The sequence below is a fragment of the Diplotaxodon limnothrissa genome, linkage group LG3 (genome assembly GCF_057381915.1).
Source record: "Diplotaxodon limnothrissa isolate DT_005_m linkage group LG3, D_limnothrissa_male_GT1.1, whole genome shotgun sequence".
Classification (NCBI taxonomy): domain Eukaryota; kingdom Metazoa; phylum Chordata; class Actinopteri; order Cichliformes; family Cichlidae; genus Diplotaxodon; species Diplotaxodon limnothrissa.
Window position 1 is genome coordinate 59173005 of NC_140598.1, and position 576716 is coordinate 59749720.

General features: G+C 41.6%; 10 protein-coding genes, 6 non-coding genes and 2 pseudogenes across 17 annotated transcripts; 10 read left to right on the forward strand and 8 right to left on the reverse strand.

The window, feature by feature from the left end:
* Nucleotides 1-84302: 84302 nt before the first annotated feature.
* pcxb (pyruvate carboxylase b) lies at nucleotides 84303-398129 on the reverse strand. The gene is made up of 27 exons (XM_085349662.1): nucleotides 397661-398129; nucleotides 383877-384013; nucleotides 381794-381887; nucleotides 381076-381166; nucleotides 379127-379292; nucleotides 377997-378142; nucleotides 374413-374530; nucleotides 371768-371835; nucleotides 369305-369388; nucleotides 324065-324183; nucleotides 285346-285508; nucleotides 232976-233158; nucleotides 138280-138424; nucleotides 137624-137713; nucleotides 132268-132489; nucleotides 127096-127252; nucleotides 123704-123944; nucleotides 122477-122644; nucleotides 120802-120883; nucleotides 111493-111650; nucleotides 110770-110856; nucleotides 103551-103730; nucleotides 99282-99456; nucleotides 97562-97635; nucleotides 88241-88381; nucleotides 87657-87758; nucleotides 84303-87176 (listed from the first exon to the last, which is right to left on the reverse strand). Coding segments are annotated over exons 1-27 (3543 nt in total). The 5' UTR covers nucleotides 397663-398129; the 3' UTR covers nucleotides 84303-87026.
* Nucleotides 183280-200326, forward strand: LOC146636696 (leucine-rich repeat and fibronectin type-III domain-containing protein 2). The gene is made up of 5 exons (XM_085349660.1): nucleotides 183280-184112; nucleotides 185887-186057; nucleotides 187804-187965; nucleotides 188592-189326; nucleotides 199009-200326. The coding sequence occupies exons 1-5, from the start codon at nucleotides 183280-183282 to the stop codon at nucleotides 200324-200326; spliced, it is 3219 nt and encodes a 1072-aa protein (XP_085205786.1).
* LOC146636697 (general transcription factor II-I repeat domain-containing protein 2A-like) lies at nucleotides 227732-228894 on the forward strand (annotated as a pseudogene).
* On the reverse strand, nucleotides 259776-259894 carry LOC146636698 (5S ribosomal RNA; annotated as a pseudogene).
* A 5753-nt stretch (nucleotides 398130-403882) lies between the features above and the next one.
* LOC146636699 (uncharacterized) lies at nucleotides 403883-412851 on the reverse strand. The gene is made up of 11 exons (XM_085351000.1): nucleotides 412799-412851; nucleotides 410427-411877; nucleotides 408862-409109; nucleotides 407650-407858; nucleotides 407259-407419; nucleotides 406946-407049; nucleotides 406769-406829; nucleotides 405661-405749; nucleotides 404939-405064; nucleotides 404552-404652; nucleotides 403883-404411 (listed from the first exon to the last, which is right to left on the reverse strand). Exons 1-11 carry the CDS (start codon nucleotides 412849-412851, stop codon nucleotides 403883-403885), a joined length of 3132 nt encoding a protein of 1043 aa, XP_085207126.1.
* Nucleotides 412852-428164: 15313 nt separating this feature from the next.
* Nucleotides 428165-433092, reverse strand: slc3a2a (solute carrier family 3 member 2a). The gene is made up of 10 exons (XM_085349664.1): nucleotides 433030-433092; nucleotides 431772-431975; nucleotides 431505-431689; nucleotides 430515-430688; nucleotides 430263-430357; nucleotides 429933-430069; nucleotides 429520-429629; nucleotides 429120-429403; nucleotides 428813-429032; nucleotides 428165-428715 (listed from the first exon to the last, which is right to left on the reverse strand). Exons 2-10 carry the CDS (start codon nucleotides 431966-431968, stop codon nucleotides 428576-428578), a joined length of 1542 nt encoding a protein of 513 aa, XP_085205790.1. The 5' UTR covers nucleotides 431969-431975; nucleotides 433030-433092; the 3' UTR covers nucleotides 428165-428575.
* Nucleotides 433093-443295: 10203 nt separating this feature from the next.
* snx15 (sorting nexin 15) lies at nucleotides 443296-449284 on the forward strand. Its single transcript, XM_085351001.1, has 7 exons — nucleotides 443296-443434; nucleotides 443994-444150; nucleotides 445747-445862; nucleotides 446032-446311; nucleotides 446410-446568; nucleotides 446913-447110; nucleotides 448811-449284. Exons 1-7 carry the CDS (start codon nucleotides 443336-443338, stop codon nucleotides 448942-448944), a joined length of 1143 nt encoding a protein of 380 aa, XP_085207127.1. The 5' UTR covers nucleotides 443296-443335; the 3' UTR covers nucleotides 448945-449284.
* trnal-aag (transfer RNA leucine (anticodon AAG)) lies at nucleotides 444412-444493 on the forward strand. The gene has a single exon. It is a non-coding gene; the product is annotated as a tRNA-Leu (tRNA).
* trnal-aag (transfer RNA leucine (anticodon AAG)) lies at nucleotides 445124-445205 on the forward strand. Its single transcript has one exon. It is a non-coding gene; the product is annotated as a tRNA-Leu (tRNA).
* trnal-aag (transfer RNA leucine (anticodon AAG)) lies at nucleotides 447878-447959 on the forward strand. The gene has a single exon. It is a non-coding gene; the product is annotated as a tRNA-Leu (tRNA).
* trnal-aag (transfer RNA leucine (anticodon AAG)) lies at nucleotides 448209-448291 on the forward strand. The gene has a single exon. It is a non-coding gene; the product is annotated as a tRNA-Leu (tRNA).
* Nucleotides 449285-455484: 6200 nt separating the features above from the next.
* Nucleotides 455485-468485, forward strand: prox3 (prospero homeobox 3). 2 transcript variants are annotated; one of them, XM_085351002.1, is made up of 6 exons: nucleotides 455485-455812; nucleotides 459480-461350; nucleotides 461492-461599; nucleotides 463956-464068; nucleotides 464630-464735; nucleotides 466338-468485. In XM_085351002.1, the coding sequence occupies exons 1-6, from the start codon at nucleotides 455695-455697 to the stop codon at nucleotides 466509-466511; spliced, it is 2490 nt and encodes an 829-aa protein (XP_085207128.1). In that variant the 5' UTR covers nucleotides 455485-455694; the 3' UTR covers nucleotides 466512-468485. The 2 variants fall into 2 exon arrangements, with proteins under 2 accessions (XP_085207128.1, XP_085207129.1); XM_085351003.1 differs by lacking the exons at nucleotides 463956-464068; nucleotides 466338-468485 and having other exon boundaries at nucleotides 464630-464710.
* Nucleotides 463279-463352, reverse strand: trnai-aau (transfer RNA isoleucine (anticodon AAU)). The gene has a single exon. It is a non-coding gene; the product is annotated as a tRNA-Ile (tRNA).
* Nucleotides 468486-470202: 1717 nt separating the features above from the next.
* tmem179ba (transmembrane protein 179Ba) lies at nucleotides 470203-473769 on the forward strand. The gene is made up of 5 exons (XM_085351004.1): nucleotides 470203-470316; nucleotides 471065-471261; nucleotides 471864-472001; nucleotides 472603-472681; nucleotides 472914-473769. The coding sequence occupies exons 1-5, from the start codon at nucleotides 470218-470220 to the stop codon at nucleotides 473094-473096; spliced, it is 696 nt and encodes a 231-aa protein (XP_085207130.1). The 5' UTR covers nucleotides 470203-470217; the 3' UTR covers nucleotides 473097-473769.
* Nucleotides 473289-473370, reverse strand: trnas-gcu (transfer RNA serine (anticodon GCU)). The gene has a single exon. It is a non-coding gene; the product is annotated as a tRNA-Ser (tRNA).
* A 4860-nt stretch (nucleotides 473770-478629) lies between the features above and the next one.
* On the reverse strand, nucleotides 478630-483676 carry brms1 (BRMS1 transcriptional repressor and anoikis regulator). Its single transcript, XM_085351005.1, has 10 exons — nucleotides 483615-483676; nucleotides 481769-482003; nucleotides 481557-481647; nucleotides 481324-481451; nucleotides 480242-480321; nucleotides 480036-480132; nucleotides 479816-479905; nucleotides 479025-479089; nucleotides 478856-478895; nucleotides 478630-478774 (listed from the first exon to the last, which is right to left on the reverse strand). The coding sequence occupies exons 2-10, from the start codon at nucleotides 481989-481991 to the stop codon at nucleotides 478767-478769; spliced, it is 822 nt and encodes a 273-aa protein (XP_085207131.1). The 5' UTR covers nucleotides 481992-482003; nucleotides 483615-483676; the 3' UTR covers nucleotides 478630-478766.
* A 2238-nt stretch (nucleotides 483677-485914) lies between these two features.
* On the reverse strand, nucleotides 485915-512257 carry ppp1r14bb (protein phosphatase 1, regulatory (inhibitor) subunit 14Bb). The gene is made up of 4 exons (XM_085351006.1): nucleotides 511665-512257; nucleotides 488963-489046; nucleotides 488844-488876; nucleotides 485915-488714 (listed from the first exon to the last, which is right to left on the reverse strand). Exons 1-4 carry the CDS (start codon nucleotides 511863-511865, stop codon nucleotides 488646-488648), a joined length of 387 nt encoding a protein of 128 aa, XP_085207132.1. The 5' UTR covers nucleotides 511866-512257; the 3' UTR covers nucleotides 485915-488645.
* An 8076-nt stretch (nucleotides 512258-520333) lies between these two features.
* On the forward strand, nucleotides 520334-576422 carry plcb3 (phospholipase C, beta 3 (phosphatidylinositol-specific)). The gene is made up of 34 exons (XM_085349666.1): nucleotides 520334-521072; nucleotides 539441-539527; nucleotides 555965-556033; nucleotides 557123-557260; nucleotides 557580-557659; nucleotides 557750-557803; nucleotides 558019-558091; nucleotides 559371-559471; nucleotides 559570-559736; nucleotides 560164-560310; nucleotides 560402-560559; nucleotides 560766-560848; nucleotides 561119-561203; nucleotides 563712-563859; nucleotides 564013-564111; nucleotides 564194-564267; nucleotides 564353-564449; nucleotides 564646-564730; nucleotides 565288-565412; nucleotides 567713-567867; nucleotides 567953-568114; nucleotides 568204-568303; nucleotides 568445-568549; nucleotides 569416-569519; nucleotides 569617-569752; nucleotides 570194-570235; nucleotides 570383-570492; nucleotides 570598-570698; nucleotides 570866-571022; nucleotides 571745-571821; nucleotides 572408-572497; nucleotides 572597-572654; nucleotides 572810-572896; nucleotides 573271-576422. Exons 1-34 carry the CDS (start codon nucleotides 520974-520976, stop codon nucleotides 573580-573582), a joined length of 3765 nt encoding a protein of 1254 aa, XP_085205792.1. The 5' UTR covers nucleotides 520334-520973; the 3' UTR covers nucleotides 573583-576422.
* Nucleotides 576423-576716: the final 294 nt, after the last annotated feature.

Here is a 576716-nt window from a genome sequence, read left to right on the forward strand (position 1 = left end):
ACCTCTAACAGAAGGCAGTAACAATAAAAGAGGAGAAGCATTGATTTCCTCCCCGTCTCGTCATGCTGTATTACGTCTTATTTCACCATTAGCTTCCCCACCACTCTATCCATTACTGTTATAGAGCCGATAGGAAAAAAACTCCATAAAAGTAGAGCAGTCGCTTCCTCTACTTCTCAGCGCTGCCCTGCCCGTCTTCTCCCCTCTGTCCATTTTATCACATGTCCTGTCTTTCTTCTTTCTATTGCTAAAAAACTAGTGAGGAGCATCATATATTTGGAAGAAGCAAATGTTGCATTAACACAGTGAACTCCCCCATCCTCTCACCCCACTCCATCCTTCTGCTCCTCCTTTTATTTTTTTTTTCAAGCGGTTGATATATGACACCCTCCTCGCTCCTGTAGGCGACGAGATCGCATTTTCACATATCACATCTCCCCGAGGCTGAGGTTTCCTCTCAGTGACCATATTTTATAAACTGGATTTTCCCCCCACTTGTGTAACGTTATTGTGACCTTTACGCCTGTGCATTTGAAAGGGGAAAAAGCAAATTATGTGGGCACTGTGATATAAGTGACTTCACCGAAAAAGTAACAGCTGAAAGGTTTGATTCTCACATGAGCTTTAAATTTCCCCAGTGATGCCAGTGTAGTTGTGCTATAGATTAACACATTTGTTCCCAAAGATAGGCCTGCATGCTACTAAGAAAACGCAATAACCCCAAAACCCTCCTCCTTATCAATATACTATGTAGTACTACATGTGGTTAGGCATGGAAAATGACCTCTTTATCTCATTTATGTCCATAAGATTGGACTGCATGGGAAGTAACACTTACAGTAAGCAGCAATCAGAGATTTAATTGCTTCCTTTTTTATCGCACAGACAACAAAATTGCGAATGAGGAAATGCAGTATGAGGTTAACTCCCACTAACGATCTGTCATTATCAGCCCTGTGAAAGAACTGTGGCCCTAACTCTGCTACCTCCTACTCTCTGAGAATCATCTGCAAATAAGAAACAGTGCTCTCTGAAAAACATCGCCTCAGCATAAAATGTGTAAACGTTTGCTGGCATAGAGATGCATGTTAGCTACTAATAGCTGTGTAGCAAATATGGCTATCGTTGCAAAACGCAGTGCCAAAAAGTAGCGATCGATGAACAATCTGCACCGATTCAGATATTTTAGACGTATGTAGACAAGGGCATGGATAGCTGTGTCCTACTTCCTGCGTTGTCACGTCACAGCCCAGGAGAGGCAATCGGCACAGACAGTGAGACCTTCAGTGCTTTGATGCTGATACTTTCCAAAGCACACTAAACACGCTAAAGTAGTTCGATGAACATTTGTTGACCTTTCCTGCATAGCGCCCTTCAGAGGTCACTCCAGCCACTATCTGATGTCGGAAGCGTCTCCCTCGTTCTCTCTCTCTCTGCTTCCTGTTCACAAGGGAATGAAAAGCACACGGAAAGAGCCGAGTAAAGAGCCACGAGGCAGAAACAATGCTGGATCAACTTTGCGAGCGATGGCAGTAAACGGACACGTTTACCGCACGCAGACACGGATGTGGATCGAGCAGAGACAACGGGGAAAAGTTCTCTCATCGCAACTTTCTGGAGAGAGAAAGTGGAGCATGACTGCTGGCCTGGTTTGGCGTAGGGGACACATACATGCGCGCACACTCTGACACACATTCACACACACTGGATCTTGTGTAGCTTTTGGGAGGGAATCGGCGCAAATAATGAGGGGAAGCAAAACTGTCGAGGAGCGAAGAAGTGGAAAAATGCTGAAAATGTGAGATTAAAATGACAATTATTTTTACATAATCAGTCATTATCTCAGTCTATTGACCTGTGGATAAAACTGACTCCATTCATGTCCCTAAACAAAAAGAAGCACTGGAAAAAGCACCGAACACACTCCTGTGTTCATTTATTTGTATAATCGCATTGTTCTCACTAATTCTCGGACTTTTGTTTCACTGTAATAACGTGGCTACTGTTCAGTATGTGTTTTTGATCTTCGCGGTGAAAAGTAACGAGCTCTAACTGAAAACCTGAATCTGTCAGTTCAGTCAGTGATTTGCTACTTTTATATCATCTACATTTGTAGACGTTTTTCAGGTTGTTTAAGTGATCCAGATGCTTTTGTAAGCTTACACTTATCTTTGCTGGTTTTTATTATTATTTTTGTTATTTTTGTAAAACTGACAATGCTCCTGGCCCAGTCAGCTTGGGTTGATGAGCCTCAAGTTGTGGTTTGGATGCAGTTATACTTGCTTACAAGTCTTATTTGCTCATTTGTTCATCTTAAATAAGTGTATTACACTAATACTTGTTGTTACTGGATATTTATATCATGTTTTAGTATCTCTGAGTGTGTCAAAAGTGTGTCAGCCACTTCAGGTGTGCCAAGAGATCTTTGTGCCCATGATGTCTTACACAAACACACACTCACACTCGCGCTTGCATGTTTAGTCACAGCAGTAAAGCGGCCATTACTACAGCTTGTTTTAGACTAGAGTGGCATTCATCCCGAAACCCATAATCACCGCACACATGCAGTCTCCAAACACAAACATGCGCGCACGTACACACACACTGAAAGCATGGAACTTTCCTGCTACGCTGCCTTTGTGTTGCCAACGTTTTCTGCTCAGGATTTCAGTTAATTGCTGCGTTCCTGGGACAACAAAAGCTTTTCTTCATAAATCCATCAACATGCCAAAGCAAAAAAAAAGTAAAAAACTTACAGAGAATGCCTGCGCTTATATACATGCACATTAACAGCTCACACAGGTGGCTTCACCAGATCCACACAATGTGCAACAGTGTGATCTGTGCTCGTGGACTGTGGGGCAGAAGCAAACATTTACATGAAGCGACTAAACTTCATCATCAACATGCACATTTTTGTTTCTTACAAATGTTTGTTAATTGTTTCATAGCTGAGGTGCTGTTCACGTGTAAATCCACCTAGAATGTTTTTAATACTTGGTGGTTTGCCTGATAGAACCTGGCACGTGACTTTCATCCACCAGATGGCAGCAGAGCCTTATATATATGAAGGTTAATGGGGATAAACCACCAACAGCGACCCAGTGTAGAAAACAGCTGCTGTCCCATGCTTTGTGGGTTTGAGACTTAAGCATCTGTACACACCAGCTGGTGATGTGAAACCAGGTGATTTGTTTAGCTGCAGATTTTCCTTTTTTTTTTTTTAAATTGATTTATTTATTTTTAAAGCACATGCTGTGACATCACTGGTTGACGTCGCTTGTGTCTGATCTGATTGTGCTTTAATCATCTCAGCCTCTGCTGATTTTATTCTTTTCCTTTAACTGTGACTGAATGTGTTGCCGAGCAGTATTGCTCATGCCCCTGCTTCTGGCTGGACTTGTATGTGTTGCTAAGCGGCTTTCTGAACGTATAACCACAAGCAGTGGGCGCTACACTATTAGACAAAGACATTTTTACATTTTGTGACCTAGCTTCCATTTCACCTACACAAACAACTTATCGTCTGGCCGTTTTGCGCTGCACGACACAAAGCGACACGGAGGAAGTTGGACTGTGTTCAACACTCCTCTTAGAGCAGTCGAATGCACGACGGTTTCCTTTCTCATACACGCTTTTCTTTCTTCGCTCAGACACAAAATCCTGCTCTCATTTTCCACCGTTTCACCAACGTCACCACTTGAATATCTTATAAAATGCTCTAGCAATTATGACCGATGTATTGTTGTCAATACTGTTACTGTTTTTCTCGTGGTCATGGGGTGAGTCGAGTAGTCATACCAAGTTTGTCAAACACCGTAAAAAACAATTTAAAAAAAAAGTTAAATGGTTTGACTTGAAGTCACGTGGATTCCAGCTGCATGATGAGCCTTCATTTTCATAAATACCTTGCTGGCTAAACAAATACAAAAGTGTGACCAGGTGTCACAAATGGATTTCTTTGACTCTGTACATGTTGGAACTGTCGAAATGCAGCTGAAATTGCTGCGTATACAGACAATAATTGTAACATTCATACATACTAACAAGCATTTTGACCTTTGACCTCAAACACAACAGCGTGAGTTGCATTAAGTCTCCCTGATAACAGCAATTACAACAGCAATGTTCTATTCACGCTCTTTTGGGAACGTGAAAAAGCATACGTCTAACGAGCCCTGTGTCCGCGGTGATACAGTATCCGTGCCCTTTGTTTTTGCACTGCAATAAAGAGCAGCTGTGTGTCGCTGATGCAACGATGTGTCACCACCTTAAGGCAGTCAGTCTGCCGCTCCGACACGAAAGACGATAATCAATAGCACAAAAAATGGTCGCGTGTAAAAGCTCAAACGCATATAATCACATCACTGTCGTCTCGCTGTATTTACGTGTCCTCCTCTGAAGTTTAAAGCAATATATAATTATCCTGCAGATACACAGTGTCTGGTTAAAGGCTGATTGTATGATTGAGGTCACATTAGAGTCAGGCTGAGTTTAAAAATGTGTTGATACGGGTTAAAGACGCAGCAAACGTCGACTGTGTCGCCTGACGTTATTTAGTCCGCTTTGCCGCTGCCCTGTATGCAAGCTCTCTCGCTGTCTCGGCGCTAACTTCGCATTTCAGTTCACATTTCCTTTCCTGCTGAATATTTCATGCTGCTGGATTGCGTGTGATCGAATGTCAAACAAACGGATTGTCACCACAGTGTAGTTGTAATGTACATGCAGCCTCTATGGGTTTGAAACAATAATGTCACATACAGCGCATTATTGTCTTACACAGTGACGTGTGAAGCCGAGACCGGGCTTTCTGTTCAAGCACCGTCGAGCAAAATGTCCTCAGTATTTAAGCTACTTACTATGTAACTGATAATGAGATTGTCAATATCACAGCAGATTAAAGCGTTTGTCACCGGCCTGTTTAAGATAATGTAATTTCATTATTTGAGCGGATGGTGACTGTGAAGGTAATAGAGACGGCGGCAATAACACTGTTAACTGATGCGATCCCGGTGATGATTAATGATGATTAATTACAATGGAAGTTGGAAGTTACAAATAAAGTCAGTCTGCTTGATATACCAAAGTTTATCTTGTGAGATTATTATCCCAATCACATCTCTGTCATTTGAATAGACCAGTTCTTGTACTGAAGTGTTTCTTTCTTTTTTGTTTGTTTAAGATATTCAGGTCTTATTTGATTCAATTCCGAAAATGGAATAATCTCCCCAGTGTAAGTGTAAAGAGTCTAAGTTCTAACAGTTTATAATGAAAACGACTTGTGATTTAATCTCCTTTCTCATTTTAAATGATCAAAACATCAGTGTCAGTGAAACTATCTGCAGCCTGTCTTAGCTTTGATAGGGTAATTCAGTTGTGCAAGCACGGAGAGACGGAAAAAAAACTCCCTTTTAACAGGAAGAAACCTCCAGCAGAACCGGGCTCAGGGTAAGAGGCATAGTACACTCTGCACACATCATCAGTTTGTTTTAGGACTAGTCAAGAGAGACGTTTCCCGATATGTGTGATAGCAAGTCCAAAAACCATGAATGTCTTTAGATTGTGTAATTAAGAGAAAAATTGATCTTAGCTCAACAGCTGAAAGGCTTCTAAGTAGTAAAATATTTGATAGTTTCATTCTGCCCTTTGCATTGTATGTTGGTGAAGTATGGGGTCCACTCAGTCATGTCTGCATGCACAATTCTGCAGATACATTTTTACATGTACACAGGCAAACATCAACAAATACCTGCTGAGCAGCAGTAGATCCATATCCATCCATTTTCTTCTGCTTAGCTAATTAATTGAGGGGGGTTGCCAGTCTGTCATAGAGTTATTACAGAGAGACAGATAACCAACCAAAGACTCACCAATTAACCTAACCACACTATCTTCATGTCTTTGGACTGTGCGAGGAAGCCAGAGAACCCACGCAGAGAATATGCTCCACACAGAAAGGCCCCAGCCAGGTGGATTTGTACCCAGGACATTGTTGCTGTGAGGCGACGGTGCTAACCACCACAACACCCTGCTGCCCGTAGGTAGGGGACCCACTGAAACTCAATTTTAAATTTTAATCATCTTAAATCCAGCCCCCAAGACACAACCTCCCAGCTCTCCCCTACATAAATTATTGCTGACACTAACTGCCCTCTCTCTAACTCCCTGTCCAGTCTCACAACAGCACCGCAAACACTGATCAGATTGAATCATATAATGCCCCATTGCAAAGGGACCTTTTTAGAACACTGGAAAGAAGAACGCAATCACCAAAGCAGACCATAAACAGATTATGTATTGGCAGAATATCACCTAAATGTCAGGGACAGAAAGTAGACAAACATTCTGGCCAAGTCCACTCTTACCTTAACCAAAAGTACTAAATTTCACCGAACTGAAGGGTCTCTGAAAATTTAAAATACTCCTCTAGGACAAGGAGACCAGGTAACGCAAATGAATAAATGTTGTTTATTGACAACATTGGCATGATATATATATATAGATATATAGATATATAGATATATATCTGGAAGATCTGGAAGTCCCACAGGATCTTAGCTCGGTCATTCTCCACCACCCTTGGGGGCATCTCCCATTTTGACCTCGGGACTTCTAGGTTATACTCGGCACAGATGTTCCTGTACACTATGCCGGCCACTTGGTTATGGCGTTCCATGTATGCCTTGCCTGCTAGCATCTTGCACCCTGCTGTTATGTGCTGGATAGTCTCTGGGGCATCTTTACACAGCCTGCACCTGGGGTCTTGCCTGGTGTGATAGACCCCAGCCTCTATGGATCTTGTACTCAGAGCTTGTTCTTGTGCTGCCATGATTAGTGCCTCTGTGCTGTCTTTCAGTCCAGCTTTGTCCAGCCACTGGTAGGATTTCTGGATATCAGCCACCTCCTCTATCTGCCGGTGGTACATACCGTGCAGGGGCCTGTCCTTCCATGATGGTTCCTCGTCTCCCTCCTCTTTCTTGGGTTTCTGCTGCCTGAGGTATTCACTGAGCACTCGGTCAGTTGGGGCCATCTTCCCAATGTATTCTTGGATGTTCCTTGTCTCATCCTGGACTGTGGTGCTGACACTCACCAGTCCCCGGCCCCCTTCCTTCCGCTTAGCGTACAGCCTCAGGGTGCTGGACTTGGGGTGAAACCCTCCATGCATGGTCAGGAGCTTTCTTGTCTTTATGTCAGTGGCTTCTATCTCCTCCTTTGGCCAGCTTATTACCCCAGCAGGGTACCTGATCACGGGCAGGGCGTATGTGTTGATGGCCCGGATCTTGTTCTTACCATTCAGCTGACTCCTCAGGACTTGCCTGACCCTCTGCAGGTACTTGGTGGTTGCAGCCTTTCTAGCGGCCTCTTCATGGTTCCCATTTGCCTGCGGGATCCCCAGGTACTTGTAACTGTCCTCTATGTCTGCAATGTTGCCTTCTGGTAGTTCAATCCCCTCAGTTCTGACTACCTTCCCTCTCTTTGTTACCATCCGACTACACTTCTCCAGTCCGAACGACATTCCAATGTCATTGCTGTATAGCCTGGTAGTGTGGATCAGTGAATCGATGTCTCGTTCACTCTTGGCATACAGCTTGATGTCATCCATGTACAGGAGGTGGCTGACAACTGCTCCGTTCCGTAGTCGGTATCCGTAGCCAGTCTTGTTAATGATCTCACTGAGGGGGTTCAGGCCTATGCAGAACAGCAGTGGGGACAGAGCATCTCCTTGGTAGATCCCGCACTTGATGGTAACTTGTGCTATGGGCTTGGAGTTGGCCTCTAGTGTTGTACGCCACATCCCCATTGAGTTCCTGATGAAGGCTCTTAGGGTCCCATTGATCTTGTACAATTCTAGGCATTCCAGTATCCAGCTGTGGGGCATTGAGTCATAGGCCTTCTTGTAATCAATCCAGGCAGTGCACAGGTTGGTCAGTCTGGTCTTGCAGTCTCGGCTGATTGTTCTGTCTACCAGTAGCTGGTGTTTTGCGCCTCTGGTATTCTTGCCAATTCCTTTCTGTGTCCCGCTCATGTATTGACCCATGTGCCTGTTCATCTTAGCCGATATGATGCCTGACAGGAGCTTCCATGTAGTACTGAGGCAGGTTATTGGTCGGTAGTTGGAGGGGACCGGTCCCTTCTTGGGGTCCTTGGGGATCAGGACCGTCCGGCCTTCAGTTAGCCATTCCGGGTGTCTCTCGTTAACTAGCAGCTGGTTCATTTGTGCTGCCAGACGCTCGTGGAGTGCAGTCAGCTTCTTCAGCCAGTAGGCGTGAACCATGTCGGGCCCTGGTGCTGTCCAACTCTTCATACTGGAGACCCTTTCTTGGATATCTGCCACTGTGATGGTTACTGGACCCTGTTCAGGGAGGTCGCTGTGGTCTGCCCTCAGATCCACTAGCCACTGAGCATTGCCGTTATGGGTTGCGTCCTTCTCCCATATGCTCTTCCAGTATTGCTCTGTCTCCAGCCTTGGTGGTGCTGTTCTCTTATTGTTCCCTTGCCACTGAGAGTACACCTTTGCTGGTTCTGTGGAGAACAGCTGGTTTATTCTCCTGCCTTCTATCTCTCTGGTGTACCTCCTCAAGCGGCTGGCCAAGGCTGTGAGTCTTTGCTTGGCAGTTTCCAAGGCCTCAGGTATGGACAGCTTGCTGTATTTCTTAGGCACCTTATTCGTCGCACCTTTCTGCAACTCCGTTAGTTGGCTAACCTCCCTCCGTGCTACTTTGATCTTGCCCTCTAGCCTCCTTCTCCATGGAGGGTACTGCCCCTTGTGGCTGTTCAACTTGTAGCCAAGCATCTCACTGATCACTGCTGCCGTATTGTAGATCAGCTTGTTAGTGTCGGTAATCGTGGTTGTAGGTATTGCCCGTAGTGCTGCATTAACATCATCTAGCAGACCTTCTGAGGGTACTTCACGTAATCTTGGTAACCGGCTACAGGGGATCCAGGTTTCAAGCTTGGCCATGATCCTATTTTTCAGGTCAGTTCCTCTCGCACTCAACGATCCTTCTCCTATCGCACTTGGGGCTATGTACCCAATCTCGGGTGGGGGTGATGATATCTCCCCCCTGACCTGGCGTCCTGACTCCTCCTTGCCGTAGCATTTGTGTTGTACCTCGTCAATCTCTAGCTGTGAGAGCAGTCCCTTCTTTCGAATGTTGGAACACTGAGCTACTAGTTGTTTCGCCGTCATTGTGGATGTTGGGTATCGAAGAATCCATAGGTCCCTCATCCTATTCATGTAGCCCCTTCCGCCGGGGTTACTTGCGTAGTAGCATTCCAACAACGCCCTGTTTTCGTCCCTTGCCCACCGATGCCTTCTTGTTCCAGTAGCCCACTTTTCGTCAGGGTGCCCTGGTTCCTCAACACCTGACGCGGACCTTGTTGATCCGGGCGACGTCCGAGCCGGCATGCCTTCATATTTATCTGTCTCGCTCATGTCTGCGGTAGGCTTGCTTAGCATAGGGGGTCTAGCCTTAGGACCCTTACTGGATACAGACGCCCCAGGCAGGAATCGAACTTGCGATCCTCTGTTCCAAAGGCGTGTAGTTTAACCACTACGCTATCCAGCTGCTATGTGGGACTTCCAGATACAGACGGACAAAATGGTGGTGGCTAACCAACCGGACATAGTGGTGGTAGACAAACAGAAGAAGACGGCCGTAGTGATCGATGTAGCGGTTCCCAATGACAGCAATATCAGGAAGAAGGAACACGAGAAGCTGGAGAAATACCAAGGGCTCAGAGAAGAGCTCGAGAGGATGTGGAGGGTGAAGGTAACGGTGGTCCCCGTGGTAATCGGAGCACTAGGTGCGGTGACTCCCAAGCTAGGCGAGTGGCTCCAGCAGATCCCGGGAACAACATCGGAGATCTCTGTCCAGAAGAGCGCAGTCCTGGGAACAGCTAAGATACTGCGCAGGACCCTCAAGCTCCCAGGCCTCTGGTAGAGGACCCGAGCTTGAAGGATAAACCGCCCGCAGGGGCGTGCTGGGTGTTTTTTTTTATATATATATATAGATATATATATATATAGTTGTTATTTTATAAACTGTATTTTGATTCTTTGCCAGTAGTGTTTTCAGAAACTCATGTTAATACAACCTTTGAACTAAACTGAGGTCCGCACAGGGACAGAACATGCAAACTACACCTGGCTGGTGGATTCAGACCCAGAACCCACTTTCTGTGAAACAGCAATGCGAGCTACCAGGCGAGCCATTACCTTTACATTACTACCATTATTATCACTTTTTTCCTTCTATCCATCCATTCGCTTCCGCTTATCCTTTTTCAGGGTCGCGGGGGGGCTGGAGCCTATCCCAGCTGTCTTAGGGCGAGAGGCAGGGTACACCCTGGACAGGTCGCCAGTCTGTCGCAGGGCTAACGCGTAGACAGAGACAACCATTCACACTGACATTCACTCCCGCATTCACGCCTATGGGCAATTTAGAGTTATCAATTAACCTATCCCTACTAAGTGCATGTCTTTGGACTGTGGGAGGAAGCTGGAGTACCTGGGGAGAACCCACGCAAACACAGGGAGAACATGAAAAAACTCAAAAAGAAAGACCCCAGCTTGATGGTGGAATTGAACTCAGGACCGTCTTGCTGTGAGGCAACAGTGCTAACCACTGTGCCACCATACTTCCTTCCATAGTAAATAAATAACACGAAAAATACAAGAGTATTTCTGCTTGAACTGCTTTTAACATAAGAAAGTAGAACTACCAGAAAAATACTGCAAAATGTAGTATTACATGTAGGTCACACTACTCCTCAACACTGCATACTGGGAGGTGGCCTAGTTCTTCTGGAGTTCGACTCCAGAGTTGAGACCAAAACAGTAATTTTGTTTTGATCTCCCACTTCTAAATCTGTGGAGACGTCTTCAAGGAAACCTGAATATCAGTTGTTTACTGTATTATATTGACATGCACAAAAAAAGGGTCCACGGCGTTAATCTTTCTTTTATCTCAGTATTTTGAAACAGAGTTGATGGCTGCATTTGTAGTTTCTGTCATTTTCATATCAGTTCAGAAAAGCCAGGCTCAGTAAATTAATCAGGATTAATAATGACTAGCTGCTTGCTCACATTCCTCTGTTTAAATCGACTCGCTGTATAATAGATGAAAAGCTGCGTTATTGATGTAGGAGAGGCCCGGTAGTGTGCAAAAGACACACTTACGTTCGCATAAAATATTCACAAAGGTTATTTCCATTTCTGCATCATTCACAGGCTGAGCACAACAAGCTGGAACATATTGATCACGTTGGCAAAAGCGCACTTACGCTTCCTTTGAATGGGCTTTGTTCCCATCATGTTAAAGCGATTGTGAACTGTGTTTTTCCCTCTCTGTAATCTCACATCACTGTAAGATCACAGCACCATTCTGCTGGACGTGAAGCTTCTGTTTTGTTTTGATTTTCTGAAACTGCACAGCTGAGGTGTAGTCATACATTTGTCATCCGACTTGTTTTCCATAGGTTTAGACATCAAAGTACTTTCGACAAAAGCTTTTGTCAGATCAGTAATGCACAGAGTCGGGAGATAGGAAATTTCATTACAGGTTTCCCATCCCAGGGGAATGTCTCCAAGATCCACTTGTTTGTTTTCATCAGGTTTTTCATCTAAGAATGACTCTGTTCGATGTTTATGAAGTCAGCGGTTGAGCTCCGGATCGATACATCAGACACGAATTGCTTCAAAAGTAAGCCAAAATTCATACTCTTTCATATTTTTTTTTAAACCACTGTATATCAGAGTTGCAGTAAAACAGTACGTGGTTAACGCTGACTGCACAGTGCAAGCTGTTGAGTCAGACACTAGAGGCCAGCAGAGCCTTTGCATCGTGTTTCTCCGTTTGGATGTTAGGCATGTGAGCAGAATTTCAAATCGTCCTCCATTTCAAAGAAGTGCATGGTAATGCATGTGGAACAGCCACAGATATGTTTTCATACCTATGGCTGTTCTCACAGCATGATTATATGACACTACAATTAAACTGGAAGCCAACTATGCTCCAGCAGAGTGATATAGAAACTGCCACATCGCTTACATGGAAAATGAAGAATCTACTTGAGTTGGAAACATTATACTTAAAACAACTGTAGCTTATTGATTAGTTTTTTTAATGTACATCAGTGGAAAATGAGATAAATTTGAATTCAAAGTAAAGTGGTTTAAATGGTCTTGTCTGGAGGGGATCTTTAAGTATATACCATAAATTGTTTATCGTCCTAGTAAAGAAGTGTATGTTTTCTTACTTTAACACAAACCTCTTGCATCACTTGTGTAACGCATGCATTGTGCTTTTGTGTTTTTTCAGGCTGAAGAAGCGTCTCATATTCTGTAGCTCTGCAACTACTCTGTAAGTATTGCTTATTTATTGAGGCCTTCTGCGCACAGATTATTTGCAGACCGATCATAATAGCTTGTGTGTAGGCTCTTTAAGATTGAGCATTCAAATTCTGCAAAGAGACTGAATGTCTGGGGAAATACATGGAAACATATTGCTCGCTGTTTCTGGCAAGCTAGCCGGCCTGCAGGATTGATTTGACCAATAAATAGGAAATAATACTTGATGTCAGCTGTTAGAGTAATTCACTGGATCGACAACCACAGCCCCCACATTTCTTCCGTGGCACTGTTATCTGTGTCTGCTTGCAGCCGTATGTTTCCCTTCCATTCGCAGCTATCGGCTGCCAGCATTGCCAGTCATTCTGACGCTTGATTTTCCCCCACAGACCTGGCTTTGTTGTCTGTACCGCACCTGGCTGCACCGGCGGCTGTTTGCCCAGCTCCTCCTATTGGGCTGAAAGGAACAGTGCGGAGGGGGGTAGGCAAAATTTGTTTACTGTTTGACAGCAACTGGAGGTAAAGCCTTCTGGAAGGGACTGAGTAAACAGATACTAGTAAAGAAGTATATGGCTGAAGAAGCACACAAAGTAGCGTACACTAAAAGTACACTAGATTCCAATTAGAATCCAAATTGGGGTAAGTTTCTCAATAAGTGGATGCAACAGTTTTTCATTACAGCCGAAGGGGGGGCAGGGGTGCTGCTGTGACCACTTGGTGACACTGTAGTTCCACAGTTTTACAGCAAACCTCTCCTTCTAACCATCAAATCTAATCTGAGACAAAAACCAAGAATACCAGTGGAGCTCCACATCAGGGCTACAGCTCTTGATTTTGTCCAAAGTACCCAAAAGACAAAACGGGATTAGCAAACATTTGGAAAAGTTTATTTGAACAAAGCTCACTTATAATTGGTAAAATATAAAGCCCCATTGCACAGGCCGGGTGCAGCTCTCATTCTGTGCAGGGAAGAAAGTGTGTGTGTGTACATGTTTAGACGTCTTTGTGAGGACAGAAAATTGGCATTTCACTATACTTGTGGGGACCAACAGTGAGGTGAGATCTAAAACCTGCAGGACACCGGCCCTCGGGGCCTGGAGTTTCCCACCCCTGTTATAGACCATAGACGAAGGCAACATTTGGCACCCTACCAACATTTGATACGTATCAATAAAGACTTGGTTTGATGAGGATTAGAACAGGTTCTGGATTTTTCAGAACACCCAGTCATTCTGTTCTGAAAACAGAAATAAGAACTATGACAAAAATCACTCAATTCAGAAAAGAGTACCAAGCGTTACCCCCTAGCTGTCTCCAAGGGGGAAAAAGTTAAAGTGTTTTCAATCCCTATATTTTTTGCATTCTTTCTTGAACATTCTCCCTCAGCACAAAAAAACACAAAAAACACATTCGGAGTCTGTCAGAAGGTGGCAGGGAAATTAGTCAGGAGTCACAAAGTAACAGTCAGTTCTGGAAAGAGGCGAGAGAAGAGAGAGATGGGGCAATGGAGAGGAAAAGAGGGGCGTTGGATGGAGAGGTGTACTTTTAGTTCCATGCATTTATACACACACACACACACACACACACACACACACACACACACACACACAGTGTGGCAGTGGCCGCCTGCCGTGGAGTGGCTTGCAGGCTAAAGTCAGTGGAGCGAAGGATGAGGTGGAAGGAAGGAGTGAAGGATTGAGGCGTGAGGGGGTGGTGGTGTGGTGTGGCATTGCGGGGTGGGGTGAGTGAGGAAATGTAGCAAATCTGAAGTGACATATTGGGACATGCTTTGAGTCACCCCGCAATAATACACAGATCTTTCTTTTTTTTTTAGCCCGTCTGTCTGCTTCGCCCGTCAGGTTTGTTTACAAAAGATTTTGTTTTCACCCCCACCCTCCTCCCATACAACTTCCCCCTTCGTTGCTCACTTCACCACCATTCCTGTGTTCCTTTAAGTTTTCCTTTACCTCATGCTTTCTGTCTTTTTTTTTTTTTTTTGAATGCTGACATTTTTTTTTTTAGTTTCTTTTCATCCTCAAGCTCGCTGCTCTCAAACACTTCCCCCTGCATCTCTCACTGCAGACCCCCACCAGGCTACCTCTCTTCCCTTTCTAATAATATCCATAATGTGCTCTGAGTGCGTCTTGCTCGCAGCAGCTCGTCATTTGCTTCTCTGTCCCTCCGATGCTGCACCAACACCACCCATCGCTGGTATGCAGTCTTTCTCACCTCCCTTCCATCTCCCACTTCCCTTTATCACATTTCTCATTCCCCTCTCGTTCCATATGCTCTTTGTCTTAGTGTTATCTCACCCTTCTCCTTGATTTCCTCCCCCATTTCTTCTCCTCTCCTTTTCCCTCCCTCCTCTTGTTTCTGGATGTGGTGCAGACACAGTGTGAACATGTGATCCTCTTCCACTCCCCTCCCACTCGTTGCCGTGTCTTGGCTCCTTTCATCCTCATCACTCTTCTTCTTCTCTCTGTTTGTCTCCTGTTTGCGTAGGCCACCTCTTTTAGCTTTCACGAGTACGAGGTCCTTAACTCCACGCCCAACTTCTATCACTCTCTTTCTTTCTCTGTCGTTCTGTCACACACCTCCCCTTCTTGTATGCCCCCCCCCCCCCTCCTTTTGTTAATTCATTTTCCTGTGCAGGCTGTCTGCCTTTCCCCGCTATTTTCACATTCTTACTGTGTCGGCTTTTTTCTCCAAACTCTCCAAGCCTGCCTCGTTATGTTTCTGCTCGTGCTCAGTCTGTGTCCGTGCATGTATCTGCTGATGTGTGCGTTCCTTTTCAGACGTCTACACGTGCTCATGTTCCTTGCTCACTTGCCTCCGTGTTTGTCTGCTTCATACATAAAGGTTAGCTTTGCATTATTGCAGTTTTCTTGCATCCCACAGACACACACACACACACATGCTTGCACACACTCTCACATGCACACACAGAGGCAGACGCAAAGATGAAAGCTTGAGAGATTTTCTGGATAAATTCTCTGTGTTGCCGTGTGAACCTCATTACTGCACCCAGGTAGAATATGAAAGAACCCAGCAGACCCAGAACAACAGGAAGAGCGGTAAGATGCCTTCCTTCTTACGCAATTAGACAGGCATGCAGACAAACAGATGGGCTCTTAGATCAACACAGGCGTGCAGTGACAAACATGATAGAAGCACCAAAATAAAGTGCGACAGGGAATAGAAGATTTCCTTTGTTAATGATGCCTCAGTACTTGTTTGGGATATAGTAAGCTGCAGGATCTGAGGCTAAGCCTGCTGCCCATCACTGGGTAATGAGACTAATGAGACTACTCTTTATTGCTATGGATTCTATAAAGAGCACCTTACACGTAGGTTACTTTCTGACATTTTGAAAATGCAGGTTGGGCACCAAATAGCACCTAACACCAACCCTTCTTTAATCTAAGATTTTGACAATATTTCTGCACTGTTTAACTCATAACCTTTAATCTGCATTTCGTTTAGCCTGTTTAAGAACAGGTTACTCAAAAATATACGCTCAAATTTATTCAGACCACCAACTAACACAACTGAGCCATAATTTTGAGCACACAGTGACAGACATTCACCAACCTCTTTATTGGATACACCTATTCAACTCCTCTTTAATTCAAATATCCAATCAGCACATGGCAGGAATGCTGTGAAGTTAAGCATGTAGATCTGCTGAAGTTCAAACAAAAGTAAAAATAGGATTTAAGTGTCTTTGAGTGTGGCATGGTTGTCGGTGCCAGATGGATTGGTGTGAGTGTTTTACAAACTGATCTCTAGGTTTTACAGAGGTATGAAAAAGAATCAAATGTCCAGTGAGCGGTAGTTCTCTGGAAAAAACACCAGAGGTCAGAAGGGAATGGCTAGACAGTTTTAAGCTCATAAGAAAGCAATATGATATCTAATAACCACTTGTTACAACCCTGGTATGCAGAAGAGTACATCACAAAGCTCACATGATCTCTAACGGCTTTCTTGAACATGACATTGAGTTCACCATCCTCACTTGGTCTTCGCAGTCACCAGATCTACAACTGTGGTTACGCCAGCATCAAATCCATCCAAGCTACATGGTTTATTAAAATAATCAAATTACAGCATTTACATTTATGTTAGACTACTTTTAATTAACTGCTTTAGCCCACTTACAATGAAAATTAATAAAAATCTTGTTCATGACCTGTGTAGTATGTTAACACTATTGGAAGTAAAAATAACTTGAACTCCAATTTTGAAAACACAACTTTCTTTTTTTCTTCTGACTTGTATTATGAGTATGAGTCTGTGGTCTGGGAGAGAGTCTGTAACTCTGTCTGCAAAATACAGGATATAATGACCAATGTTGGGCAATTAATTATATAGTTACTTCTTCAAAAAACTAACTGAGTTATGCAAACAAAGTTTTTTGCAGCTGTTTACCTAAAAATGCAGCCAAGGCATTTTTTAAAAATAAACATTTTAAACTATTTACAGAACAATCAGCTGTTCTGCATCAAATTTGATGCCACACAAATTATTTGAGCCACTCCAAAAAATAATTTCTGTCCACTATGAGATAAAGGAGAACAACAGCCTGATACCTGCAGGCCTGACAACAGGAGATGTATCACTCCTGTAACACCTGTAACATTCAGCAGTCGCCTCATTGTTCTGACACACACAACAAAACTATTGACTACACTACACACTAACTACACAAGATTTGCGCTAAACGTCGAAAATCTCTCACATCTCAAAACACCGCCGTCACTCCTAAAATTTCCCCCTTCCTAAACCACTAAATGCCATGTTGCCATATTATTTTTTTTTGATTGGTCGACATGGTACTTTTTTCGACCAATGGGAAAGGGTGGGGTTTTTTGGTTTTGTTTTTGCTCACAGGCGGAGAGTGCTTTTGAGCGTTTTCCTTATAAAACGCAGTTTTTACCGTTTCTTCCCGCAGTAAATATAAACAACGATAGTATTTGTTAGGTATTTTAGTACCATGGGAGCATTTACTGGATATTGTTTTATAGTGACATTATGCAGGAAAACTCTGTCATTCAATAAGGCCCCTTTGTTTCAGTGTTTTTCTCTTTGACCCAAGAATTGATGTGTGAGAATCACAGGCTGGTACAAGGTTGAAATACCACAGAGATCACTCCCTCAGCTACATTAGTTTCTTAATCTTTTAGGAGACGCCTGTTGAAGGCCAAATGGTTTGTTTCAGATTTCACTAATGTAAGAACTCTTTGTTTTGTGCCTTGAAAATATGTCGCTGAGATAATCACAATTGTAGCTGAACTGATAAACTACACAAAGGATGCTTCTTCACCCAAGGGCAGGAAGACGCTGCCTTATCTTGGTCTGTACTGGTTTAAACTGATAAATCTGCTGTCTCATGAATTTTACCCTCTATATAAACTGTTGTACTTGTGAATAAAGTTGAGTCACTTTGGGAAGACAATCTAAAGCAGTCTCTGTTTTCTTGTTCTCCCAAGCTGCTCCCGAGCTCGTACTAACACGCTGAATGGCATGCTTGAATATTACTTGAGAATATATTTGACTGTGTTACAGACTAAGGGACATTCTCTGCTGATAGGTGAAGGTACATTCTCTGCTGATAGACGTCCACGCCTCGAAGGAAGTCGATCCACGGATTAGGCCCCGGAAACCGTTTCCTTCAGTATTCATTGCATTTTTATTTTTTATCATAACTCCGGTTTTACGTGGCCTATCAACACAATTTAAAAACTGGTATAAAGTCCACACTTTTTCCATCAGTTGAACACCGTCTGTCCTGCTCACATCTCCAATGGTTGTACACGTTGTCATCAACTTGGCTTCACTCCACATCAGCCACGCCGCTTTGCCAGCTAAAACACCGGTGTCAGCACATAAGGAATGTAAATTGCGTGATTGGCTGGACTATGGGATAAGGTGGCATCGTTCTAATCCCAGCAGCTGAAACAGCCAGTCACTTACTGACTAACTGCAAAACAGAATTGTTAACGTATTAATTTTAATTTCAATTCAGGTTAATGTTTTTTTTGTGCGCAACGCAGATTTTCTGTGCGCAGAGACCGTGCCAGCAGTGTTGCCAACTCCTCAGTAAGGAAAATCGCTATTGGTTGTCCTAAAAGTCGCTAGAAGTCGCTAAATGACGTCATCGCCTAATTTGCATAATTGATCATGCTAATCTAATTGTAACCTATGTTGTTGGAGAGAGAAATAACATTGTGGAAGAGACAAAGTGAGTAAAAAATGTCCTAAATGCTTTAGAGTTTATTTAGAACTACAAATTAAATTTCTTTTAGCAATTATTGTTTTTTTTAATGTCACAATTCCAACCCTGCTCCTTTATCCGGGCTTGGACCGGCAAGTGACCCGAAATAGGCACTCTGGTGGAGTTACTTTGTGTGTGTGTGTTTATAAGTAGTTTTAAACCTTGTGATCCACAAAACAGCATTAGAGTAAAAGAAGAACTGACTGCGTTACAGCACCTGCTGCTTGTTGAGAGTAAAAACGATACGCGCTTTCACGTCTTTTTTTAGCGACTTTCTTTAGAAAACAAAGTCGCTAAGGGGTCTGAAAACAATTGCGCACGCACGCAGCTTAGAGAGAACATTGGCTGTAACATATATGAAAATCACCATTTGAAATGGGATGTGAAGGAAAAAAATGTCCATCCCGGTTTTCCCTCCAAGGCACGAGCGATAAGCAGAGTTCTGTCCTTTCCTTCTAAGATTCCTAATTATTTAAAGTAACACTCAGGTATGCCATTCAGCGTGTTAGTACGAGCTCGGGAGCAGCTTGGGAGAACAAGAAAACAGAGACTGCTTTAGGTTGCCTTCCCAATCGACTCAAAGGTTTATTTAGTACATAACAGCTTATATAGAGGAAAAAAAGGTTCGTGTGTCAGCTTTCCCAGTTCAAACCGGTACAGACCAAATAAGGAAACGTCTTCCTGCCTTGTGAGCAAAGAAGTATCCTTTGTGTAGTTTCTCTCTTCAGCTACAATTTATGATCATCCCAGCAAAATACACTCCTAGACATAGAATACAGAGTTCTTTCATTAGTGAATTCTGAAACAAACCACCTGGCCTTTAACGAGCCTTTTTCTAAGAGATAAAGAAGGGAGGATGGGAGTAAGGAAGTGGTCTCGTCTCTGTGGTGTTTTCGACCTTGGGGTACCAGCCTGTGAGTCTTACACATCAATTCTTGGGTCAGAGAGAAAGAGAAAAACAACTAGTAGATGGGCCTTATTGAGTAACAGTTTTCCTGTATAAAACAATATCCTGTAAATGCTAACCGTGGTATCAAAATATCACAACAGGATGGCTTATTGAAGTCGCCACATTCACTTGCTGGTGCTTGCCAGCTGCGCACACCTGTAAACGCTGCTGTAATTGTCGGCTGTTGGCCACAGCTGATGTTGATGTAGTAAAGGAGGTGTAGTCACTCCGAGCAGGATTTGATAATGTCAGACTCCGGCTTCCGCAAAGAATTTTGTTGTTGTTGTCGTCACAGTCCGTTGCTGTCTGTATATTGTTTTTGGAAATGCACATTTTGAAGCAGACTTTTTTTTTTCTGTACCAGATGTGGCGCTCCCTGGATAAAACTGAGTCGTGGAACCACTATTTCCTGTAGGTAAGTACAACTAATTTCAAACATTGTACAATCTGTAAACATCTATCATCTATGTATCTATCTATACGAGCTAGTTAGTGTGCTAAAATTCCAAAATTATAAAAGTTTGCTATTTCTTTTTTGTTTCATTTCAATTTTTTGTTCTTAGTTCAGTTTAGTTTAGTTTTCATTCTTTTCAGCCTTAATTTGATTGTCTTTTTAAGTTATTGTACTATGGAGGATATTTGTCAGAATTAAGAAGTTCAGAATTGGTGTTACAATACAAACACAATACTTTGCGGAGCCAGTTGACTCACAGCCATGTAAACATCACACAACTCGGTAAACACATTCAGGAAAGCCTCATCAGGGAGACTGTTGACGAATTGCACCACACTGATGAAGACTAAAATTAAGGGTATTTTAGCCAGTTCTATAAGCACACAATACTCCTTCAGTCAGTTTTTTTTCTTTTTGCTGGAGTCCAATGTTCATTTATGTTTTTAATTGAATGTTTATTCACGAGGCAACTTTTATTGTTACATTGTACCAATATATTTTTTAAAAAAAACACTTGAATATTAATATCAATACCTTATTTCGCTTTCATATTCATAACTGTGGAAACTTGATATTTGTTCCCTTCAGTTCTTTGGGTTAAGTACAGATACATTTTTGTGTCATATGGTTCATCTCTTTTTTTTTTCTTTTTTTTTTAATTGAGCTGGTTGTTTAGCCCTAATCTAAGCTGATAATAGCAGCATTGTATAATATTGCCATCCATCCATCCATCCATCTTCATCCGCTTTATCCGGGGCCGGGTCGCGGGGGCAGCAGCCTAAGCAAAGAGGCCCAGACCTCCCTCTCCCCAGCCACCTCCTCCAGCTTGTCCGGGGGAATACCAAGGCGTTCCCAGGCCAGCCGAGAGATATAATCTCTCCAGCGTGTCCTGGGTCTGCCCCGGGGCCTCCTCCCGGTGGGACATGCCTGGAACACCTCACCCAGGAGGCGCCCAGGGGGCATCCTTGTCAGATGCCCGAACCACCTCAGCTGGCTCCTTTCGATGTGGAGCAGCAGTAGCTCTACTCTGAGCCCCTCCCGGATGGCCGAACTTCTCACCCTATCTCTAAGGGAGAGGCCAGCCACCCTTCGGAGGAAGCTCATTTCCGCCGCTTGTATCCGCGATCTCGTTCTTTCGGTCACTACCCACAGCTCGTGGCCATAGGTGAGGGTAGGGACGTAGATCGACCGGTAAATTGAGAGCTTCGCTTTTACACTCAGCTCCCTCTTCACCACGACGGACCGGTGCAGCGTCCGCATCCGTCTGTCGATCTCCGGCTCCCTTCTCCCATCACTCGAGAACAAGACCCCGAGATACTGATCTCTAATATTGCCCTAAGACCTAATTAAAGAGTTAAAGAATTAAAAAGAATTCCATATTAAACTAATATATCCCTTTGTTACACAACCTTCTTGTTGCGGTCCTTGTGTACTTTCTGCTGTTTGTCTCATGCTTAGCTGCACTTGCCATTCTTTGCTCCCACATAAAATTTGATAAGGAATGACACACTGTAAAATATAAAATTTACACTTTATATGAATAATTATGCTGTGCAGCGGTCATTCATTGGGCATATGTGTAAGCCAACAAGGTACAAGACGATACAGGAATACACAAGATGACTTTTTTCCAGTAATAAAATTGGTGTTTATGCTTTAAAACCAGATTTTTCTGTTGGCATATTTTCACCCAAACTGCCAGATACTGGCAAAATTGTCTGTCTTTTTCTTAGAAGACTAATCATTTTGCCTCTGACATTTAGTGCAATGATTGACGGGAAACAGGGAGAAAGAGGACATGACATTCTGCCTAGGCCCCCCAGCTTTGTGTCGAAGCACAGATGCTGCATTTATGTGGTCTGCATTGCCCTTCTAATGTGTCATAGCCTGTTATATATAAATTGGATACGTCAGTCACTGATCTTTGCAATGCTGGAATTGGTTAAGTCTTCAGGTGCGTCCTTGGAGTGGAGGGACTGGGTGCAGACGGATTATATGAGTGGTTAAATTAGTTTGAAATTCTGAACAGTTTTTGCTTTCACTGTATGAAACGTGGTGACCTCATTCGAGCAGACCGGTTCTGCACGTTACAGCACACATTTATGATGTTCTGTAATAACAAAACTCTCCTGCAACCTATGACGGTGCCCTCCTCACCTGAAGTCTTTGCCGTGCTTATGAAATTTCATAACATTCCCCAGCCAGCCAGCTTTAAGCTTTGAATATCACATCTGCCTGCAGGATGTAATCTAAGTTTTCCTGGTTTGTGGGGTTTCCAACCTTTGCTGTGCTCTGCTGGGTGCATGGTTGCAGTGAGTGATGAAGTTTAACGGCGACTGGGTTAACACAATGTGGCGGAGGCGTGGCCCCGGGCGCAGCTGCAGGGGAGGAGTGGAGCGGAAGGCTCATCAGGGCGGCGCTGCGAGGCCGGTAAGAACAGCTGATGTTGTTTATGGACTGATGATGGTTTCCCTCCCCTGTGTTATAGTGAGACGGAGAGGAGCGGGAGAGGAGAAAAAAGAGACACACATCAGCTGGGATGGACAGCTGTCATTCTGTGCGATAGTATCAGTGTGTGGTGTGACGTGAATTAAATAAAGTTGGCTCTGAACGTTGCTCCGTGGTCCCGCCGTGCTTTATTCACGCCACAGTGGTGCCGAAACCCAGGAAAGTGCCGGTGGGGAAATGTCCGACCCACAGGCCGCGCCACCCGCCCAGCCTCTGCAATTCTTGGCGCAGATGCTGGCGGAGATGGCGACGATGAGCCGGGATCAGGCGGCCGACCAGCGTGCCCACCTGGCCGCGCTGCGGGAGCAGACGGACCGGCAGACGCAAGTTCTGGAGCGGCTGGTCGGGGCCGCTGCCACGCCGAAGCCCTCGCCACTGTCGGTGGCGTTGCCCCGGATGGGGGACGGGGACGACCCACAGGTTTTTTTGGAGACCTTCCGTGCCACGGCGGAGGCTTGCCAATGGCCGCGGGAGGAGTGGGCTCCGCGGCTGCTCCCCCTGCTGTCCGGGGAGGCACAAACAGCGGCCCTGAGTCTGCCTCCGGCGTCGAGGAGCCGCTTCGCGGACGTGAGCCGGGCGGTGGTGGACAGGCTAGGGCTCACCGCCGAAGACCACCGCCGGCGGTTCCGGGCCTGTCGGCTGGCTACAACGGACCGACCATTCGCCTGGGCCCGGCAGCTGCGCGACGCGGCGGTACGCTGGCTGCAACCGGGAACATCGGAGGGGGAGACGAAGCTGGTGGACAAGGTGGTGCTGGAGCAGTTCACGGAGGGATTGCCAGCGGAGACGGCGAGATGGGTCCGGTGCCACCGGCCCGCAAGCTTGGAGGTAGCGGTGACGCTGGCGGAGGACCACCTTGCCGCTGGAGCAGGGGAACCCGGGGACGCCGGACGGAGGCCGAACAAACAGGCCCCGGTGCCGGCCCCGAGGCGCCGTGTGCCGGCACCAGGGCAGGCAGAGCGGCTGCCGGCGCTGAGCCCCACTAACCCTTTCGCGGCGTTGGTGCCGTCCAGGGCAGCCGAGCCAAGTGGAGCCGCCCCCGAGCCACGGAGAGCAGCACAGACGCCGGGGCCGGAGTGTTGGAAGTGCGGGCAGCCGGGGCACCTGAGGAGGGATTGTCCGCTTATGGAAGTGGGGCAGGTGTTTCGTGTTGCTGGCGCCCCAGCACCCTCCCCCGGTCCAGGAGGGACATACAGTATTCCGGTAAGGACTCGAGGGGGTATACGCCAGGCGTTGGTGGACACGGGCTGCACGCAGACCCTCGTACACCAAAGCTTGGTTCGCCCCGGGGCATTGCTGGAGGCAGAATGGGTGGAGGTGAGGTGTGTGCATGGTGACGTTCACAGGTATCCCATAGTGCCGCTGTTATTAAAGTATAAGGGCAAAACGCATAGAGTAACGGCGGCGGTTAGCCCGCGCCTGTCGCACCCCCTGATTCTGGGTACCAATTGGCCGGGGTTTCATCAGCTACTGGGACAGTACGCGGGGGTGCGATCACGACCGGAAGCGGGGTGTAGCGTGTGCGCGGCGTTCAGCGGTGACGCGGGGTCGTCCGACACTGACTCCGGGGGGGAGGAGCCGGCGGGTCCCTCACGGGACGTCCCGCCGGCCCCGGAAGTGTCCCCCATGGGTGATTTCCCACTGGAGCAGTCTCGTGACGGCACCCTACGCTCAGCCTTTGACCAAGTGATGGCTATTGATGGTCACGTGGTGCGCCCTGAGGCCGCGCAGACCTACCCGCGTTTCGTCTTATTAAACGACCGATTATATCGAGTGAGTCGTGACACTCAGACAGAGGAAACACACACCCAGTTGTTGGTGCCGCAGGGCCGCCGGGAAACGCTTTTCCAGGCGGCCCACTATAACCCCATGGCAGGGCATATGGGCTATGAGAAAACTCTGGAGCGAATAACGGCCCGATTTTATTGGCCGGGCATCCGAGCGGATGTGCGCCGCTGGTGCGCGTCCTGCCCGGACTGCCAACTTGTTAACCAGCCGGCCATACCGAAGGCGCCGCTGCGCCCTCTCCCCCTCATTGAGGTCCCGTTTGAGCGCATCGGCATGGACCTCATCGGGCCGTTTCACTGGAGTGCACGCGGCTACCGCTTTGTGTTAGTCTTGGTGGATTACGCAACGCGGTACCCGGAAGCAGTTCCGCTGCGCACCATCTCTGCAAAGAGTGTGGCGCAGGCACTGTTTCAGGTCATCTCCCGAGTCGGAATTCCGAAAGAGATACTGACTGACCAGGGCACGTCGTTTATGTCTCGTACACTGCGGGAACTGTACGAATTACTGGGCATTAAATCTATTCGGACCAGCGTCTACCACCCTCAGACTGACGGGCTGGTGGAGCGGCTGAATAAGACTTTAAAGTCCATGATTCGGAAGTTCATTAACGAGGATGAACGCAATTGGGATCACTGGCTAGACCCTCTGTTATTCGCAGTGCGGGAGGTGCCCCAGGCCTCCACGGGATTTTCTCCCTTTGAACTGCTGTTCGGCAGGAGGCCACGTGGGGTGCTCGACCTGATTAAAGAAAGCTGGGAGGACGGTCCGAGCCCCGCCAAAAATGAGATTCAGTACGTGTTGGACCTGAGAGCAAAACTCCACACTTTGGGGAGGTTGTCACGGGAGAATTTGCTCCAGGCTCAGCAGCGTCAGCAACGCCTGTATGACAGAGGGGCTAGGCTCAGGCAATTTTCACCGGGAGATAAAGTGCTTGTGTTACTCCCTACTTCCAGCTCGAAGTTGCTCGCCAAGTGGCAAGGACCCTTTGTGGTCACACGGCGAGTCGGGGACGTGGACTATGAGGTCGCTCGGTCGGACAGGGGAGGAGCCACGCAGATTTATCACCTCAATCTCCTCAAACTGTGGCGAGAGGTTGAAACCGCTTCTCTGGTGAGCTTGGTGAAGGAGAGAGATGAGTTGGGGCCTGAGGTGCCAAATTCTATCATTCCCGCCTCCCTCCCTTGTGATGACCATCTCACACAGGCCCAGAGAGCGGATGTTGTCGCGTTGCAACAGCGTTTTGCGGACGTGTTCTCCCCCCTGCCCGGCCGGACGTCCCTCATCGAGCACCATTTCGTGACGCAGCCTGGCGTGACGGTGCGTTCACGGCCCTACAGGCTCCCGGAGCACAAGCGAAAAATCGTGCAGAGGGAATTGGCGGAAATGCTGAGGATGGGAGTAATAGAAGAGTCGCACAGCGCCTGGTGTAGCCCCATCGTTCTGGTGGCGAAGAAGGATGGGTCTATACGGTTCTGTGTCGACTATCGCAGGGTGAACGAAGTGTCACGCTTTGATGCCTACCCCATGCCTCGGGTCGACGAGCTCCTGGACCGGTTAGGCACGGCCCGCTTTTTCACGACACTGGACTTAACCAAGGGCTATTGGCAGATTCCCTTGTCTGCCGAGGCCAGGGAGAAAACGGCCTTCTCCACTCCGTACGGTTTGTACCAGTTCGTGACACTTCCGTTTGGCCTGTTCGGGGCCCCGGCCACTTTCCAGCGTCTCATGGACCGGGTACTGCGTCCGCACGCAGCGTATGCTGCCGCCTACCTGGATGACGTGATCATCCACAGCGACACCTGGGCGGAGCATGTGCTGCGGGTGGCCGCGGTCCTGGAGTCCCTGAGGGGGGCGGGGCTCACGGCCAATCCGAAGAAGTGCGCGGTTGGACGGAGGGAGGTGCAGTATCTGGGGTACCACCTGGGGGGCGGGCAGGTGCGTCCACAGGTGGAGAAGACGGCGGCTGTCGCATCCTGCCCGCGCCCCAGGACGAAAAAGGAGGTGAGACGGTTCTTGGGGTTGGCGGGTTACTATCGTCGCTTTGTGCCGGGGTTTGCGCAGCTAACCAGCCCCCTGACCGATCTCACTCGAAAGGGTGCCCCGGATCTGGTCCAGTGGACGGGGCCGTGCCAGGCGGCGTTTGTGCAGGTGAAAAAGGCTCTCTGTGGGGAGCCGCTGCTTCACACTCCTAACTTTTCCCTCCCTTTTGTTCTGCAGACTGACGCCTCGGACAGAGGGCTGGGAGCCGTTTTGTCCCAGCAGGTAAGGGGGGCCGACCGCCCTGTCCTATACATCAGCCGGAAGCTAGCAGAGCGCGAGCGCCGGTACAGCACCGTGGAGAAGGAGTGCCTGGCCATCCGGTGGGCGGTCGGCTCCCTGCGCTATTACCTCCTGGGACGCTCATTCACCCTCTGTTCGGACCACGCCCCGCTGCAGTGGCTCCACCGCATGAAGGATGCCAACGCCCGGATCACCCGGTGGTATCTGGCGTTGCAGCCCTTTAAGTTCAAGGTGATCCATAGGCCGGGGGCGCAGATGGCAGTGGCCGATTTCCTCTCTCGCTCGCGGGGGGGGGGGGGGGGGAGTTGGCTCGGCCGGACGGCTCCCCGGCCTCGAACGGGCGGTGGGGGTGTGTGGCGGAGGCGTGGCCCCGGGCGCAGCTGCAGGGGAGGAGTGGAGCGGAAGGCTCATCAGGGCGGCGCTGCGAGGCCGGTAAGAACAGCTGATGTTGTTTATGGACTGATGATGGTTTCCCTCCCCTGTGTTATAGTGAGACGGAGAGGAGCGGGAGAGGAGAAAAAAGAGACACACATCAGCTGGGATGGACAGCTGTCATTCTGTGCGATAGTATCAGTGTGTGGTGTGACGTGAATTAAATAAAGTTGGCTCTGAACGTTGCTCCGTGGTCCCGCCGTGCTTTATTCACGCCACACACAAGTTGATCACTTTGTCCCTAACTTTGCCTGCTAATGTGTGAATGAACACAAGGAATACAGCTATTGATTATCATAACAAAAGCGAAAAACTCAGCAGTTGCAGTTTACACAGCGTTTATTTGAATGTTGTTGATTATTTTGTTGTTAATTGGTTGTCATAATTCCATTAATTTAGTGTTACGAGGAGGCAGCATTTGTTTGGTAAAATTGTCTGGCTGTAATTATTCTGTATTATTCACTTTTTATTATCAGCCTGTCGCAAAAAAACATACTTGGCACCATTTCTTTATGAAAAATGCCAAAGATCACATGATTTGACAGCCATAAAATAGTGTTTCTTACACCAGCAGGGTAATTCTCAAAACACTATAAGTTAAAAGACTGTTAATGTTAGCATGGTGTGCAGCATGCCATGTTTTTAAGAAATAGAAAACAATAAGTAAAGACATAAGAGATAAATCTGACCCTTCAGCCTGTCTACTGTTCACTTAAGCCTCATCAGAAATGGCCTGAGTAGAAGAGTGGCTGTCAAGAAGACTGAAAATCAGTGGCAACAGGTCTTATGAAGTGATGAATCCAAACTTGGAATTTCTTGTCCAAGTCATTACATTCCATATGTATTTAAGAATTCAAATGTCTTACAGTGGTGTAAAAAGTTTTAGGTCATTCAACATAAGACAAAAAATAACCAGAGTAAATACAACATGCAGGTTGTAAATGACAATTTGATTCAATAAGGGAGAAAACCATCCAAACCTACCTACTAACCAAACCCCCGTGAAAAAGTAATTTCTCCTCCCGTTAAATCGTGAATTAACTGTGATTGATCACATTTTTGGAAAACTGAGTTTCACTAAACACACTCTGATTACTGGCAAACCTGTTGAATGAAGAATCACTTCAATAGCACCTGTCTCACAAAGTGAAGCAGGCTAAAAGATCTCAAAAAGCAAAACATCACCCCATGATCTAAAGAAACCCCTGAGAAACAAAGTCACTGACATCTACCAATCTGGAAAGGATTACAAAGCTATTTCTGAGTCTTTCAGACTCCAGTGAACCACGGTGAGAGCCATTTTACACAACTGGAGAAAACTTTAAAGGAGTGACTGGCCCTCCAAAATTACTCTAAGAGCACATCGATGACTCATCCAGGAGGTCATGTCTCAGTTAATGTCAGAGTTCATGATTCAACGATAAGAAAGAGACTGGGCAAAAATGGGATCCATGAGAGTTCAACGAGAAAACCACTGCTGACCAAAAAGAACACAAAGGCTCGAATCACATTTGCTAAAAAATATCTTGATGACTTTTGGGAAAATACTCTGATGAGACTGACGAGGCAAACCCTTTGGAAGGTTTGAGTCTCATTACATCTGGCGTAACACAGCATTTCAGAAAAGGAACATCATACCAACAGTAAATATGGTGGTGGTAGTGTGATGGTCTGAGGGTGTTTTGCTGTCCCATGACCAGGAAGACTTGCTGTGGTAAATGGAAGCATGAATTCTGCCGTCTACCAAAAAATCCTGAAGGAGAATGTCTGTCATCTGTTTGGGACCTCAAGCTGAAGCACGCTTAAGTTCTGCAGCAGGACAATGATCCAAATCACACCATCATCCGATTGAGATGCTGTGGCATGACCTTAAAAAGCCAGTTCATGCTCAAAACCCCCCAAGGTGGCTGAATTACAGCAGTTCTGCAAAGATGAGTGAGCCAAAATTCCTTTACAGGACTGTAAAAGACTCCTTGCAAGTTATCACAAATCCTTGATCACAGTTGTAGCTCCTAAAAGTGGCCCAACCAGTTATTAGGTTTAAGGGGCAATCACTTTTTCAAACAGGGCCATGTGGCTTTGAAGTCTTTCCCCCCTTAATAATAAACCCTTTTATTTACAACTTACATTTTGTGTTTACTTGTGTTATCTTTGTCTAATATTAAAATTTGTTAGATGATCGGAAACATTTAAGTGTTCAACATACCAAAAAATCAGGAAGGGGTCAAACACTTTTTCACACCACTGTAGAAATGGTAAAATATAAATAAGGAATGGCTGAGGACTTTTGCACAGTACTGTCCACTGAATCCCATAAAATCTTAATGAAAAACATAAAATAAACTGCATCCTCAGACTGTAAAGTCCGAACAGTATTCAGAAGAAGAGATGGAATTAAATGTTGCCGTGTTGGCACTTTCACTGATTAAATCACGGTTTGCCTGTGTGGGAAAACTAAAACCAGCTCATTCAACCTTTTTCTGAAACAAGGTCAGTGTCAGGAGACTTTAATTTAACGTTGTTCTTCAAATTTACATTAAACTTGTTTATAATGTAGTTTCTTTTCAGCATTAATTTTTAGTTTTACAGTGAAAGCAACATCTGAATCCTGCGATTGAATACTCTGTAAAATATATTCACAATTAAAATGCATAAAATTCAGCTCTGAGTCCTGACATCAATCTCAAATATGAACTGTAAAACTGTCTAAAACTATTTTTCATTGGCTGTTTTATTGCTTCTTTGACAATTTCATTTTAACTGCTCTGTCTTCTTATAGCATTAAAAAAAAGACAAAAGCATACCTAAAGACTGACTGTACTAGAAACATTTAATAATAATTTGTCTTTACAAGAAGTTTTTTGCAGTGAGCAAAAACATATCAGTAATATGTATTTGTTAAAAAAAGAGGAGCTTGTGACACATTAGTGATCATATTGGAAGTAAAAGAAGGGGGAAAAGAGATTTTTCTTTCTTTTCTTTTTTTCCTTTGGATGCTAGCTCCAATGGGCAATGGAGTTTGAAGAAATAATAGCTTTTAAAGCAACAAGCAGGCAGAGATGAAGTAGAGAATAACACTGTGTACGATGTTTCGATCCAAACTCGGCATGAAGTGCCTTGAAGAACAGCAGGATCATCCTTAAAAGAAGAACAATAGATAATAACTGAAACACAATTAAAACAAAATGTGTTTCAGATTTAGTATAGATTTCAATATAGTGCTGTATGTAAGGTATTTTAAGGACACAGAGGAACCTTAAGTGAAAACAGTAACAATAAACTCTGCACACAATGAAACTGTCAGAGACAGAGGGAGAAATATAGAAAAGAACAACTAAGGTGCAGCTGGGCTGAGGGGTAGAGTATTTTTTTAAATGATTTTATATGATGATTTAATTTATTAAGGGAAAAAAGTTATTCAAATCTACCTGGATCTTTGTGGAAAAGTAACTGCCCCTTAAACCTAACGACTGGTTGTGCCACCCTTGGCTGCTAGAATTGCAATTAAGCATTTGTGATAACTGCCAATGAGTCTTTCACGTGGCTGTGGAGGAACTGTGGCCCGGTCCTCTTTCCAGAATTGTTTTAATTCTGCCACACTTGAGGATTTTCCAGCATGAATGTCCTTTTTAAGGTCATACCAAAGCATCTCAATCAGACTTAAGTCATATGAGCCATACTAGACAGAACCCATGAACATCACTGGGTTTCCTCCCTTGAGATCTTCAGCCAGGACTTCACTGCAGCTGCTTTCGGTTGCTGCTTGCTTGTGGGGCTGCACCTTGAGTTGCATCTTCAGTTAATGAAAAGCTTACTCTACTGGGTTTAGCTCAGATGACTGACTTGGGCATTAAAAATATCCCATTTCTTTACAGTGGGAAACTCAATTCAATTTAATTTCAATTCAGTTTTACTTATATAGTCCCAAATCGCAACAGCAGTTGCCTCAATGCACTGAAATATTGAGTTGCTTTTGCAGCATGCTTTGTCTTATTATCTGTTTGTACTGTTAAACACTGTCTGATCAATTTTGTAGCATTTGAACCTGAGCAGAGTCTAGTCTGCTGTTTCTATCAGCAGTAACATAATACTAGTGACTTGGAGCCACTTGCTCTACATGCCCATGTCACCTCCGTCATGTTTGACAGATGATGCTGTATGCTTCTTTTGTCTCTGTACTTTTCTCTCCCAATCAAGAATTTTTTTTTTTTTAAAGAACAAAAGATGTTTTCTAGCAAACTCTTAATCTGTCCTTCTCGTCCTTGAGTGTAACCAGTAGTTTGCACCTTGTTGTTAACCCTCTGCATTTAGAGGGTTAACTTGTTGTTTACACTTTGTTGCAATGATATACCTACAATGTAGATATACAGGGAGTGCAGAATTATTAGGCAAGTTGTATTTTTGAGCAATAATTTTATTATTGAACAACAACCATGTTCTCAATGAACCCAAAAAACTCATTAATATCAAAGCCGAATGTTCTTGGAAGTAGTTTTTAGTTTGTTTTTAGTTTTAGCTATTTTAGGGGGATATCTGTGTGTGCAGGTGACTATTACTGTGCATAATTATTAGGCAACTTAACAAAAAACAAATATATACCCATTTCAATTATTTATTTTTACCAGTGAAACCAATATAACATCTCCACATTCACAAATATACATTTCTGACATTCAAAAACAAAACAACAACTAATCAGTGGCCAATATAGCCACCTTTCTTTGCAAGGACACTCAAAAGCCTGCCATCCATGGATTCTGTCAGTGTTTTGATCTGTTCACCATCAACATTGCGTGCAGCAGCAACCACAGCCTCCCAGACACTGTTCAGAGAGGTGTACTGTTTTCCCTCCTTGTAAATCTCACATTTGATGATGGACCACAGGTTCTCAATGGGGTTCAGATCAGGTGAACAAGGAGGCCATGTCATTAGTTTTTCTTCTTTTATACCCTTTCTTGCCAGCCACACTGTGGAGTACTTGGACGCGTGTGATGGAGCATTGTCCTGCATGAAAATCATGTTTTTCTTGAAGGATGCAGACTTCTTCCTGTACCACTGCTTGAAGAAGGTGTCTTCCAGAAACTGGCAGTAGGACTGGGAGTTGAGCTTGACTCCATCCTCAACCCGAAAAGGCCCCACAAGCTCATCTTTGATGATACCAGCCCAAACCAGTACTCCACCTCCACCTTGCTGGCGTCTGAGTCGGACTGGAGCTCTCTGCCCTTTACCAATCCAGCCACGGGCCCATCCATCTGGCCCATCAAGACTCACTCTCATTTCATCAGTCCATAAAACCTTAGAAAAACCAGTCTTGAGATATTTCTTGGCCCAGTCTTGACGTTTCAGCTTGTGTGTCTTGTTCAGTGGTGGTCGTCTTTCAGCCTTTCTTACCTTGGCCATGTCTCTGAGTATTGCACACCTTGTGCTTTTGGGCACTCCAGTGATGTTGCAGCTCTGAAATATGGCCAAACTGGTGGCAAGTGGCATCTTGGCAGCTGCACGCTTGACTTTTCTCAGTTCATGGGCAGTTATTTTGCGCCTTGGTTTTTCCACACGCTTCATGCGACCCTGTTGACTATTTTGAATGAAACGCTTGATTGGTCGATGATCACGCTTCAGAAGCTTTGCAATTTTGAGACTGCTGCATCCCTCTGCAAGATATCTCACTATTTTTGACTTTTCTGAGCCTGTCAAGTCCTTCTTTTGACCCATTTTGCCAAAGGAAAGTAAGTTGCCTAATAATTATGCACACCTGATATAGGTGTTGATGTCATTAGACCACACCCCTTCTCATTACAGCGATGCACATCACCTAATATGCTTAATTGATAGTAGGCTTTCGAGCCTATACAGCTTGGAGTAAGACAACATGCATGAAGAGGATGATGTGGACAAAATACTCATTTGCCTAGTAATTCTGCACTCCCTGTTGACAATTATATATCTACAGAATTATCCACTTTAGTTGTCTTTTTGATCTTTCTGCACTTTGGGTGTTTTATTGTGTATTTGAACAACTTTAAACTTTTGTTTCCTACCTCTCTGATAGGTTTATTGGGAATTTTCAGTTTATTGATGGCCTCCTTTACTTTGGCATTGGCATAGCTTTGAACTTCACATTGGGAACTTCAGTGAAAAGATACCAAATGCAAATTTAACACTAAGCTCCAGCTCTTCTATCTGATTGATTTGTCATGGAATTATGAAAGAACATAAAGCTATTTGTCAGTCAATTAAATTACTTTTATACTTTTTGCTTAATTTTGTTAAACCTGCACCAAAAACAGTCATTGTTTAAAACTATGATTAGCATGTGTAGCTGGACACAACGAAAACCTACAAATACCACAGTCTGCACACACAGTTGAGTCCAATTACTATTTTCCTAACTAGACAATATTGCCAAACAACCACCTCCTCGAAGCTCTCCTATGCTTCTATCTGTAGTAGTCTAAATCTGGTGTTTTACTCAGTCTTCTCTTCTATATTAGAGAAATCCTGTGTTTTTCTAGGGAGAGTTTCTGAATTTCATTTACATGTTTGTTTAAAGCCAATGTGAAGAATTTCTGTCTAATATTACAAAAATAATATGCAGAGAACTCAGACAAGCCTCTTGGATCTTTGAATAACAATCATCTTTTAGTTAAGGACATGTATCCATTGTTCCATTGCATTGATTTCATTCAGAATGAAAGTTCAGCTGGAAATTGAGGAGATTAAAGTCACTTTCTCATAGAAATTTCCAGCCATTGGGGTTGACAGACTTTTCATTTTCTAAAGGAGTAAGAGTTTACTTTGGTTTTATAACTGATCTTTCTAACGTTGTAAAATGATACCAAGGTAATGCCATGGTTTGGAAAGTCCATATTCTAAAACACTGATCAGGCTCATGTGTGTTATCAGACAGGAGAACAGTTGAAATGGATTATGAAGCATTGTTAAGATGCACTATGTTCTTTAAAGGTGGAGCTTTCTTGTCTTTCTAACATTTAATTAAACCAGACAAACACAATTCTAGGGTCTCACTGGATTATCTGCCATCATCTCATTTATCAAAGTTTAAAATATATTGAACATATAGAGTATAAAATACTTAAAAAGTAATCAAAACTTAAAATCGACTCATAGGCTCCATTAATAAGAAATAAATATATGGTATTTGGAGTCAATCCTTTACAGGCTTCCTATTATACTTTTCTGTAACATGTAATGAAACTTTTTGTTGCAGCTGTTTGTTAAACAGAGTTAACATATGGTTCATTATCATCACTATTTCCACAGCAGCACTGTGCAGAACCTTTGATGCATCCACCACTTGTACTCACTCTTCTAAAGTTTGTAGCATAAATTATTCTGTCATCAGCAAAAACACCTGTTGGCTTGCAGTAACACATTATGGCTAATATTATTAGAAATGTGAATAAGAACGTTAAACGGCTGATACGTGGGTTTGTTTTGTTCGCTGGTATAGCGATGCTTAAAAATAGATTGGTACATTTAGTGCAACCCGATAATTATTTCTAAGTAATAATTAATTTCACTAAAACAGTGAAATTAATTAAGTTTGAGCACAAGCTTCATATCTATCCATCTATTAACCTATCCATTGTTATCATGAATAGATAGAAACCAAAACTGCTTTATATACTAGGCCAGTCGCTGCGTGGGTGAGAAGGCTTTTCTTTTATTCTTTCTGTGTTTGTTTCTTGTTTATGTTTCGGGAGGCAGGTAATATGCCTGTGTCTTCTTATATATTCTTTTGTGATAAGTTAGTTATAAATATTCCAGGCTGTTTTGTTGTTTTGCTCACCCTGACATCTGTTCTGCCCGCACTGCTAAATAAGTCAGCTGTGTTTGGACTGCAAAACTGGCCGTTTTTGAAAAAGAGAGTCACTTTTATGTTGTGCTCAGTGAGGGATCAGTTCATGAAATCAGTTGGTTTTAAAGGAAATGAAAAATGTAATATGCTGCTTGCAAAGATGTTCAAACCACGTCACTTCAGCAGACTTCAGTTCAGGTAGATATACACAACATGCACAACTGTGCGTGCTAATGATTCAGGATGAACAATTGCCCAATCAAAGTGATACACCTGTTTTAGAGAAGAAGCTCAATTTATGAAATCTGAGCCAAAGACTTCATCTTAATGACCACAACAGAAGCTGCTCTGGAAAAATAACTGTTTTCGCCCACTTTGACACTTGTTTTTGCCCTCACCGTCTTTCTACTGCTTCCAGACGTCTTTCCTGTTCCTCTTTGTTCTGTCAACTGTATACAGCATATGTACAAAATCAGTGGTTTGGAATGATTGTTGTCAACATCTTGATAAATCCAGCACTGTTGCATTGGCGTGTATGTGGAATAAATGCATATAATTAACACAAAAGCCCTGACCCAGCTTAAAGAGGAGTGCTTCGTTTAGTGTGTGTGTGTTGTGTGAGTCGTGTCAAAATTCAACAGCTTTCCTACTGGCATAAATCTTTGAGTAGGCCCTAGTGTGCTAGTGGAGGGTGGAAAATATTTACAAAATGGAGGGGATATCAAGTATATACTCAGTATATAGTAAGTATATTCTCACGGGCCACTTTGTTACTTGTACTTTGTTAGTACCAGTTTGAGCCCCTTTTGTCTTCAGAGGTGCCTTGTTGCATAGATTCAACAAGCAGCTGGAAACATTCCTCAGAGATTTTGGTCCATATATGATATATGATAGCATCACAGTTGCTGCAGAGTTGTCTGCTGTAAATCCAGCTCTGTTGATGCGCTACTGCATTGAGATCTGGTGACTATAGAGGCCAATCGAGTACTGTGTCATGTCATGTTCAAGAAACCAGTTTGAGATGATGTGAGTGTTGTGACATGTCTTATTATACTGCAGTCATCAGAAGATGGATGCTGAAGTTATAAAAGGATGGACAATGGCTATGCCACATAATGATATTCAGTTGTTTCTAAGGGGCCTAAAGTATGCCAAAAAATATCCCCCACACTATTATACCACCCCCAGTAGTCTGGGCTGCTGATGCAAGGAAGTATAAAGCATGTTTTCGTATTTTTTATGCCGAATTCTGACTCTACCACGTGAATGAGCAGCAGAAACAGAATCATGAGACCACCCAACATTTCTAGTCTTACATTGACCAATTGTGATGAGCTTTTGTGAATTTTAGTCTCAGTTTCCTGTTCTTAAATGACAGGAGTGGTCTTCTGCTGCTGTAGCCCATCTGCTTCAAGGTTCAGTCTGTTATGTATTCAGAGATGCTCTTCTGCATACCTTGGTTATAACTAGTAGTTATTTGAATAACTGTTATTATTTCCATCAGCTTTAATGCATCACGAAGGCATTTTCCCCCAGAGAACTGCCGCTTACTGGATATTCTCTCTCTTTCACACCACTGTAAAAACTACACATGGCTATGCAGGAAAATCCCAACAGATCGTCCATTTCTATAATACTCAAAACAACTCATGTGGTACCAAACAGTCGTTTCAATCGCATTTCTTCCCCATTCTGATGCTCAATTTGAACTTCAGCAGGTCATGCCTAATGAAGTAACGGGACAGAGTAGTAGGACATAGTATAAAAGTGCAATACAAAAATTTTAGTAAAAGAAAAACAAATATATTGATGCTCTGTAGGTAGGAACATCCAGAAATGTTTAATCAACTGCAATTGTCTGTCTCTTAACTTTAATAGACACAATTTAAAAGTTTTCTTTCCTTTTTTAATGATACCTGTTTCTAACAGAAGTGCTCACAGCCAGTCACCTGAAATAAATACATTCTGTAGGGTATAAAACACGATGTTTTAAAGACACTGTGCCGTTTACTCTGATGTGGGTACAAACATTTAGCTGTGACTGGAAAAACTAATCATTCACAGGAGTTCGGAGTGACATTTATGCTTGTTGCTGATGTTTGTGTGATGGGTTTGACATTTTGCAATTCACACTAAACCCAACTGTGGTCATGTGGAGTTAACAAGAGATCCAGTACAAAATTAACACAGATTTTTCCAAAGTAATGGAACAGACAGGAGCAACGTGGTTTTTCTTTTCTTTTGAAAAGCCACAAGACGTAAACAATCTGTACATTATTTTGCAAAGCTGACTCTGCTCTCCTATAATTAGACTGTGATAATAAGCAATAGCATAAGCAGCAGATCTAAACACAGCTAGAAATTAGGCAGAAATATGAAACCAGGAAAACCAGTTATTCTTTTATTAATGTTCCAAATATTTCTATAACAAATTAGATCTGTTCTGCTTAATTCATGCAAGCTGTCAAATCATATTAAACCCCCAATGCTGAGCAACAACAAATGGTAATGAGATGAAAGCAAATGAAGACACAATGCAAAATACTGAGTACAAAAATTAAAAGAATGCTGTTAGACCAACCATAGATGTGGAATACATTTAAATAGCAGATACTACTTCTCTGTTAAGAAAATGTGGTGACAATGTTAATGTGGATTCACTGCGTTTGGTTCCTTGCCAAAACTCGTCTCTGGCTCAGCTGTAAAAAAAATTTCTGAATGTAATTCTAACTTTATGGGTTAATATATCAGCTTTCCTCTTATTAAAATGATCATTTACTCGGTCTATAAAATGTCAAACAGTGATGGCCTGTTGCAATTTGCCAGAGCTCAGAACATGTCCATAAACGTTCTTCCTAAAATAAACAACTGCAAAATGTTTAATTAAAGCCAAAGAGCAAATACTCATGTTGACACATGTAAACAAAGTTAATGCATTTATGTACCGTTAAACCATTCAAATATATTGTGTCTGGTCTGCTAAAAATGGATGTAAATGAACGTACATATACCAGGGAATTTACTAAAATTTACATGTTAGGGTTTGGACGCAGCTTTGTCTAGTTTTAGTCTGTTTGCGATTCCATATTTTGTTACGTTCTCTTGTACTTAAGTAGTCACGTGTTTCCCGTGCTTCCATGTGTAGTTCAGGTCCCGTTGTCTCGTCATTCCTGTTTTGTTCCCTTCTGTGTTCCTTTGTGTCCCCGTCTAGTCTATGTTGAGTAACCCCTGTTCAGGTGTCTTTCTGGTCTCCCTGTGCTAGTCAATCATGTCTCCATGTTTGTTCAGCATTTTGTTTGTGTCAAGCTTGTGCATGTTAGTCCTGGCCTTTGTCGTGTGTTTATTAAACCCACTCCAAATCACGCTCAGTGGGTGTGTTGCAGGTTGTTGTTAAAATTTCCACAACACCTTAGTTCTGGTATTAGTTACTTCCTGTTTTATTTTGGTGGTCCCTAGTCTTGTATGTATTATGTTCAGTTTTGCTTCCTCTGTCTTCCCCTGATTTGTTCCTGCCATGTTTCCCACCTGTCTTCCCTTTGCCTAATCACCTGCTGTGTATTTAATGTCTTCATCTCCAGCTGCTCTTCATCACGTCCTACTGTTATTGGTGTGTGTTCCTTGTTCTGTGTTATGTGCCCTAGCACCTCAATTTTCCCTTGTTTCCCAGTGTTTAGTATTCCATCTACTTTGTGCTTTTGGGATGTTGAAACGTCACCTGCAATAAAACTGTATTTCGAGTCTTGCATAATGGGTCCAAAACCTGCCTGATAGGATGTTGGTTTGTAATAACAAAAGGCAGACAAGCCGCTGATTTTTCATCAAGGTGTTGCTTCCAGCATATGCTCTGGCAGCTGCTCAAGCCAAGCAATATAAAACAGCCATGCCTGTTGTATTAATTGATCTGATTATATATTTAGTTAGCTGCTGGGTAATGATTGCTAACAAATTTTAAGTCATAGCTGGAGAGAACATTTGATCCAGACTGACTCAAAGCTCTGATGTTTTTGGAAGGTTGGGGAGTGTCCTGAAGCGAAAGGTGAATATAAATCCTTGTCTGATTGATCCTCTGAGAGAAAAAAGCACTACAAGCACAGCAACAGAGCTCAGTTTAAAGCAGCACCAGTGCACATAAAAGTTACTTTCCAGGGCAGATAAATGAGCAAATTCTGCCTTCCTGCACAGTTTCATCATTCTGAGTTGCGTCAGGCTCAGCTTCGCTGGATGTCACATGGAAACAATATTTATTCAGTGTTTTGGAGCCGAAGTAATGGTTTAGATGGATTTCTGTTTGTGCAGTTGCATTATGTGTGAAATATAAAGCTGTGCTAATGTGGCAAGTCAGATACCGTCCTTAAGCGTATTTGCATTGATTGATTGATGGATTTTCAGTGATTAGTTGTTGTTTTTTTAGCTTCATCAGAAAATATACGTGCTCAACTCTGTTTTGGGTGTCTTAATCAGCAGGCTTGAACAGAATACGATTTGTCATTTCATGTCTCTCCACCCTCAATATTTTATAATGTGAAAATTCCTTTAAATGGAGCATCATTTTAAATCATTGAATGACCTTAATGACATTTTCCCCTCAGTTAGTTACCATCACGTCTCAAGATGCTTCCTCTATTCTTTTAGTAAAGTAACACCTGCTGAGTCACTGTGTTGTCAAGCACAGCCTTCCAGGAAAGCGGTTAAAACACACCTGAAAAGGTGTGAGAGCCAACTCGGTAGTGTTTTCAGTAACATGCCTGTGTGTTATAGCAGTGTTTTACCATAGACATCATCATTTGACAGTTTTGTATTGATTGCAGTGACGGCAGTAATAGCTGTGCTGGTAATTAATTGCACATAACAGATAAAAAATCTGCTCCAAAGCCAAAAACTAGAAATGCTGTTTATGTAGCGGGATAATTAGGCCGACTGCAGGAGTGGCGGCTGAAGACGTCACAATCATGCTCTGTTTTTTGCCGTGCTTGCTTGTCAAGGTGCTTTTTTTTCTCAGCCGAGATAAAAAAAAAAAAGTGATTGAAAAGTTGTAAACAGAGGAAATATTTCATCATTTTGCTCACAATATAGATTTGCAGTTATATTGGACAGACAGATGGAGCAGACACGACATTCTTCCCCAATACTGTGTATGTTTCCCAAAATGCCGCCAGCTGTGAGATGTCAGGGCATAGACCACATCTCTGAATGTTCTCTGTGGTGTCAGAAACCAGCATTAACCTGGGGGTGAGGTGGCGCCTTCAAGGATTTGGCTTGTTTTTCCAGCTCATCCCGGAGATAAGATTCCATATTTGCAATATTTTTGCATCAGTTTAAGTGAAAGGCATGAGAGCTGAATCTGCCTGTTAAAGAAGGTGCTCTGCTGCCTGTCCAGTAAGTGGTGCAGAGGGTCCATTCAGCACCACGGACAGCAGACTTTTGGCTTCAAACAGTGAGCTAAGCTTCCTTAGATGCTCAGCTTCATTGAGATATAAGGAGATATCTGGGGGCCACATCTTCTGAACAGTGTTTATGAGGCAGGGTACTTTATTAGGAGTACTGTTGCTGTTAAGGGATGTACACCAGTGTTTTAAGTAACATTCACATCAATGGGAGGACCCAAGGTTTCCCAGCAGACCATTTCTGAGAGCAACACACAGCTTCTGTGGGACTCTTCTGAGTGCATTCTGCTGTTATCTCTTCCTCATGAAAGTGACACACGATCTCTAGTTCCCATGATGTAAGAGGTCAGCATGTGACCAGTCAGCAGTCACACAACCCATTTGCAGCATGATGTGGTACATAGACCTTTTCACCACAGTCAGCATTACACTCCCTTGTTCTTTGGAAAAAACAAACTAACCCGTATAACCACTGCATACTGGGAGCACGTATCTAGACTTGGTGTTTGGGAGGTTCACTGACTCAGTGAGCCGTCAGAATTTATCCCGGTATTGTTGAGATCCTTACACTTCCTTATTTTTCCAGCTATCAAGACATCAAGTTCAAGAACTGACTTTCCACTCGCTGCCTCATAAATCCCACGTATTAACAAGTGTGAACATTCAGAGTCACTGTTACCGTCTTCACCTGCCAGTGGTTTCTGTGCAGTAGCTAACGTGTGTGTGTGTGTGTGTGTGTGTGTGTGTGTGTGTGTGTGTGTGTGTACAGTATGTGTGCATCCTTCCATCAAATGCTGCCAATTACAGCTTGATTTAAGACTAACGTTTTTATGCGTCGGCATAAATACGAAGCAAAGTGTTTCTGAGGTGAACACTGAGCTTCATTTGCATCACATGTGTGAGCGTCACGTGTATTTTTACAGTCTGCACTTTACAGTGAATGTGTCCGTGTATGTGTGGGTTAACATTTTTGTGAGCACTAACCAAGCGGAAATGACAGTAATTAACTAAATGAGCTACATCTGCACCTGGGGCTTAGTGAGATAAAGGGAAATACAAACTAAATATGAAGCTGCTCTGCACTGTAAATGTAAGCAATGCTCTTACTTAGAGTAAATGGTGCATTTAACTTATTTATACTAGTCTTTTCATTTGAATTTTCCTGCACTATTCGCCTTTTATACTGGTTTTATGTGGAGCATAGAGACTCATTGGATTATGTTTTAGTTAAAATAATTTGTTTGATAATGTTGTCATCATGTAATTTCTATTAGGCTGTTTAGACTTTAGATGTTGTGTGATGTGATATTCAGTGTTTATGTGGCCAGAAATAAGGTTAAAGTTTAGCTACAGTGCAGTAAGAGCGAGTCTCTTGTAGCATTCCTTGTTCATAACCATGTACAGTGTTGGGAAGGTTACTTTAGATTACAGAATACATGGCCCAACATGTATTTTGTAATGTATGCGGTTAGGTTACTCAATGTGAATACTCTGGATTACTTGATATATCATCATGCTTTTTACAACTATATGAATGTACTATTGCTGTGTGATTTATTACTATTACTGAAGGCTACTCATCACCGAGCTAACATTGTTAGCTGAGGTTAGTTCATAGACTGCAGACTGTTAGACTTGATGGATAGTATTAACAACCTGCTAGCTGCAAATAATGATGTGCAGTTCTGAAAGCAATACCAACAAGATTTGGTAACAGTAGGGTGGACATTAGGTAAGGCTGCACTTTTAACAGTGATCTCGTATAGAAAACTATGTCTGTATCAGTAATATGTTTTCTTTCACAGGATTATTTGCAGCTAGCAAGTTGTAATGCAGCCTTCAGTAATAGTAATAAATCACACAGCAATAGTACATCGAAGATACTGAAGTGGCACATAACCCAGGTAGTTACCACAACTAAAACAAGTTAGTTGGGCATGCACTTTATGCACGATTTTTTTCAGTTGCGTTATTCAGCTCCTGCTCAAACTGTAAGACTGAATCACAGGGGTTAGAAGTTCGGATTTCAAAACAGGTTTGATTTTCTTGTGACCATACGATTGCTGATCGGGAGCTGGTCGTGAGATGTTAATCGCTTCTCATTACCCCATGTAAAACTACACGATGCATAACACACGATTAAGGCAAAACTCAGGCCGATCCCCAAAATGGTCGCACAAGTGAAAAATCGTCTCACAATGGACCAAAAATCGCAGTGTATGCCCAGCTTTAGTTTTAAAAAGAACTTATTTCAAGATGTTTGTTTAGGTCGGAGGTGGAGTCTTTTGACACTGAGAGCAGCTTGGTTGCTGGCAAACAGTTTGCATTGCATGGTCAGATTTCACCCATCCCTTTCTTCTATATCCTCCTAGGACCTGGTGTCCACATATATGGACATCACATTTTGGGTTGTCTAGACCAAAATACTACGTACGAGGACATTACAAGCTTTTGAGTTGCTTAAGGAAAAGTTGACTAGTGCCCCTGTTCTAGGCTATGCTGACTTCAGTCTCCCTTTCACGCTGGAAACGGATGCTAGCAGTCTTGGATTAGGCGCTGTTCTGTCCCAGAAGCAGGGGGGAAGGAATAAAGTCATAGCTTATGCTAGTAGGAGGCTCAGAGGGGCTGAGAAGAATGATCAAAACTTTAGCAGCACGAAGCTCGAACTCCTAGCATTAAAGTGGGCAGTCTCAGAAAAATTTAGGAGTTATCTGCTGGGGTCCAAGTTCACAATCATAACGGATAACAATCCCCTGTGTCACCTGCCCACTGCTAATTTAGGAGTCCAAGTTCACAATCATAACGGATAACAATCCCCTGTGTCACCTGCCCACTGCTAATTTAGGAGCCATTCAACAGAGGTGGGTAGCTCAGCTGTCTGTGTTTGACTTCGATGTTAAGTATCGCCCTGGCCGCTGCAACACTGCCGCTGATGCCCTCTCTCGGCAACCAACAGTTGACACGGCAGAACCTGACAGTGAGGATGCAGAATATGATGGCTCTGTAGCCATATGTAATGTGCTAAGGGCAGGTACAAGTCTAGGCTCAGATCTTGTCATGGCGGGAGTTGAGGCTTGTAGGATCAGACTGCTGCAGGCCTCCGAACCAGATGAGGAAGCAGTCAGTGAGGTTGTGCTGGGCAACACCCCAACGATGCCTAGTTATTCCAATGCAGAACTCTGTCGCTTCCAAGTGTCAGACCCAACAATTGGTGTCTTGAGAGAGTTTTGGAGCAGACAGAAGAGACCTACCTACAGAGAGAGAGGGGGTCTGTCTAAACCGGTACGTTCTCTACTGAAGCAGTGGCCTCGGATCAGAGAAAAGGATGGACTGCTATACCGTGTGATTGAGGATGCTCACCTTGGACAGTGCCATCGGCTGCTACTACCTCCCTGCCTTAAAGAAAAAGTGCTCAGGAGTGTGCATGATCACATGGGACACCAGGGAATCGAACGCACACTGGGTTTGTTGAAACAAAGATGTTTCTGGGGGGGCATGTTTGAAGATGTTGAGCACTGGGTGAAGAAATGTCAGAGGTGTGTGTTAACAAAGAAGCCTAAACCCAAAGTTCAGGCACCCCACGCTCCTTTTTTGGCTACCCGCCCACTTGAAGTTGTTGCTGTTGATTATACCACCCTTGAGCGGGCTACAGATGGTTGTGAAAACATTCTTGTAATGACTGATGTGTTCACAAAGTTCAGTCAGGCATTTGCCACATGAGATCAAAAAGCAGATACCACAGCTAAGATTATCCTGAAAGAGTGGTTCATGAAATATGGGGTACCAGAGCGCCTGCACTCAGACCAGGACAGGAATTTTGAAAGAGCAGTGATTGCTGAGCTATGCAAACTGTATGGAGTGAAGAAAACTCATACAACACCCCACCACCCTCAGGGTAACCCACATTGTGAGAGGTTCAACAGGACTTTGCACAACCTCTTGCTTACGCTTCCCCCTGAGAAGAAGCAGCGCTGGCCCGAGCATCTGTCAGAGCTGGTGTATGCTTACAATGTCACGCCGCACTCGACCACAGGGTATTCTCCCCATTACCTGCTGTTTGGGGTCCACCCACATCTACCCATTGATGCATTGTTGGGCCGGGAGGAAGTAAAAGATGACAAACTAGACTGGTTATTAGTGCATCAGGAGCGTCTCCAGGATGCACACGCCAGAGCCAGAGAATTTGCCGAACGGAAGGCTGCAGAGAGAGTGGTTCAGCAACAAGGAAAGGTGTTCTGTCCACCTGTTGACATCGGACAGTTTGTGTATCTCCGTTATCGACCACCAGGAAGGAATAAAATTCAAGATGCCTGGGCAGCCCCTGTGTATAAAGTGGTTGATATCCAAGGGACAACATACACAGTAGTGCCACTAGAAGGAGGGCCGGTGGAAAGAGTCCACAGATCTAACTTGAGGCCATGCGTGGGGTCTATACCTGCACCCAAGCCAAGGCTACGTGACCAGGAAGTCAGTTCTGCAGATGAGCACCAAGTGTCTGATACGGAGGTTGAGCATCCAGAGTTTGCCTTGACGGAGAAGGTCCAGTACCCCATGGAGCTGCCAGTGGCTCAGGGACCTGGGAACTTGGTTCCGACGGTCGACGAGCCTGGAGACCAATTGGAGAATGGAACTGAAAATGTGGGTGAGGATCTACTAGGCAGGAGAGCAGTGACAACCCTGATGACCTCGAGGTGGAGCCAGCAGCTTACCTTCCACCTGGACCAGGAAGCATTGGATTCTCCAGCGAAGAACCGGTGGCGAAACCTGTTCCAGCTCCTAGGAAAGGAAAAAGAGAGAAAGCGGAGGCAGGTCCACCCACACCTGCTACACGCAGGAGTAGGAGAGAAACTGCAGGGGTCCACACAAACCCATTTAATCTACCTAGGACAGCATGCAATGCAGTATCCTTCAGTCCAGATGTACTCTCCCAGGTGTTAGCCGGTATGGTTCTCTACACCACCAAACTCAGGGGAATGGTGAATGAGCAGGGGGTCACTGAGGACGGTGACTCGTAGCAGGGGAGAATGTAGCCAAGTGAACTAATACTACGCATGGAAAGGGTTTAAAAAGAGGGGATTGTGTTTTTGACTGATTGCCTGTCTACCAGAGGTCTGTTGTAGAGTTGTCATGGTGATGACTAGACCTCGCATTTTGGGGGTATACTGTCCCTTTAAGAGACACCGTGAGCCAGAGCACTGCAAAAGATTCTGTGGCTAGCTACACAAGAGGTAAATGTGCTAAAAAGTGTAGCATACTGCAAAATATTGTCACCAGTGTTGGAGTAGGCTGTAATTAGCTACGTTTCTTTAGCAATGACTCCATGTTTGTGACCATTTCTGTAGAGCTCTTAACGTGCGACGGGTGCATGTTTAATGGTCACGTGCTGTGAAAGGGACTGAAGAGCGGGTTGGCGTGAGTAGTGACAGTGTCCTAACAGATTTCAAAGTTGTTAAGTTTATACTGTTATTCACTTTGCATAACTCTGTATGTTTCTGTTTGATTCAGAGGGGAGATCACTTGCTGTGTGATTCCTGCGTGTGTACTTGTCCTAGCACAGTAGCTGTGTGGAGAAACCGAAGTGAGTTCATGATGTTCTCCCATAGAAATGTATGTTTAAAAGAGAGTTTACAGTGCACTTTATTGCCAGTTGACCTGCAAAGTTGTGGGATGTAAACAATGTGTTTATTTGTTTTGTTTTCTCTTTTTTCGTTGTATTTGTTTCTTGACAGGTCACTACTGTTGTCTATACTGTTTGAATTTAACATGTACATATGATAGTTACTGTTGTCTCAGACCCTGAAAGGCAGTTTTAGGCTGAGCCAGTGAAATAGTTAAATTTTGCCGTTTCACTCAAAACTACAGAATTAAAACTGTGCTCCTCCGAGTACAGTCGGAGAATAAAAAAGCCCACAAGAGTATTTCCTGTCTCCTGTCTCATTCCCCATGACCGGGCCACATATACTTAACATGTCTCACACTCATACAGTAAGACAAATGGTGGGGGTCTAGTAAGGAAGTTGGGGGAAGCAGACAACTCCACAGGAAGTCTTTTGTCTCTTCGAGGACTCTGGAAGGTAGCAAGGGCGTGTGAACCTTGAGGTGTGAAACAGCTGTGTACTGCCTTTTGTTCCTGGAGAAGGTATTTAACTGAGAACCATGCTAGGCTCAGGGAGACTCTGATCGTCTGTCCCGCGGTCATGCAGGGACTTCATCAAGCTTGCTTGTCTGTGTTTGGATTAAAGAATGTTAGCTACCGCTCACCGCTCGTCTGCAGGCTTTATTTAAATGGAAAACTTCCACAACAGGCAGCAAAAAAAGCTTTTTGCTAAGAAAAAAAGAGTTAGAGCAGAAGTTTTTTGCACTGCATTTTAAAATGAAAACATATGGCATTTATTTACAATTAAAGACACAGAGCAGGAGGTGTGTTACTGTTTTACATCCACAGACACACAAGAAAAGAAGCAGGCAACATTAGGTCAAGTTATGGCAATTTTATTTGTGTATTTCAGTACATGTATTTAGATTAGAGTTTTTAAAAAAACAAACGTCCCAAGAAGAAGGATGGGGTGAAAGAAAGGTGGAGAGAGGAGGAAGAAACTTGATCTCCTCAAACTCGATGCTGCTGGGTCAGTTCTCTCTCAGCAGTCTGCTCCAGAATCCCCTCCTGTCCTCGGCTTGCTTTTCTTTTGCCTTCAGTTCTTTTAAGGTTTTGTTGAGCTGCTCCTCGGCATCTTTAAATTTTTCTTTCAGCTGCTGTTTGGCCAGTTTCACTTTGTGTTTGAGGAGCTCTTTAGCTTCCTTTTTGTGCTTTCGTATTTCTTTAAGTGCGTCTTTGCAGTCTTTCTTGGTCACCGCAGAGCCGGTCATTTCTTTCTTGAATGCCTTCACCTCAATTTTCTCTTCTGCAAGTTCTTCTTGCACTTTCATCAGTTCCTTCTTCATGTTTTGAGTGTAACTCTTTGTATCTTCCATTTCTTTCTTTGCTTCCTGTATTTTAATTTTCTCTTCCTCCAACACTTTTTGAGCTTCCAACAATTCTTTCTTCATATTTTCAATCTCATTTTCTGCCTCGTGTTTGCGTTTTTTCTCCTCTTGAAGTCGGTGCTTTACATGCAGTAATTCCTTCCTTAGTTTTTCAGCTTCAGCCATAACATTTGCAGCTTCTTGTGTTGCCAACTGCATTTTCCTTTTTCCCTCTTCAAAAGCTTCCTGCACCTCCTGTAATTCCTGTATCACATTTCCTGCCTCCTTCTTTGCAGTTTGATATTTATTTTTGGCTTCTTGTGCTGTGCTTTTCTCTTCCTCCAATGCTTTTTGAGCTTCCAACAGCTCTTTCTTCATGTTTTCATTCTCGTTTTCTGCCTGTTGTTTTCTCATCTTCTCTCCTTTAAGTTTGAGACCCACATGCAGTAATTCCTGCAATATTACTTCAGTTTCAAACTTTGAATTTTTAGCTTCTTCTCTTGATTTTTCTGCCTCTTCTTTTAATTTGACATTTTCAGTCTGTATCATTTGAAATTCTTCTTGCAGGTTAATCAGCTGTACTGTATTGTATGGTGATCCTCTTCTCGTTCTCCCTCGATTCATTTTGGCCTTTTAAACAAAGGAACCAACGTATTGTAGAGGAGTGAAGTGAAGTTTTCAATGTTTTCTTCGTCAGCTGTCGTTTGTCCTCCACAGAGATGCTGCTGTAGATGTGTCTCTAGTTGTGTCTGGATACAATGAAACATGCTGTAACTAAGTGCTTGTGTTGCACAGTTCTATTAAACATTCCATTCCATGCATGCTCCGCCCACATGGTCAGGAATGTCAGGTGCTGCATCGCCAAATGCTGCTCTGTTGCCTAGCAATAACAGCTGTTTACTTTTTGGGGTCTGGTTCATTATTTAATAAAGAAAACATGTCCAAGTACTGGGTGCTGAGGCTCAGCGCATATTCTAGCCTGCTGCCTGGGTGGGCAGCTAGAAATCACTGGTGGGCAACATGAGTGAGGAGAAAACTGGAGCAGCCAAGCAGGGAGCTGCCGCTGTCCTATTGAAATATAAAGCGAATGTCCTCATATGTGGATCTCATTGTTCTCAGAAACCAAAATCAGGTAAAAAAAAAAAATAAAAATCACCTAATTCTTTGCTTTTACATTCATCAGGTCCCAATCAGCTCAAATAGCAAAGAGAAATTAAAAATTCTTGCCATGAAAGAGTTCGGGTCTTAGGAGGTTTAATATGAAGTGCTGTCAGAATTTTCCAATTAAGAAATGCATTCCCGCCCATGCACTGCTGGCTCTGTTGTGCTGGCTCTGGGTCCATTGTGTAACTGACACTACCAACATTAACAGGACGCTTACATTAGAGCCTCTTATTGCGTGTTTTGTTTGGGTTTCCAGCAATGCGCGGTATTACCAAAATTAGAGAGGGGATAGAGAGGAGATAGCCTAACATATGAAACAGGAAAAGACCGCTGTGTAATCAATTTATTTCAGTGGTAACTGTATCAGAATAGCTACTCGTATTTTGGATTTTAAGTACGATATGTGATATGTGGTGTATATAGGAATTTTGATTAAATAATAAGATATTTCCCCCACACACACAATGTGCAAACATTAAAAACAAGAGAAAAAGAAAATCTAAGGCATAACAGAAATGCACCATTTAGCTTTTTAAGTGAGAGACAAATGAATGTATCACAATAGTATCTGACACTAATGCAAGTGTGTCATAAAACAACAGAAACGCACGCACACACAAACACCAAACAGCACTGAAGATACCCTGTGTATACAACAAAAACAGACTCAGTCACCGAGAGCGAGTTATGCATACTAATATCTGTCTGTCACAGCAAATACTTGCACTGTACGAGTAAATGATGTGTAACATAGTCAAGCTGCACTTTGTAGCCAGGCGCCCGACGTATTATAAAGGAAGTGACTGTCTCACTTTCTTGAGGTTTAAGTTTGCATTGGCCACCCTTCCACAGGTTTAAAGAGATGTGATATTCAGTAACCTTTGTGTGTGTCTGAGGCCTGCTGTCCTCCCACAGTGTGGTTACCTGAAGCAGAAGGGAGACAACAGATAACCCATGTATTTTTTCACAGTTAATTGGGCCTCCTTTCAAATGACCGCAAACAAAGCAGCTGGAGTATCTGGTTTCAATTTGACATTTAGTGTCTGAGAGAGGGTGTAAAAGCTCTCCGTCTATTACTTGACAGTAATAGACGGGGCTGACAGGACTGGAATATAGAGAGAGGATGGGCTATGATACATTTGTATTTGTCACAATGAGGAACTCAAAATGAATAAAACATTTTTCTTTTTCTTTTGAAATATGAGCCATGTGTGCTGCTTTAAACTGACTGGGGTAATGACAAGAATGAGCTTAACTATGGAGACTGAAGCAGTCACTTCTCCCACTGAAAACGCCACATCCAGATGAACAGAATCATCAGCATTAAGTGTAGTGCTCTGAGCGTCTTCACTTGTGTATTCATCTGGTTCCAGTTGAGAACTTGTCCCAGATTGTCCAGTCAAGCTACATAAAGACGGCAGGGAGTTCATTTTTAACTTTCCTCCATCTTTTCAGATCAGTGTTCGAGATCGTGCAAGTGTCATGGCTCCTTATATTCTGTTTGAGATTTCAGAGCTGGGATGTGTGATGTGCAGCCTCGTTTCCAACAAGCTGCACAGACTGTATCAACATCTGTCGGTGGACAATTAAGAAAATGATGACTAGCATGTAGACAGCAGTGCACCTCGGGAAAAATGATTTAGGATAACTTTTTTTTTTTTCTTTACTACTCAAATGATGCCAGAGTGTTGACTATATATAGATCGTTGAAGCATACGTCTCCTGTGCCATCACTGAAAGAAAATCCTGAACAGATGGTTTGATGTAGTCAGTGAAAAACTGCACGTTTTCCTGCATTCATCTTTATGAAAAGGATTTCTTTGCATCTGGAAAATTGAACAAATAGAGCAGCAGTAAAGAAGAAGGCACTGAGGTCCCTGTTTTTGAGACAAGAGCAACAGATCATCAGCATAAAGTGAGACATTAGGCTATAGTGGCTGGTTTGATGACCGAAATCTGCAAAAATCCATAAAATCACATTTTATCCAACACATAATGATGTTTTCTCCAGACTGTGAGGAAACACGTTATCTCCCAAGGAAAAAGTTATGTCCGGATAACCAGAATCAACTTTTTGAGATTTCCTTACCTGGATGATTGAGCATGCATCAACACACTTTATCAGAAACTACTTAGAAAGCTACTTTCGTGGCGATCGTGGCTCAAGAGTTGGGAGTTCGCCTTGTAATCGGAAGGTTGCCGGTTCGAGCCCCGGCTTGGACAGTCTCGGTCGTTGTGTCCTTGGGCAAGACACTTCACCCGTTGCCTACTGGTGGTGGTCAGAGGGCCCGGTGGCGCCAGTGTCCGGCAGCCTCGCCTCTGTCAGTGCGCCCCAGGGTGGCTGTGGCTACATTGTAGCTTGCCATCACCAGTGTGTGGATGTGTGTGTGAATGGGTGGATGACAGGTTGTGTAAAGCGCTTTGGGGTCCTTAGGGACTAGAAAAGCGCTATACAAATACAGGCCATTTACCATTACTTTCAACTGCTCTCTTTTTCACAAGGGGTCACAGCACTACAGTTGATGGATCCACATGTTTGATTTGACAAAAAATTGACATCAAATGTCCTTCTTGACACGCACCATCCGGCTTCTATAAGCGGTTTTCTATGTTAACTGACTACTCAGAGCCTCATTCACCCAGTCACTCACATTCAAACAAGAACTTTTCTTCTTCATGTAAACCTAAGTGCCTTGTCTAGCATTCTCACACACACACGCAGTCCAATGGATCCTCAGGGTTCAGTACCATATCCAAGGATACTCCAGGATGCAGACTGGAGAAGTTGGGGACCTAACTACAAACCTTCTGATTGGTAGATGAGCACTGAGTCTGCTTTTTAAAAATCTTTTGCTTTTATGAGAATAAGCGTGAGTGAAGCGTCTGGACATGATTGAGGGAGGCATGTAGAAATGAATGAAAATGACTGTGAGGAAATAACCATAAAACCAAAGGGGGCGAGGTATTTGCCTGAGTGCATTAAAGAAATGGCTATTAATCACTGACATATTGATTCCTTTAATATCTTCATGCTATGGAACGCCAGGACTGCCATAATGAATTAATTAAATACACCATTAAATAATTAATTAAATGTGGCAATAATTAATTAAAATTGGAATTAATTAATTAAATAAATAGTTATGACACAAGTAATTAATTAATTATTGACACATTTAATTAATTATTTATGTATTTCACATTTTAATTAATTATTGACACATTTAATTAATTATTTATGTATTTCACATTTTAATTAATTATTGACACATTTAATTAATTATTTATGTATTTCACATTTTAATTAATTATTGACACATTTAATTAATTAATTATTGACACATTTAATTAATTATTTATGTATTTCACATTTTAATTAATTATTGACACATGTAATTAATTAATTATTGACACATTTAATTAATTATTTATGTATTTCACGTTTTAATTAATTATTGACACATTTAATTAATTATTTATGTATTTCACATTTTAATTAATTATTGACACATTTAATTAATTAATTATTGACACATTTAATTAATTATTTATGTATTTCACATTTTAATTAATTATTGACACATTTAATTAATTATTTATGTATTTCACATTTTAATTAATTATTGACACATTTAATTAATTAATTATTGACACATTTAATTAATTATTTATGTATTTCACATTTTAATTAATTATTGACACATTTAATTAATTATTGACACATTTAATTAATTATTTAATGATATATTTATTTATTTCATTTTGGCAGTCCTGACGCCTGGCTCTCATCGTGAAATAATTTTATCTGTCAGCCTCACCCATCAAACTCAGGGGGCGGGGTTAACGCTGATCGAGTCAAAACCATTGCTTTGGCCTGGTGGCCATTGTTTCTAGCGCACAACAACCGGCATGTGGAAGCTAACAGAACTGAGCTTTGAAAAACCCTGTTTGTGTGTTACCAAATACCGTTTTAATATTTTTTTAGCCGAGAATGTAGTGGTTTAATCTTCATGTGTCTGGTCGGTTTGTCAAGATACAGCCTCTTTGCAAAAGTGTTTCGATGATTTCGGAGATGTCTGCCCAGTCTCACGGCAAAGCGTGGGATAGACCCGCTCGCCTCGCAAGCAATCCCACCGACAAAGCGCAGGCCCCGGTACACAGCTGTAGTAACCCCCGCTGACTTCTTTTACTGAGGTTATATTTATCGATGTTTTATTTCCTGATGTTCTTATGTGTCCTACGTGTTTCAGTCGCCAATTCTGAATTATAACTAACATTAAAAACATGTTTAAGGAGGAGAGAGAGCAAATAAATCTGTTTAACATCTGATCTTTGGGTTTTTGTTCAGTAATCAGCGTGACCTGTGTATAAACACATAAAAGAGGTAACGTTGGTGTTTCCGTCATGTAGTAACTGCTGGCTTTAACTGTACAAAGGTTGTTCGACACTATGAAACACATACAGACTTCATGATGTTCGGCTAATATTTTTATTGTGAATATTAATCATGCTGACCTCGCTCTGTACACCACGCAGCGAGGTCAGCATATCCACGATATCCTCAGCTCCATGAGTTAACACAAAGTTTCCCAGCTGACTATCTAACTGCCAACTATTCCAGAGACGTGAAAATATACAGCATAAAGAAAAGTGTAAGAGACTCAGCAGCAGATTAGAATAACAGTTATACATTTAATAAATCACCAAATGAATCCAAGAAACGAGCAAACCTGTTCCGACAATTTGAATTTGTATTCCCTCAGCTGCAGACTCGCTGCTGTTTAAATGTTTGAAAAGGAAGATTAGATATAAACAAACGTATAGTGGCCTCAGCAGGCTATTACTGAAATACACGTGCTATATCATAAACTATGATATAAACAGGGAGGTCCTATTAACATGTTTAGTTTTAAAGGACACCTTCCTGCCTTTAGTCTCATTCATGAGCCGTATTAGTTTTCTTCTAACATCCAGAAGTCTGCACCATGTGTTTCATAGTTTGTAACAAGCCTTTGACAGGTAAACATAACATGACCGAAAAAGCAAAAAAAGAGAGAGAGAGAGAGAGAGAGAGAGAGAGAGAGTGTTGAGATAAGAAGAGAAAATTCTCTCAATTATGGAGACAGACAAATGGTTCATTTATGTTTGATGTGTGTTTATTCCTCCCTAAATATCGTCGGTGAAGTTCGCCATGCATGTCAGATTTTCCTGCGCATTTTTATACCTCTGCCAACAGAGAGAGAAAAAATCACATTCTAACAGACAGCTGGTGCTTAGAATACAGTTGAATAACTATTAAAAAACAGATGATATTTAGATGATAGTTCAGTCTAACACATGTGCCAGTGAACCATTAAACGTCTGTGAAACTATGCAGTTATGAAACGTAACTTTAACCTCAGCCAAACCGATTTGCTCAGTTGTAAATAAAACAGCGAAGTAAACGTGACCCGACAGACAGAACCTGAGTGAATGAAGTCCAGCGTTTAACCACTGAGAGCTAAAACTCAGCTGAGGTTTCAAAGCTGTGTGCCGGTGATTGGACATCAGCCGCTGATAAAGCTGTTCGCCTATAAAGTGCTCTGTAAGGAAACGAGCTCCAGCAGCTCTGCGCTCGGGGAAAACACTATATTTACTTATCTTGTGCAGAAAAATGCGCTGACATTGCGTTATATCGAGCACCGGCTGCCCAGTTAAACTGTGACTATCACCAGGTAACTAGGCGTGTTTCTTGAATTAGCAGCAGGTGTTAAACAGCTGACAGATGAGGAGGAGGATGCATGCAGGTAAACTGAGGGTCTGTTGAGCTGATCGCTGGTTTCGTGAGAAAAATGTCAGCTCGTTCTTTATGTTACAGAAGCACAGAGACACAAGACCAGGCGGAAAGAGACGATCGTTCGGTGAGAATCTGCGAATGCAACATGTGGAACACGGAGAGTGGAATATGTAAACAAACCGGTTAACGTAACCCCCTCGGTGCACTCTGCATGCTAATTGTTAGCAGAGCTAGTGAAATCTCTGAAAACATCTGAACACTTTTGCAAACATGTTCTATGTTGACAACCTGACCAGACATACGTCGCGACATTCGCGGCTAAAACACTGTTAAAAGTGTAGCTGGTGACAGAAAAACTACACCACCACCATTGCTGCCTGTGATTTGATCTGCATTCTGGGATAACTGGCTGCCCCAAGTCTGCACAAGCAATCGATTATCTAGGATCGACCTGTTTTGACTTACTTTGCACGGCAACCAATCAAATGTTAGAGAAGCTGCATGGGCAGCGTTAACCCCGCCCCCTGAGTTTGATGGGTGAGGCTGACAGATAAAATTATTTCATGACGAGAGCCAGGCGCCAAGACTGCCAAAATGAAATAAATAAATATATCATTAAATAATTAATTAAATGTGTCAATAATTAATTAAATGTGTCAATAATTAATTAAAATGTGAAATACATAAATAATTAATTAAATGTGTCAATAAATTAATTAAATGTGTCAATAATTAATTAAAATGTGAAATACATAAATAATTAATTACATGTGTCAATAATTAATTAATTACATGTGTCATAACTATTTATTTAATTAATTAATTCCAATTTTAATTAATTATTGCCACATTTAATTAATTATTTAATGGTGTATTTAATTAATTCATTATGGCAGTCCTGGCGTTCCATACTGGCGTTCCATAGACAAGCGGCTGTTTTTATGAGTTGTGGTTAGCAACAACGATGGTAACACCATCGCGTGTCCGCTTGTTTATGTTCCACATAAACCTTTCACAATAAAGCTCAAGAGCCTGTTGAGACTTTTCAAAATAAACCGAATCACGTGAAAGAGCAGATTATTTACGGATGAGAAGTAAAAAAGAGCCGCCAGGTGCTAAAAAATAAACCTTAGACTGAAACGTTAGAACAGGCTTTTCCCCGCAGCACGCCGTGTAATAAATACTCACAAAGAAAACGGCGGCCGTTACAACTTATGTCTAAAAATGTATCGTTTCATGCATCGGTTAAAACACTCGACTCCAGCTACATGACGCGCAGCTGGAAACACTTCACGCAGGTCGAGCTACCTGAGATTCACAGAATTTACAGAAAATGTTACATTTTTGTGATTTATATCGTTATCAGACGATAGAATTCTTATATCGGGATATGAGATTTTGGTCCTAAATGCAGGTGTATCCTCGAACAATTCTATCATTCCACCACCCCGGGTGGTTTGATGGATTTTTATCTTTCAGCGAAACGCCTCTCTTTGTCATTCCAGTGTTCCCTTACATCATTTTCTGAGCAAAAGGATGTCTGTGTCACAACATCAATTTATTTATTTCTTAGTTGACTTCCTGGTGCTTTTCTTTTCTTTTTTTCTTTTCTTTTTTTTAGAAACTTTTATTGACAACTTAAAGGACTCCAAACCTCTTTTTCTTTCGGCTTCCAGAACTCTAATTGGCTTGTTTGAGTTTCTCAAGCTTCGCTCTCTGCAGAGTTTCTCTGATGAGGAGATTCTTTGTCTGGTATCTATGCAGACAGAGAATGAGTTAGCTGTTCAGTCACTGTCTGAGGAGAGGTATCAGCCTCTTACAGCAGCACTGAAGAATTCAGAGGACAAGGATACATATCTCTAATAGGACTCAGACTTCCAGCTTTAGTTGTTAGCTTGATGCTGTGTTTGTACAAGGTGCTGCAAACATAACTCCTACGCTAATGTAACATGATGATGGGCATCAGGCTGAGTTTGGCATATTTCTAAGTTGTTGCAAAGATGCTGATGGTGGATTGGAATTAAAAAATAAAATAAAAATAAGACAGGCTTAATTTTTTAAAACTTAGAGGGCTGGATGATAGGAACAACTTAAAAGCAGAATATACATGTGCAGATAAATACGCACTTATGCACATACACACAACAGACTAATATTGCCGAAATCTTTCAGTCGACAAGTGGAGATATCAGTGGCGGAATGCAATATGCATTTCTTTTTAGTGTTAAACCAACCAGACACCTCTCTAAATGCTTCAGATTACACTACACTGATGTAGTTCAGCTGCTTCTTTACCTTTCATGAGCTATACTGCTGATCTAGTTCTCATTAAGTTCTTTGTGATTCATCCACAATTTTCTTTTTTTTAAAATAAACGCACAGAATGCCTCAGGTTGCACCATTAACTCTAGCAATCTGTCTTTATCTAATCATACATTTGACACTGACCCGAACTGGTGAAACTGGTGAAACAAAACAGGAAAATTATGTATTACTGACCTTTTTGCAAAGTTGAATAATCCTATTGCAGCATAGTGTAACAATTAAGAGGGAAGGCGAGCTTGCATGACCACTGCTGCAGCCATGATTACTTTGGTCCATTCAATAGATACAGTATAGATTTAATAGACCGCGACGCTACAGTACGGAAGTCGAGTAATTAAAAAGGAGGTTTAGGTAAACTCACAAATTGTGTTCCAGTCCATCCTGATAAGAACAGACTGCTGGAGGAAACGTTGAGCCCGTCTGATCATTTGGGATTTTCAGCATTGATTTGGACTAAATTAAACATGGATATTGGCACAAATCATTATAGCTTTGCTTGCTCTTAAATCCCGTAAGTTTAACTTTTTATAGAGGCAATGAAGTACTGTAGATTGCACATTTCAGGAAAGTTGCTGTCCGTGCTGAGCAGAAGTAAAGAGGCGGCAGAAGCGATAATTGAGCCCATTATTCTGAAGAAACAAGCTCCCACTCACACTGTCTTACTTGTTTTTATACTAGCCTTTCAACATGGACCTCCTAATTTGTTGAAATGGTATGTGAGAAAGTGTTCCAGGGAAAGTAATACAAAAAACACAAGACTAGACAAGGACATAAGAACTAAGCAGGGAAGATAGGGGAGAGGAGAACAAGTGTGTCCGTCTCCTCCGAGAGCCAAAAGAAAAGGATGAAAACTCAGTGGATCATTAGATGAATCTGAACTCATCTTAAGCAAGCTAAGATGCAAAGTTTATGAGAATCAGTCAAACAGTTGTTGAGATTTAACAATCAAAGGATGAATGTTGCCCTAGAAATGGTGATGTAGCACTTTATTGAATACGCAGCTTCAGAAGACAGAATACAAAAAATACACCGAAGGCTGAGCCTATAACGGGGTTTAAAGACTTACACTCAATAAAACCCTGTTATTGTGCATGTCTGAAGGAGAGATCTGAAAGAAAGAAACACATTACTGAAACCATTCACCTCTGTCCTTTTCTTTTGAGTGTCTCTCCTCTGCAATGCAAAAGCATCTGAACCGTGAAATGTGACCCCGTGTCTTTGACTGTCAGCGAACTGACAGCTCTATACAGCGTCACATGGTGGAGAAGAGACTCTCGAAATTGTTTCTGGCTTTGGAAGGTACTTACTCTTAACTTCATTTAAACCACACCGCTTCAAGGTCATAAGAAAATCATCTGTGCACTCTGCCTCTTTTCTTCACCAAAGATTCCAGAGGGTATGTCTCGCCATCGACCCGGCCCGACCTCTCCTCTCTCACATAATTTCACCATCTACCTCTATATTAATCTTGCTGTCTTTCGTAACGCTGCTTATCATCTCACTCTGTCTGTCTGTCGCCTCCCTGCATCCCTTTCATTTGATCTATCTGTCTGTCAAGCCGACCCCTCCTCTGCTGCATCTCTGTTTCTGTCCATCCATCTGAATCTCTGCCTGTCTCTCTTCGGGGGACACGGGCCCAGTCATATCGATCACATCATCCCGTCCGTGTCCCCTAGCGACATACACATCTCTCTCTTCACTCCTCCTTGTACACCTCTGGAGTTTGCAGATGCTTATATAATGTTTGCCAAGATAGCGTAGGATATGGGTTAATGAGTCAGGCGATTATTTCCACCTGTTCTCTCTTGTGACGATATACAGCTCTCCCATGTGTCTGTTTTGTGTGTAAAGTTGCATCCGCAGTGGGGTCTGCTATCAGGTATAATGGAGCAACCTGTTGTGTGATTTAACAGGGCCATTTGGAGGAGACTGCAAATGTTACCAGAGCTGTGTTTTGTTTTTTTTGTTTTTTTTGTTTTTGTTTTTGTTTTTTTTGGCTGCATATTTGGTTTGGATAGTTGAAGTTAAGCATTGTGTCCTCGTGTCACATGCAAAGGAACAATTCCCAGTATGTTTTTCCACAGTAAGGAATACAACTTATTAATTTAACATAGCATACCTCAGCTGACACTACGCCAAGGTAGTGCTGATATTGGAAGTGGAAAAAGCTTCTTCCTCCTTTGCTTGGTGGAAGCGAGTCAGTCATTGGTTGTTTATATATATTATTCATTTTATGCATTTATTTACCCGATTATGTAATTAATCATAGTTTAGTCACGTGATTTTTAGACCTTAGGAGCACTTTCAATCACAGGAAATTAGCATAACATTAGCATAACTTCAAAGATAGACACCTTACATTATTCATTGCCCTTTTTATTTTATTATGAAGAGGAAAACAATTAAAATAGTTACATGGTTTTAAAGTTATGAAGAAAAATCGTGACGACATTTTTACCTTAACAGACTTCCCTCTGAATTATCTTAGACTATAAGTTAAAGGGTTATGTTGTGATCATGCCACTGGTAAGATTTAGTAAGGTGGCTTTGGTCAGTCTGACAGCTATCTTGATTTTGCTGTCACAGCTTTCGAGTCGTGCTCAGCAGCCCAAGCTTCATTTCAGTCTGTGACCAAGCTGGTGGTAGATGTGTGACCTTATTCATAATGTTTGGCTTTTCCCCCGATTTCCAATTAATGAGCAGCTTATATGAGTGTTACAGGGAGTAGGGAAATGCAAACACATCAAACCAATGACTGCAATTTAATGGGAACATGTGGAGTAAGAACATGCTACACACGATCGTGTAGCGTTTATCTTTATGATGTCTTTACCGCTTAAACCCTTGATTTGTTTAGCTTGCCGACTGCTTTATCCAGGCATCCAGCAATGAATAGCAAAGTGTGAACTGGACTGGATTTTTCTGTTGACTCTTTTAGTGTCACGCACAAAAAGTGAAGAGATGTAGGTGAGAGTGGAGTGGGAGCAGTCTGGTGGCTGATAAGTCTGTGTAGAAATCATCTCTGTGTTTAAAGTGTGGGAGTTAAGGTGTAGGAGGACATTTTGAAAAGCACACAAGGTGTGCGCCAGTTTAAGATTTCAGCAGTCTTACTTTGTATATTGCACGCATGTGTGCCTGGAAACATGCCAGCTATCCTAACACTAGTCACTTCAAACTGTTCAGGAACGCTCACTGTGCACGACGACTTCAGACGAGACTACGCAGAAAACCTGAACAACATACCTACACATAAATCGTGTAATGTCAGCGCGCAGCAGTTACTGATCCACGCATGCATACTCATAAGAAGACGCATATAAACAGAGAACACAAACAACAACTTCTTTTTGCATCTCTGAGAGACATCATGTAGCAAAAGAAGCACAAACCACAGCATATATTTACAAAACCGACAACGCAGCACAACGACGACTTCAGTCATCAGTTCGGTGGCCCAGCAGAGTTTCCAGTCATGTGGGCATGGTTTTTGGACTTTTCGCGACAGGTTGCATTAATGAATCATTTTGTTAATTTAATCTGAGCTACAGGGCATAATACTGCATCAGGATTCCATTAATGAAATGAATTTTCAAATGTCACCGCTTTGGCTGAGATGGCCCCCTGTGTATGTGTGTCAAAGGTCCAAAATACACCAGTCAAGAGTCTGGGCACTCACTCATTGACTGGTACTGCGTAACATATTATTTGCTGCCAGAAGTGCTGTGGAGCATGATAATGGGGATCAGTGCTGACTGATTCCCACTCATGTGGTGTAACAGGACAAACATAGTTACACACAACAATTTATGAAACGTGGGCAATTTGTAACACTAATGAATGCATGTAATGGATGAATACCTGCATGTAAAGATTTTTGTAGCATAACAGCCAGGAGGGGGTTAGCTGCTCCTGTCTAAACAGCAGGTATAATAAATACTCAAAAAAACAGACTTAAAGAGACTTAAAGAGACGAGACGAGATGAGATGAGATAGCCTTTATTTGTCAGTTGCAGGTCTTTTGCCCACAACCGAGATGACAGACCTTGCCGACCGTACATACAATACATAAACATCACATTGGGGAGACAGGTCAGGCCAGGTAGCGAGGAAAAAACATCGAAATACAGGAATGCACAGATATCCCTCAACTGGTCGCAGCAGATGGCCCCGCCCCTCCCTGAGCCTGGTTCTGCCGGAGGTTTCTTCCTGTTAAAAGGGAGTTTTTCCTTCCCACTGTCGCCAAAGTGCTTGCTCATAGGGGGTCATATGATTGTTGGGTTTTTCTCTGTATCTATGAAGCGTCTTGAGGCGACTTTTGTTGTGATTTGGCGCTATATAAATAAAATTGAATTGAATTGAATATCAGCACACCATAGCACAATAAACACAGACAAGCAACATGGGAAAGAGTTCCAGTGTGTACATCTGATCTGGGACCGCTGCAATCTTCAACTGCGCCTCCAGCTGACCCAATGTCCACATCAGAGGGGAGGTAAGCGTTGGAGGTGGCGTTGGAGGTGGCGTTGGATCTGGGGTAGGGAGGGTGATGCGTCAATGAGTGCTTATCAGTATATGTATGTGTGTGCGTGTCCATAGTTCAGCTGAGACAGTGTCCTTCGCCCTGCCAGGCTAAGTAAACAGTCTTCCAGCCAACCCAGGTGGCCTTGCATGGAATGGGAAGGAACAGACTCAACACAGTCGTTATCAGGGAGTTTTTGTTCGGCTCCAGCCTTGAGCCCACAGCTGGCGCCGAAGGGGTAGCCGGATTATGTTGGTGATTTTTCTTTTGCAACAGCTCATGAGAATTTCAAGCTGTTCTTTAACACTCCAACACTGGTCTCTCAATCTCCTGTTGGAGAGCCGCGAGCTTCTCCATGATGTTATCAACCTTCAGTTCTGTGGTCTTGTCATTCTTTTGCTCAGAGAGCTGATTCTGAGAACTCACGACTGCAGTCAGCTGTTCCAAGATGTAATCCAACTTCCACTCAGAGGTGTTGTTCTGAGTGGACTTTTCCTTGATGTAACCCAATATACGCTCAGAGGTGTTATTCTGAGTATTCACTGCAGCCATAAGCTCCTCCAAGCTCTTAACCATGCTGCACTCAGTGAGCCCTTCCTGAGAAGTCGCGCCTCGTCCCATCGTTTCAATCCCAGCGGGCAGCCTTGGGGGGGTTTGAACAGCCGGTTCCGCTTTCTTAATTCTCCGATAAGCCAGGGCCAAGCCAGCTCCGATCAGCAAGAGCCCTGTTGTCATGGTTCCGAATAGGTAGATATCTTCAGCGTCCTCGATCGACAGTCCCACCAGGCACACGACCCTCCATGTCTGCCACCCGTCCATCGTGTATACGGCAGGGAAAGTCCCTCCAGACTTCTTGTTGAGAAAAGGGTGTCAATAGCATTCAGAGACCAGTTGATCAAATCCATAATCCTCTTTTAGGTTTTTGAAACAGATTGTGAGAAAGTGTTCCAGGGAAAGTAATACAAAAAACACAAGACTAGACAAGGACATAAGAACTAAGCAGGGAAGATAGGGGAGGGGAGAGGAGAACAAGTGTGTCCGTCTCCTCCGAGAGCCAAAAGAAAAGGATGAAAACTCAGTGGATCATTAGATGAATCTGAACTCATCTTAAGCAAGCTAAGATGCAAAGTTTATGAGAATCAGTCAAACAGTTGTTGAGATTTAACAATCAAAGGATGAATGTTGCCCTAGAAATGGTGATGTAGCACTTTATTGAATACGCAGCTTCAGAAGACAGAATACAAAAAATACACCGAAGGCTGAGCCTATAACGGGGTTTAAAGACTTACACTCAATAAAACCCTGTTATTGTGCATGTCTGAAGGAGAGATCTGAAAGAAAGAAACACATTACTGAAACCATTCACCTCTGTCCTTTTCTTTTGAGTGTCTCTCCTCTGCAATGCAAAAGCATCTGAACCGTGAAATGTGACCCCGTGTCTTTGACTGTCAGCGAACTGACAGCTCTATACAGCGTCACATGGTGGAGAAGAGACTCTCGAAATTGTTTCTGGCTTTGGAAGGTACTTACTCTTAACTTCATTTAAACCACACCGCTTCAAGGTCATAAGAAAATCATCTGTGCACTCTGCCTCTTTTCTTCACCAAAGATTCCAGAGGGTATGTCTCGCCATCGACCCGGCCCGACCTCTCCTCTCTCACTTAATTTCACCATCTACCTCTATATTAATCTTGCTGTCTTTCGTAACGCTGCTTATCATCTCACTCTGTCTGTCTGTCGCCTCCCTGCATCCCTTTCATTTGATCTATCTGTCTGTCAAGCCGACCTCTCCTCTGCTGCATCTCTGTTTCTGTCCATCCATCTGAATCTCTGCCTGTCTCTCTTCGGGGGACACGGGCCCAGTCATATCGATCACATCATCCCGTCCGTGTCCCCTAGCGACATACACCTCTCTCTCGTCACTCCTCCTTGTACACCTCTGGATGTAGAGACAAGACCATCCATTAGTCTCTCTCATAAACACAGACCTCTATTTTGACATGCAAAGTTGTCCCATGCTGCAGCTGTCCACTTATTTTGTTGTTTTTTTGCATCTATCTGTCCATCCATCTCCCTTCTGCCTTAATCCAATCATTGTCCGCTGTTTGTGTTTGCAGTAATACAGTTACGTCCCCTCTTTGTCGTTGTGCCTGGCAACGGTCCACTGCTTCATTACCACGGCAACTGAAAACTGTCCCCTTTCATTACCGTGCTTATTAATGCAGCATGCATGCACACACACGCAGTGCTAATATAATGGGAATAATATGTATGTTTAGGCTTGCAGTCAAGGACACGTTCTCACAGCTGAGGAGAAAAGATGATGTTGTGCGCTCAGAGGAGGAGCATAAATATTAACTTGCTGTTTAATTGCCTGACCACATCAAATGCTCATCTCCTCCTCCAGTATGTTAGACACACAACATACTGCAGGACACGCACTGCTGGGTTCAACTTAATAGCATTAAGTGCACTTCAGTGCTTGGCTAAGGCCTTAACAAATAATACCCACTGCATGCACTGTTGATTCTAAACTAAAGGCACAATCTGCTGCTAAACAACACGCCGCAACAGCACCCACGCACCAGCCAAAACACACGAGAGGGCTCAGAGACTTGTTTCTGTGCTCGGCACAAAGATAGAGATGTCTGTTTCCAAATATGAAACTCTGGGTTTGGCAATGAGACATTTTGAATGCAATAACATTATTTGTCAAAAGGACACCCGAAGAAAAATCACTTTAGTTTGCTGAAATTTGGGCCTGTCAATCTTTTTTGTGTTACTTCCTGTGCTTTGCATGAAATATATTAAAAGTAGATGTGAGTTTTTTTTAAATTAGATGTCTGCAGATGAGTGCGCAAACGCAAAACTTGCAAAGTAAAACAGAACGGCTAATAACTCGTGCGAGTGATTGTCGTGCGCTGACAGACAGATGAGCTTTTTCTCGAGGAGGCGAAACTCCTTCAAGGTGTGTATTAAGTTGATGATACCACTTTTACACAATTCAGCGGTCAAGTCAGTTGTCACTTTTTCCCTTTTTTGCTTGGCTGGGCAGTATGAGCCCTGCCGACAGAAACTGGCCCAGAACCGTAGCAACCGAGATTACAGGTGTCAAACTACCTCAGCTGGCTGACAACTGTAACAAGCAGGCTGTCAGCAGAGCTAAGCCTCCCTTAAAGCGCCCCCCTGCATCTCATTTACGAAAGGTTACAATGAAGCACCTCGAGGCTCAGCAGGTCGAACAGAAAGACAAACACAAGTGCAGCCTGGACTAAATGTCCGCCATGCAGCTGGGGGACGATTTAAAGTGAAACCCCGAGGAAATGAATGGAGGCTTGACAAATGCAAATCCGTCTGCACAAGGCAGTGTGACGTGAGTCATATCTGTGGCATTTGCTGTTTCCAGATCCCAACCTGGATGAACAGATTTTAGAGTGACGTATTGGTGCCGTTCCAGTATCAACAAATAAAGGAACATCTTTCTGTAGGATGGTGTGTGCCCCACTTTTTGAGTAACCAGACACATTAGAAGAGGGAGACTGGACTGGTACTCTTTGCTTTTTGCTACTAATCTGACCAATCGCATTCATCCAGCAGCGTGTCGTGCCGACATGCAGACCAGATCAGCTGGCGAATCGATCCACCAAACTTCTGAGTGGGAAATAACCCGCTCTGTCTCCTGAGCCACACCTGACCCGGGTAAAAATGCAACTTCCTGTTTCACGTGCACATATTGGTCCAGCACCATAAGCCTTTGTCTAAGGCCCTTTTCTACAGAAGTGAACAAACACAAAGATCATAACAAATTTTTAAACGCACTTCAAGACGAGTCAAAAAAAAAAAAGAAGAAAAAGGCTTGTTATGTTAATTTGTGATTCTAAATATTCTGCAGATGTGAGACCACGTGGCTGTTTGTCTTTCTGTTTTGGCCCCTCGATAGACTGGCGACCTGTCCTGGGCGTACCCCTGCCCACCTTTTGCAGCCGGGATAAGGTCCAGCTCCTGGATGGATGGTTCAGACAGAGCGAGCATCACGAGTCGCCGCGCTGCTGCCACATTCAGTTGTGGGTTTTTGTAAGTTAAAGTTTTGTTCACTTTAGAACAAAACTAGGCCTGTGTAAACACTGTTTATAAGCTTCATGATTCTTTCAGTGTCCCATGCTGTCTGTTAATAAATTTTTAACAAGGAAGCGAGGAGGATCTTTGACAGCAGCACTCCCAGCTGCCACTGAGTTCAGAGTGAAGATTCAACCTTCAGACTGAGTTGCAGATATAGGATATTTAACACAGCTATTTTATACTTGAGCTTCTTGGTTCCATTTGAGATCAGATTTCCTTCTGGTACAAATGAAAAAGCCATCAAATCAAATCTATCTTGTTAGAACAGCCAGACATTACTTTTTGCCTTTTTCTTTTAAGTTTAAACAAAGATAACATAGCTGATCAGGTTATATCAGTTTCACAATAATCTGAGTTTTTACCATTTTTACCTTCAGTCACTTAACAGCTGCTCTAAATAGATTTGAACACATTTGAAACAGATTCAGATTTAAGACATTTTTAAAAACCCCGTCTGAAAACAAATGGCTCTCCTCTGCTTTCCCACCTAAGACTGGACTCGGTTGCTGTCCTCATGCAGAGCAGAAGTGCGTGTTGTTCCATCCCCTTGTTGTTATTCTGTTTTGTTTTATGTGTTCTCTCCTTTTGGTGAATGTGCCTGCCGGTAGACCGGTGCATCAGGTACAAGCTGTTCAAACAGGCCCCGATACAAAGGATAGCAGCATGTCCCTTTCTTTTCAAAAAGCGACAGGCGGAAATAAATGTTTCTATGCTGTAATCAGTTACTCGCTCCATAGAGCAACGTTATGCCAAAGCGGGGCATTTGAGACTGTCAAGGTAAGACATTATCCTTCCTGAAATAAATTGTAATCAATGATGACACAGACTGATGGGAGCTGTCTGCTGAAAAATTGATCCATTTACCCTGACTCTTACGTTTCAGCGATAGATTTAAAGAGTGAGAATTTAATAATGGCTTTAGTATCACTTATACCCCAGTGGGCTGACTGGGCCTTCATGCCTGCTTTCATTCTAACTGGATGTATTCTGCATCAGCGGATTGGCTTCATTGAGATTCATCTAATATGGCTGTTGCAGGGTTTCAGCCCGGATTTCAGAGGAGGTTTAACTCACATCCTCCGTGCTATTCTCTTCCTCGCTCCGTGGTTGACAAGAGACTCGTGCTACGTTTGTTTTCCAGCTGGGTGTAATTCAACATCGATAGCACTTATCTGTGCTCCACTGATCTTCCCTGGCATCGGGAAACCAATGGGATAACACCTCTCATGTGGCAACTTCTGGCAGGCGGGTTGTCGCTTGGAGCTGATCTCACGAAGTCGTGTTCAAATTTGTAGATACAAACCAAAAAAAGTAAGTGCGGCAGGGAAGGAATCGCTGTTCCTGAGTAAATCTGCACAGAAAGAAATGTTTTTAGTTGTGTTTTGTGCTGTTTAAGTATTCCCAATGCAATGCAACAAAAAGGCTGAGTGCATTAGTGGGCTCAAAAGACTGGAGTTCTGTTAGATAGTTTAAAATACCTGTCAGATTATGTTTGCTGGGCCACAAAGGGATGAGAGAAAACGGCAAATTCCACAGTTCTCTGTATTTGTACTTATTGTTGCAGTCAAATTAAAGTTTTCTGCAGAAAAGATGAGATTTACAGCTGCACCAGTTTAAGCCTAATATTACTATAAGCCAGGTTCGACAAAGTCAATAAAAAATTGATTACAAATAGTGGACACCCTCTCAAACATGATCATAATGCTAATCCTTGGCTTCTAAGTAAACTAAACCTTTGTTTTTTCAGAGGCTTTTAATATAACACAATGCTGGACAGAAAACAGCCCCTGGCAATGTATAACTGTAAGTTGCTCATTTGTCATAAAATTGGGAAACAAAGATGTAAACGGTGCTGCAAACACATTTAATTCCATTGTGTGGTTATAAATTTTAACATGAGGGATTGGAGAGCCGAGAATATTGAGTAGCTTTTAGAGGCAGCCTCAAGTGGCTCTTCATAAAACTGCAGCTTTTGGCACTGACACAAAGGACAGAGCTACCTGCCGTATGGTATTCAGGAACATTGCGTAATTTTCTGTAGCAGCAAAGCAGCAATTTGACAGTAGACATCTGGCTATAGGAAGGTGCTTCTACCACTGTGGTGGGTGTGTGTGTGTGTGTGTGTGTGTGGGTGGGTGGAGGACTGAGAGCAGTGAGTAAGAGACTTTACTTTTTTAACTGTTTAATTACCAAGGAACAGCTGGAAAAGAGAAAATATTTAAAATATCTACGTGTGTGTGCATGCATGTATTTTTGTATGCATGCGTCTTTTTAAACGGTGAGCTGTGCGCATTATGAAACTGATGCACGCAGGTGTAATTTTTAATAAGGAGGAGCGAGTTTAAAATAAAGCGGCATCACCGAGTTAGCACCTCATGTCTCTCTGCACACGTGTGCACACAACATGGGTTCAGTTCCTCGCGCTGTGGTGTGTTCCAACATAAAGAAGCTTTTGTCTCTCTGTGCTTTGTTTCGGATAAGTAAATTGGGAATGTTGCGATAAGAAAGATGGCTAAAGGAGCGCTTCTTTTCAAACACAATTTATTTGTTGTATGTCACATGTACAGAACGTCACAAAAGCCATTTTTAGACCTGCAGATATGAGAAGTATTTGCATCGTTGATGACGACTTTAAGTCGGTCCTTGAGAAAAAGAGGAAACGCTGGCGCTTATGAGACTGAAAAACCACTTCAATAATTCGTTAGACATTAGCGTGACATGTTTTGTTTTGGGTAAGTGCCAGACTCCCTGAGGTACGCTTGCAATCAAATATGAACACGGCGACACAAGGCTGCTTCAATATTGATGCTGTTTGTTACAGACCTTGATTCATCAGCATCTTTCTAATGGATTTAACACTGAATTCAAATGTAATCCTCTAAATGTAAAAGGTTTGTAAATGCTGAGGAAAATTGAGATGGTTCGGCAAATTGGGTACAGATTTTAAAGGACAATAGACGTCTTCTCAGTGAAAGCCTGAAATGCTCGGACCCCCTGAAATGCCAGCTTTATTGTCTCAGGCTGTTGTTGTTGTAGTTGAGTGTTTATTTTCCCCTAAAGTCTTAAACTGCAGCAACTTAAACATGTGCCGCTGTGTAAAATGCTTCTGAATTCATCCACACTTTTGCAGACGTGTCGGTGCTGTGAGGTTTGTGGCCTCTTGCCCTGCAGCTGTTCTGACAGTAGGTGCATTCACCAAACGGATCCTCCAGTTCACAATCTGACGAGTTATCGAGACGAGTCTTTGGTTCAGGAGTCGTCCGTGAACTGGGAGAGGCACGCTGAATATATGCTTTGATTGGCCCATCGATGGTCTGATAAACAATACCTGTCACTCCTCCCACGGGTGGAGGTTACACAGCGAAAGAGGTGCTTTCATACTTTGTATGCTGCATTGAATTCATGTCTCATGAATTGTATGGCTGAAAAGAGTGATGTAAAATGGGCAGATTGTGTAAAAGGCTATCATTTTGTATGCGTTGAGATGCGGGAGGCGTTCAAGTGAGCAGCTAAATTGTGGGACATGTGCACGCTTGGTGTTGAATCCATCAGCAGTCCATTGTTTATGTAACTGACATCTTTTAAACTGGGGGTTAGTCTTCACATTTAGCTGCAGAGATGTTGGCACTTTGAAGGTTAACTCCAGTCCGAACCTGGAATATTTAAGTAGATTTTTTAAGCTATAGTAAATATCTTGGCCTTGCTTGACTCTTCCTGTGAACAAGGACTGTCTACATCAAACCAAGTGTCAGCAAACTCAACTGAAGGGCATAGACACTGCTCACCAGGCTTTCAATAGAAAGACGGGTATGTGTGCTCGTTTTGTTCACTGCGTCATCGTGTAGTGTATTATTTATTGATATTTTTAATTCAGTTCAGTATGATTGATGTTGTGCCAATTCCCAGCAACAGTCACGTCAAGGCTTTTTTTACTGTAAAGCAAAGACCCTGCAATAAGATAAGAAATAAGAAAGAAACCCAAACAATCCTATGAGCAAGCACTTGGCGACAGTGGGAAGGAAAACACCTATTTTTAGAGAAAAGGCAGAAGCGGGCTGATTGAGGTGCAGCCGTGTGCTGTGATTGGTTGGGGGTGAGTGGTGAGAGAAGAGAGCGACAGAACATCATCAATCGTGTGATTTGTGCGTGCTGGAAACGGCTGCAGAGTGTTATTAAAGGCTCCACAGTGTGGTCTGTGCAGCAGCCAGACAATGGTGCTTCATGTGGTTAAAAGCTACTCAGAGCTCCAGTTGAGTAAAAGGTTAATTCTTAGGAGGGCTGGCACAAGCAGCCCCTTTCACATTAAACTGAGGCATTTTATTAATCTCAAGAATCCAAAATATCACATAATAGAGCTTTAATCATCCGACTTTGTTACAATAAAATCTTTCAGCTCAGAGTGGGAGTAAAGTGTGAAATATCTGAGCTCTGCATCCAGACTGCTATACTGTAGATACTTAGGCCACCCCACCTTGTGATTCACTGAGTCATGCAGCACGATCACTTAAACGTGTTGTGTGCGGACACACACACACCACAGCTTTGTTTACTGGGTCACGAGGCCATCTTAATGAGGGTGTTTAATTTACCACAGTCAATACTAGTCTTTAACCACCGATGTGCGTTTGAGCTCTCGCTCACTCTCATTGAACACGTGCGCTCGCATCGCACGTGCTAGCGGTTCACACGCTGGAAATGCCAATGCCATCGACATTTGCTGACGTCATCTCCCGCCGGTGTGAATGAAAGTTGGATTTTCAGTGAACTTGACTTCAACTTTTCAGTGTGAAGTTCACATCTGATCAAAAGAGAGAATCTAAAAGACTCGCGTATGCTATATGGAAGGCTGTTATATGTCGAGGGCGTCAGCAAAACACTACAATATTTAACAAACACACTCATTCTGCATCTCACATTTGTATCAGCTTAGCTTGTGTTCACTGGAAAATGTTACAGTTGCTGGAGGAAGCTGCATCGAAGAGCAAAATGGTCAAAAGGTCCTGAAACTGCAAGTTTAATATTTTAATTTGAGAAGGAAATCCTTATAACTAAAGTAAGATTAATTATTTAGTACAAGTTTAGCACAAATGTTAGATATGTAACATATAAGTAGGGATGGGTATTGTTTAGGTTTTATCCGATACCGGTGCCAAACCGGTACTTTTGAAACGGTGCCGGTGCTTAAAAAATGGAGAACACAAAATTGGTCCAAAAGCCTCTCATGTTCAGCTGTTTGGTTTTTTTTGGGTTTTTTTGTAAAAAGATAACAATGTTAGCCTTTTCTGCAGCTATAGGGCATATATGGCATCACTCTTGGCTGGAAGCAGTGCTTAATCAATGGAAAACACAAACTTTGTCCAAAACCTCTCATGTTTAGCTGTTTTCCACTTTTTCTTTGGTCATTTTAGCCTTTTTGGCCAGGGTGAAGGGAGTATCTGCCATCAAACAAGAGGACAGCCGCTGGCTAGGGGCCAGGACTCTCCTCTTCGGGTTTTTGGGGGATGTTGCTAACTCCGGGCCCGATAACAGGCACCACACCCGCAGTAGATGTGCTCGGTGTGAGGTCTCGCAGCAAGCTATCAAATACGGCGCATTTCTGGGCTTTAAAAAAAAAACGCTATGCGTCGCCAGGTGTTTCATCGGATTTGAGGAGTTACCTCCTTTGACAGTATCACAGTATCAGCTTAAAGCACTTGTTGCAGGCTGCTGAGTTTGCATATTTTGCTGTGAAGTACAGCCAGACTTTTGACCGCTTCGCCTTGGGCATTTTTAATCTGTAGCTCTGCTCTAAAAGAACGTACGTACCTGGCCTCGCCTACTATCCTCAGAAACGTAAAATGATTGGCTAGAAGTGTGTCACAGCTCAGGAAAAAAAAGCACCGAAATAAAGCACCGAAATGTGCGCTGCTTTTCGGTCTGGTTACTACCGTTTATGTCAGAACCAGTATCCGGCACCAGTATCCGGTGCCATAATGGCACTGGATACTGGTACCCATCCCTACATATAAGTCTGTAAATGATAACATAACATTTTAGATCGCTACAACGGTTCTGAAGGATCTATAAACAGAAGACTTGTTTAAACTTAGGAGGTAGATGTGGGGAAAGTGGAAAAAGAGGGACAGTCACACTGACTGACAAACGCCTTAGTTTATTCTTCTTTGTTATTATATCTGTCTGCAGTTTTGGTGTTTGAAGAGGCCAATTTGTATGCTTCAGTCTTTCTGTGTTTAGTGTGCTGCTGATGTTAGTTTGTACTCCCAACTCTGGTTTTTGGTGTTTTATCTGATTTTTTTAGATTATTTTCAAGTATTTCATGGTTTAGCCCCTCGCTACATTACTAACCTAACTCCATCCCGGCCAGTGTGCTCTCTTAAGTCTTTGAATTACACAGGACGGCTCTGCACAAAGTCTGAATTTAAGGCGGAAGGAGAACCAGCTGAGGCAGTGTGCTGCTCGTGGAACAACTTCTACAAGCATCTGAGCCAAGACTCAGATATTTGCTCTGTTCTTATGGCACACTTCTTTTTTTTTTTTTTTTTTTTTTAAAAGAGTCTGAACAAAGGTTGTACTCCGTATATGCTCCATTTTAAAAAACGAACAAACAATAAAATAACCAATTAATGTTAAGGCTACAGACTGAGAAGAAATGTCATTAATGAATGTGAACGCGCACAAACGCACATCTGCTGCAGTGTCTGTTCCTGTGTCTCCACCGTGGGCATTACTATGTTGTAGTTGCTAATAAGAACCAGCGTTGGAGAAAATTAGACACTTCTACTTTCTAATTTCGTGTTCCAGTTTTTTAGTAGAAACTTTTTCCCGTCAGACATCAAAGCCCCTCAATTATCGTAACAAAAAACCTTAAACTCACTCATTTCTTTCTGAGCATCGCCTCAGTATTATCCTAATTTATACAAGTATTCAACACTAGTGACACCAGGAGATCAGAGAGAAAATTAACTTCTCAAATCAAATCAAATCACTTTTTATTGTCACATCACATGTGCAGGCACACTGGCACAGCACATGCGAGTGAAATTCTTGTGTGCGAGCCCCACAAGCAACAGAGATGTGCAAACACAACAACACAAACGAGCAAAATACAAGAATGGCCAACCTGAAACTAATAAATATATGTACAATATATAATAGTGTATGCATTTCTGGATGTGTATACTAAATATTTTCCTACGTGTGTGTGTGTGTGTGTGTGTGTGTGTGTGTGTGTGTGTATACACATTTTTACAAATTAAATAGTAAAAAAATAAAATAAAATAATAATAATAATAATAAAATATATAAAATATACAGAGTTGAATATGTACAAAACAAGTGGCATTTATATACAGTATGGAGTGCATAATGTTGAAGTTCCAGTAGTGAAGCTGAGGTGTCTATGACGTGTTCAGCAGTCTGATGGCCTGGTGGAAGAAGCTGTCTCTCAGTCTGCTGGTACGGGACCGGATGCTGCAGAACCTCCTTCCTGATGGAAGCAGTCTGAACAGTTTATGGCTGGGGTGACTGGAGTCCTTGATGATCCTCCCCGCTTTCCTCAGGCACCGCTTCCTGTAGATGTCTTGGAGGGAGGGAAGCTCACCTCCAATTATCCGTTCAGAGCACCGCACTACTCGCTGGAGAGCTTTGCAGTTGTAGGCGGTGCTGTTGCCATACCAGGTGGTGATGCATCCAGTGAGGATGCTCTCAATGGCACAGTGATAGAAGGTCCTGAGGATGCGGGGGCTCATGCCGAATCTTTTCAGTCTCCTGAGAAAGAAGAGGCGCTGCTGTGCCTTCTTCACTGTTTTGTTTGTGTGTACTGACCACGTAAGATCCTCAGCCAGGTGTACGCCAAGGAACCGGAAGCTGCTCACTCTCTCCACAGCAGCGCCGTTGATGGTGATGGGGGTGTGTACTTCTCTGCACCTCCGGAAGTCCACTATCAACTCCTTTGTCTTTGCGACGTTGAGGGTGAGATGGTTGTCTTGACACCAGTGGGTCAGGGCGCTGACCTCCTCCCTGTAAGCCGTCTCATCACCGTTGGTGATAAGACCCACCACTGTAGTGTCGTCCGCAAACTTCACAATGATGTTGGAGCTGTTAGTGGCTGTGCAGTCGTAGGTGTAGAGTGAGTACAGGAGAGGGCTCAGTACACACCCCTGTGGAGCACCAGTGTTCAGTGTGATGGGGGATGAGGTGATGCTGCCCAGTCTGACCACCTGGCGTCTGTCAGACAGGAAGCTAAGGATCCAGCTGCAGAGGGAGCTGCTCAGTCCTAGATCCTGCAGTTTCCTGTCCAGCTTCGAGGGAACGATGGTATTGAATGCTGAGCTGTAATCTACAAACAGCATCCTCACATACGTGTCTCTCTTCTCCAGGTGTGACAGGGCAGTGTGTAGTGTCAGGGCTATGGCATCATCAGTGGACCTGTTGTGGCGGTATGCAAACTGTAGAGGGTCCAGTGAGTCGGGTAGTGCAGAGCAGATGAAGTCCCTGACCAGCTTCTCGAAGCATTTGCTTACGATGGGGGTCAGGGCTACAGGTCGCCAGTCGTTCAATGAGGAGATGGTGGAGGATTTGGGTACAGGGACTTCTGTGCCATAGTGTGTGTTTGTGTGAGTGTGCGTAGGGATGAGGCAGATAAGGCCAGTGCATATGTCTGTGTGCGATCTGTGATGTTATTCGTCACCTTTATTATCGCTGCACTACATCAACAGTCGGTACAGTGCATTTCGCAGCACACTGCTGAGAGTAAAACAGGATTCAAATCTAGATCTTGACCCTTCAAAGCTTCACAAGAAGCTCTTTGGCGTAGTTAAATCATGCTGCAGTAACACGGGTTATCAAGTGTTGCACACGCTTGGCCAGTCTGGCAGCTTGAGCGCATAATAATCTGAAAGTTGTGTGCATTTTTTTGTGTGTGTGTGTGTGTGGATTCAGCTTGTTCATTTAGGTGAAAATGCCATGAAACTGTAAGACCGGCTGTGAACCCAATTAATTAAATTACAGACGGGAATCTAAAAATTACTCCGAGTTTAATTTAAGAGTAAGTAACGAGTAAATGTGAAAGGCCAGCAGGACGTGAATTTTAGATCACGCTTGCCGTACTTACCAGAATCGACTCGAGTCATTCAAACGAGGTCCGTGCTCCGTTTAGATGTGGCAGCCATAATTTAGCCATAATAACCAAACTAATCTCACTTTTTCCGTCGGCACGTCTGTCTTCGTGGAGGGCTCCTTCACTGAAGAGCTGCACATCATCTGTCTGTGATGACGCCTTCTTGGAGTCATTTTGCGATGAAGTGTTGTAATTTACAGTGATTTCTATTTTATTTATTTATTCGTATCCACTTGTGCTTCACCTGCTTCTACTTAAGCTGCTGATTTCCCAGGATGACTTCTGACAGCTCTCAGGGAGCAGTTACTTCTTCCACCCAGCTGTGGATGAATAGCACAGTGATAGCTTGAGACACCCCCCTCCAAAATAGAGCAGCACTTTACTTTCTATGGTACTGGAGCTGCTGATTGTTAAATGTAAGTACACGCAGAGGAGTACACAAAAAGTCTGATTGTGAGGTACATTTGTAGTTGAATACCTGACTAGGAGGTATTTTATTGCTCTCTAAGAGCGATGACTAAGGGATTACACGTGCCCCATGCCGGGGAACAAGACAGCTGTACCACCTAAAGTGAACTGGAAGCAGTTAAGAGGTTGAGTGCTCAGGCGTGTGTGTGTTTAATAGTTCCCCTGGTATATGTATAGGCTTTCACTTTCTTATTACAGCCGATTCTAATAATATTTGAGAATAATAAAGAATCAAACTGTCATTTAGTTTCTAAATAAAAGAGAAATAGCTCCAATTTAACACTTTAATGCCCATTTGTACTAACACACTGTCCTTATTCCTCCCCTCATTCCCATCAGGTTAAACCTGCTGTCACCTCCTGCTTATCCAAGATTGAGCTCTTACTGACAGCACGATAAGAACACATGAACATGTGTATGAAATCCAGCCCTGTGTGAGAGACACTTAGCTTATTGGGAAATCCACGAATCCTCCTTTTGGTTGCGCTGCATTCGCCCCGGGCTGCTGGGGCTGTTTCTTCTTCACTCACATTTCTTCAGTGTTTGTGTTTATTGTCCTGCCTTCCTCCCCTCACCACCGACCACTTCTGAGTCTGGTTCTGCCGAAGGTTCCTTCCTGTCAAAAGGGAGTTTTTCCTTCTCACTGTCACCAAGTGTGTGCTTACAATATAAAGCACCTTGAGGCAACTGCTGTTGTGATTTGGCGCAATATAAAATTCAATTAAGCAGAAAAACTGTATTGAATTTAATTATGAAAATGGGAAAACCATCAACAGCATGTACACTGCTCTGTTCTGGACACCCTAAAACAAAGGCTGGCACATTACTGATGAAAAATGCTGCTGTTCAACTCGACACTTACTATTGACGGTACAGAATGACGTCGTCTGCTGGGAAGCATTCAGTCCTCTTTACTTTTTGTACACCGTGTAGTGATGTAGCTGTAACTTTAAACGGACATTTTCCTCCACAAACATACACCCTGTATCCCGCAACACTCAGGTGCTCTCAGAAACGCTCCTGATTGGTCAAAATCAAAAACTGAATCCTCTCATTTACTAAAGAGACTGTTGCCCTAGCACTCCAAACTGTGGGAGGATCCATCTGCAAACGTAGTTTAGACACAGCTGTGCATATCACCTCCTGCACGTCATTATGAAATGAAAGAAGTTTCTCCATACTGTCCTGCCAAATAAAGCAAGTAAGGTGATTAAGGATCCAACTCTTACTCTGAGTTTAAAAAGTCCTCTGCAGAGATGAGAGCACTCCATCAGGCCTTTATGGTTCAACAGCTTGACAGGAGCCACTCTGGCTACATGAGCACGAGTGGATGCTCAATAATTAGTACTGCTTGCTGTTTAACAGTGTGCAATATTTATTTAAAGACTTTTATGGATTTCAGTCCGGTCATGGTGTTCTTCTCAGTTAATACTCTTGGGGGGGAAAAAGAAAACTAACTAGGATTTTTCCTGGGAATGTGTCCACAGGACATTTAAACACCACTGCCCCTGCCACTAATCAGTACCACAAATACTAGTTGGTTAAACTAACTATTCATATTTTATTAACATGCATTGCTGGTTAACTGCTGGTCCAAACATGTTATGAATCCAGTAGCTGCAGAGGAAGCCCAGGCAGATGGCGGCCTCTCCTTCTCTCTGTGATTGGAAGTTGTAAACATGCAAAGTGAAAAGTAAACAGATGAGACCTGCACAAGCAAACTCTGACAGTGTGTGTGTGTGTGTGTGTGTGTGTGTGTAATATTACACATCCTGCAAAGCATCACATAATTATCGGTCATGATTAACAGTTTCAAATAGCTCTTAATAACACTCGCAATATCTGTATGGACAATATTAATATTTTTTATGAGTCTTTGTCTGATATTTAACTGCTGGGAAATCCCTACTTTATACAGAATGACCTTGCTAGACAGCAGTTAATTAACATGAAATTACAAAGTAAGATGTACTGCGATGACACAGCTTGCACAAAACAAGGCCGAGCAGTCACTCAAATGTATGATTTAGTGCATCGAAAGGCTGACTATAAATCAGCCCTGCCTTCACACAACACCCTCTCTGTGAGGAAAAGCTGCCAGCTTGGTGACAACAGTGGAGCAGTGTTTTCAGGTGGAGCCTCTGGCCTGGAGTCTGATCTTGTAGGAAGTGACATTTGCCACAGGTGGAGCTCTCAGGCTGCCAGCTCAGCTGAGCCTCCTCACACGCCGAGCCTCCTCACACCAGCTCTAAGTCAAAGCTACCGTGCATCACTCGCTCGAACAACAGACGAGCTGTCTGTGTTTGGTCTATGTTAGAGTGCGCGAGCTTGCCGTGATCTGCTCCTGTTCTCCTCGGTAACACGCCGGACAGAAGGTGCACGGACGTGTATGTGCTCAAGAGAAGATGGGAGTGATAAAGAGCCCGCTTGGACTGTTTGTTCTTTTACAGCGTGGCAGTCTTACGCCCTGAACACACCAGTTGCCACGGTAACAGTAATATTTCTGACACCAAGGTGGAGGATGATGTAGCGGCGCAAAAAGACATCTAATGATCGGCACAGTGTCTCTGACGCGCGTGAATAAAAAGAAATGAGGAGCGATTTGGCTCTCCTCGTTTGATCTGCTTCGCTCTCGTTGCTTTTTTTCATTCCTTAAATCGCGTCTCGGCTCCGTGTCGCAGTCTGAGCCGCTCTCCTCCCTTTCTCTGCCTGCTCTCTGGCTCTGTCGCATTGAATCCTCCCCGTCTGGCTGCGTGTGTGTGTGCGCGCGCGCCTCTGTTTCTGCTCTTCAGCTCCTCTCTTGTGTTTGCTGCAGTGCTTTGATTCAAGCCGGAGCGTTTTAAAGCCACAGTGGCGAAGAGAGGTCACACTTTCACACACTTTTGCACATGCACCGACTCACACTGGAACACACACTTTAAAAACAGTGATGTGTTGCAGCGAGGAGCAGTTGTGTGTGTCTGTGTGCTCTCTGTGACACCTGAGGCTAAGCGGGTTCTGTGGAGCGGTGTTAGCACTTAATGAGATGTCTCATCACATACATACATGCTGCATAAACACTCCATTTCCCACTCTCTGTCACACACTGACACACATCTTTACCCGCACCATCAGCGCAGGGTGTCACTAAGCTGTCGCATCACAAGTGCTTGACACAGAGTGACTCAGGAGGTGATCGGAAGCGATCCCTGTCGTGGCCGGCTACTGGCCATCATTTGATGGCGTTCACCAGAAATTGAACTTGTCAGTGTGGTCAGCACGCCGCATCGATCCGCCTGCTTAATTGATGTGTGCATTGTTAAGTCGTCACTCGTGAGGGTCGCCCGTGGCTTTGTGATGCACTGCTGTGTTGTTAATGTCTAATGAAGCAACTGAAGCTGGAGCAGGAGACTTCTGGGAAGATAGTTTGGGATGCAGACTGGAACCCAGTCTGCATCCCAAGTGTTCAGTGGCTTGCACCTTGCAAACGATGATCCCATCGTTTGTGGGCAAATTGGATGTCACCATCACGCCGACTGGGACATTTCTCTGGGAACATGTAGGGTGGGATGTTTATACTGCCCCGCGTGCACCCTGGCTGACGGTTCTCAGACAGGTGTAAAATTGTCCCCACAAGCAATCTTTGAAGGGGGAGTAATGGAAACGAAATGGAGATGGCAGTGGACCACACCTGCCGGGGGAGCGCTTGATGAAATCCCTCATTTGAAAGTAGCCCACGTATGATGGTGTATCCACTGCTGCTGTTTCACCGACCGAGCTTTCATCAGCTGTATATACGTGAGCTTTTTAGCATGCATTTCATATCTCGGGCTTATTTTCACTGATTAAAATCATTCACTTTGTTATCTGAGCTGGCTCTTGGAGCGCTCAGAAACGGCAGCAACTGGGCAGCATCAGTGGCTGGATGGATCAAATCCCAGCTGTGCTGATTGACAGGAGGCTCAGTGAGTGACAGAGCCATCAATCCCATCTGTCTGAGACACTGTGTACCCCATCCTCCTTGTCTATTCTCTTTTTATTCAAGCAGAGGGATTACAGCAAAGAAAGCAGCAAAGCAAGCAGTGAAGGGATTATCGAACAGCAGCAAAGGGATTAGAAGGGAAAGTTGCACCTCCACAGAGCAGCGGACCCCCGTGGCCCATGTAAAAGACTCACGCACGGGTTAGAAAGCTGGCTCCACGGACAGCTGCTGCCACACCGTCTGCCAAAACTAGAGATATTCTTCAGAAGGTGTTTGACACGCAGAGTTGCCAAGACTTCACAGCTCTACCCTGTAAGCATTAGCTGGCTGTTTGGACGGTGAAAAGACACAAAAGGGATACATCAAAGGGACTTAAACTCTAGCGCTCGGTCGTAGTTTCAGCTGGGGATCCAAATGAGAAATTTCACGTGCGACCTCAAGACCAAACGAAATGAAATCATCTGCCTTCCTTGTGATGCTCAGACCTCATCAAAGCAGGGCTTTGACCTACAGAAGGAAAAGCTGCCCACTGTGGGCAAAACCTACCTTTTCCTGTATTTCAGTAAAATCTGAACGTCTTACAGCAGATTTAGCTGTGATGTGACGAGACGAACCATTATTGCTTTATGGGTTCGATTGAATGTTCCACTTAAAAATTCAGAGTTGAGGGTATTTCACTCGCACTTTAGAGAAATGCTTAATATAGTAGCGCCATTCCTGCCATTTATGAGTGGCCAAGCGAGATAATTAAAGGCAAGGTGAAGTGCTATAGAAGGCAGCAGTGCTCGAGTAAAAGAAGAATAAGCCCTCAAGTTGGTGTAAACAACACAGGCTTTAACAAGAAAAGCTCTCTGAAGGTTCAGTCCTGCTAATGTATCGGCCTTTTGTGAAACCAGCAGAAACTCATTGTGGTAAGTTTAGTTATTAAGCAGCACAGGAACAACATGCTTTGGCTTCTCAGTAGTGACATGTTGCTGCAGCTGCTTTTGTCTGCTTACATTAAGCAAAGATGAAAGCATTAGTCAGTCGGCTGGCATATTTTGGGTCTGGTGGCTCTTTGGAAACATCTTGTTGGGTCAGAAATACTATTTTAAGCCCATCAAACTGTTATCTAATGTTTTATGCATTCAGATAAACAATTGGGAACAAATGATGTGTTTTTCCAACAGCCTGCTAGTAACAAAGTACCAAAGAGCTCATTTCAAATCAGTCTTTGCCGTTATGTGTAAACACAATGTTGGTTCATCCCTTTAGTTAGGTGCTTGAATAGGTCAAGTGTTTTAACATAAAAACCCCCAAGTGAAAAAGCAGGCAATGTCCAAAGACCATCTTTGAAAAACTCTGAGAACTGTTGCTCAAGACGCCTTAAAAAAAACAAAGAAAAAGCAAGAAAGTGTCTCCCTCGAAGCAAAATAAAGAAATGAGGGGCTCAAGACTTTTGCACAGCACTGTAGTAGTTCCCTCAGAAGCAAGGGTGACCGAGTATCCACACAACTGTTTATTGCTCACATTTATCCTGGGAAACCTTTCAATCCTGCATTTCCAGCTGCCGGGCATGTAACATGAATAATACGTCACAGCCTTGGGGTGTCTGTCCACTTTTTGAAAGGTTGGTGGTTCAATCCCTTGTTGCTGTACGGTATCCTTGGGCAAGATACTGAAGCCTGAGTTGCTCCTGATGTGTTCACTGTATGAACGGAGGAGTGAGGTTTGTAGTATAGAAAGCTGGAGCAGAGAAGTGCTGCGTACTGTAAGAGCTAGCCCATTTACCCTAATCACCAGACCGCCCTCAGATGGATCCTTTTAAAGAGGTTTGGAAAGCGCAGGCGTCTTAATGATGGCCACATTCCACTCGGGTGGGGGTCCTGCTTTTGTGCATGCTGGTTCAACACGGTTTACGGAGACACGGGCATCATCAGTCCCCTTCTGATATTTGAAAGTCTTTCCATACAAAAGGTCTACAGGACACCTGTGAGGTAGAGATCGTGGTCTCTAGCTCTCTAGGGAACATTTTGGTAGAATGGGAAGATGAAAATGTACAATTACTAAAAATACATTTTTGGAAACAATGTTCATTTCAACAGCAAACGGTGCTGAAGTTAAACGCACGATGTCCAACTGCGTTTTTAAAAATTACTTTTACTGTGCTAGGTGAGTTAGATATGATTTGACCATCTTGAGACATCCTGCTGAAATGCACATTAAAGATGGGGGATTAGGACGTGCGCTTTTTTTCCATCCTGTAGGTGGTCATGAATAATGTTAAATTTATGAAAGCGACTGCTGGAGATGAATCCGAGGTATAAGTAAAGGATTTTTTTCTTTTAAAAAGAAATCTCGCCAACTTTGTCTGAATGAAATGTGTTAAAACTTTTTAGAAAAATGAGTTAAAGGAGTGGTAGCAAAAATCATCCCCTTCTATTATTATGGGGAAAATCTCTGGGAAGCTTGTTAGTAAAAGTCTTTCTACATATACACTGATTAGACAAAACATCCTCAATGTTAGAAGCAGGAAAAATAGACAACTGTAAGGATTTGAGCGAATTTGACAAGGACTAAACTGTGATGGAAAGACAGAACATCTCCAAAACTGCAGCTCCTGTGGGATGTTCCCAGTCTGCAATGGTCAGTATCTATCAAAATGGGAAGCAACAGTGGCAAACGAACGACAGGATAATGGGGATCCAATTATAGCTCAAATTGTCAAAATGGTTAATGCTGGTTCTAATGGAAAGGTGTCAGAATACACAGCATCAAAGTTTTATTCTGTATGTGTGTGCAAAGCCACAGGGCGCCCATGCTGACCCCTGTTCACCACTGAAAGCACCAACAATGGAGAACCAGGTGGTGACGTGATCTGATAAATCACATGGATGGCCAGGTGCATGTGCATCGCCTATCTGTGGAACACCTGACAGCAGGATGCACTACAGGGAAAAACAAACTGGCAGAGGCAGTTTGATGCTTTGGACAATGTTCTGCTGGGAAGCTTCAAGTCCTGCCATCGATGTGAATGTTACTTTGATACATACCATCTGCCTAAGCATTGCTGCAGACCATGTACACCTTTTTGGACAGTATTCCCTGATGACTGTGGCCTCTCTCAGCAGGGTAATGTGCGGATAAAGTGGTTCCGGAATGGTTTGAGGAGTTGGATGTGTTGAGTAGTGCTTCCAAATTCCTCAGATCTAAATCCAATCAAGCAAATATGGGATGTGCAGGACAAACTAGCCCGATCCATAGAGGCCCCACTTCACAACTTACAGGGTCTGTTGCTAACATCCTGGTGCCAGATACCACAGCACACTTTTGGGGATCTAATGGTGTCCACGACTTGACGGGTCAGGGCTGTTGTGGCAGCAGAAGGTTAACGAGCACCTGTCTGTGTTGGTTATGTTATGTCTGATTGGTGTATATACACCAAACAGTAAGGACACAACGTGATCACTCAGTTGTGTCACTGACCACTTGGCAAATCTCAGTTCAAATTAAATCAGTGGTCTTTAATTCCATAGCTGAGCCTTAGTCTGTGCTCGTCTCGAGCCGTTTCTGCTGAAAACAACATCACTCTGAAAGATGGGTGTAGGCTTGGGTTTTGGTTACAGCCACCCAAGTAAACTCCACTACTTTAGCTAGCGAGTAGTTGATTATATACAAGGCAACAGCTCATGCCTTTGGTGTGGCCCTAACAGGGAGTAAGAGCTTTAGTCTGTTTAGCCTCATTTTTAAGAGCAAATTGAAGTTTTGCTCCGCACGTGAAAAATGAAATATTCACAGTAACACAACGTGCATTACATTTCTGTTGCCACGGGAACCCATTAATGTTATTGCAGATTACTAGGCCTTTCATAAATGTGATCATCAGCACCCCATAAATATCCAGCTGACACACAAATGATTGCTCTGACCGCAAGAAAGTCAGCAGAGACCTAATTAAGAATAAACTTGTTGTTGTTGTAAATGCGTTTAAATGTTTTATACTTACCAGTCATCAATAGCTGGCATCCTGAGCACATGAAAGCTACAGGAAGAGATTCATAAATGTGCTGGAAGTTTGAAAATGAGAGCCCCCCCCATCTGGGTAATACAGTAACATTTAGAAAGGTTAGTGTTGAGTTGGAGTCCTTCAGGTAAAGACTTTACCCACACTGAACTTCCCTTCAGCTGACATTGGTTAATTTTAGGCAGCTGCTGTAGGACCGTTTCAAACCGTTTACCATGTTTGTTTCACGCGACATCAGGAAACCAATCAAGGTCATAGCCGACTGTTATCATCCATCTCTGTTTTTCCACATATGCAAATTTGATTAAGTTATTATTAATCAAGGCCGTCACTCAAATCAGCTGAAAAGTGGGTCACAACATCCATCTTATCACAAAATTACCTCTGCGATTTAATCTGACGACAATTAAGCACCAAGCTATTCTTCCATCCTGGCACCATTTCCTCCCTCACCACCTTCAGTTAACCTACTTTACCGAGTGGATGCAAGCCAACTGCGCATGGCTTAGCGACGCTCCGAGTCACTAGATCCATGGAGGAGTTTGAGAATGTCAACCAGCGTCAGCTGCCAGCATCCACCCAGCAAGCATGCACAGAGTAAGTGAAGCATGATCAATAATGCCAGTTGAACTACAAACTTGAGTGATTCGGTGCGGTTAATAAGTAGATAATCAGATCTATTGAACCCCTTTAAAGACAGCAGGGTGTCAGAGGAGATGCATAACCTGCCACACACGAATCAAGTTATTTGGAAAAGTATCAAGAAAAAAAAAAAAAAAATCCTTCAACGCAACCACACCCGGATTGAATGCTAATAAGAGGCAGGGGTGGGCTGAGAAAACAACATGAACCTACTTATGTAAAATAACCCAAACAGCCTGCCTCCAGCACACCAACAGATCCTGTCACATTCCAGCAACAAAGGTGAGAAAACCGGAGAGTATAATTTTCTTGCATTGATCAGCAGGATTTCAGTATATGCCAAGTTTTTTTCCCCACTTGGTGAAATCTAATTACTGGTGGGACACATTGTTCTGAAAGGGCTGTGATTTGACAGCTTCATATGAATTGCACGACTCCAGCTTTCAGATAAAATACACATTTTGCTCCAGCTGAGAAGACCAAAGCTGCCCTCCACTCGAGCCTTTTGTGCTTTTCTTTCGGTGCTTATGGTTTTACTAAAATTAGCCACAAAATAATCGCCTAATAATGGGAAGGTGCACTGAGAAAACTGCTCTGACCCAGGCAGGGACGTGGGACGTCTGCAGGTGTCTAGCAGGTAGCAGCAGAGCTTTTGATCCACGGAGACCCTTGATGACCCACAGGACTCAATCTTGTTAGAGGGCAACCTGTGGATGCTCGACTCAGGAGTTTGGAGACTTTGCTGTGTTCCTTAAACTGTGTGTGGAGACCATCTCCCTGCTGCTGCTGCTGCTGCTGTCAGGGTGGGTGCTTGGTCTGCAACATGGCGTTTCTGACGTGTCAAAGAAATGAATCAAGGACCCAGGATTTGCCGGAAGGACATCACATCGTAACAAGATCACTGATGTTACGCACCTGTCAATAGTTTCAGTGTTGTGGTATAATAACATGTATCGTGTAGAATATACAAGGCACACCAACACGATTCAGATTTAGTTAGAGCTAACTTTATTTGTAAGTACAGAGAACATATATCACTTTATTTTTATTTTTGAGATGCAATCCGTTTTCCTTCTTTTGCAATCCAGCTCAGTCTCTCAAAGGACCCAAACATACTGAGAACAGGTAAATGTAGATTTAGAAGACAAACGAACCCTTGATAAATGTGAACATTTGGTGTAATGGAGAAAGAAATCAGCAGGCAGTATTTCTGCTAAATAAACAGCTTTGTTTCATAAAAAAAAAGACGTGATACAAGGAAAATGGAAATGTCACAGACCCTATTTTCATATTCTGACAGCTCAGCTGTAGATAGCATGAGCTCCAGAATAGGCTGACATTATATCCCCTTGTCTGAAACAAATAACATTTTCCATCTGTGTGTACTTTTTCTCCAATTTATTCTTCTTTCCCCGAGACACTGAGCAGTAGTACATTGTCATAAGCATGTCTGTTAGAATGATTGCTGGCTAAGACAAAGAGAAGCATTGAAACTTTATTGCATGAACTGCTGTTATCATCTAACATGTGCAAATATACACAGAGGGAAGCGACAGGGGGATGGAGGGATAAATGAAAAGGTGGTTGGGTAGATGAGGCAGAGAAAGCAGGTAAGCGAGGATCGCTAACCAGAAGAGGAGGCAGGAACTTTAACATTACTGCGCAACAGCTTGTCAGAAACACTTATTCATAAAAAAAATCCCACCAATACAAGTTTGTCTCTTTGAAAAGAGTCAAACATGATAAACCAGGAGATACAGCGAGGCACTGCAGTGGCCTGGGAGAGCGAGGAGACAGAGTCCCAATTAACTACGGTTCGAAAGCGGATTCATTCTCAGAGGTAATGGAGCAAAACTGCTGGAAATAATCCAGTGCAGTACAAAGTGATATTTTAATTTTGTCCCCCAATCAGTGTATTCTGTGAAGGAGCACAGATGATCTGGGGAAAGGAATCTGCTGTGATCTCTCTCCTGGCTCGCTGTCCCAAACATTGCATGCTTCACTGCCTTATGAGGAAACATTGACACTTTCTGCAGATGATGTGTGATTGTTCTGTCACCGGTCAGAGTAATTCAACATTCAGTCATCGCTTTTTAGGGTGAAAGGCCTGCAGGAAACACTGGGGCAAAACAGAGTCTAATTTTTGTTTATTCTCACTGGTTTTTAAATGTGCTGGACAGTCATTATAGAGCTAAAACCACAGTCCTCTGCACTAGATTAGATTTATTTGCTGTGATCCAGACAGCACTTAGGGGCTAGTTTGGATATTTTGCATCAGAGTATGGTGTGCATGTGAATACATTTAAATATCAGCTGGTGTGTTATGGGGGAGGGGCTGAATTTGCTCTCATACGCGTGCACATTGACTCATTGGTACAAACACACCCACATAGATGTATAAAGCAGAGTGCTGCTGCTGCTGGGAGTCTCCAGAGTCCCTTATTAGTCCGGCTAATTTAACATCATTTGACAGAGAATTAATCCATAAATTAATCAGCAGAGCCTCAGAAAATAACATCACATGGCTCCATTACAGCACCATGTAATCCCATTTACACCTAGCATTGAAAATCCCCATGCAGACAGACCATCCGCCATAATCTCTGGTTCTGAAGAGACCGTCAAACTGCTTCTCTGACAACTTTTCCAACATCACACAAACCAGACACTCTAAAAAGACCTCAAACGCCACGTCTGTGTCGACATACCTCTAAATATTCATACAGATACGCTTTGAATTAAGAGCCATGTTCAAACCAACGCTAATCCGATTTGCATATATCCACATTTTGAGGGTGGGTGGGGGTTAAAATCAGACATGAGTAAGAAAACACCTGCAGAGATCTTTTAAAAAAGGAAACCACTTACTTTCACTGGCCTTCGACATGAGATGTTTCTGGTGCGCCCTTGTCAACAAGCCATCTTTATTGTGCTTCTCTTCTTGCAATAAAACCCCATACAAAAATATGGTCTAAAAACCAGATGGACCAAATGTGATTTCATTCTTCAGCCCCTCAGTGTACTGTGCTGTCATTTCTAAGGAAATGTTGGGGAGGGGGGGTTGTGCCTAAATGCTACAGTGATTACACATTCCCAGAATGCACCGTGAACAAAGAAAAACAATGAAGATTGTTCCCATACGAACAACAGCGACTGTGTAATACATCCACAAGTCTATTCTTCTCTTTTGAAACCAGCAAAGTATGAAATCACCGAGCAGTCAGAGACAAAAAGTTCAATCTACTCACGTTGAATGTGTGAGGCAACAGCAATGCAAGTAGTTAAAACCCTGTTAGCGTTAGATATGTTTAGCTCACATTAAGACTAGATTAAGACTTCAGCAGTGGAATGTATCACACTTCAAATATATGATCTTACTCTAAAATATTTAATGCTATTTTCCACAAGTTGACGGATGTGTGCAAAGATGCCATTATTTGAGTTAAATACCACAACTATGGAATTACTTTAACAGGGGACTCAGTAAATTTCTTCTAATCAATACACCGTTTTGGACTGTCGTACATTTTTGCTCCCATCAGGTATCTGGATATGAATACGGCCTCACTGTGCATCCCCCAGTGCACCCAAAGGAATATGTACATATCTAGGGCCACAAACGCCCGTCTTCCTCTTCCTCCTCATTTCTCTCCCCGTTTCTCCAGCTGCCACCATTTCCGGGATCATATCGTCTGAACGCCTGCCTACTGCCACTCCCCCCCTCCGCTCTATTCTTCAATTTCCAGTATCAGGTCATCTCCCTCCAGGGAAGCATCGGGTGTGACATGAATAGCCTTAATGGTCCCAGCCATTGGGGAGTTGACCACAGTCTCCATCTTCATGGCAGAGAGGACACACAGCGGTTGACCTTTCTCCACCTGTAAGAAGTGCAAGCACAGCTCAATAAAAAAATGTCAAATGTACAGATCGATGAACAAAACTAGCTGGTTTAAATTTGGATGTTTATGTCTCATGAAACTCTGAAATTTAGATTCTACTACAGCAATGTCTGAGGTTTTTCTCTTTAGTGCGCACAAGACTCTTCTGACGATGTCTCAGGTTCAGCGTGCACTACTTCCAAGCACTTTGTTCTCCAATGTGCCCTTCTCTCGCTTTGAACACATTTGTCCTGTTTGTTATTTATTCCCACTGTCTTGCTATTTATTTACAGAAAAGAATTTCGCTGCTGAGGCCAAAGAGACAATCTTTGAAAAAAGGATTTGTATTGACTCAACGGGATCAGATCAAGTATCCAAATGTTAGAACATTGAGAGCAATTACAAAAAGCAGAAGTACTTTAATTGAAATGAGAGATCACATGATGAGGGAAAAACTGTAAAAACCCTAAATCGACTGACCTTGGATCCAACTTTTACTTTGACCTCTAGGACCTTTCCAGGCATCGGTGCTCCCACCTGACCCCGGATGGACTTCTGAGCTTTGGGATGGAACTTCATTTCCTGGGTGAAGAGACAAGACAAAAAAATAACGCATCCATCTGTCTAGTCAGTCACTCTTCCAAGTACCCCCACACACGCCTGTCGCCATTTATCCACTCATCCAGGCAGTGATCTATCCATATAGTCATAACTGCCCATTGAAATGTTCCTCCCTGCCGAGTCCCCTTCTACACTTCACAACCATCTGTTTCTATGAATAAAAATCACTAGGGATAGACTGTCTGTCACGAAATCTGTTTTTCTTTTCAAATCCGACTTCAACGTGCCAAACAATTTTCAAGAATCTTCCCTTGCATGCTTTATACAATTATAATTCAAGGATATCCATCTTTCACTCAAACTATCCAGTCTAACGGTTATTCATCATTTACCAACTCGCAAGTTTGTCCTTTGATTAAAAGTATTAATTTCTCTGCAACGTCATCAACCTGTCCACTTTCCCAGCTGTATCTCACGTCTCTCCCCAAACATTTCCTGCGTACCTTCATGGCGACTGTGTCTTTAACAAGCACAGATCTCAGCTGTCCGTTGAGCTCAAAAAAGACCTCTCTCTGCCCGGCCTTGTTCAGGTCACCCAGTGCCAAGGCCTTGATGTGGAGGATCTTCCCTCTCTCCAGCTCGACCTGAAACACAACAGAGAAGATGAGAAGAAGGCAAGAAAAATTAAAGAGGGGACGGTGTGCAGGAGGAAGCGACGGCGATTATATTGCATTAGAAGACTGAAATTAACACATGGATACTCAGTTCACAAGTCCAGCTGCAGCAATAAAAGACTGCAGAGCCTGTTGGAGGAGAAAAAGTTAACTTAGGCAGACAATATTTCCTCCTCTTCCTGAGTTCTTATTGCTTTTAGGGTGGGCTGAAAGCAATAAGACATCCTATGTCTGTGAGAATTTTTATTTGACACTCAATAAGAGCGTTTTTTTTTTTTAAAGCGGTTTTTAATGTCACCACATCCAGTTAATTTCCTGTATCTATTTTACCTCGGTGCTTTTTACTTAACCTGCGTGTGCTGAAGTGTGTTTGCGTAAGACGGCGAACAAAGAATTGCCCCCGTTTACAGGAAGCACCTTACATGTTAGCTCTGTTGCTAATGTGGTGTATGTGTTTGGGAAGCGCTGAGCTCAAACCACTAAGTGCCAACCATTTAGACTAGGGGCTGTGGGTTAATACTGCTCTTAACATAATAGTGTAGTGGGGTTAAAAAAAAAAAAATCGCTTTCTGCTATCAGAGAATCATCAAATGTAAATTTTTTGATAGATTCAATCTGTGTTTTTAGTTCACACTGCAGGCAGTGTCCCTTCAAATTAACTGAACCAAGTGTGCAAGCACTTTAAACCACACAAATAGGCCGTAAGCATAAAAACGTTCCCATTTAGTTCAAAGTCTCTGCAATATTTTTTTAAACTTGTTAGCTATAACAATAGGAAACATCAATAATTACGTCTATAAAGAAGAAAACACAACTAAGCAATGATGCAATGGTTTGTGAGGAGGACTAATGTACTGTATGCACATATAATTACAGTGTTTTTAATTCACTTTGCTTTTGTAATAATGTGAGTTTCCTAACTGCGGGACAAATGCAGGCTCTTTCATGCTGTACGTGTTGGTCAGAACTGGAAGCTTTGAAAGCTTAGTCATTTTAGACATTTCAGACATAAACACTATTGTGAAAATACACAAAGGATCATTTTAAATGCCGTCTATCCATCCATTTTCTTCCGCTTGCACTCGACAATTAACCCAGTCCCTGGACTGTGGGAGGAAACCAGAACACCCAGAGAGAACCCATGCAGACATAACAAAACTGGCACACCGGCTGCATTCAAACCCAGGACGTTCTCACTGTGAGGTGACAGTGCTAACCGCCACACCGCTGCACTGCCCTGGTTTTCAAAAAAATCCTTTGCAGCCAAGAACTTGTGGACATCACCACATGGTGTTTTTCTCCCCTTGAGATGCTCGGCCAGGCCTTCACTGCACCTGCATCGAGTTACTGCTCAGTTTTGTCTTCATGCACTAAAGAGCATCCTCTGCTGGTTTGTGATCAGGTGACTGACATGACCGTTGAAGAATATCACATTTCTTCGCCCCAAAAACTCGGCACTGTGAAACGTTGTCCAATCGGTTGTGCAGCATTTGGCTCAATCTGAGCTGGCCAGTGCATTCCTAATTTTCTAAGAATGCACTACATAGCTGATTTGGCTCCTTTTTTTCCTCTGTGATACTTTTATTTTGTTTGTTTTTTGCTTGATGATGACCACCTTTACTTGCATCAACATCTTTCTGCACCTTACATTGAGAGTTCCAGTGAACACCTACCATGTGCAAGTGCAACACTTGAGATCAACTCTGAATCTTCTACCTGCCTTCTCTATCATAGAATAAAAATGGAGCAGGGCTCATCTGACCTTGAAAAAGAACGGCTGTAAATAATTTAAGTCCTGTAAGTATTTCTTTTTTACACCTCTTAAAGTCTGTGGTCTGTAAGCAGTGCTGCAATTTTGCCTCTGTCTGTCAAATGTGACAGAACCACAGAGTACTTAATAGAAAGCAACTGTTGATTCAATCAAGGGAAGCGGTGCATTTCTATAATCTAGCTCCAAATCTGACCCAGGGAACCCCAATTTGATGACTCCTGTTCTTTGCCCACTGACCTGCAAATAAAACACAGCTGACAACTATGAGGAGAGTCCGTGTTTGGCCTACAGTCTGTAAGCCGTTTGATTCAAGTTCATTTTCTCCAGTCTTTTGAATATTCATACACCAGTTTGTGCCTATTTATGTCAAAGAAAACTCAAATCCCAGGCGCCAGGTGGCAGTTATATAATGCACTCTGGTGTTCTGCATACTCGTCCAATATTTTTTCTCCTGCAGATAAACTTTTCTCATGCGACACCATCCCCCGCTGAGTCAACTTGCATATAGAGCCACGCTTCTGTGCTCTTTTGTGACTTGAATAGCTCGTATTTCAACTCGGTCAAATCTGTCTGCACATTAAAAACATGTCACACACGCCTGTGTGTTTTCGAATCATTTAAGGAGTCATTTTTCTTTCACTGAAAATCAGATTCATAAGCCACTCTCTGGCTTTCAATCTCGCTCTTTGTCAGTCCTCCCGTGTGTCACGGCTTTCTATTTTGTATTGTTATTTTGTTAACTATTTCTGGGGCCACTGCGACTCTCATGCCATTATTAATTTCCATCATCTGCCTCTTTCGGCTTCTCTTATCTGTTGTGTAGCTCTCCGCGTCTCCTACTTTGTTTATGCTTCCCTTCGTACCCCACACTGCCATCTGAGCTGCTGAGTATCCATTGATATTCCAAACTAAACCTCAGCGCAAAGACAAAAATACACGATGCTGCAGATATGTATTGATCTTAATTTTATTCTCTTTCTCTGGGTGCTCCGACTCTTTCTTTGCAAGCTTTTGCCTTCTCTCTCTCTTCTTCACATTCCTTTACACTAAACTTCTCTGCAGCTGATGCTGTTTTGATAGGCCCTTGACAGCACTTTGCAAAAAACACAGCTGCCTACCTTTTTCCATCTGTGTGTCTTCTACACTACATCTCCTCTCAGGCGTTCCTATATAAAACACTAACTGCATATAAGAAGAGTTTCTAACCATTTAGGAATCTTTTGATTATTTTGTTAGAGATGTGAATGTATAAGCAACTATAAAATCCAACACTTCTGTGTGCTGTCTGCAGCCGCCACCTTTGTTGCATAAGCTTCTCTACATTACACCTCTTCTATTGTTTCACAGTTAACCACCTACAGTCTTCAGGTTCTGAGCCCCACAGATAAGCAAGAGAAGTTATTTAAAGTCAGTATACCTACTAAAACAACTGCACACCTCAGACTTAGGACCTTCTTAGAATTAGTATGTATAACAAATTCTTCTGCACTTAACAACATCAGATAAACTACATTGATGGTTTCAAAGCCAATAAAATACTTTTAGACCAAACACTCAGCTGCTTCCTGCTTTGGTTTCTTACCACTATACTGTTTTTTTGTGTCTCACATACACACATCATGAATCTCTTCTAACCCAGCGACACATTAGTGCTCTTCTCGCCTTTACGCACCAGCCTCCTGTCAGACTCACCTGCTTAGCCATTTTTGTTTATCATATCCCTGCGTTAAACAAGTTTCCCTTTCTGCTTAACACGATGTCTTTGATGCGACTTTATTAATGACTTGTGTCGCCCGTGACAGTAATGAGATTATGTGTCGGTGTCTGCGCACATTAGCGGTGATGGTCGGTAAATAAATGACTCCGTGTTTGTGAAAATCTGTGTTTATATTTCTGTCAAACATGATTAATAGCACACTGAATCATCAGCACATGCCAGATACACGTAAGGCGATGTCGCCCTCCGCCTCTTTTTAGTGCTGTATGCATGTGTGGGTGCATGACTGCTATGGACTGACCAGTAACCCGTGAGTAGGTGTATATTTATGTATGTGTGCACATTAAAAAAGGCATCAGATGTTTGTTTTTCTCCAAAGTGGTAACTTCTCTTATAAGAGGGACATGTGTAAATGGCCAGCGCAGCAGGACTCAGCAGGATTCATAAAAATAAATACAAATCCGTCGCTTTCCTTTCTTGGCCTATTCGCTAGATTTCCAACAACCTTGATGGGAAGTGCGGAACAATATATGATTACAGTGAAAGCCTTTATATCCGATTCCCACAACATCAGCTGCTGCAGGCTTTGGGTCCAGCGCTGAGCTCTAAAAGATGTGCTGGCTAAATCATTTTTGATCAAGACTTTGTGTCTTTTACAGACTATCTGCCAAAAGCTCATAAACACTGTCAGTTACAAGAACACAGTTAATAATGCATCTGCACTGCAAAAGTCACGTGTATTGACAGCTATCACCTCGGATTTGTCAGAAGCACCTACAAAGCTCCAGCTAGAAACTAACCATTTCCTGTTTTTCTGGGCTTTTCTCTGCTTTCACAAAACTTACTGTAATTCTACAAACTAGTCAGTACGGCCAAAGCTACAAACACCAATTGATAACTGTCACAAACTGACACGATGCTACCTACTCTTCTGCGCACTGGACTTTTTTTTGTTGCCATCACTCATTTGGCCACCACGCAGTCCATCTCCAACTTCACACTCAAGCTGTCAGAGTCTCATCAAATGCAGCATCTCACATGGCCAAAAAGTCAATTCGCCCGGAACTCATGCAACTCAAAACTCCCCCCAGTGACGGCTGCCTGTCTGTTAACGTTGTCAGTGGTGCTTTGATAGGTGCTCGACTGCCAGGTTATTAATATTTCACTGGTGATAACTCTGGCTTTCAAACATAAAGGCACGCGGCACCTAAGGAAACTAATGCATTATGTATCAGACGGTATGTCCTGAAGAATATAGGAAGAAAAAAGCGAATATAGCCGATAGCACAATGTCTCACCGTCGATACGCGCAATATAAAACCATGCCAACTCCAGAGAACTCCAGTTACAATAGTAACAATTCACGCTTAAATTCAGTGAAACAGCAATGAGACAACTGAAATCAGTCGTTCTAGTCTTTTAGCCTCCGTGAGGTGACTCACTCTCCTTACGACGGGTCACTCTTTGACATGTTTTCATTCCACGGTTTGCTCGGCACCGCTAATCGGATCCGATCTGATGAAAGTGCCCATCGTCATGACAACAGGGGCAGGCTCGTTTCTGTGGCAAAGACTGATGTTGAGCACAAAACTGAGTGAAAGTAAAAAAAAACAAAAAAAACAAAAAACGACAATAGCTCTGACGGAGAGGAGATTAGATAAACAGCAGCAAGACGAGGTGACAGCTGAGGTTGGAAAGAAACATCAGTGCACTCGGTAAGTGTGAATGACAGACACTTAGGCAGGGAAAATGCAAACAGAATCTTTGAAAGGTAAGACGGGCTGTGTATATGAAGTCTTCAGTTTAAAGGAAGGACAGTTAGGAAATCATTTTAAATGGAAGGAAAGTCGATACAGCAATAGGCAAGACTGATTATTGATACTTTTTGCTTTTCTTCCTCTAAAATTGCAGATTTTTTTTCTTGCTATTCACACTGACTATTTAGTATGTTGCCGAGTGTGAAAGGAGCTGAACAATGTATCCCAAACTGCAAATTCAAAGCAAATAATTACATGCTAAAACTGCTTAGGCTTAATCAAATGTTTGAAGGTTTTATTCTGATCTGTGGTTAGGGGTCTGGGTATGGGTCCCCTTACAGAATTCTAACTCGAGGCATCAAATGATTTGGGTGGATGAGGTGGAGCTGCGAGTCTTTAGGGTCAATACTAAATGAGCACAGTGGATTTTTCCTAATAATACAGCAGGAGGGTAGTAGTGCTTCCTATGTCTCCGGTAATATAAAAATCAATTAACACCAGCCTGGAAACATTTTGCTGCACTGAAATGAAGCCGTAATTAAACATGGTTGCCTTTCACTGCTCTGAATCACTGTCAGTCGGATCCGTGTGCGGCAGTCATACTGAGGGAATGAAGAGCAATTTCTGAAAGGAAGAAAAAGATGCAGGAGGATCAGATGATTTATAATGTATGAAGGCTGTTAGGAATATACTGGAATTTTAATACTCGTCAAAAGATTAGAGAGTTTGACGTAGAGTACAGAAAAGAACCCTTATGAAAGAAATATGTACTATATAGACAATTAGTTTAACATATGAAAACAAAATAAGGACGATGTATGAAGGCTGAGGGGAGAGTAGGCCGATTACTCACTGAGCTTGCAGCAGAATATCACACACTCTCAATGCACAAGACTTAAAAAGTAGATTTTAAGACACCATGGAAAATAAATCTGTGGGGTTTCTCTACAACACACCCATATTTATGAGCATGAATACTTCTGAAAAGCCTCCAACTACATTCAACCAAAACAGCAACAGGAGGCTGAACACACACAATCTCTACAAGAGAACTGGAGGTTTTTTCATATTTAGAGAGAAAAAAATATGTAAAATGAGTTAAAATAATGTGTTTATGGATTTAAAGGTTTTCAGTGACTCATTTTGCAGGGCGACTGCAAGTACCGACGAACTGACTGCTAATTTAGTTAGCTGGCTATATTTTGTCCATGTAGTTTAAGATTTCATAGTTATATTTAATTTGAAATATTCAAATTGAGGCACATTTAGGGGATCAAAAAAAATCTTTTAGTATAGATCCTGTACGCCAAATGCTTGCACAGACAGCAGATGGCAACTCCTCCAGCTGCAACGGCAAATTTAATTGTATAGAAGTTTATGATGTAGCCGTGGCTCAGGTGGTAGAGCGGGTCGAACTGATGAGTATGTGCTATTTTTATATAATATAGCAGGAGGGTAGCGCAGAAAAAAAGAGCTTGTATGAAGGTGTGTGATTAGGTGAGCGATCCTTAGTACCAGTCCATTATGAGAAAATGCATACGGCACACTTGTATTTTTATTATTTCAGACCTCAGTAAACATTTCCTAATCAGTATATTCTTGTTTGTTTTAATTCTTTAATACATTCTAGTGTTCTTTTGGGGAATTATGGCCCCTAGCAAAGCAGACAAAGAACTCAATAAGCCATAATGTAGCTTTCTTGTGAAAGATAAGTCACCACCATAATTCCATGAATGGTCCCTGGTTTCTACATGAATCCAAAAAACCAACAAGGTGACAGCTATAAATACCAAACTCAAGGCTTCAGAATAGTAGTCGAACTAATGGCTGAGATTAGGGTGGAGTTACTGTAGACTGTAACATTTTAGTTACAGTGTTACAGTGTAACATTTTACATTTAACACTAACTAAAATGTTAGTATTACTGTAACATTTTAGTTACACTGTAACATTTTAGTTAGTGTTACTGTAACATTTTAGTTAGTGTTACTGTAACATTTTAGTTAGTGTTACTGTAACATTTTAGTTAGTGTTCCTGTAACATTTTAGTTACAGTGTACAGTGACACCAAAGGCAGCAGGTTTTCAGGTTTCCTCAATTTATCAAGGTGACAGGAATCAGTTCAGTTTCATGATGTTGTTATAATCAGCTTCATTTTACACTTCACAAGGTTAACATGTAATTGTCACGCGTGTAGGTTTAGTTAAGTTAAAGAACAAAAACACAGGAAGGGCTGCAAATCTTAATCATCCTTTTATAGAAGTCATAAAAAAGCAGCAACAAAAAATGTCACAGACATCTCTGCCCTGCCTCACCTCCTGCTCACTTGTTTTGTACTGATGCCATCTGGTCAGAGGTACAACCACACCTCTTCACCCAAACTGAAGTCTCTTACTATTCTAGTCCATTACTAAACTACAACTAATAATAGTTTTGTTTGTATCCGAGTGAGTTTACTCTTTAGGGACAGAGAAATCTAATAGAGTACCATTTGTATTCCTCAATACCGAGTTGCTCATCTTCCTACATGATCTGGCATTAAACAGACCAAAATCATGTCTAACCTCATGTAAAATTACAGGATAGATTTTGAAGGAAAACAAAAGGTTATTAATACAGTTTTATTACGTTAACAGACCAAATCCATCTGAAAACGTTTCTCTGTGATCAGACGCGACTGTGACATTTGTAGCAAAAGTTTCTGTCAGCAGCTACATCACACTCCAATCTGCTCTTCAATCTGAACTTTAACAATCATTTTAGGCTAAGTTTTACTCAAAGTGTTAATGAGTAATGGGAAAAAAATTATAAAAAACAAACGAGTGTCCTTAAACGTGCCGTCTCCTTTTCATAGAGAACTGTTTAATAAGCACGGCAAATACCTGACATTATTTCTGCTGACTGCATATTTATTAAAGTTTAAACTCTTCTCCATCCTGCTGCTTCTACTCGTGTAACATTATGAAAGTGGCAGAAACTAGGTGACAGCCAGTTATTACCTGTACTTACATGCAAAATGATTCAACTCATGTGTTTTGCTTCTTCTGACTGCACTGTTCAGCTGCCTCTCTGCTGCAGATTAAGCGAACACTATAATCTTTATAAGTCAGCACCAGTTAAAATTTTTGGCACGACATGTTGGTCCCAGTAGTTTTCACAAGCCTCGTCTCAAACATCATACAACTAAATTAATCTGCTATTTCAGTGCAGGAAGGCCAATCTGCTGGCCACAGGGATCAGAAATCCTGTTTGTTGTTCCCCTGGTAAATTGTTAATATCTCCGTCCTCCCACTGTTATCAGCACTTCACTGTGACTGCACCAAACCGAATCAAACCTCAGTCATCCGCACTGACGGAAAGATCATTTCCTGCAGATAACGTCTTTTCTTTATTAAACTGTTAAAACATCAGAGTTAATTAAAGATAAAATTGGGCCATTAGAGGAATTAAGATTAAATGTATTATGATACAATTAGTGACAGTTGCTTAACAATAACGTGCACTTTTCTTCACCCCACTTCCCTCCAAAAAAAAGCAAATGATAAAAGAGGTGTCCACAGACAGCAGGGGTTTTTGTGCATTGTTAGCATTTATTTATTTAATATCCTTTAATATCCTATGAAGGTTGGCTTTGAATGCACAAGAATTAGGCTGAAAACAACTCATTTAATGAACTCTACTTAACTCAAGTCATTTCTCATCAGCTAACTGAATCCAAGAACATTTACTCAGTTAAAATCCTGCTTTAATAGGGGGAAGTTTTTAACCTTGTTTACGTGTCCGTGTGGTGATTCATGCATGTTAAAGATGATATTGTGAGCGTAACAAGCTAACAAAGCCGTGGCAGGAAAAACAATTAGATTAGTGATGTAAAAACAGTGAGAATGGTGTAAGTGGTTACTTACCTCAAACTCTTCCGCAATCTTGGGTCCATCCAAGAACAGCCTGGTGCTGAGACAATCCACTGGGCCAAAGTTGGCTGAAAAAAGAAAACAGTGTCGGCGCCAGTTCTCTGCACATCAGTTAAAAAAGTTCAGAGATCAGCTCTCTGATCCAGGATCAGTAATCTTGATAACGCTTGTATGGTTCTTCAGAGCCACAAGAGAATTAGATTATCCAGGCCGAATTCAATCATCCGAACTGATGGTGTACTCTTGTGGTCATTCAAATGGGAAACATATCGACACTGGAAACCACGACCAGCAAATCTATGATTCTATCAGGAACTTACTGAGATAATTCACACTGACAGTGAAAACTTCAACAGAAATAAGAAAAGAGGAGTTTAAAAAAAAATAAAATCAAAAAAACGTCTGATCTAAAATGTGAAAAAGAAATAGAAATAACTGCATTACATCATGCCTTTATGCTTACGCGTCATAAAAGTCAGTCACAAAGTAAAAATGCAAACACCTTTGTACTTTCAAGAACTACAGGTCAACAGAACAAAGATCTTCTATCCTGATTTGTTTAGAGCACGATGAAGGCAGGATCTCCACCTCTGAGCCCCTGACATGGTGCAGCAGCAGTGACTTGATTTTAAGTTCATCAGATGTTCCGTCACATCACAGGTCCCTCGCTGTAATTACTGCAACTCATCCACAACTGTTGATGGGCAGAGGGAGGAAATCCCACATTTTCCCCCAGATGTTGGCAAATTAGCCACAACCAGGTCCCTCCAACTTAAATTAATCTCTCAAGTTAAAGAATCAGAAAGGAAAAAGGATTTTCCTTTCTGATTCCCTGAAATGCTGTCCAGGAAGAATCCCACAGCTTCAGTTTAATCATTTAATCTTGTTTGCGTAATTAAACTCGCTGCCGTGTAGGATTGACTTTACATCCACTGGATGATCTGGGATCAAGCCAAACTCCTATCAGCTTGATTAGACTAAAATATAAACTTAGATATGGAGAACAGGCCCCGGATATGTGCCTTTTATTAAACTCCCACCAAACTTCCCATATGCTGATGCATAATAGCTCATTTTCATCACACCACACGGGAGAAACTGCAGAATATCCAGCTTTAAAAAATGGCTTGTTTTGGTAAATATTGTAAATATGAAACACTCATAAAAGAATGAGTGTTCACATTAGATTAAGGGTTGTATAGAGCCTAGCCCGCTATTGAAGGAACAACTGCACATTAATTAAAAACCTTCACATAGAGCCAACGCCAGACTAACAACTAACAACGTCCTAACTCCACAAAGAATAATTAAACTCAGGTCAATCCAGGCAGCAGCTTCAAACTGCTTCCAGTCAAATCTGATTCATATGTAACCTTTATTGTTGAATTTGCTACATTAGTCATTTCTTGCTCCAAGCTTGTGCCTTTAGACCAAGTTGGAATTACGATGATTTCTCTCTCCAAACACAAAAATATTTGCACCAAATGGGTCAACTTTATACTCTGCGTTCCTGACCCAAGTTTGGCTGGTACCAATTTCAAGCCCCAGTAGTAACACAAATGAGAACAACATACCACAAACTAAGACTTGTTTAATCACACGAATGCAGTGTGATTAAACACACATTTCACACAGCAGTTAAATTACAAAAATTGAAACAGAAAAAAAAGAAGTCTCATAAACCCTACAGTTTATTTCCAGTCGGTCCACTCACCAGTAAACTCCTTAAACTCCTGGAACACCTTGGGGTACATGGCTGCTGACATCACATCCTCAGGGGTGATGTCATCCCCGTGTGTGGCTCGCAGGCCCTCTTCCAGGGACTTGAAGTCCATAGGTGGCAGAGAGGCACCAGGTCGACCGTCAATGCGGGGAAGAGACTTCAGCACCTGAAATAGGATGTTGAAACGGAAAAGGAGGAAATGAAGATGAAATGAGAGGGGGAAAAAATAAGCAAAAGAGGGTCCCGAACAAACTATTTACTAAAACTTTATAAAGTCATACAGTCTTTCTGGATTTTCTTCATAACGTCCCCATGGGAGGTGGAAGCATGTGAAATATCTAAAGTGATGGTAAAACCTTCACATTGTACTTCACAGCTTTACATAAAAACTTGAACCTGTCAAAAACACTAAATTGACACAGAGTGAGAGGAAGAGGAAGACAGATGCACTGAATGCTTTGAGGCACAAAGGAGGAGAGAAGCAGTAGAAACAGAATGGAAACTTAAGTTATTTTTTTTTACATTTACATAAAAACAGCAGCACTGTCATGTCAAGCTCTGCGGTGGTTTCTACTTTAGTTCTCTCCATCTCCCTCATTTCAGCCAGTAAGCTACTATCAGCCCATCAAACATGACTGCAGCGTTACACGTGACAAAAATAAATGACAATTCAAAGAAACTGTTCAGAAGCAATATACAGACACTGCTTTAAGACCAATGATATGACATTTTATCTGCCCACACAGTTGCTGGTGTCTGAAAGAGACAATTGATCTGGGGCTAATAATAATGTGCGCTGAGGAGATCATGTTGAGAAGTGTCAATTCATCTAAAGGCTGCTGTAAAGAGTAGGAACCCTTGTTTTGTCTCCTGAAACATGCAAAAGGAGGAAGCTACTGGAAGACTTGGCGTTTTCACTCGTGTCTTTGGTGCTGACCTTTGTGGTCTATGTTATAGTGTGAAAAACTAAGCACATCCCATGACTCAGTAGGTCATAGAAGCGCCTTCAACAACTTAAAGTCGTACACAAAGCAATTCATCAGTTTCTCACATGCTGTGGAGGAATTCTGGCCCATTCTTCTTACAAATGCTGCTTCAGGTCATTGTTGTTTGTGTGCATCTGTTAAGGTTTCAATCAGTTTGAGATCTGTTCTTTGATTGGGCCATTCTGTTACAGATTTCACTGTCCTGGTCCAGTTTTAGACAAGCTTTAGTTGTCAGAAGATCGTCACACAATATTGCAATATACAGAGGGGGTCATGGTGAGGTGACCCCTCCTCCACCTTGCTTGATAGTTGCTATGAGGTGTTTGTGCTGCTCTGCTGTTTCGTTTCCTCCACTTTGGTCTTGTCTCTCCAAAGGACGTTGTTCCAGAAGTATTGTGGCTTTAGTTGAGATGCAACTTTGTAGACCCATGTTCTTTTTAGATAAGAGGCTTCCCGGCTAGCCACCCTCCCACACAAGTGATACTTGTTCACTCTTAACACGCCAACTGACGCCAGTAAAGTCAGAGATGTTATATTTGTATTTTTTTGCAGTTTCTGGTCAGAGCGTTGCACAATCTGACCTCGGGGGAGAATTTGCTGGGATGTTCACTCCTGGGAAGATTGGCAGCTGTCTTGAATATTTTCCACTCGTGAATAATCTTTCTCACTGTAGAATGATGGACATCAAATTGTTTGTAAACTTTCAACCCTTCTCAAATTGATGGACAGCAACGGTTGCTTCTCCAAGTCGTTGCTTTTAGTCTTTCCTCCTTGGCATTGTGATAATACATGCAGAGGTGCACACACACTTGCTGATGATCAGTTCATTGATTGTATTTGTTTATCAGCTTATTTTGTTAATAACAGTGAAATCAGTTATGTTTTACAGTTTATCTGAGGTTATAATGACCTAACTTAAGACCTGCTGAGGACCAGATGATTTTTATTGCATCCTGATAAAAGTAAAACCTTGGAACTGAAAAAGGGCGTACTTTCTACCACAACTGTATACATTTGTTATGTTTACTAATTTGTGTGCTGCTTTGCATCTTCATAACATCATCAAGCGTGTGTGTGCACCCTGCAGAAATCTCTAGAGAAAGGGCCCAGTGCAATTCTATTAGTCACAGAGCTAACCGTTCAAAGATAGCTTACTCATTTGTGCGTGTGCGAGAAAGGCACTTCAAAGATAGCAGGTTCACTGGAGTCCCTGCTCATTAGCACAGTCTCCTCTGAGGATGGCCTTACACCTAAATGCTTGATTGTTTAAGTGTGAGACACAGACAGTGACTCCGTGTGTGTGTCTGTTTCCATTAACAAATAAAGGAAACTTCCTCCAAGGTTATTTGGTGACTCTCCACATTTCTGTGGGAAATCCTAAACATCACACGCACTCAGTTTTCCCCTTTCCTTTCTTTTCAAGTATGCTCCTCTGAGGGATATGCTGCATTTTTAATGACACTCATTTCATTAGCTCGTTTCATTTCTGATGGTCTAATACACTTCTCTTTCCTCAGTCTCACAATCCACATTCCCACCTTGTCCCCCATCTTTTTCCCTTGTCCATTGTGTTTTTTCCACCCGCACCAGACGAGGAAACAACTCAGTTACCACTTTATGATTCAAAGGAATGAAAGTAACTTTGCGACAGCCTTTGAGAAATGAATGAATGTGATATAATTATGGAACGCCTGTTCACCAGCTAATTAACACCACCGAAGCACCATTAAGGAAACACTGCTGCTTCTTTGCTGATAGTGTACGAATATAACCTTAAGCTACAGCGTACAGCTGGGGTTATACATGTGTGTGCTTATATGCATTAATAAAGATGAGCGACACAGCAGCAACTAAAGGTCAATGACTGAAGGCAAAGTAGTCACAATGTGATAAATGTTTTACTTTCTTTCCGTTAAACAAAATTCCTCTCGTGTCTTTTCACGTCTGAGCCGAGGTTATGTAAATCAGTCATGCTGATACATGGTGTGTGAGAGTGAATATCAGATTTAGGTCTCAGCTGTGCGGCTTCCGTGTCGACATAGGCAAACACAATAGCACACAAATTAAAACACAATGAAATCAAAGCAAAAGTAAACTGTGGTAGTCATCATTTAACTGAATGAACGACTGAAGTTATGCTGTGCGCTCAACTGCCCCTCGGTGCTGACGGGCTGTCGGTGTCTGAATATCGAGAGATTTAGTCAGATGTTCTGGCTGAGATGAGAGGATTTCGTATGAAGTATTTACTCGGAGTACACACTACGATGCAACCTGCAGCTCTGATAGTTGTTTTTTAAAAAAGCCTGGTGACTTTTTTGCATTATTTGGAATGCAAATATCCACTTAAATAACAAGTTAAATGAAAAAAGAAAACAGTGACACTTTAGCATCTTGCAGCGTGAATGCTGACTTAACAGAAAACCACATAAACCAAACCTGATGACCGGAATGAACACAGCAGCTATCTGCGCTTTTTAAAATGGTAATGACTCACCAGACAAAGTATTTAAAAACATAAGACACACCAATATACCATCACAACTAAATAAAAAACATCTGATTATGGTTGAGGAAGAAGAAAAGTGGCAGGAGGACAAGCGATGTTTCAAACAAACAAAGAAAGGGAAGGACGGGAGCCAAATGACGACAAAAACAAACCAACAGATCGTTTAAGATAAAACTAAGCTATGAACTGAGGCTTTAAAAATGACTTGACCAGTGGGGGAATACATTAAAGTATTAAAAATTCCCTTTAACTGTACATCTACACACTTACACTGCTCAATATATTAGATGGAAAAGGAAATACTGAAAAAAAAACTTTTCAGAAATGTCAACTAGCCACTATGTTAGAAACATTGGGGAAATTGTGACATTTTTTAAATCCTCTGTGTGTTCTTGTAACTCCCAAGGAGACGTCATGCTGATGCGCATAGCGGTCGCCCTCGCTGTATGCACTCGTGAGGAGATGAGAAAAGAAGAGCAGAGGCAAAGAAACTGTTTTCAGCTTGTGCCAGATGAGATAAAGCATGAAACACAACTTGAGTGTTTGCATGTGTGTAACACCTTTAATGAAGCTCTCTGGCCCGTGTTTGTTACAAAAAGGCACAGATGAAGGACGTGAAGGACAAATGTTGAGCGAGTATTTTGTGATCTAAATAGCCGTGTCCATTTATTCCAGCAGATTGGAAGTTAAATGGTTTTTAAATAAATAAATGAATGCTTTTGTACAAATCCTTATTGGAATTATATACAAAGACTCCAATATGAGTACCTTAGATCTGAACGGCTCAGGGAATCCTCCGTGTGGTATCCCAACGTATCCCTGAAGGAACTCGACGACAGAGAGGGGGAAGGACAACTCGTCCGCTCTCTCCTCCACCTCTGCTCTGGTCAGGTTGTTCTGCACCATGAACTGGGCCAGGTCACCCACGATCTTTGAGGAAGGAGTCACCTAGCAAAGAGGAAAAAAGTCTGAGCACTTTGGGAGTGTTAAACCCATTTCTGGATAAAGAAAGTTACTATTAGCCTGATGTACCCTTCAGTTGGATACTTATCACAGTTTGCTTAGGACAAGGAGAGCCGCTGTTATTCACTGTGGCCTTTAAGCTGACAGAAAAAAAAAAAAAATATATATATCCACATATTTATAGAGGAAAAAATAAAGTATTAAGAGAAAATCGAGCATCTTTTTAGTTGGGTAATGTTAGAGTAGAAGTTGCTGCAGTTTGTCTGTCAGGCTACAGCATTCTTCCACGCCAAGTCCTCCCGTTTGCAGAGCACAGGTATTTCTGCACATCCGCGGTGATTTCAGCAAAAGAGAAGTGGTCACAGAGTGTTTGTTTTAATGAAGATGCTGTCTACAAAGATTAAGCACAGAGAGACCCGGAGGAAGGGAAATGAAAAGATGTTTACATCGACACAGCCTCTTTAATCATCTGATTTGGTCTGCTCCGTGAAAACAGAATGAACCTGAAAACGAGGAGGGAAGAAAAAAGGGTGCAGAAAACATTCATTAAAATCACACGTATTCACTCTTTCATTATTTATAATGGCATATCATTATGGTAATAGCGATCCCTATTAGCATAATGGTGATAGGTAGAGTCACTTCAGACTGAACAGGACACTGGTGCAAATATCAGTTGCACACATTACTCTTATTGTAATGATTGGAGACGCAAATTTAAGGCTTTCCTGTTGACTTCCATCTGGTGCTTGGACCATTAAAGTGAGAAAGGGGTCAATTAATATGACTCACCAACTTCCAATCTCATAAACAAACACTACGGTTTGTACTCAGTCCTTAACATTTTATTATCTGTTAGAAAGAGAGAGCCAAGGGGGAATAAAACAGAAAAGATGCTGTTAGTTTCACCTTCCAGATTTAACCTCTTCTAAATTTAAAAACCATTTTCACATTTTGGTTTTTGGGGTTGTTTTCAACCCCGATGCATCGTCTGTAAATGTAAGAACTGACAGCTGAAGGAGCAGCGCATGCAGGAAGCGGGTCCACGTTTTACACAAAGTCTATTTCCAAGGCAATTAGAGCACTCAAAAGGAGAGAGAGCAAGGAGAGAAAATGGATGAACAAATATAGATTAAGCTGACATTCCCTGAGGAATCCCCAAACAAAGACCTTGACACCTATTTCTCAAAGAAGCGACACCAAATTATTGTGAGGAAGAAATAAAGCACACACATCCCTCTGGGATTACTACAACCTCCTGGGATTTGGGTGCTTGTTAGGCTATCTGAGCTCGTGGGATCACTTCAGTCTTTCAACAACTACAGCCCCGTGTGTGTGTGTGTTCCTGTTTAGGCATCTTTGTGAGGACCAGAAACTGGCATTCTACTATACTTGTGGGGACCAAGAGAGGACATGCACACCAGTCCTCACGAGTTTGAAGGCATTTTCAGGTTCAAAATGTGGTTTTAATGCCAGGGTTACAATTAAGTTATGGTTAGGCATTCATTTTTGATGGTTAGGGGTAAGGTAAGCAGCATTATGTGAACTAGATGTCCTCACTAAGATTGCAAAACGAGAATGTGTGTAAGCGCTTTTTGTGTTTAGACATAGCAATACTGACTTTTTTCATGTCAAGCTGCTGTAAAAATAGAAAATGCCATCAGTGGAAGCAACAGTATAAACGATTTAAGCTACACTGTCAGATCAACAGAGCAAATCCTGATACAGCATTATAACATCTTTGGTTAAAAATAACAATACTTAAGTGACAAAAATAATGAAAGTGTCTCAAACGGTTCCTCCCACTGTGCAACTGCATTTTAACAAACATCAACACGATCAGATCAGTTCTTTTGAAACTTGTTTCTGTGCAATCAGAAGCAAAGTGTCAAGAACAGCCCCAGGATGCCTGCTAAAGTCCAAAACCATTTGGACTATGTTCAAAGGACAAGTGCAAGTGATTACGCAGCGAGACAAGAAACAAGATAGAAGAAATGCATCTCCCTTCAGCATTGTCGGCTACAACACCTGTAGTTCAGGTTGACGGGGTTTGTGAGTAGAGGCTATAATGACACCCTGCTTTTACACAATGAACGACTGCAAAAAACCTTGAGAGATTTGAGCCGGTTGTTAATATAAGCTGTGGAGATGTCAAACAAAAGCATACTGCTGAGTTACTTAAAATCGATCAAAACACAGCAAAGCTCAATGTTGCTTAGTTTTCTCTGCGTCTGGAGTTCATGTTTCTCCTCCTTTCACTGCACAGGTGTTACATCTTTCCATCTTTATTACCCATCTTCACAGAACAGCCTTCTTACTTCATCCCTCACTCACTATCTTGACCTTTGTCTTTACACTAAAAGCCAACATGTTGGATTTTTACTCTTCATGAATCAACTTGGTCCCGTTCCCATCCCTCTTCTCTCTAGTCCGTCTGCCAAATATTTCTTTTTGCTTGATCCACAGTAACATCACGAGTGTTACTCCCATTATCAATCTCTGTTGATGAATCACCCACCTCCAACTCTCTCCGGATGCCTCACACACGGGGAAAAAGAGAAATCATATTTTCAGCGGTGTATGAGCTATATATGATGTGTGAGCTTTCCTATATTTTTAGACGAGGAGTGAGGAAAATCACATTGTGGTCGGGTTAGAAAAATCTGATTTCCTCTGTTCCTGCGCGAAGCCGAGCTCAGACTCTTGGCTGCTGATCGCTCTCCGTCTTACTGTGGATGGTGTCTTTATGCCACTACTTTAGAGGGGAGTTTAGCTTTTGACTGGACTGACATAAGTAATCAGCTTCTTGAGCCTCTGAACAAAATGCACTGCAGTAGAAAACGCCTGCTGTTATCTTTTCCCCCTGACAAGACCAAGAAACCGGGTGTTAAGCCCCGCTAAAAGGTTGACAGTGCACCGTGTTACATCTACATCTTATTCAGCCAGAAACCTTGAGGAGAGTCGCTGGATTCCCTCTGGGAAAGACATACTGGGACCAGATTGGATATAAAATTTGTAACAATCTGCTCTGAGATGTTGAGACGCGCAGAGAGAAATCTGATCAATTTAAGGTCCTGCGTTCAATTTCAGAGCGTCACTAAAACAGAAAAAGGAAAAAACTAACCGTCTTTGTCCTGGGGAGCAGAAGTTTCTCTGTAAATGTTCATGTTGATCCTTTCAGTAGCTGAGATGGCAGAGAAACTGACCCACTTACTGACATTGCCATTCATCGAGTCACACTTTGGCAAGGCTGAACATAAAAATAAACATCTACGCACACGTTTACCGTTAGTGTTGTATAGATACAGTGCTAAATAATTTACACTGGACATATTTTACATTCTGTTACCCAAAGCTACTTTGGAGACTGAATAGGGAGATTAAATTAGCTCCTGTCATTTCTGCCTCTCTCCCATAAATGCTTTTTATCAGGAATTAATGCCGATTAATCCAAATTAAAGCTCTCATTATCACATCTGAGACACGAGCCCTGTTCCACCCTCACCCACCTCCAGCGGCTCTTTCTGTTCCCACCACCTCCGTCTTCCTTTTCTCTCACACTGCTCTTCCACCTTCTGTCCATCTTTCTCTTCAACTAATGTGCAGTCCTCACTAAGTGGTCCTGCGTGACTTCGCACCCCTGGCAGCAGAAATGTGGCACAATGGCACGTTTGAGTGTGCGGCATGCCGGTGGATTTTGTGTGTGCATCTGTGTACTTTGCTCGAAATGCAACTATCCAAACCTGAACTGCCCTAAAGAGCGTAGGATTATATCATCCAGATCAGTGTGTGCGCGACTGTTTCAGGGAGAAGGCAAATGTAACGAAAACACATACACGCCCTGCCCAGCCAGCCAAGCTAGGAGCAGAGTGAAGAATGGTACCTGTCACGAGGGGAGGAGACGAGAGAGGAGCGATAACGAGAGGCTTAGAGAAGAGGGGGAGGGGAGGAACGATAGAAAGATTAGAGATACATGAAGGAAGTAATCGAAATGAGGGAAGGTGGGAGGCGGTGATGGAGGAGGAGATGAGACCAAATGAAACTGGAGAGTGAGAGTGGGGAGAGACTGCAGACGGGGTGATGAAGAGTGAGGCAGGAAGACTAAGAGGGAGAAATAAAGGGATGGACAGATTAACCGAGGGGAGGAGAGACAGAAGCAAACAGAGAAGAGCAGTAGACATCTGCAGACCCACGGGCAATACAAGGAGGTGGTCCACCTCGAAGTATGAGACCGAGTGTGTTTTGAGATGGGGAGGTGAGTGGATACGTGCTTGTAATTGCAAGAGGAAAGTGACAGGGTAAGGGAAGAAGACAGAGCACACTCACAAATGCATATACAAGCTGTCCTCTTTATACCGACAAGCTCTGAGACAGATGTAGCTGAGAGAGAGGAGGAGACTGGAAGTTGATAGCAAAACAAGTTAAAAGCAGGGAAATCGAGGAAGGGAGGCCCTGGTGAGTTTGACAACTTATGCTCAAGCAATATGCAAGTCATTGCCAATTAACCCAGCAGCTTTTGCTGCAATGCATGTTGCGCTGACATTTGCGTAGATAAAAATTAACTTTAGAAATGCTCGTTGCTTTATGTGCATTTTCAGTTCATATCACTGACACAAACACTGGAGCCATCTGTTCGTGTGTGAGGGTTTCTCACTCGAGTCTTCCAACCAGTAACGAGTAGATTTAGAACGAGACAAGAGCCCTTCTTATCTTCCAGACAAGGTTTGTCGGCTCAGTAGTGATACTGTACATATACTATGCACTATGTGACCAGTAGGCTGACAGGAGGGCAAAGGAGACTGACATCAACCAAAACACGCAGCGTACATGATGTGTTGTGGAAAAGGGAAACAAATCTTGTGTCTCTATTCTATAGCTGCTCACCAGTTTCAAGGTCATATCATCAATGGTTCTTTTCAGCTTAGCATTCCCAGCACTACATTTTACCACATGCATGCTTTTAAACCTAATTAAACTGTATGTGATACATACATGAAAACAGAGCACAATCCTAATCCTACTGCAGGTGTCATATTTAGTAGAGTCATTGTAGCTTGGGTCATTAAATAGTCATAGTTCAAATGCTCTGCATGCAAACGAACGGCTGGTCCACGATCATTAACAGATTCAATCTGATCTTTCTGAACTTCATGGTCACTAATGCGAAGGAAAACTAATGAGGTAGTTTTATACCTGTTTATAATTGTAAATCAAGTCTGTGGATTAAGGCAGATTTACAGAACTGGTACAGGATACTCAGCAAGCAACGTAATGATTATATTCAGCTGCACATCTGGAATTAATATTAAGCTATGAAACTGTCAGGCTTACAAGCATTTTATGAAAATCTCCCAGATTCCCGTGTCGAGTTTGATGTTGTCTGGTACTGAGTGAGAGGCCCATGAGCTTAAGTAATGATGCAGTTTTGTAAGTTGAGACATCCAGTACAAATATCTTGATTTCTTAATTCAGAACATGACACCCACTGCAAGAAAACATGAATTAATAGACTCTGTGAAGTAAACAATCCCTTTAATGCAAATCACTTTTATGTAAATGCTTTGAAGACGATTAGACATTTAACTTTGTTTTTTAATCTGAAATAATTAGAGCTGTGTTCTTGATTAAAATGAGGAAAGTATCCCCATTTATCCTTCACTGACGGCACTAAACTTCAAAGATATGGGCTTCGCCGTGGTGCGTGTGGGCATATACTTTAGGTGCACTGCTTACTGCCAGTGCAGTATGTGGTGTGTGTACTCCATGTCTATATCTGACAAGCGCACTCCTTCTCCCTTATCGACAAACCAGCAGTGTGAGAGAGACAGCCATTGTCGAGCTAACAGGATACAACGGAGAGCATAGCAGGGCCCGTAGGCACATTAAGCCAACATTGGCTTGTGCAGTGAAGCCCACAGAGTCTTAATTGAATTGATAGAGAGGCATGGGCAGAGGGGTAGGGGATTGATGAGGAAAACATAAAGGGGGAGAGAAAAGGGACCAGAGAGGGAAAATTGAGAGACCTAAAGAAAGAGAGAAGGTGGTGATAAAATAATGGGGAATCCATGGGAGCATGTCTAAGGTAAGAAAAAGCAAAATAAAGAGATGGCTGAGAATAAATGCAGAAAGCAGCATGTGGAATGGAGAACAGAAGGAACGTGAGAGGGTGGCTCGATAATGAAAGAAAATGCAAAAGAAAGAACAAAATAATTACAGGGAGAGAAAAAGAAATGTGAAAAACATAGTAATTAATGAAAGATAAACAAGAAGCAGGCAGGAGGTCAGCCTAGGCACAGAATGACAGCGTTCCAGCAGAGCTCCCTGTCCGTGACTACAATTAGTGATGGCTGAAGTTACGTTAAATCCACCTGGTTAATGAGAGAATAAATGAGCCTAATGTAGACTAGCCGGGAAAAGATAAGCAAGTCTAGCAAGGGAAGTGACAAAGCTATAAAAAGTTAGGCACACAACAAAATTACTCGGAGGAAAAGGGAGCTGAGGAAAGCCAAATATACTGCTGCACTGAAAGTGAATTCAGACTGCACAGAACAGTGAACGCACCTAACTTAATCTGGGATTGTTTTGCTCAGCCAAGCCAGGAAAGAGGGGCGGCTTGGCAGACTGAGTCAGTGAGAGCCAGGCTGATGAAAGAATATGGAAAACTCATTTCTAATTGTGCTTTCAGCAGGAAATTCACGTGACCCAAGTCAGACATAATATTACAAAGTAAAACATCATTAACGCTGCAAATGTGCCCGACCTTGTGCATTCTACTCATTTCCCCAAACCCATTTATACGGCTCTGTTTAAGAAGATAATGTAAACCAACACAGCTGATGCTCCTAAATCAAGGACTTTCTAATATACTCTTATCTGCCAAGTTAAATTAGGACTTTCTGGCATCAGTTACTGCAGCTGGGTGTTGAGGCCACTATCATCACTGACTCCAAATGCATCTTTGTTGTGCTGGTGCTTGCTCATGAAAATAAAGAGCAAGCTGGGACGCTCCGTGTCCATGTCTCACCTTAATAAGGTCTCCAAGTAGTTTGTTGGCCTCTGCGTAGGCCTTCTTCACCTCCTTGAACTTGTTGCCCAGTCCCATACTGTGAGCCTGCAATAGACCAATGAACGGAGTAAGCTTTTCTTTTCATTACAACCAATTTAAGAGAAAAATCAAGGAATGCTGGACAAGCCAGTCCTGCAGCTGAACACTTGGGAAGAATTCTACAGCGACGGTCCTGCGGTTTAAATCACTTTGAAATGATCTCTTAAATTTTTCAGTGTGACTCTAACAGCACAAACGCTGCAGAGTCTTGCTTGTATTTTGGCACAGCATTCACAAACACTGGAATAAGCAGCTTTTACTCAAGTTTCTGAGCTTTGAACTTTAAGCACAACCATGTTAACAACAGTGACTGAAACAGATGATGTTTTATTGAGCTAATAGACACAGAGAACCTGTTTCTCCATTTTAAGTTAACCAGATACAAACCCAGTTACAAAACACTGGGACGCTGTGTAAAATGTAAATGACAACAGAATGCAAGGGCTGAAAATCAGTACTGGATACGCGTGATCTTTGGGACCTCAGGTGTCAGCGCATTAGAAAACAGGCACAGCGTGAACGCAGTTCATCGTACCAGTCGCAAATTTTGGAATTGGATTCGTACAATGCAGTAACCTAATGTTTTTAGCCTCGAAATAATCCACTGACAGGCAAAAACAAAACAGCAGCATTTAACTGTACCTGGAAGTGAAGGTTGGTGTACTGTCCCCCGGGTATCTCATTCTCATACACGTCGGCATTGCCAGATTTCATGGTGGCAGTGCAATCAAACGGAGCATACAAGCCTCTGGCTACTTCCCAGTATTCACTGTAGTCAAACACCTTCTCCAGAGCGATGCCTGCAAAACAGGACAATAAACTGACATCAAATCTGTGCTCAGTGCACACAGTTATGTGACTTGAACTGAAAATTACTTTACACTTAAATGTCACATGGGGCAAAAACAAAAGCAAAGATATTTTGATGTTTGAGGTCTTTTAATATAGAAAACTAAAGCATGTCACTAGAGATAGAGACCCTGAGCAGAAATTTGAGTTTGTAATCTTAGGGGTTACTTACACTCGCCTGCCCCGTCTAAACCTGTTAAATTATATGTTAATGCAAATATCTAATCAGCAGATCACAAGGCAGCACTTAAATGCACTCAGACCAAAGTGTCAAAGTTCAAACGGAGCATCAGAATGGCAACAAGGTGAGTTCAGCGACTTTGAATGTGCTATGGTTGTTGGTGTCAGACTGATGTGAGCATTTCACAAACTGGATTTCTACTGAAATTTTGTCAAACTATCACCTTTTTCTAGGGTTTACACAGAACTGTCTGGAAAAAAAGCAAATATCCGGCAAGCAGCAGTTCTCTGGGTGAAAATGTTTTGTTGATGGCAGAGGTCAGGAGAAGGGCCAGACTGCTTTGAGCTGATAGGAAGGAAACAAACTCAAATAACCACTTGTTATAACCGAGGTATGTAGAAGGGCATCTCCGAGTGCACAACATGTTGAACCTCAAAGCAGATGGGCTACGGCAACAGAAACTTGTATCAGCTCAGTATAGGAAACAGAGGCTACAATTCTCAGCAGAGTCACCAAACAGAAGATATGAAAAGCAATGGATGATCTTTTTAAATGCCACAGCCTACCCGAGCATTGCTACTGACCATCTCCTGATGACTCCTTTTAGCAGGATACGGTGGATTGTCACAATACTCTCAAATAGCCTCCAGAGTCATAGATCTCAGAGCACCTTTAAGATGTGCTGGAACAGGAGATTCCCATCATGAATATATATCGCTGACAAATCTGTGTGATCACGTCCAACCCAGTAATAGCACAGCATATGAATTGGCTGATGGGATTAAATGCATTCAGCATTAAACGACAATACTGTTGTCTTCATGTAAAGTAGCAATCACCAGATTTAGCTTACATTGTGATACGGTCTATAAATACAGATGAACCGTTAGTGAAGCCATGGGAGCCTGCCATTTATCTGAATTAGTCATATTGACAACATGCGCACTGTGCCGACTAGTCAATTGTGGGCTTATGATGCTGATGCTAATGCAAAAAAAATAAGCAGCATGTTAAACTGAGCAGTGTGCTAAACTGTTGTTAACACACACCAATCAGGTATGTTTGAATACATCTCCAATGACACCACAGTGTGCCGATTCCTACTCTCAGCTGTCTGCATCACATACAGCAGAGTACCATCAAATAGAGAACATCGTGTGAAGAGGAGATGTGCCTGCTTGGTAGGTTTCTATGTAGTCTCTTTCCCTCCTCTATCAATAACACAGTATCAGCCTGTAGTTTTTATAATGTACTTTCAACAAACTATTCTGCAGCACAAGCAGCAGCTCATGTCTTCTGGAAGGTGTATTACAGGATAATATCTAGTTTACCTATTGTGTAAATTGTACTCTGAGCCTGTAAGCATGCTGGAAAAGTCACTCTGTATTTTAATCTAGTCTTTGCTACATCAAAGCTGCTTGTTAAATCCCTCGGATATTTTGAGATCTTTAAAAAAAAAAACTAAAACAGCATTTGTTGCTGCCACTTAAGGTGTGTTAAAGCAGCTTACCTTGCAACTGCTTTAATACCATGACAGAAATGGCAGTACACTGAGCTTTTGGCTAATGATGACAAAAATCAGCCATATTAACGAGCCAAACTTATTACTTCAATAACAGAGACAAGCTTGTACTTTTTAGATTGAAGGAGTACATACTCCAAAGTGTTTGCGTGCCTCCACTGATCTTGGCGGGTAAATGGAGCTACTGTGAAATTAATGTGATATTAATGTGCATGTTGTTGCTCCTCAAATTCAACTGTCTGCCAAGTCAGGCAGTAATTGGGTCAATTTTCTTCTCTTTGTGAACACTTATTTTTAATCTTTCATTTATGCTTCTGTTGTGAAATTATAGTTTGGATTAATACAGTGTGGGGGCATGTTCGGCAGCTGAGTCTGATTCAAAGGTCACCGTGGGCGAATCTTTAGCTCCTCCCTAAAATCAGCTGCAGCTGAGCCGCCACACTCAACTTTATATGTGTGGGGGCTTTTAGCTGATGGACAAAGAGACATTTGCAACTTTAAACCACCTAATTTTAAGTCCACCGATTTAAAACTGTGGATACATCAAAGAGGAATGCCCTGTAACCATGGTAATTCAATCACTTCCTGTCAGTGTGAGATCTGGGCGTGAGAAGAGAGGGGGTCCCTGAGCTCTTAGCTTTTTGGAACCGGAGGTCATGGGTAAGGGCTATGACCCCAAAACATAACCTCCTTTATCATAACTTCTGACATGAATGTAACCACAATGCTCCTGAGGATGTTTTACCAGTCGGTGGTTGCTGGAGTACTTTTCTATGCTGTGGTGTGCTGGGGGAGCAGCACAGCAAAGAAGGACTCATCCAGGCTGGAGAAACTGATCAGGAGGGCTAGCTCTGTGGTCGGCATGAAGCTGGACACTCTGGTGACAGTGGCAGAGAAAAGGACATTAAAGAAACTGATGGACATTATGGACAATGCTGGGCATCCTCTGCACACGGCCATTAACAACCAGAAGAGTCTGTTCAGTGACAGGTTGCTTCTCCCCAAGACAAGAACTAACAGACTTAAAAACTCCTTTGTCCCACACGCCATCAGACTGTTTAACTCCTCTCTGGAGGGGAGAGGGAGGGGAAACAGGAGGACAAAGGAGGGAACAACTAAGCTGTAGTGCCTCTTCACCTCACTGTACAATACCTTGTGCAATACTTTTGTAAATAGTCAACGGTGCAATAGACTCAATACTTGAAATGTGCAATTCACTTGTATTTTTATTTTTATTCCTATTTATTCTATTTATCCCCTTCGTATATTTTATTTATATTGTCTCTGTATTTATATATATGTGTGTGTGTATAACTCTGTAACTTCTGTCGGTGCTGTGCTTTTTTGGAAATCGAATTTCCCAGAGGAACCCACCCGAGGGATTAATAAAGTTCTATCTTATCTTATAATTAACATCATGTTTTATTAAATAAGACTCAGTGAGCAAACTCAGCTAACACTGATTTAACTGGTTTAGTATTTAACCAACAGTAGAATTGTAATCTCAGCTAACCTAAAGTCTGGTAGGCCACTCTACACCAAGCAAGTTAATGCACGTGTTAGCCCGTCTGCTCTTTTTCCAAGTCTTAATTGCAATTATGCTAAATGGCACATTTCTCACTTCTGTCACACTGCAGGGGATTAACAGACTGTGACCGCCAAAGAATGATGTTTGACTACTAAGGCTTTGACCTAATCAACTCAAATAGTGATTGAAAACGATTTTTTAAACTGGTTTGAATTAATTCCCAAACACGGTGTGACACTTGATATTGTTTAAAAATAAACAAATGATATGTGACTGAGTTATAAGCTGAAATAAGGAGATAATGAAAGGTCAAAACATCATCTTACAAGCTAACATTTCATTTAAAGTGTCAGCAAGTGGACAGGTTTACACACGCCGAATCCGAGTCTCAGTGGAATTTGGGGGGATGAAGATAATCTGCAGTAAGAGTTGAACAATGACACCGTTTGTTGCAAAACATTTAAAGAACTAAGAACATCTTAGTGGCGTCATATTCAACGAGAATGAACCATTCAATATAAGAGAATCTTGTGTGTCATTTCTACAGTTCTTGAAAACATCTTCAACAACTCTGGAGATGTTTTGAAGATCTTCTACACGTCTTTGTCTCACTCTCACACACCCCTCTCTCTCACCCCGCTGCCATAAACCTGCATTTACTTTACTGAAGAAAACGCTAATTTTCCTATAAAAGCGGTTAATTTGGCATCTGTAACCATTTGCTTGCCTAAAAGGTATGAAAACGGGACCCTTTTAAAAGTATGCACATGACTGTTATTGTTAGACAGCTTCAGGATAACGAGACCACCCATGGCCCAGTCCTTGATGGTTTTAATAAATGGTGTGATGAGTCCCGTCTTTAATTAAACATATCCAAAACAAAACATATCATCAGCAACTTTAAAAAAATTTACTCATGCACAAGAGGTCGGGTCCATTAAGTGAAAGACTGCGGAAGGTGTTCAGTCTTATAATCTTGGAATAAGATAAACCGAAGCTGTGTGCAAAAAAAGGACAACGGTCTGCCATATCTGAGGAAACTCATTTCCACATTGACAAAACTATGATGATTTGATTGCTCTTCTGTTGTCCCTCTATATTTATTTGTAAGGAACAGGAGCTCACAAATTATTAAATGGTCTAACAAGGCCGACTGGCGAGCCACAGCTGAACACATGACACATTGCATGACACATTATTCAGTCAGTAAGTAACACAATGACTGAATTACACTATGTCAATGGCCTTTCAGTTTCTTTGGTCAACACTGTGGTTTATTCTAAACAGAATTAAACTAATAATAGAAAAAAGATATTTCTGAAAGGATTCAGGGTGTCAAGTCCAACAACGGTGCAAAACCCCTGAAACACACTTCAACCAGACCGGTGTGATAAAACAATTGATCACGACCGACTTGCTCCCTCTCTTATATCATATTATTCTTTTGTTATCTTAGCTCCTACTTCGCACTCTCTTGCTTTTACTGTTAATACTTTAGCCAGCTTGCCTTCTTCCCATAGTAATACCATTTTTCTTCAACTACTTTAAAGCATTTTATTCACACAATTGACTTTATTTGGACTTACCAGGTTTAAGTTAATCAAGATTTCTTCATCTAGTTTAATTTTTGCTTAATGCGGCACCTAAATCTTTTGTGTATTTTGGAATAAGTTACATTTCTGAAGCCTGGTGTAGTTCAAATAAAACAATTCAGAGTCTAAATCAACAGCAGCAGCAGCAGCTGCTTCCTGCTGTGTGCCAACATCATCTGGCTCTGTCCTGCAGAACCTGCTCAGTCGACTCCAGCCAGACTGTCTAAAAGACCCCTACAAATTGAAATCTGCAGATGTGCTTCATTCCCAGTAAAAGTCCCAATGATGACTGCCCAACCTGGAGAGAGGTGCTCTAACTCAAGCCAGCCTGCGACTTCAATAGCAAGCAAACAACCAGCTTCAGCTGCCGTATGATCAAACTAATGCCCCTGGTACTCTAAAGACAATTAAGGAAAAAAATGGTCTGAAAGTCTAAATGACTTTGAATTAGTCTGAAATAATAAACATTCAATCTAAGATTAACTTTGCAATTAATTTTATTCAATAGTAAACTGAGAATCAGACACAAATCTTCATCTGCTCACCCCTTGCTCCTTTTGTACACAGATCCTTGTAAATAAATCCGACACACACGCAACCGTATGACGATAAATCTATAATTAGAACACAAAGGATGATAGGACAAGCTTTTTCCATAATTGAATAGTGTGGATTCGTTTGCTTCACTTGTTCCCCCCTTTTAGGCACCCATGGGAACACACATGTCCATAGATCACTCACACAGATGGCTGCTTGGTAGTGACGAACTGCCATCAATATTCAGCTCATTAGCAGCACAAAATCACTAACAGAGGATACAAACAGACAGACGCATACTTCTGCTTTCATTAATCTATACACACGTTTTGTAGACTGACACACATATACACAGTTGTAGCACGCACACACCAGAGGCTGATGAGACGAAGACACAATAACATTGTGGGAGAAAAAACCCAAATACAAGGGTAGATGTAACAGGTTGGATACATTTAATGCCTCTGCTCAAACGTTTGTCTGGGTTCAGCTGTGAGTGTGTAGGGTTTGACCGTCTACACAGTTAACGTATAACCTCTGAGCAGAGCGTCTGCCATTTGTTACTAAATATTTTATCAATTAAATCCAAGCATGATGCACAAGAGAAGGCAGTAAATGCAGTGTCAAATAAACATGAGGACCATTTTAATATGTGTCATCATTCAGCTGCATAACTATGTGTGAATATGTATGACTTTTAAAACGCATGGGTATGTACGCACGTCGCGGCTTACTGCATAAACAAAGAGACAGCATGAAGACAAACAAATTAACCACAGAGCCAATGCTTTGCCATTTCTCTGGGAGAAGGAGATACCAAGAGAGATTTTGAGGGAGACGAAGGGAAAGGACAAGCAGAGGGGGAGTTGGAGGCATGGAAAGTGCAGTTAATTGGTTTGTCGCAGATTGAGAAAGAAGGAAGAGGAGGATGACGAGGGAAGACAATGTAAAAGCAGGGGGCGTAAAAGGAAAAGGCATAAGAGCAGAGAGAGGGTGGGAGATCGAATAGGCAGCGCACACTACACTGCACTGATTATTGCTTTGAAAGAGAGATGGAAGAAAGCTGGGAGAGAAGCAGTAAACAGACTAGGGTCAGTGAGGTATGGAAGTGTCAGACAGTGCTTTTCTTGATTACAAATGTAGTAAGATGGGCAAACAGAGAGGGAAAGGGAGAGAGGCACAAAAATCACGCGGTGATGAAAAGAAGACACGAGGCCAAGATGACAGGTATAAAAGAAGCTGGATGTGAGAGGGAGCTGTATGCATAATGCATTTACCAGGGTCACCCCAGGATACAGGATAGAGCACAAGTGTGCACAAATGTGTGTGAGACAGTCTGCAAATTGAAATTCCATGAATAACCTGAGAGACTTGAAAAATTCTGGCTTTTGAGTAATGACCTTGTCTTTCTGTTCCCATTTTTTTGGTACTTTATGCTCACAAATTGATATTGTGTCATTAAACCGGACTGCGACAAAATTTCTTTCACTGAAACATTTATGTCGTGCTCTACAATGTTTCCTAATCGAGTCCAAGAACCTGTTGCATCCAGCTGTGGGTTAAATGAGTACTGAGTGAGCAGCAACGATGCAAACAGATTTTCCTTCATGGCTCAAGCCACACATTATGCTGCGAACACAGCACGTCCAAATGGCTCTGCTACTACGTTGCTTTATGAACAAAAATCACTTCCTCTTCTATGAAAGGGTTTTAAATGTGAGTGATCATTGCATTTTGCTGCAGAAACAATAAGCCAAGCAAAGCAGCTCATTCACTTTGAAGGACTCCTTCAGGTACAAACACCACCAACACCCGTGGTTCACCATCATTTTCTGAAACCACTGCAGCTGCACTGTAATTACGCTTAAGACGTTTTTTAGTCTCTCAAAAGTGGAAATGACTTGTGCTTTAACCCAGCCTAATGTGCCCAGCACTACAGAAGTACTGTGATGTGATATCACCACGATATACAAATTTAGTTTTTGATGTTTCTCTAATGGTTAATCCACCAGAATGTGCAAGTTCGTTAACTGAAATTATATTTTTATGGCTGAAATTATTATAATTATTGTTTTCTATCAGTTTTCAAAATGTGTTACAAATTTCTAAAATGGAAAAAATGGAAAAAGCACATTACTACTTCTGATTAAGATGCCAAGTGACAGTCATTTACTTGCATTTCTCAATAGAAAAATAAGAAAAATGTGTTTTAGTAAATGTTATGCTTGATTAAGGTCCAGCGTGCCGACTCGAGTTTGGGTGTAAAAATGTGAACCAAGCCTGTTATTGCCCTAATAAATAATATGTTTTTAAGTTTTAAACTATTTTTCTATATTTATGCTTTCATGGTTTTATGATATGGTCTAATACATTTTCTAAACTAACAGTTTAAGGTGGGATTTTTCTCATGTACGGGTTAATTACTTTAAATGTTAAGCACTGATGTAACCATGTAAAACAAACTAAGGCTTGCTAGATTCTGCATCAGTTTAACAAAAAGTGATTTTATTCACGACAGGAACTGCAGAACCCTCTTCAGACCACGTCTGAGAATACACCAATAAATATGCAAAGCAGGGATGCACATGTGTGTATCACCACAGACTGAGGAGTCTGTGCTTGAGGATAACTGCAATGGGGCTACATAAGAGTCTATGCCAAGCGATCAATGATAAAACTAAGGACAATCACCACACGGCAAAAAACAGGCGATAGAAAATAGTGTGTCACAGAATATCAGGGCGACTACGCCAGTCTATTTAAAACATAATCGCCAATAATTTACCCTACAGTGCCAAACTTCTTATGTTAAGGACAGCTGACAGTGTGCAGTATGCATATCATGTAAACAAAATTAGCTGGGCATTTTAAGGTTCTGAGTAATGGAAATGAGCTATCACATCTGGTTAGCAGAGCTGAGTCAGTATTCCCAACAGCATTACTCCACATAACTGAGCAGCAAACTCCACATCACTTTTAATTCCTTTAACCCGATTCGTTTCCCTTCAATTTTTAAACAGAAGTTTTACGACTGAGTGCGCTAACACATCTTTTCTGCTGCCCTCGCTGTGGGAGGTCACCGAGCCCAGTCGCTGATCAGAGGTGTGGGAGAATATAACATAATGCACAATACAAAGGCCAACAACAAGATATCTGGTACGATGCTGTTTGGGAAAGCAAATCAGTCACTAAGTGTGACATTAAGACATTTTCAGAGAACCTTAAACCCTTGAAACGCTCCAAGGATGCTCCTGATGTGCTTGTGCTGCACATCAGGTTTCAACTTTTAGCAAACTTATGAAATACGACCACCTTAATAATGGCTACTGCTGATATTGTTTATGAAACCATGTGAACCATTTATCTTATGGATCAGAGGAGGAGTTTTTTATTGACCACAGTGGTTTCCTTCTATTTGCTGTCTCCTTTTCTTTACATCGCCCTCTAACAATCGACTGTGTACTGTACATTATCACTGAGCAGAACACACAGGTCTGCCTGACTTTGACTCATGCATCGATTTGTTGATCAATGCCTTTCCTCCTCTGAAGCAGGACACTCAAAAATGTATTCTGAGCTTGATCTCATTAACAATTCCAAGCTGCAGGTGTAGTTTTAAACATTTAGTTACTCATCGCAATACTTACTAGTGCTCCTTTGGCCAAAAATAATTGTAATTCTTTATATGACTTTATTTTTTTTTAAACAACTGACCTGAGAGGCTAATGAGTGTGTGACATACCAGTGTCAAGCTTGGTCCCCTTGGTGCAGGCAACCATGGCTCCCATGCTGGGCTGGGAGGTCATCCCAGCCATGGAGTCAACCTAGAGAGAAACAATCAATATGAATACTGTTTGACCGAAAACCTAATTCATGACCTTTGTAGATCGCCTGTACATGTAGTCCTTCCCAAAGTCTTCAGCTAATTACACTGACCAGGCAGCGTTATGGCCACCTGACCAATATTGTATTGACCCCAGTTTTGCTGCCAAAACAGCCCTGAGCTGTTGAGGCACAGACTCCACTGGACCTCTGAAGGTGTGCTGTGGTCGTGTAAGCTGTCAAGCCTCTATGGATTGGACTAGTTTGTCCAGCACATCCCACAGATGCTCGACTGGACTGAGATCTTGAGAATTTGGAGGCCAAGTCAACGCCTCAAACTCTGTTGTACTCCTCAAACTGTTGCCGAACCATTTTTTGCTTTGCAGCAGTGCACATTAGCCTCAGCCATCAGGGTGTACATGCCTACAGCAACACTTAGCTAGGTTGCATGTATCAAAGTAAGATCCATAATGAATGGCTGGACCAAAAGTTTTCCATGTGAATATTGCCTGAAGCATCACACTGCCAGCTTGACTTCTTCCCATAGTCTATCCTGGTGTCAGGTGTTCCCCATGTAAGTGACACAAGCACCGGGTCCATCCATGTGATGTAAAAGAAAACGCGAGTCATTAAACCAAACCGTTTCATTGCTCCATGGTACAGTACTGATGCTCCTCTGCTCATGTTGTATTCTACATTTCTATCAGAACCAACATTAACTTCTTCAGCACTTTGAGCTCATCTGTTGGATCGAACCACATGGGCCAATCCCCACGTGCATCACTAAGCCTTGACCGCCCGTCACCACAGTTGCTTCCTTTCTGATAGATACTAACAACTGCAGACCGGGACCATCCCACAAGAGCTGCAGTTTTGGAGATGCTCTGACCGAGTCAACACCCAGTCTAGCCATCACACTTCAGTCCTTGTCAAACTCAATCAACTCCTTATGCTTGTCCATTTTTTATGCTTCTAACATCAACTTAGAGGAAAAAATGTTCACTTGTTCTGTAATATATTCCATCCACCTACAGTGGCCGTAATGAAGAGATAATCAGATTTATTCACTTCCCCTATCAGTGGTCAAAACGTTATGCCTGATGAAAGCACAAAGAAAAAGTAATTTTAGCACACTTTATTGCAATTGACAGATAAACCAATGAATACAAATGCTGAGTGGGCGTTTAACCGATCCATGGTGGGCAATCAGTTGTTGCATACGGTGTTACAAGGAACTGAACAGCACAAACAGCAAATAGTAGCCAATTGTTATAATGAATCTGCCCATGCTGGCAGCATGCGTCAGTGATCGCAGTAAGGAAAATGATCCTGGCTTCAGCAACAGTTCCATCTTAATTTCAGTGACATTTCACAATGCAAACTGCAGGAACTGGTAGAAAATTAATGTTTGTTCATGTTGTGAGGATAACTGGCGTGTAGACTGAAATAATTATTTTCTCATTATTTGTCGAATAGCAGTTAGCACTCGCCATATGGCAAGCATCCTATAATGACCCTGATATCAATTTTAAATCAAAGTTATGGAGAAGTCCCACTTTATTAAGTCTCATAGAAGAAACATGTTAAATACGTACCGCCACATCAACTACATCAGCACCAGCTTCAGCGCAGGCCAGCATGGCAGCAACACCAGCTCCAGCTGTGTCGTGCGTGTGCACATGGATGGGTACGTCTGGGAAGCGGTCCCTCAGAGCGCTGATCAGAAGCTTACTGGCTTCTGGCTTCAGCAGGCCGGCCATATCCTGGTGGGAGATGGAGGGGAGAAAGGTTATAGGTCTGAGGAATACATGCAACGCACTCATTAGCACAACAGAACGAAGAGTCACATTTTCTACACTCATTATGAAGTGTAAATTATAACTGATATTAATACAAATCGCAGGCAGAGCTTAGATGTTTAGTTGTGCTCCCTTTGATGATCATTGCACTTCAAGAAATTATTATACATGCCGGTTTCCTCCTTTAAAAGTTAACCTCATTAGCTCTGCCAGCTTTTTATGAGATTGTCACAGCTGCGTGTGATGGTGCACACTGTGGCAGAGTGCGAGTTTATCATTTCACGTTTAAAAATATTTGGTCATGCCTGAATGAAGAAATTAATTCATTGTGAGCATTATCAGTCTATTCATTTAGATAAGAAGCTCAAATATACAAGTTAATTTAATTGAAGCAAGCTGAAAACCTTCAGCTGCGTTCAACAGTTCACTTGTGAGAGTAACTCAATGTGTCACTTTAAATCCATGTGCGAGGTGTGTATGCCGTGGACACTGGTTATTGATGGCTGGATATTAAACATTAATTTCCATACTAATGGCACCAAATGTAACAGCATCAGAAAAAGATCAGTACTGTAGATGCAGAATATTACAGTTTGCTCACATGATGAAATATTGGTCAGTTTTCAAGTTCTCGAATTAGTCAAGCCAAAGGAGCTTTACCATCAACACAAAAGATATTTGCATTCAAGTGCTAGTTGAACTGTACACCACCCATGTTATACAGCTAGACAAGGTTTAGTTTGTAGTTTAAGCTCCAATCATGATGTACAGAACTTACACATACAACTGCTGGTGTAAGAAGAGAGCATGTGTGCATCTGAAGATGAAAGCCTTCATAAAAGCTCTTCACCTGATACTATTTATGTTATTTATGTCTGGAAGCAAACTGGCAAGGATTTCCACACAGGAGCAAAGCAAGTGCCAAAAACTTTAGATTTTCAGAGGGAAGGAAAAGATGGCCTGTGCAGCTGCCAAAGTTGAGTAGCACTAAACCGCTCCCAGGTCTTTTTTTTATTTACTTACCTTGATAGATAGGATGTGAGTTCCAGCTTTGACAAGCTCATCTGCCAGTTTGACATAGTATTCCAGAGAGTACTTCTGCCTCATTGGGTCAGACACGTCACCTGTGTAGGAGATGGCAGCTTCAACTACGCCACCTGCTGCTCCAGCAGCCTCCATACCCAGCACCATGTTAGGCAGGTAGTTCAGAGAATCGAAGACACGGAAGATGTCCATGCCGTTCTCCTTGGCCACCTCGCAGAACCTTATGGTGGGAGCGGGAGAGGCGATCGTGTTAGTCGACCCACACAAACTGTAGTGTTTTTAAATGTTAATTGTAATCAGGTCATGGATGCTGTCAGGACTGCCTGTACACGGTGAGATTATCACACAGTCTCACTCACACATACATAATGAGTTCGTCTTCATGCACAGTGTACTCCAGATAATGGTGCACATCCGGGTAGGGATAAGCGGTTTATATCCGTCTCCATATCGGCACTCATAAATATTGCTGTACCTGAGTAAATACAATATTCCCACTATTTTCATGAAAAGTACGCTTACACAGCCCACAGGAGCTCACAATGACTGGAGAGAAATGTATAGCCGCCTCATTATCCGAGCTGCTAGTGGCAAATCCCTCCTATTATTGCCTTGGCCTCGGTATCTTAATCAGGTTTTTCATAAACGGGGTGAGTACGTACTGTAGCTGTGCTACTGTGAATGCAGTATTTACACAGACTGAGAGCTTTTATTTTGGCAAATAAACAAATACGCATTGTGTGTTCATTTGTGCCACAAGAGGATTAGCTGTCAAACGTCTGTGTCCAGTCTTTATTTAGAAATACAGTACAATGTATACAAAAGCGCTGTCTAGTCTATGCTATCTGGCGCCAAATGGAAAAAAAACACTGCATTGCCCTAGATATCCAACTCAGAGCTGAAGTGATCATCATTCATGCAATGCAGGAGGATAAGTTTTGTTGTTAAGAAGTTCATAAAGTCCTAATCTAGTAAGCAATCATATGACCCCTTCATTTCTTTAGGCCGCAAACATTTCACATCCCTCTCCCTCCAAAGTGTACTATGACCCTGTAAAAGAATTTAAATCAATTAAATAGAACGGAATTACTCTTTTGATTTGATTTAGCTAATGAAGACGCTTAGGTCACTTGGCTGTTAGCCGCTGCACTGAAAACATTGCGGGTGAGGGAGTGAGCGTGTAAGCGGGATGGAAAGGGAGCCGGGCAAACAGATCAAAGTCATTAATCACAATGATGTGCAAATTTTCGATGGCACTCTCCCTATGGGACGCAGACTGAAGAGGGAGACGAGGACCAGGAGGAACAGAAAGAAAGGGGGAGTTAAAAGGAAGGTAAGAAGTGTATTATGCAGGGAGACGAATGGAAGCATAAAAATGGGAGTTATGAGTGGGGATAAATGATTGGTGTATGGAAAGGAGGGTTAGAGTAGACGTGTAAGGATAGGGTAGTTGTGTGATCCAGGCTCTAATATTTGTGTATGCACTGCAGGTGTGTAAGCTTGTATATATATTACTCATGCAAATCAACAAAGTAAGCTTGTCAATCCATCTGGAAAAGAACTGCAGGCGTGTCGGTGCATGTGTGGAGGTAGTGCAATATTCATGGCCCTAAGTGCATTACTAATATACAGCTGTATCAATGATGTGTACCTCGGTAAGCATGCCGAGAGACAACAGGAACACATCAACCAACTGACCTGATTAAATGTGAGTAAATTGTGTGGTTTGTGGCTAGCCACCGTACGGTGCATCTAATTAGATATATCGAGAGGAGAAGCAACTGTGCTGGAAGGCTAGGTTGGACATGTCCAGCTTTTATTTTGTAGGCGCACTACTGCTGGGTAGATGCTATAACATAATTATTACAAACACAAGTAGCTATAAAACATCCCTAATGTCATTAACTTGAGCTTCAAGAAGCTAACTGCTGAAAAGGTTGGAAAACAGCATGAAATATGAAGCTCGTCTCATAAAGCTGTCAGAAACAGTGTCATCGTATGTTGATTAATTTTTATCGATATGGGAAATCTAAATTATATATGACACTTAGGCAACTGTTCTTAAAAATTTAAAAAGCCAATGTGGTGTAAGAGTGCTGTGCAAATTTTATATGAGCATTGGGGAGTATATTCACTTTTCAGAGGTGGAAAAGAGTGGAAAAGGCTGTGCAAGTGTACAAAACAAAATCTACAAAGATGATTCTGTAACAAAAGGATGTAACCAAAACTCACAAAAGGTTTACAGAAAACACATTTTGTTATTTTGAAATCATTTCTCAATTCCAAACTACATCATGAGCAGAAAAGAATGAAAAATATGTGAATATGATTAAAATGTCTTCCTCCAAAGAAGCAGACACCTTTCTAAAATGTTCTTTAATAATATTTCTCCAGCCTTTTTGAAGGTCTTTGAAAGTTTGTCGTTGGACATCGTTTTGATTTTTTACTTATTTTCAGTTCAGTCTTCGGACCGTACCATTTCACAGGAACTTTAGGGAGGAACTGGTGTTGTGTCTGCACACCTTGCCTTAAAAATTTTAATGAAACTGGATAAGCAGACAGCATAAGAATAAGTCTCCTAAAAGATCGTCTACAGCAACTGAACATGTGAGAGTCATGTCCTGAAGAACTGGGGGAAAGAATCCAGCAAAGACCTGACAAGACCGAGACACGCATCAGTTTGTCAAATGACTTTTTGATGAAGCCTCAACAGAAATGGTCTTAAAGGAAGGGCAGCTGTCAAGAAGCCATTCTTAAGGAAGGGAAACTGTGAGAAAAGGCTGACGTATGCCACTGAACAATCAGTGAGAACAGGTCTGACGGAGGGTTTAATCCAAATTTGAAGTCTGGAGTAGAAATGCTTTCTGCTGTACTTTTTGCTTAGAAATAAACACCTCCGCGTGATATTATTCAAGAACAACAATACATTTCATTTTCAATAATTTAACAAAAAGTGCATGCATGAACCTGACAGTTAACAATGTTGTTCCCATAGAAACGACAGAAAATTTCTGAAATAATGTCACAATGACAGACAAAGCAGAAGGAGCAGCAGGTGGCTTTAAGAAAATCTGATTAAATTCAACACAGCTGAAAGAAACAAAAAAAGCCAGATGGGGAAAACGATAAAGCCGCTCCAGTGTTACGAAGTGTCAGCTGAGCTGTCCAAAGCTGGATGACCGGATACTGACTGAATACTGAAAACTGCACCAGTGGTTTGTAATAGTCATTAGATCTCTTTGGCAATGCAACTTAAGCTGGACATGCGTGCATGTCGGGGCATTCATCACTGGATTAATGGACATATTTGGATTCAGAATACACATATTCATAGTAAACCTGAATAATCTGAAAATGTGCGCGTCACTCACTTAAAGACCGCGTTGTCAGGGTAGTTGGTGTAGCCCACGGCGTTGGCTCCTCTCAGCAGCATCTGAAACGGGACATTTGGGATCAAAGCCCTCAGCTCCTGCAGCCTCTTCCAGGGACACTCCGATAGGAATCGCATGGCCACGTCAAAGGTAGCACCTACAGACACGCACAGGTTACACTTTACGTCAGCTCTCATCTTTCACCCCGACTTTGATCTCAAAATCAAAAAAATTATATTTCAAACTTCTCCCATTACCCACAAACACATGCAGATTTAAAACAGTAATGGCTGCTCAGATGAAATATCCGATGATAGCTTCACATACTGTTCATTCAAACATATTCATTTTTTTTTAAGTCAGTTTAAAAATCTAAGAAATGTTGCAGTGGTAGACGCAAAAAGGAGAGATAGCAATCCGCTCATTTCCCTTTCTGGGGGAGTAGATTAGCGAATCTCATACCCGTTTATCATATCAGCCAGAAATATTGAAGCCTCCAGTGATATTCTGCTGATCCAACACTGTCATCATTAAATTTCATTTTCTGAACACTCATATGTTTAGACACGGAGAGAATACCAAGTATAAGTGCTTGTTCCTTACTCTAAGATGTAAGGATTGCCAAGGAAAAACCCGCCTCTTCATAATTTTTAAAGAGATTTGGGATGGGGGGGGATTTTAACCAATGTCAGCATCTCTTAAACCAATAGCTTGGAGCGGAAATGACTTCAAGCAATCCTGTGATGTTAAACATACTAGTATGAATGTTTCATTGCACGTGAGATAGCAAAACATGATGCTGGGTGAGCAATTCATCTGGGACGGCAGAATGTACTCTGATAATTTGATAACGCAAATGAAGACTGACAGCTGGTCTCACACGCAGGACGTTAGGCAGGAAAATGTTGCAGCCTGCCTGTTTTGGGTTGTATTTTGGAAAGAAAGGCTTTCACTCAGAGTTGAATGTGTGCCCAAAAAAACCAAACAAAAACAAACAAAAAAAAAAAGATAGAAAAAAGCCCTCTATCAAAATTCTTGTAGTACTACAGTACCCTGAATTAAAGCTGAAAGTCTGCACTTCAATCACTTCTTCATTGTCTGATTTAAAATCCACTGTGGTGGCATACAGAGGAAATAAAGTACCATTGTTTAAATACCAATAGATCCAACTATACATAAGGATGATTAATATCCATGTCAATTACTGAGTTACATAAACCAATGTCAGCATTTATCGTTTTTGCCTGCGCGCGCAATACGGCCTTGATGTAACATTGATTCAGTTTTTACGTCCTCTGAGATTCCACTTTGTTACTGTAGTTTGCTCGAGCCACCTTTGTGCAGTCAACTCTCTCCCGCTCGTACCGACAAACTGCTTACATGCCTGAAAACCTGCGAGACGCCTGATTACACAACTGCTTGTGTAATGAACAAGATCCAAATAGCAGCATGATGGCATAGAGCAATTAAGAATCTACTTTTTTGTGTCCCCATCTGATAAATTTCCCAAGTGTAAAATAGTTGAGGAAACCATATAGACGCATTATGTGACCCAGTTCATTTTACTGCATCTTTGCTGGTGTGGGGAGGAACGCTATATCAGGAAAGGACTTAATCCTCAAAGGGCTTTCACAGGCTTAATCTCTTCAATGATTCATTCTGCCTCTAAGCAGCTGAAACATGTGAAAGCAATATTCCCCATCTAAGACCACTGTGTTAAAAAAAACAAAAACATTCCTACATAGGGACATTAAGTAAGGGTAAGAGAATTCAATATTCACACGATCGTCTCGCTTTAGCATAGATGAGTAATATTTTTCACCTCTGATCTCTCTGTAACAAAAGTGCACTGCACAGGGACGCCTTCTTAAGGCAGGCCTGGTCGTCATTTCTCCAGTGGTTATTAAGTGATTTACAAGGAGCTGTTTAGAGGTACTTTTACAAGCGGCCGCTGTGGGACGGTGGGTGCTAGAGCCAACCTTTTAACTGCACGTAGTCCAATTTGTTTTCCACCCTAAATCGATATGAGGTGAGGAAACAAGGCTGGCAACTAGTCAGTCTGGGAACTTTGGATTTTAAAAACAGTGAGGATGAAAAGGTGCAACATATTTTATCTGAAGAGAAATCCACTCATCTTGGCACGCACTACTTGGCCTGTGAGTGACTTGCTTCTATAAAGTCTTATGTGACCTCAGAGATCTTTTCAGTCAGGACCACTTTAGCTAAAACAGGATTGTTATTGCCATCTGTAGTCATTTGTATTTTGTTGTACTGCTGTGTCCTGGGAAGTATCCGCCCTTTCATGAACGGGTGGGTAGAGGATACTATCCTGAAAACTTTCACCTAGCTGCCGTCTTACCGCTGCTTTCCTCTCGCACATATAAAGGATGGCATCGCCGCCCCAAATCAGAAAAAGGTTTCAATGGCAAAAGATGAGACTGACTACGAAAAAGGAGCGCTATGGTCGAAGGTGGTTGTAAAGTCGTCGCTTAATTCTCAGTAAAATATCACTGCAGTTTAAGGTTTGTTTTGAGGTTTCACATTTTTAGAGGCATTCAAACGAAAAGCTGTGGGGAAAAAAATAAATAAATAAATAAAAAATAAAGATCCTGATGTTGGGTTTGAAACCAACACTGACCCCTCTCGAGCAAAAGCACCAAACTGAACATCTTGTGTCAAAATATTTGGTGACGGATTCTTCATTGCGCTCTAAACGCTGTGTCGTTACTGCAAAACTGGCTTAATCAACATTAATTAATATGGAGAAGATGACACTCGGTGAAGTTACAGGAAGCTTTCAGGGGAGTGTCTCTTTTTAGAATGAAATCTGCCTTTAAGTGTTTAAATAATTATGAGAAAGTACCGTGCAGTTTTCTCTGACTCATAACCATATCACGCAGGAAGCACTGAGGCCTCAAGAGGACCCACTAGCAGATTACCTTTCTCTTCCAATTCACGTGATTGCCAAAAGTTTTCTTAACAGAGAGAAATCAATCTTACGCTCCTCAGCTCATAATATCAGCTTATTGACAGAATATCAGTAGTTGTGTAAACTTTCCCAGCCCACATTCAACCTCCGACTTCAGCGATCTGCTATTACAGATCTGAGGTTTGAGGTTTCTTCCTGTTAAAAGGGAGTTTTTCCTTCCCCCTGTCGCCAAAGCACTTCCTCAAAGGGGGTCGTCTGATTGTTGGGGTTTTCTCCGTTTTGTAGGGGCTTTACCTTATAATAGAGCCAACTGTTGATGTGATTTGCTGCTGTGTGCATTTTTAACTGATTTATTCTAAATTTATGAGAATGCATTAATTTATGGAAGACATAATTACACACTCTACCTTTAAGAATCACTACATTCTAAATAAACCAATGTGTAAAATGGAAATGACATCTTTATATGATCTTACTATATTGTTTGAATTGCCACTGCTGTAGCCAGGCCTTTTTTAAATGTACATCACACTATTCAACCTATACAAAGACTTTCCGCTCTTCAGCTTGCTTTGAAACAGTCCAATGGGTCAATGTTTTAGACTTTTAAAGCCCACATTAACTGTCTGCTCAGAAAAGGATGTTCTCTTCGATGTTTGACCATAAAAATGGCCTCAAAGCATGCTGTGTCTTTTCTCTTTTCAACTGTTTGACATCGTCCTCATTTCTGGAACACGAAACGTTCTGTGCAGACGCGTCCAAGCCATTTCTAAAAAAAAGGATTTACCAGAGCTTCTGAAAGGCTTGACAACTGCCCCACGAGGCTGTGCACAACCACAGTGAGAAACCGACTGCATTATAGTGTTGGGATCATCAGAAGCAAAGCTATGTTTGCAAATGATGCTCAAAAGCATTTTTGTACAGCCTCTGCTGGAAACGTGGATGTACTTTGAGTTGCCAAATACAGAAAAATGACATTAAATAAAGAAAAAAAAAAAAGGTTGTTACGTGCCTTAACAAGAGCAGCTTCACCGTGTAATGAGACACATGCAGACAGGAGGCTATTTGGTTTAACGCGCCGCTCAAACACAGCCAAACTGAATTTATATCCTCTTTCTTCGGTCAGTCTCATAATAACACCACAATATTCCGGGTGATGGAAGCCAGGAAGCATTTAAGCCCTTTTTATTGAAATATCTACTCAGTAATTGACTTTTGCTATAGCCTTTTTATCTGTCCAAACATGAAGTAAGTAGACAGTTGCTTAATGTGAGATCAGCTCAAAGCGCTCTCCCACAGTAATGAAATATATTGCTTTTCCCTTAACTGGTGCACCATGATCAGTTTCCAAGAGGAATTTAATCTCAGAAAGGGTTTATAACTCCAAAGAGTTTTCACCAGAGACTCTTTCATGTCTTTTTTTCCCACCTCATTCTGTTCAACCAGCATTTAGCCAACCGGCCACTAAAACAGGACCTGAAATAGCGAAAGGCATTTGTTGTTTACTTCTTTGTTCTTCTGATCTCCTCAATCACGGTCGTTTTCTATATAATTTAGCATTAAATTGAATGTTTCAACCTCGAGAGCTTCTCTGGGCATATCCTTCCTGTGAATGTGTGTGCCCTAAGTGTTCTAACGGGTGAATGTACTCTTTGAAACCAGTTCGTAACAATTGCACTTCACACAGGACCGTTATCAAGAAGTGCTGATAATTGGTCACGTAGCCAGCTGTTCAAACATGCTGCTCGCATTTTTGCTTCAATTTCAGAGTAATTGCATATTATACAGGGACACTATTAGACTGCGCACGCTTCAAGAAGTTTCAATAACGTGTGATTTTCTCTATTCATTGAAGAGTAGGCAAAAGGTACAATCACTGTCTATTGAGGGAACTTGCTGGGGACTCCGTTTTGGAAGAACAGGTGGAAGAATTAGATTGTTTTCAGTGACACAAGTTTCACAGGTCAAACCGGAAAAAGTACGAGACGCAATGAATGACGATCACAGCAGGAGTGCGGGGAGAATAGAAAGGAGAGGCACTGATGACGAGATGCAATAAAATAGCAGGTCGAAAGGTTTTGTTTAACTAGATAGCCAGCAAACCACTACTGCCTATGGGAGATCAAACATTACAGCTCAGTTATTTTTAACTTCATTCAGCGTCATACAAAGGACATTTTTAGGGGCGAAAAGGGCAACAAAAGTGGACGAGTTTATCGTAACGTGACGACCAGGAAGCTTACCTCCCCAGTTCTCCAAGCTAAAAAGGTTGCTAAAGTTGTGGCTGACAAATGGCGAGATCTTCTTCAGGTCATGGGTCCGAACCCTGGTAGCCAGGAGAGACTGGTGAGCGTCCCTGAATGTGGTGTCCATCAGCAGGAGGCCTTTGTGGGCACGGACAGCCTTGGCAAATCCTTCAGGACCATCACGCAACAGCACGTCACGGAAACCTACAGGAGGGTCACCTGATAGTGGGGAAAGGGAAAGAGCACGTTAATGAGGAGAGCAACACTGAAGAGAAGGCAAAAGGAAAAGCTTTAATGATAATATAGCTCTATGTGATGAATATTAATCAGATGTTTGAAGATTTTTTTTATTCCACCACACAAGGTCGTGCAAATACGTCTATGAACTGAAAATGGATTGATGTAATGAAAAATGTAAAATAAAAATTATTTACACATCACAGGGTTGCACTTATAGCAGTGCAGAGCAAAGAGGGTTTCATTTGATTCAAACAGGGTAAAGACACAACGTGTAAGCACCCCTTTTTAGTCTTTGTGTATCGACTTTAAAAAACAGACAGTATGTGGCAAGTTAACAGATTTACACCCGTTTAACAAGTAAACAGTTTGCACATGTACTCTATGAACATGGAGTTTTCTCTTAAGTTGTGCCATTAGCAGGTCTGGCAGTTGTCATAACGTCTACTAATGAGGTAATGGCATCTCTCAATGCTGCGCCTATCACCCACAGCTCAGGAGATCAGCTATAAAAGAATTCACGAATATAAGCTCAGCAGCTGGCTTATTAGACACACCACCCACCAATTTGTGAAAATGGTTTGCTCTTGCTGACAGTGATTCCTACGGCTATGGTTTTATATAGAAACTAAGATGCTACCTTAAGTAAAACAGAAGTGACAGAGCTTCGTACAACATGTTGCCAGCTTAGAGTTAACTTCTAGGATGGTTCCTAGTTTGCCCGTCACGTCTCCTCCTTCTCAGTCCTTCGTTTTCTGGAATGTGCCCCTGATTTTAGGTCTCGGATCAAAAAAGCAAATTCTGCTTTTGCAAATTTGACAATGCAGTCAATATTTAGCCCTGACTTGCAGCCTGTACAGGCTGTACCGTGTCTCCCTGCCACAATATACTTGCTAAATAGCTATAAATGTTTAACAAGTATATCGTGTACCATGTTTAGTGCCTGAGGCTTGTTTGTGAGCATCTAACAGTTTGTAATTAGTATGTGTTCATAAATGAGTTTGAGGTTAATTTTGGTTTGTATACTTCTCTTGGTACCACCAATGACTTTGATGGTGACTCATCTATTAACTGAGATATTTCAGTCTTTCGGGACACAGAAATTCCAGCTAACAGATGAACTCTTAACAGGAAAACAGCATCACATCCATTAAGAGTGCTTTTTAAATCTTGCACGGTCTAATCCCAGAGGGACCCGAGATGAAGACTGTTGGACATGCTGGCAGTGTTTAAGTGTTTCTGGTTAGCTCACAAGACTATAATGTCACATACAGCATTGAAACATAACACAACTGCTAAAATCATCCACAAGGAGAGATAAAAATTGATGTGGAATCCCCCAGACAAATGCTGGCATTTCCAGTTTATTACAGCTTAGTGGTCCTCAAAACAAACATCACATAGCCCTGGCTCTACGCCGCTATAACCAACCTTCTATCCTAATCTTTTTCTCTTTGCTTTGCAATTAAACACAGGCACAACCCAAGGTATTAAAATACTGGAAGCACAATTTGGACCTATTTTTGCTGTGCTGTGTACAATCATCAATCAAAAACACTCGTTAATGAGGTACTTTCTGCCAGCTTAGATGTCCTCCAACCTTGCTTCTCTCACTCTCTTCTCTCACTCTATCCTTGCTCTTGACCTTTTATTGTTGTACCTCATCCCCGAAAACAAATGATCTGTGCTATAATTGTCTCTAAGGCCTGCACAAGTAAAATGGGCAACACACATGCACACACAGCAGCACAAATACATTTGTTCACACGCACAGCAACACATTAACGTAGAAACACAAAATGAGCTCACACTGGCAGAGTAGACGAGCTCTGTGAAGTCATGCTGCTGAAGCAGAAAACAGACGTTTGAACTGATCAAGATCTATGAATAAGGGAGCCTGGATGATTCATTGTCAAAGTTGCATTTGTCACAAAAAATGAAATCTTAGAAACTTTGTTTTTAACCACCTGTGACGTCCTCGCATCTAAAGAACAGTGAGAAAATGAGGGCGAGTGCTCTGGGACTGCAGAGCTTATAGCATGCCACAGTTTCCTAGAAAACATTTGGCTCTGGAGTAGATTTTACACACACACACACACACACACACACACACACACACACACACACACACACACACACACACACACACACACACACACACACACACACACACGAGTGCAAAAACTATTAGAGAGATACAATTCCCGGGTTGCTGTGCTTGATTTTGACCAATCTGCACACGAACATACCCAGTCATCTGCACTGAAAACACCTCACTCCTGGTTCCCGGCTTTCTTGCCTTCTCTGTTGCTCAGGCTGATGTTATTTCATACCTCGTACCCTTTATATTCTTCTCCTGCTCCACAACAGCAGCTAATATGACCTGATAAGACTGAGCTACAGTGCCCCGAGCATCACTATTACCTAATTAAAATAAAACCAGTATGCCATACCTTTGTTCCAAGTTGACATCTCTCTACAAAAAAAAAAATCTGTTGTGTGTGTTTGTTTGCGTTTCGGAACATTTTAATTGACAGATCCGGTGGGACTACTAATTAGTGCTTTACTAAAGTCAGGTATGCTGTAACTGTCAAATTATTGTCTATAAATAATTCATAAACACACAGCCTGGTTAAAAACTTGACTGGAAGTAAAGTTCAGGAAAAGCATTTTCCCCCCTAAAACCAGCTGCATGGCCAGTGAATAAAGTTACTTTGCTATATACACACAACACCTAAGGTATCTTCAAATTTCACAAAGACCAATTATAATGCTCTAAAACAGAAGCAAAAGCAGCGAAAGCCATTTTTGTTTGAAGATTGGTAATAAAAACGGGTTAAAAAACAAGCAGAGGAAAACAAAAAGGGGATTTTAAGGATTTAAGTCCATGTTTCTGTTTTTTCCTGTATACTATAACACAATATTGTACAACAAACTACTTCTACACTTTATTCCAAAAATGGAAATACAGTGCACGATGGGGAGTTTGAAAATAGTCTGTCATTTTTATTAGTCATCCTTCCTAGAGCGGGCTCACAGGCATCTGGTCATTAACCTCTAGATGTCCTCCATTAAATAAATCCAGATAATAATTGGAACAAGGTGTACTTCTGCAACATTGATGAACCACCAGCAATCAGCCTTCAGAAGGAACGTTTCAGACTACAAATCCTAATTAGAAAATAATGGCCTCTGAGTACTTAACAGGCTCTGTCAGAACACCCTCGCCATGTCTTTCAGGAATACTTTCCATCCCATCTTTCCTCAGTGTGGTGGGACCCAAACTGCTTACTGCTTATCTTTAAAAGTGAAATTGAGATATCCCAATGTGACTGACCTTTGCTTTTCTCTTATCAGAGAGTGTTACATAGCAATAATCCTTTAAATATCTTCCCCATTGTCCCTTCTCGCCAATATCTTGATCAATTTATCTGTGTCTCACTTGTCACCACACCCGTTTGACCATTTTCTCCATATACAGGGATTATATGCTGCCCGAGCCTTCTGTCCTCCTTTCATAACCCCTTTCTCCTTCCATAGCCCTGTCACTCCCTCCATCCCTCTCTCCACAGAGTGTGATAATACAGGCCTAATCCCTCTCTTCTCTCAATCCCTCTGTTGAATGAAAGAAAGGATATAAGCACATTACAAATCTCATTACTAGGCTTTAGGTATGCCTCTGTGCGTCCCTGTGCTGCATGCACCTATCTCATCAGCTGCTTACAGTAGGTATGTGCAGTGTGTGTACACAAAGGGACTCTGTCTGCAGCATTTGGTGCAGCATATGTCAGGTTTGTGTGATTTAATGCACATGTGCATGTGTGTTTGCTCTCCTGCAACAAGAGACAGGCAATGATGGCCTTCAACAGAAAATTTGCCTAAATGAAAACAGTGGAGGGCATGCATGGGGAAATGCACACTCAGACGTGCACAAACGCCGCAGATCATTCGCTCCTATTCTGCTCCATTCCGTTCCACTGTGCACGGGTTTTAGATGTCAGATTTGATTAGTTATGCCTCATTATGATTCGTAATATTCACATTATTTTGCTATAAATTCATGTTTACTAGGCATGCTGTGGTATGTGCTGAGGCAGAACGGGGTGCTGATAAACATGTCAGATTATTACAGCTGACTATTTCGTTGCTGTCAAAAGGGAACAGCTGCATAAATTCATGCGGTTTGTGCATGGAATACATTTACACCTGACAGAGAAGTGAGAAAGGAGAAAAAGCAAACCACTGCAAAATGACCCCGGAGACCAGATTAATTCGCATAAGTCCTTTGTTTCAATAACTTTAAGACATATTTAGGAGTAAAACTAAGAACACGTAACTTTAAAAATACATATTTAAACAGCCTTGTTGTTCTTCACAAAATGTACTTTAACACTGTAGTTAGCCTTGAGGGGGGAAGGGGGTGGCTTCACTCCAGAGACCCAAAGCAGCTCATCAAAGAGCCCAGCTTGGCCCTTGGCCTTTCCTTTAAGACTAACAAGGGAGTCGTGCACACAGCGGGGTGAGAAGCGGAGAACTTCTGCTTTCAGAAACAATGAGCTGCACCTCTCCCCGACTGTACTCACAGCTCAGCAGAGCACTCTGGGCTAAAACCCTTTACCTCCCCAAGTGCTAAACGGAGCCATTTAGGAAGGCCTTTCCGCCTACAGCTATCAGAGCGTTCGACAGACCATTCGTCATTCGGCGGGTGCTTTTATCCAAAGTGCCCTATGGATACACAAGTGTTTACATTTTTAGCAACGCTGCCCCAGGAGAAAGAGGAACCTGTGACACTTGCTGTGGCAGTACCTTGCTAAATGAGTCCAAATGTAATAAATTCAATGTGGGATGATGCATTTTGATATTTTTATGATAACAGTCCTGGACACTCGTCTTGTGGGTCACAACCTGTCTTTTATTTTAACTTTTTTTTTTCCTTATAACATTTTGTTGACTGAAGCTCAGGCCCAAGCTTCGTTAAGCCAAATGCTTTTACGGTTTGGGACAATGTGTTATTGATTTTTGACTGGGAGGGCGAGCTGCCATCGGAGTTTACTGAATAATTTGTGAGGGAAAACTGTGTGCAATGACTGGTGAAACTGCCTTTGGATTGACGTACCCATGGTGACGGGAGGAACGACGGGGTCTGTGGAAGAGGGCTTAGCTTTGACTGGGATGGGTGTTGTTGGTCCATTCACCATCACATGACCTGGATACGAGCATAAAAATAGAGAATACAAATCAGATTGAGCCTAGAAGACATCCAGCAAACCTGAAAAACAAGAGGGTATGGATTATAGGACTTGTGTGTCACATGTGTCCTGCTACATTTGTGTGCGAGAGGTTTTCTGCACATTAGACATCCAGGTTATCTCCCTTTTGCACAGAATTGAGCTTTGTCTTTTTAAACCCAAGGTTTGGTGAAAGCCTGAGATAAGAATATTTAACTTTACTGGTCTTATCAGTAAGTTGGACCTCCTTCGTAGAGTAGCACCTAATCTAAAGGTCTTTAGCACCTGAAATGTTATCATTTTCCCAACTCTTAGTAGCTACAGAAACAAGCAGCTCTGCTCGATATAGTTGGTTGCCAAGCTATTAATCTTTCTTAATAGCCTCGTCTTAGATAAGCTTAGCTTTGTGGAAAAGTGCTACAGTTTTGATGGGCAATAAACCTAAGCCCAACAATCAATGGTGACAGTGCTCAGTCAGTATGGATCATGTAAATTGATTTGTTTTCCACCTTTAAGTGTTACAATGTATCGTTTCTGCACTGACCAAGGTAGTGCAGGAGTTTCTGGGCTCTGTTCTGAGTGGGTTTGAGGTTGAAGAGCTCTTGGTTCTCGTCAATGAACTGGGTGTCCACTGTGGAGTGCAGGAACTGGTGGTTGGACAGAACGTTCTGGAGGAACGGGATGTTGGTCTAGAGATGGAGAGAAAAAAAAGGAGAACGTGTGTCAGTAAAAACGCTGAATTAACAAAGGCTTCGTTTTCACAAACTCACACACAGTATATGAAAGCAAGCGAGTCAAGACCACAATCATGCTGCCGCTCTGTTCTGCAATTTAATCACTTGAAGAAAAAAAAAACAAAAGCTCCTGCTTTTTTGAAGAAAGCGTCTCGAGTAAGAGCTCAGTGTTAAACAGTTAAGGATACAAAGCATACGCGCTACCGTCACATCAGTAAACAAGTTGTAATGTCACAAAAAACTCAAAATTTTAATAACGCAGTACTTCAAACAGTCCCAGCTTCAATAGATAAGCACACGTGTGTGAGGAACAGGGAGAAAAGTCAACTGTAAAACTAATTACATTTTATTTCTATGTTGCTGGTGTTTGCCTGCCTCCAACGTATTACAGCGCCAATTATGCTCTCTAAATTAGCCAAGAGAGGGAGCGTGAACAAGGGAGAACATACAGGAGAAATATTTAATTGTTGGAGTTGATTTCATTACTTGATTTGTTGCCTGTTTTTCCCTCCACTGTTGCAAGCCTGACTTAATGTGACTAGACTGCTTTGAATTGTTGTAGGAGCCACAGAAAGTGATGGGGGGGAGGAATAGGAGAGCGATTAGTAGAAAGAAAAGCACAAAAGAGCAGAGAGTTGGAGGGACTGAGTGAAAGTATGCGTTAATATATTCTTGAAGCAGCTTTAAATGTGTTCATCACTGTTTAATGTCCCAAAGGAAGGGCGGTGGGGTATAAACTGTGTGAAAGAATTTCTCCAAGTCTGTCAAAAGTGTCTTTGCATGCAGCCCGATGTGGACTCTTAAGTGACATTTAAAAAGAAAACCTCATCCACACAAGTATACAGAACCAACACACGCAAACTGAACCCCAGAGGACCACCCCAGTATGCTGTGTGACGAAACTTGAGCCCATAAATGTCCGATCCACTCAGTTATCTCTGCAGTTTATAGATGAATGTCTCCGTCTCACACACACGTAGGCAAACTACCTTTAAGCATATGCCCCCATTAAACGTAACCCACATATGGACCCAATTGACCTAACAACCAACCATAATTTGGGCATTTGGATGACGGTCAAAACCAGATTGACTTCAAATGATTGCAACAGCACAATTACTCAGAAATCATGTAATTGGGAGAAGGCAGTTGGGGAATAAACACACACAGATGCATGCCCCACATGCAGTGCTGAGAGAGAGGAGGGATGTAGGGGAGAGATCAATGTGCCTGGGCATATTAAAGCTCATGCTAGTCATACTAATAAAAGGCAAAGATGGAGTTGAATGCAAGAGAAAAAGCAAAAACTAGTTTTTTTTTAATAATTCTATGAATGAGACCATTAGTTCTTTCAAAATACGAAGTGAAAATGTGGGAAAACTCCACGTTTGCCCATTGATCACATCCCTAGTGAGGGGAAAAGAGGGTTTGTTTTCCGAGGGATACGGGCACAAACACAAGATGACACTGCAGTCTTAGCCGTCTACTACTGGGAGAGGAGCTGGAGAGCAAAAGCGACAGGAGCTGTAGGATTCACATGGCTGTGCTGCACTGCCAAGCCTTGGGCTACAAGCTGTGGACCAAAACAAAAAGGGATTTTCGCCCAATGCTATCGCTGCAGTAAGACTTCAAAAACCTGTGGACCTTTTTTTCCTCTTCCATTTACAGAATCTGCCAACAATAACTGCATTAAACTAGATCATATGCTGCTGCCTCACATACCAGTCTCCAAGCAGCTTTGTGAAAGCTGGATATGGTTATGTAATACATTTTTATTGGATCAAAATCAAAGCTACAGGCCAGCCAAATGAAGACTGGCAAACCCAGTGCGTTTGATTAAAAACAAAACATATTAGCTAAAGAAGCGATGTGTTTCACGCCATTAAAGGGTTCACTTTGGGAAAGTGCAGATGGTACGTTACGATGCTACCATCAGTAGCAGCTTAGCAGAAAGGTAAAACAGGAGAAACTCACATCTAGGCAGTTTAGTAACACTTGTAACTGTGACGCAATTCCAGCAGGTTTTAGATCTCACCCTGGGTCAACACACCTGAATCACATGATTAGTTCGTTACCAGGCCTCTGGAGAACTTCAGGACATGTTGAGGAGCTAATTTAGCCATTTAAATCAGCTGTGTTGGTTCAAGGACACATCTAAAACCTGCAGGACACCGGCCCTCGAGGCCTGGAGTTGCCCACCCCTGACCTAAAACCAACTCCACACCTGCGGGGTTTGTCTAATCTTGATTTACTTTAAAGGGGCAGAAAAACATTTCCCTCAATTTCCAGTCAGTCTCACTGGCCATCTATTTGAATCTTCATTTTCTGTTACAAACATGTCATCCAATTTTGGCCAAAAAAGAAAAAATAAACCGTTTTCCCAATTATTACTTTTACTCTAAAACTAAAAATATCATCTTATGTTTAGAATCTAAACTCAGTTTATGACAAGCAGGATTTTATTAGTACACAGGAGTCGTCTTTTATTTTTTTTAAATAAAGGGCCTTGGGATATTTTTGTTTCACCTGGACAAGTTTAGAATATTTTCTCGACATCCACATCTATTATTTATACGTGTAAACAAACGTAATAGGTGGAGGGTGCAATCAAAAAGTTGAAATAAAAAAAAGAAATGTGACGAGGCAGAGACACGAGAGAAATAACACCAACGGTCGTATCTAATGAAAGACTCGGAAATAATGGAGGAGAAGATTAACGTCACTATTAATGCATGGAGGGTCGTCCTTTTCCTCTGCTGTACTAGATCAATGTGTTCATTATGAGGCTGCTCAGTATGCCTGTGGCCATCACACTCACTCACACACACAGATGCACAAGCAGTCCCTTCACTCCATTTCCCCTAATGATTTTTAATGCACACTCAAAAAAAAAAGAAAAAAAGAAAAAGGACAAAACACACAAACACTTGGGCTCTCCCTACCTACCACTTTGTCTCCTTTTCAACACATCTTCATCTCAGTAATGTCTCACACAAACACTCAGAGGCCCCTTCCTGATTTGGATGCCCCGACACAACCGCTGAGCTCCAGCTTTCAGAGCTATGCGCACAGCATGCAAAACACGAGTGCTCACACACACTTTCCTGCAAGTGATGATAGCGGCTTGAGTTCCCAAATGCTTTGCATATTCTTTAGCACATAGACACACACACAGAGACACACACACACACACACACACAGAGACACACACACACACACAGAGACACACACACACACACACACACACACCTTTGAGTACAGTATTAGTTTTTAGTGAACACATGTACTGTAGAGCTGAATTCATGTTGAATTCAGGCTCCCTCCAACATGGAATACTTAAACTCTCACATACATGCCTCCTGAGGAAAAACCAAAAAAGAAATCCCTGCCTTTTTTTTGGCTACATACTAAATAACAGGCACTTTTCCCCCCGGCAAAAGATGACATCTGGCTGTGTCCTCGCCCAACTTTTACCCTTGGAGCGCTTTGTTTATCACCACAAGAGTGTCTGTTTTATTGCTACTCTGCTCACAGCCCGTCGTTATTACTCTTGTTGCAATCAGCTTTACCGGTGATTGTCAAAGCAGCGTTGTGAGCTAAGTATTGACGTCGCAGCCTGTTGGCACAACTGCACACAAGTCAGCTCCATCACTACTTTGCAACACTTTTCCGTAGGCTAAACATAACGTTCAGTTATTACCAATTTAACTTAGATTTTTGGAGAAAATATGGCAATGTACCTTTCTTGCAATTATTTGCCTCATAATGAATGAGGAGAAGCCATATGTTAATCCAGATATAATTTAGACGTGACGGTAAAATGCAGTCTGGATATCTCAGGGAGGAAAATAAATCGTATCACCTGCTAGTTTATGCATTCTCGCTGTCTGCAATCTGTCTGCACCAAGATTGGATGTCATTTTTCACTAGCAGGTGAGTAGGTGGAGTGAGGGGAAAAAAATGCAGGTGTTACAGTGTTACAGTCCAGACTGCTCCTTATTTATATCCTATAAATAATTTATAACTGTAAAATAGCAGGGGGTCACACAGAAGGGATGGTGTTTACACATAGATGGAGAAAGAATCAGTGACAATAATGCAAAGGTGTTTTCACAGATCAGATCATATTCGGAGTGCAATTTGCAGCTGACATTTTTTCACCATCATGGTAAAAATCATATTTTTGGGAGTCACATGTCTACTTGTGTTATTGCCTTGTTTATATTCAAGCCTAAAGTAAACAGACAGTAATCTATTTAGACAAAGCTGTCCTGTTGCCTTATACTCCTGCAACGAACACCCGAGATAGAGCCAGCTCTTTCCCATTTCCTCACCGATTCCCTAGATGTTTTTTTTAGATGATTTTAAAAATATTTTAATCATATTAGCAAACTGAGAATTAGTTATGCTGACATCAATTTCTGGGTGAAACAAAAGAATCCAACAGGTTGCAAGAGACGTCTGCTGTATTATGCGGTCCTACGTTTGCTAAAATACCAACTGAAACAGACACCTGCAAAGTATAAAACCTGCTCTGTTAAATGTGTAAAGTGATATCATTTTATCTGTTGATTCTGGTTCCTGTCACCCTTCTAGTCTTGCACAGCCACTAACAGCTCCAACATCATTGTGAAGTTTGCGGACGACACTACAGTGGTGGGTCTTATCACCAACAGTGATGAGACAGCTTACAGGGAGGAGGTCAGCGCCCTGACCCACTGGTGTCAAGACAACCATCTCACCCTCAACGTCGCAAAGACAAAGGAGTTGATAGTGGACTTCCGGAGGTGCAGAGAAGTACACACCCCCATCACCATCAGCGGCGCTGCTGTGGAGAGAGTGAGCAGCTTCCGGTTCCTTGGCGTACATCTGGCTGAGGATCTTACGTGGTCAGTACACACAAACAAAACAGTGAAGAAGGCGCAGCAGCGCCTCTTCTTTCTCAGGAGACTGAAAAGATTCGGCATGAGCCCCCGCATCCTCAGGACCTTCTATCACTGTGCCATTGAGAGCATCCTCACTGGATGCATCACCACCTGGTATGGCAACAGCACCGCCTACAACTGCAAAGCTCTCCAGCGAGTAGTGCGGTGCTCTGAACGGATAATTGGAGGTGAGCTTCCCTCCCTCCAAGACATCTACAGGAAGCGGTGCCTGAGGAAAGCGGGGAGGATCATCAAGGACTCCAGTCACCCCAGCCATAAACTGTTCAGACTGCTTCCATCAGGAAGGAGGTTCTGCAGCATCCGGTCCCGTACCAGCAGACTGAGAGACAGCTTCTTCCACCAGGCCATCAGACTGCTGAACACTCATAGACACCTCAGCTTCACTACTGGAACTTCAACATTATGCACTCCACACTGTATATAAATGCCACTTGTTTTGTACATATTCAACTCTGTATATTTTTATATATTTTATTTATTGTTTACTCTATTTAATTTGTAAAATATGTGTACACACACACACAGAAAAATATTTAGTATACACATCCAGAAATGCATATACTATTATATATTGTACATATATTTATTAGTTTCAGATGTAGCCATTCTTGTATTTTGCTTGTTTACATTATTGTATTTTGCACAACTCTGTTGCTTGTGAAGCTCGCACACAAGAATTTCACTCACATGTGCTGTACCAATGTACCTGAACATGTGATGTGACAATAAAAGTGATTTGATTTGATTTGATTTTTGGATCTCAGTGCAGCTATTTGACACTGAACAGGACCTAAACTGGGTCCTTGAGGGATGCCACATTTATTAGACCTAGAGATGAAGAATGGTTTCCTTTTCTTGGGCAGTAAAGGTTGTCTTTCAGATGCAGGAAAACCAGTGTGAAACTTGACTCTGCAAAACAGCTTTGTGCTCCAGATGTTTTTAAAATGTCAGCAAATGTAATTATACAATGACCCACCGCATCACCATCATTCAGAAACTCATATCACTGCTATGTGGATGACACTTAGTTTTATCTACTTGCTAAGGACTCCTACAAAGAGACAGTGAATCATCCAAAAACCTGGATGGGGAAAAAACTTCAACTTGAACTGAAAAATATTTTATTTGGTCCCCCTTAAGCTCCACAAATATCCTCACTTATGTTCAAATTCCATTTGAAATCTTGGTGTTTTTAATGGATAGCTCATTGATTTTTAACAATTAAATCAGTGTTATAAACAGCAGCTTTACCAACTACAATCTATTGCTAAATGAAAGCTAATTTGGTCTCTAAAGGACTTAAACATTCATCCATGCTTTTATCACATCTTGGTTGACCATTATAACACCGAAGATTCAAAATGCAGCTGCTTGACTTCTAGCTGGCACAACGACCCACTTCAGTTTTAGATAAAACCTGTGAAATGTCAAATTTAAGTACCGTATGTTTTTTTTAAATCCCTACGTTGGCTACACATCATTGGTATCAGATATTTTAATCCGTTATTTTGTAGAGGTGGGAATCACCATATATCCCACGATACGATATTATCACGATACTTAACGCACGATACGATATTATTCTGCACATAAAGTTAAACTTTATCAATATTCATTTTATCTAATATCAAAGTCTCACACTCAGTCTTTCTCTCATTTCAGTCAGTTTTATTGTTGACAAACTGAACGGTTTGTATTACAGTCTAGTCCAACTTAACTGAATCCAACCATCTGGTACAATTATAGCTATTCTGAACTATGCAATTTATGAAAACTATGCAGCCCATTCAGCAACTGAAGAATTTGACAGTAAATTAAAACAAAATATAATTTTACATTAAATAAAAAAGTTTTAAACTTAATTAAAATAAAACATGTCTTAAATTAAAATAAGTAAACTGTCATGTTTATTGCTGCCAAAAAGAAAGTTAAACACATTTGGACAGTGAAGGAATGTCAGGATTCTTGCTCAGAAAAAGGATCAAAATGTTCTGAAGTCAGAGTTCCAGTCCACAAAAACTTTTTTTGTAACAAAATATCGATTTCTGCTGTCCCTGTATCGATACATTATTAGCAAACAAAATATCACGATACTACACAGTATCGATTTTTTCCCCCACCCCTATTATTTTGCAGGTTGTGGAATAATCTGCCATCCAACAGAAAAAAACAAACAAAAAAACCCCCCCAACAACCTATTTTCTGTTTGTTTTCATCAAATCTGAGGTGCCACAAGGTTTGGTCCACTGTGAATTTTAGCTGGTGTTTCTGATGTAAAATCTCATTTAAAAATTATCTGATTTTTGACTCCTTTTTATAGTTTTTAAATACTATTTTATTTATATTTCTACCATTCTTGTAGTTTTTGCTCTATTTTCATTTTTAACAGTGTTGTTTGACCATGTGAGGTTTGTGTTTTGAAAATTGGTTTTGTTGGAGACCTGGGAATGTAAATGAGTTTGCCTGGAAACCACAATGGGTCAACTTCTGTTGTTTTAAATGTGCTACATAAATAAAACTGGCTTGACATTCGCTTGAAGAACTAAGACAAAGCAGAAAGGTTACTCTGCCTCCGAGGCATTTACCTGCAACATGAAACCAGTGACATAGCTGCTCATCCAGCTCAGGATCCAAATTCACAAGTTAATTCCAGTAAAATGATAATTCTGACCTTCAGCCCACTTTGGGTTAAGACTCATTTGGTGATCATTGTGTCTAAGTTGTATTAAATGACCAACTCATCTAGAAGGAGTGGCGACTCTTATGAAGTGTGGATGAGCTCATTAGTTCTTCAGACAGATGAACTTAAAAGAGCCTCTGGGTGGCAAACGTCCTGTGTTAACTCACTTAATCAATACAAGTTTAAACAACTAAACAGTGCAGCGCTGTATCCAAACAAACAAAAATGCCAGTTAAATGCAAACTACAAAGTTCATTCGCTAGTTAGCTTCTTGTTTTGAGGCACTCCTCTTTGCATTAGTCACAGATCACCACAACTACAAGCCGAAGCATCCACAGAGATGCGATAAATATGGCACACTTGTCTAACTGAAGCCACAAATTTGAAATGTCACTTGCTCCACTGAGTCCCTTAATCAGCATGCATTTGTTTTCAAATTCCAGTGTTCAGCTATAAAGTCAAGATTTAGCTCTGTGAAATTCAGTTTTGAGGCAGGGACACAAGCAAAAAAAAAAAAAAGACCTTCTTGTGAACATCAGACTATGGGCATCTCTAAATACAGACTACAAACCTGCTTTTTAAAAACGCAACTGAGCCGACACCATTACGCTTTAAATATTTCACACCACATAATGTTTCCTACTTTGGAAAACTTGCCAAATATTTTGTCTTTTACATAAAGTAGACAGCAGTAAGACCTTCAGAGTAAATCGGTTCATGTTTTGTGACAAACTGAGGAAATTTATGCAAAAACTGCAACGACAAAGTATCAAAGACACTACTGGTGCAGACTTTTAAAAATTTAAAACTGCGCTCTGCATTTCAACCAAATGCACAACACAGACACCTCATCTCTGTCTTCTCCCAACGCGTACACCGGCTCCCCCTGTCATAGACAGCCTCCATGCTCATGCAGTGATTAGGAGTTGAATAGGGGAGCTGTCAGGTCATTCGTCTTTCCTCTCCTCTCCTCCTCTGTCTCCCCTATCCCCATCCGTCATGCCTTAACCACTGGCCTGGACACATAAACAAGATCAACACACACACCCTCGAGGAGTCGACGTGCACGCTTACACAGACACGAAGAGGACCCCACACACGCGCTACAGATTTACTCAAGCAGTCAAGACAAACAAAACACACACACACAGAGCTCTGGCTTTTAAAGAATCCAACAAGGACCCACGACATTAAGCAAATATTTACAGTTACAGTGACATGCAGGTGGACGAAAGGGGAGAAAAGTGCTACCAGAAACTCCCCGTGCTGCTGATGACATATTCTGACTGGTGTGTAAAAGGTCAGATGCATGTGTTAGCTCTTATTCTTGTCATTAACTCCACACTGATGGGCACATTCTGTGTCCATGCCCTCCCCCCCTCTACTTCTTTAACTCAATAGCGATGCCTTAATGCTCTGCCCTCCATTTCCTCTTTACATCCATCCTATTTCTCACATCTTGTCTTCGTGCTAAAAGTAATCAGTAAATGTTCATCAGGCCAAGCATCCTTATCCAAATCCAGCATCCTTTACAGCCCTGAAATATCCTCTAAAAATATTAAAGAAAAAAGGAGCAGTCTGCAGTCACACACACACACACACTCCTCACCCCTGTCAAGCTAACAAATTTGTTCATTTTCATGGCCATATCTACAAATTAAATCTAGAATCTGCATTTGACATTTGCTATGAGGCTCTTTCCTCAGTGAAATAAAAAGTCTGATTGGCGATCTTTCCAGTAATAAACCCTATCACCACGTCACGGCAGAGCAATTTTTACTTTGTAGTCACAGGAGGAGATGACGACAGAAATATCTCCACTGTAAATCAGCCCATGGGGTATGGGGGAGAAAATAATCTACCAAAATATGAATAAATAAACAGATAGAGAATGGTTATTTCTAGGATTAAAGTTTTCCGTGGGCATCTGTGATCATTTGTGTACCTGAGGCTTTATGAAGCGGCTGAACACTTCATAGAACTACGTAAAAGGAGGAGGAAAAGTAATCTAAAGCTTACAGATGGATCTGACACATGCTGGTTTATTTTCAACTTATTCCTAATACAGTGTGTTGGCTGCCTCTCTGAGACGCTCTTGTCCATAGTGCTGAAATTGCAGCTATCCGTGGTGCTGAAATCACAGGCATCCTGGACAAAATTGGGTAAGAGCTATTGCGCTTTTGTTCTTAGGATCTCCCTACAGTGGCATAAACAACAAGTTTAAAATCCAAGTGAAAACTTCTGCAGACGACAATACGCTGCCTAAGTTGTGTTCTGTGACAGTGTTCAAGCCCACACAGAGGATGAATTACTATCAAAACACGAGCTTATCAGTTCGCTCGATATTTACAAACTTGCACATCAATCACAGCAAATTTACAGCTGTTTGTTTCCCTTTTTCTTTTTTGAGCGACAGTAATAGTGATTCTGGCAAATGCAGGAAATTACAGGCTAAAACAGATGAGATGGTGAAGGCTGATACAGCAAAAGCTAATAACGGACACAAAACAACCCAGTGAATGCGTCTGGACATCACAAATTTCCTACACATGAGTTTTGAAACATTCCTAAAGTAATCATGCAGGATGACCAATTCACGACCACCAGGGAAAACCATATTCGCCAAGAATTATAAATAATATCTGGTGAGTTTTCCTTAAGCGGCGTGGCTCATCCGGTATAAAAAAAATGAAGTGCTGAACTGGCTAAAAGAATGACTTCTTAAACTCTTTCAGACACTCTGAGACGCAAGTTTATTAAAACAGATTGCCGCTTAGTGGTATTTTGGGAATCCTTAAGCAGTCTGTGACGCACCGAAAGACTCATGATGTACTTCAAACTAGAGGTCTGCGCGGGAATGTTTTTTTAGTCCCGCTCCCGCCCGCTCCCGCAAGGTTTTGTACCGCACCCGACCGCTCCCGCTGTATATTCAGTCTTTGTTCACCCGCTGCCCGCTTAGAATAATTTTCTACCCGACCCGACCGTTCCCGCTAAATTTAGATCTGGTTTCCAAAATCTCACATTTAAATGGGGTACCACCAAAAAATAGAGATAACAGATAAAACTGCAGGTTGTGCAATGATTGTATTTATTTTTCTTAAACAAGATGCATTTATCTGTCAACATGCAACATTTATCTTTTAACATGGAAAACGTGTTGCAAAAATAAAATAAATAAAAACGAATACAGCATTGTGGCCTACTTGTTATTTTTATGTAAAATACAAACGTAACATTTTTCTGTCAACACAGTAGGGAAAGTGTCGCGAAAAAAAAAAAGTCACTTAAAATTGTAAACAAAAGAACAAAATAGTTGGCCGTACCAGTGCTCAATTAGAATGAGGAAATCACAGATATGCTGTTCCGAAAAAATGTCGGGCACGCTATATTTTCAGACCGCGCGCTCCCGTTCAAATTACACCAGAGTTACCGACCGCTACCGCATTTTATTTGGAAATTTATTCCCGCGCCGCAAGAAATCTGGTCGGGTCCCGCGGCTCCCGCGGGACAGCCGCGGGAATGCAGACCTCTAACCTCTACTTCAAACCCACAGGGCATGTTGTCTCAGACTCTGCCAGCAGGTGTCTGGCCTTTTGTGTTAATTATACTTGAACGTGGGAATGATTATCTCATGATCCCTTCAAACAGAGAAGGAAAAAAAAAAGGTGGCCCTAACTAAAATGACAAAAAATGTACACATACACCTCTTATGTCAATTTAATGTTTATAAAAATTAACAACTCCCCTCAAACACTCCTGTCCACTGAACCGCGGCCCCTCCCGAGAGTTTTGATATAACATAAAGCAGCAGGGATCTTTTAGTGCCTGTAGAAAACATCAGAAATTCATAGTTTCACCCTGGGATCCTAGCTCAATAAAACTCATTACAAACCGTCTCACATAGGGAGCCAGCAGTAGCAGAATTGGAGCCTATATGGCTAAAGGTAAAGTGTAAATAGATATTGTACTGCAAAGACTCAGTAACTGCTATACTTGTGTTTATTTGGCAACCTCAGTTCCATACACAATAATGGTGCCTACTAATTTTATATGACAGTTGTTTTAAATTAGAGCCAGCAGAGCATCTACAGTAGCCAGCATAACTACGTCAGGACCTTTTAACACAGTAACGCTAAAAGTGATTGTGTTAAAAGAATTGCCTTTAATGACTTTAGGATTCTATCATTGGGTTCGCAGCTGTATTGAAGTTTAGACTCTGAGCTCTTGGCCCCTGCAGGCATGAAAGCTGAACCAAAGAGCAGATTATCTTAACAGGGTGAGAAGCACTTTCAGCCTCTAAACTACTGGCAGTGTGATGAATTTAATTTGGATATACATGCTGAATCATTTTTGTCCACTATTTTAGATTACAGCCAGCAGTTTCAGGCACTGGGGTTTTGATGAAAGCACCTTCTGATGGTAGCTCTGTTGGTAGACTTCTGCACATGTCAGTGAATCCTGTTGACCTGTCAGAAGCGAGATGTAGTCTTTCTTTTAAGGTTGATGTGTAATTTAACATCTTCTCTAGTACCAGCTCAGAAGGCTTCGACGCTGTGCCCCGAATGTTAACGTGTTTATAATGAACAAGTTCACAGCACGCTTGGACAGATTAAAGTTTTTGTAATTCTTCCCAAATGTCAGACTGAAACATTAAATTTGAAGTCTTGCTGTGAGACTTCGGCGTGTGCAGTCCCAGGGCTGCATAACACCCAAATGTGTCTTGTTAAGGAAAACCTGAAACAAAATGTTTTTACTTTACTTAACCATCATTTCATTTGAAATAATTGCCCATTTCAATTCCACTCAGTCAATATTAAAAGCAGCAGTGACCACTCATTTAGAGAATAATGCTACAATGAACACTTAGATCCACAAAATACTTTTTTTTTTACACAACTTTTAGGTTTACATGTATAAAACATTAAATTAGTGCTAGGAATTTCCTGAAAAATGATATGTACACAGATTATACTTCCCTCATACTTGTTTGCAACAGTATTGAAGTTATTAAGTTGTGACCTTCAATTTCAAATCCCAAAGAAATACTGTAGCTGAACACTGAACCACCTTTAACAGTCTAATTAGTGAGTAATGACTGAACACTCAGGTGATACATTGTATCGCTTCAAACCCATTTCCACGTCAGGTTCAAGCTGTCCAGACTACAAAGTATCCATCAAGTGACTCATGAGTGTCTCCAAGGTAACTGATAACAATTAATCATAGAAACCCGAGTACATTCTTAGAAAGCAGTTCCACGTATGCCATGAAAGCACATACATATAATTGAATGAGAAATAACTAGTTAGGCCCACAATTTATTGTGCACTTCGTGGAACCCCAATTCAGCAGTCATGTGTTTGATGTCGTTACTATCCCACCACTTCATCAACTTCCATAACAGCAGACGGTGTTATAATTACAGCGACAGACTAAGACAGCAAGAGCACGGAAAACAGGATTCAGTGAGTCGCACGTCGCTTTCTAGAGATCAAAGTAAAGCAATATGCATCTCCCCTATCCCAAAGAAGCCTCAGTATTGTACTGCTGGGAGTAATGCCTCCCATTTCATGTGGACCTGTATTGATGACTCCTGTCAGTAGTGATAGTGAGTCATCGAGTTTCTGCACTAATAAATATTAAGCTGTCAGAGCAGGACTTTTATTTTAAAATAAAAACAAACCAAAATGGAAATTCTTGACTCAACAGTCAAGCCCATATTTAGTCCTTCCTCTTCATCTACTGCTCAGCATGCTGCCTTTAATGCTACAACATTCACAGTCTCTATTTTGAGGGACTAGGGGAGCCCAGAACACCAAATGACTAACAGCCGCCTCTTATTTACAGAATGTACTATAACAGTCTAGTTTTTCCTCAGCACAGAACATCACACATTATTTATTTGAATATTTTTATAGCCTTATCATGGTTGCTGGATTTTCTAGTTAGTATTTATAAGTTTTGACATTTGGGTCTTCAGTTTTTTTTAAATCCGAGCTCCTTCCTCTTCCTTTAGTTCCTGTGACTACACACACAGGTGTGTGTGTTGTTATCAGAGTGTGTGTACAGCTCATGTGCACTGACCGTGGTTCTGAAATGGCTTTCTGGCAGCAGTAACTCGCAAAGTTACAGACTTTTATTAGCCTGAACAGCAGGGGAGGCACAGGTGAAACATGGATCTGTTTTATTTAGCTGTGCTAGTGAGCCAGCAGGAACGACAACAGGGCTCTGGCAGTGGCAGCGCTAAACTCTGTGCAGACATTTATTAACGTTATTAGTTACACAAGCATTTAACAAATCAAAATGTCCTACTGTGAGAAAAGTCTATTAGTAATGTTTACTTGCACAGCCAATAAACCAATCATAATGTGATTAATCCTGTAATGCGGCTGAGGTAGAGCCCATGTAAACAACAACGCTCTGCTTTTCCTAAACGCTGATATATTCTCATAATCAGAAGTTATGTGCAGTTTTAGCTTCAATATTTAAAAAATGAGTTTAAAAAATGTAAATATCTTAATCAAACTTTGACTCTGTACTGGAGGCTTAACTGCATTTTTCCTTCAGTTTATTATCTTGAGGCATTCACCGAGTCAAAGAAACCCTCAGTGCTTCATTCTTTGGTGAGCACATCTAAAAAAGGAGAGCTTTACCACTAAAACATGGTAATAACAAAAGCCGAAATGTCATCATCTCACAACTAAGACTGTAATAATAATGTAGCCACGCCCTGTAAACACTAGGACTGGTGCAGTACATTTACCAGCCACAGGTGTAATCACAGTGTTAACCCAAGTAGCACACAAATAAGAGCAGTAACCCTTTCATGCATGAATTATGACAACCTCAATCAGGATTTTTTTTCTTACGTATTTTTATTCATCTTTAGGCATGAAAAAAGATTTTTGAACTTAATTTTTTTAAAACATGTACTTTTCAAAGAGTTTTTTTGACTTATGAATTTGGTATCGAGTGACACATCAGTGTCCAATGTTGTTGTTTATCTGCAAGTAAACCATCAACACTGACACAAACACAAGACAACCGCCTTTGAATAGCTGCCCACTGTAGTGACCACTATGCGTGAAAGGGTTAAACAATTTATCAGGATTTTTCTTAATACTTTAGTGATTTTGTGCCACAATGTGATAACTATAAATGGAACATGTTACTGTACGCTGTGATTAACATGTGGTTATACAGTGGGGCAAAAAAGTATTTAGTCAGCCACCGATTGTGCAAGTTCCCCCACTTAAAATGATGACAGAGGTCAGTAATTTGGACCAGAGGTACACTTCAACTGTGAGAGACAGAATGTGAAAAAAAAAATCCATGAATTCACATGGTAGGATTTGTAAAGAATTTATTCGTAAATCAGGGTGGAAAATAAGTATTTGGTCACCTCAAACAAGGAAAATCTCTGGCTCTCACAGACCTGTAACGTCTTCTGTAAGAAGCTTTTCTGTCCCCCACTCGTTACCTGTATGAATGGCACCTGTTTGAACTCATCATCTGTATAAAAGACACCTGTCCACAGCCTCAAACAGTCAGACTCCAAACTCCGCCATGGCCAAGACCAAAGAGCTTTCGAAGGACACCAGGAAAAGTATTGTAGACCTGCACCAGACTGGGAAGAGTGAATCTACAATAGGCAAGCAGCTTGGTGTGAAAAAATCAACTGTGGGAGCAATCATCAGAAAATGGAAGACATACAAGACCACTGATAATCTCCCTCGATCTGGGGCTCCACGCAAGATCTCATCCCGTGGGGTCAAAATGATCATGAGAACGGTGAGCAAAGATCCCAGAACCACACGGGGGGACCTGGTGAATGACCTCCGTAAGAAGCATTTGAAAGTCCTGGAGTGGCCTAGCCAGTCTCCAGACCTCAACCCCATAGAAAATCTGTGGCGGGAGTTGAAAGTCCGTGTTGCTCGGCGACAGCCCCAAAACATCACTGCTCTCGAGAAGATCTGCATGGAGGAATGGGCCAAAATACCAGCTACTGTGTGTGCAAACCTGGTGAAGACCTATAGTAAACGTTTGACCTCTGTTATTGCCAACAAAGGTTATGTTACAAAGTATTGAGTTGTATTTTTGTTATTGACCAAATACTTATTTTCCACCCTGATTTACGAATAAATTCTTTACAAATCCTACCATGTGGATTCATGGATTTTTTTTCCACATTCTGTCTCTCACAGTTGAAGTGTACCTCTGGTGCAAATTACTGACCTCTGTCATCATTTTAGGTGGGGGAACTTGCACAATCGGTGGCTGACTAAATACTTTTTTGCCCCACTGTATAAATCCAATAGAAGTAATGACTTATCATTACGTCTACCTCACTACTTATGATTTATCTACGCCATGCATGGACCAAACTATGATCTGAATAAACAGGAAAAAAGAAAAATGGAAGACATAGAAGCTCTGGGAAAAAGCTACAAAGCATTTCTAAAGACTTGAATGTCCATCAATCCACATTTAGACAAATTGTCTACAAATGAAGGAAATTAGGCTGCTATTGGTATTCTCCCTAGGAGGGGGCATCCTTCAAAGACTACACAAAGAGAACAATGTGCAATCCTCAAACAGGTTAAAAGAACTAAATGGTAACAGCGAGAGACCTTGTAAAACGTGGAAAAAGGTAGATGATGAACCTATTTCTCCAAGAACACACTCGAGCACTCTTAAGTTACAATACTTACCAAAGTCAAACTTTCTGACAAAAATACTTTGGGCTGCTCTCTTTTTCACAAAGGCCCGCCACAGTGGGTAGCTCCACATATGATTTAGCAGATTTTTTTATTAATAGTATTTATTTTATTTCTATTTATTTATACATACACCAGATGCACTCCCTGACACAAACCCACCTACATGGATCAACCCGGGGATCTTTTGCTCGTTAGGCGAATGTGTAAACCACCACACTGTGGAGATGACTTTTAGACACAAATACACAATTTCTTTGGGGGGAAAAGGCTGTGCTGCACACTAACAGAGGTACAGGGAGTACCACAGCTTGGGGCCTGGATGTCTTGCCACCATTGAGAGAACAATGGATTCCAAATCACAACAGCTACTACAGGAGAGTGTCGAGCAGCGGCTCAGCTGAACAGAATAGTTGATATTAGAGCTGGGCGATATGAGATTTTTTCATATCACGATATGTTTTTTTCATTTCAGGCGATAACGATATCTATCACGATATAAGCCAAATAACTATATTTGTAAGATTTAAATGTGCCGTTGCTCACAAGTAAAATGTGAAATAATCAGCAGCTTGTTTTTATTTAAATATTTATTTCCCATAATAAGTTCAACAGGGTAGATGTACTTAAGGAACATGAGACTTTTTCAGATAAATAAAGGCAAATATTGCAAACTACACAAAAGGCAGCCGCTAAAGCGTTTAAGTTTCAAAATAGAACAAATGAAACAGACTAAATTGTCAATTCCACTTAGAAACAAAATATTAATTCTAAAAATAAATCTTAGTTTGTTTTACAGAAGAACAGACAAAACTGACTAACTTTTGTCAATATCAAATAAACTGAGAACTAAAAGGAAATTCTCAATCTCTCCTTGTTGTATAGCTGAGCTTTTCAAACAGTTTTAACAGTTACTTTAGTCTGACAAAAGCCGAATGACGAATTAGCGCTTCCAGTCAGAGACTGAGGCTACGTCCACACGTACACGGGTATTTTTGAAAACGGAGATTTTCCATTTTCGTTTTAAAAAATAATCCCGTCCACACATAAAGGCAGAAATGAAAGAAAACGCTGCTATGAACATGCCAAAGCAGCAGGTGGCGCTAGATTCCTAACCGTGCCTAAATGTTGGCCAATCAGAAGTCTAGAAGCCTCGGTGGGAAAAAGTAAACAAAGCTGGGGCATAGAAGCAGAACCGAGTCGTAAGTGTGGAGGGACAGTAACTGTGTGTATATGTAAGCATTTAAACACTGCAGAGAGTAGAATTAACAGTAACAGTATTGTAGAAATTCATTTCACCGAAACAATAACGTGGCGCACAGTGTGACGCATGCACCAGTTTATTGTATTTCCAGACTTGCTTTCGGCACAATTTACAGTGCACGCTACTCTGTTTTTGTCAGACTTGAAATAGCCGAAATACCTTCACACTACGGAACTTCTATGGCTCTTCCGTTCGACAATCTCTCCGGCATTGGAACCATCATCTGTTTTCTCTTCGGTCACGCTCGGCTGATTTTTCTAGTCGGCACACTCATTTCCTCCATTACGCGCTGGCTCCATTACGCGCTGGCTGCTTCCCAAACAAACACACGTGCGGCTTGGCACTTGTGCTGTACATAACAAGTCACGCGACGTGACGCTGCGGCTGTGATTGGTTCGGCTCTGCGCTACTTAGTTTGGATTGGCTGACCTTTTTTTTTTTTTTTTTTTGAGGACAAGAGCGGCGAGGTCTATCGCGATAGCTTAATTTCTCTATCGAGTAAAAGTTATATCGTGATACATATCGTTATCGTTCTATCGCCCAGCTCTAGTTGATATATTAAAAAAAAATAAAGTTCATGTTTTGGAATGGCTAAGTAAGAGTTGTGACCCCAAACGAATTCAGATGCTGTGGCATGACCTGAGGCAGACTGTTCAAGACATCCCAGAAATACTGATGAACTCCAACTTGTTTTGTAGGGAGAAATCATCTAAAACTCTTCCAAGATTCAGTGCAAACATCTACAGGAGACATCTTATGTTGTGGCTGATGCTGATGAAGGAAGTGCTGCGAGTCATTTAATTGAAGAGATGACCTTATCCAGCCAGCGCTGGGTAATTACGGCGTGTGTTCAGTAAAGACATGAAAAGTCTACTGTTGTGTTCCTATTTTAGATGGCGTTTGCCTATAACTGTGACATAGGAGACAATCACGCAGCATTTAATGAGTCCAAGGGGTTCACAAATGTATCCACAATACACTCAGACACACACACACACGCGCCTACGTTTCTAACACAGAACTAATGCCAAGAAACTGCAGCTTATTTCAGGGGAAACAATCAACAAACAAAATCTCATTTGCATTATTTTCATTTGCACCTCCCAGCTTTGTATTTTGACATTTAACAGCCTTTTCTAACAGCTCGCTGCATTTCTGTACAGACCCATTTGTGTAGTTCCCCCGCACACACAAAGTTAATAGTTGCCTCTTAACCACAGTTTGTAATTTCCACTTGTAAACTGCAGCAGCACACTTCATTAAAGCAACACACTCTTGGAAATATTCAGCTCGAATGTGCGATTCTTTTCTCTCACCAATTCGTTCCTAAAGTCATTTCTGTCCTGTGCCTGTACGTCTGAGTGCATTTGTCAGGGTTGTACGCATGAAGCATTATAGACAAATGAGGACCAGCATGTTTTTCCTCCCTCACACTGCATTTACTGCGGCTCATTGCTGGTAAACTGTCGACCAGGAGCAACTTGGAAATCATTTGGAGACACTATTACTAATGCAGGTGAAATAAATAAAAGAAAAATGACATGCAAACGGCTCCAGAGCAAAATTAGAAGATGATGTTGTGCGACTGTGTGTGTGTGTGTGTGTGTGTGTGTGTGTGTGTGTGTGTGTGTGTGTATGGATCTGTCCTTCTCTCTCATTATCCCCAGATTGAGACAAATAGAGGGGATCTTGCCCTTCGATCTAAACCTCTACACCATTTACCCTCACATCACAGCTGAGCAAGTGTGCCATGTGGGTTTCTGTGTGCATGTTTCATTTAGCCTTGTGAGAGGTGTGTGTGTCTAACACCAATGCTGTGTTTGCCACAGAGTCTGTGATATCGTGTTGTGATATCGCACGGTCATTTCAATCTGTGGGTGAAGGTGTGCATTCAGTCACGGATGTTCTCTGGATGTAGGTGCAACGCTTGTGTGTGTGAACAGAAGCATTTACCACACTGGTGATTATGCGCGACATGTTTGTGCACAGTGGTGCTCAATGAGCGCACTCGTTTGTGGGTTTCAGTGCTGCGTATATTTAGTCACTGTGTCTCACAATTTTCAGTGTGTATCACAAGCAGAAAGCAGGAGCTGATTTAAAGAAAAATTCCTGAACTTATTTAATAAGAGGATTAAGTACAAGTATGTGAAATCCACAATATATGTGGTGGCATATTTGTTGACCTGGAAGAAAAGACACAAGCATCTTGAATTGACTGGATTGGCGGTGGGTGCACTGATAAGGCAGTCACCGCAGGTATTTCAAGCTGGCCTAAGAAACACTGATTTTTTGAGATATTACAATTTATTAACATGTTACCCGTTTACCTGATCTGTCCACTTGTGTCCAATAATTACAGATTGTAGTAAGGGATCTGTCACTGCTGCATACGAGTCAAGTCAAGCATGTTTCAGTACTCTCTCAGTGGAATAACCTGAAAGAGCAAAATGAACTTCCTAGTTCCTCTCGCTTTGCCTCATCTCAGCCACTGTGTGCGCCTCTGACAGGCTCTTTGCATTACAGTGCTGCCACTCCTTGCTGTCCAGGCAAAATGATGAGCAATTTCCTGCTGCTGTGTCCTGTAGAGGAACAGATCGCTTAGATCCAGCTTATTTTAAAGTGCTTAAGAATGCCAGCAGTATGACTCACAGTCTACAGAAGAATGTATTTAAGACTTAAGGCTGCATTGAGAAAAAGAACCTAAACATGTGAAATGCATAAAACCTTTGCACCATAGTGTGAAATACTACAAAATCTAAATCATCAAGGGTGAAAATGGCTTTCAGTTCCCCCCCCCCCCCCCCCATCTCATTCAAAAACACACCTATATACTTGCTGCCGGCAAGGACGTGTTCTGCAGCTGCTGTCAAGGTTCCATATTTGATTCAAGCTGCACAGTGCTGACCAAACTTCACCTTTTCTCTTTGATGGTAGCCCACATCTACTCAATTGTTTAAGAAGAGCCATTCAGCAAAATCCTTTTAAGTCTGTTCTAACACTCTGTGTATTTGGATGCAGGATGAATTAGCAGATGGGGACCTGAGCAACCTTTACAAGGGAGAAATCATTGTGGTCAGATGGCAGTCGCATCTCTGAAAACAGCAAAGACTGTGGGCTGCTCTGAGTCAGCAGTGGCAGCTACTTGCTCATCTCTATAAAGAGATGGTAGCAAGCACGAATATGCACAACCTCTAGGCAGGGACACTGCTCTGTTTTTTTTTTTTATTGCACTGTGAGAAGTACTGACCAAATCTTTGAACACAGGAAAAAAGCAGAAAGTAAAAACAGGAAAGTCTTATTTAGCTTTATGGTGCTCGCATCTACATTAGATTTTGTTCGTCTTCTTCACAGCTCATTGCTTTCTGTCAATTTTGGAGAGGTGTGGATGTTCAAATACAAACTCCTTTGCTAAATCCAACATGCTGCTTTAATTTCCCGTCAGAAACAAATATGCAACTGATGGCACACACCACTAGTGAGTTGACCACTGAACCAAAAGAGAGACATCGATGATGTGTTCAGCGGCGGGTCAGTAGGCCGACTCCCCTGCAACCGTTTTCACTTTGAGGGCTAATTTGGCCTGACCAAACCAGAACAGGTCTGGCCTCTTTCTGATTAAGTGCAGTGCTACTCAGAGTGAACTTCACATCCTGCCAATCTTTCTGCTTAGTTCTCAGTCCGAAGGAAAAAAAGACTTTCCCCTTGTGTGCTTTACTTTAACCAGATTGAGCTGTAGAAGCAGATGATCTGCTTAGGATGCACCTTCGCCCTACTTTATGTGAAAATGCATTGTATTTTATTCATAAGTGCACTGATTGTGGGATGTATATAAACCAACTTCTGTGCCAGTAATGAGAGTTTCTCCTGACTCACTTGATCCGTTAGCCAGCATTAGGTCATGTCATTTATTTCGTTCAGCAAGGTCGCTCGCTCCGGGAAGAGAACTGGGTGCTACAACACTAGAGGTTTGATTAATTGTGAATCAACGGGCCATCAACTGGCCGCTCTAAATGACTGGATGAAATAATATATCAAACATCCCCTTGCTGGACCTTCCTTTGAGGGAGGTTTGGCTTACAAAGTTAAAAATATGTTGGCCCAAAGCAGCAGGGAAAATAAATAAATAAAAAGTCAAGAGGGAGAGATCAAGGAGCGACAGATATAAGAAAGAAAAAAAATGAATGATGGGGAGTCAAATGCTTGAAATGGAAATGAAGAAAGGAGATAAACAGGAAGGGGGCCATAAATTGTGAAAGATGAACAAAAAATTGAGTCTTGGGTTGAAATTTAGATACACGAAAAACCAATTCACCCATAACAGAACCACATCTCCATCCCTCGTCTCTTTCCTACCATCTCTCTCTGAAGTTTCATCTCCAGTGTGAGATTTTGTTGCAAAACAGAACTGCGCTTATGTGAAATTTGGGAGTGACTTAATTCCAACATCCAATAGCTCTGATGTTTTAGGTCCTGCCTTAGTAATGGGACACACACAGACACACATACACGCGCCCGAAGATGGTTTCCATTTCACGGCTGTTCCCAGCAGCTATCAGCGCGGCAGGGAAATCAAGCCCTCGACCACCGTTTGAAGTAGTATCAGCTGCACTCTCTCCTATCGCCTTCCTATCACTCCATCCAGCCCTCTCTTCTATCTCTCAGTAACCCCTCTCTTCCTCACTTATCTCCTTTATGCCCTCAGAGATCTTTGGCCCCTTCCCTACGTCCCCGTCCTCTCTCTCTTAATCATCATCGTCTGCTCCCGCTCTCATCCTGGTCCGACTGAGAATTGCTCGAGGCGGTAAAAACTTCGCTTCCCCTTGTCACACCAGCCGTCTTTTTTTCCTCCCCCTCCTCCATCTCTCCTTCCTTCTGTCCACCCAACCCTCCATCACATTTTGTGTAAAAATACCCCTACAACTACGAAATCCTGCAATTGCAGTTTGGAGATATTATATCCGAAATATGTTTTATCAGTACTTCTCTATATATGACTGCACCACAATCTTTCAGGCCTGTTTTTTAACAGAAGGTGATCGGGCCTCATTGTATGCTTCAATCTATAGCAAACCAAAGAGATGCAGCATGCGGAACCTTAGCTTCTCTCCTAAGGTCTCTTATTTTGTCACACAACTACTTATGTCACTTTTATGTATACAATTAAGTGCTAATTATGCTTGCATTTGCATGGAGACCATCTGAAAATGTGCATTATTGCCCCCATTTGTGCAATTCACTCCTTGTATTTCCTTTCTCAGCAAGAAACACTTTGCAAACACACCTGCATGTAGTTAGTTTAACCCCATGGCTACTTTTTTCTAAATTTTGCAAAGTAAAAAAAATATATATTAAAAAGAAATTAAAAAAAAATCCCGGAACTCAGTAAGAGCTTCATACCTGGAAGGCCAAAATGAATAACTGTGCACACTGTGGAAAAGAGAAACCTGGGAGAACTTCTCCTTATTCTTTCCAGCATGCTGAAGTGAGATATAGAGAAAAAGGTTTTCTAGGCTTGCATGTAGAAATGTAAATGTGAGAGTAGATAACATGCATTAGATATCGCAATATCTCGATGTCCATCTCTCTGTATCAATATCTCGATATCCATCTCTCTGTATATAGATATATATCGAGATATCTATAGATAAATAGAGCTCTATCTATAGATATCTATGACAGATATATCGAGAGAGAAATATCTCGATACATCTCCGTCTGTCTGTGTACATTCACTCGCTAATGCAAATATCTAAAGGTATGTGAAATATCTAATCCCATGATAGCAGCTGAATGCATTTAGAAAATGTGAACATGAAGAGCTGATCAAGTTCAACCAGAGCGTCAGAATGAGGAAGAAATGTGATTTAAGTGGCTATCAGTGTGCCATAGTGCTGGTGCCAGACAGGTTGGTCTGAGGATTTCAGAAGCTGCTGAACTACTGGGATTTTCCCCACACAACCATCTCTAGGATTTACGGAGGATGGTCGGAAAAGGAGAAAATATCCGGTGAGCAGCAGTTCTCTGGGCAAAAATGCCTTGTTGATTCCAGAGGTCAGAGGAGAATGGCCAGACTATCTTAGCTGATGAGAAGGCAACAGTAACTTAAGTATCAGCTCATTATAACCAAGGCTGTAAACAAGCATAACAAATGCAGAAGAGCGTCTCTGAACACAACATGTGGAAGGTTGAAGCAGATCGGCTAAAGCAGCAGCAAAAAAACGACGATGGGCGACACTCTTAAGGTGAGAACAGGAAATTGAGGCTATTATTTACATGGACTCACCAAAATTGGACAACAAAAGAGTGTAAAAATGTTCATGAGCCTCAATCAGCTGTGACATTTGGATGGTCGGGTCACACTTGGACATAAACAGAAAGAAAAGCATGGATCCATCCTGCTTTGTACCAGCGGTTCAGGCTGCTGCTGTAACTGAGCATTGTTTAAACACTACAGCCCACCTGAGTACCTTTGCTGATCATGTCCATCCCTTATGATCAGTGCACCTATCTTCTGACGCCGCTCCCAGTAGGAAGAGACACGGTCACAAACTCAAGTCATCTAAAACTGGAGCTGGAGATTCCCCAACATGGATGTGCAGCTGACAGATCTGCAGCTACTGTGTGATGTCATCATGTCAATATAGACGTAAAATCTCTGAGGGACGTTTCCAGCACTTTTTTAAAAATCTAAGCTGTGAAGAATTGGGCAGCTATAAAGGAACAATGGGGCCAGTAAACTCCAACTCTGTGAAATGTAATGAAACAGAAGACTAATATTAAAGTATCTCAATTTTAATCATATTAGTAGTAAACCGCCTCATTAGTGCTCTTTGACCTTTGGCTTTATAACAAAGACGGGGTCCAGTACAGACACCTAACTGGTGGGAGGGGGCAATGCGTGCCAAATCCTTATTCTGTGCATTTCCTATATATAGAATAACAAATCCCACCAATGGACTAAAAACAACACGGTGCCACATCTACATCTGAGCACACATTTTTCTGAAAGTGCATCCTTTTACTTATTTTAAATGAACTACATTGAGCCAGTGTAGGTCGTTGTCATCACTCTTCTTCCTCATTGTTAGTCTCCCACATTCTCCATCCCCAACTCCTCATCTTGGCTCTTCCTCCTCCTATAGCACATCTTCCGTCTCTTTTCCTCCTTCCTCTCCCCCCACCCCTCTACACCTCAGCCCTGTATTTGTCCTGCTCCTCATCTACATGCCTCTCTCTTGTGCACACACTCTCTCAGTCTGATGCTTGACGCTGCCGGAGACCGATCACAGCGCTTTCCTTTGCTGCTCGATGAGAAACCCACACTTCTTCCCCAGATAAGGACAAAAGAAAAGAAGATGAGATGCAGACAAATGGGAAAAAACAAAATCAAGAGTCAAGTGACTCTGTGGAAGCAGGACAAGTAAAAGAAAGATCCCTTCCTGAGGAGAGAGGAGATTTCTAAAAATACAAGCCAGCTTACTCTCTGCATTCTGTTATTTTCTCTCTCCCTTCTTTGTCCCCTCCTTCATTTAGTACCTGTTCTGTGGGATTAACATGACTTAAAATTCAATCAGCCTACAGCCCTGACGGAAGAGCGACAGAGGCGGCAGACAGAGCGCTGCAGCTGTCGACCGAGTGAGGGGACGACCAACGGGAGAGAGAGAGGCAGACGAAGAGAGAGATACCGAGAGAGAGAGAGAGATGGGTGTTTTTCCACGGAGCTGAGAGAGTGAAAGCCGCGGAGACGGAGAAATGTGACGGCTTCAGGAGTCATGGTGGTGGAATGATCCGGAAAACGAGGTTAGTAAATACATCTTTTTTTCTCACAGAGGGCAAAACAGGGGTGAAAGATGCTAGATGAAGATGAAAGAACAATGAGACGACTCGAAAAACAGAAAAATAGCTCTACTGTGCTTTTGAAGTAGCAAAGTGCGCACAGGAGGAGAAGAGGGAGAAACTGGAACGAAAAGAAATGAATTGCAGATAATAAAAATTAAATGTAAAAAAAAAAAAAATCCAGTGGGCTTGTAACATACATGTAGCTGCGGCACTAACATATAGATGCACACTGAAAGGAACACACTCGCCGAGAGACACTGACAGAGTGCAAAGATTTAAAGCACGATAATGAGATTGCTTTCTTAAAAGGTGCCGGTTTGATTGACAGGCCAGAGAGTGGAGGCGGGTGGACTTTTGAACCGTCTGACATTCGTGCCACTGATCAATAGACCAGTTGTTTTATTAGGCTCAGTGTGTGTCTGTGCGTGAGATTCGAAGACAGAGCAAGTGAACGGAGAGATGCAGAGGCTGTGCGTGCTTGCAGAGAGTATCGCTGCATGGCTACTTGGATGCGTGCGCCAGCATGTGTAAGTGTGTTGCACGACTGTGTGCGTGCTGAGTGCATTTGTGAGCGCAAAAATCATCCATTGCAGCCTACCGAGAAGTGCTAAGAGGGTCTCGGAGCTATCGATTCCCTCTGACTGACAGGTGAGAGATAGAGAGGGAGTGTGGGAAACCGAGGGAGAAAGAAATGAGGGGTGGCAAGTTGAGGAGGGGGCCGTAAGAGAGGCGTGAGTGACAGAAGTTGTGGAAACAGGGAGGTGTGGAGGCATCAGAGGGAAAAGGGAGGTCAGCAGGGTGGAGCAGCGAAAGGCTGATTTATAATTTATGATGCACACAAAAGGAGTTTTCAAAATGGAGCACATGCACAGTACACACTGCATTTACACTACGTCTCTCTCGTTTTAGGTTTTCCAGCCATCTCCCAGGTTACTCCTAAACCACCTTTTCTGCACTTGCCTCCAAGGTCATCAACAAACGGCTAATTCAGTGTGGGAGAACAAATGCAGCAGCGAGTGTAGAAGAGCCCCGAGACACACCGGAGACCGCTCCTGGAAGTGAGGGACAAGAGGAAGGCGTGAAAAGAATCAAAACCGAGCGTGTACAAGAACGAAGAAAGGACCAGATGAATGAATAAAAGAAAAGGGGATCTGAGAGTGGAGGCAAAAAAAGGAGCAAAGGGAGGGTGATGGAGGAGAGAGGTGGTGAGAAGGGGAGGTGAAGACTACTGCTTGGATTCTTACTTGACTGAACTGCTTGAGACAGAAAAGTTGAACCCAGCCATGAGGAAATCGTATCAAGATGCCATAAATAGGATTTTAAGCAAAGTGGATTCCTGGATTTTTTCCAAACCCGAGTCTCTTTTTCGGAATACTGCGCCAGGATTGAGCGAGTAATTCAGGATTTCCCAGGTTTTCTTCATCTATAGAAGCCTAAGAGGATATCGTGGGATTGGAATTTCTCCAACTCTCTGGTTGTCTGACACTGACCTATATCCGTCTCCTTTTGATGTGTGTGGGGATGTGTGAGTGTGGAGTGGAGTAGGACAGGTTTCAGTGCAAGCACACAATAACCTCCCACCCCCCTGTGCTGGCTCAGAATAAGTAGAAACACCTGGGGCAAGATCTGTGCAACATACACACACACAAACACACACACCCTCAAACCAGGATAACATGTGGAGCTGATTCGGATTATAGAGCCGCACAGACGGAAAAGGTAATGTCCATGCAATTCCCCACACACACACACACGGCAAATCTATATCTGCATGGCTAGCTCTCTTGTGCTGAATCATTGAGTAAATCAATGCAGTGCACACCAGCACTCACTGAACTGGGAACTCAGAGCTCTGTGCCCCTCTCCCTCTCTCTCCCACACACACACACACACACACACACACACACACACACACACACACACACACACACACACACACACACACACACACACACACACACACACACACACACACACACACACACACACACACACGACTACAAAATGAACAAAAGTGCATTCAGAAGTTAGAAGTAGTGTCAAATCTACCACTTGGCACCAATTTTAAACTTTTCTTATCATCCTTGTATTCTTTTCACATCCTTTTTCACTCTACCCTCCCATTGAGAATCTGTGTGTGTCTGAGTGTCAGCCAGCCGTCTTGCATCACATTACCTACTAGGTGTGTCTCAGCTTGGCTTTCATCACCTTGCCTTTATGTAATCTCACCTGGCGTGCTGTGTGTGTCTGTGGGGTTGACTGTGTGTCTGTGGTGTCAGCAGCAGCAGCCTAAGCAGCACAGATCCGTACTAACCTCCCTTCGTTTGGGGCTTTTTACGTAAGCTTTGCCTGCGTGCGCACACAAACGCGCAGATTTGGCACACTGACACGGGAGATCAGACAGACTGGACAGACAAGGATAAGAGGGCGATGAGAAAGAAACTGAGAAGGGAGAGAGGGTAAATAGTGATGTGCGGAGATGGAAAAAGGAAAGGGAGGGGTGGCACATGATAGTGGTGGTGGGTATTGAAGGCTAAGAGAGGTCAGATGGAAGGATGGCAGAGGGTGAGTTATAATCAGTGACAGACTGTCATGTGACAAGGAAAAAACAATGAGTGGAAGAAGTAGGGAAGGATACACAGTGACGTGATGAAGGTCTTATGGTAACAGTGAAAAAGCAAAGAAATGGAAGGATCAAGATGAGCACAGTGTTGTATAATCGAGATTTCAGAAGCAAGAAACTACATTAAAATGAAGGCAGTGGGGGGAAAAAAGACCTGAGATGAGTGACTAGATAATAAAGTTAGAAAGAGACACATCCAGGCTAGAATACATGAATGAGGATTGACTGGGTAGGAATTAAAAATAGAAAAACAGATGAGAAGAAATAATTAACAGTGACAGATGGTCATCATTATGTTGCTTTCTACTGTTACCATTGGCTACAATTAGCCTTGCATGGCCCCAAAAACTCTGTTAAAGATCACTAACACCAGTAATGAACTATTTGGAGATATAACTAGGAGGGGAATACAACGTACCATAGGGCTTTTCCATGTAAAAAGACGAGCCAATTATCTAGTACCGGCTTATAGGAAGTGAAAAATCTACCTTAGAGGAACATTAATTATCCCAGAAACAAACTAGATTCAGCTTAAAACAATACGGCACATGTGAACAATAAGCTTTCTGAATAACCAAGACAGGGCTCATTATTTGCTCCGTTGATAGTTTACAGTTTTGACTCCCGCTTTGAACGGGGGCACAGCTAATGCAGAAGAAATGACGACTAACTCCTTTTGAAGTGCAACAAAGAGGCTGTTTGGTTTCTATTAAGCAAATCATCAATCTATAATTGGCTCTGCTCTCCTGCTACTGAGTTTCATAAGACTACAGAGCAGGTAAGTGTCATTTGACTCAAACAGTGAAATAAAAGCAGAATAAAAGAACAATTTCTCAATTATGTTGTTAATGCTCCACGTGGCTTCTTGTTACTGATGGTGCCTGCCCGTCATTCTCAGGCAACAGTAAGGCAGGTGAACAGATGGGGCACTTGCTGTTCAAAATACAAGACTTGCCAAGATAAACAAACCAAATGTGTGTATATATTATATTATATATATTTATTAACTGATGGGTTACCGGGCAGTGTTGGTTGTGTGCTAGTTAGTGTGATCTAGCTCAAACAACATGCAAATCCAGACATTTTTGCAGTATGAACTGCATCTGGCCTGTGAATTAAGACTAGGCTGGGTGATTATAATTATACTAGCATACTACAAGTCTGATATGCTAATAATTACATTAAACTTGCTCTCATGCATTTTTTAATCTTTAGAAATGGTAAAAATACCCCAGAAAAGCCAGCTAAACGTAGATTAGAGCCCATTACTAAATACTTATGCACACCACTTCAATATAGCAAAAAGTCAAACTTGGTTATGGTGACAGGACAGTAGCTGGTCGCGGGGCGAGGCCTCACTGAACAGCTGATTAATGAACAAAGAGCCAAAAGGAGGATGAGGGACCCAAATAAGTGGAAAAGTCATGAACATTAATGATAATTACATGAAACAAAAAAAAAAGGCACGATTAAACATCAAAGATCATAACCTATGATGGATGTAGGATGTCCCACACCTGCTTGATTTAACCAACTTTCCATCAAGGAGAGAAGTGGAAAGTTTGAAACCCTGAAACAAGGGAAACGCGGTTACTGTCAGGAGGATGGCACTTGATGGATGAATGGACGAAAGAGGGGATGACAAACGGTGAAGGGAGAGACGTGAAAAGCTGAGCTGTTAAGGAATAGTGGGAGGATCAAAGGATGAGGCATCAGGCCGCTGTCGGGATCAGGGATCAGAGCGGCAGATGATGGACAGAGAGGTACAGAACGATAGTGTGATGAAGAGGCGTAATTACAACACTGTTTAAGATAGGGAGGAACACTCGGAGGATGTAGAGAGACTGAGTAATGAAAAATGAAAAGGCGAGCGATGACACTTGAGAGGTAGATGATAAGAGAGCGTGGGGATAAGGGAATAGAGGAATAACAATGTCTGAGAAGAAAAACTGCACTAATAAAACAGACACAAGGAGGAGGGGGTGTGTGAACGAATGGAATCAATCCGATGGGACTGAATGATAAAAGATTGAGTAATTAGACAGTTGGTAGTCGAACGTAGATTTGTAGGATGTAATGATAGCAACGAAAGGATGACAAAAAAAAGGATGAAAGTCAAAAGATGTCAAATGACGGAAGGAAGTGTGAAGATAACAGTAGAGAATGATTGAAGGAGCAAAAGAAAGTTACCAAGAGGTTACCCGTAAAGAGGTGGAAGGAGCGAGCAAACGTGCTGTACAGAAAGTAAGGAAAGACACGGGGATGAAAGTATGAGTAATTAAACTGTTGACAGTCTGTTTAGGCACAGCAGGTGCCTGATGAGCAGAACAAACCGTAACCACGGCAACCACTGGGGACAGATGGAGGGGTGGGTTTTGGGGACGGAGATATCCAGGAGATGGGAGAAATGGGGGAAAGTCGAGTGTGAACGTGAGGAAACTTGGGGGAGGGGTTAAGTGTGGGGTCGGAGATGTGGTGGAAATTAAGACTTCACGCAGCAATCGTATTTAAAGAGAAGTAGAAACTACAGCTAGAGACGAACACTGTTATCTGTGCTCTCTTCATCCAGTTCTGTGTTTTATTCTGCCACAGAACGATCTCTTATCCTTCTAGAGATTAGAGAACATGATGAGCACACCTCCATTATCAAAAAGCAGCTACGCTGAACTTGATGTCCTTTGTAGTGGCAAAACACACTGCAAATATAAGATGGTCAGGTCAGTGTGCTCCAACAAGCTCCATCAGGCCTGACCCATTTAGTCCTGACCAAAACAGTGAGCAACAAAGAGAAGGGTCAGCTCAAAAATCACATAAAGGACACACACAAAGGAGAAACACGAATTAGAAAACAATAATAAAATTTATGGTTTCTGCAGCGTTTTATAAACACCTAGAACTAGATCCAATGAGTCCCAGCAGAATTTTGCAAATTAAGATTAGGAATTAACCCGCGTATCTGTGAAAGATTAGTCCACTCTAGCTAATACTGATCCAAATCTATGAAACTAAATGAGAAAATTAGGTTTATGTCATGTGATTCAGCTATGCAGACTGAGAATTGCTAACAAAATTTCACAGAGTACTTTTAAACTTATCAGGCTAACTTGCTAATCCTGCTTTGTGAAAACCCCCTCTAGAGATGGAGGAAGAGAGCAGATGGATTTACAGGAACAGCACAAAACTTTGATGTGTTCAATCCCATCAAAACTTTTCTCCAACGAGCCTAAAATGCAAGATGTTATGACCCCATTTAAACCTTTTATCGCATGTTCAGTCTGTAAAAAGGCAGAAAAAGAGTAGGAAATATGGGGTCATACTTCCAAAGCCTAAGCGGTTTGGCATTCTTGCTGGATAAATGACTGTTGATTGTCCCAGCACTATACCATACCAAGACAAATCAAAGGTGCCCTTCAATCTGTCAGGTCCACTGACTGATATTCTGGGTGCATTTACTCTTCGATGATTGATTTTAGGCTTTTCATGAGTTTAAAACCAAGAACTGAAAAAGAAAGTCTGGGCTTTTAAAGCACCGTCAGAGTCTTTTAGACTGCTGAGATGCACATTCTTCACATCGAGTTTAAATCCAAGCCCGACAAAGGCAAACATCATGACCATCAGTTTGGAAGTATGTCCCACAATTCTGCCAAACACGCTGGGAACAGCTTCCTGCCAAACCAGCACTACGTCTTCAGTTCACATGTGTTTGTCTGCATTACAAATATCACCAACAGATGCAGTTGGTTGTAGATGTTCAAGTGAATCATGGTGCAGAATGCAGCGTGGGTGATGACTATCAGAAGGAACCGGCTTGTACTTAGTTGGAAACACTTAAGTCTCACAGCAAAGCACGCAGCATTTCTGCATGTATCAGCACTGCTAAGCATTAGAATATGAGACGCAGTAATCAACAAACTCAAGGGAAACCAGTTTCCACTGCAGGCTCATTGCAGTGCAGCCTTGTTTTGTCTGCATTAGTATCACACACTGGGGGGAAAAAAGCTCTTTGTGGTGAGTTACATTGCAAGTTGTGATTCATAACAGCTAAAAGTGGCTTCAGATCAAACGCGCCTGATGCTAACGAGACTCGAGCAAGGAATCGCTTATATGCTACATGCTACATTTATGCCTCCTTCTGATTCTACTTGTGCTACCCATCTCTTATCACTGGCCTTTTGTCTTTCCTCATTTAAGTTCCCTTGGTTCAGAGAGGGCCATGAGAAAGATGGGTGACCACTAGAGCAATATAGAAAATCGAATGAGATAAAATAGAAAAAGGGTAGAAAAAGGAACAAACACATTAGTGAAGACAGTTTATTTTTTATAGAAGTGTGCGCCTGTGTGGAAGTGTGTGTGCGCCCGTCTGTGCAGCATTAATCAATACATCCATCACTGTGATGCAGAGGCCTGGCTGGCATGTCACTGACCTACTGTGCTGGATGCAGAACGCTGATTGGGTAACTGTTCTCTTACTCAGGATTTCCCCTCACTGAGCTGAAAAGCCTGCTGAATCACCAAACCGCCACATGCGTACACACACGCGCGCGCTTTTCCACCAAGCTGCATCCCGTGGCGTCAGCCAATCAGGGTCCATATAATTGGCGCTGCAGGGTGTCTGACTGGTGGGGATGTTGACAGATCAGCAGTGGTGTGTTGGCACATCATTTGTAGACTTGTATTTGTACTGAATTTGTGGTTGATTAGCCTTATCGACGTAAACACGCACAGGTGCACACGCACAAAAGCATCCATTGATAATATGGTGCTGAAAGGCTGACATTAGGTTGGAGTTCGGATGGAAAGGCAATCATCTGCTTATAGAGAAATAAGCGCCAAAACAGGTCAATAAGGGACAATGAAGCTGAGCTTGAAAGTTAGAGAGACGAAGATGAAGAAAGAGCATCAGAAGGATTAAAAAAAAATAAAAACAGGACAGGAAAATGCAAGCACATTATGTTCACGGTGAGTGGCAGGTCAGCTATTTTACACCACTTACATTACTGTGTGTCTGCAGGCAAATTTGTGGATGTAAACATAACCATATTTAAGTGGGTGCAAGTTTAGAAGTTCAAGAATGTGACTGTGAAGAAAAATAAACTAGGATTAGAAACTGAAGCAAGAGTTTCTCCTGGGTGACCCCTCTGTCTGCAAACTCAAATGCACACAATCAACCTTCACTAAAATCTTACAAATCAAGAAAGAGAATATCTACTGGTACCAGACTTAAGGGTAATAGGTGTCACACCACAGGTTAAGTCACTAATATTTAACAGCACATCACAATTAGAATATGGGAGCATTTTTTAGAAGCAGATAGCCAGATGAGCACAATAAATTTGAAGAATCTTTAACTTGCTTTCATCTACAATAAGGTGTTGAATGAGGAACATGCGTATGTTCACGTCCCTGTGAACATACGTGAACAGTATGTTGTTTTTCAGACCTTAAAAACACCTTTCTGAACTTTAAAAGTGACAACTTGGTCGCTGCAGAACAAAGCAAAGATTTCACAACCTCCTGCTTTAATTTTCAAGTTTCACATGTGTTGAGCTCGAGGCTCTTGACATCATGCAGCCATTTAATCCATCCTTTCCCCTAACGACCCCACTGATGTCATGTGACATCAGCAGCCTGCACTTGTTTTAACCTCGGCACGCTCGCACAAAGTGCTTTGCAGTGCGTTTCTCTTTCACCCACCTCCATGCATCTTGAAGTTCAGTGCCTTGCCCAAGGTCACATTTGTCAAAGCGTATGTGGCCATGTCTCAAACAACCAACTGTGCAATTAGTGGCCAACCCACTCTGCTACAAGAACCGTGTCCGCCCCGCAGTCCGTGTGATTCAATCACGGAGAAGTCTTAAAGAATGGCTCGTGGATGCCAACTGATGCAAACACAATTTCCTTCACAATCAGCGCAATATGGAATAGCATCAATGAGCATGTGGAAACACAGAGAGCGTCAGCTATTAATTACATGATTTTATTGGCTTACTTATTGTCATTGTGGAATTTAATTAGATCCTACTATGCTATTGCCATCTGGAGTAAGAAGTCATCAAAAGAGAAAAGCATTGAGCTGCTTCCCCCTATCAGCAGTATGACAGCTATCCTCCACAATGAAAAATTATTACTCTCCAAGTAGAAAAGACACTCTGGCACAGCAATGTAACCAAGTTATTTTCAGTGCTTTATGTCCCTTATTTGCTCAGCTGTCCCCGTGATCCAGCTGCTGAATCCATCTGTAAGATGTATAGAAAGAGACTGCTAGCATTTACAAAAGGATGTTCAAAACATAATGTTGAAGTCCTGCTTTGCATTCTGAGTGACAATGAAGCATTACAACGATTAAGAAAAGCTTCCCGGCGAAAAGAAATGCACACACAACACAAGCTGTGCTGGTACACTTCTATAATGGCCACAAATACCAGTAGGAAGAAAGTTCAGGCGGTGTATACGAGAGTTACATAACAAATCATAACGGCACCACTCCCCGTCCCTCTGTGCCAATGAAGTGCCAAAGAAAATCACTGTCACCTCTGTTGTTTGCCAATTCAATTTACCTCCCAGAAAATATAATCCCCAAGCTGTGCAGTTGTGTGGGCTTTCCAAGGGGAGGAAACTAAATTACAAACCCTCAGCAAATAATGGGTTATTGGCTGCCACAGTTATAACAACCTTAATGGTAATGACACTGTTAGAGAACTGGAAAGAAAGCCTCCAAAGCTATATGTTCATTTGATTGATGGAAGAGGAACAAAATAGCCAGATGGAGGTGCACATATGTGAGCCGTGACACCAAGTAGAGGCCTACTCGTTGCTGTGGTTCATCACGTCAGGTTTTCCTGCTCAGCCTCTCCGTGGTTCACCAATTCACAGCCAGCGCCAAATCAGAACAGCAGGGTTAACACCTGGTTTTTGGGATGTCTGGCACATCCTGCAGCCGAGCGCTTCCACATATTGCACGAAGGGAGGTCTGGCCACTGTGACAGCCACACTTCAAAAAGAATCACAGGTAACCGAGGTGGTTCAACTTTTATGACTTTTTAAGCAGTTTTTAACAAGCCACTCCAAGTTCATTAAAGACTGGGTTGCTTATCTATGCAAAGCTGATGCGAAGTGGCAGCTTTTATAAAGCCAAACTTCAAAGACTCCATCAATATTGCCATTTTTTTTCCTACTCCAAACACAGTGAGCGGAGAACAAGCAGAGTGGGTTGCTTTCTCTTAAGTGTTGCCATGTTTAAAGATTAGATAGTTTCAAGAGCTCCTGGCTTTTCATAAGGTACAGTAGCCAAAAGCACCCTACAACGCTAGAATCTCTCAGATCAAACACTCGTGTCTTCAAATTTTGTACAAATAAGAGTAAAAGCTCTTCAGACTGCTTAAGAAAAATCGCCAAAACCACCAGAGTTTTTATGATCTTCATGCAAGAACTGTGAAATGTGCCTCAGTGAGACAAAAACAAGGATAATATATGAGCCACTTAGTACATAAACTGATGGGAAATTTCACAGGAATGAAAAAACAAATAATTGAACCAAAAACCCAAATGAAAACACGTTAAATATCTGGCTATGAGACGTTCCAGGAATAGAAACAATTATTGAAATCTTCCAAACCGAAGTGGAAGATTTTGGTGGTGGTTTGAAGGATTCCAACAGGAATTAGTGAGAGTGGGTATTGCATACAGATGAATATACGAGTACGTACACACACATTCATTTCTTCCTCTTTCAAATACAACAGAGGCTTGGGAGGAATTAGTTGAGTCGAGTATTTCATAAGAAGTGTATTATTTTGGAGTGCCACTGTGAAGAGACTGCAGTCTTTTTATTTTAAAGAGAACACACTTCACTTCTTTCACTCCTACTATTTACCTCAGGGGTTCTGTGAGCTTTCTTTCCTCCCCATCAGTACCCCCATCTGTATGGCAAAAAGATGAAAAGACCGAAAAAGGACTCCACACAAACTAGCATGTTTTTGTTCTTTCTTGAGAGGCCCATGCTTGACACAAAGATTAGGATTACACTGTAACTCCTGTTTGAAAGATACTGATCTTCACACTTCTCAGTCAGCCAAAGACCTGAAACAAATCTAAAGTTGGAGCGTTTGTAATCATCTCATTTTCTTTTGGGACAGCAGCCCGTAGTTTGCTTAGTTGGGTTACTAAATTCTACTCCTACAACAACAAAACAGCATTTAGAGAGGAAACAAAAAGACTACTTTCACATACTTGGCCTTTACTTTTAATTTTCTGACCTCAAGATGTGGTGCTTTAAATGTCCCATCCCAACTTATCTGTAATTTTCTTGACCACTAACCTCGTCACTCCTCCTTACCTCATCGCCTTTCACTCCCACTTCTCCCACCACTATCGTGACGGCGATGACATACAGAGTCGTTTTTAGCAGCTCTCCCTTCCTCTAATCAAATCCCGTCTTCCCTCCCTCATCCCTCTCTCTGACAGTGATGGATGGCGGCCTTCACCCGTTTATCGCCTTTACATATTTCTCTGCCCATCCGCTTAACGACACGCATTCACACACAATGACTTCATCCCCCTTTCTCTCCATTTTCCTCAAACTCTCCTCTTCCATCCCACTTTTCCTCCGCTCGTCACACAACTGGCTTCATTTTATCCCATCTTGCACCCTTCCCTCCTCCATCTTATGTACTCCATTTTTTTTTGCTTCCCACTTTCACTGTATTTCATGCTTTAGTCTCTCCTTACCTCTGCATTTGTTGTTTTTTTCCATATCCAATACAGTTACCCCGTCCCTGTGCTTTCTATACATACTAAAGAGGACCAAGTACGACAGAGGAGCGATAGTATCCAAAAGGATGAGTGGGCTTACAGTACACACGACTGCTGCAAGAAGAGGCTACGTGGGTGTTCTTTTGTTCCTTGCCTAGAGAGAGTGTGTGTCTATGTGTCGGCCTCCCTATAATTATGATTGTGTGGGAAGACTGTTTTGGTATGCTCGCAGTTGTTTCTGTATGCAAGTGCTCACCTAATATGAAGGGCCTGGATTATGAGTAAGAGTGCATGCTAGAAAGCCTTAGTGTAACCGAAAAAGAATTTGAATGCGAGCGAATGAAAGGCTGCCTCCATATTTGATCTCTGCATTTATGCTAGCGGAGCTTTTGCGTACTGTAACATCAAACAATGCAGCAGAGCTCAAGTGCATGCCAGCCATATGAATAGACAGTCAAATGATGCCGCTTTAAAACTTTCCATTCATTTCTACCTCCAAACTAAACGCCTTGCAGTCCAGCATTAACTGCTTAGTGGCAACGCGATGTCTGGCTGTCAGTGATTTCTGACTGAAGCCTGTTGGGACACCTATTCGCAGCCCAATAAGATCTGTGGATTACCGTGCTTGTGATAAGTGGCTTCTGAGAGCAAATACAAATCCCCTTGTTTATAAACATTGCAACATTCCCTAAGTCGATTATGGGCTAATGGCATTTGCGAGTGCCAAAGTGGATTCGCGCACACACGCCAATCTGCAGATTTGGAAATATAATCACAAACCTACATGTGCAAACACACAGACACACATGGATTTTATTAACATTATTAATAGTGGCTGGCATTTAAAAGGCCCCGACATTAATAATGATCCACAGAAACCAAGGACAACAATGGACCAAGTGCATTAGGTCCAACATGTGAAAAACAAACTTCAAACAGACGCATTATAGCTTTTACCACAAGTCATGCCTTAAGCTTATTTTAATTTGCATGGGTTCGGGTTCAACAGTATCACAGAAAAAACACTTAATGAAAATTCATCATTTTAAAGCCATTAGTGGCAACGCATTCAGCAGTGTTTGTCCTCACTAAGAGAAGCGGCACCCTCCAGGGCTTGTGGTGGGTGTTAAAACTGAAGCTTGCTGGAGTTGGGGTGAGGTCAGGTTAGGGTTGCCAACTCCCTGAAAAATAAATAAGGGACACCTCGTGGCCAGGGCCGGGCGACCCAGTTGTCTTCACCCTTCCCAGTGTGGTGAATTTTCTAGCTCTTTTTTTGTGTGTGAAATTATTTTTTTTTAACCATTTGACTTGAAGTTGATTTAAGTAGATGCATATTCTATTCTTTGTGATATGAACACATGTGAAACAAATGATCATTTACCATTTATTTTTAGCTCAAAATGACAACATTAACACAGTAAAACAGGTCTCTTTCTTAAACAGAAGCCTGTCATGCTTAACTTTTGAGAATAAAAGTAAATCTTTCTTTAAAAGCACTCTGTCCTGCTTAACTTAAAATAATAGAAAACAATAGAAAGAAAAATATTCTTGTAACAGTGCACATTTAGTGCATTTAGTACAATTGGCTTCAGTTGAGGTATTATTTCAGCTTTTCTAATGCTAATCAGCTGCTCCTGTTTGTAAACCCGCTTGTTCCCATGATTACGCATCATAACTCATCATCATTATTCATCTATGTATTACTTTTATGTATTAGTCATCTATTTGTTGTAATCATCTATCCTTGCAGTCGTTTATTACACAAAATAAATTATATTATCACACTTCTGGCCACATAGCGCTGATATTCACTGCACATGCCCATATTAACTTTTTCCAGCCAGGTGTTTTCCTTTTCCCATTCTTCCCTTTCTCTGAGGGGAACAAATATTGCTGCTCTGATGCTGGGCTCACACTGTGCGGTTTTTGGCCCATTTTGAGCCGATTTTTGAGTCGTGCGACGGTTTTGGCGATCGGCCCGATTTTGGCCTTCATCGTGCGTCGTGTAGTATACGTGGGGTAACGAGAAGTGATTAACACCTCACGACCAGCTCCCAATCATCAATCGCTCGTGAGCCGCTCACACTGCTCGCGCGCAAACACGTAAACGTCGGTGAAAAAGACGGCGCAGCGCGGCTGTGCAGCGTGTGATCTGGACACAAGCGATGGAGGCACAACTTGTAGAACTTTGGAAAGCTCATCCGAGCCTTTTCGATGTGGCCTCACAAAATTATCACGACCACAACAACCGTGAAAATAGTTGGATTTACACTGCTGCTCATTCACAGCTGCCTGATCATGTTTTTCATTAGCAATTTAGCAAAGTTGATGGTGGTGGCGTGTCTGTGTGAGTGAAAGACTGAGAGAGCGAGCGACAGATTGTCTGTTATAACCTTCATGTTATGGAGGCACAGTGTGAGCACTCAGGTCGCATCAGAGCATCGGGCGGTATAGTGTGAGACCTGCATCGTGACCTACCAACTTCTAACCCTGCGAGTCAATCGTGCAGTTTGAGCAGGAGCTGAATAACGTGACTGAAAAAAATCGCACAGTGTCTGCCCAGCTTTAGGTGTACTGTCATCCGAGACTTGCACCGCAGTGTCGGCGTTTGTTTCCCTGTTGGCCATGCTTCTTGTTGTGGTCATCTGTTGTCTTCCGGTATTTTCTCCGCAAGCGACCTTTCCTCGACCAATGAGATAATCTGAATTGTCATACTCGAATTGTCATAAGTGTGCTGTCAGCTCATTGGTCACAAAGCAGGAGAGGGGCTGGGAATTATGTTTTCAAACAAAGCGTTAATTCCATTAAAAGTTATAGACTACTTTTGATTCTCACTGTATTACGGGACAAAGTGCGTCCCTTATTAGCTCAATACGGGACGTGTGCTTTTGTTTCGAAATACGGGACGATTCCGTATTTTAAGGGACGGTTGGCAACCCTAGGTCAGGTTCAGTCTCTTGGCACCGAGTTGTGCTCCAGAGCAGAGGGTACAGAGTAGATCCTTCCATAGATGCTTTTAGCTCATGTTCTCACTCTCACTTTATGCAGCCTTTTTTGCTCTCGTCAACAGTGTTTCCTGCTCTCTGGACAGCTATGGGTTCACGCAGGGTCGTGCAAGAAGAGATTTCCCAAAATAGAGTAAAAAAAAAAACAAAAACACCTGCAAACAACAGATATGGTACACAAGCCTAAGAGCTTGGATGAGCTAGCAAATACACATGTACCTTCATATTAATAGTCTGTTGTTCATACTCCTCTTTGTCTAGTTTCCGGCGCATTTTTGTGCTCTTCTCTGTGATTTATTTCTTAATCATTAATCTTTTATCGACTGACCTCCTTGACTTTTTTTTTTTGTCCCAAAAAGTGTCAAGTAGGCTTTGTCCCAGTGGGCTTTTGTCCTTATTGCTATATACTGCGATGTCTTGTTCTCTGTGCACGTGTGCCTGAGCGAGAGTGCAAAAAAGTGTGGGTGTGTTTGTGTTGACACACATAAGTGTGTCCCCGGCTTATTGCAAATTCAGCAGCAAACTCTTAAGAGCACAAGAAGACTTCCTAAGTGCAGACAAGTGTCGCATTAATTCACAAACAGGAACACGCACTAGACATGCATGGTGGGAGTTCATGTCTACAACCGTATATAGCAAGTGCAGATACTTACCTAGCTTATTTCAGTTACTGCACGCGCACACATGCCGTACTATAGCTTTCTGAGGCATCGGTACAAAGCGTTAGATAAGAATTTATTGATTCCCAGAGGGGAAAATCCAGTGTTACAAGAGTGTCACACACACAGACCAAAGAGACAAGGAAAGATAAGAGGGGGGAAGAACTGGAATCAAAAAAAGCTATATATTTGTATAACAGATGAACAGAGATAAATATCAGGCAAAAGCTATTTTCAACTAGTGGTTAAAAACTGAAAAAGTTAAGGTTAAGGCATTGCTGTAGGTTACATTATACGCAAGTGACAGTTACCTGATAGAACCAGGTAAGATTAGAAATGTAGGAAGTTGATTTGAGGGATTTATAAGCTGTGGCAAACATCTGAGTTGTATCATTTCAAACAAGAGGATTTGTTGAGTTTCACATCTGAAGATGTAATCTGGGTACCTTTTTGTGTGCAGATTTTGGAATCACAAATAAGAATGGGTCACCAGAGGTGTACTGGCTAAGGTCCAAAGGAGACTTTCTCAAATACAGTCAACTGTATGTCCTACACCGACTGTCACTAAAGGGAACACATGAATCAGAAGAAACACTCATCCTAGGCTGGAAGCAGCTATTAAATGCCATAGTGCATCAGGCATACTGCTGTGTCACTCTTTATTTTTTGCATAAATATGAAATTTAAAGAAAACTCCTCACAATTTAAAAAACTTAAAGTATTTACTTATTGGATTAACATGTTTACTACTTGCATCTTTATCACTGTTAAAGAGGGAAAAAGATGCAATGAGAGCATGGAAGAAGAAAAGAGTGAAAGAAAAAGAGCGAGAGTAAATGAATGGGACAGGGTGCTATCTATCTCTTTGGCTCTGATCGATCAGCAGCTGAGCAGATCAGTTACATCCAACTTGTGTGCCAGAAAGCTTCAATACTGCACTGCTCTGGTTGTAAATGAGATCTCCTCCATAACAGAGGAAGAGCACCAAATGAAGGAGAGAGTGAGACGCTGAGTGAGTAAGAAGAAAGAGAAATGACAGTTTGGGAGGGGAAGAAAGAAATCAAGAGAAAGCAGATCGAGAGAAGAGATGAGTGGGAAAGTTAGATAAATGAAGGGAGGGAGGAGAGAAATAGCGAGGAGGGAGGGAGGGAGCCTCTGAGACAGGCAGGGTGCAGCATATAATCATGTGTGGTTTGCAGGATCAGAGGGTGTGTGTTTGCATGTGTGGATAGTTTGTGACTGAAAGTTAGAGCAGCACTGGCAAGGAGACATGGAGGGCAGCAGAATCAGCAAGCGATAGGGAGACGAGACAAAATGACAGAGGAAGTGCTGCCGGAGAAGGTGGTGAGGTAGTGCTGTGACTGATAACATTGTCGTACTTGGGTTGCCTCAAGGGCAGACAAGACGGAGAGAAAGGAAAAAGAGGGAATGAGACATAAAGAAAGAAAATGTGGTAATTTACAGAATAGCCAGAGGCAGAAAGATGGAAGGTGAGCAAGGATGCAGAAACAGGATAGGCAAAGATAACAAGGAAGACAACTGCAGGGAGAGGATAGAAGATGAGGAAACAAAGCCCGATCCCTGGAAATAGAGAAAGAAGAGGAGCGGTACAGTAAGAGAGAGGTGTGGGAGTGGACAGTGTGGGCAGGGAGGACACGAGGAGAAGGCTTTCACAAGGAGAAGAGGAGACAGAAGGTGGAAATTAAAAACAGAGTGAGAGTAAGGCCAGGAGAGTTATTAGATGACTGAGAAGAGCTAAGCAACGAGAGTAGAGGAGGAAAAAATGAATGAGACAGACAAAGGTCAAATGACTGTGTGGAGACATATGCAGGACGCACAACAGAGGACTGCACGAGCATTACTGACATTCAGCATGCCGCAGGCAAACCAAGTGTTAGCAAAGCGTGGGGTAAAGCTGGTTTAGCGCCAATCGTATGAAGACACCACCTGACATTAGGGCTTTTCAGGGAACATGGCGGAGAAGACACATTTTTATGCAGTATTACACTTTGCCAGAGTATTGTCACATTTTAGTATGCATGGCTCCACAGGAGTGCAGGAGCAGTCGACTTCCAGCATCAACCTGCCCCAGGGACTGGCTGTCACTGCAGGCTTCCGTGCCTTTGTCCTCCTCCCCACACTCCCACCATCCCACTCTCTCCTGCTGCAAGCATTTTCATCCTTCCTTTTCTTTTTTTTGAAAATGATGACACTAGACATAAGGAAATAACAATCCCTGATATCATTGCTAAGCTGGAGAGCATCTTGGGAGTTTTATTTTTAGGCTGGGTTGAAAACGGTACAGAGTTCCTGGTAGTCATTGCAGCTTCCCAGAACAACCAAGAGGCACTCAAGTAGCAAAAAGCAATGTTTTCTAACTCTGCAGTCTATTGACGTACAACTGAACGGCTTGATGGGATGGGCAGAAAACCGGGCTCATGCCCAAACTGCATTGCTCTTGATAACTAATATCTCATTGGTTTAATGTGCTGCCCAAGCATCATGCTTCAACAGGAAACGCAGGATATTAAAGCAGCAATGGAACCATTCAATAAAGCAAAAAAGTAGTTCTTGCGTGATCTATACCACCTTTTTTATTCCTTCCCCTCAGCTTTTACCGAGAACATTTGAGATCCCAAGATTTAAAAAAAAAAAGTATATTCATTTCAGGCACTAGAGTTCTCATCTTCTCATTTACTCAATACAAAGTTATCATTCAAAAAGGAGACAGTGTAGCCTGGTCTAATATAGAGCTCACATTTTGGAAGCAGACCAAAACTACCATGTAGCAGTCTTGCTATCCGAGCTAGATTGCAAACGCTCCTCTAGTTTCAGGCAGAAAGAGTAAAGCCAGAATCTAATGGAAAATATTGAGCCGCAATTTGCGTCAACCTGTAAAGCCATCGTGATGCATAGTTATGCCTGGTCATTACTCAAAGTATTGGGTTGCACATACTGTATATCACCGTGTAATCATCACACTCTAGTTTCTGCACTGTCAGTTTACAGATTGCTTCATATGAAAATATCCCCATCGTTCTTCAGTGATGTTTTTGTGTCCGTCCGTGACTCACCATCTCATCTCCCCTCATCGCATCTCTGACTGTTATCAACCATCTCTGTCACTCTTTCTGCATCTAGGCTACAGTTGCTATAACAACTATTAGGCATGGCAATCAGTGGCTGTGACTCACTCCTATACCTTATCACTAAGCCACAATGTGTGCATTTACTGGCAAGATAAAGGCAGAGGGATGCCATTTCAAAGCCACAACACAAACAGAAGTGAGATTTTTAACACCGAACAAAACAGCTGACCCGCCCCTACAACCAAAAAGCCAATTAACAGCCAAACGGGGAGTCATTTGAGCCAATAATGTTACACTGACAGATGTCAGAGACACAGTGTATACGTTTTGAGTGCCTTTATTCACAAATAACCAGAATTAGCATGACATTTGTTTATATGTTCTGATAGGGTTTTCCAGAGATGCTTATCATGTTTGCAAGTATTTGTAACAGTGTGTGCCCAAGTGTAACCTGATGAATCAGAGCTTGTTGGGGGTTTTTTTGCTTTAAAATAGTGACTGAATTATGGATCCTCTCCATACATTTAAAAAAAACAAGGCTGCAGAGTAGAACGACTTGCTTCTAGTACGACTGTACTGCCATACATACTGTATGTGTGAGACTTACAATGGGACCCTGGTGTGTTTAGTACTATGCCAGGCTTACCAACACCTGCATTGTGCTTTATTTGAGCTTTGCTGTGGAATCCAGGCTGATGGGCTGCTGCTGACCCAATTTGATTCCCTGACCCATAGTGTTAAGAAAGGGTCCTATGATATAACAATAATCCACTCTAACATGTTTCTAGGTAACTGTTACTATGGGGACTGGCTGTGTTCAGTCTTTTGGGATGCTGTTGCTAGGCAATAAGCTACAGTGGCAAAGAGGTAGACAGGACAGAATATACATGTAAGCCAATTAAAAAAAAAAAAAAAAAAAAAAAAAAAAAAAAAAAAGCACACAGCAAGGGAGGCAACCATTTTTCAATACAGATTTTTTTAATGCTACAAAGCACCATGTAGGCACTAGTGTGAAGTGGTACTTGTTTAGAAGAGGCCTTGACCCACACAGGTATGGATGTGTGTAAAGCAAGCCCTTGCTTCACTTCTGTCTAGTCAGAGTAGGTGGAAGACAAAAAAAACAGACACACACATAGAAATACGACCAACTGTATGAGTTTAAAAACTATGTCTAATCTTTTCCCCCCCATCTGTTCTCTTTTTCTCTCCAGGTCTGTGAACAGCCAGGCGTTCTACCATGCCTGTCCCCCCACCCTTCAATCCCCGCAGACAAAAACACCTACCCCACACACACCACCCCGAAGACAGAGCAGAGGGCTCCGACTTCCCCTCCCTCTTCCCTCTGCCCAGTCTGTCCGTCTCTCTTCTGTCCCCTCTTTTTGTTTCATCTCTGTCAACTTCCTCCCATCTCATCCACTGCGCCTGTCCCAGGACTGCAAAGAGAACCCTCCCGGACTCTGTCCCTTTCCCAGTCTTTCACTGGCTGACTTTGGTCACATGCTGCCTGCTTCCTTCTCTAATTGGAGCAGGGGAGACGTGGGGTGTGGTCTCGGCCTGTCCTTTCCACTGCGTGTGTCGAAACCTTTCGGAGTCACTGAGCACGCTCTGTGCCGACAAAGGCCTCCTGTTCGTCCCACCGCATGTTGACCGGCGGACAGTTGAGCTGCGACTGGCCGATAACTTTATAACAGAAGTGGGCGGAAATGATTTTGTCAACATGACCGGATTGGTTGATCTGACACTGTCAAGGAACACCATCCACCTTATTAGACCAATGGCCTTTGCTGACCTGGAGAGTCTACGCTCTCTGCATCTGGATGGTGAGCAGTTATTTTATTCTCAGTGTTCAAGACTTGAATCAAATACACTACTTAAACGTGTTTTTACCCGTTTATTGTTTTATCCAGGTAATCGCTTGACAATACTCGGACCTAGAGACCTTGCAGGTTTGGTCAATCTGCAGCACCTGATTGTCAACAACAACCAGCTGATCAAGGTCTCCGTGCAGGCTTTCGATGACTTCTTGCTCACACTGGAAGACCTCGACTTATCTTACAATAACCTCAGGAGGTGAGTTTTTGCTTTTGTTGGGTATCACCCACGTGCACAGCACATCCAAGCCACAGACATTGTTCTTTAAGCAGAAATCATCAAAAATGGGGCCTGGAGCCAGACTTGCAACGTTTAAAAACGGCAGTGAAGTCCGTTGTTGATAGAGTTTCTCACTAAATTACTCCAAAAACTTGTACGTGTGAAGGTTTTGTGCCTTTCCACTGATCTCTCAATTGTTCATATGACGGTAAACTCAATGAATTAAGAAAAATAAACTATGAGATTATTTTTCTTGCAATATTTCAGGATGTTCATCCTCCTTGTAAATAGGTCATTCTTAAATAGATAGTATTTAACAAGAATACTTTATTTTGCACATTTTGAAGACATATCTCACATGGGTTTATGGTTACAAGTTTAAGTTTTAGGAAAACACCTTGTGCTACACAACTTAAAGGGGAAAAGAACCATATACTGTTGTTTTTCTTAGGCTGCATACAGTGGACTGAACGTGGCCCATGAACTAAATTGAGTTTGACATCCTTTGTGTCAAACTCAATTTAATTCATGAGCCAGCATACACTGACACACCCGTCTCTGTCAGTGTATCCTGCACACAAAATTTACACACAAATGCACAATGAAAACACTTGGCATATGAGGCAACGAGGAGAAGAAAGGGAAAGAAAAATGAAAGTCAATTTTGATGAGGTTCTAATTTTCTTTCACTTGGTCTGAGCTCACTCCATTGCCACCGTGTACACTGTTATAGCTGCTCTATACAGCTGAGTGCAGGGTGCAGTATTCTTCTCATGTCTATTTAGGACAATAGGGATTCAGCGTTACTTACCATTCCTCTGGTCTAAATGATAAGTCAGAACAATGATGATATTCTCTTTTAGACCTCTATTCTCTTCCTAGTGTCCCTCTGTGCTGATAAATTCAGCAGCATTGGGCTGTCAGTTCTGATTAAGATGTTTCATTTGTCTCCTCTAAAGCAGCTCTTTGGCCTTTCTCCAACCTCTAAAACCATAATCTAAACCATAAACATGGTCTAATTAACTATGCCTGGCACTTCTTTCCTCTTTCAGGCCTGTTGTCTAATCAAACTATTGTACAGATAAATGGAGGCCACCTGCTGTAACCATCAATGTTTACCAAATTGTTTTTGTAACTGATTAAAATCACTGAATACGTTTATTTAGTCAACTACAAAAAGAAAAGCATGCTTTGCACCCAATGAACTTTATTACTCAACAGCAAGGTGATTGTAAAGTTCAGTTCGGTGAACCTGGACACAAAAAAAGGTTAAAATCAGCAGGGCTGGTGTGACTGATGCCAAAAAATAAATGCTTCGTATTTTTCCTATTTTGCTAGTTCCAGACATTTCATTTGGATTCACTAATTGGTCCAAAACAGGGAATGACAGCACTAATGGAATACTAAATGACTACAGCAATGGGTCACAGATGGGACTTGGGGAAACCCAGATAGAGCAAAAGATTCAGAAGGAAAACAAGCATCTGTTGTTGTTGTCTGCCATTGTTGTCACTATTAATTCATCGTTGCATATTTGTTCTCTGACGAGTAAGAAGAAATTACCCAGAGAACAACAAATGAACTGTGGATCTATCGGTGCTACAATCACATCCTTTAATAAAGTGGTCTCAAGAGGTGGATCTGTCTTTAGAGCTGCTGTTACTCCATCTTCACACTGCATGATCAATCTCACTACAAAGTTTACCAATTCAATAAATCTCACATTAGCCGTTGTTCTTTTTTATATCTACAGGGTACCATGGGAGTCCATTCAGAACATGGCCAGTCTGCACACACTAAACCTGGACCATAACCTGATAGATCACATAGCGGAAGGAGTCTTTGGAGAGCTGTATAAGCTTGCAAGGCTGGATATGACCTCCAACAGGCTCCGAACCCTGCCTCCTGATCCTCTCTTTGCAAGGTAGCTCTTAAGCTTCAACTTTTATGTTTCCCTCAGAAGTAGCTTAGTAGAAATATCCTGTTGCAGACGCCACAAAGCTACCAGTGTGTGTGTTTTTAGCAGGGTGCTTTCTGGCATAGAAAAAGAAGAAAGACAATGCTGGTGTGCTGGCATTCGGTAAATTCTTTAGTCAACATTTACTTTTATGCTATTTATGTGCCACCACAAATTCTCACCACTTCGCTGACTCAAACATATTTCAAGTTTTGAAATAGTGATGGCGAGTTATATGACGGTTATAAATAGAAGTACGCACTCATTGGAAAGCTGTCAGATGTGCTCCAACTAATGTGGAAATCAAAGTCCAGCTGTGACACAGCTTTGGTCAACTGGAACTCAGTGGGACTGACATTTTTGTCAAATCAACCGTATGAGGTGTTGCACTGACACGATTTCTAACTCGCCTGTCTAAGGACTACGTTGCACGCTATGACAGACCATAGTGTGCAAGATCATAACAACTGACCAGTGCTTTGATTAGTAATAGAGACATTTCAGCTCAGGCCACCTTTTAAAAACAAGTTAAAATGATCTCTTTAATCATAACTTCCCCTGTAACTGCATCCAGATTTAAAAGGGAAACCTGAATGCTTGCACAACAAGTTGTATTCTTCTATAGTTTATGCAATCCAGTGTTTAAATCTTTTATATTTTAACATAAAGTTCAGTCTGATTGTACTAAATAGAGCTTCTCACATAGCCATGCTATACACAGCCAGTTTATTCTGCAGTTTCACATGTTCCCATACCCTCTACAGATCACACCAGTCATTAAATGCCATATAAAATTACTTATAACAGCTTGGTATTAAAATGGAAACTTGGGAACAATTATCAAGTTTAAGGTTTTAGAAACATTTGAAAATAAGTTATGGCACAACAAAATTTTTTACAATTGCAGACATTTGCACAATAAATGAACTCCACGAATTGCTTCCCTTCCACTGATCCATGTGTTCAGATAACGCAAAGGTGGATTTGATGTTCACATAAATCAACGTACAGTCACAGTTAACCCTTTTCTAAAAACAGCTGTGAACTGTAAAATGCTTTGCGGGAGCAGATCAGTATAAAGTACATTAAAAGCAGAAAATAGAGTGACACAATCAGACAGCTGAGCCTCGTCTATCAAGCTTTGTCCAATTAACTTCAAAAGAATTTGTTAAACAAAAATTGCAACACTTGTGCAACGGTGCCCATTAGAGGTCTCAGAAAACAAGTAGTGGTCTCCAAACCATTTGTCAGAATGAGAATCAAAGCTAAAAATTTGTGGTGAGCAAAGACAGCCTCATCTACCAGCCGTTCACACTGTATAACTGACAAGTTTTACTCAGTGATGCATGCAAAGCTCAGATTTCTGTCAGGAGCAAATAGCAGAGAGGTTGAACATGGTATGTTCAAATGTGAAGATACCATGTTCACATTTGGTTTGCACCAAATTGACTTCAACCTGTCTAAGGACAAGTTCATGAAAGACGTCCTAAAGTTGTTCTTAGAGAGAGATGTTCAAAGTAAATCATTTATAAAAATTTAACCAAATGCAAATTGATTATCTTCATGAGTTTTAAGGCTCTTTTGTATTCACTACAGGTACTCGTTTCAAAATGAGAGAAAAGACAATTATGAATACTGCATTTAAATAACCTCGAAGTCCAGCAAGGCATCATTAAGTGAATGGACTGACTGCTTTTCTTTTATTATATTCAGGTCTCAGACAGGTGCAATAAGTCCTACCCCATACAATGCTGTCATAAGCCTAAATTTTGGAGGGAACCCACTGCACTGCAATTGTGAACTGCTGTGGTTAAGGCGCCTCATCCGTGGAGATGACATGGAGACGTGTGCCACTCCTGCTCACCTTGCTGGAAGGTAAATCATCGTCAGCTGGTCAACGGATTATTCTGATTCTTGTAACTAGTAAAGGTTTCCTCTATCATAGGGCAACAATGTAATAAGTTACAGGCTGAACAATGTTTTGAATTAAAATGACCTAATTCTTACCTTAATGAGATCAAGCTCAAACTCATGAGGACAGGTACGCCATGCAGCCAGTTTTAAGAACACTGGCGTGATATTTTGCCCCTAATTAGATACTCTGAACTACCTCTACTTCCTACATCACTCTTTTCTAAATTTCTAGTCTAACTCTAGTCAAAACCACACTGAAAATGAAGCATTTATGAGGAAAAGGAGTTGCTGTCCTCATCAGTCTGCTATTATTCACATTTTCAGCATTTTTGAGTTTGTCATCATAGGATCCTGGTGTCTCTTAGTTTGAATATGTATGCGGACAGATGTTAACATGATAGGCTTTGATAGAAGGAAGCTGTTGGTCTTCGCATTTTAAGCTCCTGTCCCACATATGATTCTTGCGTGACTCATTGCAAGATGCTATCTGGTTAATTGATCATTTGGGATTTGTGGAGAATAGCAAAATTAATCTGCTCCACCCATCTCCCTCCACCTCTCTCACTGTCTCTTTTCTGTGCCTGCAGATATTTCTGGTCAATTCCTGAGGAGGAGTTCACATGTGAACCACCTCTCATCACTCGCCACACGCACAAGCTGTGGGTGCTGGAGGGCCAGCGAGCCACGCTAAAGTGCCGTGCCATTGGTGACCCCGAGCCAGTAGTCCACTGGGTTTCACCAGATGATCGCATCATCGCAAACTCATCCCGGACCAGCTCCTTTAGCAACGGGACCTTGGATATCTTGGTAACAGTAGCCCGTGATGACGGGGCATATACATGTATCGCAATAAACGCAGCAGGTGAAGCAACTGCCACTGTGGATCTCAAAATAATCCCCCTGCCTCACCGGGGTGGAGTAGGTGGAAACGCTGGGAGCAACAGTGTTAACACCAAGAACAACAGGAACGTGACCAATGGAATTTTACGGACCGATCCGGGCTCGTCGGATATCAGCACGGCCAAAAATGGAGGGATTAACAATGGCGGTGGACGCGGAGGAGAGCCAGAGGATGGGAAAAGAGTTGGAGGGGATGACGAAGAGGGTGACGGCGGTAGGGCATCTGAAGGAGAGAGGACTGATGGAGGAAGCATGGAGGAAGAAGAAGGGGACGAAGAGGAAGGAAGGATGATTGGAGTACAGGGAGTAACATCGACATCGGCTCAGGTCCGATGGGATTTGGGGCGTTTGTCTGGAGCTTACGTTGTCTGGATGTATCAGATACAGTACAACTGCACCGCCGATGAGACGCTCGTTTACAGGTCAGTTCAACTTTACTCACAATGCAAATAATAGAAGCTTTTGTCGCTTATCTAATGGCAAACTTAGACACTTGCCATATGATTGCTTTCTCAGCTTCTCCTCCAGAAGGTATTTTTGCAGGGTCATGCCCACCCTTTTCTTTCATGCTAATCATTTTAAATATTTATCCATTACAATATGACACCTCAGTAGTCGAACTGTTCATCTTGCATATTGATGTGCGGATAGCTTAAGGGAAAAGTGAACGGGGAGCGGAATAAAGGGATAGTGGACGAGAGTGTGTTAATAATTTATCTCCATCACTATGACACTTAATCTCAATAGGCAGTAGCCAGTGCATATGGGTGAGTGCAGAATGGGAGGATATGTGGATAACGTGGAAAAGGATTTGAAGGAGGGGGATGTTTCTGAACCGAGCTGCGCAACATAAACATCAAGAGGCCACGGTGTCCATCTAAAAATGCACGATAACAGTGATGCAACATGTATTTAATCTAAATACACTAATTTTCATAAGTTATGTCAGTGTATGACTCATCATAGTCTAAGAGGGAGATAAATAACCACTTAGAAAGTTGATTTGTAGTTAAAGGATTCAAAGCTCTTATTTACGCCATGGCATACAAGTACAGGGTACAGATCTGGAAAACATGGAGGTAAAACTAAAAAACAAACATCTGCAAGTATTTGAAAATTCCGCTTTTTCCCCTCAAAGATCTAATGTAGCTGTGGCTATACAAGATAAGTTCTACATAAGGAAGACCAAAAACAATATCCTGAAAAATCGCATCTTTTTTATTTGCATTTCTAAAATATTGGGCTTGCATAAGAATCCATGAGAGAAAACAGTCTAAACAAAGCTAAAGGACGAGACTAATGTCTTTCAATATAAAACAGTGTGGCTTTTTTTAGCTACTTGGTGTGCTTACATGTACAATACTATGGTGCTGTTCATGAATTATAGCGGTACACAGTCAAAGTTTACTGTTTTTGAATTTATGAGCGTAGACTGATGAGACATTATGCGTGGGGTTATTGCTACAGTGGCTGAAACAGTGAGGAAGATGGGATAAGACACTGGGCTGGCTGAGCAAGGGCTGCCACTGTGCTATTATTTGTGTGGGGTTTTTATTTTAGCTGGCAGTAATGCTGGGGTTCAATGTGGCTTCCCTCAGGTATTATAAAGAAGGCATTAAGCTGTAAGTGTATCGTAAGGGGTAGAGCAACTCGTATGACAAAGACTGTAGAGAACAGAGATGGAAATATGATTGTGAAGAAAAAAAAGCTATAATCTGAAAGTTTGAGAGCAAAGTAAAAATAGTAGGAACCTGAGCTGTTTGCAAAAGGGTGGATGGGGAGGTAAAAAGCAATACTATGAGTGAAGGATACAGTTAGAAGGGGAAAGCGGATGAATTTAGACATGTGGACTGAGACCTGTAGAGACTGAGAAGATGGGTTCTACCCAAATCACCTTGAGGTGAGATTGAGATAAAAGCAGGATGTGTGAAAGCAGACTGACAGTAAGGAGGACAAGAGAGTAGAAGGCCCACGTGGGAAAAGGAAGACAAAAACAAAAAAAGGAACTGAGGGTGGAGAGAGGGAGGGAAGGTATTTAAATCCATAACTGAAATAGAAAGACCGTGTACACAGATATACACCTGGGTATGAAAGAAAGGGGGAGGTTGGGGGAACTGATGCAATAAGGGAGAAAGGAGAAAATGGAGCCCACGGAAACGTAAGACAGCGAGAAAAAAAAAAAACAAGCAAACAGGAATAATGTGACAAGGGAGCAGGAACGTTTAGAAATAGAGACGAGGCAATTTTGTGAAAGCAAAGTGCTCCTCTGCTGAAAAGGAGGTTGTGCAGTTGAAAGGATGGAGATAAAGAGATGTCCAACAGGAATGCAACATCAAAACAAATAACATGCAGATTCTTTAGACTCCCACGACACGCTTGTTATACCTAAAATGAGCTCACTGACATCTCGAGTTCCTTGTTGATCACTAGTGTTAATTTCTCAGTGGATAATAATCTGAGATCAGGGGAGCAAGCTGGTTATCTCTAGTAACAAAGGTTAAGAGAAGATACTCTCCACAAACTATGAGATATCAAACAACACAATACCAGGTTAATTAGTTTCTCGATTAAATTTGACTCAAAATTTAAGTGTATTTTCTCAAGGGTGGTTTTATAAAAATACAGACTTCTTTGGGCACCTAAACGTAGCTCTTTAAGGCGAAAGGTTGACACCAGTAAAATGCTTTTCTTAAACACTCAGCTGTGAGAGAAACAAAAGAAAACAGAAGAGATAAGCATGAAAGAATGAGTCACAGACCAGCTGGGATCACAGGAGAGTAAGCGATCTGAGGTTTTGCCAGATTGTGACACATACAGCCCTCTGTTTTCCTGGTGGTGTGATTTGTTCAGAGTAGGGTAACAGGTAACAGGTCAGTGTGGAAAACAGGTTGAAATAGGAGACAAGTCTGGAGGCACAACCCTCAGTCTCTCAGGACAGAAAGAGGAAAGCAGCATACTACAACGCTGTCGAGCATTTCCAGTATGGCTTCCCATCATGCTATCAATGAGCTAGTGCCAACTAAAGTTTCACACGAGAAAAAAAGGAATCAACCAAAGCAAGTCTGGCTTAGAAACTCAAAAGGTGAGACCAGGTCAGTGAGATTTCAGGTTTTTTATCTGGGATTTGTGTTCGTATTCTATTGCTGAATTTGGGAGGAGGAAACACCAGCCACTCGCTGAATTGGGCAAAAGATGGGAAGAGGGGGAGACGAGGGGCATTCAGAAATGAAGACAGAAACACAGGAAAAGAGGAATCTTTGAGAAATGACAAGAAATAAATGCATCGTAAGATGGTGGTATGCAGACAAGAGAACAGCAGACTGCACTGTATCCTTTAAAAGGTCAGTCGTATGTTAGACAACACCGACCTCCATTTTAGCATGCTTTGTAATTCTGCTGGCATCTGTGAGAGTACCAAGTACAATGTCATGGATGTGGCTTCCTTTGAGCTGTGCTCCCTCACAACATTAAGCCAGCTTCCTTCCCGGAGCTCTGCTACCCTTTAACAGCACCACACGGTCACTGATCCTTCAGTGTGACATGAAACCCAGATTCTGAAAAGCACAGTGAAAGAACTGCCAAAGATTTCCTTGTTGCCGGTAAATGTGAGCAATTACCATGAGTTCTTTGCCCACGCATGGGACTGGTCTACCTGAAGGACAAAGAGCAGGACAGGAAAGCACGAGTCCATGTTAATGAGCCAGCACTTTAAAGCAACCGATGGAGCACCATCTGTTCAAAAGCGCGTTTTCGTCAGCACTTGCAAGTCACAAAGAACATGCAGTCATAGACAGTTTAAGGCTGTCAACCCTCATCGGCCGGCACTACAGCTTTGTGGAGCTTTTTCGGTCGCGTCTTAATCAGAAGCACGTCAACTTTAATGGCAGCTGTGATACTGAATTAACACATTGACATATTCCATGTACTGTATGCAGGAACACAAAGCTGAAAGAAGCATTTAATTAGCTGGGATTGTAAACAATGACCTCGCTACCAGTCAGAATCTACCTGACATGTAGTAAATAGACATTTTACAGGAAACAGATTCCATGTTCAGCACAAGTCTCACTGAGCCCAACCTCTGTATAATCCATTATTCACTAAGAATTATACAAGATATCTGCCGTTTCACTGTGCTTCATGATTTTTTTTACGTGTAAATCCATCTATTTTTAGCCTCTGGCAAGCAGTTGGGAATTAGTTATGAATCACTGCTATATACGGTATGTCAGAGAGAGCATCTGTATGACACTTGTATATGTCTGAGCCAAAAGTTTCTCATTAGGTTTAACAACAGTCTTTAAAGTGCGCAGGAAGGCGTAGAGTGGCTTTGACAATTTTCACAATTGCACCCCAGTCACCACATGATCGACCTTTCTGCCGGGCACTCAAAGTGCCAAGTTCGGCTAAGACTTAATGGGAACAGTAACGATCACAGGGAGAGCAATGGGAGTACATTGGAGAGAAAAATCACGCAGAGTTTGAGAAATAATGAGAATAATGAAAGTTGTGTCTAAGAAAAGGCCGCACTGTTAAAAAGTACAGAGCGAGAGGTTGAAAGCCGCAGGAAAGGAGTGTGCTGAGAAACCGAGCTGAGAACACGGCTAATGAGTCACAAAAGGAGAGGGCTTTAATAAAAAAATCCTGAAAATTAGGTGTTGGCATTAAAGATTTTTCCTGTTGCAAATTACCCACCATATCTGACTAATATTTGAAAACACTGAATTGTGCTATGGATGTATTTATAAATGCTCACCCAGGGCACTGACTATAGCTACACCAAACTATGTGTCAGTTTTATTTATTTAAACTAAATGTGCTTAGCAAAAGTGACAAGAATCTAAACTACAGTGTGTTCAGCCAACAAAACCAGGAAAAAACAAACAACACACTGAGCTGTGCAAATGATTTTCCCCACTGGTCCAATCAGAAATCCATCAAAATCTTCACATGGTTTCACTTTGTCATATTACAACATATTACAACACAAAAAAAAAATCATAAAAGCAAGAAGATATGTGCAAATGCTGAGGCTGGGATTGATAAGGATGTAATAAGAGATGTGGCAGGGAGCAGGGCATGCCGAGGCATGCGGCTTCAAAGATGGAAAAAGAGGAAAGCAAAATGAACAAACAAGGACCAGGACAGCTGAGCGGTTAGAGGGCAGGGAGGGAAGCGAAAAGGAGATGAGGTAAAATGAAGTGAAGAGTTTTACCCCACGGGAAGAGCTAATTAAGTGTTAAACTACTGTGTCAATACATGCGTCAGCTCATATCAGAGGCTTCAAAAGGAAGGGGAAGAGAACAGGGTCAGCACTCAATACATATGTCACGTTATATTATTCTGTAGAGTCACATGAAGGAAAAGGACGGGCTAAGCAGGTAGCAAAGGATGGACAGGGAATTTCCTATAAATATCTAGGTGGTTAAAGTGAAGAAAGGGGGAGCAACGATGAGGACGACAAGGAGAAGGTCGCATAATGAAAGAAAGCAACCGAATCAGGCATCGAGGGGGGAAAAATAAAATCAGACCGAATAAGGAAGAGTTAAGTGAAAAGCCAGATAAAGGAAAGCAAAACAGGGGAGGTGGGGTGATCATGGAAAACTGAAGAAAGCAGACAAAATTGAGAGAGACAGATAACAAGGCAATAAACAGTCTGACGAATCAAGGCTAAAAATGTATGTAGGAAAGAGTGAACGAACAAAAGGCGTGACATGGGGTGGGGGGGGTGAGGAGAGCTGGATAGATGTCAGCCAGAAGGAGATAATTGCTTTGTTGTTCCTCTTCATCTTTCTTTCTCTCACTCACTCCTCCGGCTCTTGCCCAATCTTGTCTGGTGTCAGACCACCAGACTTGGTAACTCTGACAGAGAGGAGCAAGACGTGAGGCGGCGAGAATAACAAAAGACAGGAAGTACGATGAGAAGAAAGAAAAAAAATTGGGCTCCACCACTCCTTGATTCCCTCCATCACTCTCTTTTCCTCTCCGCCTTACTCTCACGGATACTAATAATTACTCGTTTCTGTGTCACCGGCTTGAACAAAGCACTCCCTTGTCTCGATTACTTTCTTCCTGCATCTGTGGATGTGCACGCCTTTGCAGGCTTTAACCATAATTAGAAGCACAGGGATGGAGCAAACTCTCTTGGTATGTTAGAAGCCGGCCCACAAAGATCGAGTCGGCGCAAATACAGACAACACCACGGCCGTTTAATCAATCAATTTTCGTAGTCCACGATGATCAGTCCGAGTTACACGAGATGCACTTTGTATTCATGAACATAATGTCTCGAGCAGAGGTTTTAGCCGGATATTATTTCATGTGTACCCACACCACATAGCTAAATACGGGTAAAAAAATGAATAATGCAGCGAGTGCTAGCGAATCAGCATATCAAAGATGCATGCGTTTGTGAATGTGTCTGGGTCTTCCATGTATATTTTAGTGAATTTGCTTGCCTATTTTTGTTGCTCCCAGTGTAGCAAAAACAACTAGAGAGGTGATTCACAATCTCATAAGGGAGGAAGCAGTGGCGGGGTGGGAAAGACGACTGAGAGGGGTGGTGGGCAAGAGGAAGAGGAAAAGAAATATAGGATACAAATGGTGAGGTGGGTAGTGAAAAGGAAAAGAGGCGGTAAGAGGATGAGGGAGGAGCAGTGGTACCTAAAAAGGAGATGGCAGAGGAGATAGGGGTAGATGAGAGGGGAGGAAGAGTGACCTTGGATGCTCAATCATGGTACATGGTTATTGGTGTGGCTAATAGAGATGTAGTGGAGTGACTGAAAAGGAAGAGAGGCTGGGAGATCAGGTAGAGCCTGGTGGAAAATACCAAAGGATTTGAGGCAAGCAGATGAGGTAAAAGATACACAGGATTAGACCAGAGGAGGAGAGTGAAGTTGTAAAAGAGGTTGAACCAAAGATGACTGCATCACTGCAGATTTAGGCTAAGGAAAAAGAGGGATGGGTGATTGCACCGCAATGAAAAGCTCATAGGATATGAGGAGATAAGAGAGCCTGATCACCCAAACGGAGGAAATCTGGTCATGTAAGACTGATGGAGGAAAATAATAAAATAAGTTGGCCGCATTGACGGTGGAGGACTGATAAAGAGCTTTACAGGAGTATATAGAGGGAAGAATGGAGGACAGAGTGAATAAAAAGGGAGGAGTCTGAATAGTAGGATTAGAAAAATGACTAAAGGTGTGCATGACTGTGTGAGGCATGGTCACAATGGAGGACCAAATCAAAGACTCATCCAGAAAGCTTAGTTGTGTTAGGCTAATCCAGACAGATGCAAATATGCTGGTCTAGAATATATCATCTTATAAGATTTAGGCATTCTTTTTCAGTATCCAGCAACACACTAACTCTGAACCAGTATACACTAATATGAATCAAAGTAAGAAAAGAGATTTGGGTATTAGCCTGTGATAGACAGAAGCAGCAACTCACTGGAGTACATGAATCACTCCAATGATGGTCAAGTCGCTCTGTCTTGTGGGATCTATCAATTATATATAGATGCATAAAGGCTGTGGATGAACTGACACCATTGCGATAAATCTCGGGGGCTTTGATAAGCCTATACTATGACAAAGGCTTTTTATTCAGAAAACAGAAGCATAGCGAGCGATGCCTCTTGTATATTTCATGTTAGAAATCTGATTGAGCACCCCCTGTCTTTACTACTGGACTTCACAGGAGTTATTCACAATTCTCTGACTTGACTGATTGCACAAGAGGTTTTATTTTGAGCTTTCATCCCTGAGATATTTGGTCATAATCCTCGGTTTCACTTTCACACTCTGGATGTCTTTTTGCTGTAGGAATATGAAAACTCCTTAATCAAAACCTCTCATCTTTTTATGTCAGTGCTGGTTACTGCTGATGTTTAGGTTGTCCACTGTAGTTTATATCCATGAGTTCAGAGATCTCTGACACTTCTTTACAGTTCTGTGAGAAAGATTAAATTAGCTTCAGCATACACATTTCTTAGCGTATCAAAGTACAGCTTTATTTTTGTAATTGGCATCTCTCAAGCTTATGCTGTGCTTATGATGTTGCTATGGAAAAATTTGGCAATTTTATGTCAATTTTCTGAAAATAAGACATGACTAATATCCTGGGAAATGAAGCTAGGAAAGTTGATTGGTCTCGAGTGCTTAGTGTGTGGATATCAGAAGACGAGGTACTCTTAGTATAATTACTACACTGCCAAGTCAAATAATGAGCCTTTGCCATGGAAACATACACCTGGAACCCAAGCTGCTCCACCGCACAGCACGAGTTAACGGGCAGATTTGTAACTGTGTTAGAAGGGACTTTATAGCGACCTAATGACCGCCGGATGAGGACGACTTTAATGACGATGCCCCATGTGTCTACTCAGATTATCTGGGAACCTGGAGTGTCACACAGTACGTTGTAATTTCTTGTTAAATTCATACCGAGCTTCTGCTGAAAATTAGAAGTTTGGAAGCATTTCCTTGCTATTCAAATCACCCCAGGCAATTTGCTAAAACGGTGCAACCGTTTGAAACATTGTTATTCGCAAAGAGAGAGAGGAAGAAAAAAATATTTTCTTTTAAATTATACGAGTGCAAAAGTTGATATTGTGGACATCTGTAGAAAACATTTGGTTTTGTTAACTTTTAAAGCCTTGAGGAGGTAGTGAAAATGATCAATATTCCTACTTGCCATAACCCAGATCCACTGCTCTGGACTGTAGCTTGCCTCAAGAAGGCCCCTCTCATTTCCCAGCTAGCACTGCATTATTCAAGACGACTAATCCCATCTTTACACCAACATCGATATAACTACGGCTGTGAGAATTATCAGATTGGTTTTATTTGAAAAACTTCATTATATAACAGGCGCCAATTATCCCCAATTTAAAACTGAAGAAAAACAAGACCAAACCGCTGCCGTCTCTGGGTCTCCATTTTGAAGGCATTACATACTGAGTAAGGTTAGGGGACTTCTGCAGCAGCTCCCTGGATGTCTGAGTCATCCTAGATGGCATTTATAGGATGTAGCTCAGGTCTGAGGGGAGCTGAAATGGTTAGTAACGTAGGATACAAATAAGCCCTTTGATGTAGCGTGAAAGCGAATGGAGGAAAAAAAAGGACTTGGACAGCGTGATGCAGAGGAAAAACAAAGGAACTACTGACAAAATACTCTGGTTAGCAAAACAAAACTACAATACATACTTGCCCACACAAGAGGTTTGGAAATGCAGAGGGCAGAGTCATACCCATCAGCGACACTTCAGGTGCGCTTCAGTCTCCCACACACACTTTACCCTGGCATGTCACATACACAAACCCACTGGCATCAAAACACACGTTTATTCCCTCATCCCATAAATACAAACATAGATCCAGGTGCAAACACAGAAAAAATAAAAAATCACATGCAACTTATGTAACGTCTGCTCCCTCGATTCACCGTCTTTACCCCCCAGTATCCCTCTATTGTTCACCTCTCGCCCATTTGTTATATATATATTATAACGGCTGCTCGAACACTTAAAATGAGGACACATTCAAAGCACTTCTCTCTTTATTATCCCACGCAAGCTCTCACTCATTACAGACACACAGGAAAACATCTGCACTCTAAAAGACCAAAGCCAGATTATATACGTCTTAATTTCATAACTTCTGCTGAAAAGCAAACATCAACTATACTTTAACTTTAATTCAGAAATTAAACCTAAAACGACCAAATGTGTAGAGTTTTGCTGTGATGTTTGCTTCCCGCAAAGATGCGAATACATCCCCACATACGTAGACACGCTCCTGCTCTCCAAATGAGCAGACAGAGTTCTCTTTTCATGTTCCCTAGGCGCGCTCCCCATCAATAGCCTCATTTTCCCCTCACTCCCCTACTGCAGTATTTACTCCGGTGCCGTTTCTAGCCCTCCCTTTACACCCATTTCCTCCGCTTGTATTCCCAATCTTCAACCGTTTATTTCTTAAATTCGGTCGGATTAGTCAAAATATCGAGGTCAGGTTTCAAATTACAGCAGACGCTATGCATTTCTGTGCACCGTCCATGTTTATGTAACTGACCCATGTTCTTTTCCCTTTATTCCCTCTTTAGAATCTTACCGTCAACCAGTGATCGATTCCTGCTGAAGAACCTGGTTTCCGGTGTGGACTATAATCTGTGCGTGTTGGCCATTTTTGATGACACAATCACATCTTTAGCTGCGACAAAGGTTCTGGGCTGCACAACCTTCTCCACCAAGGATGTTTACCCTGCATGTCGCTCTCTGCAAGCCCACTTTCTGGGCGGGACACTCACCATACTGGTTGGCGGCGTTGTTGTTGTCACTTTACTTGTGTTTACTGTGGCACTCATGGTTCGCCACCGCGTTTGCAATCACGGGGACCATATAATGTGTCACAGCAGCAATACCGAGGCAGGAGGCGGGGCCTGCTGTCAGGGGAGTGTAGGAGGTGGGGACAAAGGAGGAAACGGTAGCGGATGCTACCAATCCAATGGTTCTGGAGACATGATGATGGTGGTCCTGCCCAATGGTCTGCCTTCTAAGAGAGGAGGAGAGAAGGACAATGAAAAGGAAAAAGAGGCCGATTCAGCCTCTTCTGTGCCTCCAAAACTGCCTCCTAAGCCCAGGCCGAAACCTAAAGTCAACCTGGAGCAGTTTCTTTCAGCTGGAGGCGTGGTTTCCACAACGACAGGGGCAGGAAGTGAGATGGCACTGGTGGTGAGACAGCGAAAGTTGGACAAGGCGTCACCGTACACCTCAGAAAGTGACAGAACGCCCCTCTACTACTCCCCTTCTCCCCCCTCAACCCTTCCCCGTCAGTCGCGTCAGAGGGAGCGCCCAAGGCCCCGACTGGAGCGAGAGCTGACCAATCGTGCTAGTTTTTCTCTCGCGGCACCCCTGAGAGACTCGGAGCTGTTGGACTGGAGAGTCGCACCCAGAGGCAGGGACAAATGGAACTCCTCACAGGCTTATCAGAGCCCCGTTTCCCCTCTGAGCCCCGCCTGTGGAACAGTTAGCAAACGGAGGCACTCGCTCGATATGGGCTCCTCGGTCGCGCTAGCGACTGATGCCGCAGCGAGTGTCGCCAGGCGCTACGGCGCTGTCAGTTATGCCAAGCGGCTAAGCGTCATCTGGACAAGGCGGAGCCAGTCGCTGCATGGAATGCTGGTGCAGTGCGCTTCGACAGCAAGCACAGCGTCGTCGACCACGAGCGACGAGTGCGAAAGCAGCGGCGGGTTCGGGGGTCACTGTGATTTCCAAAGGGGATATATTCATGCTTATAACGCCACCAACTCCAACTCTAACACTGGGATTACTCCCGGGAAAGCAAATAATGGAAAAGACAGGAGTAGGGAAAAAGGAAAGGATGGAAAGAGCGCGGAAGAACTGGAGGAAAGCGTCGTATAGGGGCACGGATTACAAAAAGTGGAGGGGGATAAAGGGTTCTGTACGAGGACAGTTTGAATGAGATGCTGATTTAAGAAGGCCAAAGAGGTGAGGAGGGATTACAAAAGCAAAACTGTTTTAGATGAAAAACTTCCAGTTCAGAGGAAGGAAGGAGAGCAGGTGACTCAAGTGTCACTAATGCAGCTTCTTGATTTGCCCTGTGAGCTGAGAGGAGGGAGGATACCAAGAAGTGAGGTCAGGATTTGTAAGAGGCTCTTCGAGGAACCTCGAAAGTGATGGCAGAGAAATGTGACCAAAAAAAAAATTAATAAAAAAAAAAAAATCTTTAAAAATTCAAGGCGACGGGGAAAGAGAAAGTACAATCATCAGAGTGACAAAGAAAGGAAAAACAAATATGTGAGAGGGACATGGGGGGATGTAAATTAAGGAAATAATGAGGGAAAACAGCAGTAAGGAAACAGAACAAGGGTTACAGCAGAGGAGGAGATGTTGTGACCTGTGTGGATCACACTAACACAACCACTCAATTCTCCAGTCTCAGCTCCCACACCACCATGAGGCTTTACACCGGATCAAGAACACCACCACTGTTAATACTGGAGAAATACTTGTGACAGAAATGCATCAGTGAAAAGGTCTGGATGCCACTCTGTTGTTTTGGCTTTCACGCAGCCGGCCATTTTGAAGCTCTTTTCTGAATGTGACTTTTATGTGTCCTCTGTGTCTGGACAATGATTTTGGCTCGCTGCGCCTGCGGATTATGGGAGTATAAATACAGAGCTGGGTGCATTGGACATGATCAATCGATACAGGCTGGAAACAGCGAGGGGAGCCCAGACATTATTAAAAGAAAGACACTGGAATTACAATGGAGTTGATATGGATTACAAAATGGAGACGGGAGTGCACAATGGAACGTGTAAGCGTGTGCATTTGTAAAAGACGAGATCGTATTGGATGTCAGATGATAATGGACCAAACAGATGAATAATGCTAATGGATGCGCAAGTGTGCATGCGTCTATGGATCAGGGACAGGATGCATTTGTGTGCCTGTGTGTATATGAATGTTCGTGGGGTGGGGTGGGGGGCGAGCCGGTGAAGTAGACTCCATGTTTCAAAAATGTTTAGTGCTTTGTGGATATGCTGTAAAAAAGAAAGGAAAAAAAACCCTAAAAATTAAGGTGAGAGGCGTCCTTGAGCTCCACTGAGAGTGAAAGCAGAGCGAAATGTTTAAATACGCCACAACCAGTACAACTTATTTTCAGCAGTGTAGCATGGTGAGAAGGCGGAAACTGTTAAATGGGAATTAAAATTTCAAATTCATTTGTGTGACTTCAAACTCCTTTGTGCCACATGGGTTCATGGTAAATCCAAATCGAATGTTCTCAGAAAGGAAGCAGTTTAAAAAAAATAAAAACAAAACAGTAAATGAATCAAACTGCTGCAGAAGCCACTAAACGCTATAAAATCTGTTGGAAGACTCTTAAAAACCTCTATGAGAGAGAGACACACAAACACATACATATATAGTATATAAATAAAATAATGTTACTTGTCGCACCATGTGTTTGTTTTTCAAAGTTTTCTGGGGAGTGATTCTAGGATCGAACGCAAACTATGAAAAGTGTGATTTTTTTGTTTTAGACAAGAAATCTTCGTGAGTAGGAAAGAACATGATTATGACTAGGCAGTTAAATTAACTACCACAACAACAACAACAACAACAAGAATAAGCGCACAGCACAAAACACAAACTGGCAAGCACACACACACAGATGCCTATTAAACAAAGCCAATTCCAATAATAACAATCAGTGTTGTTTCCTTTCTGTTCTCATTTCATTTTGCCAAAGTCAATATTGTTCTCTTGACTTGATATAAATAATAAAATTTACATGTATGGAACTGAGACTGAGTCATTAACGCGTGGCCATGTGTCATGTTTGTGCGCTTGACTACTTAAGTACATTGTGTATGCGTGGGGGGAAAAAAGAAAGAAGCACTGCATCTGAATATTAATCGTGTGTATTTTGGTGCATCTACAACAGCAGATTTCAGTGTTATATTTAAATCTATTGCAAAATTAGATTGGATATAGTTTAATTAAAAAAAAAGTGCCAATGCTGCTTTGGTTTAGTTTGCACTTGGACAGAATTGTGAAGATGAGTCAGTCCTCGTGAAAATGTTTTGAGCTCCAGGCAAACTTGTGAGTCAAAGAAGCTGCAGCGCACACGCACATCTGTGGGGCGAAAATGAAGCTGTTTACTTGTCAGTCAGTGGAGCTGATTAGGAGGTAAGGGTGAAGTAACATTTCTTATGGTAATTAAAAACATTTCTTACAGTAAAGAAAAAAACATGAGGAAAAGAGAACATAAAAAGAAGCAAACTGGTAGGAGAAGGGAGATCAATGAGCTCAGGAACAGACAGAAATGGGTTTAGAAGGAAAAAAGGTGTAAACAAGATTTCAAAGGACAGATTGGATATGACACAGAATAGGAAAGAGCGCTGATGTGACAACAGACAGACAGAACGGGAACTAAAAGCCGTCAGGCTAATGGATCCTGAAACCGATGCTCTGTTATTATCAACAATATTAGCTGGTTTCAGACAGGCTCTGTATTTCAATATAAGACATCACAAGCTCCTTTCAATGCTATCTGCAGCTGAGATCAACACTCACTTGGAAACGAAGCGAGCTGGCAGCAATCTGCATCTGAGCAGAACTAATTAAACTTTTAAACATACGAGAAGAAGAAAAGTGTCAAACATGAACTATCAAACCAAAACATCATTTCTGTTAATTATTTACATCTTTCAGGTCATAGCGGAAAAAGCTGAAGCGGAGGTAGAACGGATCTAGTCGTCTCTGCCCTTTTCTGAGGTTTTCTGAGGTTAGATGGGGGAAAACTATCCCACCAGCACAATCCGAGTTTCTCGTACTTATTTCACTTTGTTGCTGAGAAAACACTTCAACAGTGGGCTGAATTTGGTGCATCACTAAACATCGACAATAAGATCAACAGTGGCAATGTTGTATCGCAGCAATAATGCAGTAGCTAAATGTTGTTGTGATGAAGGGCATTAAGACTTGAAGATTTCTGTGTGTCCCTGGCAAAAAACAAAGACAAAAAATAGAAATGGGGAAAGGAAAAACCAACATGAACCATTAGTGCGATTGTGATTCATTGCATCCCTAGCTGAAATGAACTGATTCCTGCACAGGGCTGCACAACTGTTTATTTTACTTCGGTTTAATATTTACTCCAATTAGTCTTTCAGCCCACCTGAGAATAAAGTCTTATATTTCATGAATTTTTTTTTTTTTTTAAATTCCTGTCTCCACTTTCTGTTGAGTCCTATGCAGATGCTGCCAAAATGTAGATATGGAGGGAGGGGTGCGGCTGAGAGACTACTGAAACACCTGGAGACAGACTACGATAAGGAAAAGTGAAGGAAATAGAGATAGAAGTTTGGCTTTCACTGCGTGCCTCTCAGTGTCCACAGTATGCCCATAAGTAAGACACTTTTTTAAATCTGTTTGAGGAAGAGATCGAAATCAAACAGTGTGATAAGTCTGTGTGTGTTATTTTTGTAATGCAAATTGACAGGGATGGGGTAAAAAGGGTCTTTTTCCCTCTTGTGCTTTGAGCATCAGACACCAGGCAATGCTAGAGTGGCAGACTGTGTTCGAATATGAAACCATCAACAGTGACAGGGGGAGTAAAACGGTGTGCTGGAAAGTGTGCGCGCACCTGCGTGTCTCTGCACATGAGGCTGGAGGGCAATTTGATTTAAAACTCATAAGAGTCTTCCTTTTAATGTGGCCAGAGTCTTTGCTACAGTCACCTTTAAAAACTGCGTGTCTGCCTGCATGTACATGGGTGCACTTAAGTGTGACAGGTAAGAGCAACAATGCAGCACAACTCTCCCCCTGGCTTTTTTTTGCCGATGGCAAAAACCTGTCCCAATTTCACACAATTAAAAAAAAAGGCTGAGTTACATTCAAACATTCACAGCCACAGACAAAATTACCTTTCAGCAAACAAACGTGTGTCTGTGCACTGCGAGATAACCTTCTGGCAGCGTTTGCATGTTTCTGTGTGCACGTCTTATTGGTGCATCCCGAAAGGTTGTGTCTGCCAGCAGCCAAACTTCCTCTGACATTTGCAGTTATGATAAAGGTATGATGCATTTCCCTGCAGTGTGCTGACTAACTGCTTACTCAGGATGCTTTAAGAGTCAGCAGCTAACGTGCTAGATACCAGTTGGACCAGTTATAGAACATACTGAAGTGTACACCTTGACAAAAAAGGAGCAGACAAGACATCTGTCTAATGGACAAACATCCCATGAACATCTGAGAAAACGTTATTACCAACCCCAACACTCCATGAGTGCTACGCAGCTGTCTCACCAGCCTGAAATTATGACAAATGACTACACAAAGCTATTGAAAATGAGGTTCTAAGTAAAGCTGGAGATTACAAATATGAAGAAGAAAATGCACACAGGAAACCCCTCTCAGATAGGGCTGCTCAATTAATCGAATTTTAATCACGATTACGATCTGGGCTTTCAACGATCATTAAAAATGACTGAGCCGATTATTAGCCCCTCCCTCATTTATCCGCGACACCTTAAAGGCCGGTCCGTGAAAATATTGTCGGGCATAAACCGGTCCGTGGCGCAAAAAAGGTTGGAGACCGCTGATTAAGAGGACCCGAGGGAAGCTCGGAAAGCTAAGCAGAAGTTATTTGGAGAGTGACTGCCGTTGGTTGAAAAGAGTTAAAAAAAAAAAAAACTTCAGTGGTGTTGCACACTATTTTATATTATTTTTTTAAAGTCATTGTTAACCCTTTAAAGCCGGTCAGAGCAGTAAGCTCCGTTTTGCGTAACTATTGTTAAATCCCTGTAGAACCTGAACCGTGTAAGCTAGCGCAATAATTTGTTTTGCATATGAAACCGGAGGAGTTGTACTTACATCTTATGCCATCAGCTTGTCCTCGGTCACGGTTTCGTTCCACATATAGCTTTGCAAAAAATTGCATAAAAAGCGCTTGCAGGAACAAAAACATAATATTCCAGAAACACGCTTTGCCGTTCCTATCAGCTGTTCGTAACACTTCCCACAGTGAAATGATGCACATGCTGTTTTCTTTGCAAATTTGCATCATAGGATTGTTTTTTGTTTTTCCTGCAGTATATAAAAATTGCTGTATCTCCAAAATAAAACTATGAAGACACTCAAAATAAATTTCCTGTGGTGGGAAACTATTTTTTGCAACTTTATTGTATTTAAGGTTTTGAGGGATAAACCTCTTAAATTTCTCCAAGTAGAAATATATGTAAACAAAACAAAAGCGATTTTCAATTTTTTTTGTAGTTTATTGCACTTTTTTGCAATTTATGTAATTACTATGGACTTAATGCATACATATTATTAAAATATGGGCTATAACAGTTGTATTGATGTATAGCAACTTGAAATGCTCCCACAAATGGCACTACAGCATGTAAAAAAATAATATAAGCTCTGGTGGACTTGGTTCTATAGTAGGTCTTAAAGGGTTAAATAAATATCGTCAAATAATCGTGATCTCAATTTCAGTGAAAATAATCGTGATTATCATTTTTGCCATAATCGAGCAGCCCTACTCTCAGATACTGCGCTTTACCTACGAGTATAATACATTTTTAAATCACCGTTCAGTGAATGCAGTACGGAGCAGCAGCAGAAATCACACGGGGCTTCTCACCTAATTAGTCACTTTTACGTCAAGTGTCAACAGGATACAGTGGCTATAAGTGTGAGATTGAGAGTTTAATTTACAGCGATAAGTAACGTCCACAAGAAAAGCATTGTTTCTCTTAAGCTCACTTGGCAGAATAATCATTGTAAGTTTGCTCACAAAGAAATGAACAGCCTCTAATTTTCATGATCTTTTCCTTTAAATGGAGAGAAAATGTCTAAGAAAGAAATCTAGAAAAACGTAAAAGTTATAAACTGATTTGCATGTCACAGAATGAACTAGTATTTGATCACCTTTAAGCCATCTGATTTGTGTATAAAACACCTGTTCACAGAATCAGTGCACCACCATGGGCAAGACCAAAGAACTGTGAAAGGATATCAGGGACAACATTGCATCGTCTGGGCTAAAAGACCATCAGCGATAAGCTTTGACGAGAAGGTGACAACTGCATGATTAGTCGGAAATTTGAAGAAATATAAAATTCATCAATTGCCCTCAGTCTGAGCTCCGTGCCAGATCTTGCCTCATGGAGTGAGGATGATCATCATCTGAACGATTCAGAGGCGGCTTGGGAGAAAAGTGTGGATCGGACGAAACCAATATCAAACTCCCTGGCGTCAACATGACTTGGGGACTTGAGCAGCCGATGAACGGGACTGTGTGCCGCAAGGGTTGTGGATGAGCCTTTCAGCATGACAGTGAGGCTGATGAAGAAGCCCATTAACGTCATGGAGTGACCTCAGTCCTGTAGAAAAGCTGCGAAGAGAGCTGAAGGGCTAAAGAGCAGAGAGCCTAAATCCCACCTGAGATGTACAGAAACCTGGTGACCAACTACACGGCTGGGCTTGCAAACATGCTTTCTGTACAGAGTTATTTTTTGCTTGAGGATAGATATTTCAATCAATGACATGCATCTCTTTCAAGTCATCTTTTAAATCTTTTATAAAACTCACTGGGTTTCCAGGATCTACAGTTGATATTTTGTCTCTCCCCATTAAGATGAAACTACTACATAAATTAGAAACTGTTCATCACTTTGTAAGTGAGCAAATGTACAAATCCAGCAGGGGATCAAATGATTTCCCCCACTGAAAATATTTAAGCAAAGTTGATTTAACTAAATTTTTGCTCTACAGTCTGACGATGGTTCGTTCACCACACCTGCATGTCATATTATTGTGAGTAGACTTTAATCATGCTGTTCAGTCAAGCTGATTTTTGTAAAAACATGGCTTAAAAACACCTTTCCAGTAAACCTAAAATCCTCATCTGTGTGAAAAGATGTAATTTTACCATTTTAAGCTGCACTACTCATTGGTTCTTCAAATTAAAACGCTATCCTGAGCCTTCAACATATAGAAACCAGCCAGACACTAATCACCGTTTCTGTCTAGCATTGAATCATTTTCCAATCACGGTTAACAAGGCTAAGGGGAAATGCAGTCTGAATGATAAATACAGGTTGTCGAGACATCTAATGACAAAGGTTGATGAACGCGCATGTAAATATTACCTTACAGTCATATCTAAAGGAACCTTGACAATATTTATGCACCGATTTAAAGTATTAACAGTCTTACCCTTGCATTTACTGCAATCACAATATCATTAGCAAGCCTCGAAGACGTTGTTGCAGAAAAGAAAGATACAGATCAAGGGAGAGAGCGTAGAGGAGACCTCCTGTATTGTAGCAAATCGGGAGGAGAAAGATTAATTGACCATGCATGACACAGCGAACCAGATTTCATTCTTAGTCCCTTATTTAGACACTTACAGATAGCTGAGCATCCGAATAGAATAAAAGTGTTACCCAAATGTAAGCGCTGATAGGCAATGTGCAAAACATCGATAATGAGGCAAACATATGGCGTGTTTAATTCCATCAAGTTAGCAGTTTATGCTACACAGCATACAAGAGCAGGCGTGGAGAAAGAAGGCAACGGTAGGAAAGAGGAGTGGAGCCAATGCTGGAAGTAGAGAGGTGCTAAAATGATATAAGACAGAGCCTCCTGCACGGCGTTACCTTCATGCATCATTTCCTCTCTTCTTTCTCTCACACTCTCCACAATCTTTAATTTAGCCTTCTATCTAATTTGCTCTCCTTCACCTTCACTGACTTCTCATTCAATCCTTTGTTCACTGCATTCACTCGTAATCTCCACTTCTCTCTGACCTCCCTGCTCTCTTCTACGCCATCGCTTGGCTCTTCTATTGTTTTGCCAGTTCACTTTGGCAATCTTTCACTCATTTTAATATGTTCTCTTCACTGTAAGACAATATTCTCTGCCTCATTCTCAGCCCTACTACTGAGTGTTTGAGTCTTTTATTGGTCCTCAGTTTTCATTGTTATAGCAGTACTGCACTGCTAAAACAATAGTCGGCTCCATTCAGTTTTTATCTCACCTAAATACATTGTGGCATTTCATGTTTGCCCCTCTGTCCTTGTCTCCCAGTTTTCCCTTTATGGTTCATTTTCTGCATCATTTCCCACATTTGCCTGCATTTCTCAATATCCCCTTTATTCATTCTTTAAAAAAGAAAAAACAAAGTAGTAATAGGTTACTTTAGTATGGCAACATACAGCAAAAGGTAACTGGGTATAAAGATCTGAGGATGTTTCAAGGTTAAATTAAGAACTAAACCCTGAATGTGGAATTTTCCCTGGATTACGGCACAATCGGAGTTTCAAAAACTCTAAAAAGCAGAAAAGAAAATTAACCCAGAAATCAGCGTGGTACTTTAGCAGCTTAGTCAAATGTTACACACGCTCTCATTTAGCTGCTTCGCCCTTGCAAATTTTGTCGCCGTTCAGTTTGCCACGGTCGCCATGAATTTTAACTTGTAATTTGCACAAAGCTCTAAAGACTGCAGAGCCACTTAACACCATATTGTCTGTGTACAACACTAGTTGACAATATTTTTGAAGTTGTAACATGCAACAACAATATAACAGTTTAAACAGCTGTTGGATCACTTTCCCCCTCAATACATTAAAAAAGTTTTACACAAAGAAAAACCCAGATTAAATGTTTTTAACAAGTTTAAACAACTTTTGCAGCATTTCCTGCTACTGGGATCGTCAAATTTAAAATTTGACAATTGTGTTGCATACGAGCATACAACTGGATGAATAGTTTAGGAAGAGCGGTCGTATTTAAAATAAGCATCCAACCCAGTTTAAACTTCACGGTTCAAGAGTATTCAGGTCATTCCTGGTTTCAGTGAAGACACTCACTCTTAGAAATGCCCAAATAGCATATCAGATAACAATTTCACACAATACATTGAATTTCAGATATTACAACTTAGTAATTTCACCAGATTTTAAAGTTTATTTTGGCTGTAAATCAGTGTAATAGGAAACAGTGATTTGAATCTATACTGTACTTGATAAAGATTAAAATGAGAAAACTGGGACACCTACTAAGTTTTCATTTTTGATAATTGATTTCTTATCTAAACCAAGTAAGATTCTTTCTTTTCCTTAAATTTTACTCGTTGCATCTTGCCAGACTCCCCCTCTTTCCCCTCTCACCCCCTTTCTTGGTCACTACCTTCAGTCAGTCTCAAACTTGCCATTTACTCAGTTTGTCCCATTTCCCCCCACTTTCATCAGAGCAGTGCTTGCTGTTGCAGCCATTTCCTCTCACTTCCATCCTTCTTTCAACTCCGCACCTTCCTGTTTGATTGACCGCTGCTGCAACTAGAGGAGGATGCCATTTCACTGGTACCTTAAAAATAGGAGTAGGTTTTATTCTCTACGTCTCCACAACGTCTTCTCTGTTTACCACTACGCCTCTTCACTGATGTTTCTCAACTTCTCTGCGTTTCCTTTCAGTATGCTTTTATTTCTGAACAATCTTCTCATACGTTGCCCCTGATGCGACATTCCTCCGTTTCCTTGCTTCACCACAGGAACTCAGCTCATCATTATCTCTCAACATGCCACCCACTGCCCATCTCTTCACCACTTTTCCCCAGAACAAAGGATGAAAGGGGAGCTTCCTGGCCTCTCTTCATCATTTTTCCCACTGTTCAGTCTCTTTTGTCCTCCATATGGCGATGCCACCACCTACTCTTCTGACACATCAGGTTTCCTTCATACTCATGATCAGAAAGATGCAGTAAAAACTCATCTTGGGACCTTCTGTAGTTTCTTTTCTGTGATGTTGACAGTAGGATTTCTTTGTGTCTGAGAGCCAATATAAGACAGATTCTGTGGAAAGTTTTAGGTTTCTTTAGCCCTCATCTAGAAACCAAGAAACTTTGTTAAACCAATAAAAAGGACTAGGAAAGAAAGAAAAATCAAGTCATCTGGGAAATGGTCACAGGGCCTGATGGTAATGCAACATTTCTATCTGTGGCAACACTCCTAGAATAAATGCTGCACTGATGCTAATGAAAACCAAACATTTGCTTGTAAGCATTCAACAAGAGTCGGAATGGAAATATGTGCATGTTTGCACCAATGCAAACGCATCCACAAAAAATCGTTTTTGTATTTTTTTAACAGTGCATAGTTTGAAATATTACAGAAAGTAGTGGAATAGGTGGGGCTGGTAGATAAAAAGACACATGTGACAGGCCGAGTTTCTCTCAGAGGCAACAACTTTTACTTGCACTGTTCTCGGCTGCCACGTTCAGCTTGTAACCAAATCAGTCACTCACAGAATAAACTATAATAAACTGACCGACCTGATTGAAGAACATTGTCTTATACCCTCAAACACTGACTTGCAACTTTAGCACCTAAACTGCTGAAAGTGGGCTCAAAGTGTCCTTTGACTTTGCATCTTAGCAACCAGTAAGTCATTTAACCTTGCCCCTTATCTACCCGTGCCTAAAGGCCCAATGCTGCAGGACATGATTATTTTAAGATACTGAAAGTGTTTTACAGAGCTTGGTGCGCTGTCTACTAAAATCTTTGTTCCATCTGGAAGGAAATAAACAGAAAACAGCGAAGCTTTAACAATATCCCCAAATGCTTGCGAGCAACAGTGCAGAGGACACTGCAGAAAGTGTATTATTGCCATGGAAAATGCAGTTTAACTGCATACAGAGATGTCAGACGTAGACATGTTGCTCTGCTGCGCTCATAGCACTTTCTGAGACGGGGGAATAAGAAAATGTGAGGAAGTCTTGGGACATGAAGTGTGTTTAAGACGATGAGAAAGAAAAAAAAGTCTCCCATCGTTATACAAACACCTTTGAAGCATTTGAAAAACACAGAATCACAAAATCTATTTCAAAACGAAGGAACAAAGCACTAATACCACAGAGAGAAAACAAATGTGCAGCCCTTCCTCCACTTGAAAATATGCACTGGAGCATTTGATCATCAAACACATTTATTTGCTCCAGTAAAAGAGCTACCTATTTAAAAAAGATTAAGGCATTGATCACCATTTGAGCGGACTCTGAGATATTAAAAAACTTTCTCCGATCATGGTTTTATTTGAGAGAAAATGGCACCAGCCTCCAGCTATAATTTGTCAATGATGACTCCGCTCGTGTCTGTGGGCAAAGAAATAATGAATCATGAAGTCATTCTGCAGCGGTCTCATGCGTTCTTAGTTATTATGCACAGGCTGGATTGAACGTCATAAAGACAGCAGCACAATTTAAAGCATAAAAGGTTCAGGTCAGTCACCTACATGAACACCAACTGATTATTCTGTAAAACCAATGCAAAGTTCAGCAAAGGGTGAGCTTTAATCAGTGTTCTATTGTGGGCAATTGTTCAGACAAGATGTGAATAATTAAATATTTATGCAGTGACTGAAAACAGATGTTAGAGCTTCCTCCAGTGCGTGGAACAGGTAACGACTCTATCCAGACGCAGTGAAAGATGCTCGCCATTTTCTTATTGATCACATTTCTAACTTTAATACAAAAAAGTGGATGTTTACCGAAATTATCCTAAAGAATTAAGGACTCAGTTCAGTTTCTATTTTTCCTTAAATGTGTAGCCCATAGGGGAACTCTAGTACCTAGTATTTAACCTTTAAAGGGGGGGGGGGTGTTCCCCAGCAGATGTTCCTGAGCACTTTTAACTCGCTATTAAGTGAGAGGTGCTACAAGTCAACATATGAAAAAGATTCGGGTCACTAGAGTCACCAGTAATGACCTGGATAACTGAGAACCTGCACAGAACCATAAGGGAACAAGAACGTTACGATAGCCATGTTTGTGCTCAAACACAAAGCTTCCAGATGAATCCGTTGCCACCCTCTGCTTTGCCTCCATTGATCATTTCTCAGAAAGAAACAGAATAAGATTTAACCCTAGCACGCCCATGGCCTGATGACTTCTCCTAGTTATGCCATGATTACTGCACAATGCAGAAATTGAGACTGCTGGGCACCAAACATCTTCAGGGAGCTTATTTTTTTACAAGGCAATAACAAGTTCCACACTTGTGCTTCAGTTTCAAAGCCTTGAAGGCACTGTTATACGCCTGCAAAGCCGATGACCCCGTCCTTTCTGCTGGTTTTGAATTCTGGCAGCAAGTCTTACTTAACATAATGGACTCTTACGGCCACACTTACAACTCTGTTGCTTTCATACTCTGCAAGAGCGTACACACTGTCAGGGAACTGTACATGAATACACAAAATTAAGCTATGATATTTACATAACTGTAAACAAATAAAATTGTGCAAGATGCAAACAACATGACCTCAGCCACACATGCAAGTCAACCAAGCTCAACACCACTACCCTGCACACACACTTGCAAACCTGCATATTAACAAAACAAAACATAGTTACAAGCAAATCTTAGTGGCAAAAAACACAGTACCTTTACTAATAAAGGAAAAATAAACAAGGAAGTGAAAAACAGATATGCCAAGGTAAATAAAAGGGGAAAGAAAATCTTAAAGCATGAGAATAAGAACAGCAGGGTTACAAAGCTTTTAAAGAAAAGAAAAAGACTCAAACTAAACTAACACTGGCCTTTGAAACAAGTATCACTGCTTGACATTTCTTTACACAGTCCACCACTATTCTGGGACACTTAAAAGTCCTGCTGGAACAAAATAGTCACTTTAAAAGCCTCATATATACACAGCAGAAAAACAGAAGGAAATTTTACCCGTACCTACAGCATCCCAGCTCCCTAACACATTACAGTGCTGCCTCACACTTGTTTGGTGTGGCGGCTCATAACTTTGAAATATGGCTACTACTTCTCCTTTCCTCATCATCCTCTTTACCTCCTGCCTGGCAGCTCAATCCTCAGCATCTTTCGTCCAATATATCCACTATGCTTCTTCTGCAAATGTCCAAACCATCTCAGCCTTGCCTCCACACTGCCAAACCTGAGCCGTCCCTCTGATCGACTCTAATCTTCTCCATCCTCCTCACTCCCAGTGAAACTTAACATCTCCACCTTTGCCTGCTGTCTTTTTGTCAGAGCCACCATCTCCAAACCACACAGGTCACTACCATCAGTGTCATATCACCCCTGACACTCATTCTCCACCCTGCCTGTACTCACTTCTTCACCTCTTTTGCGCACTTTCTATTGCTTTGAAAGGTTGACCCCAGGATGGGAACTCGTCCACCTTCACTACGTCTCCTCCTTGCATCTCCGCTGTCACACCCGTCTCCCTCTCATTCACACACACATTCTCTTTCGCTTTTACTGACTTTCATTCCTCTCCTCTCCACATCATACCTCCATCTCTGCAGGCTCTCTTCCACCTGCTCTCACTACAAATCACAATGTAGTCTGAAAGCATCCTCATCCATGGGCGCCAGTTTAGCTCAGGGCCCGGGTTTGGGTTCGAGCCTCAGGCGCGACCCTTTGCCACATGTCTTCCCCCTTCTATCAGTCCTCGCTTCCCTTTCCTTTCTTCTCTGTGGCTATCAAATAAAACTGAAATTTATTTATTTTTGCTTTTTAAACAACTTATTTTAAAAATTACACTCAAACAAATCCTGCCTAACAAAAAAGTAACTTCAAGTGCCAAATTACATTATATTTCTTCACATCAACATACGGCGTGGGCCGCCAGTGGTCACGAATTTGAAACCCCTAATCTAGATCCACAAAGACAGAAAAGTTCAGAAGTTGCACCAAACTTCTCCATCAACACCCTAAAAGCAAGTTTAACATGCTCTTTAACCTCTCTTCTTAATCCAACGTAAGAAAATATTACTGCAGATGCAATAAACAAACAACTGCTACAAAGTGTCAGTAAATCGGTGATTTCATAACTTAAGATGCATTTTGAATGCTGTCAGGTGAAAATTCTTTAACAATGCAGAGCAGTGATCATTTAAGCGTCTTGGTGCGCTCTAGACTCAGTTAATTCTAGTTTGGGTGGCATGTTCACATTACAAATTACCCTCAGCTGTCAGATTGAGTGAACACAGTTAAAGTAATGCAGCTGGCCTGCAGTAAATCCAACATTGGTGAACGTTTTAATGCTCAGCTTTTGCACAGTCCAGACAGAAATCTAAGACGTGGCAGAGGAAGTGAAGACATGAAAAGGCAGGTGAGAAAAAAATGATCATGACTGAAAAACAAAAAGTGCAGCCTGCACTTAACACTCATCTCTAAGCCTACTTATTGCAACCCCCTACCAACCATACCTTATTGCTATCCTGAATTGAAAGCATTTGTTTTCTCAGCAGCAGCCCCGAGCATTAAGCTTAAACGCATTGTCTACTCAAAATGAAACAAATCTCCGCATTCTCTCACAAGAGCACACCGAGCCCTGCACACATGTGAAAACAAAGACACGGAAACACACACACCTTATTACTTAAACCTTCGAGAAGGAAAAGCCTGTATTCTTAACACTCCCTCCTGGCTCCTCTATCGATCTGAAAGCCTATTCATGCATCCTTCCTTTTATCCTTCCTCAGCCCCTCCCTCATTCTGTATTACAGAATCCAAAGTGCCAATCCAAAATCATCAGAGAAAACACCGATAAGAAAATGCCATTTTCCTTCAAGGGGGAGAGTGGCATATTCTAAATATCTTCATTTCCTATCAGAACTTTACCAACCAGGCTTATCTGATTTTGGACAGTCATCAGATGGCTGAACACAGCAAACAGTTATTCTACTTTTTAATGTTTGTTGTGAGAGGTGGCTGCGATTGGGAGCAAGCGCCTGATTCTGTTTTAATTGACAATTAATGAATCCAGACATTAGCTGATCCAAACACCTGGCTAAGGGCAAGCCATAATTAAACTCATTAGAATTAGAAAAGACTTTTGTTCTCAATCAGTCATTAAAGCAGCCAAAACACCAGGCGCTTTCCCAAAGTAATTTCTCTTTCTCCACCCCTCCCTCTCCTGTAGCACTTCAAATCTTTTACCAAGCTTCTTAATAACGCTTCTCCTCCCCGCCTCGTATTCCTCAAGGTTTAACACTTTTCCGATATTTCCCTCAACTTTCTACTTCATTCTATTTCCGTTCTTCCAATTACTGGACAGATGGGCTTTTGGAAATTTCTTCCACAGAGTTCAAGTCCAACATCTTTTCCAGAAAAGCAAATCAGTTTGTAACCTTTCGGGATTTTTGGACTCCATTTCTTTCTAATGTTGGGCTTTTCACTTCTGAAATAGTTCAACAAGCAACCAACGCTCTGCGGTACAGAAACACATTGTGTATCTGATGAGTTTAGAAGTGCAAGATTTTAGTGTTTTTCCATTTGTTCTTCTGAGGGTGAGGAGCCTTGTTTTATGGTTCAAACACTCGACGGCCACTGGCAAACCCAACCGACAGATGGCCATTTTTCTTTTTTGTGTGTGTGGCAAACAAATCCTCCTCTATTCATGCAAAACTGTTTCTTGATGAAAATCTTTCAGTTTTTTCAGTATTGTGTATTTATTTGACACATCGTAAACTACTATTACTTAGGATAAAAGCCCAAAGAAAGGTCTGATAACTGAAATGCACCGTTGCTACCAGACTTAATGAGATCAAATCAGGCCATTAAATCATTTTCTTTCAGGAGAGCAAGAAACTTATCCAATTATGTACATAAGGATGATTTTAGTTATTTGACAGCTATCTGGCAGGTTCTTTGGACCGGGGAAAAAAAAGTAAAAGGATACCTCAGACCATTTTGGGGAACATTTTTCATTTCATGTTTTGATGCTCTTACCCAGAGCCACTTAGGAGTGAAGGCAATGGTAGAATAAATCTCAGTTCTTAGATCACCAACATTATGGGGATAAAGGTTTTTCGAAATGGAGGTATAAGAGAATTTTTTTTAAACTTAAGACCAAATTAGAGGCAGCAGATGTGCAGAGGGAATATGATTCAGTGCACAGAAGGTGATGTGGGAAGAAATGGGTTTTCAGCTTATTACCGAGGACGGGGAAGGACCGTACCTTTCTGACCGGTTGCAAAGTTATTCCACTTTTTGCGCTGATTCATTGTGGCCCACGGGCTTCCTGTGTGTAAAACCCCCTGAAATTCCTAATTGTAAATAATCCCATGCCAAACTCTGTGCTGGACTGTCACATTTACTTTACCATAACATAGCTTCCCCAAGCCTCCGAGGAATACGCCAACTTTCAGCAAATATGTTCTTTGATCAAGGGGCTGCTGTGTGAAATGCAGACTGGTACTCATTTCCTCTGCTCAGAACAGCCCATTTGCACAGCAGGCAAAAATGAAAGCACAGCAAATTTATGGTATACTACAGAATAGATTACTGTGACTTTTCACACCTACTAGAATAGCAGTCCTTATGCTTTTGATGACCTCCTTTTTACATTTTCTGTAGCACCACCATAACTAAATTCTCTAGTTGTGTTCACTAGTAATTAAAAAAAACGAGTCTGGTATTATCTAATGGTAGAAGTGGAGCAAATGTAATATTTGCCATATAAACAAAACACCCAGCACGCCCCTGCGGGCGGTTTATCCTTCAAGCTCGGGTCCTCTACCAGAGGCCTGGGAGCTTGAGGGTCCTGCGCAGTATCTTAGCTGTTCCCAGGACTGCGCTCTTCTGGACAGAGATCTCCGATGTTGTTCCCGGGATCTGCTGGAGCCACTCGCCTAGCTTGGGAGTCACTGCACCTAGTGCTCCGATTACCACGGGGACCACCGTTACCTTCACCCTCCACATCCTCTCGAGCTCTTCTCTGAGCCCTTGGTATTTCTCCAGCTTCTCGTGTTCCTTCTTCCTGATATTGCTGTCATTCGGAACCGCTACATCGATCACTACGGCCGTCTTCTTCTGTTTGTCTACCACCACTATGTCCGGTTGGTTAGCCACCACCATTTTGTCCGTCTGTATCTGGAAGTCCCACAGGATCTTAGCTCGGTCATTCTCCACCACCCTTGGGGGCATCTCCCATTTTGACCTCGGGACTTCCAGGTTATACTCCGCACAGATGTTCCTGTACACTATGCCGGCCACTTGGTTATGGCGTTCCATGTATGCCTTGCCTGCTAGCATCTTGCACCCTGCTGTTATGTGCTGGATTGTCTCTGGGGCATCTTTACACAGCCTGCACCTGGGGTCTTGCCTGGTGTGATAGACCCCAGCCTCTATGGATCTTGTGCTCAGAGCTTGTTCTTGTGCTGCCATGATTAGTGCCTCTGTGCTGTCTTTCAGTCCAGCTTTGTCCAGCCACTGGTAGGATTTCTGGATATCAGCCACCTCCTCTATCTGCCGGTGGTACATACCGTGCAGGGGCCTGTCCTTCCATGATGGTTCCTCGTCTCCCTCCTCTTTCTTGGGTTTCTGCTGCCTGAGGTATTCACTGAGCACTCGGTCAGTTGGGGCCATCTTCCCAATGTATTCTTGGATGTTCGTTGTCTCATCCTGGACTGTGGTGCTGACACTCACCAGTCCCCGGCCCCCTTCCTTCCGCTTAGCGTACAGCCTCAGGGTGCTGGACTTGGGGTGAAACCCTCCATGCATGGTAAGGAGCTTTCTTGTCTTTATGTCAGTGGCTTCTATCTCCTCCTTTGGCCAGCCTATTACCCCAGCAGGGTACCTGATCACGGGCAGGGCGTACGTGTTGATGGCCCGGATCTTGTTCTTACCATTCAGCTGACTCCTCAGGACTTGCCTGACCCTCTGCAGGTACTTGGTGGTTGCAGCTTTTCTAGCGGCCTCTTCATGGTTCCCATTCGCCTGCGGGATCCCCAAGTACTTGTAACTGTCCTCTATGTCTGCAATGTTGCCTTCTGGTAGTTCAATCCCCTCAGTTCTGACTACCTTCCCTCTCTTTGTTACCATCCGACTACACTTCTCCAGTCCGAATGACATTCCAATGTCATTGCTGTATAGCCTGGTAGTGTGGATCAGTGAATCGATGTCTCGTTCACTCTTGGCATACAGCTTGATGTCATCCATGTACAGGAGGTGGCTGACAACTGCTCCGTTCCGTAGTCGGTATCCGTAGCCAGTCTTGTTAATGATCTCACTGAGGGGGTTCAGGCCTATGCAGAACAGCAGTGGGGACAGAGCATCTCCTTGGTAGATCCCGCACTTGATGGTGACTTGTGCTATGGGCTTGGAGTTGGCCTCTAGTGTTGTACGCCACATCCCCATTGAGTTCCTGATGAAGGCTCTTAGGGTCCCATTGATCTTGTACAATTCTAGGCATTCCAGTATCCAGCTGTGGGGCATTGAGTCATAGGCCTTCTTGTAATCAATCCAGGCAGTGCACAGGTTGGTCAGTCTGGTCTTGCAGTCTCGGCTGATTGTTCTGTCTACCAGTAGCTGGTGTTTTGCGCCTCTGGTATTCTTGCCAATTCCTTTCTGTGTCCCGCTCATGTATTGACCCATGTGCCTGTTCATCTTAGCCGATATGATGCCTGACAGGAGCTTCCATGTAGTACTGAGGCAGGTTATTGGTCGGTAGTTGGAGGGGACCGGTCCCTTCTTGGGGTCCTTGGGGATCAGGACCGTCCGGCCTTCAGTTAGCCATTCCGGGTGTCTCTCGTTAACTAGCAGCTGGTTCATTTGTGCTGCCAGACGCTCGTGGAGTGCAGTCAGCTTCTTCAGCCAGTAGGCGTGAACCATGTCGGGCCCTGGTGCTGTCCAACTCTTCATACTGGAGACCCTTTCTTGGATATCTGCCACTGTGATGGTTACTGGACCCTGTTCAGGGAGGTCGCTGTGGTCTGCCCTCAGATCCTCTAGCCACTGAGCATTGCCGTTATGGGTTGCATCCTTCTCCCATATGCTCTTCCAGTATTGCTCCGTCTCCAGCCTTGGTGGTGCTGTTCTCTTATTGTTCCCTTGCCACTGAGAGTACACCTTTGCTGGTTCTGTGGAGAACAGCTGGTTTATTCTCCTGCCTTCTATCTCTCTGGTGTACCTCCTCAAGCGGCTGGCCAAGGCTGTGAGTCTTTGCTTGGCAGTTTCCAAGGCCTCAGGTATGGACAGCTTGCTGTATTTCTTAGGCACCTTATTCGTCGCACCTTTCTGCAACTCCGTTAGTTGGCTAACCTCTCTCCGTGCTACTTTGATCTTGCCCTCTAGCCTCCTTCTCCATGGAGGGTACTGCCCCTTGTGGCTGTTCAACTTGTAGCCAAGCATCTCACTGATCACTGCTGCCGTATTGTAGATCAGCTTGTTAGTGTCGGTAATCGTGGTTGTAGGTATTGCCCGTAGTGCTGCATTAACATCATCTAGCAGACCTTCTGAGGGTACTTCACGTAATCTTGGTAACCGGCTACGGGGGATCCAGGTTTCAAGCTTGGCCATGATCCTATTTTTCAGGTCAGTTCCTCTCGCACTCAACGATCCTTCTCCTATCGCACTTGGGGCTATGTACCCAATCTCGGGTGGGGGTGATGATATCTCCCCCCTGACCTGGCGTCCTGACTCCTCCTTGCCGTAGCATTTGTGTTGTACCTCGTCAATCTCTAGCTGTGAGAGCAGTCCCTTCTTTCGAATGTTGGAACACTGAGCTACTAGTTGTTTCGCCGTCATTGTGGATGTTGGGTATCGAAGAATCCATAGGTCCCTCATCCTATTCATGTAGCCCCTTCCGCCGGGGTTACTTGCGTAGTAGCATTCCAACAACGCCCTGTTTTCGTCCCTTGCCCACCGATGCCTTCTTGTTCCAGTAGCCCACTTTTCGTCAGGGTGCCCTGGTTCCTCAACACCTGACGCGGACCTTGTTGATCCGGGCGACGTCCGAGCCGGCATGCCTTCATATTTATCTGTCTCGCTCATGTCTGCGGTAGGCTTGCTTAGCATAGGGGGTCTAGCCTTAGGACCCTTACTGGATACAGACGCCCCAGGCAGGAATCGAACTTGCGACCCTCTGCTCCAAAGGCGTGTAGTCTAACCACTACGCTATCCAGCTGCTTATATATATATATATATATATATATATATATATATATATATATATATATATATATATATATATATATATATATATATATATATATATATTAAAGAAATTAAAAACTATTCTGTGGCACGTGGCCTTTGCATCAAGCTGAAGCTTCACATATTCAGCTTCAACTTGCTTTAAAATGCTAACTTTTAATCAATATTTTGTTTCTTCTTCCCAACACTAAAAATCCAAGCTTAATGAATAATGCAGTCTCACAGGACAGCAACCAAAGCTTTGGGCTTTCCCCCCGCTCTTTCTTCCCCCTCTCCTTCCGTATCGATCCCCCTAGAAGTGTCGACTTTGTGATGAAATGCCACTGTGAAAGGTTTTTATCCAAGACAGCTGTAAACATGTCACCTCTGCCAGCCTTCTGGCTCTGTATGGCCTCAACAAGGCCTTTTGTAAATGTCTCAACTGGAGGACTGTTAAGGGCAAGGCTAGTTTTACAGCCAACAAGAACATTACACGCTACTTTGTCTCAAATCTTGCAATCAAGTGCACCTGAAGTCCGCAGTCCTTTTTTTCCCCATGTCTAAGTGGAATTGAAGGGTAAGGCCTGAGCAACGCTATAATTTGACCAATGAGTGTGCATACACACTATTGTATGGACACAGTGCAATTTTGAAAAAGGGTAATTGTAATGTGGAGCTCAACTCGGCACTTAGCACAAAAACACAAAGATCAAAACAACAAAGGAAGATGTGGTCAGAGGTAAATTTTATAGAACGTATTGATGAACTGTGCTGAACGGTTAGCAAGACAAACCATTCAGCTTTACGGGAACAACAGATACTTTCAAACCAACGCTGAGCGAGTGCAGCCTTGTAACAGAATTTTATATTAGGGAGAGAACAGAGCAGGTACACTGCAGGCTCATTCTTTAAAAAAAACACTCAGAGCCACTGGGCTGCCAGATGTTGCAACGGAAACAAGCAAACCCAGCTGTTAAATAACTCAGAAAACCAAAAGAGATGTGCCAACACTTAATGTAAAAGCAGATTTCTAGATTATGGGGTTTTGTTTCTTTTTTTAAAGCAGTTCTGCGTAGAATTAGCAAAACTGACATTTATGAAGGATGGGGTTTGTTTTTCAGGTTCTCAAACATATTTAAGAAATAAAGACGTGCATTCGCAGGTGCAGTTGTCACATTTCCCTGCAAATAAACTACTGCTGCGTTTAATGCTGCCCTCAAGATGAAACGAAAGCATTTCATTCTCTTCGTCAGTGTGGCTGGAATAATCAGGCGCCCAGCCGGTCGAGAGTAATCGAGTTCTGTGTTCCATTATGCCTTTTCAATTAGAGCTGGAAATTTCTGAGGAAAGAAGAGAAGCCCCTGGGAAAAGGACAGGGAGACAGATGCATGGCCACTGCGGCTAAAATTGTATGACAACGATTTTTGTGAAATCGAGGCTGCGTGCCAGTGAAAGCATGTGAGGAAACCAATGACGTCGAGTCCAATCCGATGACAAATGAACCTGGAGCTCCTGACGTCTTCCCTGTGTTCCAGAAACTTGTAATTAAAAGCCGAAGGGAAAAACATCTAGAACGCAGCGCTTGGACAATGATTACATCAGTGAGGATTGATAACTCCGTATGTTTACTTCCAATTAATGCTATCAGAGGCACCTGTGCCACAAGAATGAAGATGCCAAAGTCTTAAAGGATATATATATATATATATATATAAACAAAAAACACCCAGCACGCCCCTGTGGGCGGTTTATCCTTCAAGCTCGGGTCCTCTACCAGAGGCCTGGGAGCTTGAGGGTCCTGCGCAGTATCTTAGCTGTTCCCAGGACTGCGCTCTTCTGGACAGAGATCTCCGATGTTATTCCCGGGATCTGCTGGAGCCACTCGCCTAGCTTGGGAGTCACCGCACCTAGTGCTCCGATTACCACGGGGACCACCGTTACCTTCACCCTCCACATCCTCTCGAGCTCTTCTCTGAGCCCTTGGTATTTCTCCAGCTTCTCGTGTTCCTTCTTCCTGATATTGCTGTCATTCGGAACCGCTACATCGATCACTACGGCCGTCTTCTTCTGTTTGTCTACCACCACTATGTCCGGTTGGTTAGCCACCACCATTTTGTCCGTCTGGGGGGGTATATATATATATATATATATATATATATATATATATATATATATATATATATATATATATATATATATATATATATAACCCTTTATTGCAATGCATAAATCAGTTGGATTTACATACAATGGGAACTTATGCTTGAGTGTTGAGTAGATTCTGGAGTTTGTGTATGAGTAATAGATCATTAAACCCTAAAAGCTTCCTGAAAGTGTGTGAGAGTAAAAACATCAGTGTGTGTACCGACCCTTAATTAAAACTACTTAGATTTTAAATATATAGATAGCATTAAACAGGTAAAATGAGAGAAAGTTGGATTTAAAGTTGTTTGGAGACTTTTTCACTTTGTCAAACCACTAAAAATGTTTCACGTGTCCACTTTTCTTTTCCATCACGGCCTTTTATATTTTTTAATATATTTAATATTTTTCTCAGTATCTTTAAAGTCATCCAGCATTCCCACATTCCCCACGACTTTATTCCCATGCAGTAATTGGATTTCAATGTTCTTGACCTTTTGTTGAATTTCCTCAAATTAGGCTTTTCAGGACTAGTGCTTAATTATAAAACAAAAGTGTGTTCAAGATTCACAAAAACATGAAAGGCACGCTGTTTAAGACACACACACAATTACAAAGCTATTCATGTGATTAAGTACCGTGCAAGTGGTTGTTTAGAGGTGTGAAATGAAGAGGAGATAGACAGATAACCCAGCCCCTGGAGACACTGTGTTATTTCATGAGATTTAGAGTGCATGACTGTGTGTGACAAAAAGCAAGTGTGTGTGTTTGTGTTTCACAGTGAATCTAAACCACTTATTCCTCCTACTGAAAAGTCAGATGAGATGGATTTCCTGTCTCTCTGCTCTTCGTAGATGCTATTTAAATTATCCCGGATCAAAAAAATAAAAAATAAAGAAGTGTAGTTGTTGGAGGAACTTCGGGCCACAACAGATGGAAGAAAGGATCATCCTGTTACCTGGTCAACATGATCTTCAAGCTACTAAAACAGCAGCATGAAAGCAAAGAAAGAAGAGATAACTGATAAATAGGAAAAATTATCTGGTACAGGGATCTCAGTCTTTCCAATGCTTATTTGTATTTACTTTTTTACTTTTCAGGCTATATATTCACCAGTAGTTTATAACACGTAGCCACACAGAGATGCTTACATTTGTACATGATGCTCATTTAAAAAAAGGTCTTAACACTTTTGATATGAGAGGATTTACGTCTACATTTATGGTGCGGCACACTGAAACTCAGAAGTAAAAAAAAACCTGCTATACATAAAAAGTAGGGGTGCAACGATATTCGTATCGATATTGAACCGTTCGATACAGTGCTTTCGGTTCGGTACGCATATGTATCGAACAATACAATTTTTTTCAATTTATTTATTTATTTATTTATTTATTTTTTGTGTCCCGTTTGGATCTATAGCCATCAGAATTGTTGTCTTGAGGCCAAGAAAGATGCCAAGAGGATTTATTTTAAGTGGATCATCATATTGGTCCATTTGATTGTATAGAGAAACAGAAGGTAAACACATCTGAAATGTCAAACACAATTCTACACAACGCAGCACAGCAGGCAGCCGCTTCAACTGAGCAGCTCAAACTTTGTTGTTGAGTGCACTCTCTAGTTTTAACTTTTATTTCCAAGGTAAAAGTGCTCTTAACATGCTGAGACTCTACTATGACTGCCATAGCTGCGGTTACGCTGAGACCTACTGTAACCACAACAGTGGAGTACCCAGATTCACAGGAATTGAAGCGCTGCTGTTTTTTACTGTAAAAGTCTATATGAAGACAGATTAGTACTTGTGGTATCAGGTGGGTGCTGCTGCAGCATGTGGGCTGTGCATGTGTGAGTGTGTTTCATGTTAAGAGAAAAAAAATTCAAGGTGATTTCACTCACCAGTATGAAACTAGAAAAGAGGATGAAGGATAAATAGAACAGAGGTCATTGCAGAAGGTGATTTAGAAATCAGCAAAGAGCAAGATTTGAAGAGTCCTTGATAACATGGCACAGCAGAACAATTTGAGCCTGCAGCAGCTAAAACACAGATCAGAGAAATGACAACCAGTGTCTTAAACGCAGGTAAAAGCAATGTATGGAAGAAAAAGCAAGTCTTTGTTCACACTTTGGTGAAGAATGTTTTTGTTTGTGAAATAATTAAAGGAACGAGTCCTTGAATTCTTCAACCCTGGGACATAAACACCCATGCAAGCAAACCTAAAACTGAACGGTAGCAAAAGTAAGCTGCCAGTTCTCCTCAAAAAACCTCTACGAAAACTGTTGTCATGGTTTCCTGCCCGCCACCAGCATTCTTTACACGAACAATTTTAATTTCAGGCCTTGTTACGTGATGTTCAATGTCCCATTCTCTGCCGGTGTCCATGAGGCTCAGAGCTTTTACAGGAGTATGCTGATACAGAACAGAAAGAAGGCTATTCCTCCTCAGATGTAAAAGGCACTGAGCAAGGTCACACTGGGTAGCTGACGTGTGGCGCACACCATCCTCATCAGCTCTTAACAACATAAGAAAAAGCCTTTGCACACTGATAACCTTGTTTCTGTTTTACATCAAAGTTAGTTATAAAAAAGTATCGCCATTGAAAGTAGGTTAAACACTCAGTATAACAAGCTAAAGCTTCAAGCTTCAGTGTTGCTTTCATTTACTCCAAGCTTTTGTTCATAATAATTTATTTTTATGTGCATGTTTTGGGCACCGTTTTCAAACAATTACTTCAGGCATGGGCAAACTACGGCCCGGGGGCCACATGCGGCCCGTTAAACGTTTTGATCCGGCCCGCCAAACTTGAAAAAAATTTAATAAATTAACCTTGTTAATGTTTTATTTCCCCTGCAATTCTGATGTTTCCTCACTAGATGGCGCACTCTAGATATATTGGCTTTCTTGAGGTGAAGCGCAGGCCTATTACTCCACGTTTGCACTTTACCCTGTGACCCACCGACCCTCTATGAAGATGAGCGTACCCAAGAAAAGGAAAGTGGACAGAGAATGTTGAGTGTTCAAAAAGGAGTGGACAACTAAATATTTTTTCACTGAACACCGATCATCTGCTGTTTGCCTGATATGCCAAGAAACTGTGGCGGTTTTTAAACAGTATAATATTAGCCGTCACTTTGCCACAAAGCACGCTAATTATGCTAGCAAGCTCTCAACAAAGGAACGGGAAGCTGCTGCTGAGAAGTTGGCAGCTAATTTGAAGGCTCAGCAAAGTCAAACTGCCATTCAAGAGTCAAGTACCAAGGCCAGTTTTATGCTTTCATTCAAAATAGCTAAGGCCAGCAAACCACTGTCTGAGGGCGAGTTTTTAAAAGAATGTATGGTAGAGACAGCAGATACAGTGGGGCAAAAAAGTATTTAGTCAGCCACCGATTGTGCAAGTTCCCCCACTTAAAATGATGACAGAGGTCAGTAATTTGCACCAGAGGTACACTTCAACTGTGAGAGACAGAATGTGAAAAAAAAATCCATGAATTCACATGGTAGGATTTGTAAAGAATTTATTCGTAAATCAGGGTGGAAAATAAGTATTTGGTCACCTCAAACAAGGAAAATCTCTGGCTCTCACAGACCTGTAACGTCTTCTGTAAGAAGCTTTTCTGTCCCCCACTCGTTACCTGTATGAATGGCACCTGTTTGAACTCATCTGTATAAAAGACACCTGTCCACAGCCTCAAACAGTCAGACTCCAAACTCCGCCATGGCCAAGACCAAAGAGCTTTCGAAGGACACCAGGAAAAGTATTGTAGACCTGCACCAGACTGGGAAGAGTGAATCTACAATAGGCAAGCAGCTTGGTGTGAAAAAATCAACTGTGGGAGCAATCATCAGAAAATGGAAGACATACAAGACCACTGATAATCTCCCTCGATCTGGGGCTCCACGCAAGATCTCATCCCGTGGGGTCAAAATGATCATGAGAACGGTGAGCAAAGATCCCAGAACCACACGGGGGGACCTGGTAAATGACCTGCAGAGAGCTGGGACCAAAGTAACAAAGGTCACCATTAGTAACACACTACAACGGCAGGGAATCAAATCCCGCAGTGCCAGACGTGTTCCGCTGCTGAAGCCAGTGCATGTCCAGGCCCGTCTGAAGTTTGCCAGAGAGCACATGGATGATACAGCAGAGGATTGGGAGAATGTCATGTGGTCAGATGAAACCAAAGTAGAACTTTTTGGTATAAACTCAACTCGTCGTGTTTGGAGGAAGAGGAATACTGAGTTGCATCCCAAGAACACCATACCTACTGTGAAGCATGGGGGTGGAAACATCATGCTATGGGGCTGTTTTCCTGCCAAGGGGACAGGACGACTAATCCGTGTTAAGGACAGAATGAATGGGGCCATGTATCGTGAGATTTTGAGCCAAAACCTCCTTCCATCAGTGAGAACTTTGAAGATGAAACGAGGCTGGGTCTTCCAACATGACAATGATCCAAAACACACCGCCCGGGCAACAAAGGAGTGGCTCCGTAAGAAGCATTTGAAAGTCCTGGAGTGGCCTAGCCAGTCTCCAGACCTCAACCCCATAGAAAATCTGTGGCGGGAGTTGAAAGTCCGTGTTGCTCGGCGACAGCCCCAAAACGTCACTGCTCTCGAGAAGATCTGCATGGAGGAATGGGCCAAAATACCAGCTACAGTGTGTGCAAACCTGGTAAAGACCTATAGTAATCGATTGACCTCTGTTATTGCCAACGAAGGTTATGTTACAAAGTATTGAGTTGTATTTTTGTTATTGACCAAATACTTATTTTCCACCCTGATTTACGAATAAATTCTTTACAAATCCTACCATGTGGATTCATGGATTTTTTTTTTCACATTCTGTCTCTCACAGTTGAAGTGTACCTCTGGTGCAAATTACTGACCTCTGTCATCATTTTAGGTGGGGGAACTTGCACAATCGATGGCTGACTAAATACTTTTTTGCCCCACTGTATTTTGTGCCCGGAGACGAATGACAAATTTGAGAAAATCAGTTTATCACGGCGGACAGTGACTAGCCGTGTAGAACTAATAGATGAAGATATCACCAGCATATTAAACAAAAAGGCGAAGTCATTCACTTTTTATTCTTTAGCACTGGATGAAAGCAACGATGTCAAAGACACTGCTCAGCTCCTCATTTTTATCCGAGGAATCAACAAAACTTTTGAAATAACGGAGGAGTTTTTGACAATGGAGTCTCTGAAAGGACAAACACGGGGAGAGGACTTGTTTGAACGAGTGTCTGCTGCCATCGAAAACATGAAGCTTCCCTGGAGTAAGCTTGTTAACGTCACCACAGATGGATCTCCGAATTTAACGGGAAAAAACGTTGGCCTGCTCAGGAGAATCCAGAATAAAGTGAAAGATGAAAACCCTGACCAGGATGTCATTTTCCCCCACTGCATCCTCCACCAGGAATCTCTATGTAAATCGGTGTTACAGCTGAATCATGTTGTGAATCCTGTGGTGAAACTCGTCAACTTCAGCACCGTCAGTTCATTGCGTTCCTGGAGGAAACTGATGCGGATCACCAGGACCTGCTTTATCACTCCTGTGTTCGCTGGTTGAGTTTGGGCGAAGTGTTTCAACGAGTGTGGGAGCTCAAAGAGGAGATTGGCGTATTTTTGGAGCGGCAGGGGAAGACTGATGAATTTCCTGAGCTGAGCAACAACAGCTGGATGTGTGACTTTGCGTTTGCTACAGACGTATTTTCACACTTGAATGAGCTCAACGTGAAACTGCAGGGGAAGGAGCTGTTTGTGCATGACATGCACACAAACGTGAAAGCCTTCAAATCCAAGCTGGCTTTATTCTCCAGGCAGATTTTGAACAAGTCATTCACTCATTTTCCTACACTAGCCACGCTGAAAGAGGCCGGAGCAAAAGTAAAGAAATACAGTGAGTCACTGGATGCACTGCACGGAGAATTCTGCCGTCGGTTTTTGGATTTCGATAAAATTGACAAGTCACTCCAATTGGTGGCCTTTCCTCTGTCACAAGACCCTGAAACAGCTCCAGAGGAGCTTCAGCTCAAACTCATCGACCTTCAGTCCGACCCTGCCTTAAAAGAGAAGTTCAGCTCTCTGAAACTAAATGACTTCTATGCTTCACTCAATGATGCCGCGTTTCCAAATCTAAGGCAAAAAGCGCAGATGATGTTGGCTTTGTTCGGCTCTACCTTCGTGTGTGAACGGACATTCAGCGTCATGAACATCAACATCAACAAAGCCAGCCACAGATCCAAGTTAACAGACCTACACCTCAGATCCATGCTGAGAATCGCCACAACAAAACTAACTCCAGACTTTGATGCGCTGGCTAAAAAAGGAGACCAACAACACTGCTCCCATTAAAATGTGTGTCTCTCCGTGATACGCACGTTGTTAAAATGAACAGTGCGCGCAGATCAAATATAACGCTTCACAGACTGACTTGCTGCAATTGTTTTGTTCTTGCACTGGTCGTTGTTGACTTTTGGCACCGGGGAAACAAATTGAATAAAAGGAACAGGACAAGTACATCTGCATCTCCTACCATTTTTGAGAAAAAAAAAAAAGAGAGTCAGAAGGAGAGTGATGGTGATATCCTGAAGGATAACAGAACCTTCAGTGCTTTAAAATAAAAATGTTCATTTATTTGATTTTCAGTGTTTAAAGACTCATTTCGAAGTCAGAGATTTTATTGTAACGCTTTTCTTCATTTTCATTGGAAATTAAAGCACATGTTTTCTCCATATCCCAAGATGTGTATTTTTCCCCCAATGAGGTGATGTTTTCAAAGCATGCCCTCTATCTGATCCTGTTCCGGCCCCTTTGTCAAATGTTAGAACTCAATGTGGCCCACGAATCTAAAAGTTTGCCCACCCCTGAATTACTTAAATTAAATAAATAAATAAGAGTTATTATCAATGTGTGGCATTCCTGCATAAGAAACGGCATTTCCACACAGCTCTGGCTTCACTGGACCACTTGAAAGATGGAATAACAAAAACAGTCCAGCATTAACAGCAGATTCAGCGTTTCAATCCTAAGACTTTACACACTTGGCTGCACCACTGTGCCAGGGGTCCAACTAGGGCTGGGCCATATCATACCGTTCACGGTAATACCGATATAATGTTGGATAAGAAAACAAAATATCGCAATAGAATATGGGTAAAGCACGTAGGCGCGGTGCCTTTGTGTTCATACGCACGTGGCGGAAAAAGTATGGCGGCGACGGAGAATGAAAAGGGCGAAAGCGGATCGTTGAATAAAACGAATGAACCAGAATTAGTTTGTAAAAATGCTGCAACTTCAGTGGTGGAACTGGTTTAGCTTTTGTCCGTCAGATACACAACAAAGCTCTATTTTTGGTAGCACATGCTAGCGGGCCGTCGTTATTAAAGTGTTGTTTGGAAAATATGGCACACTTAAAATCAATCCTTTGATTTTTCTGAAAATCGACAGTGCCCCTTATAATCCCGTGTGCCTTATGTATGAATTCTGGTTGTGTTTACTGACCTCGAAATGATTTTATGTCGTACACGGCGCTCGAAAATCTATCAAATGTTTTAGTACGACTTTGCTAACCTACGAAGCCGCACCGCTTGATGGATTGTCAGAGCATTAAGGCTACCATAGGCAGGAGCCTCGCGGAGTGATACGTACTGTGCTTCAACATAATATTACCGTGTTGTGCGTGTGTATAACCTCTTTAAGTTTTGTGGATATTATACATGGTTATGCTGAGGATATGTCGGCCGATTTCCACTGAAAATGCCTTTTGGTTAAACTGTCAGCGACTTTAATGCACATAAAAAAACAGCTGCTTGTTTAAGTGAAAACACATTGTTTTTGTTTATTTTGCACTAATAAAGTTGTGGAGTTGTAAAGTGTTTTTTCTAGTGTCAATTATATCGTCAGTTATATCTTTATCACAAATTTTCAAATGTATATCGTGATAAATAGTTGTGGTCATATCGCCCTGCTCTAGGTCCAACCTGTACATTCAGATCACCTTTTTTGCAATACACACAGGTATCAGCACTTCAGTCTTATACTCAGTATAACAACCCAAAATGGACAAACCTCAAAGTATGTGTGATATACATGCTCAGATACACTATTCCTAAGCATTGCACATTTCCCTCCATTAAACCCTTTTACACACACACGAAAAAAGTGATTTTTTTCAAGTATGATTCAAAATATGAAATACTGAAGACCTCAGCATGAGCAAATCCACCGATTGGCCACATGCATGTCTGAAACCCTCTCCGAAACATTCTGCATTTCAGCCATCGCATGAATTCAACCTTGGAAAGAGAGACTACTCAAGGATAAGATGACAAAAATAAATTTATCTCCAGCCCATCTCTGTATATCCAAACAACTTCTGCAATCTTTCCATTACCCAGCTGCTCCAACAGCTTCATCTACATCTTCCACAGCTGATGCAACTTTTCTAACTGTTACACAAAAGCAAGGCTGCACTTTGTCTTCCAACCAGGTTAATTACAAACTACAATTGATTTTTCATTTTTGTTTTTGTTTTTTGCTTGAACCAATTTAAATTTCATAAAATGTAAACTTGTAGACTTTGTTATCCTAAAATAACTCACCTATTTTCAACCTTTTGTTGCATTTAGCCATGTTCATTGTACGGTGGAAAAAGACCACAGAGAGGATTTATGGATGTAATGAAACTTTGCAACCTTTTTTGCTTTGAAATCATTAATGACATTTTCTGTTTATGTTAACTTAAATAAACTGGAAAGCATCTTTTCTCTTACCCACAGCTTAAGATCAGATATTTTGATACTGAATTATTCACGAAGCTGACTTTGTCTACTTACCAAAACCCTAAAGATTTCAAATCAAGTTTTTCACTTCAGTGAATATTTGCATCTATTGCCCGACCTAATCTTACAACAAAAACATCAGAGACTTGGCTCTCTGATACACTGTTATACATTGTTGCCAGATTAAAGATTAAAAACACCATTTACCTCTCAGTGGAGAAAAAGGCACATGTTTTGAGCTGCATGTATATGTTGGATTAGACTCATCGTGTTAATTTTTAATTGAGGAGAGAAAATTGCACATTTAAATGTGCTGTGAAATGTGTGAATGATGACAGCAACAGGAAATCCAAATTACAAAAAAAAAATAAAAATCTTGTGCTTGTCTAATTCAACTATTAATTGGTTTTATAACATGTTAGCCATTTTTAGTGTTTATAAAATGCTAAATGTTATTATGCTGGCACATAAATAAAAAAAATATAGAGGTTTCCATTTATCAATGTAACATTGTACAAAGTTTAACAGGAATGTTTTGATGGTCGTCTCAGCAGTTACTGATCACAGTCACATGGATTGAGGGGGTTTAAATTGTTTTCTTATTAATGAATAAAATGCAAGTTGTCATAATTGGATTAAAAATACATTTCATCTGTTTCACCGCGGTTTAATAAAAACGTGTGAGGCGCACATGCAAACACAGCGCTATAAGAGCCCGTATAGCGCTTTACTAGTCCCTAAGGACCCCAAAGCGCTTTACACATCCTGTCATCCACACACACACACACACACACACACACACACACGTGATGGCAAGCTACATTGTAGCCACAGCCACCCTGGGGCGCACTGACAGAGACGAGGCTGCCGGAGACTGGCGCCACCGGGCCCTCTGGCCACCACCAGTAGGCAACAGGTGAAGTGTCTTGCCCAAGGACACAACGACCGAGACCGTCCAAGCCGGGGCTCGAACCAGCAACCTTCCGATTACGAGACAAACTGCCAACTTTTGAGCCACGATCGCCCCACATCGTTTACATCTTTCTCTTTGTTCTGCAAGTGGGAAATAAACTCCCAGGCTTGTGTTTCTCCCTCACCAGCAGCAGTAATGCACTTGTGTTTCTGTGTATGGGCTGCAGTGTTATGAAAGGTGGATAGCACTACCTTAACAAGTGCAAGTTGTTGTGACAAAACTGCTATAAGCCAACAACAACTGGCACCTTCTGACACAGGCAGAGTGTGTTTTCAGTCGGAAAGCCAAGAAATAAAGAGCAACATAAACCATGTAATCAGCCAGAAAGGTCACACAGGCTAAGTGTCCAAGACTAAGCGCACCACTTCTTAGCTGTGGCACTCTGCAGCAACTGAGTACACACTCGCTCTCTTTCAGCTTTAAATGCATCACACCATTAATCTAAACTACCCTGAGTAGTTTTAGACGGGCTCTTACCATGCCAGCCACCAATACACAGAGTAGAATTCAATTTATATCCGAGCTGTGAAAGAATCAATCCCCATGCCAAAATGTTCATTAGTTCCCGAGTTTCCTCATCAGCTCAACTAGCCAAACAACAGCTAGAAAAGCAAATTAAACCAGGAAAAACATGCACAAAGTTGGAACCCTTTGGAGCGCACTTGGCCGAATGTCCTACCTTAACCCCTCTCACTCTGAACTCAGCCAGAGCTCGGCTCATCTTGGAAGCTGCTGTGTTCAGGTCCTTTCCGCTGGCGATGACTTTCACTAGTAATGAGTCATAGTGTGGAGAAATGACGGCACCCTGGAAGGCTGAGGCGCTGTCCAGACGGATGCCCATGCCCTCGCCGCTTCGGAAGACCTGGCAGGAAGAACACGGCACAGGTTAATATTTTTGAAGGAAAATGTCTGTCATTGCACAAGAGAGACATTTAATATAGAAAAAAGGTCATTATTGATAGTCTGTTATCAATATATAATACATTTTCTGTACACTCAGGACAAATTCTCAATTTCTGCAATTTCTGATTTGTTCATTAACAATAAACAAATGTGCAAAACAATATATGCACAGTATTTTTGTGGATTTCATTACATTGGATTTTTCTGCAGTTGGCAAGATAATACACTTGGATAATTTGCCAATACAAGATTTAGTGTTCTCATTAGGGATATTATTGTATTACCCTGCAAGGTCTAGTAATGCTACTGAATGCATTCCCCCCCCCAGCTATTCCTCTTCGATATATTTTACAGGAAGCACTAACATTTGTGTTATTTCTGCTATTGAAACTGCTATTAACTGGTTGTATTTTCACTACTTTGGAAAGAGACAATACTGGTATATGTCCCTGCAATCACTGTTTGAGCTGGGATCAATGACCAGTGCAGGCACATCTATTCAGACCCTGAAAAAAAGCATATTAAGGAGCCAGGCAGAAAAAGTATCCTGGTGTCTCAGTGCACTGAAATGTAACAGTGTGTTAGATTCAAATGAAGCCTTTCAAGCTTAGTCACATGTCTCTCATCACTCCCTCATTTAAAATATAAAAGTTAACTTTAAAAGACCAAAAGCTAAAACATTCTGCTCCTTCTGACAGGGCTGTCATTTAAACAACAGACATTGAAGCATCACATCTACCAGGTGCCTAAAACCTCAGCATAACGTAACATACACTGAAAATAATGGAGGCCAGATATACAAGAAGAGGAAAATAACGAGATGAGAGTGAAGAAAACGAGCATGAGATGAGTGAGAAAGGCTGAACTGTTCCAAACCACTTGGCAAGAGAGCAGAGAGGAAGGCGAAGTGAAGAGGAGAATGAGGAGTGTCCAACACTACAGCATATGGAGCCCCTCGAGGGCTGGAGGAGAAAGAGGAGTCGAAATTATAATTATAACAATGTTTTGCCACACTGGTGATCTGCTGCTAATATTAACAGATGAAGTGCAGAGCTGTCAACATTCATAATAACATTTTTTCATTAATCATTTGCACCACAACTCGACATTTCATCTAGTATGACCCCTCTCCTGTGAAACAACTCGCTGCCACATTAAAAAAAAAACTAAATAAAAAATTTGTGATAGTAATGTTTTTAAAAAAAAAAAAAATTAAAAAAAAAAGTCAAGCCAAGCCTCATCTCTGTTTTTCATGGGAAGTGGAAAATCAGAGCAGCAATTTAATGTGCAAACACATAAATACAGAACATAATGAAAAGCTTGAAAGTCAGTATTTAGTATGACCATCTTTATTCAACATGGCCTGAGCTCTTAGGCAGCTTTTAGTCAAAGTTCTCCAGGCTTCTTAAAGGACATTCAGAACTCTTCGTAGGCTGTGGCTCCCTTTTCTTCTGTTCTCTGTCCAGAGACTAATGTTGAGGTCCGGGCTCTGCGGTGGTCGACCCATGACTGATGGCATTTAAATAATAATGTAATATGTATACTTTATTGATCCCTGTGGGGAAAATCCTCTCTGCATTTAACCTTTCTAGACTATATTGCATGGTGGAACATCTGACCCCCACTATGTCTTAAAGATGGCTGTAGACCCTCACTGATGTGCCTCCCTCCTGACCTACTCCATATATGCCGATGATGATTTCAACCAAATCTTTCAAATTTGGATTCCTCGCTCCATAAGACCTGTTGCCACTAATTTTTAGTCTTCTCCACAGCCACACTTCCACCGAGACAATTTCTGAGGCTTCACTGAACAGCAGAAGGATAAACTAACGGGCCTGATGCAGCTCTCAGATCCTGTGTCAGGTCTGTGGCGTGTCCATTTCTCAAGGATGTGACTTTTAGATACTCTTCATCTGCTGTAGATAGTTTGTTTTAGGCCTGGCACGTCTTACTTTGTCTTCTATTTGTCTGGTTTGTCTGTTCAAATGTGCCATTTTTTAGGCAAATGGTTCTTTGGGAATCACCCTGTTGGTGCAAAAATACTATTTTATGCATTAAAAAACTATTGGCTATAGCAATTTTTACAGATTTGACTAAAGAAATGGGAACAAATCATGTGTATCCAAGGACAGAATTTCACATTGGCTCTTTATTAAATTGTAGTATGCATAAACACAAGACCTGTTCATCCCATGAACAAGGTTCCAGTGTTACGTGGATAAACAGAAAACTAAAAATTCAAAGAAAAACTTTGAAAGGCCTTTGGAAAATTTGAGCACTGTTCACTTACAAAAAAATAAAAAAATAAAAAAATCTAACGCTTCTTGGAAGCAAAATATAAAGTAACGAGGGGTGTCTCAACACATCTGTACGCCATTTCTTTACCAGTGACTTGTGGTAGAACAAAGTTAACCATTTAATCGCTGCAGAATTTGCTAAGAGGAGTGCTAACAAAGCGTTATGAGAGTTGGCACAAGAGGTGATGCAGCTAGAATAATTAGGACTGCACATTTTGGTGCAAGTATTTTTGCACTTGATGGATTTAACAGTTTAAAAAAAAAAGAAAAGAAAAAAAAAAGGACAAGTTGGCGATGATGGAAATTGTGGTTGTAGGCAGGTTCACTATAAACTGGACGGCGTCTTAGAAAGACAGACAAGAACCCACAGTATCTGTGTCAAAACTGAAAAAAAGCCAAATCAGCCCAAATGAGCACATGTAGAAGCAACATTTAAGCCAAGTTAAGTGCCGCAGCAGGGAAGTAAAAGATGTGAAACTGCAATTTAGACATCAATACATCTGATCATCAAGCTGAATACTAAATAAATACCATGAGTATTGATGCATTTTTCAATTTGAATTTAATATTTCAAAGAATGACTTATTCATTGGATGTCCTCCACCAAGGAGGAGTTTTGATTTGTTTCAACTCAACTGGAGACCAAGTGGAGAACGACTGCCTGCAGAGAGCAATATCCTATTTCAAGGATCTCCCCTTTGATATGGGGCTGGTCATCAGCACTTCAAGTGTTGCTCAAGTAGATCTCAAATGTTTAGACTTTTATTTTACAATTTACAAGCTACTCTGCACATATTAGACCAAGTTTCAACCATGCTTGTGTAAAAAGTTGATCAAATCTTCTCAATAGTGCCTGATAAATTAAGACGTGGAATATCTACTTGAAATTGTCCAATCTCTACAGTGTTGTTTGCATTGTTTACCCCCCCCCCCCCCAAATAAAAAATAAAAAAAGTGAGTGGTAAATGAAATATTTTACTGAAGCACAAAAAGCAGGAACAGTGATGTTTTCTGCTAATTGAAATGACAAAGAAAGTCAGAAATAAAGCGAACCCAAATATATCTTAGGTTTCTTTTTCTGCTGCTCACAAAGAGAAAAAAGAAAACCATCCCACAGTTCTGTTGATGGGCTGTACTCTGCCAACTGTGGCTTATCGGTATTGCCAATGGGGCTCTAGGGCAGTTTGTTTCCACAGTCATCTTGAGGCCGTTGCCAGCTCTCATCTGTGCAAATACCCCTGGGAAAATCTACAATCTGTTTACTTTTCCACTACTCATTAAATCTTTCCTTATTGTGGACTGGCTATATTTTAAAATTGTTCTGTCATCCTATAAAGCTGCAGGCCAAGCATACACACACACACACACACACACACACACACACACACAAGACAAATGCAGTTGTTTGCACTGAGTGCTATGTTCAAGTGACTGGCTGTCTGATAACTGTCCAGGTTTTTCTTGCACGCTGTTATTTAATATCAAAAAGCTAGATCTCCCAGAGGCAAGTAAAGCGCTTAGCATTGCTTATGCTCAAACTGATGCTGCTTTTTGATTTATTCAGGCTATAGTCTTCACAGAGGTTCACTGGGCATCTGGGCCTGTTTCAGCAACACCCCACTGCATAATGAGAACGGTACTTGGCGAACTCTTTTATACAGAGGTTGAAAAGATGAAAAGGAGGGAGACGGATCAGTAATTAGCTCGAAGCCAATTCTGTTCCTGACATCCTGGCTTTGTTGTTGGCATGCAAAAACCTCAAAGTTTCTGAAACTATTAGGGCCACCGAACAGCGATACAGTCTCACATTTGGATCAACATGTGCTGATGAACCTGATCTCAGGATGACCACGGACATCTCCAAGGAGGAGGCACAGGAGGGCACCACCACTGAAATCACACTGGATTAAATCTAAAAGCAGGATCTGATGATTTGACAGCTATATGTAGGAGCAGCCCGTAACAGTGCCTGGTGCACTGTGCAAGATACGGAGCACGTGGAGTTTTCTTCAAGGACAATGTTGCTTATTCAGCAAGACAATCCCAAAACACATTCAACACATATTACAATACCATGGCTGCAATGCAAGAGTGCTGCAGACTGCTCACCCACATAAACATTTTGATGAATTAAGGACCAAAACCACTGAACTGTTAAGTAGCCGAAATCTTGTGCACATGGAATAAAAAAAAATTAAAAAAAATGTATTTTCAAACTACAGCTATGACTCAAACACAGAGGTGATGCAGCTCTGATAACTAGGACTGCAAATACTCCATATGCATGTTACAATGTTTTTGCTGCTACAGTATATCAATATGATCAAGAGTAGAAGGAGTAATTTTCTGCAAAGTGAGACTCATGACATGTAGTGACAATACAAGTGATTCATAAGAAATCTGGCACAAGAAAAGATTTATCTGTAGCTACCGAGTACCAACAAAGAGCACCAGTCCAAACAGAAGTTAAAACCCATTTTTAAACATTCCTGGAATAGAAAAAGGGAAGACATGAGTCTAAGAAGACTTCAAAAAAACTTAAAAATTAACACACACACTGAAATAGGTTGTGTCATAATATGGCTCAGTAGTATGTATGCACTCAACGTCTGAGCACACTCCTGGTGAGAGTGTGTCCTGGGATCTCTCCTCCCAGACCTGGATCAGAGCATCAGAGAGCTCTAACAGTCTGCAGTGATTTTTAATATCAGGTCCACTGATACAATACGTTGTATAGGCTAATTCTTGGGTTCCCCTTAGAGGTACATGAGAGCCAGTCAGTGACATCAATGTAATCATCCAGGAGCTGCCTATACACGCTGACCATATTTCTGCGCACCACAAGCCAAAGCCTTTGAACCGGCATAAGCTCCAATTTCATCCTGGTACCTAACAGCACGCAGGCTACCGTCCTTGATCCTCCAAGTATATGCTTCCCCAGGCTCTCTCTAACCCTCTGTCAAAACCAGTCATGCTGGATGATAACACGACTTTAGCCACACTCTGCTTCTTCAGACTCCTTCACATCTATCATACATGCTCAGTGTGAATCTGCTCTGATCTCCGAAGAGAACGAGGCACCTGTAGTGAGCCTGCCAGTTTTGGCGTTTTCTGGCAAATTCAGAACTAAGATCCCACAACAGGATGCCGGGCCCTCACGCCACCTCATGGAGTCCAGTTCTCATAGTGTGGTCAGAAACATGCTGGGACCCTCTGTTCCTCCTCACAAAGAGGAGCAGATACTGGCCATCCTGCTGAGTCGTCTCGCTCTCTCTCATAATGTAAGAGCCCATCTCACAGCATCTCTTCCACACTCTTGAGACACATCAAAACTCCTTGCAACACCACATACGGATGTGCCATCCTGGACGAAACGCCACCAGGAGGGAAAAGGAGGGCAACGGTCTGGTCAGCACCTGCAACAAAATTCCCTTTTCGGATACTGTCAATTTAATTTGTACCAAAGTAGGTCAAATCCCCAACAGATTGTCATCAAATCCAGATTGGATATCAAAGTGGAAGTTAGATTAAAAACAGTTTTGCCTCACATGCAAACCTACACACTTTGCCTGTGTTCATTTTCTCCAGTTCAGACACGTAACCTCACAGCATTATACCACATATTTGTCATAACAATCTTGCCATACAGCTGCAGCCTCCTGCAACACTGAAGACTGCCTGCACAGTCTCACTTAACTGGACCCACACAAAGAAACACTGATGTATTTAATAAAAGATTTATGTTTGAATACATAAATCTTTGCTACAGGCTTTAATATATGCTGGACAGCAATAAGAAATGCGGCTATAAAAACACATTCATGCAGAGAAATCTGATACCAATATTGTTTTGAAATAGATTTTTTTTAACTGTAAACAACTCTACGCTGCCTGTGTCAGGAGACTAATCAAATGGGCAGGAAGACAGATGCTTACCGTTACACTTTACTGAACAAATATATATACATGGGATATGTAGTTGGACTGGAAGCCAAACGACTCAGTGGATATTGGAACCAGTCAGACAAGTAGTTTCAATGGGAAAATACAAATGGGAGAGGGGGAAAAAAAAAAGGAAATATAAATTCCAGGACACTATCAGAAACAAAACATTTCCACTCTGCGCCCCCCCACCCCCTTCCCAAATTAAACCAGTGTAGTGGCATTTCTATATTTACTTTTGTCTGCTATCTGTTAACGAGGGCTTGTGAACTCTCGCGCTGTGCCTTTGTCAATATATGAAGACGCAGTATGTGATCACTGCATTGACGGTGGCTTCAAGCATTTAAATATCAGCAGAATTTTGCCAAAGCAAAATGCCACAGAGACCATCCACTCGCTCAGCATGGGCTCGAACAAAAACAGCATCTCTAAAGATTTTGCAGCCAGAAAAAGAAAAAGTATGAGAGACTATACAGGCAGATTTGAATGGAAGGCCAAGTACCACATAAATAATTAAACCGAAGGTGGCAGCTTCTTTCAGCTCAGGGCGCTGTACAACAGGAAAAATTCTCTCACTCTTTCACCACGTCATTTTATCTCCATCTTAACTCGTTTTCTTTCATGCACACAAGACATACAAATAATTTAAGTGCTTAAATGGTTTCACACACACACACACACGGTTCTCTGTTGTCTTGTACACTTGTGTGGGCTGTCATCTTGTTCCTTATGCAATAATCCAGCTTTATCCTCCTTTTTTCCTTGGGATTCCTGTTAATCAGTAAATGCACATGTGCACACAAGCTAAAATGAAGGCTTTTTGCTTAATACTATCTTCCTTATAATATTTCCACAATCAAACAATGCCACTTTTCACCATCTTCCCTCCTTTTACCCTCACAATTTGTTCAGTCGTTACTGCAAACTCTGAAAGAAAGTATCCTTTAATGTGATCTCTACCTTCTTTTCCAAATGCTCAAAGTGCCTCTCTCAGATTATCCTCCATTCACTCTGAAGCATAGATCAATGGTATATTTCTCTTCAATTGCAACAATAGCTTATGTAAAGATTGTAGAGAACTGAGTCATAAAACTACAGTGCGGTTGGCACAAACAAATGAGCTGAAAAGTTTCACTTGACCAAGTCGATATGCCACCTTAAAACAGTAATAAGTGAAGAGCACGAAAAAAATGAGTCCAGAGAGCCCATTTGAACATTGATTTAAGACGTCTACACATATAACAACACATCAGTGGTTTTACTGAAATGGTTTTATCCAACTGTTGGGAGATCACAGAGTTTCAGTGTGAGAGCTTTGCAATTTATCATGTGGACAAGCTTTACACCACTGAACTCAGAGACTGGAGAAATCCCTCTCAAGCAATAACAACAAAAAGACACTTTACTATACAAAAAGAGCAAATTCATCAAACATTTGTGTTGCACAGCTCTCTTTTTTTTCAGCAATAACAATTTTAATTATAAAAAGTGCCAAAGCAGAAACATGATTTAATGTGTTTTCACTTCTTTGGTAAAGGAAACAAAGTCACAGGTTTGATCAATCGTAGCTCCCAAGCTCACATTTGCCTCCGCAGCAGGAGTGCTATGGATGTGGCCACATATATAAACACAACTGGCCGAACCTCTGCCCCTGAAGTAAAGACGGTGGGGCAAATGGCGGCTTCAAAAAAAATCTGCGTTCGCACCTGTGCATTTTTAATTGCTTAATTTTGAGTTTATAACAATGCATCGATTGTTGGAAGACATACTTACACACTAATTAAAAGTGCAACTTCTAACTTTCAAGTAAAAATACAAAATCGGCCGACTGTTCCTTTAAAATTGAAAGTAATATAAACTAATATCGGTTGGTCAGCTTCCCGCTGTTGACAATACTGTGTTTTTAAAGACGTGGTACATTGCAGCAGGGGAGTGTAAAGTGCAGAAACAGACGTGAAATGACTTTGATTTTGGGCCTTAGTTTCAAACAAACAACTGAACAAGATCCTTGATACCTTCAACTCATTTAGGGATTTTAACACAGAAATGGTTCAATTTCTCAGCCTCCGTAAGTGGACCCTATTCCAGATTTCACAGTTAGCTTGCTTTTGTAATAACAATGAAACCTCTTCAAAACACTCTCCAAACCATTTACCATTAAGTCCGTTTTCCCTTTTATCCACTCTACTCTCAATTCCCACTTTACAGACTCCTCAACCGAGGCTCACTCACAACCCCTTCACCTCAAACCTTTCATCACCTTCGTCAAACTCAGTCCTGCTGCTACCTGGTTAAACTCTTTTGCATTTTGGCAGCCTAGGCTTACATATAGACTTATAAGTCAGCACGAACGCACCTGAATCTGATCTATGGAGAGGAAACATTGAGACAACACTGCCTGCCAGAAACAGACCAAAAGTGAAGGCAATATCTGAGCTCCAACTGATATCGTACCAATTGGAGTTGGAGAGGAGCAGATGGAGAGGCAGAAACACAGAGAGGTAAGGAGAGCAATGAAGGGAACGAGACAGAATAACACATGGAGTTGGGGAGAGATGAAAATGTATGTTCCATGTTAATGTTTGAAGTCAAGCTGCATGGATGAATGAAGACGGAAAGAAGTGAGACAGGGGGAAGTGAAGTAAAAACAAGGTCATTCGCCAACACCTATTTCAATACTTCAAAGAAACAAAACAAAAGACAAACATGTTTTAAGAATTGCATCGTGTGTCCAAGCATTACCAGATGAGGCCGGAGGGTCCTTCACGACCCCTAAAAAGACCCTTTTTAATTAATTCTCTATACAAAGTTTGTGGGGAGGTCAGAAATGAACACCAACTTCAAAGGGGGGAAATAAATCCAGCTTTCAATCACTTGACACAGAAACAAACTTCACAACTTTGTCACCAGTTTTAAAGACTCGATGTCTCTAAAGCATCTTCCTACTTTTCTCTTCTTTTTGCTAAATGCGTAAGTGGGTTGACTCCCAAGGAATTTGGTGACAGTTTATGTGCAGCCCTGGAAAAATCTGGCCATCTCCTGAATTTAATTACTGATGTCCTTCATAACTGGGTGTCTCGCTGTCACAGCTTCTGCATCATGTAACTGCAACGTGCCAAATTAAAATGTGCACTTGGTATGCTGTCACAAGCCCCCCGAGCCAGTATGTTTACCACAGTTTTCAATTAAAATATTGACCTTTTATTTCACTTAAGCCTAAATTAAAGAAATTCCAAGGGAATTTTTAACTTTTGAAAGTGGGCAGATGCCATAAGCTCAGTCTCCACTGACACCATAATGACAGAAGAACCTTGAATCAAAGTGTGAAAAAAGGAAATCACACAGCATATATGCTGTTCCAGTTGAGCATAACAAGGTGACATCTTTGTATGTGGCACAGAAAGCAGATAAATCAGGGCCAGTCATGGAAATGAGTAATAGACTGCCTCAGAAGGACGTCATCTCTCTCCTGCGCATTTCTTATGGTCACACATTCACTGAGAACATGCACAAGCTCTGAAAGCAATGCATTACTACCTCGATTATTTATGAACGTATGTGAAAAGAAAACCTTGGCGTTTGCCTTCAATACTGGAATACATCTAAGACGTGGAACACGTAAGGCAGCACACACAGCCAGATCCTTATTTGCTCTATCCAGACTTTTGTTCTCAAATAAATGAAAATACTAAAGCAACTATGCACCCAAGTGTAGTCTAAAAAATCCTGCCGTCTATATATTATTTACAGAGACTCAAAAAGATTCAGTCACCAATCACATACAATCAAGACATGTGATACATGTTGTTAAGACTTTGGCAGAATTTAAGCCCAACCACATGCAAAGTATGCTCACAGTCTCTTTCTGTTCCTCAGACTGTGTTGAATCATTGCCAGAAAAGTATTTTCTGCAGACCAAAACAGACTGTTCATGCTCAGGTCCAACTGAAATCAATGTATCACACACACACACGCACACACAACCTACCTGACAAACTAATAACCCAAACATAATGCCATTATGTTAATGTTATCTCAGAGGTACCAGACGGGTAACAAATTTGGCAAAAAAATTGCTACAAATTAAATTGATGGTGTTCTATGTGTATGTAGTACATCCATGTGATGCTACTGGCCTTTAGCTACAGGTGCTTTACGCTGGTCTGCTTTAATACCGAACTCCACTGACTGGAGAACTTAAATACCTATGTTGATAATAAGCGGGACCTCTCACACTTCACTATAACACAAAGGGACAAACACTAGAGGTTTATTTATTTTAAACAGAGACCTTTTCACAGAATTAATGGCTGCACTGGTTACATAAATCCGACTCGGCTGAATCATGGCTACTCTAACGACAGCAAAGCAATTTCTCCTTGCTTCAATTAAAAGTTACTCTGCATTTTCTACAATCTTTCACAAGTTATTAGCAAAGTCTGAAACCAGGGAGACATGAACATTCTCATTTCATTAACAGAAAGTTAACTGGAGACTTTCAGTGATGCATGAAAGGAGCCTTTTGTAAAATCATTTTCTTTCACTGAAATTATTTTTGAATTTTGGAAAAGAAAAAACCTGCACTGGTCATCTCTTACATGCACGAGGATCCTTCTACTGCAAATAATCCAGTCACACTGTTAATGGAAAATCTTTTAGTGCATATTTTTCATTATCTGTGGCTGTAATCCACAGCTGCTGTACAAGTGCATGAATTTAAAGTACATCTACTCCGATACTTTATTTCACTTTTACTCCTATATTTTCAATTTCACCTTCATTTCCTGTCCTGTACAGTACAGGTTCTATTTTATACCATCTCACAAAACCATTACCTACCTCACTTTCCTCCCTGTATGTCTCCCTGGGGTATCACTGGCTTTATTTATCCTCTTTTACTTCATTTAAAATCTTTTCTTCCTTTCTTCCCTGCTCTGACTTTCAGTGTTTATTTTTCCTCCTGCCTTCCGTTTCCCTCCATTTACCACTTCACAGCAGCATCGATACATTTTTAGGCCAAGTCCAAAGATGTGTTTGTGTCCTTCATAATAAAAACATATTTATAGCCAAGTACTAACTAATTTGACAGTAAATGTTTGTGCACACTGCAGAGCACACATGCCCTGCTTTCAGATTCTTGTTGCCATTTATCAAAAGCCCATTTTTTGATACTCATACTGAACTGCTTTCTCCTTTCAATCCTCTCAGAGTGTGTGTTCCAGACGGAGGTGTAATGACCCTAATAAGCAATAGAAGACTGCTTCTTCACAGTTTTTCTTCCTTTTCATTTTCTCCCTTTTTAGCTCTGAATCTTCTGTCAATTATCACCCATTCTGCCTTGCTTCTACTCCTCAGAACACATTAATTTCCCCCTCTCTTCATATTCTCATCATCCTCCCTCTCATTTTCACCCCTTTCCTCCTTTTATTTCCTTTCTACTCCTGTGTAATTCCCATCTTCGCTCCACCCCACACACCCGTGGCCCAGCACTTCACTTCGACTGCCATCTTCCTTGCTTGAACCCTCTTCCTTCTTAATCTCTTCACAATTTCGTCCCTCCCTCCTTCATATATTCCTCTATTAAAAATTGCCATTAATCACCTAATTACATACAGTAGTAACTGTTCCATGATTCCTCACTACCATCATGAGGAGAAAATATGAAAAATAAAAATCACGCACAGCTCCTTAAAAATGTACCCATAAATGTCCACATTTTGTCCAACACCAAGCAAAAATCCAAACAAAGTGACTCCCAGCATAACCTCAGGAAGAAATACTGGGGCAGAGATGCTTGATGCCACACACACACACACACACACACACACACACACACACACACACACACCTCATGTAGTATTTAACATCCGTGTGACCATTAGAGTCAGTGGCAACCAGATGTCTCTGACAGCACTACAAGCTGTTTGGGGGTTTGGACGGAGGTTCAATGGACACAAACACACTTATTTGAATTACTAGCAGTTCACACTTACACAGACTTGCAGCCACAGTAGATATAAGTTGGTTCAGGAGGAGATGCAGACTTCTGCTATGAAGATGCATGTTTACACGCGTATGTACTGCATGGAAATAAATCCTCAGATCTTGCACATACAGTTTCCACCTGTCAATGCCTATGAGATTCTGAAGAGAGCTAGTGATGTCTAAGTTTATACTCAAAAAATAAAAACAAACAGTGTCTGAGGAGAATAAATTCAAACATAGTAATTCAACAGCCTAGACAAGACCCATCAAAGTTTCATCACCTCAGGGAAGCTGTTGGATTTTAGGTCCTAATGTTTAAATATGGAAATCTTGTTGAGTGTCCTCAGAAAACACCTTCAAAGTTCACATCTGTCCTGTGTGATTCCACCTTAATGTTTTCTAGTGTCTCTCTGCTTTTTTACATTTAAGCAAATCTAAAGCTCAATTATAACCTGAGCATTAAGGTTGCCCTTACTTTCAACCTAAATTTTATTGCAGTTTATGCTCATAGAAGCTACATGTTGGCATGTTCTCATTCTTGGCTAAGCTGCACTGTTTGCACCGGTTTAATGGTTTATTACTGAATTGTTAGTCAAAATAACAGCATGACTTTATAGATTTAAATGGGGTCCACTGGGTCACTGTCACATGACCTCACATTTGACTCTACGAGACCTTAATATACAGAGGACTGTGGTTGTCTTAGTGACTGGCAGATGCCTAAGCACAGTGACTGTAAAACAAGCCCACCCCTCCACCGCCGTGTTTCACAGTTTGTATGTAGTGTTTGTGCTGATATGCTGAATTCGATTTTCAGTAAAAAGTTCCAACTTTGTAAAGCTAAACTATGCTACATTTGCACGTCTTTGTCATGTCTCGTCTATAATATCCTGACCATAACTTGAACCTGGTATTCAATACCGCTGCACAATCCACTTCGTATCGTCTGTCATGTCTTTATCATACAGTTAGTAATGTATAGTTATCATTATAGTATTGTTTAGTTAGTAATTAGTACCTTTTATCCCTTAATTTTACTGAAGTTTAGCACATTATTTATTTGTAATTTCTAGTTTGATATCTCTTGGAAATATATATTTTATATACTTATAATGCACCATGGGGGGCTTGGGGTGAAACAGAATTTGGGTACACTGTATACCATGTATACTGTTGTATTGACAATAAAGCTCTTGAATCTTGAATCTAAGCTGTGCTGCCATGTTCTTTTAAAGAGTAGAGGCTTTCTACTGGCCCTTCCAAAGAAGCCACACTTGTTCAGTCTTTTTCTGATTGTACCATCATGAACTTTGTAGGCTTCATTTAGCTAGTTAGAGTGAGAGGTAGGTCTTTGATTATTTTGAGCACTGCATGGTCTGACCTTGAGGTGATAATTGACTCCTATAAGATCCATGACGACTTGTTCCCACTGAATGTGTCTTTTGCAACATTGAGTAAAAGTCAAATGAAAGACTACCTCATTGTGGCTGTTTTAGTTGGACACACAACTTATCAGGATTTAAAAATCTTGCTCTGCTCAACACAGTTGGGGACCTTTATGTGAAACGCCATCATCCCCAGTCAAGGTATTTGGATTTTCTACCAGTGTGCTTTACTTTTGATTGCTAGTGCAATATTAAAGGATTTTTTTCCCTCCGTGTGCATGTGGCACTTCTTCGCCTGCGGCAGAAGCCTTAGCCACTGCTCAGGCTTGTCGAGACTTCTCTCATCTTCTTCTGGCTCACCCAAAAGTTCAAACCATCTATCAGCTTTCATCTGCGCTGCCCATCTTCCTCACTGTGACGGCGCCGAACACATCTTAAGGCTATGCCTATACCATCCTAATATCCAAGTGCTTCCTCGTCAATTCCAACTTCAACAGATCTTTGATGTACTTGTTGCTTCAATGCTACGTATTTCTTGCGCCTGCAGGATCATGCTGTTTAGGTTCATAAAGTCGGCTACATTTATTTATTTATTTTTAAATCTATCACATACACCGATATGTTTTTCTGTACTCTTTTACAGTAAAAAAAAAAAAAAGAAGAAGAAGAAAAGGAATCGTCCATGTTCAGTAGTTGTGTGAAACCGAGGGACACATGAGTAATTCAGCACATTAATCGGCCACCCCTGCGTTTCATATAAACTTCCTCTGTGTATGCAAGTATGTCCAATAAATTAAAGGCTTTCATTGAGATTTTGTTATAGAACTGTCAAAGTTACAGAAAGCAGTATTTTTTATGCAGCAAATAAAGAGTTCATTAACAACCAGAACAACAGTTAAAGGTGCTTTTTTTTTAACTCAGATTGCTACGTGGTTCAACGTCAAATTTGACATGAAATGCTACTTTTAATAACACGCAAACATTTCACCAAACAAAGAAAAAACTGCAAAATGCAGTTTCCATTGCTAAATTGCATTTAACTTTTAAAATAGTATCTGTGCACTTATTGCTTTATAAATGTTATTCACAGTGGATTTTATTTATATATTAAACACCGACAGCTGCAGACACGAGCAGTTTGTCAGCCTTTATCTGTTCTGTGTGCTTCAATACAATCAATCTCAATTTGTTCTTTTCTAAAATTATACAGTGCCACCCTGCCATGCAGCGTAGAGATAAATTTTAAAACTTTTTGCAGCAACCCAAGACAGGAAAAAAAAAAAGAGGAAAAAAAGAAGAAAATAAACCAAAAAAACCCACATTATGATCCAAATTTTATTCCTGTAGCAACACCCAGAAATCACAAGATGATGTTCCTGGTCACAGATGCAATCAGCACCATCAGCAAACACATACAGATGACAGATTAAAAGGAAGCTGCTGTGTGCCAATAACACATTACGAAACCTTTTGCACATTTATCTTTTTAATCATGTGACAAAAACAGAGGGGGGTGGAAAATATGGCAACTGAGGAACAATGTAGAGAGAGAGAGGAGGGAGGAAAAGGCACTTTGATGGGAGAAAAATCCTGGCGCCAGTCAGTGGCAACCCTCAGCCTCCTAGTAGATACAACCTATGGTATGAATTTCAAAATCCTAGGTCACTTCCTTCAAGTTATCATGTTCACAACACTTTCAGAAGTCAACATCACTGAGATTCAAATCCATCTGTGATTTTTAGTAGATACGATTAGGGTATCAATTTCAAACTCTTAGGTCGCTTCGTTCGTGTCTACGTTGCCTGCCCGACTGCGCCTGCCCGACTGCGCCTGCCCAGCAGGGCGACAACAATACCCCAACAGCCTTCTACGGCCGAGGGACAAATATAAGATAAAATTCAATGGAAGAGAAAAATTTGATCACAGACTACTTTTGTGTGGTTTCTGTCTCCATTTTCATTCTCATGTCTGCATTAGGAAATGCAACACCATAGCAACAAAGCAACAACACAATCCAAAATTCACTGGCAATCACTTCTCTCTTATCCTCACGCTCTCTATACAGTATAACAAAAAGCATCTGATTCTTGCTAAGCAGGTCACTTTAAACTACTTCTTCCCTCCCTACATTGCACCATCCTGATTTTCACTCCATTTCTCCACCAGCTCCAACTTTGTTCCTACAGTCATTCAACTTTCAGCCAATTCTTAAGATGAATTCAGCTATTATTCTGTCACTTTTATATTTTATATATGCAACAATAACAACATATTCATGAAGTGGACCTACTTGTGTGTTCAAAGCATACAAATAAGAGATTAGCACTGGTTGCACTAAATGCTACAGCAAATACAAGACAAGAGCATCACCGTAGACTGCTAGCTAGTCCAAACAAGAGGAAAGAATATTAGCCCTTTCTAAGATAAGGAATCTGGTAAACAAATAGCAGCTGGTTTTATAATATTTAGAATGAGTCAACAAATTAAAACTCATCAATTCATCTGTTACAAAGAAATTATCAGATAGAAAAAGCAATACACAGACTATCCATCCCTTTTATTTCCTGAAATGCTTCCAATGTGATCGACTGTGTTATACACTGGTCTCTGTTTACCAGAAAACTGTAGGTTTGTGTACAGGCTGATATTTGTGTCATTAACTGGTTCATGTACTTGATGATCTGCTGAATGTTCATATGAATCGTCTGCTCCGTGTCTTTTTTCCCCTCACTCTCTCAAAAACACCCCACACGTCTAAAATAAAGGCCTGGTCCTGTCACCTCATGCATTGCAGACCTTCCCTTCTCATCATCCCCTCCCATCCAACACATACAGAACTCAACTGTTTTATTTTGAAGTCAAGCTGAACTAGCAAAGACTTGAAGGTCTCAAAGGCATTAAAAATACATGACAGATAGACAGAAAAAGAGCAAAGTTGAGGGAGGAGAGCTGTAAGGGGAATTGACAAAGAAGGCAAAGCCAGAGTGCGATGTAGCCGAGTCAAACGCAAACAGTGGGAGCTTAGGAAGCAAAAGTGGGAGTGAAGTGGGGTGAGAGCAAGAGGGAGTATCAGGAGTGCTGAGGAAAATGCCAGAGATTAAGGTAAAGCTGCTACGCAAATTTCAATTAAATGATAAAAGAAAAAAAACAAACGTGAAAGTGAAGCTTCATCGACTTAAAGTGCTCGCTGTGCATCACTCTTCAGCCCACGGTTGATCACTGGTGGACATGAGGTAACCTCATGTCTTTACCATGACATCATATTAATCAGCACTTTACTTTCAATGTTAGTGGCTTCAACTGCTGCTCATAGTTGAGTTTAATTCAGGTCACTTCATGGAGCCGACTGTTACTCAACCAGTCGTTGCTTCAAACTGCTAAATTTCATGGACTTTACATCATCTCTGGTCACTAATCACAGCCCTCCCTGTGTGGATGCCGCTTAAGAACTAAGGTATGACAAGCCAAGGTTAAGGGAAGTGAAGTTATAATGCTAGATATTAAAAAAGGGAGGGAAAGAGGGATTATTAGTTAGCCAGTTTTATGGGAAAACATTTGGGTGGGCTGCCAGGTCCTTCGTTCAATCGGTGTAGCAGCAGCTGGTGAAAAATATAGATCAAGAGCAAAGTTCAGAAGCAGAGAACTTTTTCCAATCCTGACTCACCAAAGAACCTTCAGGGGCTTTGAGCCAAAAGACCATCTCCTAGATTTATTTTTAACACCACTTTTAAACCTGCATTGTACATACTGTGTCACAGAAAGTGAAGAAGAACATCGGTGTTCAGCAGGGAGATGCAGATAGATGCTCAAAAATAAATAAATAAATAAATAAAATAAAATAAAAAATTATTACTTTCAGCCTACAAGCGTTAACCTGAGAGAAACAAAACACTGCAGCTCCCTAACACCAGGCACAAAAGCAAATGACAGTAAAGGAACGCATCAGCAGCACAGAGCTCAACAAAAGAAAGTAGAAATCAGTTAAAGTCAAATTGCACTTAAAAAAAACAAACAAACACCAACATTAAATTAAATCATCAATTTGAGGAAACAAATTATCTTAGTTGCCTAAAACTATTCAGATATATACACAGACATTTGAATCTCTAAGCACATAAAGAGTTTGACAAATATTTGGACAGTCACAACTTTTCTGTACCTTCTCTCTGTATGACACAACATCAGATCTGAAATTAAACAGTCAACATCCAAGTGAAGTGCAGACACCAAGCATTAATTTAAGGGGTTTGAAGAAAAATATAGCAATAACCCAACTGTGGATTTACAACAAACTGCATACCCGTTCCTGTCTTTCAAATAATCTTAAATAAAATGCATAATTTTCCATCAAGTCCCGTCAGACCATGACAACTAAGGTTGGAAAGCACGGACAACAGAATAGATTTCCTCCTTTGTCATGTTTGCAGCTGCCAATCAAAAAGATGGTGGATCTTTTAGCCTTTAGTGTTATATGCAGTAGTGAACTCAAGAATAGGGAGGTTAAGATGAAGTGAGAGACTGAATGTAAAAGTGAAAGTATTCTTCAAAGTCACAATGAACTTGCTGCATTTGACTAAATTAGAGCGGGCAGTATGTCCCTGCACGCTTCACCATTCATCCAACTGCTCCTGTCTTTTGTCGCAACTGGATGCTATGCATCACATTGCCTCCACTACTTTGCTTTCGCACTGCAGGCTTAGTTGTTGCTCCTGGAGTACTTAAAAGTTGAATGGGAGGCCCCTCTTCTATGGGCTTCCAGTTTGGACTCAAAAGTAGAGATAGTGTCTGTCTCCTAAGATTTGGCTTAAAACTTAACTTTTTAATAAAGCGTACAGTTAGGGCTGGATCAGGTGACCCCGAATCCTCCCCTAGTTATGCTGCAATAGGCGTAGGCTGCTGGGGGATTCCCACGATGCACTGGGTGTTTCTTCTTCAGTCACCTTTCTCACTCACTATGTGTTAACAGACCTCTCTGCATTGAATCATACTTGTTATTAATCTCTGGATCTCTTCCAAAGCATGTCTTTTTATCCTGTCTTCCTTTGCTCATCCCAACCAGTCACGGCAGATGGCCCCGCCCCTCCCTGAGCCTGGTTCTGCTTAAAAGGGAGTTTTTTCTTCCCACTGTCACAAGCAAGTGCTTGCTCATAGGGTTGTAGTTGGGTTTTACTCTGCATGTATTATTGTAGGGTCTACCCTGCCATACAGGTAGACCCTGAGGCGACTGATGTTGTGATTTGGTGCTGTATAAATAAAATTGAATTAAAAAAAGAATGGCATCATTAAGGATCGTTCTGAGAAGATTTAACAGGCAAACGACCTATACCTAAACAACTTTTTAGTCAACTGTCCAACTACCTAATAGGTGAAGCTACATATCAAACAGCCGTTTCTACAAAGCTTCCTTATTCAACATATATTGCAACGGTATTAAAATACAAAAATCATCACAAAAATATTGCAAATACTTGCATAAATATTTGTTTTTATGAAAAGAGGATGGAGATAAGTGAGGAAAACAGAGGAAAATCTAACTGTTCAAATACATTTTAATCTTTCCTACGTCTCAAATTCACATCCACGTTCCATCTTTATCCGGCATTTCCCTTTCCATTGTGTCCATCTCCTCAGGTACAGCTTTATCCCTCCTAATCCACCCTCATCTGAACTCCTTTACTCACTATATCTTTCTCATCCAAAACCTTCTGGTGAGGTCTTGCCATTTCTTTGACTTTTGCCTCAATACACTCCCAACTTGCCCTTTCAGTCTATTACCATGACATCATATTAATCAGCACTTTACTTTCAATGTTAGTGGCTTCAACTGCTGCTCATAGTTGAGTTTAATTCAGGTCACTTCATGGAGCCGACTGTTACTCAACCAGTCGTTGCTTCAAACTGCTAAATTTCATGGACTTTACATCGTCTCTGGTCACTAATCACAGCCCTCCCTGTGTGGATGCCGCTTAAGAACTAAGGTATGACAAGCCAAGGTTAAGGGAAGTGAAGTTATAATGCTAGATATTAAAAAAGGGAGGGAAAGAGGGATTATTAGTTAGCCAGTTTTATGGGAAAACATTTGGGTGGGCTGCCAGGTCCTTCGTTCAATCGGTGTAGCAGCAGCTGGTGAAAAATATAGATCAAGAGCAAAGTTCAGAAGCAGAGAACTTTTTCCAATCCTGACTCACCAAAGAACCTTCAGGGGCTTTGAGCCAAAAGACCATCTCCTAGATTTATTTTTAACACCACTTTTAAACCTGCATTGTACATACTGTGTCACAGAAAGTGAAGAAGAACATCGGTGTTCAGCAGGGAGATGCAGATAGATGCTCAAAAATAAATAAATAAATAAATAAAATAAAATAAAAAATTATTACTTTCAGCCTACAAGCGTTAACCTGAGAGAAACAAAACACTGCAGCTCCCTAACACCAGGCACAAAAGCAAATGACAGTAAAGGAACGCATCAGCAGCACAGAGCTCAACAAAAGAAAGTAGAAATCAGTTAAAGTCAAATTGCACTTAAAAAAAACAAACAAACACCAACATTAAATTAAATCATCAATTTGAGGAAACAAATTATCTTAGTTGCCTAAAACTATTCAGATATATACACAGACATTTGAATCTCTAAGCACATAAAGAGTTTGACAAATATTTGGACAGTCACAACTTTTCTGTACCTTCTCTCTGTATGACACAACATCAGATCTGAAATTAAACAGTCAACATCCAAGTGAAGTGCAGACACCAAGCATTAATTTAAGGGGTTTGAAGAAAAATATAGCAATAACCCAACTGTGGATTTACAACAAACTGCATACCCGTTCCTGTCTTTCAAATAATCTTAAATAAAATGCATAATTTTCCATCAAGTCCCGTCAGACCATGACAACTAAGGTTGGAAAGCACGGACAACAGAATAGATTTCCTCCTTTGTCATGTTTGCAGCTGCCAATCAAAAAGATGGTGGATCTTTTAGCCTTTAGTGTTATATGCAGTAGTGAACTCAAGAATAGGGAGGTTAAGATGAAGTGAGAGACTGAATGTAAAAGTGAAAGTATTCTTCAAAGTCACAATGAACTTGCTGCATTTGACTAAATTAGAGCGGGCAGTATGTCCCTGCACGCTTCACCATTCATCCAACTGCTCCTGTCTTTTGTCGCAACTGGATGCTATGCATCACATTGCCTCCACTACTTTGCTTTCGCACTGCAGGCTTAGTTGTTGCTCCTGGAGTACTTAAAAGTTGAATGGGAGGCCCCTCTTCTATGGGCTTCCAGTTTGGACTCAAAAGTAGAGATAGTGTCTGTCTCCTAAGATTTGGCTTAAAACTTAACTTTTTAATAAAGCGTACAGTTAGGGCTGGATCAGGTGACCCCGAATCCTCCCCTAGTTATGCTGCAATAGGCGTAGGCTGCTGGGGGATTCCCACGATGCACTGGGTGTTTCTTCTTCAGTCACCTTTCTCACTCACTATGTGTTAACAGACCTCTCTGCATTGAATCATACTTGTTATTAATCTCTGGATCTCTTCCAAAGCATGTCTTTTTATCCTGTCTTCCTTTGCTCATCCCAACCAGTCACGGCAGATGGCCCCGCCCCTCCCTGAGCCTGGTTCTGCTTAAAAGGGAGTTTTTTCTTCCCACTGTCACAAGCAAGTGCTTGCTCATAGGGTTGTAGTTGGGTTTTACTCTGCATGTATTATTGTAGGGTCTACCCTGCCATACAGGTAGACCCTGAGGCGACTGATGTTGTGATTTGGTGCTGTATAAATAAAATTGAATTAAAAAAAGAATGGCATCATTAAGGATCGTTCTGAGAAGATTTAACAGGCAAACGACCTATACCTAAACAACTTTTTAGTCAACTGTCCAACTACCTAATAGGTGAAGCTACATATCAAACAGCCGTTTCTACAAAGCTTCCTTATTCAACATATATTGCAACGGTATTAAAATACAAAAATCATCACAAAAATATTGCAAATACTTGCATAAATATTTGTTTTTATGAAAAGAGGATGGAGATAAGTGAGGAAAACAGAGGAAAATCTAACTGTTCAAATACATTTTAATCTTTCCTACGTCTCAAATTCACATCCACGTTCCATCTTTATCCGGCATTTCCCTTTCCATTGTGTCCATCTCCTCAGGTACAGCTTTATCCCTCCTAATCCACCCTCATCTGAACTCCTTTACTCACTATATCTTTCTCATCCAAAACCTTCTGGTGAGGTCTTGCCATTTCTTTGACTTTTGCCTCAATACACTCCCAACTTGCCCTTTCAGTCTATTCCTCCAACATCTTTTTCAGCTTGAACTCTGCCTGAAACCAAGTTTGTTTCTTACTGCAAATATAGTTTTTAAATACACGCCACAGCTGATAGGTGTATGTGGTGTGTACTATTTAAATATCCTTACCCACGCTTTGTGCTCAACTGTAAAATTGGGATTTTAATATCTGCTAACGCTCCACCGCAGACCTGTTTCCATCTGCCCTCCTTTAAAAGGACACAAACGCAGCAGAATATTCAGTTGAAATTGAAAACTATTAAGCGTCCCATCTTTATATGCATGCATACGTGCAATCCAAATTAATTTTCATTCTGTCTTATTTTGTTTATGACCCCTCTGTCTGCCTCATCTCTCTCTCTCCCTCACATGCCATCTTTTTACAAAGACCAATGAATTAATGAGCTACATTTTTATCATTGAAACTGATGAATTACTCTGACAGATTAACAGGAAACTGGATATGCATAATATAATCAAAGTGTGTTTGTGTGTGTGAAAAGAGTGGCTATTCGTGCTGCAATGTAAAAGCACCAGTATAAAGCAGTCATTCTGCACGAGTCTGTGCGCATGTCTTTACTGTGTGGACATGTCTTTTTTGTCTAACAAGGACAAAAGCACTTTGATTATTATGCCCAAGCCTTGATCTACCCCTTCAGTAATGCATGATGCATCAAACACACCCTTATCTTTGACTTCCTCAGTCTCTGCAGCATTTCTTTCTCTAATCAAAACTGCAAACGGATCCATTCACAAGTATGTGAAAGAACATATTGTTCTGCTGAACAGACTCAGCAGCTCCTCTAGTTCTGACCAAGTCAGTCCAATGTATTGTATATTGCATGAGACTTGTCAGCAATATTTATAATCATATATGAAGCAACAAAACAAATCCACATGCAGCTGTGAGGTTTGTAACTGTAATTCTGCCCCTTGCGTTGGACCAAAATCTGACTATAAATTTCTGGTTCATAAATCTATCAATTTTAACAAGATCTGACCTGCAGCCTCAAAACATCACAGCTCCTCCACCATGTTTTACAGATGGCCTGTAGATGTACCTCTGCTTCTGACCTGACACTTTTTTGTACATTCAGTTAAAGAAATCTGAGCAAACCGTGTTTTTGCGGCAGGATCTTTGCAATAAAGCGCCTACAGCACAACTTAAAATTGTTTTGAAAGTTGTAATCAAATGATTAGAAAACACTGGCTGATCCCGTGATTGAGGTGCCTTTTTTATTCTTGAATGATTTAAAGGTCAGTGTTAAGTGGTTTAGCACTCAAACCAAAAAACAAAAGAAAACATTCCTCTGAAAATGTCAGCTGCAGGGACTGGATTAGCTACTTTATACACATTTTCAACATCTAGAGATAAAGGGTACCACACAAAATTTGTCCCTTCATTTGTTTTCGTTAACCAATCAAATTGAAACTACAAAGAGTACTCATCTGTAAAATCATTAGTGGATTACAATCCCATAGATTACATCTGCTGTCCTGTGTGTTATCCAGTACTTATCTTGTCCTCTCCCTCTTCTGTAATGCTTGTAGTTGTTGCTGCCATTGGTATTACCAAGTCTCAGACAGTACTTTCAGTTCAAATGCATATTTCTGTATGAGCTGACTGGAAATACAGTTAATTGTGTTGCTCTCTGGAGGCCAGATTCATTAAAAACAATACTTATGTTACATGGAGACCTAAGCCACACAGTCACTCTGACAGCCTGGGAGCCAGCTTTTTGAAAACATGCTACTGCTCTCATCCAATGAATGCTGGCCTCACTGACCGTTGACAGCTCTTACGGAGGCTCTCACTGTGGGGGATCTAAAGTAAGTACAGATCTGGACACACTGGGATTTAAACTCAAAATTATACTCTAGCACTGCTGCCACGCTATGACTCATTTTAGTCTGTGACAGCTTGTGGCACGGGTCACACGAGCATGCTGAACTTTTGTGCTAGACCGACTTAGGATGGCAACAAAGTCTAAGAGTCCAGATGGTCCAAATGGCCTCTCAATATAGTACAATTACCCCATTCAGGTTAATTAGCTGATTAGTGTTTAAGCTGTAGACATATTTTAGGGGATTCTGTCGGCATTTTTAATACCTACATCAAAATGTCACTTTCAAGTTTTATAAAAACATTTCATTTCCTCATAAGATTAAAAATTTAGGCTTAGGATCGTTAAAATATATTAGTATTCGTCTTGTACCCAGACTCAAACTGAGCAAATGTATTCTGACACCCCAGGGCTCAGACTGATTAAAATATATTAGTACTAATATGTGGGGCACAAACATAAACAGGCCACGGATCCCTGTAAGATGTCTGCCCACAGTTCCCTTCTCCACCTCCTTAGCCCAACCTGTATTCCTCTGTGCCAACATGAGGAGGATGGCTGTTTGAATGCTTGACATTATGACAAACATTCACTCTGGCTCCTAGTTCCTCCCAAACGCTCCAAATCCTCATTACCATCCTCTCCTCATCGTGCTCGTCTCTCTCAGCCAGCGGCTGAAGATAGTGTCACAACTGCCACGCGTCTGATTTAACAGTGTGAGCTCTCATCAGACCATCTCCCTCACAGTCTGCACAGCATCATTCCACCATCCAAGCAATTTCTTCCATCATCCGTTGCTGTCATCCCATCTCAATCGCTGCCCCGTCCTCTGCCTTGTTAATACGTTCGAGGCAAGACGAGACATTATATTAAGAGTTATTCTTGCCCTCAAGTTTACTTGAGATAACTATAATCTAACGTAAAGCTCATCTTCAACTTTTGAGTTTTGCCAGAAAGCTCCAGTTCACAGGCCTCCTCTATCATGCACTTTTAGTCTGGGTACCACTTCACCATCCTCTCCAGGATCACTCCGTTGGCCTCGTTTTCTTCTTTCCTCAAATACTCCAGCCTCTTTTCACCTCCATCTATCCCCAAGAGTTTCTGCTCATTCTTTTCCCCCCCATTTGAAATCCATCTGTTGATGGAAGTACTTCTGTCCTTGCAAGTGCTCTTTCCTTTTGTTAATGCTATAACAGCCTGAGCTATTTTGCTGTTGAAAAACATTGTGATACTCGTGAGTTGCTGCGGATCCCGCCCTTGCTGCCACTTCTCCCTCTCTTGTTGTTGCACCCTCTTGTCCTTTTTTCCGTGCCATCTTTGTGACATTGGACAAACCTTTGTGATTCTTTTCTCTATTCACCCCTAAAATATCTCTTTAGCCTCGTGCGGCTCCTCTGCCTTTCCCCTTCCTCACCAGCTAACCCGCACAGTCACAACTGCTTTATACTGTTATAAAAAGTTTTTGTTTATTTTTTAGTTTTTTGTGGCTCCGTTTGTTCAACCCTGGTTCTTAAATGCCTGCTTGATTCTTTTTTGCATTGTAATCATCATAATACTTGGTTTCTTCACCATCTCATTTCCTCCATGAATTTCAATCATTGCTCATTTTCACTGTCTCCATCTCGCCAAGATATCCTTGTTTTTCTATTTTTCCATTTCAGTAGAGAGAACCAGTTGAGAACCGGTTCCCACTGTTTCAGTTCCTTGGAATTGTTTGCCATTTTTGCAAACAATTCCCTTATCGATTCCAGTCGCCCCGAATGACGTCACCACGTTGCGGAGCGTCATTTACCTGGCAGGAAACACGGCGCCTAAACAGCTCAAACGCTCAAAAGTTTGGTCATACTTTACGAGAACAGATGACAACGGGGCAACTTGCAATACTTGCAAAGTAGATATTTCATTTAAGGGAGGAAACACTACGAATATGCAAAAAACACCCGATAATTTTAAATGAATGTCGTGTTTTTAATTCCGCTCCGGACTCGTGAATCTCAACCCAGCAGCACGTCCTCTCGCGTTAATGCGGCAGGTAAATAATCAACAGTGCATATTATGTTTATTTTGATGCACATGCCGTTTTTTGCAAATTTGCATTAGAATATTTTTGTTTTTGCTGCAGTACATAAAAATTGGTGTATTCCAAAAATAAAACTATGAAGACACTAAAAATAAATTTCCTGTGGTGGGAAACTATTTTGTGCAACTTTTTTGTATTTACAGTTTTGAGGGATAAACCTCTTAAATTTCTCTAACTAGAAATATATGTTAAAAAACAAAAATGATTTTCAATTTTTTTGTAGTTTATTGCACTTTTTTGCAATGTATGTAATTATTATACACTTAATGCATACATATTATTAAAATTTGGCCTATAATGGTTGTATTGATGTATATCAACTTGAAATGCTCCCAAAAATGGCTCCACAGCATGTAGAAATAAGTAAAAGCTCTGGCGGAGTTGGTTCTATGGTAGGTCTTAAAGGGTTAAGAGAATCATTTGTCCTACAGGTTACAGCTAAAAGTAACTGCTCTGCCATATTCTGACCTCAAAGGGTTAGTAGTGCCTGAATAATATTTGTAAATGGTGAATGGACTGGTTCTTATATAGCATTTTTCTACTCTGAGCACTCGAAGCGCTTTATACTACATGTGTCATTCACCCATTCACACCCATTTATACCAGCACTTTCTACACTTAAGTACTTTCTATCCAACATTCACACAGAGTGTGCAGGGAGCAATTTGAGGTTAGCATCTTGCCGACTGGAGCAGCAACCTTCCGATTAGTAGATGACCTCCAAAGCTACAGCCAGGGAAAGAAAAGGCTTACAGCACCTGGTATTCCCAGGTGGTCTCCCATCCAAGTAGTCACCAGGCCCTACCCTGCTTAGCTTCCAAGTTCAGATAAGATCGGTCATAATCAGGGTGGTATCGTCCTAACCTGCTGTCCAAGGTTTTAGTCTTTGCCTATACATGACAGCATAGCTATTTTTAAAAAAATATACATTTCTTTTCGATCTAGCTTCAAAACCTAAACCTGTGCACACTATGTCCAATCTTTATCTTTAGATGTTTTGGTTTTCTCCATATGCTCTTTCCCTTTTTTTCATTTGCGGCCTTTATTAGTAGTATTGTCATGTTTACATATTTGGTTTTATTCTTTTGGTCAGACAAAATTAAGTACATTATGTCTTTGAATGTGTTTGACTCGCTATCCATCCAAAGCATGTTTGCTCTGCCCATTTCACCATGGCGCCTACTCCTCGTTGTCCATCATCCTTCACTACTTCCCCATTCCATTACCCTCTTCTCCTCTGCCCTATCTCTTTTCCATTTCATCATACCATTCCTCATAGTTAATTATGACTAACCTGCCTCCTCTCCAAGTCTACCCACTGCTCACCAATATTCACATCAAATAATCTTTTCTCCCAGACCAGGAAGCATGCACATGTAGAGTGGAGCTAAAATTAGTGGAGCTCCTGCCCCATATCACAGCATATGTAGCCACTGTGGTCCATGCTGAATTTAAGTGAAGCTTTGTCTCGTGTTATTAGACTTGAATACAATCCCACAGGAAACATGGAAGCAAGACGCAGAAACATTCTCCCAACTTTAAGTATCTCTCACTTTGTTCCAAGTGCTCTGTGTTTCCCGTCTTAAAGTTACAGCTACCCTCAAAAGTTCAAACTACACATCAGGTTGATGCAGCCCACAGTAACTGAATGGATTCTTATACTACTAAGCACTTAATACAACATGTCATATTAACCCTACATTGCTCTCCAATTAATGTGTGAATGTTAGTTAGCACTTAAAATCATAGAAAGTGCTCGTGTGAATAGGTGAATATCTTGCCCAAGGATACTTGGCATGCAGACTAGGATTGAACCACCAATTGTCCGATCAATAGATGGCCTGCTCTACCTCCTGAGCTACAGCCACCCAAAGTGGCCACCTGGTGTGGAAGGTTATGGCGTAGGGTTAAAAGAGGATTCTGGAAATGTTGTAAGTCATGACACAAATTTCCTGAAGGACTCCCTGATGATGGGATTTTGCAAAAACTGCATGAATCAATTTTTTTCTCCCATGTTGAACGTGCGCAAAATTTAAGTTGCACATCAAGTACAATGTGGTGTCAAATAACTTCGTCACAGAGACATGTCTAAATAAATGTATAATGCCAAAACTTTGCTTTGTGTTTTGTGGGAGCACCATAAGTCCCATTTTGGATTAACCCACTACCAGGCTTATATTAAGCTTCAGACATTGTGGCTTCAATTACATATTTATAGAATATTTATCAGCAGTTCACATAATGATTGCATGCAAGTTGCTATTGATAATTGATAACTGTATCCAAGTGTTCTTTGCCTAAATGCAAAAACAATTACTGTGTGTGCCAGGAGCAGATCGTGTACAGAACACAAGCTGCACCCAGATGGGATGTTTGTAATATTTTTGTTTATCATCTTTATTCAAAAACAAAATGTAGTGGGGACACGATTACATTTCCTTTAAATCATTTGTTTTTATGCTTTCTTCTATCCTAAATTCTCACACCTTCACCACTTCCATTAGTCTCTCTCCCTTTCCTCTCAAGCAGACCATTTGGGACATGTCGCTAATTAACACCAAGGATGCTTGGTTGCCACGGGGACTGGTCGTAACTGGTGGCAGCACAACGATAAACAAATAGAATGTGTCATAAATGTCACACACAGACACCAGTTGTCTGTGGCTCCCCCCCTCCTCGCACGCACCAACACACTGGCAAGCAAACGCACTCGAGCAGGCCACAAACATGGTTGTTAACATATAACAGGCATGTGCATACAGGCAAATTCTTGGCGAGAGAATTAAAACGCACAACAACAAAGCACACAGACACACAAGTGCAATACTGACACACACGCACAGACTTTGAGTGTCACAGCATCGGCTTGCCATGTCTGGGGATACGGGATGATTAATCACACTCTGTACAGATGGCCACACTGGGGAGAAAAAGGGAGAAGAGGAAAGCTGTCCTCTGTCTGCTCAGCATCCATCTCGCATTTTCTCTCTTCTCTCTCTCTACGCTTTTATTGCCCTCTGTCCCCACTGGTCTCCGCTGACCCCAACTCCTCTCCCTCTCTGCAGCATGCGAGATTTATGAGTGGCTTTCAGAGACATGCCGTCTTCACGAGGGGTCGACATGACCGGCATTAATGACATTAGCTCCATTTATTCTCTTTCATGAAACGCTCAAACAAACCCATGCACACAGGTAATCTTGCTCTCTAATCAGATCAAAGGATGTCAGCCCACACATCAGCAACATGCTCAAATCAAACTTATAAATCTGCAAACACTCTCTCCATTAAACTCACAACCCTGCTGCTCTATCCACAATTATGAAGCAGGAGTAAATAATCAGAGAAGGGTAATGATGTGGTCGTACCAAAGAGAAAATGCACTGGCCTACTGCTGAGTCACCCTCACCTGCAATTATTTTTAGACAAAATATGGAAATGCAAAGCAGGTTTTAAAAAGTAACAGTATTCCTATGAGGAGGAACGCAGCTTCCTTTGGTTAAAACAACACAATTGTGAAACCTCAGATTGAGTCTCGGCTTTTCAAAAAGTTAAAAAGATATATTTTTTTTATCCTGAGTATCACCATCATTCAGCTCAGCACCACACACTGTCACAGCACACCAGAGACATCAAGCCGACTTCACTTTGGCTTTGGGCTTACAGGGCACTGAGCAAAATAGTGCGCATGCGCCAACCAGCGTGCAGCCTGTTACAGTCGCTCCTGCTTTTCTCTTAGTTTAGCTCTTTTTTCTTACGTATTCTTTTTTTTTTTCTGACTTGTATTTTCCTCCGTTTTCTATCTCTTACTCAATCATGTGGATTGAGAGAGTTTTTGTTCTTCTGGTGGCCGTGGAACTGTTACTTTTATCATGGAACGGGACCGCGGCACATCTCCTACACGCACGGACTGTTTACTCCAGAGATCAGCTGATCGCCCTGATGCCGGCCGGCTCGCTGGCCAGGCCCGCAGAAGTACCAGCTGAAATTTGGAGGAAAACACATCGGGGATGCAGAGGTCAAGGACAGAAGAGAAGAAAAAAGGTGACGGTGAGACAGCGGAGGCTCGAAGCGAGGAGGAGGTTTAAACCGTGTCTGCCGTCTATCGTGATGGGAAATGTGCGATCGTTGGCAATTAAAATCGACGAGCTCTCAGCACTGGTACGGAGTCAGAGGGAATACCGAGAGTGTAGCCTGATGTGTTTCACCGAATCATGGCTGCACCAGGTCATTCCCGATGAGAATGCTTCCGTGGAAGGCTTCCACACTGTTCGGGCGGACAGGGACAGCATCGCTAGCGGTAAGCGTAAAGGAGGTGGGCTTGCTGTTTTAGTTAACAACCGGTGGTGTAACCCTGCCAACATAACAATCAAAGAAAGGATTTGTTGCCCGGACACTGAACTGTGTGCTGTTGGACTCAGGCCGTATTATTTACCCAGGGAATTCTCTCACGTCATCTTGGTGGCTGTTTATGTTCCCCCCTCTGCTAACCCCACAGCTGCATGTGACACTATCCACTCTGCCATAGCTCGGCTACAGACTCAGCACCCGAGTGCCTTTATTGTGATCTCGGGTGACTTCAACCATGTATCACTGGACAATACACTACCAACATTCAAACAATATGTGGACTGTCCCACCAGGGGAGAGAAAACTTTAGACTTACTGTATGCTAACGTCAAGGATGCATACAGCTCCTCCTCCCTCCCCCCACTTGGTAGGTCAGATCATAACCTGATTCACCTCACCCCCCGCTATGTGCCAATTGTGAGGAGGGAACCTGTGACCACCAGGACTGTTAGGAGGTGGTCAGAGGAGGCAATAGCGGAACTACAGGGCTGTTTCGAGGTGACCGACTGGGAAACACTCTGTGAGCCTCACGCCGAGGACATCAATGGGCTTACTGAGTGTATCACAGGCTACATAACTTTCTGCACCGACTCCATTGTTCCAGCTCAGACTGTTCATTGTTACCCAAATAACAAGCCGTGGGTGACTAAGGACATCAAAGCCCTCCTCAACAACAAGAAGAGGGCTTTCAGAGGGGGCAACAAAGAGGAGGTGAGGAAGATCCAGGTGTTACTAAAGGACAAGATCAGAGAGGCTAAGGACAATTACAGGAGGAAGCTGGAGTGGAAACTCCAGCAGAACAGCATGAGAGAGGTGTGGAGGGGCATGAAGACCATCACTGGATTCAGGCCAACCAACAGCAGGGGAGCTGAGGGAGGTGAGAATAGAGCCGACGAGTTGAATCTGTTTTTCAATAGATTCGACACCACAGTGTCTGCTCCCACCCCCACAACCTCACCTGCAGTCAGCCTGGAATCCAGAGCCACACCACTGTGCCAGCCTCTCTCTTCACATGTTGCCTCCTGTGAGATTCCTGACACCCCTCCCCCACCCATCACCTTCACTCAATACCAGGTTGAGATGCAAATGAGGAGACTTCACTCAGGCAAGTCTGCTGGACCAGACGGAGTGAGTCCCCTTGTCCTCAAGACCTGTGCCCCCCAGCTGTGTGGAGTCTTTCATAAACTGTTTATGCTGAGTCTGAGTCTGCAGAGGGTCCCGGTGATGTGGAAGACATCATGCCTCGTCCCTGTGCCAAAGACGCCTCGTCCCAGTGGCCCCCAGGATTACAGGCCCGTGGCACTGACCTCCCACATCATGAAGACCCTGGAAAGGCTCATCCTGGACCAGCTGCGACCCATAGTAAGACCACATCTGGATCCCCTTCAGTTCGCTTATCAGCCTCGTCTCGGAACAGAGGACGCCATCATCTACCTGCTCAATCGTGTCTACACCCATCTGGACCAGCCGGCGAGCACTGTGAGGGTCATGTTTTTTGACTTTTCCAGTGCTTTCAACACCATCAGGCCGACCCTCCTGGGTGATAAGTTAGCAGCGATGCAGGTGGATGCTTCTCTGGTGTCCTGGATTGTTGATTACCTGACAGGAAGACCACAATATGTACGTCTCCCACAGTGTGTGTCTGACAAGGTGATTAGCAACACAGGGGCACCACAGGGGACTGTCCTCTCCCCCTTCCTCTTCACCCTCTACACCACAGACTTCAGCCACTGCACAGAGACATGCCATCTTCAGAAGTTTTCTGATGACTCTGCGGTGGTTGGATGCATCAGCAGGGATGATGAGAGAGTACCGGGCTGTGGTCGACTCCTTTGTCACGTGGTGTGAGCAGAATCATCTGCAGCTCAACGTGGCAAAGACCAAGGAACTGATCGTGGACTTCAGGAAGACCAGGAAACACTTGACCCCTGTTTCAATCCAGGGGGTCAGTGTTGACATTGTGGAGGACTATAAATACCTTGGAGTACACATTGACAATAAACTGGACTGGGCTAAAAACACCACAGCACTTTACAGGAAGGGCCAGAGTCGTCTCTATTTTTTGAGGCGACTGAGGTCCTTCAACATCTGCCAGAAAATGCTGAGGATTTTCTATGAGTCTGTTGTGGCCAGTGCGATCCTCTATGCTGTTGCATGCTGGGGGAGCAGGCTGAGGGTCGCAGATGCCAACAGACTTAATAAACTGATCCGTAAGGCCAGCAATGTTGTGGGGATGGAGCTGGACTCCCTCAAGGTGGTGTCGGAGAGGCGGATGCTGTCCAAGATAAAGACAATGTTGGATAACACCTCCCACCCACTCCATGACATGTTGGTCAGTCACAGGAGCACGTTCAGTGAGAGACTGAGATTACCGAAAAGCACCACTGAACGACACAGGAAATCATTCCTGCCTGTGGCCATCTCCCTGTACAACGCATCCACTTAACACACTGTTTGCTGCTACAGCTACACATGTTTCTTTTCCAAATATTTATTTATAAGTGACTTATGTATGTATGTATGTATATATATGTATATATTGTACTATTCTTAGTTAGCGTATTGTCTGTCTTGTCTTAATGTTGGTTTAAAATGGAGCACTGTAACAAAAAATAATTTCCCCCAGGGATCAATAAAGTATTCTGATTCTGATTCTGAAACTCAGGTGTCTTGAGGTTTTACTTTATTGTAAAAATGAAAGGTCAGAGAAATTTTTATTGAAGAATAATGTCTCTGCTGAGGTCCTCTCTCCCTGCTGAGTTTCTTAAACAAAACAAAAAAAAAAAAGACTATAGAGCAAAGAGTAGCGAGGAAAGGGAATGATGTCACTGAAACGAAGAGACCAAATACATGTTGGTGGACAAAGTACACCTCGTCGATTTTTAGGATTTTGGCAAAAGAACCTGGCTGGACTCAAACCGAAATTATGCTATGGCAGGAAACGTTTCTAATTATAAACCAAACAAAAGTTAGGTTCACATGATATCAACCTATAGCTATATCTGTTAATATTGGCTAAATTATGCAACCTAAATATGTCAATAAGAAATGCCCATGTGACATCATCACCTCCAGCATTCTGGTAGTTTTTAATGTGCAAACAAGGAAATTAAACAACACCCTGCTAAATGTGGCATTTCTCGGCCATAATCCGTCGTTCATTTAACGCTGGAACATTTTCAGTTTACCGACTTCATTCCTGGATGAAAGCAGCGACATGGCAGTAACGTGTCAGCGTTCAGCCATTACTGTGTGCATTACCCATAAACCTCTGCTGCACAGGTATCGGCTGCTTTCAGCATGACCTAACATCAGGCTCCATTTGGTTTATCGCTTACAAATACCACCCTGTAAAGCACGTCGGCTCCAACGGCTTCCGAGAAAAGCATTTGCAGAAGGTGTGGAAGTGTTTCATTCATTTCATACATGACCTAGGGAAGTATCACACAAACACAGGCTGAGAAAACACCGAAACAAGAGCGGGAGTTCGCTACTTCACAGGCACACCAGAAAAGTAGTGAAAACATCTGTGGGATGAGGAATGGACACTTTGCAACCTGTGAGCCTGAAGCAAGTACATTATCCAGGCAAACCTGGCAGAGACAGGTAGAGACAAGAATGTGAATGGGAGCTAATGGGGATAATATGGAAATAGAAGAAATGGTCGAGCTGCAGGGCTGGAGCCAAATCCTGCAGCTATCTATTCAACAAGGACACGATTTTATTTTGTTATCGAGTTCTTGTCTGGTTCACAGAGGGTTTGGTGAACTCGAAACTACCTGACAGAATACATAGCTCAAACCAAGGAGGCTTATTAAACGTTATTTAACTAAATAATAAAAAAAGACTAAAAGATGAACAGTGAGTGTAGGAGTGTGTGTATCTCCCAATTTAAAAAAGGAACCTCATTTCCTATGTCGGCTAACTGACAGAAGAGTTAATCTGGCGTCAACAGGTAAAGTTCATTATTGCTGACATTTAAAGTGCCTGATCAATGGTTTTGCTGGAGCCTGGAGCAACAGCCCATAATTCAAAATGAGTTAGAGGGATTTAACCACAAATGCAGCATATAAACAAGAACAGACGGCAGCTCTCAAAACAGGAACGACGCGAGATCGCCGAGTGTATATTTATGCACATTGTACGTGGCAGTGAATTAAATGAGGATCCCTGGCTTTAGCCCAGTCTCTCATATTACACGTCACATTAACACGGATGGTTTCACGTATAGCATATGGACTAGATAAGAGCTTTAGTCACAATCCAATTCTCGCCCAATTGCTAATGTTCGGTCAAATTTTAATTTAATTGCCTTTATCCCAGCGATATTCAAAGAAAAATCTGTTTAACCAGCATGAACAGTCCTAATCCACAGCTGTGAAACAAATTATTACATTCCCGCCAGTGCTGTACATTTTCGCTCATTACGTCCAACTAATAGAGCCCAGCCACTGGTGGCGTCTGTGGATCAGCCAAACGGGGATGGAAAATGAGTTAGATTATGTGTCATTTCATAGATTATTTTTATTCCTCTTTTCTTACAGCATCTTCCATTTTCCCCATTAATTCCCCCCTTTTCTGTCATACACAACGACTGCTTGCCTTCTGCAATATACTACTTATACTGGTATAACTGGCCTGGATTACAGGAGCTCCCAAAGTCCTTGTGAATTTAGCATTTTACACCATATAATCCGCTAGCAGCGCAGAAATATTTTAGCTTTTTATGTTAAGGCACGGCAAATCCAATTTCAGTCAGGGGTATCATTTTCTGTATATAGAGGGAAAAGGTATAAAGTTTGTGTCAAAACACACTGGCCACAGTCTTCTATGAGTTCAATAAGGCTTAAAAGTAACACTGGAAAAGCAGCAAGAAGTTATATTCAATTTCTTTGCAGCATGCTCTGCACAGGTATGCAGTCAGTACACTCACTGCTCTGCTTGCCTTTCTGTACAAGTCAGCACATGCCACTGCTGGACAGAGCCCTGCACTATGAAGCAGTGATGCCCATGTAACATCAGGGTAACTGTTTTATGGATGGTTTTTTACTGGGGTAAATCGCAACAGCATCTAATGCTCCTCCAGAGCAGGTTATGTTTGAGAGAAGAGATCAACAGGTATGAAATCATCTCCTACTGACCAATTGGTTCTCTAGAAAATGGCATCACTATTTCTGGAAGATCCCTGTGTGCATGGACAGCAGTTTTTACTAAAGGACAAATATCTGCAGCAATCATTTTTTCCACAGAAGGCGGCGCAGGTTTGGATTTTTTCCCTTTAAGAACAAACACCTTAATTTAGAAACTGCATTTGATGATTGATGACACATTTGACATCAGGAAGGGGTCAAAGATTTTTTCCCACACCACCGTACCAGATAATCCATCAGATACTCCTGTGGCTAAAAAAAGAGATAGATCTAGTCCAGTGTAGTGACAACAGCACCTAAAGTGCGCACATTAATGCAATGTTTATTTTTCTAATATTACAGTTTCATCAGCCTTTATAAAACTCACCCACTCTGCTGCAAGCACACCAGTCCATCTTTGTGGTTGGTCAGATGCTGCCAGCACCATCCCTCATATGAATGCACAGGAGGAAACTGTGGAATACCTTAGAGTTGATAACCAGCTTCATGTGGCTGCTACGCCCAAAAACTGCTTTGGGTATGCTGAACTTGTTCATAGTACAGGACCTGATCTCTGCTCTTCTAAAAACTCACTATGTTGAATTTCAATCAGCACCACATCCCTTTAATAGTGTCAGACGTTCTTCATGTGTTACAACACTAATGCTCCCGTATGTTTTCATCTTTTTAAATTTGATTTCTGTCTTTAATGTCCCCCCCCCCCGTCAGTTTCAATATTCACCAACAAACATCTTTAACTTAAATTACTGTAAATCGTTTATTCCAATTTTAATACCGTTCGAAGCTTTTATTGTTGTCCTAACGCTACTTTTAAAAATAAATCTCCTCTTAAATGTCTGTATTTCATATTTCATTAAGTAAGAACAGCCCAACCCAAAGGGGAGCTTTATTTGTGAAGGTATTTTCTTTACTCCTGGTAATCCTCAAACTAGCCATATTAATTGATAAAGACCTTGAACAAAAAACCAAAAACAAGACATATTTGTATGCCTTTCAGAAAGAACCCTTGGGTTTCAAAATACTCAGTTTTGTTTCTGTATTTCATGGCTGTTTCTATTCTGTTATATTCTTTTCCTCCATCTCTGCATGCTACTGCCGTCTTTTTCTCCAATAAAAATGGAGGTCTGCCGGGAATGACATTTCACAGCCCAACAGGGAGAAACAATCAAAAAGGACAACATACTAACACAGACCTCCTACTCTTTTCCCCTTTTGCTTGTTAGTTCCTTAAGCGATTTACAAAAAATAAAAATAAAAGTAAAAATAATCCTTGTGCTTCTAGGTCACAATTCCTTCCTTTGACTACCTCTTTGCTCGACCTGTCAACAATCCTTCCCCTCACTTCTGTGGCTTCTTTCCCCCTCTCACCACCCTGGAGTCTGTTTGCTTTTCTTTCAAGCTCTTTAAAGTCTGTTTCCAGACTTAGACTTTGTCCCTCGCCTACCTTTTCCAAATGCTTGCCGCACGCTTCTCGGTGCAGCACAAACTCACTTCCTTCACCTCATCTCTCCTCGCGTGTTTATTCTATTTATTCTTGGCTTTCCTTTTTTTTTTTTTTTTTTTTTTTTTTTTTTTTAAATGACATCAGAAACAGCAGTATGCGACATTACGTGATGGCAGAGCTTCAGTTCATCCTTTGTCATTTTTTTTTTTTTTTTTTTAAATAAATAGGACAGGGGGAATGAATGAGAGAAAGAGGGGGAGAGAAAGAAAGAAAACCAAAGGGGAGAAGAGACGGTGAGAAGGGGGGGGAAGAGAGAGAAAAAAAAAAAAAAAAAAAAAAAAGAACTCCTGGGTCACCTGTATGGAGAAAAAAAACAAACAAACAAAAAAAACAAACAGAGGAGACAGCAAACAACAAAGAGCAACATAATAATAGAGAAAACAAAGCACCATCACAATAAACTAGCTAGCCATAGATATCAATATTTACTAAATAATAAACGATATTGTGCAGCACGCAAGATAGACAGCGCACAGTGTGCTTTGAGGTAGCAGCCAAGAAAGCTTTAGTCCGCGTCTGTGAATACCCATGTGTGCATCCCTGTGTGGATCAGCGCGCTTGCATTCCAAAGGTTTCTCCATGTAATGATCTGCTAGGGAGTGTGGGGGGGCCACAGCCCCGTCCTCCAGGGTGTGAAGCGGGTATGGAGGAGATCAAAACTCCAGACATCCAGAGGCCCCCAGAACACAAGAGACCATGGAAGACCAACAGAGGGGCAGCCGCGCCACTGTTCCAGTAAGAGCTGAGGAGAGTCCCAGATGAGGGCTCGCCCAGCAGCCGCGGAGCAGAAGTCAGGGGGAGTTGCAGTGACGCGCCCGTGAGCTCCGCCGGCCCCCAGCTGCGCCTGAGTGACCGAGCCCCAGGCCGAGAGGCCGGGGGCACCCCACCTCCAAAGGGGCCCGAGCGAGCCCCAGGCCCCAGGCCCCGACAAGCGGCCGCCAAGGAGTGAGCCGGTGTGTACCCGGACGCCCACCCCCAGACACAAAGAACCACCAACACACCGACACCTGAGGGAGTCCGCCACCGGCAGGGGAAGTGGTGGTGGGTGGAGATAGGCCTCCAAACCTTGGAGGGCCTGAGGTGTCCCCAGAGAGGTGGCGTCTGATACCCAACCTGACATATAGACACAGACATACAGGCACACACAGACACAAACATCCATTCCCACCCTCATGCTCTCATATGCACTCACTCCACACTCAACCAACGTGGAGACAGACATAAAGAGACGCTGTACACACAATCACACTCCCCAAGCGTACTCTCTATTCTTGGCTTTCCGTCTCTTTTCTGTTTATTTTCTCTCCTGCGGGTAGCGCATCATAAACACTGCTTACCCCGTGGCGATTTCAAGCAAGCCAACTGTCACACAGAAATGTGCACGCACACCTCTAGCTATGTGACCAAGCCTTTACAGCGAGCTGTACATTAGCGGCAGTAAAAATTCACTTCCAAAGGCCCACACGAAGGAAAAAAACCAAGACGCATGCAGCTTGAAGCAAACGAGTCTGTTGGTGCAGTATCAAATAAGTTGGGTACAACTCACATCCATGCAGTCATGTTATAAGCTCTCACACACACCACCACACGCTCTTAGATGTTCACTTTACACAAAGCACTGTAGGGTGTGTAAATGGCCACTTCTGGTGATCCAACTCTCTGCATTACTTCTCCAAATCTGTCCATCTTTTGATCATCCTCTTCTCATTTCCACCTCTTGCTGTTTCAACATGTTTCCCCCCCACCCCCACTCCACCATTCCGCCCGCTAACTCCATGCGTCATCGCCCCCTCACTCTTTCCATGTCTGTCTGTCCATTCCTTTCTTCTCCACCTTTACTCTTCAGAGGGCTCTTCATTTCAGTGGAACGATGGATGAGAGACTGGGGCCATCTGCAAGAGCTGATAAAACCACCCGCACACACACGCAAACACACACAGACATACATACCGATGCAGAAACAAGGAGAAACTCATACAGGGATGTTGATGCATCACTAAACCTGCGAGTGCACACACACTGGCACTCCACTGAACACAAAGGAAAGGGAAAAAGCAAACAACATCCGACAAGACGACGTGTACAAACCGACAACAGCCAGGCAGCAGTTATGTAGGACACGTGCGCTGAAAAGTCTAGCGCATATTCTGCATGTCAAGAGGGAGAGGAATAAAATAAGCCCAGAGAAATCAAAGACCTGAAAGTAAATGCTTTAAGTTCAAAATCTACAGGGTGAGAGCTGTGGAGTAAAGACCGGACTAGAATTTGAGTAACTCTAAGGATGGGGATGTGTGAAGAGAGCAAAGCTGAACAAGAGTGGGGGACAAAAATGCAGCAAGTGGGAGAGGTGGGATGAATATAAGAAGTAGATATGAACAGCCTGCAGGGAAGATTATGTAAAGAGAAAGGGGGGGTGTTGACGGGATGGTCGGCACATCCAAATCTGATATCTGGGATACACTGAAGAAAAGCTGCTGTACCAGATTTACATGGCTGGATCAGCTCAAGCGTTTTGGTGTCCGAGGAACTGAAAATTCAACTACGCTCATTAGTAACATATGCACATCTATACTCAGTACACTCATCTATTCATTATTAATAGATAGCATCTTCATAATCAAGCTGAGCGATATGTGATAATCATGTCATGTGTTCTGGGAAATCGGTGGTATATTTCAGTTCCAGCTAACTGGAGGAAGTTTCATGCTTCAACTACTCACATACACGCCGTTATTTCAGTGCAATTCTCCTTTTCAGCCCCCAAAAAAGAAAAGGCAACTGAATGATGTGCAAGCCAGTGCACTGACAGACACTGGCTCTGCATTATAATATGCCAGCTCATTTCAATGTTTGAGAAACAAAGGCGTGCTCAGACTCCTGTCATGCTAATGCAGGGCCACTGGAGGACACAGGGGACTTTCAGGATGGCTACCAGAGAAAATAATCCTGAGAGCCTTCTTCAGTTGTTCTGCTTTGCAATTAGCATGCAAAGAATCACTTGTCTGCCAGTCCAACTCAGTAGCCACGCTCTCAGAGGAAGCAGCTGCTGTCAACAATACCAATTAAAAGTTGTGACTTTGCCCAAGAAAATGAGGTCAGATTAATATTGGGCCTCATTCACAAACAGTGAGTTATGTACAAACCTGAGGTCCATCAATATCATCTTATCAGAATTTGTTCATACTCTGATTTCTTTTTGGTTGCTCATCAGTTTCAGAAAAATCTTTTTTAAATCAGCCTCAAAAGCATAATGTAGGCTTCAACACACACTAGCAGGCATTATCTCATTTATAAATATGACCATTGTTCTTTATTATAATCACACAAAGTCTAGCTTTTCATTTCCAATCCCACTGATGCTGGAGGATATGGTTGTTTTCCAATAATGCCTCGAGTTTCTTATCTTGGGCTGACAGATCAGGTGGTTCTGTTCCTCCACCTGTTTCTTCTTATCCCTTTTCATTATATCAGCTTTGATGTACAAAGTTTTTCTATTTTCACTTGAGCATCGAAGGTTAAACAACGTTCAACGTCTGTTATTTCAGCCCGTCTCGTCTCGTGTCTCCTCGCTCATTCCTCCTCAGAAACCTCCATTTCCGTTTCCTCAGCTGGACTTTCTCATGTTTTTGTTTTTTGGGATTCTCTTACAATATTTGCGTTGTGCGGTTAGCTTACTTCAGGGGTGCCCAATCCCGGTCCTTGAGAGCTACCGTCCTGCAGCTTTTAGATGCATCCTTGTTCCCACACACCTGAATCAAATGAATGGCTTGTTATCAGGCCTTTGCCAAACATGATGGCATGCTGAAGAGGTAATCAAACCATTTGATTCAGCTGTGTTGGAGTAGGGATGCATCTAAAAGCTGCAGGATAGTAGCTCTCGAGGACCGGGATTGGGCAGCCCTGGCTTACTTCCTTACATAGAGAAATGGTGCGCACATATAAGTCTGTTGATTTCTAATGATTGGTATTCACCAACATATGTTTCACGACTTATGGTCATTTTTTGCATGCACTTCTTTTTGCATAAAGAACTTTTTCATCCACATATTAGGCTACGTTCACACTGCAGGTGAAAGCGCATCAAATCCAATTTTTTTGACCCTATGCGACCCATATCCGATCATGGTCTGACAGTGTGAACGGCACAAATCCGATATTTTCAAATCCGATCTGGGTCACTTTCGTATGTGGTACTGAATCCGATACATATCTGATGTTTTAGAAAGCGACTGCTGTTTGAACGGTCATGTCGCATTAAATCCGTTTTTTACGTCACTGACACAACACAGACGCCAATTATCAGCGCCGGAGAAGACACTGCGAACGCTTCCTGGCCATCCAGTGTAGATGTTAGTGAAACTGTTGGGAAGACAACGTTGGAGAAACGTGAACATTTTATTTGTACTGTATAATCTGCAGATTCTGACAGAAATCTGCAACTATCCTTTGAAGCACCGCTCCTCTCTAAAACAGCAATAAGGATCATTATTAGGTTATCTACATTATTATGTAAATAACAAAATAACTTTAAGCAAAAATTGGGAAACGTGAAGTCCAAAGTCATTATATTAAGAGCCACCAGTCAAACAATACTGTTTGCTCTGGATCTAAACAGAGCGCGTTGTGTGTGAAGTCTTCTTTTGCGCATGCGGGCCGCTTTGAGCGTTCACACTAGAGCGCGTTTGCTGTCGCATTTTATTTGTAGTGTGAACGAGCAGACAAAAAAAATCGGATTTGATCAAAAAATGGGAATTGAGCATTAAGACCTGCAGTGTGAACGTAGCCTTAGTGAATGTGGACCCACTGTGAAAACTGAAAGTAGGCATTGTGATAAATGACTAGTGAAGACACCTGCTTTACTTGTTCCGTGCATCCCCAGTCAAAACATGAATAAATGTGCTTCACCACACTTGAAGCTGATAGCTGTCTTTACCTCTTACGCACTCAAGAAATGAACAATCTTGATTTTATTGTCATTTAAAACTGACAGAAACAGTCATGTTTCAGAAGGAGACTGGGTATTTTATCATTATACAGCTTCAAAATCCTCTAATGAAAAGCTCAAGTTTCAGGTCATTGCTGTCTTAAAGAAACATTAATGCCCCTCTTTTCTTCTGAGGTGCTAGAAACGCTCATTTGAAATGGATAATCACTGAAAAACAGAGTGTAGGTGTAATTTCTCATTTGATGCCATTTTAGACATTAAAAACTCAACTGCCTCCATCTGTCTTTAAACAAACATCTTTTACAGGGTCAGTCGCAACTTTTTCGGTAAAAATGGAAACTTCCTCAAATTTAGTCCCAATGAACTCGAGCATCCTTCAGTAATGTTTCATCTGCACAAACAAATGAGCTTGTCTGAAATCAACAAACAGATCTGCCTTTCAATTACACGGTAACAGCAGGAAGATTAAAGAACAAATTACATCAAATTGTGGGAACTCTGTTTTTTTTAATGAATAAATAACAAGATGAAGTTAAGCATCAGAAAGCTCGAACATTATGAAGTTCTACAGGAGAAAGTGCCTGAACAATAATCTCAAAAAACTACTTCCAGAGTACTTCAGTTACTCCAATCCCCTCGCAGCCGACGCAAAAAGGGAAAGTACTAAAGAGAAACGAATTTTTGTTGCTAAATTAAACACTTTCAATATGCACACTGTGTAGCAAAAATATAAAGGTAAGCCTTTCCAAATGTACTGATTTCCTGTAAGTATTCCCTGAAGCATTGATTCAATAATGCAGTACAGACATGGCACTCGATGTAACCATGCAGTATTGTATTATATTAATACTAGATGTGTGAACACATGCAAGCATCCTCCATAGAAAATGTAAGACAGAAAGAACACAGATAAGAGCTGTGAATACACAGGGTGCAGAGACAAAGTAAGACATTGAAAACAAAAGGAGGAGAGAGAAAATGACAGCCAGGTATGAGAAGAAAAACAAAATGACAAATAGTGCAGCGTTAAGGAGCAAAGAGATGAAGTATACTGTGAATAGAGTGAATGGGAGACCAGGTGTGCACAAAAGCAGGAGGGAGAAAAGGGAGGAATCCGATTTAGACAAACGAGTAAGGGAGGAGGAAGCAAGGTGGAGGAGTGGGGGACTAAGTGACAAATAAGGAAAAGATTTCCATAGAGGGGATGAAAGGAGGGAGAATGAGTGGAAGGATAGAGAAAGGAGAAGTGTTTAAAAGATGTAGAAATAAATGAAAAGAGGGGGATAAGAAAATAAACCGAACGAGCATTTAAAAATTAGATGAAACTGGGGGAAATCTGCAAAAACTAACGAGTGACATGACAGTGAGGTGCAAAAGAAAGAATAGGAGGTGGAAATCAGGTATGAGAGAGGAAGAGGCAAAAATAGATGGGGACCAATGTGACAAGGTGAAAGAAAACATTGAAAGAAATATGAAACTGCAAAAATCAACTAACAGAAGAGCAAAAGACACGAAGCAGGTGCACAGGGGGGGAAATGAGAAATGACAGAGAACGGGTGAATAATAACTAGAAAGAAATATAAATATGAAACTGAAGAGAGGAGATGGGAGGGTGATAGCGAGAGTAGATAGAAAACAGGAGGAATGATAAATGAGAGTTGGAGAGAGGGAGGATCAGCTGGAAAAACAACATAAACGACAGGAATATGAGACAGCAAGAAGGTTTGTCAACAGCAGGGAATTTCAATTATAGACACAACACACCTGTGTGCATGCAGCACATCTACGTCTGAACGTGCTGCACACCAACACTCCCACACACCTGCATGTACAGTCTAGATCACATAAACACAGAGGCAGAAAACAGGGGGAAACTGATAGTGACAGCGGGAAGTGAGGAAGGCAGATGGAAATGGATCCAGGAGAGGGTGAAAGGGATAATAGAAGGGAAAAGATACAGTGGGAGCAGAGAAAGATGCAGTATAAGGGAGAAAAAGATGGCAACTACCACACTGGTCGAAAATATGGAGAGAAATGTAGCTGGGGTTTCTGTTAGGATACACACTCACCTGACATTTTGTTAGGTACACCTGCTCAACTGTTCATTAATGCAAATGTCTAATTAGGGAAATCACATAGCAGCAAGTCAATGCATGTAGACACGTAGACATGGCTAATACAACCTGTTAAAACAGAGCATCAGAATCAGCAGGAAAGGTGATTTAACTTTGAACGTGGCATGATTGTTGGTGCCAAACGCGTTGGTCTGAATATTCGAGAAACTGCTGATCTACTGGGATTTTCCCACATGAGCAACTCTGTGGTTACAGAGAATGATCAGGGGGAAAAGGAAAATATTCAGTAAGCAGCAGGAAGAAAATGTCTTGTTAATGTCAGAGGTCAAAGGAAAACAGCTAGACTGCTTCAAGCTGATAGAAGGCTTGACCCCTACTCAAGTAACCACTTATTACAATCAGGGTATGTAGAAGAGCATCTCTGAACACAAACCTTGGAGCAGATTTGATGTGTTATACCTTCATAATGTGAAGATGGGCTAAAACTTAAATCTTAGTACCAGGTGAGCATTGCTGAGATGCCACAGCCTTTCAGTACTCTTGCTGACTGTGTTCATCCCTTTACAGTCACACTAAATCATCTCAAACTGGTTTCTTGAACATGAAAATGACTTCACGGTACTCAGTACGGCTTCTATACAGTCTCCACAGATCTCACTCCTATAAACACCTGTGGGATGAGGCAAAACAGTGTCCAGTCCAGCACAAGCAAGGCGCACCTAATGAAGTGTCTGGTGAGTCTTCATATAAAACTAACTTTCTTTTAAAAAAAACAAAAAAAAACATGTTTTCACAGTCATCAATTCTTCATTATCCCCAACAGCTACAATAAAAAGGCAGCAGCTCGTCTTCCTGGGCTCCTCCAGAGTGAAGACTGACGCAAAGATTGTAATTTTATGTTTCAATAATTAAATCTACAACATGTCTCAAGTCCGAATATTTTTTAGAATACACTGTGTGCATAGCAGGGGCAACAGCTTGTAGATGTGCATTCCTCTGCTGATAAACTACACCTTTTGTTGAGCATTTAATTCGTGCTTTGTTTTCTCATCACTCCTAATGATGTCTGAGTGGTGGGATTTATGCCTGAAAACTCATTTGTTGTGTTGCTTCTTTTATTTCTCCGAGATGTATCCACTTACTCCTCACTTCGTCGGCAGACCAATTTGCTAACAAGTATTACTCAATTTGTCTCATTGTAACATTTTAAAAAAGAACCAGATAATCACAAATGCTCTTATTGCTGGGAGGAGTTGTGTCGCTGGAAATTGAAGACTACCGAAGAACGGCAACGATTTCCAAAAAAAGAAAAAAAAAAGAAAAAAAAATCTATGCCATCGACTATCCATAACAGTCGGGATTTTCTTTGACACCTGGAATCTGGAGCAGTTGAAGTGAAAATTGGGAGACAAAGCATTTCACGATGTTCACTCATGCATATTTCCCCAATTTCAATAAGCTTTGGTCTCTGAATGAAAATAGATTTCTCCTGAATGAGCTACAGCAACCAAGTAAGAAACTTTGCTCACTGAGACTTTCTTGACTCAACACAAACACCGACGGTCTCTCAACATGTTCCATAGTTGTTTTTATCAAATCATTAAAAGGATTTGCAAACACGATCATTTCCGTGCACATTATAAGCAAATATTTGGCTTTGATGAACAAAAATTAGCAGTGAAAAATACAAATGGAAAGAGGAGAGATGAGAAAGAGGTAGGAACGCAGAGTGAGGCACACCAAATGGATGAGCAGACAATTCAGTCGAGGGTAAACTAATAAAGGAACGGGAGAAATGTCACTTTGTAAAAATACAGGCTGGTATGGGCCTATAATTACCATGGTGATGAGAGGCAAAGATGGGAAAATGCTGCATTCAATGCATGAGATACAAAAACAGGGTAAAAAAAAAAAAAGCATAAATATGATAAAAACATATTCCTCACACAGCGATTCAACAAACTCCGCCTTGCTCACACGGGAGGAATCACCCCACCCACGACCTTCAAGGTCAAACCCTTTTTCTTGGGAAATCACATCTTGTAGGACTGCATGTGTGTCTGTAGCCACAGTACTGCTGGTTTGCCCTCCTGCAGGTCTGGTGTTCTGGTCAGGGGTCGGGGGTGTTAACAAGGGGCAATGTGAACGTGCCCCTCACTCCGTTTTCTTGCTTTATGTGTAATCCTTGTATAGTGCTATCGGAAACCAAAAGAGATGTTTCCTCTCGTGAAGGCACTGGACAGTAGATTGTAGATGTGATGATGCAAGATCACCACATCTACATACTGTATGTGTGGGAAAATCACATCCTGCTGACTAATAAGTGCATGACACGGTTTACTGCACCGAATGTGTTAGTCTCTCTGCGAGGGAACGACTTTAATCTGCGTATAAAATAATAAGGTTACCATTATCATTACCAGTAATGGTGACAAACCGCTTTTTATAGACAAATGCTGACCTCGACACTTTTTACTACCATTATGGAAAATACTGCTAGTCCTTGAGTTATGAGCGCACAGACCGCCAAGGTTACATCATTACGTGTCACTGTGGGTATTAGTTTAGCAGTTTAATCTAATTTACTCACACAGCCTTGTGATTGGTCCGTTTTTCTTTCACGCCACAAGTAGACTGCAAAGCCCTACACCAGACTTGGACTAATAACTTTCAAACTAGCTGAAATTACATTATAGCATCCTTAAGGCATCTAAAGATTATGAAGTCTCAGAAGTTTAATACAAGCTACACTGGATCCAATAAACAAGGATGCAAAAATCAGGCGTACGCATATATAGACTGCGCGATAATAACATTAACTGCACAGTATTAATAAATAGCTATGACAAACAGCCACATTTCCTTTGCTTGTTCTCTTCAACGGCAGCTTTTTCTCGAAAAACTCATCTGGGTTTTCCTGAATGCACATCTACTGGTTGGTCTGAATACAGTATTGTGCAGAAGTCTGTGCAAAGGGTTCCTTTGGACATTGACTACTTCTTCACACATGTGCAATCCAGTCCTTGTAGCTGACCATTTTCAGTGTTTGTTTTTACTCGTTTGATAAGCTACTGACCAATGACTCATTCAAGCATGAAAGGCATCCAACTCAAGAGATTAACTAGTGTTGCACCTTAAGGCACTTTGTTACTAAAAGCCTGTCACAATGACATTTGTTTCCATTTCTTTAGCTGAATTTAGAGACAAAAGCTTAAAATAAAAGTATTCATCTATTAACTCAAAACCTGGCAAGCGGTACAGTGTTCCCTGCGAGTGGCAACCCCAGCCATCTACAGCATCTTTAAGTCATTTTCATAAGAAACAAGGGGGAAAAAATCCAATAAAGACTTGACACAGGACCTGGAGAGGCATTTGGCCCTTCAGTTGATCCAGCCACTGTTCACTAAAGCCTCATCAGAAACCGTCTCAGTGGACGTTGGCTGTCGGGAAGCCATTCTTGAGGCAGGGAAACAGGGAGAAAAGGCTGAGGGGGCCAAATTACACAAGAACTGGACTGACAATCAGTGGCAACAGGTCTGATGAGGTGCTGAAACTTTAAAATGTCAGCTTTATTGAATGAGTGTGGATTATCTGACAGAACAGAACAAAAAGGCACCCAGCATCGAAAGGGGAGCTCTGAATGTCCAACAAGCATGTAGAGCCATTCCTGAAGAATGCAGGTGGTCGTACCAAATATTGACTTTGAATTTTTGAGTTTTTGCCTTGTATTCGTTTGTGTTTCTACATGCTCAAATAAACTCACTGCATCCATTTGCCCAAGACTTTCACAGTACTGCAGGTAATGGTAGCAGGCGTCATGAGATGACCCAATGAGATACCTGCATTTTTAAAGACCCAACTCTGTGCCTCTTTCACAGTGTAATGCAGGACCACAGTTTTGAAAACATACTGTCAAAATTCCTCTTATGTTAACCACTTTTTAAAAACCCCAAATCACAAAAATAAACAAAAACAGCACATAGGAAATCGATCAACAGTCAAAACTTTTAAGCAGGAGTTCAAACTTATAACAGACCAAGTTCAGTCACCAGTTGATTACACCGCTGACTGGCGGCTCTGTTAATGGCAGGGAAGAAAATGAAAGATAACAGTGATGAAACTACCAATAAGATCGAGCCGGTCTGTTTATGGTGTGCAGCTGAAGGTGTTTTTATGATGATAGGCAAGACAAATACACTTCCTCTAATTAGGACTCCACCTGTTTTCAAACTCAAGACTGCTCCTCGGATGAACGAGGCACACATACCGGTACACACAGGCCTGCAGACCCGTGCACAAGCATTTTTAAACACATCAAATACGCTGAGTGACGCATGCAAATATGTTCCATTAAAAGAAACAAACAAGAGAAGGATGCTGTTGGGGGGGTGGAAGTGGAGACACAGATGTGAGTAATGCTGGTTGACACGTTGAAGAGAAAAGACAAGTGATGTATGGGAGGACAGTTAAATCCTCATCTGATCGTCACATTATGACTAATGGGACAATGAATGAAGGAGGAGAAGATGAAGTAGTCTGGTATTGCTCCAGTAAGGGTTTTCTGTTCCCCTGGTTTAGTACGCCGAGCAGGACATGACAGCAGGAAGGGAGGAAGGAAGGACAGAGTGGAGGCAGAGTGAGTGAGAGGAAAAGGAAGATGTAAAATGAGTTTCTGAGTAACAGAAGGAAGGAGGTTGAATAAAATGAACACTGGGAGGAGAGGAGAACAGCAGGACTTGGCCTTGCAGAGACGAAGCTGGGAAAGACAAATGTGAGAAAAGGATTGGATAAGAGATTGTTGGTAATGTTAAAGGTTAAGGGATGTTAAAGGTGAAAGGATGAGGGAAGATTGATAGTTGGATGTAATGGATTGAGAGCAAATGTGGAAACAATGGGAAACTGGGAGAAAAGGGCACCGTTGACAAGGAGAGAGGAGGACAGAGTTAAGAGGAAAGGAAGAAATGAGCACATTGGAGCAACTCTGAAGATGGATCAGCAGATAAACGAGATGAAAAAAGGGTGATCGCTGCTCCCTTAGATCACATGTTAATCATTCGCTTCAATACCTCAGCATACTATGAAGCAAGCTCAAACTCACCCCCACTGTTTCCCCCGCTGTGAACAACAAAACCATATTTCCACCATCTTTATTTTACTGCCGTAACGTGATTTCAGGGTTCAGTAAATAGTCTTTCATCATCCACTTATCACACTATGGGAGTAAAGGTTTTTCCACTTGTGCTTCTTAGAATCACCTTCATATCTCACAAAGCTAAACTGATCACAGCGTTTACGTGCCAAAAGACTCGCAAACACACCGAATGTGAAGAGCTTCTGAAGAAAAATGGATTAAAATACAAAATGTCATGGTGCTGCTTTAATACTCTCCGCCCTTCGCCTTCCAAAGCAGGCAGTCCATTCCTCCCAGTCATTCTGTCGACGGGGCTGCTGCCGTGCTTGCACTACGGCATCCATCACTCCTCATCCCTCGCTCACACCTTACTTTATTTCTCCCTCTATGAACCTCTCCTCTGTGCCTCCTATGCCTAAACACCATTTTACTTGCTCCAGGCTACGCTCCCCTAAAGCTAAGGCATTAGCATATTTTTCATTCTGCTTCCTCCAATGTTTTAATGGTGCATAAGCAAAGCATCTTATGGAAAATATGAACCGAGAGAAGAAGAGAAAACAGTAGTTTAGGGAAACTGTATATATTGCAGGTAGTCAACACCTTAAGGAAATTCCTATTTAAGAGCAGACATGAAATATACAAGTCAAACTTGTGAGATTTTAATATCACTCAGTGTATGCAGACCTCTGTGGTATATCCACGCTGTGCCAATTAAACACCAACCTTGCTGTGTTGCATGAAGCTGGTTAATATTGTAAAGATTTACTGAAATTCAGTTGTTTTTAAGCAAATTTAACTTCATTGTTGTTTTCCAAAAAGTCTAAAAAGGCATAATTTACTTAACTGTTATTAAAAAATGTACCAATATAATTTTTTAACTTTTTGCAATGAAAATGCAGCTGTGGTAGTTCTGGGTGCGATTTGTTTTAACATTATATAACATATCCATTATTCCCTGGCAACACATCTATTAAATCTATTCAGGGCAGAAACTTGCCTGGGGGTGAATGTGTTGGTGCAAGTATGGCACCATACTGGTGAGAAAAGTAACTAGAAGCCCCAGAAAAACTCAGTAATGACTTCATTCCTATAATAAATAAAACATTGCCTATTGATTTTGAAGTTCAGGTTCAAATCTTGCTATCTATTATCAAAGTTCAATTTTTCCTCCCTGTTTTGTTTGCTTTAGCGCACACGCGCACAGTGAACAGCCCCAGAAAACTAAGGAACAGCACTGCAAATGTGAGCCAAGTATTTACCTTTATTTTGCATCACTTTGCTCTTCACATACAGATGAGATATAAAAATAGCCTCTGATGTGGTGCTGTTCCCTTTTTACCTCCAACATCAAATATCCCACCTTTATTTTTGCAGATTTTTATGCTGTTCTAACGTGAAGTTTTTTCTAATCCAAGTAAAGGACAGTTATTTTGGTGCTTTATGGAAGTAGTGTGTGGCTCCAGTCCTTTCCTCCTGAAACACAGCACTGCTGAAAATCCATCACCTTCTGTGCTACAACCACGTGGGTTTCAAATATTTGGAGCATCGTGTTTGAAGGGTTATCTGTATCTGATCCGACCCTGCGCAGAAGTTTCAGTGTCGTTATTTCTCAAAGACAATTACTCGACTTTCCTCGGACACCTCAAGTGAATTACAACCTATAACTTTCATCCTCGTGCCCTTCACCTTTTACTTTGTTGCTCCGCCTCCGACCAGTCACGGCCATCCAGCAATAATTTATTAAGTGCCTGGTGTCCCATTCCTCCATCTTTATTGATTGTGTTTATTTCATTCACCTTGCATGGTGGTGGTGAGGCCTCCCTCTATTGTCCATCATGTTTCCGCATTCAAAATCACAGGTAAATGGTGCAGGATGACGGGTAAAGAGACCAAAATAAACCCAATGGAGAAGGAAATTAATAAAATGGCTGAAAAGAAGAGTGAGCGCTCTATGAAGAAGGAATCTGGGTATGTGAAATATGTACATTATTGTTAAGCTGAGTGGTAGGTTGGAGGACGGTTTCTGAGAATTGCAGGGGGAAGCTGAAGAGGAAAAATATGGAGTAGAAACAAGGTGGAAAGTCCTTGAAATGGAAAGGTCACAAGCCCCTTCATGGCCACTCTTCTCACATAATTTTCACGGTGAATAGTAATGAACGTGAGAATGCCATCTAATGAGGATGGTATTTAAAAACAGATTCGATGTTTGGTCCTGCAAGGCCAATTTAAAGGTGATCCTGGAATATGTGCTGCTTACTATAATACAACTTAAAATTAAGAAAATTCTGAGATGGCTCCTTTAATGCGCTGATATGTCCAGGTTAAATTAACTCTGATCATTGAGCCACGTATCCCGCTAATAAACTAAAACCCCTTGGAGCCAAATGAAATGACAAATTAAATTTAAATCTATATGCAAAACAACTTCTAGTTCACCCCTTTTTAACAGAATTAATTGGTAAGACCAGGAAGTCATTGGTAATCCATTTCTTTTTAATCAAAATGTGGTGAGTACTTGTAAACCAAAAGAAATGTTTTCAACACCCCCACCTCCAGACAATGATGAACCCACTCAGTCTAACAGTTTAAATGCACCCATCAGTGAAAGCTTTCACATTTCTAGTTCCTGTCAGTAGCAGCAGCCTCACCCAGGCCGTGCTGGATGTGAATACTCCTCTCTCATTAAAACAGGAAAATTATATCATATCACTATGGGAATAGTTCTCGTTTGGAATCACTGGCTCTATTTTCAGAAATCAAGATCACGATGCAGGTGCACGCATGGTCGGCTCCAAGGCTCTTATTGTTTGAGTATAAACTAACAAGGTTAAAATAATTTGATATGCCGCAAACACTGGCTTTTGATAGAGTGCACTCAACTCCTCTGGCAGATTTAGTGAATTTAGAGATCGCAGGATACTGGTGGAAAATGTACACGTGAAATTTTAAATATTATTCCTGCATTTTTGGCCAAAAAGAAAGAACCTTTTAACTCTTGCAGTCTTGTTCACACCATCTGAACCGCCACAAAAAAGCTTTTTGATTTTGTAAAATCAGCTGGCCTCTTTTGGCCTTTGCCACCTTCATTAGGTTTCTTAGTAGACAAATAGCTTCACTACACCAGCAAATGAACACAATGAGGGCACTTGTAGATAAAGCCTACCTCAATCCTTCCCGTGTCTGGCTGGAAGCCTCTGGATGGGTCCTCGGTTGTCACTCTACACTGGATTGCGCAGCCATTCACCCTGATCTTGTCTTGTTTGAGGCCGAGTTCTGGCAGGCTGCGGCCCTCGCACACATGGAGCTGAGCATGCACCAGGTCCACGCTGTGGCAGAGAGAGAGAGGCGATGAGGTGAATTATGGACAACCTCAGTATGGTTTGAATAGCCCTTAATTTCCCTTGATGTCACTGTGGAGAACATTTTTTCCCACACTTACAAGACTTATGGGAGCAGAAAGACCACTTTTCCCTTAATGTAAGATTTTTTTAGCTATTCTTGGCATAAAATTGGGGCAGAGAGGGTCTGGAGATAAAATGGGTTTAATTTCTCACTTGAGGAAATGAATCTGGAGTGTTTGACAAGCAAACAATGCATTTGATAGCCTACTACTAATTTAATGCTGCTGAAACAATAACTCCAGGACAGTGAGAGAGGGGTAAACAAGCTGGGCACAGTAAATCCAATTTAACATAATCTAACCAAGTGATAAACAGGTAACATAACTTGTGTTCATTAGAGATTATTTAGGCATACTAAGGTGCTACAAAGATGAATAGATCACTACTATTTTGATTTATTAAATTTGAATGTGTCAATCACAGATGTAGATGCTCACAGCATGTGTCTCATTCAGCTCTGTGTATTATGTTACATGTCAAACAACATCAGAAACGTAAAGTATACAAATTGTTTTACATATGCAAAACACTTTATTCACAACTCTAGAAATGCATCATCACTCAGGGGCAAGTGCATGCACACAAACAGCAGTACATTATGTAAATCTGTATTCAGTGATTATTCAATATAAGAAGGAATTTAAATGCAAGAGGGACAGAGTTTCTCCCATTTCCATGAGCTGTAACCCTTAACATCAATTTTGGCTCATCTGAATGCATTTATTTAAATGTAAAGCTCCAATGAGGTGTTCTAGGTTAAGCTTCATGACCTTATGCAGTCAAACACACAACCAAATGTATAAAAATACTTCTTCCTGTTTATTTTAATGGGGGCACATTTTAAATGCAGCTGTGGACAGACACAGTGTGTGGGTGAGGGGAGATGTAATTCCTTACACAGCCCACCCACTGCCCAAGACAAACAACTACACAACCTCTCCAGCTTGAAGGATGAATGAGAAACATCTTGGCACACAAGCTTAGATCATGGTCACTGTTTTGGCTTTCATCTCCTTTATGTCTCATTTCTGTTGCATCCACATCCTGGCTAAACAGAAGGACGATTATGCATCAGCCTGCTGTGAAATGTGTTGGTGGAAGACACCAACTCTCTCTTGATAAGTGGGACAGGCGCCAACATCATGTCTTTGTTCCACTTTCATGAATAAGTTGGAACTTTGAAGTTAGACAGCTCCACTCAAATCTTCCAATAACAAAAGAACAAGATGAAATGAGACACACTGGGATATGCCCCCAACAGCAGTTATGGGAATTCCTCGGTTTCTCTGCATTTTATTTTATTTTTAATTAGGATACAGATTCGAAACCAGACTGAGAATACTACCAACAAAAACTGGTCACTATGTATCCACACTGTTAGCCTCTGAGGGCTATAGAGCTTTGCCCGACAGTACACAGGAACAGGGATTTTTATTCTCTCTCTTGTGTTGTGTACAATTTTATTAAGGCTAATAATTGAGATAAAACTATAATACATATAATAATTGGTGAAGACAAATTTATTTTGACAGTAACGCCTTCTGTCAGCAGTTCAACTTGCTCACTTAACATAAACACACTGACATCTGCAGAGCATTCAGATATTCATTAAAAGTAATGCAGAAGAAAAAGAAAGGAAAAAAAGAACAAACAAACCCAAAAGGACAACTATTGAAATTCTAATATACGGCTTATGAGATGGAAAATGGAAATTGTGTTCCTACTGAACTTCTTTAGTGTTATGCAAATAAATATTTCAATGACAAACGAGATGACAAAACATTTTCTCAGTTGAGAGTCAAACGCTTGGCTTTTTTTATTGCACAGATCAAGTCTGACCTAGATTTCCTTCTGTACATAATTTATCTGGAAAACATAAGGCTATTCTGATTGAGTGAAGCGCCTTGAAGGTTTATGAAATTCATTGTATACTAATTTGACTCCGACAAATTAAAGCGCCTGCAGCAACATCTGTCCCTCAGCGCAGTCATTTACAGAATAAAAGTCATTTGGATCATTAGCAAGTTACACAATGTGGCCCAACTATGCAAGAAGGGGATGAAGGTGATTTGCCTTCAGTGAAGTAAATGCCGCGCTACAGCCTAAGAGCTGTTGCTCGGCTACAATAAAAATGTGAGGACAGTAAATGCTACATGTTGTAACTTCTGGCAAAGTAGAGAACACAGGATTAACCACACTTATTAGGACTGACCTGAAACATCTGTACGGAAACAAAGTTGGATACTATAAGCAGGGACGAGAGTTTGATAGCTAAGAACTTCAGGTTAGGAATGATGCAGCTAGCTGTATAATATGTCCTGAAAGCTCCGACTCAAATAGATTACAGATCCACATTTCCACACTTTCAAATAATCTCACGGTCTGAGCATGACCTGCGGTAATAAGACTAAAGCAGGGAGTGAAAGATCAAGAAATATCCAAACGGAAATGCTGTTTGTCTAAACGTCACTATTTGATGTTTTGTGTCCTTTCTCTCTTCTCTCTTGTTTAAGAATCTCATAACCATCTTTACTATAATATACATGCTACATATATAATGCAGGACTCATTTGCAAGCCTAGGACATAAAATCAGGTTGAATATATACTTTGTAACTGGAAAAAATATGGGTTATGGGTATGCATAATTAATAAATGGATTATTAATATTCCTCAATCTCATCGTTTGTGCTTTATGGTTCAATGCGAGAAATATAATCTGGAAGTTCTCTGTACAGTAATGTTCTGTTCCTATATACACAACTAAGTATGCGGAGCCCAGAAATTGCAGCATCAACAAAATTATAAAGTTTAAAAATTGACCTGCTACTTAAGCAGCCCGGTTACACACTCTGCAGCCCGTCGCAGCTCTCTGCTTCTACACCTGATACTTTAGCGTAGCCTCAGATTACACCGACACACTTCATGGCTAAAGTAAGGTAACAGCCACTTTGTGTCCGGGGATGGGCGTCCAGGTACACACCGGCTCACTCCTTGGCGGCCGCTTATCGGGGCCTGGAGCCTGGGGCTCGCTCGGGCCACTTCGGAGGTGGGGTGCCCCCGGCCTCTCGGCCTGGGGCTCGGTCACTCAGCCGCAGCTGGCTGCCGGCGGAGCTCACGGGCGCGTCACTGCAACTCCCCCTGGCTTCTGCTCCGCGGCTGCTGAGTGAGCCCTCATCTGGGACTCTCCTCAGCTCTTTCCGGGACAGTGGCGCAGCTGCCCCTCTGTTGGTCTTCCTTGGTCTCTTGTGTTCTGGGGGCCTCTGGATGTCTGGAGTTTTGATCTCCTCCACACCTGCTTCACGCCCTGGAGGACGGGGCTGTGGCCCCCCCACACCCTCTAGCAGATTATTACATGAAGGAACCTTTTAAAAAAACAAAAAACAAGCGCGTCCATGCTCACAGGTGTACACACGGGTGATCACACCCACAAACTACACCCTTTTTGGCTCCTACCTCAAAGCACACTGTGTTCTGTTGATCTTATGTGTTGCACAATAATGTTTAACATTTAGTATTTACTGTCATATTCCCATATATCATTGTGATGTTGTTTATTCTATTACTCTTGTTCTCTTCTGCTTGCTTTCTTTTTTCTTTCTCAGCAGGTGATCCAGGTGATTGATATATGCATTTTTTTTTCTCTGCCCGTTCTGTTGGTTTTTGTCTTTTGCCCTTCTCCCCCGTCCCTCTTCTCAGCTGTTTCTCTTTCCCTCTTTCTTTCTCCCCTTCTTTCCCCCAGTCAAGTCTGTCCCGTATTCAGTAAGTGAAAATAAAATAAACAATAAAAGGTGAATCAAATGGACCATTACGGCAAGGCTGGGATGGTCAGTTTGGTAAAGTAAATCCGTTGGGCATCTTTCTTTGCCTTTAGACAACAATTCTGATGGCAAAAGAGCCAAACGGGACAGGCAAAAAAAAAAAAAAAAAAAAAAAAAGGTAACAGCCACTAAAAGCATTTACTTTTCTGACACTGCAGCTACTCCCCCCTCCCCTCACATACACACTTTAAAAGTTACTCACACTAGTACAGTTGAGGTATTTGAGCGAAGCCCAGGAGATGCTGCTGTTCGTCCTCGGAGCACGACTTCACTACGGTGCTAATCTTTTTTTAAACTAATTGACAATGAATGTATCATGTAAAATAAATATTTTAAAGTTCTACAAATTTATCTGTCAAACAAAAGTCTGATACTTTGACAGCGCAAAATTCAGACCGTTTCTCTTTAATGTGACGTGTGTATTATGTGTTGCACTAATGCAGCTGTGCCAAGGATAGCTGCCACTGCCTTTTCACACATCTACTCATTTTTACTACATTCGGCTTAGTAAGACTGCAAACTTTGCCAAAAAGTGACCAGATCCATTTACCCATGGCCAACATGTAATTTTATAAAAGTCTGCCAATTTAAAAAAGAAAAAAAAGAAAGAAAGAAAGAAAAAAAACACAAGTGGTTGACCTCTACGCCCTCTTTTCTGCATATTGTGTGTGCACTCTCCAATGCAAGTACTCTTCATGCACCGAGCACAGCAGGCAGGCTACAAATAGCAGTTTAATTATATTTCGCCTAGAGCCCACCAAACTAGGTACTCCTGAGTTGCAGCACTACCCTGCGGTTTGTTCTTTGTCAATTAGATGGTGGAAATTTGATTAAATTATTTCGTTTCAAGTAAGCACAACAAACTGAAAATGATGACAAGGTTCAGACTCGAACCCACCACAGTACAACAACTTTAGACTGCATTCAGACATTATTCACCACCTGCCTTAAGGCACTTGTCAATTGTTTTTAGGTGTAGTAGAGCATATTCCCCAGTTTAGCAAATGATTACAACAAATGCAATGCAATACAAAGCTGCCTGCTCTTTTCTTTTATACACTAAGCCAACGAGAGGGAACGAACTCTACCTTGAGCAAACTTTGTAGCTGTAGAAATGCAAGTCCTTTCCACCTTTATTAATGACAACAAACTATCTGTGTACGTGGTACATTTTTGCATCTAAAAACATGAATATTTTCACAGATTTTTACTAAATGGTTATTTGTACTCAACTCTTTCAATAATTCTGGAGTACGGATTATTCTGACTTCAAGGCCATACCTTCAATACATCCAATATTTTTTGTCCTGAAAACACCAAGAATGTATAAATCCTTCAACATACCCAGTCCAATATTGGATCTGTTCTGCTCCGTTTCAGCTGACAAGTTTATTTATCATCCCTGCCAGAATTGCCTTTTGTTTTTTTTAAATGCTGTCAGAACCCAAATGCCAAATACATTACTTGGCCTTTACTTCTACGATTGTGCAACAACCTCACTTAAGGCTACTTAAGTTGCCTGTAAACACTTAGACCAACTCTGAAACACCAGTCTACTAGAGATATAAATAAGACACACACTTTATCAACTATGGAACAACATAAAGGTTCAATCATAGGGCATTTCCAGCATTAGCTGGATTCATTAATGACTGCTACTATCACAAAGTGCAAGTCAGATTTCAGTATAACAAAAGCTTTTTTGGGGACCAGCAGCATAAACCGTGTTTCACCAGGACAAAGACACCCAAGAAATATCTGAAGTATGGAGGTCTGTCTTCATACCGTGTTATATTTCAGCTTTGATGGCTAAACGCACATTTTCTTGTGGAATCTAAGCATTGACTTTTAAAGAGTCACTGGCCTTATGTTTGGAAGGAAAAGTCCTGATAGCCAAATCCGCATTCTACACTCCGGCGTTAAAGCTCTACATTAAAGACACCAAGACAAATCGGCTCTTGCAGTCTTTGCAAAAAGTCTAAACTCCAATTGAACTTACCATGTCTCCCTCCGAGAAACTTCAAAGATGAGGTAAACCCTTTCATCTGAAGTCGAGGTCAAGACTGTGCGCATATTGTTTATCCAAGCTAGCTCACGTCTTATCAGTCCAACACACTCAACCTGAGAGGATTTAGCTGCAGCCTAACAAGACATCACCGTTAACCGAGTCGACTTTAACGTCTTTTTATCTAAACGTCATGTTTGATGGAGTAAAATATTCTCAAAGACAATGGAGCCAGTTCCTTTCCTCAAGATATCCTGCACTGGAAATGCTGAATCAGTGCAGTATGGCCATGTACATCTTATAAAAGGGTTCAGGAAACTTTTAGATTATGTACTAACAAATCCCAATTATTTAGTTTAACCTGTTTTCATGACACATGACTAAATTAATTTGCCTGGTACTTTGGATCTAGAGCCTTTAACAAGCCATAGCTGTAGGCTAATATATACCTGATATACTGTGGAATTTTCCATTCCTATTGTGTACAAGTCCTCTGTTGTCAGACACCGTTGGCTCCTACGAATCTAGAACCCATCTGATCCCATATTTTCCTTCTGGCCTCCTACTGTAGTTAAAGGTAATTATACAGAGATCAATGGCAGCAATCTTTTCACAGTAAGAAAGTAGACATAGGACTCATTTCCTATCTTCAATTTCAAGTTTAAGGTGGTAGAAAGAGGAAGAGAAAGACCGTAACGAAGGACCAGTTTTTATGCATGCACCCCTTTGTGCCAAAGAAGGCACAAAGTAGCGCTAACGGGTCCTACATGCCACTACTAGTGTTACACCACAACTACATGCATCTGGCTGCTTTGCCATTTGTTTTGTTACATTTGTTCCCGTGAAACTCATCCTAAATATCATCCTAAAATTACTGCAGGTCATCTCCAGAGTCAAGAGTACAATGAAGGTTTCATTAAAATGTAATTCTATTAAAATGAATCATCACGTCTGCTCTGAGTTACGCTCTGTTACAGTGCCAAGGTGCAGCGAGATCATAGAGGATGTATAATGTACTGACCTGTGACAGACAAACCCACTTCTCCCCATTAAATTCTTAAATATGTTCATAATCTATATGGACATTGCCAGCATATGATTATTTTTCTGCCTTTCCCTTTTGTTATTATGGACACACTCATATTACTTACCTTTACCAAACACATTCCTACATCATCACATTGCACGTGGAAAGTACATTAGCCTCATTCTTGTACCTGAGAGCACGGCATCGAGCTGCAAGCGCGGAGAACTTCGTCTCAATCTGTCACATGTGCACGCGCGCACACAGAGGCCATGAAGGCTGAGTACTAATTGCATATCATTTTCAGTCGCTTCACTCAGAGCTCGTTAGCAGGGGAGAAGGGGGTGGCTGTGCGCCCGGAAATAAAAGTGGAAGATAGAAAGAATATAGTATAGCGAGAGGATGAAGCAGTTTGTTGTGGCCATAGGAGACCAGAAAACGGGGAAGGAGCAATACAAGGAAGTAAAAGGCAAAGAAAATGCACAACTTCACTCTGAAGAACCATACGGATGGAAGAAATTAAAAACCAGACAAGATGACAGCTATATTTCTAATGTTTAAGGCAGGAGGGTGAGAAATGAAGCGAGTGGAAGGAGAAAGAGTGGGAGTATGGTAAAGGATAAAAAGCTGGATACTAAGACTGAAAGAACGAGTGGGAAAAGTGGGAGTGTGGAAAAGATTGGATTTGGCCTTGCTCAAAAGAAAAGGAATGAAGGCAAAGAGGAGGTGGAAGGACGTGAAGGTGGCGGGGGGGGGGGGGGGGGGGGGGCAGTTGGGACTGGAGAGGGAAGGAAGGATAGAGGGATAAGATGGATAAATTAGAGTGTGGAACGAGTGGGATAAGAAGGAGGATGTCCATGTCGAATTGAGAAGGGAGCGAGGGAGTGAGTAAAATGGAATGACTCAGGGTGAGGGATAGATAATGGTAAAACAGGGAAGGAGATAAGACAGGGAGGAAAAGAGGAGGTGGCAGTGCATAAGGCAGGAAAGCTTTAATAAAGAATTTGTTGCAAAATCAAAGCATGGCAGAAAAATAAGAAACGAGCTTAAATTATTTGACTTTCAGGTAAATATACATTAGTTTTCCAGCCGAGTGTAAGAGGAAAGGATTTATATCATCGTAATGTCTGTTTGCTCAGCAGCCCTTACATCCAACGTACATACCTAGCAACAAGGAGAAACGGCTAGTCTGGTCATATGAAACTTACATGCTCCCACTGGCACAGATTATAAACAACAACAAAATAAACTATCACAGCTATGCAGATGACACACAAATATATATCACAATGTCACCAGGAGACCGAGGCCCTGTACAGGCTCTTGGTAAATGCATTGAGGAAATTAATGACTGGTTGTGCCACAATTTTCTCCAGCTAAACAAAAACAAAACTGAGGTAATAGTCTTTGGCGCCAAAGAAAAACGATTACAGGTCACCAGAGAACTTCAATCTATACATCTAAAAACCACAAACCAGGCGAGAAATTTGGGTGTAGTGATGGATGCAGACCTAAACTTAGAAAAACACATTAAGACAATAACAAAGTCAGCTTACTATCACCTCAAGAATATATCAAGGATAAAAGATCTGATGTCTCAACAGGACCTGGAAAAACTAGTCCATGCATTCATCTTTAGTAGGCTTGATTACTGTAACAGCATCTTTACAGGTCTACCTAAAAAATCAGTCAGACAACTACTCTGCTGCTCGAGTCCTCACTAAGGCCAAAAACGTGGACCACATCAGTCCAGTCTGAGGTCTTTACACTGGCTGCCTGTCCGTCAGAGGATAGACTTTAAAGTTCTGATGCTGGTCTATAAAGCTCTGAATGGTTTAGGACCAAAATACATCAGTGACCTCCTGACCCAGTATGAACCTTCCAGATCCCTCAGGTCATCTGGATCCGGTCTTTTATCAGTTCCCAGAGTCAGAACCAGACACGGAGAAGCTGCATTCAGCTTTTATGCTCCTTATATCTGGAACAAACTCCCAGAAAGCCTCAGATCAGCTGAAACACTCAGTTTATTTAAATCCAGGTTGAAGACTCACCTGTTCTCAGCTGCATTTGAATAAAGCACCAAATCCACACTTTTAAATTTCAAAACTAACATTTTAACTACTGATTTTATCTATTGTTCTGATTTTATGTGTTTTGATTTTATATACTGTTTTGTTTGTTTGTTAGTTTGTTTGTTTGCTTTAATCAATTTTAAATCATGCTTTTTATTTGTTTTTGTTTCTAATGTCTCTGTAAAGCACTTTGAATCACCTTGTTGTTGAATTGTGCTATACAAATAAATTTGCCTTGCCTTGCCTTACACTAACTAAACAAACATAGCATTTAAATTAGCTTTGGGGAGCTCTTTGGCAGATTTGGGATCAACCAAGCTAGCTGTTTCTTTATGCTAGTCTCTGAGCTACAGTTACACACATAACAGATAAATGGCAGCAATCTATTCACAGTAAGAAAGGAAATGAGTCCTATTATCTACTGCAACCCAGTGTTAAAAACGGGATTAAAAGCATAAATATTAAAACTCTTGATTAAAATACTCATTTCATAATGGGAATAAATATTGATAAAAGCATTTAAATATAATAAATACTGATAAAAAGCATGTAAACATAAGATTAACTAATATGTGGATAAAAAAGGTGCGGAGTGTTTTCGTTAGATCCACTGAGCAACCAATCATTGGCTGGTCTGAATCTGTGTGCGCTGCTCAGACACCTGTGTGCGCCTTCGCGTAGCAGTCAGATACGCATAGACAGAGACGGTGAAAGATCCGTTACCCGTGCGGTGAAGCAGCTAACTGGATAGTAAAAGTCCTTTTTCAGTGAAATAATGATAGTGTATTCCGAAGGCCGTGAGCCAACGTGAGCACTGTGAAGCCCCGTGTAGCATTTGTTGCTTCACGTGGTCAGGTTTTTTCCCTTTGCTTATTTGTATTGGATTGGTTTTGAGGACCTGAGAAGAATCGAGGATCCGTTTTCCAGTACTGGATGGCGAGCCCAGCCCAAAGAGCCGGATGAACTGGTAGATTTATAACCCGACTGGTTACAAACACACAGACTGACTATTGAACACTGACAGACTGAAATTGACTTTTAAAGGACACAAAAGACAATATATCCTTGGTAGGGATGGGTATCGAAACCCGGTTCTTGTTGAGAACCGGTTCCCACTGTTTCAGTTCCTTGGAATTGTTTGCCATTTTTGCAAACAACTCCCTTATCGATTCCAGTCGCCCCGAATGACGTCACCACGTTGCGGAGCGTCATTTACCTGGCAGGAAACACGGCGCCTAAGCAGCTCAAACGCTCAAAAGTTTGGTTATACTTTACGAGAACGGATGACAACAGGGCAACTTGCAATACTTGCAAAGTAGATATTTCATTTAAGGGAGGAAACACTACGACTATGCAAAAGCATTTGCTCACAAAACACGTGATAACCTTAAATGAAGTTTTTAATTCCGCTCCGGACTCGTGAATCTCAACCCAGCAGCAGCGGTAACGTTTGCACGTCCTTCTCCCGTTAATGCGGCAGGTAAATAATCAACTAACAGTGCATATTATGTTAGCGCGATCTGCCTCATTACAAAACCTGCCATTACTGTGCATTTAGGCGACCATGATGAGAGAGACAGACAGAGTCTGGCTCAGATGCTGGCAGTTCTCGCTGCAGTCTACCGGTAGCGTCTCCTTTCAGGCCAGGATAGTCACTGCTCGGTGACATTCGTCTAAGTTTGTGGTCAAAGGCTTGCACCCATTTGCCACAGCAGATGCCCCTGATTTTCGGTAAGTGAATGTGTTCGATTGTAGGCAGGGACATTACTGGATATTCTTGTGTAATTGCTACAGAATAATTTATGTTATACTTGGTTATTGCTACAGAAGAATATTTATTTTACTATTTTACATTTACAATTTTTTTCCCTGGGGACCCTGCGACACCCCATTGAAGAGCCGTAGGCTGTGGATCTCTTAAGATCTCACTGTTGGGTTTGTAAGGCCATGTTACTCCTAAATTTCTATCTTGTTCAAAGAGAAGATATAAAACAAAGTTCTAAGCTAATCGACTTTAGTGTTCTCCTTTTTAAAAAGAATCTAAAGAATCGAATCATTAAACAGAACCGACATCGTGAAAATCTTATCAATACCCATCCCTAATCCTTGGCTCAACTATTTGTGGGTTTATTTTATTTACAAGAACGCGCTCCACTTTTGGTTAACTGTGCACAATCTACTAAACTTTGATAACTGTTAATAAAGGCTTTTTTGTTGTTCACACCTATTGTGTGCGAGCCCTGTTGTCAGACAACGTTGGCGCCTACAATCTAGAACCTGTGATCTGGCCCATATTTCCCTTGTGTTCTTGTATTGTTGTTAAAGGTAACTGCACTGCCTATACTACATACCAAGAAGGCGGGGTGGGGTACACAACTTGGACAGGTCACCAATCTGTCACAGGGCTATACAGACACACAACCATTCATACTCATTTATGCCTGGTGCCAATTCAAAAATCACCAATTGACTTAACCCCACTAAATCTGTCTTTGACCTGTTGGAGGAAGCCAGAGTACCCGGAGACAATCCACAAACACTCCACAGAACGATGGTTGATTTGACCACATTGTCTTCTTGCTGTGTCTTAGCAGTGCCAACCACTGCGTCACTATCCTGCCATTTTTATAGAACATATTTTAGATGTAATTTTCTGCTTCCATCTTCTGTCCTGTTCTTTTATCCTCTTGTCTTTTGCCCCTTCCCTTCCCACATGTGGCCACATGCAAAACATTTGCCCCTTTTGAAGCAAACATTGCCAAACTGAGCTTTTGTCCACACCATTTCAGGGTGTACTCACATGTTTCCTAGGCATATCTGTTCATGTTCACACAAACCACGTCTCCGGTAAATTCATTTTTCAAGATGGCTTCAGGGCAAGCGGTTAAAAAACACGCAAATCAAGAAATATATTTCTCATTTCAGGAAAACTAATACAGACTCTTGACTACTAAATGTGCATACATTGTCAACACACACACACCTCAACTCATGTCTAAATGACTGGGGAAAAAATCTGTAAAATTCTTCCAAGTGGGGCCTGCAGGAATAAAAATGTTGAAAAACAGTGTAACAGATAAAGTGTTAGCAATGGATGGCAGGGGAATAGACCGAGGGATAAACACAAACAAAGGAAACAAGAGAAATCAGGAGGGGAAAAGACGAATAGGACGTGAAAGAAAAGGAGATCCACAGAGAGAAAGATGAGGACAAAGAGAGAAAAGTATGAAGGACTGATGGAAGGGACAATAAAGATGAGGTAAATGGAGCGAGAGAGAATATCAAAGAAAAGCAAACAAGAGCAAGAGACAGAAAAGGAGGGAAATGAAGCCACCAAGCCTCCCATCTTGGTTTGTATGATTTTCATTAGACATTTTTAGACGGCAAACAAGAAAAGAACACGGAGCTCGAGTACAGGAGGTGAGAAATGGACAGACAGGAGCAATGAGGAGATGAGGGGGATCAAGAAATGAGGAATTTGAATCCTGTGGTGGGAGGATGCAGTTTTGGCATTAATTTGACTGGCAGTTTTTTGAAAGAAAATGACCAGTTCAAATGCAATCAACATGGCTGGACACGGAAGAGGGAGGAAATATTGCACAATAATGCAGGAAGAGGAAAAATGAGGAGGGGAGAGACTGAAAAAAGAAAGATGTAGTTTGTGGAGCAGGATAAGGCAAGGAGTCAAAATATGGACAAACATGCTGCTATGGCATACACCCGCACATAAAATACACCCAGACTGATTAGATACACCACCACCCCCTCCCCCCCTTCTCAAGTCTCACTATGAGCCTATTAATTAATTCCTGCTTTCCTTGTTATGAAGCAGATGGAAGTGTGAGGAGGGGAATGCAAACTAACTAGTGTCCAGAAGGCAGCGAGGAGCAAGAGGAGAAAAGCCAAAAGGAGAGAGAGGAGGGGGGGGAGGGAGAAACAGAAGGGACAAAGGGAGAAACTGCAAACACAGGACAGGCACAGGGAGAAACAAATACACAAAAGTGCCAACAAAACATTTTTAAAAAGCATTTTTCAGACAGTCTACAATATGGTCTTCAACCATCTACCTATGACACTAGCTTCTTCCATTCAATCACCAGAGCAGCACAATAGCGTCATCGCAGGTGTAACAATAAGACATCGGCTACTTTCACCAAAACTCAGTCATGCAAACAGACTGTCCATTCTGTGCAGGTAGAACAAAATAAACATGCATCATAATGCAAATAGGAAACTGGCGATGTTAGATATACTGAGTGTAATGATTACTGTCAGTCTCGATAATGGAGTGTCAAGTTTGTCACGAGTATTTCCACACAGACTATATTTGAACAGGCTCCCCAAGTATAAATCACAAATACTGTTAGCAATTTGTTTTTGTTTTTTTATTTCCCCCATTCCTCTGAGAAAACAATGTCACCCACATCTGATTTATTAGTCTGCAACCCCGACAGTCACACAGTTGGACACACACCGTAATGTCGTGGCTGGTTATAGGCAAGATTGAGATTTTCACTTTTAGTCATCAAGCTTTGTGTCGTTTTTTATAAAGTCCATATGATTATTGTACCAGGCAAGCCGCAGGACATTTATATATTTATTTTTAATTACACAAAGCAAGAAGTAATTCAGTCAAAGAGGGAGTTGTGTAAACGGCAATGAAAAAGAAAAATGGATCATTTTTATGAAAAGGAAAAGCAAGCAATAAAAGTGGATTCAAATAGTTTAAAAACAGCACCTTCTGGCAGAGGTTTTGAAAAGAGCTAACAATTTATGAAATGAATCGTTGTTAATGTATCTGCAGTTGAGAAACTGAACAGTCAGGTCAACCCCCAACTACAGTCAGCCTGCACAGCTTATATTGCTGAATTGTATGCATGAAATGTTATGCAGGCCCAAGCAGATGTTTTGCCTTGAAGGCAAACAGACAGACATTGCTTCGTTTCCCTTTTAACTACAAGAAATCCAACATCTCTAACAAACACGGCTGGGATGGCAGCTTTGTCCTTACAACATGCTTTATTAACTTAAGATGAACTCAACATGATCTTACTGCTTGACCCATGAGCTATCCAAAGACTGATCTGAAATCACCGATCATTAAAACTCTGAGACAGCATGGAAGCAGCAGACTCATGGACTCATGCAAGTCCTCATTTACACTTGACTTGTATCTCAACTTTATATTTGCACTGCGCTACATTTCAAGGCTTTCACGGGATCTAACAGGAGTAAGAGCTCTGAGCATAAGATCTAGACTCATGTGTAAAATTGATCTGCTCTGAGACACTGTGGAGGTGATTAGACTTGGATATTGACCTGATGTCTGTGTCCACAGCTTAATATTAACTCAACACTGCTGGTTTGAAATGAAACCTACCCGCAGACCTAAATTTTATTTTAAGCTCTCAATTTGCAAATCTGCATCCTAAAATAACCCTTAAACATTAAATAAGGTGATATTAAGTAAATATCACCATCAACAAGGTCTACAATGAGTGCACAAGCTGCAATGAAATCATCAAGTAGGCTTCTGCCAGTTGCAAAATTCCCTTTGAACTGGGCCCAAAACTGAGCCTGAAGGTAAAACAGCAAAAAAAACCCTCTAAAGTCCCACAAGCCCCCATGAACCCTGAAAAATCCCTCATACACCTACGCAACACTCGAACATGTTTATCCTGTGTGCTTCACTCTTATCTGTATTCCAGGTACCTCGTCTCAAAGCAAAAGGCAATCATGCAACATGTGTTTTGAGACCTTTGAAAGTTAAGCCTAGTCTTCTACTCTTATTTTTCCAAGTACAATTAGTCAGTCAGTCAATATGACATGGATGAAACCTGACTTTCAAGCACTTTTGGGGGGTTTTAATTAATGGAATTTAGAAACATTTTGATATTGGATCACCTATAATCAGCTTCTTCTAGATAGATGAAAATTATACAATTAACACCTTTTGAGTTGCTCAGCAACCTAATTGTATCCTGCTACCCTGCAGAATTATGGTGAAAATATAATTATATATCTACCTGCCTAGGAAGAAAAAAAAAAAAAGAAAGAAACTGGAATAGTGCATTTCAAGGGGTTGAACTTAAATTTAAATTAAATTTCTCTTAAAGTCTCCAAAGATGTACATGGAAAACAACACAACCACACCAGCAGACACACGAAAAACACCACAAAAATGCAGAAGTCCATACAGGGCTGATAAAAGGCAATCCAAGTTCCCTCACTCGGAAAATTGCACAGTTGAAGTCACAAATCGAGACAGGGAGGAAAGACGCAGATAAATAACCCACCTCCTTCAAACACCCACGCAATCACAGCCACAGCTATGCAAGTGTAGCCCAGCTAGAAAAAAAGAGCAGTGGAAAGTAGTTTTTTTTTTCATGTATAATGTAAAGAATTTAGTCATTTCTTTTTTCTTTTATGTTTAAAGGAAGATGTGGACCAATAAGATTATCTGTTGTCATTTAACTTGGCCAATCAGCAATGAGCTCCCAGTGACCCTTGCTGTTGACCTTGATCACATGATTTCCTGTGTTGCCATTTCGTTCCTGTTCATATAATGCCATGTGCCAGAGAAACTAATGTTCCCGAAGTCGAATCGCTAGGAGTTAAAAGCAAGTCTGCTGCAGTTGTTTTTGGTTGTTCAGAGTTTCACCCTGTCAACGGTGAGTACGAAAAGTGGGGAAAACCTAATTTGTTAAGGATAAAAAGGGCAGACTTAACGGGACGGCGAGTCCGCTAGCCGCTAAGCTAACTGCTAGCGCTCACGCTAGCAGAATTTGACTGTGTTCTGTGTGTGAAATGGCTAGTGACTGCAATCATATTACGTTTAAGAAAAAAAACAAAAGAAATGGTGCTAATCAGTTTTATGTTTAACAAGTTAATCCAATTGTACGCCGATTTTCAGTTGTGTTCTTTGAGTTGGTTATAATGCACAAGTCTGGTGAGCTACTGTGAGTTGCTGACTGCAGCTACAGTGTTAACTATAGAAGCTGTGTTTTTTTTGAGAACATTGTCAGCCGTCAGGTTGATAAAATTATAGCTCATCTAAGAGGATATGATGCTGCAGTGATATAATTTTGTTGTACAACAGAGCTAGCTGAATTAAGATATAGAGTTACACTAATACTTATTGTTCATTTTTGAATGTTTTAAGTAAGTGTGGCTGTTTCACAACGGTGAATGTGACTATATGGACCTGTGACCTGTTTATAGGTCAGGTTTTTTTGTTATCTGGTAAAAGGATGACTCGACAGACGGACCCAGTCTGAAGCAAGCCCCATCGAGGAGCAGTGATTCCACAGTTCCAGTTAACTGGATGGCGAGCCAACCCGAAATTGAAAAGGATTTGCCAAGGTTTTATTGAAGCCAAAGTTTCGTTCCCATTGAAGCTTCAGATACCTGCAGGACTACGAACTTTCTTCCTTCATCGGAGTGTGGTAGGACAAACATTAAACAAACTGAACGGGCCCCAACGATCCATCAGTTATCAGACATTATCCACTCATATAATTGACTCAGAGAAAGCTGTATGCGCGCACTTTTATTTAGTTTGTTATTTTGGGGGAAATATTTTGTATTTTATTTTATTGTTTTTTCATTACATTGTTGCAGCTGCTGTGTGTCAAATATAACAAATTTGTGAACAGTATATCGTTAGCTTCATAGCATAAGTGCCTAAGTCATTGACTTAGTCAAATGACTTAGGCAATTATGCTATGAAGCTAACGATATTGTGGTGTGGTCTCTTCTTATTGGTGTTTATACCTTGGGCTCCTGCCGATCCTAGATCTTCTGATACTGGCTAGTGGGAGTTCGGTCATTCTTAATAATAATTCACAAGTTGGGTTACACAAGTCAACATACTAAATACACATGTAGTTAAAAATCCATCATGTGTGTCACACTCAAAGATATCCAAGAGGAAGCGAGCAAACGGCGCATGTAAACAGAGTTATGAAACCGTACAAACAGACAAAGAGATAGATATACACCGAGACACGGGGCCATGAGTCAGACCAGCCAGATAACGTGATAAGTATAAAATATGAGCTTTGGCAGAATAAAATGGAGGCAACAACAATAAGGAGAGAGTACAAAGGCTAGAAAAACGATATGCAATAAATACAGCGTGAAAGAGAAGAATGAGGAGAGCGGGGCAGAGAAAGAACAAAATGAATTATGTGCAGATGAGTTAATGGTGAGCAGCACATTCAGAGAAGCAAACGGAGGCAATAGGGTGAGGAAAGAAAAGGATGGTGACTAGAAGGAGAATTTTAGAAAGCACAAGAAACAAAGGTCGGTTTAACTAAAAACTAAGAAAAGTCAAGCTCAACCCAGAGTTTACTCATGAAGACGTGAGACTTTCTTCTTATTGAGCTGCAGATTAAAATGCATTTGATTATCTACTGAGCGTTTATTGAAGCAGGCCGCTGCATACAGCAGCTACTCAAAGCTACACTGTCCACACTCATCACAAAGGAGCACGTCAGCGCAACATTTTCCTCTCTGATGTGATTTTACTTGTTGACAAATTGATGTCTATAGCAAACAGTGATGTCACAGGTAAAGCTGATCAGATGGATCTGTCAATGACGTCCTTTGGTCCGTCTTTAGAATAAAGGAGCATCACTGGTCTTATCCTTTTAATATACAGCTCGTGTTATTACCGTCAGTGCCACAGCTAATTATTTTAGTTCTGCAGAAAAATAAGAAAGCACACATGGTTCTCAGACGCATACATCGATGCATTCAGGGACCTGTGACATTTTTGTGAAATTTGGTAACCTTACTGGTGGAATTTTCTTTAGACAAATCAAGGATGAAATCCAGTCGCACAAAGTCTCAGGGGATTCCTCTCTATACCGAAGCGAAAAGGGAAATATTTCTAATTAAACCCACTGCTCAGAGCACACTCAATTTCCTTTTAATGTATGGACATTTATGTTTCTTGTGTTCGCGTGTAAGAAATATCTTTCTTGACACAAGCAGAGGCATTTGAGACAATTTATGTGGAAGCTGATTAAATATATGATCTGCTCAGTAGCTAGGCCTGCTGTATGCCAGACAGCACAGCGAGGCAGCAAAGCTTCCTTTACGTGTAGCTGGAAGGGATTTCATCTGTCATTTCAGCCCATTATATTCCACTCACAGATCTCTGCCTAACAAGCTGGTGAATCATTTGAATGCAAGCAGCAGAGCTTGGCATCTATTTTGCTAGTCGGTGTGTGGGTGTGACAACCTAACAATATTGACAAACATGACCTGCGATTGGCTGGTTCAAACAGACAACGCTCCAGCACCTTTTCACACAAGCATCAGCGGGTCGAATGTACAGTATGTCACACAAAGTGAATCAGTGCTTGACAAATCCCTTGTGGTTCATGACTGCGCAGTGAAGTCAGAAATGAAACTGACATCTTCATTAGTAAGTCTTCAGCGAGAGCCAAGCCGCTTTTGCTGCTCCTCTTTGGTGGCAGACAACATTTAAAGCCAAGGAGAAAGAAAAAGCAGTCACTTGCATCTCCAGCTTAGGGGGAAGACTGACGTATGGCCCCCAGGTCCCCACCCGCTCCCATCCCCCAGACGCATGTCTGTCCCAAGGCCTAACCACTAAATGCCTCCCTCTGATGCGCACTCCTCTGGTCTTCATCACGTGTTTTAGAAGACTTTGTTCAGAAGCCCTGAGCCCCGGGGAAAGGCTTTGGATGAATCCAAAGGGGATTACTGGACAAAATGTATGGAAATTACAGTTTAATTTATCATTTAAGCTATGGTAATTCATGCAAATACAGTTCTAATAATTCCAGCCTTGGGTTTAAATGGTGGCGCTCATATGGCTGTGCAGTCCTCATCAGTGTTGGTCAAGTTACTTGAAAAAAGTAATCAGTAATTAATTACTGATTACTCCCCCCAAAAAGTAATCCCGTTACTTTACTGATTACTTATTTTCAAAAGTAATTAATTACTTAGTTACTTAGTTACTTAGTTACTTTTTAAAAACACGATTTACAACCTGAAGAGGTGATAAAGTGATAGATCTTTCAGCCCAATTCTACTTTTTCTACATAATCCATCATACAAAATGTAATCAAATGGAAAAGTCTCTTTTTTTAACTTGTTTTATCAGTTTTAATCTTTTAACTTTATGCATCAAGCAAAACATTTAATTATATGCAACATTCTCTGACTTGAATAAATTAGTTTAACATTTAAACCTATTTTCTACACATTCCAGCACATAAAATAAAATATTTTTTGTGTTTTCACTCACTCTTTCAAACAGATGCAAGTAAAACACAGCAGAAAATAAATAAAGTCAAAGACTCAGCGGTCCTTTTGCTCTATTTTCACCTGTAAAGCAGGAGCAGGGTAGGCGGAGGGTTACCCTGGTGTAGGTGTGCTGCGGTCAGTTGAAGAATCCGCGTGAGTGTCTCTGTGAGTTTCCCATCACGTCGTAGCTACTCGGTACTTGCTCGGAAGTTTAGGGGTTTTTTTCGCTGTAAAAAGAAGTTTTCTTCCCACGCACGATGGACGCTAATGTTTTTGTCACTTTTTATGGAATCAAACTCAAAGTAAGGTCAGTACTTCCACACTTTAAACGCTGCACGCTCATACTCTCTCCCGCACTCGATATATTATCCATTGTTGATCTGCACACAGCTGCTGTCACCAACGTCGCACTTGCTTACGTCACTGTCATGAGACATTCTCGCAAAAAAAATCACGGTTTTAGTAACGCAGTAACGCAGCGTTCCTACGGGAAAGTAACGGTAATCTAATTACCGATTTTGCAATAGTAATCCCTTACTTTACTCGTTACTTGAAAAAAGTAATCAGATTACAGTAACGCGTTACAAGTAACGCGTTACTGCCCATCTCTGGTCCTCATACATGTAGAGGACAGTGATATAGTGCAGGAAGTGTAGCGCAACTTCTAATTTGTCTCTTAAATGTGAACAAGAAAATCTAAAGACAGAAACCATGACAAACACCACAAGGACACAAAAGCAGGCATTACTTTAAGATACAAACCGATAGCATATAACTGCTAATATTGTAGTCTACATCCATATCCATTTAGTATATGCGGGTAAAGTTTAATAGTGAGAATATAAGCAGCAGATTCTTTTTAGGATCCAACTAAATATGAAATATGCCCACAATCTGCTTATGTGTCTGAGTTGTGGGGAGGATGGAAGCAAACGCATAAAGGTAAGTTGATGAGCAAAATCCTTTGTATTTGATATGTTCTTCACAGAAAATGAGCGAGAGGCAAACACATTTTAAGTGATTTCACACTAAACCCGGCTACACATTCTTATCACACATGTGGCATCCAGTCCACTGGACCAATGGGTCATAAAAGCGTGGAGGTGCTGTGCCCCTTCACTCCTACACGTCGTGCTATAACAGTTAATCTTACACAAAAATGACTCAACTTTTCACTGCTGATGCAGTCTTAGAAAATGCATCTGTAATAGGACGTGTTCCCCGAGCTGACCTCTCTTCTAAACCCTGTAGCAACAAAAACAACTGCAACGTGTGACACAGCATAAAAGCATCAGCGCACAAAGTACATATGCAAATTGATGCGTAGCAGAAAAAAAAACCCCCACCACATTTGGCACGTCTGTTAAGTATTTTGACATAAATTCGTTTAATGGCACAGTAATGTAGTGGATCTACCAGATTCGTAAACATCGGATGAACAACAAAAATATGAAGAACACAACAGGGATGAAAACAAACATGCCTGAGTAAGTGATGAAGCGACTCTGCCTGTAAGGCACATTTTAAGCTCAAGCCTTTTTGTCTTGCACCTCCTTACAGCCTCGATGCTAATGGATACTACCAACAGCTCCATTCATAATTAATAACCAAACGCTTTCATGTTCTCATCCATATATTTTTATTAGACAGGATGACTTGACTAAATATAGAAAATTATTCAGAGACCTCAGTCCTTAGTGTACATAAAAACTGAAATAAAAATGGCAGCTGTCATGATTATCATGATAAGCTTACTTCCTGTTATCATAAATAGCCTCCACTCACTCTCCCACTCACATGAATGAGATTCTCCCCTGGCGTTCACACACACAGCTACATCCCTCATTCTTATTCATATGCTTACTTCTCAATCACTCACTGTATGCTTCGCTGCACAATTATAATCACCTTAAAATTATTTTATGACGTGCTCACAAAACCAAACCAAACTCCTCAGAGTGCATGCACACACACACACTCATGAGTACACTTCATCACACACACAGCACAAAATGGCTAGATTCAGTTGGAAAATGTGCCGCTTAGACACATTCTTTACACCAACATCAAAGCATACTGTACTATAAACATACACACGTTTTATCAGAACACATGCACACCCTGACAATTACTACAATCATTATCTGCCATATTACAAGGGAAAGCATGTCCTCTGCACTGCTTAGTAGTATTTGCCTGCCAGTGGTTATTTTACGGACACGCACGCAACAAACCCTGCGTGGCCAGAGGAGAAGAGGTGGATTGTTTACTGCGGCGTGTGTTTGTGGTGCCGAGGACCACAGAGACAGGCAAGCGTAAACAAAGAGGAAGGGCATGAACAGGAGCAGAAAGCAAAAGAAAGTGGTTCAGTTAGGAAGTGCAAGAGGAAGCAATGACTGGAACAATTAAAAAAATTATTTTTTTTTTATTTTTTTTTTTTAAATCAAGGTAATTTGATCAGCAGATGGAGCGAGGGAAATGAATTCAGTGCGGTCAACTGCATGGCTGTATGTAGTTTATGAGAACTTAATTAAAAATAAATGCACAGTGACTTTGAATTGACCTTTCCTCTAATATCTTAATATAGTTAATGTGCCAAGAAACACGAGAAAGGCAAAGAGTTGAGAGAACTGAAGAGGGAGGGGGATAATTGCTGATGTGGCAGCAACTTCTTCAACTCCCACGTTGAGAAAGGAAATCAAAGCCAAGAGCAGAGAGCTGGAGATGCTGGCTGCTGAACTGAATATTCAATGAGGAGGAAATTAAAAAGAAGGACAGAACAAAAGGAAGATAGATGATTAAAAAAAAAGAGAGAGAATGAAAGACAAGCAAAAAGAGGGAAAAAGAGGCTTGACGAGAAAATGAAGGGTAGATAAAAGGCGTTATTATGCATCATGGCAAAGAGCGTTACAGTAAAACATATTCATGCAGGAATTCTCTAGACCGACGCAGACTTTGAACTCTGGTCCAGCAGGCTGCTGCGCTTTATTCTTACAGAGGCTCTGGGTCACTCAATTCGTCTTTTAATTCACCTCGCGTCCTTTTCCCTTTTCCAGTTCCACCCCTCGTTTGTCAGACTCTTGTCAAATGATGTGAGACTTTGTTACTTTCTGTCTTTCTTACTCCCTACTAACGCTTTCTCAGCCTGATGATGATTGAGAGTGGTCATTTCAGACTAATTAGCAAGCCTAGACAGACAAATAACCAGGTGCAGCACACACATTTTCTCTCAAGCGCCGCTATATTAATGCATGCACGCATATCCACGTATTTAGAGGCTAGAAGAAGGGTGCTGTACTTTCTCTCAAGTACACATGAACACACACATAACCAAAAGCAATAAAGCCCAAAATAATGTTAACTCAGTTTGTCCGACACACAGGATCCAATTTCCTGCAACTTTGTCTGGAAATTTGACAAAATAGAAGCAATAAAAGCATGAGAACACTTTTGTTTTTGCTCGATAGACAATCATAATCTTGTTGCAGCACTTCTAAAAAGGCCATATTCCATGGCAGCCTCTTCATCTGCTCATCCTGTTGCTGCATTAAGAGCTAAATGTAATGAAGGCATTTCTCTCAAACACTGCCTCTTATTGTCTCTCTCACCATTTCAAAGAGCAAAACGGCACAGCCGGCCATTTATGTAGTCGTACTCGTTTTTTCTCAACTGTCATAAACCGTAGTCCTCAAACATGAAGTATTAGATAACATCAGGTTCTGATTTCCTCATTAACACTTAACATCGTACAGCAGATACTGGTTACTCCACATCACAACACATGTAACTATACAAGACTCATTTAGTACGGCCAATCCTCACGATTATGGATTTAAAAATAAAAAAAATACCACCACCAGCTTTAAGAGATTACCCTCACCAACTAGCCTCACCTCTCCCCCCCCCCACTGTCACTCAGCACCAGATCCCCACAGGGCTGCGTTCTCAGCCCCCTACTATATGTCCTATACACATGTATGCACACCAACCCATGACACAAACATGGTTGGGCTCCCACCGTTGCTGAAGCTGAACATACTTAAATTTACTAATGGACTTCAGGAGACACAGACAGGACCACTCCCCTATAAAGGGAGAATGGGTGAAACCTGTCTCCACCTTTTCTGGCCACTCATATCTCAGCTGGTCTCACCTGGACCCACAGCACCATCACCTTGGTAAAGAAGGCTCAGCAGCAGCTGCATTTGCGTGTCCTCAGGAAGAACAACCTGGACCAGATGCTGCTTCTGGCCTTCTACCGCTCCTCAGTGGAGAGCGTGCTCTCCCACTTCCTGGGTGTTTGGTATGCAGGGGCCAGAACTGAGAACAGGAAGGCTGTGCAGAAAGTAACAATAAACTAATTGGCTGCCCTCTGCCACTCCTGAAGGCCATCACCACATCCTCCCTTCTCAGTAAAACAAGGGCCATCACAGGTGACCCCTTGTACCCCGACCACCACCTGGTTTGATCCGCTACCCTCTGGTCAGAGCACTCAGGTCATTCAGGTCCCACGCCTCCAGACTTAACAGCTTCTTCCCCTGGGCCATTTGGACGATTCCCCACCCCTACCCTATTCTATCACCGCACAGATTAATCAGTGCAAGAACTCCAAACAACTGAAATGTTAGACTTAACATCGAACACAGCAATGCAAGAACGTGTTTATCAGTTTCACTGTGACACAAAAGCACATCGCACAGTCAGTACAGCTCACATGCAAGCTACTGTTTAAAAATCGTCGATTGGCTATGTCAGTGATGAATTTGATGGATTTTGTTAAGTAACCATGCAAAATTTATTTTCAACATAACACCGACTGTTGGTGGCAACAGGTTGTTTATTTCCATCTTGCAATACAACAGGTTTAACTGTCTTTTCTTGTGGGTTAAAAGCTGCCTGGAAAGGTTCATTTTTTCCTGCCAAGAATGGAAAACAACTGGCAAGACAACGATGAAATGAAGATGCTGCACAAAATATAATGGCTTCCTCCCAAAGTTCTGTTATTACTCAAGAAAAAAAAACCCTCTTTAGTCCAAGTCTGCTGCAGATATTGCATGGACTGCATGTTTGTAGATCTGGCCATGTCACTCATTTGAAACTTAATACACATGAGTACATATTAGATTTTTTGCATTCTATTTATAGAATCTAAAAAACGCAGCAGCTGCAGAGGCTGTCATGAAGCAGATACTTTCCTTTATATGACATTTATACTTGTTTTGTATGTGAATTTTGACAGGATAGAGTCTCAAACTGTACTTTAAACAATTACTGCATATAGTCAACTGTTGCAACTTTGCCTTACTGACCACAACTTTTATCCTGTGCTACAACAAATTAGCATTCAAACACCACCACTCTCACATGTTTGTGAGGTTTGTTAATTAAAAATAATTAATGGTATTACCAAAGCAATAAATGCTGAGTCATTTTGCATTTGTCATTTATAAGCTAGCAACAATAACTAAAAGCAGTTTTTCCAGATATGACGCTGAAGCCAGAGCTTTCTGTACCATATATCAGACTGTTCGTCTTTAGTGTTGAAGGTGAGATATGGTTCACATGAGGTGTACCTGTGATTGTTTTCAGGGATTTGAATTGATGGAGCTTGATGGGGTGACTCAAACAGAGGATGTAGGCACTGACTGAGAAACATTTATGGTTGGAAGGTGGAGCAGCTTCATTTGTTAGGACAATTTCCACACTGGAAATATTCTGCTAACTGTAAATGAACTGTTAGAATTTCTTATTGCGATTTCCTTATTTCTTTCTTATTCTGAACTGAATATCGACTTGACACATGTGTAGGAATGGAAATTGATGATTTAGTGATTCACGATCGATTCAAATGTCTGTTGAAGCATTTCCCGTCTTTGTTGTGGTAAGTTTTGGAGTCTCCACTCAAAAGTCATTACTACATATATTACACCGAACACTTTTCGTTAAAGTAATGTAGTACGTTTCTTAATTATTCCCAGGAGAAAGTAATTTGTTATACTACTCGTTACATTACTTTTCTGTTACTCTGTAAAAATAGCTGAAACAGTCTCATAATCCCCATTTAACATAAACCTGAGGCTACAACCCCAAACACCAACAGAAACTGCTAATGAGGATGCACATCTAAGCTCTTTCACTTAGAATACAAAACTGACCACACAAAGCAAAGATAAAAACAAGCACAAAAAGGGGAGGCTGCAGACTAAATGCTTATCTGCTTGTTACCTGTTGAAGTTCAGGATCTGGGGCCTGTTCTTCGTACCTCGCTAAGTAAGTTAGCTGGATTAGATTGTTGACGATTTCGCGTGATCTTGGATCGTTCGGTTCCCCGAAGCTCATCCGGGACTTGCTGTCATAGCAACAGAGCCGTAAGCGTAAACCTGCTCGGGAGCAGGTTTACTTTATGTAAACAGGATTAGATCGCGGCCACGCAGGTATGTCCGCTTCATTTATACGAAAGCAACAGCGATATTCCACCACTGTTTCACCATAAATAAATAACATCACTGTAACCAAAGATAATGCAGCACTTGATCCTTTTATTGATGTCACAAAGATACATACAGGTCATTTCCTAAAAAAGGGAAATGTACTATTAACATTCTATTACATGTATGTGATTATTACAGATGTAATTCATATTTCAGAGTAGTAATTGCAAATCACTTCGTGTAATCAAGATGAGAGACCACGGCTATAAAAGCGAAGGTGGATTTGGGAAGTCTGTCGCAGCCATGTCCTGTCCGTTTACGCGAGCCACCCATTGCGGAAGGTGCAAGATTGATAAGGAGAGTCCTCAGAATTCAGCGTATATTGCGGGACAGACAGGATCCTTTAGCTCAGCGTGACAGTGTGCTCATTGAGAGATATCGATATTCCCGTGAGGGTATTATATACTTAACCAACTTGTTGACGAGGGGGTGCAGGACCACCACCTGTCTTTTTTTTGCTCTGCCCTTTTCTTGGTTGCTTTTATGAACAAACAAACAGATTATTTCAGGGTCTCTTTCCAAGAGACGAAAAGCAATATAAGTGATAAATATTACCATTCTGTAGAATATTCTTATATTTCACTTTTACTTGTTCCCATGTTCTAGTGGGTCCTGTTGTGGCTCTAATGTGAAAGGGGATATAATATAATGTAATATAATATTGGATAATATAGTGTAATATAATAAATCTATGAATAAATAATAAAGTGACTGAATAGTGGTATTGTCATGCGCTTTGGGTGCCTTGAAAAGCGCTATATAAACCCACTCCATTATTATTGTTATTATTGAATTACTTACGAGTTTAATTTGTCAGCAACTTTCTGCCAGCCCTCTCTCCTTGCTTTTGCAGCCTTTGCAGTGTTCCCTTGCGTTTTAATTAAACTCTGAAACTCCTGAAATCCCTCACTCAAGAGTTCTTGCTCTGCTGCCGGAAAATACCGAGCGCGCCCCTTCGACATTTTCGCCGACCAATCAGCGGGTTGCCGATCAATGTTTCTACTATCGATGCGTAGCCCCTTTTACGACACCCAGTGATGTCACATTACTGCGTCCAGCTGTACTAATCGTCAACAACAGGTATGTTCGGGGAACCGGATTAGCGAGCTCACGGTTAGCGCGATGGTTTGGTCTTGGATGTGTCATTTGATCTTGGATGTAGTGAGCGACGTACGAAGAACGGGCCCCTGGCTGCTTTCACTCTGGGTTAACGGCTAGCTTAGCATACAGTACAATACAAATGTATTTATATAGCACGTTTAAAACCAGGTTACACAAAGTGTTTCACAAAGCAAATGACAAATGATTACACTGAGCAATAAAATATTTAAAAACAGTAAAACGAAGAACAAAATCCTTAGTGATTAGAGATAGGGAGTAAGGCTGAACGATTATGGAAAATAATCTAATTGCGATTTTTTGCCCCAATATTGCGATTGCGATGCGATATGCGATTATTTTTTAAGGTCTTTGTCTTCTGTATTATTAAACAAAGACAAGCAATACATCATATAGTATGGCCAATACTATATTACATTAATTTTAAACTGTTCTTTCCTGGAAGACAGACCTCTGTTATGATGACATGAGGTGATGCATGAATTGATGACTGACATTTTTATTTAACTTCTTCAATCACAACAGTATATTTGAACATACACAATAGTTTATTTTTAGCTTACAAACATCTGAGCATAAAGTGCTGACAAGGAACCCTGGTGTAAACATTAAAATGAAAGTCAGTACAATGTGCAGATTGCAGAAATATACATAAACAAAATCAGTGGCTTTACCACACTCAGTTTTTCGTTTAACCCGAGCAGCGAAACTCCGCGGTGATCTGAAAATGATGTGCCGGGAGTTGTGCCGTTCTCGGCCGCATCAGTAACCCTCGAGCTCCCGGCTAGCTGTCGAGCTGGTGGGTAGCAGACGCCTCTGAAAACGTCGAAGCACTTTTGCAAATATGGGATATCTTGATAAACCGAGCAGATATTTGATGTTTACACAACTACTTTCTCGCCTGAAAATATGTTAAAAGTTTATTTTGTGACCCAGAAAGATTAGTATGAGTAATTTTAAAACTTAGTAGCGGCCGCCATTGTTGGAAACTGGAGTTTGGCTGGGCCGCGCTATGAATTCTGGGATATGGTAGTAATTTGGACAGCCTTTGGCGCGTCGCTGTGACGTAATCGGTCTACAAATGCGGCCTCAGGAGGATGCAGCCCATGAATTTGGACATGTCCAGAGTATAATCGCAGCCTTTGCGGTTAGAAAATTGCACTTGGTCATGTCGCGATATTATCGCAAATGCGATATATCGTTCAGCCCTAGTTAGGAGGAGAGCCGCAGCATTCTGGACAAGTTGAAATTGTTGGAGGTGAATGAGTTGGAGTCCAGTGTAGAGAGTTACAATAATAAAGTCTGGGGGTCAGGAAGGCATGGATAATTTTTTCAAGGTCTTTGCGCAGTATTAACCGTTTGACCTTAGAAATTTGGCGCGATTGAAAAAAGCCAGAACCAACCACAGAGGAAACCCGTTTTTCCAGCTTAAATCAACTATCTGGGAGTACATCTAGATTACTTACACTGTCTGTAATAAAGCTAGCAAAAGGACCAAATCCAGCAGCTAGCTGATCATATGGAGTATGACTATCAAATAACATGATCTCAGTTTTCTTCTCATTTAAAATGAGAGAGTTGTCCGACAGCCACTCTGACCTCTTTCAAGCAGTCAGACAGGTGATTCAAAGGAGCTGGCAGGTCATCAGACAATTTGAAATAGATTTGAATGTCATCAGCATAAAAGTGACAGGACATTCTATACTTGTCAAAGATGGAACCCAGGGGTAACATGTACAAGGCAAACCGTAATGAGGCCCAACACAGAACCCTGCGGTACTCCACAACAAAGAGAAGCAGTGGCAGACTTGCATTTGCAAACATCCAGCCTTTTGTGCAATAAAAACAAACGTCCATATCCGCGCTGTAGACGACGTCGCCGTTTTCCCCTGACATGCAAACTGAAAGCTGATTGTAGCGAGAGTCCAAGAACCGATAAGCGGGATCGATGGGCAGACTAACAAGTCCAAGAAATTTGACTGAGAACCGCTTTTCTACAACTGGTTCTCGATTTCCATCACTACATATGTACTAGTTCAGGAACTCGTGTGCACTCTTTGCGAGGCCTATATGAAGACGTATGAAGATTTAAAATTTAATTTAAAAACCCCTTTTTCCACAACAGCCACACAATCGCTCACTGTCTCTTTAGAATACTCAGAGCCCAGCATGAGCCTGGGGGTATAATTATATCACTTTAGGATCTAAAGGACTCCTGTCCACCAATCAACCGAATGTGCAGGGTCCCTTGACAGCATGTGGACACTCACACACATACACCCTGACTTGGTGCACACAGTCACTCAGAAACACACACTGAACGTACAAAGGAAAGATCATTTACAGCTAAATTACAGACAAATTGAACCTTGAGAGAGGAGAAGTTCAAAGACAGAGCTGGAGCTGAATGCAGAGGCGGTCTCGCAGTCTTTCACAAACACACTTGTGCCTTTCAGACAGACGAGCGTCTCTCACACACAGGGTATACCTCCCAGGCAAAAATGTATCTTACATTTATCTCACATTTTGTCTGTCGCATACGCAGACACCCCAGACAGAACTGCCTCCATTGTTGAAGAATTCGGGAAAGCAGGAACACAGATGAATAGGTATTTGCACAATGTTCCCTGTGTATTTCTGAGTGTGCGCACGTCTTCGTTGATGCCTTTGGACTTGAAAATCTTTCATTACGGGGGCGTATTTGTGTGTGCATCTATGAATGAGAGTGAGGTGCGAGTGAGTGAGTGTGTTCATTCCGATTACAGATTGTGGTATTCCGCCTCCTCACTGACACTTGTGTACGTGCTCATTACCACTGCTGAGAGAAAGAGCAAAGCAAAAGCAGCAGCGAAAAGTTAGAGGATGCCTTCTCAGTCAAAAAGACACCACCCTGTCAAGACGCCAGAGCTGTGGAAAACCAAAAAAGACAACTACTATCAGAGCAATGTGGAGAGAAGGTGGAGGAGAAGTGAAAAGAGCATCTGTTATGGGAGAGCAAGCGGGAGGACATATGGAAACATAGGAAGAATGTTTAAGAAGAAAAATCTAAGGTTTGTGGCGATATCAGCAGATGTGTCATTGCTATTTGTCTTTACAGACTTACTGTGTTTGCACCTGCACAGATTTATCGGAAGTGGACAATGCAGGAAAAGAAACTCACAGTACAGAACTGCTTATTTAATGCAAACGTCTTTACACTCATTTGTACTGAGACAGAACTCGGGCTGGTCTCACTGGATTGGTTAAGGCATCCTGCAATGTGAGGTCTATGTGCTAATGGGTCTCAAGTGATTCTTCCCTGCTAGCAAACTCCTGCCCGAGTAGAAGAACAATTCATCTGTAGTGTCCGCAGATATAACCCTGGCCTTACTTCTTCAGTTTCTTGACTAACTACATAATATTTGTCATGGAGTTATGTAGCATTAACTAAACCACTGACCCACGAAACAGTATAGATAATCACCCAATATATGACCTGCTTTATGAATATGGGAGCAAGAGTGTGCCCAAATTTTAACCAGTGACTTTTAAACATTCTTCCAAAGGTCGCATGTGAGAGCAATTATGTCCTCTCCACAGCACCTCCTCATAAAGTTCAGTGTCAAATTGAAGATTCTGATTACAACTTCCACAGCTCTTCATGTCAGGCGCCTTCCTTTATTGGCAAACTTCTAAATTCACACATAACTACGATGTATGAGGTCAGCTCATCAGTGCTTCCTGGTGGCACGTCTGTCCAGGTGAAAGTCAAAATGAGACTGGAGATTTTGACTTTCGAGGTCAGGAAGTTTTTTTTCCTCCATTGGACTTGAGATCTGTGGACACTTAATAAAAGATGCTTAAGACATCTGTGTAGGCCTGATTTCAGCCATTTATACCAGGTTAACTGCTGCATCTTAGTATATCATGTGTGAAGCTGCCTTTGCAATGTCACTTCATTACTTCAAAGCTATTCTTTAACCATCTTTCATGTTGTCTGCTGCCTGCACTAGTACATGAATGAATGGAGCCAGAAAGACAGGCAGGTACAGAGTGATGAGACAGCAGGATAAGAGAGCAGACTGAGAGACTGAGGACAAAAAAAAAAAAAGGAGAAGTTCATAAAGGGACAAAGAATGGATGAGGCAAAGGTGAACTTAAGGACAGAGATTGTGAGAGATGAATGAAAATGGATGTTGAGGTGAATACGAATGAGAGGAGAGGATGACAGAGAAGAGATGGATATGGGGGAGGAGAGCAAGGAGAGGGGTAGAGAAGGAGTCACGGCTCTGACAGAGAGCGGTAGATACGGAGGGAGGAACTGACAGGGCTGAAAGGATGGTGCAGGGAGACGGGAAGAGCGAACAGGAGGCAATGGTGTGACAAAGAGAAGGGAGGGCTGGAGAAATGGGCAGAGGTCAAGAAATAAATGCGCCAAGTTGGTTGAGGAAAGACAGATGAAGGGAACAGCCTGAGGGAGGAGCGACAGAAGAGGCAGAATGGTATGGAGGAAGAGGCGATGGAGGATTAAAGAGAGAGATGGAGGCAACTTTGATACATGAAAGTATACGTATTATATTAACCCTCGCTGCAGATAGCATCCTATTACTACCAGCTTAGCTTCTCACTGGAGACACTAACATGTATAGAAATAAGGGATCTGCATAACGTTTGATCACTCCTGTTTGCAGTCAGGTGAAGTAGTGGCACTCTACTTATCCAGTATCCCCGTGTGGATGGAAAGTGAAGATAAGAAATGTACATGTGCAGGTTGTACTTTTTTTCCTTTAAAGAGGAGTGAGTGGGCTTTGAGGAGCACCGTGTTCAGGTCGATTTTTGTGAGCCCCGCCTCCCTCTGTTATTTGGGCACAGTATGCCTTGTGGGACTGTTTTCATACATTTAAAAATCAAAATACAAATACCCAGCTCCACATCAGCCCAATGTTGAGAACCAAAATTCTTAAATAGCTGCTGGCAACAGAGGAAAAATCTGCTCCAAACCTCATGTCAACAAACATTTTTACTGCTAGATAGTTCAGGCAAGATAAAGCCAACATTTGGAGACCACTAGAGATTCACGGGAGAGTTATTGTTTTGTTCGAAGCCACTGACTCTACTTGTACTTTTGGTGCCAAATTTCAACTACACTGAATGGCCTGACTTTTCCAGTGCCTTTAATACCATCCGGGACTTTTCCAGTGCCTTTAATACCATCCGGCCCTGTATGCTTCAGGAAAAACTGAACAGGATGGAGGTGGACCCCTGCCTGGTGGCTTGGATCTCCGACTACCTCACCGACAGACCACAGTACGCCAGGCTGAAGGACATCACGTCTGACACAGTGGTCAGCAGCACAGGAGCACCACAGGGAACTGTGCTGTCCCCTCTTCTCTTCACCCTGTACACCTCTGACTTCTGCTACAACTCTGAATTATGCCACATTCAGAAGTTTGCAGATGACACGGCCATCATGGGGTGTATCTGGGATGATCAAGAAGAGGAGTACAGAAGTCTGGTGAGGAACTTTGTCGCATGGAGTCACACAAACCACCTGCAACTCAACACCTCAAAGACTAAGGAACTGGTTGTGGACTTCGGGAGGTCCAGAGAAGGTCCACTGCCGGTTCAGATAGAGGGGGAGGAGGTGGAGGTGGTCAACAAGTACAAGTACCTCGGGCTGTGGGTGGACAATAAACTGGACTGGTCATGCAACACAGAGCACCTGTATAAAAAAAGCCCAAAGCCGACTGTACTTCCTCAGGAGGCTGAGGTCTTTTAACATCTGCAGGAAGCTCCTGAGGATGTTTTACCAGTCAGTGGTTGCTGGAGTACTTTTCTATGCTGTGGTGTGCTGGGGGAGCAGCACAGCAAAGAGGGACTCATCCAGGCTGGAGAAACTGATCAGGAGGGCGGGCTCTGTGGTCGGCATGAAGCTGGACACTCTGGTGACAGTGGCAGAGAAAAGGACATTAAAGAAACTGATGGACATTATGGACAATGCTGGGCATCCTCTGCACACGGCCATAAACAACCAGAAGAGTCTGTTCAGTGACAGGTTGCTTCTCCCCAAGACAAGAACTAACAGACTTAAAAACTCCTTTGTCCCACACGCCATCAGACTGTTTAACTCCTCTCTGGAGGGGAGAGGGAGGGGAAACAGGAGGACAAAGGAGGGGGGAACAACTAAGCTGTAGTGCCTCTGCACCTCACTGTACAATACCTTGTGCAATACTTTTTGTAAATAGTCAACAGTGCAATAGACTCAATACTTGAAATGTGCAATTCACTTGTATTTTTATTTTTATTCCTATTTATTCTATTTATCCCCTTTGTATATTTTATTTATATTTGTCTCTGTATTTTTATTTATATTTTTATATATATATATATATATATATATATATATATATATATATATATATATATATGTGTGTGTGTGTGTGTGTGTGTGTGTGTGTGTATATATATATATAACAGTTCTGTAACTGTAACTTTGGTCGTTGCTGTGCTTTTTTTGGAAGTCGAATTTCCCAGAGGAACCCACCCGAGGGATTAATAAAGTTCTATCTTATCTTATCTTATGACAAGAGTTCAAATGGTTGAGGGTGAAGCATAGTCCAAAAGGACACTGCAGCAGCCTGTGTTTTAGCCAGCCCCAGGCCACTTCTTGGACCCTGCTCTCCTGTCAACTCTCCACATTATCCAGCTACATACACGAAGAGAAACCCACACCTGTGGACTTATGTTGCCGTTTTTAAGTGGAAATGATATGAGCACCATTACATGAAGCATCAACTCCTGCAAAGCCTGCCAAGGATTACAGGTGATAATGGACATCCAGTAATCCACACATACACGACAGAAAGAGGAAAACTAGAAAACCCAAAAAGTGACAGACATCAAACATAGAAGAGATAAGGAATAAAGATGTGGAGTAAGAATGACTAATTTAAGGGAGATGATCCAATTACATGATTGTAGGCTTACTGGCATGGTGACCATCGGACATACATAAATGTTTTGAATGAGCGTGCAGAGGGAGGATTAAGGTATAAAATTAAACTAGGACTCCGCTGCAGCCAGGTTGGAGAAAGCTAAATTGAACAGAGAATACAGAATGAATTAAACTGAAGATATTAAAGTGGTGAAAAACAATGTTGGAAGAGCGCGGGGGAATGAACGGCGAGTTCAGCAGAGAGTTTCAGAACTTGGTAAAATATTTCCCTGACAAGTCTGTTAATAAGAGTGCATTTCGCATGAAAACAAGAACTAATGTGCTCACACCTCAGATTGGAAGTGCAGTCAAGTGAAACGGAGAGCTCAAAGATGAATGGACGCAGTAAAGCCCTAATACAGTTTTCACTTGTCGTTTGCACGCAAATGCAATGTTAGTCTCAAAAGTACATTTCCTCTACAATTAAGACGAATATACACTGAACTTCACCTTTTCAGGCACTGTTCTCTTTCCAGCCGTCATCGGGAGTAACCCTACCCTGGCTGCTTTGAGCTAAACCTGAAATGAAAGCTGTGCGTGTGACAGCTGAAACTTTCAAACACGTTTCACAGGGAGAGCTGCCCAGATTCAAGTAATTACTGCACTCCTGCCAATTCAAATGACCCCAATTCCCCAAAATGTCAAATTACCTCAGCTATATGGGGTTTTCTCTGCAGGATGAACAAAATATGACAAACTGCTGCAAGGACGGATAAGAGGGGATCCGTAATACATGAGAATGACTGTGTCAGTTTACTGTCTTGCTGATACAAGCAGGGGACAGGTGGATGAGGCTGCAGTGAAATAACGGGATAAAAAAAAACATGGATATACAATGTAGAAGTATTGCTCATATCTGGTGTTCACAAATAATGCAGAATGATGCAATAATACAGACGTCCTTGTTGAGTTGAAAGCAGATGAAATGTTAGTATGATATTGCCACAGTTCTTTGGCGTCCCTTTCCAGTTTCAAATATATTGGACTTGGCACGGCACTCAATAGCAGTACAGCAGTACGTGTTTACATCACGGCAATATCTGCTCCTCAAATATGAAATGCACGACTTATTATATACATGCCATCTTATTCTAACATTATTGCTTCCTAAAGACTATCCCAGTATAGCTCTGCTTAGTTTCTATCATTCATACGGCGACATGACTAAAGGAGAAAAAAGCAGATCAGGATCTAAGAATTGGTTTGTTTAAAAAGATAACACATTAAAGATATGTTTATGTAAACTCAAAGGTTTTTGGTGCCTTTTGCACAGTAGGAATGTTTCTAATATTAGTGCATCAGTCTTATGTTGAGCAGTTTTTGTTTCAGTGTTCTTATGAGCAGACCCATGTTTGCCATCTTTTCTTTCTGGTATGTACATGCTGCAAACGAATCGTTTCAATTATTGACACACTAACCACATCTCTGCACTTCAAGTCCAAAAGACACCAACACCGCCAACGTGCCCAGTTCAGTAACTCAAATTACCAACTTGTGCAAAGCCAAAGCATCTGCACCCCTAATAATGCAAATATAAGGGCAATAACAAGCACATAAACCATTTAAAAACACCAGAGTCATAAAATGACCCACCATAAAGCTGTGAATGCAGAGAGAAGCTAGCTGGAGACCAAAACCTCTTAAAAGCTATACATGGAACATTTAATTCTGTTGTTACACTTGGCATTTTTAATGTGAGAGCCTGGGAAATGACTCACTGAATATTTAAGGACATGGCTATTCCACAGCGGCTTCATTTTTTACCTCTGAAGGTTACTGCCTTTGTTTCGCACAATTACAGTTATTTACAACACTATAAACTATTAAGCTTAGCCAAGGCAGGGAAGGGGGGGAAAGAAAAAAGCAAAGCGCTTTTGAAAATAAACTATTTGACATTTTTGATAGGACTTAATGATGAACAATCTGCACACACACAGGGTTTGAAAACTACATGGCCCACTTCAAGTCCATGGAAGAATATCGAAACATGTTGCATGTGTGGGCACGGGATATCCAGGGGCTTAAATCAATAAACTGTACCTCTTAGGGGCACTGGCAAGGCAATACACTCAGCCACTTTTTCCAGGAACACCTGTTCAACTCCTCGTTAAAGCAAATATCTAATCAGCCAATCACATGGCAGCAACTCAACGCATTTAGGCATGTTGACACAGTCGTGATGGCCTTCTGAATTTCACTGAGCAGCAGCTGCTGACTGACTTTACTGGGATTTTTCTAAACAAATCGCTCTATGATTTACAGAGAATGGTCAGAAAACGAGGGAATATCTAGAGAGCAGCAGTTCTGTAGAAATGCCTTTTTGATGCCAGAAATCAGAGGAGAATGGCCAGACTGCTTCAAGCTGATTGGAAGCCCGTAGGCCATCTCCGAACAAACGTTAAACCTTAAAGCTGATGGCCTTCAGCAGCAGAAGCCCACACCAGGTGCCACTCCTGTTTGCTCGAACAAGAAACTAAGGATATAATACAGGCTCACCAAAAACTGCACACGTGTTGCTGATCACATCGATCCCTTTAATACAGTGTACACATCTGTTGATTTCCAGCAAGATAAAGCACCACTGAAAGTGGACCGTCTTTTAGGTACAACTATCAACTTGTACCTAATAAAGTGGCTTTCAAGTCTTTCTGGCTCCAAGTTTTAGGCACAAGACTTCTTGATACATTTCTGGTTTGAATAAAGCAAGCTCTCACCTAGTCAGACAACCCTGAACGCAAACTTCTCTTTAAACGACCAAAATCTGGACTGATAAGAAATGCCGAACCTTAAATGTCGTCTTTCGAATAATTAGTGCAATTACCTACAATTTAAGGGCACACACTTAAACGCAGAGTAATGAATGGTTTCAGAAGACCTTTCCAATGCTAGTAGTTCTTTGACTAAATTATCACCATAGCAAATATTTATTGATGTTTTTCCTCCACTCAGAGCTTATTAACTGTGCTGCAATGCAAATCCCTCAATCCTTTAAGAAAAAACAAGACCAACAGAAAGAAAAGCTAATGCAAGACAAGAGTGTGGAAACTGATTAAGAAGAAAGAAATCAAGTTGTCAGTCATGTGTTTGCCATGTGCAGCAGATGTTTTGTTTCCACCATCTGCCAATAACTTAGTGTTAGTAGCACTGGTTAGTGTGTCAGCTCCGTTTATTAATGCAGCAAATTAGGCAGAAAATCCTACATTAATTAGTCTAATTGTGGTTTTCTGTGTGTACACACATTAGTGCTAAAACCAAGATTTGTCAGTCTTTGTGCAACTCCAGTGCCAATGGATCTGTACCTATCTGGCATTTGTGTCTTATGTTGTGTCTCTGTGTTGTTTCAGCTGAGCAAATCTCACAGGTCATCAGTAGAGCAGAATGCTATTTATAGCTTTCATTATCCTCTCGTTCTCTCCTGTCCCATTTAAACTTGTTGTCTCTCGACCCTCCTCTGACCTCATCTTGCAGCTTCTCTCTTCACTGCTTCCACCTGCTCAGGTCCTCTTCTTTCTTAATCACCTCTGTCTTGCAGCCATCTCTTTGTACTTGTCAGCTTTCTGTCAATCTCCTCTTTCTCTGTCTTGTCCATTTCACCCTCTTTCTTGCTTTTTGACCATTTTTGCCTCCTCATGTACTTAAAACTCCACTCCTCTTCCATGTACCTCTAACATTCACTGCCTTTACCTGAGACAATTTTCAGAGCAGGAAGCTTTTTACATTGATGCTGCCAAAAGTGAAGCTTGATTATTCCTACAAAAAAACCTGACGAAGATTAAACATTCTTTAAATATTTGGATGCTCACATGATGTAGTATTATTATTATTATTATTATTACCTACTTATATAACATATGCACAACATATGTTTTTTTCTTACCACAGCATTTTAAGCAGCTCGCGGTCTGGACCACAGCAACGCCTTGACTGTACAGCCATTCTTATTTGCTGCTATGCTCACTGTTCTATTGAAATACCCAGTTACAGTAGCTATTAGATTGCCTCATATGTGACTCTTGAATACTTTGATACACAGAGAAGCTGGCTCATTGACTGCAAGCTGCCCAGGTCCTATAGCTGCAAACAAGCCAAAAGTACCACCCTTCCACAACCGTGCTTGACAGTTTGAGGTGTTTGTTTTTTACCAAACATGCCATTAAGAATTGATTAATTTATTTTAATTTTTAAGGATTGAATGGTCTGATCTTAGGGTGCTGGGACATTTACCCGTGAGAAGATATTGACATCGAGTTTACACCCCAGCACACTGCCAAAACCTGCTTTTATAGGTGTGCTCACACCTGCTGCTGATCAGTTAATCAAGAGCAGTTAATTAGTAGAACCTCGCTGCTGCTCACCCTCTTAATACCTACAGAAGCAGTAAGAGTATATTTAGCTTCTTACAGGACTGAGAATTATTTTTTCATGACTGTACATTTATTAAGCACCAAGACTTTCTCTCTTTATCTAAACAGATGTAGGTCTAGACTGAAGTAGTGACCCAGCTTTGCATTCTGTGCAGCTTGCAAGACAGCCACTGATTTATTTATTTTTCAACAATTAAGAAAACACAACCAACAACCTGATTTTTTTAGCATATCGGCAGGTCCTAGAGAATCCCCGTCTATGGACCAATCACCCCAAAGAAACACATGCAAAATGCAACGACCCCAGCATCTACAAAAGGTGAACTTCTACTCACTCTGTGATTTCTTCGGTGACCGTATGTTCAACCTGCAGTCTGGAGTTCACCTCTATGAAGTAGTGTTTGCCGTGTTTATCCACCAAGAACTCCACAGTTCCTGCATTCTCGTATCCAACCTGCAGCAAGAAAAGATCACATCAGAGCAATTTTATAGCTCTTAATTATCCAAGTTGTACTGGTAGCATTAGTTGTGTAAACAATCAAGCAGGTAAACCCACTCATCCTGTTGAGCCATGAAGGAGAAAAACAAAAGGCCTTCTTACTCTCTTCAGGCAAACATGACTACATAAAAGCACAAAGAATCAGCCTCATTACTTGTTTAGAGTGTAAAGGGCAGTTTTCATCTTTCCTTAATGCAAAATCAGGTCATTAATCAAGAGGGATTTATTTCAATCTCAAACACCATTTTCTCTACCACCTTTCATCTACTACACTGTAATTATAATCACAACCCTTGTCGTGTACTTTATACCGCCAATGTGTCGATGCTGTTGGGGATGAGATCTTGAAATGTCCTTTAAATGATGTGCACAGTGTAGAAGTGCCACAAGGAAAACATAAACAGAGCATAATAGGGGTGGACAAAGGGGTAGCTGTGGCTCAGGTACTGCCCACATACTCTATTCCAAGCGCCCTTGGGCATAGCAGGGAAACTCGCGTCTCCTTTTATAGCCGATCCAACATTTGCATGTGAACGGGCAAATGACAAACTGTGAGCTAATTACAGACTCCACCCTGGGCTTATTACATATTAACACCTCCACACCCAAAATGATAGATGGGATCCATAGAGAGAGACATATAGCATCAAAAGCTCCACAAATATTGGTTGTGCATTGGGTCAGATAACTGCTCACTGCCAATGTATTAAGTTTGCTTTCCCATCACTACTTTCTACTGGAAAGGGGATCTTCAATTAAGATGTCTGAGAAGTTTATATGAAGAAAATAAGGGATGATGGTTAAATAAGAAGTGTAAAAGACCAGGATCTAATACAGCTACGCATCTAAAATCTCTCACACTCACACAAGTCTGACCCTACAGGCTATGGTCAAGCAATCTAGTAATTGTCCTGTTGTGTTTAGCACCTGGAGGGACACCTTTGGGTCCTGTGGGCACCATAGTGCCGCCCCGAGCTGGGCTTCTTCTGGCATATACCACTGACAGCTGAACAGATTGGAAACTGAGAAGTCCTAAGGATGATTTAACACCCTGGGTTTTTGTTGTTTTTTGTTGTGTTGCAAAGCCATTTCTGATTAGTCGTTGTGGGTCTCAATGTTCTGAAGGGCTAGACCCCTGCTACATCGAAGTAGCGTCACCAACGAACACACAACAGTGCACATCAGGTGGAGTCAACCCTGTGCAGTGCATGGAAGCAAAAGTATAACAATGGAGCTACCAGTTCAGCAGATCACAAACATGTTGATTTTATACTGCACCTTGGAGGCACATAGGTCATTAATGATGAATAGGTTTTGACATTTCGTCGTAATGTGACTCACTTTCTAACAACAGCCTTCAAAAAAAAAAGAAAAAGAAAGTGCAAACTACATCTCACGACTTCCACATAGTCAGCCAACAAATATTCTCTTTTTGGCACAGTTATGATGTTCTATTAATCAGAACTATGAAATCCACCATATAAAATTGCTTTGTTTTATGGAAAATTGCATTTTAACCTTATTTTCCAGAAAACAAAAGGCACTAAGGAGAATCACCAACTGGTTCTTTTCAATTTCCACTTTGATTTTAATGTCAAGCAGGATTTGCAGTTTTTTGAACTAGTTGTTTATTATAGTTCATGTTTCTTCCTTAGAGTTTTTGGAATGACTGTCTAAAAGAAACTAGTCTGGCACCCGATCGTAACTGTCCCAAACAAAATCTAACTATATAATCACCTTGTGTAATTGGTATTCTTTGAAATTGCACGACTCCAAATGCTTTCCTGCTCAAAGCTGTACATCGCTGCTCTCAGAGTAACACACCTCTGATGGAAATTAGCATGTTAGCAGGCCAATACGAGCGCTTTCCATTCATTCATCTTTCAAACTCCCACTTTGGATTGTCTCAGCACCAGTTTAATTTCACCCAGTGGGAGCTGCATACAGAGTGTAATTGGAATATAAATGCTACATAAATAACCTTTATTATCGTGCCCATAATTTCAAGACTGGGCAGATTTACACAAATTACAATCCTGATGTGAGCAAAGCAATGTGATTGGTTGGTACACCAACAATCAGACCAGCCCAAGTTCCCCAGATAACATCTCAGTGATTATTCCTATAATCAAAGCTTTGTCATTATTTGAAATCTACCGCATTTGAGAAACGGAAAAAGCAAAACGCAAATGTTAGAATAAAATTTAAAGGCCACAAGTAATCAAATGTCCAAACAAACCAGAGAAAAGCAAATCTTGTTTTGTAGTGTTGAGCTTTTTATTTAAATCAGACTAGGATGAATTCACCAAGAGAAATTAAGGACCTAAATTGCTTCTCTCCTGTATTTAAACAAACATGCTTGTTTAGTTCTTAATTGTTAAACCAGCTTAATGCCTTCAGGATTGCTTTGCTTTCCATTTGGCGATCATAAATGTTAAGACATTCAAACGGGCAGAGGAAAAGACGGAGATTGATTGCAGAGACAAAGATGGCCCTAAGCTAAATTGCAGCAATTAGACTCTGGCAACTAAATAAGACTTGAACAGAGCATCGCTGTTGTGGAAACGCAGTTAGAGTGAAAAATAAAACCAGGCTAGCACATGGGTCTGTAATCAAACTGTCCATTTGAGTAAAATAACACCTGCTTAAAATGTCTTATTAATCCCAAAACTTGTAGAGTTGCATCAGCCCCCAGAAAACTCATCTCACAAGTAAACAGATCAGGTGTATAATATGCAGACTCACATGCAAATTCATGCATCAAATACTGACTGAAAAAAATAAAATAAAAATACAAAATTCAGAAAGTAGTGATTTCTTCTCAAAGAAAAAGAAAAAAAAAAGACCTATTTATGAAAGTACCTTGCAAATTCTACCAAAAAACTGACTCAAAGCATTCACAAGCACAGAGAAAACTTACAATGTTAAACACATGCAAACATGTGTGCATACTAGCTATATGTCCTGATCTCTGGTGATGGCACAACTGCTGGGCTACTTTGTGGACACACATTGCCAGAATGCCATTTTTTAGCTTTATTCACCTTTGCTTCAACCTCCTGCATGAAGCCAGTTATTTGATCCAAGACTTAATAGATGAATTCTCATGGAAAGAGATGAGAAAGCACACTGCAGCCTTCAAACAGACATGTAAACACACACCTCCATTGACTTCAAGTGCACACAGATTCCCACATGTACTGTACCAGTGTGTGTGACTCCATATTGCACTGGTGTTTTTTTCCCCCCTGCGCTCACACAGTGAGTCAGTGAAGTAGCAGCCAATGTAACAGATTGAGCGGTCACCGTTTTATAAGGTCTGGCAGCCAAGTCAATGAACTGCACAAGGAGAGGTCACCAGCATGCACATGAAAGCATGCGCACACATTTCTTTAAGCATCTGTAAAAAGCATAAGGAGCATTTACACATTTAGCTCCCTGCTGCAAGTGTTTGATTCTGCTTAAATGATCCCAGCACTGATGAATGGACACTGGTGTATAGCTTTGAATAAAAAGTGACAGAGATGGATAGCAGGTATTGTACGAGGTAGACGGAGTCAGCGTGTGAAACAAAATGCATTAAGAACGATTCGTGGTGCTGAGTGTCAATGGATGAAGGAGGGAGGGGAGTTGGAGTTAAAACTGATGGATGATCAAATGAGGACAAAGACAGACGGGGGAAGTGTTCAGAGACGGTGGAAACAGGACAGAGTGAAAGTAGATTAGAGGAAGTATTCAGAGGTAAAATAGCAGAAAACTTAAATGATGGAGGCCCGTATCCCTGGTTACCCTCTCTACACATACTTTACCTTGAAATCATTTACAACTTGGTAACAAGAAGTCAAAATTTAAACTCAGCAGGAACTTGTCATCTTTGGCAGACGCACAGTACCCACTGAAGCCCCAAACACCTTGATCATATCCAAGGGGGGCAAAAAAGTAAAAAATGAAACCAATATCGTGAAAGAAGCAGCTCGACCTTTACCAGTTACACACCAAACCATGACGGCCTAGACAAACTGTGGTATTTTGTAAATACAATAAACATGAATTTAGTGTAATTGTGTAACTTTATTAGCAGCGTCCTCCTGAAATGCGCCAAGAGCCTCCTCTCTGCCCCTTATTCCTCTATGGTCGCCATGGTAACGCGTAAATATTTCTTTCAAAATAAGACTACTACAACACGGGAAGAGAGCCAGGAAAAGGATAAAAGGATAAAAACCCCAAAAACCATAAATTTTACACCCGAGCCTCAAATCTCGCGGCCCGACACCAAACCACTCACGGACCAGTACCAGCCATGGCCCGGGATTGGGAACGGCTGCTTGATACAATACAATGACTAATTGCTAAAGCCACCTTATTTTAATAAAACCACTTGACAGTAAAATATGGCAAATATTTCCATGGAATATATTATAGGACACAGTCTGCTGGTGATCTATAAGCCCAACAAACTCTAGAAAATAAACAGTGGTCACAATCATTAGCATCGCTTTATCTTTATCCATGTTTTTCTAGTTGAATCTCACTTTTTCCATGTCTTACAATAATGATTGTGACAAAAACTCAACATATCTTCCTCCAATGATGACAGCTAGCTTTTCATTGCAGTGCTTGTGCAATTTGGCATACCTCATCCTCTCCTCGTTTCTCTTAATAAAGGCTTCTTGGCAGTCATCCTATTAAGAGCACTTCCGATGAAACTTGTCAACAGTAGACGATAAACTATATTACCTGGCAGTTTGACTTTTTCCTGTTTCTTAAGGACATGACTTCCAGAAACTGCTCATCTGTTGTAAAGAGTTGTTTTTAAGTCGTGACACATTTGTCCTCCACTTGAACAGTCTTTTTTATTAAACGACAATACACACAGACACACGTACGTTCTTAAGTTTAAGATTAATTTAATGGGGACAACACTTAATGAACTGTTTTTGTGACAAAATGCACGTAACAAAGTACCTAAAGATATCATTTAAAATTTGTTGTGTGTAGAGACAGCACTGGTTTGGCTAGAGTTAAATGCCGTTTTATGTCTGAATGATTCACAGGTCAGTGTTAAGTGGCTTTAAAAAAGGAAAGAAAAAACTTCCTCTATAAATGGTCAGATGCGAGGACTGGACTGAAAATGAGAGAAGCAGCAGCCAAAGTTCAAGAAAAAAAACCTTCAGAAAGCCAGAAATATTAGAAGAAAGTCTGTCTCCTTAGAAACAGAAGGAGGGCTGGATTAAGACTTTTGCACAACACAGTTTTTAATGATCATCTTCTGTAACCCCAAAAAGTCAACAGCTTTCAGATCAGCTGTTATGTTTGCTTGGTACAGTACTTTTTCACAGTCACGTGTCTTCTGATGGCCCTGCACGCCGACTCATCTTTTACCTTCTGCCTCTAAGCTTTATTTAGAGGTGATGTCACTGATCTCTTGTTTTTGAAACCAATTTATCTTTGAGCAATTTGTTATTAACTTTTCTAGTCCACACAGGGTGGCTGAGTTCAGCGCTCACTTTGTGTAGAATAAACAAACCCGATCGAAGGACTTCATCAGCCGACTAAACGGTCGCAATCAGTTGTGTTTTTCCTTTATATCGGTTCTTTGAACACTGCCACCACCTCTGCATGCTGCTAGACAGTTATCACCCGATTCACTCCTGAATGGACGATACGAACAGTTAAACATGAACTGGGAGGCAGTACAAATGATTCCACTATGACGACGTCAAGACCCGTCCAGGTACTTTGCTTTTCTCACAGATTGTGTCTGCTTCTGTGTGCATTTCGCTAGGTTTACACATCTAAAGTACTTTGTTAGGTTTATTTTTATATTTGCTTACGACAACAGCATAAATGGTCTGTCACTTATCAGAAAGGCTCACTAGGCTCCCAGTATCCCAACAGCAGAAAAAAAAAGGGGGGGGGGGGGGCTATCGTCAGTGTGTATGGGACTGTTAATATCCAAATTCCTAATTAAAACAAAGATTTGTGTCAAAATACTATTGTAGCTGTTGAACAAAATAGGCACTTGCAAAGAGACGGTTTCTAGCACCAAATCCTGCAAATCTACTGCACACTGCCAATTTTCAGGAAGATTTTTTTTTGACATATCCAAGAAATATTGGGTTCAGCTGGTCTCATCAAAAAAAGGAAAAAAAAGAAAATACGTCTCTTCAGAAATGTCTATTATGTGTGGTGCCCCCACTTTATTTTGAAGCCTACTGCCGTTTGATTTCTGCAAGGACATGCACGCGCACGAACGCAAGGACATGCACGCGCACGAACGCGCAGGCACATGCACACAAAAATGCTGGCAGATGAAGGCTGGTGCAAGGCATAACAATACTGTTCATCTTTGAACTAAAAATCAGGAACCTAGCTTAGGATTAGTCATGGAGAGAAGGGATAGAGAAAGAGAGCTTTCAAGATTTATTTCTTAGATTTTCAATTACATTAAGCCCTCAAACTCAGCCTGAAAAAAGTAAAAAAAATCCTCCTAAATTCCACCACAACATATACACACAAACACTCTCCACTGTCACCAGGTCTGCAGACTCACTCAGACTAAAAAACAAGAAATGATTGTCTCAAGGTTGTCACTGCCAGATTGCTGTCTCAACATGCAAATCCTCAGAGGAACAATATTGATAATTCACTGCACACAAATCCTTCCAATCCCCTGCCATCTCCCAATGTTCCATAACCACCAGACTGACATCGACACATGCTGGGTCATGAAATGCCCAGGGACAGTCATAGTAATGTGCTACAAAGCTCCTAAGCTGCATGTGTGATGTGCAGCACATTGCAAAGCTAGCAAAACAAATCAATCACACAATCGATGGTACTGATTCTTTAAATGGGTGAGTCTGGTGACATTGTTGTGTATTGCTCGTAAATTTACTGACAAGTAGTGGGATTAATTCAGGAGCTGCAGTTTAGTTCAAAGGGTTGCGAATGGGAGCCATATGACCATATGCCGTAAAGCTAACGCAGAGTATGTTTCCCCAGTCTGAGCTTTCCTTTTTTCCCCACTGTTCCATCAAATAAAGGATAAAACTAGCGTACTAGCGTTACGTTTAGTCGACGTCCTGAACAGAACTTTCCTGAATAGAAAAGATTGATTCCTTTATATTCGGTGTACTTAACATTGTAAAGTGAAACTGAATCAGAGCTTATGTTTCAGTAGCATACAAATACACTCACGTCCATTGTTCATTCCGCAGATTAAAATCATAAAATACAGCACAGTTAATAAAATAAAAGTAAATAAACTATAAATACACATAGGTTTGCTAAAAGATGCAAAAGAAAAGATTTGAGAAAATGTACTGTAGTTCGGTTATTCAGAAGTCAACTCTGATGTAAAACATCCAACATAATGAGCATAATCTACTGCGTTTAAATATTTGGGAGGTCTGGAAATTTCAAACTTGCAACGCTACGGAGCAGCACTGAAGTGTTCTCTTCTCAGAAATATATGCTAAGCGTCCAGCACTTGCTAAACGGCAAAAGGCGTAAAACACTGGTTTGTTTCCTAAATGACACTGATCTTAATTTTCAGTAAACCCCAGGTGTCCTGCCATCAGGCTCATTTTGAAAGCAGTGAAACAGTCGATGTCATGAAAGCTCATACAGGCTACACTTTCAGCATTTTGTATAATATGAGGGAATCAAAATGTGAAAATAAGCTGACACGCAAACCTTCAATGCACAGTTGATTCACGGAGCAAATATTACATAAATCGTACAATACGTCACACTCTACACCTCATCTAAACATCGCTATGCTGTTCGCTTTAACTACAGCTCTCATTTTTCCCCTCTTCTCTTGTGGGGATTGGAGTTAATCTGGTGCCAAGACTTTTTGTAATCTGATCCAATTCCCTTTCAGACTTGCAACACACACAATTCACAGCTGATACAACCACAGAAAAACACCAACATGCACACGCGCTCAAATAGATCAGCTACATTTCAGTGGTGCCACCTCTCTAATCCCTTTGCTGCAGACAGCTACCAAAGCGGTGCAGCTCACCCTCCCAAAACAATGCACAGCCTAAAAGCACACATAGGCACCAACACATAGTAACACACAAAAAAAAGCCAAAAACATAATGAACACATCCCTGTATGCACACACATTTATATTCATCCCAGCTGTAATGAAAGGAGCTTGACCAGAAGCCCTCCATCCATTTACAAATCATGAATTCATCCCTTCATTCCAGCTGCTCGTTATTTCTTTCTCTCTCAGTGATGCCCGTCTATACTCTCACTTCTACTCTTCGCTTGTGTAATTAAGATTCAGATCATTCTCGCATCTTCTCAATAGCCATTTTCAACCACTTGCAGCTTCATTTTTATGCCAAGGCATTTGCAAGACATGAAGCGAACAACTTGTTTGGTCTTCAACAGAAAACCAAACAGACTTCAGGAAGAGTATCGTGGGTATAAACACTGTCACAGATATGTAAAGCAGGGATGAAAGAGTAAAACTCAAATCAAATCACTTTTATTGTCACATCACATGTGCAGGTACATTGGTACAGCACATGCGAGGGAAATTTTTGTGTGCGAGCTTCACAAGCAACAGAGTTGTGCAAAATACAATAACATAAACAGGCAAAATACAAGAATGGCTAAATCTGAAACTCATAGCAATTGCTCTGTTTAGAGGGTTTTCTGGGGATTTCTCTGTAACTGAAGTAGCAGTTATTTTGGAGTTGTTTGCTACTGTGGTCTTATGTGACAAACTCCTCTCCTGTGATCATGTTCAGTAGATCCAATTGTTTTGCCACAATCAGCCACAGTTGCATCCCAACATTTACTAATTAGCAGTAATCACCAAACTGCTGGATTTTTAAAGGTGTTTAGACATGAAATGCCTCAAAGATTTGATTACCTGCCATTAAATGTCGCACAAATGGCAGACTCAGAGATAATACATTAAACAAATAATGGAAACATCTGTTGAAAACATGGATTATTCTGATTTTTTTATACTCTTCAGGCCATCAGAAGATGGCTGGCAAACAGCCCATGTATAATTAAAAGCAGAAATATTAGGGATGGATGGAGAAAAAAAGGAAAGAGGCAGTTAAGTCAGGTACATAAAACTCCTTTTCTCTTAAGTGTAAACTCTCTTGCACTGGCAGCCCCCCCACTGTCCACTGCCCTCTGATCACTGCCTTTGTTTTTCTCCCTTCATCTTTCTTTTCCTTTACTTGGCAACAAGTCAAAAGACATTACTTGCCCCACCATCATCTCTCCCTATGTGGTCCACTTTCATCTCTTTCCTTTCCCTTTATGCTTATCAAGCTTTCAGAAATTAAGTCTTCACGATCCCAAAAATGAAACAAAACTTTACTTTATAAGAAAGAGGGAAAAAACGGAGCAAGTGTCAGTGATTATGGGAGGAGACAGATGGCAGAAGAACCATGAACAGGACACAAAAACAAAGTATTGAAGCGATGAGGGAAGGTAGATGTTGAATGGAGCAGATGGCTGGACAATGAACAGACAGTAAGAGAAAAATGATGCAGCTAAAGACAGATTTTGCTCACAACGTCTTTGCCTAAACACCTGTAGATCTGCTGGAAGAGACCCTGGCAGGGTGTTAATGAGAGGCTTGGGGATGAATAACGATTGAAATGTGTGGTATAAGCCTGATGAAAGGAAAGGCTATGGGGATGAGCAAAGCAAAAAGGCTGGAAGTTGCAAGTACATACATGCTACTACTGTGCAAACACTGCTTATGGACATAGACTAGGTAAGACAGTCTATAAAAGCTTTCTACAGCAGTAGCAGATTAAAGCACTGCTCCAATGAAGCCTCAATAAACAGCATAAAGGACGTGTCACATGCTTCCTTTACCGTATTTTTTTGACCTATTTTTTATTCTTATGCCCAATTTGTAATAGCCTGCAGCTCCCCCAAGAGAAGAATGGAAAAAGAAAAAGAAAAGATGCTGTATGACACACAGCTGGATGTTGTGACAATATAAGAAATCCTATGATGATATGAGACAAATCAAAGCTGAGGTGAATATGACGACAACTGAATTTAGATGCACTTATTAAAAGATGTGGAAAGATTGTTCAACCTGCATTATTTCTGTGCTTTCAAGTAGCTATTGCATAAACAAAAGTCATTCTGTAGCTGCAGAAAAACTTTCAGATTTCACAGTCATGACACATCAATGATGTTGACGAAAAATATATAAAAATTGATCCTTTGATATTCCCTCACATTAATGCGAGATCGTGTGAACAGAGCAGAAGCTGCAAGACCATCAGCCAACAGTGTAATAGGAGGTGTACAGAGACTGGAAGCAACGGACTCATAAAAAGTGCACACAGAAAGAAGGGATTTAAAGAGGGAGAGAAATGCACACAGATTTTAAATCAGTATAGCTACAGACAATACCTAACAGGAATTTACAGTCCACATGTGGTGGACACACAGCATTGTGGGCTCATAAAACCTGATGTTTACTATCAATTAATTTAAAAAAGAAAAAAAGGCCAACTATAACCATAACTTTACTTGTACTGCAGAGACACAGAAATCCAGACTCATCCTAAAATAACACTGCATGGTTCAGAGAAAGATTCTACAGGCTGATTCGCTGACAGCAAGGCAACACACTGTCACATTTTATGACACCAAAAAATAAACCGCTATACAGAAAGAGAGAGAGGCTATTTTATACATCTTACACCATGTGTATGTGCTAGGGGATCATCTTTTCCTGTAGAAATCTAATGGCGTCAACTTTGGCCCTTAGAAAATGTTAGGCAGCCAACTTTTATACATCTTATTGAAAACATACAACATAACTAAAAATCGGATTAACCTACAGCTTGGAATTAACAGTAAGGTGCCATATAATACCCAAAGACCCATTTATAGATATTAAAATATTTATTTTAAACAACAAAGAACCTTAATCTCAAGACATCTACCAGCTCCCTCTCCATTCAATTTTTCTTCCTTGCATTCTCCCCCATCTTGCTGAAGCCTGCAATATATATGAGGCCATAACATTTTATACAGGTCTTTCTGATCCTCTGCCCTATTTCTAAAGGCCTCCTCTCAATCTGTCTCCTCCCCGCTGCCTCAATCTACTCCTCTTTCCACTGCTTATTCTGCCAGTTTTTAGACGAGTGCTGCTCTCATGCTCATATCAATGTACACAGCCCAGTGTTTCTCAAAAAGACATCACCATACCTGGTCCACAGTCTAAGCTCTGATGCAGGTAATTTGACGAAAAACTCAATGCTCACTTATGATGAACAAGACGCTAAAAGACATCTGCTGGCACTTTCTTGGCAACAATCTTAGAAAAAAAACTAATGCACAAAATCTAAACAGAAAAGAAACCAAGCAATCGAGTGTACACGAACACAGTTATAAAAAAAAATATAAAAATAAAAAAATTTACTCCAAAAATCCGACAGCAAAAGCTCACCTTCAAAGATGGATTCTAACTTTCTGAAAAGCCAAACATACATGCATGAAGATAAAACTTAGACTGAATGCCATTTCTACACTACAAAAGGTGAGGACTCCAATTCCCCAGACATGAAATAGCATCACTGCTCTGCACAGTTGCATTCTGCACTTCTTTACTTCGACAGACGCCCACAGCTTAGGTCAGTGGTTCCCAAACTTTTTTGCTAGGCCCACTTTGTTTTACAAGAAAAATGTTCGCGCGCACATCCTCCAACCACACACACCCATATTTTGCTCCACTGCGGTTTATTTCACACCTCAAACATTTAGTAAACAATTAAGCAAATACAAGTAATCTGCAATAAATTAAGGTAGTAAGAAAATAAACTACTAAGTCTTTTACGCTACGTCCGCACCTACACAGGTATTTTTCAAAACGCAGCTGTGTCGTCCAAACGTAAACGGCGTTTCCAATCACCGAAAACAGATTTTTTAAAAACTCCTTTTTTGCCTTTACGTGTGGAGGAAGAATACAGAGTTCGTCATGCAACGTCAAAGGTATGTGCCTTTTTTCACGTCACGCTGTGCGCCACGTTATCGTTTACATGAGATGAATTGCAGAATGGCAGATAGAGACAAAATACTGTTAATCTGACTATCTTCAGGTTTTACAGGCTTACACACGCAGTTACTGTCCCTCCATTTACAAAGGCAGAGGCCTCATGGTGTAATTATTTTACATGTAGTTGTTTTTTTCCTGTGTAATAATATTCAACATTGCTATCAATACATTTGTCAAAAAATGCCTCTCTGTGCAAAATGGGTTTAAAAACAAACTGTGGGATACTGTTTGTCCATGATTTGAACGGGGGAACAAATCGTGGCAGGATCAGCCCGATATTATTTGTATCCAGCTGTAATTTTACTGTATAAAGAGCCAACATCTCCAAAATGTCAGGAGTAGTTAGTAATTACAACAAGTGTTTGTAAACCACAAATCAAGAATGTGGGATACTGTTTGTCCGTGATTTGGAGAGCCCAGCGCTGCTCCCGACGAAGGGAAAACCAATTCTGCAGGGGGAGACCTACCTCAGCACATATGCAGGTGAAACCAAAGGGCAGATATGCTTCACCATATTTTCTAGTCTTTGGCTTAGAATAAAGTTGGTTTGAAAACATATTCAGCGATGCTTCATCTCCTGCTTTGCGTTTATGGAGGCGCCCCGTGCCAGCAGTGTCCAAGCGTTTTGTTTTGGGGGTTTTTTTCCTTTTCATTCCGCGCCCCCCCTGCAATGGCTCTGCACCCCCCCCTAGGGGGCGGGCCCCAGACTTTGGGAAAGTCTGGCTTAGGTGAATATGAGAAAGCACCAGCACTAAACCTCCCATCAAATTTATTTATATTCTTCTAAGCTAAAAAAAAAAAAAAGGTTTAAAAAAAAGCTGAAAAGAAAAACAGAAAAACACTCGCTCAGAAACATCACTGATATCTGGTATAAATCTGGTATACCCTCCTCTCATCTCTCAGGTGGGGAAGTGCATATTTCAGAGGAGGACTGGTTTCAAAATATGGTCCAGCAAGGGCGTGAGGAAAATAGGAGACCTTTATTCGACATGCAGCTTTCTTCCATTTGGCGCCCTGTACCAAACATGACATTTCTAAAAGGCAATGCTTTAACTCTCTTATACCAGGAAACCTAAAAGAGGTCACGTTTCTATTTTTCACAGCCTTGATGTCTCATGATGACGAGACCAGCATAGGTCAGCTAGACGTGTGAAAGAATAGACACTCGAAAAGATAGGAGAAGTTGAATGGCAAATGTGATGTTTTAAGTGTATTTTAATGCCATTACGATACAAGACGCTAATGAAAACATATCACCCTGGAAAAGCTGAGCCGTTAGTCCCGCACTCAGTGCCTTTTTCTTAACATTTGTGTCCGTTTGTGAGGGGACTGTTTAAAGCTGAATGCAAATTGAAGACTGCTTTTCAGATTGCAACTCATACCCCTGGTATGTAGATACCAGAATCAATGTGTGTTCCAGGTATACATCCAAATTACTTCACTGTAACTGTAAGCAGTCAAGCCAAAATCAGTCATCCTTGCAGTCAGTAGGACAAACTTATGGAGAAAAATGCTACATTACACTGCAGACACTGACTTATACAATCAGCAGTTTTTGATCTCGACTTCCATTACTTGGTTTGCATTTAATCGTTTTATTATTAATGTTTAATATATGATGATGGTCTAAGAGCAATCTAATAAAAATGTTCCAAATACAAACATTTAAGCCTTCAATAAGTTATTATTTTCATAGTATACGTGTAACCGTTTTACATCACTGGTCAGTCACATTGCAAGAATCTCTGATATACGGGCAGCAAGTCGAGCAGCAAGTCGAGCAGCATGCACAGAGAAAGAGCCAAGGACCTGTCAAAGCTCAATAGCGCGCAGCTTTGGTTCGTTATTAATTACAGCTGCAATATGATCAAATGTTTGCAGTGAAAAGCAGATTGCTTCAAACCTCAGGGTAAGAATATCCTCCATTTCAACCTGGAATTAAATTTTTAAAGTGGGGAAGTAGAAAGTACCGACATCAAGTCACACAATCAGAAGGTAAAAACACATTTTGACAGTAATGATTTCCAATCGTGCTTGCTAAATGTTGATTTTGCTGGGATGAAGAAATCCCCTCAGACCTTGAAAAGATTAAGCGTTATATAGCAAAAAAAGAGCATGTGAGAGTGTGTGCTGAATTCAAATGGTGGTACACACTGCAGGACAAAGATGTTCAGTCTCAAAGTCTCCTGTTACCCCTTCAACTGAACGCACAACATTTTCCTCAAATCCCACTTCTCATGTTTTGCACCCTGCTAAAGTTGAAGACTGCATTTTTCTTCACTGCTCCCCATTCATTTCACCTCACCAAACCTCCCCTCTTTCTTGAGTCAGCCTCTCCTCACATCTTAATGTTGTGCATCATTTCTCATTTTTGTTAGGTCAGCTAGCGCCTCCTCCCTCTCTTCCACTTTGCTTTTATTTCTCAGTCACTCCCCTTTGTCTCTCACTCTGCCCTCAATCACCCTTCGCTCTGTCAGCAGTTAATGGAAGCATAATGAGCTTGTTGTCTATAAAATGATGAGAAGTGGGAATGAATGCAGCTGTCTAATGATCAAAGGGTAGGGAACAGAACAAGGCCAGCTGCATTTGTGTGCGAGCTTAAGATTTGGCTGTAGTCTGGATGACAACACCCACACTACAGCATCTGACACAGCTGAAGGGAGGTGAACCGGAAAGAAACAGGAAACAAGGAAACTGCAGCGGCAAGAAAAATAGGAGCGAAGGGGGTTTGTTATCGTTTGCTGCCAGCTCTACGTGTGTGTCGTGTCAATCTGATACGTTTTATGCATCACAATTAGTGTCAGCAAAATGTAGGATGTGCACTGATCGGTACAGAATTATGAGCACTTGACAAATAGTGTGTTGTTCACTCTTGATGCCAAAACAGTCCTGACCCACTGAGGCATGCACTACACCTCTGAAGGTGTGCTGTGGTATCTTGCACCAAGATGTTAGCAACAGATACTTTAAGTCCTGTAAGTTGCGACGTGGGGCCTCCATGCATTGGACCCATTTGTCCAGAACATCCCTTAAATGCAGGATTGGATTTAGATTTGGGGAATTTGGAGCCCAAGTCAATACTTGTTGTTGTGCTCAAAGTATTCCTGGCTCATTTTTGCTTTGTGGCAGGTGTCACAGTACCATCCACTCAAGGATTTGGCCACTGGGATGTGAGGGATGTGGGTAAAAAGGCAGAGTGTACTAAATTGCCCTCAATATAATGACTTGGGCAGGTGTGAGATGCAAGTGTTTTGAGTAAGCAGGCACTTAAGCATCTCTGAGTGTTTTGCTTTCCTTTTGTTTATTTGGAAATGATCATTTTTATGTCAATGAAATACTGACCTGTCCACAGCACGGGGTGAGAAACCGCAACTCAAGACCAGACTGCGTGAGCTAGCCCAAATCCCCCTAAGTAAAGACTGAGCGAGTGGAGGCACGGTCATTTGCCTAGTGAGCCCAGAGCTGTCCAGGTAATACCACACACATATCTTGCACCTCGTGTGTGTGGCACAGTTCTCCAATTGAGCCTAGAGTGATGCAAAATTAATGTTTTACGCACATAGACAAAGTGGTTCAGTGACCATGACACAGGGCACATTATCCTCCTGAAAGAGGCCACAGAGATCAGGGAATACCATTTCCATGAGTGCAGGTACACGGTGTGCAGCAATGCTTAGGTAGGCGTTACGTGTCAAAGTAACATCCACATGGATGGCAGGACACAAAGTTTCCCAGCAGAACATTGCCCAAAGCGTCGCACTGCCTCCACCCACTTGCCTTCTTCCCATATTGTCAGTTGTGTAGTTATGAGTGATCAGTGTATGGTCACAGTATCAATGTCCCCATCTACAAACTTTACAGCATATAGATAAAGGATATAAAGCAAATAACGGCTTCCCACTCGAACCAGTCTAAATGCTGAATCTTCACCTAGCACTGCAAGAGAGTTAAAGTATTAATCAATGATTCTTGGTCACCATTACTGCTGCAGCCAACAGAGACAAATTTGTAGAATAGTCTCATGATTAACAATGTCTAATGAGAATGAGTGATAGATGACCCAATTCTATGAAGAGCAGAGGAATCGCTAAAATCACCCACATTTGCCCTCCCTCAGTTCTACTGGGACTTACTTCCTCTTAAAAGGGATTTTTCCTTCCCACTTGAAGCTGCTGTTGGCCTTCTACCGCTCCTCAGTACAGAGCGTACTCTCCTACTTCCTGAGTATTTGGTGCACAGTGGTTACAACCGAGAACAGGAAGGCTGCACAGAGGGTAATTAAGACCAACCCAAAAAAAAATTAAATAAAATTAAAAAAATAAAAATCACTGGCTGCCCTCTGCCACCCCTGGAGACCATCGTTAGATCCTCTTGTCTCAGGAGAACAAGGGCCATCACAGGTGACCCCTTGCACCCCCCCACCTGTTTGACAAGCTGCTCTCTAGTTAATCAGGTCCCACACCAAACGCAATCTGAGCCACGGTCTGAGTAACCCTCATCACTCAGGCCCTCACACACTGACTCAGGCCAAGTCTTTTTTCCTTTGCACCACTTTGCAACTGCTCTCTAATGTGTGCCTGTCTTTTTTGTGTACATCCTTGACTGTACACATTTCTCCTGTTTGTTATTTATTCCTATCGTCTGCCATTTATATTATATTCTTGCACAGCTGGTGTGAAGCAACCTTACAGTACATGTACACAATGACAATAAAAGGCCATTCTATTCTAGTGCTAGCTCATAGAGGGTCATGTGTTTGTTGTGGTTTCGGGGTATGATTTTAAGGGCCTTGAGGCACTTGTTATTGTGATTCGGCTTTGTATAAATAACGTAGTAGAACTACCTGGCATTGACTTAAATTCAAACTTTCATTATACACCCATCTAAACTGGCATTCACAGACACCACGATTACTAATGACTGGTCTAAACCAACTCACCTCTCATCCTTCGTCTCAATAACAGTCAGTGCCATTGCTGGCAGTAATCTGCCCTATAAGTGAACCCTAAACCTGCGTAAACTAAACCTCTGCAGTTACACATGCCAACAGTGCATCCCAGCTGTGTCTTTCCGTTGCACACATACCGTTGTGGGGATTTTATCTACAGTACACATCACCACAAAACATACTGAGTGATCCAGATCTTCATGCCGTCAATCAAACATTTTCTAGTGGAATTTCAGTGCTTTGACGAACATTTCAGAAAACTGAATAGTTTGCAAGAAAACAAAATGAGAAACTGGAGCCTTCTCTGAACCCTGACTCATTTAAGGGGACCCAGGAGAAATGGACAAACTGACCTAAGGTCTGACAAATCAAATCTTTTTTGGAGGTCATGGACACCAGAGTCTAAAGAAAGAAGCCAAACACTTGAGACTGTTAAAAGATGTGATGCAACACTAGTTAAACCGGCACCGCTGCTGGCAACAATTTAAATATATATTTTTCCACAAAGCACAATTTTGACATTTCCTATATTGTCTCTGCACTAGTTTAATTTAAATAAGCAGTTTAATTGACTAGAAAATCCTCTGGCTCGTTATCTGCTGGGATAGACTCGAGGGTGTTAGTAAATGGATGCATACTTTATGGGTCTTTACAATGCTGCTGAAAACAACAGTTTAAACAGCAGAGAAAGCTGTTAAAAAAATGATAAGGTGAAGAAAGCAAGAAAACCCAGAATGTAAATAAGAAAAAGTCAGACCCCAGGGGGAGCAATGACATGGTATAGTGGGGATGGGAAAAAAATTATAACTCAAGTAAAGGATTTAAAAAAAAGACTTAAAGACAGGAAGGTCACGCAAGGTCACTCAAGACTTAAATACATAATCCAACACGCATAACCAAGAAACACTGAACTGCTGATGCTGCTAGTATGAACGAGCATGTGTCTAATCTCATTTTATTACGAGTTCTTGCTTACTAACAGAAGTTAAAAGGACTAAGGGGGAAGCAGAGCAATAACCATGCATATTTCATTATATAGTCCACAGTCCATTATAAGGGGTTACAATTTCCACATTCATTCTTCAGCCAGTTTGCACCAAAGGCCCTGTGCCTTTCTTAAGAAGAGAGCAGGGGTGAAATGATAGTCGTCTCTTCATTCAAATAACTGAAACGTCTACTCATCTTTCAAATTAAATTTTCCCAAAGGTAAATTACTTTTCCTCCACCTCTGAGAGAGATTTTAGCTTTTACTGCATGTGGCACCACATTATGACTGCGTGCATTGTTCACATTTCTTCCTCAAGTCCTCATAAGAGCTGACGGGAATTAAAGCTGGTGGTTTTGCACTGCAGTAGACATTTTAGACACACTGTGCATTACTAGGATGCAAAGAAATAATTTAATGTAAACTCATCAGGGCTGCCAAATGAGACCCAACAGGAAACACCAAAATGTGACTGATGAGTGTAATTTAGGAGCTTCTGCCCAAAAATGAGGGATTAATGTGTTTCTGGAGGAAGGTTTCCCTCATTAGTTCAAATAGAAAATAGTCAAACTTTGCCGACTACGCAGTTTAATGTCAAACAGTATGTCACACGCAGCTGGATTAAAGGAGATTTTATACCAGGTGTTGGCGTAGGGTTGAGCGGTATGAGGAAAATCTAATGTTGCAATACGTTTTGGCTGCGTGTTTAAATAACCTCCAAAAACAAATGTTATTTTTAACCATATAGTGCCTAAAACCTGCACTGGTATACTCATTAAAATCAACCATGAATGAAATGTTTATTTTTAACCTTTTTTTTTTTCTTTTTTTTTAATCATAAGTTGCACACAGAGGTTTTTCAAAACAAAAGGCCCATTTTTGCTTATAACATAAAAATGTGATGACCTCAAATTAAAGAAACAAAAGTCTACTTAGCTACTAAAAACTGACCAAGAACAGTCACAGGTATCACAGCTGGTTAATTTAACACTCTTGAATCCTACTACTTATTCCTGCATCTCTCAGGATCTTACAAAGCTTCAAACGATGTAATTATTAATTTAGTCGTCGACAATATTGATAGTCATGACTAGTCGGCTAATCGTGGCAGCCCAGTTACGTTAAAGCCATTTTAACAACCCTACGTGGAAAAACTCGTGATACGTTGAGCATATTTGATTTTTTCGTCTGAGTTTTGGTTCCAAGGGTTTACTTGTACATATGATGACATTTGAAACTTCTCTTCAAATGTCATGTTTAATATGAGTATCGACCAGCGCTTCTACATGACAAGGAAATGCACTTATGTTTAAAGTTATTCCTGTGATGTACAAAGTGATAAATGTGATATTTTGACTCCTCATATCAAGGGTAGGCAACTCCAGGCCTCGAGGGCCGGTGTCCTGCAGGTTTTAGATGTGTCCTTGATCCAATACAGCTGGTTTAAATGGCTAAATTACCTCAACGTGTCTTGAAGCTCTCCAGAGGCTGGTAATGAACTCACTATTTGATTCAGGTGTGTTGACCCAGCATGATATCTAAAACCTGCAGGACCTGGAGTTGCCTACCCCTGTCATATAGCAATCCATCTATGTCTATACGTTATTGTTTGTATTTGCAACAAATGGTTTTAAATAGCTCTATGTAGGCTTATTATCACTTTGACCTTCACCACAATCTATTGACCTTGAAGAGGTCCAAGGTTAAATGTGACATATTAAATCTTTATACAATACTTTCTATTGTACGAATCAGTTTCTAAATTATAAACTGTCAAATCTTCCACAAATAAAATCATTAAGTTGACCTTGAAGACCTAGTTGGAGTTGAGCCAAATTTTAATGGATTGTTGAACGTGACCCCGCTTCACCCCTACAAAGTTTTATGAGAAATCATCCAAAACTTCTCAAACTATCATGTTTCCAGACAAAATGGTGACACGCACACTCTGCCAAAAATAAAACCACATTATGTTTTTGGCAGCAATAAAATAACATTTAAAAAAAAAAAATGTGGGTCTCTTTCTCTATACTTTACATCAGTGTAGAGCTGGGCGATAGAACGATAACGATATGTATCGCGATATAACTTTTACTCGATAGAGAAATTAAGCTATCGCGATAGACCTCGCCGCTCTTGTCCTCTTAAAATAAAAATAAATAAATAAATAAATAAATAAATAAATAAAAGGTCAGCCAATCCAAACTAAGTAGGGCAGAGCCGAACCAATCACAGCCGCAGCGTCACGTCGCGTGACTTGTTAGGTACAGCACAAGTGCCAAGCCGCACGTGTGTTTGTTTGGGAAGCAGCCAGCGGGTAATGGAGCCAGCGCGTAATGGAGGAAATGAGTGTGCCGACTAGAAAAATCAACCGAGCGTGACTGAAGAGAAAACAGATGATGGTTCCAACGCCGGAGAGATTGTCGAACGGAAGAGCCATAGAAGTTCCGTAGTGTGAAGGTATTTCGGCTATTTCAAGTCTGACAAAAAACAGAGTAGCGTGCACTGTAAATTGTGCCGAAAGCAAGTCTGGAAATACAATAAACTGGTGCATGCATCACACTGTGCGCCACGTTATTGTTTCGGTGAAATGAATTTCTACAATACTGTTAATTCTACTCTCTGCAGTGTTTAAATGCTTACATATACACACAGTTACTGTCCCTCCACACATACGACTCGGTTCTGCTTCTATGCCCCAGCTTTGTTTACTTTTTCCCACCGAGGCTTCTAGACTTCTGATTGGCCAACATTTCTGCACGGTTAGGAATCTAGCGCCACCTGCTGCTTTGGCATGTTCATAACAGCGTTTTCCTTCATTTCTGCCTTTATGTGTGGACGGGATTATTTTTAAAACGAAAACGGAAAATCTCCGTTTTCAAAAATACCCGTGTACGTGTGGACGTAGCCCCAGTCTCTGACTGGAAGCGCTAATTCGTCATTCGGCTTTTGTCAGACTAAAGTAACTGTTAAAACTGTTTGAAAAGCTCAGCTATACAACAAGGAGAGATTGAGAATTTCCTTTTAGTTCTCAGTTTATTTGATGTTGACAAAAGTTAGTCAGTTTTGTCTGTTCTTCTGTAAAACAAACTAAGATTTATTTTTAGAATTAATATTTTGTTTCTAAGTGGAATTGACAATTTAGTCTGTTTCGTTTGTTCTATTTTGAAACTTAAACGCTTTAGCGGCTGCCTTTTGTGTAGTTTGCAATATTTGCCTTTATTTATCTGAAAAAGTCTCGTGTTCCTTAAATACATCTACTCTGAACTTATTATGGGAAATAAATATTTAAATAAAAACAAGCTGCTGATTATTTCACATTTTACTTGTGAGCAACGGCACATTTAAATCTTACAAATATAGTTATTTGGCTTATATCGTGATAGATATCGTTATCGCCTGAAATGAAAAAAACATATCGTGATATGAAAAAATCTCATATCGCCCAGCTCTACATCAGTGGTTCTCAAACTTTTCACAAGGAGTACCACCCTTATGACCAACATTAAAGTGCAGTAGTATAGGCCTATTTATCACCAGAGTTTATACAAGACAATTGTATTTTTTATATGAATGTTATTTAACTTAACTGTCATAAACAGGATGTGTAAAGTGATAATAACAACTGTACTGCATTAAAACATTAACAGGTGGGATAGTCTAAAGACTGCTTTAGATCAATATTACTTTGTTTTAAACAAGGAAAAAAAAAAAAAAAAACACAACTGGAACACTTCAAATTTAGAGCCTCTCGTCACAAAAGAGGATCCTGGCCTATGATACAAGCACAAATCCAAACTCAGAATTCCCCCTTCCAGGCTTTAGGCGTCAGAGCCAACCACAGAGCAAACGCACTGCTGCAACACCTGCAATCATGTCTTTGTTCAGCATCTGATGCATTTTGTTGTTGTTTAGATGGTCCAAGGTGAGAGGTTTGACAACTGAAGGCAAAATTAAAGAGCTGCTTCATTTAGCAGTTTCAGAATAGTTATTCTGCCTCTGTACCCCCCCCCCCCCCCACCCCACACACACACACACACACACACACACACACACACACACACACACACGGCCATTTATTGTTTGCCTTGTTTAAACCACCGTTACTGAACATTATGACTAATTGTCTCCCCTCACCCACCATTTTCTAGTGCGCCCTCCATGACATTCATCCAACTTTCCCTTGGCTGTAATTTCAGAAAGCAGTTGGCAAGAGTCCCCCCAACATCCCCCCCCCAGCTGGCAGAAACAATCAATAGCACCTCTCTTCCTCTAGTCTCAGTCCCAACACCTCACTTAAGCCCCCCCACCTCCCCGCCCCAAAGTCTTCTTCCCTCCCAAATTTTTCTATCCTCCCCAGAATGTCTCAGATCGCCAACTCTGTGGGACTCTACTTCCAAAAAGCTTTTTATGCTCGTCTTAACACAAAAACACTTCCATTCTTAATCAGCAACAAAAACAACCCTGCCCGTCTCACACAGAGCTTAAATGTACAAATTCATGCAGTCCACACAGACATGCACGGTCTGCTGCACGTACATGCCAGCCACCGATACTCAAAATAGCACCCATCCAATCACAAGTGCCAATGTCAACCCTGACATGGAAGACTCCTGCACCACTTTATGCATCCTACATTTCACAGACCGCAGCAGAATCCATCTGTGCTTTCTGCACACTGTGCACACAAACTATTGACCAAACTGAAAGAGAGAAGGAAAAAAAGAAAGAACGAACGGAGGTGGTAAAGGATGAAAGAAGAGAAAGTAATTATTTACCGCTTATTGGTGCTTACAATAAACGTGAGATTAGCTTGTCGTTACAGCCACCTTCTTAGACATCCAATTATCTTCCTTTTGTTTCATCAATGCTGTTGTGTTTCTGCAGAGCGCTTCATTCAGACTCCTTAATCAACGAGCGGGTGCTACTTTAACATTTTATTGGAGGGAGTCTCTGAAATTTAGTTTTACTATCATTATTTTTATTTTTTTTTTTAAAAACAATGAGTAGTGTTTCTAAACACTGCATTTACAGCATCGTTCATCAGAGATTGAATAACTGGGAAATGAGAGAAATGAGCAGAACAAGTTTATTTACTTATAATTGTTAATTTGATTACTTGAGACAATATGGGATAAATATAAAAGTTTTTTTTATTCCATTTGTTTGGTTGCTGATAGTTTGATTTGGTTCACACTAGAGATGGACCGATCCGATATTACATATCTGTATCGGTCCGATACTGACCTAAATTACTGGATCGGATATCGGAGAAAAATAAAAAATGTAATCCGATCCATTAAATATCACGAAAGCACCTCACAAAACTTGCAACACGCCGTAACTCACCTCAGAACGTTAGCACGTCGGAGCAGTATGCATCACGTGATAGAGCGGCTGTGGCATGCGGGACCTGTGGTGGTCTGGATAGCATTTGGAGCTTCGCTAGCAACCCGGCATTTCATCTCCGACAAAGTTATCCCGAGAGAAGTAAAGCAAGTGTGTAAGTCCATCTCTGAATGTTTGTAAAGCATTCCTGCGTTAAGCTTAACAACTGATATATGGAGCGACTGCCTCTTCTTGCTGCTACTTCAATCATGAAACTGCTTAATGATCAGCTGATCGGCTTTTCTGTCGCGAGTCCGTGTCTCTTGTTTGCTTTTGGCCCACGTTGCACCAGAAAGAGGAAACCAGCGGCTGAACAACAGCAGCACGTTTAAGCTTGATCAGCTGTTGTTAGAATTTATTTAATATTAATTTCTACACCAGGATCTTTTTCTACGTAGCTGACGCTGGTAACTGTGCAGGGGCGGATCTAGCAAAGTTTAGCCAGGGGGGCCGATAGGGCATTAACAGGGAAAAGGGGGCACAAAGACATACTTTTCTTTCTTATTCTCATTTAAAATGTCTCGCTTTTAATTATTCAATATTTATCTGAATCTTACACCCAAAGTTTTAATCTGATGTAAAATGAATAGAAGTCAATTACTGTATATAGTGACTATTAAGTCTAATATATATACCCTAGTAAGCTATAGTACTTTTTCCTTTGGGAAGGTACCATCTGTGCAGTCTGCAATTTTGTTGAAGAAAGATGTTGAATCTATTTAATATTTCTTGAAAAAGAATTGATTTCTGTGCATTTTTTTTCACACTGCATCAAATTAAGGTTGATTACGTCGATTAAGCATCATGAGGTGGAGCGTGAGGGGTGGTTCCCTATTTTTTATTTATTTATTTTTGTTGTTGCTGGGAGTTGGAACCCTATTAGTTAGGTTGCTTAATATTTACGCCAAGTACTCTTTAAAATACCAGAATAGGGAGGAAGGTGTAGGTTTGAGTTTATTAGATTGATCAGTATTGCTGAACTATGAAATTTTTTTTTTTTTTGCATACAGGTATAACAGAATAGCTTTAGTGTAGTTGTTGTTTTAAACTTGAGTATGAACTTATACAAAATGCAGCAAGATATTTAAAAAAAACAGTTTTGTTGATTAAAAAACACTATCGGATTCATATCGGTATCGGCAGATATCCAAATTTATGATATCGGTATCGGTATCGGACATAAAAAAGTGGTATCGTGCCATCTCTAGTTCACACACAAAACATTGTGTTGGCCTAGTTATACCATTTTAAGAAGTTAACAGCATTAATGCGTGTACTGCTAAAGAACTGACACTGTAGCTCATCCGGATCATAATCTAGCAGAACTCACAGGTTATCGGGTGTAAAAACTTTGGTTAGAGAGCGGAAGAGCACCAAAACAAAGGAAAAACACGGTGGGGTTTTCTAGTTGAATATTTCAGAATGCTTTCAGGCTTTTGAGGACAAAAAGGTTTTGAAGCCACAAATGGGTGTAAACACACAGAAGCATGCTGACAGACTGTTGGTGGGTCTGCGGGTAGAGAAAATGTTTACAATCCACTGACCAGCTCCAGAGACAAAGTGTCAGTCTGAATTTGCGAGCCCCCTCCCGTACGTGTCGACGGGGAACATGAATCGTCTCGGCTAGAGCGCATCGTCTCTTCGCTCACCGTCGCCATGGTGATTGACAGCAGAACTAATTCTGCATTTAACACCCTGGATTGACAGACGTGTGTACACACAAACAGCTTTACAGAAGGACAGGCAGGGGAAAGGGCCTGAAAAACCACAGGAGATGGCAGAGACACTCGAAACATCGGTCACTAAAAAGACCGCCTTAAATCCTTGGAAAAAAAACACAGCAGGTGCTGCCATTTAAGAATGGCGGCATACTAGTATCACTGAGAGTCCAAAAATCCAAGACAAAGACCAAAGAGGGAGAAATGGGAATCCTTTCTTCTCCTTAAATGAACTGGCATCCAACAGACAAACACCTGCTCTTATTTTTAGGACATCAGTTCTTTTCTTTAGTTCTTCTGACTGATAGGAAACAAAATCATGGACTAGAATGATATCTTACTACAAACTAGTGGTTCTGGTTGTTTATTACATCCATGAATACAGTTACACAGATGCAAAGGGGAAAAAAAGCTTCATTGTGCAGTTTTTCCCTTCATCCTGTTTGTGTCAGCACAAGGATAAATTATTGTAAATCACTTCTTTACACCATTGAACACTTTAACTTCTGAAATTCGATAGTCGTTTAACAGCTGTGCCACAATAGCGCAACAAGTTAGAAGCAACACAATAAACCTCAATCGTGCACATTGTATCCGACTTTTGCTGCCCACCTAACACTAAACTGTACAGTGAAAGATATGCATCTACAATTCTTTTACTACGTACTTGTTTTTAGGATGAAATATAAAACTTAAATTTTCTTTCAATAAAATCCAAATAAATATGTATGAAGTCAAATGGGTAACGTTCAGCTACAGCACTACCACTAACAAGCATTTTCTGTGCATATAAACTAAGACTATGTGCCACAGTCACCCTGGTTTATCCTGCTCTGTGTTCTTTATTAGAAATAATGGTTTGCACACTGCAGAGCTCCAGATTCTTTAATCATTGCATCCAGTGATGTTTCAAGCACACCTGCTGTTCAGCATTTCTGTTCTCCGTGTTCCTTTATTACAGTGAACATGTATTCTGCATACATCTGTAGGTTTTTATCCTACACTACAGAGCGCCTCGACATGACAGTTCTGATTTGGAGCTTCAGTAATATCTTTGTAACTATCATGTTTTCAACTTCAGTAACAGGAGAACAGTTTATGGGCAGGGATAGCTCAGTAGGTAAAGTGGTCGCCCCATGATCGGAAGGTCGGCGGTTCGAATCCACTTAACGGCTACCCTGAGGTACCCCTGAGCAAGGTACCGTCCCTACACACTGCTCCCCGGGCGCCTGCTTAGTGGGCTGCCCACTGCTTCACTGAGTGAATGGGTCAAATGCAGAGAAAAACAAGTAATTTCCCCATGGGGATCAATAAAGTATCTATTATTATTATTATTATTATTATTATTATTATTATTATTATTATTATTATTATTATTATTATTGTACCATATCACAACAAAGTGAAATGACCTAAAAACAGTCTCGTAAGCGCAATAATTTTTCCCTGAAAAGCAAACAAATCCACAATTAACCAATTTGAATAATATTTGACAAACACCAGTGCACCCAGCTGTTATGTGAAACTGTGCTACACAAATCAAATCACATCACATGTGCAGGCACACTGGCACAGCACATGCGAGTGAAATTCTTGTGTGCGAGCCCCACAAGCAACAGAGATGTGCAAACACAACAACACAAACGAGCAAAATACAAGAATGGCCAACCTGAAACTAATAAATATATGTACAATATATAATAGTGTATGCATTTCTGGATGTGTATACTAAATATTTTCCTACGTGTGTGTGTGTGTGTGTGTGTGTGTGTGTATACACATTTTTACAAATTAAATAGTAAAAAAATAAAATAAAATAATAATAATAATAATAATAAAATATATAAAATATACAGAGTTGAATATGTGCAAAACAAGTGGCATTTATATACAGTGTGGAGTGCATAATGTTGAAGTTCCAGTAGTGAAGCTGAGGTGTCTATGACGTGTTCAGCAGTCTGATGGCCTGGTGGAAGAAGCTGTCTCTCAGTCTGCTGGTACGGGACCGGATGCTGCAGAACCTCCTTCCTGATGGAAGCAGTCTGAACAGTTTATGGCTGGGGTGACTGGAGTCCTTGATGATCCTCCCCGCTTTCCTCAGGCACCGCTTCCTGTAGATGTCTTGGAGGGAGGGAAGCTCACCTCCAATTATCCCTTCAGAGCACCGCACTACTCGCTGGAGAGCTTTGCAGTTGTAGGCGGTGCTGTTGCCATACCAGGTGGTGATGCATCCAGTGAGGATGCTCTCAATGGCACAGTGATAGAAGGTCCTGAGGATGCGGGGGCTCATGCCGAATCTTTTCAGTCTCCTGAGAAAGAAGAGGTGCTGCTGCGCCTTCTTCACTGTTTTGTTTGTGTGTACTGACCACGTAAGATCCTCAGCCAGGTGTACGCCAAGGAACCGGAAGCTGCTCACTCTCTCCACAGCAGCGCCGTTGATGGTGATGGGGGTGTGTACTTCTCTGCACCTCCGGAAGTCCACTATCAACTCCTTTGTCTTTGCGACGTTGAGGGTGAGATGGTTGTCTTGACACCAGTGGGTCAGGGCGCTGACCTCCTCCCTGTAAGCCGTCTCATCACCGTTGGTGATAAGACCCACCACTGTAGTGTCGTCCGCAAACTTCACAATGATGTTGGAGCTGTTAGTGGCTGTGCAGTCGTAGGTGTAGAGTGAGTACAGGAGAGGGCTCAGTACACACCCCTGTGGAGCACCAGTGTTCAGTGTGATGGGGGATGAGGTGATGCTGCCCAGTCTGACCACCTGGCGTCTGTCAGACAGGAAGCTAAGGATCCAGCTGCAGAGGGAGCTGCTCAGTCCTAGATCCTGCAGTTTCCTGTCCAGCTTCGAGGGAACGATGGTATTGAATGCTGGGCTGTAATCTACAAACAGCATCCTCACATACGTGTCTCTCTTCTCCAGGTGTGACAGGGCAGTGTGTAGTGTCAGGGCTATGGCATCATCAGTGGACCTGTTGTGGCGGTATGCAAACTGTAGAGGGTCCAGTGAGTCGGGTAGTGCAGAGCAGATGAAGTCCCTGACCAGCTTCTCGAAGCATTTGCTTACGATGGGGGTCAGGGCTACAGGTCGCCAGTCGTTCAATGAGGAGATGTGTAAGCCACTTGCATATTTATCTAACCACCGATATAAAGAATGCTCTTGGGGAGTAAAGGAGACAAAAGGCACTGGGGAAAGAAGAAGGAGGGGAAAATAGTAGTGTTTTGATGTCTTTATCTCCACATTTCATAATACAAACCATAGAGGCCATTAGTCATGGGTGATATAGCTTCAAAATATCAATAACTCAAAGAAACTTGTGATAATGATGATATAGAAAAGAAATGGTGCTTACAGACAGCAGCATGTATTAGTGCAAACAAAATTAGGGGCATTTTTCCTCCTCTCCCAATGAGCTACACCCACTCCTGATAGGCTACCAGCGAAGTCCAAGTGTTATATTGAGACATCTGTGATATAGATGGGCTGTGCATTTATGTTCTCTAGCTCACAAAACAAAATCATAAAGCCCAAATGTCTGACAGCGAGCGTAGCATGTCAGCCTCCGATGACAAAGGAAGCCACTCCAGCAGCATGAAAGGGGTTTCAGCACAGGGTAGACTAGGGCTGCTCGATTATGGCAAAAATGATAATCACGATTATTTTCACTGAAATTGAGATCACGATTATTTGACGATATTTATTTAACCCTTTAAGACCTACTATAGAACCAAGTCCACCAGAGCTTATATTATTTTTTTTTACATGCTGTAGTGCCATTTGTGGGAGCATTTCAAGTTGCTATACATCAATACAACTGTTATAGCCCATATTTTAATAATATGTATGCATTAAGTCCATAGTAATTACATAAATTGCAAAAAAGTGCAATAAACTACAAAAAAAATTGAAAATCGCTTTTGTTTTGTTTACATATATTTCTACTTGGAGAAATTTAAGAGGCTTATCCCTCAAAACCTTAAATACAATAAAGTTGCAAAAAATAGTTTCCCACCACAGGAAATTTATTTTGAGTGTCTTCATAGTTTTATTTTGGAGATACAGCAATTTTTATATACTGCAGGAAAAACAAAAAACAATCCTATGATGCAAATTTGCAAAGAAAACAGCATGTGCATCATTTCACTGTGGGAAGTGTTACGAACAGCTGATAGGAACGGCAAAGCATGTTTCTGGAATATTATGTTTTTGTTCCTGCAAGCGCTTTTTATGCAATTTTTGCAAAGCTATATGTGGAACGAAACCGTGACCGAGGACAAGCTGATGGCATCAGATGTAAGTACAACTCCTCCGGTTTCATATGCAAAACAAATTATTGCGCTAGCTTACACGGTTCAGGTTCTAAAGGGATTTAACAATAGTTACGCAAAACGGAGCGTGCTGCTCTGACCGGCTTTAAAGGGTTAACAATGACTTTAAAATAATAATATAAAATAGTGTGCAACACCACTGAAGTTTTTTTTTTTAAACTCTCTTTTCAACCAACGGCAGTCACTCTCCAAATAACTTCTGCTTAGCTTTCCGAGCTTCCCTCGGGTCCTCTTAATCAGCGGTCTCCAACCTTTTTTGCACCACGGACGGTTTATGCCCGACAATATTTTCACGGACCGGCCTTTAAGGTGTCGCGGATAAATGAGGGAGGGGCTAATAATCGGCTCAGTCATTTTTAATGATCGTTGAAAGCCCAGATCGTAATCGTGATTAAAATTCGATTAATTGAGCAGCCCTAGGGTAGACCTCCAACAACTCAATACTTTGGAAAACATCCAACTAAATGTGGAAAACCTTTTCACTACTAGAAGGGAAAGAAAATTAAGTTCAATCTAACCAGCCTATAAAAAGATCCTAGCAGCTGGTGATGTGCAACCCAAAAGTAAACAAATGACTCGACAGAGCATCGCTGCAGAGCTCGCTAATTGCACCCCAAATGACAGGAAGAGCAAACATCAAATGTTAGCACAAAAGTGGCTCCTGCAGTGTTTTTCCAAGAAACTTTAAATACAACACCTGAGTTTAACAATAACTAAAGTACCTTAACCTTCTAACTCTTTAGCAACTAAACAACAGCCGCATATTAAAACTCAATTTGAAATAAGTCTTGTAGCTGGTATGTTGTACCTCGGGTCGAGCTTTTTATCCATTAGCTTAAAGCCACACTTTTTTACCGTGTACCTGCATCTGTAATTTCCACCCACCGTTTGCTCTTCCTGTCACATGGAGCGCAATTAGCGAGCTCTCCAGCGATACTCGCTCGAGTCATTTGTTTACATTTGAGTCGCACATCACCGGCTCTAGTATTTCCTCCGCCTTCACAGCCTGGTAGGACTCGGCTGAGTGTTTGTGCTTCAAGTGTTGAACAAGTTAGTTTGTTGCGACACTAGGGTATGTAAACAGCGCATCACTATATCACAGTATTACATTTTTAATCACATCAACTTACAGTGGTATGATACAGCCCTGCTGGCTACCCCGATTGGCGCTGATGAGCTGTGGACATACTTGATTGTGAGCAGCAGTTCTCTCAAGAGACAGCAGAAAGACGAGTAGGCAAACAGGCACAATACTAAATAGAAATAAATTATTTCTCCTTCTCTCCACTACACTTAAATTATTTTTCTCATGTCATCATGCACACAGATTTCAAGCTCCTGTTCTCCTCTCTCCATCACACTTAAAAAACACTGCAACAAATTTTAATTTTCTGCCGTCTTCCACTCGTGTACAAATAAAAATCAATACTGCTTCATTTCTGCAGGGGGGGGAGTAAACCCCCCCCCCCCCACCTGCCACTAAACCAAACAAAACAGATTGAATCAGAGTTTAAAATGCAACAGCCTCAATCATCATCATCACACCACACGAGTACCAGAATTGAATTCCCTAAAGCAGCTGCACAAAATGCAGCGTATGACAGCAACTTTGCCTTCTGCCTTCAGATTAAACTGATAAATATACCATGAAACAAAAATGTCAGGCACTGAGGTTTTGCTGGCATTAAAGTTACCTACAAAGGCACACCTGATTGCTTTTCCTCACCACCACCACCACCACCACCACAACAGTTAAGCTAATTAGGCAGTTCTGTTGCTCACAGATACCCATGGTGAGCTCCTGTGCATAGTAACATCAGGTGTGCATATTATACAGTTAGCTGCAGCTCATTTTGAAACACACAAGATGTGTTTTGTCCTTCACACTCTGAGTTTGACTGCTAAATGCACCAGTGTCTCGAGGCAAACTGTGGAATCAAGTGAACCAAATTCATTACAGCAGCTTAAAATGCAATATCATTGCAGATCATAGGCTTGTGTTCTCATTGCTTACGCTCCTTCATAACAGCTACCTCTGCCAAATTCCAATCATGATATAGAGGTTTGAAAAGAAAGTTGGATATTGCTGCCAAACTGTAACAAAGACAGTTCGAAGAGTTCACTGGAAGAGGCCCAAAGTGTGGGTGAACCAACTGAGCACAATACAGAGAAAACATTAAGCGTGTATCAGATGTAGTTATATCGAGATATCTGGACAGTAAGAGAGAAAAACAAACTTCCCCATAAGAGAACAACACAGACATCAATAAACCTCAACATATGACTACTCATACCATCACATTTTAATATAGGATGATCAATATAATGAGCTCATTTAACATACAAGCATAAAAGAGAATCATTACAATAAAGAGTACTTGGTGAATTATAGCTGCCAAAGAAAACAGGTTAAAAAAAATGCATAGAAACCAGATATCAAAAAGTAATTTATAATACCAAGAGTAGGGCTGCCACAAACGATTATTTTGATAGTCGACTAGTCACCGATTATTTATGCGATTAGTCGACTAATCAGATCATCATCCACTGGACGTAAAACTACAGCTTATTGCACCAGCAGCATCTGCTCTTATATAACTATCATTAGCTTACAGCTTTAAGCTTTTAAGGTGCTAACTAAAAATATATGGAACGCCAGGACTGCCATAATGAATTAATTAAATACACCATTAAATAATTAATTAAATGTGGCAATAATTAATTAAAATTGGAATTAATTAATTAAATAAATAGTTATGACACATGTAATTAATTAATTATTGACACATTTAATTAATTATTTATGTATTTCACATTTTAATTAATTATTGACACATTTAATTAATTAATTATTGACACATTTAATTAATTATTTATGTATTTCACATTTTAATTAATTATTGACACATTTAATTATTTATGTATTTCACATTTTAATTAATTATTGACACATGTAATTAATTAATTATTGACACATGTAATTAATTAATTATTTATGTATTTCACATTTTAATTAATTATTTATGTATTTCACATTTTAATTAATTATTTATGTATTTCACATTTTAATTAATTATTTATGTATTTCACATTTTAATTAATTATTGACACATTTCACATTTTAATTAATTATTGACACATTTAATTAATTATTGACACATTTAATTAATTAATTATGTATTTCACATTTTAATTAATTAATTATGTATTTCACATTTTAATTAATTATTGACACATGTAATTAATTAATTATTGACACATGTAATTAATTAATTATTGACACATGTAATTAATTAATTATTGACACATGTAATTAATTAATTATTGACACATGTAATTAATTAATTATTGACACATTTAATTAATTATTTAATGATATATTTATTTATTTCATTTTGGCAGTCCTGGCGCCTGGCTCTCGTCATGAAATAATTTTATCTGTCAGCCTCACCCATCAAACTCAGGGGGCGGGGTTAACGCTGCCCATGCAGCTTCTCTAACATTTGATTGGTTGCCGTGCAAAGTAAGTCAAAACAGGTCGATCCTAGAAAATCGATTGCTTGTGTAGACTTGGGGTAGCCAGTTATCCCAGAATGCAGATCAAATCACAGGCAGCAATGGTGGTGGTGTAGTTTTTCTGTCACCAGCTACACTTTTAACAGTGTTTTAGCCGCGAATGTCGCGACGTATGTCTGGTCAGGTTGTCAACATAGAACATGTTTGCAAAAGTGCTCAGATGTTTTCAGAGATTTCACTAGCTCTGCTAACAGTTAGCATGCAGAGTGCACCGAGGGGGTTACGTTAACCGGTTTGTTTACATATTCCACTCTCCGTGTTCCACATGTTGCATTCGCAGATTCTCATTTTCACCGAACGATCGTCTCTTTCCGCCTGGTCTTGTGTCTCTGTGCTTCTGTAACATAAAGAACGAGCTGACATTTTTCTCACGAAACCAGCGATCAGCTCAACAGACCCTCAGTTTACCTGCATGCATCCTCCTCCTCATCTGTCAGCTGTTTAACACCTGCTGCTAATTCAAGAAACACGCCTAGTTACCTGGTGATAGTCACAGTTTAACTGGGCAGCCGGTGCTCGATATAACGCAATGTCAGCGCATTTTTCTGCACAAGATAAGTAAATATAGTGTTTTCCCCGAGCGCAGAGCTGCTGGAGCTCGTTTCCTTACAGAGCACTTTATAGGCGAACAGCTTTATCAGCGGCTGATGTCCAATCACCGGCACACAGCTTTGAAACCTCACCTTAGTTTTAGCTCTCAGTGGTTAAACGCTGGACTTCATTCACTCAGGTTCTGTCTGTCGGGTCACGTTTACTTCGCTGTTTTATTTACAACTGAGCAAATCGGTTTGGCTGAGGTTAAAGTTACGTTTCATAACTGCATAGTTTCACAGACGTTTAATGGTTCACTGGCACATGTGTTAGACTGAACTATCATCTAAATATCATCTGTTTTTTAATAGTTATTCAACTGTATTCTAAGCACCAGCTGTCTGTTAGAATGTGATTTTTTTTCTCTCTCTGTTGGCAGAGGTATAAAAATGCGCAGGAAAATCTGACATGCATGGCGAACTTCACCGACGATATTTAGGGAGGAATAAACACACATCAAACATAAATGAACCATTTGTCTGTCTCCATAATTGAGAGAATTTTCTCTTCTTATGTCAACACTCTCTTTTTTTTTTCTTTTTTTTGCTTTTTCGGTCATGTTATGTTTACCTGTCAAAGGCTTGTTACAAACTATGAAACACATGGTGCAGACTTCTGGATGTTAGAAGAAAACTAATACTGCTCATGAAGGAGACTAAAGGCAGGAAGGTGTCCTTTAAAACTAAACATGTTAATAGGACCTCCCTGTTTATATCATAGTTTAAGATATAGCACGTGTATTTCAGTAATAGCCTGCTGAGGCCACTATACGTGCTGGCCTCATATCAAATGTGAAGGCAGACTGAGTCTATGTTTGACGTTTTTTATATCTAATCTTCCTTTTCAAACATTTAAACAGCAGCGAGTCTGCAGCTGAGGGAATACAAATTCAAATTGTCGGAACAGGTTTGCTCGTTTCTTGGATTCATTTGGTGATTTATTAAATGTATAACTGTTATTCTAATCTGCTGCTGAGTCTCTTACACTTTTCTTTATGCTGTATATTTTCACGTCTCTGGAATAGTTGGCAGTTAGATAACACAAAGTTTCCCAGCTGACTAACTCATGGAGCTGAGGATATCGTGGATATGCTGACCTCGCTGCGTGGTGTACAGAGCGAGGTCAGCATGATTAATATTCACAATAAAAATATTAGCCGAACATCATGAAGTCTGTATGTGTTTCATAGTGTCGAACAACCTTTGTACAGTTAAAGCCAGCAGTTACTACATGACGGAAACACCAACGTTATCTCTTTTATGCGTTTATACACAGGTCACGCTGATTACTGAACAAAAACCCAAAGATCAGATGTTAAACAGATTTATTTGCTCTCTCTCCTCCTTAAACATGTTTTTAATGTTAGTTATAATTCAGAATTGGCGACTGAAACACGTAGGACACATAAGAACATCAGGAAATAAAACATAGATAAATATAACCTCAGTAAAAGAAGTCAGCGGGGGTTACTACAGCTGTGCGCTTTGTCGGTGGGATTGCTTGCGAGGCGAGCGGGTCTATCCCACGCTTTGCCGTGAGACTGGGCAGACATCTCCGAAATCATCGAAACACTTTTGCAAAGAGGCTGTATCTTGACAAACCGACCAGACACATGAAGATTAAACCACTACATTCTCGGCTAAAAAAATATTAAAACGGTATTTGGTAACACACAAACAGGGTTTTTCAAAGCTCAGTTCTGTTAGCTTCCACATGCCGGTTGTTGTGCGCTAGAAACAATGGCCACCAGGCCAAAGCAATGGTTTTGACTCGATCAGCGTTAACCCCGCCCCCTGAGTTTGATGGGTGAGGCTGACAGATAAAATTATTTCATGATGAGAGCCAGGCGTCAGGACTGCCAAAATGAAATAAATAAATATATCATTAAATAATTAATTAAATGTGTCAATAATTAATGAAATGTGTCAATAATTAATTAAATGTGAAATACATAAATAATTAATTAAATGTGTCAATAATTAATTAATTACATGTGTCATAACTATTTATTTAATTAATTAATTCCAATTTTAATTAATTATTGCCACATTTAATTAATTATTTAATGGTGTATTTAATTAATTCATTATGGCAGTCCTGGCGTTCCATAAAAATAAAGACAAGATGATAGTTTATTCAATTTTAATGAAATTTGCAGATTGTTTCGGTAAAGTTTAATAAACTCCTTGCTATCTAAAATATATCAGGACACCGGAGTATATTCTCCAGCATCTCACACTTCTGATAATCAGCTGTCTGCTTGACGTTTATTCAGCTGTGTAAAAACTATAACTTTAATCTCAGCCAAACCGATTTACTCAGGAACAAATAAAATACAAAAAAAAAACAAAACAAACAACAACATTTTTAATTTATCTAAGTGACTCATATATATTTAACCTGAGTCGCGAAAGACGGCGGTGGGTTTGAAAACAATTTGCCGGGAGTCCGGTGTTCTCACGGCGCTAGTGACCTAGCCCCCGGCTAGCTATCGAGCTAGTGGGTAACAGACGTCTCCGAAAACGTCGGAGCGCTTTTGAAAATATGTGGTGTCCTGATAAACTGAGCCGATATTTGAGGTTTACACAGCTACATTCTCGCATGAAAATATGTTAAACGTTTATTTTGTGACCCAGAAAGAATAATAAGAGTAATATTAAAACTAACTAGCTACCGCCATTGTTGGAAACTAAGCTGGGCCGCGCTATGAATTCTGGGACGCTGCTTCTTCTTCTTCTTCGGGGTTTAACGGCAGCTGGCATCCTTGTACATGCTGTGCTGCCATCTTCTGTTTCAGTCCGTTATTACACTCTTAAATCCTGCTATTATTCCTGCGTCTTTTGCGATCTTACAAAGCTTCAAACGACACGTCGACTATTAAATCAGTCGTCGACGATTTTGATAGTCGACGTAATCGTGACTAGTCGACAAATCGTGGCAGCCCTAACCAAGAGTCTGGTGGCAACATCCCAGCCAAGTCTCACCTAAAAACTATCATACAGCTGTTCCAAGAGTGGAGTTATTCGTTTTCAGTCAATATCTCATGAAGCTGAAAGGCTGTAAACAGCTTGATGACAGGGTGTCAGACCGGGGAGAGTACCACCATGATGGTACCAGTGTAGAAAATGAGGAAAGTGTAACTAAGTAGGTTATCAGTCAGACAGTTCAAAGCTTAAATAGGTTTGGTTTTTTTCAGTATATCTGGTGTTGTGATTTTAAGTTCAGAAATTCAAGCTCGTCTTATTTGTCTAAGAACTGCAACATTTTGCATTTATTTTAGGCGCTCTCATTTTGTGGTCAAACAACCCTATCCTTCATATTCAGAGCACCTCTGAGTTTCCCTTTTAGTTTTGTTCAGCTTGAGCCATGATGTCAGGAAGAGCTTTTATTTTATTTTTTTAAAACAAAGCCAGTCAGAAAAAAATCTAAACAAGAGTGTTTCTGCAGGAGAACCTGTTGAAACAACCCTATGTGCATGTGTGTTTGACACAGACACTCCCTGCACTGATGTGATGCATTTCACCTCTTCATGTCCACATCTGCACCTTCAAACATCTGGCAGAGACAGGTTTCATCTCAAACACCTCATGTTTTTCACATTTTATTTAAGAAAAAAAAAGTTAAAGTTAAGGGAAATTCCTCTTCCCAAAAAAAAAAAAAAAAAAAAAAAGATATAATAATAAAGTCACATTGATATCAAGATTACAGTTACTGGACCAAAATAATGAGAACTATGTTTTTCCCCAATCAAGCAGCGCTGCCGTACACTACACAGAGCCACACTCTTGTTTTACGTGACACTGCTGCTCTTCTGAACATTTGAAGGAGAGGATATTCAGTACTGTTCATTAATGCAGCAAAAACAGATCAGAATCAATCTGTTGTCAAACACAGTAAATCTAACAGATGATTTATGCACAACCAGTCAGCAACAACCACTTAGTCTATACTCAATAAGTCAGATCTCTTCGGGCAGTCGTTGCAGCTCCGGAAATGCTAGAGTGTAACAGAATTTGTCAAATGTAATGTGCAGTGTCTGAGACATGTTACTTTATGTCTGTCTACTTATCACAGGACTGTCGAGCATATGTGCAATAAACCACAGCCCATCAGCGCACAGATGTTCCACACTTGCAAGAACCGAAAAACTTCATGGTCAAACTGGGAATTTTGTACTCAAATGCAGATATTCAACTTTATTTCCATCATAAAACTCGTGTCCACCAAGCAAAGACAGATGGGCTTCACTGCAGCTTTTTCTTTATTAACTCATTGCAGAAGTAAGCGATATAGGACACTACTGCTGCACATCACATATCAAGAGGTATTTAAAAAAAAAAAAAAAAAAAAATAAGCCAAGCAGTACATGGATGAATGAGCGAGCAATGATGCACCCAATCAGTGGGCCCATCACTGATTATTAAAATCTCACACTGCTATAGTGAGACACATCACTCAGATCTAATCAGGACTGGCTGGGATATACATGGGCGGGTAAAAAGAAATGTCAGCTGTAGACCTTTCACTGAAACACAGACAAAACATCAGAAGCCAGAACCCCTCCCCCCGATCCTTTTCCAGGCGTATACAAAAATCAGCTGTTTGAACAGCAGATAACACATAAGAGCACAGAGGCATGGTTTGACAACATCTGATTTTCTTGTGAGACCTGACTCTAATGGCTGCAGGAAGTTACTCCAGCTCTCAGCACAAGGGTTTGAGCTCAGTGTTGCCAGGCAACTTTGTTCTCCAGCACATTCTATCAGGAAATGTGACCTGTATCGAGTTCAAAGACTGCACAGTTTCTCTGAAAGACTGATGGAGGCTGCTGATAATGGAAGATGTGTGATATGTACAGATGGAAAAATGATGGGAGGGGGAAAATAAAATAAAATATATAAAAGCAACACTATGGAGCCACCATTAAAACCAGATAAGAGAGAAACAGCAGGTGTGTGAATGAGAATGGGGAAAAAAGATAAATATTTATACAATGCTATGAAGTAGGATTCAAATCCTCAGAGTTTATATTGTGGAATCTGATATTAAACTGTCACATATCCACTAAAATGTTACATCAAATATCCAGAGTAAATACAAGAATTAAATAATGCTGCTTGTTGAAGCAAGAAAGCATAAAACGCCCAAATCAAAAAACAAAAAAAATCAAAACATGTCAATAGAAATAGTTGAGGCTGGATTGACCAACGAGTCAGATGCTTTCTTCTTGATGTCATACTAAAAATGAGACCACATCAAATCTGGTATTGCTGCATAATTTGGCAGAAATCTAAGAAAGCAGGCATCTAGTACATACAGAGACTAAAGGAATACAAGCCCATACAAGGACTGTTCAAGCAGGTAGTTAAACATGCAATCAAAATGATGGCTGAACATCCCTTCTCCTTTGAATATGTACCATCACCTCATTTGTTCAAGCCTCCATTAAACCAAGAACTCACTAAAGACTGAACTGATTTTAGCTTTTGTGTCTCTAGCCCTAATAGTGTTTTTATTAATGTATGGATATACACTCAGATACTTCATTAAGTACGCCTATTCTGCTACTCTAAATGCAATTATCCAGTCAGCAAATCAGACTGACGCAAATTGATTGTTTTCAGCATGTAGACATGGTCAAGACTATGTGATGAAGTTCAAACAGAGCATAAGAATGGGGAAGAAAGGTGATTTAATTGGCTCTGAGCGTGCCATGTTTGTTGGTGCGACACAGGCTGATCAGAGAATTTGAGAAACCGCTTATCTGCTAGGATTTTCCTGCACAACCATGTCCAGGGAAAAAGAAAACATCCAGTGAGCAGCAGCTCTCTGGGCAAAAATTACTTGTTGAAGCCGCAGGTCAGAGGAGAACAGCCAGACTGCTTTGAAGTTATAAGGGAACAGTAACACATACCTAGTTGTCATAACCAAGTCATGCAGAAGAGCATTTCTGAGCACACCTTGAATACTGAAGCAGATGTGCTACAGTAGCATAAACGCAACACTGGACGTCACTTCAAAACAGCTAAGAACAGGACAGACTACAAATCTCAAATACATCTCAAAACTATTGTATCAATTTATAAAATCCCACGTCGCCTCATTCTCGAGTTACAGCATCCAGTTACAGCACCATCCCAGGGTCAGAAATTGGTGTGCGCAACATGAAAGCATGCATCCATCTCTATATCCTCTAACCGATTTCTTGAACATGAAAATGAGTTCACTGTACACAAATGCCACTTTAGAGCACACCTTTGGTATGTGGTTAAATGGGAGATTTTCATCATGGATGTGTGTGACAAATCTATGTGATACCATCATGTCAGTGTGGACCATAACCACCTAGTTTAATCTGTGGCACAAAGAATTAAGGCAGCTCTAAAGGGCAAAACAGGGTCCAAGCCAGAGCTAGAAGGGTGTAAGCAATGAAGTGGCTGGTGAATGTAGTTTTATAGACACAGTGTAGTTAGAGGACAATACTTTTTAATGTTCTTCTTTTATGTATAGTTTTATGATTGCAGCTTTTATGATCTCATTCTTATACACAGAAACAGATTGTGGCACTTTGCACAAATTTCCCCTCAGGAAGCGTAAAGTCCACTGAAGTTACAGCAAGTCTAACTGCTAATAATCCCCCTACACTTCATTGCTAGTTTGACTATAGTTGTTGCTGTAACTAGACTCAAGCTCTTCGGTTATAGCAGATCAGCCTGCCCGACTATGTCGTGGTGGAATTTCAGCCCACTCTTCACTGCAGAGTTCCTTTCTTGAACCCACATCTTGAGCAGGCCACTGACAAATTCTAATTTTAACTCTCGCTCACAACCGTTAACTTCAGCTTCAACTCAACTTCATTCTCATTCTGAATTTTCTAGTAGAGCAGAATTCAGGTTACCCCCTCAGGTGTGGCACTTCACCTTCCCCTGAAGCAGCCAAAGTATCCCAGCAACGCTGCCACATGTGCGCTTAACTTCGGTATAATGTCTGAGTTTGTGGAATTTCAAGACAATTTAACATTCCACTCGGTTGAAAGAACACTCTGCTGAAAGGTTTGAGCATCATCAAGATGTATCGTGACAGCAGCCTACTGGGTTAACAGTGTTCTTCACCTCAGTTCTTACATCGACTGAAGTTTTGCCAAGTGTCGCTCAGATATTTCAAACCTCAGATTTCAGGTCTTGACTAAGAGGTGCCCGACTTTAACATCTTACTATTGGAGAATTTCAGACAATCACATCCAGGAAGGTTTATTATCGTCCTTAATCATAGACATGTGTCCCTAGAGACATACAAAGAGCTTAATAATCCTCCTTTTCTTACATATTTTAAGAATATGCCCTTTGTAATTTTGTCCAAGCCAAAAATTACACTCTTGTGTTTCAATTTTACAAACTTTGTGCTTGCTCTCTATGCCTTTTTTGAAGTTCTGAAATGTCACAACAAATAAAACTATCCAGAAGTTATTTGATGTGTGGCTCCATTTTCACATTTGATCAGATGTGCACATAAAAAAAATAAAAATAAAAATAAGTTGTTTGAAGATTTGACACAAACAAAAAGTAAACAAATCAAACTGTTATACTTTTTCACAGAATCAGATTTGCATGTGTGAGCTTGTTTGAGTCGGCAAGAGGATGAATTGGTTTTACTGAGCACATCTTTATACTACCAACTACGGTTTACAACAGTGTGTTTGGCATTTTTGGCCAGATATTGGGAGTAGGAGGAATGAGGAGGACAGACATAATAACAACAATGTAATGTCTCATACAAAATGCTATTAAATTCAGTGAGTTCCTCATTAAAATGAAAAGACATCAATCAAAATGAAAACTGAAACCAAGATGTCTACCTTTCCAGGCCAGAACTGAAAGAAAGTATAATCAAGCATGGGTATGTAGAAATAATATGAGTATTCCAGTGTGGGTTATAAGAGCTTGCATCACCTTACTTTCACACACATGCATGCACAGGCTGTGACACATGCACACACCCATTAATAATTCTGAAGTAAGCACCAGAGTGCATCCTCAGCATTGCTAAGGGGGTGTTTCAATACCCGAGGTGAGAGCAGGGCTCAGCTCTGAAGTGGAAGCTTCACTGTGGAGACTGACTTAAAGTGAAATGCAGTCACAACCAGAGATGGGCAGTAACGCGTTACTTGTAACGCGTTACTGTAATCTGATTACTTTTTTCAAGTAACGAGTAAAGTAAGGGATTACTATTGCAAAATCGGTAATTAGATTACCGTTACTTTCCCGTAGGAACGCTGCGTTACTGCGTTACTAAAACCGTGATTTTTTTTGCGAGAATGTCTCATGACAGTGACGTAAGCGAGTGCGACGTTGGTGACAGCAGCTGTGTGCAGATCAACAATGGATAATATATCGAGTGCGGGAGAGAGTATGAGCGTGCAGCGTTTAAAGTGTGGAAGTACTGACCTTACTTTGAGTTTGATTCCATAAAAAGTGACAAAAACATTAGCGTCCATCGTGCGTGGGAAGAAAACTTCTTTTTACAGCGAAAAAAACCCCTAAACTTCCGAGCAAGCACCGAGTAGCTACGACGTGATGGGAAACTCACAGAGACACTCGCGCGGATTCTTCAACTGACCGCAGCACACCTACACCAGGGTAACCCTCCGCCTACCCTGCTCCTGCTTTACAGGTGAAAATAGAGCAAAAGGACCGCTGAGTCTTTGACTTTATTTATTTTCTGCTGTGTTTTACTTGCATCTGTTTGAAAGAGTGAGTGAAAACACAAAAAAATATTTTATTTTATGTGCTGGAATGTGCAGAAAATGGGTTTAAATGTTAAACTAATTTATTCAAGTCAGAGAATGTTGCATATAATTAAATGTTTTGCTTGATGCATAAAGTTAAAAGATTAAAACTGATAAAACAAGTTAAAAAAAGAGACTTTTCCATTTGATTACATTTTGTATGATGGATTATGTAGAAAAAGTAGAATTGGGCTGAAAGATCTATCACTTTATCACCTCTTCAGGTTGTAAATCGTGTTTTTAAAAAGTAACTAAGTAATTAATTACTTTTGAAAATAAGTAATCAGTAAAGTAACGGGATTACTTTTTGGGGGGAGTAATCAGTAATTAGTTACTGATTACTTTTTTCAAGTAACTTGACCAACACTGGTCACAACACATAGCAGAAAAATGCAAGAACAGTGGTGGGGGAGGGGGAGCAAGTGTGGAAGGAAGAAAATGAAAGGTGATGCAGAGAGAAAGTGAGACCCCTGGTGATAATCTGCAAAGGCTGCAGGTCTGTGAGACTTTCTATTCACCTTTGTTCTACTTTGCAAAAAACTAAGCTGGATGAGAACTCAAGCTCTGTATGCAATAAACAGAAGAGGTAAAATCCAAACATTTATACGACTACTGTTACAACTTTAACTAGTAAAGAACGTAAAATAATCTTTTTAAAAAGAGCCTGTTGCCTCTTACCTGGCCTGAACCCAGAGAGGAAGAAGGGGAGGGGGACACAGACCAGTACACTAAAGGCCAATTTCAAGTTACCAATTAACCTAGCAGTCATATTTGGACTGTGGTTGCAAGTTTGAGTAGAGAACAGAGAAGTCATGCCAGCACAGGAAGAACGTGCAATATCCACCGTAAAGGCCACAGCTGGCCAGCAGATTCAAGGCTTCCTGCTGTGAGACATCAGTGCCAACCGCTGTCCCACAAAAAGCACAACATGTTCATCTTGTCAAGTTAACCAGTTACATTTTTAAAAATCAGCAATACAATATGCCTCATCCCTTTATTACAAGCTTAAGGAGATCAGCAACAATGACAGGCACCAACCAAAGCTATCATAATACAGCAATTCTGGATACACTGCAGATAAGTCATCTATGACCAAGACCATTACCTGTAACTGAGGTCTTAAACTGTAGATCAGCGGTCCCCAACCACGGACTGAGTCGTTTGGTACCGGACCACAAGAGTTGAGGCTCGGCTGTGAAATTTATGGTTTTGAGGGGTTTTAGCGGTTTCTTTTGTTTGTTTTTAATCGTTTTTATCATTAACTCTGTTTCCCTGGGTCTTTTCCCATATGTTATGAATAAATCTTTTTTGGTACCGGTACTGGTTTTATTTTGTTGTATTTATCCGCGACCCCTTAAAGGCCAGTCCTTGAAAATATTGTCGGACATACACCGGTCTGTGGGGCAAAAAAGGTTAGGGACCACTGGTATAGATTATCAGTCGCCAGTCTCCTAATCATTTTCTAAGTGCCACCGTGGGGAGACAAAGTATTGACTCTGGAGAGGTAAACTGGCAGGAGAACCTGCTGTTTGACTAAAAATATATTTGGCGCCAGTGTATCACTAACATATTGAAAGAGAAAGCAATATAATATATTTTATTGACGTTGTCACACTTTTTTTACCATTTGTATTTTACGGTTATTTCTATTTCTGCACTGACGAGTGAAGACACTACATTTCGTCGTATTTAAGTCAGCTGGGAACAAAAAACAAAAAAAAAAAAACGGGTATGTGCATGAGCATGCATGCATGCATGCATGCAGTACTCTTGTTGGCACCTGTCATCCTCACACCAGAGCGACATCACTCTCATTTCAAGCTGTAATATGCAGTCAAGAGCTCGCCGCTGCTGCTCTTAAACACACAAGGAGACATGGTTTGTCACTTTAGGCAGACGAGCTGGGTGATGTTGATACGATTACTGGAGAAGGAGAAAAAAAACTCACTGCTAGAGCAAGGTCACATCACCCGTCTAAGTCTGTCTTACATAACGATCAGTAACAAAGATCATTCTTCAGCAAATCACCATCCCCGTCTCCAACCTCCTCCCTCATCGCTCCTATCCATTCCTCAACTAGACCATTACCCGAAAAGGCCATTTCTTGAAATCTCTCCTGAGAGATGAGGCTCGACTTAGTCATAGTTGAGCCAACTTTTCAATGATTTAAAAAAAAAAAAAAAAAAAAAAAGGCTAAAGACAAGGTGAGATGCTCTCAAACTGTTCAAACACTCATATTCACAATTGCATCCTCAGTCTACACTGCTGACATCCATTTCCACCCATTTTCAAATTACAATTTCATTTTCACAGTTAGGTAAAGCGTCAACATCCCCTTCTAAAAATCACAGGTAGTCGGCACATTAAAATTCTTGGGCAGTATCCCGTGGTCTTGCAGACCAATTATAGACAGGAAGGTGAATTGTATGGGGAATTTGCTCAGGCTTCTTAAAAACAACCCGATGGTTGACAGTACTCGCCAGGAAAGCCTTTTCAGTTTCAGTGAGCCATTTCTTCCCTAGGCTGCCAACTTTTCATAACAAGTGTTCTAAACTTAACGCTGCACATTCGACACACTGAAACCTGCTTTCACAGTCTGCGGAGCAAGACTGTAGAAGCCGTCTTCACATCAGGACACAACTGCAACGGGGGGGAGAGGGGGGCTGTATGGGTAAAGCATCCTTACCTGTCTGGCAAGGTTGACAGCATCCGCGTGAAGACGATCTCTGAGATGAGGGTCCAGCTGGAACGCCGGTGCAATCTCCACAACCTTCAAATCAATAGGACCATCAATATTACCAACATCAGGAGGAAAATGAACATCTAAAGTAAATGATGACTGCAGTGTGTACTGGCTATATTGTGCATCTTTAAATTGGACCCCTGTAAGCCTAGCTTTCATGACACAATCTGAAACCTCCTGGGATAAATGAAGGCTCAAAACACACAGAGGATAGCACTTTTGTTTTCCCAGCATCTATTAATAACTTTCCCCACAGAAATGTAGGACAGTGAATCATCCGGAGAAACTGCAGAAAACCCGATTGACAAAAGGCAGCCCTGTTACCAAGGGAGCGTGACAGAAACCCAATGTAAAGCACGGGTTAAACCCTCAGGTGAGCAGTCACCAGACAAAGACAACAGGACTGGAGGCGGGGTCTGGATGTATCCACTGCCTGTAGTAGACCTCGATTATTAGTAGATTAGCAGCCCTTGAGGCACTGAGAGACACGGATGCTAATAATTCATTCTGACACTTCTGGAGGAATCTGGATTCAACTAAATCACAACACTCAGTTCTGATTCATTTAGCCCAACACAGAGGATAAAAATTTGCCTCTTAATTCTCTTAGACATTAGTGGTGCATTCGATAAGCCCGAAAGCAAATGGCTTTATTAACGAAGCGCTGAAAGACACGAGCAATTTAAAACCCTACCAAGGTTGTATGACTGAGTAATTAGCCATGGTGATGACTTTACACTATTTGAGGGGGATCTACAACTAGTAACCACATTTAAAAAAAGAATAATTAAAAACAAAAAATTAGAAATATGAAACACGATAACTGCACATCATCATCCAGTATGTTGACCTGCTTTGTAAGCCTTTTTTTGGGTGGATAGGCAGCGTGTAGCGGGCTTATTTTCATGGTAAACAGCGTTGATGAGAGTAAAGCTGTGGGTGATGAATCAGAACAATGAGCTTAAAGATGCTTAAATGCTCCAGAGAGCTGCTGGGTACTGCAGAGTTGGCAGATAATTGTCTATTGGTTCATTACTAGAAGTGGCTGTTTACCCGTAACACAGAAATGTAATCTATTGTTTATAAGGAATGGTGCTTTTTCTATAGTGCTTACAAAAGTGCTCCCAAAGCCCCAGATTTCACTGTATTTCACTATAAGACAAACTAATAAACCTACTTCACCCATTTAGTCAACACTATAATTTGTTTTTTTTATTTTCCCCGCTTGATAGAGTTTGTCATTTAAGCGTTAGTGAAACAGAGTGAGCAGATTATCTTGGTTATGCACAGCCTTGTGTTTAGTGTGGCTGCTGGGTGGCTGGGGATCACTACGCTGGAGCCTGATCCATTTCTTTTCACTGCGTCAAACAAGTCAACCCATCAGGGCAGCTCAGTTCAAGGCAACGTGACCAGTCACAAATTTTAAAATAAATGAAACCCCTAGAACTCAAAATCTCTATCAAATCTTAATGCCATAAAGAAGCCTCTCTCAAAGTAAGAGTAGCACTTCTGCGACATAAAGAAAACTAAAAATATCCCAGCTGCGCTCTGCCAACCCAAATCTACTTCAACAAGCGACTATTCTTGTTTCTGAGATTGAAAGAGATCTTAGATTAAGGGCAAAGGCAGATTAAGGCTGCCAGAATCAAAGACCAGCAGCTCTAGCATGAACAGAGCCACTAATATGATTATCATCTGTAATTTGATTAGAGGGGAAAGGAAGAAAGTGATGAAAACACATGATTAAAACTGCTCTGAGGTGACAATATGTAATGAAATATTACACATGTTAATCAGCTTCCTCTGATGAAAGCACTGCTACATTGAATGATTAGATGGCAATTTCTATTTCTATTCCCCCTTTCATCTGATATTCAGTCATTTTTGTTAATTTAATAATCAGGTGATGGCGTAATACCTCATTTCTCTCCAGTAACTGTCCGATGAATGCCCGCCTGATTAATATGAATGAATTTAAACGTTCTCAAAGAAACTGCTTTTGTTGATCCAAGTTGATTTGTCGGAGGATTATGCAGTTACTGCCAAGACTCCCATTCACGCAGGATTAACAGTGGATAATTTTTATTGGAGTAAGATCCTCTTACCCCCTGCAGCTTGGAGCTTTCTATGACACTCAGGGCCACCTGTGCTATATTAACCATTATAAAGGATTATTAACGTCACACAGAGTACGCCACTAAATTAGCCCATTTCCTCAAATAAAAGGACAACTAAACACTACAGTCTATTGTAAATTTTCTCAGCAATGCATGCACACCCAATCCATGCTTATGACTTATTTCAGGCCCACCCACCATTATCAGGCACTTCATATTAATCTACTTAATGAAGCAACGCCGCAAATAAAATCTTAAATGAAAACAAAGACGAAAAAGAGGGCATCACCTTCTGGTGTCTCCGCTGAATGGAGCAGTCTCTCTCGTAGAGGTGGATGACATTACCATATTTATCGCCTGAGGAAAGACAAAGATGCAAGTGAGGAAATAACAGAGGAAGCAATTTGTATATATAAAAAAAAAAGTAGATAAGCAGCAGTATGAGGACAAAGAGCAGTGTAAAGAGTGTGGCTGCGTTCAAGGACAGGACATTTTCTTGATGCTACGTGAGGCAAACCCAATTTTGGAGCACGAGAGTCGGTCCCCAACCCACCGAGTCGTTTGGTACCGGCCCACCAGAGTAAAATTTATGGTTTTCATCATTAACTCTGTTTCCCTGGGTCTTTCTGCCATGTTGAAGTTGTGCGTCTTATTTTGGAAAAAAAATAAAATAAAATATTTTCACATTACCATAGCGACCAGAGAGCATTAAGGGGCAGAGAGGAGGATGTTACGCTCAATGTTGTTGGAGCATTTCAAGAGGATACCGCTAATAAAGCTAATTACAGTGAATTCGCATTTATCATTATATTTACACAATACCGCTATTTTGTTGTATTTATCCACAACACCTTAAAGGAGTCCGTGAAAATATTGTCGGACATTAAACTGGTCCGTGCTGCAAAAAAATGTTGGGGACCGCTGCTTTAGAGTGACCACAAACAGCTTTTTGCTGCAATTACAGCATCAGATTTGATCGATTGCTACTGCAGATAAGAGCTTTTAAACAACTGAATATGACATGAAATGATGAGTAAGACATTTTATGTCAATGTGACAACACAAGGCTTCTTTTAGTGGCATTATTACTTAACAGGACTAAAAGATAAGACTGATAGTTGAGAAGCAAACTAAATGAAATTCCACAGATTTTACTTAAATGTAGGGCTGTGCGATATGAACAAAATCTCATATCCCGATATAAGAATTCTATCGTCCTGATAACGATATAAATCACAAAAATGTAACATTTTCTGTAAATTCTGTGAATCTCGGGCAGCTCGTCTTGCGTGAAGTGTTTCCAGATGCGCGTCATGTAGCTGGAGTCGAGTGTTTTAACAGATGCATGAAACTCTACATTTTTAGACATAAGTTGTAACGGCCGCCGTTTTCTTTGTGAGTATTTATTACACGGCGTGCTGCGAGGAAAAGCCTGTTCTGACGTTTGAGTCTAAGGTTTATTTTTTAGCACCTGGCGGCTCTTTTTTTACTTCTCATCCGTAAATAATCTGCTCTTTCACGTGATTCAGTTTATTTTGAAAAGTCTCAACAGGATCTTGAGCTTGAAAGGTTTATGTGGAACATAAACAAGCGGACACGCGATGCTGTTACCGTCGTTGTTGCTAACCACAACTCATAAAAACAGCCGCTTGTCTGTCCATAGTGTGGTTATATAAAATATAAGAGAAAGAGAACTTTAAGAAATTAATATAGCCACTACAGTGACCATCAAAACGATGAAAAATTACCGTAAACAGTTTATTTTGCGACACCATGAAACAAACGATAGCGTAAAATGAAACGATAGCCGTTTTTATATCGTCATCCGATATATATCGTTATATCGAACAGCCCTACTTAAATGGTTTGATGTGCAAGAGTTCATTAAAAGACAATGCAGTCAAGACAGTAGAGCCCTTTTTCTTCACTTATTTATTCCCCAAACACTTTCTAGATTGGTCCTTTTCTCTTCAATAACAGTGACATTTTTTAATTTGACTTCTTCAAATTTCTCCTTTTATTCAAATGATTCAAAATCCAAAGCTATTCAGTGGCTCATGGTTGTGAACCATTTTGTTGTTACAGCTCTTCATCTGTAACAATTTTACTGAAAATTACTGCAGTTAATGGACCATCAAAACCCTTTCAGATCAACTTTTCCAAATAATCATTTAAACTGTTAGTCATCACAATCAACTTGCAGAATAGAATACGAGCAAACATGCGAACCGCCATTTGTTGAGTTAAAACAGTCCAATAACTACAAACTATCACAGTTTAACCGCACTAGTTAACGTTATATACCTCTGAAATAGTTCTTACAATCTAACAGAAGCGAGGATTGATGGAAGCTGGGCAGAAAACGCAAAATAAATACAAGAAGAAATGAAACTGGATGGCAAAGGGAGGAGACAAGAAAAAAGGAGAGAATATTAAAGGGAGACCCAGAGAGGAAAGTGGAGACTGAAGGACTGCCAGAATTCAGAGGGCTGGCAAAGACATGGCTGTTAGCAGGTAATTCAGAAAATTCACAAAATCCTTTGCAAGCCCTAAAGAGAGCAATTAATCAGAGTGAACATGCACACGCATGCACACGTGATTAGCTATGGCAAATTCTGAATGCCACCTTGTGTATGTGTGGCCATGGAAACATGCAGACACCTCTGTGCAGTACAGGCACTTCCTGCAAGTGTTGGTGTCGGATTTCAGTACTGTAATAGAGTGCTTGCAGAGTTACATGCACTAAAATGAGAAGATGTAATGGCTGGAGAATAAATCATCTTCCCTCTCCTTGTTCATCTGCTTCACCTCCTCCCTTAGCACTCTTAGATTTCAAGGGCTACAATGCAGTTTGCCTTCTTAATGAAACTCAGATAAACATAAACCAGATAAATAGTTAAAAGGCAAACGTAAATGAAGTCAGAGTGCACTTACCAAGGATCTGTACTTCGATGTGCCTCGGCTTTTCAATAAATTTCTCGACAAACAAGGCTCCGTTCCCAAAAGCCGTCAGGGCTTCAGAGTAGGCCCGCTGGTAATTCTCCTCAAGTTCCTGACAAACAAGAGAAATCCATACATGTCCAAGTTAGTTCAACCGTTCAAGAGACAGTCCCAGCAAACTAATGCTTTTCAAATGTATGGAGTGGTATTATTCGTGTTATTTAGACAACTGCTGTTCCCCTTTTGCACATAATATTTTATTTGTCCCGACAGAAATGTTTACATTCCCCTAGAGAGTAAGACGGGACACAATATCTCTGGAAGATCACAGTCCACCATGTTCAAGGTCACGACTCCATCTGTGTTTGTCAGTCTGCAAAACTCTGCCAGCCAATTCAGTCTCCTCTATGGAGGAAAGACACAAATCACAACCACGCGCCCTTCCCCTGAGCCTCAGGAAAGGAAACTCGAGTCCATCCTCAGCTGTCATCTCATAGCCTTGACAAAAAAATGCATTTGGAGGCACAACTACAACATTCAAGGGAACTGCAGATGTCATCAGCGCTGCTAAAAGCAGTGTGTCAAAGAAAAGGGCAGAGATGGCACAAAAGGAAGCCACAACTTTCAAAGAACAGGAAATTATACAACTAATACATAAATAAGCCTTTAAATATCTGATCAGACTCACCGGCTACCAATAAGGGGACAATCAAATGATTTAGAACCAAGTATTCACCAACTGGCTTTGTCACCACTTAATCAGGTGATCATGGACTGAAGCGAGTGCTACGAGCACAGGAAGAACAGCTGCTTTGCTAGTACGTCTACATCTCATCCAGTCATCATTCCTGCAAACTTAACACAACTGAGAAACCAGAAAAACCTGCTAGTTACTGTCAGGGACTCCCAAGTCTGACTGAATGCAACACTTTGGGGGGGAAAAAAATGCTTCAAAGTTGCTCAATTACATTGTCATTCACGAGCCTGTAGGTGCAAGAGGACTTTTGAAAGACTGGGAAACTTATGAAGATCGCATTTGTACTCCTTCCACATCTTCTCAGTGCATCGTCAGCTCTGGCCACTGGAGCTTTGACGCTTGCCATTCCCTCGTCCTCTTTCACTTCTTTTGGAAAGCATATCACATCAATCCTAGAGGGGTGGAAATACTAAAATCTAGCAGACTAGCTTATCTTAGCCTTGCTTATCAGTAAACATACACATCTCATCCTACAACATGTTGAGAATATTAGCTTCTGTTAATTCAGCATACAAATAACCTACGAGCCGGCCTTAATGGAATAAAAAGTCAACCTACGCATTGTTCCCTGGCAGTCCCAACAGTACAGAGAAACCTCTTCACAATTTCCTCACATCGTATCTGCTGGAGTTGCTGAGGCCCTTGTGACTCAACTGAATAACTAGAAATGTCAACAACTAATTAATTAGACTGGGGTACGACTCAGAAAAGGTCACACTTTCCAATATGTTGCCGACTTGCATGACTACAGTAGGACGCAACACTGCCACCACTCATGTAGATCAGAAACTATAGCATAGTGCCAGTGAATAAAGCGGGGCTTACATTTAAACTGACACTTGTCAGTGTAACTTGTGTTTCTCGATCCAGGCTTTAGTAAATGTTTCGGGCAGCACATCCGCCCAACGACATGATACGATACAAGTAGGAGAGCGCGATCTGGTTAATCTGAGGGCCAAGTAAACACGTTAAACCATTTATGGTACTCATTCTTGAGAAATGCAGTTTAAAGGATAACATTACAGTGCTCAAAGGGTCATCAGGGAATATTATTATAATCTAGGGGCAGCAATGACGCTCCCTCCGCTGTCCTGATATTGCTAACGCTAGAAACAAAGCAACCTCGAGGCATGCACTAAAATAGGGGTGATAACTTGACACTTCCTGGTGTTTAAAGGCATAAAAGCCCCTTTGAGGGACACATTTTGAGAAAAATATATATAATTGTAAAGGGTAAAATAAAAATCACATCTCTGGCTTCTTTTTAACCCTCTATAATTTCTAATGTTATGTAATAAAACAGAAATAATGACTTAACACAATTCCCCTCATATTGAACAGTGTCAAGATAAACTGTACTGTCTCCGCTTGGCCAAGTCGCCAATAGCAATCAACTGAGGTTATGAGGTTAAAGTACAGCTATCCTGATTTTTTCTCCTCCACAAGCATTTCCCAAAACACCAAACATCAGCCAAGCGACGCCGAAAAGCTTAATGAATGTATTTTAAGGGACTCTTGCGAGGTTAACGGTCTGTAACCAGCACCGTTATAAAAAAAGATGCTCACCATACTCAATATAGATGAAATAAAACTGCAGAAGCACCATTGAATTATTAATGACCACTTTGTGGGTCATTTTGTGTCATGTCGGGCTCAGACTGCTGGAGCTTGGGATAATTCGGATATTCAAAGAGAAATCTGATCCCAGACCTCGGTCAGTGACGACAATGACTCGGATTCAGAGTCTTGGTTATGTGAGAGTTTTACATCGCTAAACAAAAGACGACACGTTTGATATTTAGTTTAAATCTGGGTGATTATGACAACACTTTTGCACAACTGAGTGCAAAACAAGCCAGAGATATAGCAGCCTGGGTTTGTCTAGAAACTGTCCCCTCTAGAAAGTCTACACTGTCCAGTCACATGAAGGCAAAAATGCCCCGGGTAAAAAAAACAAATACAAATTCCACCAGGCCTATGAGAAACCACACAGCATTATCGCCACAGGCTTGAGGAGGGAAAAGCCGCCAGCATCACTAAATGAGCTAATTTTGCTGAGCTAACTGGCTAGGTCGCACAGGCACATGTGGCTGCACTGAGCGGAGGTTTCCACCTCCATAGCCAAAGGGTTTTTCTGAATGTGGCAAGAGTTTTGAAACATACTTGCAGGCACTAAAGTTGGGATAATAAACAGAAATATTGGGAAGTCCAGTTGTTCCTGATTGCGTCATTGTTTTACATACAGTCTTGCTGAAAAACAAACGATCTGTCGGCCAATCTCACATTTTATATCCAGATAACACTTTTGAGCCAACAGATGAATCTAAAATTCCAACTCTTGTAATATGGGCCTACAATAAGATTATGCTACCTATTTTGACAATCTTCTGCTATTTATATACTGTTTATATTTCAGTTATTAGTATCAAGGACATGTTGCGACATTTTACTGTTATGGACCAAAAAAAAAAAAAAATCATTTAAAAAAAAAAATCAAAAAGGTAAGATGCATGAAATCACTGTTTTTATCTTAAACCGTGAGAATACTTTAACTGTGCCTGCTGGACAGCCTCCAATTATACTCACTTAAAAGAAAAGAGAAAGAGCCAAACATAAATCACTCAGACTCTTTCAGGGCACTTTCAGGGCACAGATTCCAATACATCCAGAGTGATTGGTGCCCAGTTTGAGATTTTCAAGTAATTTCAACTCGATTCAAAGCAAACCGAATGAATAAAAACGAAAAAAAAAAAAGTGTCATTAGGTTGGTCGGTCAAGACGCAGTTTAAACAGCTTCCTCTGACACCATACAAGCGCTCACCTCATATTCTCTGACCACCCTCATGCCGCGACCACCTCCACCATAGGCTGCTTTGAAGATAATGGGGAAGCCGTATGTCTGGGCAAACGCCTGCGCCTCCTGCAGACTTGAGATGGGAGCATCTGTTCCTGGGACCACAGGTACTCCTACACAGGGTTGGGTTTGTGACAAACATTACTTTAAAAAGGATGTCAAATGTTACAGAGGAGGGGAAAAAAGGAAAATAAAAACTCTAGGACCATAATTATGACAGTTACTGATATAATCAAAGAAGATTGGCAGCCATTAAAGACAGCAGCGCAATCTAAGATTCACTTGGTCTTGAAATACTAAATTATTTAGTGGCTCAAAATGACAAAAGCATCCCATTAATAGAAATAGAGCTTGTTAGATTTCCTACAGTTGCATAAAAGAAAAAGAGCATGCTCTTAAAATATTCATCACCTCAGTGAATACAAATTTAATACACGCATTAAAGCGACAGCAAATGCAAAGGCAGAGTGAAAGGTAGATGGAGGTGTGAGTCATCTTGCAGAGTGATTTAAATTTAAACCACACTATTACTAATAGCGTCACAAGCTTTACATGCACACTGCCAGTCAGCTACGCTTCCATTTTATCATAGTAAGTATACAACTACTACCATCACATAATACGAATCTATTATACACGTTTCCAATTCCATATTTTCTCTTTACTCCAACAGCCTTGTATGACTCAAGGTTCAAAACAATCTTCATATTTTGCAGGGCCTTGGTGCTTCAGTTCATCCTCTGATACAAGCCGTTTCAATTCTCCCTTCGAGCCAACTTTCTTCTGATTTGCTGGCCCTTGCAGAATGAAGGCTTGAATAGCAGGGTTGTGAGGCTGCTGTGCTCACCTGAGATGACCAAATTAAGCACATTTGCCATTTTTAAAAGCCAGGAATATTTACAAGAAGCTGTCAGGAAAGGGGCATTTGGAGGAGTCTGAAGCCTGAGATATTGGCTCATAGAAATTTCCTGTACCGACTTCATTATTTCAGACACCTATATCTAGAAAAAGCACAACAGGTCCACTATAATGAGCAAGCCTCAAAAGCCTCAAACCTACATGCAACCGAGCATCATTTTGGGGTGGTCATATCATACCTGCATTCATAGCCAAGGAACGAGCCTCCACCTTGTCACCCATCTTGCGCACCGTTTCTGGAGATGGTCCGACAAACATCACCCCGGCATCCGAACAGGCCTGAGCAAATTCTGCCCGCTCAGACAGGAAACCATAGCCAGGATGGATAGCATCCACACCGTTGTCCTAAGTAGGCACAGATGGATAGACTTTTTTTAAATTCACCCATCCCAGAGAAAGTAAATATAGCACAGCTAAGCTGCATGAGTTGTGTTAAACAGAGAGCCACTGCGGGCCTCAGTTAGCACTTGGATGTCTAATAGTGAGAGAAACAAAGAGGTGTCACACACTAACCTAAATGCTTTAACACATGCAATCTCATGGTAGTGCAAAGAATTTGTGTTACTTAAAAATGGTTCTGAGTTCATTTTATTCTCATTTTATCTTAGTTACCATTACCTTAATCATCATCATAATGGACACCAGTAGGAGACTGAGTGAACAGACAGGCGTAGATAATTTGAGGGTCAGCGGGAAGGTATCGAGTAAGTGTACACACACACACACACACACACACACCAAAGGGTAGCAGACAGATACAGTAGCTGCCGAGGCTGACAGATAGAGCCATCTCTGGATCAGTATGTGCCATCTGCTCTCGGATACAAGGCGGACTATAATTATGGGCTGTCCCGTTGTTAAGGGAGCTGTTACTGGCAGGCCAAAAGAGGCACTGAGCCACACAGAAACATAGCAAGTGCCATGCATGCACACAAGCAGGTAAAAGAAGACAGAAAGAAACCCACAAATTTAACAAGACGTGGACAGCAGATGAAGATTAACAGAGGTTAATACGATACAGTAGGGTGCACGTGTGGGCTCACGCATTCACGTCCAACACAACTGTTTTAATTGTCATGTTGGACAATTTTAAGAAAGAAAATCATCAGCTTGTTAGCGGCTAAGTGAAGATACATTGTGAACAAGAGGTAAACAAACTAAATATGAAAGGGTGAAAACAGGAACACACAATGCTGGCATGGGCTGGCTGAGCTCTCAGATAGCCAGACGGATTTTAGAGAAATGAGTTTGATGCCAAAGGCTCCCCAACTTGGCTGGCTGACCACATGCCCACGCAGAAGAGTATAAAACATGAGAGATTGATCAGAAAAATGATAATAAACTGACAGCATATCCTGGAGGAGTGGAGAGAGGATGGGAAAGATGCAACAAAGAGCCGATATGATCTACACAGAGATAAGTGGCACAGGGAAGAGGAGAGGAAGGGAGATGGGAAATGAAAGTGAAAAGGAAGTAAGGAAAGGAAGAAACAAGAAACTGTGGACACTAGACACGGATACTGACCACGAAGGAAAACAACAGGGCAGGGGTGTGCGAGTAGAGTAATACAATATTCCCTTTTCTTGTGCAAGTAACACAGTGAACAGAAAAGAAACATATTCCAGTCCATGTCCGGTCTCCAGCTAGAAGCTTTTTTTCCTCCACTACTGACAGCAAGAGATGAGACTTGCATAGCATGGATTTTCATTTCAGTCAAAGGCAAAAATTCAATTACAGTCAATACAAAAATTAATAACTCGCCAGCAGCGCTTTATCAAATTCTTCATTTAGGGGACCGTTAAGATGCGTATGGGCACTGTACATGACAGCGCTGTAAGGAAATGGAGTATGCTGGTCTTAAATCAGGGGCAAACGATTGAACTGCTTTCATTTTGGTCAGAACATCAATCTGAAAATAAACCGTTTTATCTGAATTGCCTCATTTTGTTTATTTAACTCCACCGAGAGCCAAAATAATAAGTGAAAAAAAAATCTGATTATCACATAGCTGTACTTCCCAGTGGCTTTATTATGTCTTTGTTAGCTCTTCCAAGTTTCTCTTGAGACATGTGAACCACCATACAGGTGAAGTGGAAGAGTTACTTTTGTGAAGGTGAAAACTCGTTACCTTGGCGACTTTGATGATGTCTGGAATGTGCAGGTATGCTGCAACAGGTGGCAGGCCTTTCCCAATCAGGTAAGCCTCATCCGCCTTCTGCCTGTGAAGACGAGAACACGCAAAGACGTGCATTAGTGAGACGGAAGGTGGCCAGCTCAAAATATAAATGTATAAAAATCAGGCTGCATGTACAAATATGCACCAGCTTTCAATAAATACTGGACAGGAGCACTTCAGTAAATCAGGTAAACTATAAACACTTAAAACATTACCATGATCAGGGTTTATTGGGTACAATGCTGCATATAAAGAGTGAAATAGAAAATGATGGAATAAAAGTGGAGCCGAATAAAAGCAAACGCATTAGGAAGGAAAAACAGGAACAGGTAGAAAAGTATCCGTGTTATATTTGAAGCTCACAAAGAGCCAAAATAGTTTGTGTGCATGTAAACTAAGCTGCGAGATTACCTGAATGTTTGTAATGTCAATACAATTATACTTATGTCCCCACTTAACATCAACTGCAAAACAAAGAACCCACCCAAAGCGCTGGAGCGGAGAAAAATGCTCCCAAGACTCCTTTTCAATTGCTATTACCTCTAATCAGCTGTTAGCATTCTGTAATCAATATCCAGCAGTGGCAGGCGAGACATTTAGCAACATATGCCCGTGAAGCCATCTTTATTTAAAACACTACGGCTCACTCTAATGTAGCACACACTAATACCTGTGCATTTGTCCAGTGTCCTGCTCTGAATACACGGCCACGGTTCGAATCCCCAGCTCGGTGCAGGCTCTGAACACACGGATGGCGATCTCACCTGAAAGACGAGAGGAACACATGAGATGACTCAATGCAGAAGGCGGTTTGGTTTAGCTTTGCCACATCTCATTCTCCCAGCTCCATCTGTTCCCTTCCTCTCTGTGTTTTCTTTTAATATATTCCCTTTATTATGCAAATGTTTCTTTATTTTTTAGGAGACTGTGTGTAGAGGGAGGCTGTAGTTCTTTCATCATCTAGGTTTTATAAGCACAGACTTTATAGCATTTTATCAACATCCTGTAGCGTTTTGCATCTAATGCCTCAGCTGAGAAAAGAAGCCCAAACTTTGTAATGTATTGCATGAAAACAAGACCTATGCAAAAAAAAAAACGTCAGACACTGCAACAAGTCAACAGTTTTTAACTCAAGTTTGAGAGAACAGCGTAAAATCTCAGCTTCAGACAAGCAAAACGCTGCCTGACTTTTATCTTGCTGTCACAAAAGCCAAATACTTTTTCAAGCAACACGCATTTAGAGGGAGAAAGTTAAGTCGCTGAAAACAAGTAAGCTGTGTTGTTCTTGCTTGAAGGCGAGGACAGCGTTCAAACATTTGTACGGCTTTTAAAAAAAAGAAAATAAAAAAATATGAGGAGAGTAGACGAGCATGAAAGGAGTAACTTCTGGAGAAGAGCAACAGCATGAACATGAAAGGGATGAAAGCGTGAGGGATAAGAGAAGAGGACGAGATGTATGGAAAACTGACAGATCAAAATGTAGTTAACTTTAAAAGAACAATGCAAAAAAGAAAAAAGGCACTCGAGCTTGTCTTGAGGACGAAACGCTGTGACAGGAAGTGGGGAACAGAAATGAAAAGAAAGGAGAGGAGTTGCTAGAAGAGCAGAGAGGCTATGGCAGAGACGAGATATGTTTGGTGAAGTGGAATCTGGGCTGATATGATATGATGGTGTGCCCTAATCGCCACATAGGCGCGCGCACACTGCAGCCAAGAACGGCCCGATGCGCTCCAGTGTGAAGAATGTGATCTTATGTGGTGTTGCTATCGCGTCAGGCTGATGTGAAGCGGGGGGGGGGGGATGGACGGAAAGCCCCGCTGTGTTCGAGCATGAAGGACAGACCACAACTCATTTGAATCACATGGATGTATTCCAGCAGCTAAACAGAGCCTTTGTGAGATGTATGCATGCAACAGGGGGCCTATAGAGCGCCACGTGCTTTCAAGACCTCCAACAGTACTGAAAACCCATGCACCAATAAAACTGGAATAATGAAACAATGAAGCAAATCAAGCATTTTAAATGTGACTGCAGGAATGAATATAATAAAAGCAATTTGAATAAAAAGCATGAATCTATTTATTTAATCACTCAAACACTCTTCATCACCTGACAGAGCAACTAATTGCACGCTGGCCGCCTCTCAAAGCACATCAATGATGTTTATCCCGCCTGTAACAACCGTACTGTGGACTGCTTTGTGTTCAGGAAACTCGGGTTTTCCCTATAATTACATTTCTATTCAGACCTCAGATACCAGAGCGGGATCATTTTTATTTTTTTATTATTTTTTTTTACTTTCATGTCTATTTTAGTTGAGCTTTGAACGGCAGTGACAGTACCTCTGTGACAGTATGTAGAGCAGAAAATTCAAAAACACTTTAATACATAGACCCAGTACACAGCACAACTTCCGAGTAATGACGGCTGTGGCAGCAGCTCCACATTCATATCCAATATTTTTTTAGGTTAAAGCAAACAAAGCTAGCTTCAACAGCCACCCACATACAATGTGTGCTTAAATATTAGCATACGCCAAGGCAAACTAAATGCTGGGCATTAAAAATTAACAGATCCAAGAGTCTGTTCTCGCCTCAGGGAGACTGTAAATGTCATAACTTTTTTCTTACATTATAAATGAAACTGCATTAAACTGTAGTTAATTTAACAGTGCTTTCAATTGCTTGTCTTCTTCAGTGGGAAATTATAACTGGTATGAAGAAAAAAAAGAAAGAAAAGAAAAGCAGTCTTACCTCTATTGGCCACCATCACTTTCTTGATTGGTCGATACTCATTCTTCGGGGCAGAGTGAGCAAATCGGGTGAGAACATAAGCCCTCCGGAAAGCCAACACACCAAAGCCACTCCGGGCTAAAGTGTACCTAAACATCCTGAGAGGAAAAAAAACAACTGTTCAACTACACAAACAAAACAAATGCAAAGTAAGAAGACAGGAGTAAAATATTAAGATAAATTAACACATGAACAATGAAACAAGGCTCTTTTTAAATGTAAAAAAACAAAAAAACAACAACAGTATTTTGGAGATCTGTGGTTCTCACCAAAGGATGTGTGAACCACATTTGGAGAAATTAAATCAGAAGCTCCCTCTTAAGCTACTGCTGAGCCTCCACAACATGGCATTTTATTCAGAAGTGTTTAATTGTCCTTGAACTAATATTTACAAACAGTCCTGGATTATTGAAGGATTCAGGAAGGGGGAAAAAAAAAAAAAGAAAGGCTGTACAATGAGCAAATGGTTGAGGCCTGTGAATGTGATGGCTGTTGCTGGGGAAAGGTGGCTGAGAACATAATGGATAGACCAGTATTTTTAATGGAAGCTAGACCATTTTTTTAATGTTTAAAACATATTTTGGAATTGTACAATGACACAGTAACCATTTTAGTACAAATAATGGATGACACAGTGGTGCCCATGGTTAGGTTATGGCCTCTATGGGTGAGGTTCAACTCCAGTCTGGGACCTTTCTGCTCCCTGTAACTGTGCAAGCTCGCTTTGGGTACTCTGGCTGCCTCCCACAGTCCAAAAAACATGCAGTTAGTGGGGGTTCAGCGAACTGGCGATTTAAAAATTGACGATGCCTGGCGCTCTGCCTTAGCCTCGTGACTCCATGCTGCACCGTGCTTCTCGCCTTAGCTCCCTGCGACCCTGAATTGGATAAACGGAAGCAAATCGATATATACTAATAACAATTTTTAAAAAAAACAACAACAAAAAAAACAAGCCTCAAAGGATAAGCTCTAGTTGATTAGTTACAGCATAACTTCGTCCAGGAAGCCAGACTGTCATTAAAAAAGGAAATTGAGGAGGCGGGAAAGCCAATCAGCTGCTGCTCTGCTTGCCAGCAGCCAATCAACTGCTAGTGTCCAATTAACGACAATGAGTTTCTGGTGCGTTTGTGCAGTTTCTCTACCAAATTACAGCAATAAAAATGAAGACTAATTACCTAGAAAAGTACAACCATATAAACTATGTTTTGTACCAGACACACAGATCTCCCTTTTTCTGCCCATTTTTAAAAAATATATATATATAAAAAAGTCAAAAGATTTCTTACAAAGATAATTATAGCTTTGTAGCTTTGTTCCCTCTGAGCTAACAACCGGTAACAAACACACAACCTGACAAACCCACTAGTCGTCACAACTAAATGGGCATTAAGCTACTGACTGTTACGAACGTTTAGCAGCACAACAGCCGCGTGAGCGCCACATGGCACAGGCGCCCATACGCACGTGCGTGAAGGTGCAAACCGTGTCACAGCTCCCTGAGCTTAATGAAGAGCTTCTCATTCATGTGAGGAGACAGGCAGAAGAAGTTCAACGCTAGTGAGGCAGCCAGGCTTCTTCTTTAGGCCAGACCTCAGCCTGCACTTCACTAAAAGTCCTTTGCTGCCACACTGTGGTCAAACGTCGGAACTACAGTCAATTAGGTCCCCTTGAAAGAACAAGTATCAATTTGCCAATGAAACAATAAACCAAACTAAAGGGAATAATCACTGCATTTGATTATTAAATGCACTGATTATGTAATGACTTAAATGCATCCTTCAAGTCTCATATTTGTCCTAAGCCATAATATTATTTGTATGTGAATCCAAATATCTTCAATAAAAAATTTCTTAAAATTCAACTTTGCATTGACAATAAGCATATCAGAGCCACATGTCACTACACAGTTATTTCCTGCTTTACTGTGGACAATTGTTTGTTTCTGCTGAGATATATGATGCCATTTCTCACACTGCACTACTTATGTAGACAAAGTGCTGAGACACTAGAGCACCAAGATACAGATCTGGATAAAGATTTAAAAAGTCGTTTTCTACTCACGTTCTACTGTTTTGGAAATACTTTTATCACACACTATAAATAATTAGCATTTAGCCGAATTAGAAAAGGAATAAATGAGACAAGAATCGTTCAATAAGTTAATGTCTTGAAGCCGTCTGTAGACACCATGCAGTGGAAACTCAGCCTGAAACCAAATACTGCATCTACACAAAAACAACAGGCACACCTGAAGAAACAGATTCAGTTTCCCAAGCCCTGAATACTGATCGGGCCTAACAACAACAGACTGAAAAAAAACTGGATCCTTTCCTTAAACCTTGTAATAGTACCTCTAGGTAGTCTTGAACTTTAGATTTTAATTCTTTAAACGCCATAAATAAGCCTTAATGACAACCATCACCATGGACCGGAAGCAGCCAATGAGCAACAGGCTGTGAATGTGAAAATGAAGCTACAAGTCAGGGGAACATATATAAAGACGTCATATTACGTGAACTTTCCACTGTCGTGTTATTAAAAAAAGCTGTCAGATAAGGGAAGCTGTGGAAGTCATGTCATGATGAAGGCCACGAAACCTTTTAGAAATAAAACCTGCAAACTTGCAAAGCTGCAAGGAGGTTTAGCGCAGTCAGTCAGTATACCAGGCAACAAATCCGGAGCAATGATCTTCAAAATGCTAAACGAAGCTCTTGTAATAGTCTAACAGTCCACTGACCTGAACCAGATATCGCACACGTGTAATCTCCAAGGAAGAGCGTAACATAAGCAGTAAGCAGCATGATGATGTGAAACCAGGATAATTTTCCAAACAGGAAGCTACCAAGTACCTTAAACAAATAAACTCTGGAAAAAAATCTGCATATTGTGTATATTTAGTATCTTATTATATATAAAATATATACAATAAAAACAATATACAATATTGTTTTGTCTCCCCTAAAGATTTTGTAGCAATTAAAAGCACCGTTCAGGAACATAAAAAAAGATACTGAAAAATACAATAACATATTTTCAGCCGGCAGCCTAATCGCAGTTAGTTTAAAGCGTTGTCTGTCGTCTAAAATTCTCTTTCATCTTTAAAAATCTGGAAATCTTTTGAGCAATCCCAGCAGAGGGCAGAGGAAAGAAGACTCTGAACCCAAAACACAGCATGTGATGGTATAAACGGATTTAATGACTAAAAATCCACCCAAATCACAAATCATCCAAGAAGACAGCAGCAGACCTCTTCACTTCAACAGCTCCACTGTAAGGAGCTCATATGACACACACTTTTTTTTAAATTTGTGACAGTACAAATCAGGCCTTGAGACAAACACTTAGCTAACAATCATCTACAACAATTGTGAGAAAAAGGAAATCAAAAGTCATCATTTGCTCTCCACACGTGTCCTCTTCTGTCGTTATCTGAGAGCATTATTAAACTGCTTTGCACTTCTCCGTCTTCCCATCTCACTCCACTAATAGATCACGCAGCCAACAATGGCAAATGTGTCCCAGAAAGTGCGCTGTGGTATGACGAGGAGATACTGGGACAGTCCGGCAGTCGCACTAAATCTGAGTGCAATTTTGGTTTTTGGAGAGCGTGAATTATATTGCTATTTTTGGCTCAGAGGCTGACTCAGATACAGTTGTCCGTGCTATGAAGGGTGCTTTGGGTTCATACTAAAAAATGTAAGATGAGCAGGTAAATAAAACCGGGGGCTTCGTGTTCCCGGGATGTGGGAACTCACAGCTGGAAATCTTGGTTCACTCTGAGGCCCGAATCAAAGTTAAACACAACAAAAAACTGAAAGGAAAAGCACAGACGTGTACTTTTCCTGAAACTTGCAAAGCTTTTCATAAATGCTGTCTTTGCAGCACAGACATTGCACGTTCTCACCGGCTACACACTCGGCAGCAGTGTTTGGAGAAAGGAATACAATGAGGGTAAATACAGCTGCACGAGCGCTCTATGAGACAACTCTAGCTACGTTTCTTTGATCCGTCAGCACTAATATAAAGAGCAGATGATGTAACATTATGAGGTGTGATCACGGTCCATCTTACTGTCTGAAACACAGCAATCAGGCATTGCTTTATCATGAAGTGCTGAGAAACCCAAACCCCACCTTATACTCAAACATGACAACTTAAAGCTGGAAAAGACAAAAACTGATAAAAGACAAAACCCCTGAATTTGTGCTGGACAGAACGAAGGAATAGCCAGTTCAACACAGTGTATCGCAATATTATCCAATATTTTGTAACAACACTGCTACACCAAATACGTATCCTATTATTTCAACTGTAAAAATGATGAACTTTTTAGTACGAGAAGAATAAAATCAAATTCTCTTTCAATCCACCGGATGGCGCTCCTTTTTTCTAGTATGGTCTGCGAGGTTCTTCTAATGAGTTTTCTTTCCTAGTCAAACACAGACAAACAGGGACTTTTTGGATTTCTTAACAAGGTCAACGGGGGACAGATATGACTCACGGGATTTGTAAGGACCGTCGTGGAATACTACGAACATGAGTGCCAGTGTCACACGCCACCATCCGATGATGGCAAAGCAATGACTCGCTCGGGCTTGTTAGTTTCTCGCTCAACCAAAAAAGTACTGAAGATTAGACACACTTAGCTTGACAAAGCTTCCAAAGACCCCCATTAAATCCTGTGGGTAATGAGGGTCTGTCACAGATTGGAGGCAGTGAAACCCAGGTATGGTTCCCCATAGACAGGGCCGTACCCAGGCTCTGCTGAGGCACAAGTTGAGGGACGTTTGAGTACCAGAGAAAGGGTTATGCTAACTTGTGACATAAGTCTATGTGCAGTTATTATTGAATACATAATTATTATCTGTAATAACATTGTATCATGAATTAAGTGTCATGATAGTACTGTGTAATAGAGTGTTTATAATCAGGACCATCAGTATAGTTGTTCTGCATACTTCTGCTGCTCCTCTCCATCTACAGAGTATGAAAATAAACAGCCGTCTTCCTGCAGCTCTCCTCTCTCTATTCTGATCTGAGCGGATAAGTAGCTGCACAAATATTAGAGCTCTCAGCTCTAATATCAGATTATTCGATTTTTCAATCCCCAAATATCAGTATTGGTATCAGCCTTAAAATTCTGCCACGTTCTACAACACAAACATGGTGTTTATTTTAACCAAGCTCACCCAGGTTGAAACTCTCCTACTTAACACAGAACACCACCCCATCTTATTTCCCCCATGGACTTTTTCACTCTTTATGCGAAACACCTGATCAGGTTTAAAGAGGCACGTGACTGGCCAAAGTCTGCTGTCGTGGGCTCAATCTTCTAAAGCCTGAAAGGGACAAAGCCTCAAGGAGGTGAAGGAGTTGAGCTAACTCTCAGAAATATTCTGAAAGACTGTTATGGATTTTTGTATGATAACGACCAAAACATGGCGCCTACTTCAAGACGTGCATACACACACAACAGGTGGACAAAATAAGAGCACTTTGACGCATGACTTTAACTGAGGGAATCCAGGCAAAATCCGCTTTATCAACAGGAGCTTTTACAGGATTAAACGGCATATAAGTGTTTTGAAGAAGCTACAATTTCCACTCTACTGGAAGGGCAAAAAACAGAAGATCCAAAAAAAAAAAAAAAAAAACATACATTCTGGTATCTTCCCCTTTTTCCTATTTATTTATATACAAAGCTAACTTTTTTCAAGATCCCTTTTTGTAGTAAATAGCGACCAAGTCAGAGATCAGAACCACTCATGTTATCCAGGGAAAAAACCTGCTTACATTAACAAAACACTGACACATCAGATACATCTTGTTTTGCAGTTTATCAAGTACTAGATATCATTAAGAAATGCTTTTTTTTTTTTTTTTTTTTTTTTTAAATCATACAAAAAAATTACATTTTCAATTATTCTAAATGTAATTTCAATATAATATTCATAGCATACCTGAGAAAGAAAAACAGATCCCTTTCCACTGGCCCTCTAACAGGCGCACAGACAAAGGAATGTGACCTTCGCCTTTCACCAAGTCAAAAAAAATGCACGGGATTGTTTTAGTTTCAGATATGAGCAAGGTTCAAAGAATTTTTAAAGCAAAACTCTGCATGCTGTTTCATTGTGGAGGCTCCAAACGAGCTGCAGGCCTCTCACTCCTGCAGACTGCTATGGTATGAATGTCTGTAGTACAAAAACTAAAAACACAGTCAGTGAAAAGTTGCAAATAAAGCAGCGAAAAACCATCAGAGGATTTATTGTGTCAAGTTAGAGGAACTACATTCATTACGAGACACTTCATCTAGGCGGATCGAGCGCGTTTAATGGTGCTGGTTTCTTCCAGGTGTATCACGTGCTTCCTGTCTTTTCCTGATTTCATTCAGCACACCTCACGATGAAACACGATGCATTACAGCAGTATGACATCATCTGAAACAACTCTAGCATCAACGTTTTCCCTAACTCAACCCCGACCGTATACAAGTACTGAAAAAAAGAAATCCCAGCTGGAAAGCCAAAGTGGAATAATAGCTTCATGCCAAATGTACTTCATGACCTCTTTCTCTCTATTCTAAGTCTCCAACTCTCTCTGTGTCTCTTCCTCTCAGTAGTTACAGCAGCAAAAAAAGGCACAAGCACAAACATCGTCAATAGCTAACGTGGTCTTAAATTTTTATATTGGAAAACCCAGAAAAATAAGTTCAAGAAAAATGTGTTGCCACATGCATGCATCATCCTGTCCTCAGAGAAAGGTTATATGGCTACTGAGTGAAACCTTTGGGTGCTAGGCAGCTTAAAGCACCGCAGCGACTTCTGGTTCGTACATTAACTTCTTGGAGATCAAAGTTCAGCTCTGTCTTGTCTGTGATGTTGTGACACACAGGCACACATAACTAGTTTCGACTTTGCCCTGCTTGGGTAATCGAGGGGCAAATACATAGAGCTAGCTATCCAACAGAAATTGGGCAATAACAAACAGTCTACCTTTCGGCGCTTACAGCATTCAGGGTTATCGTTAGAAGAAAAGGATGTGCTGTACGTGATGGACTTCTGTTGATGTTCACTGGCTGTTGTGGGCTCATCAAAAAAAAAACAGGACTATCAAAAAAGCTCAATGAAAGTGCGTACATGTGCAGCTGCTGAAGTGGCATGCATGGACATGCGTCTTCTTTCACAGCGCTTAACCCTCTCGGGCTCCAATTAAGTTTTTGTTGCTAATGCACAAAAGAATACCTGCAGTGGTACTTCTGAGTAAAAAAACTCATAAAATATGTATGTGGGGTAATCAGGTTGTTAGCTTTTAACTGTTGCAAATCTGCAACGCCTGCCTTGAGAAGGTTAAATAAATATTAAATAGCTGCGTTTTCTTTTCTTTTTTTAGCACTTTGTGATAAACATAACTGAGCAAAAGCATCAGCTGCTTTTTCGGTGAGCCTTCCTCAAATCCAGAGCAGGTAGCCTCAGTGTGCTCGGCAATGATCTTCAAAATGCTAAACGAAGCTCTTGTAATAGCCTAACAGTCCACTGACCTGAACCAGATATCGCACACGTGTAATCTCCAAGGAAGAGCGTAACATAAGCAGTAAGCAGCATGATGATGTGAAACCAGGATAATTTTCCAAACAGGAAGCTACCAAGTACCTTAAACAAATAAACTCTGGAAAAAAATCTGCATATTGTGTATATTTAGTATCTTATTATATATAAAATATATACAATAAAAACAATATACAATATTGTTTTGTCTCCCCTAAAGATTTTGTAGCAATTAAAAGCACCGTTCAGGAACATAAAAAAAGATACTGAAAAATACAATAACATATTTTCAGCCGGCAGCCTAATCGCAGTTAGTTTAAAGCGTTGTCTGTCGTCTAAAATTCTCTTTCATCTTTAAAAATCTGGAAATCTTTTGGGCAATCCCAGCAGAGGGCAGAGGAAAGAAGACTCTGAACCCAAAACACAGCATGTGATGGTATAAACGGATTTAATGACTAAAAATCCACCCAAATCACAAATCATCCAAGAAGACAGCAGCAGACCTCTTCACTTCAACAGCTCCACTGTAAGGAGCTCATATGACGCACACTTTTTTTTTTTTTTTATTTGTGACAGTACAAATCAGGCCTTGAGACAAACACTTAGCTAACAATCATCTACAACAATTGTGAGAAAAAGGAAATCAAAAGTCATCATTTGCTCTCCACACGTGTCCTCTTCTGTCGTTATCTGAGAGCATTATTAAACTGCTTTGCACTTCTCCGTCTTCCCATCTCACTCCACTAATAGATCACGCAGCCAACAATGGCAAATGTGTCCCAGAAAGTGCGCTGTGGTATGACGAGGAGATACTGGGACAGTCCGGCAGTCGCACTAAATCTGAGTGCAATTTCGGTTTTTGGAGAGCGTGAATTATATTGCTATTTTTGGCTCAGAGGCTGACTCAGATACAGTTGTCCGTGCTATGAAGGGTGCTTTGGGTTCATACTGGCTACTGAGTGAAACCTTTGGGTGCTAGGCAGCTTAAAGGCACCGCAGCGACTTCTGGTTCGTACATTAACTTCTTGGAGATCAAAGGTCAGCTCTGTCTTGTCTGTGATGTTGTGACACACAGACACACATAACTAGTTTCGACTTTGCCCTGCTTGGGTAATCGAGGGGCAAATACATAGAGCTAGCTATCCAACAGAAATTGGGCAATAACAAACAGTCTACCTTTCGGCGCTTACAGCATTCAGGGTTATCGTTAGAAGAAAAGGATGTGCTGTACGTGATGGACTTCTGTTGATGTTCACTGGCTGTTGTGGGCTCATCAAAAAAAAAAAAAAACAGGACTATCAAAAAAGCTCAATGAAAGTGCGTACATGTGCAGCTGCTGAAGTGGTATGCATGGACATGCGTCTTCTTTCACAGCGCTTAACCCTCTCGGGCTCCAATTAAGTTTTTGTTGCTAATGCACAAAAGAATACCTGCAGTGGTACTTCTGAGTAAAATAAATCAGCTGCAGACTGTTGTGTTGAAATGAACTTGAAAAACACCGATTTTACAGTCTGCAATCAATGTCCTCATCATGTGAGCTACAACTGAACTAAACAAGTTTTAACAGAACATTTTCTCACACCCACACACACACACACACAAATCTTTCCCCGAAGACATAAAGCAGATTCACTTCGATCCAACGATTCCTGAAAAAGTTATTTTTCATTAGCCGCGATGGAGAGAGGCAGAATGCACACCGAATGGAAAATGGATGTGCATTCAACCGCACTCCCTTCCCTCCTCTCTTCCTTCTTCCACCCCGGCAGTCTCCATCTCTGCCCCACCTGCCTCTGACCTGATAGGCAGAAGTGATTACTCTGTTTGTGTAAACTGGGACAAACCATATCCGGGCTCTTTAAACAAGAATGTTTACAAGACAGAATAACACAGAATAAAGATCAGCTGTATCAGAGCAGCAAGCCCTCGTAAACCAGGCTTCAAAGTTATTGTCAGCAACGTGAGCGTCATGCAGCAGGAACAAGCTTAAGGTTTGACTCTGTGGGGCTCATACCATAAAGGTTAGATTACTGAACTTGTGGAAAAGTAAATCATGGGTTTGAATTCACAAGTAGTTTGGGATACAAGAAACACCTGTGATCATTTAAGTGGACCTGGAACATGTTTTAATGCTGCATAAAGCTTCTTTAAATTAACTACTAAGCAGACATTTAGCTAAAGTGTAATCAAGGACACGAACTTGAATGAAGCACTGTTGCTTCACAGCAAGAAGGTTTTTGTATGTTTTTCCTGTGTTTGTGTGGGTACTCTGGCTTCCTCCCACAGTCCAAATACATGCGGTTAGTGGGGTTAGGTTAATTGGTAACTCTAAATTAGCCATAGGTGTTAATGCGAGGGTATGTGTTAGCCCTGCGACAGAGTGGCGACCTGTCCAGGGTGTGCCCTGGGTTATCCCCCTGCGACCCTGACAAGTATAAGCGGAAGAGAATGGACGGTATAACATGTGGTGCACTGAAAAGACTTGTGAGCTATGTGAACCTGCTGCATTTTACTTTCAGACACTTTACCAGCTGAGTCAACAGGATGGTCCGACCCCCCGCTGCTACACGCTGCCCCGTGAAGACCTACGATGTACTGGTGAAACATGATCTCTCACATAAATCCTAAATTTTCACGTTACTTTCACTGATCAATTTAGACGCTCTTTTGAGAACCTGCCATTTATTTTCAGCTTTTTCAGGACTGACTTCTCATTTATATGTCGATTTTATTCTCAAGAAAGGTATCTGTGATGCAGTGGGAGCAATGATGAACACTGCAAAGGAGAAAGCTCTCGAATTGTAGAGAGGCAGTGTGTAAAAAACAGCCTATAGGTTATATTACACTAGTCAAGTGTGATGTAACCTATAGGCTGCATACTATCCATTTTAAAAAGTCCCTTTTATGCAAAGTCCTGTTTCACACTCACCAACCAAAATAAGAAATGTTAGATGAAAGCTCTCCATGGCCATTTTCATGCATAAAGTCCAGACAATGTCAAGAGGATCAGGTTGAGACACTGTCTGAAGTTGTTCTTTCTCACACAGAGAGAGACAACAGGTGATTGTGCACATCTGCTCAGTCAAAACACAACTGAAAACTTTAACAAGCACACAAAATCATCTTTATATCACTTCCCTAAGAGGGTAAATTGTAGAGTGGCAGTTTTTGATTGCCAGTTTAATGGCACCGCTTGTTGACTCAGCTAAGTGCAAATGACTGGATGATGCCTTGGCGGCAATTAAAGGAGAAAGTTCAGTATTTTTATAAGAATAATACAAGTTATCCATTCGCAATTACATGGAAACCCCAACAACAGGTCAGCACTCCAATTAGCTGCTTGAAAAACTTGTGTGGAGGATAAGGCAGGTCAGCACACATGCATACTGAAATACACAAGTGTGTCCATGTTTCCAGCATACATTAAAAATACCCATCCATTGTCACTTGAATTTATAAATGCATCAAAATTTACGTTGACAATTTATATATTTACCCACCCATCCATTCTCTTCCACTTACAGTTTAGGGCTGGAGCCTATCAAAGCTGTAATAGGGTGAAAGTTGAATACGATTTGGACAGCTCGCCACAGCTCGCAACAACTATTCACACCAAAATTCACACCTATGTGCAAGTGTAAGTCTTTAGAATTGCCTTTCAACTAAACATGCATGCCTGTGGACTAGGGCTGCCACGATTTGTCGACTAGTCACGATTACGTCGACTATCAAAATCGTCGACGACTGATTTAATAGTCGAAGCGTCGTTTGAAGCTTTGTAAGATCACAAAAGACGCAGGAATAAGTGGCAGGATTTAAGAGTGTAATAACGGACTGAAACAGAAGATGGCAGCATTGCATATACAAGGATGTCAGCTGCCGTTAAACCCCGAAGAAGAAGAAGAAGCAGCTGTGTCCCAGAATTCATAGCGCGGCCCAGCGCAGTTTCCAACAATGGCGGCAGCTAGTTAGTTTTAATGTTACTCTTATTATTCTTTCTGGGTCACAAAATAAACGTTTAACATATTTTCAGGCGAGAATGTAGCTGTGTAAACCTCAAATATCTGCTCAGTTTATCAGGACACCACATATTTTCAAAAGCGCTCCGACGTTTTCGGAGACATCTGTTACCCACTAGCTCGTTAGCGAGCCGGGGGCTAGGCTCACTAGCGCCGCGAGAACACCGGACTCCCCGCAAATCGTTTTCAAACCCACCACCGTCTTTCGCTACTCAGGTTAAATATATATGAGTCACTTAGATAACTTAAAATGTTATTGTTTGGCTTTTTTTTTAGTATTTTATTTGTTCCTGAGTAAATCAGTTTGTCTGAGATTAAAGTTATAGTTTTTACACAGCTGAATAAACTCAAGCAGACAACTGATTATCAGAAGTGTGAGATGCTCCAGAATATACCCCAGTGTCCTGGGGTATATTCTGGAGCATATTCTGGGGTATATTTTAGATAGCAAGGAGTTTATTAAACTTCACCGAAACAATCTGCAAATTTCATTAAAATTTAATAAACTATCATCTTGTCTTTATTTTTAGTTAGCACAGACCTTAAACACTTAAAGCTGTAAGCTAATGATAGTTATATAAGAGCAGATGCTGCTGGTGCAATAAGCTGTAGTTTTACGTCCAATGGATGATGATCTGATTAGTCGACTAATCGCAAAAATAATCGGTGACTAGTCGACTATCAAAATAATCGTTTGTGGCAGCCCTACTGTGGACTGAAGGAGGGAGAACATACTCCACACAGAGTCACCAGCAACCCAGGGCTGTCATGCTGTGAAGCAACAGTGCAAAAATGGCAACAATAAAAATATATTTAATACAAATTGCAGTTGTGTAACCTGGAAGTAGACAAACATGTACTGTGAGACAGAAGAATGTTGATGCCACTTTGCAAAGTGCTTGAGTCTTCGCTGCACTTTTCCTCGTGAACCATTTAATTTATTAGAAAGCATTTCAGAAAAGAGTACTTAAAAAGGCTCCTTATACCTATGACATATCAGTAAAGACTTACGTCTGGAAATATAATCTCCTGTGATCATCCGAGACCTCCAAATATCACCTAAATCCGTCACCGCAGCACAGTTAAAGCAGGAGTGTCAGCTGGCACAGTTGTCTAAAGTGCATGTCTTCATCAAAAGGGGCTAAGATGACTTTGTAGCATGCCTTTTCAGTTTATTGCACTCACAACAGCTCTAAAGGTTCTGTGTTGCTACAATTTACTGCAAAATTGTCTTTTTGAGAAGCTGGAGGTGTCAGTTATTGGAGGAAGATAAGAACTATAAACAGAGTTCTTAAAGATTTAGATATGCGCTACTTTAAAATTCTGGATCACTTTCCTCCCGTTGCTCTGTCTTTACTGCTCCAAAAACTACCATCAAGGTGAAATTTGTTCCTTCTGAAGGATGTACAGCATTTCCTGCTTATGACTAATCAAACTAGCTGACTTCCTGCTGGGTCTCCCTGAGCTCTGGGATGGGACAGCTGTTGGCATGTACCACAGTGTGACGCAGAGTAAAGGTTGTTTTGAGGATGAACAAACAGTCCAACATCCACGGGATCAAAGGTCAAATATGACGGGGAACAAATTTCTGCATTGCAGAATCTGTGAGGGAAAAAAAGTCAGAGCTCCCATTTATGTGTGGCTTACACGAAAACAAACACATTGTGCAAGCTGCAAGTTTCAGCATGTACACAGATGTCTACTCTTTTCTTTACACAGAACTCCATCTGCTAAAGGACTCCTGCAGTTTTATATTATACTGTCTATGCAATGCTAGCAGTGATGACTTTTCTACGCCTACTGCAACTGTCCAGTGAAACGAAATCTCAAGCCTGAAGTTTCTGTGTGCACATTTGAGTCGGTTATAAGTCAGCTATGAGTGTGTGACTGTGTGTAACTAACAGAAAGCTCCTGATTAAAACGTAAACGCAGTTGGTACTTCATGTTCTGTTTCAGGTAAACACGCACACCTTGCGCATGTACCTGTGTCACAACTGTGCAGCTAAGACCGTGGTTTAAACCACGCTTGCAACACGTGCCACGCTTAAGTTACTTTAAAAATTAGGCCATTCAGTCACTCTCGATCAATCTCAAGTCAAATGCAATCAATCAATGACAGCCGAACAAACAAGACTCATTCATACTCTCTCTCACACACACGCTTTAACCCATCAGTACTCACATGTTGGCGTTCAGACGGTGTCAGTGAAATGATGTGAATCCGCAGCTGAGTAACCGGACACCAACTGTAAACAGTCGACTATCAGAGATTGTTTATGGTTGTGCGTCTGCTTCTTTGCGTGCTAACCTCTCTCACACAGTTACAGACACACTGCTGCTGCTACTCGAAAGAGAGTGAGCAGAGAGGCTGGCTTGTGTGTACACACAGACTGGCACCGCACACGCAAACACAGAGTCACTTTGGGGCAGCCGAGCTGGCGCTCAAAGCGTTTAGATACACACTCTCACACACACACACACTGGCTCTTATGTGTAGTGAAGAAGCTAGGACTCTGAAGCTAGTTGCTAACTGCTTACTGAAGCTAACTTAGCTAGCAGCTGACACCGTCCGTCTCCGACTAGCGGATATATGGAGTCTGCTACTGCGCCTGCCTTCTGCCGTTAATCTCCCTCTCTCTCCTCTCTCTCTCTTCCATAAGCGTTCATCCCTCTCTTTCACATGACGCAACCAGGCGCGCCCCCCTCTGCTCTCAGCCAATCACAGAGGGGAATATGACAGCACGCAGTGAGCGGCAGGGTTTAAAGAGCTCAGACCGGGAGACCCCTACGTAAGGTTACGTAATTACGAAGGGGCTGTCAGCGTTGCACCCTTACAGCTCATCAACGCAGGAATAGCTCATGTGTTAGGAAAGGAGAATGCAGCCACAAGTTTCAAGTTTGGGCAAATGGAGAGTAGGTCGAGTATAAATAATGGGCAAAGGATATAAACTTAGCACAAAAAGTAATGACTTTTTTTGTTTGGTCGATTATTTCTTTGCTGCAGGGGCGATTCTAGGTTCAGACTCTTAGGGGGGCTCAGCTCCTGATCATGTCAGCAGTGCCGAGCAATTAATATTAATGGGATATGCTGTTTGCAAACCTAAATTCAGTTAGATACACATTACAATGTTATACTCTAAAGCAACCTAATTAATTGGATGACCTATTGCAGTAGAGAGTAATTCAGAGTGAATAATCAGAGATTTCAATCTAATCCACCCGTTTTAGGGTGGGAACTTTAGTTATCAAACCCCAGGCATTTTTCTGCCAATGCCAAACAGCTTATTCTGCTAATTTGAGTTTCTGGTTCCCCAGGAGCTGACAATTAGGTGCCCAATTAGCAACACCAGTATGGACCCTGATGTGTCCAGATTCTGTCTACAGCAAATGGATCTGAGGGTTAAAGTGTGCAGGAGATGCATAGAATACTGTGCAGACTGCTGCACTGATAAGATAACAGGTTTTGGTGGAGGCAGTGTGAGGGTGTGCAGCGACTTCGCCCTCACTGGAAAAATGACTTCAAACATCTACTCCAGTTCGAGTTCAGAACCAGAATAACCTGTTTGGCGAGGCAGAGAGTCATGGGTGCAACACACATACTCAACTCTGCTGCTCTACCCTCAAAGGTGTTTGTTTTTATTTGTTATTTTACAAATGTGGCAGCATTTAAGGGGAAATAAAAAGGTTTTCCAATGTTATAAGATTATTTCCAAGAAGCATTGTTACAAGAAAGAAACAATCAACCAAACAAAGTTTACTTTCCACTTTCTGTGCTAAATTTATATTGAGACATTTCCAGTTTGTTCTTTGCTTACACATTTTGTTTAACTTCCATCATTATCTGAGTAACTACATGTATGTTTGAGTTGTGTAAAACACTATGTGACTTTAAAGATCTCTAAAGATCGAGCTTACCTGGCCTGTAAGGAGGGAACTTGTGAATGAGGAAAGAGCTGAAAAGGACCGGATTTGATTACAGCTTCTCCAAATGGTTCTTTGTACTCCTGCTTTATAAACTGGACAATAGACCTCTATGCTTTTATCCCAATCATCATGCACTACGCACAGACAGGACTTGTGCAATATTTAGGCAATGAAACGTGGTTTTAGGGCATCTGTACAGCACCACAGTGGATTGCAAATCAAATAATCAAGATTTGATTAAAATGCAGACTTTCAGCTTTAATTAAAGGTGTTCATCAAAAGTATAGCATCAGCTGTTTAGGATTTACAGCCGTTATTATGCATAATCGCCTTTTCAGTGTCTCAAAAGTAATGGTACCAGTACTTATGACCCTGAGTATATCTAAACCTTGATCTTAATTTAAAAGACAGATATTTTGATATCTTGACATATCAATGCTTGCTTTAGCTAAAAATGAGAATAAAATAGCAATTTCATGTGTTCTTCAAGGACAAGTTTGTAATTTGTTGGATTTTCTGTGCCTGTCTGCATTTGCATGTATCGATGTGAGGACGTGAGTTGAGACACACACACACACAACAGACGCAATTACATACGTGTTTGTTTCTCAACATTTGTTTGCTCTGTTATCGGCCTCAGATAACAGAGTCTGTGTCAATGACATTCCTGACAGGACGCACACAACTCCACCAGAGTTATGGCGGGGCAAAGCAATGATTTCATTAAAGGACTGTAGAGAAGTAAATACTGAAGAATTCCTGCTCACAGATCATCCTTCATTTATTCCAGGTTTTGTTGGGCTCTCTATCTCCGCTCTCTGCCAGTCTCTTAATGTTTGTGATTAATATCATATCTCCTTTACAAGCAGAGCTCCACCTCTTAGATATTCCAAGTTGGGCAACCACAGCAAGCCAAAGTGTAACAGCACCAGCGCCGCTGTAGCTAGGCCACACTGGGCCAAGCCAAAGGAATGTTTATGGGGTCCTTTTCTGGGATAAAAGGGTCTTGATGAATTTTATTGCCATGTTGTGGACTTGTGAGCTTCCCTAAATGCCAGAGAACAGATGAAGGGTGTCAGTACTTACTATCCAAGTGATATTTTAGCCCGGGTGGACAGCTACTACACTTTGTGCTGCTAACTATTCAGAGTGATTCAAACAACCACAGATAAAGAAAGTAAAGATTAAAGTAAAACATGTTAAATGTTAGCTGAGGGTGCAGCCTACTGTTACACTGCAGGACAGACAGGCCTGTGGTGCCAGAAGCTGATACAGTAAAATAGAAGGTTTTCTAATTACAAAGTGATGCTTGTGCCAGCTAATACATAATAGAGTCCCCTTTCCAACTGTGTCAGTGACAGAGTGCACATCCATGTTGTATCTTGTGATAAAACTTTATTATTTAAATCTTTCTTCTCAAATGCACTCACGAGTCCAAAGTGGTGATATATGCCAGTTTTTAAATTGTGTTGATAGGCCAGGTAAAACCAGAGTCATGATAAACAATATGTTTTTTCCTCAATAGTTTCGTCATGTTTACTGTCTAAGGACAGCGCTAGCAAGCACTCTCTGCTTATGACCAAAATATAAAAAAAAACAACCCAAAAAAAACCAGCCCGTTCATTTTGGTGGAAAAATGCACCATCGACCAATCAAAAAATGATATGGCAACATGATATCTGATTGTTTAGGAAGAGGGGGAAGTTTTAGAAGTGACGGCGAGAGAGATAAAGACAGCAGAAAGAGGGAGAGCGAGTTTTGAGATGTGAGAGATTTGTGACGTTTAGCGTGCTTGGAGTGTGTAGTTAATGTGTTGTCTTGTGTAGTTAGTGTGTATTGTTGTGGATAGTTTTGTGTTGTGTGTCAGAACAATGAGGGGACTGCTGTCTCCAGGCAGAAACAGGAGTGATACACCTGCTGCTGTCAGACCTGCAGGTATCAGGCTGTGATGTTCTCCTTTATAGTGGACAGAAATTATTTCTTTGGAGTGGCACAAATAATTTGTGAGGCATCTTATTGAATGCAGAACAGCTGATTGTTCTGTAAATAGTTTGAATGGTTGGTTAAAAAAGGGTAAAAGGTAAATGGATGCAAATGACTTTGTTGTTTACAAAACTTGTGCATAGGATTTTAAAATTGACAATTTATATTTGCATTTAAAGTTATGAAATATGATTCATTAAACATGTTTGCGGTTATTACAGTAAAAAATATAACCTTTTCTACTCAGATTTTATGTTTTTTTGTTTGATTTTAGATCAATTGTGTTAATACAGTCTGTCAAAATGAAAACATAACTGTAAATTCAGACACGTGAGGTTGTGCTGAAAAGAATGATACCAAACAAGGCAAATAAAGTTTTTAAAGGTGAAATGTAGAGGAAACATCAAAAGTAGTTAAAAATGGCCAATTATACCCTGGACCCCAGAGGGTTTAAACTTTTTTTTTTTAAAGTAACGCAATAGTTACTTTTCAAGTAATTAATTACTTTTAGAATCTTGTAACTCAGTTACCAACTCAGTTACTTTTTGAAGAAGTAACTAGTAACTATAATTAATTACTTTTTCAAAGTAACTTGCCCAACACTGTTGGTATTGTTGGCACCTTGATTGTCAACAAGACTGTGTATGATGAGAAACGTCGTGCAGTTTTAGTGCTGAGGCATTTCTATGCCTGTCACAACAGCAAAGTGACTGAACAAGTTGTTTTTTATTCACCGTTTCCATTGTGGCCTGGGAAAAATAGAAGCACGCCACATGAGAGAAAGCTGGAACGGCTGCGACGTGGTGGGGGCTGCTCGCTATGAATAGGTGAATGGATACTGCTCAGAAACTTGTTTATTCTCTCCTCAGTCCCACTTCTCTCTCCTCATTGGTCTGCTCCCCCTCTCCCCATTATCTACAAGCCTGTGCACTCTCACTTTCTCTTACTCATTGAAAAAGGCCAACACTGTTGCTCCTGCTTCCCCTTCCTCTCGACATAAGAGTGAACGAAAGGCTCATTTTGTCTCCCCAGCTTAATATGAACCTGTTTCATGTTAGAAATACGATGATAATGCTTTGTCTCTGCAGGAGGATATGTGCAAAAGATACAGAAAGGAGAACCCTGCTTGCAGAAGCAGCTCACACTCTAAAAGTAGTTAGACGTCATTATGCCAAAAGAAGGGCAGACAAAAATGTGCCAGAGATGTTAGACTTTTGTCAGGAGGAGGGAGCGTTTCACTTCAAAGGCCTTTGTTAACTATTATCAGGGGCAAAAACAGGGTCAAGCATGGAATGCTCCAATACGAATACATGAAAAACAAAACAAAGATATTCAGTATCACTGAATACCTGCTCCCAAGTGTTTTAAACAAGTGCACCTAGAAGGACAGAATGATATATCCACGAACAAACAAACAGGGACCCTTTGTAAACACACTAATCGCTCTGTTGATGGTAATAGTTCTCACTAAGATAGCGGACCAAAGAAAACTCAGCACCTGGTGGACCAAAGCTGACCCAGTCGCTTGAGAAATAAACACGAGGCCAGAGAAAAGAAATATGAAAATCTGCTTTTTCCGAGTTGTCTTTTTGTGCAGTTTTCAAAAAGACAGCCTTGGATGGAGGAGTTTTAATATCATCCTTAACCCTCGCACAGTTTCTCTTTTCCTGTCAGTTTCTATGAAAAACAACATGCACTCTCTCCCTCACAAACACACACTTATGCACACAGAGTCACTGTAGTTAACCATCAGCGGGACAATTGTGTGCACTCAGACGGCTGTAAGAGAGAAGATGGTCTCTCAAGGTCAATATTAGCCCATTATGGTGTTATATCAAACCCTTTCAACGTGCTCTGTGTGTGTGTTTGTGTGTCTGTGGTTGTGTTCGCTAACGTCTACCTTTGCAGTCCCTGCTTGAATTTTAAACCTTCAAATCTAAGGTATTTTTGAAATAAGGGGAGAGTCACTGTGGCTCAAGGACACGTGATGAATTACCTGACAATACTCTAAATAAATTATTTTCTGGTCTCGGTTTTGGATAATGTCAGAAAGAAAAATAACACTAATGTGGTCATCTCATGCACACAGCTTCACACACCTGCTGCCTTTTATGTGGAGCAGTCAATCAGCAGAAAGGTGGTCTCGAGAGAGGCGCCAAGGAGCTTAACAACTGACTGTACCAATATAAGACAAACCGTTGTAGAATAAAAGAATAAAAATTTACACCTAAAAAAAAGGTTTCATTTATTCCATTTAAACAAATACAGAATGATTAAAAAACAATCCTCAATTTAAACATTTATTCAAACATCAAATGCTTATCAAACAATTAAATATGTAACACCTTTAAGTACAGGATTTACAGCAAAAATTTATCTTTTGATAATGTTTCATAAAAGCACTTAAGTTTGAATAAAACACGAGTTTGAACTTAAACACAAAGTTTGAATACGTTTCAGACTTTAGTGGTGGTAATGCTTGTGGGATAGTTGACCACTACTGCCAGTTAGTTGTCTGTTTCCCCCCCACTGTCTCAGCTCCAACATCCTCCTTACCCCCTGTGTTGCAGTAGAAGGCACTTTGGTCTGGAGGATGTCCGAAGGAGCCCCATGACTGATGGAAGGGTAAGACAGTGGTGGGCTCGCTTTGATTTGAGTCTCTGCCATCAATACTGGCGATCCCATGAGAGTCTGGAGGAGCAATGCTGCTATAAGATACAACCGTGCTGGGATCTAGGACGTTAGCGTTGCTGGGAACGCCGGGGTTGTTATTGGTCACAGAATTGTGGACGCTGTCTACAATACTGTTGCTGCTCGTTCCGGCAAAATCAGAGGAGGTAAATGCTGGAGCCGGAGCTTGGGCTGGGAGCAGATTACTAGCTGGGGTGGGCATGAGGTTGGTGGGACGACTGAGGGCCAGACGCTGGGTGAGGAGCTGGTGCTGCAGCCGCCTGTCGGTCCAGTCCTCCTGAGGCTGGCGATGGATCTTCATGTGAGCGTTACGGGACTTGATTTTGTAGAACATTCTGGAGCAAACAAGGAGGGGAGGGAACGACGGAATTTAAAAGAATGCTTGACAATGAAAACCATCTGTTTGTTTGCCCTGATGCCAAACACAGAAAAAAGTTTGTTGCAAGCTTCCTTTCTTATGACTGGTGCTACTTACTTGCCACACAACTTGCAGGGAAAGAAGCTAGCCAATGGGGTCACAGGAACAGCCCCCTCCAGAGCAAACTGTTTGTCCACTGGCTGACACATGGGCGTCACCTAAAGTAACAGGAGCACTTAAGAGTTAGCGTTCTCTGATTTGTGAGCTCCATTTATGTGACGCATTTAATGTTAGACGACACGAATAGTCCAAATACCCTGTATCCTATTAGCTTCTAATCTATAATATCATGAGAACAGACAAACCACCACAGGAACTAACAACAGGGAGAAAGAAAGCTGGACACGGGGCATTCAAATGCAAAAGAAATAAACAGAACATGTTGACAAAAGGGGGAAAAAATGCAATTTTAAGTTCCTCGTGGCTTCTTTTAATATTTCTTACACTTTTCTGCTGATCCAGCTCTACATCTCGTCGCTCGTCCTCCTCCTTTTGTTTCTTCTGCTTGTCCTGCAGCTTTTTGCTCAGGTAGTAAAACTCGACACATTGACACACTGTCTTAGTCCTCACCTGAAACACACACACACACATACCAATCTCGATTTATTGCCACATAACATATGTCTTACACCGTGACACAGGAATATAAAATCAGTCTATGCTTCTGCTGTAAATATGGCTAAAAAGGCCCTATGAACTGACATGTGTCAGGAAGCAAAAAATCACCTGACACATTCAGATATTTCTTCCAGACTTTTCGTGTGCAAACTGCTGCTCTTGTGAATCGAGTTGCAACATGTACTTGGCTCGCTGATGGCTCGGGCGGTGAAGCCACTGCCTTTTGTGTATGAACAGCAAGGTTAGTAATTTGATCCTTGAAGTGCCAAAAGGCCCTTTGGGGAAGACGATGCAGTCCAGTAATATGCGTGGTGAGACACCAAAAACTGAACAGGTTTAGGCAAGAAGAAGAAGAAAATTGCATCTGAGGAACATACTGTTTCACCCTGAAGTAACCAGCAGAATACTTGTGGTGCTGATGTTCTGTTTTTCATTCTATGCGCTGATTTGACCCACAAATAATTATTTTTATCTCAGTAAACTGCTGGCTGATTATGGTGCCGTGTGTCATCGTGTTGCACAAACAACAACCATTTGTTGTGTTTTACCATTTTCTGTATGAGTGAAAAGTCTTTTCCATAAGTCCCGAGAGCGTCACTGAAGAGAGTCTTTTCAGTATCTGTCCAAAGATCACAGCCTACGCACAACAAGAGAGTGGGAAGGGACAAAAGGTGCATGAGAAATCAAAGGAAACACTACAGGGTCACAGTAACATATTAAGCAATGCTACCACATGTAGTAACTTGACAGTGAAAGACAAATAGATGAACAATAAATCTGCAGTCTGTCTCTGTGAACAGTACTGCCTGCATTTACAGGAACACATGGGTACTACCATGCAAAACAATGTCCATTCTGTACTTTACATGGTTCTTAGTGGATTTAAAAGCACCAGGCAAGGGGGAGGGGCTGTGGTATGTGATTGAGGTAGAGAGAAGTCTAAGCTGCTACAATGCCTTCATTGTACGCACAGTGAGAATTGTTCCGCCTTTGCTGTCTCACATTGCTTAGTGTTTCAGAGAAACACAAGAGGTAAATGCCTACGATCACAACATGTTTTAGCTAGTTTTGCTTCACCGCTTTTTGCTGTTACCTTGTTATTTAGATAGTTAGTTAGAAAAACTGTATCCCATCTGAACACAGACCCATGTCCAGATCATGTGACTTCTTTTAATCTTCTGATATAGATGGCTATAGACACATTAACCCCTCCAATCAAACCCCTACAAGTAATACCACTATTGGACTTTGCTGTTGCAAAGACAATTTTTGTTTTCCTCAGAGGCAAGCATTCACCAACAAGAACATTTTTATATGCATAACAGCAAAACAATAATATTTTTAATAATAATAGTAATGATCATCGTCATCATCGTCAAGTAAAAAGTTGGGTTGGAGTAGTGGTGGACAGAATAAAAAGTCATGCAACATGACTTTATGGAGATCCAATTAAAATGTCCATAGTTTTATGCCAGCATGATACTAACATATCATTTTCATAAAACCAAAAACTATTGTTTTTAATGTTACAAGTAGGTATGCTTAGTCCATGTAAATGGTATTTTTTTCTGAGAAACGACTGTTTTCTGGGTAACTAGACACTGTCAATCCAAAGAGTCATGTAAGCAGGTGAGTTAAACTGAGGTCAAAGGTTACCAGAGTAATGGTAGTCTCCTGCTGGTGACGGCTGTGAGAACAACAGCATCTCCAGTGTTGCCTGCATAGGAGGGAGTGGCGGAAGATGGAGAGAACAAAAAATGAGGGATGCAACATTGCCAAGAAAGAAAGAAAGAAAAAAGAAAAGGATAAAGAAAAGGAAGAAAGACTTCCTACCATTGTGTCTCCCTGGCAAGAGTGCAGACAGTGCAGAGCCAGCTCGGAGTTACTGCCTCCCCCTGGTAGGCAGCTGGAACTGCACATGGACAGCAGCTTCTCCACTGAGCACAGATAAACCCAGTAAATTTTAATCAGTTCAGTACCAGTTCATTTTAGAGACACTTTATTATTTTGCTCACTTATATCAACTTGTTTTGAGTTCAGCCCTGACATTTTAGCTTCCCTAAAATGTTGAAAGTCCTTGAATTCCACAAAATTTTAAAGTGCAGTCACTGTCCTGAGCTGGACTGTATTTTTGTGTGCTGCTTACCTTGACCTGGTAAGTCACCAGTTTCTTCTTTCTTGTCCAATGGTTTCCAGAGTAACTGTTCCGTAAGGGACTCTTCGTCTGGTGACCGCAGCCCTGACTGTTTGCCATCGGCTAAGCATGGAGGAAGATTAGCCTGGAAATCTGGACCCACATTGACAAATCTGGAAGCAGGGGAACAAAAAGAGAAACAAACGGAGCGCAAATATGAAAACAGACATAAAAGACAACCATATAAACTTTAAGGTACCTAAATATATATCCGTTGATGTGTTAATGCTTTCTCATTAACAAAACATCTGTAGCTCTGATTCTCTATAACTATTATCCTAGCCAGCAGTACAGTAACAACTGTTGTGTTGCTGCCACTAGTCTTCTGATATTTAGCACTTACCGAAACACGCTGCACTCCTCTTCGCCCTCTTCTTCACACACTGTTCCTTCCTCTCTGTGATGGAGACCTGAAATGGAGGAGAAGAGCCCAGTTCCTCTGCGGGCAGGATTGAGGAGCGGATAAGGAGTGTAACAAATCCTCTTCAGTCCTCTGCAGGAGCGAAGCAGGCTGGGGAAAGGCTTTCCAGTGTAGACTGGCTTGTCTTGTTGCTTTGAGAACAAAAGGAAAAAAATGAGACTGATATCCTTGATGATATAAGGCACGATAATCTAACATTTTGGGGCGAGACTTTAGAAACATCTGCACAGTGGTCTAAGTGTAAGAGCTGACGGGATCAGAGATACTTCTGTGCTACAAATACAGAGAAAAGGCCAACATCAAATTTATAACATGCATGCTGAATGATCACGTGTGTTCTCATGTACGCCGAGACAAATATGAAGGGTGCCCGAGCAACAGCCTACTCTAACTTAAAGCGAACAACAGGCCTATCACCATTTCCATGTCTGTCTCGTTTACAGAGTTTATCTACTCAACATGTCTAAAAATAAAAAGCTGTGGTTTTAGAAGCAGTAATGCAGTTGGAGCTAACGTAATTTCTTGACAAAGAAGCATTTAGGCATCCGCCCACTTTGACTGCGACGCCTCTCCAGCTGTAGCGAGTCTCGCCTGCCTCCTCGCTAACTGATCTCCTGAGTTTGGGCCATGGAAGAGTAACGGTGAGAAAATGTGTCAATTAAAACACAGCAGCATGCCACGGCTTATATTTTTATTACATGTGTTTTCTTTTAGTTTCACATCTTCATTGAGACATGAAGTTTGCGTCTGTACTACTTCTGTAGTGGATAGGTAGTTTTGTGCCTCAATACTCTAACATAGAGAACAATATCAAGGCTCAAAATTGATCTTGTAAAATTTTGCATGCAAAGATGTTCTCAAGTATGATTTAGCAACATATATAAAATTATATATTCTAATGTAGGTTATCCATCATCTGAGGTTTTATCTTTTATGCAATCCTACAACCTGAGAACCTGATTAGTCTTAATGCAGACCAAAGCTGGACCTCACAGTCCTGGATATGTGAAGACAAAGCTGATATTGCTTTTGTTGTCTGAAACCCAGCAAACTGAACGAAACAATTTCCCTGAGTATCAATGCATAAGTTTAAAACGTCTCTAATTATTTCACGTACTGGTAAGTGTGCTATACCTGCAGATTTGACTGGTTTAGACTGGCGGGTCCATTCCTTACTTTCTGGGTGAGAACATGAGGAGACGTCTTTTCTGATGTCTCGTGATGTTCCCCAGACGGATGATGGGGATGAGAGGGAAGATGGAAAGGGGAATTGGGGGATGGACCACTGGAGGAGCATAGGGCTCTGGATTGGTGAAGGGATAAACGATGGGAAGAGGGCGTAAGCAGGGTTGATTCAGGAGACTGAAGAATGTCGCGTGCGGCTAGAAAAACATAATCGGGAGGAAGAAATTAGTAAAGGGAGTGCAGTGGGTGTGCACGCAAATAATGAGGCTGCCAGGGCTTTATTATTTACTGATTTGTCTGACTGTCTAATTCCAAGGCAAGCAGACACACAAACAAAATCATCAAAAAGTCATTATATCTGTGCACCAACAAAAGCGAGAAAAAAGTGAGAAAGTCACACTAAAGTCTCTCTGTTACGCAGAAAAACAACGATCGAGTTTCAAGAAAAACCCGCATTTTCGCTCTGCTCATTTTTGACGAGCATGTTTTCAAATGTATGTATGAAATGCATCTATTACGAATGGTTCTGGTTGTGAAAATGTGAAAAGTGAAACCCTGATTTGCATAAGGGAAATGGGAAACTTAACACGCACACCTACAAAAACCCACATGTCCCGTAAATTTACATGTGGGCATTAACCTGTGGTTTTTGATAAGTGGGGAAAATAAAGGTAATTAAAGGGGACACAACATGGGAAGAAGGTAAAAAAAACAAAATCGCTGTTTACTTAGACTCAGGCAATTTTTCTTTGTGTTTCTAAAAATACACCACCTTCCACAACACAAGTCTGAACATAATATGAAGCCAGATTAAAAGTTGGTCTTTGTTTGTTCATTTCATTGTCATATTAGACTCAAACGTATTGACTAAGGGGATTTTGTTTATCATTTATCAATTAGTAAATCAGTACTACAGTAATACTGTCAGCAGCCTGCCAGTTCTTGGGAAAAGGATGCTTTATAAAACAGGCTGTGAATGTGTACAGCTTATTTTAAATAGAAACCTTACAGACTTGAATACAAGTGGAAAATTAATTTAAAGTAAATTCTCCTAAAAATTCAGTCAGTTCTACTGAAAAATGTAATTTAAAAAAGCTTCTTTTAAATATATGTGCTGTAAAATTTCATATTAGTGTAAAACTAGTATTTAAAGTCAAAGCTAATAGTAGTTTTTTTCCTAAAACTGTATGTTTATATATGCAAATTAGACACTATCTTATTTAATATGCATTAATTTGCATAAATATCCAAAAGTACAAATGTTAAAAAATTATGTGTATTTGATATTTTATTTTAGTCTGAAAGTTAAAGAAGTGAAATAAAACAAAATCTTAAAAATTGACCTCTACAGGGGAAAAAACCTGATTCTTTTTTCTCAAACAGTCAAATAAACTATAATAAAAATCCCCCTCTTACCCTGCGGGTGGTCTTTATCCTTCAAGCTTGAAATATATTCTTCTGGATTCTTACTTCATTATTTCATTAAAAAAAAAAAAAAAAAAGCTATACGATACCTGTCATGTTGCCATAGTCGTCACCATGGGAGGCTCTTACGTTGCATTCAATGTTGCCGGGGTCACCAGATGACTGTGGAAAGCTGTGCGACAGCAGTGGAAGCTTCCATATCATCCCAGAAGAGTGGACAGAAGGTGCGGATGAGATGCGGGAGGCAAAAAACTGGAGCATACTAAGTGATTCTCCCTGAGAGACTGAATGTCCGGTGCCCCCGTATCCACTGGGCGAGTCCATTTTGGAGGGCGAGTGGGGTGGAGGAGGTAAAGGTGTGGGAGGAGGGCTAAGAACAGAAGGCATGAAGTGAGAGGATGTGGGAGGAGAGGGGAAAGATGGAAGAGAGGAGGGGTGAGCAGGGGAAGAAGAAGAAGAGGAAGAGGGAGGCAGATAGGAGTCTGAGTCAAAAGCACAGCTTTGCCTTGACTTGACCAGTCCTGGGGTTTCACCTCTCCCTACTCCAAATTCCCAGATTTGTCCAGAGGGATCTCCACCGGGTATCACAGGAAATCTTCTCTTTCGCTGGGAGAGAAAGGCCTCAGAGAAGGAATCCAGTTTCTGAGTGTATGTCCTGCTGTTCATGCCGATAAGCGATCTCTGCGGGAGGGCCCCTGAGGCCAGCGCGTGGTTGACCGCTGATGCTCTCCACCTCGCCTCTCCCTGACTTGAGGGAGAGACATTAAGCCAATGTCCCTCAGCCTCTGCTGGCTGAAACTGAACCTCACCTGAGCCACAACTGGGCCCATAATTGTCGTCTCTCCCTAAATAATTATCACTTGTTCTTGCGTCCATCATACAATAATCTACGCTGCTGTCATTAAAGCTGACTGTACCAGTTCTGTTGCAAGACGGAGTTTGTTTAGGAAAGTGGCTAACGTTACCCTCCCTGTTGTAAACCACAGTGTCACTTTTAGGCTCACTCTTTACGTGAGCATAATTATTATAGGGTGCTCTGACTCTACGCCTCGCTCCTTCCTCACTCGGACAGTTTATCGTGTAAAAAACATCATTTGTGTTACTGTAACAATCACCTTTCCCATCTGTGGTGCTTTCACAACTATCCTTATCCTCCCAAGCTTCCTTTTTGCCATACCAAGAGTCGTCAAAATGGCTGCCTAAGGCACCGTCTCCATCAAGGTGGCCAAAACTAGCATCTCCATCCAAACTGCTGGCACTCGTGCTTAGGAACACTCTGTCCCCCCCAGTACTCGTCTTCCTCGTCACAGAGGAGGCGTTTGATGTCAGGAACGAAGCAGTGGATTCTTCCCCTCTACACTCGTACTGCTCCAGAGGATCCTGGCCAGGCTGAGATGACAGATATCCCGCTTCAGAGCCTTGGCAGTTGGCAAAGGTGAGAGAAAACGATGGACGGTGGCGGTGGTGGTTGAGGTTGGAGAAAGACTGGGTGGACGATGAACGATCCTCCATAATGGGCCTCTGGATTTTGCTAGAGTGCCTGAAGGTAACAAAAACAGAGTTTAAGTATGAAAACATAAATTTGATAAACAAGTATCCAATTAGCCGTCTGTGCAAAGTAGATGACTTGTGTGGTGATAACTAACCTATAGGAAAGATCAGTTGTGCCATGTATTGTTATGCTTTCTATCTTTGCCGACATCAAAATCTGAGCTAGCTAAAAGCCACATGTGTTCTTGTTACAATCAAAACAACCAAGCAAGCAGCACTAACATAGCAGGGTCATTCAAACAGGCCTACAGACTCACACATGCATCAACTTAGTAACCACAGCATCAAGCTAGCAACATGTTATTTAACTTTATTTTTAAATGGCCTGATGATTTCTTACTCTACTGTTTCTAAAACAAAGCATCGTGAATCAGCCAACAGTAGTCTCACGCCGTGACACAAACTGCTGCAGTTCTTAACTATTAGAGACGTCTTTTAAATGTCCATTTTCATTTTTCTAATCATTCACATTCCTGTTGAGCATTTACACTAACACAGTTTTGCACCTTATTTAATCAGATCATCAATGAGATAGTAAATGTCCGCAACATAGTCTAAAGAAAAATGCACGAACGCTGCACGAAAACCAGAGAAGTGACTGAAGAGAAAGTCATTTTCCTACCAGTCGGTGCTCTGTAGAAAAGAAAAATTAATACGCTCCTTCAGTTTCATGACAGTCACTTTTCTTTCTGATACTGTGATTGACATTATACTGTTCAAGTACAGATATTTACATTGGATTAAATCTTTAAGTCTTCATTGGTTTTTCTTCTTTCTTTCTTGAAACCACACTCTGCTCTAAATAGGACACTGAGTGAGTCAGACAGAGAAAGAACCAAGTAAGATGAGATGAAGCGACAAATACACTGTATACGTATTGAGGTTTTTTTTCTTTTCTTTTTTTTTTTACCAGTCTTTGGCGCTTAATTTCCTTTTCACAGAAGTTTGTCTTCTGTTGTTCATTTTTTCGGATTCTTATTGTTCTTCTTACTGCTGTCATCATTCGTTCTGCCTCTCCACCGTCTCGACTGCTCGTCTAATTATTTCCCCTTTCAGATTTTCGACCTCTCACACAGTCCTTCCTACTACCTCTCTCTCTCCCCTTACTGTGCATCCTTTGACAGTACACACATACATTAACGCATGCACGCACACACTGTCTGTCACACTTGAAGCAAAATGGACAGCTCTTATAGTCTGTCTTTTTCACAGCGATACACTCATTTACCGACTTACTTACTCACTGAAAACAGATGTACACACACGCACTCGCGCACACACTCTGCCTTTCACACTCACACACACTTGCAGGTGTCAAAGAGGACCAGCGGGGTAGTGATGTTGCCTCGCTGCCTTTTCGTCGTCGTGGTAACCACATCCTGAGGAAACAAACGCTGACGGATCTCCCTCCTTTCAGCTATCTTTATCTCTCTGCCCCCCTCCTCCATCTCTCTGTGTCTCTTTCCGCCTCTTCGCCTGGCCTTATCTCTTTTGTTTCTCTTTTCTCACTGAGCGCCCAACTTTGTTGTCTCTCATGCCGTCTTTCTTCTTTCGCCACCTTTTTTTTAATCTCTGCCTCTTCTTTTCTTTCTATCCCTTCATTTGTTGTCAGCTTTTTAGTTTATGCTGGGGGTTTTTTGAGGGGGGAGGTGTGTTCAAAAGCAGTTCATCACAGACTCTGGAGTAATAACAGTTTTTAATGTTATATACATATAGCTATATGTTTGCTACATGGGCTCTATTTCTACGGCTCAGTAACCAACTCTGACCATGTAACAAGTGCTAAAAGTACTTGTGTTTCTTTCCGGTACACATGGTGTGGTTCAGTATATATGGATGTACATGCATTGTCTAGCTACAGTACACTTCATGTGTGTGTGTGCGTGTGATATAGAAGGAGTGCGTGTGCAGAGGCGGTAGCATACATGTTTACCAGATCAAGATTCTCCGGCTGAGTCAGCTGACAGGAAGTGAGAAAGAATGAAACAGGAAGGAAGACGGCGACAAACGATGAGGTTCAGGGAACCCTCTAAACACTGCAGCCCCACCCACTTACCCACCCACTCACCAGCCACACACACACACACACACACATACATAGTATGCACCTTTAACTGCTAATCTGTCATTTTCTGCCTTTGTTATGTCATGTAGTCACCTTAAAACACCAACTCACGACCTCAGACACAACCACCGGCAGGTCCACAATTCTGTGAGCTGCAACGTTTGCCACAAAGACGCACACACACACGGTCATATTAACACACACGAGACCATGAGGGACTCGAGTCCCTAAATATATTACAGTGAAATTAAAATGAGCCTTCTGCATCACCGCCAAGGATCTAAATATACTATGTGGTTAACTGACTGGCAGTGCTAAGGTATAAAATACTTTGTGGTTGGTATAAAAAACATAAGGGTTGGAAGTATGAGCAGTTAAAAACAACAAGACAAAAAAGTAGTGAACTAATATATATTTACACATGTAGTATAAGTATATAAGATCTGTACAGTGTATACAGTCAGCAGTCACATGTATATACAATTATATACAGCTCATAAAACTGGAACCAGCTGTACACATATAACCTGTGCCAATGTGCTCTCTTACTTTAAATATCTGTGTAAACATTAAACTCATGCATATTTTTCAGGTGCATGAGTTTCTTTCTACATATTAAATGAACAAAAACGAAGTTGAACAAACTGAGCATTATCAAAGTATCCTAGACAGTTAAATTGGGATGCCTGTTTGATTAATAGCCACACTAGCCGGGACATTTACTGTCCAACTGCTCACATTTGGAAATATTTCAAGTCCAGTCCTTAGAGAGGTGGGTGACTTTGTAATAAATGAAGAATTGTTATAAGTATTGAATGATCCAATAATCCAGCAACAATCAAAATCAGTATCTGAGTGTGTAGGTGGTCATGTTAATGCTGAGGTCACTTGTACACTGCGATTACACACTGGAAACCTCAGTATTAACATGCATAATAGATAATGCAGTAACTACTCAACTGTCTGACAGATCAACCTCAACATTAGCATATATGTTAAATGCCCATATTTTATTTCTATAAATTACAAGGTGTTCTTTCAAGGCTTCGTGGTGGCCAGAGTGAAACATTTCATCAGATTTTAAACACTCGCTTTTAAATACGACACACGCTGTCTGTTCTCTAACAGTGCTGAGAGATTGCTGTCCCTATTTGTTTTTATCTTTTATCTTTTTCAATGTTTGTCTTTGACGCCTTTCAAATACCAAAAGACCAAATGCAGTACAGTGAACTGGTAACTGGCACGGAGAGTCTTCTCCTCCAGAGTTTACTTGTAAAGATGAACTTGAATCACCACAGTGGGTTTCTCAGGCTCTTTATCTCTAACCTAACATTACTACTTTGATGATCATGCCAACATAAAATTATAGTTGTATGGAATCATGTATTTCAATATTAAAAAGGGCAGTAAACTAAAAGCTTTATTATTACTGTTATTATTACAATTTAAAATTGTTCTTCACCTCACTAACGTATTACGTTCAGGGCTTAAAAACCTCAACTGCTCTAAAGACCCTTTAATTACAGAGATTTCTTATGTTGTGTCTGAATCTGATGCAAACGAGTGTTTGCATAAATAAATTCACCTTGAGAAAACAGCCGGATTTTTAAAAAAAAGTGTGAATGAAAGAATGTGAAAGGATAAAAGGGGAGTGCGGAGGAGGATGTACGGGGGAGACGTTTCTCTAGTTTTCTCTTGAATTCACCCTGAAAACCTGCGGGAGCAGAGGAGGGGGAAAGAGTCGAGCACTTCTGGACTTTTTTTTTCTCGTGTTTTCTCTCCGAGTCGTATCTCTGTCTGTCTTCCGTCACTTATAAAAAAAAAAGAGCGATGACTAGCGGGAAGAGAGGAACGTAATGGATTAGAGAACTTGAAACAAACACGAAGCAGACAATTTCACAAAAAAAAATGCCGTTTGAACAGCGCCTCTCACTAACCTTGTCGATCTTCTGTGCTACTACGACAAAATCTAACATCGCCTAAAAAGTCATACAGTGTATATAATGAAACTGCTACCAAACTGCTCAGCATACAACTAGCAGGTGAGACAGATTGTTTTTCAAAACAGGAACGCGTTCCTTTATTAAAGTATATAATAAGATGCGCAGAGAGCGTCTCGGAATAACCAGAAGATATTTTCTGTACAGAAAGTGTAAGTCGAGAGCTTCCCTTTCATTAACAATTTAGAAACACACCGCATCGACAACAATGTCAAACCTACATTAGACTCTTATAACAAAAAGCTGAAGTGTTGACAGAAAGTTGTTATTTTTAAAGTATTAGTTGCACACTTAAGAACCAGCGCAGTGACGCTCTATCTTTGGGGTCCTAACCAGTGATTTATATGTGCAACTATGTTTATTCTCACAATACGAATGCAGAAACACCAGACGTCTACAGCTTTGGTTGAAATGTAAAGCGAGTGGAAGGAAAGTTCTAAAACCACTACACTGAAAACTGATGTATTTCATGCAAAAACCTCTAAGGCTGGAAATATGGCATATTTTCCTCTTCGTGTGTTAGTCATTCCCCAAACTAGGGGAAAAAAAGAAGCTTATTACTTAAAAACAAGATCACAGGGCAGAAGAGAAAATGTTCAGAGACCCCGCTGCGTGCAAATGTACTCGAGGTGCTACAGACCTCTTTCATGTAAAATTTGTGATTCTTCGTCTTCTTCACAAGTTAACGACTTAAAAGAAAGCGCAAAAGGTTTTAGCCTGGTATAAAAGTGACAAGTTATTTTCATTTAAAAACGTTTAAATGAAAATATTTTTTATTAATGGAGAGCTCTAATAAACTAACACTGCCTAAAACTGTTGAGAAATCTCCCATTAGATTGTTTCGGCCTTTCAGAAGCTGCAGAAGTCATGAAACCTGTTTGAATATGATGAAAGATTTTTCAAACCGTCGAGTTTTCTGCTGCATGATGTTTTATGTACATAGGTGCAGGCAGACGACAACGTTACGGTCATGCTCGCTGAAGGCCGAGCTGGTGAATAGATATTTAAATGTGGAGCTTTAATTTGATCCAAATAATATAATCATTTAAAGTCTTATCCCCACGCATGGATATTGGATAAAATCTCCAATAAGAAGCCATTTAGTAACACAAGCTGCAACTTCTGTTAACACCTTGGCTTTCTGGGCCAGTAATCAGTGGTATTTACTACTTTTGCCACACAAGTCCTCAGTATTCTCGAGTTGAACTACATCCAGCTTCAGCAAGGAGCTCAGCTGCATACCTGTAAAGTTTAGTAACTTCATTTTGCACTGCTGTGACACTATATCGTTGACAAAATATCAATATCAAGATGCACAGACACCTGCGAAAGTACTCACTTTGTGGTAGTTCCTGTTACAGACGATGTCTCCGGGACTACATGACACACACACACACACACGAGTCACCGGGTAAAAAAATGAGACCAGCTACACTATCATAGCTAGTAACAATCATGACTCAAACCTATTTAGCACACAGCTGCAAAGCTCTCCGTTTTAAATTACATCCATTTGCATGAAGGTCACAGGGGTCAACTGATGCTGTAGCAGAAGAATCGACGTAATGCAGAACATACAAGAATTTATCCCCTTAACTTCTAACTTAAGTAGTGAAAGCAAACAGTTTCACAGTCACAGACAGTGTTTCTTGACAGGCTTGGATTAACTGTGGATTGCATGTCTCATCATGGCCATCTTACATCATCAAATAACCTGCTTACCTACCATAGTCAATCAAAATAATAAAGTCTGAATACAGTTGTGCAAGGAAGCGACCTGTTTCACAAGCCTTGTTATTCCTGCTAAGTACATGGCATTTAAAATCAAATACTTAAAGTGAAATAAGGAATCTTTAGTTTTGTTCTTGGATATTCGAGTCTCACACCGCTGGTTTCACAAGCCTAACCGTGACAAGCTGTGTGGGAAATTTCATTAAAAGTCAAAGATCTTTGATCGATGAAGCCTCTACAGCTCCATCAAGATTTGGGCCAGAGAGATCGACGCGTCATCGGCCAATGGATGCTCCGTAGGTAAGTATTCAATTTCTAACCTCTCTTAATGTTGTCGCCCTTTAACGTGAACTTGTCAGCCGGTTTGTAAGCTTTCAGGTGCAGTGGAGACCGATTTGTTACAGCTATAGGTAGGCAGGCCAAAAAGCATAAATTCAAATGTGGACCAAATCAAAATTTGCAATAGGCCAGATCTAGACCGGAAGCCATAGTCTTCACATATGCACATTTAAAAAAATGGTTTTTTTTAATTTAATTTTTTTATTTTTATATGTACAGCTTTACAAATGTACTGTCAATTTTAAAAAGCTGGAATCTGTGGATAGTCGATTCTCGGGAAAATCTGGAAAACCAGTAACGCTGAAGTCGCACAACAACCGCTGAAAATGTGAAGGTCAAGTAGGGACGCTGTCCAAATTATTATTATTTTTTTCTTCTTTCTTCTCAAATGTACCCCCCAGCCGAACATTGCTGTTGACCGTGCGGACTGCAGGACACGGGACCACCCATCAACAGCTGTAAATTCACCAGAGCTATTCTCAAATCGGAGCCATTAGATACCGCACGGGTTTTGCAGCTGAATGTCCGATCGTTCAACGCAGGCGGAACATTTTGCAATTCTCTAGAAAAGTTTGTGTGTGAAAACGGCTTCAGTTTCCTAATCGCAGGTAATAGCGAGAGCTGAAACACTAAACCAAAAAGAAAGACAAAACTGACACTTTTACATCGGCTAACCGAACTCGTACATTACCAGTGACTCAACATTAATCTTACTGAACCCCCACAAACAAAATTGCAACTTTACCAAATCTGATGCGACTGAAATATATACCTCGGAGAAATGGGTGTAGGTTGCATTTTAATATCCAGTATAGCCCAGTTCCTATAAACTACCCTTCAGGATAGGGCGGAAAGCTGTCACAGAGCTCTGAAGATATCAAACTCATAATGGGCTTTGATTTGCAGTTCTAGAAATGCTTAATAAAATGTCCTTAATTTACCCGTGCTAAATCTACTATTATCATTAAGATAACCTAGTATAACTAAGCTTTCATTAAAGAAAGTGGTACTATGTAACAATATTAAAAGATTTTTTTTTAAACAATCACAATAAAACAAATTACACTGACATTATCATCAGTTTTCTATGTAATATATTACACTATAACCTAGTGGACAAAGAATTTTAAAACTTTTCTGTGACACAGTTAAGAGGAAACAAATTACAGCTCATAAGGATTTTTAAAAGGTGTTAAGAGTATCATGTCATCCACTACTTAAAAAGGTGCCCTTATGTACTAAAGGATATGAGTGCAACCACACAGTACCTCCGATGAGAAGAACTGTAGATGATTATCAGCTAGGCCACTGGAAACTGGTCACAAGCAGTGGTTAGGCAGTAACTGGTGCATTCATATTAGATAGCATCAACTATGAGAGAGTAAAAGCACCTTGTGCTTGCATCTACCTATGTTCTCTCTGCTGCTAATTGTATTGATGTGTTTCTTTGTTCTTAAATGATGAATTTATTTGTTTGTTATCCTCATTGTGCACCTCTTTAGCATTCCTAACACCTGTTTTACGCTACACAGTGACTTTGATGTCTGTATGAATACAATAACACCCAAGAAACAGCAGCAGAGCAAAAAACACAGCTCTAAATGAGAGAGAAATATTTGGGCGCCCAGAATCTTTCACGTCTTATTCTTTTGTTTTTTTACGAAATTAATGCAAAAAATTTAGAATTTTTCGCAACAAATTGTAAGAAAATACTCAAGGTGAAAACAAGTCTCTCCAAATGGGCCACATTCACATTATTTTCTAGTATAAAACAAAATAATGAATTGTAGTATTCGCCACCTTTATCGTAATTCCTGCAGCAGGTTTGCAGCTAAAGAAGAATGAATCTGGTAGCTGGACTGATACAAACGTATCGTGTTTTCACCCATATAAATTCACATATCACATTAATCTGTGCCTTTAAGCGCTTTTTAACTATGAGTACTCGCAATCGAAGTTTAGGGTTCTATATCTTGCAAATTTCAGGGTTTGAACTGGAGAAGTCAGCGATTGACCCACAAAGCTTCTGATCAGCAGATGACCCAGCCCACCCTGAGTCACAGCAATTTACAAATACGTTACTTTGAACAAAGTACCAATCAGGATATGGAAATGTGAAAATGGGTGATGATTATCAGACTCCGTAAAATCAACTGTTAGGGCGAAGTGCAAATCTTCCGGAGGCCAAGTTATCCTGCGAGGCAGACTGTAAGAGAGGCCACCGCAACAACTGAGAGGGAGATACAGGTTTCCATGGTTGAGAAGGGAGACACTGTACTTACAAAAACTGCCTTCCGGATGCTTCACCTGCCACAGCTTTATGGCAAAGTGAAAACCGCTGTCGAAAAAAACATCACATGGCAGGTAAGAACACGTGTGGGAAATAAAGTGAAAGAAAATTCAGTCACTGAACCAAATTTGGGCTTTTTGGTTGTTCGACTAAAATCTACGGCAGACGCACTAAAAACACGCAACACGCTCCTACCCGGAGTTGTGCAGCAGCAGCGTGGTGCTTCAGGAAGGTGACTCTGCAGCAAGTATTGGAAAGCGTTTGATACTTGAAGGGGAAATCGACAAAGCAAAAAAACCCTACGCTCCCTGATTTAAAAAGTCAGTGTCAAGAGTAAGTGGAGGGCAGAGGCCAAGACTGAGCATATCTAAAATGTGCTGCAAGATTGAATGTCAGTGTTCACTCACAGGCCCGACATGAGCTCTTTTTGCAAAGCCGACTGGGGTAAGAATGCATCGAAATGCTTAAAGTTGACAGAGTACGATAAGACTTTAAAGTCTGCGACTTTACTGCATTTAAACGCGGCGGCGGTGTATTCTTGCGCAATAATTTCGTTTTGTCTTTTACTTCACTCGGTAGCTTTGAATACCTACCGTGGCCTGAACTTATATGAACAAATGATAGAATTTTTCTGGAAATCGTCCTTGCCTTTTACACCTTATGTCTGTGGGTGAAAGTAGCATGTACTGCAGCTTCTTTGGCTTCCTCATTTCACCTCCTCTTCTAGAAAGAGTGTAAAAGGCCAGAGTAATGTTAATTAAGTCATTTAAAGATAATAACTTTACTTAATTGTGGTTTCTCAACTACGGGTTTTAAAGCCGAGCATTTAAAAAAGTTCTGTATATATGTTTTTTAATCATTGCCACAGGCGCTGAAGCCTTACTTCCTAACTTTAAAAAAAACAACACAAGAGGCAGTTGTTGCCCCCGTTCTGTCTGCAGATGTCAAAGAAGGTCACAAAAGCGGAGGAAGACAAAAATAGCAACAACAAGGAAAACTCTTCATCTAAAGTTTGGTCCACCTCATTTAAATCAACTGGGAGACGATTAACATCGCCGAAATATTCTTAAAACAGAAAAGTACAGAATCCAAAAGTTCCAACACCTCGATGTTAACGGCTTCAACAAATATCGTCGAAACATTAAAAGCTGACTAAGAGCCGTTTCACACCGTTACCCCACAATGCCACATTCAATAAATACTTCATAATACACGCAGCTGTTTGTCTGGCTAATACCTACACTACAACAACTTTATATGTAACTGGTCAGCGATAAGCAGAGGCCCAGATTTCATCTTAACAATGTTCACAATGAACAAAGTCAAGCTTGTGGTTTTAAGCCTCTCTCTATAAGAGCATGTTTGGTGTAAACACCAACATGTTGTGGCTAACAACACTGAAATGCTACAAGTAATGTTGAGACTTAGCAGTGTGCAGTTTGTCACTTGAAAAATATAAAAAGAAAAAAAATAAAAGAAGAAAAGAATTTTCTAGTTACTTTTTCAGCTGCTCAAAACATTTAATGCACGCAGAACCTACCAGTCAGACTTTCAGGAGATTAAGTGGAAGCATAAAAGTGATGCTTTTATTAAAACAGTCCAAGTAATGCGAAAGGAGGAGACGCGCCTGCATATTTAGGTCATTACTCAAAGTTTAAGAGCTGTACAAACATATTATGAATCACTTCTAATACTGACTTGCAGCTTTTATAATGTATAAAATGCATATTCCTGCGAATATATATCCTATTCTTCATGGATAAATGTTGTATGTTTGAATTTAGACTGAACTAGATTAGACATAATCTACAAATATCTAATCGTTTAAAAAAAAGAAAGAAAAAAAGTCCACCTTGAATTTAAATTTTGCTGAATTTAAATTAACTGGTAAATGATGATAGCTAAGACTGGACAGGACAGGTGTGTTTCATTTCTGTGTGAGTATGCTAACTGTGCTAATGCTGGGACCCAGGGTTTTACCGTTAAATCTTCTCTAAATGTATTCTGAAAAACAGTCCTGCCCCACAGTGCTTTGTTTAAAGAAACAAAAACACTGAAATTAGAACAAAAACCGTCTTTTTACCTGTTAAGTTGTCATCACGAGGAGAGCTGTCCCAGTGGCAGTGAAATGCATGTGTGTATGGTCTGCTGGTAGGTAGACATGTGTGTGAGAAAAGGGGTGGAGAGTGACACGGTGAGCGAGAGAAACGTAGTTTCACCAAAGATGATCGGCCTGTCGCTCTTTCAGTCTTTGATCAACCTTGTCATAACGCCACCGTGCGTGTATGTGTGTGTGTGTATGTGTGCATGCATTTCTGTGTGTGTGTGTATTACGAGCTGTGTCATAGTGATGCTGGAAAGAGAAGAAAAAACACCCCGGCGTGTGGCTTTAACCTCACACACACACACATACATATACATGCATACATATGCACACTTTCAGTTTGAGTGGGTGTTTTTTCTCCTCTCTCATCCCTCATTTTTTCTTATGGTCTTCTTTTGGTCTGTTTGTTTTTAAAGGGCCACACACCCAAACACACACACCCTAAAACACAAGCAGGACCCCAGAGAAACCCAAATGCACTGAATAATCAGCTTTTAAATACTGCAGTCTGGTAGAGAGTCCAGGTCCGATCTGTGTATGGTCAAAGTATTTGCCATTACAACAGAATATATGGTGTTTCTCTTGTTTTCTCAGACAAGGAAGTTAAAATCAATGTTGGTGTGGTGTTCAGTTTAAGCGAAAGGGAAAGTTAAATACATTAGAGGAAACATGCTTGTTTGTTCTCTTGCCATCAGTTAACTGAGAAGATCACAACAACTCTCATACATTTATGATGAATGGGCCGTCTGCAGCCAGCAGTGAGTGAGTACGGGAACACGGAGCAGCAGCTAGATCTTAGGGAACTAAATTCTACTTATTGGCGCCTCTAAAGCTAACAACGTCAATAAAAGTGCTTTAATAAATACACAAAATTGATTTGCAGGTGAACCTAGTAGTGCAATTATAGCCTGGCTAATAAACTTTACTTCTGTGAAACTGATTTGAAACAATTGAAGCCTGGAATCAGTAATGTTGCTCATAAATGGCAATTTAATTATGAACTTATTATGTAATTTTGCCTTATTACAAGCATTTTGAAAAAGGCGAATCATCTTTCTGTCATTAATAGGATAAAATATCAGCTAAAAAAAACTAATAAAGCTTGGATTGACATTCAAAACCCGCCTAAATATGTTCATATCGCCATAAGATAAATTAGACCGTGATGATGCAGCATTTTAATTAGCTAAGGTGCTGCAAGCTAGTTTGTTACCTCGGCAATAAGTCAAGCTAGCATTTTTTTTATTTATTTTTTCGGACCTATTTGTTGTTTGTATTAAAGTTCTCTGTCTCACAACAAAAAAGGGTGAACACACATTTCTTTAAGAAGTTTTTACCAATTCCAAGAGAAATGTATATTTAGATATTTTTTGACTTGAACGTACCTTGTTCGGGCTTCAAGGCCGCACAGTGGGGAACGGTGTTAGCAGGAGAGGTAGGGCTGGCATAAAATCTGACTCAGAGAAGAAAAAAGACAAGAAAGGGAAAGGATAAAAAACAGTGAATAGGAGAGAAACTCAGAGTATTTATTAATGGAAAAAAAATGTTCTGTGTGAGCTTTGTTAGCTTAACAGAGATTTTTAACTTTTGTTTTAAGCTTAAGTTAACTTGAAGTTATTTAGCTTCTGGCTTTAGCTTCTGGCTTTAGCTTCTGGCTTGCTGTAGAAATAGGTTTGGTATCAGTGTTTTTATCTGTTTATCTAAATAAAGACAATGCACAACACACTCACCGGCCACTTCGTTATGTACAATTCCTCCTTAAAAAATAAATCTTATCAGCCACTCACACCAAGTGCAGTTATGCCCGCAGACACGTTCAAGACACGTTCAAGCTGAGAAAAGTGATTTAATGACTTTAAACGTGATGTAGTTATTGGTGCAAGACAGGTTGATCTGAGTATTTCAGAAACTGCTGATGTACTGGGATTTTCCCACACAACCATCTCTAGGGTTTACAGAGGATGCGCTAAAAAAAAAAAGAGAAAATATCAATGAGCGGCAGTTCTCTGGGTGAGACTATCTGGTTGATGTCAGAGGTCAGAGGAGAATAGCCAAATTGCTTTGAGGTGACATGAAGGCAACAATCCTTACAGAAGGGCATCTCTGGTCAAGCAGCACATAAAGCTAACGGGCTACAGCAGCGGAAGACCACACCACGTGACACTCCTGTAACTGGATCCAGTAGAGCATCTTTTGGTGGAACGGGAGTTGAGTATCATGGATGTACAACAGACAAATCTCAGAGGGAATTTTGCAGCACCCTTTTTAATCTGTGACATGAAGAATTAAAACAAGTCTGAAGGTAAATAGGCGTCCAACCCCTCCTACCGAACTCTACTAACTAATCAAATGGCTGGTGAGTGGATGTTTTTGTACTTTACTAAGCGTTATTTTTCACACACTGTATCTATAGCTACCATAAATAAATTAAGACTTCACTTCTCCAGGGTGAATAGTACCAAATATTTATAAAGTGTTAACAAATGCATTAAACTATGTAACAAGTTTACTGTATTCTAATAAAATTCTTGCTCCTATACTAATATATGGTGATATGGTGACCTGGCTCACTGTAAGTATGGAGTGAAAGTGATTACAACAGCAGTGTGAAACTTGTGGCCAGAGGGCCAGAACTACCTGCCAAAAGATCATATTCAGCTCACTGGATGGCTTTAAAAAATGCTGTCCAGGCTCATTAATACCAGTTAAAACCTTTGGAAAATTACTACTATTTTTAGGTCAGAATAAGATGAATCATAAAGGTGTGAAATACCAGTATTCTTTATCTACAAAATCTATAGGTGTGACGGTTCTGCATCTTTCCACTGTGACCTGTGATGCGTATGTGTTGATGGTAGAATCAGTGTGTTGAAAATCAGTTTAAAACCCTGAAGATATCTTCAGTGATCATTAAATGAGAGGCAGTGGATCATTTCATAAATGGTCATTAAATGAGAAAAATTATTTAATACCTTTTTAAAATCTTGGCGATGGACAAGTCGGAGTTAAAGAATCTACGTCTTTACACCTGAAGTCATTGGAAATTTTGGAGGGGCGTTTGTGATGTATTGATTTTACAGGTGAAATGGGGCTGTATGTGTCCCATGAACTAAAAGGAGTTTTACACCTTTGTTTTACACAAAGTCTTTACTGGGAACAAGTTTAAAACGTGTGTATATCTAGGCAATAAATCCTCTTGTATATACGAATGAATATTACCAAAACAAGAGGTGTATTCAATTGTTCATTAGTATAAATTAGCGACTGGCTTTGTAATTGCTGTGTGAAACGAGAATATCTTGTACTCACTTTGCTTTCTGGCTTTCCACTCTAACTAAATTACAGTACTGTATTTCACTAGCTGCAGTGTTCCATGAAAGCTGAAGAAAGGTCATGTATCTTCATGACACTGTGATGTAAAAGGTGCATCTGTATCTGTCAGACTCAGACTGAGAGTCAGTCATGAGTGTGCATGGCGGTGGTTTGGTTTCGCAGCGGCGTGGGGTGCAAGCATAGGTGCGACACGGGCTCTGATTCCCGGTATCATCATCTTCAAACCTCCCCTGTGATACCACAGCACGGCGGCCCTGTATTGTATCAAGACCCCGAAACTCTACTGAGTTTAGTTTCACGTGTCAGAGGAATTGTTTGACATTTTTATCAAAAGAGTGGGCTTAAAGCAGTGTTTTTAAATGAGAAATTGACACGTTTTATGGCATTGTATTACAAAGCAAGGCTTCTCCATTCATAAAGCACACTTTTCATGCTTTTCAGTATATCAAAGAAAGCCAGACTGCCAGTGTGTGCAGTTAGCCTGCATCATTTTGAGCTTTTCAAATGTGGATTTTGTACCAAGCACAGCATTTTGACAGTCCCAAAGATAAATGCAAAACATGATTGAACATCAAAAACTAGACTTTTTTCCCCCCCCTCTGAATCTTAAAATAGCTTCAGTAACTATCTGAAGGATCAAAATTACGTACATACAATGGATTATGATGATTCTAACTAAGATAAAAGTGATATTTATAGGACGATTTTAAGAATATGAAAGTGATTGTTGTTTTTCAGATGGATCATTACAGAATCAACATTGTTTTGGTGTAAAATTAGTTACGAGCAAAACCCCTTATGGAGAAATATTCGAGTAGAAGAAAACGTCAACGGCTCAAGTTTGCTGCTCAAACTATAGCACGGAGGTATAATCGGCAATATAGAGCTATGCATTCATTTAAGTGCTGGACTAAAAGCGCCACCACTTTAAGGTCATTTTGATTCATTTGTACTAATTTAAAGTTTTTAATTTACTCCATTGTGGAGACAAATGTTGCAGTCTTTACCCACCTCACATATCATACAGTCACAGTTACTGGTTATTCAACAAAATATGTTAATGCAACAAAATGAAACAGACATGAATATGTATTGTATAGTATTAATTCAATTAAATGTTAACTAGAGTAAAATATATATTCAAACAAAAAGATGTTTGTATTAATAAGATAGTAATATAATGTATGAAATTGTAGAACATCATTGTACTCATACATTAACTACATGTCGGGATATAAATTGGTATCATTGGTATAAAAGCTCTGAGCTACATCGCTGCCATTTATCAGCAACATATTCACAGATGTGCATATATATAAGTGTACATGAGTACAGTGCTTAGTAGTAATAGTAGCTGTTTTTATGTGCTATTGTGTTGGCTGATGAAATCCTCTTTATAATTAATTCTTGTATTTCAATTTTTAAAAAACCTACATTTTCTATTTGGGAGGTTTCAGGACTGACATCAGATCGTACACTGCAGAGTTAAGGGATTAATTATAGCTGTTATATATTTTTATATACAAGTAACAAGAAAACGTGGTTTTAAAAAAAGGCAAACGATGAATGTCAGTGTAAATGGCGAAACCACAGACTGTTGTTGAAGATCAATAAATTAAATGGGTAACAAATATATAAATATTACATATTCTTCCTAATCAGACAGGTCAATGCTTAAACTTGATATTTGGTCGGGCAAAAAAAAGAAAAGAAAAAGTTCATCCCATTGAAGCCGTCTAAACATGAGCCTCGTGAATTTGGAATTACAGTCTCTAGCGAAATAACTTAAATGTTCCTTTAAAAAAAAAAAAAAAAGTCACTTATAACTTTTTTCCCCCTCTAAACTTACATGAGACTTCATAAGTTTATAACTGTGGGGCACGTACAGACAGTAGACATTTGTAACCAACTACTCATTTGTCTAGCTGATTTTATCAATCGCTGATTCATTTATCAGGAAGATAATGGCTCATAAAGCCACTTTATTTAGAAGATGAATTTCAAAGCCCATCGTGAAACATGCTGTACTAGGAACTCTTTGTTGCTGAATTTCTGCCAGTTATTTCATCTGCCTGCCACATGTGAAGCTGTGTGTACTGTAATGTAGAGGATTTTGTCCATAGTTACTTTAAGAGAGCCATGGACAGGTGTGTGACCCCTTTAGTGAGACTCCTAGGTGTGTCTGCTGCGTCTATAAAAACCCATCTCAAGGCGCTGATAAAATAAACACTTCCTCCGTTCACATCTGTGACACACTTTCACACATACACACCTGTAATGCAGTGAAAACAATGAACATCTCATTTGATATTATCTCCTGCATAAACACCGTCAACAGCTTATGTGATATTATCAGCGTAAACACAACTCTTAAAGGCGCCTTGCAGACAAACACAAAAACACGAATATGCGGTTGAGCAGAACGCCGTTTATTCTTTTCACTTGACAGACTCGAACATCATGCATCCAAACTTTACTTCTTTTTCCTGTGCGAGTTACAAAAACTCTCCCCCAAAAATTCATAAAGTCACTAAAAAGGAAAATGTAAGATTTCTAAAAACCATAAACAGCACAACCTTTAAGAAAAATGCTCAAAGAACCAGGAATGGAATGTCTTTCACACATTTGAACAATGTAGTGTTATTGCACTAGCTAATGTTTTAAACATTTTTAAACTGCATGTTTCATTTAACCCACTAAATTTATGTTCTGTCAGACTGAAATGTATCTACTTAATGCAGTTTTAATCCATAAGAATGTATTCAGAAACTGCATTAAGAGCAACACTAATCAGTATGCAGCTTTCCTATCCTTTGGCGCCATCTTTAGCCCGTGTAGGGGAACTGCAGAAGCAGTGCTTGTCCGGCGTTGAGCTTGAGGTCTTTCAGGTTTACAGTCGAGTCCACCTCAAAGTCTTGGTCAGTTGACAGCTTCACCTTGGCCGTTTCTGGTAGCTCTACCCCCTCTGCACAAACAAAGGTCGTCAAGTTTAAAATAAATAGCAGAGTTAATAGATATTGCTAGATATCGTCAGTAGACATGTCCGTTGAACTGTAACTTGCCTGTGGGTTCCAGATTTAATTTCAGCTCCTCGAGACCATCTCCCCAGTTTACAGCTGTTATGTATCTCTCGCTCTGATCCCACACACGAAGGAAAGAGAGAGACTTGGCAGAGCTGTAGAGACCATAGTAGTCGCCGTGCAGGAGGGAGCGCTCTTTGCCTCGCAGGTCACTGAGGGATCTGAACCACTTCCTTATTTCAGCGTATTCAGTATGGTTAGACTGTAAATGAAATTCAAGAAAATGCTTTACTGCACTTAAAGCAAACAAACGCTTGATCAGTGACAGACTGAACACACCCACACTTACCTTAGCACCGTCAGTTTCTTCCTTCTCTACATTCCAAACCATCTTCGGAGCTTCTCTGGTCTGGTTTGCTTTGTTGCTCATCTGATTTGCCTGAAGGCCAATTTCATCTCCGTAGGTAAACACAGGGGTTCCAGGCAAGGTGAAGAGCAGAAGCTGGTAGAGACGAATTAGGCCCCAAGTCGTTGCCCGTTTAGACAGATGGTCCTTCTGAGCAGCACCGAGACCCCAGCCTATTTTTCTCTGCTCAGAGTGGAGGGTCTTCAGGACCTCAATGCGCTCTTTACCTGCGGATATTCAGGTACCATAATCATCTACAATGCACCTTTTTGACATTTACTTAGGATTATTGTCACTGATAATAATAATAATAATCACTACTATGCAAACAGTAGCAGCCTACCTTCCGTGTTTCTACTGAGCAGGTCAGACAAGATTAGATCGACACCAGAGACATTGACTAGCTGAGACACCTCATTAGCTGAAATATTGTTGACCACACCCATCAGAGCCCTAAAGAAAAGAGAACAGGATCAGGTCAGTCTAGAACTTGTACTTGTTATACATCTTGAAACACTTCCTTGAATGTTGATGGGACTATTTTTCATGTCCATGTTCTCTCAGAACAAAGTATCCTGTACCTGATATTTTACTGATGCTTTTAAAATGACTTTTCCAGGACAGATAAGCCCTACAACTTTGTTATCTGTGTGGATAATAGCTAAAGTTAAGAATCTAAAATAAAATACCCCGTTTAGTGGTCAACATTGTTTACTTGTGCTGAATCAAAGGTCAGAACATAGCAGCCACACAAACCTCTTCTTGGTGTCATCAGTGCCATTTCCCTGGACCGCCATCCGCAGTTTGGCCCATTCAGGACTGATGGAGGCAATGCCAAGGTCAGATATCTTGATGCCATCAACACCCTTACTCAGCCAGAACTCAGCTGCAGTCTGGAAGAGAACAGATTCAAATTAACTACAGTGGCAGCAAGACCCGAATCTACACCACAGTATATAATGTCCAATTTAATCATCTGTCCATGGGGCAAAAAGTCAAAAATGTGCCATTTGTTTATCACATGTAAAGATAGTGATGTTGCTTAATATGCCTTCTTACTGCAAATAATTAAATCTGTGTGCTTACCTTGACTTTTTCCATTATTTCTGTAAGGTCTGTTTTATCAAACCACACAGGATTTCCTTTGTAGTTTGGAGTCAGGTCAAGCACCACAGAAATGCCTGAAAGAAACAGCAATGTTTGCTCACATCTGGCCCTCAAGAATACAGAATCCAGCAATAAATAGAAACCACTCTTAATGAAAGAACAGAGCACCAGTTACTCTTTTAGTGTGAACGATTTAGCAAGTAACTGATCTGAAATCAGACAATTACGTACCCTTTTTGTGGGCCGCCTTCAACAAGCTGTCGAGATCTTCAGCTTTTCCAAGCTCTGCACTAATTTCTTGAAGGTTCAGACCAGTCATCTGGTCGGCCTGGACAGTATGAAGAGGTCCGATTACCAGGCTTTTCACCTTTAGCTGGTTAATGTCATCCAACTTTTCTTCAACACCTGAAAGAAAAAAAAAAAGAAAAAAAAAAAAAAGGTAGTAAATAAAATGCTGGGTCAGTGTAAATTTCACATAAGGCAGAAAAACGAGGGTGTGAGAAGCAGCAGGGTGTGAGCAGGTTAGGGACAAAGGACAGACAGCTTTAGACACATGTTGATAGTTCAGACTGTAGCACCGCAGTGCTTGCAAGACTATGTGAAGGATCCCAGCCACTCCCTCTGCTGCCCATGTGAAGCCTGAGCACAAGGGTGGCTTTGATAAAGAGAACAAAACTGAGTCACATGGAGTTTTTGGAATTCCACCCAAAGCCTGTTAAAACCAAGTGCTCCCCACCAGTTCACTTTATGAACAGTAGTAAGCACTGTTCTTCCTTCCCGTTTTTAAAAGCCTGCAGTAAACATTTTTTTTGGTATGTACAGATCACGACATCTTGATATATTCCAGAGCTGCTCAACTTGGCCATATCTGAATAGAGATATGAAACAGATGACGTGTTCATTTTTTTCTTCTTCTTTTAAATGGTCTTAAGACCTTTAGTCAGACTTTGGCAGCCTAGTCAGCAATTTGATATCTAGACAGCTGACACAGGCCACAGAGAATTAATGAAAGCCAAGAGACGGTCACAAGACGTTATCCATGCAAGTCAGAGCATGTTACCCAACTCAAGACTGGGGCACTTTAAGTGCAACCTCCAACTCTTATTTTGGGAATAAACATGGCAGCGCAATAAAAAAAAAAAAAACCAACTTTTTTTTTTTTTAAACTTGCAAGAATAAAACCACTTGATCAGCTTGATAAGCTCTCCACAAATAGTCTACCTTTCAATCCTTCAGAGAACGCTTCAAGGTCAGTGATCTGGTAGACAGGCCCTTCATTCCACCAGTTCATCTCAGGAATAGCCTTGCAGCGAGGAGCCTGGACTATGATTACAATGGCTCCAGCAAGCATACCAATCCAGCCCAACCAAAAGAGGACGAGAAGAACCCAGCGGGTCCTCACCCATCTGTGGAAGAAAATAATAATGTAAAAATGTCCACTTATTTTAACGCCCACAGAGGAAGACAGCTCTTAGCTGCAGCTCTTACCCTGGAGTGCCAGCAACCTTCATCAGCTCCTCTTTGGACAGCCCGGTGAAGGTAACCTCATCATCGGGAACTTTCAGCTTGACGCTGCCGTTTTTCTCCCCGCCTGGAGCCTGACCGTCCCCCGTCATGGGCTGCTTCTCTGGGTCGAGCTCGTTGAGCTCCACTTCTTTCATGTCGATCTCTGTGTCTTTATTCATGGTTTAACTGGAGGTGGAGCACAAAGGAAAATTATGAATTAATAACTGTATCTGCAAAAGCACTCTCATTGGCTAACACCCAAGAGCTAAATAAAAACAAGACCACCAAAAGGAGTTTTTTTTTTTTAAGGCAGCACCGGCCAAGTCTCATCCCCTCGCCTTTTGTCCACCCTTATGTAACACATCCCCCCCTACACAGGACATACAGGCAACGACTAGATTCATTAAGGTAACCCAGTTTTTATGTAGGAATTAAACAGGAGTGGCGGTGCGGTTCCCTACTTAAATAGACACAAGCTCTTGTTTGTTTTTCCTTACAAAGCGCTCATTAAAAACTACAAACAAACAAACTAGTTCATGTCAGTCACACTTCAAAACCCACTCAAAACGCTAGCAACAAAAATATCAGCTGTAAAAAAATACATTCAAATAAACGGAAGACCCATTCCTGAGATGCTCATATGTTCCACCGGTGTCTGATGAAACAATTACTACTTCTTACGTTAAGCAGTCAGCCTCGAGTTACGGAAATACTGCAGCTACCCTTCATAATAAGAGCATAACAATAGCAAGCATAGACTTATTAAGAAAACGATTTAAACAAATGTCACGAGTAAACGATAGTGAACATTTGTTAGTTAAAAAACAAACAAAAAAACCCCAACAAGTAGCTCTCTGACAGTCTAATATAACATAATACACACATGGCTTTAAGATTAAAGGGGTGTAAAGCGGAAATTTAGTAGTTGACCGGTTTGTTCCAGTTCGCTTCAACAGTCATTAAATAAAACCTCTTCAAACAAGTACACCGTAAATGTCTATGAAACTTTCACCGAACACAAGTTAAAATCGACCCGGTAGCAATAACAACTCCAAAAACTGTGTGATATCGTATAATTCCATCTTCCTTTAAGATGATGAAATCAAACCCATCCCTAGCGTCATGTGCTCCTACACGAGGCAGTCTCTCCGGCTGTGAGCTGAACACTACTCCCGCCGATAACACGGCAGGTCTGAAGTTACAGAGTGGCAGAAAAGTTGATGAAGTAAATCAAAATTACCTGTAAAATACAATGTATAGTCCCGGTTTGGCTTTTAGTTTACAGCCGATTACCCCTTGTTCTCTACTAAGCGCGTAGAGAGGATCAGAGCGCGTATTTGTACCCGCCCGTTTCTCCGCCTACTGGGGGAGCCGGTAATCCCTCCCTCTCTCTCCCTCCCCCTCCTTCGCTTGCTGTCTCTCTTTCTTCCAAGAAAAAAACCTAACAAACAAACTAATAAACAAACTGAACTCCATGCTCCAAACTAAGAAAACTTTGTTCTGTTCCTTCATAATGGTGTCAATGAAACGCTCTACAAAATGCTGTTCACTTATCAGTTATTATACAAACTGAAGATAATCCAGTTTGCTTCACAGGCAAGATGATTGGTAATGTGATTATCTTCTTCTGATCAGTGGAGATTGCCACTCTGTGTTTCACTGATCTAATTTCACTCCTGAGGGCCTTTCTGTCGCCTTCTTGTTTTTGTTTTACCATATAGACCTTGTTTGCAGTGTTTAAGTGTAAACAGCTGACCACCACAGGCAGCCTGTCACAACGCGCTCCATCCGGAGATGGACCCCAGAAAAGGAGGATGCTCTGAGAGACTGCTATGACACCACAGACTGGGATGTGCTCCTGAGCCCACATGGTGAGGACATAGAGGGGGCGACACACTGTCTTACAGACTACCTCAACTTTTGTGTGGACACAGTCGCCCCTGCTAAGACGGTACGGTGTTATCCTAATAACAAACCGTGGGTAACACAGGAAGTCAAAGCTGTCCTCAACATGAAGAAGAAGGCTTTCAGGAGCAAAGTGAAGGAGGAGATGAAAGCAGCACAGCGGGAGGTGAAACGCTGCCTGAGGGAAGCAAAGGACACCTACAGGAGGAAGGTGGAGCAGAAGTTGGAGAGGAACAATATGAGGGAGGTCTGGAATGGTGTGAAAACCATCACAGGCCACAACACCAAGAAAAGCACAGTGGGGGGGACTGTGGAGAAGGCAAACGAACTCAACAACTTCTTCAACAGGTTTGACCAGCCCACAACCCCCCCACCCTCACCCTCACCTTCACTACAGAGTCCTCTCCCCACTCTCCTGCCTCCCTCGCTTCCCCCCCTTCCTGACACCATGACACCCCCCTCCTCCAATCCCTCTCTCAGCAGCAAGACATCTCCCCCCCTCCCCTCCTCCCAAACATCTCCCAGTGTCACAGTGGATCAGGTCAGGAGGCAACTGAGGAAGCTTCGCCCCAGAAAGGCAGCAGGCCCAGACAAGGTGTGTCCTAGGATGCTAAAGGCGTGTGCTGCTGAACTTGGGGAGCCGCTACAACGAGTCTTCAACCTCAGTCTGCGACTGGGGAGAGTGCCTGCCCTATGGAAGACATCCTGCATCGTCCCGGTCCCCAAAAAGAACCGGCCCAATGAGCTGAATGACTTCCGACCGGTGGCACTGACGTCACATCTTATGAAGACTCTAGAGCGGCTCTTCCTCAACCTCCTCCGACCACAGGTACAACATGCCCAGGACCCACTACAGTTTGCATACAAGGCGGGTGTCGGAGTGGAGGATGCCATCCTGTACCTCCTACACAGAGCCCACTCACACCTGGATGGGGGAAAAGGCACGGTCAGGATCCTGTTTCTTGACTTTTCCAGTGCCTTTAATACCATCCGGCCCTGTATGCTTCAGGAAAAACTGAACAGGATGGAGGTGGACCCCTGCCTGGTGGCTTGGATCTCCGACTACCTCACCGACAGACCACAGTACGTCAGGCTGAAGGACATCACGTCTGACACTGTGGTCAGCAGCACAGGAGCACCACAGGGAACTGTGCTGTCCCCTCTTCTCTTCACCCTGTACACCTCTGACTTCTGCTACAACTCTGAATTATGCCATATTCAGAAGTTTGCAGATGACACAGCCATCATGGGGTGTATCTGGGATGATCAGGAAGAGGAGTACAGAAGTCTGGTGAGGAACTTTGTCGCATGGAGTCACACAAACCACCTGCAACTCAACACCTCAAAGACTAAGGAACTGGTTGTGGACTTCGGGAGGTCCAGAGAAGGTCCGCTGCCGGTTCAGATAGAGGGGGAGGAGGTGGAGGTGGTCAACAAGTACAAGTACCTCGGGCTGTGGGTGGACAATAAACTGGACTGGTCATGCAACACAGAGCACCTGTATAAAAAAGCCCAAAGCCGACTGTACTTCCTCAGGAGGCTGAGGTCTTTTAACATCTGCAGGAAGCTCCTGAGGATGTTTTACCAGTCAGTGGTTGCTGGAGTACTTTTCTATGCTGTGGTGTGCTGGGGGAGCAGCACAGCAAAGAAGGACTCATCCAGGCTGGAGAAACTGATCAGGAAGGCTGGCTCTGTGGTCGGCATGAAGCTGGACACTCTGGTGACAGTGGCAGAGAAAAGGACATTAAAGAAACTGCTGGACATTATGGACAATGCTGGGCATCCTCTGCACACGGCCATAAACAACCAGAAGAGTCTGTTCAGTGACAGGTTGCTTCTCTCAAAGACAAGAACCAACAGACTTAAAAACTCCTTTGTCCCACACGCCATCAGACTGTTTAACTCCTCTCTGGAGGGGAGAGGGAGGGGAAACAGGAGGACAAAGGAGGGGGGAACAACTAAGCTGTAGTGCCTCTGCACCTCACTGTACAATACCTTGTGCAATACTTTTTGTAAATAGTCAACAGTGCAATAGACTCAATACTTGAAATGTGCAATTCACTTGTATTTTTATTTTTTATTCCTATTTATTCTATTTATCCCCTTTGTATATTTTATTTATATTTGTCTCTGTATTTATATATGTGTGTGTGTGTGTGTGTGTGTGTGTGTATATATATATATATATATATATAACAGTTCTGTAACTGTAACTTCGGTCGTTGCTGTGCTTTTTTTGGAAGTCGAATTTCCCAGAGGAACCCACCCGAGGGATTAATAAAGTTCTATCTTATCTTATCTTACTTAGTCTCCTGTGATCACGCTGACTCTACAGTACCAAAACAACAAAATCAGCAAAATCCCATTTGAGTTGAATTGTACTTGCAATGCTTCTCCTGGGAGCTGAGCAACAGATTAAAACTGAGCATCTTTTCTCTGTAAAGGTATAAAATATGTTGTTGGAGCCTGGTTGAAAATGTCAGGTTCGTGCTGCCGTGACTTTATTTTCTGTGTCGATTCTGGGTTAAAGCTGATCACACTCATGCCGATGACAGATTATTTCATGCCAGGTCTAACAATGTATATCTCTGTTGGAGACAATATTTGGGCGCAGCCAATCTAAAAACTAACATCCTCCTGTCCCAGATGGCGCTCTAAATCTTTCTCCAGCTGTTGTTGACCTTCATCGAGTTACAGTAAGAGAAGTTACAAACAAACCCTACAGAATTTACTTCCTAGAAGTAACAGTAGACTTCTAGGAAGAGAGTATGTGTGTGGGGGCATGTTTTTCACCCTAATTGTCCAGTTTGCTGTACACTGATGTGATTTATTATGACATACAAGTTAGACAGAATGAAGGCAGAATGCTTGGATTTATAGTTGCCGTAAATGTTTGCATAAATGAATCATACTCGTGTGTGTTTCATGTAGTGCAATGGTGCAAACTTTGATTTTACACTTTGCAATTCTCCCTCTGCTCTTACAGTGTAACTATAACAAAGAACCTTGCTGGCTGTCTGTGAGATAGATGTGTTATCTGTGTCTTCTCAGGCTGCTTGTTGCTCTCTACTCCTCCATGTCTGCACAGTGTTTTTGCCCTTTACACGACCCTGGTGCTGTTTCTTTCTGTCTCTGCTAAGCAGGTTCAAGTAAACAACTTGCAGTGACAGGTAACTGCAGAAACAGTTAGTAACATTTTCATGTGACTGAACCCCTGCATGTGTATGCTTGTTCCGTGCTTGTTGCCTTCACAGATGTGACATGTTACGGCACTTAATTTCAAACTTTTTTTTATCTGACTACTTAATCAGTTTTTTTTGTAGTGATACGTCCAGTATAGTCCACTGACTCCAACAGCTCGGGCTTTCAGAGTCCTGTGACGTTACTGCAACCCTTACTAGTATTTATGTACACCTGGCTAGTTTTGGGTTGGGACCCCCTTTTGGGTTCAGAGCTGCATTAATTCTATGCAATATAGATTCAGCAAGGCGCTACAAACTTTCCTCAGAGATTTTGCTCAATATCAACATGATAGCATCACTCAGTTGCTGCAGATTTGTCAGCTGCACGTGCATGATACGTTTCTCTTTCCACCACATCCAAAAGGAGCTCTGTTGGATTTAGATTTGGTGACTGTGGAGATCATTTGAGTTCAGTGAACTCTGTGTCCTGTTCAAGAGGCCACTTTGGAATATATACAGTCAGACAAAAGATAAACTAGAGTGGTGACTATCTGTTGGCAAGCGGAAAGCCTTTATGATCGGCATTAAAAAGTAGATCGAATATGAGTGAAAACATAAAGAAAGATATACAGAAGATTTTTGTGTTATAGATCAGGCCATGATCTTCTTATATGCCATATTTGTCTTCAGGGACTATTTTATGTCTTCCAGAAACAGTGTGGTGCCTGTTTATTTAATTTTCAGACTTCACCACTGGTACATGTTCTTCTCCATGTGGATATGCCTCGGTCAAACCTTAACCAGTGGTAGGGAGGGGTGTCTAATTTAGGATGTGTGACATTAAATCTATTTATACTCTGCTGTTATTCAGCTTAGTCATTGTGCCAGGCTTTTGCTACCTGATGTCGCTAATTTTAAAACCTTTCTAAATGTCTTCTGCTGACTATTTAAATATGCCCAAGAATAAAATCTAACTTTATAACCAGTGTTTGGCAGCTGCATATCTACATGACGCACTCATGCTCACTTCTCCTATTTCATCAAAGTCAAACACACGCCATCTGTTTCTGTTTTTATCTCGGCCTGTTGATCATGTGTGCGTAAGTGGCAGAGTCAGGTTGTAACAGAGCTGCTGAGCATTGGCTGATGTGGACACACTGTGCTTTCCAGCTGGGAAGTATTGAGGATACAAGGAAAAGTTGCGGAATATGCTCTGTTTTTCTGTAAAATCAGCAGAACATGTGGGGAAAACTGGGAGGAGGAGTGAGTAGATCAGGAAACAGGAGACTGGAGGAGGGAGGAGAACTAGGAATGAGGGGAAAGAGCAGACAGGCAGAGAGAGGGCAGGGATGTGTAAACATGTTTTTGAGCTGAGGGTGAGGAATATATTGGAACAAAAATTTGGAGCGGAGCACAGCTCGGGGTATTAATGGAAGCAAAGCCTAGAGCGACAGAGTTAGTGTCAGTTAGTGTTAGTTAGTGTCCTTTTCACACATGTTGTCTCAGCCCTGTGAGGTTTTCAGTTCTGCTTAAACAGAGTTTACAGGATAAATTGGTCAAAACCTAAGCAGCATCTGAATCCTCGGAAAACCGAATCAATCCCAACTTGGCAATAAAACAAGAACGAAAGAACATTAGCCATCATCACAACAAGTTCACAGAGGACACGGAGGGACTGATTCACTCCTAGACTTGTCTTCTTTGTTTATGCCTTTGGCAGAGGAGGAGGGGATGTTCTGCTGGAGTCTATAAGCCAGCACACAGACCCCCACAGCATAATAACAGAGAGGAAAGAGGGCCAAAGTTGCTGCATAGTTTGTTTTTTCAGTGGAGGGGGGAAGAACACAGGGATTACTGTACAGTACCTGTGGTTCAAGGTCACAGTTCACATTACCATAGTAACTGATTGTGTAACAAGATCAAAGTAGGGCAAATTAGGAGCTGATTAGAAGCACTATGTGAAAACTTCTTGCTTAGATTTTTAAAGTTTAGATTAGTGTCAGTCAGTCAGGGCTCGAGTGACCATCTCACTGAATGCAGTCATTCATGCACACACACATATATGGCTACACCAAGAATCGTCTGATCCCCGTGAGAGAGTTTATTTAGTAAGACGGCATGTGCTTGGGAGGAGAGGGAAAAAAAAGGAAAATAATCAGCAGTTCAGACCAGTTCAGACCAGTCTGGCCGAGAGCTTACGCTTTCATCTCATTGTTTCAAGTTCCCTGCAGTGAGCTCTCGCATTCAAAGTTCACACCGAACGAATGAAGTTCGGGGAAATGCTGCTTTAATCTCATCTAAAAAGTGCAAAGGTGTATTCACAGATTGATTTGTTCACCTCTTCAACAAACATGAGCATGTTTGTCTTTTGGATCTACAGCCAACAGAACACGCGCGGCTACATTTTGTGTCCTGGATAGAGGGGAAAGGAAGAATCCACCAATGTGCTGCACTGGTGATACAGAGAATGACTTACAGAGCGAAACATACAATTAATCAGACTGCACGTGGACTTTGAGCCATATTGTTTAACGTTAGCGCTCTCAGTTATGCAACTAATATATTGTCCCTCAGCGGGGATATCTGATCTTGCCGACTGTAACTTTTCTGCTTGTACGCTCTCTCTTCTTCTGATTGTTTTTCTGCCCATTAAGCAGCGCCTCCTGCTTCTTCCTCTGACAATGAGAATGAATGACCTAGTTTCCTCTCACAGACAAAGAGTAGCCTGTTCGGTTTGGAAAGCCTCCCTCTCTTTAATTTTGCATGAATGGAGATAATTAGTCAGTTCTCCTTAAAAATGCACCATTAAGAAAAAAAAAAATATATAAACGATCGAATATAATACACCTCACACAGATGCGGGACACACTGCTGAAATCACAGAGCACACAATACTGTAACATACACACGACTTCTGCTTTTAAGCTCTGTGAAAAATATACTTGACATATTTAAAAGAATTCCTTCCTTTGTATTCCCATCACCTTCTCTGCCATTACAGCATTTTTCTGCCCGGTTCTCTAAACCCTCTCCCCTCTGTTGAGCCCCTCTCTATATAACTAACCACCACCTCTTGTCAGCAGGAAACAGTGGTTGCAAATTATGTAAGAAGGCCCCCTTTCTGTGATAAGAATGCAAAACAGCTGAGCCATGTGAAGAGCTTTGCGACAGCTTCTCCTGTGTGAGCAGAGTGGCGCAGCGGAAGCGTGCTGGGCCCATAACCCAGAGGTCGATGGATCGAAACCATCCTCTGCTATTTTTACTCGTTCCACCCAAACAGAGATTAGACATCCTGCACTCCGCACGGACGATCTGATATCCTCGTGTTGGCTTTGTTCCCACATCATCATAATAAATGTTGTTCCAAGTTCAACATTGCAAGTGACCAATCACCTTCTTGTGACGTCACACTTCTGCGACTTCGAAATACCCACCTTAAAACAAATTTTCTTCCCCCTAGCATATTTATATTGTTGTTTCTGAATACTGTTCTTGTATTTGTTTATCTATGCATACAATTCTTTTGTAAGTACAACACCATTATTGTAGTACTGTTTAATTCCATTTGTATTGTACTGATGTTTAATTAAAGGTTTAAAAAAAAAATTTTTTTTTCTTCACTTGTGCCCGCCTCTGTCTGTCAATCCAGCACTCCGCTTCACTTGCGAGAAACCGCCGCCTGTCCGCCGAATTTGTAGTCCTTTTAGGATACGTTTCAAACGGTAATTCAATTCAATTCAATTTTATTTATATAGCGCCAAATCACAACAAAAGTCGCCTCAAGGCGCTTCATAGGTACAGAGAAAAACCCAACAATCATATGACCCCCTATGAGCAAGCACTTTGGCGACAGTGGGAAGGAAAAACTCCCTTTTAACAGGAAGAAACCTCCGGCAGAACCAGGCTCAGGGAGGGGCGGGGCCATCTGCTGCGACCGGTTGGGGTGAGAGAAGGAAGACAGGATAAAAGACATGCTGTGGAAGAGAGACAGAGGTTAATAACAGATATGATTCAATGCAGAGAGGTCTATTAATACATAGTGAGTGAGAAAGGTGACTGGAAAGGAAAAACTCAATGCATCATGGGAATCCCCCGGCAGCCTACGTCTATTGCAGCATAACTAAGGGAGGATTCAGGGTCACCTGCTCCAGCCCTAACTATATGCATTATACATATGTTCCTCACTTGGCTTGCTGTTTGTTTGCTAGTGATACGCTACTTGACGACAGCATTAGCTAACCAGTGTTCTCTAGACCAGCGTTCCCCAACTTTTTTGGTGTTTCGTGGCCCGGGGGTTGGGTCAGGCAAAATTGCAGGGACACCGTGTAATTGTTGTCCCTGGGAGACTGTGTAATTAAAACATTAACACGATGGCCCAGGACAAATTTGTAAATTTCTGGATTACTGTTAATCTCCATGGAATCAAGAACTCATGTCCAGTTTCACAGCTATGGACCAGTTAATTATGTTTCCAGGTGATATTTTGATTCACACAACCATTAGTCTAGGCCTTTTAGTTCAAATTCTATTCACTTATGTTTGTAAAATGATCAGGGAAGCTACTGCAATTTTGCCTGACAACATTTTTATGACAGCTATATTCACCTGTACATTTATTATATATTATAATACATTGACACGCAATTCTCTGGAGAACACTGGTTCGCAAGTAGCCTATCACTAGCAAACAAACAGCTATCAATTTCAGCCATTTCAAGGAAAATATATGTATAATGCTTACTGTTTATTAAAGAAAAGTGTCTTGAGTGGAATTCAAATTGCTGGATCGGCGGACAAAAGGCGGTTTCTCGAACAACATTTGTTTTTGAAGGCGGGTATTTTTCGAAGTCGCAAAAGTATGACGTCACAAGAAGGTGATTGGTCACTTGTAATATGGACCCTGGAAAAACATTAATTATGATGATGTGGGAACAACGCCAACACGAGGATATCAGATCGTCCAGAATGGACATGCAGGTGATCTATATGGACCTGAATATGACATTGCAGCATGACTACAGCCTGCTGAGCTGAGTTTCTTAGTCTGTCATTTGGTATGCTAAACATTTTTCTTATAGTTTAGCTGGTAATTTGCCAGAGAGACAAGCAGAACCAATAAAGATGACAACGGACCTGTGAGCGTCAGCCTAAACTCAGAATCTTGTTCAAAGCTTTGAGAGGAAGGCTTTGGACCATTGAATATGAGGATCTTCAGGATATTTTGACAATTTCAAAGCCTTTGTGTTGCTGTAAATAGGTGAATCAGATATAGCAACTAAACATGCCTCTGATCATTACATTTATATCCTATGGGAAACAGATAAAAGCTTAGGAATACAGTGGTAGGGGATGTTAGACAATATGCACAGCTGGAGCTTCCTCAGTACCGTCTGTTGTTGTTCACTTTGTTCTATTGTCTCAAAAAGGGTATGTCCAACACTTTTATGTGCCTTTTTTTTCTTTTAGCGTCATCTTTGATGGAGAATATGTTTCCTTTTAGCATCACAAACACAGTTTTGGGGGGTTTATATGAGGAAAAACACAACAAGTCATACAAATAAAAATGAATATCTTAATTTAAAATGTTTAAATTAAGTGTCTATGCTGTGTTGAAAACTACGAAACATTAGAGCACCCCCTGGAGTATTTCCCTGATAATTACATGTTTAATACAAGTTGGAGGGCATTTTTATGACTGTGACAATGTGACTAATCAACGGTGACTGATCGACAACAATATTAAAATCAGAGAAAGGTAAAGTGAGTAACATTATGGTTACAGTGGATATGGATACGGTTGGCCCAGTCCTGTTATCTTCATATATTCATAAAATTATTGCTACATAAATTTATATATCTATATATACTTTTAATATATTATTTCATCTTACTATTCCAGTTTTAACAACATTTGAAAAAACTACCACATATTGAATGGCCAGAGCCTTTCTTTGTGTAGTTTGCATCTTCGCCCCGTGTTTGCGTGGGGTCTCTCTGGGTGCTCCGGCTTCCTCCCACAGTCCAAAGACATGCAGTTAGTGGGGTTAAGTTGGTTGGTAACTCTAAATTGCCTATAGGTGTGAATGCGAGTGTGAATGGTTGTCTGTATGTGTTATCCCTGGGACTGGATCCATTATAGCTTCTTAGATTTAATTTATATAACAAAGAAATAAAGAAAAAAGTACGTAAAAACCATGGACTCATTTTTTAAAAGTATTTTTTTAATGTTTAATTTTATTTTCATGTACCTACTGGAGGAAATAAATTGTTTAACATTAAACTGAATAGTTTGACGTCTCGTCTCTCCTACGTAATCACGCATTCGTACACGTCACCAACCAGGAAATGAGTACATCCACGGAGAGGAGGGGCGAAAGAATCACAACAGAGCCTTTGACCGTTCGCGTTTTGTGCCGCTAAAACCACAGCGCCGTTTTTCTTTTATTGACGAGAGCAAATATGTCACGGAAACTCAAAGAAGACTATTATCGGTTCTTCTCCGTTGCCGACCCACGCACACACGAGAAGGGCCACACCGAGTACAAAGTGACGGCGAGGGTGAGTTTACACTGTTTATCTCTCCTTAGCTACAGCGTCATTAATTGAAACCTATCGTAGAGTCGGGTGTAATCATGCTTAATGACTACGTGGTTAGCTGTTTTGCTTATTACTTGACAAAACGTATTTTAACTTGAAATGCGTAGCACAAAGGTGTTAGCTTAGCGCTGTTCTCTTTGGTCTTTTACATCAGTTAAAAGTAAGTGACTTGGTATTATTATAAGTAGTGTTCATTTCTAACGAAGTAGAGTGACAGGCGCCCGCAGCTAGCTCATATAAATAAACAAATAACTATACAACGGGCCTTTTATTTGAGGCAGTGGTGCACAATGAGCAGCCCAATGAAACAGAGAGAACTTGTGATCCAGTTCATGAGCACCCGCATGACTACAGAGGCATGCGTATAAAGTCAAAGAGGATCAAGCACTCATGGCTCTCCCTTAAATTTATCATTTAAATCGTGGCCTCTGCAGTGTTGCCAAAAAGCAAATTTGCTGTGTCTCATTGTTAAACATGCAGCCAGTTAAGCGAGTTTTACTTTATATTCTATCATCTGCAGTTTGTGTCCAAGCGTCACCCAGAAGATGTGAAGGAGGTGGTTGTGTGGAGGAGGTTCTCAGAGCTGAAGAAGCTCCATGGGGAGTTGGCCTACACACACAGGAACCTTTTCAGAAGAGAGGAGGAGTTTCCACCTTTTCCCCGAGCACAACTTTTTGGTACATGAGTAAAGATTGTGTTATGCTTTAGATTCCTGCGGAGCCTTTCATGCAATTGTTGTGCTTAATGTCTTTCATTCCTGTTTTGAGACTTTCGTCACAATTCTTGTGACATTTCCTGTCAGATTTCCTTGTCTTTATGAGAAGTGACATGTTTAGGGTCGGTCTTTTTGCTTTGGTTTGTGAGTTTTGCCCATCGTGGGCTTTACTTTAAAGCAGCTGTGTTGTTTGTTTTTGCTGATGAACTGAGGGTTGTCTTGTGGTAGTGTGGCCGAGCGGTCTAAGGCGCTGGATTAAGGCTCCAGTCTCTTCGGAGGCGTGGGTTCAAATCCCACCACTGCCAGCGTAAGGTGCTCTTTTAAAATTTCATTATTTACAGCAGGTAGCGCCATTTATTTTAATCTGACTCTTCCTGACAGAACCCCAGAGGGATTTGTGTCTCTATTTAAATATCTTGAAGTGACTCATGAAACTAATTATCTGAGAACTGTTCAAAATGTTGGATCAGACCTTTCCAAAAATGTGCTATATGTGCTAAATTTGTTATAATGAGATGCATTGGATATGCTCTTTTAAAATTTCATTATTTATAGCAGGTAGCTCCATTTGTTTTAATGTGACCCTTCCTGAAAGCATTCGAGGGGAGCATGTGTATGTGTTCTCTAGAGATGCTTTGCCTTCCTCCTGCACTCTATTTGCATGAGTGTTGAAAATGAAAAGCAGCTGTGCTGTATTTTTTATCAGATCATGCTGATGAGAAAAGTCTGAATGGGAGGTGGGCAGTTTTGTGGTAGTGTGGCAATTATGCAAACCTGAACTCTCTTTGGACCTTGTTGTGATGTGTACAGCAACATCGACCAATCAAAGTTAATTTCACAGTTAGCATGTCAGAACTGTGGAGTACAGTCCTCCCTTCAAATGTATTCTGAGAAAGCTAAAATGAGGTAGGATAGTGAGTCGTAGCCTTTCAGCAGGTAGTGTGGCCGAGCGGTCTAAGGCGCTGGATTAAGGCTCCAGTCTCTTCGGGTGCGTGGGTTCGAATCCCACCACTGCCATGTAAACATTTTCATTTGGCAGTGGAGAGAAAAAAGGAAGTTTAAGACACACCTCTATTTGTCTTTATTAGAAGCATCATGTTTAGGGTTGGCCTCCTTGCGAAACATTGTGTGTAAAAACTCAAGTGTAAATATGGTTCAGCAGGAGCAGCACATTCCGGGAATGGTGCGACTCCCTGCAGAGAGTTTTGTTGTCGATGGAGACAGTGTCAGGTAACTCAGTCTGTGGTCCGCTGTTCCTCATTCTCATGCTGGTCCGTCAGCCAGCTGAAGAGAAGAGCAAAGTTATGGTACACAAAGAGCTGAACTGGCTTCATTTTTCAGTGGTTACTAAAATCAAACTGCAAACGCAGCAAATCAGTTGAGCCATACCTATAAACAGTCATGATTCATGAGTTCATTCAACTTTTCATGCCCTGCTTAATATGATGGCAGCAGGTTTAACCTCGACAAATGGCGATTACTTAACACTAACACTAACGGCAGCTTCAGAAGTGAAAAAGAAATTGTAACACTTCCCTTTTGTCTCTTGTAACTTTAGGAAGGTTTGATGGGGCTGTGATAGAGGAAAGGAGAAAAGCAGCAGAGGCCATGCTTCAGTTTACTACCAGCATTCCTGCTCTGTATAACAGCCCACAGCTGAAGGAGTTCTTCAGAGTAAGACACACTCAGAGAGGCACTCTTACAATCAAAATCAACCATTACTCAAATTTCAACAAACATTAAAAGACGGAAAAGAAAAATGAAACGTGTGCCAGGTTAACATTCGTTATATTACCAGACCCCTTTTCTCTAATGCTGCCAGTCTATCCCTTCCCTTACTCAGGGTGGTGAGGTAACAAGGCCTCTGGATGCCACACCTCTCTCTTCTGCGGGGCCTCTGCCTCCTCCTCTCATCCCCCTCCCCAACCGTAGGGCATCAGACTGTGAGCCTGCTGAGGAAGAGGAGGGCAGGGAGGCTCCCACCTTGCCCCAGGATCTGGGCAATAACCTGAGCTTAGAAGTGGTAGAACCAGAAGTGGCAGCTGAAGCCTACAATGAGATCGGAGGATCTCCAACAGAAGAAGAGCAAGAGGAGCTTAGCGACACAGAGCTGGATGACCGAGGTAGAAATCTCACAATGTGTGATGGTCTGTTATGTCCTCATTTAATTCTTATATTCTTACAGTTGTTCTCACTTTTTTGATCCGTGTTTTCCCTCCAGTCCCATCTCCATTCACGGACCCCGAATCAAAAGAGACCCAGGAAGAATTCGACTCACTGTTTGACTCTGTGGCTGAAGGACTCCCATCCCCAAAGGAAGAAGTTCCTCCTCCACTATCTGATAATGACTTGGCTGTTTTTGATCCCTGCTATAAACAAGGTGATGCCAAAATAAATGTGAATTTAATCATATAAAGCTGATTTTAATCTTCCCGAATATGTGTCTTATCCATTAACGCTTTTACTTACTGTGTCAGTGGATAAGAAGATGTCTGTGATCAGTGTTTTTTGAGGCTTCCTGATAACATATACTAGTGTAAATGTCTTTATACATTTATGCTGGAGCTCTATTAGGACTTAACTGCTGTTTCTGGTTAAAAGCATCACAATCAGTGATTTATTTTAGATAGTGACTTTTTAAAACCTAACAAATAAAACATAAGACATAGTTCACTAAAGACAATATCACTACTACTACAATATCTCTTTTTCTTTGATTTACAGATAGATCCAATTCTTCCACCGACCACTCAGAGTTATTCTCACTACCATCAAACAGTGTGGACGGAGAGGACGGGGGTTACTTAAACCAAGCTGCCAAGGAGCTGACAGCTGCCATGGAGAGGGAGAAGGAGGGAGAAATTAGTTCTGCCATTTGTGGATACAGGATGGCAGTGGATATTCTGATCACTGGAGTACAAGGTGAGCCCTCAGTGTACAAAAGTATCAGTGGGTGGGTGGAGAAAGAGAGAGATACTCCTGTAAGAGGTAAAAATACTGATGAAGGAGCCGAGGAGGTGGTTACTACTACTTACTACTACTACTAGGTGGTTGTCGCAGTGGTGGAAAATTAGAATTACTAATCTGCTGTGAGCATTCTGAGTTCAACAAAAACCTTTTATGTTTTTTTCACATGGAGCATTTTACTCGAATGCTCTCTGTCATGTCTATTTCTGCGTCAATTATTAAAACAGCTTTGTTGCTATGGCAATAGACCATGAAATCAGTTTGTCAACTGCAGAACCTGCAGAATGCCAGACGGTGCACCGTGTCCAAATGAAAAATAAATTGTGCGGTTAGGTTTACAGCTGTGACGCCTCACCGACCATATTCAAGCACTTTGTCCGATGTGCTGCTACCACGCCGATAAATGCGCCGTTAACAACTTTACTCTCCTGCGTTAGCTGTTATTTTGCTATAAGCTGTTGTGTTACTGACAAGTAAGTTCTGACATCAGTTGTCTATGGTGAATTGTGCGTTTCTTTATGGCCAAAGGGAAATGTTGCACTTGCAACAGTTCTACTCTTCGTCTAAGGAGCGTGGATTGTAACCTACACCCATTTTCACACCTTGGCTCGTGTAGAGGATCATTAGGGGGTCTATGACCCTCCTGGGGGACGCTCCCCAATGTCTAGAGGACCAGAATCAACTTTCAGCATGTCGACACGCACCGTGTGTCCTGATGTGCAGGTAGTGTGGCCGAGCGGTCTAAGGCGCTGGATTAAGGCTCCAGTCTCTTCGGAGGCGTGGGTTCAAATCCCACCACTGCCACTTTAACCTTTTCAGGTGTGGAAAGTACAGTTCAGTAGCTTCATAAGAAGAACTGTGTTTAGAGTTGCTCTTTTTTGCAAAGCTTTGGTTAGTGTGTGAGAACTAATTTGTGCCCATTGTGGCTCTTACCTCTTTAAATGCAAAGATGCTGTACTGTATCTTTTTCATGTCTGTGTGATCAAGTGGTCAGGAGGGTAAACTCTGCTAACCCATTAACCTTCTGACAGTGGGCTGGTGTTTTTTTTGCAAGGTAGCGTGGCCGAGTGGTCTAAGGCGCTGGATTAAGGCTCCAGTCTTTTCGGGGGGCGTGGGTTCGAATCCCACTGCTGCCAGGGTTGTTTTCCTTTTCCTAATCATCTGTATATTGTAAAGCACTGATAATGATTTGTATTATGCTTTTTTATGCTATCTCTCATACAAACAGCAATATAATGGTAGATGGTCATATTAAATGATAATGAGTTCAGTGCATGTTTAGACTCATGGACTCAGACTGCTGCAAACACTATGTTTCCAACACTTAGCTCTGTATGATGTCCATCAGGTTGGATGTGCCTGTTATGGACACCTCAGACATAGAGTTCTGCCTTTTGTTTACGAGGGGGGAGCCAATCAGAAGAAAGCTGTATTAAAAGGAGAGGTTGGGAAGCTGTAATAGCTTGTCTCAAACAAATAAATAAGGATTATTTTCATATATTCTAGTTGAGTCCAAGAATGCGAAGTTAAGAATGAGCATAACGTGTCCCTTTTGTTGTCTTTGTCAGTCTCCTCTGTTCTGTTACACTTTTCAGATAAACCCTCCACATGTACAATATTATACACTAATCATTTTTATCACTGTGTCTATGCAGGAGACACTGATCCAGTACGCAGGGAGTCTGTGATGCGAAGGACGGCGCAGTACCTGAAGCACGCTGAGATGTTGGTCGAAAGGCACTCCTCACCCTCTCACACTCACACACCTGCACATGCAGAGGACCACTAGATGCACGTTCGTGTATTGACGCACAATGTACAATATATGAGAGAAGCTGGAACACAATGGAGCTCAGGGTCGTGGCATACACGGGCATGTCACGCAAAGGCATACTGACGAAAAGTAGAGATAAACAGTTTCACGGATACGTGCACATACGGACATTTGGACCGTGGCATTCCCAAATACAACCGCATCCACGTGGAAATGAAACAACATGGCACAAACATACAGACCCACACGTCTGAGGTACACACTACAGTACAAACTGGATCTTTAGTTGCCTTTGTTTTGAAAAACTTGTGACTCACAAAATCTACATATACAGAAACTGAACGTAGCTGTTAACTTATTGGATTAATGCATCTCTTCTTCTTTTTGTCTTTCCTTTACATTGTCCTCTTCTTGAGCACAATAATGTATAAGTGTATCAGTGATTTACATTTTTGCACAATCTTTTGTTAATAAATATGATTTTAATTTAAGTGAGTAAGATTCCTTCGCTTCTTCGCTACATTTTGAAACACTGGCTTCACTGCTTCAGCCAACAGTGTTACCAAGTCTGTAACTACAGCTGTCCACAATCAGTCAATCAATTCAAAATAAATGTGGCTTTACTACAGGTAAGTAGTAAAAGTGCAAACAGTGTCAACACCTTTGTGCTATTTGGAATAAATCACTCATTTTTTAATAAATTAAACTGAGCTCTATCTTCTAATTACCTGTTTGAAATGAGTACACGTGACATAATTGCAGTAGTCACATGAATAAATCCGATTTTGAAAACGATGGCAACATATAAAAAGTACATTAAATCTCCCTAAAGAATGGTTGTTTTCCTCAGTAAAGATGCAAATAATCATTTTGCCCCTTAACAGATCCAACTGTCTTTTATTATCTAATCTAATAAGGGCACACAAATAAATTATTAAGGGGATTATGTTGTCTTTAGGCCTTTCATGGTCTTATATTTGTCTTTTCGGTTCAATATAAGCAGCAGATAAATAAAAGTGTGCCCATTTTGAACTACAAATGCTGAATAATAGTTTTGCGTGGTCTGCTTTGATTTCACTGTTTGGCTCAGGAACTGTTCCAACAACTGCTGTGTAACGTCATGTGCTAGCTGGAGCAGGAGCCTGACCAGGAGTCATGCTAACCATGCCACCTTGAAAACACTGATTCAAACTAAGTAAGCTTGGATGATTAAGACCAGTGTGACAAAAAAGTACTGGTCATACCTGTAAAACAGGTGTCTCCCTGTTGCAGGCATAGATACTGAAGGTTTTATCTGTCGCACTGCATAGGGGGTGGGTCATACTGAGCATTTGGACTATGAGGGCATTCACTTCATCCTGTTTCTATTTGGAGGAATGAGACTATTCCCAGTGTCCCTCACAATCGCGTTGCATGTGGGTCTGCAGTAGCAAGGCATTACCTCTGAGAGGCACTGTTGACTTATTGGATTATAATCACTAACAAACGCTGTAGTGCAGAAACTCATGCTCCCTGTTCATGTTAAAATCAAGGTAAATGTCATATTTGTTTTTCCCAGATGAACAATTTTGAGCACAAAGCAGTGAACTGGGGAGGAAACTGAAACCTACTTGTAGCCGAACTCTTCTGCCTTCAGCTATACTACTTAATGAAAAATTGATGCTACAGGTTTTGCTTTTTTGCATGCCGAGTTGGATGTTAAAAAAACGGCAAGATGGTCCAAAAAATATTGTGACTATATCTGCATATACTTGATCAGTCAAATCAATTTTTCATGCATTTTTGTGACCAAGTATGTAAATGAAGCTAAACCACGATACGCACCGACTACCTTTTTGTTAGGGGATATTTTGGATGTTTGACTAAGAGGAAAGAGATGAAATGCCAAAAAAAAAAAGATGGAAAAGAGAAAAAAAGATCACAGCCAGCACCAGAATCCCTTCTCTGGAGAGGAGAGAGGGATTGAGTGAGCGCTGGAAGGACAAACAGATGGAGAGGTGACAAAAAAAAGGGAGGCCAACGAGAGGAAAAGGCTACCCTTTCTCCCACCACATCGAGGGGTTGCAGAGTGTGAGACATGACAGAAAGGACGGAGGAGAGGGGAAAAAAGACGGGATGAGATTAGAGGATAAGCAGAGATCATCCCTCCATTGTTAAAGGGATGGGAAAAAAGGACCCTCCCTCTTCCTCTATTTTCCTCCCCTCCACCATACCTCCTCTTTTTTCTTTTTGCATGCTTTGTTTTGACCATTGTAGTGAGCTTGAAGTGGATGGAGGGATGGCGAGAGAAAGCAAGAGATAACATTGCTCCATCCTGTTATACATCCCTCTTTTCCTCTCATCTCTCCACCTCTCTACCTTTCTCTCCATCTCCCCCTCGTTCTAGTGCTCCACCTGTGAAATGTAGAGGATGTGAGATAGGAAGATGGAGAGACAAAGAGATGGAGGGAGGGTGGGAGGTTTGAAATCACAGGGGGGGTAGAGCCTCACAACATTAGCATGCTGAGAGTGTCAGCACTCTCCTCTTTTTTTCTCTCTCTCTCTCCCTCCATCACCATCCCTCACTCCGTCTCTTTCTCCTCACTGGTCACTGCAATTATACCATCAAAACACTCCAGCCTGAGAGCATAATAGCTTCCCCCTGTGCGTGTGTGTGCGTTATCACGAGAGATCAAAAGAAAGAGATGTGTGTGTCGGTGTGCGCCTGTGTGTATTTGTGCATAATTTAGTGCCATGCATGGTACATTACGTGTGCATGTATGACATAAAGGGCAGCTATGCGTGTGTGTACCCATTCTGGATTTGCAGCATGTGTGGGTGACATGAGTGTGTATGTTTAAGTATCTTTTTGAGTCCTGGCGACTAGAAAAACTGCTTCTCCAACCCCTGACCAAACACACTCTTAAGCGCACTCTAAGAGACCCACTTTGCATGTGTGTGCGCGTCTGCCGAGTTTCTATTTACACACACTCTCTCGCACTGGCTCACACTAATGGATGCATGCAGGCATACAGTCATGCCTCTGAGAGACAAACCGTTATGACCTACATGCCCAGTGGGTCATCATCAAGCCAAACTGCACACTGTGACACCTTTGGGTGTCTATACACACACACACACACACACACACACACGACGCACACACACTTTCTCTGACTGTTTTTATTTTTGCTCTCTCAACTTCCTCTATTGCGCTTCCCTTCCGCCCTCTGTGTCTTCCTTTTTCTCTCTTGTTCCCTAACACACACATACACACTAACCCCCCTCTGTGAGCTTGTTATTCTTCTGTCCATTCGTTTCTCTCTGTCACCTTGCCCTAAGCTATTTGAGTACACTTCTGCCTCTCGTTCTCCCTCTCCTCTCTCTGTCTCCCTCTCTCTCACACACACACATGCACGCACAACCATTTGTTCTCTTTCTGTCTGTCTGCTTCACTCTCACCCTTTCCAGCCTGCCTGTCTCTCTGTTTCTGCCTGTCTTGACATATGTTAACAGCCTCTCTGTGTCTCTTTCAATTTGACCCAGAGCCTGAACGTCAGACAAAGCGTATCACTAAAAGCATGCAGGAAGAGTTTCAACATTTGAGCACAACTCCACCAATTTTAGACAGAAAATTCAGTTTTCTTCATCCTGATGAATCTCATAACACCCGGTGATAACTGTTTCTGTTTCCAAGAAGCCAAGGGGAGCCAAAAGCCTGCCTTCAGACTGCAAAGAAGGCATGGACGTCCAGGAAGGGTTTAATTGAAATATGTCATTGAGTTGCATTATGGGAAATGTAGGATTCAGTCTAGTATGTGTGCTTACTTCAGAAATAGGTGTAATCTATGAAAACCAAGCAACCCAGTGACACGATCAGACTTTAAAGCATGTCGCACACACACCGCAGCACCGAAAACCATCAAAGGCTACAATGAAACGTCTCTCATGAGGACAGCCCTGCAGGAAACAAAGTCCCAGTGTTACCTTTGCTGTCAGTGCATTCAGTGGAGTTACCAGCCAGTTAGCTGGAACACTGTCTGATGTTATTAACAGGAGAATGATCCAATTTGCACCTTGAGGCTTTTTAAAGGTGAAGAAGGAGTGATATTGAGTTCTGCAATATCTGCTGACCCACCTGTTAAAAGGGAGTTTTTCTTTCCTACTGTCGCCAAGATAGATAGATAGATAGATAGATAGATAGATAGATAGTGAATGAATGGATGTGTTCAAACTTTTGATTGGTACTGTACTACAATGCAGTAATGCAACCCTGCATTCACTGATTTTTTTCTCGCACTAATTTGGCCTTTTTGACTTTGGCTATCTGATTTATGGAAGCTGCTTTTTCTCTTTTTGGACTAGTTCAAAAAATATTTTGACTTGCGCCTGCATAATCCTCCAGGGTGTTCTCAACCTATAGTTGCTAAGTTGGGGAGATCCTGAGCAGGAGGTTTATCATAACGCTTTTAGAGCAGAGCTGAGGGCAGCCGCAGCGTTGGGTGATCATTTTCTGCTACTTTGTCACTATGATTGGTTTTCTCTTGCGCTGAAAATACTCATCTGACCCACTGTTGACATGAAAGTATCGATTAATGCAACTTTAATTAGATTTTTATATCTATTTCTCCCTTCACCACCCACTCACTGCCCTCCTCTCTGCTCCCAGCATTTTCTGTCCTCTAATTTCGTCTCTCCCCGCCATCACTCTTTCACTCCGACTAAATCAATGAACATACACTTTATGCCATTTATTGATCTTTTCGTATCTATCTATCCTCACCCCCTCCTGCTCTTGCCCTCTCCGTTTCTCTCACTCTTTCCCCCCCACCATCCTTTTTTTCACCACTTTCTTTCTCCCCTTTGAATATATAATCTCTATCCCTCTCTCTCTGTCAATCTCTTCTCCTTTTTATCTCTCGCTCTGGGATATCCTATTTATATGGCTGGCACCTTCACGCTCCTACCAGAGTGTGTGTGTGTGTGTGTGTGTGTGTGTGTGTGTGTGTGTGTGTAAGAGAGAGTGAGAGAGAGTGTTTGATGTTAGTCTAAGTGGTTAACATAATATGAGCCCTCAGAGAGATGACGTTCAGGCACTCACACACAGACAGACACACAATTTTAGGCTTTTTGGTACGCTTTTCTGTGAACAATTTGTGCTTTTTAGTATTCTCCAGCTTGTGCACCAGAACCATGTATTATCTATCAATTGCATTCTCCCACTCTGTCCAAACACACACACACACACGGTCGCACATTCACAGCACACACACACGCACACACACACCTTTGTTCCTCAAACGCCTTCCTAGAATGACAAAAACCCAGCATTATCTTTTGTTATTTATTATTGCAGATGGAGCCATTATTTCATGACCTCGCCATCTCTCGTTCCTCCTCCCTCTGCATATGTTTTTATTTATTCAGACCTCTCCCTACCTCTCTTTCCTGCCCTCTCCTCCTCTCCGCGCGTTTATGTTTATTCAGATATGTCTCCCTCTTTTTCTCTCCATCTTTCTCCCCTCTTTCTCTCCCTCTGCACCCATGTGTCCAGCTTTTGTTACAAGCCTTGTTTCCATAACAACTGCGACCTTTCACTCAGTGCATAACCAGTTTTAATCAGAAGTAGAGAAAGGAAGAGATGGGATGAGGCAGAGGTGTTGGGGTAAGGGGTGGGGGTGGGGGGGGGGGGGTGGGGGGGGCGTGATTTAGGTGATCCGTGAAAAGAAAAAATACAAAATTAACACAAAAAAATTGCAGTTTGAAAGCGGACCCTGGTCTCATTGGGAGAGCCTGCGAACAGTTTAGTGGTGGGTTTGGGTGGGTGACATTCCCAGCAACAGGTTACTAAGTGCTGCTGAAGTTAAAGCAAAATGTTTCCCTGCTATCAGGGTGTCTGTGTAATTAAAGCAGGCAAGCTGAAGTAGAGCAAGGACATCTGTAAAAAAAACAGACCATTATGGTCCACTGAACATGGGTACCTTTGCACTGCTGCTTCCAAATATTATACCTATGCATTTTAAAGGCATCCTATAAATCCACATTTACACTGTTAAATTCACATAATTTGTGTAAAATCGGATTAAAGCTGCCACATGTTAAAAATGAATGCATTTAGACAGAGAGTCTTTAGATACTCTGCTGTGTTTGTCTTTATGCTCAGGGGTGCTGGATCTCACAGACAGATTCCTGTGGTCAGATAAAACTGTTAATGACTGACCGGGTGACAGTCGGCGGTAAATAAAACCTTCGCAGTGCAGAGAATGTGCTGCTGAAGGTCTGTGGCATCACTACTGTAACACAAACTGAAAAAATGCTTCTCGGTTTTTGGTCAGAGTAATTTCCCCTTAACATGTTTATGGGCTCGTCTGTGGATAAGTAGCCTTCTGTCACAAACTGCTACGTGAATTATATAAAAGCCAATTAATTTCAAATGAAGCGACGATTTAATACAGCACAGTGCGTGTATGTGTGTGTGTATGTGTGTGCATACTGGGGGTCTTGCCAACATGGGAGGGACCGGACTGTCAAGTGGACAGCTCTCGAGCCCGCTTGCCCGCCCACCGCGCGCCACTCCACACCGGGTGCAGCGCGTGAGGTTGATGCCAGCCAGAGATAGATGGATTGGCGAGGGAGGAAAAACCTGCACAGTGACACAACTAGAGTAAAGAGGAGGCGTTTGACGAGTGAGGGAAAACTGAGAGAGTTACGGAACAAATCCAGAGAAGAGGGAAGCGGGAAAAAGCAGGAATCCTCCTGCTGACTGGTTCCTGTCTGCCCGCACCGATGTCCAAGGCCCGTCCGGTGACAGCAGGAGACAACCAACCGAGACAGAGCGCACAGAAACGGCCGTTGGGGTTGGAAGGCTTCGGGGAACCGCTGGAGCTCTTCTCTGTGACTGAGAGTAAGTTCATTTTAAACTTCAAACCTCTGCCTTACATATTTGACATTTTACGGCGTTTAAAGAGCTACGAAGGTCAGCGTCTGCTCGAGCTGCTCGCCTCTATCTCGCTCTGTTTATATTTTCTTTCATACTGCGACATTAGTCCGCCGCTGCCAATTAGTCACAGGACGCACAACGCGCGCGCGCGCACCCGCACAAACTGACCGCTCGTGCGTCAGAATCGCCAAAGCAGATGTTGCCACGCGGAGGCTTTAAATTATTCAAAGTGATATAATTACGCCGCAAATAGATAGATAGAATATAACCTATGTGAACGGGGGAAAGAAATGGCCCCGAAAAATGACTGACCCAAATAATTTATAACATAAAAAAGTCCTTAGCTAATATTTTTGATTGTGTATGTTATAAATCCATAGTTATGAGTTACATTTATCCAGCTCTGCTTAAAAATACGCTAATTAAAAGAAATTTCATTCGACAAGTATGGTTGCAACCCAGTATTAGGAACATTTTAGTAACCAATATGTTATTATTTTCCAATGTTAGAAAATGAACTTTTTGAATGTACTTTTCCAATATAACATACTTAAATGGATCATATAATACCAGTGCGTTATCTGTGCTTTGTTTCATGTGTGTTTTCGCTCCGGCAGTCCAAGAGCACCATTCTTAAGCCTAATCTAGTGGTTAATGGCTTTCATAGTCATTGCTCATATTTTGTGCAGCTTGCACTGGCTTTGAAAAGCTAATCTGTCCCTGTTATAAGCCCATTGGTTGGCTTGCCATCTGGGCTGTATTATAGTAGAGAGGAGAGGGCATTTGAATAATTGATATTTAGCTATTTATAGGAGGATTATTCTCTTCATGTTTCACCATCTATCTATCTATCTATCTATCTATCTATCTATCTATCTATCTATCTATCTATCTATCTATCTATCTATCTATCTATCTATCTATCTATCTATCTATCTATCTATCTATCTATCTATCTGTTTTGTCTAGCTATTGTTTTTTGTGATGTGTGTGTTTGTGCATCCTTGTGTGTGTGTTCATATTTTCTGTATTTTCCTGTACCTCTGTCAGTCCTTACATCTGTCCTGTCCTTACATCTGTTCAGTGAGCTGTAGTGTATCCATCTGAAGTGGATTAGCGGTGTTATCAAAGCTAAGTAGGACTACTGCTCATGCACACGTAGGCACACAGACACACACATGCACACACACACACACACACACACACTTGCATATGCACACACACTACGTACATGCTGCTCTCACTCTATTTCACTCCACAAGGACCATTGACCATTGTTAGCCCTCTCTCAAGCCTCTTTTGCTTTTGTGCAAAAGTGTGTGTGTGTGTCTGTGTGTTCATGTGTGTGTTTGACGGTAAACACTCTGATCAAACAGTGCTTAACAAGCTGCCTGAACTGATAACAGAGAGAGGAGGAAGAGAGGATGAGAGAGGAATGGAGAGGAAGGAAAAGGGGTATCGGGGCAGAAATGAGGTTACACAGTGATATAAAATAGGAACTGGGATGTGTGTTTTTGATCCTGATTAAACAGTGAGATGTACTGTCGTTTATAAGCCTGGCATTCACTGGTCTCTGCTTTACAACCTTTTCCAGGAATTCTAGGCAAGCCATATAGCATTAGCCTGGGAGTGTAATAAGCACCTAAATTTTCCACCATACAGTGTTTTGTATTTTTTTTCCAAACTTCTGTTATTGTGCGTGATCCACATCTATGTGCATTTATCTTCCTCAGTTTTCTCACATATAGTCTTCTTTGATACTTGCACTGTCTAAGACAACACACGTTCAAGCACAACAGGAAGGACAGCCTGAAGAGAGGAGGGCGATATGTGACAAAGATCATGAGCCAGATGTTAACCCTTCCATTAGGTCTTAGTTGGTGCCACAGGATGTCGCTTCCCTCACTGATGAAACTGATCTTTTCTGTGCTTTCTAGCTAAATGTACTCTCTTTAACACTGCCACAATGAACGTTTAGCTCTATACAAATACATTGGAGTTGTTTCTTTTTGCTATTAAAGTGAAAGTGATTGTGTCCTGCAATAGACCAGTGACCTGTTTTGCTGTCCAGGTAACGTTCCAGCCATATTGTTGCGATGGGCACTCATTCACTGTCAACCAAGTGTAGTCACAGATAAACAGAAACATTTGCTATCTAGCAGATATTTATGCAACCAAAACAGCCTCTGAGATTTTTGCCCTTACTGCAGTGCGCTACAATTGAATGGAACTAAAAATGACATTGGAAAAAAATGAAAAGCAACCAGAGCAGATAATCCACATAAAAAAGCCCTACAAACCTTTTTAGTAAGACCTGTTTCTTCTTTATACAGTAAAAATTTTGGTGACAGGGTCCCCAGTAAGGACGGGCGAGAAAGGTGTGTTTTATACACGGTTTTATTCACACACTTTTTATACTCGATCTTTGGCTCTCTGTGTGCCTCTCGGGTTCACTGCTAACAGTTTTGTGTTTTCTCGTCTCCGGCCCCACAATTACTGTCAGAGGAGAGGTTAATTAGACATGCCCAACAGGTTTGCTGCTCTCTTCATCAGACACTACTCCCCCAAACACACTGCTTCAACTCTCCCTCTTGTGACTGAGCCCAGAAACCACACCCCGCCAGCACAATTGTACACTGCTCAAAAACAATCATGCTGTATACCTATACTGTTATCGACTGGGTAATGTGTTAGAAATGAATGATGCCATGTTTGACGTAAGTGAAAATGATCAACCTACGGAGTACTGAATTCATTTGTATGGCCCCCATGTGCTTGTGGGATTTATCCCCATGCCCAATGGCAGTCAGGGTGCTGTTGCCTAGCCTGCAGAGGTCTTTGCATCCCTCCATTGATATGCCTCCCCAGATCATCACTGACCCACCACCAAACTCGTCATGCTGAATGATGTTACAGGCAGCATAATGTTCCCCACGGCTTTTCAGACCCTTTCACATCTATCACCTACACTCAGGGTGAATCTGCTCTCATCTGTGAAAACCACAGGGCGCCCTGCTAATTCTGGTATTCTATAGGAAATGACGATTGAGCTCCAAGCTGCCAGGCAGCGAGCACAGGGCCCACTACAGGATGTCAGGCCCTCAGGTCACCCTCGTGATGTCTGTTTCTGATTGTGTGGTCAGAGAGATTCACACCAGTGGCCTGCTGGAGGTCATTTTGTAGTTCTTGCAGTACTCATAGTCCTCATCTTTTTCCTCCTTGCACAAAGGAGCAGATACCGGTCCTGCAGATGGGTTAAAGACCTTCTAGGGCACTGTCCAGCTCTTCTAGAGTAACTACCTGTCTCCTGGATTTGGTTTTGCTGGTTATCTTATTATTTCCACTATAATCAATATCATTATCCAATAAGGTTGACTGATTTAATGCTGTACTCTGATTAAAAACTGTTTCTTTTCTGTTTTGAGCTTTAAATATTAAATTAAATACTAAAGCATGTAGCACTTTGAGCACTACACACAAACCTATGGTCATCTTAATTATTGGTATGAAATTTAACCTCATGTATGTAACTTCATTTGGCTGCAAAACACTTGCTACTACTCAAAATATCACAAATGCAGCAATTATAATCCTTATTGTGTCTCTTTGTGTCCCTTCTGCCTCTCTACAGCCATGGATTCACCCACAGATCTTTTTGATGATTCTGCTCCCCAGATACATACATTTGCTCCAACTCTCAACTCCACAGATCTTGCTGGAATCCATCCTCAGCCTAATGCTGGCCGCCTTACTCCTGCCTTTAGACCCCCCGGCTTTCCACTGATCCACCATCTCCTCCAGCCGGGTGGAGGCCCCAGGAGGATCGGAGGGCTGCTGAACACAAGCCTGAGCACACACAGACACCTGGAGGACAGAAATGTGGAGGAAGATGAAGGAGAGAGGGATGGACACGTGGAGCAAAGAATGGAAGGGGGAGATGAGGGGGCGATAGAGGGAAAGGACGACTTGCTCGGGGTTAAGAAGAGGCACAATGACGCGGCTCTCGCAGTCGAATGGAATCAAGACATCCTGAAAGTGAAGAGGATGAAGCTGGAGAACCGACAGAGGGATGGAGAGGCCGATGAGGGAGGCAAACAAGGAGGGAGGGAAGAGAGGAGAAGGGAAAGGGAAGAGCTGAAAGAACAGCTGGAGGAGGCAAGGGAGAGACTGCAGGCTTTGCAGGAGAAAGTGTGGAGAGCTTTTGGGGAAAAGCACATGGCCGAGGATGAGAAGAAAAGGAAGCGCAGAAACGGAAGCAGCGGTGGAGTTGATGGGAGAGAAGAGGATGTAGGGCTAATAGAGGAGGAGGACATGACAGAAGGGATGTACGATGAGGAAGACACTGATGGCGGAGAGATGGAAAAGGAATCATTTTCCCTGCTTTCCGAGTCCCCTTTCGACAGCTTCCACAAACGGAAAGAGGAGCTGCAAAAAGACCGAGAAAGAAGGATGGAGAGAGGAAGAGGAGGAGGAGGGTTGCACTTGGAGGGTGTGATGGAGGGATCGGGGTTGTGGCTGGACTGCGGAGGTTTGGTCAGAGGAGACTGGGATGGCGGGATAGATGACGAGAGTGAGGAGGGAGGGCAGAAGTTTGCCGCGGCGCTGAAGCTGGAGTTGGGCAGCGCTGTGGCCCGGGTCATCGACCGAGTTCTCCGCCTTTACACCGAGATGACCGATTTCGCTCCTTCCTCTCCTCCCGCTGCCATCTCTTTTCTCCCATCTGATCCGGGAAGCGACGGAGGGAAGGAGAAGGCAGTGTGGATGGGGCTGTTAACGAGAGGAAGAAGAGAAGAAACAATGAGCGATAAGGAGGACAAAACAAGAGGGCAGGACGGAGAAAGAGAGAAGCAGCTCCACAAGATGAGCAACGGGAGCGCCCTGCCCCCCCGACCACCCCGTCGGACTGAACCGTCCGATTTAGCGATGCCACTGACTCTTCAAAGGTCACCTGACACGCGAAAGGCCTACCCACTCCTTGGCCCACCTCTCCCCACTCACCTCAATCCCTCTCACCCAAACCTCTCCCTGCACCACCCTTCTTTGCCTCGTCCTCCTCCCCTTTCTCACCCTCCCCTCTTGCCTCCAGCCTCTCAGCCCAAGGATCCCTCCTCCTCTTTCCACCCGTCTTCAACCTCCTCCTCTTCTTCCTCCTCTTCTTTCCCTGCGCCTCCCCCTCCTCCCCCGCCTCCGCCCCCTCCTCTCCCTCTCCCCTTGCTCCACTACTCAATGCAGCAGCTTTTCTCCCGCTCACTCCACCACCCTCAGCTCCCCCACCTCCCGTCATCCCGCAAAGACTACCTGAACTCTGACCCTTTCTTGGAGTTCTCTTCCCACCCATCGTCTCACCCCTCCTTCCCCCCGCTCCCCTTGCTCGGCCACCTGGACCCGTCGCTTGCACGCCACACGCACGGGGGGAGAGAGAGGGAGCGAGTGATGAGGGGAGATGGGGGCATGCGAGGAGGAGGGATGGATGGAGGAGAGCTCTACCTGACTGCTGGGGGGATATCCTTTTGTCAGTGTGCTTGAAAGAATGAGGATGAGAGCTGTGTTGGTTTGTGTGTGTGTGTGTGTGTGTGTGTGTGTGTGTGTGTGTGTGTGTGTGTGTGTTTAAGCATGTATCTCCTTAACTCACCTCATATGTACACCCAGGAGGGCTTGTCACCCTGCCATCTGAAGAAAGCCAAGCTCATGTTCTTCTACACTCGCTATCCCAGCTCCAACACGCTCAAGACATATTTCCCTGATGTCAAGGTGTGTGTACACCAGCTCAGTGCTGGAACGACAATTTCACTTCAAAGTGATTATTTTTTAACACACCTCAAAGTCACACGGCAGTATATCAGCCACTGCGTTTTACACGCCTGCTCACTGAAGGTTTTTCTACATTGTTAAAACAATACGGACGACGTCACAGCTATGAAATGCCAATTAGGCCAGTTTGGCTGCTGTAGTATTGGATATTATGACTAAGGAAGGAGAATTGACTGTCCAGCATTTCTTTAAGACATGAATGTGAGTCCATATATTACAAAGACTTTAAAGGTTTCTTCGAACAGGCGTGGTGTTTACAACTGAGGGAAGAAGGACCAGAAGTTATTACTGCTGCAGAGACTTAAAAGCTTCTGAAATCTCCAGTTAACAGCCCTAAAATTAGTGCCCACCACACTGCTTCCTAGAATCTTAAGATTAGCTGTTTTGAGGAAATTATCAGGCGTTTGGGTCAAATTGCTGAAAGAATTTTGTACTTCTTAATTTTTTTTTACAATTTAGTATTAAGTAAGCATAACAAAGGATGAGCATTAGACTAGTGGATATCTGGGCTGTGGTCTGGTGAGTCCAAATTTGATAGTGGTGGGTTCCAACCTCAATTCCTTTGTCTAAGATGAATAGATGATGTGTGCGTGCGGTTGCTACCACGTGGGGTTTTCAGATTACGCTGTTAGCAATTCATTTATAATTGAAGACAGCACTTAACGAGTGTTTGTTTTGCACTTCGTAGCTACATTGTTTTCTTTTAACAAGACAATGAGGCACATCTTTAAGGTCTTGATTTGAAATGATGCAGCGCTGCTTCAGATAACACGAATCCCCCAAAAGTATTCAAATGCTGCTGCTTCGAAGAATCTTGAATTTATTCAAATCTTTCATTACTACATAAGTTCAGTTGTGTTATAGTTGTGAGGTCTTTTAGGAGTTTCAAGGAAATGAGTAGTCCTTGAATGACTTTTGAGACATACTGTAGCCTAAACAAATACAGTTTGAACAATCTTCTAAAAAAATTTAAATTGACTGTAAGACTGCAATTATTGTAAGGCCATCACTTAAATCACCTAATAACCAGTGATATACTGGGGGAAACCAGGACATTTGTGCACTCCAAGTATTCAGATATAATAAAATCTTCAGTGATAATACAGAGACACAAAGTAAAAAAAAAACTGCTCACTACTGATGGTGTAACATGTATATAAAAGTGCTTGAATCTTGTAGCCAATGTACCCATATTGCTGTGGTTTGATTTGATGTATTATATCAGTATAGATGCAGTAGAGTCCATATAATATTTACTCTGAAAAAATGTCCAAGCGCTAACATGTGTATTATACGTATGTAGTGGTTGGTGCTTCATAAAATCCGGAACTGGTCCGTACGGGGATCGAACCCGCGACCTTGGCGTTATTAGCACCACGCTCTAACCAACTGAGCTAACCGGCCATGTCGCAGTGGATGTTAGTGGAGCACGGCCAGAGCTGCACAGCTCACGAGTTATTTTTGGAAATTTTGTGGATAAGTTAAAAAGCTGATGTCACTGTTGGACATGTCGGGTCTCAAAGCTCAAGGTGTTTTTCATTTCATTTTAATGAGATTTTCTTCTGCAAATAAAGCGAAAATCAGTTGTTTAAAGGTGCTCAACTGCTTGAAAACGTACATGGCCCGTACGGGGATCGAACCCGCGACCTTGGCGTTATTAGCACCACGCTCTAACCAACTGAGCTAACCGGCCATGCGCAAACGCCAAAACTGTCACATATTGCCGACAGCATCCCAGACGTTTTTGTTTCCATATTTCAATCAAGTTCCAAAAGACTGGAAGTTAGATTGCAGATACCCCATTTACTGACGTAATGATAATATTAACTAACCTACTGGTTACAACTACTTCTCCATATGAGTAAAATGTTTCAATGAATAAAACAAATGCTATTTTAATTCACATCCATGCTGCACTTAAAAATGCATATGCTGCGATAAATTATTATTACAGGGTATCTCTTAATAAGGTGGTATTATCTGATACAATCTGCAAGTTTACAGTGATTTAGAAGCATAAACAGTGTGGAGTTGCAGAGATTATTTCTCCTCTTGGAGTCTGTGTCAACAGAAAACCTTAGATTAGGTCATTTACTTTAATGACCACTAAGGGGTGGGGAAAGGGGGGGGGGGGGGGCATACAATGTCTTTTGAATGTAATTTGACATAACAAACAAAGTGCAATTAAGTTAGCTCAAGTCAGGTTAATTTAGCATATCATTGTAAGTGTTTAAAAAAGCACTGTTCTCTTGCTGTCCTCACCTGCTCACTTCCTCTCCTGTCATCCATGGTCTAGTTTAATCGCTGTGTGACCTCCCAGATGATTAAATGGTTCAGTAACTTCAGAGAGTTCTTCTACATCCAGATGGAGCGCTTTGCACGCCAGGCTGTCCGCGAGGCTCTCACCCGGTCGGTTTGGGTTGGCACTGGTTCATGTTAAACTCATTTTATTTGCAGTACTTTCATTGTTTCAGTGAGCCTTATGAGTGTGAACATGTTGCCCCTGTTAGACGAGCTGAAGTAAAGTCTGATTTATACATCAGACATCATATATAACTTTTTTAGAAATATAGAATCACACATCGCATGATTGACTTTGGAACCGCATGAAGCATCATGGTTTCCTCCATGACAGATATTCAGTTCTGCTATAATCAAACGAACCATTGCAGCTGAGAAATAGATGTCTGCATTTTTTATATCGCTTGATTTAAGAGGTCGGAAAGGCTTATTGATAAAAATATAGATTTTTTTTTTCTGCGAGTGCTCAGGTGTTTAGACACTGTGGCCATGTTGATGTGAACTCATGATGGTAGCGAGTAAAACAAATAGCAATGGGCATAAAACATGACTGCAAAAAGTCAGAAACAAACTGAAGCTGAATATCATTTATGTAAATTATACATGGTTCTCTTATCTGTTTTTTATTGTGAGTGTATTTAAATGAGTTTGTTTGTCTCTGTAACACAGGGATGGTGCGCCTCGTATTAGCCGAGAGAGTCAGCTGCGAGTGGGACGTGATACGGAGCTTTACCGCATACTGAACATGCACTACAATAAAAGCAACATCTACCAGGTGAGGAGACGCTCTAGTTGCAGCTTTCAGCCTACCCGTTGTACGACTGGACTCAGTCCTTGGGTGGGGATGTGAATACTCCTCAGCCCTAAGTACATCGCTAATGGATTATGGATCTTTATGCAGTGCTCCTGTGTTTAAAAGTAAATACCAATCAAGTTAAAGTGCTGTCTACAGTGTTACGGTCTTGGGTCATGTATTGAAGGATAACTTGCACTCTGTTTTTGATATCTTTTATAGATTGTCATCTGGAATGCTTTTCAAGGTTCACATACATGCCTAACGCAAGCCGTTGCTGATTTTCTTAAGCTCAGCGGTCCTTTGAGTTAAGATCATTTGATCTGAGCTGTTTGACCTTCTTGAGCAAACAGTTCTTAAAAACATTTAATGCGTGTACTGAGCCATTCTTATTGAAAATCAAATAAAAGTCCCACTTTGTGCAAACCAGGTGAGGATGGCAAGACTCAAGCTGTTTTGTCCTTCAGAGGTCAATAAAGTGCCAGATATGGCTGCTGCTTGGACTCTGAATGAGGTCCTGATCTGATATTAATTGGTAAGCTCAGAGCAGACGATAAGTCTAAGGAGGAAATAAACCTCAATAAATCATGTATAGCATAAAGATGAAGATATACAATAAAAAGATACTACACCGCTGAAATGAAAAGCACTGGAGCTTGGGGTTATTATTTCGTGTAATGTGCTATTACCTTTAGTGAGCAGAGAAATTATTTTACTTGTATGAGTTTGTGCATGAAAAGGAAACAGAAAATGAAGCACTGTTATATCTCACTGACCTGCTGAAGGACACACACTATCATAAAACAATCATCGCACATTAGTTTCCAATTCTACAGATGATGATTAATTTTATCACCCAAGGTGATCTGTTATTTGTCAGACGTCATTGGATTTAAAAAGGTATTGAGAACGCGAAAACTACAATGGCTACAATGTATCCCGGGAAACGTTCAGGCAGCGCTGAAAAACCGAATCACCTCTGTGATCGTAAAAACAAAGTCACAAGGTCTGAAAAGTCACTCTCGCCTACACAAATTTTTGTGAGTTTATTATTTGATTGAGCCTCAGCTCGGCTTAAAGCTATGTGCGGTTCAGCTGTGAATAGATCGTGTTCGCTTCTAACGTGTTTTCCGTCATAGCGGCGAAAGAATAGGTCCACTTATTAACAATAATCAATGAGAAGTCTCTACGTGCTGTGATAAAGCTGTCTGCTTTGACAGACGCGTTCAGACAAACAGTGGAATCAGAGACAATCAAAGTCACAGTCTGTATTTTACCAAAGTGGGTGAAAACACCTGTGAGGGTGCACTGAATGCACATTATAATAACAGGTATTCTAATGTTCTTCCTGTGAAACTATTCACTGCTCAACAACGCTTATGAGATTTTTAGAAAGTACAGAGACAATCAAAACCTCACATTCTCTGAAAAACACAAGTTTCTCAGTTTTAAATCCCTTTAGATAAGGTAGATAGATATGTGACTGACAGATTCAGATACTAAACTAAAGCGAAAATGGATTTTTCTCTTCCAGAAGACTTCCTAATAAACATTTCCTCCTTGACATCATATTTTTGTGTGCAGGTTCCAGAGAGGTTCATCGAGGTGTCTGAAGTGGCTCTGAGAGAGTTTTACTCAGCCATTTGGACGGGGAGAGACAGCGACCCCTGCTGGAAGAAAGGAATATACAAAATTATCTGTAAACTTGACAGTCCTCTACCAGATGCATTCAGGCTGCCAGGTTGTCCAGTTGGCTAATGATTGCACAGCTTTTATCTGGTCCGTGTGCACAAATGCATGCTCAGACATAATTTGACTAAAACAAGGCATAAATCATTCAGAAACTGGTACATTTCAGACATCGCAAACTGATATGTAACCATCCAAAAGATCATTTAGAACTATTACAGAATTTCGACTGACTTGCAGAGGAATACATACACTTTCTCATACTGACAGGCAGGTTTTGTATACAGGCTCAACAGCAATCCCCCAGTGCTGCAGTCTTGTGACCGCACTTATCAAGGAACGTGACCATACCATTGAATTAAAATGGACAGAGCAGGAATTCCTTCTCCAAACATTCTTCAGCAGCCAGCTGCTTGCATGAAATCTAAAGCTATTATTAAAAGCACACTCTCACAGTAGTTTTGTGAAATAGACACAAAATACAATTTTTGAACTTCACGTTCATGGGAACAAATTGACTCTTTTCTTTTTTTAGTGTGGACATTGACGCAAAAGTCAGTCACATAGCAAAGCTTCCAGTTTCCAAGAGCACCAACGTACATGATAAGACGCTTCAGGTCTGTTGTTGGCGTAAGCTTCAGTTTCACTGAAGAGGGTTAGGGTTCAAATTCAGCACTGCTTTCCCCGCTGATTTTTCAGTTGCTGTTTCATTAGCTGGGACCACATCCTCATTTTAGGTTTGACACCATTTCTGGTAGATAATGGAACATGGCTTGAGGATGAATTGAGGCTGTGGTTTGGAGAAGGCCTCAGAGGGGACTGACAGTGACCCGTGGGCCGGGCAAATCCCGCTGTACTAATGAGAAGTGAAGAAAACAAGAACAAACAGCTTGTAGTTGCAATGGGGGGGTCACATATAGACAGAGAACTGGAGGTGCGGTTACGCTCAGATAAATTATCTCCGGTTGGTTTGGTTTAAGGGCCAGAACCACTTTCTAGGATGCTGCCATAAATAATATTTACGTTTAAAACAACGTTTTAAAGTCTCATTAAAAAAAATGACAACCTTTACATCCAAATTTGAGCAAGAATGCTGTTCTTACTGCTGGAAACCAGAAAAGTCAAAGCTTCAGATTCGCTCTGACACACAGTCTGAACGCGCATCACCTTTTACGATTAGGTAACCGGCTCCTCTGGCTTCATCACTAATGAGCAGTGTTCCTACTCGGAAAATCGCTGCTAAACATTTTAAATATAAAGCAGCGATGTTGCTGTGCGATGATTAACAATCTCGCACAAACAGTACTTAACAATCACACTCAAACATTTCAGGGCTGCCCTCCCTCAGGGGGCGTTCATCATGAAATGACCTTTTAACGCTGCCTTGTGTGTGGGCTTCTCCATCAGGATTTTATCTTTCATTTTTATTTTCTCTCCAACAACATCGTACCGTCACGTTTCATCCGAAGTTCAAAAGATTAAGATTTTCAAAATGAAGTTGATCTTGTTTCACAGCACGATCTGGTCGGTGGGTTTTGTTTGTTTTTTTTGTTTTTGCTGCTTGTGTATGCCTCTCATCTCTCTGTTCAGTATTAAATTATTATCAAGCTTTTGTACATGCAGTCAAATCAAAACAGCTGTTCTTTCAAGAGGGACATTATATTGAATTTAAAACAGTATAATTAATGTTTTGTTCTTTCCTTGATGTGCTCTTATTGCTGATATATTTACGTATGTTTTTGAATTCTTTTTAAAGTGTTGCTAATCTAAATAGTTCACTTGCACAATAAGTATATATAATTATATACAGTATATATCAACATTTGTTTTCCAAAAGGGGGAAACTTTCACTCTCTCCGCTCTATATCATGACTTTTATCTCGAGGAAAGATGGGTTTCTCTTCAAGAAAATGTCGACCGACAGCCTCGACCTATCCGTGACGTGTTATCAAGTGCATGTTTCCTACATTTCCGTTTTGCGTTGTAATCTTTTATGTCCCTCTATTTTATATTGTACATAGTGTATTCTTTACTGTAGATCTGTGCCTCGTTCAGACTTTGGTGAATTTTGATGTTTAAACTTATCATGAATTAAAGAGATACAAGGCTTGTGTGATGATTTGTGGATACACACATAGACAAACGGAAGCTTTCTAGTGTTTGGGTCTTGGGGTCCAACATTTGTGCCAGCATGCATTAAGGCTTCAATCTAAAAACACCTTCACATGCTCACTGACACTAATACTTTGTGATGGCTCTGCCCACCACTTAGTCTCGCCTCCTGAGACAGCAGCACACACACACAAACTCACACTGGCATGTCTACTTTTTTTTTTCCCCCAACAATGAGTCCAGTCACCTAGTTAAGTGAAGTTACATTCTCAACATAGTAGTATTATTTTGGTATTTTTGCAAGACTTTCTTTGTCCACATTTAAGAATTATTTGTGAAAAATCCTCACTTCTTTCTATTTATCAATCCATTCATCAGTTTATTACCTTCTGTCTTGTATTACCTTCTGCAACATACCATTTGTTTTTCTACTTACTTTTGTAACCCAGTGGTGTAAATCACATAAACAATTCCTATGAAAGCTAACAGCGCTGATTCATAATTTTGAAGCTCCTTTCTAATGACATATCATTAGAAATTGTGTGGCGTGTTATTACAGAAAACAGTTATTTCTAGTCAGCCTTGAATGATGTAACACTGGCTATGTGTCAGGAATTAGTAAGCTTATTATTAGTGCAGAGGTGAATCTGACAGGCTTAAAATGTTTGACATATACCCTATAAAAATGACATGGTCACAGGACACAAAGTCACAAGGTTTCATTAAGCATTCTGGGAAGGAAGCAACACACACACACACAAACACACACTGTGTCTAACTCTAGCATTTCATACCTCATAACCCTCGAGAAGCTCAGACTTTGACTAACTTGAACCATCTACATATTTGAGACAATGCAAACATGCAGTATTTGCTTCCGTATAATAAAAATAATTATTGCATAAATATAGGCGTTAACATGAGTGAATTAACACATATATCTAGCTGTAGACTTTCAGTTTATCTTTCTGGGTCATCAGATGAAACCAACTGATTGAGCGAAGAGAAACGATCTAGGGCCTGTATGACAAGCAGTGTCCACGTGTGACAAGTAAGCTGTTTTTCACGCATTCACGCGCTGCGGTGAAACTCCGAGGAAGCTTCTATTGCTGCTCGAACTAATATCGAGAAGAGAGTTTGGACGTACGATTTTCACTTTGGACTGTTTGACTGCGGGTGAAGGTAATAAAAAAGATACAATATCACCGGAAATCAAACTGTTTGACCTCCAGAATATAACCCAGCTGAAGAACACACGGGTAAGTTAAGTCAGGCTTAAAACATTTTAAATCATGTTTTTGAGACGTGTGGCAAGGTCGTGACAAATATATGAGACATTTCTTTATTTCTTGATTCATTTTTTCCACAATGTTCTAGGAGTCTGCGGTTAAATACGAGTACAGTCTATTTAAACAAACAACTGACACGTGTTAATCTTAATGGAAAACATTTTCATGTATTTTTTATTGATTAACCCGGACACGTTTACTACTTAGCCTTGCCATGTTTTTAATCAACTCACTGTCTTCTTAATATTTGCGAATCGTGGTTGCTGGAGGCTTGGTATTTTATTGTGAAGGAACTAACCGGAAGTTGTTTGCCTTTTTATTGCTACCTTCACGGCAGCTCTTTTCTCTGCAGACGCGGACTAAGCTGCTGCTGGATGATGGCGTTAGCGGGGCTACTGTTGCTGGAGTGGGGTCTCTACATCAGCTGTTTTGTCTGCGGGATTGTTACCGCAGCGTCTGTCACCATCGTCCAGGTGACTTTTCTAAGTTTTACTAACCTGCTCCATATATTACATGTTGTACGCGTCCTCTTCCGGGTGGACTTACTTTGTAGTGCGTTTGTCTATCCCAGAAAGTTTAGCAAAAAAGAAACAAACTTCTTATTTTATTTTTTGAAGAAAAATCCTTTAAACATAATTCAGCATACAGTGTTACAGATTTATATTTTCAAGCTACTATAATTGTTTTCGTACAGCTGCGCAGTTTTCTGGGTGTTACACGGTAATTAAAAGCAGCGCGAGGGATTAAAAAACTGACACGCGCTTCCACTTTCAGTCCAGTTCTGCCCACTCTGTCATTGCCTTCGGCATTTCAACTCTAATTTCTCCATATTTTTTAATGTTTTTGGACTCTAGACATCGGAGAAGTTACTTCTCGAAAAATGTACCACAAACTTTTAGCGAAGTGTCACACGAGCATTGTTGTGTGTCAACAACTGTTCGTTGTGTTAGCTTAACAGACGCTCGGAAATGCGTGATATGCACGTGAAATTGTGAACGTGCGTGTGCGCGCGCAGGTTTTTAACTGTACCTCGATGCTTTGCTCATCATGTGACCCAGACGCCTATCGTGCCCAATTTGGCTCCCTGCTGCTCATTTATAGACGTCAGATGCAACCGTTGATGCGCTTATTGTAGCATCCTGCAAAGCGCTTGAAACGGTGAAGCGGAACTCAAGCTTTTTAGTGACCCCCTCCCAACCTCTGTCTCTCTTTTTTACTCAGGGTAATTTCGGAGGTCACTGTATGCTGTACGGAGCGGTCAGCTATAATGCCACGTCCAAGCTCATCGGAGTCCAGTCGTCCACATCCTCCTCTTTGTGTTACTTTGTGTCGGCCATATCAATCATGGTGGCAGTGGTGTGTTTCTCTCTGTCTGTGTACTGGGTGTACACTTTCTGCAGCGAAGGGGAACTCAAAAGGTGACCACATGCTGTGTGTGTGTTTTTCACGACAAAGTACAGAGTTGCAGTGTTTGTGTGGGTTTAAAAACAATTTTAATCGTCAGTGTTTTCCTTCAAATATTGCATAAATGCTGGCCTGCTCTGTCATTGTGTCGTTCTTTTGAGCTTGATTTGCCAGCTGCAAGAAAGGATATTTTAAGCATCTCGTAGACAGAATTTAACAGATGTCTGCGTGCACTTTTAGGCTGATTTCTTTAGTTTAAACTGATTGATTACCCAGGAAAATAAGTGTGCATGTAAACATTGTTCTCTGTAGCCAACATAAGCAAAAGAAGCTACAAATACACTTAGAAAAAGTTGAATTTTTGTCAGAGGTTTAAACTGGCATCATTTAAGTAGCTCCTGAAGCTGAACTTAAAGTTGTAGCGATGTAGCACAGAATAAGCTGCAGAGCTGATACAGAGAAGCAGAAATGCATGTGCCATACCACGGCATGGCGACACAATCACACATTAGCTTGCATTTTGTAGTTTGACATCCTTCTTCTGTTTTGCCTCACTTTAAAGAGCACAGTGCTGTTCTCCCGCTCTTATCTGCTTGTTTTTTCTCCTCCTTCACAGGGAGAATGTGTGGATGAACGTGATTATTGCCGTCTCCGGCGTTTTCCTGTTCTTCCTGCTCGTCACGGGCTGCATGTTGAAGATCGGGCGCGACACGCTCTGCTCGTCTGTCACGAAAAACGTCCCCAACACTACCAGGTGACACCTGCACTCATCCACACCTGGCACAGGACCAAACGCTTTCGTCAACACTCGCATATGAAAATGAAAATAACATTTGAAAGCTAGGGAGCGTCACTTTGTGTGTTTTCTGTTTTTTTCCCCCTTTTTCTCCTTTCCAAAGCTTCACTTTACCCACCCGCCCACGTTCTCTTAGAGCTCTATATGAAGCCATATGAAGGTAGATTTAGTTATAACCATCTAGTTATTTTACTCTTGGCCTTTGTCTGTCTTTCAGGATGCCCTTTTTCCTTTTAAAAATGTCATCAGCACACAGTTTTTCATCCTTGGCTACACTGTAATCCTCTGAAAGGGCGAGCACTTAAAAGAGAAGCAAAGACGTGCATGGTGTTGTTAGTTTTTAATTGCTTGTTTTGAGCTCCACTTACTTTGATGTCATGTAACTGCAGCTTTCCACTGCTTCCTCTGACAAAACTGCCTGCAGTTTTTCTATTTGTTCATAGAATCAGTGACCAATAATCAAGACTAAATTCATATAAGACAAATCCAAAATGAATTAAATCATAACCCCGGATTTCTTTTAAACTGTCTAATGCTCAATGTTTTTCTGTGTGCAAAGTTGTGAAAAAGCCCAGTCTGAAAAATGGGCCAGCCCACTTGATGGAGAGAGGTTCTACAGCAGTCTACATAAAGCCGAGGTCGGTACTTCATTCACTTATTTTATGCTTTTGGCTGGAGTCACATGGTCCACACATACTAGCTCCTGTAATGCTTAACATAAAGAAGCATTATTATTATGAACTGGAGTCCTGCAACACTACAAAAACCCACGAATAAAGAGATGTAGTCAAAGTTAGCATAGCATATGTGTTCAGATTTAGGTAAAAGAGCCTCCAGTACATCTTGCGTGTCATGTTGTTTCCTTCTCAGACGGCAGTGTGGATCAACTTCTTCTTCTGGCTCATCATCGGGGTTTTGGTGATCATCCAGAGGCGTCGGGGCTCAGCGTCCAAGCTGATTGGAGCCGCACCAACTGGAAGCCTTTTCGGGGAGACGGGTGTGACGCCCGAAGAGACTGAGCCGTTTTTCAACCGTCCTGGAAGGCCCCAGTGAGAACGGGTGTGAGCGAGGGGGTTATAAAAGCACATAAGACCAAATAGTGGGAGCGGGTGTGGAAAAAGGTTAAATGAAGTGTTTTAAGGATTTCAGTGAACAACATTTTGAGAATGCACGTGGAAGGTTTTGCAGATATTAGATTTTGGGTTTAACAGTATGTATAAAGCACCACAAAACCAAAACTCCGCTCGACGAGGATGGGATTTGAACCCATGCGTGCAGAGCACAATGGATTAGCAGTCCATCGCCTTAACCACTCGGCCACCTCGTCACCTGAATGCACAAGCATGCAGAGCCTGTCTGTCTGTGTCAGGACACACTGGAAACACTGAAGCGCTGTCAGGCGCTGGTACTGAATTTACCCATTTCCCACATCTCACCCGCCGCGTCACATCTACGTCTGTGGACTCCACAGAAACTTATCTGTTTTTTATTCAGAGCGAGCTTGTGTTGGGTTTGTTTACACAGCCAACGAACGGGAGGGTGTTTATCACAAGGTTTGATTTTATAATTTAACTGTGCTCAGATGTACTTTTGACGAGTAAGACTAAGAATTTTCTACATAAAACACTTTTTTCTTTTTACTGATTTCACAAAACCGGAATCTGCCATAGACTTTTTTTAACACATTTTATTTTTGTTGACTGTAAAATCCTAAAACACTGCATTGTCTTCAAGTTTAAGGTGTCAACACGTGGCTTTAAAGATCGCTTAGTATTGATCTGTGTGGTGATTATGTCATTAGAAACTAAAAAGAAATAAAAAGAAAAACAGGAAGACGTTTCACTGTTTGTTTGTTTTTTGATTGTTGTGTGACACTGACTTTTACAACCTTTAACCAAAGAAGCGTCTGAGGCTGTTCTGCTGAAATCTGCTGCTGGGTTCATCCACACTGATTCAGTATGCTTCTTTTTGATGAATTATTTTGATTTGACTTGAAACATTTGTTGGTGACCACAGGTAGTTAGCTTACAGTGCCACCGTCTGATGAAACACGCTGCAGCTGAACACTGGAAATAACGTTTAGACGTTAAAAAATTGAAATTCTAACCTTTTCTAAGCTCGGGCCTGACGTTCAGTGAGGTGTGCTTCTTACATCTGACTGTGTGTTTGCAATGCTGCGCTTTATTTGTGACATTTCTGGACATGCTCATGTTTGTCGTGGGGAACAGGCATATGGAAACGTTGAATAATGTCTCCCTCTAGTGGCTAATAATAAAGATTCACTTGCACCAAGTCATGTGGCTTTATTGTCAACCGTGTGCAGTGGTACAGTACACAGTGAAGCGAGACAGCGCTCCTCCAAGATCATGGTGCTACATGTCACAGAAAATCAACACAAGACTACATAAAGTGCAAGTGCGCAAAAACTGCAAAAAAACAAAGTGCAACACCAGACAGAGCGATGCAGACGCAACAGTGCAATAGAAAAGTGCAACAATGGCAGTGCAAAAGACTGAGCATTGTGCAAAAGGTAGCTTAATGGATGAAAGTGTGTGTGTGTCAGTCCAGGAACTGAGTGTTCAGGAGTTTGACGGCTTGGGGGAAACAAACTTTCACAGTCTGGCCCGGATGCTCCAGTATCTCTTGGCAGCAGGGTGAAGAGTGTGTGTGAGGGGTGTGTGGGGTCCTCTACGACGCTGGTGGCTTTCCAGATGCAGCCGGTGTGGTCGGTGTCTGTGATGGAGGGAAGAGAGGCTCCAATGATCTCGCCTGTTCTCACTATCAGGGATATGTTTATAGTGTTTTTGTGTTTCTGTGTACAACCTACAGCCTGGTTGTTGCTACCCGCAGATTCATAAGCCGGCTGTCAGATTTTAAAAGTCTGCAAAACAATTTCCAAGATTTCTAGCTAGCGGCTCTGTAAAGCAGCGGTCCAGTGAAAAGTCTCGGCTGTGTTCGATCAGTGTCAAAACAAAACAGGGCAGTCATCCAGAAGAGACCTGAAACATACATTTAAGACCACTGTGGGGAATATTTATTGTCTGAAAAAGCTAGTTTTATACAAACCTTAAAAAAGTGCATTATTCTATCAATACTGCTCAAACTAATCATTCCTGGTGACTTGCAACAGCCGACTAAAGCATAACTTGAACTGATATTCCAGGCTGAGCGTCTAAATGAGCTACTTTCCCCTTCCCTGATCAAAATAGACCCAATGAGCTGCTCTTACAACACGTCACCCTGAACTATCTAATCTCTGGATTGCCTGACCTTACTTGAGCCTGAGGTAACAGCTAATCCTCACTGAAGAGAGGAGGAAGACACTGGAGAGACGGCCACAGGTCAGAAACTGAAGGACGTGAAGAGCGTACTGGCATTTCAAAGGGGAAAAAGAATCACCAGTGGTCCTGTTAAACGAGTTTCTACAGCCACTTCCACCATCTGCACCTATAGCAGGGTCTGCTGGAGGTTTCTTTAAAGTATCTGTAATTGACAGCAAAAAAAGAGCGAAGGATAGAGCACCCTGGAGGACGGCGAGCCCTGCCTGCAACCTGAGTCTCAGAAGAAAACCACAAGGGTCGAGATAAAGCTGATTTTGGAGTCTGTGGTAAGACATCGTCACATGTTGCTTTGCTGTTACTCTTTGGCTGCTAATTAGAAAAAACAACCTGTGATTTTAGAAATCAGTGTTTTTGTAAAGAGCAAAACAGTGGCACGAGTTTTGGAGATGGGTAAGGATAAAAGAGAAACATAGAGAGGAGCAGTGGACACTGCAGGCTAAGCCATGATAAGCCTCTTTAAGCTACTTCACTTTCCACAGATCAAATGTTCTGTTTTAAACCTGTTGATCTGTGCTGGACTTTTAACAGCCAGCTATTGATTCACTTTATCTGTGTTTTTGGCAGGAAAGCTCCAGCCCCCTGCCAAATCAGACGGCACAAAATCTGTAAAACAGAGCTGAGTCCTTAAATCTCAGATTTAAATAGGAGCGAGCCCTTCAACCGCCAGCTTTACCGTCACTCAGATCCATTCAGGTTTGACCCCTGACCTCCATCCATCCCTCTATCCCCGCTCAGGACATGTCTCGCGACCAGTGCGATTCGGTGGCGGTGAGCGTGGAGTCCCTCCTCACTGACGCCAAGAGGATGCAGATGCAGTGCCGTGAACGCAGCGAGCAGCTCTCCGTCGCCGCCGCGCAGCTGAGGACGGAGTCGGCCGCCCTGAGGGAGCAGTGCGAGGCCACCCAGCTCGACATGGCTCTAATCCGCCGGCAGCTGGAAGAGCTGAAAGACACCAAGGCTGCCTTTGAAGCAAGGGAGAGGCAGGCGCGTAAACTCAGCAAGCAGCTGTGAGAAAAACGAGGGAAGGTGGAAGATGCTGAAGTCATGAACTGTGATGCAACATCCCATTTAAAGTAACCGATCAGCAGCTTAGATAAAGGAAGGAAGGTCTGACAAAAGAAAGAAGGAGAGAGATAAAAGGATCAGCAAGACAATGAAGGGAAAAATGAAGGAATGAGATGGAACTTGAATCCATCTCCCACAAACCCGAGAGTATAACTTCAAGCAGACCCATGTTTATGACAGCTACCCTTAAAAATGTAATCCAGAGGACAAAGAAAGATTTTAACCTGGAGTTTAGTGAAAGAGGGGGAAAGCACTTTGTCATTATCTACAGCTCTGTCTTTACCTTGTAAACACATAATTGAACTTCACTCCTCTCACATCAAATAAATGATTCCCACACACACTGGTCTCCACATGTCTCCTTTAGAGCGTTTTTTCAGCTTCATGCAAACTCTTTGATCTACTAACCTGCATATAAATGTGCAGGTTAGGTTAATTAGACTGAGAGTGAAGACAAAGAACGGCACACCTTCAGCAAAGATCATTTGAAATGGTCCTATTTCAGTGGGCAGAGGTGAATATGAAGCCCGGCACCAGTTGTACTTCACATCAGTACACTGTGACACCCTCGATCTAGAGACTGCGATCAGGCAAAGGGACACGAGTAGGAACAACGTATGGACGAGCATGTTAGTTCGATTTCGTAGAAAGTTTATGTAACATTATTTTGTCTGTATTGAATCGACAGAAAACTGAGGAAAGATAAATTTTCTTTATAGGTGAAATGTTTTTGACATAGTTTTAAAGATCTGTACACAGACCAGGATGTGAATATTTGACTCCTCAGATTCTTCTTTGTTGGTAGATGTTTCGTTTTATAACAGGGTTTTGGGTATTTGTTTCAAATGTGGACATATTTACCTGGTCAGCCTGGGTTCCTGCCACCTCTCTCATGCTTTAGCTCACTATCACCTTACTGACTTCTCAAAGCGATGCACATTTACATGTGCCAGCTATTTATGATTTGAACTTATGATTTTCTTGTGTATTCGCTTTAAAATTCACTAGTTGAGTTGAGGTGCTTCAGGTCGGGTCATAGACCCAGGACACCCCGGAGAGATGTCTCAGCTGACCCGGAGGCAGAGAGGGAGCTCTGGGCTTTTTTGCTTAGGCTGCTGCCCCCAACCACACCATCATGAGCTTTCTCACTGTCACCACCTTTTATTTCCTCTGGTGCCCTAAAGATCAGCTGAAACTAATCTGAAGATTATTTTTAGTTGCACTTCTTGTAATTACAGATCAAAAGATCCTTTATTTCCAGAGAGACTGAACCCAGAACACGCAGGAGCAAGTAGCGGTCTGAGAGGCCGCCGTTGGTCTTTGAGTGCGTTTTGTGGCTAGTTAACCTTCTGTCTCCCTCCACAGGAGCTGCCATTTCAGTGACCTGTAGCTGACTCTCCACTGTTCCTGCTGCTTCTCCTCCAAACCCCCCCAAAAACAAACTGAGGACATTTTAAAGCTGCATTAATCCAACCTCATGCACACTGGGCTGCCCAGCATTCATTCACATAAATTGCTCACCTGTGGTGATGCTCAGCAGAAACATTCAAACATGTTGATTTTCCACCTGCATAAGAACCAGTTTATTTATTTATTTCACAATCAGTCACGATCCTGATCAGATTTTTAAAAATAAAGATAAATTCTGCCATCTGCTGGATGTTTTTAAGTTTGCTTAGCCACCTTTTCCTTGGTGTAAAGATGTGCCGGTGGTCAGGATGGCTGAAAACATGGTTCAGCCTGTGTATTCGGTCCTGCTCATGAACTCTTAGAATTTGTTAATTGGTGTAATTAACACGTGATGATAGTGAGTTTCATGTCATTTGATCAGATACGCGTGTTTTCTGCACAGTCGCTGGGTGTCCAGTGTGAACATTGCTTATCAGAAGCTTCTTTTCCTTCCTCTCCCACCAGCTTCCAGGCAGTCAGCAACTTTTGTGCAAGACAACACACAACTGCAACAACACAATATGATCAAACATATCCAAGACAGCCGAGTATGTCTCAGTGATTCTGACTCACACCGACAGACACACAAAAAAAGGACAGACAAAAAGGTTGTGTGCTAAAAGATTAGATTTTCAATCAGCATTATAAATCATTCTATAAATACATGGTTGTCATATCGTTAAGAACGTCTTTTAAATAGCAATAGATAACAAACAAGCAGTAGGGTGGTAGGCAGGTGGGATCAAAAGCGCAGAAAAACAACTCAACAGTCTGCTGGGCTTCAACGAGACAAAACCTGAACTGGAAATAGCTGGGAACGTGAGTGTGTGTTAAGTTTGGTGTCGCTGTTGCACAGATCCGCCTTTCATCACCGCTCTGAAAGACAAAACAGGATCGTTTAGAGACCAAACCTTTTCAGTTTGCTGCGTTAATAAAAGACGATTGGAGCAGACTTACTTTCAACTTTCTTTTTTAGTGGCGACAGAGCTGCTTTCGCCTGAAAAACAGAGACGCTGTTTACACGATCGGACGCAGGCTGGTGTACACACCCTGAAGCTGCATCTTTATCGACTGACAGCTGAAGAATCTGGGAAGTCAAAGGGAACTTTTACAAGTGATTTCTGACCTTCTTGATAGCAGTCCAGTCTTCAAGGATGTCGATGTCTCTCAGCATGTAGACGATGAAAGGCCCTGTGAGACAGAGGCAGTCATATTGAGAGACTGAGACTGAAAACTAAACAGAAACAAGAAAACACACTCTGGAAACTAATTGAATCTAAGCTTAATTTAAAAACAATATATAAAATGATATATAACCAATAATAATAACTATGATTCTGCCTTTTGATCGTAGTTGTTGTGTTCTTGCCTTCTGTAGGATTTCCAATGGAAATATCTGACAAAAATGGCTTGCAAGTAAATGACCTTTTCATCAAGCTATAGCACAGACCACTGCTCTGCGACGATATGTTTTAATTGTGTAATAAAGGGTTAACTTCCAATTTACACACCATATAAAAATGTCTGCACTTTGGCGGAAACAGGAAGTACAACCCAAAGAACCCCGTCCCCACAGTGAAGCATGGTGGTGGAAGTATTATGCTGTGGGGATGCTTCTGTGTCTGGAACTGGGAATCTCATCAAAGTGGAAGCAAAACCTCAAGCAGTCCGCAGCAAAACTGAGTCTTTGCTTTGGCTTCCAGCACAACAACAAACAGATAATAATAAAGTAATAATAGTTCTCGTGAAATTTCTATGTGAAAAGTAAATCTGGGTAAAAACTAGCTATGGAAAACTGTTAAAAAAATATATATATCGCTCTGTTTAGCAGCACTTAAACAATAAGACGGGAGCTCATCTCCTCATCTGTATATGTACACATCAGCGCTGGTGAGGCTCCTCACACGTGGTGCTTACCTGAAACCAAAGCTACTTTCTTTTTCTTCTCAGATCGACCCAGCAGGTTCTTTCTTTTGCACTTCTTGCCCCTCAGCTCATCGCTCCACTCTGGACAGACAGAATCCACCATATACAACTCCACTAAAATGAATTGTTTTGAACACTTTCACTCAGTACTTCAGTTTTATAACCTTTGCGTACTTTATGTGTACGTAACAGCTTTGCGATTGACACGTACCTGAGGTGAGGTCTATATTCTGCCTGTCCTCCTCCAGCCTCCTTATCTTTTCCAGTAGCTCGCCCTTCATGGCGTCAAACAGCAGCGTTCGCTCACTCTGTAAAACACGTGTAGATACAAACAAGCGCGTTAGTTCTCTTTTAGTTGAGAATATTAAGTCTCCAGTAGGAAAGCAGAATGCGGTTGAGAGTGCACGTGCGCGCTACCTCCAGGTGCTGCCTCGCTCCTTGCACTTCACATTCATGCTTGTGTTTGATGACCTGCAGACACAGCTCCCTGTACACTCCTGCACAAAGAGACAGCCAAAGGTGTCTGAGGAGGTCATACTGGCATTATGTGCACTGCTACTCCATTACTGTTTGGTTAAACACACATTAGCAATGCTCTATAAGTGCGTGCTGCATTTGGAGGGTCCAAAACAATCTAAATATTTAATAGGACCCTGAACCAGAAATGCATTCTGGGTAAACAACTACCTTGAGGCATCACACTTTTTCCTTATTGATTTAAAGGTACGGTCAGTTGTTGTTTTTTTAGGTTATTTAATAGGAAAAATTAATTACTCATAAATATACACTGATTTGTGTGAAATTAAGTCTTCCAACAAATTGATGCTGGAACTGATCCAAAACTTAAAATGATGAAAATCCACTAAAAATCCACAGGAACGAGCTTTGTGTCATTCATGGCTTCAGACTCAAGAATAATGTCTGTTTTTTCATCTGAGCAGGTGTCGCCTTCACCAAAAAAGTGAGAACACAAAGGAAGTCAGGACTCACAAACACATGAAAACTAGCATAAACACTCTTGATTATTCCCGATGTTGGTGCAATTCCTTATTATCAGCAGATTAGACATTAGACACTAACATCATGCCATCTAAGGTTAGGCTCGAGTCTGCTATAAAAATCACACATCACACTGTATGAAAGTTTATTCGCCAAGTGTCCGAGTCCACAAATGTTAGCTCTACTTAGGGCTGGGCCGTATCACTACTGCTAGCCTCGCGGAGTGATACGTACTGTGCTTCAACATAATATTACCGTGTTGTGTGTGTGTGTGTGTGTGTTTTAACCTCTTTTCAAGTTTTGTGGATATTATACATGGTTATGCTGAGGATATGTCGGCCAATTTCCACAATTATATCGTCAGTTATATCGTTAGGTAAACAGCATCCTGACAGCCTACACTCACTACAGACAAATGGCAGCCAAGGTTGTTTGCACTACAGTGGTATTGGACTTGATTAGGATTTTATTTATTTATTTTTCTATTTATTTTTCTGTACCAGCCACTTGTGTCCGTATCTGCATGCTGTTCTGTAGTGCAGCCAGCGGTTCTCTGTATTCGCCGGCCTTTCCCGTCAGCACCTCGTCCAGCTTGACTTTCACCTGGTTTAGCCGTTCCCGAAACAACCTGCAATCACACGGTGAAATCAGCCTCAACAACAGGCGGCTCAGGCATCGAAAAAAGAGAAGGATAAAGTGTTGAATCCCTTTTTCCCCCTGCTTCAAAAATTACTTCTCTTTCAGCTCCTGGAATTGTTTCTCCAGATCCATCATCTCATCCAGACATTCTCCTCTTCTCCTCTCGCAGTCTTCATCATCCATCTCTACATAGGACAAAGAGAAAAAAGAAAAGGTGGCGTCGATTACATTGCGTCTCTCTTTTTATATAAGCAGTATAAACGTTAGTGGAGCATTTTGAGTTTTTTTTTTTTTTTTTTTTTTTACCTGAGCTCTCTTCTTCCTCTTCCTCCTCTTCCTCCTCGTCACTATCTTCCAAGTCGGTCTCCCTCTCCTCCGTACTTTCCTCCATGGTCTCCTCGGCTCCTCCCCCTCTTGTTCCTTCATTCTCTCTGGGTTCTTCCACCTCTCCGTTGGCCTCGGGGAGCTGCGACTCACCCTCTGCCTCCATCTCCTCCTCCGGCTCCTTCACAGGGGGTTGGGCGGGCATGGAAGCCGGAAACTATGTTCGGCATTAATAAAAATATCACATAAAACTAAAGACTGTTTGTGTTAAAGCATTCAGGTGCAATGCAGTTTGGCATCAGAGCAGTTTAACTTGAGCCCAGAGCCCATAGATGCAACGATTTATTTAAAAAAATGTGCAAAAATCGAATTTATACAATTCTAACAAGCTTGAAAGTAAATATTTAGTATGACCACATTTATTCCTCAACACAGCCAATTCTATCCAGATATGTTTGTACTGCATTAGCAGAAGAGGTGGGCAATATGGCCTCAACAATATAGCACAGTATTGTCACATAATAAAATGAAAGAATACATTCAGCCTGCGATGTTGTACGTTGGGCCAAAGTTTTTAACCTGTTGCTTAAAACCCTTCTCTGCCACATGTAGCTGCATCTGTAATTTCCATCCACAGTTTGCTCTTCCTGTCATGTGGAGTGCGACCAGCGAGTGCTCCAGCTGCGCTCGGTGGAGTCATTTGCTTACATTTGGGTCACACACCACCAGCTGCTAGTATCTCCTCCTTTGTAGCCTGGGTGTACTCGATGATGTGTTTTTGCCTCAAGTGATGAAACAAGTCTGTTATTTCTACATTTAGCTGGAACAGTTTTCTTGCATATTGTGCTTTGTTGGAGGTCTTTTAGCTACATTTTTTAAAATTGGGATAATGTTGAAAATCTGAAGCTACTTTTTGTGTTCGCATTTCCACTGTGCTTTATAGACAGCTGCATACTCGGTGTTGTACCTCTCTCGAAGATAAAGGCAGTTTGAGCCAAAACAAAATTCAAATTTGCCTGCTTCCTGTTATGTGTAGACACACCACTGGTTCATCAACTGAGTTAGGTTAATTTTCTTGAATAATTCATAGGTCAGTGTTAAGCGGCATAACAAACAAACATTCAGGTAGATGGGGGCAGCTGTGGCTCAGGTGGCAGAGCGGGTTGTCTACCAATTGGAAAGTCGCTAGAGAAAAGTACTGTATGAATGTGTGTGTGTGATTGGATGAATGAGACTTGCAGTAGAAAATTAATTGAGCTGAAAGCCACTATAAATACCAGCTCGTTTACAAGTACTGCAATTTAACCCAGAAAATTATGCTTCATGTAAGCTAAGTCTTACTTGTTGGGTGCATATATAATTTTTCTAAAAAAGTTGTATAAATAAGTAAATAATAATAATGAAAATAGTAATAATGATATATTACCAAAGTGTCTGTTAAACTTTATTTCATTGACATCCGTGTTTGAATTATTCTTGACTTACGCTACACACAACTCCAAAGGGCACATCCTAAATATAGACTTTATAAAGAATCACACTTCAAAAACATATTTTTGTCCAGAAAATATGGTGGACAATTCAATTATGTTATAAATTATATGTAAAAAGCTGCATAAGCACACAATTAATGTCCCAACAACATTAAACTCAAAAATATAAAACACTGACTGGGATGTTTACAACAACGAATACATCTGAAAATAACATAAATTGTCAGGGGTCAGATTTCATATTTTACAGTCTGTAAAAAATAAAACAAGGCAAAACATTGTGCTGTTAAAACTAAGACCTGCCCGTGGATTAATAACAGTGAAATTTTGCTTACTCAGTAGACGGAGTGGAATAAGGTTTAACAGCAGACTGAGGACGTGGGACCCCCGAGCTACTGTATGGCCTCCATAACCTGCAAGTGAACTGCAAAAAACACAACACAACACCGGAAATGACATGACCGGCCTCACAGACATACAGGCAACAACAAGCTAAAATAACGCAGTCTTGCTTATCCCTCATAAAACAGACCTTCAGAAAAAAGTTTATAACTGAAATATCACTTTAAAGTTGCTCCACAATTTGGCTTCAACAATTAATGGGGGTCTTATTTGTTACCTTACCGGAAGTCCCATCTCAATCGGTCTAACTTTATCTTTTAGCTTCCGGGATGTCAAAGTAAAACCGTGTACGTTATAACAGCTACGGCGGTGCATAGAGTAAAATAAAATGCCCAAATTAGCCTGAAACCTATTGTATTGAACGCGAAATTAATTGTAATTCCCCTCAAAATAACAGAGACGCCTTTGTTGCATTTTCTTTTAAAATTAGCGGGAACTACACCACGGACAAGTCAAGTGCAACACTAGCTAACAATTGAAACCCCGCAGCGACGGAATGACTGCCTGTTCATCACATTGTCCGAATACTCATCTTATTTAATGGCCAAGTGTTTTCTCTTAGAGTGTGTGCCGGTTCGTAGAAGAAAAACAACCATCAAACTCAGTGAAGCATCGCCGGAGGGGCTTCCATACTGACCCTACCTTCCTACAGCGTACGGATTAACAAATAACGTTATCCGTCCACAGATGTAGGCGATGCTGTTTGTAAACAAATAACCCTTCTTTCCATAAATGTGACAGTCAAGAGAAAAGCTCGCTCACCGCGTCCTGTTGTTCCGCTGCGAAAAGTTCAAGTATGATTTACTGTATTTCCATTTTAAAAAGTACTTCCTCTTCGTCCCAGTCTTCTTTAGTTCCACACTTTGCCGGACTCTGAAGCCCGGAAGTTCAGCCAATGAGCGCGGAGACCGAGCACTAAACTGTCCAATAGCAGCGATCAACCCGAAGGTCTCTTGTCCAATCAGAAATACGCAACCAGATCCAGTAAGCCAATTATAATCCAGTTTGTCTTCCTTATTATTCACAAAATGAAGAAATGTTTATCTTTGGGCGAGAAAGATGGCTTATAACCCACTGCGAGTGCGTATAATAGTGAGAAACACATTGTCTCGGTGATATAAGGTGTTTTGGTACAACTTCATGAAGATAGATGTAATTATTTAAAGAGGACACTTAAGGAAGACAAACATATTTCTTCATGAATACTATAGAATTCAGCATACCCGTTGTTTGCAACAAGGATTTGGAGCTGTTTGACCTAAGACTTTGCTTTAATATAATATAATATAATATAATATAATATAATATAATATAATATAATATAATATAAAAACCTAATGCTACAACTGGAGAAAATTGCTTTTTAAAATATAAAACAAAATAAAAAATAATCAAAATTTTACATATATGATTCTAAAAATGCGGTTTATAATTGAACTTATTTTCATTCACGAGGCGCAAATCTGATAATACAATTTAAAGTCCGAGATCTAAGACAAATATTTAATTATAAAATACTTATAGACATGTAGCTTAGCATAGTGTGTACAGGGCGCAGTACTGTACGATCCATTTGTTATTCTTTTTCAATTGCTCTTCCACTGCCAGCACTGTGCAGCTGCTCTGGCACCCCTATACTTAATTATGGTAGTGTGGTCAAATAGGCTGGGTTTGCATTTGTAAGACGCTGTAATTCAGGGGTGTGATGGTGTAATTAAACCCCATACATAGGAGAAGGATCCCAATTTCTTCCCCAAAGTTCTCCTTTTTTTGCTGGTGGGGTAATGTTGGAGCCGTGAACTAAACGTCTGTCCTAACGTCCTTGCAATGTTTAAAACATCAAATCATTTATCCTGTTCTGTTCATTGCTCTCGTTGTTCCCTGAACCTTTGGTGAAAAGTTATGAATGGCATGATGCACTCGTTCACTTAACTTATATTAACCATCCTCCAAGTATGATGGTATTCCTGCAGGTATCCCCAGACATCCTCACCTTCTCAGCAGGTGGACGATGTAGCTGTTATACCAAGTGACCACAAGATGGCATCAAAGTGAGGCAGAAGGGCTCTAGAAGAAGGATTAACAAACAGTACCAAGTACTATAATAAAATACCACACAGAGAAAAATGTCCATTTTACATGTTTTTATTAAAGTTGCATAAAAGTGTAACAAAATTGGACAAAAACAAGACCTGTTGTTGATATTGCTACATTTGTTGGTTGGTTTGTTGGTCTAATCAGTCTTAAAAAAAAAAAAAAAATCTAAAGAACACCACTCCTCCAAATGGCATGGTTTAGCTCTTGTATTTAGCCTCAATGAAAATAATCAGTATATATATTGTTTTTTGCAATTTTCCCCAACAGTAAAAAAAAAACACAAAACAGACTTGTCAATAACAGTCTACGAAGGTATAATAATCCAAACCTGGATTTAGCAATGAAAATCCACTCAAATTTCAACTACTGATTGGACTTGCCTGGTAAAATCTGACCGATCAAAAATGTCCCAGCAGGGAAGGCAAAAGCAATCGCACCAAAATGCATCTGAGTGGATTTTTTTCTTTTTGTTCAACTACGTGTTAATCCAAGGCCGGGTGTCAAGAAGTGTCATGATCACGATAGAAACAGAGCAGTATTCAAATGGTAAATGCAAAGAACATCTTTTACCTAAACAAAAATCACTGTATCAAGGCCTAAGTATTAAACACTCACTTCTTTAAAAAAAACAACAAATCAAAAAACAGAATCTCAGTTTGTTTTCCAGAAAAAGAAGAAAGAGTATATAAGGACCAACAGAAGATTCAAGATTTTTCCCCACACACTGCAGGTCTGCTCACACATGGCAGCAGCTTGCATTACCCTTTAAAAGAAAAATGTCTCCTGTTTATTTGGTTTGTGTAACATAAATAATACCTAAGGCAACATCTCTTTATAAAAAAACAAAAAATGAAAAAGAAAGGAAAAAGGGAGGGAGGAGAGAAGGGTGACTGTGGGATGATGGGATGAGGGAAGGCAAAAGAGAAAAGTGGGGGATGTGTGTACACATGTGCCTTTTGGCTCTACCAGAGAAAGAGGCAGACAGCGAAGGTCTGCTGTCACTGCAGGTGTTAGCAATCGGTCACAGGAACCACAGCGAAATCTCGCTGCTTCTCTTGTTAACCAATGGGCTTCGGTCTCTGATCTGATTGGCCCAGGATCAGAAACAGATGGCTTATTCTCTGAGAGGATTGGTAGCTGCACCGGGAGGATGGAGGGGGGCAGCGGTGGACTATGGCCTCGTCTCCCTCTCTCTCTGACTGTGCCTGGTGTTTGTGTGTGTGCACATCTGTGCTAGAGGCAGCTGTGTTTGCCGATGCGTTTCCGCTTCCTCCGCCCCGAGAAGCTGTGTGCGTGTGTGTGACAGAGAAAGGAAAATGCATGCTTTGATTTGAGCAATGTTAGCGGTGATTCCACTGGCATGTCAGGCAGAGGACAAATGTCAGAGATGTGGCTGCTCTGAACGCCCCCCCTCAAAAAAGTATAATGGTTTAGTCTAATGTTTTAGAAAAAAGGAGAAATTGTGAGAATGAGATGGAAGGGTTAGGGGCAGTGATTTAAAAAAAGGCAGCTTTGTTTTGGGACCCCTTGTTGGACTGTCAGTGTGTGTCCGTGTGACAAAAAAATGCATCCAGGAAACAAAAACAGAACCCCCCCCCCCAACCCCCAAACGAAACAGGAACCAGTCCTATACTAAAAATCTAATCTGTCATACAGAACAGCAGAATATACAGGCCCAAAAACACTCCTATGACAAATGTTGCTGTACATTATGTAGCAACACACACGTAGCATTTAGCGACACAGACATACGTTTGTATGTGCAGCGGCTTCTGAGGAGCCTCTCGTGACTGTTCTACGCATTTGAGGAAAAAGAAACTTTCTACTTTGACATCCAGCCTAAAGAGAACTTGCTTCCAAAGGATCAGTGTTTTTAAGCCCGTGACCACCAAAAACAAGCCAGTGACCCTTTCCAGGCTTCAAATTTCCCCTCTTTGCCGTGCTAAAGATACACTATAAATTATTCTTTGTGGTTCCGATTTTTCTTCCCCTCAAAATGACATAGTGCAGACTTCTCAAACACACAAACACACATGCGCACACACGCACAAAAAAACGACAGTCTCTAAATGCACCACTGCAGCAATGCCTCTGATTGAGGGGGATAACTAGCAAAAGACTGTACTGATCCCCGAAAGAGTTAATTTAAAAAAACTAAAGTGAAGCCCTCAAATTGAACCGGGAAGTATGGAAAGAATTATAATGGGCGGCTGGGTCAACTTTAAAACCCTCAAAAACAGCAACGTAAAGATTGGTGAGACAGAAGCGAGTTGATTGGCTTCTTCCTTCCTCTAACCCTCCTCCTCGTTCACCCTTCCGCTGTCTTTTTGGCATCTGCGCTCTCTCGTTCTTCTTCTCGATCTCGGTCACTCTGCTCGCAGTAATTAGGGGACTCGTCTCCTCTTCCTCCTCAGACAGATGGAAGATGGTGTAGGGGTGGGTGGGGAGGAAGTAGAGCTGGATGGGAACGGGTAGCAGAGCCAAAAAAAGAAAAAAAAAGGTGGAGAGAGGGGTAGGAGTAGGAAAAGAGGAGGAAGGAGAATGCCTGGATTAAGACCAATGAGTCGCTTTTGAATTAATTCACTCTTTAATTTGTCTTTTTTCTCCCCTTCTTGGCTGATGGTTTTTATGAAGAAAGTCCAACAACATGACAACAAAAGAGAAAAGCGACATATGGGGCTGGATCCAGGCAACAACAAGAGAGGGTCTAACTAGAAGCAGAAACAAGTTGCAACATTTCATGAACTTTAATGGAAGAAAACAGACAAAAAAGATTTTAAAAAAAATAGCGTGAGCTGTGGTAGGAAGACGAGAGGTGAGGGCTGAGGTGGAGGGGAATATGTCGGATGGAGGGAGGAAGGATGCCATCATTTCTTCTGAGGCGTGGAGAGCTTCTGCATCCCTCGGATCTTGTCGAGCAGCTCTGAGACGAAGTCCTACGGGGAGAGGGCAAGGACAGAAACACATGCGGGGACTCAGAATGACAAATATGCACATCAGAAACGTTCACTTGAAGAGGCAGAGGGAGTTTATGAGCAGGGGAGTGAAGAAGGACTGTGTTTTACCTCAGTAGGTTTAAAACAGTCAACCAGCAAATCCTACAAAACAGGGAAAAACAGGATGAAATAACTGCTGTTTGCAGCCATCTTTCATGCTCTGAAACAGGTGCGCACGTGTGTCCTACCTTGACCCTGGCTGCCCGTTCAACATCACTGGGCATGTCGAGCAGTTCATCCACATCTATCTCCAGCTCAGGGATGGCCTCTTCCTATAGCACATGTAACAAAAGAAGGAGAGAAGCAGAGCACCATCAGAGACCAAACATCCACCAGGCTTCCTTATAAAAATGCTAGAGAACCTCTTTCCACGAACACATGGAAAGAAATCCTCATCCTGTCTATTCTTAGTGCCTGTGTTTATATTATGTGGTTGTCTGCAAATAGACCAGCAAGCGTAAGCATTTCTCTCTCTGTATGACGTGGTACAGTTATTGATGAGTGTCCGGCTGTGGACACTAGAGGGCGGCGTGCTTCCATCAGCCCAAAGCACATGGCAGAGAGAGACAAAGAGAGAAGAAAAACAGCACAGACAGGTTTCATTTTTTTTTTAAATCTTCTTGAATGAAAAAATAGTTTATTTTCAAGGTTGGAAAACTAAAAAAATAAAAGAATTAATAATCTGGTTAAAAGCTGTGCTTAGTTGCTGTTACACAGAGAGCAATGATACCGTTTGGGGGCTAGAAGCACCAGTGCGAAGGTATTTTACTTTTTGCCACACAAAATTATTAAAATGAATGGACTGACGTTTGTAGTTGGCTTTCATCCCACGAGTTACACGAGGAGACAGGGGTGCTCGTCTACCAGCTATTTAGCTCAGTTTAGCAAAAACACAGCGAGGAGGAGGTGGCATCTCATGTGTCCACTGTGTCAAGATTCACAAAGGCGAGGCGCTGCAGTGTTTTATTGTCTGTGGAGAGGGCCGAGCTAGCTCATTTCCCATCATTTCTCAGGTTTACGTGGGCAAAACAAAGCTATCCATCCATCTATAGCTTGGATGTTTGAGATCGAGTAAGAACAGGTGCATGTCCTAAAGCTAACACCTGAGAAGAAAGACAGTTACAGACACAGGATCCAGACGAGTTCCTGTTTCTAACAGGTCTTTAAAGAGTCCTCCTTCAAATCTGTTGTGCAAAACTGGAAACATTTATTTTAGAATAATTACTATTTACAGACAGCTCATTACTGAAAGCTAGGGTGCTAACTGCTGATGGCCACCCATGTTGTATTCATGTAAAAACCAGTTGAAAGTGGGAAATCTGCTCCTTTGAATCGGGAATTTTTACAACTGCATTCACATTTAGAATACTTGTACTTTAAAGTAAAGTAACACATAAATTAAAATACACATTTATACACCTAATATAAGCCAATCAGTCATCGCCCAGCTTCATCAGGCTCACACCTAACGTCGAATTAGTCTTCAGGATAAAGAAAGCAGTTCACGGCGAGTTAATCTTCGTCTCAGTTTCTCCTTATCCAATCAATTCTTTCTTCCGATTAATCTGTCGCACTATTAAAAAGCTTTATTAGTCCCCGTCTCTCCATCTGCCTCGCTCGCACACACTGGCTCAGTGTGCTCCAGCCAAGCTCTTCACCGCTGGCGACAAGAACACAGGCACGCACACTCGTACAAACACTCTGTGCCCCCCCCCCCCGAGCTCTTTTGCAGCTCAATTGCTGCCCCTATATTCATGTCGTTCTCTAGGAATCTCTCCCTCGCTCTCGTCCTCCCCCTCGGTTAGAGTTGCCCACACCAGCTGTCTCTGCACCTGCCTGACTGCCCCTTATCCCGTCACACAAAACACACACAAGTCAGTCAGACTCACAACCACACATGGACAGGCAAAACATGCTGTGTGGGCACATTAACAAAGCGGTAGGTTTTCTTTTGGCAGTGAAAATGGCTCAACGTCCCGCACACACCTTGCACACACGGATTAAAGAATTATAGGAAGGGCATTAATAAGTCTGAGCTGAAGTGCGTGTGTGTGTGTGTGTGTGTGTGTGTGTGTGTGTGTGTGTGTGTGTGTATAAAAAGGGGCTGTATAAGGATTTAATTTGGGGCAGTCTGTGTGTGTGAGATAGAGACTGTAGGTGACAGCTAGACTTACTGTCAGCAGAGCAACACAACCGCACACACACTGACACACAGACCAGCATGCAGATATCCTGCAAGCACCAGTGCAGACAGACACACACACACACACACACGCACAAAGGTCTGACACAAAGACTGATCTGCACAACATGTGGCCCCCATGTGCTTCTAAATGAGTCTTTTCTTTTCCTCCCTTTTTGTTAACTCTGTATCTGTGTGAGACACTCGTGAGGTGAGCGTAAAGGACGAGGTGGAGAAAAGCATAAATGTTTCATACGGCTTAATGGAAAAAGATTTAACAGACGCTGTTAAATCTGAGAGGGGAGGGGGGGAGGGAACGCCGAGAGGAAGGAAGGTAAGAGGTTAAGGAGCATATCGAGACGAGGGAGCAGCTGAGTGGAGCAGACTGAAAGAGAGAAGCCGAGGAGGGAGAGAGAAGGAGTGAGGGAGATGTTGAAAAACGCCGGAAGACAGGCTTCTGAGAGGAGACACAAAGAAAGCGGGGAATCACGAGGGAGGATTTCCAAAACAATCCTCCAGACTGACTTACTGAACTAGTCTGGAGGTTTTTGTTTTTTTACTGCTGGCTGCAGAAGATGTGGAGTGGAATAAAAGCTGATTACAAGATATTGACAAGCACTGAAGGTTTATAAACAAAGCAGAGCAGAGAAGAGTGCAGGTAAAGGAAGGAGGGCCTGCTTTATTCTGACGAGCCTTCAGAAGAGCATCAATACTCGTGGGTACCTGCAGCTCTAACATGTTGTTCCAAAGTCTCCTACAGGTTCATACACTCGGATACGATCAGTGTTGGGGAGTAACGGAATACATGTACCGCCGTTACGTATTTAAAATACAAAATATGAGTAACTGTATTCCGTTACAGTTACCGTTTAAAAAGGTGGTATTCAGAATACAGTTACTTTGTTGAAATAAATGGATTACACTGCGGTACTTTCCTGTTTCATTTTGTCGCGGGTCAGGACTGTTTTGTTTGACAGCTACGTGCTGTTATTCCAGGCGGCAGCGTTATGGTTGCCATGGTTACAGGGCGACACGCTCTCTCTCTGCGGCTGTGTGTTTCCTGGGTGAGAGAGCGCCTTTTCCTTGTTGTTGTGCTAAGCTAACAGGCAGAATGCTACAAGCATAGCTCTAAAGAATGTTGCATCATGGGCAGTGTAGTCCGTGTTGCAGGGAGAATGGACTGTCATACACGTTATGGGTCTGTGAGCGCGAGGAGGGAGAAAAAGGGGAGTGGAAAGGTACGAGTTGTCATCGAGGAAAAACGGGAGCTGGAAGCATGTAAATATAATAATAACCACTGCAGCCAAGAAGAGTGCCTGACGAGCCCAGTTGTAAGTAAGCTATTAAGACTCGACTGTACACCGTGTTCGTGTTTTCCTCCGAAACATTAAGCAGCCTTTCAACGCCTCTCTCTGTCTCTCGCAAGAAAAGTTGACCCACACAACAAAGTAAAGCTATTTTTTGGCTACAAGCCGACAGGGACCCCGCCGTATCAGTCAGAGGTCCCTTTACTACAGTTCGGAGTTGCGGACCTTCAGTAATAGTAATAAATCACACAGCAATAGTACATTCACGTTGTTGTAAAAAGCATGATAATATATTAAGTAATCCAAAGTATTCAGAATACGTTACTGTCATTGAGTAACGTAACGGAATACGTTACAGAATACATTTTAGGGCATGTATTCTGTAATGGAATACATTTTAATAGTAACCTTCCCAACACTGGATACGATGTACAACTAACACGCAACAGCAACATAACTCAACAAGCGATGTTTCCAGGATATTTTTAAAGAGGAAGTCAAAAAATATTTCAGAATAAAAATCCACCTGAGAAACATAGACAGGTACTGCCCCATGACACTATAGTGGGCAACTGGTGGAAATGGAGTTAGGAAACGGCAGGCTTGGACCACTTTGAGGCAAATGAGGGGGGTCCAGTTTTCAAAACGTAAAAATAGCTTTCAATTTATTTCCTTTAACATCATATACTGTAGTAGGGCTGTGCTACCCTAGACCTCCCTTTAGCCACACCCCTACTTGCCACCCATATCACCAGCATCACTGGGGAAAACACCGCAAACATGTGGTTCTTGAAACTTAATTACACTCTTCCTGACAAGCTCGCGAATATGAGTCCCACGAGGTGAAACGAGAGAGACGCAGATCGTCTGGAGGCTTCCTTCACAACGCAATGAGATGTGACAGTATGAGGCTACCTCACTGGAAAAAAAACGTACCACGCACACTCGCATAAACACGACCTACAAGTGGGTCAGTGTCCTTGTATTATAACAACAAAAAGGCCCGTCATTGCTACTGGAAATACAGCGGGTGAAATAATGACACGGCAGCAAAGGCAGATGCTAGTCGATGTCTTATCGACGTGGAAAGCTTCACGTCGGTGTAGATGTTTATCACGGGCTTGTTTGACAACTTCATGCATAAAGTAACTGATTCCTTTGATAGGATGTGGGCAAACTGAGAGCGGAAAGAAACAACAACAAAGAAGACAGAGTGATTATGTATCACTGAAAATGTAAAGACGTAGGCAGAACAGACAGCCACTTTTGCTCTTCTAGTGCCTCAGTAACAAACCAGGATAAAAATAACCGGGGATGGCCAACAGCCCATTCTGCTACAAAACACACAAACAATGTTTTTGGCCGCGTATGATACGGGAAAGAGAGACAGACGGAAAAAGGAAGTTGAAAACAGAGGCTGGGATGGAGGAAGGAGGGAAGGGAAGAAGTAGGAAAAGTAGGCCGCGTGGCAGTAAACAATGACACCCGCTGCAGTTTCTTTGCGACCTGTCTGGCAAACGCACACTTTATGCATCCATCACAAGGTAATAAATCAGACTAAATCGCACTGTATATTTGCATTAAGAGAGTGGCACTCCATTAAAACTATTACCCTGACTTGGCATGGTGACACAGGTATAAAACGTGTGTGTGAATGCTGACAGTGATGAGTTCCAGGCACTCGTGTTGGCGATGAGAGCACGGCCGCTGAAATGCTTTCACTGCTACTGTGTGTTTTGGTTGTCACAGATGAGAGGAGATGGTATCCATACCCTCAGATCTGCACTGCTAACGGAGCAGCTTTAGTTAATAAGGATCAACTGGGCAAGATGAAGCAGAAACTCTGGGCTTGAAAAGCCAAAAAATGCAAAATATAGGTGGGATATGATGTGCAAGGTGCTTTTACTGAATCCGACGTGCAAATGTTTTACAGCCAGGAGCATTATTACTGTTATATTCCTACAGAACAGGAAGATTGCTGAGCATACATGTAATGGCTAAACCCGAATTTCTGTTAAATGTAAATTTCTCTCTATGTAAACAGCAACAGGTATGATATTTTCAATTATTTATCACAGTAATTGCTCTATTATCAGAAACAGACTGTGTTTAATTGTCAACTTGATCCCATTCAGCTGCTCTCTGATAGCGTGACTGTCTTACGGGAACATTCGTGGCAGGTTTGTTGGTATGTTTGACAATCTCATTATGCACAAAAAAAAAAAAAAAAAAGTGAGATAACTTTATTTCATTGGAGAAAACAGATACCAACTGTGCTAAATTGTAATAAGTTTTTGTAATACTCAGCATATGCAAAATACTAAAAGTCACAATAATATTGGATTGTGATTGAAGTTTTGTGATAATATTGTATCATGTGGTGTCTGATGCTTCCCACCTCTAACAATAAAACCACAGGAGGTGAATGCTTTTATGATTCACCAGTTTATTACACATTAAGGCTTCCAGTTCTGCATTATTGGGGGTGCGGTTGCTTTAAATGGCAGGTAGTTGAAGGTCTATGGTCTAGTTCTGGTTACTGTATCTATATGTTAATAGAAGACTGTCGATTATATGGATGCCCTTTTCTAGCCACTCTTTTAAGCATTAGCTGATCCACTTTTAGCTTCAATAAAAATAAATGGTGGCAGCCACAATGCTAAACTTCAAGCCTTAAAATGCAAGTTCACAAAACAATGGGTGATGTCATCTTTTGTCTTTTAGTCTATTGTGAAGCGCTAGGAGTAAAATGGCTGAAACCCGGTATTGTTCGACACCATCATTGTTATGGATAATGACTGAAGCTTAATTACTAAATTATATTTAACTGTGGATCTACGGAAGTGGGTTTGCCAGGCAACCACAGCTCACAGAGCACCACACATGCACTGGTGAGTACAACTTCAAACTCTCATATTGTATGCATGTGCGGGCGTGTGTGTAAAACAAACACTGCAGGATTAAGCAAGGAAGGATATGCAATAGAACTGGGGTCTAACGAATATCAAACACAGAAAGTATAACACAGAAACTAGGGATAAAAACACTCTTTGCTCCCAGAGCATAACATTAGGTTCCTGGGAAATGACAAATCGTCATGTGGAGAATTTAAGGTTATCCTGGCAGATAATGGGGAAGTAAATGCGGATAATTCCAGTGTGTCGATCTGGCCATTGCAACATGACTAACTGGCCTATTCAGAAACAAGGCCGCAACCGGCGTTAGTACAGCCTTACTTACAAAAGAAGAGAAAACAAGCAAGCTAAAAAGTTGCCTGGAAGCTGTCTTGAGGTGGTAATTCATGACACCCTTGTGACCGATCTGGTAATTTTGTCTAGGGTCATCTGATTACTACAAACAGACGCACGCAGACAGGATGAGGCCAGGATCTGAAGAGCGGAAAAACTCTGGGCTTCAACCTGCTTCCTGCCTTACTCTCTCCCGCCGTCTGTTTATCTTTACGTCTCCTTTGATGCCCTTCCCCTCGAGTTGGTATCACCGCTCTGCCCTGCTCTCACACAGAGAGAGTCACCCTTGGCGCGTTTGTAATTGGCCAGTTCGTAGCATTCGGGCCATCTTGCTGTGGGCATGAAACCACTTATGAGAGAAAGAGAGAGGAGGGAGTCAACAAGAGGTCAGCGAGGGTGTACTGAGGGGTGGGTGGGGTGGTTAGGGATGCATTGTGTCAGTCATCGCCTGCTGCTTTCCATCTCCCTACTATCTGAGTCTGTCTCACCCTTATGGTTGCTTATCAGGAATCTCCAGGTCTAACAATAACAAGAACACACCAGGGTGAGTTATAACAATGACAAACCCTGGTTCACCCCTAAACTCAAAAAGCTGTGGCTGGAAAAGAGAAAGGCGTTCAGAAGCGGAGACAGGGACTGCTACAAAGAGGCCAAGTACAGGTTCACTAAAGAAGTGGACATTGCTAAACATCAGCACTCTGAGAAGATGCAGCAGCAGATCTCAGAGAATGACTCGGCCTCTGTGTGGAAAGGTTTTAGGAATATCACCAACTACAAGCCTAAAACCCCCCACTCCACTGATGACTTGCTCTTAGCCAACACCCTTAACGACTTTTACTGCTGTTTTGACGAGCCATCAGGCAGCCTTCACACCTCCAACGGCCCCAACAATAGAAACAATTTGGACACTCATTCCCCCACCTCTCCCCCCTCCATAGAGCCATCACCACCTTCAAACTGCTTACCTACAACACCCCCCTCCTCACCCCACACAAAAGAGGATTTTACACCACCTCCTCCCACCACAACTCTTCATATTCATGAAGCAGATGTGAGGAAGCAGTTTAAGAGTCTGAATGCTCGAAAAGCTCCCGGCCCAGACGGTGTGTCTCCTGCCACCCTCAGACACTGTGCAAACGAGCTGGCCCCAGTGTTTTCTGGCATTTTCAACTCCTCACTGCAGGCATGTCATGTGCCTGCCTGCTTCAAGTCCTCTACCATAATCCCTGTCCCCAAGAAACCTAGGATCACTGGACTAAATGACTACAGACCTGTGGCTCTGACATCTGTGGTCATGAAGTCATTTGAGCGCCTGGTTCTCTCCCATCTCAAGACCCTCACGGCCCCCCTCCTGGACCCCCTGCAGTTTGCATACAGAGCCAACAGGTCTGTAGACGACGCCATCAACATGGCCCTACACTTCATCCTGCAGCATCTGGACTCCCCAGGAACCTACGCCAGGATCCTGTTTGTGGACTTCAGCTCTGCCTTCAACACCATCCTTCCAGACCATCTCCGAGGCAAGCTTTCCCAGATCAATGTGCCTGATCCCATCTGCCGGTGGATCACTGACTTCCTGACGGACAGGAAGCAGCATGTGAGGCTGGGAAAGAATGTCTCGGACTCCCGGACCATCAGCACCGGCTCCCCTCAGGGCTGTGTTCTTTCTCCTCTGCTCTTCTCCCTGTACACCAACTGCTGCACCTCCACCCACCAGTCTGTCAAGCTAATCAAGTTTGCAGATGACACCACCGTTATTGGGCTCATCTCTGACGGGGATGAGTCTGCCTACAGGAGGGAGGTTGAACGTCTGGTGTCCTGGTGCAGCCACAACAACCTGGTGCTGAATGCCCAGAAGACAGTGGAGATTATTGTGGACTTCAGGAAGCACACAGCCCCACTCCCCCCCATCATCCTGACTGACACCCCCATCACCTCTGTGGACTCATTCCGCTTCCTGGGTACCACCATCACCCAGGACCTGAAGTGGGAGCCCACCATCACCTCCGTCATCAAGAAAGCCCAGCAGAGGATGTACTTCCTGAGGCAGCTGAAGAAATTCAACCTGCCAACACGGACGATGATGCAGTTCTACACTGCAATCATCGAGTCCATCCTCACCTCCTCCATCACCGTGTGGTACGCTGGAGCCACTATCAGGGACAAACAGAGACTGCAGCGTGTTGTGCACTCTGCTGAGAAGGTGATTGGCTGCAGACTCCCATCTCTGCAGGACCTGTACACCTCCAGGACACTGCGGCGTGCAGCTCGGATCTCAGGGTCCAGGGTGAGAAGCTGACCCTTCTCACCCTGGACACAGTCTGTTTGACCTGCTCCCCTCAGGCAGGAGGCTCCGGTCCATTCACACCAGAACCTCTCGCCATAAGAACAGTTTCTTCCCCTCTGCTGTCGGACTCATGAACAATAACCATATGACTGTTCCCACCACTAACACATGACCCTACGCTGTGTCACTGCATCATTCCATGTTTGGCACTGATCACCACCTGCACTCATGTATATATCTTTCTACGCAGCACTTTTAATTCTTATTCTCATGTATATATCTCATGTATATCTCATGCATATATCCTTCTACGGAGCACTCTTAATTCTTATCTCATGTATATATCTCATGTATATCTCATGCACATATCTTTCTACGTAGCACTTTTAATTCTTATTCCTTTTATTTTTTCATGTCCATTTAATCGCAATCTATGACAGTATGTTTGCACTGAAGCACCGCAGCAATTTCCTAATGTTGTAAACCTGCTCAACATTTGGCAATAAACCCCTTTCTGATTCTGATTCTGATTCTGAACAGTACTATAGTCAACTTCCTTTTTAGGATCGCCGCTCTTGTACCAAAAAACACACAGAGCTTTCCATCTGAGGGTCTCTTCTTTACCACAAAGGCAGCCAACCACTTCCTGTTTCAGCATGTGACCTTGGGAGATATTGGGGGAAGGGAAGGTGTAGAGATATCTGTTGGAAGTTTCTATGCTGGGTATCCCTTAGACCAGGGGTGCTCACACTTTTTCCGCATGTGAGCTACTTATAAAATGACCAAGTCAAAATGATCTACCCACTACAAAAATCCAAAACATATACTTATTTATAAATATATTGAGGATTCTTTATATCTACAATGTATATACATGCATAACCGCAATATCCAATATTTCACAACACAATTAACTATGTAAATTTTTTGTCATTACCTGAGTTTACTCTGATGACTTGCACTGAATTGAATCAGCCAGGGATGCATAGTCCGGACAGTAGCTGCTGACGGCCAGGTTTAAGAGAAAAAACCGAGAGCTAAAAATTGGAGTTAACTCGCTGACTAGCTTGTCAGTTTTACTACACTTCGCGCCGCTGTTTGCGCATGCGCAGCGACCTAAGCGTCAGAAAAAAAATCTGATGTCATCTGACTGGCTTCCCTGTATCAATCAAGTGACGGGATGGATGATAGGCTGGCATCTATTTTTTTAATGCCATGCGATCTACCAATACTACCTTTGCGATCGACGTATTGAGCACCCCTGCCTTAGACTTTAAAGAGGGCAAACTCACAAACACAAGTCTGTTTGTGTCTGTCCACTTAATTTAAGTAGTGAGTAGCTGTTGTAATGAATGTGTGGCCTCACACATGACTCCTGAACTATAAACCACAGCAGTCCCTAATCGATGCAAAATACTTAACCCAGCCTAAGATCTCGAAAGTGTGTGTTATTGTGCACTTTCCCGTGCGTGCCTGATTTTCATCTCTATTGCGGGTCTAATCAGTTGGATGTACTTCCTCTCAGGAAGAAAATGATGTCCTGTTTTGAATCATATGAAAAGCAGAAAGAAAGAGCTGCAGGCAGCACAGATCAACTGAAGCCTGTTTATAACCCAGCCTGCCAGGACACAGACTAGATTATATTATTTCATCAGTCGGGTTTGCTTTGCTCTTCCTCGCCCCGTGTAGAAGTTTGCAAACAGGGAAGTGCAGTTTCCTCCTCCCGATAAAGGACAGTATCACAAAGAGAATAAATGTAAAAAAAACAAAAAAAACAAAACTTTAACGCTTCGCTGCATGCATCTCTAGGAAGCAAGGACACATGTAGCTTCTTAATGATACTGTTCTATAAAAACTCTAAAAACAACACGCAGCCCTCATTTAGCACGCACTACCAGCGCCTCCATCTGCTTTAACTCTGCAGCCCTGTCAGCCTTTTCCTGCTATCTCACTACAGATAAAATGCAAATGGATCTGTCATGCAAAGTAAAAAGAAGCAGAGCCTCCAGAGTCTGGTGGTAGAGATGTGGGCATGCTAATGTGAGTCCCGGTGCTGTGTGGGTTGTTTCAGATTTTTTTTGCAGGAGGAAGCCAAACCAAACGGGCTCCGAGTGCACAGAACAAATCCTCACATGAAGCCAAGAAACATTCATCGCTATAATTAGGACTTCGGCACAGCAGTATTCACTGTAACTGCAATTAGGTAACAGAGGTCGCATTAACAGAAAGACAGACAGATACTGTAGTATGGAATAAAGAGCGGGAAGGGAATGGCTATAAAACGTGGATCGTACCATTTAGCTTTCACATAAGGAATATTTTCCTGTATATCGTCGCTTGTAACATGCCTGCAAACTAATCTGTATTTTTGTCCACTATCATAATTTGACAAGCGGATTGTGATAGCGTGTCAAAACTAACACCCAGCCAACCTTTGGTTCAACTGTAAAGCTCTCATTTTAGACTAAACACCCACGCACACACACCAAAAAAAAAAATCTATTTGTACAGTGAATGTGCAGAAGGTCATCCAAACCTGACCCCCCAAAAGCTGCCCATAGTCATGTCTGATCGCTGTTCGGTTGAATGATTCCCCCGTCAGCTTGTTTGGCCTGACTGAAACGGTTCAGTGGTTTCTGTGTGTTGACTGAACACGTCTGTGTTGCGGTTTTTCCAGGGAGACAGTCTGCTGGACCCTCGGGGTCACAACCAGCCCCGGGTAGACTTGTATTGGTAACTATGCTGCCGTGTAACCCTTTCTAACGACTACACGAGGGCACAGTTTGTCACTGCTGTTTAGATCTACTGCCTTACAAATCAAACCTCTTTTATAATAACATAAAAAAACCCACCCAAATAATTACATCAATGCTCATCTGCTTAACGCAGTGCATCAGGAGTGATTTAACCTGTGGATTCATGAATCTGCTCACACTAATACATCAAGTGTTTAAGTGCCTTTTCGATATAGGAGCAGGAATCGCAGAGTAACACATGACTCAGTGCTGTCACAGTAGGTTGCCCGTGACTGCTTTGTGTTACCGTCGTTATATCTAAAGCTACAGAAACATTAACGTTGCCTAAAAATAGAAAACATCACAGTAAGTGCAGTGCACGGACTCTGGTTAGGCAGTATAATGTTAACGATAGCATGCAAAAGAGGCTGATTGACCAACTGTCAAATCAGCATTACTATCAAGAGGGAAGTGTTACTTGCGGTGTTAAAAAATTATGCAAATTTAAGCTTAATCTGTCAGCTAGGTAGAAATAAAAAAAAGAAAATATGAGAAAGCTGACAGTTTGGGAATGACAGGAAGTTCATAAATAACCTTTCAACTTTCAAATGCAATTTTCACGCAGCTTCTCTCTGTCACAACACACAAAGATCATCCATCTCTCCTCTTCAGCTTTGACTAATTACTAAATCCCTCATCAGAAGTAAGGGAACCGAAAACTCTCAAGTGCCCACCTCTCTGCTGCACTGAGCACGGTCCCGTATAAACCCATGGATACTAGGAGAGTCCCTGCTCTGTGTGTGCGTACAAGTGTCAAACAAAAATACACACAACTCTTCAACCAGGCGAAAGAGTCACTACCACAACGACGGGACTAAAAGAGGAGATTATGCGCAGATTAAAATAAGAATGCATACAAACAAGGATTACAGCAGATTATCATTATGTCACTGTTGGCAAGTACTACTAACAAAACTAAAGGGCTTTGAATTTACTTGCTCATTTGCCATGTCATTCACTGAGTAACTTGTTCTTTTTTTTGTTTTAGTTTGTAGCACAATGAGTACACTTCAAAGTCACGGAGGTCCAGTTTAAATATCCACCCCTCTTCTACAGTTTTAATTCACTTTTGCTCACGAGCTGCTGTGTTTATCTGCAAAGCCTCTCGATTCATTGCCCCAATATTGAGATATAATCCATATGGATATCAAAGTGAGCTGCGGAACATTATTATTCTTTTATGCAGATCAGTCATCAGAGTCTCTGACCTCTCAAACGCTGCCAACAGAGTGGGTAATCTAATCAGCTAATGCTTTGGTTCATTTCCATATTCAATCAGATACAGGAGAAAAACTCACAACGCAGGCGATTCCAACAGATTATTGCAGCAGAACCAAAAACAAACAGACTGAAACTGCAAAAACTAGGAGCTGTATCGCTGTATCTCCACTTTTGTCTTACTTAACAAGGACGTCTTACTGTACAACTCTGTGACCTCTCGCTGCATCCTGAGTGACTGTAATAACCAGAGACGCACTAAGATGAAACAGAGGAAAGAATGAGTAAGAGGCAGACGCCAAAGCTGTCGCTCTGACTGTCCGCTGCACAGCCTGATGCCCTTTAGTCAGCAGCTTGAAAGACGCTTTTGCTTACCGAGTGAAACACACAATGTTTGTCTCCAGATTGTCACGTCAAGATTGTGTTACTCTGACCATATCAGTTTCAGAACGTACAGAAAGCAACGTCAACCAAGCAAACTTTTACTCTGTCGCCTCAAAAGGAGCTTGTTTCTATTCTGGGTTTAATAATGTCACAGACAGGTGCCCATAACTGCAACTATAAGTCACTACATGTATTTGTTCTTCTACTACTTTTAACTGTTGTTGCATGTCAGGTGTTAGAATGAGTAACCTAAACAGGTGAGCACTGAATAATGATCTATGAGCATCAAAGGAATCCAACCAAATATGGCCGTCTCCCTTCCTGGTTAATAAGCAACTTGTAAACACACTGACCAAATATGGTCTGTTGTTCCTTCCTGCTGAAGCAAACTCCAACAAAAAGCACACACTAAGGTAATATACTATAGAAACACCAATATGTGCATCTGAATTTTGCCATTATGTAATAATAATGTAACAGAAATGACTGATAACACCATCTCTCTGTTTTCCCTGTCTGTCGATCCGAGCGCACATCTTTGCTTCATTCGTTCCCAAAGACATCCGAACCAGAGCCCATCTCGTCACAGACCTGTCCTCCAGATTATCGCAAGTGTTCGAGTTTCACAGCGGTGACATCACAGAGGAAGTCAGGACGACACCTGCGGTCTGACCTTGGCAGAAATCACTAGCCGCCTGCCTGAGACTGACAACAGGTCAGGAGGTGTCAGGTAATGTCGACACGGTGCAACCACAAGCCCAAGCCTCACACATGAAGCGCTCCTGCACAGTCGGATACTGGCATGAAACAGGCACGTGCATGCACATTATGCACATACACCGTCAGCGACGGTGAATAATAAAGCTTCTTCTGCGCTGCCGAACAACAGCTCAAAAGGCGTCTGCTCTAACGCACCTCCCGGGATTAAAAAACCCTCCTGAGTGGATCTGCGTTACCTCACTCAACCTGTGCACGGAGAAACCTCATGAGGATCCTGGCTCCAAACAAATCATCCAATGCCAGGCCCAGCCCCTGCTGTTAAATGTTAGAGCAGTGTCTTGGTTGTGCCATTGTTTTAATACAGTTTCAGCGCGGAGGCCAATAAACGCACATCACTCCCGCAAAAAAATAAAAAGGCACTATTGTAAAAACAACACTCTGGAGCCACATACAGCAATAACAGAGGTCTGTGCACCATCACCATTATGCTCACTTTAAAAAAAAAGCCTCCTCAAGGGTGCAAGAGCTTTCACAAAACAGCTACAGACTTAAGAGGCTATAAGTGCAAGCAGCAGTTTAGTAAGGACCAATAGGAGCAAAGTGTCTGATACTGCACACTGGAGATCATTTAAAATAAAGTGCAGGAAAGTCAACGTGTGCTTCATTATTAAGACGTTAACTGCTTGAGTAGCCTATTTAGATATGCCTATTAAATACAATCTGAAACACAATCACTTGTATAGCACAAAGACGTTCATGGAAAACGATCTTACATCTTTTTATGTTGTTTCACGACAATAAACAAGCAACTGGTTGGTAAAATCCAACCTATATTACCTATGCTTAAGGGTTTAAATGTTGAAGAGGTGTTAGTCAGTATGCAGAGGCTACTCTAGCTGACATGTGCTAACAAGATGCTTAGAAATCTTTGGCATACTGATTAAATTACATGGTAAAGATATTCTTTGAAGTTTGTATCTAAAAGGGAGCTACTGTGCTTCCCCGCCATCCTTCATATTTACCCTAATACAGTTTAAACATGGCCAAAGTTTTAAGAAATGAGGCATGTGCAAATAATCCCTGCGATCCAAAAGTTTAGGCTACTCTAATCACTGCATTTTAGACAGTTTTTTCTCCTCTTTTCTCTGGATGATGTCAGTGAGAGCATACATATCTAATATGGTCATCCCAAGTGCTCCACCTACATGCTGTTCAAACCTTCTGTTGGCAAGTGTCACAAATCATAAGAAAGTTCAGAGGGAGGGGGAAGGGAGCCGAAACAGCTCGTTTCGCACAGTGGCTGAACACAGGAACTGCATCAAGGCTCAGTATGAGATAATTCAAGATGATTTTGAACTGTAAAATCCCACAAGAACAAAAATACTGAACTGGAAACACACATAATAGTTCTCTTAGTTGGGGGAACAACGATGGCTACGTGAGCGCTGAAGAAAAAAAGATGTCGCTTAGAAGCGCGGGCACTAAAGTCGCTGTAACTTCAACAGTATTTAGATTTCTTAGTCACACTGTTGTTGCAGTCCTGTCTGAGTTAACTGTGATAACTCAACTCTCACCTGAACCTCAGAGACACTGAGAAGACAAGCAGATAACATTCAAAGGACATTCTTCATAACAAAAACTATACTTTACATCTATTACACAAATACAGTCAGAGTATTACACACACACACACACACACACACACACAATTCTTATAAGACCCAATTTGTTGAGAAACTGAGATAAACAGGGTTTTTTTCTTCAAAGGGAAAGTGGTAAGTAATCTGGTTATTTTTTTCCACACACTGTTTGTCTCACACTTCCTGTGACAACATATAAACATTCCTCTAAATGACTCACATCCCTTGTTCTTTTCCCTCCATTCCTCTCCTCCTTCATCCACGCCTCGTTCGGTTTTCTCAACTTCCTTCCGACCTTACTCACCCACTAACCAAAACACACGTTTAATCTCCCTCACTCACAATATTCTTTGCATTCTTCCACCTCTCCAACTCTGCTGATTTGTTCCTTTGCCGTTTTAAAAACATCCACAGAGTCAGTCAGTGGGTCAGGCTACGGCACACGCTGACTCACCTCATATCCGCTAGGAAAAGCAGAGTCTCCTCAACATGTAGAACCAGGTGTGACGTATAAGTAGATGTGTGTATGTCCGTCTCTGTGCAGATGTGTGTGCACGTGAGCACTGGTGTGGGAGAGTGGGCACAATGACACAGTGGAGTCTTTCATTCATGCTGTGTAACAACCACTCTTTGTAGTCACTCTCTTGCACAGAGTGAAACAGGGTAATGCTGATTGGTATTCAAACCTTACAAGTTAACAGTGTAAGAAAATGTTTGATGCTACTCTTTGGGTGTGTTTGTGTGCACGAGTGCGTTTCCTTTTACAGTCGGAAGTCAGTCAAAGAGGCCGAATTAATCCGTGACTGGAAAAGCTATAAAAGAGGTTGGCTTTCCCTGACAAGTGTTCTCCTGCAGACACACACACACACACAGGCGCACGCACGGGCATACACACACACTTTTTTGTGTATTTCTGGAACTAACTCCAACCTTCACTTCTCACTTTTTTTCACGTTCGAGACCACAACACGCTCAAAGTGAAAATTAGCTAACAAAATAAGGAAATAATAAACAAAGAAAATATAGCTAATAATATGTATTTGTGTTACAATATATACAATTTCTGTGCTCAATAAAGCACGAGGTTATTTAAATGTCTGTACATCTATATTAAAATTTTAGAGGTACTTTTATTTTGAAGGGCACACAAACACCAGTGATTCCTGTATTTCAGAAAGTGCGATTTCTTTTCATGTAAATGCATTTCAACTTTGACTTTACCTATTTAAAGAAAAAGGGAAACAGGAAGAACTGAAACTATTGTGGTGAGTTAAGTGTCAGCTGGTAGCATTTCCTTTTTTGTTGTTCACTTTTACGTGAAGAGAGTCACATGTGACTTGTTTATTTCCGAGTATTTTCGCTTTACAGTTTACACAGAGTCATTACCTTGAACGCATGGAACTGGAACACTTTAATATTTTTTGCATGCATCCCTTTTAATTAAAGGGATGCGCTCTTTTTCTAGCGTGCACCACAACACATAATCTACATGTTGTTTGCAAGCAGAGGCAAATCTGCCTAAAATTGCCTAATGTTACATTTCATCAGACTGAGCTAGAAAAACTGCATGCTCGAGCATGACTTCAAAATTATTTTCATCTGATATAGTCAGATTTAAGGACTGAGCAGGTTGACTGGTAGTCAGCTAATAGGCTTACAAGCGACAAACTAAAACCAGGGTGTGTATGCTCCACTCGCTCGCATCACTTGATAGAAGTGATAAATGTGGCCCTGGGCTGTGCAGTATAAGCAATAATAAACATAAAAGCAGAATATAAAAACTCAGAACCCTCCTCTCTGATTCATAAGCATTACCTTAGGACTTACATAAACTCATTTCCTGCTTCCCAGCACTTTTAATTTGGAGTGACTGCAGGCACTGCTGTTTTAGTGCCTGACAAACCCATCTAAACTGCAGTGAGACTACAAACCATTGCTTTTTGTCAGTGTATACATCATGCAGTAGCAGTGGATACATGTTCCAAAAGCACTTTCTCATTCTCCAGCTTCCCTGCCCACTCCTACTACATTTTCCTTCTCCGTTTGCCATCCCCTCTACTTTTTTCCCCTTCTCTTCCCCCGTTTATTGCATTCCTGCTCACCAATCCTGCCTCTGTTCCCGCTAGTAGTCCCATCTGTATTTGTGTGTGTGTGTGAGTGTGTGTTTGTATCTGTGTGGCCAGCCACGTAGGACCCTGCAGTTTGGGGGTTGGTCCGCCCACTCGCTCCAGTGTTAACCATGTAACGACTGGTCAGCCACGCTGTGATTTAAAGGGATAACGCCGCAAAAGGAGAGAAAATGAGTCTTTATTGACAAATAAAATGTTAACAGGCCAGTTACCATGGAAATGATAGCAAAGCTGGAGTGAAATTTGATTATTTTACTAAAAGCGGGGCTGTGGACCTTCTTGGTGTTCCCACTCTTTTCTTTTCCCCGGAGTACGCTCAAACTCACTTAGCACTATATACACAAAGCCATTAATAGAGTGAAGACTCGGTAACAACTGAGAAAGTGTAGACCATGTTTAAAACCACCAACGTTTGAAGAAACACTCCTCGACACCCTAACTTTTACTACCAGTGAAGGGTTTGTACTTTCAGACTGCCACAGTTTAAAATATAAACTGTGTGACGGGGGTGTTATGGGATTTGGAGGCACTGTTGCAGCTGTTGCCACCCTTTCCCCCGCTTTGGACATACCATCATAGCCCTCACCACATGGCCTCTAGGTCCGCTTTATCAACTGAATCTGATATTATCCAGAGAAGTTTAACTGACTTTAACCTGCATGATGCTTTAAATTGTTGTGTTTCAGTTAATGTTAGCCAAACTTCTTTAACCATTAGTCTTACCCGACTGTTGATATTTCTCTTCTAACTTTAATGCACTTTCAGTGCTCTGTTCTACGTTTGTCTGATTACAAAACATTGAATTATTTCAAGTTCTGTCTTGTTTTGGGCCTAGGTAGCTTTTTTCAGTACTCCACGCACCAACACACATCACTCCATAGTTGTTTTAGGTGGGTTGAGGCATATATTGATGCTACAACGATCAACCAGTGTCACTGACATTAATATAGTCCACTGCTCTCTAATAAGTGTTAAGGACGTGCACACGTTCGTCCATAATATTTTTATTTTATTAGGAATTAGATGAAAATTTTGCAGTAAAGCACAAGTGGAAAAGACAGCCATGTTTCCTCTTCAAACATTTGCTAATCAACCATGAAACTAGCTGGTTAAATTTAAATCGACTACAAATAAACCAGATGTGAATTTTATTTATTATTATTATCATCATTAAAGAAACTGCAATTGGTGTCTTTTACTGGCAGACCATAGCATCACCACCGGCGTGTGCTATCAATCATTGGCGGACCAATTAGCTCCATTTTTTCCCAGTTTATTGTTACAGAAAAAGTAACAATAAAGCTGAAATGTTTACAAAGTAACCCTAACCCCTTCGACATTTTATTAATCTGCTTTTCATAGGTGGCCAGGCAATATTAGCAAATGTTAACTGCTCCATTGGTAAGCATGTATGAAGGTTTAAATATTACTGAGGAAATTTCTTAGCAACACATATTTATAGCTCGGCAGTTACAGTAAAAACAGGTGACTGCTGTCAAAGTAGCACATGTAAAAGCTGATAATGTAACTATTTTTCTATATCATCATTTATTTATCTTGGGAATCTCCTTGAGATTAAAAATGTCTTTTCTAAAAGCGACCTGGAGAAGAAGGCAGGAGATAATTGAAGATAACCACACAAAATGCAACTGGGGCTCATTACAACTAAGCGAACACAACATCCAGAACATGCGTAATAAAAGATCAACGTCAAAAACAGCTGCAAATCAAACTAGTATCAAACAGATGGTCCTGCCTTTGGAAGGCTGCGCGTGCCTATAAAATACAAGCGTCTTAAAGCGAAAGCTGAGCAGCGTAACATTAGCATATGCCACACCTCCCAGAGACGTTGGCCACATACTGGCGTCTCTTCCTAGTCTAGTAATCAACAGCAAACAGTCAAAAGTTTTGTCAAGCAAAAATCCCCAAACACTGAATCATGTGGTTAATTTATAACCTCACTGGCGGGGAAATAGTCACTTGTTTCATCATTTCATTTTCAATTAAAGAAAGTAAAGATGTGTGACTGCTGTCCTTATAGCTTCAGTCTGAGTAAAACAGATGACGTCACAGTCTTTTTCTGTAGCCGCTTGCAAATGCAAAAATGTGTATTAGTAGCCATGTTTGGGAGGGACTGCGCTATTGGGTAACAAAACCAGGGAGTACTTCTTGGGCAAAGCAAATGCCACATTAACATCGGCTGTGAATATCATGCAAGAATGAAAAACACAGACTTTTCTTCATACAGGATTTAATTTGACTAAACGGGCGCCCCTTTTTCCACAGTGTGGTTAACCAACATAAACATTTAACAAGGCTTGTTGCCATGGAATCATACTAAGGCTCAGCTCCTCTCTATTACCCATAGCAACTTTAACTGATAGGCTGACTAAGCGGCTGGATGAATATCTGACAGACTGGCTGGCAGCAATGACTGGCTGATTGCTTGTAGCATGTTTAAAGGGATTATGTTAATGGGAAAATAGCTCATAATGAATTCCCTGCTGAACAAACTCCACGCTGTTTTATTAAAAGTCGAAATGGGCATAAATAAAGAGGAGGAGGAGGAGAGGGGAGGTTGATTGATAGGACATAATGATGGGTGAAAGGCAAAATGCGGATTATAGGAAATAGGAGGCACAGCGAGGTTAGGGTAAAAGAAGAAAATCCCAAGCATGCTCTCTGCCTTTGTCAGTGAAGAGGGTTCTCCCCGTGTCCGCTCTGCTCCCTGACCGGCTAAAGCTGCCTCTCCAGTTACACTGCTTAGCAGCACGTGCTTCACATCTACCCATCTAAATGAGCCCAATGTGTTTCCATCAGTGAACCGACTGTAAATTAATCTCTTTGTTGTCTAACAGCCTAGACAGGGACTCGATTAGGACAATGAAAAGAGAGGAATTCAGTGGATGAAAGCCAAAAATAAGCATCGTCATTAGAGACGAACGATGGATGTGCGTCCAGAAATGTGAACTAAATCATTTATGTCCCATTTAAGTGACTGTAACACGATCTGCCTGTGACCTGAGCGTAATAAATCTCCACCGAGCTCAGGTTTTACTATGAACAACAACAGATAAAGTCAGTGTGCATCCATTTGTGTATTTTTTTGGACCCCACTTACAGCTGAAAAGCAGACTAACTGTGAATCATCAGGGCATTAAAACATGCATGACTGAGCGGATTAGGGGATGAAAGATGGACTGGGATAAGCGAATGAAGGAGTGAATCACAGAAAGACAAATAGGTGTTACTAACTTTGAACAGACTGTCTGGGTATCGGTCGCAGTGATCCACGTAATAGTGGCCAAATAATGGATTAAAAATTAAGGCGATTCTAAGCCACAAAAACCACTTTGTTTTAATTATAAAAGTAACACTAGACCAAAGTGCTGAAAAGCTTTACCCCTGAGCTCATTTGTTCAGACTTTTTGGACTCTGCGATGACTACACATAACATATTAATCCGTTATTGGCAGACAATCAAAGCAAATTGATTTTAAAATCCCGTCTAGGTCCGTTAATCACCTCAGCGGGCTTTGGTAACTTTGTAGTGTCAGGATATCCCGGCCACAGTGTGCATCATGAGAGATCCTCTGTTAACAGGATGAGATAATGTAGTGGAAACAAAGGTGTGCTGGACTATCTGGTTTTCTGACATCAAATGAATAACAGACTCGTCTATTTATGGCTTTCCCTGAGTGCATTTATCTTCATGGTTAACTGGGGCTTAGTATAATATCTATTTAGAGTCATGTATTCCCAGAAGAATGGATTTTTGGCTTCCAGTTGTAAACAGCCAGATGCCTTTCGCTCACTTGAGTCTTAATGGCTAAACAACCATTACAGCGACATTATGCAATGGTGGAGAAGCTTCAGTAATACAAACTATAAAAAGAACCAGTTTTCCTGGTTTAAAAAAGTCTGGAAGGGAACTTCTGAATCCGCCTACTACACCTCTTACCCATCCTCTTGCTAGCTACTACTAGGAATTCTGCAAACCTGTTAAGTCCCTGTTTTCCTCACGCCAGGAATAGAATGTGGGTCAATGCCAGCTCAGTGAGTTGACATGAGCTTACCAACTACTGCCGCCAAGAGCTACACCACAGCTGCCGGCAAGTTACATTATAACTCTCCATGTGACACCATGACCGCAGGTTTGATATATACATGGTTACACTCAGGCATCGCTAAGGCCAGGGAAATCATTAAAATGGTCCTCCATGATGGGATATTTGACCAACCAGACATTTTCATCTCATCTGTCTCTGGTTTACCATCACTATTTGTGCCTGATCAAACTCGTTTTGCCTTACTTAAAAAGTTGTAGGACAAAATAAACTTTATTGTCTGAATGACAATAAAATTGGGTGGATAAAAACCAGAGACTGCTGGTCAAAAATAAGTTTTCCCTCTGTTTTATTCTTATAAACTGGTGGCTTTTATTTATTCAAAGTAAAACTGTCCCCAAAAAGCAGCTACACGGTTTATTTCACACCAAAGGCATGAAATAGGAGAATTGGCGCTACTTCCGGTCGGACATTAATAGCGGATTAAATTAATTCACAGGTGTGCTTTAAATCCGCTTCAGCCAATCAGAACAAAGAGCAGCGGCCGTCGATTTCGCGACGAGGCTATAAAAGTGCATGTGCTACTTATAGCCCTACATGTGGGTGAGAACATGAAGTTTGCCCACATGGCTGATTTAATAAATGTATGACATTAATCTGTGAGGCTCTTCCTTATTTTACATACTGATCCACATGTGTCCGTGATACTCTGGGCTATAGAACAAGCGGAGCTAGGCCAAAAGCACCGACAAAGGGCCCGTTAATGTTTCTTTATCAACAGTTTGCCTTTGGATTAGACAGACACACAGACTTCCCCCCGTTACGCTACACCGCGGAGCCCTATTACTTAACAGAGCCGCCTAATCGATACCTTCGATCGGTTTGGAGGCCGGTTATTGTTTGGGGTCTTTACCTCACAGTCGTAGAGGTCCGTTAGCTGGTCGATAATCCACTCCTCCAGGTTCAGTCTCTTCCTCAGCTCTTTGCGGTCATATTTGACGGTAACGCGTCCCTGCTTCCGAACTGGTGTCTCCGGCTCCTCCGTGGTACCGGCCGGTGTCTGGAAATATACCCGGGGTTGGGGGCTCGTCTCCGGGCTTGTTACAGCTGCCATTGTCGCCTGGTTTGGGAAAGAGAAAAAATGCCCCCGGAGCTACAGAAGTGTGAAGTGAGCGACAGAAAGAAGGCAGAAAACGGTCTGTGGACGTGCGGCTCGTCGCTTTTCCGCAACGAAAAATCCCGGCTGGTGAATTTGTGACTTGGAAAAAAATCCCCCGAAAAAGAAGAAGGACGGACGATGGACCTGATGCTTTTGTTGTCAAAAATCGCTCAAAGGGACATTCGCAGCGGCTGCTCGCTTCCACCACACAAAGGGGACCGACGGCCACGGAGAAACGTAAAGGCTAACCGGCTTACTGGGCTATTTACAGCATGCAAACTCCGCTTATATAAAAAGAGACGGCAGAAGAAGCAGAGCCGGCCTCAACTCTTCATTCAGTACAAAGAGAAATCACACGTCTCTCTCTCTCTCTCCCCCTCTATCTCTCTTTCTCTCTGTCCCCACGAGGAGTGCGTGCGCGCTCTCTTACCGGACTCGAGCGCATCCGACGTACCAGGGGAAAAAAAACAAAAAAAAAAGCGGATAAAGAAAAGAGACGTTAATTACCATACGCTTTCAAAAGCAGCCAACTTTTTAAACTTTATTTCTTTTCCTTTTAAAACGTATTTCCCAACTTTACCACGTGACCACCCATCCCCCGGAGTCCACATTCCTTTTATTAAATCGCTTCAAAATGCCCGTATAAGTGCTCCTCACAATTTCAAAGACTTATGTTATTTACCCACGTGATCTGTTAAGATTTCTCCCACAGCCCAACTTTTGACAACCTGTTTGCCCTTTTTTAAATCGCCTGTTCTCCATCGTTGTGTGCATTCTCAGTAGGGTAGGGACACATGCATTGTGTTGAACCAATACAAAAAAACATTCACACAAATGTATTTTTTTCCCTTCAAACACTTCCTTTTTCAGTTTCTTCACAACTGTTAGAATATCTCCTCTAGAATCTGTGAAATCTAGGCTATATGGGTACATTTTCACGCCTACACCTCACTCTTTGTGAAAATAAGAAGCTTTTATTTCACAACACGCAAATTATAATTGTATCCCATGTTTGCAAAATGCACTTTCTCCCCCTTGCAAGAGTGCAATCAGTGCCACGGGCAAAACGCAGCTGGATCTTCTTGTTTGCTTTTGCAATTTAACTTCATCTCTGATCAACTTGGTGAATGTGATCCACGAATAGGAACGCAGTGCAGTCAGATTTCTTCACAGTGTGCCCATTGTGCCGTAACAGCAGGGAACCCTACACCCTGGCTAGGCTGCTTAATAACAAGAGTTTTAATAATAACAGGAGCGCGAAGTGAAAGGGGGAGGTAAGGAGAGGGAGAGCGAATTCATAATGTCTCCGGCTTGCTCTGTTGGTGTGACTATGGGGGTGTTCACATCTGTCAACATGTTCACATCAGTGTGTTTATGTGCGTGCATGCGTGCGTGTGTGTGCAGCTATTTTACAGACAGCCATGGCAACGAGACGTAGAAAAACCTGAATTATTCAGCGAGCATGTCTGAAACTTACAGTTGAGTAAGCACAGGCAGGCCCGTACACGCTCGTGTACGGTACACACACTAACATGAACATCCATGTGCGCTTACATGTGAAAAACACCAGTCACTTTTATAGAAGGAAACAATAGAGCTACAACAGGTCAAAGAGCAAAATCCATTTCCAAACTATCTGTGTGCGTGAGCGCCAGTACACCAGCTAACTGGAGTTGTAGAAGCTGGCTGGGAAATATGGCTTTTTATGACTTCCAGTTAAACAGACCAGTGGAGATGGAGGTCAGCATGACGTAGTATGTAATGTTACAGCTCTGCCTGCACTGGTGAGAGTGAAAAGTGTGACAAATATGTTAAAACCTTATATATTCGGCCTACAAATCTCAAACTTGCAAAGATCAGGAGCTTCTGAAATGAGAGGAAAGTGTGGAAAATTATGGCCTGTGGATGTGTGTGTGTTTCACAGTGGATCCCAGATTTGTTGTCCAACACTATTTATTATTATTTTGTCACGTCCAGTCCATGGCTGCACAACCTCCAAACCTGAAGTACACGTGCTACTTGAGTATTTTAGTTTTTCCTTAACTTTATACTAATTCTATTCTAATTCAGTAAATTAAATGTAATTTTTCACTTTATTGCAGTTTTGTCTCCTTTAGTTACTTTTCTGTTTTACATTAAAAACATGACAGGAACTAATAACAAGCATACAAACCAAGCTGGTGGATTTAAACTTGGTTTGCGTCCTGAATTTGACCTGGTTGTTCATTAGTTTGCAGCTAAAAGATTAAAGGCTGATGTCTTTACATTTTCCTACCTTCACAGTTCCCGATACTGATGCTCTGTATTAAAAGTCTCATAAGGTCAATATCTGATACAACTCAGAGAATATATGCATATACTCTGGTGATAAAAAATAAGTACATAGATAAATCCACTGTATGTTTCCATGCAGGACTACAAATTAATGACATGCTGCAACGTTTTAGCTGAAACTATACTTATTTAGTCAGAAATTCACCCAGAAAGGCAGTGCCATCTGCTTTGTTTCTTTGTTTCTTTGTTTACTGCTGTTTTGACGAGCCATCAGGCAGCCTTCACACCTCCAACGGCCCCAACAATAGAGACACTTTGGACACTCATTCCCCCACCTCTCCCCCCTCCATAGAGCCATCACCACCATCAAACACTTCACCTACAACACCCCCCTCCTCACCCCACACAAAGGAGGATTTCACACCACCTCCTCCCACCACAACTCTTCATATTCATGAAGCAGATGTGAGGAAGCAGTTTAAGAATCTGAATGCTTGAAAAGCTCCCGGCCCAGACGATGTGTCTCCTGCCACCCTCAGACACTGTGCAAACGAGCTGGCCCCAGTGTTTTCTGGCATTTTCAACTCCTCACTGCAGGCATGTCATGTGCCTGCCTGCTTCAAGTCCTCTACCATAATCCCTGTCCCCAAGAAACCTAGGATCACTGGACTAAATGACTACAGACCTGTGGCTCTGACATCTGTGGTCATCAAGTCATTTGAGCGCCTGGTTCTCTCCTATCTCAAGACCCTCACGGCCCCCCTCCTGGACCCCCTGCAGTTTGCATATAGAGCCAACAGGTCTGTAGATGACGCCATCAACATGGCTCTACACTTCATCCTGCAGCATCTGGACTCCCCAGGAACCTACGCCAGGATCCTGTTTGTTGACTTCAGCTCTGCCTTCAACACCATCCTTCCAGACCATCTCCGAGGCAAGCTTTCCCAGATGAATGTGCCTGATCCCATCTGCCGGTGGATCACTGACTTCCTGACGGACAGGAAGCAGCATGTGAGGCTGGGAAAGAATGTCTCGGACTCCCGGACCATCAGCACCGGCTCCCCTCAGGGCTGTGTTCTTTCTCCTCTGCTCTTCTCCCTGCAAGGCAAGGCAAGGCAAGTTTATTTGTATAGCACAATTCAACAACAAGGTGATACACCAACTGCTGCACCTCCACCCACCAGTCTGTCAAGATAATCAAGTTTGCAGATGACACCACCGTTATTGGACTCATCTCGGACGGGGATGAGTCTGCCTACAGGAGGGAGGTTGAACGTTTGGGGTCCTGGTGCAGCCACAACAACCTGGTGCTGAATGCCCAGAAGACAGTGGAGATTATTGTGGAAGCACACAGCCCCACTCCCCACCATCATCCTGACTGACACCCCCATCACCTCTGTGGACTCATTCCGCTTCCTGGGTACCACCATCACCCAGGACCTGAAGTGGGAGCCCACCATCACCTCCGTCATCAAGAAAGCCCAGCAGAGGATGTACTTCCTGAGGCAGCTGAAGAAATTCAACCTGCCAACACGGACGATGATGCAATTCTACACTGCAATCATCGAGTCCATCCTCACCTCCTCCATCACCGTGTGGTACGCTGGAGCCACTATCAGGGACAAACAGAGACTGCAGCGTGTTGTGCGCTCTGCTGAGAAGGTGATTGGCTGCAGACTCCCATCTCTGCAGGACCTGTACACCTCCAGGACACTGGGGCGTGCAGCTCGGATCTCAGCTGACCCTTCTCACCCTGGACACAGTCTGTTTGACCTGCTCCCCTCAGGCAGGAGGCTCCGGTCCATTCGCACCAGAACCTCTCGCCATAAGAACAGTTTCTTCCCCTCTGCTGTTGGACTCATGAACAATAACCGTATGACTGTTCCCACCATTAACACATGACCCTACGCTGTGTTCACTGCATCATTCCATGTTTGGCACTGATCACCACCTGCACTCATGTATATATCATGTATATATCTATCTACTTAGCACTTTTAATTCTTATTCTTATTTTTTTTCTCATGTCTATTTAAGCGTTATTTATGACAGTATGTTTGCACTAAGCACCGCAGCAATTTCCTAATGTTGTAAACCTGCTCAACATTTGGCAATAAACCCCTTTCTGATTCTGATTCTGATTCTGAAAGAGGACATCCACGTGGGGGAGCTGTTGACGTGCTCTTTCCTGTGTGGTCAGCTTTGTGATGCAACACAGAGACAGACACAGGGAGAAACTCTCTGGTTAAGAAGACTTATTTGTTTTAATGCACATGTCCCAGACCAGCTCCTTTGGGTTTACTAACTGCCTGAATAAATAAATATTCGACAAAAAAGGTGCTTTTCTATTTATTTCAATAACTGCCGCAATTTTGTGGAGTAGTCTTGCTCTCTTTTCCCTTTTCTCTCTCCGCCAAAGTAATAAATCAAAGCAGAACCTTGCAACCTCTACTGTATGCTGTGTACACAGTGTTGACTCACCTGTGCAAATACACCTGTGCTTAACACAGGCTACTGTGATTGAGGTGTGCACAGGTAGGTATCAGCCCTGTATCCTCTTAACAAGTGAGGCATAGCTGGATCTAGTACGTCCACATTCCTAATTATTGCACAATCAATCTTGCAATGAACAAAAAGAGACAGTAGTGTTGCTGTGCAGCCACTAGATGGCATCATAAGATCAGATCGCAGTTGTAAATGGGCTTCGCGATCAGTAATCTATAATAAATGAGTGGATTCCCCCATAGGGAGCTCTTGGGGGCATTGGGGAGCTCTCATCTCATTTGGAAAGAGTAGACTCAAATGAATGGAGCTGCACCACAGGTAAATCAAAGTTCTTGTAATGTGAATCTGCATTGTGTCTGAATGCCTCTTGGGGTGTTGGGGGGCGGGACTGTAATCAGCACATCGCCTACACGCCCACATGATAGCTTTTCTCGGCCTCCAGTGAACCGTCAGCATCTTCAGGCCAAAATCTCTGCTACACTGTTAACAGTAATCTGATCAAGTTTTCTCTGCTACCGTTGACTGAGTCAGGCCTTTCCCATTAAAGCTAGTCTGTGCACTGTATATGCTTCTGTGCGGAGAGACAGTGAATATGCCTGTGTGTCTTTGCACAATGTGTCTTTGTGAGTTCTTTGCTTTGCGTTGGAGAGAAAGATCTGGCTGTTACTAGACTGAGAGGGGAAAAGATCTGGGTGGTGGTGGTGGGGTCTTCCCGTTCTCCACATCTCTTCTATGCGTCCCTTATTTTGTTCCTGTTGCCTTTTTTTGGTCTCTTTTCTTAACCCTCTTTATCAGGAAGCTATTTTGATCATCTTTCACTTTCTTTATTTTCCTTCTCTCTAAATATTCAACTTTGCTTTCTTTTGTTTAACTGTGGGTAAACCAAACAGTAAGGAAGAATAAAGATTTCGACTTCCTTGTTGCATGAAAACTAAATGCCTGAGCGTGATTAGATCTCGGACTCACTGCAGTTACGTTTCCAGTCAATGCGCACTATTTCTGCGCCTTCCTTTTCACGCTTCTTAGCAAATGATACTTCCTTGTGCTTTGCCTGTCCTCCTTTGCATAATTTCCTTTATTCTTCCTCTAAAGTAGTTGATGGGCAATTTAATTTAATTTCAGTTTTATTTATATAACGCCAAATCACAACGGCAGTTGCCTCAAGATAAAGACCAACAGTGACCCCTATGTGAAAGCAGATGGTGACAGTGGGAAGGAAAAACACCCTTTTAACAGGAAAAGGTTTAAGGTTTAGTCTCACCTTAGACACACGCACACACACTTCATACACAATACACACATTATTTGTGGTTTTTAGGTCATGAGAGATTTTGTTTCAGAGACCTGAGGGCTGAAGCACCCTCCAGGATCTTGATCTTACTCCAGGTACAGTTTGAAAACATGCAATGTAAGCATGTAAGTAAGCGTCTGCATTCACTCTTTTATCATGTTTTGTTACCTAATTCCATTACCTAATTTTTTTTTCTTTGCAGATAAGCCTCAGCAGCCAATGGGAGCGCGACACCTGTTGGAATGAGAGATGAGATAGTGAGGAGGAGAGAGGGAGTTTGTTTAGCAGGGAGAAGATAGGGCAGCCAGAGGAAGAGAACTGGGTGAAACAGAGAGTGGGAGGTGGAGAGAGGCCTATTGACAGCACAGGTGCCCACGCTTCAAATGCAGGACTCAACCCAACATTGTTTGCGTGAACCCACAGAAGATGTGCCACGGCCCCGTGCTCATGCATGCGTGCTGCACTGCAGAAAGAATGCACATGCATCAATCCTCCCTGTGTTTGTGTGGTGTCATGCAAGATGCTGTACAGAAAGTGTGCCTCATTCAGGGTCATGATTTTTGATTTCAAGGAAACGCACACACAAGACTCAATTGCTGTCAGTCAGCAAGCTGCAGCATATCTCACATTCTTGCCCAGCGTAGTTAGAGGAGTTGAAAATGTCAATAGTTGCCAAAAAAAAGAAACAATTTTAAAAAACATCAGTTGCTCTGGAGCACTTTTTTATGAGGAGCCAAACGTTGCTTGGCAGCAGGATTTGGACAGGCCCGTGCTCTAACTGTGCCACCTCCGTTGCTCTCATGCTTCTTTAAACATGATACGCTGCCACTGATCTGGAGGAGGGGAGGGGGGAAAAGATCTTCAGTTACCTCACCTGCCAGTCCTCGGATTTATTTCCTGTTTCTGGAACGCAGATTTGTTATCTTGAGCCCGTCCTTAATGGCGCATTCCAACTTCCTGAGTTACAGGACCACTCATTGCTCCAAAATCACCTCTTAAGCTGATTACTATGCATTTCCAATAACAGTGATACTGTCTTTTAATAACACTGCTGACTGTGCAGGCAATCTATCAGTGTCAACAAAGAAGCAGACTTAAAGCACTCGAAGGCGAGAGTAATTCAGAATGAAAAGAACTTGGTGATTGCTTTTGCACCCTGCAGTGAACTACAGGAAATGTCTCTAATATTTTCATGGGGGACCTACGTGCGCCTGTGATATTTAATGAAAAACGGCCTTACACAATATTTTATTCCTCTTACGTCAGTACCCAGCTTTCCTTGCCCCGTGCCTCAGAGCAATAGTTTGTGTCACTCTTCTGTCTTTGCTCAAAAGAGAAAATGTTTGTGTCCTCTCTGTACGCACGGAGAAAACAAGAGGGATTTCTTTTCCCTTTATGTTGTTTTATTTGGAGGATTTTTAAAGATTAGCAGAATGGCGTGACGTATGGTGAAGATTCTGGGCTGGTTGGCTAGCGTGTTTCTGTGTGGGAAGTTTCCGAATCACTCCGGTCTCACACTCTGAAGGCATGCATGCTATTTTAATTGGTGATTCTAAATTGGCCATAGGTGTGGTCTTCCGCTCGGCATTAAACACTAACAACACAGTGTCAAATCAAGTCAACTTTAATTGTATAGCACATTTAAAAGACATAGGGTGTCAGCCAAAGTGCTAAACAGATGTTCCTACAGTAATACAGAGAAACTCCCAAATGACCCCCTATGAACAAGTACTTGGCAACAGTGGGAAGGAAAAACTTCCTTTTAACAAGGAGAAACCTCTGGCAAAACTAGACTCAGGGAGGGGCGGCCATCTGCCTGTGGTTGGTTTGGGGGTTCTGATTGGTTTACCCTAGCCTAGCAAAAAGAAACTTGGAACATTAGCTGGGCGGAGCTTCTTTGCTCAAAGCAAGAAGAGCCTGAGATGACCTTACCGTGACCTTGGCCATGTTTTATATGAACTTAGAGGTAAATGTAGGGAAAAGCATAACGTTAACGGAAGACAGTTTGAATTTGCACGATGGGAAGTTTGTAGATTTACTTCAAATAAGGGACCAAACTGTCTAAAAAAGGGTCATTATTTTTTAAATATGACACTTCCAGGTCTCCCAGTGTAATGGAAGCAGAGTTAGGATTGAATGGAGTTGGGGAGATTTGGAGATGCTGAATCATGGAACAGGAACAATCGTGCATATATGTGATATGCTGGACCGTGTTCTCTGAGCTTTTGTTGCATGCATGCTGTACAGAGGAGACAGAGAAGCAGGCAGAGGAACTGAATTAAAACACACCCATTTTACTACACCCCCCCTCCCTCCACCCCATTCTCATTCACTCAGCGCTATCTGACGCCGTCCCTCTCTCCTCTCAAAAATCCTCTCTTTTTTTTCCTACAGAAAACATGCAGGGAGGAGAGGAGGAGGAGAGAAGAAGAAAAAAAAACGCGTCGGAGGCGACAAGGGAGAGAGAGAGGAAGCAGAGAAAGTTGGTAGTGGAACGAGAGGGAGAGGAGAGAGGGGTCGACCAGATGGAAGGAAGGAAGGAAGGAAAGGATCTCTCCAAGGGCTCAAGTGCGTGATTAAAGGATTCTGCACAAATAAACAAATATATGAATCAAAGCTTATAATTTTTAAAAAGTGGAATTATAGGCGCGTCACCGCTTTGCGTGGACGCGGACAAGACACGGCGGCGGCGGTGCGCACTGAAACAACCCGAGTCCTGTCTTTAGTCTGGATTTTACTCATGTTCTTCAAACTCTCGGGGAGGCTCGCTAACTTTTAAGGACAGTGCCTGACTTTTAAGAACCTCCCTCCCTGCCTTCCTCGCTCGGTGTTTCAATTAACCCTCTCCCCGGAAAAAGAAGAAGAAGAAGAACAGTAAAAGAAGCTCTGGGGCTGGAAGTGCAGGAAGGAAGAGCCTTCTGTTCCTTCCGAGGAGTTCCAAGTCGCCGTAGCCGGGGTTTAGGCGTTGGCACCCGGGCTGGGAGTCCCTTGTCATGGCCGGGGCCAAGCCGGGAGTCCACGCGCTGCAGCTGAAACCCGTGGCCGTCCACGAAGAGCTGAAGAAGGGCGGCAAATTCGTCAAGTGGGACGAGGTGAGAATGAAATGTCTGAAAGTTTCCTTCAGAGCAAACGCATAATAGTGTGCCATTTATGTTTGCGTGTCGCAAAAGACCTTGAAGCGACACGAGCGCGATCGGCCGTCCTGATGCGGCACGCTTTGACTAAAAAGACACGACAAGGGACAACATGACAGTTTTGACAGTAGGCCCACTGTCGCGCGTGCCTGTGCGTGCGCGCGTGCGTGTGTGGCTGAGATGTAGACACAGATGTAATAATGTATTTACAGGTGTATGTGCACAGTCTGTGCTCAACACAGCAGCGCACTTTATTTGCAAATGTGTGCGTTAATCAGATACTCCAGCCAAAAAAAAGTTCCCCATGTAGTCGCCAGCAGGCATCTGTGCTTGAATGTGAGTGTTGTGCTGAATTCTTGTCAAGCCGGTTTCCCCCTGGGCTCCGGTTCAGCTCAGACCTCTCTCTCTCTCTCTCTCTCTCTCTCTCTCTCTCTTCTGAAGTGTGTACGGGGAAACCTAAACACACACCAGCCTGTGTCACTGACCTGTGTGTGTCCATGTGTCTGGGCGTCCATCAATGATTAACGGAGTGGCTGACTGAAGGGCTCAGTCTGCAGGCCCTGTGTGTTGGATTTATATTACAGCTGCTCGCACTGTGTACACCACAGTGTGTTTATCCATGTGCGGTGCAGGTCATCAACAATCTCGCTGCCGGGCAGGTGTGTAGCTCCAATAAAGCCGTTATCATAGCAGCACTTTGCAGACATGGTGCAGTTGTGTTGACACACAAGACGCAGAGAAACTTTCAGCCAAGTGCAATTTAACAGGGTGAAAAAAAAGAAAAAGAACCACAAGAGTGTTTGAAAGTAAGACAACTTATAAGCAACACAGCCCGACATGTCATCACAATAAAATGGTGTGTGTATGTTTCAGGCCTTCATGGAAAGTGTCTCGTCACGCAACACATTGAACTCCCTTTGATTTCCTTCCCTTCTCTCACACACTAGCTTTCTGTTTCTCTGTCTCTCAAAGGGAATTCCCAGGAAATGGTTATACCGCTTATTAAGTGTGTGAACACTTAAAAATATGTGCGTGCCCTTGTCTGTCTCTCGCTCCTCTCTGTTTTCCGTTTTTTTTCCCTTCGCTGTCAACAAGTGAGTTACGGCGACGCAAAAGGGCCTGTTGCTACTAAAACGTGCAGAGGAGCGCTCTGCACGTTTGCTCTGAGGATTAAAATCGGCATCGCGAAGTGAGACTGTGGTTGAGAGTTTGGAGATTAAAGCCTCCGGCTAGTCGGTGTCCAGAAAGGTTCTTAGACATGAAACAGACTGAATTAATATTTAAAGAAAGCGAGAGACTCGGTGCTTTTATTCAGGAACACGGGTCGGCTTCTTTCACACAGTCAGACTGTGAGTGAAAAAGATGCTTCTAATTAGCCAGCAGAGAGTCAACGAGCATCTCAGTTTCCTCCCTTTCCACACAGCACGATAAATGCTGCGTTAAAGCAAGTAAAAGTTTGGTATTTTTTGTGCATATTTTCAGCTCCGCATTCTTTCAGCAATAACTTCAAGGCTGACAAACTGCTGTTGAACTTACTCCCTTTGATTTCCGTTCGTTCTCTAACAAAACACGAAGAGTTAGTGTGTGTTTTGCGCTGCTGCACCTTCCTCTCGTTTTAATATAGGGCTAAAGCAAACAGCCGTTTTATAGCAAGTTATTTCACCAAAATCAACATATAAACATTATCTGGTGTCAGCTTTACGATGGCAGGATTTGAAGCTGCCTGTTATTGTACATTGGGCATCGTTGCCGTACGAGTGGGACAAAATGGGCATCTTGAGTGGACAGATAACACACACGCCGGTTCGCTAATGTTTTAGAGAATAAACAGCTGGAAAAACGAAGGTTACCAGTTTTAAAGCAGTTAGTCAGCATTCATTTTCTTTCAGTTGTCTCCAAATTGATGCCTTTATTTGTCCCAGACACAAGATAAGATGAGTTTTATTTATCCATTGCAAGAAACTCTTCAAGAAGAAGCACATTTTGCATATTTGGACTAGTAAATGACAAAATGGTTAGTGGAGTGGTATTTTCATTTGAATAAAAGCAGATGCTTTGGCAGTTTAGTGATCTGGAGCATTTAGGTGTGCGTTAAGGGTAACACAGTCTCCACAGGAAACTACATCCCAGCAAATTCACCCCAAGGTCAGACTGTGCAGTGCAATGCAGAAACTCTGTTACATCTCAGAGTCTACAGGCCTCAGTTAGCATTACAAATGTTCAAAGCTCACTACAGTACAATTAGAAAAAGACTGAAGAAGTGTGTTTTGTTTGGAAGGGTTGCCAGGAGAAAGCTTATTCTCTCTAAAAAGAACATGGCAGCCCAGCTGAGGTCTGCAGAATCCTGCACTGACCGACCGCTCAAAGCCCATTCCCACTGCGCTGTACTCTATGCCTTTAAGTACTTCCTAACACACACTCTGAAGGATTCAATGGGGCAATTTGAGGTTCATTAACTTGCCCCGGGACACTTCAACATGCAGACGCCGGAGGAGCCGGGAAATGAACCACCGACCTTCCGATTAGTAAGGTCTTCGGGGCGCAGTTGCCCCAAAGTTTTCCTGTGGTTACACTTTTTAAAAAATGAAGAAATGCACCGCTTATGAGTCGACACTGATATTTCAATTAATGTTTGAAATATCAGTATTTTTGTTGAATTATTTTCCCTTCTTTTTTTCTTTTGTTATGTTTTGTTTTCGCACAAAGAGCCGCCCTCATCTTTACTGGGAAATAACAAAAAGGCTTTAAAGTCTTTTGTCACAGCGTCTTTGAACATTTAATCAGGCAAAAATGACCCACCCAACACACAGTCATCCTGATTGTACTAATATAAAAATCATTTCAGTCAGATAATTAATATATTTCAAAGTTTAGGAATGGAAACAAGAAAATGTAGGCGTGCGGCTTTGATTTGATTGTGTTTGATTTAAAAGTTGTTTTTTTTGCTTTTCCGACACAGAAACAGAACGATGCAGCTTTCCAGATTTAAAGCCTCAGAGGTGTGTTTAAACTGGACGTCATCTGCTTTAAATTGAGCGTGAATCCAAAATAATAGCGAGCCAGTAGTTTTGTAACTATTGGTGGTTGCTTGTCATTTATTAACTGCGATATTTAAGAATATTGAATGTGATTTTTCTCTTCTCAGAGTGATGTTCGCCAAAGTTTTAAGCCAGCTGTGTCACAGACTTGGTGTATTCCTTTAAGTACTTAGCAAACTGAGATAAGCATTAGGAAACACACACATATACAGAAAGTGCCTGAGCGCGGTACAGTTTGTTTATATGAAAAACCCTCATTCGACCCCCCTCTTTTCCTCTCTTCCTCATTACTTTGTCCCTCCCCAACATGTCTCTGATTTTTATCCTGTTCTTCCCTCACCATCCCTTCAAGCTTCAGCCTCGCTCTCTTTCTTTCCTCCGTTAATTCATCTCTCTTGTATTTCACACACGTCACCCATTCAGCTGCTGTATTCTCTTCCACTTTTATTGTTTTTAGATTTCTTTAGCTCTGTTTCTGAATGGCCTTTAGGAAGTCTGCTGTAGGCACATCAAATGACACACACACACAAATACTGACTCATGCTCGGGGGAGGAAGGAATGTGTTCCAAACTGACCCTCTTTCGTCTGCGATCGGGCTCGTCCGCACACACACAAGCGCACGTGCTCTGTGTGCACGCGTGGTTGTTTTGTCATGGGTGTGCGTTTTGTGTTGAATGACTTCCTGTTTGAGCTTGTTGTAAAGGCTCCAGAGCCAAACCATTTTCCTTCACTCTCCCTTGGTCCGTCTGTTGACTGTACCATTGCAGCTGCTCTGCCCTCTGCAGCCTGGCCACAATTCAATTTAGACAAATTCCAACTGGAATTTGGTTAAAATTCCTCCTAAACAGCCAATTAAACAAACAGAGACAGACAGTTTGTCCACAGAGTTGCTTGGATCGCTGTCAGTGTGCTGATATGATACCAATTATAGGCCTATTTCTCTACTGCCTCAATTCTCAAAAATTCTAGAAAAACTTTTTAATTCAAGATTAGAAAAATTCCTTGAAAAACATCAAATAATAAATGTTGGTCAGTATGGTTTCGGAACGCAAAGAACCACTTCAATGGCGATAATTGAGGCAGTAGAAGAAATTACTGATACACTGGATAAAAATAAATATGCAGTTGGTATTTTTGTTGACCTCAAAAAGGCCTTCGACACAATCAATCACTCAATTTTACTGGATAAATTGGAAAGATATGGTATTCGAGGGAAAGCTGGTAACTGGTTAAAAAGTTACCTAAGAGGTCGGGAACAATATGTTAGCATAGGGCATTACCATTCAGAGAAACTTGGTATTACATGTGGTGTTCCTCAAGGGTCAGTGTTGGGACCAAAACTTTTCAATGTATACATAAATGATATTTTTGATGTTTCTCAAGTACTTAAACTCATACTGTTCGCAGATGACACCAACATATTTTTCAGTAGCGATGATTATACTGATCTTGTAATGACTGTAAACAGGGAGCTAAAATTAATAAAAAAATGGATGGACATAAATAAATTATCATTAAATATAAATAAAACTAAAGCAATGTTTTTTGGTAATTTAAAATATAATATAGAATTACCAATTATCATTGAAGGTGTACCAATTGATAATGTGAGTGAAAACAAATTTTTGGGAGTTATAATTGATAACAAAATTTCATGGAAACCCCACGTCAGACACATAAAAACCAAAATTTCCAGAAGCCTCGCAGTTTTGAACAAAGTGAAACAATTCCTTGATAAAGATGCACTTCGTACTCTGTACTGTACCCTGGTTCTTCCATATCTTACATATTGTGTGGAAGTGTGGGGAAATACATATAAAAATACAACTAATCCATTAGTCACAGTACAGAAACGAGCACTGCGTATTATTCACAAGGCTGGTTATCTAGATCATACTCACAAATTCTTTCTTCAGGCAAAGTTACTTAAATTCCAGGATCTGGTTAATTACAATACATCCATAATTTTGTATAAAGCTTTTACTAAACTTTTACCAGCAAATTTACAAACTAGATTTGAAATTCGAGAAAAGGTTTATAATGTGAGAGGCTTTGGAGAATTCAAATTACCCAGAACTCGAACAACCCGTAAAGGCTTTTGTGTGTCTGTATGTGGTGTGAAAATCTGGAACAGTCTGAGTTTACAATTGAAACAATGCAAAAATATTCATAGATTTAAATTTCTCTACAAACAGTTGGTCTGGTCACAGTATACTCAATGATGGGTTTTAGTGTGCTCTGTAATGTCTGTCCTCTTACCATTGCTGGTATGGATTCCAAAATAAAAAATAAAAAATAAAGTGTGCGTATGTATGTACATATATGTACTTGTGTGTGTAGATATATATGTATGTATATGTATGTGTGTCTGTTACTTGTAGTTATTACTGCCTGTTACCTGTGGTAATGCAATTTATAATTTATATATTCTGTATTCAGTTAGGAAGGCTCTAATTGTTGGTTGCGAGCTGCCGCTTAGATGCTTGTATCTGCCCGGGGCTGTTGATGGGTCTGTATGCAATGATGGGCGTAGCTGCGGGAAGTTTATTGGTTTTTTTTGTTGATGAGTGAGTATAGGGGTGGGATTTAATAAGTTTTCTTCGTCCCACTCCTTTTTCAGGCAAGTTTTGTTTTTTGTTTTGTGTATTTTATGTTCAATATAGGTATTTGTTGTGCCTGAAAATGAATAAATAAATGAATGAATGAATGAATATGAATCTTAAGAGTCAATTAAAAAAAGAAAAAAAAGAAATAACTTTAACAGCATTAACATTTGCCTCTTATGCAGAGTGTTTGCACGTTTCATTCAATCGATTTTTCTTTTTTTTTCTGTCTTGTTTTTAGAGCACACGCTTCCATGTTCGCTTTGGTCATTACCAAAATGAATAGGCCAAGTAGACTTTTTCCGAAATTTGTGGACTTGTTTATATTCACGTTGCATAATTACAAGCAGACTTGGGCTTGTAAACAAAGTCCCATGGAATCACAAGTTGCTCATTAATTGTACAGAGGTTTGGGAACCTGGCATCATTTTGGGATTACAGGTTTTGGCTCCATTTCAAAACCCTGTAAATTGAGTGAAGCACGCTGGACCATAAAATGCTTGCTTTTTGGGCTCATTTCCCACAATCTGGTTGGGATTATTTTGTCAGACTTGAAATACTGCACAGCAGTTCACTTATAGGGGCGCAGAACTATAATCTTGGTGACAGCTGAAGAAACTTAAAGCTGCTGTTGTCCTCTGTGTTTATCAGGACCGTGCTGGCAAACCAAACTGACAGCCAGCACTTGTTCACAATTCAGAAATTCCATCTAGGCGTTTCTTTCTGCGGTTGCCATTACTCTAATCTAGTTTGAAGTACACTTCTGTGTGCTTTGGATAAAGTCATGAAAGTTAAACATCATATCAAAAGCCAAATATGATATTTGGATGATTGTGAGGCTGTTTAATTTTAATGACTCCGTGGTCTGCTCAGTTATAATACCCCATTCCCGTTCAGGTTGTTAAAGCAATAGTTTGAATTCTGGAAATATTCTTATTTGCTTACTTGCCAAGAGCTCAATACCTCCATCATATCTGCAGGCTGTTTAGTGCTTAGTTTAGAAAATCAACTGAAAATGGCGTTGGTCTGATTATAATAACCTCTCAGAGTAGCTTTGCATGATTCGTTGTTTAAAATAATGCTTATCTGTGTTAATTCCGACTATAATTATATTTTTTTTAAGTCATAGTCTTTTGACTGTAATGTTATTGTGTTTCAGTCATAATTTAACTGTTTAAATTTTACATTTTTACTCAACTAAATATCATAAAATTATAGTAGACTTGATCTAAAGTCGATTCATCTGACTAAAATATAAAGTGTAAAGGTTTACTGGTGAGAGATTGGATCTCGTCTCTCTGGAATGTTTTCATCTCATTTTTATTTGTTGACGAAATAAGTTTTTCTACTCGTGCAAAACTATGAAACCTTGGTGCAGCCCCCTCGTCCTTTGTCTGAAACAAGCCATTGTAGCTTCCTCCCCCTATAAGTGCTTAATATAAGCACCCACCATGGCAACAGTATGTGCTAGTCAAAAGAAAACTGTAGTTTGTGTTTTAAATAGATTTTATAGACCAACACTATAAGTTTAATGTGAGGCATGGGCTCTTATGCATGTGACGATAGCACGTGGACTGCAAAACTGTCTGGATCTGTTGTTGAAGCATTGCTCTCCATTCCTGGATAAGTGCAGCCTAAAACTTGGTTATGACCCAGCATGTTCTGGCGTGTTCAACAGAAAACCTACTGAGACTAAATGCTGGCCAAGCAATCATCTGGATAAACTCCTGATCGTTGGCCATTGTGCTGGTGAAACGGGCATAGTGTTCGGTGTACATGCTGGAGCACCTCATCACATTGCCTCTGTCCAGTCAGATATTCACAGAAGCCTATCAGACCAGACATGATGCGCTCATGGATGTCCAAGACAACATCAACAGCTCAAACATGCGCGGCAGCATCCAGGATGACGCACGGTGGCACTCATGCCAATGTTGCACTCGCACTGTTTTTTGTGCTCTGACACCACTGGCTTGAGAGTGCAGTCGAGTGCATTTTTATTTGATAATCAAATCATGAATCTTACCACTGACTAAGACCAATCAACCGACCAATCAATCAACTGGATTTTCCAAGAGATTAAAATTATGTACAAAGAAATGGATTAAAAAAAAGACATAGTCATTAGTCTTTTTTTAATTAGACATTAGTCTATACATGACAAAATAAAAAAAATAATATAACAGAACCACTTTAAAGTTTTTGGCCTCCATTAGCTCTATAGAGCTGTTTTTATATAGCTGCAATCATCCATGCACTGTGGCCCTCCTGAGGTTTTTTTTTAGAGATTGCCCAACAGAAATTGCATGTCTAAATAAACACTTTTGATGCATTCTGAAGGACTGATCTTCAAGCTGCCAGCTACCTATAGTCTGGATGATGTCCAGTTGCACATGTGAGGATAGAGCAGCTAATCATCCAGAGATTTCACAGCAACCAAGACAGTATCATGTGTCCTGCCCCCCGGCATGCCCTACCCTACATATCATTTCCAGGAGTGAGAATGTCTTCTGTTGTGCTCTACATGTGAAAAATGGGCAGCTATGAACACCATCCAAACCCGAGTCTCACCCCTCCCCTGGAGTTCATGCCTGAAAACTAATTCAGGCATGATTGATTCATATTTTGGTTATTACATCAAACTATTTCGCTGTAGTGCAGGTGGTGGTAGCATGCCAAGACATGTTACAGGAAGTCAGCAAAGGCAGAGAGGAGGAAGGAAGGTGAGCTCGGTGTAATCACACTCCTGTAGTGGTTTAGCGAGTTCCTTTGAGGTCAGACACCAAAATGGGAGGCAGGAGGAATTTGTTGCATCTATATAACTAACAGAGGCTGGGTGAGATGTTGTGACATGTTGTTATAGATGTTTTTTGAGTTCCTTTTTAAAATTTTGTTCATAATTTTCAAGGGATTAGAGTTCTAACACTTGTGTTGCTAAAGGTCTAAAGAACAGGGTGTGTTTTAGAAGAAAAAAGTCACTGCATCAAAAACATATAAAACAATTACTTACTCAGGTTTTAAGTACTTAAAAACTTTAGAAAAAAAAAAAAAGGCAGTTGACCGAAAACGTTTCCTTGCGGAACTCCCATGTAAAACAATATTGTGAGAAATGTCACATGAGTAGTTTTTAAATACTTGGAACCTGTTGTATCAAAACATCAGGAATGAAAGCGTTTTCAAAAATGTCTGAAAAATTGCTCTAACAGTTTGAGTTTTTTTGCGAAGTTCGTATATGCTAATGCCAGTACGGCTGATCGTGCCAAATGGAGACAATATTGGAAGTGACTGAGGGGGGGTATTGCCTCCAAGACGATATTCAGTTGCTTACTGGGGGGATGGGATGTCTATTTGTAGTACTGAGTTGTATTTTCAGCTTAAAAAATGAAGAGAAATGCACATAGTCTGCACTTTGGCTTATTTGAATTTCACCTTATAGCCAATGAAAGTCAACCTTTTTCAACACACAACCATCATTTTCCTAAATAATTGTCCCAATCAGTGTGCATCCATTGCGTTGGATAAGAGAAGTTTTTATAGTTTAGTTTTTAATGTATCCTGAATTGCTCATTACTCATAATCTATTAAGCAAGAAATCTATTAGCATGTTAAATGAAAGTAAAACTGTTATCAGCTGAACCTTCTTGTAAAGGTTTGCATTTCAGCCTGACCGTATCCAGTCGCACGCTGCAGCTCTGATAGGAAATATCTGCCACAGCATTCTAGGGTGATCTTTGCTTTCTGAAAACAAGATCAGATATTGTCGAGCCACGCTTCCTTTCCGTTTTCAAATAGACCCTTTGCTGTTCATGTCTCAACGCTGAATTCTAACGATGCTGGAGATGCAAACCAGGGTTTCACAATGACATGTTTGTGAAAGGCCGTGTTTAAAATGAACACATTTCAGACCAGAGAAACCGATCTCTCTCACGAGCAGAGTCGTCCTGTCCTTTTATAGGAGAGCACAATGAGCTTCACTATTGTGCCAATTGCTCCTGTGTGCCAGTATTTTCACAAAGTGGATATCTTGGTTTGGCTCTCCATTGATGCGCGGAAGCGGCGCGCCACAAATTGCCGTTATGAGACAGATGTTTGGGAGATTAGAGTGAAGGCAGGAGCGAAGGAGTAGAAGTGGAGGAACGGATGCGCAGAATCGCGGGAAGGGCCCGACACAGTGTCGACAAACGCTGCTGACATCCTCACAGAGTGGTGAGAAACAAGGGCCGGATGGAGAGGGAGAGAGAAAGGTGGAAGGTCAACCACAGCCACATGTGAAGTGTTGGGACCGCCATCTGAACTCTGCATCTCGTCTCCTTCTCCTCTTTGACTCTGTTACGAATTTTACCTTCATTTTCTGCCGTCTCTTATCTTGTATGTAATCTCTTGCACATTTGTCATTGCCATCTTTCTTCCTCCTCCTATTCATCTATCTTCTTCCTGTCTTTTGCCTAAGCTCTTCCTTAATTTTCAGACGAGTCTCCCCTTTGCCCTCCTCTTGTATTTCCCTCTTTCTGTCTTGTGTCTTGTGAGTTTTGAGTCTGGTCAGATGTCATGCCGTATCCAATCGTCCACCATTAGTTTTTGGTCCTAGATGGCCTTTATCTCATAAAGCACATAAAGTACTAGAACCACTGTAATGTGAAAACTTTGTATCACCACTATGGATCTTTCCTGTAGATGAACTGACCAATCAATGTTAGTCTTCAGGAAAGTTGAGCATCACTATGTGATACCATTTTACTGCGCAGCAAGGTTTCTTGGCTGTTTTCATCGAGGAATAGAAATACACTTGGCCCGCGTAGCGCTGTTAGAAATCACTGTGACAAGCAGACTGTTGAAATTGGATCAGGTTATAGGGATGATTCAAAGAGATGGACATTGGCTGATTGAAGACTGCCGAGGGTGTAACTGTTTATGCTCTGATGCACATTAATCTGAATAGTGTGATGTGCAAATCTGGTGATTGTTCCACATTCAGATTATTCAGCCGCTTTTGTATTTGTGGCACATGTCCGATCAGCTCCCTGAATGTAGACGCCTGTCATCTGTTCAGCGCAGGAGTTGGCTTTCTCGTGTTGCTCTTAATTCTTTGTGCTTGCGTTAAAAGCAAGTTCTCTGCAGAGAAACAGTTCAGCTCGGTAGGTCCGTCGAGTCGAGCGGAGAGCATTTGCAGGAGAAACAAGAATTTTTTTTGTGCCACAGACTGGACTGTAGTCGTTCCTGACGACGACAAACACTTTTGTCTTTACTCTCAAAGGGCACTTTGATCAGACAAGTGCCTTTCAAACAACAATTTTCTCTTTTAGTGAACATTAAACTGCTACAGAGTGCCAGTCCTGTGTGTGTGCCAGTAGGGGGGGAAATCACAAAAACGGATCTTGGCACTTTATTTAGCTGAGTGAAACCTGTGCACACTTGGGTATTGTTCAGTATGCAGAATGTGCCTCTGTCGTCGGAAGGGTTAGTGGTTCATTTGCTGCCTATACAGCCCAATCAGATGAGAGTTAAATGAACCCCGTGGAAATGAAATGGTGCAGCACCTGCAAACAGGAAAAACGGTGCTCGTAAAAGTACTGAGCATGTGCAAGAAGGTAGCACTAACCAAAATATTAAAAAGACTTCAAGAGAAGATCTAGTGTTTAGATCTAGTATGTGTGTATGCCCATCAGACGCCATCTACACCTTCACAGACCCGCTTATTTCATTCCTTCCATATTTAATCCTATGGCATACTTTCACATCTCTGGCTTCACTTCTCCCTCCTCGCTCTCCTATGTCTTGAGTCCAAAGGTTACCTACTGTCATCAACTTTTACCATGTTGCCAAAGCAGCTGCTGAAACACACTCGCACTAAGTGCACGCTGGCCCTCTTTCACACACCACTCCCGTAAGCTATTACAAAACACACACACAGAGTTGCAGTGACCAAAGGTGCAGCCGGAGAAGCCACTTTTATCAGTTTCCAACTAATGGCTTTCTCCTGACTGGCATTACACACACACACAATAATTTGTGGTGAAGGCAGTATAACGTGTATTTGGCTTTCTACATCTGAGCTGTTACACATTGTGATTTTTCAAGAGGTGTTCATTAGCTTGTCCGTGTAAGACATCGGCTCCAGGGGTGGTCCCTCCACTCTGTGTGTGTTTGACATTATATGGTCAGGTAATGACTGTGTTTGTCACTGGGTCAGGGCATATGGAGGCAGTCTGGAGAAGGAGACACGGTCTTTAATCAATTAAGGAGGAAGAGATGTTTTTAAACGTTGCTTAGCGAGTAAAGCGAGGCAGCGATTGACACGGAGACGATGAAAATGCAAAGAGGGAAATAAGACTTCAGAGGGATCCTACATATGGCGGTTAATTAGGGAGTGGGTGAGGTCCAATTATAGAGCCACCATCCCCCTCTTACACCAACACATCATAGGGTGTTTACAGTAAACATGGTGTCTGTGTATTCACGCCCGTGTGCTAATGATTTCCTGGTTAGTTTTGTAACCTTTACACTTAATGTCAGGTGGAAAATACCTTTGCCTTTGTGTTGTAAAAATAAAAAAACACCTTCAGATAAAGAATAGAGGCATAAATGACAAATTGTTGTCACTACCGTTAATCTTTTGGTCTACAAATTCCTAACTGCAGCCTGCAAATAACTGACTTTATCTATCCAACAATCCCAAAACCAAAGACGTTCAGTGTACGCTGATTAAAAAATATCAAGCCAAGCGTCAAATCCGAACATTTTTGAGGCTACGGCCAAAGAATGTTTGGCATGCGAGCTTGATTTAAGTGATAGGGAGGAAAAAAACAACTAAACAAAAGAATTAAGTGAAAGTATTTCAGACTTCACGTGGAGTCAGAGTGGATGAACCGTGAAAGAAACAAGAAACTGTGTGTATTTCAAGTTGTAAAGGCAACTAACAGGTATGTAAAATCCAGCAGACGTTAAAATGCAAATATATTTGACCAATACTGGTGTGTGTGGGTGTGTTTGGGTTCATCCTCCAGCCAGTACTTGTAGTATTGCATGTAGGCTTGATAGTGATGTTGTTATAATTCTGGTCATCTGAATCTAAAGATCATGTGTATGTGCTTGCGTGTCTGCCCCCACTAGATTACACAGATACCGCGCATATATTAGTCAGTAGATAGTCAAGTGTCAACAAGAAAACCCGAGTAAGGTTTAGAGTTAATCTCATATTTAGTCCCATTTCAGTACAATCTGAACCAAGCTTAAACCAAAGATGGTCTCTTTATACATCTCTCACTTATGCATGTAAATTAGCAGCACCTGTACTTTTCTTTGTGTGAACAAAGAAATCCGCTTTCCATCATCCTGTTGCACTGGTGTCTCCAGCATGGTTTAAAATATTCCCCACCCTCTCTGGATCTCGGTGCAAAAGGGGTGGGTCTGCCTAATCAGAAAATCCTGTCAGAATTGCATACAGCATCAAGTTTTCCTAGAAACGATTGTGCATTAATTTTCAGGCTGCTGCTTATTTTTCAGCTGCAGGTCTTTCATTCAATTCCAGAAAAATTTCTCAAGTTGTTCCTGAAGGTTGCACAGAAGGTACTAACATATGACATTTATAATATAATGCATAGAATAGTTTGCAGATAGCAGGCAGTGAACTAAACCACATAAGCCCCTACATGGCTTAAAAATATCTTTATTACTGCTACTTTACTACTATTATATTACTACTTTATTACTGTTTTTAACAATTAGAGGAATAATAACATTGCAGCTTTTACTGACTTCGAAGATGACTCATCAGTCTCAAACATACGGACTTGATAATGACTGTAGTCACAATGACAAAATGTGTGCTTGCAGTTGAGATGCAGTGTATGTGTGAACCTGATTATTCTGTCTCTGTTTGTCTCTGCTAAACATGACCTGACCTGACCATATTCATGGATTATTGCCTGTTATTTAATATTGGTTATGTGTTTTCTCAGCTCATTATATTCATGGTGCACAGTAGTCATGCTATAGAGTTTGTTAATACTAAGTTGTATACATTGAGAACAGGGTCACTTCAGTGTACTAAGTAGTAACCTTTCTATCCGGTCGTTAAGTGATGACGTGACGAATCCTACTTCCGGGCCTAAAGTAGTCTGCGTTTAATATGGCTTTTGTGTTGTTAACATGTTTAATGTTTTGTATTTACTTCAATTTAATCTCAAAAAGCTCCTAAAACAGTCAGTGATCACTGTTGACCTCCCTCAGCTTTTATTACCGCTAATCATTTATTTAAGCTCAGTTTTTAAAACCTTAGGATGTAACTACAGCCCAGCCTATGCAGCAGTATATGAATGACTAACCTCGTATTGTGGATGGATTATCTCAGTTGTTCTCCTGGCTGAAGTTTGGTCCTTTTACAGCATCCTGCCATGCGATTACATTTGTTCCTGACCACCGAGAACACTCACGTTAACTTTTATCGAGTGGAAAAAAAGTTAGCTTGTTTATATTATGCTAACATAGCTGTGTCGCTAGCGGTCACGTAGCACATCATTATATAGCAGCTAGCCAAACTTCAGTAACCCTACAAACGTCACTGCTGTTTAGTTTTCTGTCTTCATTTATGTTGGAAGTGATAACAGAGCTGTACGTTTTAATTTGTTCCCAAAACCCCGCAGTCAGGACATGCTATATTGTATTTAGATAGAAGCTAGCGAGCTAACTTCCTGTTAACTTCTAACTCCATTAAATGTCATAAATTCCGTTTTCATGGATGCCTGGATGTTAAACTCAATTGTTACACCTGGTAGAGCAGAACGCTGATCATTTTATTAAAGATAAAAGACTTTAGACAGTTTTTCAACTCTCAGTAATGCCATAGTGATCGTTTGATATATGGACCTGCAGCGGAGTTTAGACCCAGACACGGCTAGTGACGTCAGACTGAACAACCGGATTGTCTTCAACTAACAATATGTGTGCAGTTTTATTACAACATAGGCTAGCAATGATTAGCTGTATATCCAGTCTTGCTTTGCAGGGACAGTAGAGCATGAAGCTGAGGTAACATTGTCAGGTCTGTCATATTGTTCCACTTATTGCCGTCATCATTTTTAGCTGGTGAGGTTGAATAGATCCTTAGTTTAGCAAAATCTTTAATTTAAAGGCAACAATTGGTATAATCTTTTAAAACTGGCTTTTTTGTTTGAATGTTTTTGGGTTTTTGTTATATTTGTTTGTCATTTAGCACTAGGAACATCTGACTTTCCAAATGGAAGTTTTAGTTTGTGTTTTCAGTTCTGTTGTCTTACAGACATAAGATACACAAACAAAAGCTAGGCTGGAGATTTGCAAGCTTCACTGCAAGACATTTGCTCTGACCAATCACCGGCTGAAAAGAGGCCATGACATCAGGTCACAGCCTTAAGATGGTAATCACAGCGTGAAATTGGGGATGTATCCATTTGCACCAGTGAGTAAGCAGAGGTCACGAGTTCAGTGATTAAGCGCACGTTTGACTTCACGATTGAAGTTGCATTCAAATTATTCTGTCAGTGAGTTTCTGTTCAGAGCGAAGCAGTAACTCCTGGTATCTCTAGAGCTGGCTGGAGCTTCAGACTGTGTTTTTGTGTTATAGCTGCTTCTTGCTAACTAAGCTAACGCAGCTCACTTTTAAAAGAACATATTGCTGCTTATTAAGGCCTGATGATCGGTCTAAAATCGCCCCCTTGTCTACTCAGTCATTGCTAGTCACTATAGCAACAATAAAATGGCTGACATTATGCATGGTCAAGTTAGAAAAATGAGGCTAATTTAAGATTTAACTTCAGCTACCTCTCCTGACATTTTGTTTTATTTTCTATTATAACATTTTTTTCTTGCTCCCATCCACCTACTTCTATCCTGTTCTTAAACCTTTGTCTTTCTCCTTTATTTACCTCTCTTGCTAACCTGCGCTCTCTGTTAGCCAACCTTGGAGCCTAAAATGAAGGTAGGTTCAGCTTAAAATGTATGTTTTGCAAGGAGTCTGTAAGGGAACATTTTAAGAGTTTGGGAAACACTGGGAATATTTTTGCTTAGGGTTGGTAACACAAGAAACCCAGCATTAGACGCTAAATTTGTTGCTTAGCATAAAAGCTAAAACAGGAAATACGACTAGCCAGGCTCTGTCCAAAGGTAACAGATGGTGAAAGATAACAATATATCACAAGATATGTGTTGTTTGGATAGCTCATGGGTTTAAATGAAAACACTAAACTAATATGGTGCACATTTATTCCCTTTTTTGGATATAAAGTATAAATGAAAACTGTTAGCATTGTTAGCCGTTTTATAACTGTTTTATAGATGTAAAGAAAAATTGTGTACTTTAAGTATACAAGAGTATACTTAAGGACTACAGTCCTTTATGGAGTCCCATAAAGTTTTCCTGTCTTTGCCAGTTGCCTCCATCACTTATTTTATCAACCCACTCTGTTTTTCTGTGGAAGCCTTCTAGTGCTTTTTTCCTGTTCGCTTCATTTTTGTGTTTGAGTTAAAATTGCAGTCATTAATGTTTCAGCTTTGTTGAACTCACATGATAGCTGCATATGTTTTTCACCACACATTAAGGAAATTATAAGCTTCTTTCCTTTGTTAAGTTGATAGTGAGAAAGTTTTATGTGGTTACCAGGAGGTCCTTCTCTCTCTTTATAATCCGATTATGAGAAGTATATTGTTAAGTTGATGCTTTGGTGTTGTGAGTCTGTCACTTTAATAGCAATTTGAATCAACATCCCTGTTTCCCGGGCGGTCTTGGCAATGTGTTTGTCTGTTGGACCAGAGTGTGACTGTAATTACGCAGCCAGAAGCTCTGTGTGTGTGTATTTGTGTGCCTGTGTTTGTGCATGTGGTCATCGTATCTTGCGTACGACTCCATAATGATGATGCAAATGATATGTTGATTCAGGCTTCTGTGCCATCATTATGCTGCACATGAATGAGATCGTCATGCTGGTTAAAGTTTGTGGTTTCCAGCTTGAAAACAGCTGTTGAGCAACATGTGACATAAACACACGGTGTCCTTTCCTTTGTCTTTCTGTCCATCTACAATGTCATAAAGTTAAACAAAGTAGAGTTTTATACTAACTGGGTCTTATTATTTTTGTAGGTTGGCCATAATTTTGATGGTAACAACAAACTTTCAGTCAGTAGCGAGCATTTAGGATTTTCCCATCTGTTGAGTCCGTGCTTCTTCTGCTACTATACAGATGGGTCGTGATTTTCCTTGAAAAGTGTTAGCAAAGCGTATCTGTCCCGGTTCAACAATAAGCAAATGAGTTATGTAGTCCATGAAATGTGCGATGACTTTCTTTTCTACAGCATTTTCCTCGTAAATAAATATGTAAATGATTAAAGTGTGAAAGCAGTCCCAAGTTCAGGTGTTTTACCTAATCACTGTTTTTTTTAATTATCAATGGTAAATACCTCTCACTATTTTCACACATTACGTTTTTTTGTTTTTTTTGTTTTTTTATAATTAACTACAACTATATTAAAACTGTTAAACAAAAAAAAACCCCAAAATTAAATATATATAACATGCCTTTAATTTTAGACTACAGTCTTTTCAATATAGTCTGATTAGTCAATCTGAGGATGCATCAGTAGACATGTTTGATACTGGGACTCTGTTTGACTCAAGCGTTCACATTCCGATCCCCGTTTAGAACGTCTTTAATGTGCCACTGACAAACGGCACCCATATTATGACAAAAACAACAACTATAAATAGCACGGAGGCTAATAAAAGCTAAAGTAAAATTAAAATTCAAAAACAAACTAATGAAAAATACTACAGAGCAATTTGAGACTGACCTAAATACTACACTCTGCTATGCAAGTACAGATTTTACACTTACTTACATTTATATTTTTAAGTAAAGTCATTTAAAAATAGTCATTTGGCTGCGATGATTTAAGGTTTAACATAAATAACTAGACTTAACAAATGTTAGTCAAATCTGTTTGTTTTTTTCTATCATAGACAAAAATAATTCAGCTTATTTATCAAATTAAGAAATCGCCAAATATCAGTATTGGTATCAATATTAAAATCCTATATTGGTGGGGCCTGATTGCCTTATGTTATGGAACAGCTGGCTGAAACTCCAACAAACTGGCTGTAGTTGGCCAAAAATACCAAATTTCACAATGCTGTTGAGTTATTTATTTTATCAGCTTATGTCTAGTTAGTTAGCAAGGTACTTGCAAGCGTATTAATATTAATCATAGCTTTTGAAATGATCTATATTCTGCTATAGTACAAGCTACATGCTTATCTTAGATTACAGAATATAGTTGTTTCCCAGTCTTCCTGCTGACGCCTCATGATGTAATACCAGTATCCTCTTTCATCGCTGGCGTGGCTCACTTTTTCATTTCAGAAATGTACTTTAGAGGTCTTTACCCTGTGGATAGTTCAGCTTTTTGAAGGATTTAAACTTTTTTACTAGCAAACAATGACAGAGAGCGAGTGTTTGAGACCTTAATTCACTGTGTGTTGTGATAATGTTCCAACATAATACCCCATCAAATTCAAGGCCAAATCTATAAAAAGTAAGACCCACATTGTAATAAACACTGGCTCCTGTTTTGAGTTGCACATTGTGTTTTTTCTCTTCTTGGACCTTTATTTTGTGTTTGCAATTTTTTAACATCTGCATTTCTGTTGTCGCCTAGGAGCCTAACAGTACACAGCCGACGCTGATAAACCTGAAAGTTGATCCGGAAGGATTCTTCCTCTACTGGACCATAGGTGCTGGCCAGGTAAGACGTACTCGATGTCTTACACACACAGAGTTACACACATACAAACTGATTACCTTCAAAGTCGGCCAAATAGACTGTCGCACATCTCCGAAGTACTCGGACACAATCAAATACAAATGAGCCACTCTAACCATAATGGGTTTTTAATGTACCATCATGAGTGCTAATATGGATATTACACTTGTTATTTGTCTACTTTAACACCACTACATAGCTACGCTCCCACTTCTCCTACATATTTCATCTGTCTTTCTAAATTGCTGTTTCTTCCTCAGCTCTTTGTGTCACTTATTGTGGTTTTACCGGCCCATTAGTTCAACCAAAATGGGTTTCATCAATTTGTCCTGGCCTTGTTTGTCTCCTGTTTTCTCCTGTTCACTCTGATCCCTGTAGTCTTTGTGGTTATCAGCAATCCTCCATCTCTTTTCCCCCCCATTCATGTGTTATTGCTTTCCAACATCCGTCCTTCCTCTCCTTGACTTTAGAGGTTACGTTTAAGCCATTAGTTTAGTAATATTGGATTTTGCATTTTAGGCATTCAGCAATAAACTGGGAATTGGCAGCATGATGGTGATTCTGACTGTGGTTATGTATGTAGATGTATGGGATCATAATGAGTTATTCCTTTGATATTGGAGTATGGATATGGTAATCTGCTGTCATGGATAAACATTTCCATAAACAAATCCTGTGAACAAAGCTGCCCTTCTGTTATATAGTGAGATATAGGCAATATCTCACTGTTATCCTTTTACTCATCTCTTCACATAACCGGTATATCTCGGTTATGGTGGTCTGGTCTGTACATTTTACAAGGCTTTCTGGATCAAATGACATTACAGGGGCAGCTCAATTAACTCCCTCCCACACGCGCTTACACACAAACAAAAGTCTTTCCCAGTGACTTTGTTTTTCTCCTTCCCTTTCTTCTGCATGCACAAACCTTCTCCCTCTTTATTTCTGGCTGTCTGTTTATCCAAAAGGCATGTAAGGAATGACCTGTTGATAGGCAATATTATCACTGGGTTCTGTCTGCGTGTTTTGCAGTATGTGTATGCACTGCATGTGTGCGCATAACTGGGCCAGAGCACACGTCACGCTGTCGGCCTGCACATGTGTCAGCATGTGTTTGTGCATTCACATAACAGACACAAGCTTTAAATACTCATTCTATCCTGACGTCTTACTTATATATATATATATATGTGTGTGTGTGTGTGTGTGTGTGTGTGTGTGTGTGGGGGGGGGTGGTATTAGGATAATAGGCCATTTGTCGCCTGAGGTGCAACTGTGACACTGTTTAGCAAAGAGTCAGATTGTCAGTCATTGAATGTTTTCAACAAGGTGGTAAAGCTGCTCACTGTGACTGAAGATAGTTTCACAAAAAGATGACTTGAGACAGCATTTGAGGAAAGAGAGGAAAGGGACAACACATTGTTTCCAATGTCACTGATTAAACAGTGTACATCTTTAGTTTTCTCGGAGTCATTAGAGAAAAAAAATCAAAATAGGTACACTCTATGCACTTTCTTTTTGCAAGCTTGATGCCTAAATTACCCACAACACAATTGTACCAGTAGTTTGGACAGAGATCCGTATAGACTGAAGCAGAGGTGAGAGGTGGACCGGACACTCTTTCCCTACCCACAGATTTATCACATGTTGCGCTTTGAAAGAACATCATCCGGTCTTTAAGTCTGACGCCATTAGCTGTTTCTGGGTCCAAACTCCTCTTCAGGTCCCAACGTCAAACGAACACTGCGGCATCACTGAGAGTTAAACTGTCTAAATTGTTCAATCTTTAATAAAATGATCAGTTTGGCTGCTCTGCCAGGTGTAACAATTAAGTTTAAAATACAGGCGTCTGTGAAAACAGGATTTATGAAATTTAACGGAGGTCGAAGTTAGCAGGAAGTTAGCTCGCTAGTTTCAACCTAAACATAATATACTATGTTGTGACTGAGAGATTTCTGAAAAAATTAAAATTCACAGCTCTGCTATAACTTCATATATAACTGACAGACAGAAAACTAAACAGCAGTCACGTTTGTAGGGTTACTGACGTTTGGCTAGCTGGCATATGATGCTACGTGGTGGCTAGCTACACAGCTATGGTTAGCATGACATAAACACATTAGCACAGTGACGCTGGAGGATGAACGTTAACCTTTTTACACTCAATAAAAGTTAACGTGAGGGTTCCTGATGGTTTTGGAGAAATGCAATTGTATGGCAGGATCCTGTAAACGGACCAAACTTCAGTCAGAGCCACTGATATAATCCATCCACTGACGTTTTTTAGGGGTTTGTTTAGGTTAAATAACAAGATACAAAGCATTAAAACCATTAAAAAAACAGCCTTAATAATTGCAGAGTAGTTTGGACCTGGAAGCAAGGTTCATATGTTATCGCTTGAAGACCGGATTGTATTGAGTCCATGTTGTTCTGTCACAAAGTGAAATAGACCGGTTTCACATTACTAATCAATTGAATTAATGCGAGCTTGAGCTTCATTTAGAAGAGTTTTTGAGACCTCTACATCATCAGTGTGATTTAAAACCTGAATAAGTTGAGTAAATTTTTAAACATTAAGTTGCATAAAAATGCCAGAAGTACCAGAAATGTACAAATAAAAACTCATATGGGCTAATTTATATTTCATTTCTTTTTGTTCTTCCTAAGTTGCCAAAAGGTTCAATAAAAACACTTCAGTTTTTTTTTGTTTTTTTTAAATCTAATTTTCCAGCAGTTATTTTGTGGTCCAGGCTTTACAGAGTTAAACAACATTTCCATGATAAACAGCCGTCTGTTACACACATGCTGATTCCTTATTTGCTTGACTCTAAACACTTCTACACATGCTCCGTAGTCCTGAAACTTTTCTAGACTTCACCACCATGCAGCTGCACGTGAGATTGTTTAGTGGGTGGGACAGTTCCAGTCTTTTACTGGCCAATTCTCTAGTGCCAAGCTGGTGTTGTGCTTGTTTTATACCCATTTAGAATAGAGCGGGCAGTAATTGGGTAGATGTGCCCTCCCTCCTGCTTGCTCTATCAAGGCAGCGCCCTCACCCAAACCCAACAGGGTGTTTCTAATCGTGATGATCTACAGCAGAGAAACTCCAGCCATGTGTGGAAAAAGGCTGATTAGTTATTACATCATTTGCGTTGTGGTGTTTCTTTATTTATTTATTTTTTGAAATAAGAAGAACATTAGTTTAATGCCTCCTTTGAAATAAAGTTGCACTAAATGCCAGATTAGATTTAATCCCTGTGAGTGTGATGAAAGAAATCTAGGTGGACTGTCTGTCAAGCCGACTCCAGTCCATTTGCTTGCGTGAACCCAGTTATGCAAACAATGGATTTTCATAATATCAGATTTTATCTTTCCACTACACCAATGCCTAAGTCGAGGAAGATTCCCCTCTGCCTTACTGGAAATGCAAGCAGCGAGCGCTGGTAGTGCCGCCTCATTTGCCTCGTGTGCCACAGTGTTTGACTTTTCTTTCATTGCTGCCTTTTGTCTTTGTTAGTGTTGGCATGACTAAGGCCGATTGTGGTCCCCATTCTTACTTCAGTAGCGGGAATCCAGCTCTCTGATGACCGCGGCCACGAAAAATCCTTAAAAACCTTCAGGCCACCAAGGCTAATTACAGGGAAACACTGGTGTCCTTGACATGGATAGGGTCAGACTGCCAGTGACTAATAGTGTTTGCTCATTATGTTGGATGTTATGTTGAAAATGACTGGCCAGTGCTGTTATATTTGTTTCTTCAGCTTTTCTCAGAATGAATAGCAAATGAGAATCGGGCTCGGGGAAATCTTCCTTGCAAACGTCCTGTTGCTCGTGTTGTTGAAAATAGGCGCACCTGAATGTATAAAAATGCACTCGGGCTTTACAGAAGTCCTAATTTAAAGTGGCTGTAGTCATTTCAACGATACCAGAGTGAAGCTTCAATTCAGCGTTGCGACTCCCCAGGAGATTTCCAAGCAGAGCTGAAAAGAAAGAGGACACTGCAACACAGATATCCAGCGATCATTAATGAGAACAGTTAATACGCTTTTACACAGATGACAAGGGTATTCTGGAAGAAACCCATTTCTCTGAATAGAGCCACCCAAAATATTGGCTCTCCAGTGCATTTTTATATTTTTGCCACTCTGACATTTAAATGATAAAGAGCAGAGATTTACACCAAAGTCATCTATGAGGATTTAATTTGAGGATTCTTCCCAGTTGACTTGATCAAGATCTATTGCATCAACCTGATTCATTTAATTCAGGGTGCCCGTGGTCACTGAGTGGAACTGGATCACTCACTAGAGTCATTTTTAGAATCTCAGCAAAGGCCTTGAAGGACATCGAAAAAGTCCGCAACCCAAAAATGTCAAAAGCACTTTTCTAACAACTTAAGAGGATGTGTTGTACCACAAAGGTGACATTGCATTTTATTTAGGACAGGCACGCAAGCATGAAAGCTCGACCCCTCCTCTGGATTTCATTTTGAGCGGAGTTTCTCTTCCGTTTCCCGCCCAGCATATAGTTCTTCTAATCGCTGCAGCTCAACAGTAATGTCATAACATGAAATAAATTTACTCTGTGGATGAAAAGATGTTGTTGTGAATAACTCGAAGAGGAGCTGACCACCCAGGATGCAGTGGGGCCATTGATTTGAAAAAAGAAAGAAAGAAAAGAAGTAAACTTGTGTTGAGAAGAGCATCCCTAACAAACCACTTAAATATTGGCCTACGTGCAGCCCAGGGGAAGCATGTTTCCATCCCTTTTCCTCTTCCTTCATCCGTCACCCTTCTATTACCCTCCTTTTATTCCGCGCTGACTTTATTTGGATTACCTGCCTCCTTTTTCTCACCTTTTCACATAACTTTTCCTCATGAAATCTGGTTTATCTCAGTCGCTTTGAGCCTTTTCACCTTTTTCACCAGGTAATTCTCTCCTCATCCTGTCTTATCTCCATCTGCGTTGTGTCACCTTTGTCTCAATCTTCGCTTTGTTTAACATTTCCCTTTAAATATATCTCTACTTTTCTCTTCTTTTTTTCCAGGGTCTCATTTATCTCCGTCTCTTTGCTGACACTTTTTCTTCACGGCGATTTTCTTCCTGCTGATAATTTCTTTCTCCATCCTTCTACAGCAATCTTTCACATCTCTTCCTCTGCACCTCCCCCTTCCTTGTCTTTGTTATCGCCCTCTCTCCATCTTTGTGTAACGTCCAGAGGTTCGGCTTATGAGACCTCTGACGTATGAGTGTATACTCAGAGCCCAGAACGTCCCATAAGTCTTCCGTTGTTCTGTGGAAGAGCTTTGTCCTGGGAAACATCACACATTAAATAAATCCTTCTGCGAGAGGTGTTTGGTGTGCGGGTTTATCCATTCTCAACTCTGCTAGTGCCGATAACGACCAACTGTTGCTGACAGAAACACAAACACACACGCACTGTACACAGTGGTTGTGGGCAGACACACCCCACCGTGCACTGGTCTGCACTGTTTTCCCCCTGTCTTTCACTTCACTGTGCTCCTTTCTTTGCCTCTGAGATAAAGGAACATGACCAGTAACAAGAGTTTTCTCTGTCTAGTCAAAGAACAACTTCACTTCAACCGCTATTTACACTCTTTTGGTATTGCATTTATACATCATTTGCATGTTCATTTGTTATTTTGGCCTCAAAACAAATTACTTGATTTGCTTTGAGCAAATAACAGCTCAGCAAAGTTTCTAATTTAAACTTTAAATTTGTTTATTTTTTTATGGTTATTTAAAAAAACCTGGCTTGGGTTCAAATAAGCTCTTTTTTTTTGGTAATCAGCCTGTCATTTCTGAGGATTTATGGAGGCATTAAATGTTTTCCCATGACATTATGATGAGTAACATGTTGTTGGATGAGATGCCTCAGCACACACTGCAAATGTAACCGTCCTAAATACAAGTTTTCTTTGACCTTACTTAACTAACCTAAGGCATGTTGTAGCAGACCGCTATGGTCCAATAGGAACCCAGTATGGAGGAGCTTTCTAGGAGGCATTGCAGCCCTCCAACCCTTAAGCAAAAACTTAGCACTTTGGCACTGTCGAGGGAAAAAAAAAAAAAACCCCTTTCGGTCATCGTTTCGTCTTCAGATCTGTAACAGTAAAGGCTTGTGACCTGCCATAATTCTTAACTCCCAAAGACCCCACTTGAGTAAATAGCTGTGGCTAAATGCTGAACGCAGAGTGCATGCCAGTGGTCGCGGGTTACACAAGATCCACATGCACATCCCATACCCACACATCTGTTACAACATATGCTTGCAACTTCCTGCTAATTCTGCAGCGTGTCCTTCTGCTGTCCTCTGGCCAAACTTTCCTCCTCTTTATATTTGTGTCTTAACCTCCTAGGACCTGTCGTCCACATATGTGGACATCACATTTTGAGGTGTCAAGACCAAAATACAAAATTTTGCTCTAAAAGGGCCTGATATCCACTTACGAGGACATTATGCTGCCGCTGTTCTATCGAAATTTAAAACGAATGTCCTCATATCTGGATCTCATTTTTCTCAGAAGCAAAAATCAGTAAAAAAAAAGAAAAGAAAATCAGGTAATTCTTTGTTTTTACATTCATCAGGTCCCAATCAGCCCAAATAGCAAAGAGAAATTGAAAATGCATACTATGAAAGAGTTCGGGTCTTAGGAGGTTAAATTAGGTATCATGCAGATGCTACTGGGGTTAAAAGAACAGTAAGGTTGAGGCGAATGGAGCATATTTGGATGGATGTTAAACTACAGCCATAAGTACATAAAAATGTCAAAAGTTTATTGTTTGCCATTTTAGTTTCTATGCATTTTTTATTTTTTGCTGTAAGAAATCATCCTATGAGAGGGAGCAAGGGACATTTATAGCCCGACTCACACGGCTGACAAAAAAAACATTGAACCTGCAATCTTATATTGCAGTCCTACTGAGGCCTATTGAAGCTGGGTGCCAGTTTCCCCTTAAACTCCTGTTTTCGCCTTTTTCTTATAGTCGCCCTCTATTGCTATTTTTATACTAAACTGACAGCCAAAATCTGTGTAAATCTGCCAGTATGTTCAACCACTGCACATCGCTTTGTGACTACTGGCTAGTCACTAGTAGACATTCAAGGTTCCAGTCACTGTAATGTATTTACCATCCTTCCATATTCTATCAGTGGCGTCCTTGGCTGGTATTTGCATTAATCTCTTTCTGCAAAGCTGAGAAAAGTTTAACTCGGGACGAGCGCCCAGCTGATAAAGGCTGCTATAGATGCCAGCGCCGATGTACCGATACTGCTGATATGTTGCTTGTGACCCATGCACCTTGCATGTCCTGTGGTTATTTAAATGCTGTGATGGATTAGCCTGCTAATAAATCAGCACTTGATTTATTAGCATTTATTTATTTATATTAATTTAATTTATTTATCAACCACTGAGCGTGGCTGAGATTTTCCCATTTCTTCTTGTCAATCCAACTTCCATCTACCATTTGTTTCACTGCAGAGTAAATGTCTGGGTTAAACAGAATAGAAACGGGAAACGAATATGGCGGGATGTGATGAGTCATATGGTTTTAAAGACCAACGCCAGCAACGCACATCTTTAGTGTTTTTCGCTTGGTAACAGTCCTGACAGTGCTAGCACGGATGATCATTTCCAATGAATAAAACTGACCTCAATTCAGTTCTGTACTTTCGATCCTGGTGGAGAGCAGCCTCAGCTGTCACCTGGTTTGAGGTGAAATGCACCTCGCCCAATGACTAATCTTCCCGTTTGCTCGGTTTTACACTGCCTGTCCTTTCTTTCACACGTTTGGCTTCAGCTCTGTCTACACTTCTAATCCTTCTTCAATTTGTCCTTCTCTCCCTGCCGTTTCCCTTCCCCATGTTGCTCTCCCTCTTGGGGCAGCTGGTAGCTATCAGAGGGATAAGGCAAAAGATGTTCCTCTAATATAAACTGAAGGATGACATTTCCTCCCTCTCTGATCTCCATTTCTTTTAGCATTCCACCTCGCTGTCTAGGTTTTCTGTCCTTGTTCTTCCTCTAGATTTTAATCAATGAATACATGTTCTCACCAGTGTTTGGTCTTTTTTGTTTTGTTTTTTGGGGGGAACAGCACTTCTAATCTCTCACTCTCTCTCTCTCTTGGCGTGGGAAAGTGGGCAGGAAGTAGTTCAGACGCGGCATGGGGGTTCTGGGGAATTTTTTTTTGCCCCCTCTTCCCTCATCCCTCCTCCCTTCTTCTACTCTTCTTGAATTCCCCTTGTTCTGTCCTTCCTCCTTCCACTTGTCATTTCTTCCTTCTTTCCTTTAAGGTGTCATATCGATACCACCTGGGCTTATAAACATTTGCCCCCTGAGGGATGTAACCTGTGTCTCAGACTTCCGGTTTGGTCGGTGATTTTGCACGCCTTCACCAGACTGACGTGTAGGACACAAACCACAAACAAAAACCTGCAACGATATGTCAGGTATTGTGTGTGTGTGTGTGTGGTGTGAGTTTTAAAAAACACCCAGGAGGCGTGAAAGTGATACGAACCATGCAAATCCAACATGACAAAAAGCATTAGGCAGTGGATGAGGCTGAGATGGGATTTTAAATAAGTGTGTATCTCTTTAAAGAGGTCATTTGGTAATAACGTTGCCGTTAATGAACCAGAACCGTATACTGAACGGGTAATAGTGAGTGCATGCATGCGTGTGGATATGCCAGGCTAGGAAGTATAGTAACAGCCTCTTGCAGCTACACAGCTCTGTGTGTCTGTAAATGAACCAACTGAATTGTCAGTAAAATGACTGTTGGCAGGTATAAGTAGAGATCTAATAGAGATTATCTCCCTTGCTCAAGTCGGACATCCCCAGAGGAATTAACTTGGAGCGGGGGGCTTGCATAACACACTCTTGATCATCTTTACACACACATATGCGCACACACAGTGGTTCACAGGGGAAGTTGAGCGTGTCGGCCGATACTTTGACAGCTTCCTCCCCGTGTTTTATTTTCTGTTGACATTATCTGCTCGAGCACATGGCAGACCGAGTCTTCCCATTAACTCCTGTATAGACGGAAACATAGTGACACTAATGCACACACACAGACACGCACGCACAGACAAAAATCACGCACAGTGTCAAAATTCAGTTCTTCTCTGCGAGAAGAACTGAGACGCTGCACGGTATCGAATCCATTGTGTGAGCAGATGCTTGTGCATGTGTGCGTTTCTGTTTGACAGACGTGTCGTTCTCTCGGCGTAGCTAATGAGACTGCCACCCTGTCTCTGTGTGTTTGCGTCTATCAGTATGTGTGGCTTTACTGCTCAAGTCTTTTGCAGTTTCCTGAATTGTGCAGCGTAATGTTTCAGACTCTGAAGTGAAAATGAATATTAAATAGAAAATAAACTTTTGAGCCGCTCAACAGCTGAGCAAACACATTTGTATAAATGTGTTTCACTTGTACTTAGCTTTCACTCTTCTGTCCAGTTCCTCCTAAAACTCTTTAGTGGGGTTTCGAGGTCATTTGATGCCGACTGTCGGGTTCTTTTATTCTGAAGTTTTAGATCATTATCTTGCTGTAAAATGAACCGCCAACCGACCAATCTCTCCTCCTTTCTCACCATTTGATAGTGAAACACAGCACCTTTTTCTGCACTACAGCATTTTCCCAGTAAAGATTTAGAGGGTATAGTAACCCAGATTGTTTCAACACAGCCTTTGTACAGAAATGGGATTTGTAAGTAATCAAATGTTTGCACACCTGCAGAATTTTATTGCATAAACCTTCAAGGTCAAATTAACACCTATTGCTTCATGAAAGCTGAAACAACCCGTCTTCTATATATATGTCTGCTATTTTTTCCCCAGCAGCCTACCACTACCTACCCTTTAACCCTGTATTTTGCACAACTCTGTTGCTTGTGAAGCTCGCACACAAGAATTTCACTCACATGTGCTGTACCAATGTACCTGCACATGTGATGTGACAATAAAAGTGATTTGATTTGATTTGTCCAAGTACAATTTCTTTTTTTTTTTTTAAACAAGCTCAAAATTTTATTAATACTGTTCTAATAACAATAAAAACTAAGAAAATGTCAATTTTGAGGAAAAATCAGTTATGTCACATTAAACACATGCAAATAGAAACACGACTCACAACCCAAACAATTAGTTCATTCTTTGTTAATTGTAGTTGTGGGTACTCAGGGTATATCTGTCACTGTTTTACTTGCAGGTACAGATTTGGTAATGTGGTTAAACTGCTGGCTCATTTACAGCCTGTAAGATGTACTTAATTTTCTCTTTCTTTAGAGACACCACTCAAATATGCATTTTGATTAGCATAGTATCTGTAAAGACTTGCTTCTTTTGTCGACATACAGACTACCGGCTCGAAGTTGGTAGAAGACATACAGGTGTTTGTGTCTACTTGCCTGCATGTTTATACTTAATCTTGTTGTCTGAATATACCTGCAAGGTTATTAATCAACACATTAAATATATATTCAACAGTTGCTGCTTTAAGTTAGGCTAAGCTAAGCTACTTTAGCCCGACAAAGTTCTTGCCTGACTTCGTTTCTATCGTAGTCTGTCATTGCCCCTACTCAGACCTATTTCTCCCCAACCAGTTACTTGGAAACCAAGGTATCTGCCTGAATGTGATGGCATGCCAACAACCGGTTTGGCTAGGATTATAATGATGAAAGGGACCAAAGTGAAAGCAGTTCCTCTTCCTCAATTTCTTGTTCAGTAGTCATGCCTGGCAGCTAATATACAGAACTTTCAAATTGCAATATAAAATATCTCAGACATTGGTCACAGCACACACCTGAACAATGCTTAACAGTGTTAAACCCGGCCGTCTCGCTTATAGGCTACTTGAGATTTTTATTTGAGATTTTACAGCATTGAGAATTTAGTTGCAAATTTGCACACGATGGTCACTTCACCCAAACTGAGCTAAACGTCCAGTTCAAATTTCTTGTTTTACAGGCCTGTGAAGTGTGATGGGTTGTGAACTGCACGCGCTTCTATGTCACTGATGTTCTGGTTTCATTGTGAAACAACGCAAACAATAAATTTTGTGAAGTAGACAAACCCAGGAAAATGATTTATGCTGATTACAGTTTCAGGTTTAGCTGAGGATACGAGTGTGACTGTAATGTCAGTTTCAGTATCAAACTCAGTTTTAAGTGTGTGTGTTTGTGTGTGTGTCGTGGGCTGCGGGTGGCTGCACACGAGGGCCTTGTTCAACCCGGCACTGATCCATGCGTGTTTGTGTTTCATGACCAATCATGATTAGTCCAACTGTTCTTGTGTTTTACGAGTTTTCATGTGCGTGTTCAGCCCGGTTCACCCTGTTTTTATTTGCACTTTGAGACACTGTGCGGTGCTCATTTTGTTCAAGTCCCCTCTCAGTCTTGTTTTTCGTCTCTATAAACGATGATGTTTTCCATTTGGACGGACCTCGGCTCTCTTTCATGTTTTATTGTTTGTCTCAGTCTTAATTTTTCCATTTATTCAGCATCTTTTCTCCGTCTCTGGTGATTTTACAGTAACACGCATTATAAATCACTCTGGATCAGATCTCCTGCTAAGTGGCTGAAATGTGAACGTTCGCGTTCTCGCTCTAATGTTTGCCGGCTTTTCATTTTCACTCTGAAGACGACAGAAATATGAAACAGCTGAGTGAGGAAGAAAGCAAGTTAATAGAGGATTACGGGCAGAGTGGAAGAGTGGGATCAAACTGGTATAGACAGAAAAAATATAACAAAATGACAGAGTTATAGAGCTGTCCCATGCTTCACAGGGGTATTAAGTGTTCCCCCCTCCTCCTTCTATAAACACCTTGCCAAGTCTCCCATCAGAGCCATAAAACAGTTTAAAGCTCTCTTTGTTTTACGTCTCTGCTGTTTCTGTGTCCTTTAATGTCCTCTTCTGTCTGTTACCTCTCCACTGCTGTGCACTGATTGGCCCGTTGGGTCCCAGCCAGAAAAGTCTAGGGTGGATACGCACGCCGTCCTGGCCTAACTGTCCCTGCTAGTGTGCATGTATGAGCGCTCAGGAGGTATCAGTTTTCTTTTATGCCGTCATTGTGTGCCATTTGATAGGAGCTGTGATTGGTCATTTGAGACGTATTTAGCAGCGGTGATCTTTCAAACACACACTTGGGCGCGTCACAGGAAAGGAGTGGCGCTCCCCTGATTGTTTAGTTGCCCTTTCATATTATTCTAATCTTGAGAAAATGAATGGGGGACGGCGGCGAGGCAGGAGAGACTAGGGGAAGCGGGAAGTCAATCAAAGAAATGAAGGAAAGGAGTGAAAGTGAGCAAGGCCCTAATCGCAACGCGGCAGCGTTTTACTGTACTCACTTCAGTGACTAAATATAAACTGACCTACTAGTTATTGCTGGATCAAACTCACCTCTGCACGCAAACAATAAAACATTAAGACACAGCCTGAGCTACAGCCCCCACCCCCCATAGCTATGAATGATGATTAACCCAGCTCTGTGTGGAAAGTCAACCGACGTCCACCTTTTAAAGTTATATTTCGCATACCGATATCCACATAAAAAAGTGAGAAGCCTAAGAGTTTTTGGTTAATTTTTAGTTAAGAAAGAAACATCAGCTTTTAGATTTACATGTTTTCTGTTGATTAAACGAGACAGGTTATGTTGCTCCCCGTGTTTGTGCCAGTCAGATTGGCTCCTGGGCGTTGCTTGTATTGTATTGCGTGGACAAAACAGACAACTACTCATCTCCTCTTACTGTAGGTAAGAATGGGAAGAGTTGTTCTTCCAAAAACAGGCCTGACTCTACCTGCGAGATCCGAGACACTGGATGGACCGAGTTCAGCTTGTGTGCTTCTTCTTTCTTGCCCACTTTTTGTTTGTAGTATATTGTTGTTCTTGTTGCCATATAATAAGTCTTTTATTGTTGAACTGGAGTGGCATGATGGTTTGGATTATGAGGGGAAAGAAATGTGCTGGGGAGGGGGGAAGCTGTCACAAGTCGGTGTACTCCAACTGTCCGGCTAAATGGGGAGCGTTGCATCAGGAGGGTGGTCGCTTTGCACAGTTTTGTATTTAATCCTTTCGGCGACGCTACTTTATACACTCTTGACATGCCTCGCTGTCATCATGTCATACACCAAACACAGCCTCCCAGTTTTGTTGATCTATTTAAGCTGCAGAGCTTCCCATCTCACCCTCTGGCATGTCAGCTCCGCAGCTCAGGAGGGCCCAGATGCGAAAATCAGACTGTATTCCTGTGATGTAATGAATCATTTCAAACATCAGTTGTGTGGCTGTGAGCGGGACTCTAGCCAGCCCTAGGGTGGAGTGTGAGATTCAAGATGCCGGGTAAGCCTTCTTCTTGCTTCCCTGGCACACTGAGCATTATCTAAAAGTTTATTATTTAAACAACAACTGGCGTAATAATGGTCCGTTTAATATTTAACATTGAGATCTGGATCATATCGTTTGATTCTTATTTGCAGGTGCCTGTAGATTTCTAAGCTGTCATTTCTTTAAGTTTATGATGTGTTGTTGATGTTGGCCTGAAATTTGAACTTCACAGTTCATTGTTGAGCTTGTAAAAACAACACAAAAACAAACCCACACAGCGGAGGAAGCGGTGTCACATTAACGTACTGCATGTTTAGTGCAGTCTTTACACTAGTTTACATAATGGCTCGCAACAAATGCGGATAATAGCCCACTATTACGCAGCAGTATGTTACATTAGTGCTTTTGTGGTTTATTAAAATAATTCACTTATCGAAAGAGCGACAGTTTAGTATCACTTCCTTGGCGTCAGCGCGGAAACATACATAAAACATGAATTGTTCTGAAGGGTGCGCCTCAGCTTTTCTTTGGTGGGAACACTCTGTCAGCCACCTGCCTATGTAATCCACAGCAGAGTGCAACAAGTTCACAGTAATCGCTGTAAAAGGAGCGGGTGTGCATTCTGGGAAATGTAGGAAATCGCTAACTGAAGCAGAAGTGCACACGGCAGGAAAATTTCTCGGGTCCAGCAAAAACAGTAAATTAAAGTAATTTATAGCACTTTATCACAACATGGCTCCTGGAAAACTCATAACCCGAGTCATTCAGAGCAGTAATGAGCCCGCAGCTGAGTCTGAAGTGATAAATAGAGGGAGCTGTGTTTGGTCTTTGCACAGAAAAGATGAATGGAGCGCTACAGCTGCCGTTACTAGCTTAAATATTACACACTGAAGCACACGGATGCACACACACGCCAAATGGGCAGAAGGATGGAATATGTCAGGAATGTGCTTTCAGAGAAGATCGACCTTCACACAGACTCACACACCACGTCATGCACTTGGAAACACGACCTAGTGGCAAAACCCAGATTTCATTTGGCACATTCTGCCGATCACATGCTGACACATTCGTACTCATCCTGCGTGAAGGTTTTCTCGCGTTCTGTGTATCCAATGTGCACTGACTTGCAAGGCTCTTCCACACACAGACACACATGCGCTTGCACACTCACACATACACACCCTGTCTTGCTCAACAGGTCAGGATGTTTCACAAGTTGCAACCTGCACATCAAGGATATGTCTGCGTGCATTATCACTGGTGTTGAGTGCGTGTGTGTTAGAGTGCAAAAATGTTAACTGTTAAGGACGCGCGCACACACAGTCCGCAGACCAACTTGTAGACTCATTTCTGTGGTCTCCAAGGAGTCACCATGGCAAAGGCAGAATGAAACCATGGCCTGTGGGAGAGAAGACATGTGCGTGCGCACATAAATGTGTGTCCTACAGACCCAGAAGTGGTTTATTCCCCCAGGAAGCAAGTTATTCTCCACAGGCCAATCAGAGGACAAGGTTTGAGACAGAGTTTAATCCAATTGGTCCAACACTTCTGACCTTTAATACTCGCAACCAATCCCGGGGGAGGAGACAGTCTGCAGGGCGGTAAAATCACAACCCGAGTGTAATAATGACATAGGAATCAGGAAGGGACGAGTTTAAATACTGTGAAATGTTTTTGCTGTTATGTTGGACAGAGCATACAGTGTGAGCAGAACACGGAAAAGGAATGAAAATGGCATGTTTGACAACATAAACGAGTGCAGACTCGTGCAAAAAAACCACAAATGCTTTATATTTTTCACTGATGAAATCATAAAGCAGAGTCATAAGGTTTTTAAAGCAAAGCCGCTCAGACCCAGAAGGGCAAGCGAGGATAAAAAGAAGTGACTTGGTGACATGGATGAAGTAAAAACAGCTTTGGGGAACGAGTGTTGGACTAAACAAATATTTACACAAGGCGATGCATGCATCCTCACGTGTGTTTATGGCTGGATTTACGACCACGCTCCCCTCCTCCTGTCCGACCCTTCCATTTTTGTCTCCCCTCGTCACCTCGAGGCTAAGGGTGTAATTGTTGCCAGTCGCTATTACAGAGTACCTCTTTTTCACTCGTTTCTGTCTCCGTTTTTCACTCGTTTGCATGTGCGTGCATGCGTTCATGTGTGTATATATTTGTGCCGCAGCATCAAACATGCAAATGTTCTCCAAAGATCTGTCCTTCCTGTGTGTGTGCAGAGTCCCTTGCCATTTTCTGTCTTCCGTCACCCGCACAATTCATATGTCACTGCTTGTGTCTTGTGTCTAGAGAAGCGGTGGAGTCTGATGAAAGATAAATAAAAGAGGTTTTAATGGAACGAGGTAGACGGCGCATGAGCTTTTTGCCTGAGGAATTAATTTCTTGCACAGGCTTTTATTCAAGTTTTTTCTCTTTCTCCCACACTGCTCCATGCAAGAGCAGCAGACTTTTGCTCTATCAGCATTTCTGTTTGCTGCGTCTTACATAAACTGCTAACAGCAGTAAATAATATGTTTAAAACCCGTATGTGACACGAGAGCGGTGGTGGGTAAGGAGGCTCGGCCACCGTTATTGGTTAAAGCACGTTTTCTAATCGAGATTTTGATAATCCAAAAAACCCCAAAACCTCCTAATAACTAATAAAAATAGATTCAGAACCACCAGAAACACATGTGATCATTTCACCCAAATTTCTCTTTGATGAATGGATGCACTTTATTTTAATCAGTCCAGCTCTCTGCACAGAGAGTGTAAGGGCTTTTATTTGTGCTGCATGGATCCTGTGTATTAGATCTGTTTTTCCTCTATTTATTTCTATGAGTCCATCAAGTATTTCTTGATTTATAATCATGTATCACATCAGAAGCCCTCAGAGTCAGGGAAACAATATATGTGTGCATGACACTGTGTAGAAACAGATGAACTTACATCTCACAATTTCCTCTTTCCCCACCCGTTTAATAGGCTGACTGATAAAGATTAGTTGTCCTGCTCTCACACGCTTTCACTGAGTGTTTGTGATAACACAAATCTTTTGATATTCCTCTCCTGTAGGATGTCGAGATTTTGGACATCAGTTACATCAGGGACACCAGAACGGGAAAGTATGCCAAACAGCCAAAGGTTGGTAATATTTGTTTATGCCTGTGTGGGAGAAAAGAGGGGGGAGAAGCTGTTACTTTGTCCCCTGACCACAAACGTGATGCTCAAATGTGACTGTCGCCAAACGATTCATGTGCGTTTCCTCTCTCAGCTGATGGTGCAAAGGTGACGGAGTGCTAATGAGGCTGATGACAGATGGACTATCAGACAGGAAGTGATATAACCAGCGACTGTTAGTGAGGAAGTCATTGTGTAAGAGCCTAGATCTGACCAAGGCAGAGTGTGAAATATGGGCGCGTATTAGTGGTAAACAATTCAAACACAGATGTGTGGCGAGTTCATTCTGCACGTTAAAGTGTTTATTACAAATGGTTCTTGAAATGGTAAGATAAAGTCTTATTTTTTATGTCATACCGTGGTTATAGTATGAAAAGTGCATTAGAAATATTGACTAAACCTGCTATAATCAGTGGATGATATCTCTGTTATTAAAGAGCCTTCTCATAATTCATGGTTGCACTTCCTCTCTCATGTTAGCATCTGTGAATCTAGGAAACCGTCAGCGACTGTACGACACCTTTGAGATTTACAATCTGGGGTGAGACTTCCTGATTTGGTCTCCATGTGAAGTATTTACCTGCTTCCAACCAAATCCTGCTCGAATTTGTGCCCCTTACCTACAGATTCTGTATTTTCATATGTTGATATGTGAACATTGGTAGTATGGACGCTGTCTTTGAGCATTTTGCGTGTTTCTTTAGCACTATATTCCCTATAAACAGTCTATAAAGAGTGCTCCTGGCTAATGTATTTAACTGAAATGAAAGAGAGACATGATGTCACAAGAGTGATCTATAATTGACAGAAAGCCATTGAGTGTTAGAGAGAGTTGGTGGAGGGAACACAGGGGTGGGCTAAAAAGGAGGAAAGAGTCGTTTGGTTAATTAGATCAGGGCGCTACACCGCATGCATCACATTTAATATCCTCAGGAGATGGAGACACGGACGAGTTTTATCTGTCCGCTCAGTGTTCAGATCGTTGTTGAATTTGCTAGATCGTGTCCGTGTAATGAAACATCCTGAAAAAGCATAAATATCTTTGTGTGCCAGGACGCAAAGGTGAAAGAAGTGCTGGGCCTTACTAAGGAGGTGAACGGAGAAGGGAAGCTGTTAACCGTCGTCTATGGCAATGACCTGGTCAACGTTTCTTTCCTCAACTTCCAGGCCATGCAAGAGGATGTAGCGAAGGTAACCACAATTCTTAACTAGCTTAACTGTCCAAATAATTTATAGTTTAATGTATTTCCTCCTTTTCTTTTCCTCTTTTCCATCCTCATGTCCCCCACTGCACTCCTACCTGTACAGCTGACTTTATTCCCTCAAGCCTTGAGCTGATTGCTTACTTTACTTTGACATAAAGGCGTGCGTATGTTAAGTAGCTAAAAACAGAGATTAATTCCTGTGTGTGTCTGCTACACTGTATATAGTAACTGTTTCACCAAGGTTTAACATGAGGTGAACAGTCAAACAACCGTCTTTTATCCCTTTCATGTCTGTGTGTTTCCAGATTTGGACAGATGAGCTGTTCGCTTTGTCCACAAACATACTTTCCCAGAATGTATCGCGGAACACCTTTCTTTACAAAGCGTAAGAGTTTGTGTGCGTGCCGTCCTACAATACTGCGAATTTTCGATGATTAAAAAATACTCATACTTGACTGTTCTTTGTCTTTGTCAGGTACACGAAGTTAAAGCTTCAAGTGAACCAGGAAGGGAAGATTCCAGTGAAGAAGTGAGTACCACCCTCGCCAACCACTTTTAAACTGCTCCTCACTTCTTCTTTCTTTTCCTCTTCTTTGTCTCTCTTCCACTTTCTCTCTCGGCTCTTTTATAGTGACTCTGATTTTTTTTATGTTTACAATCACTTCTTAGGTTTCTGACTCTTTTTGCTTGCACGCGTCACTGTAAACATTTGATCTGAATGTGATTTTGTACTTTGTCTTTTAGTGTCATCAAGATGTTTTCTGATAAAAAGAGAGTGGAGACAGCTCTGGAGCAGTGTGGCCTCATTAATAACAAGGTAATCACTCAATAAAATCACTGATCACATGGATAGTCGACATATGGGTTTGGTGAACTGGTGTATGTATCGAGAATGGCTGAAATGAACTGAACTGCGGAGGCGTTGCATATAGTTGTGTTCTTGGTGTGTCTTTGCAGTGCAAGGAAGGCAACAAAAGTTGGCAGGCCTGTGGAAGAGTAGCAATAACAGAAAATAGTAAGATTTCAGTGGGTTGCAGGACAAGACATAACACGTGAAATGCTTGTTTGTGGATTTTGTTACAGAGAGAGGCTAGCTGCTGCCTGTACTCTTACACAACAGTTAACATGCTGCTCTTAGAGGCATGTTTGTATTCAAATAATATTGGCCTCACAGTTTTTAAACACAGCTTCTAACATTTCTAGCTTTTATCTGTAGCCACATGTTACCCTGAGTTAAAAACCACCTAGCAAGCTAACATACAAATGTAAATCCTTTGTTGTACATAAAATAACTGCATACTAAAATACAAATTGATGAAACGGTTTAATAATGCGGTGAAAGCACTGAAAATACAGGTGAACTAATAAATGAACAGGTAAACTGGCTGCTTCAGCTACTACATATAGCTAGCTAAACATAGTATAGCTAGCTAACTGACTAGCTTTGATTACTGCAACTTGCTCGTAGTGTTTTGCTAAACTTTTTAATTATTACACAAAGTGCAACTCTTTCTCTTACAGTACTTTCTTTCACACCCAATAAAAACCTCTTGAAGTTCATTTTAGCAACAATGGAAATAAACCAATTTACACAGCAAACTAAAGATTGCCATGAATCTTGTTTTCTCGACAGTGTGCCTGCGGTTAAAATGTTAATCATGGTAACATGCTTTCTACTAAGACTCTTTCTAAAACAACTTTCTGCTAATCTTTGCTTGTATCTGCTGTGTACAGTACCTCAGCCCTGTGGGTTTGAGGTAAAATTAGTTTTTTATTTATTTATTTTTAAAAAATTTTTTTTGATGAGTCAGTGCAATCTTTCCTAAAATCAGTTTGAAGTCACAAGACTTTTTTTTTTCTTGAAGAGATACCAGATTGTGCAAAATGTGCTGTCAGCATTTCTCTGTAGATTGCTGTACTCTGGAGCCTCCTGCTGGGTACTCAGAGCAATGCAGCTTATAAAAGCCTGTTAATATTCTCTCTAGACAACAGCACATAGCAGTGTAATGTAATGCTGTCTGTTGTTTATTAACTTATCAATGTGTGTGCTTGAGGCAGAGCCTGTTTATAAAATCAAATCTGTCTTTTTGCTTCAGTCAGAGGGAATAAAGCCAGATGATATCACCTGGGATGCCTTCCAGAAGCTTCTGGACAACTTATGTCTTCGACCTGAGATCCAGAGCATCTTTGAGGAAAGGTGCGCTTTAAGGATGCTCTAGCTATAGTCTTAGGATTTCTAGTAAAACTCTTGCGTACATGTTATACACTCGGACTCTTATTTTGTCTCTGCTCCAGTGGCTCCAAGAGGAAGCCGTTCATCTCTTTGGACCAGCTAATGGACTTCATCAACCGCAGGCAGAGAGACTCCAGACTAAACGAGGTGCTCTACCCCCCACTGAAAAGAGACCAAGTCCGACAGATCATGGAGAAATACGAGACCAACACCAGTCAGCTGGAGAGAGGTCTGTAACTCTCTGTGTGGCATCAGGCTTTTATTCAGAGCTGAATCAGTGGATATGATTGGTTGTTTTTAAAACTGACCTATTACAATTTCATGTCTTTCTCCTCAAACACGCATGTTATTTAAAGTGCTGTATGCACTATAGTTCTTGATGACCCTGATGAAGCGATAGCAGGCCAAAAAACGTTGGTAAAGTACTAAGGCTGTTCTTTATCTGTGTTATTATATTAATAAACCTGTGAACAAATTAGCAGCACAGCCATAACTATGTTAGTCCGCGATCTGCGAGATGATTGGCTGTCCTGCTGCAGCGATCACATCTGGCTGCCCTCTGCGCCTGTTGATGCCTCTCCTAAGAACAGCAGTCTTTGATCTGTTGGGATGTTTCCGGCTGTTTTGAAACGCTGTCATCGCGTTCTTTCTTGCAGACCAAATCAGTTTGCAGGCATTCAGTCGGTATCTGGGGGGAGAGGAAAACACCATCGTACCTCCAGAGAGGCTGGACATCATCGACGACATGAACCAACCGCTCTCTCACTACTTTATCAACTCGTCACACAACACGTACCTCACAGGTGTGACATGTAAACGGCATGCATGCAAGCGTGATGGTTCATTTGCTGGGCGCTTTTTGGTTCTGAACCCATAGCTCTTCTCGTATCTTAGTGGGCCAGCTGACCGGGAATTCTTCGGTGGAGATGTATAGGCAGGTGCTGCTCACTGGTTGTCGCTGTATTGAGCTGGACTGCTGGAAGGGCCGACCACAAGATGAAGAACCCTACATCACCCACGGGTTCACCATGACCACTGAGATCCCCTTTAAGGTGGGAGCTGCTGCAGAAATGTCACAGGCACAATTCTGCTCTCTTTGACGTTTTTGTTTTCCTCTTCATCAGCTTGATCAGTTGCAGTTTTGTGTCATTTTTTACTCTTGTAAAAAATTTAATGTGGAGTAATTTTCAACAAACAAAACCTGTGCTGAGGGATTGTGTCCAGTTTTGAGTTTTTATCATTCTTGTCTTGACTGCAGGAAGTGATTGAAGCCATAGCAGAGAGTGCTTTCAAGACCTCGCCATACCCCGTCATCCTGTCCTTTGAAAACCACGTGGATTCGTAAGTTGCACGTCTGTGTGTTTTGTCAGGAGTATTCAGATGATTTGGTCTTCTGCAGACTCTTTGCATTAGGGATAAGCACAGCACGCTTGAGTTCAGGTTATTTAATACCAGACCAGATGCAAATCCAATCCTTTGAAGGAAATGCTCGCTCTGTAACATGTGCAGTGTTCAGAGTGCAAAACATTCCTAAACCAATGAAGGGTTTATTGGGTTAATGATTTTTAGGACACTAAACCAACCAACCAACCATTTCCTCTGTCCTTTCAGAGCAAAGCAGCAGGCTAAGATGGCAGAGTACTGCAGGACAATCTTTGGAGATGCGCTGCTCATCGAGCCATTGGAGAAATATCCAGTAAGTCATCTCTGATGTGGATGCTGAACTTTTCCCTCAATTTGCTGCTGCCACACTTGTAAAAGTACCGAATTTCCCAGAGGAACCCACCCGAGGGATTAATAAAGTTTTATCTTATCTTAAAAGTGTAAAAGTCCAAATGACTCCAGATGTCTGAACAGATCGGGTCACTGCTGGGCTGAAAAACTTGAAGCTTTTTCCCCCCCGTTCACCCAGATAGAACCCAAAGTTTCTAAACCCTGCACTCAGTGAACAGTGTATTAGCAAAGACAGATAACAAGCTTCTAGCTGTTTCATGTGTACTCAGCCTTTTTAATGGGGTTTATAATGAAAGGTAACATCCCACGAGCCTGAACATAGCTCTAGTGCATGACTTGAAGACCTCCATTTATACCAGGTAGCCAATGATCAGCCTAGATTTGAATCTTTAGCCATGTACTTGTTTTATAATCAGCTCAGCGAGGGGGTTCAGATAAAAGCAAATCAGCAAAAAGGATAGAGCATCATCTTGGTATATACTGCACTTGATGGTGCTATAGGCTAGAAGTTGGCTTTTGATGTTTTTCCACGGCTACAATGAGTTTTTAAATGATAATTAGCAGCACCCTCATGTAGTTCCACATTCAGTGGTGTGAATGCGTGGGGGGTTTAGGTCATGTGTTTGTTTTTTCAGTCTAGTTTTAGATGATCACTCTTTCTCTCTCTTTCTGAGTCTCTCTGTTTCTCTAAAAATATACAATTTGTCCCTTTTTATTTATATAACAACTTTGAAGTTTTGTTTTTTTTTAGTTTTAATGATTACATTTGCTGTTCCTCAAGGCAAATTATTAAGACACTAATATCTTTTTACTCGTCTGTCACGGTGTTACTCAACTTACAAACCATCAAATACGATTGCACTCCTTATGCCGATCAGCTTGTGACCTGACCCGTCTTGGCTTTTGGTTTCACAACGCACAAACAAACGAACAAGAAGTATCAGCTGGTTCAGTCCCAACCGATGGCCTATAAAAAAATGTAATTACCAAGGTAGAAACATCTCATCATGGGTAAAGCCAATGAGCTCTCTCACAACCTTATTGTTGCAAAACATACTAATGGCACTGGTTACAGAACAATTTCTAAACTATTGAAGGTTCAAGCAAACACTGTTGAGGCCATAATCCAGAAGTGGAAATGACATCATTTCACCATAAACCAGCAACGACCAGGTGGTCCCCACAAGATCTACAGAAAGACCTGCAGTCAGCAGGCACCATTGTTTCAAAGAAAACCATAAATCATGCAGTCAACCGCCATGCCCTGTATGCACGCTCATCATACAAGGCTGAAGAAGCATGTTTAAAGTTTGCTGAACAACATTTAGACAAGCCTGTGAAATACTGGGAGTCTATAGTCTTGTCAGATGAGACCAAAATTGAACCATTTGGATGCAATAAGTCACACCATGTCTGAAGGTCAAAGGGACTGCATTTCACCCCGAAAACACCACACCAAGAGTGAAGTTTGGAGATGTGAACATCACGGTGTGGTGTGGCTGTTCTAGCAAGCAGCACTGGCAAGCTTCAGATAAAAGGAAGCTAACAAGGAAGGATGGGTGAATGGAAAATGTACCAAGACATTCTTGATTAAGAATCTGCTGCCATCTGCTAGGATGATGATGATGATGAAATGAGGATTGATGTTGCAGCAAGACAATGATCCCAAACACACAGCCAAAGAAACTTAATTTGTTTTAGAGAAAGAAAATAAAGCTGCTAGAACGGCCCGGCCAATCACCTGACCCGGATCCAATTTAAAAAATCAGGATTTGAAGAGTGTTTGTGTGGATGAATGGGCCAAAATCACACCTTAGCAAAGCATGCGACTAGTTTCTCCATACAGGAGGCTTTTGCTCAGTATTAAATACATTTCAGTAAGCGCGTTCAACACTTGCATCACTTGCTGACATCTGGTGAGAATTTCACGTCAATAGCACCTTTAGAGATATATTTACTTAGAAAATTGGAGGAGTTTCAACACTTATTTTAGCCTATGCATTTCTAGTTTCAAGAGTCATAGAGGCCAGTTTAACATTACCAAACTGTTGAAAACTGTGACCTTGTTTGCTTTGCTTCTTTTAGCGCAGACTCATTATTCATCTCAGATAAAGGCACATGTGCTTCTTTTTATTGCTCAGCTCATTCAGTCAAGTAAAGATAAGAAAAGATGCTTTATTTATCCCCAAAGCTAGAAAATTACGGTGTTACATCACCTATAACGTTAACCGTAGAACAGCTCGAAGTAACGTAGAATAGCTTGCAAGAAAAGCAAAAACCAAAACGATATAATATGATAAAGAAAAAGGGCAAAACTTGCAGAAAAGAAGGAGCACAAAAATCGTATTTTCTAGTCAAATATGTGTAGCTCTAAAATACCTCTTCTCATATTTAAATATCAAGAAGCTCGTCAATGCGACTACATTATTCTCCTCCCTCTGACAGCATGGTGTTATCCTTGTGATTTTAGCTGAGCGAAGGTCAGCTGCTGCCTTCGCCGCAGGAATTGATGGGGAAGATTCTTATCAAAAACAAGAAGAAACATCACCATCACCGACCCTCTGAGAGTGGCAGCATAAGGCGCAAAGAGCCAGGGGAGCAGTCTTCGCCTCACAACGGTAAAGTGCAGGCAATCACCCGTTCTCCCCTGCTGGGATAATAACATCAACTTAGCCTTTGTAATGTGGTAAATGATTGTAACTGAAAACGAAGTTGATGTAGACGATCAAAAGAATTCCTGTTAAGCTGATAGTTTGCTGTTGCGTGTGTAGACTGCCCTCTGACAGAAGAGGGAAGCCAACTCCTGTCCAATGGAGAGGAAAAGCTGGCTGAAAGGATGGTGAAAGACTCCGAGCCTCGGAAGTCCATTGGTGGGTTGAAGAAACAAAGGATCCCAGCACATTGTAGAAGTTGTCTTATGTAAAGTTACTTTTTCTAATCACACCCTACCAGGAGGTGAAGGAGAGAGCGAGGAGGAGGAGGAGGACGAGTCGGTGGCAGAGCTGAAAAAGCCAAACTCCGACGAGGTAGGTGCCAGCAAGAGGACTGATGGATTGTTTGACTGGCTGGTATTAGGCTGCTTTATGGATTAGTGGTATCTGCCTCCCGCAGGGTACCGCCAGCAGCGAGGCGAACGCCACGGAGGAGATGTCAAATCTCGTCAACTACATTGAACCCGTCAAATTTAAGACCTTTGAATGGGCAGCTAGTAAGTGTGTGTGTGAGTGCTTAACGGAAAAGGAAGGATGCATTCACTTTATCAGGCAAAAACTGCGAGTGAGAGGAGCAGCCGTGTTTATGGTGTAGCTCATTAGCCAAACAGACTCACTCGCAGGTAGCATCATCTTGTCACAGGTTATTCTGACTTGTTTTTTTCCCCCTTTGCTTCTCATTTCTTTCAACAGAGAGGAAGAGGTTCTTTGAGATGTCATCGTTTGTTGAAACCAAAGGCATGGATGCCCTGAAGAGCTTCCCTATAGAGTTTGTTGAGTATCCTTGCAAGCTTAAGTTTAAAAGTGGTAAAAAGAAGTATTTGGGCAAGGTTTAAAAAGTACAATTTATGGTTTCATGAGAATTTACTTGCTGAATTATTATTTACTGGGTGTACTGACTTTCTCAAATCTTAGGAATAAAGATTAAACGCACAAAAACTGCTGGTAGGCATACTTTCCTGTCTGTGTAGTTAGGCGGGCTAGCTTTTCTCCCTCATTTCTAATGTTCGTGCTTCAAGTTAACCGCCCATCAGACTGTAGCCTCAGTTTTAGCGGACATTGAAAGTAGTATCAGTTTTCTCATCTGACTGTAGAAAATCAACCAAACAACTGTGTTTCTCTAAATATCAGCTGCGCTGTCAGTCCTTCTCAACAGTTTTTGACATTATTGATGGAGGAAAATGTCTCATCTGGTTTTGATCTCGACCTTAGACCAAACACCAGTGACTCTTTTGTTCTGGTGCAGTTTACAGTGTGTAATAAATAAATAGTTTCTGCACATGTGCAACACTCTACCTCTGTATACAGTGTTAATCCTTAGCAGGACTCCTCCAGGTACAATAAGAACCAGCTGAGCCGAATCTATCCTAAAGGAACAAGAGTAGACAGCTCCAACTACATGCCTCAGCTTTTCTGGAACGTCGGATGCCAGATGGTGGCGCTAAACTTCCAGACACTTGGTAAGTTGTGCTACTTTTAGTCTTGGACATAAAGAAACTGGATGTGTTTAAAAGTTAAGCCTAAACTGTAAGACAGCAAACCCTTTGCATTCACATCATGGAACAAATTGGGACTAACTTGGAACACCAAAAAGACTCAAGTATTCAAACCCTAACCCAAAAAATAGTGATGATGTCCTATAACTTCAAACTACCCTCATTCTACATGGAGCTACTTTTATACAGGGTGGGCCATTTATATGGATACACCGTAATAAAATGGGAATGGTTGGTGATATTAAAGTCCTGTTTGTGGCGCATTAGTATATGTGAGGGGGCAAACTCCTCAAGATGGTTGATGACCATGGTGGCCATTTAGAAGTCGGCCATCTTGGATACAACTTTTGTTTTTTTTTCAATAGGAAGAGGGCCATGTGACACATCAAACTTATTGGTAATGTCACAAGAAAAACAATGGTGTGCTTGGTTTCAACGTAACTTTATTCTTTCATGAGTTATTTACAAGTTTCTGACCACTTATAAAATGTGTTCAATGTGCTGCCCATTGTGTTGGATTGTCAATGCAACCCTCTTCTCCCACTCTTCACACACTGATAGCAACACTGCAGGAGAAATGCCAGCACAGGCATCCAGTATCCGTAGTTTCAGGTGCTGCACATCTCGTATCTTCACACCATAGACAATTGCCTTCAGATGACCCCAAAGATAAAAGTCTAAGGGGGTCAGATCGGGAGACCTTGGGGGCCATTCAACTGGCCCACAATGATCAATCCACTTTCCAGGAAACTGTTCATCTAGGAATGCTCGGACCTGGCACCCATAATGTGGTGGTGCACCATCATTGTGGAAAACTCGGGGAACGTGCCAGCTTCAGTGCATGAAGAGGGAAACGCATCATCATGTAGCAATTTCAAATATCCAGTGGCCTTGAGGTTTCCATTGATGAAGAATGGACCCACTATCGTTGTACCCAATATACCACACCAAACCATCACTTTTGTTGTTCCAACAGTCTTGGAGGGATCCATCCAATGTGGGTTAGTGTCAGACCAATAGCGGTGATTTTGTTTGTTAACTTCACCATTCACATAAAAGTTTGCCTCATCACTGAAAAAAATCTTCTGCGTGAACTGAGGGTCCTGTTTCAATTTTTGTTTTGCCCATTCTGCAAATTCTGTGCACCGATCTGGGTCGTCCTCGTTGAGATGCTGCAGTAGCTGGAGTTTGTAAGGGTGCCATTTGTGAGTAGCTAATATCTGCCGAAGGGATGTTCGACTAATGCCACTCTCCAGTGACATGCGGCGAGTGCTACGCTGTGGGCTCTTGCTGAATGAAGCTAGGACAGCCACTGATGTTTCTTCATTAGTGACAGTTTTCTTGCGTCCACATTTTGGCAAATCCAACACTGAACCAGTTTCACGAAACTTGGCAAGCAGTTTGCTGACTGTAGCATGGGAGATGGGTGGTCTCGTAGGGTGTCTTGCATTGAAATCTGCTGCAATGACCCGGTTACTGCGTTCACCAGATATCGACACAATTTCGATCCGCTCCTCACGTGTTAACCTCTTCGACATGTCAATGGCTGTGAACAAAGAGAAACTTGTAAATAACTCATGAAAGAATAAAGTTACATTGAAACCAAGCACACCATTGTTTTTCTTGTGACATTACCAATAAGTTTGATGTGTCACATGGTCCTCTTCCTATTGAAAAAACAAAAGTTCTATCCAAGATGGCCGACTTCTAAATGGCCACCATGGTCACCACCCATCTTGAGGAGTTTGCCCCCTCACATATACTAATGTGCCACAAACAGGACTTTAATATCACCAACCATTCCCATTTTATTACGGTGTATCCATGTAAATGGTCCACCCTTTTACATGCTTTACATGCAATGGGACTCAGAGTGGACAACAAATCTTCATGCCACACAAACATTGTCCCCCAGCACAGGCTGAAGCCACTCCATTGTAGTGTTTGCTTGGATTGAACTGGCACCTGAGTATGGGCAACCCATTTTTTACTGGCCTTAATGGTGACAAATTCAACCGGCCTAAAATTAAGCTTTGAGTGAAAAGATGCTAAATAAACCCTGCAAACACCTGGTGGCACCATCTAAACGCTCTAACAATTATTAATAGCTATGAATAATTATGCATTTATCATTACTGTGGTTTATGTATTTGTAAAGTTGTTTTAATTTGGTTGTCTTTCAAAGTCTTTAGTCAATTAAAGGTTGGAATTCTGATGCTGGTTGATACCAATATCTGCTCTGTTTTGTTCTTCCTTACTCTTAGACCTTCCTATGCAGCTGAACATGGGTGTGTTTGAGTATAATGGCCTGAGCGGTTACCTGTTGAAGCCAGAGTTCATGAGAAGGACAGACAAACACTTTGACCCTTTCACAGAAAACATAGTAGACGGCATAGTCGCTAACACGGTCAAAATTAAAGTAAGACATATCTGAGTTCAGTATTTGCAATTTCGTTGCTCCCGTGAGTGAAAAAATGACAAATTTGTAACCCAACATCTACCAGGTGATCTCAGGCCAGTTCCTGACAGATAAGAAGGTTGGTGTGTATGTGGAAGTGGACATTTTTGGACTTCCAGCTGACACAAAAAGGAAGTACAGAACCAAAACATCTAATGGGAACTCGCTGGACCCTGTGTGGGATGATGAAATGTTTGTCTTTAACAAGGTAACAGACGAACAGAGCAGGGTTCGCATATCTTTTAAACCTTTATCTCTTGCTCTCTAAACTTCTCTCGTGGTGTCAACACTCTCCAGGTGGTCCTCCCTACACTGGCCTCTCTGAGAATAGCTGTGTTTGAGGAAAACGGCAAGTTCATTGGACACCGGATTCTCCCTGTTTCGGCTATTAGGCCGGGTAAGGAAATAAACACTCTTGGCATCAAACAGTCACTATCAGAGGCCATCACTGATACTTTATTTGCACTCAGTGGGAACATCGTACATGGTCTATTACCATCTGTACTAACGTCAGTTATTTATTTCTTCCTCCTTCTAGGCTACCATTACATCAACCTGAAGAATGAGCTAAACCAGCCGCTTATGCTGCCGTCACTTCTGGTTTATACTGAAGCTCAGGACTACATCCCTAATGAACACCAGGGTAATGACACCATGCAAGCATCACTCTGGATTAATATGTCACACAAACAGGCTAAAAATAAACTACATCCACAAACCTTTGAGGCATTTCTCTTTTCTTCTTGCATTCAGCAACGTTTGCCAAATATATCCTCGACCTAGCTTATAGATAACACTTTTAAAGAAGCAACTTTTAAACAATAATTAGTAGCAGATTTAGCTGTGTGGTCACCTGACCACCCTGAAGATGACACTAGCCAGCACATGTTTGTGTATAGTTTTGTCTCTAGCCCACTTGCATATGAAGGTGTTTTATTATTTGGTCAAGCCATGCTTCAGTGTTTGGATCTGGATTTTTTAATTATTATTTTTTAATTACTTTCATTTTCTTTATATGTATTGTATCTGTTGAGCAATAACTTTTTGTGGAAATACTTACTTATCTAAGTCTCATACCTTTTTAGCTAAAAAAACAGAAGTAGAAATTGAAATTGTTACCTTTAGCTAACTTTTAGCTAACATGTTTGTCTTCTCTGTTTGTTGGCTAGTTGTTATGATATGATATACATGGCAACATGTGGCTTTAAAGGAACAATTTTAATAGTTTAAGGTTAGTTTTGAAATTCACTTATTTACTGTTTTCCTGAAATTAAACTGTTTACTCTACAGACATGAGCGGTATCAAAGTTAGCAACCAGCTAGCCTAGCTTAGCATGGCAAAATGGAGGGCAAAGGGTAGCATGACTCCCACAAACAGATTTAAAAAATGAATCTACCCTAAAAATGAAAACTATTCTCATATTATTATTATTTTGTCAGCCATGTTTACAGCACTATAAGTTACACTAACCTGTATATTGTTTCATGGATATCTGTGTGTGTCTTCAGAGTATGCAGAAGCTCTCACCAACCCTATTAAGCATATCAGTGAGAAGCACAAGAGAGAGACACAGCTAGCTAGTCTCTTAGAAGACAACAGTGAGGTGAGACAGGTATGTTGATCACATTAGTTCCCCCACACTCTACTTTTGCTTTCGCCTGTACACTTTTATTGTAGGTTTTAATTCATTACATGCCATTTTCACCCAGCCTCTCACCAACCAGCCCAAAGAAGGAGAGAACAAGAGAGAACTCAGTCCAGGATTTGGAATCCCCTCCCCTTCCCCAACACCCCACCTCCCCCCAAAGGAAGATCCCCCTGATGTCATCAAGTTACCTGCACCAGGTAGTCACAAACCTTGTCTAAATGATTAAGTATATAGATTCTACAGGCCTGCACATGTGTTTGCTTGTTATAGTTGCATCTATAGCGTAATAGAAATTGTGATATCTTGAAACTGTATTGCTGTGTATTAGCACTGTGCAGTCTTGGTCCAAGACTCTATTATATGTTGAAATTACCTAACGAAATATATTCACATATGTGTCTTTGATAAAGCTGTGAAATGACCTACTTTCACTGTGTGTGTAATTCATCCATGTCCGCTATGTCAGTTTTTCACAAGTTAAAGCGTCAGGCTTTTCAAAATAAGACTTTTACAGTCCTTTTTTTTTTCTAGCAGGGGCATCAAATTCTGTTTATTTGCATCTGAGTCATTTGTCCATCATCCATTTCATGCGCCCTGTGTGTGTGTCTCCTCTTGTGTTTATTTCTCTTTGTGCGTAGTACAATCTCAGAAGGAGGACCTCATAGGTACTGTCCTAACAGGTAAGGTCATCCCAGCTTATTCATTTCACTCATTTCACAGAAATCTCACACACAGCTAAGTGTGCAAAAATTATTTTGTGGTCAGGCTGGCCAAGATGGAAATGACAAGTTTACAGCAATATTTACGCTGGTTTGTGTGTTTGTCAGATGTCAAGGTTCAGTCTGTAGAGGAGCTGCAGCAGAATAAACATTATGAAAAGCTCCTTAAAAAACAAAGAAAAGAACTCAAAGAGCTGCGCAAGAAACATCTGAAGAAGGTACGCACAGACGGATTTAATTATCGAAACTAGTAATTGAAGTATCAGTTTGTTGCTTGTTGCCTTTGTGCTGCAAAAATAAATTGGTTTTTGTGGTTTGTGTAGGTGTCTAATCTAAGTAAGGACCAGAAAACCCAGCTTCAGTCTGACACCCAAAGGAAACGCAGCCAGATTGAGAAACAACTCAAACGCAGTTTCAAGAAAAGGTAAGGATGGACATGGGGGGTAACTGGGCAATTTTTCCCCTGATGTTGGGGGGAAAAATCCTAAAATATGAAAAAAGGAACCAGTGATGGAAAATAGTTTTTCAAAAGAATGCTAATGAAATGTGTTAAGGAGATACTGAAATTGCTTACCTGAAATTGTACCTCAGTGAGTCCCAGGAACTGGTGCAGAGCGAGTTGGCTGCCTTGGATGATCTGGAGAAGCAGAAGAATCAGCTGAAAGAGATTCACATGCAGCAACTCCTAAAACTACGTGAAGAGCTTTTTGCAATCGAAAGAGAGAAGCAAAAAACACACCTGCAAGAGGTAATCTCTCTCTCATAAACGCACACGCACAGCTCTTGCATGTACAGTGCTGTGAACTACTAGTACTTCCATAAGATTTAAAAGGGTAATTGTAATTGGTAAGCACATGCCAGGCTGCTAATCAAGCGCACTTGATTATTTATCATCAGGTACTGTGAAAACCTCCAGAAAAGCGAATGTTTTGTCAGTTTTCTGTGCTGGAGCATTCTCGTGTGTGTTAACACAATGCCACGATCTTCAAACCGTGGAATGCTCAGAGAAACTGCCAAAACTTCATCTCAGGCTCTGCAGACCTCAGTTAGCGTGTTAAATGTTAAAGTTTATGACTCACACCCAGCATGGTGGTGGAGGTGGGATGATTTGGGTTTGCTTTGCAGCAATAGGACCTGGGTACCTTGCAGTCACTGAGCTAACCATGAACTCCTTTGTACACCAAAGTATTCTAGAGACAAAAGTGAGGACATCTGTCCAAAAGCTAAAGCTTGGCTGAAACTGGGTCACGAAACAGGTCATTGAGCTCAAGCACAGCAGACAACCTACAACAGAGTGCCTGAGTAGTTGTGTCACAATGCTCCAATCAAAGTCCAGACCTCAACCTGGTTGAAATGCTGTGGTGTTACCTTAATAGAGCTGTGCATAAACAAATGTCAGTGATTTGAAGCAATGTTGTAAAAAGTGCAGTGATTTGCTAACAGGTCGTCTTTTCTGGGCTGTGTTTCTAGGCCCACCAGAAGTTGAAGGAGATTGCCAGTGAATGCCAAGCAGCTCAGGTGAAAAAGGTCAAGGAACTATGCGAGAAGTAAGTCAGTCCATTTCTACCACTGGGGGGGATGTTGCGTGTGTCAATCATGCAGGCATAGTGTGAATGTTCACTGCTAGACGGACGAAGATGTATGTCTTTTTAAATGTTTTAAAATCCCACCAACGTTCCTGAAATCAGTACATTAAAGGACTATTAAATGGATATTAAATGCTGGATGCCACAGCAGCTAAATGTGACTTATGGGTCATATGTGTCTACCGAACTGAAAACACCACATCTGAGCACCAATATTGTAAAAACCTCTGCACCAATTTTTTATAATACACTTGTTTGAGTCAACAAAGTGTAAAATGCAGCAGCCAGACGTCTTACTGAAACCAAAAAAAGAGAACACTCCTTTTTTAGATTTATTTCTAGTTTTTGTTTTGTTTTTATTATGTTATTATAATTTAACATGAATGATCAAATGGAAAAAGCTGAGTCAGAAGGAATTTGTATCAGATGTTTGGGGGATGACAATCTCCTTTTAGCTACTATGGTATATTTCATTTTTGCTTTATCTGCAAGATTGATTTGATAGTCCTTGTTTGGACCTACTATCTGTGTGTCACTGTGTCTGCAGGGAGAAGAAAGAACTCCAGAAGATCCTGGACAGGAAACGACTAAACAGCATCAGTGAAGCCAAGAACCGTGAAAAAGACAAAGCTGAATCGTAATAATTTTTTTTAAGCATTAGTAAAGAAAAAGTCAGCCTTATCTTAAAGAATTGAATTCCTCACTCTTCTTTTCATCCTTATATTTTTCTCTTTAGGGAACTGAATGAGATCAACAGGAAACACATTCAAGATTCTGTCTCTCTAATCCGTGGGGTAAGTACTCGCCCTAGCGCACACACACTTCATCTTTTATCACCAGCAGTCCATTTTTCTTGTTTATAGCTCATATTTCTATTATTGATATCAACTTCAAAGCACTTCCTCTGTCTTTGTTTTTTTTTTTTTTTTTATTCCTTTCTGTATCCCAGCTGGAGGAAGCGCAGACCAGGAGAGACGACAAGCTGCTGCAGAGGCATCGGGACGTCCTACAACACATAGACGAGGAGCTTCCACAGGTGAGCAAAAGAAGCGAGACTAAAAAAGTTGGATCTGCAAAAAATCTCCGACTTGTCCAAAGTTAGAAATACATGTAGCAACAATGCTGGCATCTCTATAAATAGAAATAAAAAAATGACAAAGATAAGCCCAGGGGTTTATTTTTAAACTCTCACTTTAGGATCACAAAAATGAAACCAGTGCGGAAGTTCTTTAAACCTGCATTGTTTCTAGTGACCAGTAGGGGGCGGCACCACTGGTTGCAAATAGGAGATCGGCTGTTTACTGATGGTTACAGCTATCTTTTATATACAGTCAGTTTCTTTATTCCAGTCATTTCCTGTTGTAGCTGAAATGAAAATGTGTTAACATTTTGCCTCCGTGTCGTCTGCAGCTTAAGTCTCAGTTGGATCGGAAACTGGAAGAGGAGTATCACCGCCTTCCCGAGGAGATCTGCCAGCACCTACAGCTCGAGCTGCAAAACAAAAATCTCCAAAAGAACGCGCTGTTCTCCGCCTTGTCCAATCATAGCAGTCCCAGTACAGGCTCGGGCCCGCCCTCCAACTGCTCCACGCCCTCTAACTCGTCAACGCCCAGTCGGAGCACTTTGCACAGGAGCCGGGACAATAGCACCGTCTCTCTGGCCGATTCCACTTCGTCGTCCACCACGCCCGTCTTGTCAGACGCAGAAATGTCGTTCAATTAAAACTTTTACTCGTTCAAAGGAATATACAACAGGGGTCTATAGTGATTGTAATGTGGGATAGTAATGATGTAGAATATTTACTAATTTTATTCTTTCTTTTTAATCCTGACCTTTTTTGGTCTTGTCTACAGAGCTATATTATTTTTTATTTTGGCCGTTTTTGTCAGAAAACTCATTGTGGATTATGTTGGAATAATTCATAAGAATCGTAACCAGAGCTGTTTTGTTTCATTGTTCTTTTCTTGTCTTGCTTTTAATGTCGCCCCCCCGTCATTCCTATTGTTTTGTGTGGTCAGTCATCTTTTTCCCAGGCTTATAATGGCTTTAACCTCTTTTGTGGACGTTTCTGGAAAGCTTTAACCTGTGCAGAGGGGGGAACATAATTATAAACCACATAAGCAGCTCCCAGCTGCTGAGAGTAATGGTAAAGGGGTACTTCTCATTACAAATTTTATCAGCTTTATTTCTTCACAGCTTTATCTCCTTGAGAAAGACGGGGAAAAGGAAACAACCAAAGGAGATTTTTATTTTTCCCAGTTGTTATGAGGTTAGAAAAATGCATCCCAGATGTGAGCATGTGAGTATCAGGACGGATAAAACGGGAAAAGGGTGATTTTAAAATTCCATTAAAGCTGAACTTTTAGCTGTAATGACAGTGGCTGACCAGCAGGTGGTGCTACAGCCTTATCCATTTTATTTTTTTTAAATTGGTGATTTGAGCTGTCTGTGCATGCAGCCTGATAATCCTATTAGACTGTACCCCAACACACACGCCTGCACATGCACACCTGGATTTGCCGCGTCATCGGTGGGGATGAAACCTCTGCCCTTTAACCCTCCATGAAATTGCAGCCAATGAGGAAGGAGCAGAGGAGGGAGGGGGCATGAGCGCACATCCATCTGGCTACAAATTATGAGGGGTTTTGGTGACGCAACACTCGCTTTCTAAAACATGTGGGCATCTCTCTCGACACATATACACAGTTTATTGGTTCAGAAACCCAAAGTCTCTAAAATCCTCATCCCATCCAATCTGCTCCACATAGATGCGTATTTAACGCACAATAGGGACAAATCAAAATAATTTTTTCCAAATATCAGAGATTACGACACTCAAGGGAATTCGAGTGTGTATGTGTGTGTGGCCAGAACTTAATCTGTTGATGAGGCATCTGCTTGTGGGGACAGTAATACTTCCTACTAAATGGGGAGAGTTGGTGTGTATGCACTTCTGTTGGTGCAGTTAGTTTGACTGGAGAAAGACATCAAAAGCTAAAGTAGTGTCATTACTGTAGACGACAGTCTGATGATGACACAGAGCGGCACTATGACATCTTAATGTAAAAATGCACTCATTTTTCTTCTTTTTTTTAAATTAAGGCTTTCTATTAGCGTGGTATTAATTATTTAATGCTGCTTGAACTTCACTAAAGCCTCAAAAATACCACTTGCATGTTTCCATTTTTTTTTTTTAAATGGACATAAGGTACATGTACATTTTATGTTAGCTTAAATATGCCCTTCCCACACGGTTCCTTCACTGTACTGGATAGCCAAAAATGGTGTGTGGCATTGTGATGTACAAACTGAATGGTACATTTAAGTTAAATATCAGTTTCTGTCTCTAGCAGAGCTCCCTGTTTGGCTGTATATATTTTGATTTTTGCTTTTGATTTTTTCCTCTTTACTTTTTTGTCAGTTTAACAGCAGCGGTCTTTGTTTTCTTTTCTCGTCCTCATCGAAGGGGGAAACGATGGTACTTTCTTTGGGTACCGTGTAGGTATTTAGCTGTATGTGAATTTTACTACTGACCACAAGTGCTGGTGAAAGATGGAGGTGAGAGAGGTCAAAAACGGCTGAGAAGAGAAACGTGGGTTTCATTTAAATGTTTTCTCAAAGAAAATAACTATTGGATGACGTTTTGGGAGTCCTGTCTTGTCCTCTCCTGCGTCCATCCTTCGATGAGCACTGGCTGCCTGTATTGTCTGTCTGATTGCCCCCTTCACACACATCATGTAAACTGTCATCTTTTGAAACTGAATTTTATACAACCTTTTGTCTTTTATTGTGATTCAAGTCTTTATTGATGAAAGACTGTGTCTATTCAGGCTGCTGAAAAATGAAACCCTTCATATCAAGTCCCCCATCACAGACTCAGTATGTGTGTTATTTTTTTTGGCATTTTAATATATCTGACAATTTAATGGCGCTGTTCTTTGTTCTCAAAAAGGGAATCTCTGAAACTAATAACAGTTTTGCTTTGGTTGGTTTTTCATATAGGTCAACAGTAGGATAGCCGTGACAGGCTCTGATGATTTTCTGTGCCATGCTCCACAGAGTAGACCTACATGTGCATGCTTATTTGTGTAGTGTGTTATAGATTTGAGCCTTTATTTCCAACGTTGGTCTCAGAGGTGAAACTCACCAGTCTCAAATAATTTTACTTGCCAAAAATATCAACATACTCCTCGCAGGTCGTCTGTTTTAAAGGTCAGCTTAGTCCAAGCAATTTAATTCATTACTTTTTATAGTGCCAAATCACAGCACAAGTCATCTCAGGGCACTTTACATAGTAAGATCGAAACTCTATAATATTTTAAAGGGGGAAAAAAAACAAAGAGTTAAGCACTTGGCAACAGTGGCAAGGAAAAACCCCCTTTTAACAGGAAATGACCTCTGGCTTGACTACGCCCACTGAGGCTACCCATCTGCCTCAGCTTATTGGGGCTGAGGGAGGAGCAAAGAGAGGAAAAAAGCACTGAGAAACAAAAGTCAAACACATTCCATATCCAGTTAACACTATCTAATATCTAATGTCCTTGAACATCATAAAGTCATGACTATTGGGTACTCGAGGTTTTTCCATTCCTGTTTTTGAGGAGAAACGTACATCCCATTTTTCATCTCTTTATGTTTAAATGCACTTTTACTCTATTTTACGTGTATATAAAAACCTTTAGTTCCTGTGACGCCGACATCAATGCAACTACTTTCTAAGGATTTTACTTTTTGTGTAACGTATCAGCCGTTGTTTATTTTGTGTACAAGAAAGGTTTTCCTCTTTGCACTTTGAGCTTGGATTTATTTTGTACTGTTCTTTTGGGTTTTGGATGGAAAATGTCATCGCATCCTAA

What these genes read in the sequence shown, in the direction of transcription:
- LOC146636696 (XM_085349660.1), top strand. Translation starts at nt 183,280, where the DNA reads ATGCCTGTCCCCCCACCCTTCAATCCCCGCAGACAAAAACACCTACCC. An exon ending in TCTTACAATAACCTCAGGAG is followed by an intron (nt 184,113 to 185,886) that starts GTGAGTTTTTGC and finishes TTATATCTACAG; the next exon opens with GGTACCATGGGAGTCCATTC. An exon ending in CCTGCTCACCTTGCTGGAAG is followed by an intron (nt 187,966 to 188,591) that starts GTAAATCATCGT and finishes CTGTGCCTGCAG; the next exon opens with ATATTTCTGGTCAATTCCTG.
- pcxb (XM_085349662.1), bottom strand. An exon ending in TTCCTTGGCTATGAATGCAG is followed by an intron (nt 378,143 to 379,126) that starts GTATGATATGAC and finishes AACCCTGTGTAG; the next exon opens with GAGTACCTGTGGTCCCAGGA. An exon ending in CTGAGCCGTTCAGATCTAAG is followed by an intron (nt 99,457 to 103,550) that starts GTACTCATATTG and finishes ATCCTATTTCAG; the next exon opens with GTGCTGAAGTCTCTTCCCCG.
- LOC146636699 (XM_085351000.1), bottom strand. Translation starts at nt 412,851, where the DNA reads ATGAACAACAGAAGACAAACTTCTGTGAAAAGGAAATTAAGCGCCAAA. An exon ending in CTTGCCAGGGAGACACAATG is followed by an intron (nt 406,830 to 406,945) that starts GTAGGAAGTCTT and finishes CCTCCTATGCAG; the next exon opens with GCAACACTGGAGATGCTGTT. An exon ending in AGGAGACTACCATTACTCTG is followed by an intron (nt 405,750 to 406,768) that starts GTAACCTTTGAC and finishes TGTTGTGCGTAG; the next exon opens with GCTGTGATCTTTGGACAGAT.
- slc3a2a (XM_085349664.1), bottom strand. Translation starts at nt 431,968, where the DNA reads ATGAATAAAGACACAGAGATCGACATGAAAGAAGTGGAGCTCAACGAG. An exon ending in GAAGGCGGCCCACAAAAAGG is followed by an intron (nt 430,358 to 430,514) that starts GTACGTAATTGT and finishes TGTTTCTTTCAG; the next exon opens with GCATTTCTGTGGTGCTTGAC. An exon ending in GCTCAGTAGAAACACGGAAG is followed by an intron (nt 429,404 to 429,519) that starts GTAGGCTGCTAC and finishes GAATATCCGCAG; the next exon opens with GTAAAGAGCGCATTGAGGTC.
- snx15 (XM_085351001.1), top strand. Translation starts at nt 443,336, where the DNA reads ATGTCACGGAAACTCAAAGAAGACTATTATCGGTTCTTCTCCGTTGCC. An exon ending in TCCCCGAGCACAACTTTTTG is followed by an intron (nt 444,151 to 445,746) that starts GTACATGAGTAA and finishes TTGTAACTTTAG; the next exon opens with GAAGGTTTGATGGGGCTGTG. An exon ending in TGATCCCTGCTATAAACAAG is followed by an intron (nt 446,569 to 446,912) that starts GTGATGCCAAAA and finishes TTTGATTTACAG; the next exon opens with ATAGATCCAATTCTTCCACC.
- prox3 (XM_085351002.1), top strand. Translation starts at nt 455,695, where the DNA reads ATGTCCAAGGCCCGTCCGGTGACAGCAGGAGACAACCAACCGAGACAG. An exon ending in TCTACCTGACTGCTGGGGGG is followed by an intron (nt 461,351 to 461,491) that starts ATATCCTTTTGT and finishes CCTCATATGTAC; the next exon opens with ACCCAGGAGGGCTTGTCACC. An exon ending in ATAAAAGCAACATCTACCAG is followed by an intron (nt 464,736 to 466,337) that starts GTGAGGAGACGC and finishes TTTTGTGTGCAG; the next exon opens with GTTCCAGAGAGGTTCATCGA.
- tmem179ba (XM_085351004.1), top strand. Translation starts at nt 470,218, where the DNA reads ATGATGGCGTTAGCGGGGCTACTGTTGCTGGAGTGGGGTCTCTACATC. An exon ending in CGTCTGTCACCATCGTCCAG is followed by an intron (nt 470,317 to 471,064) that starts GTGACTTTTCTA and finishes TTTTTTACTCAG; the next exon opens with GGTAATTTCGGAGGTCACTG. An exon ending in AGCGAAGGGGAACTCAAAAG is followed by an intron (nt 471,262 to 471,863) that starts GTGACCACATGC and finishes CCTCCTTCACAG; the next exon opens with GGAGAATGTGTGGATGAACG.
- brms1 (XM_085351005.1), bottom strand. Translation starts at nt 481,991, where the DNA reads ATGCCCGCCCAACCCCCTGTGAAGGAGCCGGAGGAGGAGATGGAGGCA. An exon ending in AGAGGAAGAAGAGAGCTCAG is followed by an intron (nt 481,648 to 481,768) that starts GTAAAAAAAAAA and finishes TGTCCTATGTAG; the next exon opens with AGATGGATGATGAAGACTGC. An exon ending in GATACGGACACAAGTGGCTG is followed by an intron (nt 480,322 to 481,323) that starts GTACAGAAAAAT and finishes CTCTTTGTGCAG; the next exon opens with GAGTGTACAGGGAGCTGTGT.
- ppp1r14bb (XM_085351006.1), bottom strand. Translation starts at nt 511,865, where the DNA reads ATGGCAGCTGTAACAAGCCCGGAGACGAGCCCCCAACCCCGGGTATAT. An exon ending in CGGACCTCTACGACTGTGAG is followed by an intron (nt 489,047 to 511,664) that starts GTAAAGACCCCA and finishes CATGTGCTATAG; the next exon opens with GAAGAGGCCATCCCTGAGCT. An exon ending in ACTGTTTTAAACCTACTGAG is followed by an intron (nt 488,715 to 488,843) that starts GTAAAACACAGT and finishes CTCTCCCCGTAG; the next exon opens with GACTTCGTCTCAGAGCTGCT.
- plcb3 (XM_085349666.1), top strand. Translation starts at nt 520,974, where the DNA reads ATGGCCGGGGCCAAGCCGGGAGTCCACGCGCTGCAGCTGAAACCCGTG. An exon ending in AAATGTTTGTCTTTAACAAG is followed by an intron (nt 568,115 to 568,203) that starts GTAACAGACGAA and finishes AACACTCTCCAG; the next exon opens with GTGGTCCTCCCTACACTGGC. An exon ending in GAAAAAGACAAAGCTGAATC is followed by an intron (nt 572,498 to 572,596) that starts GTAATAATTTTT and finishes TTTTCTCTTTAG; the next exon opens with GGAACTGAATGAGATCAACA.